The 576,716-nt window shown below is 34.6% G+C and overlaps 2 protein-coding genes and 3 long non-coding RNA genes across 9 annotated transcripts; 3 read left to right on the plus strand and 2 right to left on the minus strand.

Moving 5' to 3' along the window:
• Positions 1-1,297: 1,297 nt before the first annotated feature.
• On the minus strand, positions 1,298-345,869 carry AGMO (alkylglycerol monooxygenase). 4 transcript variants are annotated; one of them, XM_038556984.1, is made up of 14 exons: positions 345,535-345,866; positions 343,363-343,493; positions 331,576-331,727; positions 240,400-240,474; positions 220,564-220,667; positions 209,327-209,422; positions 185,649-185,715; positions 183,252-183,317; positions 183,085-183,164; positions 176,155-176,289; positions 174,088-174,204; positions 162,307-162,389; positions 153,210-153,315; positions 1,298-2,679 (listed from the first exon to the last, which is right to left on the minus strand). In XM_038556984.1, exons 1-14 carry the CDS (start codon positions 345,655-345,657, stop codon positions 2,605-2,607), a joined length of 1,410 nt encoding a protein of 469 aa, XP_038412912.1. In that variant the 5' UTR covers positions 345,658-345,866; the 3' UTR covers positions 1,298-2,604. The 4 variants fall into 4 exon arrangements, with proteins under 4 accessions (XP_038412912.1, XP_038412915.1, XP_038412914.1 ...); XM_038556985.1 differs by lacking the exon at positions 1,298-2,679 and adding an exon at positions 130,825-130,884 and having other exon boundaries at positions 153,207-153,315; positions 345,535-345,867; XM_038556987.1 differs by lacking the exon at positions 176,155-176,289 and having other exon boundaries at positions 345,535-345,869.
• LOC119867201 lies at positions 215,213-220,254 on the plus strand. Its single transcript, XR_005369489.1, has 3 exons — positions 215,213-215,329; positions 218,194-218,331; positions 219,817-220,254. It is a non-coding gene; the product is annotated as an uncharacterized LOC119867201 (long non-coding RNA).
• Positions 228,208-234,948, plus strand: LOC111098775. The gene is made up of 3 exons (XR_005369488.1): positions 228,208-228,255; positions 228,788-228,863; positions 234,810-234,948. It is a non-coding gene; the product is annotated as an uncharacterized LOC111098775 (long non-coding RNA).
• A 50,582-nt stretch (positions 345,870-396,451) lies between the features above and the next one.
• Positions 396,452-462,336, minus strand: MEOX2 (mesenchyme homeobox 2). Of its 2 annotated transcripts, XM_038556989.1 has the most exons (4): positions 461,977-462,336; positions 460,807-461,612; positions 413,162-413,334; positions 396,452-397,987 (listed from the first exon to the last, which is right to left on the minus strand). In XM_038556989.1, the coding sequence occupies exons 2-4, from the start codon at positions 461,318-461,320 to the stop codon at positions 397,763-397,765; spliced, it is 912 nt and encodes a 303-aa protein (XP_038412917.1). In that variant the 5' UTR covers positions 461,321-461,612; positions 461,977-462,336; the 3' UTR covers positions 396,452-397,762. The 2 variants fall into 2 exon arrangements, with proteins under 2 accessions (XP_038412917.1, XP_038412916.1); XM_038556988.1 differs by lacking the exon at positions 461,977-462,336 and having other exon boundaries at positions 460,807-461,773.
• Positions 462,337-463,351: 1,015 nt separating this feature from the next.
• On the plus strand, positions 463,352-498,220 carry LOC102152416. Its single transcript, XR_005369490.1, has 3 exons — positions 463,352-463,543; positions 464,102-464,164; positions 496,141-498,220. It is a non-coding gene; the product is annotated as an uncharacterized LOC102152416 (long non-coding RNA).
• Positions 498,221-576,716: the final 78,496 nt, after the last annotated feature.

The following is a 576,716-nucleotide window of genomic DNA, read 5'->3' on the forward strand; positions in this document are numbered from 1 at the left end:
TGTATTTATACACAAACCAATGGACTATTCTGACACACTAGAAACTTACCTAAAGATCAATGAAACCTCTCTTTTCTTGCCATCCCTTGGGGATGTAACCTATAGACTGAAGTCTCTAGGATGTATAATATGAATATTCAGAATTTTTATGCTATAAATTTAGCATTTTCAGCCAGCAGAGGGCTCCTTGCTTTGATATGATCCTACATATGCAAAGTCTAACACAAACTCTTGGTAAGGAACCAAAGCAGGGTTTAATATTTGTTATGGCCTTAAGTATTTGCTTTAACTGTGTTAAATTAAGAAGTTTAAAAAGATGAATGAAGCAAAGCCAAGTCTCTACTTCTGAAGCTTGATATATAATTTGTTAATTGTTTCATCATGCAAAATTTAATCTTCTTCCGCCTTAGCAGTTTGAAAACCAAATGTGTTTCAATTTTTCATCATGAGTCCTCATAGACACCTGCTGTCTGATTCTTCTAACAGTTTTATATTTCTCTCTGTTCAGGGCTTAAATATACATTTATTTATTTATTTATGAATAACACATTTTAAGATGAGATTAACCAATTGATCAGTGTCTTAAACTTGGAGATGAATATAAGCAAAACTCAACGAAGAATGGCATTGTTTTGGTGCTTATAACTTTGATTACGGTAGTCTCCCCTTATCTGGAGGGAATACATTCCAAGACTTCCAATGAACACCAGAAACCACAAATAGTACCGAGCCTTCTATATCCTATGCTTTGTCTTATACATATGTACCCATGATAAAGCTGAATTTATAAATTAGGCACAGTAATAGATTAACAATAATAATTAATAATAAAATAGAACAATTATAGCAATATAAAGTTAGGTGAATATGGCTCTAAAAATATCATATTCTACTGTACTCACCGCTCCTTCTGGTGATGATGTGAGAAGATAAAATGCCTACCTGATGATAGAAGAGAGGCAAATGGCATAGGCACTGTGCTACATACACTGTGTGTAGCATTAGACTACTATTGACCTTCAGACATCAGAAGGAGGATCATCTGTTTCCAGACCACAGTTGAGTGCACAGTTGAGTAATTGAAACCACGGAAAATGAAACTATGTATATGGGTAGACTGTTGTACTTAAACTGTACATTTAAATCTAAGAAATACTGAAAGAAGGGAAGGAAAAATTTCCAGCTGTTTTCAATCCCTCCCGCCATTTTGAACCTTATCCTGCTTATTCCTGTCAGTTCCTAATAAAAATACTCAAGAGATTTCTTACGATCCCAGTGAGTAATGTACACACAACACTTAGGACAAATTTATTTAGAAATTTATTTTAAAAATTGTTTAGAAAGATTCTGAACAGTACTGTGACAATTTAAAATACAGGTATCCCTTACTTTTATGTTATGCATTAATTAAGCTACCTCAGTTTTATGAAAGACCTATATTAGTACCCATTTTCCTTAACTAATAAGAAACAGGAAGATAATTTTTGCTTCTATAAAAAAATGTTGTAAAGCAAAAATAGCATGCAGCACTTGTTTTGCAGTGAGCAGTTCTAGAGGCCACCCACACCTGAAGAAGTAAGAGTGGCTGGGTCAATCTCCTTCCCAGGGAACTATACTCAGCATCAAGCTGCCATAGCTTTGAACTGTGTCTCTAAGCATCTGTGCTTTTTTCTGATTTATTTTCCTCACCCATTAGCAAGATGAGTTGTAAAGGATCAGAAAAATCTATGAGAGATTTTTTTGGGGGGTCTGGGAATGCTCAAAACTTTTCCATATAAATTAATGGTAATTGCTTCTTCACTTTACACCATTTTGACTTATGAAAGATTTCATAAGAAGGCTCTACTTTCAGAAAACAGGGGAATCCTGTAACACAGAATTACAGGTTTCTGAAATTATAGGTTTCTGAAAGATCTGACTTTTTTTGTAAAAGTGAAAATTTCCTTCAGTTGGTGAAAATAGGTACTAATGTTGGTCTTTCATAATGCATAAAAGCAAAGCATAATGTAAGCTTTTGAAGAGCAGGGATACTTGTACCGCATGCTCTTCAAATTGCCAAAACAAACAGATCAAACATATTAGACAGATGTATTAACTGTTGAATACACACATTCTGACAAATTCTATTCATTTCCATTTCAGTGATGTCTTTTTCAGTAACATAGCTCCTTAGGTTATGTGGTTTTCAAAGGTAAATATAGACCTAAGTGACAACTAATGTGATATATTTTTATGACAACAAGTATTTATCTAAGCACAACTTTAGCAAATGGAAGTTGTCAAAAAGTGCAAATTAAATCTTTGTTCTTTTTTCTCTCACTTCTCTTATACTCATTAGCTTAGATGCTACCGGTGAATGTCACATTATTGTATTTGAGATTACTTGCTTTCAACACTAGCAATAAAGAAAAGCCATCTCAGCTGACTTTAATTTTAATACAAACTAACAAATATGGAAAGCAAGCAAAAGTAAATATGCATATTTACCTTTCATTAAAGAAATGCTTCATATAATCATTATACGATTATATTTTCAGATGCAATCATAATATAACATGGTTGTGGACAACTGATTAAAACAAAAGAATTGAATACAAACTTATGTTATTTTGAAGGGCTGGAGGCAAGTTGTTTCATGCTTCTGACTCCCCAGAAAGCAATGCAGATGGAAAAAAATATCTGAAGAAATAAGATACAAAGAGGAAAAACAATTACAATTGAATAGATAGTTTTGTTCAACTGAGTTAAAAATATCTTTGTAGGGGAAATGAACATAAACATTTTAGACAGTTAAATTAATCAAATTGAATTTAGCAGTTGTTCACTGATAGAATTTAGCCAACACAACTTAAAACTCATTACGTTGCAGACAGGAGTGGGAGTAAAAAGTTTTGGTTTTGTGGCTTTTATTTTTAAACTCTCCAACCTGGATCATTTCTAGGTTTGGGACTATGAACGTTAGATACTGAATGAGACAGAACTTTCTTCTGGCATCTGGGCATACTGTATGCAGAATGTACTGTATGAAATGATCTCATTGTTTATATAGTTTAAGAAGCATTTGGAAAAGGAGGAATAAAAACATTATAAAGAATCATTCCTCTCTGGGGCAATGTGATCTAACATGTTATGAACTTTACCTAACATGAATGAAAGGTTAAACACCACTGCTGATTTTCCTTCTCAGTCTGTTGATCTCATCAGGTGTATATTAAAAAAAGTACTACAAATTTCTCTTTAAAATTGATAACATAGCTAAGCCATAAGAAGCATCAGAGTTCATTGAGTTCTTTGGTTCTTTTTTTTTTGCTTTCAAGTAATATCACACATTCCCAATAAATCACCCAAAATTAGCCAAATAAAACTCTTGATTTCTGATGATCCTAGCAAGAAGGATTATACATTCATTCTCAGAAGAACTCATGGTTGCAGAATTTTTTATTATGCATAATCTAAATGCCATAATGCCATAAAACATGTATCTTCTCTTGAGGTAAAATCCAAGCACTAGTCATGATCTTTATACCATTAGAGGCCTCCTAAGCCAACCCTTTCCTTTGCTATTACCTGTGTACTAAAATTAAACTGTAAGATTGCTTTTATGATCTCCATTTGAGGTGTTACTGGTATGATGATAGAAAAGAGTAATGCCCAAACAAATGGAGTTATTGGGATAGCTGTATCCATATATTTTTTTATTGTGCAAACCGCCTATCCCAACTACCAAAATATGACCAAGTCTTCTCCCCAGGAAGAAGATCACTATCCCTGAAAGATCCACAAAAATATACAAAGGAGAACATTTAAGTAATAAGATGGAGGTATGAGGGACATTTTGGGGTGATGGACTGTGGAGAAGCCAAAGGCATGAACTGAGACCAGCCATCAATTAAGAGAAAACAGCTTTAACTGTGGTTATTTTGCTATGAAAGCCTGAATATAAAAACAAAAACAACAATACGACTTTCCTAAACACTGATATTTAGACTTCACAGGTAGGTTGTTCAATTTCATATGAACCTTATGGTTCTTCCTAGAGAACTATTATCCTTCACATTAGCCAGTCTGCAGTTTTCTTCAAATACATGCATTCCTTTCAGCCTATAATATGCACAATATAAAAATACATATGAATAACAAACTCTACAGTTATATTGAAGCAGAAGTCAAGAATAATATTAGCATTATGGAGTTGCCTCAGAAATCAAATACAATATATTTAAAGGCTGGTTTTGATTTTGTTTCTTTTGACTGTAATTCAAGAAAAATGACCTCATGGGATTTCTCATGATGGTGCCAAGCAAAATAATACTAAGGTGGGAGTATTTATGAAAGCCCTTTGACTGTGCAATGAATTGCATTAGTCTGTGAAGATGGGTAATGTTGACAGAGTACTAGCTGCAAAAACAACTTTCAAATGGGAGAGAGATGATAAATGCATAATAATAGTAGAAATAGTTCCATTCCAATTCATAATATTCCAATATCCAATTCAAGCAACTAATAGATACCTTGTGTTGTGTAAGGTAGTGGAACCTGAAATATATTGGCAGTTTAAATTTTTACTGGTTTTGAGTTTAGTGTTTAGGGTCATAAGGATTCCATGGGTGAAGGCTAGGGAGAATGAAATAGCTAAAATGTATGTAAAAGTTTGCTAGTATGTCATGATTCTCCTCTTCCCTACTCCCCACACACTAGACTATCCATACTTTCATCTGGAATCCCAGAAAGAGTAAGAACTTCCAACCTAACAAAAGAATGAAAAAAAATTACAATTCACTTCACTCCTTTGTTGTTTATCTGCAACTTCACAACTAAATCTTTGTGTTTTGAAACTATAATTCAAGTCCTATTTCCTTAAGGATCCATTCCTAACTAAACACAATTGTCTTTTCCAGTGATTTAAAATGTTTTTAGCTTATCAAAAAATGCAATATTGGACAGTTTGCAGTTTTATTTTGTTTCTCTGGGATTTTTCATCCGTATATATTATCTCTTCAAAAGGATGGGGTGAAAACTTGATGAAGCATAGGAATCCAATTCAGGTTCAATGTTAATGTGCAGTGAGATCCTTGCCTAAACCAGCCATTGTTTTAGGTGCTTTATTAGATTATAATGTTTAATTCTCATTACAAATCTTGGTAGATTGGTACCCAATTTGCTCATTAGGCGATGGGAACTTAGAATTTACAGAGAAATCACAAAGCTACTAACTATCAGAGCTGGGACATGGTAGTTTTTTTGTTTACATAGCATCTCCCAGAAAATCTAACTGCATATCCAGTGAAGTCAGTTCAGTGAATATGTGCATCAGTAGTGAATCATTGCCTCTTATTTTGTAGTCACTCATCCTTGCCTAATGATTTTTGAGTCAGTAACTGCTAGGTTTCTGACATTTTTCACCGTCAGCATTTTAAGTATAAATTGGAGTTTTTGTATATAATCCAGAATGGCACAGAAACATAAAAATTAATGCAATGAATATGCCCCTCTCAAAATATGCATGACTCTGAAATAGTCACTCAGTTTCATTAGAAAATAGTTAAGTAGGAAAAATAGATTTGCTCTTATATTTTCAAGTATGTATGTGTTGTGCAATACATACATTAGACCTAAATGTGTATTTCACATATCATTTTAAGCTGGAAAATTATTTAATGTGGACTCAATAAAACCAGTTGATTATTGATTGCAGTCATTCCATTTTTAAAATTTTCTCTTGTTTTAACTCTCTCTTGATTTTTGTATGAAGTTGTTCATTTGGTTCTCCGTAGTTGATTAGATTAAATGTATCATTGAAATAATTGTTCATTAACATATTTCCCAACTAAGTATTTGTTCAAGGAAGATAAGAAAACTACTAGTGAGGCTAGTATAAGAATAAAAGACAATTAAAGTGAGCATTTTTTTGCAATATTCTCTAATCATAGATAGAATGTTTCTGAATATATACAAATTCAATGAACACTTATTTTATCATAGGCCTGGGCAAGTCTCAAGATTTTAACAGCTGGATTTAAAATATGAAACAGAGGAAGTTCACTCTTGGTGTCAAGCCCTCCTTGAGCTAACACATCATTAGTGGCCCTTGTCTTCAGGCTATTTCCTTGACTTCCCATGGCCCTAGACTCTGATTCCTGAACTTTGGCCTGTACAGATGCTCTCCCTGTTTCCTCCACCTCTTTCCAAAAAAGTGCATCAATTGACAGGTGGCTAACCTGAGCCTGTAATCCATACTAAAACACCAGAGGGAACTGATATTTTATTCTGCTGCTCCTCCCTGTTAATGTCTGTGTTTTAAGAGGACTTACTAAACACGGCTCTACTTATGAGCAAATCAGACATCTAATCTAAAAGGAGACAGAATAGTACCAAAAGAGGTATTTATGTGCATGTGACTTCTCCTCATACTGCTATCTCTCAAATTACAAAGCTAGTGGATTGTTCTTACACCTATGTACATATCTGTCTCTGTCAGTTTGAATATACCTACTATATATATATTAATATTAATATTAATTAATATATATATTAATAAATGACCTGAGGTGCAAATAACATATCCTCTTAGGTAGTGGATAATTTCTATTAGAACTAGAACTCCACATATCTCAAATCATTTAACTTTCAAATAAACTTGCAAATAAAATGAAACTTTTGAAGTACTTGAAACATTACCCACAGGAGAAACTAAATCTCTGAAATAGCTGAAATTTAGTTTGATTCTCAAGCATGGATTTATTGCTGCAAATACTGAAATAGAATACATTGCCTGAGAGATAATATCTCATTTAATTTTATGCGTCTTCACAGTGGTGATATAATTATGTATACTAAATCACTAAAAAGTTGAACGAGTAAGTTAGAAAAGATAAGTCATTTTGTAAATGGTGGGTAAAGTTGCTTGATAAATTCTGCCTTGACAAGGAACATGAAATACTTTAACTATAAATAACATTTTTTTGGTGAAGATCTGAGACTTAATCACTTTCAAATAATTTAAAAAATATTACTGCTTATTTCACTGCATATATTTTCAGCCAAATTTAGACATTTGTCTGGATTTCCTAAAATTCTCCTGGAATGGATATACTTTTTTTTTTTATGCCTAACAAATCATATCCTGCCTATAAATGGAAGAGCATACTTTTACCTAAAAATTTTTTCTTTGACATTGATGAGGTTCATAAAATAACAATTAACTAGCCAATTATCACAACCATAACAACGACAACAGCAACAATTTGTTTTAAGAGCAACATATTAAACAAGCAGAAGTTTTTACTAAATTATTTGGAGAAAAATGTACCAATTCTTTGTTAAATATACTTTTTAACATAATATTTCAATTTTTTAAAAGATTACCATCATCTGCTGTACAGAGAAGCAGATAAGAACTTAGAGTACACACCTGAATTGCAATAAAATATCTCTATTTTCTATTAATGCAAGAGACAAACACAAACAGTACTAGACTAGAAATTGGAGCCAAATGGACTGAAAGTCCTTCTGAAGTGAAAACATCAGAAAGATATTAGGTAATTATACTTTTTTTTCTTAGAATTTTTCAAAGATAAAATATGACAAATGCTAACTCAAAAGCAATTGGGAATTGCTGATTTTACTTCCAGTATATTCTATATATGACTTAAATACTGAGTCATCTGCAGACAAATAAACAAAAGGCTTAAAACAAATAATTTCCAGGCATTGCAACTATTACGTGTGTTTTATCTTTATTTCTGTATCCTATCCAAAGCAGATACAATCACCACTATACTTAATGCATAGTCTTATCATATTTAATACTGTCAAGATTTAAATCAAGTATCATTGTTTTACACTTGTTTTTAAATATATATTGAAATTCTTAACAGAGGGAAAACAATATAAGAAGAAAGTTTATGTGAATGTCCATAATAACAATGCCTTATTTAAAAAGAATATATATTTTTCTCAATCATTACATATACCCTGATAGTCATTTTCAAACAAGATAAAATATTAAACATACTATGATCATGTTTTTTAAAAGAAAATAAACACAAAATAAACATCGGAACAAAAGTTTTAAATAATTCAACTGAACTCTGAAACCTGAAAAACTAGATATTTCACTATTTTACTACTCAGTGTGGGCAAAGGACTCTAATAATTTTAGTGACAAAAAAGTACTAAGTTAATTTTAGATAACAAATACAGAATCTTCATTGTAACCATTTCTTCAGCTCCCTGGAAATGATTATCTCCTATGATGTACAATAATTTACTCACTTCTAAATGTCTAAACAGCTCAAGAAATTGTATATACTTTACAATAATGCCCCTACAGAACATTCTATTGTTCATCTATATCACACTTGAGTTATCATGATAACATTTTAAAACCATAAATATTAGTAAGAGCATTAGAGATCACTTATAGGTCTTCAAGAACTACCTACCATTCAGAGAATATACTTGAAGACAGTTGTCATGAATTAGCTACTGTGCATGCAAACCCATCTGGTCAAAATTGTATAAACTGTAATTAGCATAAAGTGAAAATAGATGCTACATTTCTCAAAAACATCTGTGAATTTTTCATCTTTGAATTCAAAATTATGAATAAAGTGTGTTTATAGATATAGGACTTCAAAATTATCCAATATTACCAACCCTTATTCTGAGGGTATGACCATCCAGTAGTGTGGATTTTAAAATTGTCTTTAATTACTTACTACATTCTTGCTTTTCCTTATACACAGTGATACAGCTCAATTTATGTTGATTTCCTAGAAAATTTCTAAATATTTTAATATACATACTCTAGATATTCGGGCTTTCTTCTCAGTTTTTTCCAGTTATTTTTTTCATCCCCAGCTTGAAGTTTCCAAAAGGATAGGTACAAGGAAAGGCTAAACTTACCACAATTAAAACGGAGGAAAAATTAAAGAGACAACCAAAGTTGATTAGACATGATTTGTATCCATAGAATGGTCAGAATATGTGCCTTATCAAAGCTGGAGCCTGACTTTATATTTTTCTAATTAAAATTCTTAATGTAGAAGGGTAAGACTTTTTTTTTAGAACTCTATTTTGAACTGTAGGATAAAAAACAATATGGAGATATGGAGAGAAAGTTATGATAAGGTCAGATTAAAAGACCAAATATCACTAGTGAGAATGAATGTGAGGTTAAAGGTTGACCGTTCTGTTGGAAAAATACCTTAGGAAAAGTGTACATTATGAAAAGCATCTGTTTATACTCATAATCTTCCTCTAGTACTTACCATGGAGCCCCATGTTCTTTACTTTTTATGGATTTAGGAATGAAAAAGATATCAGAGCAGTAAAAAATTTTAAGGCTAGTCTATTTTAGTTTTTATAAATTTGGGAATAAGTGTAGGAAAAATAAGGCACTTGACGAACATTACCTAATTTGTCCTGAGACATTTTTATATATTAAAATTAGTCAAGGGCAAGCATTGTAAACATTGTAAACATTTCCCTAAAAACTATTACCTTACTTAAATGGAAGGTAATATTTTTTTAAATGGAAGAGAGCTCAGTGAATTAAAAAATTCATTCGTTTTTTTTTTTACTTTCATATTTCTGCAAGTAAGTTCTAGCTACAACTAGAATAACATTTCATTTAATTTTCCTGAGTATGTCTAACATTGGCACAAAATTGTTTGCTTCATATCCAGTAGTATATTTTGAAACTGAATATTTTTGAATAAAATGTTGGTGGATTAATCATGGTCCTTAAGTGTCCTAACAGAACTCTCTGTAATAATGAAAAGTATGATCTTTAATCTAAAATTCAAAGTACAACACCTTTCTAATTCCCTTTTATTTCTGACTGCTGAAATTTAAAGCATTTGCATTCTAAAATCAGAACTCTGTTTTAACAAAAATTATCAAGAAAAACATTCAATCCTGCTCTACCAAAATGCCATTTTCATGGTAAACACATAGTGGTTCCTGATAATCTCATCACAGCAGTTTGATTTTCAGTGTATTGTACATAACAAAGGCCAGCTCCTAGCATCTCTCTGACATCACAGTTGAGAGCTTACGTCGTAAAAAAAATTCCTAAATCTTTTCACGTGCATAAAAAATTTCAATACTTGGTGTACAAAAATTTATATCTGAAAGACCATGTGTTTACAAATGCAGAACGCCATTCAACACTGCTAGTCCAGGACGTCCAGTGGGCTGTTAAAAAAATTCTTTGTACTTGCCTACTATTTAGGAAACAAAGGAAGCCTCGTAAAAAATTTTTTTTCATGAAAAAAATTGCCATGTTTACAGAAATAATAGTGATGTCTGTTTTTTTTTAAAAGAACGACAGTATATCTTGGAAGGATATGTTTTGAAAAGATCTCTTTGTATTGTTTTTGCTTGTGTCAAAGGGATGATTAGAGTCCCAGTAAATGGGAGCCTCCCAGAGTAGGCTAAATAGAAGGCCAACAGCCAACATATGGCTTGCAGCTTGGGGGATTTCTCTCAAAGTTCTGCCAAAGATGGGACTGCCCAAATGGTTTCTCGCGTAAGTCCTAAGTCATAAACTGCATCCTACTAAGCCAGCCATGCCAGAACTGGACCCAAGGGTATACGGAGTCTTGGCTGATGGGAAACAATGACTGCTTCCTAAGGAAGCCACAGCTGCTTTCCTGAGAGACACCCCAGATGCCTGAATTTTCCCTTACTTTCCATTTTTGACTACCTGTTCTGGCAACAGTTCCAACAAAGGGGGAGGCAGGCAGCAGGCACCCAGCTGTTTTCAATAAGCCTTGGCAATGTAGGTACTGATTACATAAACACTGCAAACATTCAAAGAGCATATTTTCTAGCTTTTAAGCTATAAAAAAGTGTGAGCCTGTACCCTATATCTCTTCTGTTCCAAATAATGATAATACTGATCATAATGATGACTACCATGATGATGACGATGACAACAATAATGATAATTAAGGCTCTAATTATGAAAGCAAAGATTATTAAAGGAAACATGATATCATGAACTGCTGGGAAAGAGCTCGAATTATGCAGAGAATTGGAAAGATGAGAAATTTCCACATTTCAGGGACAAGAATATGTATTTTTTCCTTTAGGAAACAATGAGGTAAAAATGTGCAATTAAATCACTTGATGTCTTATAATTCCCACAATCCATGGAAGAAAACAATTAGCTGTTGCATCATCCATTTGCAATATAGCACATTTTCCTTTTCATTTGCATGTATTCAAAAATATTATTCTAACTTCTTAATATACACAATGAACTTTGAACAACACAAGTTTGAATTGCACACAGCCACTTAAGTGCTGTTGTTTTTCCATAAACACAATACAGCACTGCAAATGATTTTTTTATCTTCCTTATGATTTGCTTAATAACATTTTCTTTTCCTTAGCTTCCTTTATTAAAAAATGTACTATATAATACATGTTACATGCAAAATATGTGTTAATCAACTATTTATGTTATCAGTAAGGCCTCTGGTCAACTTAGGTTATTAGTAGTTAAGTTTATGAAGAATCAAAAGTTATATGTGGATTTTCAATTGCATGGGGGGTTGGTGTTTCTAACCTCCATGCTGTTCAATGGTCAATTATATCTAAAATATCCAAGAAAGAATACTCATAAAATATTGCAGAAGGTCTTCTGATTATATCAAAATCAGGTTCAGAAACCTAGTCAAACTAGAACTCTGGAAAAGGAATAAGAGAATTAGGTTGTCCCAATTCAACACAAATTATTTTGCCTCAGCAGGTTACTCAGAATTTCAGTTTCTGCCTCTATAAAATAAAGATAAAAGCTTCGAGGTCTCACAAGATTATGGTAAATATTGACTCAATTAAAAAATCATAAAGTTCTATGAAAATATAAGATATTAAACTGTGCTATATTTCTTGCTAAAAAGATTCAATAAACTAAAAGTGACAACAACAAAAAAAAATAAAAAATAAAAGTGACAACAGAGTGACAGATAATGAGATATAGATTATAAGTAGAATTTGGAACATAAGAGTTTTCAACATGTCAGTTCTTTCTCATTCATGGTCACAAATTAAAATGATCCTTTCAATATTGTAGGTACATAATTATTGCTGGGAAAATATAACTATCTTACAAACTAGAGTAATCTATAATTGTACTTAGTGGGTAAGTACAATTTTTTTTTTTAATTTTTATTTATTTATGATAGTCACACAGAGAGAGAGAGAGAGAGAGAGGCAGAGACACAGGCAGAGGGAGAAGCAGGCTCCATGCACCGGGAGCCCGACGTGGGATTCGATCCCGGGTCTCCAGGATCGCGCCCTGGGCCAAAGGCAGGCGCTAAACCGCTGCGCCACCCAGGGATCCCAGTGGGTAAGTACAATTAGGTTGATCATCATTTGAAGTATTTCCGTTATGTACCTCATCCTGTAAAGACATAGAATTTGATGATCTTGATGAGTTTTAGTGTCATAAAATATTTTAAATTTTAAATCCTTTTTATGACACAAAAATATAGACTAAATAATAGTTTCAATTTTTAAAAAAGATTTTATTTATTTGTTCACCAGGGACACACAGAGAGAGGCAGAGACAGGCAGAGGGAGATGTAGGCTCCTCGTAGGGAGCCCAATGTGGGACTTGATCTGGGACTCCAGGACCATGCCCTGAGCCAAAGGCAGATACTCAACCACTGAGCCACCTATGTGTCCCTAAATAATAGTTACTAATGATCCTCCAGCCCACTTCTATTACCAAACCATGGTTTTGATCTTTCATGTTACATTAAATTTCCAATCATATCTAAAATTATGTTAAAATATTTTTTTACAATTATTACAGATATTTTTCCTCAGGGATGCTAACCAATATAATGGAAATGGTCTTCCATGAAAATTATATAAAAATAGAGATAATTTTTTAGTAGTAGTATTTTTGAAATATTCTTTGACAAATGAAAAAATATATATATTGAGCAAAGCTGAGTCAAAAAAATTCTAACTGGAACTAAGCTGATAGCACGACATGTTTTTTGACTAGGATAGACAATATAACATAAAGGAAGGGGCCAAATTTAATGGACATAATGGAGGAAGAATAGTAAGAAAATGCCAGCAAAAAATTATTGTTCTATACCTTTGTGTTATAGACAAAACACTTGAAAAGTCATCAAAAATTTTAGTAGAGACTCAATGTAAGAAAATCTAATATTGCAAAGTCACAACTGCTAAAATAATAAACTTTAAAAATAAACACCCATATCCTTCTAATTACTTATTATTTATTTAGTGCTAGGTATGACATGCATAAGAAAAAATATCATGGTACTTACCTCAAAGGCAAATATATGCACAAAAAATTGCAATGAACCATCCCCCATTAGTTTGTATTTATTATGCAAATATATATCTAATTCTTGTTTTATGCCAGGCAATTCACTCTAATGGAATTCACTTGTGAGCCACATAGGCCCTGAATTCAGAGAAGTAGGTCTACATAGTTTTCTACGAAGTATCTATTAAGGGCTGGTATTTGTATATATATCGTATTTCTAAATCTTCAGGTTAAAACTATCTTCACAATGTGGCTCAATGTAAAAACATGTTTTACTGAAAAGAGGCCAATCACAGAGATATGTTATATTTTTCACTGACTTAGCTTATTTGTAAGATGAATATTTGCCACAGCTACCTTATAGGATTCTTATATGAATAAGGGATGAATCATTTTCATTCAGCAGATAGAGTGTTTTCTAAAGTACCTATATATTACTGTTTTGAACTTATATGTGATTATAAAGGTGGCTTTGAATCATAATTCTATCCTGAGGAAGTTATTTAATGCTGATATATCTCACTATCTTCACCTGAAACACATGGATAATTTTACAAGGTAGTTGGCATAATTAAGTGAAAGAGTGAGCATAAACACTTGGGATTTGATGTATGCATGTGCTCAGCAAATGTTAGTAGTTTCCACTGATGCTATTTTTTTTTTTGCTATTTTGTTATTATAGTTACTACTGATATTAGATCAGCTTTTACAGCAAAGTTTTCTAAACTTTATTTTTTTAAAAATTAAAAAAAAAGATTTATTTAATTGAGAGAGAGAGAGAGAGAGAGAGCAGGAGGAGGGGTAGAGGGAGACAATCCCAAGCAGACTCTGCACTGAGCACAGAGCCCAATGTGGGGCTCAATCTCATGACCCTGAGAGCATGACCTGGGCTGGCACGAAGAGTTGGACACTTAGCCAAAGGAGTCATCTGGGCACCCCTAAATTTAATTTTGAAAATATATCATAGCAGTTCTTCTCTTCCATTGCATTTAGCCTTTAAATATTTCAATTATTTTTTTGTGTATTATAAGCCACAAAAAAAATTATTTTAAAAGGATGGGTTAAAACAACTAGAAACAAAAATTCTAATATTTACTTTTTTTCATCTCAATGTATCCTCATCCACCACTTTTTAAAATCACAACCACAAGCTTAAAGGAATATTCAAAAATCTAAACCAGTGCCCTGGGAAAAAAACAGGTTGAGAGCCTTGAAACTTGGATTCTTGTCCTTTCGGTCATGAAATAGTCAAATCATTTATGTTCTCTGGATGTCATTTTCTTTTCTGCCCAATGAGATAGAAATAGGAAATCTCTAATATCTATTCTATTCCATTATCTGAAAAAAAATAACAGAATTGGCCAATACAATATTATAATGTTAGAGAGTTCTAAGGATAGCTCCCATAAATAATTAAAATTTTAATAAAAAGAGTATACCAGAAATACTTCTTCATCTTGCCCTAGTTACTAGCACAATAAGGTAACTGAAATAATGGAGGAAAAGACAAGGGAGGAGTCTTAAAGAAAATCAGCTTTCCAGAGAACAAACTGATGGTTGCCAGAAGGAAGGGACAAAGTAGGTAAAGGGGAGTAGAAGAAAGAGACTCCCAGGTATGGAATGAAGTCACAAGGATAAAAGGCACAACAGCATAGAGAATATAGTGAATGATATTGTAATAGTGTTGTATGGTGACAACGGGTAGCTACACTTGGGGTGAACATGGCATACGTGTTGAATTACTATGTCATATACTGACACTACTGTAACATTGTTTGTTGACTATATTCAAATAAAAAAATAAATAAAATAAAATAGCCAATCCTAAAAAAAATTATTTTCCATACATGTGGAATATGTTTACAGACTGGCAGAGGATGGCAGAGATGGATTCCCCAAACATCCATTTCTAGAAATCAAAATCCCTAATCTTCACCTTGGACATAAGCTGGTCCACTGTGGCCTAAAATTTAAAAAGTTAAGACACATTAGGTTCACTTTTGAAAAATAACTTGGTGAACATCAACAAAGAAAAGGTAGAGTAGCACTAGTGATTCTTATAAAACTTTGCAGAGGTATATACTAAAATAAAACAAGTCATGGACAGTTTTGGTAGATATTGGTAAATAATGATGGGTTTTAAAAACAAAAGAAATTCCAGAGGTAAAATACTTTGCCTGTTTTTAGTTATAGTTCAGGAAATACAGCCATAGCTCAATAAGGTTGGAGTTGGGGGAAGAATACAGTTTAGTCATTAATATATCATCTAGGTCAAGTTATAACACAAAACCTTCAGAACTGCTAGTTTTTATATAGTCCATAATTCATTGTTGATTATTTCTCTCTTCTTTGAGAGAGAAAAAAGACAGAGGGAAGATCCTTAAAAACAATTACTATATGATAAAAATTCTAGGAGAAACTTATAAATAACCAATGCCAAATATTGAATAAAGAATCAATGACGCATGGTGTGGTATGAGTCTTTAGACAATATCTTTGTATCTGCAAATGTGTTTATAATTATGTCAAAAGATAAATTTTATGGATTCTGGGTAAATGTGTTAATAATTCTCATAACTAAGTAAGGGCCAATGGAACCTTCCTGGTTAGCTTCTGAAATTAGCACATGCAACAAAAGTTGTCCCAAGCTAAAATTACCCTAGGATATCCCTTAAATAACGCCTTTAGTGTACTACACATGGTTTTGTGTATGCAAACCCTTTATGGTAATTCTTTTACATATTCATGTTGGAGAACTATTGTGCAAGACTGAAGAAATTAACAAAGGGACGTCTCTAGGTAGTTGTCTGATAATTTAAACCAATCTTGCCTTTTGATTAAATGGCAAAACTTAGTGGGAAAAGAAAGAGAAAAAAGGGGATGATGAGATCTAAATTGTTCCTGGTTATTTGTAAGGTTACTTCTTTTAATTTTTGATGTTGAGCTTCTATTACTCTAGTATTGGTTAAATAGATGTCTTTGCTTTTGATCAAACAAGACAGCAGAGTGTATCTGAGAGCTCCAAATTCCAAAAGCAGCTTAAATGTACATATGACGTCACCCCCCACTTTACATTAACATATAGGAGAATATTTGGTTTGTTTTTTTTGGCACACAAATTTTGCTTTAAAATATGTTTTAACTGCCCTAAGTAGTTAAACCTCAGTAAACCTCTGCATACACTGCTATTTCTAACTCTGTCTTTGACAGCAATGATCCTATCACAGCTGCACAGACCATGCTTTTACTTCAAACTTTCAAGTGAATAAACGTAATATAAATGCTGTCACAACAAATGCAGTGTACTGAGACTTTCTGTTATGTCAACTATATTTAGATTTCAATACTAGCATTTTTCTTGACCTAATTATGACTCCCTGTAATAACCTGGTTTACCACAGAGCATTTAGTACAGGGATTCCCCTTGTTGTGAAGCAGAAGTTACACAGAGAAAGTTTACAAAATCTTGGGATGTGATGACTGTGGTGACCTTGAAAATTTCGCTGAGATGAATACTGGCTAAACTGCATTGTAATTGGCTGAGTTTTTCTATGCTCTTATCAGAAGAAAGTACACATGCCTAGAAATGTTGTTTTCCTTTCTTTTGCTTTTTTTCTTTTCCCCTCTCTCTCTCTCTCTTTTATTTTTTACTTTTTTCCTTTGTCGTGGTGAAGTGAGTTACAAGCTCCCATAAGACCTGAAGACTCAACACAGCTTGGGTTGAGGACTGGATTTCTCCCACATGAGTTTGGTGGCCGGGTCAGTCAGAATGATATTAGTATATTTAATTTTCAAAACACACACAGTGGAACAGATGTGTATTATAGGAACTGAAAAATGAAGTTCAGAAGTGAGGGGGTCTGGGTAATGTTCTGGTACAATATGGCTAGAGATCACTGTATGAAACTAATTCCTGCTGATAATTATAAGTTGTCTCTGTGAAAACTAGTTTATAGTATTTGTGTATAGCACTATGGAGAGTATCAAAGCTACCGAGATTTGAAACAGTGCAGCAGGAGCTCCAGAACTTTATGTAAATTAACCCCATAGCATGGAACACATTAACTTGAGGGTTTCAGGAATTTGGACCTCAGAATGCATAGGATGTGGGTTTAATTGAAATGCGGTATTATGACAATCAGTTTTTCTCTGGAGACAGAATTTTTTAAGGTGCATGCAAATGCATAATTGAGCATTGACATATTACATCATAGTGATACGTTTTAAACAACCCATATCTGCTTCATAGTATTTATTTCACTGAAATACCACTGGATATTTAAAGATTTCTCCTTTAGAGTTCAGCCATCTGAATAAATGAACAGTATACTGAGGTGAGCCAGTCAACTCTCAGATGGGGCCAGGCCTCAAATGCTCACACATACACAAAGCACTTCTTCTGGAAAAAATGTTTCTGGGTTTTCAACATAAATCAGGGTCAACACATAATACAATCATACTCTAGTACATTTAAAAGCTGGAAAACAGTCTAACTAGGACGGTGATGCTTCCAGCAAACCCTCAGGCCAAATAGCAATCAGAAAGAGAATTTATGGCTTTGTGATCAAACCTCATCTCTGTTCAATTCCATGAAGGGATTGCCTGCTCTCCTGAGGAAATTTTAAATGGGGGTTAGAAAACTATACTTTCTCGATGATGACTTACAGGATTTCTTTTTTCTTTTTCTTTCTTCTTTTCCTTTTCTTTTCAACTGTAGCCACAAATGGATATGCTTGTGAGTAATACTAAATTCCAGAAGTCTTGATATTCACAGCATAACAATTAAATTATACATTTATGATAAAATAATAAGCCAATTCTTTTGGGTGAAATTCTATATATATCACTTATAAACAGTAGCAATAATAATATTAAACAATAATAATAAATTTTCTTAATGGTAAAAAATGTCTATTACAGTTTAAAAAAAGTTTGTCAAATTTCATACTGAATTCAGAATATGCCACACAAAATCAAATATATTATTGTTTAGATCATTTTTATATAAAATATAAAGTATAAAACTAAGAATTGCTTATTGTGCAGCAGATTTGGAAATGCCAGGATCAAGAGATCAATACATATCCACAGGGCATACACTATATTCCTAGATATGTACTAGAACAAAAAGTGATAAAAATAATATAAAATAATAATTTATATAGAAGAGAGAATATATTCTGTAAACGGTTGGGGCTTTCTGCAAAATGACATATTACATACAGAACACTCTTCAAGAAATAAATGAAGGGGGCACTTGACGGGATGAGCACTGGGTGTTATTCCGTAAGTTGGCAAATTGAACACCAATAAAAAATAAATTTATTATAAAATAAATAAATAAATAATTTTTAAGAGAAAAATAAATAAAATTGCTTTTTGTGTGACAAAAAAAAAGAGAAATAAATGGAATGCTGGATAAATACATCCTTTAGAAATCTAAGATGTAGCTTATTTCAAAAGAAAGAAAGGGAATACTAGAAACTAGGAGAAAAGAATAGAAGAAGGAGGAGGTTCAATGCTTCAATTGAGCCATGAATAATGGCCTTGACTCTATGAGAGCTGTGTGACCTGGAAAAAGATGATTTTCTCTCAATCCATGAAAAGGTACTAGAAAAATAAACAGTGGCCCAGAGAAGTGGCAAGGAAGCTTTTAATCATCCTCTGCTAGAGATAGGAGAAAAAAGAAAGTGCTCTGTGAGAACCTGAAAAGCTAAAACTGTTCTACAAGTGAGTGTGGTTCAGACACCCAAAGCAGAAAAATTAACATAACTGAGTAACATGAAATTGCTGGGGCCCACAAATAAAGACACGCTGAATACCATAGAGATGCTTTCCTAAGCCAAAGTATCTGAGAAGCCCAGGGATATAACAATCCCTACTGAGAAAGAGCTCATGATAAAAGTTTAAATGTACACACATACACACATACATTTTTTAAAAATCCTGGGGGAGATTTTAACAAACTCAGCAAATGGATAATCTATACCAAAAATATAAGAAGTAATGGAGGAATTGAAAAGATAGTGTAAAGTAAGAATTTTTTAAAAAGATTTTATTTATTTATTCATGAGAGACACAGAGAGGGAGGCAGAAACATTGATGCAAAACTTGATTCCAGGACCCTGGGATCACGACCTGAGCCAAAGGCAGATGCTCAACCACTGAGCCACCCAGGTTACCTGTAAAGTAAGAATTAAAAAAAAAATTAAAATTAAATAAAAAAAATAATAATAATAGAAATAATGAGGGACAGGGACAGCAAAGGACTGGAAAAAAAACATCAGAAAATCCAAAATAATAATTAACAATAATAATTGTTGAAATTAAAAAAAATCTGGTGAACTGGTTAAAAAATGATTATGTAGAGAAGAAGATATAATTAGGAAGCTAGAAGATGAAAATGGCATAGAGGGAGTTATGGAAACAAAATATGAAAAAGAGTTGGTGACATGAAAATCTAATATATCTGATTGGAGTTAAGAAAGAGGGAATAAAAGGAATGGTTGAGAGGTGACACTAGAAGCTATAATGGATGTTAATATTGCAGAAGTGAAGGGAAAAGAAGACATGTATCCCTCAATTGAAAAACCACGATGAAGCCCAAGAAAGGTAAAAAGAAACAAAGAAATAAACTGCATGTATTTTAGTGAAACTATAAAAGACTAGGGACAAAGACATAAATCTTAATGGAAACCAGAAACAAAAGATATATTAGGTTAAGAGGAAAATATAAATATATCAGACTTTTGGCCAAACAGTAAAGAAATATCTTTAAATCTCAACAAATCTCTAAATATCCACTGTCAAATGATAGCCCTATGCCAGCTAACTTGTCACTTAAGATTGAAGGTGAAGTGAAATCATTTTCAGATAAAAATGTTTGGTAATCATAAACCACTGTGAAAAAAAAATCACAGAAAAATTTATACTTTATACTTCAGAAAAAATGAAATTAAAGCAAGAAGGAAACATGGGAGGTAGTTTTAAAAAGGGGAAAATGATGTCTGCACAAGAAGGGTGCAGGCTTTGGGAAAGTAAGTGACTATTGACTTATTTATAATAAATTGAATAATATTAATCAATCACAAACAAGAAATTAAAAACTAGTTAGAATTGAACACTAGGGAATAATAACCTTGGAAGTAGAAGTATAAGATTTAAAGCATTACTAAATCAACTAAGAACAGTATAACATAAGACTAAGGAATAAAAGAACTGAAATATATAATACCCAAAATAGTAAAACAAATGTTTGCAAAACACACACACACACACACACACACACACACACATCCATGCACACCATAGTCAATGTAGTATGCAGTATAGGGGAAGAAGAGACAATGAAAGTAAACACATGATAAGTTGAAACTGACAAACTGTTAAAAATGTCAGAAATCACTAAATATTTAAATGGATTTTACTTGGCAATAAAGGAGATTCTCATACTGGATTTAAAATTTTAATCCAGGGATGCCTGGGTGGCTCAGTGGTTGAGTGCCTCCCTTTGGCCCAGGGTGTGATCCTGGAATCCCGGGATCAAGTCCCACATTGGGCTCCCTGCATGGAGCCTGCTTCTCTCTCTGCCTGTCTTTGCCTCTCTCTCTGTGTGTTTCTCATGAATAAATAAATAAAATCTTAAAAAAATTAATCCAGGTGTGTGTGGGGGGCTCAGATGGATACGTGTATAACTCCTGGTTTCAGCTCAGGTCATGATTTCAGGGTCCTGAGATCCATCCCCATGTTGGGCTCTGGGCTCCGTGGAGAGTCTGCTTGAGATTCTCTCTTGCTCTCTGCCCCTTCCCCAACTTGCATTTTCTCTCTCTCTCTCAAATAAATAAGTCTTTACAATTTTAATCCAATCATATTATGTTTATAATGTGTACATATATATTCACACATATTGATATAGAAGGATTTAAAGAAAAAAAATAGCATGCTATATATTAAGTCAATTAAGTAGAATAACCAGTGATATTTGATATAGTAGACTTCAAGGTAAAATGTTTTAAAGATAGAGCATTATTACTTAATACTACAAAATGAACAATGTGCCATAAGCATGTAACAGTGCTGAATCTGGATGTGCCAAGCAATATAATCTTAAAACACAAAAAAAAACAAAATTACCAAAAACAAACTGAGAAATGAACAAATATAGCTGGAGACTTTAATCTCTCTTGGAAAAGTACACATTATCAAGTAAAATTTTAGTAAGAAGATAGAAGATGTAAACATGAAAATGACGTATATATATACATATATGATATCTCATTTTATATCAAATAAAAAGTAAATGATATACAGACCACAGTATCTGACCGAAAAGTAATTAAGATAGAATAAATCAATATACTAAAAATCAAATATTTGGGATCTAAATAACACACTGATAAATAATCTGTTAGTGGATATAATTTATAAGGGGGATTATTATATATAACTAAATGACAATAAAAATACTGTATGTCAGATTTGTGGGATGCATTTAAAATCATAAAAAGAAATTAATAGATAAATCAATAAGAAAAAAGGAAAAATATATAAATATTGATATAGTCAACCAATTAAAAACTATAAGGTAGATAAAAAGTGGATAAAAATTTAATTAAAATGAATTAAAGGGATCCCTGGGTGGCGCAGCGGTTTGGCGCCTGCCTTTGACCCAGGGCGCGATCCTGGGGACCCGGGATCGAATCCCACGTCGGGCTCCCGGTGCATGGAGCCTGCTTCTCCCTCTGCCTGTCTCTGCTTCTCTCTCTCTCTCTCTCTGTGACTATCATAAATAAATAAAAATTTAAAAAAAAGAAACCTTAAAAAATGAATTAAAATTTTATATTCCAATGTGGATAAATCTAAAAAACAAAATTGAGCAATATTATAATAGTATGGCATTATTTATGTATTATTTTTAAAAGTAGCAAAAACTGACATATATTGTTTGAAATTACAAGTAAATGGAAATATATTACATCATGCAGAAGAATGATAAACACTAATACTACATTGACTATTGTGTGTGTGTATCTTACAAATTTCTGTTTTACTATTTTGGAAGTTTCACATTTCAATTCTTTAAAAAAAGAAAAAAAAAACTTGGGTCACCTGTGTGGCTCAGTTGGTTAAGTGTCTTCTTTCGACTCAGGTCATGATCTCAGGATCCTGGGATCAAGCACTGTATCTGGCTCTCTGCTCAGAGGAGAACGTGCTTCTGCTTCTCCCTCTCCCTCTGCCTGCCACACTGACTACTCTCTCTCTCTCTCTCTCTATCTCTCTCTCTCCTTCTCTCTGTCAAATAAATAAATATAATCTTAAAAAAAAAGAATTGTTAAAAAGCAAAACAAAACAAACAACCCTGAGATCATGACTTGAACCAAAATCAAGAGTCGGATGCTTACCTGACCGAGCCACCCAGGCACCTCTATTTTAGTTAGTAGTTAGTCTGTATAGCAATTAGACAGAAAGGGAGAAGAGATAAGAGGAGTGTGTTTTAAATGTTCAGATACAAATATATTTCTTTCAAAAACCTGAACAAAATATACTCAGTAGCCAAAGGAATCTTGAGAAGGAAGAACAAAGCTGGAGGCATCACACTTTCTGATTTTAAACTATTTACCAAGCTTTCTGATTTTAAATTATTTACCAAGCATCAAACCAGTATGGTATTAGCATAAAAACAGACACAAGAGATCAATAAAACAGAAAAGTCCATTAATGAATCCATGTCTACATTGTTAGTTAATTTATGACAAAGGAGCCAAGAATACATTTGGAGAAAGGATAGTCTCTTCAATAAATGATGCTGGGAAAACTAAGTGGTCATATGTAAAAGAATGAAACTCGATTTGTATCTTATACTATACACAAAAATCAACTCAAAATAGATTAAAGGCACAAACTTAAGAGCTAAATCCATAAAGTTCTGAAAAAATAGGAGGCAAGACCCCTGCCATTGGCCTTGGCAAGGGTTTTTTAATTAGACAACAAAAGCAAAAATAAATAATATCCATAATACAACTCATTTGACTCAGTAGCAAAACAAAAACAAAAACTAAAACAAAAAACCACAAAAACAAAAATGAAAATAAAGCCAATGAAAAATGGTCAGAGAATCTCAGTGGGCATTTTTCAAAGACAAAAATGCCTAACAGATACATGAAAAGGAAGTCAACATCACTAATCATCGGGAATGCAAATCAAAACCATAATGAGATATAACCTTACAACTGTTAGGTTGCCTATTATCAAAAAGACAAGATAAAAATAGAGCTACCTAATGACCCAGCAATTGCACTACTGGATATTTATCCAACATAGTGATTCAAAGGGGCACATACACCCAAATGTTTATAGCAGCAATATCCACTAATAGCCAAACTATGGAAAGAGCCCAGATGTCCACTGACAGATAAATGGATAAAAAAGATGTGATATATATTCCATTTCTCTACTCCACCACCAAAAAGAATGAAATCTTGCCATTTGCAATGACATGGATGGAACTAGAGGGTATTATGCTAAGTGAAATAAGTCAGTCAGAGAAAGATAAATATCATATGATTTAACACATATGTGGAATTTTAAGAAACAAAACAGGTGAACATAGGGGAAGGGAAAATAAAATGAGATGAAAATTGAAAGGGAGACAAACCATAAGAGATGCTAAACTCTAGGAAACAAACTGAAGGTTGCTGGAGGGGAGGGGAATGGGGGGAAGGGATAATTGGGTGATAGGCATTAAGGAGGACACTTGATGTAATGAGCACTGGGTGTCATATGAAACTGATGTATCACTAAATTCCTACCTCTGAAACTAATAAAAAACTAAGCAAAAGGCAAGAGATAACAAATGCTGACAAGGATATGTAGGAAAGGGAAACTTTGTGTACTGTTTGTGGGAATGTAAACTATGATAGCCACTACAGCAAAAGGCATGGAGGTTTCCCAAGAAATTAAAAATTAAAAGTGGATCATATGATCCAGCAATCCTATTTCTGGATGTATATCCAAATGAAATGAAATAATTATCTCTAAGAAATGTAATTACTAAAAAAAAAAAAAAAAAAAAAAAGAAATGTAAGTACTCTTCTATTCATTGCAGCATTATTCATAATGGTCAAAGTATGAAAATAACCTATGTTTGATGACAGATGAATGAATAAAGAAAATGTGGTATATCTATACAGTGGAGTATTATTCAGCCTTAAAAAAGAAAAAAATCTTGTCATTTTAAAAAAACATGGACAAAGTTGGAAGGCATTATGATAAGTGAAATCAGCCAGACAGAGAAAGACAAATATTGCACGGTTCCACTTACAGTCAGGATCTTAAAAAACAAAAGTCAAATGTATAGAAAGAGAGAGTAGAAAAAGTCAATGACTGAAGGCTGAAGGCCTGGGAAAATCAGGAGAGGTTGTTAAAAGGGTACAAACAAACAGTTATAAAATGAAAAGTTCTGAGGATCTAATGTATAACATAGCGACTATAGTTGATAACTATAGTTATAGACTATATAGCATTGTATTATATAATTGAAATATAGCTGATAACACTGTACTATATATAATTGAAGTTTGCTGACAGTAGAACTTAAATGTTCTAACAAAATAAGAAAAAGTGATGGACGTGTTAACTAACTCAATGGGGAAATCCTTTCAGGATGTACATCAAATCATCAGGTGTATACTTTATCTGGCACTTTTTGTCAATCATATCTCGATAAAGCTGAAAAGATGGATTTAAGAAACAGAAACTCTGAATAAATTTGGTTAATGTTAATTCATGGTTTTAAAAATATTTTATTCTGTGGTTTTGAAAAAGAATTGTATTATAAATTTTTTTTAAGATTTTATTTATTTATTCACGAGAGTCACACAGAGAGAGATAGAGGCAGGGACACAGGTAGAGGGAGAAGCAGGCTCCATGCAGGGAGCCCGACATGGGACTTGATCCGGGGTCTCCAGGATCACACCCTGGGCTGAAGGCAGCTCTAAACTGCTGAGCCACCAGGGCTACCCTGTAAAATTTTTTTAATTAAAAAAAAAGAAGAGATGCAATGAGATCTTTGAAAATTCAGGAGAGCTTTGGGGTAGATAGAGGTGGTATTTCTGTCTACTTAAGCATTGAATTGGACCTGAAATGGAAAGAAGAACCAATACAACCATATAGAAGAGGTTCACAGTCAACCTTGTAGAGAGGACTGGCAGACTCATTCAGAACATACTTGAGAGTTAATGTAAAAATGAACACAAGTCTTCCTATGGGGGCTGTTCAAAGCCAAACTCAAGAATGAAGATCTCATTTGATGCTTTCGTAGAATACCACTAAAAATTTATTAATTTTGGGCAGCCCCGGTGGCGCAGCAGTGTAGTGCTGCCTGCAGCCCAGGGCGTGATCCTGGAGACCCTGGAATCGAGTCCCACGTCAGGCTCTCTGCATGGAGCCTGCTTCTCCCCCTGCCTGTGTCTCTGCGTCTCTCTCTCTCTCTCTCTCTCTCTCTCTCTCTCTCTCTCTGTGTCTCTATGAATAAATAAATAAAATCTTTAAAAATTTTTATTAATTTTGAATCAATTACCAACCAGGCCAATTCTACTCTTATGGTACTTAAATTAGAATAGGTAATACAGATTTACTGCACACACAGTTACAATATAGGGTGTGTGTGTAACAGGGCCATACAATACAATCTAGGAGTTTGAGCAACATATTTTGGAAGAATTGAGTGCCTGGAATATAGCATCTCCTCAACTGAGTAGTTATGAATGAATGACTGCATTATTGAATCAAACTGATTTTAAAACTGAGACAGTAGATTATAAAGAAAAGTTTGCTAGCTGAAAAAAGAAGGGAAAGTTTTGGGAGCAGAGATAACAATCAGTAGAGAAAAAAAAATGACTCCCTGAAAGAATTAAGAGACAATCAGAGAAATCTAACTACAAAAGCATTAAAAAAGGAGAGAGAAAGATGAGGCTTGCAAGATACAGGGTAGGCAACCGAGGGGTTTTCATCACAGAGTAATAAGAAGAGATTTGTTTGTAAGCCCCTGGCTGTGGTATACAGCATGGAGCCTGACAAACTGGACAAGACGCCTGTTAGGACACGATTCAGTAAGCTGATGATGACAGTGGCCAGAACTAGAGTATGATTGGCTATGGGGATAGAGAGAAAAAGATGGATTTAAAGGATTTTAGGGGTTTAAACCATGAGAGTGAATGAGTTCTCCAAGGAGCATATACATAAGAAAATATTTTTATGCTCTCCTGATAATCCCCTAACATATTTCCAGACAAACCAGACGGCTCATTACATGTTTCCTGAACACACCCCAGATCTTTCCTGTTGTACAACTCTTCACGCTCACTCCCTCCATCTCTCTTCTCCTCCAGACCTATTTCTTTAAATCCCATTGTCAAGATGGGCCTCAAATTACCTCTTTCATGGAATCTTCCATGATCACGGTTCTCCAAAATACAGAATTGCTACCTCCTCTAAGCCATCACTTTTTTTTTTCTTATTCCTTTTACTGCATTTACTATATATTGTCTGGCATGATGCTAATTTTGTATCTTAGGTACCAACCTAGCTGTGCTTTCCAGCCAGGGAAAATATACCAAATTCAAGCACTTGACATACTGTTTTGTGCATATCAAAATGTCTTTAGATGTAATATATTACAGTGTATTTCTACAATAATAATATGCTGCATGAATCCAGAAATACTTCATTAAATATTGTCTTGTAACTTATTTCAATAGAAAATTAACTTCTTTTTAGAAGTGTTGAAATTTTGGAGCTGATTGAAAAACCAAGTTGAAAACAGTTTATTGACTGATGATATATTATAATCATATATGGTTCTTAATATCTGTTCCTTGAAATAAATAAAATTAGCCTTATTTTTTAAGAAGTAGGTGTCCAAAGTGATATGTAGGCTTATAATGATGCGATTTTCTCTATGATGTTTTTAAGTCTTTTAAAATAATGAAAACCATAAGAGCATTCAATAGAGTTGAGAGAACAGGAAAAATAAAATTATGTTATTAAAATTTTTAATAACTTGGTTCTGTTTTATCTCTGCCCAAGATTAGAAGAAGAGAGAGGCAGAATTATTTTTTACTTGTTTGAATCAGTGTGCCTTCTTGGTCCGGGGCCAACAGAAAATGTAAAAGAATCATTTGGCCTCTATTTGGCTTCTGGATATTGAGGACATGTGTGTCGGCTCAGAGTTACAGGGTGATTTCCATGAATCTATTCCAACCCTTCTGGAAGTAACGTTCATCTGTCAATTCCTTGAGCCAGAACTCAGCTCATATAAGTCATCTATCAAAACTCCGGAATCTGGCTGATAATGCTGACTGCTGCAGAGGTGCCTTTCACGAAATAACAACTTTACCTGCATCATCATCACAGAGAGGGAGGGGGAAATGTCATGATTAAAAAAAAAAATCCTCTTTGTCTTTCTTTTTGAATTCTTTATTTCCCTTGCTGAGACCAAGGGCAATAGTGGCAACCATACATGTAATTATCTTCCTCCCACCAAAAAAATCACGCACAGTGTTTTGATTTCATAGCAGTCAACTTTGATATTTTTCTCCTTGTGAGGAGTTGGATATGCTACTTTGCCTTTGTTTGCAGCCATACTGGAACTGTAGAGTTCCTTTTAAAGGAAGAATGAACATATGGGAGGTTTGGTTTTTTGTTTTGTTTTGTTTTGTTTTTGTAAAACTGTTGTGTAGTTGAATGGTAAACATGATATCCATAAAATTAAATTTCAGCATCTGCTTCCTTCAAGGAATAGCCAGTTACCCTCGCTCTGGAGAGAGATTTTACACAAGGAACACAGTGTTGCCTCTTCTGCAGTATATATGAATTAACAGGTGATTGCTGAATGTATGTTGTGCAGTTTCATTAATTTCACATGCACACACATGGGCCTGTGGGTAACTCGAATATACCCAGAAATCAAGCATTGCATTTGATTCGATTGTATATTTAATGCAAATACCACTTTAAGATCTTATGGGTGCAGAGGAAGCATAATAGTTAGAATCTGATAAGCTTGCAAATTTGAAATGAATGACCAAAAGGCAACTTAAAGAAAATATGGAAATCCAGTTTGTTTCAAAACCTAGAATATATGAAGAAAATCTAATATGTCACAGTAATCGGTATCCCTAATTTGATCATCATTCCTATTCCATTTAATATGGAAACTAAGGGTTATTAGAAATGCTATTATTTGGGGAGCTTAGGTTGCTCAGTTGATTAAGTGTCTGATTCTTGGTTTCAGCTCAGGTCATGGCTCCACACTGAACACAGTCTTTTTATCTCTCTCCCTCTGCTCCTCTCCCTGCACTCTCTCTCTGTGTTCATAAATAAATTTTTAAAAAGGAAAAAAAAGACATGCTATGATTCAGTATATAAGATACAATTAGGAGATAAAAATTTTGATAAAATTATAGTTTCAATGATATTAGGTACTTTGAATTATCCACCAAATTTTCAAGTGGAAAGTGACTACTTTCTTTATCCTTGTAGAAAGGATAATTTTCAGAAAAAAATTGAATCTCATATAAATATAAGAATTGGACATTTTTAAGAGATTGTACTTGGTGAGGAAACCAGGCAGATATTATAAGTGGTTCAAAAATAGTATTAAAAATAGGCACATTTACAAAGCATTAAAATGAATGTGCAATAGGAGGCAAAATTTCTTTTTGTCATGTGGGTCAGGGAAGCTAGACAGAACAAAATTTACATGTCTGCAGATAAGAATTATTTTACATTGCTATCAGATATCTGTAATTTATAGAGTTGTAAAATAGCTTCCTTAGAATAGGAAATCTGAAAAGGTCTTTTCTAAGAGTCTAGACAATGTATAGTTTTTCACTGAAGCACACATTTTTTTCTATATCTTTGATTAATACCTGCCCCTATCCATTTAGAATTTATTATTGTGATGACTACATTTAACTTCAAAGGAAGAGCAGTAATGTGGCATTTGAATTACTGAGATCTGTACAATTGATTCCTGATAAAGGATAAACTGAATATGCAAGTAGGCAAAGTATTTTCATCAGTAGTTTTTTGTGAAATGTACTAAAAGTACATGTTCTCAGCAAACATAGCTGGAGAAGTCACAGCTTCAGGTTGTCAGATAGAAATTCTATTATTTGAAGTATTATTTTGATGAAGCTTTGATATATAATATTTCCTCATGTTGATGTGTGTCAGTATTATTACATGTGGGTAATAAGAATAAAACGGAGATTTAAATTCACTGGAGAAGTGAGAGAGCTGCTCTTTCTATGGAGGTTTGGTGCACTTCCCTATCAAGTCTTCCAAAAAGGTCTAGAGTAAGAACGGTTTGGTGCACTTCCCTATCAAGTCTTCCAAAAAGGTCTAGAGTAAGAACAACCTAAAGGAAAAAAAAAGATTTCGTAGATTCCCACTATTCTTTGGAACTATATACTGTGGCCCAATATTCAATCTCTAATTGTCTTATATCCCATCCTCATCATCACATGCCCCTGGAACTCTGTACCTTTGAAAATTCTCTATTGTTTGTCTGAGCACCACTTTCCTTTCCTTTTTTTTTTTTTTTTAAAGATTTATTTATTTATTCATTCAGAGAGAGCGAAGAGAGAGGCAGAGACACAGGCAGAGGGAGAAGCAGGCTCCACGCAGGAAGCCCGATGTGGGACTCGATCCTGGGTCTCCAGGATCACACCCCAGGCTGCAGGCGGCGCTAAACCGCTGCGCCACCGGGGCTGCCCCACTTTCCTTTCCTAACACTAAGTAATTAGATAGAACTGCCCACAGGAAATATGACACAATGGTTTGGGCCATGAATAGGATCAAAGCAGTTAGCAATTTTGTCAGTATTAGTAAATGGGTCTGATTATATCTACAACATTTTAAAAAGTTATTAAAAACTTAAAAGTTATTTTTGTTTCATATTACACATCTAGTAATATTGGGAGGAATTTAAACTTTAATTTGTGTAATAAAATATGTGCATTGGTTATAGAGATATTGGAAAGAGATATTACAAAGAAAATAAAAATAAAGATCCTAATTCAGGACTAAGGGCCAAGAATTGGGGAGACACAATTAACATTTGGTATAAGTTCTTCAAATTTTTCTTTCTTTGTTTCTCTTTTTCTTTTTTTATTCAGTGCATATTAAAATCATATTAATGCTTTGATATTTTTAATTTAAATGTTCACAATGTGAACATTTTTCTATGTGATTACATATTTTTCAAAAATAACTTTCTCAAGGATTGTGTAGTGTTTCATTGCATTACTATGCATAATTTTTATCCATTTCTCTGAAATTGAACATTCCATATGCTCTTGATAATTTGCCTTTATAAATAATAAGATTATGGTAATCTTTGTACAATTCTTCAGTTAATCTTTATATTTTCTTTTTTCTCTCCCTCCTTCCCTGCCTTTGTCTCTCATCTCTCCTGTTTCTTCCCCATGATTTTCATATCATCTTCTCCTCTTAATCTTTATATTCTCTTATATGTTTTTGTGGTTGGACTTATTATATCAAAGACTACAAATATTTTAATTTTCATTACATATTGCCAAAGCCCCTTGTAAAATTGCATGAAAATGTGTAATTTTACCCAAATATAAGAGTATGTGCATTTCATTATACTCATACCAATCTTGATATTATCTGTTTTTTTTAAGATATATGTTAATATGAGAGATAAAAGTCAATTTACTGATTTTTGGTTTAAACTTTTTTTATAATTGCTAAGGTGATTCAGTTCCTATCAAAATTCTTACTCATACTAGCTCAGATTAAAAACCCAACATTAAAAAAAATTAATCCCGAAGGTCTTGTTTATATGAGTAAATAAATGTCTTTGCTTATGAAATATTCAAGGAAGATAAGAACAGAAACAGTAAACATTTTAAGGCACCTTCTTAATTATTTGAGTATTGGTTAAACTGATTGATCCCAATTCTTATATTTATTCTCTGAAACTTGGCTTTTTCTTGACAGGTTTTTCCATAGATCTCTTCTCACCCAGGCATCTAGTCACCTATCCCACTCTTTAACTCATGCTACATTCTCAATATTTGTCAAATGAATGAAAGAAACAAGTCAGCCTCTACTGTGATATGCCATTTCGCATGTGTGAATGTGACCAAACTTTGTCCTGGCTTTATCTGCTTTATCTGCTCTAGTCATGTTTATCCTCTGCCCTAATAAAAACCAGCTTTTCTCACATCATATTTTATTGGCTAACAACTTATCAAACCTGGGTCTGGGGGATATCCAAAAAGTAGAACTTTGAGCTCTAGGTTACCTCTTCATAACATCTGATAATGCACTCTTTACTTTAAATATCACTGGACTATGTCCATGTCTAAACTCAAGACTGACACGCCAAGGAGATGATCTGCCCCAGAAGAAGCCAGTTTGCTCTTTGATTACAGGGACGCTACATTGTTTGGCCACATCAGACATGACCTTAGAAAATTCAGTCAAGCTGTGAGATAGCAATTATCTTCTCACATCAGTACCGAGAAGAACATTTTGAGTTGATGTCCGTTGAGAAAAAGTAGAAATATATTAATCACAGCATAATTTTCTACAGGCTTTATATAAATAAATAATCCTCAGTGTTCCAGTCCATTGCTTAGCTTATTGAGCCATGTTACCTCTTTAAAGAGTGGAAATATGGGGTCAGAATTTCTGTTCAGGTAGGATTGGCTCTTGAGAAAAAAAAAAAATCTTTCTGCATGGAACCTTTACTTTATTATCAGCCCAGGAGAAAATGACTCGGAGAATGTCAGCTTGCTCATTGACCCACAGCAAATCACTTTGGCACCTAAAGGCCTCTAAATTACTCTCAAATTTTAATTTCCAACTATTTTTAGGGGAAAAACACTGGACCACAATCATTGCAGATATAACTCATTATTATGGTCACTTTCAAAAGAGTTTCATATTCATGAAAAATAATCCAACAGAAAACATCATATAAAATCAATACAAAGGAAAACTAAGAAACACATCCTTTAAGTATCTCAAACAAAATTCCATCTAGCAGAGAACTTTAATTGCAGTTAAGGAGGAATGTTGAATTATCACATGAGTAATTACCTGAAAAATCCAAACAAATGCAAAACCCCGGCCTTAATCTCATCTGTTTTCCTAGAACCGGGTTATCCCTGTTCTACCAGTTTCTCCCATTGTTTTGGATAAAATTTGTGTTTCTTTCCACAGGAAATTAAAGTCTATACTTTTCCAACAGGCAATAGTACAAGTCTCTACTTTGGTGGGCAAGCGATAAAATATATCTTAAATTTTTTTTTATTTTTTTTTTTATTTTTTTATTTTTTTAATATATCTTAAATTAACAGGTAGTTTGAGGCACATGTGGCCAAAACCTGAGTTGAAGGCTTTCCAAATGTTGACAAAACATACTTCATGGAGGGCATGGAACATCCCCAAAGATCCATAGAGCTCAAGAAAAGGTAATTAAAACCAACCCTGCAAGCTATAAAGCTGGAAAGGGGCTTATGAGAGGCAGAGTTTGAGGAAAGAAAGACACATGCAAGGAGAAGCAAAGAAAGAAGTCTGAAGAAAAAAGGGTGGAGAGGTTGTGAAGGGGTCAACTCAAAGAGCTAAGAGGCACAACTAGAAAATAAAATACTAAGAGTTAGAATCACATATTGGAAATGCATGCAGGCCAGAGAAATGAAGGAGCAAGTCACTAAGACAAAAAGAGGAAGGAAGCAAAATAACTAAAGGAAAATAGTAAAAGACACCAAGAGATAGGAAAGATTACTTAAAAAACTATCTGGCATTTATTCATGTTTTACCCTAGCTATTATCTGCCAAAGCTAAAATTACACTATTCCTCTGCGATTCACCTTAATAGACTCAACCAGGTGCATTATCTGTAAGCATGCTCATTCAGGAGAAAAATTAGCCAATCATGGGTCTGGATGTGAATTTAAGGGACAAGAATAACTGAATGCTCTCCAAATGATATTTATGCAGTGGTCCAATCAAAATTGCATAAATTACTGAATTCAATTGCCAGGAAAAGGGGTTAAATTTAATACAGCTAGACAGCTGAGCAGCTGCTTTCATGATTTAAATAAAAACAAGCTGAAACCTTTGCTGTCAGCTCAGTGATATATGACTTGTAATGGGATGTTTCCAACCTTCACTTCCATATGGCCGCCTACACTTTAGGTAATGCTCCTTGCCTCTGGTGCAACCAACTTTTTAGAAAACATCTGGGTCCCATTCCTGCTCTGTTAGCTACAATGCTGCCTCCTCCAAACACAAATGATTCATTGGACAATGTCCCTTCACTTCAGGATCAAATTAGGGAGTTTCATTGATAATTTGATCATGTTTACAAGGAGAGACACTGTATGTGAAAATGGCACACATTCAATCTGCAGAATTCCTTCACACAGTGTTCAGACCAGTACAGATATTTAAGATGAAAGGTGAATTTTAGTGGTTGGAATTAGGAAAAAAGAAGAAAGAAAGAAAGAAAGAAAGAAAGAAAGAAAGAAAGAAAGAAAGAAAGAAAGAAAGAAAGAAAGAAAGAAAGAAAGAAAGAAGAAGAAAGGGAAAGAAGAAAAGAAAGAAAAAGAAAGAAAGAAAGAAAGAAAGAAAGAAAGAAAGAAAGAAAGAAAGAAAGAAAGAAAGAAAGAAAGAAAAAGAAAGGCTAGCCCCAACTGGATGGAATTTTTGTCTTGCTACTCCCTTACTCCTTTTTACTAGACACTTCTCTTCTTTGACACATTCTCTGCACACTTTCTGAAAAATAAAGGTAAAGGAAGATAAAAAGACAAATAGCCCTCCAAATGGTAGCTCCAGCACTGTGTGGGGAAATGGTGACAATTTTGCCAATGTCATAAAACTTTCACTCGCTACAAGGTCAATCCAAAATTTAAGGTTAAGAATTTATTCTACTGTAACAATGCTGATGGAAAAATGAAAAATTTATTAAGTAAACTACCCATAACACAGGACTCAAACTCACGATCCTGAGGTCAAGAGTCACAAGCACTACTGTCTGAGCTGGCCAGACACCCTGAAAAATTTAATATATAAACTATTCATGATTTAAAAAAACTTAAAAAAAAATTCATGATTTAAACCAAATAATTTGGGATCCCTGGGTGGCGCAGCGGTTTGGCGCCTGCCTTTGGCCCAGGGCGCGATCCTGGAGACCCGGGATTGAATCCCACATCAGGTTCCCGGTGTATGGAGCCTGCTTCTCCCTCTGCCTATGTCTCTGCGCCTCTCTCTCTGTGACTATCATAAATAAATAAAAAAAATTAAAAAAATAAATAAATAAACCAAATCATTTTGTGTGTTTTGCAAACCAAACTATGGTGCTTATGTCTTCTAATAACATATTGACTAGTGTAGAGTCCAAAATATGCTAGATGATACCCTGAAAAGGGAAGTAGAAACATTCTCTTAATACTTGATATTTTATTATGCCCCCAGCAACCAACTTGCTTGCCCTAATAAGAGTTAAATACAAACCACATTTCCCATTGTTAATTCATAAAACCCAAATTAATGTTATAATTTACACAATTTACATTAATTTCACATTTTAAAATCCTAATCAATGTACATATATTTCTCATTAGAGAAAACTGTTTACACATAGGCCCATGCAACATTTTAAACCACTCAAAATGATTATTTTTCTCATTAAAAGTTGACAAAAAAGCAGCCGGAGGAGGGAGCAAAAGAAGGAGCAGTGACAGTAGCAGCAACTTAGGAGTGTCTGGAAGCATGAGTTCCAAGAAGCCTGAGTGAAGAAAGGAGCAAAAAAGGGCATTAGGAGCTAAACGAGTGTTTTCCTTTTTCTTGCAAAGGAGTACAAACGTTCTCCTGTGTTCCCTCTTACAGTTAAAAGCTTTGGTATTCTGCAAAATTAAAGGTCCATAAAGTTCCCAATAAAGATAATTGGTAGTGGGGGTGGGAGTGGGGGGAGTCCAGTTCCTGCTTAAAAACTTATGTGCTATCTTCCAGGCTGCACCTGGCAGACCTCATACCGGTCTTGGTGTGGTTGGAGGGAGCTGCAGTCAGGGAATCAGCATTTTCACTTAGGGACATGCTCTTTCATGACCTGACAACCTTAGCCTAGGCAGCTTCATTCCTGTCACTTCAACTGGGGCCTTGAGCAGAGTCCTTCTTCAGGTGCCTCTGCTGAGACCTCCTCAAGGGGAAGAGTAAGGGAAACTTTGAAGACTCTACTCCGACTCAGTACAAAGTACTTTTCCACTCCTGAAGCCCTTCTGTCTTGCTATTTCCTCAACCCAGGGCCCATAAAACGGTGGGAGCATTTTATTTGGGGCTCCTGCGGCAGTGAGAAGTGAGTCCCACATCTGTGCTGATCCACCTGACCCTCCACCTGTTCGGGGGGGAAAAATGGAACAGGGAGAGAATTGGCGCCTTCTCTGGTGTTAGACTTTTGCTTATTCCAAGCAGTAGTAGAGGCTTAATCATTTCTGGCTTGCAGCTTTAATCAGTGACTCTGACACCTGGCAGCTCAGCTCGCTCTCTCCCAGCTCAGCTGAGCCTCAGACAATAATAATGAGCAAAACTCACTCATTTGCAATTTAAAGTAACACAAGAAGAGGCTTTTCAGAGCATCACAAAATATAAAGAATTTCTCCTTTAATTTCTCACTAATTCCTGAATATATCAGTTTGACGGTTGTAGCAGGGCAAACAGAGGTTACAGAAGGACAGGACTATGACTGTTGTAACACTGAGATGCTTGCTCAACTTTTAATGCCTTTTTTATCCTTTTCATTTCACAATCAAAATCTACATAAGACAGTTTGATGGATGCTCCTTCTATATTTATCTTTCACTACCCCAGCAATGTAAGCCAGTGTATACTCTGCTGGTCCTCCCACCCCATCTGAAGGCAAAGATCAAATTGTCATTTCTCACATGATGAGATCTCTTTGAAGTCCCATTTTGTATGTAACATAATGCAAAGTTTGCATTATAGTTTATGGTGCCAGTTTGTTCTAAGGTAAAAATGTGTTAAACATCATGCTATTTGAGAAAGTCTATATCTATGTTTATACAACAACCTTGCATAAGGAATGCCCCTACTCAGCTGATACATATATTCCACTCTGCAAAGCAAAATCTAGTGGAGTCAGTCAGATCTGGGTTAGGAACTTAGATCTTTCAGGCATTACTGAATTATCTGTGGGATAATGTTACTGATCTTGCAGGGTTCTACGAGAATAGAATAGAATAATGTGATCTTCAACACCTATTTTTGTCTTTCTTCTGCACCTCTTTTCACATGTAACTGGTTTAAAAGCTGCTCAACTTTGTGGTCCAGACACAGCATGGTGTCATGGCAAAAGTAACACCATGACAATCAAAAATAATGCAAAGATAATTCATATGTTCATTGCAGACCTTACAAAAATGCCAAAGGTGGGGGTGCAGGTTATGCACAGAAAATAAAATGCCCTTAAAATCCTTTTCACCATTTCCTTCCCAAGTCATATTTGTCATGTAAGTATATCAGCTCTCAATCTTTCTCACAAAAATCTCCAAAATGATTTTTTTATTCTCATCCTCTTTTCTGCTGAATGTTTTCTTCTCTTCTCCTCAGCTTTCAATTATCTTCAATGAAAAGCATTATACCCTCTTCATTACTTATTTGCTCATTCAGCTCAACAACTGCCCAAGATTCTGGCCAACTGCTCATCACCAGGCATGAAAGGTAGAGATACTGAGTGTCCACATGTATTTTGGAGAACAGGATTTGTGAAGCTAAATGACTTGCACAAGATCACAGACTTTGTAAGTGAAAGATTTAGTATCTGCTTTTTTTCCTCCTCTTTCCTTCACTCCATCTCTTCCCACTGTCCCTGTCCCAGTGCTCTTTTTTAATAAACCATATGGCCTTAATCACATATCAATATGTCAGAATACATGAGGCATAAAAATGAGTCTTGCACCACTGCTCACTTGATAGACAAGAGGATTGTGGAAGAGCTGGGAGTGATCAATGAACATTGAAGTATTTTATGGAGAAAAGATTCTGTCTTTATAACTTGGAATGTTTAGGCTATGATTTGAAGAATGTGTGCTACATAGCAATGAAAAAAAAATCTGCCAACAAGTAGAATCTGGATCAAAGGAAGTTTTATCTAACAAAATTGCCCCAATTACAGTTCAACACTCCAGTACTTTTAAAAAATACAGTAATTACACTGATATTTAACTTTAAATGTGCAATTCCCCCCCCCCCCCATCTCACAAAAATTCCATCTGGAATTTTTAGTAGGTAAGTAGTGTTTGCAACAGTGACTAAATTCAGGATGGAAGGAAGAATAGGGAGGTACCAAAGAGAGAACTGGACAAAGCTTTGCTTTTTAAGATTTTATTTATTTATTCATGAGAGACAGAGAGAGAGAGAGAGAGAGAGAGAGAGACAGGCAGAGGGAGAAGCAGGCTCCATTCAGGGAGCCCGACATGGGACTCGATCCAGGGTCTCCAGGATCACACCCTGGGCTGCAGGTGGCGCTAAACCACTGCACCACCAGGGCTGCCCTGAACAAAGCATTTTAGAGTAAAGTGAGTTCATGAAATACGGAATCATGGCATAGATATAATTTGACATCATGACTCCTATCATAAAGGTAGACTGTTGCTCTAAAGAAACTACAAATTATTATTTTTGATTCATATCAACTCAAAAAAAGAATAAGAACTCAAAGAGAAAAATTAGGGACATCAGGAAAAGAAAAATGAAAATAATAGCCTCCAAAAGTATAGATTTTTACACAAACATATTAAGTTCTGTATTACTATGAAGAAGTTTGCTGAAAAGCATGGTAGAATGAACCCATGCAAAGCACCAGTCACAGCTTGGTACTGCACACATTTATCTGGCTGGATGTAAGGAAACACTCTTCCTGGAATCACAACATGTGTTAGTGAAGGTACAGGCAAGAAAACAGCCCACCCCAAGGAGAAAGAGGGAGAGATTTGAGTATACAGAACCAGTTATAAAAGTGAGGGGAAAGAAGAGAGGTTTCCAGGGGCTGGGGAATGGGGGTTAAGAAGTTATTATTATTATTATTATTATTATTATTATTTTTATTTATTTATTTATTTATTTATTTATTTATTTATTTATTTATTTATTTATTTATTTATAAAGGGAAAGAGAGAGCAAGTGAGAGAGAGAGCTAGTGGTGGCCTGGTGGGCAAAGGGAGAGAGAGAGAGACAGAGTCATAAGCAAGCTCCACACTCAACCCAACCTAGGGCTTGGTCTTATGAGTCTGAGATCAGAATTTGAGCCAAAATCAAGAGTCAGAGGTTTAACCAACTGATCCACCCAGGTGCCCCGGGATTTATTGCTTAACAGTTACAGAGTTTTTTTCTGGGTGTTGTAAAAGTTTTGGAAATAGATAGCAGTGTTAGTTATGGAACATTATGACTATACCTGACCACTGAATTCTACACTTGAAATGTTGACAATACACACTGAACTGTACACTGAGAAATGGTCAAATTGGTTGACTTTGGATTGTGCATATTTTACTACAGTCAAAAGTGACCAAGCAGTCAATACCAAACCAAACCAAACCAAACCAAATCAAACCAAACCAAACCCAAAACCAAAACCAACAAAATTGATGGCAGAGCATAAAAATCAAAAGGAGAGAGTGTACAATTTAGAGATTAACAACAGCAACAGATTAACTGTGCTCAAAAGCCCCTGCTGCCAGGCTGGAGGGCCCAAGGGAAGGAAAACAGATTCACCAGAGTCTGGGAGCCAAGGTTCCAGCAGGACTGGAACAACAGTGGAAGTTTTCCAACAGGAGCTGAAATCACAAGGGAGACACAACCATTGCTGAAGATGTGGCCCAAAACAGTCAGAGGGGAAAATACTCTGGCTTCTCCTTTCCTCCTAAATATCAATTTCCTGTTGCTGGCCTAAGTGGCCAGAAGTAGGAAAAAGACAGAGGTTAAGGAGCCCAATAATGCTGTGTTCAGTGTTGGGTCTGTGTAATCCAGAGCAGAACAAAGAAAAGACAGTAAATGGATGTGGGAGAAACAAGCAAGCAACACCCACACAACATGCATCACTCACAGTGTAGTTGGGCATATCTCAAAGGAATCTGATCAAAAATACTACAAGGAGTTGACCAAATTATAAAACATATTAGAGAAAAAAAGGGTCAAAATAAATCTTTACCTGAAACTGCACCACTAACAACCATCTCTGGAAAATGATTAAAAACAGTCTTTCTATCCATTTATTTTTTAGACCTTAGGTGAATTTATGTTTATCAGATAAAAAATTATAACTTGAATCTTCCAATGTGAGGCTCATTATTTCCTCTCTCACAGGGGATGTCCTCGTTTTCTTTCCATCTTGGAGTGCTTTATTCTGTGTGAATGTCTCTCTCCCCCAGGGTCAGTTTCATACTTCCTATCTTCATTTTCTCAGCATAGCAAAGAACCAAAAATGTCCTGCCTTGCTAATCTGCTGACGCCTTACTTGGATACTGGCTTTGTCTGTATTCAAATTATTTTCATAATATGCCACCCAAGAAAATAGTTTACAAAACAGCTCTTAGTGAGACACTTTATTCTTTAAAACCCAACCATGCCTTTTTTCTCTTACTAGCATAAACTCTTAAAGTCTTTGGTCTACAGCAAGGGTCAGCAAATTTTTTCTGGAAGGCAACACAGAGTAAATATTTTAGATTTTGCAGGCCATATGGTCTCTGTTACAACCACTCAATCTGCTACCCTATGTAAAAGCAGCCATAGACAATCTATAAACAAATGGGAGTGGCTATGTTCCAATAAAACTTTATTTATGTACATTGGAACTTGAATTTCATATAATTTCAGGTTATCACAAAATATTATTCTTCTTTGGGCTATTATTCTACTATATAAGTATATAAAAACCATTTTTAGCTTTCTAGCAGTAAACAAACAAACAAACCTGAAGACCCTGGTTTGTTTACAAATAACACTTTCTAAGATCTGGCCCCACATTCTTTTTCCTCTTGTCTCGCCACCCCCACTATTACCTATGGTTTAGTTGGCTGAGCTGCTTACTTTTATCAGAACAAATCAGGCTGTTTGCTGCAATTTTCCTCTGCCTGTAATGACTTCTCTTTCTTCTACAAATTCTGCAAATGCCTGCTCAAGGTGACCCTTCTTGAGACTCTCACCAACCACTACTGCAATTACTGGAGAGTGGTGGTTCCTCCTAGTGTAGTTACAATCAGAAACAACTTGTTTTTTGTTTTCCTCTGTTTTGTTTTGTTTTTCCTGGAGATGGATTAATTTTTTTGTTTTGGAAAACAGATCCTACTGAAGAAAAATAGAGGTGGAGATCACTGTCACCACCAATAGCCATTGATCCATTGGGACCTGTATGTGAAATGCTGAGAATGACATTGGTGACTTTTTTGGTCAGTTTTACCTTTTTTGAATAAAGACAGGAAATAATTCACTTTGGAAAGTAATTTAAAACCATATTTTTAAAAAACAAACTGATAAACAAGGCAATTTTGTGTTTTGGAATGAAAAATTTGTTCAGATTTTTTGGTTAACTCATGAAATTGTAAAGAAATTCCACATAAAATGTTGCTTATTCTTCTCTGCTTTTTGGTATCTTTAGAAGATGATTCTTGGACGCATTGTTATTAGTGAATGGCATCTTTGAAGAACAACTTTCTGACATTGCCAAACACTAAAAACATTAAGTAAAGGAAAATGAGATACTGCTCTCTATGTCATTAGCAAGAGGGGCAAGTTTAATGAATTTAAGTTATACATTGTGAAACGTTACCAGTGGTATTACAATTTAGAGACAGACATTGAAATGATTCCTTAGTTGAAGACAGTTATTCTGAAGATTTTAAAGATAATATTCTCTCTGGATATAATTAACAGGATTTCGTGTACAAAGATATGACTTCATAGATCTTGTTGAAATCTATGTGTTTATGGTGTTTCTAAGTAATATGTTATTGTGTTTTTCATAAATTTAGAGAACAGCCATATGTTTATTAACAAATTAGTCAATGAACAAAAAGAAACAGCTTTTCATTGCTAAGTATGGCAAAAGGAGATAAACATTCCTGTCCTGAATTATCTATATCAGATGTTAGATATGAAAATGCTGTTTCAAGATCCCTGCTTTGATTTCGACATAAGAAATATGTATGGAGACAATGAAGTATGTAATTCGAAAGCATAAAGGAGCAGCTAAAGATGAGATAATTGGCAGGTGCAGTGAAGTGAGACAATCAGCTCCGGTGTAAGTTAGGCATATATAATTTAAATACCAAAAGATTCAGGGTGTTGCCCTTCTGTTATCTACTGAAAGTTGCTCTAATTTAAAAAAAAAAAAAAAAAAAAAAGGAGTCTAGTCACTGGTTAGTAGTAAAGAGTTGACCTGAATCTTTTTATAAACCTCAGATTTCTTACCTCTTTTATCACCAAAAAGTACTTTAAAAATCCCTAAATACTAAAATTATATAAAAAGTAAACTGAAAGTCATGATAATTGTGACCGTCATCTAAAACCTAAACAACTAAGCCATCTAAGAAATAGAAAATATATAATCCTTCAGTATAAAAAGTGAAGTGATCTTTATGACTAAGGCAGAGTCTTTGAATGTGTTTCTTCTAGAAACATTGTGTAATCAACCTCAAATTTGCCTTGTAACTTGGAACTTCCTGAAAGATTATTTTGTTATGAAGCTCTGCATCTGCACATATTCATACCAGACAATGGAGAGAGAACAAGGGGAAGTAGCTTCCAGAAGCAGCAGCTGAGATCCAGAACATGTGGGTGGAGAAACTGTGTCTACCAATATTGTATATTCTTTCTAATTTGGAAGGTCAAGCTTATGTCAGAGTTTTCAAAGACATTTTCAGCAGAAAAGATGAAAGTAACATCAAGGAAGAGAAGAGGCTCATGAAGCTTCCTCTTCCCTATACTGTCCCTGTGTTTTCTTCATTTGTAGAAAGAAGGTATAGGTCAACTTGGTACTTAAAATCTTGTCTACAGGTCTGTGACAATATCTATATAGCATATTTGGGTTAGCTCTAGAGAACAAGTTTTTCCTTGCATGAAGAATAATTTACATTAGAAAACTGATGACACAAATCTACAGAATTTTAAGTCGATTTTAAGAGGTGGGATATGAGAAGGCAAGGAAACTAAGAGAAATGTTACTGCAAAAATAAAAAGGTAGGATGAACATCCCTCTTGCAGGTGTAAAATATCCACATTTGTTCTTTAAATAACAGTAATAAACCTATTTTCTGACCAAGATGGCCTTAAGTTTCCCTCATCAACATTATATGTTCTCATTCATTTGGGGAATATAAATAATAGTGAAAGGGAATATAAGGGAAGGGAGAAGAAATGTGTGGGAAATATCAGAAAGGGAGACAGAACGTAAAGACTCCTAACTCTGGGAAATGAACTAGGGGTGGTGGAAGGGGAGGAGGGCGGGGGGTGGGGGTGAATGGGTGACGGGCACTGAGGGGGGCACTTGACGGGATGAGCACTGAGTGTTATTCTGTATGTTGGTAAATTGAACACCAATAAAAAATAAATTTATTAAAAAAAAGTTTCCCTCATCTGATGAAAGTTTAGAGCCTTCTTTGTGACCATAGGTCTATGACTTCTCTTTTCTTTCTTTCTTTTTTCTTTTAAAGATTTTATTTAATCATTTGATAGAGAGATTGAGAGAGCACAAGCAGAGGGAACAGCAGGGAGTCTAATGCAGGGCTTGATCCCAGGATCCTGGGACCTGAGCTGAAGGCAAACGCTTAACTGACTGAGCCATGTGGGCGTCCCTAACTTCCTTTTTCTTAGAATGTTTGCTTTAGAAAACTTGCAATTATAAATTATTTCTCTGCCTTTTGAGATATGTCTTTTGGCCTTTTATCAGTTTTAAAACCCAGAAACATCCTTGGGGGACTGGGATGTCATTCCTTTGAAATATAATCAAGACAAATAGGACCCTATCTCCCAGTCTCTGTGGGAAGACAGAAGTCTAACTTTAAAAAAAAAAATGTCAATTCTCAAACACAGATGTCCTAATCACACTGACCAATCTCTCTACTAATATCCTCAGGTATTCTTCCATTAGCTAACCCCAGCATTTAAAAATCTTCCCGCCTTTTGTTTCAGTGTAGTTCAGTTCAGTTTCTCTCCCTTATTGCAAGAGCCTTGACCTCTATTGCAATACTCTTAAATAAAGTCTTCCCTGCCATTTTTAATGAGTATCTAGAGCAGTTTTTCTTTTATAACACGCACTCACATTTAAAAATATTTAAATATCTAATACTTGAGCAATATTAATAATTAGTTTTATGCTAACTTAAACCATGTAAATATTAATAATAACAATTTTATGATATATAACTGCATTGTTACATGCCAGGTACGGTTTAAAATTATTTGCATATATAAATGTACTACCAATCCACACAATAACTTTATGAAGTAGGAATTATTATCCCCTGTCTCTCAGATGAGGAAATGGAGACAAAGTTTGCCCTAAGTTCACTCAGATAGTAAATAGCAGAACTGAAATTTGGACTCAGGAAGTCTGGTTCTAGATCTGTGTCCTTAATATTGCTGTAGGCCAACTCCTCAAATGTCACCAACATAACTTGTCGATGTGACAAAGCCAAGTTTGTTGATTATTGCCTTAAGGGAGATCATTACTTCCAGAGCTTCAGTAGTGTCTCTGAGGAGAGTATCAAAGGTCAGAATTTATTGAAAATTAAAAGTTTAGGTTAAGACAGGTCTCACAAAGGGGCAGCTTAATTATGATTGGGTAAAGATCCAGATACAACAGTGTAAGATTGGTGGAAACAACAAGCTAAAGATATTTGAGACAAAAGGTTTAATGAATTTAGGGAACAAACTGTCTTGTCTATGCTTTCTGTTGAAGATGGATCAATCTGGACATGTATGAAATGTCAAGCAACCTGTCAGAGTTAAAGTCATGCTAAAGAAAACAATAATCTTCTTTTTAAGAGAATGGTAATGGCATTTGAAACAGTATGGTATTGGCATAAAAACAGATGTATAGATTGATGGTATGGAATAGAAAGCCCAGAAATAAACCTATATACACATGGTCAATTACTTTGAATTGAGGAAGGAAGGAAGAATGAGGAAGGAACCAAGAATATACAGAGGGGAAAGGACAATATCTTCAATAAATGCTATTTGGGAAAACCATACAGTCACATATAAAAGAATGACATTGGACCACCATCTTACACCATATACAAAAAGTAACTTGGGGTGCTAGGGTGGCTCAGTCAGTTAAGTGTCTGACTCTTGATTTCAGCTCAGGTCATGATCTCAGGATCATGACATCAAGCCCTGTATCAGGCTTTGCGCTGGGCTTGGAGCCTGCTTAAGATTCTCTCTTCCCCTCTGCTTCTGCTCCTCCTCTCCCACTTGTGTTCTATCTCTTGTGTTCTCTCTCTCTCTCTAAAAAAAAAAAAAAAAAAAAAAATTAACTAAAAATTCAAAATAGATTAAAGATTTGAATGTAATACCTGAAACCATAAAATTCTGAGAAGAAAATATAGATGGTAAGCTCCTTGGCATAAACCTTGATCATGATTTTTTTTAATCTGACACCAAAGCAAAAGCAACAAAAGCCAAAGTAAATAAATAGGACTACATCATGCTAAAAAGCTCTGCATAACAAAGGAAACCATAAACAAAATGAAAAGACAACCTACTAAATAGAAGATATTTGCAAATCATATATCTGAGAAGAAACTAATATCCAAAATGTATAAAGAACTCATATAACTCAATGGCAAAGAAATAATCTGATAAAAAATAGGAAGAATATCTGAATAGACATTTTTCCAAAGAGGACATACAGATAGCCAACAAGTACATGAAAAAATGCTCAACATCATTAACCATCAGGGAAATGTAAATCAAAACCACAATGAGATAATACCTCACACATGCTGCAACAGCTATTACTGAAAAGTAAAAAATAAACAGTGTTGACAAGGATGTAAAGAAAAGGGAACCCTCATGCACTCTTGGTGGGAATGTAAATAAATTGGTGCAGTCACTATGGAAAACAGTATGGAAGTTTCTCAAATAATTAAAAATTGACCTACTACATGATGCAGCAATATCACTTTTGAATATTTGTTTAAAGAAAATAAAAATATTGGGATGCCTGGGTGGCTCAGTGGTTGAGGTCTGCCTTTGGCTCAGGGCATGATCCTGGAGTCCCGGGATCGAGTCCCACATCGGGCTTCCTGCATGCAGCCTGCTTCTTCCTCTGCCTATGTCTCTGCCTCTCTCTCTATCTGTGTGTCTCCCATGAATAAATAAATAAAGTCTTTAAAAAAATAAAATAAAAATATTAACTTGAGAAGATAATACACCCCCATGTTCCCTGCAGAATTATTTACAATAGTCAAGATATGAAGCAACCTACATTTCCAGCTATGGATGAAGGGATACAGAATTAGGACAATGTAAATGACCACTGATGATGAAACACACACATACCATGGAGTATTATTTAGCCATTAAAAATAATGAAATTTTGTCATTTACAACAACATGGATGAACCTCAAGGACATTAGGCTAAGTAAAATAAATCAATCAGAGAAGGAAAAATGCCAAATACCCTATCATGACTTTTATATGTGGAATCTAAAAAAAAAACCAAGTAAAACAAAAAACTTGTAGATGGGTGGTTGCAGACAGGGAATGGAGGTGGGAACTGTGGGCGAAGGACCTATAAATTTAAAAAAAATATATATATAACACCCCTATGTAATAATTCCTCTTCCCCAAGTAACAAGCAAATTCAATACAACTGGAAAAACCTAAACTGATAAGGTAGAGTGGGTCTTCTCATGAAATAGCATGCATAATTCCATCTTCTTCTTAGTTTCTCTATATAAAAGAAAAATTAAATCAGGGAGACTCCACCTACTTTAAGATAATAACTCTTTCTGTTTTTAATTTGAGAATCTCAAGGAACATTTCAAGCTGTTATTAAAAAGATGATAGACACATTATATTTTTGTTTTGGCAAACATAGAGATATATTAAAATTAAATACTGGGTTGAAGAGATTCTGCAATTCATTTCAAAGTATCTTCCTTTTGTTTTGTTTTGTTTTGTTTTTTTAATGCACATGTGTAACTCACATTTATTATATACCAACTAAATCAAAATGAGAACGAATTAAAAAAACAACACTTTATCTCATGGGCTATAAGAGAGTAATTGTTAATGTATAGATTTACACAAAAAAAAGAAGGCAATGGAAGAATAAAGTCATGTAATGTACATAGTACACTGTATGGCGTCTGGGCAAGCTGGGTGTGGGGGTATATATTTTAGGTTCTCTATGTCTTTTAAAAGAACACTACAGCATTTTGTGTTTTTCTTTAAAAGTAGTATCCTGTCAAACTAAATGTCTTAGATTAACATCTTAATATGATATGATTTTTAAGGTACCATTTATGTTAATAAAGCAATCAGGATGCTTTGTAAATTAACTAGGGTGTTTTATAAATCATTTAATTTGCTATCATTTAATTCTATGTAGATGTTTCTACAAATTAACATATTTTGAACACCTTGTTGAATTAAATAAAACTGTTTAATGAACCTCACTGCTTTTTAGCCTTAAAAGCAAACCTTAGCTTTGTCTAGGACATAAAAGAACATGTTGGTTTTCATACGTGCACTTCCTAATCCATGCATTTTGAAACTAACATTTTCCCTTGCAAGTATCTTGGTTTTTTTTCTTTTTTCTTTTTTTGTTGTTTCAAGCAATAACTGCTTTTGACAATAGAATCTTTTAACGATAAAATATGTTTTCTCATAACAGATGATCAAACTATCTGGAAGGGATAATATAACGAAACAAACAGCTATTTATTAAATATATGCAAATGTCAGGTATGCCAGGTCTCTTCATAATAGGGTTTCCATATTTAGCAAATAAAAATACAAGACACTAATTGAATTTGAATTTCAGATAAATAATGCATATGTTTTCAGAAAACTTAGTCCCATGTAATACTGGAGATACTTATACTAAAAAATATTAGTTATTTATCTACTATTTAAATTTAATTGAACTTTTATAATTTATCTGACAACTCTCCTTAGTAGGTAGTTTTCCTCTGACAAAGGTGAGAGGTAAAAGCTAGTTAGGACATGTTCTTCTATCTTTTTTACAATTTCCCTTCTATAATTTGTTTCCTTTGACTTAGGCAGTCACTTGGGCTTACGCTCAGGAAGATCCACAATGTCTTTTTATCCCTAAAGATAGGTACAATTTAGCATTCATTAAGATTAAAAAGCAATGATGAATGGAACCTTACATACAATATAAATCCTATCTTCTGATAACTTTAAAAATTACTGCATTCTATATTCCATGTTTATAATAAATATAGATGCTGTCTGGTGAAAGTATATTCAGGGATATTTTTGGAATTCTAAGACATCATTAAAAGAAAAACAATAAACAAAGAAATACCAATAATTCATGAACATTTGCAATATATTCAGAACCTTACTAGAAGCTTTAACCATTTTTTTAAGCCCAACTCTTGTAATGTCCATATGATTTTTTCCTCCAAAATAGGAAAACAAGTTTAATGGAGTTCATTGATTTCCTTAGGTGACAGGTCTAGTAAATTGTGAAAGCAGAATTCTAACTAAATCTTTATCTACTAACCACATTTTGTCCATTATACCAGCTGGATCTAGATTCCAATCAGCTTGAATTAACTACCATAAATGGTGCCAAAAGAAGGAATCATCTATACAAGGGAATGTCAAACAGTTCCCATCAGGAAATATAAACTCCCAGAGATATAGTGTGCTCACTCTGGTAGGACTGGTCTTGGTGTCTAGCCACCAGGTTAACATGCAGCAGCCAAGTAAACATTAGGGAAGTCATAAAGTGAACAGTGTTTAGGTAATGATGCTTTCCATGGAAAAAGCAAGATTCCCTTCTGCTGACTTTGCTGTGCCCTTCCCTCCACTCTAAAAAAGGGGGGAAAAAAGACAACTGATATGATAGGTTAAAGATGGAGGCATTAATTGGAGTCTCAGAATTTTTCTCTCATCTGTTGACTGTCAGTTCCCTTAAAAAATCATCAGAAAAACTTGTTGATCAAGCAAAACTAAGTTTAGCAGATATTCTTCAGGGAGGGGTAACACTAAAAGAAACACAAGAATCTTAGCAGTATCAAGAAGAGGAAATTCAGAGAATATTTAGAGGGTTTTCTGTCTGGGCCAGGTGATTTTAAAGTGAGTCTGTAAAGACAGAGAACTTAGAATCAGGAAAAGTTCACGTGAAATAACAGTTTTTGAATTGGTGGCAGAGTTAAGATAAATATGTGAAATAATGAGCAGAGACTATACCACCCGACAAGTATATTCTCTTAGCTATATTTTAAAAGAATGATTTCATCTACTGAATACAGATATAAGGTAAATTACAGTAAGTGTAGATGATAGATGCCACTACAATATTTTACCATTCACTAATCTAAGATGGAAGAAAAATGTCAAAACCAAAAACAAGTTTTGTTGTTTGGAAAGACAGTATTTGGGAGAGAATATAGGAGCAGCTGAAAAGGATTTCTTATACCACGTTAAAAGCCCACTCTATCATATTATATTTATAATTTTATATACTTAAAAAATAGAGATTTACATAAAAAAAACCTCTTTAGTCTTAATATGTAAGAATGGTCAGATCTCAAGGGATTGTTTTCACAATCCTACTCGCTAGATCTAAATCATCAGGAAAGTAAACTTCAAATTATCTCTAAGTATCCTTTTAGAGTTGGGTGGTAAACATTTATCAATGTTTCTTTGTTCTAAGAAGCTACAGCATTATTATTCTCTAGACTACCCTATCATTATGATATCATCATCTGGAGACTTAGAAGTGCATCTGGTTAAAATAGATGGACCCTGGCTACACAGAAACCCTATGAGTTATATTTTTCCCAAGAAGATAAAGCAAAAAGTTAAATCAATCCAGATCTATCTATTTTATTCTCTGTTTGGGACTTGGAAGAATCTGTTTTTCTAGTGTTGGCCCATGACTAGACAGCTATGGATCGTATAAACGGCTTTGACACTAGGCTGAGAAGAGTTTGCAGTGATTGTGGCTGGAGAGTTTCAAAGAGAGAAGCTACACAGTTATCAAAACATATGCCAATTAAGCTTTAAATTTGATTTTTAAATATTTTAAATAGTAATATAAAAATCCCACTGGATTGTTTAGTCATACATGGAGATTTTAGCAGTCATCAAAACCCAGAAAAACATCAACTCCAGGAATGCAGGATTTGTATATACTTTCCAAAGCATGGATAATTTCAAGGTTACAACAGGCAAAAATGCCAATTCCCCCAAACCACTCATCCAGTTTTGTCTTCCATTACTCCCTCAGTTGACAGACCAGTCAACTGCTTGATACTTTCTAAACATTCCCTAAACTCTCACTTTCTGACATCTGGGATTTTGATATTCTTTCTTTGTATCTATAAATTGTTCTTTTCCAGCATCATTGTTTTAGGTCATAAATCAAATAAAAACTCATCCTTGAAACATCCTTCAACTCTCCTTAGCTAAAATTTTTTATCTTCTTAAAGTATTTTGTCCACAACTCCTAGCAAGCCTTGTATAAGGAACAAAGTGGTGTATGTAGTAACTTATGTATATAAGAAAGGAGAAATCACATACACGTACTTATGTTTGCATACATAAATAGTGAAAAAATACATAAGAAACACAAAAAGTGAGAAGGAATCAAGGTTTTCAATGTGTACTTTTGTCTGACAACTTGAGTTTTTGCACCAAGTGATTATCTGTTCAAAGGCATATTCAGATACAAAAAAGATAATCTCTCACTGCTGTTTATGAACATTCTCTCCTGAACATTCTCTCTTTTTTTGGTATGTTCTCCTAGAACAGTGAATATACATTGTTCATCTGTTTATCTTTTGCCTGATCTTGTATCATGTATACATGAGGGCACTGCTTAAATTCTTACCCCCCAACTTGCTCCATTAGGAAATATTATGAAACAAAAGCTAATAAAAATTAACATGAAGAAAGAAAATCTTCCCATTCTGTAGAAGTGATAATTTACACCATTAATGTTTCGATGACGGCATCAGAGCTTCTTTGCTATTTTAGTCAAAGAATAAATTACTCACCAATTTTAAGGAGATGAAAATAGAACTAATTCTAACTGATTTGCTATCTTGAAAATAATCACTTATACCACCATTAGATCATTTAAAAAGGCATCTTAGAGTCTAGGAGATGAAAAATAAAAGTTAATCTGTAGATTACGAGAACAACGTCAATAATAAGTTATTCAGTATTTTAGATCACATGGAAGTTCTAGCCCTTTAGTAGACCAGGTTATTGTATTATTATATGACACATTCCATTACAAGTCCTTCATTTCCTTTTACTTTACTACCATTAAAGATGTCCTCCTTGCAACTGGTCTGCCACTCCACCAGATTCCCAGTGTCACCACCACCTGTCTTTTCAAAACTTTTTTTCTCTGAGGCTTGAGACTGAAGAATATACCTCTCCTTCTCCTTTGACCTGGGGAACCACTAAATATAGTCTAAATTAGAGCCTGGGCTAAACAAATTGATGGAGAGGGAGTCTGAGATTTGCAGTCTTCTAAATAAGCCCTAGATTCCTAATTAGCTCAACAGGGAACAAAATAGCATTTCAGCCTTCCTTTCTCTTCTGATCCTCCCCCAACTTGGCAAGACAATGTACAACCCATGAGGCTCAGTAAAAATAAATCACCATCATAGAGGTATAGTGCACCATAAATATTCCAAACCTAGAATCACAAACCTACAAGTTGGAAGGGTTTCATATACATGTCCTGAGTGCCCAGAGTTATGGATCATTTTCTCTACTAAAAAGGAGGAAAATGCCACAATGATGACTCATGGCAATTTAACCAATTCTATTTTTAGTTAATTAAGAATATTATTTAACTGTTCACTACAAGTCTAATTTTCCAATCCAGAAATAACATAAATGCTATGTTTTCTCCCTTGGATTAGTCCAGAAACCAGAGCTCAAAGGAATGATGGAGGAAGAGAAGGGAATCCCCAAAGCATTAAATAATAGGTTTGCATCTTATAGATCATCATCCCCAGACAATCAGACACTGCATAAATGTTTCCATTGTTCATTTCCTTTATTACAGATACAATGAAACTGTCCAGTATGATTAAGAGATGTCTTACCATAGAAAATAGAGCCATTTCCCTAGAATATATCACAACGTATTTTTAAAAAGCTGATTAAATGGCTCATCTGTTTCATCACAAATCCTTACCAAAGATAAAGAAATCATGCCATAATTCAAACTGCATTTTTAGGGATTAAGTTTTATGCCAAAATGATTACATAGTCTAGCAATAGCTCTCTAAGGATGTTGGTTTGATAAAATAGCTTCCAGTGGTTAAAATAGATAAGCATTTCCAAACTAAATATGCTGCATATGGTACTCAATAGAAATTTAACTAATTAATAGATTTGTTTCTATGGCAGTAAACTCCACAAGTTGTTAATTAAACAGCCTCTAAAATATGTTTTATGTATCAATTTTGGAGGGGGGGGGAACAACTGGTAATGGAATCTTGATTCTTACATTCCTTGATAGGTTTTTTAAAATGTCAGTTAATAGATGATGACTTGAAGTTTGTTCACTCTGCACATGTCATATTCCTCTCCAACAGAAGATAAAAGCTACCAAGCAGAACTTTCTCAAATTCTTGTGGCCTTCCCACTCCACCAATAACATACTTGCTTTTTAATATATTTTATATCTTTACTGTTGTATCTCCATTTTCCATGGTAAGGGGATATCCAGTTGATGGGTCCTCTCCTGCATTCTGAACTCAAAATCCAACTCCTTTAACACATGCCTACCTGAATATCAAATGTCTCATTTTGTTTTTAATCTAGAGCTTCTCACCTATGATTCCACTTTTAAACAGGTTAGGATTCTCTAAATTTTGCCCTTTGTCCACCTTCTAGATAGCATCTTTCCCTACCCCTGAAAGCTAAGCTTCTAAAAGATTTATTCTATAGTCATTGTCCTTCTTCCTGACTTCTCATTCCTGCCTCAACACCAAATAGGTATATTTTCCCATTGCTCCCCTCAGCCTCTCCTGGATGTGTCACTAACACCCTTAGTCCTCTTGCAGTCCTTACATTTCACGACTTCTAAAATTACTCTCCTTAAAACTCCATCCCTTTGGTTTCTGTGATATAATCTTCTTGGGCAAATATACACTTTTACAACATGGAAATTTCATTGGTAATTAAATCAAATCAAACCATGATTTATATTGTATTTCTTATAACATATATAAGGAAAAGAGTTCATACATTGCTAATGGGAATAAAACAATCTTTCCAAAAGGAAATTTAGCACAGTTTCAAAAGTTCAAAAAAAGTTGTATACTCCTTGTCTTTATAGAGTTCTAATGTTGAGACTATGGCCTAAGGAAAGAAAAAAAAAGTTTATTTCTCAGGACATTCCTGTCGCAGCACTGGTTATAATAAGGAAATTGGTAAACAGCTTAAATGCCCAATTTAGAGAAATATATAAAGAACTTCTCTATCCAAATAAATGACAAGTGCTCGCTTCGGCAGCACATATACAAATAAATGACAAGCAGCTATTTAAAATGATGCAAGTGATTTTATGTACCCATTTTACTCAATACGTTTTCAAGTTGGTGAGACAGAACATAGAACTTCATGTTAGTTGTAATCTTACTATTTATAAAACGAGTATGTATATGAACATGTACATACAAATGCATAAAATACTGTAAGGTAATGAATCCAAGTGTTGACTGCTATTTTATCTGATTGGTGGAACTACAGGTGATTTTTAAGAAACGTTTGGGACGCCCGGGTGGCCCAGCGATTGAGCGTGGTTTCAGCCCAGGGTGTGATCCTGGAGTCCCCAGATCAAGTCCTTCATCGGGCTCCTTGCCGGGAGCCTGCTTCTCCCTCTGTCTAGGTCTCTGTCTCTCTTTCTCTGTGTCTCTCATGAGTAAATAAATAAAATCTTTTTAAAAAATTAAAAAGTTGCAATTTTTAAAGATTCTACAGAAGCAAGTATTATTTTGCCAGTTGAGAATAACAATGAAAATAATTTCAGAAGTGTTTGTACTTGAATAAACTAGACTCAGTAGTGAGTTTTTGATTTGGAGCTCTGCGTTTATTAACTTGAGTAAATTTATTGTTGTCTCTCTAGGTATTTAGAAGCTAACAAAGTAAGTGAAGGTTGTTGTTTCATAATGTTCTCTTATTCTTACTTTCTATATTGAATAGAATTGAAAATGAAACTTTTGGCATGAAAGCTTGGAAAATTTTACATTGTGACCAATAGGCTTTAAGAGATGATAGAGGAAAGAAATCAATACTGCAAGGTTATAAGAGCTATCAGGCAAGGCGATTGGTATACATTCTCTGGATTACATTTTTTATTTTGCCAAAAACAGTAGCTAAATTGAGCAATATGTGCAAATACTGTTCTAAAGCCTTAACATGAATTATCTCTTTGTTCTTTACAATAGAATTATGAGATAGGTGCCATGATTATCCCTATCTTAAAGGTGATGAAGGGGAACCAAGGAAAAATCAATTAACTTATTCAAGGTAATATACAAAACTGACTGGCTTTTGAACCTAAACTGACTTCAGAGGGAGCTTAAAGAAAACTTCCTAGAGAAACTGGAGAGTTGAACTCCTAAAAAGGAGGAAGGAATTAGCCAAGCAAAAGAATGAAAAAAAAATCTTCCAAACATAAGACAGCCTATGTATGAATGTAGCACAGCCAAGATTGGACAGGAATCATTAGCTTAAGTGAGAACAATGAGAGCTTAAACATGTCAAAAAGACATGATACAGCCAAGATATGACTTGCGAGCTTATAATTCCAATCTTTGAATGTAGAAATTTTGTAGCTGCTGCTAATACAGTGTCAGTAGGAATGAGTGCTGCAAGCAATTGATTTTACTAGCTATGGACATTGAATTTGGGAGTGATGACACATAAGATACATGCTGTGTTATGGCTATTTCTGGGCCACAACACAGGCAGAAATTGGGGAGAAGGGGAGTGATAGCAGGAAATAATGCTCAGTGGATAGGTAAATGTTATTGCAAGGGTGTTCTTCCATCCTCAGAAGTCCTGAGTACAGTAAAGAGACATTAAAAAAAAAAACTTTAACCAAGGAAACAGCTTGTTACTTTCATTTCTATAATGACAATCATCATGTCATACTTAAAGATCTTATTTTATTGTCTAACTTCCCTCCTAGACTCTAAGCCCTTTGATAAGAAAGAAATACATCTTTATAGATCCTCAGTAAAAAGCTCAATTTAGTGAATGAGTATTGATGAGGTTTTTTTTTCAGCATTTGAGAAAAAACATTTAAGACATTATGGAACCTACAAGATTATGAAGACTATGACACTCCACGAAGAATTGTCCAGAGAAATAAGATGAACATTGAGGGGTCACAGAAATCAAGAGAATAAAGACTTTATTTCCAGGAGGGATGGTATTTGTGCTAAGAACTTCAGAACAGTCATATAGACAACTGACTAATTGCCACAGAATTCATCATTTGGAAAGTTATTGATGACTTTAATGCCAGAATATCAATAAAGATGCATACATGAAATTCAAACTGCAGTGGGTTTAAGAGTGAAGGAGTAGGTGACAGTGGCTTACTCTTGTATGGAGGTATGATAGGAGGAATTAAAGGAACACAAAAGTTTAGGGTTAAAAATATATGCCTTAATAAGGACCTCTTAAGATTAGGATACCTCTAGGAAGATGCAAAAATATGTACTTATTTCAAATGTACAGCATTCTAATTTGTCATTGTTTTTCTGCCAGCCAATATCTCTTGTGTCAAAGAGATGATAGTTTTAATCATGATAAAAGTACATTTCAAAAAGCAATTCTGAAGCATAACACACTTTTCATAAAAAGCCATCCTCAGCTGAAAGCAGACCTGAGTAGAATGTGCTAGAACAAATCTGAGGTTGGTGTGAAGATCATGGATATTTAGAAGTTGGGGATGTGAAGAGGGGAACAGAAAGGAGGTATTAGGAAACAAGAGATAAGCCCCATGTACTTCACAAAATTTCCCAGAGCCACACTTATGCCGGGGAAAGGGGTAGGAAACTCCCTCTCTAAAAACTTTTCCTCCAGATGTGAAATTAGGAAAGAATTATGATCTAACATCATAGGCTTAATGGTTTCTAAAATTTAGCTTGAGAACTCTAGACTTCTATAACATTTTCTCTTAGGAAAACACCCACAGAAAAGGTTTTAAATTCTGATTTAAAACATATCTTTTGATAAACATCCATTTCACAAGTTTGCATCTGTCAGTATGTATTCCAGACTAGGAGACAAGTGATTGTATTCCACTCACTTATTTGGGCTCAATCTTTTAGTAATTGTAGTTGAAATTTTCAACAGCTTAATATAATTGTGCTGAGTTACTACATTTTGTAAGATGATTATTAACTAAAGTCCAACATTCATATTCTTTGGCTGACCCAGGATCTTTTAGATGATCTCTGGGGAGCAATGTCTGTGAGGTTGGGTTTATACCATCATGATCTATTAATTTTGCTTAATGATAAAGTTTGTTGCCAAAAAGTATTTATTAGGATATTCTCAGTATTAGAAAAAGAATCCTAAGACACTTAAGGAGTGGCTAGATTCTTAGGTTAAGGAATCTGATTCATACACATGAAAAATTAAGTCACGCAATATTAAAGAGTCATTCTGCATGTGTGAACTATGTACTAAATGTAAAACAAAATCAATGATCTGTTTATTCTGTAACAGGTAGAATCATAGTCTGGTAGCATTCAAGCATTATTCATACTGTCTGATGCTTTGATAATATATTCCAATAAGTGGAAGTCTCAGAAGGAAATGAACCTAAAAGGGAATGGAATCACATACCACTGATTTATATACCTGAATTGATTTGCAGATATAAATCTGAAGTTGAAGAAACTCCTGAGATGACCATTTGAAAACATTTGAAAAGTTTCAGCTCTGAGTTTTATTGTAGGGTCAAAAAGACAAAGCATGGTCAGATGAGTAAATGAAAAATTTATGTGTGAATGCCTTTGCCAGAAAAATTGTTTCTGAAACAGCAAAGTTATATATATATATATATATATGATCCATATATATGGATATATGATATAATATGTTTATATATATGTCTCTGATCCAAGTATGTTTTGCTTGACCATATTAATATGATATTTGACAGCTCAATTAGAATATTAAATACTCCAGTCCAACTTATAATGCTTGTTTCTTTCTTTGAGATAGCCCTTCATCATTCCCTTCAGGCATTCTCATACTGTAATGGCCTTGTTTCTTCTTTGTTCATAGCTTACAAATTCAGGGATGGACACTTAAGCAAATACGAAACAATTAGATTCTCTGAAAGGAAGTTGGAAGGTTGAACTCAGTTAGAGACTGGGAATGTGGAGCAATCAGATACCACAAGGAAAATAGAAACGATCCTGGGTAATTAAACCCAAGATAATTTATTACAGGAAGTTTGTTACATTTGTGATGAATAATTTATAAAGTCAATGAAGGAGAGTGAATCAACACAAAAAGGAGGCTACCACATCCCTAGTTTGGAGGAATAAAGATGTGGTATTACCAGAACTACTAGAGAACAACTCATCAAAAGTCCTTGTCTTTGAGGAGTTAATGCTCTAGAAAAGGGGGATAGATAATAACTATAAAGTTTATCAAAGGGTCTTTTTAGTCTTTACTAAGCATTTTTACCCAATGGACTGTCCTGTCTGTAGAGGGGATGTAGGGCAGAAACCACAGCTTACTAGAAGGGCAATCGATATCAGGCATTCCTCCCAGTGGAGTCCTTGTAACAGCCACATAGCAGACAGTTGATAGTACAAGATAAGGTCCACATGGGGCAGGTGCAGGGACTGCTGGTCAGCATTGACTTGCCATGAGACTTTATCCCTGTCAGGTGTTAATATCTCCCCTCTGTAAGGAACACACTGGTTATAAGACTCAAGACATTCAGAGAAGACCAAAGTAGGATGTATTTATCAAGTATTTATAGTTCATTCATATTTCCTCCAGGTTCAGTGGAATTTGCCAACCAACAATCATTATTAGCAATAACATATCATAAGATAGTTGACATCATCTTTAGATCTTTTCAGAGAAAAAGAGCTGCTGTTTAATTGAAGATCTGATTCTCATGCAGTGGGCAAAGAGTTTTGCAAACTCTTTGACTCACAATAACCACAAAATAAATTATACATTATATTAGAAATTGGTAAGTAATAGGAGGAAAAGAAACTTGAGGAGTATAAGAAACATTAGAAGGTGGTTACAATTTTAAATATGGTGGTCAAGTATGATGTACATATTCTAGAATAGACCCCATGATCTCTATATTCCGGTACTCTTATCTTTATAACAAATAGTATATCCTAAAGATGGCAAGATGTCATTTCTGTGATCACATTACATATGATTGTAATGCCTTTCCATTTCTGGCTTTGAGGAAGACAGTTGCCATATTAGGAAGGCCCAAGTGGAAAGGAGCTGAAGGTAGACGTTGGCCAAGAAACCAAGTCTCTCACTCCAACAGCTCATGAGGAAATTAAATGTTGTCAACAACCATATGAGCAAAGACATAGATTCTTTCCCAATCAAACCTCAGATGTGATACAGTCCTGGCAGTTTGATTTCAGCCTTGCAGGGAACACAGCTAAGCTATGACTGGACTCTTGACTCACAAAAACTGTGAGGAAATAAATGTGTGTTGTAAGCTGCTAAATTTAGGATAATATTGTGCAGCAATAGATAGCTCATGCATCAATGTAGTTCCCATTAGCAATCTGTTCAAATGTCATGGCTGTGTGGTTCTCTCAGGATGAAGAGCACACAGGGCAGAGAAAATAGAGTAAAAAAAAAAAAAATCCTGGGGTGGGAAGGTATCTAAAATGTTTCAGGGCTAGCAAGGGGCCAGTACAGTTGCAGTTGAATGAACAAGAAAGAGAAGTTACATAGGAATTTATAAGCCCTTGAAAGTACTATGATATTTGAATAAAATGGAGGCACATTAATTGGAGGGTTTGGAAAAGGTCACAGGCTATGGCTTAATATTTAAATAGCTTTGTACTGGCTGGTGTGTTGAGAATAGGTGGAGGGAAATCAAAATAAGTAATAAAAGAGACCAGTTAGGAGGCTATTACAATAATCTAGGTGAGAGATGACGGTGGCTTAGATCAGAGTGAGTGATAGTGTAAGTGGTGAGAAGTGGTTGAATCTGGTTATATTTTGAAGCTACAGCCAACAAGAGTTCCAGATTAATTATATATGGGGTGTAAGGAAAAGAAAATTCAGGATGACCAGAAGGGCTTAGGCAAAACCAATCAAGATAGAGAGAACTATGAGTGAGCAGGTAATTTGTTTTGTTTTGCTTGGTTTTGTTTTTCAGTGAGAAAGGTGGTGAATGTCAATCAATAAGGGACATGTGACACCTGAAATGTCTATTAGTGTCTAGCTGCAAGTGTTGTATCAGTGTTGTGGTACCATTTCAGAGAGCAGACACAGCCTGGAGGATACATTTAGGTATTTAAAACTATGAGGCTGGATAGAGTTCTCAAGGGAGCAAATGTAGAGAGAGGGGAGAGCCGCACACTGAGTGCTCGAACACTCCAAGGTTAAGTAATTTTAAGAAAAGAAAAGAAAAAAAAAAAAAAACTAGCCTCACAGATGGAGACAATAGAGCCAATAAATTGGAAGACAAACCAAGGGATTGTGGCATACAGAGAGCCATATGGGGAGAACATTTCCAGGATGAGGCTGGTGATCCACTATGTCAAGTGCTACTGAAAGATAAAATAAATTGAGAACCACTGAATTCAGTAGAAGTCATTGATAAATTTCACAAGGACAGGCTCATAAAAGCAGTGGGATTAAATGTGTTTTAAATGCATTTATGGGATGAAGAACAAAGATTAGTTTTGAGATGAGAGAAACAAACATAGGAAACTTGACACTGTGGAATAGAAGAATTGCTGGAGTGATAATTTCATGTAAATGAGAAAGAATGGATCTTCTCAAAAGAGAAAGGCCTGGGTAGAAACAAAGAAAGTACATTTCTCAGAATAAAGAGGTGGCAGGGTGTAGATACACCTTGCTGGTAGGTAGGAGTTTGCCAACATTTTCCCTATTGTTTCAATTTTGACAGCTAAACCAAAAGTATCAGCTAGGAATAAGGGTGCAGAGGTGCTAATTAGAGTTCAAATATAAGTTAGATGATATTAGATAATCATCTGGAAGAATGCAGGAGAGAATGGATAGGAAAGGGTTGAGAATATATACGAAGTGGCTATTATGACAATTGACCATTAGACTTAAGCTGAATAAGGAGGGAAAATGGGACACCAGAGATATAAAGATAACAAACAGGCAAAATGTTCCACCAATTCAATGTGTTAGTATAATGGAAATATTGCCATAGTTAGGATACTGAATGCAGTAAACCCATGAAATAAGAGGTAGTGTGCTCAGTCAATGGGATGTTTGAAATTGAGAATTTGAAGGTGCCAGCTATTTGGTAATGACAAAGATCTTTGATATATCTCTGGGAACAAGTGTCAAGGTAGTTTGCAGGGCTGGATTATGGAGGAGACTAATCCAGAGATATGAAAAGTACATATCCATGTATATCAAAATTGCTCAGAATTTAGTTAGGACTGGTATTGGGTAGAATGAGGATAGCCAGGAGTTACAAATCATTAGGAAATGAGGGGGCATATCTTGGTAGCCAACAAGAGAACAACTGTGAGGGGTAGTGTTGGATAGAGTCTTACGGCATGAGATACAAAGCTGAGTGTTTTAATGGAGGAGACATAGATAATGGACTCCAGGCATGAGTGAAGAGCCAATAAATAACTTATTTCACCCCTAGACCACTGATTCAATTGATGTGGAAGGAAAAAGAGCTACCAACTGATAGGGCTGTGGGAGAAGCAGTGTTCTCATGGCAGTACCTGGTTTTACTTAGCACAGAAAGTAAAAAGGAATCTTCAGATTGGCTTGTTCAGATATTACATTTCACAATGTCCCTTGAACCCACCAACCCATTCTCCATAGCATAACTAGGCAACATTTTTTATAAAATAACTATATGATTGTGGGAATCTTTCCCTTAAATTATTTTAATGGTTTTTAATTCTTCTCAGGATAAAGTCCAAACCCCATAATTTAAACAATCCAGTAGAGTCTGGCACTTGCTCACATTTCCAACCTCAACTCCTACCACATTGCCACTTCCACACTGTATACTGAGCACATTGAAGTACTTTAAGTTCCCTGAAAACTCTAGCCATGTTCTTTTGTATTCTAGTCTTCACAAATGCACAGGTTCTTTCTTTTCCCTAAAACATTCTTTGAATATCCCTGGTTCCATAATCATTATAATTCCATTCATTAGCTTTTAATACAACTTCTTTTAACAGTTGCCCCATGACCCTCCCAGTCCAGTCTAGTGTTCTCCTTTGTCCTTCTAGAGCAATATATACATCTTCATTCACATTACCTCTCATAGAAAACTCATGAGCTGGTATCATGTCTATCAAGTTTACTCTTATAAATCCAGTATTGAGCACCATGCCTAATAAGTAACAGCTGCTCAATAAGCAATGGTTAAACGTCTAAAGGGGTGCTGAAGTACATACTAAAATGTCTTTTTAAAATATTTTATTTCTTTATTCATGACAAACATACACACACACACACAGAGAGAGAGAGAGAGAGAGAGAGAGGGGCAGAGACACAGGCTCCATTCAGGGAGCTTGATGTGGGACTCTATCCCGGGCCTCCAGGACCACACCCTGGGCTGAAGGTGGCGCTAAACCGCTGAACCATCCAGAGATCCCCCACATACCAATATATTAATTTATTTTTTTTTTCCAATATATTAATTTAAAGAGAGAAATACCAGATAAAGAAATCCAGTCCCCAAAACTTCCAATTTATTTACATACAGGTAAGTACCATGGAGAAATATAGAGAATTAGAGATGTTGTTACTAAAGTATTATTGTACTCACAGAAGAGGTCAATCGAAAAAATGTCTTAATTCTAAAACATAATTATTCAAACCACCACATGAGTAACAATCCATAAACTCAAAAGAAATGAAAAATGTTTCAAATACATTATTCACATAAACTATATGGAGAAATAAGGAATGAGTGACTAAGAAGGATCACAATAGACAATACAGGACAACTATCTTAGGTAGTTTAAATACAATTTAGTATTAAGGTATGAACTTTGGTGCCTGTTAAGGGCATACAATAATTGTTCAATATATTAATATAAAACAAAATTTAGAATTACTTTGAAATACCACTCTATGCTTTTCTTATAACAATGCAATATTCATTATTGATAGTGAGTTGACATTTAGACCACACAAAATAAATTCAGCTAAGTTTTGATTATAAAATACAAAGAATATAATTTTTTACTAAGTCACAGAATTTTAACAAACTTTTCTAATAATTATAAATATTATTTCTTTATAACTTCTCAAGAAAATCCAATATAATAAGAATAATTTATCCAAAGAATGTTACATTTTACTTATAAACATTGTTTTCCTGAAACACTATCTGTTCAGGAAGTTATAGTAATATGAAAGGCAATTTAAAGCCTGCCTGCAGGGTGAAGAAGAACAGGCAAGAAAGGTTTCACTGGCTGCACCACCTAAAGTGAAATCATATGCTTTCATCCCACTTTTTAAAACTTCTGTGTACAACTGGTGTGGGCAGTGGAGATTACCACCCATATAACAATTTATGCTAAAACATAAAGCTGCTGTTTAGCACCACACCCAATCACATATCCCAAACAGATTTATTTTATGGAGCTTTTCTTTGTAGTTAACCAAAACTGTATTTTAAATAATCTGTTTAGCATAGTAGGAAAATTCAGAATAATAAACTAAAAGCACATGATTCTCCATTCTTCATTAAATTTATAATATTTCTCAGCACATTGTCTTATAACATAAATTCCTAATATCAAGGTGGTATTTTAGGCTATAAATTTACAAAAATTAAGGTATCATCTTTACTTATAATTTAGTATGTTTCTACTTTGTCGTGGCTTCTAATTTTGAAGCACACAACGTGAAATGAATTTTTGAAGTGAGTATAGATTATGTGTGACCAAAGATGTTTCCAGTTACAGGTTTCAAATACTATTTGGGGGGGGGGTACTCTTTTTCTTTCTTTCTTTCTTTCTTTCTTTCTTTCTTTCTTTCTATTTCTTCTTAGTCTTTCGTTCATATTTCTTTGCTTTCCCTTCTTTTCTTTCTTTCTTATTTCTGTCTTTCTCTGTCCTTCTGTGTCAATATATGTACCTGGCCCTCCTCCATACCTTCCTAATCCTTCCTTCCTTCCTTCCTTCCTTCCTTCCTTTCTTCCTTTCTTTCCTTCTTTCTATCTTTTAATTTTCAGGTGATCAAATTACCAAATGGCACTATCTGCTGATTCATTATCTGCAGTTAAAGATATTGATTCTACCAGCGTTTTATATTTTTAGGAAGTTATAAAATTCCCATGTCCACCTAGTACATCTTCTGCAATCTTTATTTACTTATTCCCTTTTTTAACAAAAATGAGATCATAGATTTAACATGAATACTTTTTAGGAAAGTCTATAGTTTTCACCAATAAGAACAGCACCAAGAAAACACAGACTGTGAATGAAATATTGAAACGTCAAATTACCATGAAGGTTACTTCTATACAGGAAAGAATGAGGTATGAAGCAGGATTAAAGATTAAAAATTAAATTAAATGGATATTTGAAACATCAGAAAAGAGAAGAGAGCAAAAATTATTCAGGGTTATAGTAATTAAATATGTATGTGCCTCTATAAAAACCATTCTTAAAAATCTTTTAAAGGATTGATAATTATGTATTTTCAAATAATTTTCAGAAAGCTCAAAAGATATCTTTAACTCCCTTAATCACACATTATAATTCAGTCAAAATGGCATAAAAAGAATTTCTTCATAGCAAAATAATTGGCATATATTCTCTCTCAAATTATCTGCAATAAAACCAAAGAAATGGATAACCTCAGCCAAAAAATATTTTAAATTTCATTTGGAATGAAAAAAAAAACACACACACACACATACATACAGCTTGGAGTAATTAATCTTCAAGCCTTTTCTGTGGTATTAATTAGTACTGACTTTAGGAAGATCTTCAAATAGTTTAATATTGATCACTATTTTGATTCCTATTTAAAAAGAAATTTTAATCAGCTTCAAAAAAGTAATTATTATGAAAAGGTTTTTCCTTGTAACTTTCTCATATTGAATTTTTACTAAATAAAGCTTTTCCCTCTGGACCATGATTCACTTCTCTACCCATATGGCTTATTGCTACTTCTACTTCTATTTGTCCTCTGCTCAGTGTTTATCATTTTCAGATTCTTTCCCAGGAGCTCACAGCTTCATAAAAATATCCTAGAGAAGTCCATGAGGCATACAAACTATATTCAAAGGGAGCTTTCCTTCATGAGTTTTTATAAAATCATTCTCTTCAGTAACATAAATATACTTTCTATATTATTTTATGTTATTCAACTAGTGTAACAAAATATATACAGATGGTATCAAAATATCTAGGGGAACACAATACAGATTCTACTGCAATCAATAATTTCAAACTTGACTAGCTGATTTTGGAAACTCTAAGGAAGGGGCAATGTGATACACAAAACATTGACATAACTCAACAATAACATTCTTTATGTTTGCTAAAACCATCACTTACTGGAAGAGAGAACTTAGAGAAGATGGAAAATGTTCTTTCTTTGACCTCTTGGATAAAACCATCCCATTAGAGGTGCTTACATTATTTCAGAGAATTTTAGTAGGTGGGAGGTTGCTTCTCATTAAGGGGAAATCCCTTGAGTTTTAGTTAAAAACATTTGCAAAACATTGGCAAATGTTTCATGTGTAGCTAATCCTCATTATTTCCTTACTTAGAAAAAAACTATTATTTCCAAATTTATTTCTCTTTTGTTTCTAGGAAAAACATACTTCAGATAATTATAGTGAAATATACTGACTACATTGAAATGTGTTCTATACATTAAAGATAGCTGGACTCATTCCTGTGAAAAAGACTTAGAAGATAAAGTATTTTCAAATATATCATGAAAGAGAGTAAATTTCTTTTTAAGTCATAATAATCTTTAAAGGCAAAAAGACAAAAAAGAAGAAATAATAAAGGTAAAAAGACATCAGGATTATTACCTAGGATGTCCCAACAACTATATTGCCTAACCTGTTAAAATTACTCTAAATTAAATTTCTACATTATCCATCACAAAGCCATACCCAAACATTTGTTGCCCAATTATTATTGGTGCTATACATGGACTATTTGACAATAAAGAAAAATTGATACAATCACACCCAGAAGAATATTTACTTCTGGATCTCTAATTGACAATAGAATCTTCCTTTTTTAGTTGCCTATTCTTGTTAATGTAATGATGAGAAAACAAAATAATTTTAATCGCATAAAATTTCAGTTGCCTTATATGTATGGTTAGGATTTGCATCCAGATTGTATTTTAAGTTTCATTAAGAAACATATTCTCCTCTTTTTAATCCTTTGTTCTCATTTCCTCTCAAAATCACTTGTTTTAAATAAATTTTCTCAATCCCTCACTGTCATCCCTGCCCTCCCTTCAGTTCATGTGGTTACCAACATGGAGTCCAAATTCTTTTTAAGGTGTTGGAGTATTTAAATGGTTATCTACTGGCAATTATCAATATGTCAAAAAGCTTACTGGAAATTTTATACTTGTGTTTCATATGTAATCATACAGTCATCAGATGTCTGTTTTGTTTATTCATATGTTTAGTGTTGCAAGGGCCTATGATGGTAACTCACCCAGTATGTAGTTATCAAATAAAGTAAATATATGACTTAATAAATACTGTGTTTTAAAAAATAATCATTTAAAAACATGAAACCACGGGCAAAAATTAATAATAAGTATCAAAACATTGGGAGTTTTGAACCAACTCTGTCTTCGGACTTCTACTACTATAAAGGTCCTGTCTAATATTCCTACTCTGATCTTCTTTACCACTAGAATTTCTTCTTCACCAGGCACAGCAATATTTTCATGAAATCACTTATCCTATTCAAAAACATAAAACATTAACCCTTAAGTTCTCTACTTGGCTCTCAAGACAATTCATAATTTGGTTCTATACCTGACATAAGATAAAATATTTTCCTTATCTAGTGTCATGATAGGTTTTGTTATGTACAACTTTTGAACAGGTAGGAACATTTATAAATAGAATGTTGAGATTATAGAGACTCTACTTTAAAAGTAGATTATATTGGGGCACCTTGCTGGCTCAGTCAGTAGAGCATGCAACTCTTAATCTTGAGGTCATGAGTTCAAGCACCACATTAGGGAGTAGAGATTATTGAGAACTTATCATCAATCTAAGAATACATATATGTAGTCACCAGAACATATCTAACAATACTTATATGTAGTCACCAAGCTTTTCAAAATATTCCAATGACTTATTAAGTATCCACAATGGCATCAATGAATAATCTAGGTGCATTTTAGCACAGTTAAAAAAATACATATGTTAAATCTTGGGTTTTGGGGGGAATAATTTACCAAATGTGTTTTCAGTGCAAAAAAGATCTTTCCTACAATTCCTGTCTTTTTAATGATTAGCATTTTCAAGTCAATCGACAGTTTTTCAGCCATAATATATATTTTCTAGAGTCTAGAGTCACTTAATTCAATTAGAATACTTCTTTTCACTTTCCAAAAATGAGAAAAATTTTGAAAAAATCAATTTTTAGCTAAATTCATGTTCTAAGATATAAAAATATGTACCAGTGTTTAAACACAGTTCTTACTAAACTTTGCATTATGTTTACCTCATTTAACAACTTAAAATACAAAAATATAAAGTAGAATTCTGTGCAGTCAAGTTTATATAATGAGCTGGAATTGTGTTTGTGGACTCATTTCTTATCAGGAGGCATTTCTTCCAATAGTAGTTTATGATATGATGAATCTGTGTCAGAATTATAGATTATACCTTATTTTGCTTTCTGTTTCCCTTAATTGGGGGGGGGGTAGAATGAATAAGTCTATGAATTAATAACGGTAGAGTTCTCTGCACCCAAATCTGTATACACATTTACTTACTACAGAATTTACACATGAAGGAGGAATAGGAATTCTATTTTCATCCCTCTATATATGAAATTTTCTTATGCTTCATGAAGATTCTGATGCATTATTTTGCATTGTAGTTAATTTTATCATCATTTACATGCCTTCAAAATAAATTATTAAATGTGCTATGGTAATAGATTTTAGGAATTAAATCATGCTAGGACAAAAAAAAAACTATGTATGGAGAAGAAAGAATATTTCCATCTTTATAAACATGACTTTTTCTTTTTCCTTTTCTCTTTCTCCTCCCTCCTTTTTTTTTTTTTTTTTTTTTTGGAACATTTTTAGAGCCTCCATCAATTTTGGCAAACAGCACACCAGTTTCATCCAAATTCTAAAGCTGGGAGTTGATCCAAAATTCTGGTAGTCAGAGATCTGCTAAGTGTGTTGTTGCTCTATTACCTGACACTTTTGGCTCAATTTGAAATATTTTTTTGCTCACTCTTTATATTTTCTATTGCTATTGTTGAATTTTAAGAGTTATGAAAGAGCTGCTTCTTCCATACAATAATCTCAATATTTTAATAGTGTATCTCCACATGCAAAGCAATTTACTTGAACTCATAGTTCAAATCATTAAAAAAAATGGTTCCTTGTTTTGCATTATATCAAAAAATAAATTTAAATCTTTCAACAAGTTGCATAAAGTGGATTTTTAAAGAACGTTAGTGATATTCCTTTATAGAACTAAATAATGAAATATTTGATATCAAATTTTAATAGCTGTCTTAATATTTAAGATTGTGAGTTTATTTTTTTAAGTGACAGGCACATTTTAAAGAATAATATATAATCAAGTGATTTCTAGATAAAATATCCAAAATATTACTAAAAATATATAGTTTTACTCCAATAACTTTGGTTTAGTCATTACTTTGTTCATATTTGCTTTGTGGCTTAACAAGAGTACATAATATCTGAAAAAGAAATTTACAAAGGCATTTGATATATAGACTCCATTAAACATATAATATTTCCTCAAGAATATATGTTTTATATCTATGGAAAATTTGTCACTAGTTCCTACTCACTTCCTTGGGAAATAAAATGTGCCTAAGAAGTTTTTCAAAGAAAGAAAGAGAAGTACTGGATCCTGGTATTTAAAACTAAATTTCTCAGAGCTTCAATTTATAGATCTGTTAAAACAGAAAATGATTAATGTTAAATTTATTATAATAAAAGGTATATAAACCGGTATCACTTTGTTAAAGATATAGATAACTACACTTTCGTCTGAATTTTTCACTTTTAAGTGGCTATGATGGCATCACATGCAAGACTATCATTTTATTACAGCATTTTTCAAATTTTAAATTTTTTTTTTTTTTTTTTTTTATTTATGATAGGCATACAGTGAGAGAGAGAGAGGCAGAGACACAGGCAGAGGGAGAAGCAGGCTCCATGCACCGGGAGCCTGATGTGGGATTCGATCCCGGGTCTCCAGGATCGCGCCCTGGGCCAAAGGCAGGCGCCAAACCGCTGCGCCACCCAGGGATCCCCCATTTTTCAAATTTTATTTCTTAAAGCATTGTGCTCTTAGAATGTTAATGGTTGTTGACAGTGATGGAGCACAGAAAAAGATTCTGAAATATATTAAGTTGGGAAACTATTGAGTTAAACAAAATCCATGAAATGTTCTTTCTGTAGAACTGTTTAAGTTCTAAGAGAGGGATCCCTGGGTGGCGCAGCGGTTTAGGCGCCCGCCTTTGGCCCAGGGCGCGATCCTGGAGGACCCGGGATCGAATCCCACATCGGGCTCCCGGTGCATGGAGTCTGCCTCTCCCTCTGCCTGTGTCTCTCCCTCTCTAGACTCTTTCTCTCTCTGTGTGGCTATCATAAATAAATAAAAATTTAAGGTCTAAGAGAGGATAATCAAATGCAAGTATTCTTATCTTCTGACAAGACTCAGTTCAATGGCACTTGTTTGATTTCTGTTATTCTTTGATGTCTATCCTGAACAAAGGAAAAGAGACTGGGCTTAGATATGGTTATACACAGGAATGAAGCCACCAAAAGTTGGTTCACATGATTTTACATGTAAATAGGGTGATTTTCCTACAGTTAGGGTAAGGATTGATATCCTCACATTCTATCTTATCAGATCATTGAAAGAAAAAATATTAAATTTTACTTATATCAATTATAATTTCTGTGATATTAAAAAAATCATTTGAATGATTGGTAAAACAGAAATTATGAAGCCCCATACATGATCTTCTGATTCATAATCCCTGGATAAGTCACACAGGAACTTTAAACTTTATTTTTCCCCTAGGCTTCTTATTAAGAAAAAAAAAAAAGAGCTAGAAAATCATCTGTTAGTACAGATAATGGAGTCTATTTAAAGTAATTTGGCTCTGTTTTACTGACAGTGAATTTCATTCATTGTTTAAATGTGGAAAATATTATCATCATATATATTAATGAGAAAGAAGATTTTTACAAGCCATGAAATAATATCATAACCTTTTAAACAAATTTACTAAAAAGATCCATTGAGTAAAAAGTCCTTAATTAATAAGAACCATGCTAGCACTGACATAGATACAAAGAATAATTCAGAATTCTTAATCTCAAAGGACACATAGCCTAGCAGAAAACAGATACATAAACACACAGTAAATACATCATATGACAAATGTCAAGGAAGCAAGTGGTCTATGAGCACCTAGGAAGAGATCATAAAAGACATTATTCTAAAAAAAAAAAAAAGACATTATTCTAACGAGGAGCAATAGAGGAAAAGCAGAAATTCATTAGATGAAGGAGAAGAATAACAGTCAAAGAGGAAAAGGATGGATAGACACTGGTGACAGAGTATGAGAAGCACAGACATGACCACCTGTTGACACTGGAAGGTAGACTCCAGGAAGGTAATGGATGAAACACATCAAACATCTTTCATTTGTATTTGTACCCACAGCCATCGAGGAGCCAAAGATATTTAAAAACAGTGATAATAATGGCTGGAGGTGGGGCTTTGGATAGGGAAACTGTAGTATGACATGCACAGAGCATTGAGATCAGTGGATATGCATCTTGGCTGGTTATCCGAATCAAGCGGGAAGTTGTAAAAACATGATGCCCAATTGCACATTTAATCAATTACAGCAGAATCTCTATATGGGGAACTGAGGGGTGGGACCAAGGCATGAGTATTGTTTAAACTTCCCTAGGATATTCTAACATGCAGCCAAAATTGCAATCCAATTAGATTGTTGGTTCTACTGGGCTAAATGGTTGATCTATGTGGGTGATTAGAGGGACGAAGACATCAAGTTTGACTCCTGCAATCTCTTGCTACAGGAATTGGGTAAACAGTTAAGCATAAATGCCGATGGAAATGTGAAAGGACAGCCGTATATTGTGAACATGATTATGAGTCCAATTTTTAAAATTTTGAGCCTGGGGAAATGCATTTTACAATATTGTAAAAACTCTTCCTGCACTGCTCATGAACTTTTTGTATGTTCAGAAGAATGAGTAAAGCCTATAATGATATAAGGAAAGAAGAGGTAGAGAAGAATTTAAATATTTGGCCTCTGCTTCTCCAGCCTCTGGAAACATATCCTTTCTCCTGTATTAGCCCGTGTTTTCTTCATTTAGTATCTATTTCAACAAATAATCACTTTTTCCTTCAGTGAGCCAGATTTCGTATGAGAGGCTCTGCAAAGAGGAATGAGACCCTTGCTCAGTTCCATTCAAGGCCCATATTCTTTCCAGACTCTAGCAACAGTATTCCCAGCCTTAACTTATTAAATGTCACTTAGGCTGGGCAAATTTTACCCACCCCAAAGGTAGATAAGTTTAAAATGAAAAGCTAGTTAAGACAAAGGAGAGACCTATAATTAAACTGTGTCATTTCTTTGAGGACCCTGAAAGATTTCAGAGTACACTTCATTAACCAGGACATCTTAGGTGAAGTAAAAATGTTATAGAGGGATTAGAGTAACAGAAGGGGGTTATTTGTCCCAAAATGATCTCTGCATGTATAAATAGTCATCCTAATAAAGTTTGGATTATCCCAGTGCAGCAATCTATGATTTCTCTAACCTATGTAAAATTAAAAAACAAACCAAATAACCCCAGGGTACTAGTTACAAAGGAGTACACAGCCTGCAGTCTAGCTTTCCAAGCCAATGCTTAAAATCCATACTCAGTTGTTCACAAAGGCCAGCGCTGACTAGTGAATAATATAAACTATGCTTGATCTCTGCATTTTGTGTACATTTAAGCCATGCTCTGCCTTTATCAGTGAGTATTAAACTAATACTCTATGCATTTTCCTTATTTAAAAATGACATGCTTTCTTCATCATCTCCAGTTTCAAATATTTCTAGATTCTTAGAACTTTTATGTGTTTACTGTGTAATGAATAAAGAGTTCAGAATGCACAAAGGTGCAATATCTCTTAAGAAATAGTGGTATGAACCAAAGTTACCTTGAAACTTTCAAGCATTACAGAGAACAACAGTGATGAGTATAAAGGTGAAACCATGCAACTGGGGTATTTATCAGAAAGAAAATTTAGCAGAAAGTCTAGGTAGAGATTTTTAAGAAAGGAGAGAGAGGAGCTTAATGATGGTTTAAAAATATTGATGAATGTCTTGGTTCAGAGCATTTGTACTTAAGGATTTAGTAAATACTAATTAAATAATTAAATAGTTGAGGTTTAAATTCTTGAATATATTCAGGAAAATAAAACGTATTTTTCAAACTATGTTACAAGCAGCAAGTTTATTAGAATTACAAGCCTAAGTAATTCTACTTAGGTTAATGGTATAACAGAGATGACATTTAATCATAAAGGAATAAACATAATCTTTAAAGGATTATTTTTCTTACATTATTAGGGCATATAGTACAAACCCATATGAGTTTGACCATAGAATGCTAGAGAGATCCAATTAAAATTAAATGCAATATGGATACATCTGCTAGTATTTTTGGATATCCTTAGGAGTACAATGAAACAAATGAAAACAGACGAGCAGAAGACTAAATCATTAATTCATATAACCCAGAAGTAATGAACTAAAAACAATGAGAATTAGTAATAGTGGCTAATAAATTACCAGTTGCAATATAAACATGGACTTATATTCAATGTATCAATAATACCAAACTATAAAATATAACAAAATATCATTTTAATAACAATAAAATGTAAACTATATGGGAATAAACCTAATAAGAAAAATATGTTATATATATGAAGGTAATCTTAATAAAAACACAAAAAATAATTTTTTAAAGTTATCACTATGCCCAATGTGGGGTTCAAACTCATGACCATAAGATCAAGAGTTGTATTCCATACTGACTGAGCCAGTCAGGCATCCCTAAAAAGTATTTTCTTAAAAAAATGTGAATAATTTAAGACAAATATAATTTTGGTGATTGGTATCCTTATTATCTTAAAGATGTTAAACATTTTCATACTTAATTAGAGGCTGAAAACCATGCCCATATAAATATCATTGGGAGTTGTTTGAGCTTTATCAAATTACCCTTTGTATTTAGAGTTGCATTCTGATCAATAAAACTACCTGACGAATGGAAAAGAAGGCAGCTTACATGTAATTTTATGAACTATATTTTATAGCTTCCTATTAACAAATAAATGGTTAGAAATGATAAAGTGACTTAAAATTTAATTCTTATTATTAACATAATAATTTGGAGTTAAAATAATATGCAGATATTGTGAGAACACAGAAAGTTAGTGAGTATCCATCATTCATGACAATGTATAATGTTGTAATGCCTTCAGAAAGCAGAGTGATGTATTTATTGGAATTCTTAACAATGTTTATAACATTTCACTCCGGAATTCCAATTCTGAAAAATTGTTTGAAGGAAAAAGTAAAAAATATATAAATAGCTCTTACAATGCTCCTGTAGAGTTTATAACAGTCAAAATTTGGAAGCAATTCTGGAAATACGAATTATTAATTATATAGGGATGGTTATACAGAACTTTATGCCATCATTCAGGCAGTAATGTCACTGACAACAGCCATAGCAACATTTTTCTAAATATGTCTACTGAGACAAGGGAAATAAAAGGAAAAACAAACTATTGCACTACATCAAAACAAAAAGCTTCTGTACACAAGAGAAATAATCAACAAAATTAAAGGACAACTTATGTAATGGGACAAGAAATTTGCAAATGACATATCCAATAAAGGGTTGGTATACAAAATACATAGAGAGCTGATACATCTCAACACCCCAAAACCATATAATCCAATTAATATATGGGCAGAAGAAATGAAGGCATTTTTCGAAAGAAGACATCCAGATGGCCAACAGACTCATGAAAAGATGTTGAACAGCACTTATCATCAGGGAAATGCAAATCAAGTCTACAATGAGATATCACCTCATACCTGCCACAATGGCTTAAATAAAAAACACAAACAAGTGTTGTTGAGGATGTGAAGTAAAAGGAAGCTTTGTGCACTGTTGGTAGGAATACAAACTGGTATAGCCACCATGGAAAATAGTATGGAGGTTCCTCAAAAAATTAAAAATATAACTACCCTATGATGCAGTAATTGCACTACTGAGTATTCACCCAAAAAATATAAAAGCACTACTTCGAAGGGATACATGAACCTCTATGTTGATTGAAGCATTATTTACATTAGCCAAATTAGGGAAGCAGCCCAAGTGTCCATTATATATATATATATATATATATATATATATATATATATATATGAAAAAAAGAATAAAATCTTGCCATTTTCAATGACACGAATGAAGCTAGAGAGTATGCTAAGTGAAATAAGTCAGTCAGAGAAAGAAAAATGCCTTATGATTTCACTCATATGTGGAATTTAAGAAACAAAACAAATGAGCAAAGGAGAAAAAAAATGAGAGGGGAGAGAGAGACAAACTAAGAAAGAGATTCTCATCTGCAGAGAACAAACTGACGGTTACGAGGGTCCTCCTAGGTAGGTGGCAAGATGGGTTAAACAGGTGATGGGGATTAAGGAATTCACTTGCTATGATGGGCACTGGTTGCTGTAAGGAAGTATTGAATCACTATATTGTACACTTGAAACTAATATAAGACTATTGTTAACTATACTGGAATTAAAATAAAATAGAACAATTAGTAATAATAAGCATAGTAATAACAGCAATAAAAATATATCACAAAAGAAACATAATTGATAGATTATTAGTGAAGATATTTTACAAATATTAATTCTTTAGAGGAGCGCCTGAGTGCTCAGGAGGTTAAGCACCTGCCTTCAGTTCAGGTCATGATTTCAGGGTCCTGGGATGGAGCCCCACATCAGGCTCCCTGCTCAGCAGGGAGTCTACTTCCCCCTCTCCCTCTGCCCTCTGCTCATGCTCTCTTTCTTTTTCTTTCATAAATAAATAAATAAATAAATAAATAAATAAATAAATAAATAAATAAATAAATAAATAAATAAAATCTTTAAAAAAAAAATTCTCCAGTAGTCATCTACATCCCAAAGCACAGAGTGGGTACTTTTATTTTTTTTCCAAACTAGGAAACTGGATTTCAGAAATACCAAATAACTTACCACAAAAGCAAAACTACAAAGTTAGCTAAACTGGGGTTTGTCTTTGAGCTTGAAAGAAGACAAACATAGTATTTTATGGTTTTGTCTCCCACTTTTTCACATTAACATAGTCTTTCTAAGATGCCAAGACAAAATAAAACTCTTGCTTCCCTGTATCTCAACTGTATTTTGAACTTGAGGACAGCACTGAGTTTACAGACTATCTTGTATCATAAGTATCTATGTCTTTTTCTTGCCACCCAGCCATGTCAAATGCACGCACACGTGCGTGTACACACACACACACACACACACACTCAGTATCAATCCACAGAGGAAAGTACTTGCTCAATAAATAAATACTTAATAAACTGATATAAAGAGAATCCAAGTTTAACCTATCACCAATGAGTCTTCATTAATATTTTGAATTCCAGTGTTAAAGATAAAATAGGCATGAAATCCCTGGAGTATACCATCAAAGACCAAGCACACTGATGCAGGACTATAAAGAATGTAGAACAGTGAAAATGGAAAATACTTTAATACTTGCAAAAGATGGGAGTATATAAATCCCAGGTGGTGCTATGTTTTACTATTGTAGTTATTGGCATTATAGAACATAGTTTTAAATGGACTTTTTTCAAGTTAAATATCTTAATAGAAATGGAGTTATGATCATACAATGTGGCAAATTTTCAGTATCTAATGACTCCTGAAAGCTTGCCAAAACACGCAGATTTTGAAAGAAAAGGTTCACCTCTTTACTGATTTACTGCAGAGTAAATTACAGACAAGTTAGTGTTGCATTTGGCTAAGGAGTTGAGAATAGACATACAAATGAGCAAAAGAAAAATATATAACTAGTTTATTCCCCTCCCCAGGCAACATTGATCATTATCATATGAGGATGTAAAAGATTTTCAAACGATTATGGATTTAGTCCAAGAATATTTCCCTGAAATCATCATCAAGTATGAAGAGAGAATTATATATACATTTAGTAAGTTGACAGGAAAGTAGGCAAATATAAGTAAATGAGCTTTATATAAAGAATAAATGATAAGTAGTGAATTAATTTGTTCTTAGGAGGGATGTTGAATTCAATGTTGAAAGGAAATATGTCTGTCCATTTTTTAACATGACTCGTTTCTAAAGGCAATACTTTAACTCCAGGTAAGTCAATAAAATATCCAAGTACATTTGGTATGAAATATTTGAGTAAACGCCTAAAGGGAGCCATAAAGATTCATACCCTCTGGGCTTTTGAAGAACACATGTTTAAAGCTAAGAAGCACATAGACTAAGTAGGTTTCCTACACATTATGCTGGCAGACTATAATGCAATCAATTTTCCTTATAATTTTATTAATGTGATATAAATGCATTAGGAATATTTAGTTAACTCAACACTTTTTAACTTTTACCATCTAGACCATTAAATATGATTCTTCCTCCTTCATTGATTTGTCGTTACATTAATCATGTAATGTGTCTGAGCAATTCTATCTTCTAATAATTTCATATTTCTTTTATGTTTTTCTGTCATCATTGCCACTCATTCATTTTAAGTTATAGCCTCTTAATTGTTATACTTGCCTGCAAGCTACTAGAGCAACACTCACCATTTTTTTTCTTCTTCTTAAAACTCTTCACCATTATTGGGTTGAAATACAGATGTCTTAGTACTAAAGGTTCTCTGATTTTATTCTTCTCTAGACTTCTTACTTCATCACTCTTTGTTTCACTCACATTAGACTGTTTTCATTTCCCCTAACTTTCTATGATATTTCACACCTCACGTCTGCTCTTGTCATTGTCCTCCAGGCCTCCCTTCTTTGCTGTTTCTACTTACCTTTCAAGTCTCAGTTCAAGTGTTACCTCCTCTTGGAATTATCTCTACAGCTTTTTCACCATCACTCCAAATTTGTAGGTTCTTTTTTTAATTTAAGGTTAGTTCTATCTGAAATTCAGATTGTCTCTAACACTTATGAATTATTTGCAATTGAGCAAGTTAACCTTACTGATCTCCAATTAGTTATCATATATAATATGATCTGATATGTAATATGATATGATATAAACAGTATTGTTTTGACAGAGGTAAAGCGCATTGCCCAAAGCATATTATTTCCTTTTCTCTCATTTCTTTGTTCCCCAATAAAATCTCTATGAGAACACTGATAAAGAGTGCTTTGCTGAATTTTATTTGTTCTTGGTGTCCTCAAGTAGATTGTGAACTTCTTGAGAGAATAAATGTAGTGAATTATCCAACTCTATCTACACAACTAATCAATAATTAAGGCATTTGCAAAGGGATAATTCTATGCTCAAAGCTTTATAAATTAGAATATATTCAACATATAATTTGCCCTTCCTTAGTATATAAGAACATGTAAAGAGATGTTATGCAAAGCATAACATGATAAAAAATGCTGTGAAAAAAATGCTGTGAATATCATTAAGTAAACACTGGCAATAGCATGGGATTTCAGAAGAGAGCACATACTTTTATCTTGATAGAAATGGGGGTTAATACAGAAGGGGGTAACAGAGTTAGAAATGAGGAAGATCTTAAGAAATTCGTAGCATCTGAGTGGATGCCTGGAAAAGTAGTTAAGATTTGAACATAGATCTGAGAAGTGGAGGTAGAAAGGAAAAGAAGGTAGAGGTAGAGGGGAAAGAAGAATATCAAAGTGAGGGAATGCTGGACATGTTTAGTTGCTAGCCAAATAGCTCCACTAGATTAGAGTTAATCATAGCAAAAGTGGTGAGTGTCTTTTAGCAGCTAACATGGAGCCTAGAAGGATGGTTCAATAGCTTAACCAGATTTGAACATGTTGAAATTGTAACATATTCTCAGGCATGGCCACTACATGACCAGATTAATTTATCGCAGTGCTCCTGTCATCTTGTGGGACTTAAAACAGTGGCTCTCTCACCCTATCCCAGTAACAGTCATTGTTTATTCATTCATTAAACTGTAGAACATTTTAAAAATCTTCAAGAAAATAGTTTAGTATAATTATCCTAAAATTCTTAATGAGTGAGAGCACAGGAATAATCTTCAAAAGAAAGAAGCTATTTTTTCACTGATATTATTTAAATATAACACTCATAGTGTATTCAAATGTGAACAGTAACAGAGCATTACCTCATCTGATGAAGGGAAGAAGCTATTTTTCTACCACCAACTGGCATGAGAAAGAGCAAAACTCCTAGAGGAAATTAGCAAATCTTAAAGGTGTGGATGACATTCTGTAGTATTGCTTGTCCAAAAAAAAAAAAAAAAAAAAAAGACACAAATTATGGCACTAAACTCTAAAGCCAAACAGCAGCAGACTCTCTCTCCATGGCAATATGTACATTTTTTCCAGGGATTACTCTCCAAACATGCCAATATTTAATTTTTTTTAATTTATGATAGTCACACACACACACACACACACACACACACACGGAGGCAGAGACATAGGCAGAGGGAGAAGCAGGCTCCATGCACCGGGAGCCCGACGTGGGATTCGATTCCGGGTCTCCAGGATCGCGCCCTGGGCCAAAGGCAGGCGCTAAACCGCTGCGCCACCCAGGGATCTCACATCCCAATATTTTATTTATTTATTTATTTATTTATTTATTTATTTATTTATTTATTTATTTATTATTTATTTTTTTTTACATCCCAATATTTAAATGTAAGTTTGCTGTATATAACAAGGTACACTAAGGAGTCAGTTCAATCTCTTCTCGATGTCTCTCCCTCCTCCGTTTTAAACACACACACACACACACACACAAACACAGAGGAATTTTTGACTGAGGAAAAAAGGAAAACAACTTCTTATGTTCTAAGAAACAATTTTACACTTTAAGAAATATTTCCAATATTTATATTGTCTTGTGATGGTATGTGCTTGTGGGAGAAATTAAAAGTGTCACTGATAGTAATCTGATTGCAGATACAGAATGTATCCACAAAACGAAGGCAAAAATTGTTTTATTAAATCTCAGAGCATTATAACCAAGGTCATGAAACTAGTTCCCATAACATGAGCTGAAAACAATACAAATGGTAATTTAAGAATTAATCTCAATACATGAATATATAAGCTAAAACATAGAACACAATATTGAAATCAGGGCTGATTTGGCCATCAGGTAAAATAGCCACAGTGCCAAGCACCCACAATAATTTTAGGGGCCCATAGAAATGTACTGATTTTAATTTCTTTTAAAACCAGAAAAAATTAATATAATAGCATTTAATGTATATCAATGAATCCTCCCTGGTTTATAGTTGTCTTTCTACTAATACAGACATAAAGTATGTTTTTAAGATTTCTATTATGGAGAAAAGGGACCAAGGAGGCAAAAGTGCCTAGGTCCCATGAAGATCAGATATAGCCCTTCCTGAATTCATAGCAGAAGTTACTTCTGGTACTGAAAGAAGGAAAATGCTATTAGAGAAGAGCATTTAGAGAGAGCTCCTCAGCTGTTTAGGTAATATTTTATTTATTTAAAAGTATTAAGCAGATGTCTCATAATAAGATTTGATAAAATTATTTTGGGTACATACATGTTTGCTATATTTTTTTCTATCATTTAAATTTACAAAATAATGCACAGTTATAATGTTAATAATTGATCCTTTTGACTTAATTGTTATTTATCATCAGATTTTTTTAAGGGCAGAATTTTAGAATTTTTCCCTAAGATAAACTGTTAGTTTGGTCTTTATAAACATTTTTCACCTCTGAAATGAACAAACTTCCTTTGGAAAAAAATGTTTCATCTCAAGAGAAATGTGATTTTAATTTACAGAATTACTCTTGTAGCCAAAAAATTAGACAGTGGACTTTTTTTGAAAATCATGTTGGTTATGGATTTTTTATAGGGTATTAATGTTCCCTAGTAAAATTGGTATGGCGACAAAAGGTGTGGGCGTATTTTTGCCAGATTTCGCTATTTTAAAATGTATTATTTTGTTCCAACTCCACAGCTTAATAAAAACAAAGTCAGGAATGCAAAAGAGAAGGAAAATGTAAAAGTTATTTAAAAATTAAAATCACTGGAAATGAGGATAAAGAATATATAACTCAGGCTGACTGGCTGAGGGCTTTCAGTTCAGTAGTGGTTTCAGAGCAAGTGTTTATTTTCCTATATATTGGCTGTTTTCAATTAGAAGGTCTATTTTCACTAGACTGTAAGCTCCATGAAGAGTCATTTTTGTTTGTTTTGCTTCACTGCTGTACCGCTAGCATTTGGAGCAGTGCTTGCCGCATAGTATCTTTTCAATTAATATGTGCCAAGTAAATCGATCCATAAGGATTGAGCTTTATAAAAAAGGCAGGGTTCAAGCCATAAAATTAGTAGTAGTAATTATTTCTTGATAATTATTATAGTCAAGATACCACTTCTTGTCATCGGCGAAGAGGGAGAGTTTGACTTCTTCTTTGCCAATTTGAATGCCTTTAATGTCCTTTTGTTGTCTGATTGCTGAGGCGAGGACTTCCAGTACTATGTTGAATAGCAGTGGTGACAGTGGACATCCCTGTCTTGTTCCTGATCTTAGGGGAAAGGCTCCCAGTGCTTCCCCATTGAGAATGATATTTGCTGTGGGCTTTTCGTAGATGGCTTTTAAGATGTTGAGGAATGTTCCCTCTATCCCTACACTCTGAAGAGTTTTGATCAGGAATGGATGCTGTATTTTGTCAAATGCTTTCTCTGCGTCTATTGAGAGGATCATATGGTTCTTGATTTTTCTCTTGCTGATATGATGAATCACACTGATTGTTTTACGAGTGTTGAACCAGCCTTGTGTCCCAGGGATAAATCCTACTTGGTCATGGTGAATAATTTTCTTAATGTACTGTTGGATCCTATTGGTTAGTATCTTGTTGAGAATTTTTGCATCCATGTTCATCAGGGATATTGGTCTATAATTCTCCTTTTTGGTGGGGTCTTTGTCTGGTTTTGGAATTAAGGTGATGCTTGCCTCATAGAATGAATTTGGAAGTACTCCATCTCTTTTTATCTTTCCGAACAGCTTTAGAAGAATAGGTATGGTTTCTTCTTTAAACGTTTGATAGAATTCCCCAGGAAAGCCATCTGGCCCTGGACTTTTGTGTCTTGGGAGGTTTTTGATGACTGCTTCAATTTCCTTGCTGGTTATTGGCCTATTCAGGTTTTCTATTTCTTCCTGATCCAGTTTTGGTAATTTGTGGCTTTCCAGAAATGTGTCCATTTCTTCTAGATTGCCGAATTTATTGGCGTATAGCTGTTCATAATATGTTTTTAAAATAGTTTGTATTTCCTTGGTGTTGGTAGTGACCTCACACCAGGGAGAATGGGGAAAATTAACAAGGCAGGAAACCACAAATGTTGGAGAGGATGCAGAGAAAGGGGAACCCTCTTCCACTGTTGGTGGGAATGTGAACTGGTGCAGCCACTCTGGAAAACTGTGTGGAGGTTCCTCAAAGAGTTAAAAATAGACCTGCCCTACGACCCAGCAATTGCACTGCTGGGGATTTACCCCAAAGATGCAGATGCAATGAAACGCCGGGACACCTGCACCCCGATGTTTCTAGCACCCCAATGTCCACAATAGCCAAACTGTGGAAGGAGCCTCGGTGTCCATCGAAAGATGAATGGATAAAGAAGATGTGGTTTATGTATACAATGGAATATTACTCAGCCATTAGAAATGACAAATACCCACCATTTGCTTCAACTTGGATGGAACTGGAGGGTATTATGCTGAGTGAAGTAAGTCAATCGGAGAAGGACAAACAGTGTATGTCTCATTCATTTGGGGAATATAAATAATAGTGAAAGGGAATAGAAGAAATGGGTAGGAAATATCAGAAAGGGAGACAGAACATGAAGACTCCTAACTCTGGGAAACGAACTAGGGGTGGAGGAAGGGGAGGTGGGCAGGGGGTGGGGGTGACTGGGTGACGGGCACTGAGGGGGGCACTTGACGGGATGAGCACTGGTTGTTATTCTGTATGTTGGCAAATTTAACACCAATAAAAAATAAATTTATTATTAAAAAAAAGATACCGCTTCTTATCTTATGAAAGACAAAAAGAATTATCTCTATATTTTTAATCAGTTCAAACCCCCTACAAACTTGATTTTATTAGGTAAGATTTGAAGGACCTTAAAAGATAGAAGTTACATGGGAGAGTCAATGAAGAAACAGGAAGAACATTCTGCACAAGAAGAACAAAAGTAAATACTTTCTTAGGTCTACTCCTCAAAATACAACTCAAAATGCAGATGGTCACAAGAAAAATGCAGCCTTCAGATGATATTAAGATGGTAACACAGATGCAAAGAGAATGAATTGTAATAATGGCTTTATAATATACTGAAAATACCAAGGACTTTTCAGAATTACGCATTCAAGTTAAAAAATGAGCACCTGTGGCCTAAATTTGCTTCTAAATATCAGTTGGATTGTTTTCCTTTATTTGTTTGCTTTTTTATTTAAAAAATACACCAGACTGAAATAAAGATCAGTCTTTTGCCAACATAGTGGAAGATAACTAGCAGGATGACTGATGTCTAAGTATGTGCATTTGGCAACGACCGAAGAAGAGAAAGGAAAAATAAAAGGAGAAGGGGTGGTGAACATCTGGGGTGGTTTCTTTTCTAGGAAAAGAAAAAAGGTCATATCCCACCCAGTGAGAAGAAGTGACCCCCTAAAAAATGTAAGTGATCTTGCTTGACCTGTGACGCGAGCATGGGGATGACCTCGGCTGTTTAACTGCAATGTGTGTTTCTTGTTAGAAAAAGTGAGAGAGTTGTGCTCTGCCATAAAAGAATGTGAGGGATATGAAGGTGCTGAAAGGCAGAGGAGAGCAGTGGAGCATGAGGAACTTGATGCAGGCTATGGAAAAAATGGAATATTAAGTTGGCCCTGCCTTTTAAGAATGTTAGGTAGGAAAGAAAGATACAAATATATGTATATGTATTTGTGTGTGTGTGTGTGTGTGTGTGTATATATACACTGCTATATGCACGAAGAGATGCACATGTTTACACGCACACACATTCATACATGTAGCTTTTTGTTGTTGTCTAATTGTGGGGATCAAATATGTTTCTGATCATCTCTTCTCCTTATAAAGAAAATGATGCTATTTACCTGCAGGAGAATAGACCTGTATGCACATCTCTAACAGCTCAAAATATCTAACATCATTTTCCATGAACTCCTATGGTCCCAAGTCCAAAACATAAATTTATGTCGGTTCAACCTTCAGTCCTTTTACAGATAATCAGACCAAGTCAACACCCTTATCCAAAGCTTGGCAATGTCCTCAGAATTTTTTTTATTCTGTAAAATAAGTGGTCTCTGCTCAAAGGAGCTGAAAATCCCCACATTGCAATATAAATAAAAGGAAATTTAAATGTCTTGACCTACATAAACCCCTACCATTTGTTTCATCTTTTAAAGTCTCTTTCATCCCTTTCTCTTCTCCAGCAATCCATTTCCTGAATCCCCTTGGGGTCTTCTCCATGGAGCCCCATTACCTAAGTCAGAAAGCACCCAGCAAACAGCTGTGAAGGGAAGAGTGGAGCTGAGGCACGAGGCCAAGCCAGGACAGAAATATTGAGGGGTGATCTCTAATTTATTGGTATGAGGAAAACTGAACAATTTTGAGTCCTCAATTATGTTATTGTTAAATGGTGGTGACTTACGGTCCATCACATCGGTTTTATTGTGGAAATAGAAGGGAGATTTTACAATGGAAGTGTTTGGGTTTTTCCCAGTGATTTTATAATAAAAATCTTACTTATTCAGTTATTAGTTATGAGTCAAGAGTTCTGTTTATCTATTTCAAAAGTCCCTGACTGAATTTTACTGGGCTGTGATTTTTTACTAGTCCAATAAACCCAAAGAAACAGAAATCTTTATTTTTTAGGACGCCTGCATGAACTGAGATGAAACTAGTAATCAAGTTCTCTAAACAGATCTGGAAAATTATGTGTCTTCTCCAATTCCCCTGTCTCCCTTTCCCACCCCCTCCCCCAGCAAATATCATGATGAAAACATTAGGTATTGTTACTCTTTCACTTACACAAAACACCATCATTTAATAAGAAAATCAGCTCTGGCCAATGATTTAGTTAAACCCTGGAAAGCACATTGGATAACAATTTCCTCTTGCTTTTTCCTTTCCTCTGGGATTCCCTCCTGCAATCTTAGAGCAGAGTGAGCCAGCTGAGATGCAGTAGTTAAAAATAAATGTAATATTAAAAATAGGGCATTATTTTGAAATATACAGATTCTCACTAGACATTCTCATCTAGTGACATGTGGTTACACCTATGTAAGTACTTATCATCTCACCGTGAAGAGTCGGCCACGTGGCTTTTTTTCCCTTACTCTGTGTCCTCCTGCTGTTCTCCACGAGAGGGCAGACAGGGGCAAGGAGAACAATTCTGTTAAGAAATCTGGTTAAAAGTTTGATAGGACAGGAAGTAAAAATAATGTTATCTAAAATAAGATTTAAGGATTATTTGCAGTCTTTTTAGAATATTCTTCATATCCACATCTCTCCGTATCAAATCATTTATCATAAGCAATTTGGGTAAAGTATTTTCTGTGTATTTAGGTTCACTAGTGAAACATTAACGATCAAAGTTCAACATGTTGCATTGATTTCTTTTCACCCGGCAAGATGGGTGATTCTGCCACTTCTTCAATCTTGTGATTTTGTAGTTATTTCCTTTGACTCCAATGGTTCTAGTAAATAATTCTTAAGAACCATTCCCAATTTTATTCTGAGGAAAATTGCTTTAAAATTACATTTCTATATATATGATCTGGATATATATGTGATTTAGAATTGAAATGATGGTCTGGATTTTATTTCTGATATACAACTAATTTGCTAGGGTACTACATTTATATACAACAACCTAGTATTTCCACTGTGTTACTGTAAAATGGAAACTAGTTCTAGATAAGTCATATAGAAGACTATGAATTTGCTTGGTTTCCTCCATAAAAAGTTACTACAAATGTACAATATATCGTGCATAAATGAATTATATGTTCATGGATGGGCTGTAAGAACCACTTTTTAAAGATTTTTTTCACCTTAAAATTCTGGGTAACAAATTTAAAGTAACAAACCCCCAAATACCTTATTTTTTTCCTGGAAATTCATAAATTGTAAACATTGAAATATGAATAAAATAATTTTGTGATAAGTAAAAGGAAACATTATAACTTTGATTTTTAAAAAATACAGTTAAGTGGTGCCTCGGTGTCTCTGTTAAATGTCTGACTCATGGTTTCTGCTCAGGTCGTGATCTTGGGATCCTAGGATAAAGCCCCACCTCAGGCTCGCTGCTCAGCAGTGAGTCTGCTTGTCTCCCTCTTCCTCTGCGTCCCTGCACTCATGTACTCTCTCTCTCAAGAAAATAAATACATCTTTTTAAAAAATAGAAAAAAATGCACTGTTAAAAATAATTTGAAGGCTGCCTGAATTCATCATCTAATCATCTGTTTTAATTAAACTACTTCCATTACTCATTTTACACTTCCTTTCACATCATATTGTACTCACCTTAAATGGAATAAAAACTTTTGATATGCACTGACATTGACTTCATTAAAATACTAAGTTTTGACATTTTGGAAGAATTTTCTTATTCTATTCTAATAAATGGAAGGGTTTTGAATTTCAATGGCTGAAAGGAAGTCAGATTTTAGTTATATGAATCCAGGGTAACTTCATTCATGGATCAAAAAAGACCTCTTGGGGCTTACAAAATCTTTATTATTTTCAAGCTACAAGAAATAGTTTGGTAGAGAGCTTGATAATGGAAAACATATTCTTCTGCGATCAATCCACTTTGGGGTGCTTTCCAGCTGTGAGACAGTCTCTCAAACTTAAAAGTTCTCCAAAGTTCTCCTTGGCCTGGAGCCCAAATTTACTTTTAACAGAATATGACTATGTAAAAAAAAAAGCTTTACAAAATATAGCAATTTTTGTCACCTTGCTAAAAGTTAAAATGATTTATGACATTGTTAAGAATTGTTAATACTTCAAATAGTTAGATTTTAATGTTTAGAATTAGTACAATTTAAGTTCTCACCTATTATTTTATATTGTATTAATTCTTGTAGGCTGAACAATATGCCCCCCAAACTAAAACTTCTACTTTATCATGCTAAGTATGTCGCATTTGAAAGGCTAGTGGAGAAACTTAATTTGTACATCTGGTGTATAAAGAGTATTAAAAACATTATAATCATTATAATAAGGATAATGAAATCTTTCCATAAAATAGTCCACTCTTTCTAAATTCATAAGTTACAATCTTAAGGAATAAAAGTAACTACAGCACATCGAATTTGGGGGAGTTTTGATATTCAAAAGCCATAGAAATGTCTACATTTAAAGTTTTTCAAACATGATGAAGTCATTCCAAAAGGAAAAAATAATTTTTGATGTGCACAATCATTCCATCACTAATAAGACAAATCTACCAATGATGATGAGATCCATATATTACACTATCTTAATGTCTAGTCTAGTCACCCAGCTCCAATAACCTTGTGAAAAATAAAGACATGATTTATATTTCATCATGATGGATTGCCTTGAGATGCTAAAATGTGTGAATTCTTGTTTGACGTGACTTGTCTTAAGCCAAACCAATTTATTTGAAAACACTTTGAATCACCCATTTTATCACATGGGGAAGAGTTAAAACAGCCATACACTTTTACTTGTAGGTATAATTCAAAATACTTAATTTAAAAGTATAGTGGCAGGGGTCCCTGGGTGGCTCAGTTGGTTGAGCATCCAACTCTCAATTTTGACTCAGGTCCTGGTCTTACGAGTTGTGGGATCAGCCCTGCTTGGGGTTCTGTGCTTAGCAGGGTGTCTGTTTGAAGATTCTTTCTCTGTCCCTACACCCACTCACAAGTGCACTTTTTCTTTGTCATAAATAAATAAATAAATAAATAAATAAATAAATAAATAAGATAGTGTCAGTGGCTGATATAGAACCTTTTTTCTTAGATAAACAGACCAAAATCTAACACAATATGACTCTTTAATTTCTTCTTTTAAAACTAATGTGGATGTCTTGAGGTCTATCACTAATGTATACAAGACTCTTTATTTCATATGAAGCCTACGGGAAGGAGACATTATAATTATCTAATCATGTAATTGCATCAAAATGAGGAACAATAAAGCATTTTACAAGGTGATTGTTTCTGTGCCGATGGTCATAATTACCACCTTCAAACTGACACCCAAATCTTCACTTCCAGGCCTGACCAATTTTCCTGAATTTCAGACTTGTAACTGAGATTCAGGTATCTTGCAGGCTTAGCATAGACATGCCAACAAATAAATTCAGTATTTCTCTCTTCAAATCTCTGCTTGTTCCCAGGTCCCTTGCTCAACAAGAGTAGGAGCATACCAACCCAGAAATTTAGGAGACTGTGCACAATTCTTCCCTCCTTAGCCCACCACCTCTGGCCAATCAGTAAACAAAGTGATAATTATCTCTCACATCTTTCTTTAGTAGATCCCATTCATGCCCAGGGCCTAATGCTTCAGTCTAACTTAATGTGATCTCTTCTTTTGAAATACCTAAGATTTCCCTACCATGTCCCTGCCTCCAGTTTTTCTTGCCCCTTTTCTCAGTGCTTCCCTCCACCTCTCCATCCATCACCCACAAGCTAGGAGAAAAATCTTCTGGAAGAACAAATCTGTTCATGTCATTTCCCTATTTAAAGATTTTCCATTCTTCTCCTCACCAGAGAGTGGGATAAATTCTGCTTCAACAGGTATGTCCCTTATTTATATCCCTTCCACTCTCCATGCATGTACCTCTCCCCACCACAAACCATTTGTTATTCCGAGTACAGAAAACTTGTCATCACTTTGCACATATTCTCCCCCTTAAAAATATGTCCTCATCTGCTTATATTTTTTAATATTTATTTATTTATTATTTGAGAGAGAGAGAGAGAGAGGAGAGAGTAGGGGGGGGCAAGGAAGAGCAGAGGATGGGGAGACAGATAACCTAATTTATTTTTTTAATTGGAGTTCAATTTGACAACATATAGCATAACACCCAGTGCTCGTCCCACCAAGTGCCCTACTCACTGCCCATCACCCAGTCACCCCAACCCCCTGCCCACCTCCCCTACCACCACCTCTTGTTCATTTCCCACAGTTAGGTGTCTCTCATGTTTTGGAGACAGATAATCTGAAGCAACTCCCCACTGAGGGTGGAGTCCAATATGGGGCTTGATCTCACGATCCTAAGATCATGACCCAAACTGAAATCAAGTGTCAGTCACTTACCCCACTGAGCCACCCAGGCACACCCTCTTCTGCTTAATTTTTCTTCTCTACACTTTTGATCAGGTTTATCTCACTTGAGAAGTCCTTTCTGAATTACCAGTGAGGGTTGGATATCCCTTCTACTATACTCCTGGAGTATCCACTTAATATCTACCTATATCATAGTCTTTCACTGTACACAGTAACTGTTGCCTCACTGGCATGTATTAATTTACTGTAACTTTTTAGGGACAAAGTTTATGCCTTTAATTTTCATCAGAGCTTTCTGAATTTCAGGTCAGAAATAAATAAAATTGTACGAATACTTCTCTGCTAAGCCCTTTGAGATTCCTGTATTGACTGATAATCATACTATTATATCACACATAATGAGATGATAAGTAATATGATATGCTTTAGAGTTTACAAAGGATTTCACATAACTCATGGAGGCAGGCAATATTTTCTTCATTTTGTGGATAAAGGAACAAATTTTCACAATATTTAAGTAATTTATCCAATGTTCTCCAGTCAGTGTATGGCAAAATTGATATTTAATCCAGTTTAAGCGTGATTTCAAAATCACTTTCTTGCAGTTGGTCAAACAGAGTGATCTGGATTAAATTCACAACTTAAAAGCTTACTACTTCTTAATGTTAAGCAGCTTTAGTATGCATTCCATTAGGTCAGAGATTGGGCTAAAATCACTAGCTGCAACAGCCACATCAAGCAATAATAGTCCATCAGTAATAGCCCCTTCAAACAGTTATTTATTAAATGCTCAGTATAAAAGAGACATGGTATATTACGGAAAGACAAGTCCTGCTCAAAATCCTTTGGGGGAACACATTAATTGCAACTACAGGCACACATTATAAAGAATCATCATTACCCTCACTGAGCTGTTTTACAGACAGGGAAGATGAATAGGTCCAACATTTTTTCCATAGGAGGACATCTCCAAATTTTTGAGTAGGTACCAGTAAAAGATGATCAGCAGAGGGGAAATACTTCATACTTTGTTAACATCTCTCTGTAGTAGTGATGATCTTCAACTCTACCAGAAGAGTTATAAAACAAATTTTATGGGTCAGAGGGAACTAGGGCAACTTTGAAGTTCATTGCCCTAGCCACAGTGAGATATACCTTTTTCCATCTCCTTCCAACATAAGATCTGATTTAGTCAATATTACTCAGGTGTTGTTTTTATTGAATTTTATCTTAAAAGACATATTCAGAATGTTAGAGGAAGGTCCTCATTTGTTAACATATTACATAAAATATAATAATAATATGTGTGCATATATATGTTTGTATAGGTGCATGTGTGTGTACATCATCTGTAAAATAGTTAAATGTTAGAGACAAACCTTAGTTATTATATTTATTCTTTATTATTTTAGAAATAATATGAATAAAGTCAAGAAGGACTAATTAACTTGCCCAAGATCCCTCAATCAATGATCATCATTCTCTTTAATAAATATTGCTCTCTCTATTTAATAAACATTTTTACCCATTGGAAAGTATATTGGCTCAAGGATCAGGTCAAGTTCTTCCAATCTCATGTTTTCAGGTTTCTGAATTAACACTATATACATCTATATGCCTTCACATGTATTTTATGATGGAAAATATATATCATATGCTGTCTGGAAGGAAATCTTTGCTCATCGTGGTTTGTCATAGGATCTTATCCCCAAGCTCCTCTCATGGTCCGTGCCAGTCCTTTTAGGATTAGCAGCTGCTATGAGCAAACACATAGCAGTAAGGCTGAGTAACTTGGCACATTTTAAATAGATCAAGTTTGGTTTTAATTTAAAGAATAATTTGATTCAGTGAGGTTATTTAAGCAAATGTAAAACCTCTCACAAAAACTCACATGTAATAAATGATCAAAGCTGTGGTTATTTAGATTTTCATTTGTTAAAAATGTTGTGATAACATTTTTAGCAAAAAATTCCATTTAATTCTTAACTATCACTTTGGAGGAAGAGACCTAGTTAAAATTTCAGTTTCTATTGCTTTGCCAGAAATAAACATATTTGGTAACCATTTGGAATACTTTGTCTATTAGTTTCAAATCACTCTGTATTTAAGGTAGGGAACATCAGTCACTAACATTAAAACAAGTTGGATCAGACAAAAATTACTTTCCTTAGTATCATGTTATTTCACTATTATAATGTTTTAAGTGATATTAAGTGAAAAGTAGTCAGAAATATGCGGACAGTACAATTACTATTTTTAGATCTTTAATATTTAATTACACTCTTTATAAAGCAATGGGGCGCTTCTATTTCTAATAAGACAGGGTATATTATTATCCTATTGCTGTTGTTATAAATTATTATAAATCAAGTGGCTTAAAATAATACAAATTAATTATTTTACAGTTCTGGAGGTCAGAGGTCTAAAATGAGTCTTACTGTTCCAAAATCAAATATGTTGGCAGGGTTTCCTTCCTTTCTGGAGGCTCTAAGGGAGAATCCGTTTCCTTGCTTTTTCCAGCTTCTAGAAGCTGCCCACATTCTTTGGCTCAAGGCCCTCTTCCATCTTCAAAGCCAGTAATAACTAGTTGCATGCTTCTCACATCACCTCATTCTGACTCTCCTGCCTCTCTCTTTTACTTCTAACAACACTGTGATTACACTGGGCCCACCCAGACAATTCAGGGTAATCTCTCCATCTCAAGGCAGATGAATTAGCAACCTTAATTCCATCTGCAACCTTAACTTCTTCTTGCCACATAACATAACACATTCAGCTCTGGGAATTAGAACATGAACATATTTAGTGGGCCATTATTCTGCCCACCGCACAGGGTTAAAAGACTCTGCTACTAAAAATGAAACAACAAAGTTTATATATACACATTTATAATATATGCATATGTATTACATGTATATTTATAATTATATAAATGTATCTTATTTGATATAAATACATACATTTATAGGCATAATATATAAAAATATAAATATACACAAATATATATATAAGGTATATATATTAAAGTACTAAAGAGCTAATGAGGACCATGGAGCCAAAAATTGAGGTAAAAATGCGATCATGGAGTGTGAGAACTAGTTTTGGGTTAAGGACATCTGTGCTCTATCAAACATAATTTAGTTTTTGGCATCATCACCTGGGTGAAGGGGAAAATAAATAAAAACTCAGGAACCATGCAAAGTGGGTAATCTAACAGAAAACTCTCCTCACATGAATCTGGAATCCTTAATGATTCCACCTACCTTTCTAACATCAGGCGACTAGAGAAAAAGTCACATAGACCTTGAATAGAGATGGGAGAAACATGTCTCCAAGAAGTTATAATCACAAGCCAACACTTCCTCAGATGTGCAGCCAAGTTTACATATCTTAGGTGGACCAAATAGCTATCTGGTAGAACCTCCAGCTGTCTGGCTAAAGCAAACACACATCCTCTCTGGAGAAAATCACCCTCATCTTAGGCCTTAGTGAACCACTAAATATACATTTTTAAAGGCAGTGACCAACATATAATGAAAAGTAATTAACTTCACAAAAAACAAAGGATCCTGAGTTAGAAAAACACAATTAGTAGAAAGTTGAAAGACATCTACTGACATTATTAGACACATATTCTAAAATAACTCCTTTCGCCATGTTTGAAGAAATAAAAGAAATTTGCAAATATTTGCAGGAAATAAATTAAAAAGTAATACATTAAAAAACCCAGTGTTAATGGTAATAAAAAAATAATAACCAAAAATTTTTAAGTAAATGGATGGATTTAATATCAGATTAGATACATTTAAAGATACATTTCCTGTTAAGGAAATGTTATCCAAATGCAGCACTAGGAAAATAAAAGATGAAAAATTTCAAAAAGAGAGAGAACTTAAGATACATGAAAGACACAGTTGCAAAAAGAAAGGGAGTGTTGTTGAGACAATATTTGATAGGTGAAAGTTTGGGGATTTTCCAAAACTGATATAAAACACTATTTCATAGCGTCTAGAAGCCACATGAATCCCAAGCATGATAAATAAAGGAAAGCCAAGCCTACACACATCGTATTAAATTATAAAACACTAAATACAAAAGAAAATGTTTAAAGTTGCTAGAGCAGAGGAAGAATAAAAGGTAGGTTTCCTTCAAATAACTGACAGTTGGGATGAGAACTGACCTCTCAAAAATAGTTACAGAAGTCATGGAGCAATCAAATATAGCTTTAGTGTGCTGAAAGGAAAAAGTTGCCAACCCAGAATTTTATTCTCCAAGTGGCTGCAATCTTCAAAGGTAGAGTTGTGAAATCAATATATTTTCAGACAAACAGAAACTATGAGAATCCACTGCCAGCCAACATTCATAGAAGAGAATTCTAAAGAATGAACTCACCCAAAGAAACAGAAATAATAGAGGATACTGTAGATATGTGTAAATGCCCATATGAATATTCACTATGTAACATAATAATTAGATCAATGTTTACTATGGCTAAAAGAAAAACAAGTGTTTCATAGAGAAAACTTTTCTATGATTTCCCTTCTTACATGGCAAAAAAAGGCATATTTCCATATTTCTCACTGATCCCCTGAAATGATAGTCTTAATAACAACAACAAAAATCCTCCTTCATTGACTTTCTATTAACTATATTATAGACATAGTGCTAAACAATTTACAGTTATTACTCACAGTCCTATGAGGTAACATACTAAAACTAGTAAGCAGTTGGGCCCAGATTTATCCTACTTTTGTTAAAAACAGCCTTAAAACCCCCACATATTAACAGCTAAGCTTCCTGAAAAGGATGGGTAATTTTAATTAGCAGATGTACCTGTATTTTGAAAAGTGAAAGAATTTATGTTTCTGGTAATTATAAAATTAGATGAAATAAAGCAAATGCTTCATGAACTCAAACACAAAGGACAGAGGTACAGAGAAATAGAGTAATGTTGTAGTGGGGCACCTGGGTGGCTCAGCGGTTGAGTATCTGCCTTTGGCTCAGGCTGTGATCCCAGAGTCCTGGAATCAAGTCCCACATCAGGCTCCCTGCAGGGAGCTGCTTCTCCCTCTGACTATGCCTCTGCCTCTCTGTGTCTCTCAGGAATAAATAAATAAAATCTCTTTAAAAAAAGAATAATGTTGTAGTAACAGTGCTATAATTCATAGTCAGACATTTATTTTGTTCAGAAACTTAGGAAAATAGCAAAAATATATATGGAAATATGTATGATTAAAGTTTGTAAATGTTGATTTTATATATTTTAACCCTACAATTAAAAAATTAAAACAACTACATTGTACTTCAAATCATATTTCAGCCTTCAAAAATTTGATAAGGTTCTCCTCTTATTTAAGTTAATCTGAGGTTCTTATTTTTTTTTTTTTTACTTCATTGGAAAATAATTTATTTTTTTCTTAGTTTATTCCTAAAATTTTATTTACATCAAAACAACATAAAAATTTATAAAGTATAGTGTCATAGTTCAAGTAATGACCCACTAAAGATGTTCATTTCCTAATCCCTGGGACTTGTGAGGACATTACCTTACACAGCAAAAGGGACTCTGCAGATATAAGTAAGGTTATAAGCTTTAAGAGGGAAAGCTTAAAAAAAAAAAAAAAAGAGGGAAAGCTTAATCCTGAAATATTTCAGTAGATCCAATCTAATCACTTGAGCCCTTGAAAGTAGTGAAATTTCACTGGCTAGAGGCAAAAGGGGAAGAAAAATTGTGGCAGAAGGGGAAATCAGATTCCAAGCATCAGAAGGATTTGATATGTCATTGCTAGCTCTAAGATGCAGAGATCACAATGCAAATATTGAAAGGAGGCCTCTCAGCAATGATAGCAGCCCCTAGCTGATAGCCAGGAAAGAAATGGGAACATCAGTCCTACAACAACAGGGCTCTAATTTTTGCTAACAACCTGAATGAGCTTGGACTGAACATTTTCTGGAGCATCCTGATAAGAACCCAGCACACTGACCTTTTGATTTTGCCCTGGTGAAACTTGGAGCAGAGAAACCAGCTGAGCCAACCCAGACTCTGACATACAGGCCTCCTATAGCTAGGAGATAGTAAATTTTTGTGTTAAGTCACTAAATTTGTGGTAAAATGTTATGGAAGCAATAGAAAACTTATACATGCAGCAAAACTTTTAAAGTATAACTGAACATGAAGACTCCTAACTCTGGGAAACGAACTAGGGGTGGTGGAAGGGGAGGTGGGTGGGGGATGGGGGTGAATGGGTGACGGGCACTGAGGGGGGCACTTGATGGGATGAGCACTGGGTGTTATTCTGTATGTTGGCAAATTGAACACCAATAAAAAATAAATTTATTACTAAAACATAAAGTATAACTGAAGTAAAAATGAAGACAAAACATAAAAACAGTTAAAAGTCAAAACATATTTGACTCTGTGCTAGTTAGCAACCAACACATAAGAAAAATAAGATCCGGTTATAAAATTAATAGGTATCAGGTATTTACCTATAGCCATTTTCTATTTTCTAAATACCTACTCTAGGTATTTACCCAAAGAATACAAAATTCTAATTCAAAGGGCTATATGTACCCTGATGTTCACATCAGCATTCTTTACAATAGCCAAATTAGGGAATTAGCCCATGTGTCCATCCATTGATGAATGGATAAAGAATACACACACACACACACACACACACACACACACACACTGGAATATTACATAACCATAAAAGTGAATTAATTCTTGCCATTTGCAATGATAAGAGGGAGCTAGAAAGTATTAGGCTAAGTGAAATAAGTCAGAGAAAGACAAATACTAGTGAGGTGATGGGGATTAACGAGTGAACTTGTCATGATGAGCACTCAGTGATATATGGAAGTGTTGAATCACTATATTGTACACTTTAAACTAATATTACACTGTATGTTAACTAACTGGAATTTAAATAAACATTTTTTAAAAAAGGAATAAATGATTACATCAAATTCACATAACTACACCTGTTACTGAGCTCAGAGGAAAAGTATCCTTCCCATAATGAACAATGTCCTTAACCTTAGAGTAAAAAAAAGAGACCATCACACAACTTTTCATAATTCTCTTAATTATAGGACGGCTTCACAATACCTAAACAGTTTAACAAATGTCAAATGTCACAAGACTTCTGCAATGTCCATAATTTCAATTATCTAGGGAAATAATTTCTGAATGATATTCCAAGAAGCATTCATTTTGAGAGACATTATTTGGAGTAATATCACTGAGTAGAACAGCATGCACTAGTTGCCCCTGCCAGGGGAGGACTCCAACTCCATGAAGTATCACAAAGATTATCACAAGCTACCAACAACAGAGGTCCAAACACTTCTGCTCATTGCACCTTGGTATAGGAGTTGCCAAGAAAACAACACAGTCAACCACTGGATGGAACAGCACTTTTACTCACAAAGAGGAGAGACAGCAAGATCAGGCCCAATAGTGTGTGCCAGTTTCCCCATCACAGGTGGGTACCTGTGGCAGCTGAAGCAGGGCAATCAGCGTAGCACACCCCGGTTATGCTTCAGCACAAGGACCTCTCCTCCCTGGAGCCTGAAATATTGACAGCTGAGGGTCTGCTTTCAAGACACTGCCATAATTGCTTAGGAAAAACAAAGGAGTACTCACTGAGTCTGAAACAGAGAAAGACATTTCCTCCTCAAGGATATGTCCAGTATAGGCTATGTGTACTCCTTATCTCTTGGAAAGAAGTGTTCAAGGCCTAAGATCTGTTCTTATGTGGATGAATGGGGGTCTAAAAACTGCATACAAGACTGCCTTTCCTAACCAAAACAGAAAGCAAAAAGTTTTATTTGTCAGATATTTAGGCAACAGGTATCTCAATAAAGTAGACCTTTTTTCTGCTATAAGACATGTTGAAGCCTTGTATAGGCTAATATGCATATATACTCTCAACATTGTTAGCAATAAATCATTAGCAAAATAAACTTCAATAAAAAAACTTTCTCAAAGTAGATTTCTATAACTAATAAATCAGTTCACTTCACAGGTTTATTGATTATATATCACTTAAATTATTTGATTATTTCAAGCAACATGTAAATAGCATAACTCACTGTCTGCCAATGGCATTCCAATTTCATGGTAGTAAAAACCAAATTGTCTTCATATAAAGAGGATGTTTAGTTGTCGCTCTTTATAACTAGCAGGATGGACACAAGGAAAATCATCAAGCATGTCCACGTGGCATTGTTATTAAACTCTAAGTACATTATTTTTTAAAGATTTATTTATTTATTCATAAAAGACAGAGAGAGGGAGAAAGGCAGAGACATAGGCAGAGGAAGAAGCAGGCTCCCCAGAGGGAGCCTGATACAGGACTCTATCCTGGATCCCAGGATGACAACCTGGGCCGAAGGCAGAGGCTCAACTGCTGATCCACCCAGGCATCCCCTATAAGTACTTTTATAAGGACTTCCAGTTTACATCTCTTTTTTCCCCAGAATGGTCAAGTGAATTTTCCTTGTGATGCTGACTCTTCAAATAGAAACTGTGACTTTCATTTTAGTAAATTCTGTCATTGTTTCACACAAATCAGAGAAATATTCCAATATAGTAGAGATCAATACTAACTTAATCTTTGTCCTTTAAGATTATTTTTAATCTGAATTGCAGATTTGTACTAAATCCAACATATATAAGGTATGAATTTATGACCCTGAAAAGTAATCAATTCCATAATCCCAAGACACTGTAAAAGCTTATTTAACCATCCATAACCTGACCATTGACAGATGTCTAGGTGAAACCAAATACTTATATTTAGTGTTGGGACATAAAAATAAATGTAGGCTAGAATAAATCATAACAAGAGTAATCCAGTTTTCTTTATTAAATCAGAGTGGGGATAGGCAAAAAAGGTTCAAATTGCACTCAAATTATTGGGTACAATATCATGTAATAAAAGAACTTCCCTAATCTACTGGTTGGCCTAAACTTACTTACCATTTTGAACACCCATTAAATCCTCTTATGAACTTGATTGGAGTGAACATGAACACATTATTTTTAAGCTACTAACAGTAAAGTAAAATATCCCAGAAGACTTTCATTCGTTCATTAATTTCCAAATGTAAGGTCATAAATGATTTGATACAAGTATCTAGTAATAACAAGAGTAGAAGAGAATTTGTCACCCAATAAGATAATAGTTATATTGAATAGATAGCACCATTGAATAATTTCTACTGTAAGAGATTTGGAAAGATTTACATTTTTTGTTATATATAAATCAAAATGATTATAAAGTTTTAAAATTGTTCCTCATATGAGTTTTATTCTCACATTTCATAATCAAGTTTCTGCTGATAAAAGACAGAAACCTGAATTTAGTCTCTCTCTCAAAATGGCATTATTTTAAAATGGGTGTCAGTTAAAGATAAAAAATTCATTGCTGATCTTGAAATCCTAATCTACACGTTTAATCAAATAAACTGATGTAATTGCCTCAGATGAATTTGCAAACCCATATCTAAAGATGATCTCTGAGTTCATGGAAATTAAATATTACAAAATTATGAAAACTATGAAATGTCTAATACTATCATTTTTCTAAATTTAACAGAAATTTTTCTTTTTTTTTTTTTTAGAAATTTTTCTTATATAGATCTTGCCAGATTAATTTTAGGATTGGTCTGGTAAGCATTGTCTCTGGGTTCTGTTCATAAATAAATTTAATTACAATGGGATGATAGTATAATTTAATTAAAATATTTTAAATACATGGTCTAGAATTACATTACTAGTAATTTTTTCATGCCTTTACTTGACTTCTTATAGAAGTTAAAAAATATACTTTTTATCTAACTAGTACTTGGAAAATCTAAAACCAGAGTTCTTGAAGCAGCCCATATTGAATTCTCTTATGCCTTCCTAATCATCAAATCAACCTTTTTCTCAGCCTTCAACCTATTTGGTGATTCTTACAGTGTTATTCACTATCTCTTGAGTCCCATGATCCCTTTGACTCTACTTGTATGACTGATTCCTTCCAGGGGATCTTTTCCTCCAACTTCCTTTCGTCTGCTAGCCTGGTTCTACTCTAACTTCCTCTTACTCATGACCATTCTTCACAAAGTTGATTGCTGATGCCTTACCATAGGATTTCCTTTTTTTTTTTTTTTTTTTTTACAAAATCAATGCTGTTTATTCACATATTCTCTCATACCAAGTGCAAGGTTCCCTCTCAGCACTAATGAGTGGAGGCTGAGTTTTCCTCCCAGAGGCCCTCCAGATGGCTGACTCCCAGCACTGACTCTGGAGCCCCTGCAGAGTAACCACACCTGTGATCCATCAGGAGACCCGAACTTGCTCAGGTGGTCAAATATAAATCCAAAGTGCTCCAACAGTAGCCAAGTACAGAAACTTTGTCTCAAAAATTGGACTGTCTAGAGGGTGTTGTTGTTTGGTGCATTATGAATAATCTTCTCTTATTTTGGTAAAGAAATAACTTACTGTAATTACATCAGTATTCTGCTTGAGTCATTCAAGGCTCTAATAAAGTAGGTCACTTTGCTTCGGAGCACACTGCACTTTAATCTGCATGTTTTATTTCTTTTTTTTTAAATAAATTTATTTTTTATTGGTGTTCAATTTGCCAACATACAGAATAACACCCAGTGCTCATCCCGTCAAGTGTCCCCCTCAGTGACTGTCACCTATTCACCCCCACCCCCCATCCCCCTCCCCTTCCACCACCCCTAGTTCGTTTCCCAGAGTTAGGAGTCTTTATGTTCTGTCTCCCTTTCTTATATTTCCCACACATTTCTTCTCCCTTCCCTTCTATTCCCTTTCACTATTATTTATATTCCCCAAATGAATGAGAACATATAATGTCTGTCCTTCTCCGACTGACTTACTTCACTCAGCATAATACCCTCCAGTTCCATCCACGTTGAAGCAAATAGTGGGTATTTGTCATTTCTAATGGCTGAGTAATATTCCATTGTATACATAAACCACATCTTCTTTATCCATTCATCTTTCAATGGACACCGAGGCTCCTTCCACAGTTTGGCTATTGTGGACATTGCTGCTATAAACATTGGGGTGCATGGGATTTCCTCTTAGAGGAATAGCAACTTGGAAATCAACCCCATGACAAAAACTACTAAAATAGTGAAACAAAATGATTTAAAATGCTTCAGGGAAATCAGTGAATGCTAGTGTGGATTTACCAGAGCAAGAATTGGGAGAGAATAGAAATCCAGAGAAGTGAATATAACAACATTCAGAACTCTTCTGCTGTCACAGAATCTAACAAGAAGGGGCCAGGGGAACAAAATCCAATTTTCCAAAGGAAGGATCTTGATGAGTCAACCTTGAATTTGGACTGGGGCCCCAAAAGGATACATTTTGGGACTGAGGGTAAAAACCAAGTAAATCACACTTTGTATCCCCTGAAGCTTGATTTTGAGTTATTTATGCCGAAAATCTCGTGCCTCAAAGTTGAATTAAGTTTGTCTGGATGGTCAGAGATGTGGCAATGGTAACTTAAAATCCTCTTTGGTGGAAAATGACATGTTCCCAGGACTCAAACTACTTTCTGTAAATTAAACCTTAAACTTAATATTGATCACACAATCAAAGATCACTAGAAATATAAGGAGAGAAGATCCCATCGGTGAGAATCGAGAGATATGATAGACAACAAAACAAACAGACTCACAGGTACTCAAAGATATCAGAATTATTTGACAGATTATAAATATATATCCTTAATATCTGAAAGGAGATATATGGCAGGCTTTAGTTTGGGAGCAGAAAATAGTAAAAGTTATGTAAAAGATTTGAGGAATAATTATGTAGATATTATAAACTGAAAAATACAACAACAAATAAATTTAGTGGTCTTGCTTCAGAGAAAACTAGACATACAGGAAACTAAAGTAGGTAAGGTGGAATAAAGATCTAAAAAAATAATAATAATTATCCAGAATGAAAAAAAAATCCATAACAAAACCCAAAAGGTAGGGGGCAGGAGAGGAAGTAGGAGGAGGGAAAAATGGTAATGCAAAAGGATACAATAGTAAAATGTTTAAATAAGTTTAATTAGAATTTCAGAATGAGAAAGCAGGAAGAATGAGGTAGAAGCAGTATCTGAAGAGATTAAAGGTTTGGAATATCCAAAATTGATAAAAGACATCAATTTACAATTTTAAGAAATTCAAAGAATTCAAATGGTAAAAAATCTACCACCGGTTGTATCCTAGTGAAACTGGAAAAAAAAGAAAACACAAAGATAAACTCTTCCACATAGAGAGATCCCATAATATAGTTCTTTCTTTACATAAAAATTCTAATATTTGTTTCTTATCCAAGGCATCTCATACTAGTTCCATAACTGATTAGAGATTTTGCTCCAAAATACTCTAAGTGCAATCAATTATGGTTAAGTTTATAAAGAGAAAAAATAACTGAATCTTCCAACTCTGTATGCCTTAAAAAGTTCACATTGCATTTTCTTAATTGGAAAATCTTTTTTAAGTTATTTTTTAATATTTTATTTAAATTTAACTTGCCAACATATAGTATAAAACCCTGGAAAATGTTTTTAAATGGCCCTTATACATAAACTAGAAGATTACTTATATCCTAAATGGTGAGATTTTTCAAAGTAGCTCATTTTCTTATTTTCTCTGTCTTCACTGGAAAATGAACTGCCATCAATAAAGGAGATGATAGATGTCACAGAGTGTCATAGATGTCCTATCAAATGTATAGATATAAATAAGCTAAAAACACAATCTCCAAATTAACAAAACAAAACAACAAACCCTCCCCACCCATGTCTTTTTTTTTGCTAAATCAGGGAAAACATGTTATAGTAGTAACTACAGTATTGAACATAATTGTCAAGTATATGTTGCATATAGGTTATATAGTTAGGATTTTTAATCTTTAAAGACAAAGTTTAAATATTGCATGACTTATATTTTTAAATGTGTAGTTAAATGTTACATCAAATTGTCTGAAATAGCTCTGATAGAAAACTCTCTTACTTCAAATCCACTCATTCCATTCAAGCCCCTCTCCTGGTAAAAGACAGAAAGAGATACCAACAGAGAGATGGAGATACCTCTCAGAGGATTCTTGGTACAATTTTACATCTCTTTTTATTTTTTTTTATTTTTATTTTTTTTTAAATTTTTATTTATTTATGATAGTCACACAGAGAGAGAGAGAGAGAGAGAGAGAGAGAGAGAGAGAGGCAGAGACACAGGCAGAGGGAGAAGCAGGCTCCATGCACCGGGAGCCTGACATGGGATTCGATCCCAGGTCTCCAGGATCGCACCCTGGGCCAAAGGCAGGCGCCAAACCGCTGCGCCACCCAGGGATCCCCTACATCTCTTTTTAAAATAACATTGTGAATTCAAAAATCTGAGACCCAACTGTTGTATGTGTGTATTTTCTTATTTTATTTGACCATAGCACCAAACCGGAATTGAAAGAAGGCTATTTCTATTCTTCATTTTAGCAATTAAGGGTGAATTTGCTACAGTGTTTTTGGTATCAAATCTGCTACAGAAATATAGAATGTTGGACTAAGGGGTTTGACACAGACTCCCCTTAGGGATGTTCCATAATACATGGTATATGCACCTTTTTAAAACTCTAACATATACCAAATTCCAAACACATCTGGTGCTAAAAGTTTCCAAGTAGGATATATTCTTATACAAAGCAATAGCAAGGATCTGTTAGTGGCATATGTTTATAAATACATCATCACTTCCAAACAAGAACAGATATGTCCAAAATTAACTAATTATAAGACTGGAACTCTTGGGAGTTTTCTGGGTGTTGGTGGTGTTGGTGGTGGTCAGAAAGCAGTGGGAAGAGAAAAAGAAAGGCTTCTCATCTTTAAAGTTTACATTTGTAGATAATTTTCTTAGAGTTCTGTATTTAATGAAGATGAACATATTTCTAAAAGTCATATATCACTGCTACATTTAGAAGACAACATCTATCCCATAAAAATCAGCTTTCAACGTTAAAAGAAAAGGAAGACAAAAGAGTATCAAGATTTTGTTTCAATAGTTTTTTTTTTTTTTTTTTCTATAACCTGAACTCAAGGAGACTCCAAAAACAGGGATAGATAGGTTTTCATTCTTTATAGGCTGGTACACTGGCTATTTTTCTTTACTTTAATCTTCTCTACTTTAATATTTAAAATCTTGGGCTATGACACTACATAATTAAGGGTCTATTCAATATGTATTTTTTCCTAAAGTGTGTTTTCTAGAATTAATAAATCATTGAAAATAGAAACAAGCATGTAAACAAGTAAACAATAGGCAAAGCAGATGAGCTTTTTAAAAAATATTATCTTTTTAAGATTTTATTTTTATTCAGTTTCTATACTCAACATAGGGCTCAAACTCACAACCCCAAGATCAAGAATTGCAGGCTACGCTGACTGAGCCACCCAGGTACCCTTAAAAAAAGCTTCTCAAAAAAAAAAATAAATAAATAAAAAAATAAAAAAAATAAAAAAAGCTTCTCATTAACACAATAGCCTTTACTTCCTTTTTAGATAGAAGTATATGACTAATAAGAAAAATGAAATACCAAACCACGTCATTATCAGACATTCCTTAGAAAATCAAATATACTTCATGTATCTTTATGGAAAATTGGCAGGTGTATGCCATAGCAATTAGGAAGGGAACAAATCATTAAGGAGTAAAGAAAATAAAGGCTCAAATTACCAAGACTGGTAAGTTCTGATTTAAATATATATATATTTTTCTTTTCCTCTGTATTAAAAAAAAAGTAGATCATATACACAACTGTGGAGATCTTGAGTGACTGAAGGACAGAAATTAGGCATATGTAATGTTTAAATAAACATACTTAGGGGCACTTGGGTGGCTCAGTGGTTGAGTGTCTGCCTTTGGCTCAGGTCATGGTCCAGGGTCCTGGGATCGAGTCCCACATCAGGCTCCCCAGAGGGAGCCTGCTTCTCCATCTGCCTATGTCTCTGCCTCTCTCTCTGTGTCTCTCATGAATAAATAAATAAAATCTTGAAAAAAGTACTTAAATAATAGTGCAGTCTTTAGAGTAATAAGAATGCTGCTTAATTTCTAATATAAAAAGATAATAAGCAAATCTATTAAGCACAGAATAATCTTATTATTCGTAGTATAATTTAAGAGCAATATAAATTTATTTATTAAATAATCTCTACAAACAGATACATGTATTTTACTCTATGAAAATGTTCCAATAGTCAGAGACAAATTAATTCAGATCATTTAAATTTTTGTTTGTGCGTATGTATCTTTTTTGTTTTTATTTTTTTGATGTGAATTAAAAATGCAGGTAAGGAAAAATAACCAGCATGACAGAAATTCCATTACCTTTATTTCAAAGGGGATAAGAGAAAAACTGAGAAGAGAAATACAGTATGTACAATATAAATTTAAAACGGAGATGGTAGGAGAGATGTTGAAATTATATTGACCTTTTGAGTTTTGTTTTATGACATTTATTTGGTGTTCTTTATAGTTTATTTCTTTAAATAACCCATATATTTCTAATTCCGTGCTATAGAAAACTGCTGAAATATCTAGGTAGGACACTAAAACATTCTCAGTCTCATATAATATTAGATTCAGCATAACTTGAGCAGTGACAATTCAGTGCTCTCTTGAACTTAGAGTCTAGGACTTTTGCCATGGCAAAAGTTACGTGTGATGGGAAAGAGTGCTGCTGGAATTGAGGCTTTAGAACAGCCTTGCAGTGTGCAACAAGGAAACAGCTCTAGGATTTTGAAGTAGATACCATTATAATTTTATACCTATCTTAAGATGGTGATATTATCCAAACACACATGAGATTTTGCCAAATATGTGTTTCTTTGCTTTAAATTCATTTAACTGCAGATAAGGGACTGAAAGTAAGTACTTCTTGCTACCACTTCAGATTGAGCACCTGTGAAACTCAAGGTTGCTACAGACATTATTTTCCAAAGTGTTGCTTTCTTTAACATTCTACTTTGTATTATAACTACTGTACATACTACAAATACTGCCAAAATAATGGATTACAATATAAATGTATTAAAATAAGACTTTAGGCCAATGCTTGTATCATACAATTTTGCTTATCACCTTGAAGCAGTAACTCATCTCAGCTATGACCATGAAGCCTGCCTCATGAAAGACAATGTCAAGGGAATGAGAGGATAAGCCACACACCAGGAGAAAGATAGATCAAGAAAAGGAATAATTCGGCAGCCTGGGGGGCTCAGCAGTTTAGCGCAGTCTTTAGCCCAGGGCCTGATTCTGGAGACCCAGGATCGAGTCCTATGTTGGGCTCCCTGCATGGGGCCTACTTCTCCCTCTGCCTGTGTCTCTCCCTCTCTCTCTCTCTTATGAATAAATAAATAAAATATTTTTTAAAAAGAAAAGGAATAAAAATGGAGACAGAAATATCCATGGTTGCCAGGAGTTGGGGGGAAGAGATAATAAACACAGAGGATTTTTACGGCAGTGAAAATACTGTTGTTGTGATACTGTAATGATAGGTGGATGTCATTACACATTTGTCTATGCTTAGAGTATGTATGAGAGCAAACTCTATGGACTTTGGGTGACTATCATGTGTCATTATGGGTTCATCATCTGTAACAAATGCACAGCTCTGGTAGGAAATGTTAATAATGAGCTTATGCATATGTGAAGGTATAAGGTATATGGGAAATCTCTGTCATTCTTTTCAAGTTTACTGTGAACATAAAACTACTTTTAAAAGATCAAATCTTTAATAAAAAAATTACTCTTTGAAAAATATATACTGGATATATCCAAAGTAAAAAGCACTTTAAATTGTGTTACTTTTATTGTGAAGATAGCAGTGAGTTAATTATATCCATTATACCTAATATAATCCTTACAATTATATACGCTAATAGTTATATATTTAGTAATTTTATTATAAATTTATTACATAATGTTATCTATAATTATTTGATAAAGAAGACTCTAAGGCATTTCATATTAAAATTTACTGTAAAAGGCTTATATTCATGAGGGGTTTTTTGGCTTAAAATTGTTTTTTAAATGAACTTCCCTCACAAAATTCACATCTGAACTGATCTAAGTAAAAATAAAACGTTTGATCCACATAACACGTGCATGCACACACACACAGTCATGAGTATACAAACAGCCAAATGACGGTAATTTAATAATAAAGCAGGCCCTTATAATATATTTTAGGGAAAATACAGTAACTTTATAGCTCATTATAACTGAAAAAATTCTAAAACATTAATAGAAATATCATGCAAAAGTGAAATGCTTGAAAATACAGTAATGTGTCATACCACCTCACACCTAACTCCAGCTATCCATGTCAGCTTTTTTTTTCAATTCCAACTTTCTTTAGCCTTATCTTTATTTCATTAATTTGTCATTATTAGTACATTTTTCTTAAGTTTTATCATTGTTTAATACAACATTTGAACTGTAAGATAATTTATAACAGCTTGGTTGATATGCAATTTGTGTCTGTCCTCTTTAATGACAAAAAAAATGAAATCAAAATAATAAAACCTATATAAATGAGCATTCACTTCAATAACTATTTAGGCCAAATTTTAGGAAGGAGAGACGCTAAGATATTCTCATTAAGAGTGGTACAAACCAAAATAGTGGACATTTGTTGTTAACTTTGGATATTTCTGTTTCTTCGGAAGAATATGGAACTTAATTCATGATGTCCTCAAGATGCAAACTGTATTAGATAAATTAAAAGAAAAAAAAGAGGGGGGAGGAGCAAGATGGCGGAGGAGTAGGGTCCCCAAATCACCTGTCTCCACCAAACTACCTAGAAAACCTTCAAATTATCCTGAAAATCTATGAATTTGGCCTGAGATTTAAAGAGAGACCAGCTGGAACGCTACAGTGAGAAGAGCTCGCGCTTCTATCAAGGTAGGAAGACGGGGAAAAAGAAATAAAGGAACAAAAGGCCTCCAAGGGGGAGGGGCCCGCGAGGAGCCGGGCTGAGGCCGGGGCGAGTGTCCCCAGGACAGGAGAGCCCCGTCCCGGAGGAGCAGGAGCTGCACCGACCTTCCCGGGCGGAAAGGGGCTCCAGGGAGGTGGAGCAGGACCCAGGAGGGCGGGGATGCCCTCGGGTTCCCTGAGACAGTAACAGAGCAACTGCGCGCCCAGGAGAGCGCGCCGAGCTCCCTAAGGGCTGCAGCGCGCACGGCGGGACCCGGAGCAGCTGGAGGGGCTCGGGGGCGGCTCCGCGGAGGGGGCTGCGGGGCGGGAGCAGCTCGGGGGGCTCGGGGGAGGCTCCGCGGAGGGGGCTGCGGGGCGGGAGCGCGAATCCACCAGCGCAGGCCCCGGAGCACAGGGCGCCGGGACACAGCCCAGGATACCGCCTCCCCCGGGACAGGCAGAGGCTGGGAGGGCCCAGGACCCCAAGGATGCTCCTGCCCCGAGCTGAGCAGATCAGCGGCCCCGCCCCGGAGCCTCCAGGCCCTGCAGACGGAGAGCTCCGGGGTTACTGCGGGGGCTGACTCCAGGGCTGCAGAGCTGGCCCCGCCACTGGGGCTGTTCCTCCTGGGGCCTCACGGGGTAAACAACCCCCACTGAGCCCTGCACCAGGCAGGGGCACAGCAGCTCCCCCAAGTGCTAACACCTGAAAATCAGCACAACAGGCCCCTCCCCGAGAAGACCAGCGAGACGGACAAGTTCCAGGGGAAGTCAAGGGACTTAAAGTACACAGAATCAGAAGATACTCCCCCGTGGTTTTTCTTTTTTTTCTTTTTTTTTTTTTTTTTTTTCTTTTTGATTTGTTTGCTTCCCCCACCCTTTTTTCCCCTTTCTTTTACTTTCTCTTTTTCTTCCCTTTTTGCCTTTTTTCTTCCTTTTTTCTTTTTTCTTTTTCTCTTTTCTTTCCTTTTTTTTCTCACTCTTTTTCTCCTTTTCCCAATACAACTTGTTTTTGGCCACTCTGCACTGAGCAAAATGACTAGAAGGAAAACCTCACCTCAAAAGAAAGAATCAGAAACAGTCCTCTCTCCCACAGAGTTACAAAATCTGGATTACAATTCAATGTCAGAAAGCCAATTCAGAAGCACTATTATACAGCTACTGGTGGCTCTAGAAAAAAGCATAAAGGACTCAAGAGACTTCATGACTGCAGAATTTAGAGCTAATCAGGCAGAAATTAAAAATCAATTGAATGAGATGCAATCCAAACTAGAAGTCCTAACGACGAGGGTTAATGAGGTGGAAGAACGAGTGAGTGACATAGAAGACAAGTTGATAGCAAAGAGGGAAACTGAGGAAAAAAGAGACAAACAATTAAAAGACCATGAAGATAGATTAAGGGAAATAAACGACAGCCTGAGGAAGAAAAACCTACGTTTAATTGGGGTTCCCGAGGGCGCCGAAAGGGACAGAGGGCCAGAATATGTATTTGAACAAATTCTAGCTGAAAACTTTCCTAATCTGGGAAGGGACACAGGCATTCAGATCCAGGAAATAGAGAGATCCCCCCCTAAAATCAATAAAAACCGTTCAACACCTCGACATTTAATTGTGAAGCTTGCAAATTCCAAAGATAAGGAGAAGATCCTTAAAGCAGCAAGAGACAAGAAATCCCTGACTTTTATGGGGAGGAGTATTAGGGTAACAGCAGACCTCTCCACAGAGACCTGGCAGGCCAGAAAGGGCTGGCAGGATATATTCAGGGTCCTAAATGAGAAGAACATGCAACCAAGAATACTTTATCCAGCAAGGCTCTCATTCAAAATGGAAGGAGAGATAAAGAGCTTCCAAGACAGGCAGCAACTAAAAGAATATGTGACCTCCAAACCAGCTCTGCAAGAAATTTTAAGGGGGACTCTTAAAATTCCCCTTTAAGAAGAAGTTCAGTGGAACAGTCCACAAAAACAAAGACTGAATAGATATCATGATGACACTAAACTCCTATCTCTCAATAGTAACTCTGAATGTGAACGGGCTTAATGACCCCATCAAAAGGCGCAGGGTTTCAGACTGGATAAAAAAGCAGGACCCATCTATTTGCTGTCTACAAGAGACTCATTTTAGACAGAAGGACACCTACAGCCTGAAAATAAAAGGTTGGAGAACCATTTACCATTCGAATGGTCCTCAAAAGAAAGCAGGGGTAGCCATCCTTATATCAGATAAACTAAAATTTACCCCAAAGACTGTAGTGAGAGATGAAGAGGGACACTATATCATACTTAAAGGATCTATTCAACAAGAGGACTTAACAATCCTCAATATATATGCCCCGAATGTGGGAGCTGCCAAATATATAAATCAATTATTAACCAAAGTGAAGAAATACTTAGATAATAATACACTTATACTTGGTGACTTCAATCTAGCTCTTTCTATACTCGATAGGTCTTCTAAGCACAACATCTCCAAAGAAACGAGAGCTTTAAATGATACACTGGACCAGATGGATTTCACAGATATCTACAGAACTTTACATCCAAACTCAACTGAATACACATTCTTCTCAAGCGCACATGGAACTTTCTCCAGAATAGACCACATATTGGGTCACAAATCGGGTCTGAACCGATACCAAAAGATTGGGATCGTCCCCTGAATATTCTCAGACCATAATGCCTTGAAATTAGAACTAAATCACAACAAGAAGTTTGGAAGGACCTCAAACACGTGGAGGTTAAGGACCATCCTGCTAAAAGATAAAAGGGTCAACCAGGAAATTAAGGAAGAATTAAAAAGATTCATGGAAACTAATGAGAATGAAGATACAACCGTTCAAAATCTTTGGGATGCAGCAAAAGCAGTCCTAAGGGGGAAATACATCGCAATACAAGCATCCATTCAAAAACTGGAAAGAACTCAAATACAAAAGCGAACCTTACACATAAAGGAGCTAGAGAAAAAACAGCAAATAGATCCTACACCCAAGAGAAGAAGGGAGTTAATAAAGATTCGAGCAGAACTCAACGAAATCGAGACCAGAAGAACTGTGGAACAGATCAACAGAACCAGGAGTTGGTTCTTTGAAAGAATTAATAAGATAGATAAACCATTAGCCAGCCTTATTAAAAAGAAGAGAGAGAAGACTCAAATTAATAAAATCATGAACGAGAAAGGAGAGATCACTACCAACACCAAGGAAATACAAACGATTTTAAAAACATATTATGAACAGCTATATGCCAATAAATTAGGCAATCTAGAAGAAATGGACGCATTCCTGGAAAGCCACAAACTACCAAAACTGGAACAGGAAGAAATAGAAAACCTGAACAGGCCAATAACCAGGGAGGAAATTGAAGCAGTCATCAAAAACCTCCCAAGACACAAGAGTCCAGGGCCAGATGGCTTCCCAGGGGAATTTTATCAAACGTTTAAAGAAGAAACCATACCTATTCTCCTAAAGCTGTTTGGAAAGATAGAAAGAGATGGAGTACTTCCAAATTCATTCTATGAGGCCAGCATCACCTTAATTCCAAAACCAGACAAAGACCCCACCAAAAAGGAGAATTATAGACCAATATCCCTGATGAACATGGATGCAAAAATTCTCAACAAGATACTGGCCAGTAGGATCCAAGAGTACATTAAGAAAATTATTCACCATGACCAAGTAGGATTTATCCCTGGGACACAAGGCTGGTTCAACACCCGTAAAACAATCAATGTGATTCATCATATCAGCAAGAGAAAAACCAAGAACCATATGATCCTCTCATTGGATGCAGAGAAAGCATTTGACAAAATACAGCATCCATTCCTGATCAAAACTCTTCAGAGTGTAGGGATAGAGGGAACATTCCTCGACATCTTAAAAGCCATCTATGAAAAGCCCACAGCAAATATCATTCTCAATGGGGAAGCACTAGGAGCCTTTCCCCTAAGATCAGGAACAAGACAGGGATGTCCACTCTCACCACTGCTGTTCAACATAGTACTGGAAGTCCTAGCCTCAGCAATCAGACAACAAAAGGACATTAAAGGCATTCAAATTGGCAAAGAAGAAGTCAAACTCTCCCTCTTCGCCGATGACATGATACTCTACATAGAAAACCCAAAAGTCTCCACCCCAAGATTGCTAGAACTCATACAGCAATTCGGTAGCGTGGCAGGATACAAAATCAATGCCCAGAAGTCAGTGGCATTTCTATACACTAACAATGAGACTGAAGAAAGAGAAATTAAGGAGTCAATCCCATTTACAATTGCACCCAAAAGCATAAGATACCTAGGAATAAACCTAACCAAAGATGTAAAGGATCTATACCCTCAAAACTATAGAACGCTTCTGAAAGAAATTGAGGAAGACACAAAGAGATGGAAAAATATTCCATGCTCATGGATTGGCAGAATTAATATTGTGAAAATGTCAATGTTACCCAGGGCAATATACACGTTTAATGCAATCCCTATCAAAATACCATGGACTTTCTTCAGAGAGTTAGAACAAATTATTTTAAGATTTGTGTGGAATCAGAAAAGACCCCGAATAGCCAGGGGAATTTTAAAAAAGAAAACCATATCTGGGGGCATCACAATGCCAGATTTCAGGTTGTACTACAAAGCTGTGGTCATCAAGACAGTGTGGTACTGGGATCCCTGGGTGGCGCAGCGGTTTAGCGCCTGCCTTTGGCCCAGGGCGCGATCCTGGAGACCCGGGATCGAATCCCACATCGGGCTCCCGGTGCATGGAGCCTGTTTCTCCCTCTGCCTGTGTCTCTGCCTCTCTCGCTCTCTCTGTGTGACTATCATAAATAAATAAAAATTAAAAAAAAAAGTGTGGTACTGGCACAAAAACAGACACATAGATCAGTGGAACAGAATAGAGAATCCAGAAGTGGACCCTGAACTTTATGGGCAACTAATATTCGATAAAGGAGGAAAGACTATCCATTGGAAGAAAGACAGTCTCTTCAATAAATGGTGCTGGGAAAATTGGACATCCACATGCAGAAGAATGAAACTAGACCACTCTCTTTCACCATACACAAAGATAAACTCAAAATGGATGAAAGATCTAAATGTGAGACAAGATTCCATCAAAATCCTAGAGAAGAACACAGGCAACACCCTTTTTGAACTCGGCCACAGTAACTTTTTGCAAGATACATCCACGAAGGCAAAAGAAACAAAAGCAAAAATGAACTATTGGGACTTCATCAAGATAAGAAGCTTTTGCACAGCAAAGGATACAGTCAACAAAACTCAAAGACAACCTACAGAATGGGAGAAGATATTTGCAAATGACATATCAGATAAAGGGCTAGTTTCCAAGATCTATAAAGAACTTATTCAACTCAACACCAAAGAAACAAACAATCCAATCATGAAATGGGCAAAAGACATGAACAGAAATCTCACAGAGGAAGACATAGACATGGCCAACATGCATATGAGAAAATGCTCCGCATCACTTGCCATCAGGGAAATACAAATAGAAACCACAATGAGATACCACCTCACACCAGTGAGAATGGGGAAAATTAACAAGGCAGGAAACAACAAATGTTGGAGAGGATGGGGAGAAAAGGGAACCCTCTTACACTGTTGGTGGGAATGTGAACTGGTGCAGCCACTCTGGAAAACTGTGTGGAGGTTCCTCAAACAGTTAAAAATAGACCTGCCCTACGACCCAGCAATTGCACTGTTGGGGATTTACCCCAAAGATACAAATGCAATGAAACGCCGGGACACCTGCACCCCGATGTTTATAGCAGCAATGGCCACGATAGCCAAACTCTGGAAGGAGCCTCGGTGTCCAACGAAAGATGAATGGATAAAGAAGATGTGGTTTATGTATACAATGGAATATTACTCAGCTATTAGAAATGACAAATACCCACCATTTGCTTCAACGTGGATGGAACTGGAGGGTATTATGCTGAGTGAAGTAAGTCAATCGGAGAAGGACAAACATTATATGGTCTCCTTCATTTGGGGAATATAAATAATAGTAAAAGGGAATATAAGGGAAGGGAGAAGAAATGTGTGGGAAATATCAGAAAGGGAGACAGAACATAAAGACTCCTAACTCTGGGAAACGAACTAGGGGTGGTAGAAGGGGAGGAGGGCGGGGGGTGGGAGTGAATGGGTTATGGGCACTGGGTGTTATTCTGTATGTTAGTAAATTGAACACCAATAAAAAATAAATTAAAAAAAGAAAAAAGAAAAAAAAGAAAGAAAAAAAAAAGCTGTTTGGGAAAATGGTAAAACATACAGTTACCTTCTGCCACTAGATGGAGCCCAGGCATCTATATGGCAAAATCCTCACTATGTTTACATTTGGCTATATTTGATTATTTAGAAACTCATATATTAGTATAATCTGAAGGAGGAATGGTGTTTCTTAAACTGTAATATCTTGATGAAATAACAATTAATTAAAAGTAGATGTTGCTTCTCTTGGCGGTTTGTAAGGTTTTTATGAGATTTTTTTTTTAATGCAGATTATCTAACATGCAAAACACACAGCTATATATACCTCCTTAGTTTCATGACTGTTTCTTAACATTGTAATTTGTAAAAGCTTCTTCAGAATTATTAACAACGGGACGCCCTGGTGGCTCAACGGTTTGGCGCCACTTTCAACCCAGGGCCTTATCCTGGAGTCCCGGGATTGAGTCCCATGTCGGGCTCCCTGCATGGAGCCTGCTTCTCCTTCTGCCTGTGTCTCTGCCTCTCTCTCTCTCTCTCTGACTATCATAAATAAATTAAAAAAAAAGAATAATTATTAACAACGTTCTTAAAACTATTCCAGTTTCATTTTTCTTATTTTTTTTTTCCTGAACCCATTGATCATATGAAACATTCATTCCTAATCTTGATTATATGTATCTCTTAAATGTGGCAACAATGACTGCATTTAAAGAAGTGGCTTTCTCTCTTGTGAGGAAGTGACAAAACTCTATGATCACCCAAATGGGATGGATATTAAATTCAAAAATTACAAATGGCCTACTTTGGGCAAATAGATACCATTCATTTTGTTGTGAGCTGCATCTTTGGGCATCTGGCAAGTAGGGCACTAATAGAAGAAGGGTTCCTATGTGCAAAAGGCATGGGGAGAAAGGAAAAGACAGCCTTGGTACATTCTTCCTTCAAGAACTATACTGATCAGACTTCCAAATATTATTTTAGAAAGGATTTAAAAAATATATCCCAGGACCAACGTAGGAAAATTTTTGTAAATCACTGAACAGTTCACAACTTTCTGAAAAATAGAATTTTGACATTTGTAGTCCTAATGTAAATGATTCGAATTCTTTGCGATATATCCTGAAAATTCACAATATAGAGTGTTGGTGATTTTGCCAAGGCAGAGATTTGAATCCCATGTTGTGTTCTGAACCTCTTAGCTTAAGAGCTGGTCTAGTTAACAGCCTAGATAGAATATGTGTTGCAACTTAGCTCTGTTGTCTCAACTTGTTATTTGTGAAAGAAATCTTTTTTGACTTTTCTGACAAAGTTGTTCTACATCTTAATTTTGATATTTTCTGTTTCAAAATTTGCAATTAGTAGAAAGATAGCTAAAGATTGAGAAAGCATGAGGCTTTCTCAGTGAAGATGGAGAAGTCAGTATTGGCAGAGACAAAACAGCTTAGGATAGGAAGAATATATCAGCTACCAAAAACAGTACTTGCACCTGGATACCAGAAAGAAAAGGAATAAATGTGGAAGTAACTGGACTGAACCTGAGGGATTTTCCTGAAGCTTCACTTGCTTCCTCACATGCAAAGATCATTTGTTTAGCACCAACAATTTGTCCACTACTGAGTTCAGGAAGATACATATCTATAAATGCACGCTAGTTATGAAACATAGGAGTTTAATGAGAAAAAAGTGAGAAAAGAGACAATCGTGGCACAGTGATACAGGAAATATAAATTACGATAGGATACCATGGGAGGGTTATCTATCTTTGGGGTGTATAGTGTTTGGATGTGAGAAGGAGAGAGAAGAGGCTTCTATGAGACCATGATATGATGATTTCTTAAGCTATTAAAAATTCAGACAAATGAAGGAAGGAGGATTGTGATTGAGAATAAAGAAAGAAGATTTTTCCCATATGTGCTCTTCCCAGACTGGAGTAAAGCATGAAAAATTCACTTCTTCAGAGAGAAAGGTACCACGATAATTGGAAGAAAAAGCTGGGCTGGAAAAACTAATTATAAAGGATCTTATTATACTATGCCTGATGCCCAGAGCAGTCATGGAGGGTTTGGTGAAGAAAACTCATTATATTTTTATTTCAAGGTAGTCAATCAGTATTATTTTAGTTTTTTTTTTTCAACTTTCACTTATTTATGATAGAGAGAGAGAGAGAGGCAGAGACATAGGCAGAGGGAGAAGCAGGCTCCATGCACCGGGAGCCCGATGTGGGATTCGATCCCGGGTCTCCAGGATCGCGCCCTGGGCCAAAGGCAGGCGCCAAACCGCTGCGCCACCCAGGGATCCCAATCAGTATTATTTTAAAAGTAAGTTTTAGAGTGTCTTTTGAAGGCTAACTCAAATCACAACTGCTCTGCTCAAAAATCCCCGTGTTTTTGCTACACTTAGCAAATAAGTCTCCACAGATTCTATTCCCATGTTACCTCTTTGGTGCATCTCCCACTCCTCTTCCCTTCCATCAACTCTTTCCATTTATCTTCCAGCTCTTCCTTGAACACGCCAATTATCCTCTCATCACAGTTTGTGGAACCATCCTTTCTCATTTCTGGATTCCTGTCCCCTAAAATAACAGTGTGGTCTGCTCCTTTACCACCTTCATGTGTTTGCTGAGAGTTCACAGAAACATATACATTCTTTGCAATCCTTCTGTCCCCATGCCCAACTCCCTCTCAAATTGCCTTGCTTTGCTATTGCTCATATCTGACTTATCACCATGGAACATATTATCTATTTTGTTAACTTATTTCTATAGTAGGTCTTTCTTTACTAGTATATAAGCTCTCCAAGGGCTTTGATTTTTGTGTGTATTGTTATTGGTATATCTTTAGAACCTGAGGCAATTTCTGCCATATAGTTAGGCCCATTAAGTGTTTTTTTTTTTTCAATGAATTAAATCATTGGTAAAAAGGGCTATTAAAAATTTCAGAAACCTAAGAAGAGAAGTGATGAAGGACGCTAACCAAAGTTTAGTAGTGCAGAGTGAGAGACCCTTCACAATAAAATTAGAAGCTCCAAAGAGCATAACAAGAAGTCTTTTATTCTTGTGCCACGTGGAGCCAGGTAAATAGTAATACTTGCTTGATGGGAAAACATTTGCTTCTGAAATGAAAATGAGAGAAGAACAATTTGAATTTTTCTGTTCTATTCAAGAACAATAACCTAGCAACTGGCAGGTGACATTTTTACATAGTTAATATTAATTGACACTATAGTTACCACTTATTGATCATTATCTAAGAAGTTTTGTTCATCATCACATTTTATCTTCTCAAACCAGTGAGATTCCCCTCCCTCAATTTACATAAAGAGAAACAGAGTGATCATGAGATAAGAAGTGATAACTTTCTAATTTGAACCAACCTCTGGGAGTTTGGATTCTATTTGATGGAGGGCAAAAGGAGATTCTCATCCCATGAAAGTCCTTAACTTTTGAGTTTGGTAGAGGGCAGTGATGCAGCCCACTATAGTCAATGGAGTATCAGTCTGATGTTTTAGTGCAGAGGACTAAAATGAAACAAGACATATATTTATGATCAAGGATCTTAAAGACTGGTGAAGAGAAAAAAATCACTAATTTATAGAATATTAAGGGCTCTTTTATTTTTGGTACAGTACAATTGTAAGAAGTTGTACTGTGAGTTGCTAAGTATTTTTGAGACTATTATTTTTTAAATATTACAGTGCTTCTCTAATCACCAATGATAAGCTGAAGCATTTCAAAATATTAAAGAACAGATACATTCATCTGCCAATCTAGTACTTTAAAAAAGAATCTTTACTTAAAATTTAATTGTGTCTCACTTGAAACTTCCTCCTCTTCTAATTTTGGGATCAAAAAAGGAACTGATGACTTGGTAAAACAATCTGTGTATATATATATATATATGATTTTGACAATCATTGATGTTGTAATTTCTGGATCTAAGTTACTAGAAAGTTTTAAGCTTTTCTGGTATTCAGCATTTACTTAACTTCAAATTCTGACATTTGGCTGCCTGAATTTCTATAATAGCTTTCTCTCCCTGCTTGTTCTCACCAGCTACACACATTTTTTTTTCTGAGAAATATATGCCTACATACTTAACCTGCTTATAGATACAGTATGTTTTCATTGTTAATAGCAAGGATTTTAAAATCAAATATTCTTGTGTGCAGGTCTCAGCTTGTTAGTTAAGTGACTTTTTTTCTTTTTTTTCTTTTTTTTTGTTAAGTGACTTTGAACAATACACACAACCTTCCTCAAATCTCACCTTCTTTATCTGGCAAATGAAGATGTAGAGGTAAACTCACCAAATGGTCCCAATGAACTGTACTTTTTGGTATAGAAAGTTTACTTTTTGGTAGACACTGTTCTATAAGATCCTCCCGCAATGAATCAGAATTGGCTCTTGTGTGAGTCATAGAATATGGTGGAAGTGATGGTTTGTGACTTCTAAATATCAATTATAAAAGGTATTACAACTTCTCCCTTCTCCTCTTAGATTGTTTAGCAGGGCAAGCCAGAAGCCATGTTTTAACATTTAAGCAAGTGGAGAGGTTTGTATGAGGAGGAATTGAGGTCACCAAAGTCAAAAACTAGTACCATCTTGCTAACCTTGGAAGCAGGCCCTCCAGTCCTGGTCAAGCCTTTAGATGACTTCCCCAGCCAACATCTGACTACAACTGCAAGACAGATCAAGTAAGGACTGCCCCGCTAAGCCTTTCTTGAATTCCTAACAGAAGCTGTGAGAAATTAAAATGATTGTAACTGTTTAAGACACTAAGGCTTAGGATAATTTGTTATGTTACCATAATGACTAACAGGAGTAATTTCTGATTGAATTGTTGTAGGGCTAAAATAAGAAAATGTACATAAAAAGTTTAATAAAGTGACTAGCACACAGTAAAAGCTTAAAAAATAATGTAGTAGATAGATGCCATTAAAATTGTGTATGTGTGTGTGTGTGTGTGTGTGTGTGTGTGTGTTTAGCCAGGTGCTTAAACCTAGAAAAAGAAAGATAGAAAGACTGGTTACATAGTGTCTCTACTTGATGGGCTAGATTGTATTTCCCAGCTTCCCTTTTAATCAAAAATGATCATGTGACTAAGTCCTGCCAATGAAATGGGAGAATATATATATATATATTGCACTGTTTTATATATATTGCACTATATATTTTTTTAATTTTTTTAAATTTATTTATGATAGTCACAGAGAGAGAGAGAGAGAGAGAGGCAGAGACACAGACAGAGGGAGAAGCAGGCTCCATGCACCGGGAGCCCGACGTGGGATTCGATCCCAGGTCTCCAGGATCGCACCCTGGGCCAAAGGCAGGCGCCAAACCGCTGCGCCACCCAGGGATCCCGCACTATATATATATATATATATACACACACACAACCTTCCTCAAATCTCACCTTCTTTATATATATAAATATTTATATAAATATAAATTTTTATATAAAATTTATATAAAGATATCTATATCTTTATATATAGCTTTCACTATAGCCCGCAAGCCCTATTATGGACAATATTCTACTCTGCCTTCACTCTTCCTTTATAATGGAGATAAGTTCCTCCATAACTTGAAAGGAGCCTGGGTTCCTAAAAGACAGGGAGAAGACTACACACCAAATAAGAACACTAACAGTGATCTTTTAGGAAGCAAAAAATGAATTTTTATTGTGATAATCCACTGATACTCTGGAGTTCATCCATTAGAGTAGAGAGTATGATGTTAACTAAACTGAACACTGTATCTTCCTCCCAATCAGGACTCTCAGTCCCTCTCGGCTTTTGGCAACGTACTCTGTGCCTGGTTCTGGTATATCATAGGAATTTGACAATACATGAGAAATAGTTGATCTCAACTGCTAAAAGTACCACTAAGACTAAGATCTGTCTCATCAGAGACTTTCACTAAATCATTGTAAAAGAGACCATATATTTTCAGGCATTGAATTCAATGCACGTCACATAAAATTTTCTCTATTTTAATATATTTCCTCATTTTATCCTTTCTGATATTTTACCACATTTTCCCCCCTTCACCTGCCCACTTCAGCTATAGCTTCTGGTCCAACCTAACCTGGCATCGTGATTTTCCCATTACTAGCTGTATGACTTCAAGGCAAGTCAAAATATGAAACGAGGCTTTTCTTATAAAATTCCAAGAATAACTAATATGAATTGATATAAAGTAAATGAAATGAGGGGCCCATGAGATTGCCTGGTACTTATTAGAGGCTCAATAAAGAATAGGTTTTATTATTCAAGATTATAATTATTTGCTAATTATTTACATTTATATTCATTACCAAAATGAAAACATATTTCACTTTTTTGGGATACAAAATGTTATTTAAAACTATATTTTGAGGGATGCCTGGGCAGCTCAGTGGTTGAGTGTCTGCTTTCGGCTCAGGTTGTGATCCCGGGGTCCTGAGATCAAGTCCCACGTCAGGCTGCCCACATGGAACCTACTTCTCCCTCTGTCTATGTCTCTGCCTCTCTCTGTGTCTCTCATGAATAAATAAAATCTTAAAAAATATATAAAATAAAAAATAAAACTATAATTTTATGATCAGATTATCTGGCAGAAGTTACATAATAATATCAATGTTTTACATTATGGCATAAATTACATGGTGTTCTCTGGTCACACAAAAGTTAAGTGGATCAATTTTTCTTATCTTTTTTTTTTTTTTTACCTTGAAATGTGTCTGTCAATAGAAATTCTTCATGAACACTAGAAGGCCGTTTATAGCCCAAACATATAATCAGAAAATTGAACTCAACTCTATTTTACCATAATATCTTATACTAATGGGATGATACACCTAACAAAATTTAACAAGCTTGCTGATATTTATTTCAGAGCACCACTTTGTAGCCTGAAATGGACACTCATCACAGCAGGTGCCAAGACTCAACAACAAACCACTTTCAAGTTACATGCAAATTATAGACTGAAATTCTGTAAAGAAAACACTCCATTCCTTTCCCCCCAAAATAGACTTCTTGTACAATACTCTCTAATGAGAGTGTACTTAACTGATACAGTAACTGAATTGGAGGGAAAATCTCTTTTGGCTTAAAGAAATATCAAAGTCCATTTCATAAATGACAAATAAGATGTGACTTCCTTTCAACAAAACAAACACCTTGATGCTGATTCTTTACCACATTAACAAGGGATTTAGAGTCCATATATTCCCTTTGAACTTGGTAGTAAGTTTCAATGTACTTAGCATGTTGATGTTAAACGTGGCCCTGACAAGTGCTAATGTATACCCTTTGGGTTACTTGATACTCTCCATAGAGATGCCTACTGAATTAAAAAGAGAAGAAGGAGAAGAGAAAAAAAGAAAGTAACTGCCATAGGTTCCAATATTCATTTATAAAGGAAACAACTACAGAAAACCATCAATATTTAAAGTGCTTAGAAAAGATATTGATTATATAAATTATTTCAAACTAATTTAGACACGACAGTCAATAGTTAAAAGCATGACTGTAATAAGTACAATGGTTAAAATATTGAGGACCGCTGAGAAATGTGGTTAAAATAATTGTAGTTTAGTACTTAATAGTCATTTTTCTTTGCAGAATTCCCAACTGCCAACTATATTTTTTTCATAAAATATCTCTTGCCCCAAGTGATCTCAATATATCAGAATTTATCATAGATTCACTATTATAAATGTCCCATAAAAGTTACTATAGACTAAGCAAGCCCAGGCAAGAATGAAGGATGCAAGTCACCAAGGGAAGGAATTAATTCACCACAGCACAAAGAGGATTCCTGGGAGCAGGAATGTACCAAATTATGTAATAGGAAATGTCACAAGTGACTTTACTTGCTTTTTTTTTTTTTTTTTTTTTACATGTAAAGAACTATTAGCAAATGACATTAAAAGTGGCCAAGGAAAGGAGGCAAAGAAAGAAAGGAAGGACTCGAGAAGCAAATCTGAAACTCCACACATCATCTTGAATGGTATATCAGAAGGTGAATTTTCAAATTATTCTGGTTTCAGACAACAATGAAAACCACTTAACAAAGCATGTTATTTATACCCTTGTGGATTAGTTTATTTAAAGGAATATGTATGTGCTAGTTTGTATATTTATAACTAAAATGATTTGCTTTCAAATAATAATATCTTTGAAACACTTTAGAAAAAACTGTCACCTCATTCTATTTTCCTTTCGTGATATTAGAGTGTCTGAAAGTAGGTGATTAGAAACTACCAATCTGCTGTGGCTTCAACCTTGACCTCCCCTGGGGCAGTGGATTATTTCTACATCATAGTATCTGTTAGTTAATACCAAAGGCTTCGTCCAACTTCAAAGCAGAGATATTAAAGGCTCACTTTCCACTACAAGCAGGTGTATTTTTATTAGCTTTCTCTTTCAAAATTGCTATGACTTCACTTGCGGATATCCCGCCAACAGCCATTATTGAAAGCCTTAGTATAATTGCTAAGTTACATGCAATGTCTGAAGCACAAAACCAATGTCACTCGCAGCCCTCCAACAATTGACTGAAACCAAGTGTTACATCATTAAAGCTGAATTACAACACACCCATGGCGTGTTTTCCATGTGTGCTATTTTAAACAATAGTAGAGCAAAATCTGGCTATAAATTCACAGATCCCCAATTTGTTCAAATTCATGAACAATAAGAGCTGTCTGAGTGCCTTTGCTGGCTCTATTTTAGTCAGAAATGTCATGTACCAAAATTAAATGTCTGTTTGGATTTTATTGGAGATGGAAATGCTAGCTTTATGTTGTAAATTTAAACAACCTGCCACAAAGGGAGACTCACATTTGTATCACTTGGGAAGGCATATTCATCTCTAATTGCTTAGGGTAACACAAATAAACTAATGTAAAGTGTTCGGTTTCTTAACTGGTTTTGTGTAGAATAAATCAGATGAAGTGATGAAGGCATGAGTTTTCAGTGGGTTCAGATTGGATTTCTTTACTTTGATACAGTTGGATGTGGAATTCGTGCATTCTGTTATTGTTAATGATTAGGAAGTTTTCTGGAAATTCAAGAAAATTCAGTAAGACATTCATTAGTATGGATAAAAATATTAGCAGCATACTCAATATTACTTTTTTTCTAATTATGTTCTACATATTCCATTATTCAGTGATCTAAGTGGAAATATTTCTTCTGTCATAGTGGTACGCAAAGCTATTATAATTACTTTTTAAAAAGGTCTACAACTTTTTTTATTCAGCTTCAGTGATTTTATGGTGCCTAGATTCCACTGGAAAATATTTAGTCACTCGCTTACTTGGATAGAAATCCATCACCTGGAATAGAAATCATGGTTAACGTGCCAGCATCTTTGTGCAGACAGGCCCTGAAAATATATACTAGGTAAGGCCACTGCCAAATGACTTGTGTCTGGCCAGCACTACCTTTCAAATGTTTTCTGCATACCAGTCACTATTAAGATTTATTGTAGCATGTGTAGGTAAATATATTTTAGTTTTCATACCCACAACTTCGATAATACAGTAGCAATGTACACTCTACATATTACCTGTCCTCAGTTGTGGTTTCAGTAGTCACTCAGAATATTCATATTTCTCATCAAAACCTAACAAGAGTCTTTCTGTTACTTTAAATAGATCATATTAAGCCAAAAGCAGGAATTTCATATATTTTGCTAATCTCTTGAGAAATTAGTTTAGTTTCTTAAACACATCCCTATCATGAGAAAATACATCTTAATAAACAGAAGACAGAAGACCTATTCCAAAATATATGAGAGAACTGGGTCCCTATAAAAATATACAATAATCTTAAAACTAAGTCCTATACGAGGCTAAATCAGCTAACTACTCCTGTACTCTACTATTTAAATCCTTGCATTCATGTAAAAAGTAAATAACCTCTACACACACAAACACACACATACATACACATCAAAAAATGTTACGGGTCATCACTTCTACCACATTCAATTTACATCACAAATTATGACAGCAAAAGAAATCCATCACAACCACCAAAGGGGGGAAAAAAACCCAGAAAACTATGCTCTCACCACAAATATATGTCCACCCAGTTCTTTCCTTTATTTAGAAAATCTCAGTGCCAACTGAATCAAAGCAACCATACTATTTTAGGGTTTATTTGTTTTCTTTAAATTTGGCGGACACTGTTCTTTCCTATAAAATTGGTTGACTCAATACGGAAAAAAATATCCACCATTAGCTTTCAGCATACCCACTTGTTATTCTTCATCTTGAATCCCAAAATTAATCTTACCGATTCATGTTTAAGGATTGCTTTTGAATAAAAAATATTTTATGAGGTTAGGTGTTCTGAATTAATGTGTTTGGGGAATTTAATTGTCATTTAAATGTGTGCCACTGAATATATTAATCACATTCTTTAGATTCTAGGAGCTGGGCTGTTATAACCATCCTCAAGTATTTGTCATTTAACTATTTTGTGTGTTTTGATACATTGTGAGAAAGGCATAGAGAAATCAATCTACGTGTTATTTCAATTTAAACATATCTACCAAGTCCTAAGTTGTAGCATTTACCTGATTATAAAGCATGTATTAAGTAATTGCTTATCAGGCTCTACACATATTTCAGCAAATCAAGATGGCCTAGATTGTATTTACATTTAGGCTGTAATTTTCCCAAACCACATAAACAAAACCACTTTGACACCTGGTCCTTTAAAGTTCATGAACTTCAACATCTAAAAACATGTGCAGGATTGTCAAACATTCCAGTGCCCTCCCTGGGGGCAGCCAAACATATGTAACTGTGTATATCACAATGTCATATGCCATCACATTTTCTTAAAAGAAAGTAACTGGGTCCTTCTATCAGGGCAGCAAAATGTCCCAGCTCTGAATCTGTGAGATAAGGAGCAAGGACTCTGAGGGAGGAAGAAGCTTAACTGTACCCCCAGGCTTTCTAAAGTTTGAGTTAAGCATACCCACTCATTCTAAATTTCCATCGATTCAAAACCCATAAAGAGTAAGAAATAATAATGCTGGAAGTACACAAGAGGGAAGATTGTAAGCCCAAAATCACATTCAAGTAACTGCATATTTTATAATCATGCAATTTATATTCTCAGTCACTCCAGGTGGGAGGAAAAGACGAAGTATAAAGGGAAGATCAGCTAAGAAAGGAATAATTATCCATAAAACGGGTGTGTCCTGTAGCTTGGAAAAGCTAAAAGGGACATCTAATGACATCTACTACCCCAGCTGCTCATTTCTGCCTTGTCAGAGATCTTCAAGCTGAGCAAACTATTTTGGTGAAAGGGGCAGATGAGAAGGCTGATTAAATTTACCCTTACCTGCGAAATAAGCATCATCCCCCCAGAGTTCTTTATAATTCTGCCAGGGGAAGGGGAGGGCCAAGTGCAACCCACCTGTTTACGCTCCACAATCTGAAAGCTTGCTAGCAATAGGTTTATAAAATGCAGCAGCAGGAGCAGCAGCAGCACTGCAAAATCTCTTTAGCAGTCTTTGTCCACCTGTCTCTGAGACCAGCAACTGGCTGAGTCCTACCAGCTGTTTCTTACATTGGCCAGATTGCTGGCCCTTTTGACCGTGGGCAGATAAATTAAGGCACCTGGGCTCCACCTTTCCAACTCTGAATAGCAAAAGGAAGCTACTCTCCAGTGGATTCTTCGCTCCAGCAATTAACTGAAGAAAACGATTAAAGGCTCCAGGGCAGACATAATAGTGGATCTGGGGTTGTAATTAAGCAGTGACTTAGGATGGCTGGAGGGAATATATCATGAAAATTTTATCTCCAGTGGAGAGGACTGTTTTCTAAGTACTTTAGATATTCTTTCAAGTAAGTGAACAAAGTTTTGTTTTTTTTTTTTAATCATCCACGAAAATTTTAATTTGATTTCATCTTTTTTTTTTTCAACATTACTTTTCAGGTTTTATCCTCGTGAAATTCACATAACATAAAAAAAGTTATATGAATTGATTTTTAACAGTAGATAAGACCAATATAATTACATTTTAATCATTCAAATCAATAGTTAAAACATTTTGTTACTGTATCTCTCGTTTTCAGACGTGGTAGCTGTGAAGCTCTGACCTTCTTAGATTATCTAATTTGAAGGTCAACATTGATGGAGATGACTTTCAAAACTCTTCCACATGTATATGTACTTCCACAGGCCTCCTCTTCCATCACTGCAGTCTCTATTCAGGAACTGGAAGACCTAGCACTTTCACGCATCCTCAAAATTAAACCCACTTTGTTTGTTTTTTTAATTAAACCAACTTTAAAATAAACTTATCATTGAATGTATAAATGAAAAAAATGAAGAGATGGATGAAAGTTAATTTCAAAAAAAAAAAAAAAGAGTACATTTCATTAACACCTACACCAAATCTTTCATTAAAAATGTAGTGCACAGGGATACCTGGGTGGCTCAGTCAGTTAAGCATCTGCCTTCAGCTCAGGTCATGATCCCAGGGTCCTAAGATGGAGCCCCAAATTGGGCTCTCTGCTCAGTGGGGAGTCTTCTTCTCCCTCTCCCTCTCCACTACCCCTGCTTGTGCTCTCTCTCTCTCTCTCTCTCAAATAAATAAATAAAATCTTTTTTAAAAACGTAGCATGCAGAATGGATCATCTTCACATAATTGCACTGCCTTTAACTATCTATATCCACTAGATCTTCACTTTAATATAGATTAATGTTTGGGAGAGGAAGTTGAATCCCAGATGCCTAATAAGGCACTGAAGAACTGGTTATGATGCCAAGTTATTATTTAATCTGTTTTCTTATATGTAAATTGGTTAAAATGTAGTTTTTAAAAATTAGATGGTAACTGGTGGTTCTCAAACAGAAACTATTTCATTCAGAAATAATCATTACATAGATTAATCCAAATAAAGTAACTTGTGTTAGTGCTGAAATTGTTTCATGTTTGCATTTTTGTAGTTATAAAGGAAACTTATCCTATCCTTTCCAAATCTATCAACCCTATGGATCTCTAAATAGATGTCTCCCAAACTTATATATCCTTATATAGCTTAGACAACTCCTATTATTTTCAAAGTCTGAGGTTCAAGAGAGTAACCAAGAAAGGTTATATAAAATGTTATGCCAATAGCATTTAGCATTTAGAAAGCATTTAAACCCATGAGACTGAGTAAAGATTATATAACACAATGGAAGCAAGAGAGAGGACTGAGTCCCAAGGAACTAAGGGAATTGAGGTTTAGGAAAAAAAGTTGGTTCTAGCAGCTACAAAGGAGTGGCTAATAAGGCAGGAATAAAACTTGCAAGACTGCATTGCTATGGAAACTAGAAGGAATGAAGGAGGAGTGAAAGGTCAAGGTTATTGCCTTGAAATTTAACTGAAATGAATTCATAAATGTCTATCCTTTTCCACCTCAGGAAATCTTATTCATCTTTAAAATCCAGTATTAATGACTTTACTGGCAAACTCTCCCCATCCCTTTTCATCTCCTATGCTTACCACGTAGTCAGACCAGGCTTTATGTCAACCTCATCATATTTCCTCCAAGGTTTTAGGCAGTTTCATTAATAATTTTGCTCAGAGTGCGAGTATTTTGAGGAAGTTAAGAGACCTGGTCTTGCTTTCTTGATCAGACTTTAAAAAAAAACTAGCTTGTTTCATTAATGTATGTAGTTAGAAAGGAATTGTCGCATGTGCTAATATTCTGATTAATATTGTTGTCATTTTTATTCTTTATGTGATAGTGTAGTATAGAAGCAAAAGTACAGGGGTGCCTGGGTGGCTCAGTTGGTTAAGCGTCTGCCTTCGGCTCAGGTCATGAGCCCCGTGTGGACCTCCCTTGTTGGTGGGGAGCCTGCTTTTCTCTCCCTCTGCCCCTGCCCACCCCCCTGCTTATGTTCTCTCTCTCACTCTGCTTTGTCTCTCTCAAATTACTAAATAAAATCTTTTTAAAAAGTAAAAGTATAGACAGGAAAAAGGTTTGAATGCTACCCTTATAACTTAAAACATATCACCCTGAACATGTCAATTAACTCTCCAGGTCTCAATTTCTTCATCTGAAAAGTGTGGATAGTATGTCCTAAGAGACATTGTGAAGAGTAAATAAAAATGCATACTTAGAATGGAGAAGATATTTGATAAATATCAGTGGCCTTCTCTTTTATGGATGCTTTGCCTTTCCGGAATCTCACAGGGCACCTAGTAGTAATTATACAAATAAAAATATCATATTTTCCTACAGCAATTATTAGAACCTGAATTATATATGACATTCAGTCAATGAGAATTTAAAGACTCATTCACTCACCCTTATTTCATCCTAGATTAGAGTTTAAATATCAAATTATAGTAACCATAAACTATATTGTGTCAAATATTTAACTCATTTCCTTACCTGGAACCAGCATACCTCTAACTGATATGAAACATAAGACATGAGTTTCATAGTTTCTGCTTACATTTTGCTGTAATATTGACCACAAAAACCTCTGAAAAACTTGTATTTGATGTTAGTGATTGCCTTACAAATGTGATCCTGAATCATAAAAAAAGGAAGAGAGAGATCCATTTATTACTTACTACTGAAATAGAGTACAAAATTTGTTCTGGTAGCATGTCCTAAACATAGTTTAAAAGTAGAAATTTTTACTCATTCATGCACACATGGGAAATTAGATTTAGAAAATAATTTCTCCTTCAGCTATTCATAAAAGTCACAGGAAGATACTGACTGTCACTTTCTTCTTACAGATTCAGGAATTTATTTTTTCAGATTCAGGAATTTAAAAAAAGAAACAAACACAGTCACTGGTGTTGATAAAAATAAAAAAGCTTAAGAGTCAATCAATAATTTCTTGATTATACATATTTTTGGTCACTGATATATCTAAAGCACTTAGACCTATGACATATAGTAGCAATTTGGTATTTTTTGAATAAACAAATGCATATACGTAATAATTGTAATCATATATAATTATAATATTTATATATAATTATTATACATAATAATTTATATATGTGTAGTTAGTAACATATATTGTTGTGTAAATGCACAATAAAAATAGTTACAAATATTTATGCCCTAATTCCCTTAAGGATTCTGGGTTTTCTCCAACACTTACTGAATTGTAAGCCTAGCTTATTTTGCAGTGGACTAACAGTTTCAGATCTAGAATTAATGTGCATAATAAAAATATCTTACAATTTAAAATTAGAAACATAAATGGATATTTTCTTTGCCTTTAAAAAAATGATTTTTTTTTTTGTATTAGCAATACTGTTGGGCCTGAATGATATGATGCTCTTTCATGGAATGAATAAATCTGTAAACTTAAAACATCTCTCAGCTTTTTATCTGAATTACGTAGTTCTTACTCTTTTATATCTAGTAGTTTCTCCCTGGTGAGACTATCATTTTCTTGAGATGCACAGAAAGAGATAATTATCCTAAAGCTCTTAGAGTTTCCTGATTCTATGCCTCTATCCTTAGAGTGACTATCCTAGTTGAAGTCACTATCACAATTTACCAAGATTATTGCAATAAATCCCTAATGTGTTTCCTGTCATTCACTCATTTCTCACCAATTCCTTCTTTTCAAAACCACTTCTGTGACCTTAGCAAAATGTGAAACTAACCAAATGGTTACTATGCCTAAAACTCTTCAATGTCTGGTTATATATAATGCCCCAAGGACCAAGTCCCCAACTCCTTACTGTACATTCTCTACACATCTTTTTCTGCTGCTGCCCTTTTTCATTTTTCTAATATTATCCCTTGTGTTCTTCCACTCTCAGGTAACACTACAGCCATAAAGAACCACTGCCAATTCCCAACACAGCAGGCATTTTCTTACCTATTGGCCTTGGCTTGAACTGCTTGAAATATAGTCCCTCACAGTCCTTCAGTTGGTAAACTTTCACTCATGCTCAAGATACACATCACCACCTTGGGTAATCTTGTCACACACCACACCTGTATTATGTATGTTTTTCTTCTATGTTCTCTCAAAGTACAATGTTTATAACTTTAACATAGCATTTATCCAAATCTACTGGAATTACTAGTTTACTTGATCATCTCTTCTAAATTCTTAAAGACTAGAATCATGTCTCATTTGTTATTTTCCCCCAGTATCTGCCTCAGACATGATAGTGATAATACCTTTATTGTTTTTAATCACCATCAACAATAGATAGCAATTGCTACTTACCTTATAGCAGAAATCATCCTAAGCACTTTACATACAGAATTTCATTTAATTCTTGTAAAAATTCTATTATTATCTCCAGAGAGCTTGAAAAGTTGCTTACCAATATTCACACAGCTGGTAAATATCAAAGCCAGGACCCCAACTAAGATTTGTATGAGTCTGGACTTCCTGTTCCTAACTATTGTTAACAATTCCATTACAAAGTTGGTACGTAATGTATTTGTTGAGTATGTGAGCGATTGGGGTATTTATTAAATCAAAGTAAGGTGAATGAAACATAAAAGTTTTGATTCGTTAAATGTTAATTCAATTAAAAGTGCTAATACAGTTATTATTTAATATAGCTAAACATTTTTCTATAAATTAAAGAGGGTCATTTAATTAGATTTTGTTTTCAATAGGACAAAAATACTGATTATTTCTTGTTAGGTGTAGTAAAAAAAAAAGATGGGTTAAATTCAGGTGAATTTCAAAACCCATTGATAATATCCTTTGCCATATAAAATTAAACATTTCAAACTGGAAACAGGTATCTCAAACTGCATATACTGTACATTAGCTTTCAATCAGCAATGTAAACAATGTAATATAAGCATTACATAGACTCTACATTAAGATAAACCAAGCCACTTTTGCCAAGACAGATGTAATCACTCAAATTCCATTGGGAAAGAGGTAACAGCATTATTTGGTCTAGGTTTCAAGTACTTTATTTAGTAAATAACTTGGGTTTTGTATATTCATTTCTTCATAACACCTATTTCCAACATTTAAACATTACAAAGTGTTTCAAGTATTCTGGGCTTAAGATTCAATGATAAAGCATGACATTTGTTAATCTTCCTTCATAAAGCATTTTTTATTTGACAGTTATAGGGATAATTTACTTTAATTACTCATTCTTGCATAATACCTAACTACTAAGAGGAATATTGTATTGTTACCCTTCTTTGTATTTCAAGTCTCCTCATCTTTTTCAATCATGAAAATAAAAGTAAAACATAAGACAATTTAAAAAGTGTATATTCAGAAAAAGAACACAGCAATTTGACTTTAGCCAAGATGCTTATTTCTCAAGCTATTCAAGGATTAAAATCTGAAAAATGAGTTGACCATATGCAGCATATGATTCTGGAAAACAGTTATTTTAGTGCTGATCATAAGCAAAAATCAAAGTTGCCTGAATTGAACTGCACCTTATTATTTTTAAAAAATTAGATCCACTTGTTTACATTAAAAGTATATTTTCAAGTAACTTTATATATTTAAATTTACACATTTTGGGATCCCTGGGTGGCGCAGCGGCTTAGAGCCTGCCTTTGGCCCAGGGCGCGATCCTGGAGACCCGGGATCGAATCCCACGTCGGGCTCCCGGTGCATGGAGCCTGCTTCTCCCTCTGCCTGTGTCTCTGCCTCTCTCTCTCTCTCTCTCTGTGACTATCATAAATAAATAAAAATTAAAAAAAAAAACATTTAAGTTTACACAATTTAATGCATCACAATTTTTTCTTATACATTTTTGGGAAAAAATACTCTTTGGAGTGTCAGTACAAGTCCTTTTAAAAAAGGTAGTGGGGATCCCTGGGTGGCTCAGCGGTTTAGCGCCTGCCTTTGGCTCACGGCGCGATCCTGGAGTCCCGGGGTCGAGTCCTGCGTCGGGCTCCGGCTTGGAGCCTGCTTCTCCCTCTGCCTGTGTCTCTGCCTCTCTCTCATAAATAAATAAATAAATAAATAAATAAATAAATAAATAAATAAATAAATAGATAGATAAGTAAATAAATAAATAAATAAATCTTAAAAAAAAAAAAAAACACTAGGTAGTACATTCACATGAATCAGACTTAAGATTCCGTGAAAAGTTACTTTCTACATCTGTTCTTCTGGCAGGCAAATACTCTCCCCAGAAGGTTCCAGTGTTACTGTTTTTGTGTGTGCACGTGTGTATGTGTATACAAATTTAATGAACGTACAACCACATATATACAAATACTGAAAGACCTAGATCCATGCCCTGACTCTTTACTAACCATATGCGGGTTAATACTCAAATGATGGAAGCCAATAGCAGCAGTTTATCCCTTCATTTATTTTCATCTCAAAACTATGGCACAAAGTTATAGGGACTCATATGCTATCTGTAACTTCTTTTTGCCTGTCCTTCTGGATGTCTATGAACTGAAGGAATCTAAATCCTGCCTAAAAGATGCTTCATGGACTCAAACTCTTCCTCGTCTTCAATTCATTGATGTCTTAAGGGAATGTGGGCCCAGGATGGCTAAATCATTGAATTTTTCAAGAGAGATCTTTAATCCAAGTTCTTAAAGCCTCCTGATTTACAAATGTTGGTAATCTATCAAATTTTAAGTTAAACACTAATAGCTCTCTGCAGGATAAGTCAAATCCAACCTTTGGTTGGACTTAGCTTATGAACCCAGAGTTTTAGTCTAGAATCTGCTGACCAGTAGATACGTAAATTAAACAAAGTCTGTTATTGTCACCACCTTGATACCAGTGGGAGTATATTGATGGAAAAGTAGACCTATCTTTACGTGAAATTGACCCCTTATAACTTCTCTTGTCTTTTTTTTTAAGATTTTATTTATTCATGAGAGACACACAGAGAGAAGCAGAGACATAGGCAGAGGGAGAAGCAGGCTCCCTGCCAGGACCCCAGTGTGGGACTCCATCCCAGGACCCTGGGATCATAACCTGAGCCAAAGGTAGACATTCAACCACTGAGCCACCCAGGTGCCCTTAACTTCTCCTGTCTTAACTGTTAAAAAGTCAAGTTCACTCACTCATAGTTCCTGCTCTTAAAAATATCATCCTGAGGTTAACTATAGCTCTTTGTGACTTTCGTTATCCCAGGATACTGATGATCTTTACCATGATGGTTTCATAATAATGTTTTATTATATATATATATATATATATATATATATAGTCTATCTATAATATTAAACACATTATATTATATATTCCGTTACATAATAATAGAATGTTTTATGCTAATGTTTGATCATAAGTGGGAGTAAATAGAAGCCCCCTTCACTTGTAATTCAAAGAGAATAATAAAGCATTTCAAAGTCTAATTTTCCACCAGATGCCCATATTCCAATGACCCAACTCCATTTCTGAAGCATACCTAAGCTCATTTATCTATACTCTATCTTTTGACATAATCCCCCTATCTACATTTATATACTACTAAGGTCAAATACATGCAACTTAGAATGTACCTGGCAGGGAATAACCAAGTGAATTTCACTGAATGATAGATAAAACTACCATTGTCAGAATAAAAGAATTGAGGATCAGATGACAGAAGGTCATATGAAGAAAGTAACAAGAATTTCAAACTTCTGAATAAAGTCAATTGCCCTGGAATATATTCTATGGTTATTTGGGAACAAATATTCTCGCATATGTTATTCTAATATAGGTTTGGCTAGATTTCCTTCCAATTGCTGCTTTGTAACACTTATGTATTTGTACAGTGAATCTACTATTTTAGAGCCATTATTACTGAAGCTAAATATGAGTAAAGTATCTCCCTGATTTTCACTTGAAGATTTTCCTGCAGAATAAGGAGATAAGTGTGAGCTAAAAGTACCACTGCAGATTGAAATAAGTCCATATTGTAGTTGGGATAGGGTTGAATTTAAAGTAAATGGAAATCTCATGCAAATTTAGCCATAGCCTTCAGCAATCAACTGAAGAGTATTTAGAAAGCAGAAAAATATTCTTTTCACATAGTATCACTAACAAAATGGAAGAGCAAACCTTAAAGTTTCTCTAAATTATCTGCCTAATGCATTTTGATTAAAGAGCTTCTACCAACATATTGTAAATCACTTATGTGTCTCACATTAAGACTTATTTCTGTGATACCCCAGTGGTTTGATAATTAACACTTAATGGGAACAACCTGAAAGAAATATATGCCTCTGGTTGCTTTTACTCTAGGCACACTGACAATAACTTAATCTTGCTGAATGGTGATAACACTCCCTATGCAGAGCTGCCATCTGTTTTTGGCACAAGGATTCTTAGCGTCCTTCAAGACTTGCTATCATTTACATCAATAATACTGGCTTTAGTATTTCAATACCCAAAGCTCTCCCAAACACAAATTTGTTCCAGGCTCCACTCCGATGACCTGACTCCAATTCCAATGGCCTGAAACCCCTTTAACCTCCATCCTTACTAGTAAGGAAGTATGGATGGAAGACAGATTCATAGCAAGCAAACTCTTAATAATCTACTTCTTATTCATTTGTTTCAAGTGACTTTGTAGGTTGAAAAGGGCCTGATGGTGATTATATGGAGGTATAGTTGACATCTCACAAAGATGTTTATTGTCTGTTTTTTCATTTATGTTCTCATATACCTAATAATAAAACATCTCATAGATTCAACTTTTCATTTCTCAAAGATTTCTCAGAATCCCTTTCTTCTTGGTAAATTAATTATATAAACTATAAACCAATAGCAACTATTTAATGTTTTTTTAAATGACACAACCAGTATTAAATCTTACACATTTAAGTAACTTTAGACATCAATTGTATTCCCTTAACTTTACAGATGGTGAAACTGAGAACCAAATGACCTCCTTCAAGTTGTTAATTTGTAACAGCCAAGTGTCTGGAATCCGAGCCCAATTTTTTCTCCAACTCATCACAATTATTTAAATACTTGCACAAAGTTAGGCCAAGCCACTATCAGACATTGATACAATTTTTTTATTTGTTTTTTTATTTGTTTTTATTTGTCCAGGATCACACTCTGAGCCGAAGGCAAATGCTTAACTGCTGAGCCACCCAGGCATCCCAACAAACACAATTTAAGAAAGATATTACCTTCATGCACTATACATAGATCAAAATCTGGGGATCCTTGGGTGGCTCAGGGGTTTAGCACCTGCCTTTGGCCCAGGGCGTGATCTTGGAGTCCCAGGATCGAGTCCCACATTGGGTTCCTTGAATGGAGCCCGCTTCTCCCTCTGCCTGTGTCTCTGCCTCTTTCTGTGTCTCTCATGAGTAAATAAGTAAAATATTTTAAAAAGTCATAGATAAAAAACATAGATCAAAATACTTCTGAGTAATGAATTTTGGTAGAAATAATATAAAAGACAGCAAAAACTATATGGAAAAAAATCCATATTTGCTTTTAATCTGTATAAGCCAATTTCCCTGGATCCATTATGTAAGCACGTAGAGAAGATGATAGCATTTAAACACAGACTTAGAAGTGGCAAGTGAGGGTGTCAGGCAGTAATTCTTAAACAGCTCAATGCTCCTCTCTGAGATTGCATGTCCAAATGGTTCAAGTGAGTTTGTAGTCTCACTTGATACCTACAAGGAAACCTCATATTTGAAAGTCAGAAAGAGTAGATTTCTGCTTCTTCCCTGGAGAGAATGTTTTAACTGTCAATGTGCTAAATACCAAGCAGTTGGATTTTGCTCTTAGATCTGAATATATTGGGGAAAAGTTGGATATAGAATGTTTCAGCTCAGAGAAAAGGAATGAATAAGTTAATCAATTTTCCTTTCTGTAACAATTTGATCACAGGGAAGTATCTTCCAGAATATTGTTAAAAACTGCACATATCATTTTTTTAAAGATTTTTATTTATGTATTCATGCAAGACACAGAGAAAGAGACAGAGACACAGGTGGAGGGAGAAGCAGGCTCCATGCAGGGAGCCTGATGTGGGACTTGATCCCAGATCCAGGGATCAGACCCAGAGCCGAAGGCAGACACTCAACCGCTGAGCCACCCAGGCAGCCCCTGCACATATCATTTTTGTTTGTTTGTGTGTTACACTCAATAAAAGGAAGGTTGGCTCACTAACACATGTAAAGCATATGATGGACATGGAGAAAGATAAATGAGACTTTTTTTTTAACGATGGCAATTAAAAATTTTTCAGTCTCATTTGTTTGTGCCCTTATTGTTGCTGGTATGCAACTTTATCTAGGAAACTAGTAGGCAAAATATGCCTTTTTAACCTTTATCACATTGTAGCATGCATGAGATATCAGATATTCTAAGTAATGACATTTTTCAGCTTAGAGTTATTCCATGAATATAATAAACTGTACTATATTTTAGGTATACTTGATAATACAATTATTCACTTAGTTTTATCAAAAAAACCTCAATCTAGAAACCAGACTGGTTGATAAATGTTTACACATGTAGAAAGAGCTCTCATAAAAATGCAAATTTGAACTTATCTCTGTTACCTTTAAATATGAAGATACTACTAGGCATAAAATTCTCTCTCCATACCTCTCCACCACTATATAAGCAGAAATGGCAACACTTTAAGGAGAAGTACATTGATTACAGAAGAGGTATTTCTGGGAACTAAAATTTTATATTTAATGATGACCTGTTGGGGGGGGAGAGGTGTTTGATAACATTTCTTGAAAGCCACAGTGAAAATTTTCACTATAAAAATGTACACTTGAAACTGTTTCTGCTTTTTAGCCAGCAGGAGAAACAAAACCAGACTCCCAAAAAATATATGATGCATTCAAGGAAAGAAAAAGCCGGTGCTTGGAAATGCCAGGTGATAATTTGGATATCTGAGTTGCTACTATGTTTCTCAGTGTGGCTTCAGGAAAATCATGTCATTTCTATGCTACAATAGATAATGTATTTTAATAGGACATTTAAATATAAAAATAAATGTATAGCACCTTATTAAATAAGCATTAGTAAAAGCTTACCAAATAGCTATATTTAAAAAGAAAAAACTCATAATTTATTAAAAATCTTGTATGCATATATAGCTAGAGAGAAAGAGTAGGCAAACATATTACACGGAATAGTTCATATTACTTTCAGAAAATGGGTCCTGATTGCCATTCATCTTGACTATCTACTTGTCCACCAATTAATAGGTACAGAAAAAAAAAAAGATGTTCTTTTATCATTAACCTTCGGACAGGAGACCCCCTGTTTCTAGTATTTACAACCATTTGACACAATCTATTAGGGCAATGGTAAGATTCCCCCAATCAGAGATCTCCAGTTTGCTCATTGTGGATAAAATAAACATATAATCCAAATTTAACCTCACTTTCAAAGGCATATAAGACGTCTCCCGACATGTCTTGCCTATTTTTAAAATTTTTATGATGGTAAATAAACCCTGGAAAATTCCTTCTTAGATTTTACCACCTGAAACTGCAGCTGTTGGCTGACACTATCAAAGCCTCACAACTCCAAACTCACGTGCAAACCTCATCAAGGGCAGACATTTCTAATTGATTCCAGAAGTATTTCTTTTGCTGAGATCAGGGGGCAAAGGAAGAATAATGAGCAGCTTTTTAGAGGGAATTGGGGGTTAGGGTGTTGAGGGGAGGAGGAGGGGAGCTTTTAAAATCTCGGACTTGGCCAGAAATGCATAGCAATTTTACGGTCAATTGGCAAGAGCATCTGGAACCAGGCATTCTGGCCTCGTAGTTGATGGTAGTGAAACCAGCTTACAGGCAACAGCAAGCCCATAATGAGTCCCTGTCATGTACTAGTGGAAACCACGTTGACGCTCTGCCAAATCTCCCTGTGCCTTTTTCTCAAGGTCAGGATTCTCCTTGGAGCTCTCGTCTAGTATGTGAAATGCTGTCCACCCATGCATGGATCTTAACCCATTTTAGCCGTTCCTAAAGGCGATGCAAAAAGAAAGGCTAAAAAATTATAAATTGCACGTGTTTAATTCCTCGCGTGCTGACAAGGCTTTACATCACAGAGCTGTGTTTGCTTTCATTCGGGGGATATATTTCAAACGCAGCGGGCCCTCTTGTTAGTGCATGGAGAGTGTCGGATGCTCAGGCCATAAATCACAGCACAACGCGCGGCACACAGACTAGGCCGGGCAAGACGCGAGGCCCTTTATTATGTCAAATGCAGGACAGGTGATTATAGGAGGGGACAGAGGTTTTTTTTTTTGTTTTTTTGTTTTTTTTTTAATGCCAGGCAGAGAACCGAGGTGATGTGGAAACAATTTCTTAGGAGTAAATGATGTTTACCTTAAACTGCTGCTCCTAATTCACCATGCTGGCCCTGGCGGATTACAGCCACCAGCGAGTCAGAGTAAAGGACATGCGTGAGAAAGGCAGGGAGAGGAGTCCCTACAGGATGGAAACTGTTCAGTGGTCAGGAATCGGCCATGCCGAGAACTAGATTTCTAGCATTCCTAAATTTCTATTTTTGTTTTGTTTTTTTTCTAATTCATGAGAGACACAGAGAGAGAGAGGCAAAGGGAGAAGCAGGCTCCATGCAGGGAGCCCCATGCGGGACTTGATCCTGGGTTTCCAGGGTCAGGCCCTAGGCCGAAGGCAGGCTCTAAACCTTTGAGCCACCCGGGCGTCCCCCTAAATTTCTATTTTATACAGTGTAACTAATAGAGATTGTATCCATCTTAGACCTCACTCAATATTGCAAAGTTTGCGATGTTAGACTAAATCCAACATGTTTGCTCTTCTGGCTAAACCACTCTTGGCAGGGAATTGCTTTCCTGTTTTCAAAGAAGAGGAGCAAAACGACAGAAAAAAAAGACAAAGTAAACAAAACAAGCAAAAAACTAAACTGAAAGAAATGTATTTAAAATGTTGGTATTTTTATTTTTCAAAGATGTGTTTATTTTAAACAGAACGAACACAAAGGAGAGGGAAAGAGAATCCCAAGCAAATTCTGTGCTCAGCAGAGCCGGATATGGGGCTTCATCCATCCACCCTGAGCTCCCCACCTGAGCGGACACCAATAGTAGATTTAACTCACATCACCACCCAGGTGCTTCCCCCCCTCCAAAAAAAAAAAAAAAAAACCTCAGTAATTTTAATGTAAAATTCTCCTTTACATATCACCTATGTTTTGATAATCTCAGTACGAACTAATGAGAAATGTATACAATTTGTGTTCTTTTTAATACACGTAATAATAAAGTGCAAAAAAAAAAAAGCATCTGATGGTGAAAATCTCCTTCGACCTGAAGTATTTACAAAAGCACCTGCTCTTAGTGAATGCCCATGTGGGGCTTTTCAAATAAGGGCAAGTGAGAAGAGAAGGTTGGGTACAAATAAAATATGTATCTATGTCTCTTAATTTTAACAATTTTAATGGGAAAGGATGATACAAAGGAACCTATCATGGATTAGCATTTTCTTGTATGTAGATTCAATATTTTAAAATCCTACACAAGACCATATATTTCAGGAAATTTAATGTGGATATATATATATATATATATTTAAATCTAATTATATATATGTATAATCTATATTAAAACAAAAAAAGCTGTACTATCTTCTAATATTGCTCATTTTGGTTACCACGTACTATGTTCATAGCAAGAAAAAGTATTTTTAGCGGAGTAATGGGAAGTGGACAATATTTTTTTTTTTAAAGGGCTACATCTAAATCACCTGAGTTTATTTTCACTTGTTACTTAGGCTGCTTCTCACCTAATACATTAGCTATTTCTCTTTTTTTATGAGAGATTTATTTATTTATTTGAGAGAGAGAGAGAGAGTGGAGGGGCAGAGGGAGAGAGAATCTTAAGCAGACACCATGCTGAGCCCATGCAGGGCTCCATCTCATGACGCTGAGATCATGACTTGAGCAGAAACCAAGAGTTGGATACTTAAACACTGCACCACGCAAGTGCCCCTACATTAGTTATTTTCTGTCCACACTTATAGGGTAGTAGATAGTATGAACATAGGAGAGATATGTCCATTTTGAATGAGATTACACACATAAAGCTCTTTACACAGAACTTGGAACAGAGTGAACATTTGTTAATTGTATGTGATGAGAACCTGAAAAAAATGATATCTTTAGATACTAAAGATACAAGGATGATAAGGGAGAGTGAAAGAACAAAAATATTTTTAAAGTGACACTGACACTTCAATTGAGTTAAAGGTGAAGGAAAAAGTGACATAGCTTTATTATATGAACACATGACAAAATCTCAAAGGGAATTTGCTTAAAAAAAAACAAAAACAAACCTCAGTGTTTGTGTCTTTTATACTATTGCATGAACTCTGCATTTTTTTTGGTAAAAATAAAAATCTCTTATGTTATATAAAAATATATTCTCAGTAGTAAGCATCATGTATATAGATGAATTTCAATACATTCTAGAAGTTTTGCTATGCCGTAGAGTAGATTTTGGATAAACTTTCAATTTGAGTGATTTTCCTTGCAAAAGGATGGGGGAAATCCTGATCTATGTATTTAAAATTCAAATAGTTCATAAACCTTGCTAAAGAAGCCATGATTGTGGAATTAATCTTCAAATTATATGTTAACTTTATATTTTTGCATAATTATACCCTCAATTCATAGCCCGTTGAAGAGTTATACAGACATACTGGTGGTTATTGGAGGAATTGTAGTTAGATATAACTAGCACTATATAGAAAAAAAGTTTATGTTTACCTGAATTACTGATAATGAATGGTTTAGTAGTACCACCTTCATGAGTGGAGGTAGTATACTATTATTCGGCATTATTTGGTGGAAATGTAACCCATTTGAGTTCAATCCTGGAGCAATAAGACAAACTATAAACTGGGAGAATATGCTTTTAACAAATATAAATAGAAAATAATTGGTATCTTCATATATAGAATTTCTAAAAAGCAGAAGGAAATAACAACCAAATAGAAAAATGGGTAAATGACATGGAAAAGCCTATCACAGGAAAAGAAATGTAAATGGCCAATAAAGATAAAATAATGATCCACTTCAGCAGTAAACAGGAAAATGGTAATTAGAAGTACAATGAGATAATCCCCAGATGAACAAAAGTTAAGATAATTCTGTCTTTGGTGAGGAAATGTATACTCTGATAGTGGTTAATTTTATAATCACATTGGAAAACAACCTGACATTCTCTTAATGTAATCATGCACATTTCCTATAATCCAGCCATTCCACTCCCACTCTCTAACCTAGAGAAACTACAGAGATGCTATGTTCACTAGAAGATGTGTGCATGAATTTTCACTGCAACACTGTAAAAATGAAAGCTAGTAACAAACATTAGAGAACGGATATTTTAATATAGCTGTACAATAAAATACTTATAGCAATAAAAGTGAATGAATTACAACTACATGCAAGAAAAAGGATACATTTTAGAAACATTCAGTAAATTAGAGGAAATATCTGGAAACTATATTTAGTATACCATTTTATCGCACTCAAACATTTTAAAAAATAACTCAAACATGATTTCGTGATTGATTTAAGAATATATAAAAATTTAAGAATATATGAAAAAATAGAATTTGTTTAGAAAACACATGGAAGTGATAAGCTCTAAGTACAAAATATGAGTTGTTTCTGTGGGAGTGTGAAATACTGAAGGATCATAAAGGTAGTAGATCACATGTGTTAATAATACTTCATTGGTATTGTAATATTATAGTTTTAATTGAGTTGTTTTTATTGTAGTATCTCTTAAAATATTATATATAGTTTAATATTAATACTAGATACTAGAAAAATAATTGAGTTGAGATGAAGATAGGTATTGTTTAAAACTGATATAACTACTATCCACAAACACAAACTTTGTGCAGTTGATAAAAATATTTAAAGTTTGAATAATTTTAAAATAGATTATTAAAAAATACTGTATACCATGAATATTCATATGTCAGTGTGCGTGTGCGTGTGTGTGTGTGTGTGTGTGTGTTATATTTTCCCCTTGAATCCCTAGGTCTATTTATGGTATATTACCACATATTTCATGACAAAAGTTAGGTATGGTCTCTTTGCATTCATGATATGAGCAAATGTGAAACTGAAATCAATTGTCTGAGATGGATTCAGACAAATATGTTTACATTCTGTAATATACTAATTATCACAAATTTAAATCATGTAAAACCCAAATGTGGTAGGTTGCATAATGGCCATAAATTCAGATATTCTCCTTAACAATTGACCTGACTGCTCTTCAATCAAGACACAGAGTCTTGGGGCACTTGGGTGTCTCAGTTGGTTAAGTGTTTGCCTTTGGCTCAGGTCATGATACCAGGGTCCTGAGAGCGAGTCCTGCATTGGGTTCCTTGCTCAGCAGGAGCCTACTTCTCCCTCTCCCTCTGCCACTCTCCCTGCTTGTGCTCTCTCTCTCTCATAAATAAATAAGTAAGTAAGTAAGTAAATAAATAAATAAATAAATAAATAAATAAATAAATAAATAAAATCTTTTAAAAAGAGAGAGAGAGTCTATTTCTCCACCCTGGAACCTTGGCTAGATTGGTCATGTGCTGTGACCAATGGAATGCAGCAGAAGTGACTTTTTTTGAGTTCCAGAGCCTTGGCTTCAAGAAGACCCCCTGGGGAGTGAGAGGTCATGTGGAGGGAAAATAAAGGTATTCCCTCTACCAGTTAAAACTGAGTCCCTTCATGTGACCCATGTGATTGCCCAGCCCACCTGACCCCTAAACTGAAGAGAGCTCAATAAGTGAGCCTTGGAGAAAGAAACAGAGGAACCACCATAAGCCATTGGTTTTGGGTTGGTTTGTTGTGCAGAAACAGATTAACACCAAGGAAAGCTGAATTTTAACCAAAATAGAAAGAATCAAGAATCCAGGAACCATGAAACTGCTAAGAACTCTTAAACCTTTCTTCACTTTCTGATTCAGGTATTTTGACCAAATATTTAGGTAACATGAAACATCTGATTGCACATACCTTGTTATTTGAAATCAATAAATACTTAATTCAACATTCTATGTAAGCTTAATTCCAGCAGCTTGCTGTCCTCCATTTTGGTAACAGCTATGTAGCAGGTGCTGCCAGTACTCCTTTAATATTTACTAAATAAATAAATAAATAAATAAATAAGTAAATAAATAAATAAATATTGAACAGTCTTATCATTGTTGCTGCTGCTGAGTGTCGGCTTCCTCTTCTGCACAGAAAATGCCTGAAGTGGCAAACTGTTAAACCTTGGTTAATGTTTTTTTCAAAAGATCTGCCCAGGCAAGATAATAATGTCGAGAAAGTAACTAATAAGAAGGCATGACGAATTAGATTCCAGAGTTGGAAAACAAGCAGGATGTTTCCTAAAGGTTAAGTTGCATACTAATGGTGGTATTTGATATGATTTCAGTCAGAATTCTAGAACAGGTTGCTAGGGATCCTTCCAAGGATATCGTCTTTGGACACAGGTGGGATTTTCTGCACTCCAAACTGAGCCCCTTTCCAAAGTCTCTAAGATCTAAAGCACTACTCCCCATGACTTGGCAGGGACTTCTGGTGCCCTGAAAGGAATGTATGCTATATCTAGCTCTTGGAGGACTCAGGATATGTATCTATTGAGTGTGTACTTAAGGTTGATGTCCCACAATCAGGACCTGTGAGACAAAAAAGTACTTCTCTGTGTGTTTTCAAGTTGTTTAATTATATTAATTTTTTGATCATGTGACTTATTTTTATTTTATTTTATTATTTTTAGTTTCAAGCTTTTATTTAAATTCCAGTTAGTTAATATACAGTGTAACATTAGTTTCAGGTACAAATAATACTTTTTTTTTTTTTTTTTTACTTATCTCAATTTCACATGTTTGATTTGACCTCAGTCAACTGAATGTTTGGGGATTATACATTTAAAATGAAACAGGAGTTACGTGGAAATGTGAATACTAGAATACTAGAAGTGATTTTGACAATTAAAGCTAAATACGTTTAGCTTTATAATACTTTATAATACGTTCAGCAACCCTATGTTGCTGAATAATCACATTTAATCATATATTTGTATAAGGATTTAATTTTCAGATATGACTTTTGTGAATTAGGTTTATTATTTTACTCGTATTTTTATTTCAAAAAAATGATCTATTGTTATGACCTTTTAAATTGAGTATTTCTATTTATGGGCTATTTAAATTTTATAATTTTCTATTACTGTAGTGAAAAAATTTCTATTTAAAATTAATATATTTAAATTTTAAAAGATGAGATAATTAAAGAAAAATGTTGAGATGAATCAAAATGACCTGCAGATATATCATTAGGTGTTTCTTTTCTCTGTGTAGTTTTTTTCCCAATAAATTCCTAACTATACCAATGAAAAAAGTTACACGATATTTCTCCTGACTCTATTAGAAATAAAGCAGCTGCTGTATATTGGAGCCATAATTTTATTTACCCATATAAATAATAAAAAATTAAGCTTTTTATTATCTTAACTTCCAAGGCTGAGAAATGAGCCTGTAGTGGCAACTGAGTATGTCTATGAATGTTTCACTGAGGGCCTTATAGTTTATGGTAAAGGGTTTGCATTTTATTCTAAGTGCCATCTAAATCTATTTAGGAGTTTAAATTTAATCATGTTACACACATAACATGGATGGTGACAATGGGAATGAAGTCTAAGTATCTTGGAGTAGAAGCCACAGAAGTTGCTGAAAAAGTAACAAAAGAAGGCAAAACAAGAATGATTCCTAGATTTATGAAGTAAGTAAAAGTGTCTGTGGTGTCTATTTATCGCGATGTAAATCTACTGAGATGGAACAGGATATGTAGGAGAAAACATTAAGAGCTCACATTTGTATATACAATTGCATGATGTGCCTATGTCATTCAAGAGAAGATCTTAAATAGGTAGCAGAATGTGTGAGTTTGCAGCTAAGGTTAAAGGTCTGGTCTGGAAATAAAATTTTGGGAGTCATCACATCCATGGTGTTTAAAGAAATATAAATGGGGGGCAGCCCAGTGGCTCAGAGGTTTAGCGCCGCCTTTGGCCCAGGGCCTGATCCTGGAGGATTGAGTCCCACATTGGGCTCCCTGAATGGAGCCTGCTTCTCCCTCTCCTGTGTCTCTGCCTCTCTGCCTCTCTCTCTCTCCTCTCTCTCTCTCTCTCTCTTTCTTTCTCTCTCTCTCTCTCTCTGTATCTCTCATGAATAAATAAATAAAAGCTTTAAAAATAAAAAAAAAGAAAGAAATAGAAATGGTAAGGGTGGACAGAAGAAAGCAGGAGCCCGGAGTAGGCCGTAAAGAATGCCAGCATCAAATGTAAATCAGTATTTTCACTTTTTTCTTAACCAGTGTTTATTGAGTTTTCTATCACTTGTAACTAAATGAATCCAGACCAAAAAAAGCCGACATTGACACATAACAGTAGCTAAAAAATTCAAGGCATGATTCACAGTATAGCATGTTAAAGGCACAGATTCCAGACTGTCTGGGTTTGAATCCTGTCTCTCCTACACACAGAATTGTGTTCTTGGGCAAATTGGATGTCTTCTTAATGTCTCAATTTCCTCATCTGTTAAATGTGACATACAGTAGCATCCACATTATAAAGTTGTTATGAGTATTTGAGGAAAGGATATTTACAAACCACTTAGAATACTACCTGTGGCATTCGTAAACTAAAATTACCTATGATATTTCTTGGTAAAAATTTAAATAAATGATAATAAAGCCAAAAACTTATATATAGATGTAGTTTAACTGAAGCTTTCTTCTTTTAGTGATAAATCTATAAATAAAAAGTCAACAAGGTGACAGGCACTGAGGGGGGCACTGATGGGATGAGCACTGGGTGTTATTCTATATGTTGGCAAATTGAACACCAATAAAAAATAAATTTAGTTTAAAAAGTCAACAACTAAACTCCTAGTTCTGTCCCTTTCTTGCTAAGCTAAGCAGATGATATGATTATCTACATAGAAAATCTGAAAGAATCAGCAAAAACTCCTGAGACTAATAAGTGATTAGAACAAGGTTGCAGGATACAGGGCTAATATAAAAATTCAATCAGTCTCTACATACCAGGAATGAACCAGAGGAATTCAAAATTTAAAAGTGCAATGCCTTTTACATTAAAACTAAAAAAAAAAAAAAAAATTCAGGTAATAAATCTAACAAAATACCATATATACAAGTTCTGTATGAGGAAACTTAGAAAACACCAAGAATGAAATAAAAAACTAAATAAATAGATGGGGTGCCTGGGTGTTTCAGTCAGTTAAGTGTCCAACTCTTGATTTTGCCTCAGGTCATGATCTCAGGGTTGTGAGATCGAGCCCCACATGGGGCTTCACACTCAATGGGGAATCTGCTTGATATTCTCTCTCTCTCAGCCCCTCCCTTCCTGTGCTCTCTCTCAAATAAATAAATAAATATTTTTTTAAAAAACCTAAATAAATGGAGAGATATTCTTCATTCATGTATAGGAAGATTCAATATTGTCAAGATGTCAGTTATTCCGACTAGATTCAACATAATCACCATAAAAATCCCAGCCAGTTAATTTGTGATATTGACAAACTGATTCTAGTTTATGTGAAAAGGCAAAAGACCCAGAACATCCATCACAATGTAAAGAAGGACAGTGTTGGATTGACATTACCTGACATCAAGACTTACTGGAAAGCAACAATGATCAAGGCAGTGTGGTATTCTTGAAAGAATATGCAATTATATCAATGGAACAGAATAGGGAGGAATTCAATCTATATAAATATAGTCAACTGATCTTTAATAAGGGAACAAGGACAATACAGTGGAGCAAAGATAGTCTTTTCAAAAAATGGTGCTGAAAGAAATGGACATACACGCACAAATGAATCTAGACACAGACATTACACTCTTCACAAAAACTTACTAAAAAATAAGAGATTTAAATTTAAAAACACAAAACTAGAAAACTCCCAGATGATAACATAGGAAAAAACAGATGATCTTGAGAACAGCAGTGCTTTTTTGGATACAACACCAAAGACACAATCCATCAAAGAAATAATTTATAAGCTGATTTTTTAAAATTAAAAACTTCTGCTATGCAAAAGACAATGTCAAAAGAATGAGAAGACAAGTTATCCAAAATATACAAAGAACTCTTAAAACTCAGCATAAGAAAACAACCAAACTTTTAAATATGGGCTATAGATCTTAACAGATAACTCACCAAAACACATACACAAGGGGCAAATAATCATATGAAAAGATGCTCCACATCATATGTCAACAGGTAAACGCAAATAAAACAATGAGATATCCCTTCATACCTATCAGAATGGCCAAAATCTGGAACACTGTTAACACCAAATGCTAGTGAGGATATGAAGCAAAAGAAACTCTCCTCCAGGAATGCTAAGCGGTACAGCCATTTTGGAAGACAATTTGGAGATTTCTTACAAAACTAAACATTCTCTTACCATATGATCCAGCAGTTGTGCTCCTTTGTATTTACCGAAAGGAACTGAAAACTTAAGTCTGCACAAAAACCCACACAGGCATATTTATAGCATTGTTATTCATAATTGCTAAAACTCGGAAGGAACCAAAATGCCCTTTAGTAGGTGAATGAATAAACTATGGTACGTCCAAACAATGGAAAAAGGTTCAGCATAAGAAACAAAAGAGCTACGAATCCATGAAAAGACACAAAGAAACTTTAAATGCATATTACTAAGTGAAGGAAGACAATCTGAAATTGTTTCATACTATCTGATCCCAACTAAATGACTAAAGGCGGAAAAATGGACACAGCAAAAAGGTCAGTCAGGGATTGAGGAGCATAGGGAGGGATGAATAAGGCAGAGCGCAGAGGAGCTTTAGGGCAGTGGAACTACTCTGTGTGATACTATAATAATGAATACTTTATCTATCTATCTATCTATCTATCTATCTATCTATCTATCTATCTATGTTCAAACTAAACATTTTCAACAATAGAGAACCATAAGGTAAATTATGGACTTTGGATGACTATGATGGGTCAACCTCAGTTCATCAGTTGTAACAAATGTAACAAATGCACCACTGTGGTGAGTACATTTGTAGGGGCAAGGAGTAGATGGGAAATCTCTACCTTTCTGTCAGTTTTGCTGGAAAACTTAAATTGCTCTAATAGTCTTAATTTAACAAAAAATCATGGTTTCATGACATCATTTCAGTTACTTTTCAGTGACTCCTCTAATAAATAGCAGCCCTGGGACTCTGATAGCACAGCTGGTAGAAGCCCCACCCATCCATGTTCTGCTGTTCCCTGCTATTGCCAACAGCATTCAAGTGCCTTTAACTGAAGCTCTGACTTCCCTCTGGTTGTCCAGACATATCTTTTGCATATTTCATCTTAACCCCTATTTAAAAACTCTGAACAGGGAAACCTGGCTGGAAAAAAAAAAGACTTCACAATATTGGATTACAGATAACATATGTTCACTAAAAAATGTAGTAATCACAAAGAAAAAAAATCAAGTCACAACACATAAACACAAACATTAATAAAATGTAGGTATATTTTCTTCCCATCTATCTTCTCTGCATTGAATTGTTTGTGCAAAGTAGATTAATAACTTTATCAATAAGAAGATAACTGAAATCAATAAACACAATTCTATCAAATAAAATTGAACTTGGAGATCCACTACCACTTCCAACTTTTCCTCCTAGATTCTTCCCATCTTCGTTCATGGTAACTCCATTCTTTTATTTTCTCAGACCAAAACCATTGCAGTCATTCTTGACTCTTGTTTTTGTTTTTGTTTTGTTTTGTTTTCCATTTTCTCATCTGACTTGTGAGCAAAGCTTTCTTTTTCTACTTTAAAATTGCTTCTGGAATCTGACTACCTCCCTTCTCTAGGACATTAACTTCTCTCACCTTCAGGTTTACAATAATATCCTAACTGGTGTCCTCACATCCTCTTCCTACCCTCCTTTCATTGTCCTCAACTCAGCCATCGAAGTGATCTTAAAATGTAAGTCAGTTCATATAGCACTTGTGCTCCAACTCCTCAGGGGTGTCATTTTATCTGGAGTATGATGAATAATTACAGTGACCAAAAGGGCCTATGTGGTCTGATCCCCATTATTGCTCTATTTTCTATCACCCTCCCTCTTGCTTACACAATTCCAAACATGTAGTGGTTCATGTACATGATAGGCACACCCTGCCTTGGCACCTTTGCACCTGATGTTGCCTTCACCTGCTCTTCCCCAGGAACGCATTTGGTTTTTGTGCTCACATCAAGTCTTAACTGAAATTCCTCCAGCCTTCCTTGAGTACCATGTTCTAAAAGAATTTTGCCTCCTCTACCCCCATTTACTTTTTAACATGGTACTTATCATTACCTACTAACCCTATATATGAATATAAATATATATGTGTATGTATATAAATATTTGTCTGAGTAATTGTGTGCATCCTCCCAAACTGGCAGACAGAAACTAGGGTGGCCCCATGATCCCTACCCTTGCCATTTATGACCTGTTAACCTGTACAATCCCCTCCCCTGGAGTGTGTGTGAGGCCTATGACTTGCTTCTAGCCAACAGAATATGGCATAGATGAAGGGATTTTGCAGATGTAATTAAGGTCCTGAATCAGTTGTTTTTTATTTGATAGAACAGATTATCCTGAGGGAGCCTAGCTTAATCAGCTCTACGCTCTTAAGAAGAGGGATTGAGCCCTTCCTGAAGCAAGTTTCTCCTTGCTTGCTTGATGAAGTAAGCAGCCATGTTGAGGATGTCCATGTGGCATGGACCTGCAGGCAGCCTCCAGGACCTGGGAGCAGCCTCTACTCAAAAGCCAGCAAAAAGCTGGGGCCCTAAGTCATACAGCTGCAAGGAAATGAGTTCTGTCAACAACGTGAATGAGCTCGGAAGTGAATTTTTCCGTCGTTGAGCCTCCAGATGAGAACACAATCTGGCCAATACTTACTTTAAATGCAGCCTCTTGAGAGTCTGAACAGTTTTGAGCAAAACTGTGCCTGACCTCCTGACCCATGGGAACTGTTAGATAATAAATGGGTGTTGTTTTAAGCCACTAAATTTGTGGTAATTTGTTACACAGCAATCAAAAATTAATACACTGATTAAAATCTAATCTCCACAAAGACAGGGCTTTTGCTCTGTTTTTACTGGAGCAGGTGTTCCAGTAAGTGTTGAATAAACATTTCTGCCTGCTATTTAAAGCATTAGGCTAGCTGGTTCTATCTTCTGTGGGCATTTATTTACCTCCTATCAGGAGCCACACTTCGGGCTGTTGTTACTAGGCTCCTATCACTGAAGCAGCCCATGGTCTCCTCTGCTTCTGGACTTTTCATTACACTCTTCCCTCATTGAAGTGCTCTGCACCTTCCTGCCAAATCTTTCATGTCCAAATTCTACCCAGCTCTTGTGTACATCGTCAGCAGATGTAAGTTGGGTTACTATTTAGGGGTGATGTGCTTCTATTTTGATGATTTAAACTAAAATCCATAAATCTGATTTTAGAATTTTTCTGAGGTATAAATTTAAAGCCATTTTTTTTAATTCTAAAAGTTCTTTTGGAATCAACTCAAATTATTTGGCCACTAAAAAGCAAATATTTTCAGGTTGGTATTTTCATTGCTTTTAATGTAGTTTTAAAACCACTATTTTAGGTTTGTATGTGTGGTTTGTGTATGTATGTGTGTTTATAATATACATGGATATAATTATTATGAATAATGCACACTACTCAAAAACGAGGTATTATATTAGGTTCTACTGACTCTATCTTCTTTAGTCCTCTGAATATCAAAACAACCCCTGTGGGATTTTTTTTCTCCTTTTTTTGCTAAGAGAACTAAGCTAAGTGAGCCAAACTGTGGTTATTTTTGATAACTTCCTAAAGACCACACAACCAATTGGTAGAGCTGGGAATGACATTTTTGAATGTGTGACTTCAAAGCCAATGCTTTTCCCAGCACCTTAACTATTTTCTCAATTAAATAAAAAGTTATATTTAACAAAATACACATGGGATCAAAATATCTGTAAACAAGTATTTTCCATTATCTTATACATATATTTTTTATCAAAAATAGCTATTCATCTTTGACTTTGCTATCTTCCCTTTAAAGGCACATCAAGTCAAATATTTTTAAGGTTATTGATGTAAGGAAGGCAAATCAACCACAATCTCACAGGCATATGAGCTAGTAGAAAAAAAAAATGTCTGTGCTGTATGTTAGTGAGAAATGAATGGATGAAAAAATGAAGGGACTGTTTTTCTATCAAATTTCCTGTGAATGAAAAAGCAAGTAAAAAAAAAAGTAGGGGTGCCTGGGTGGCTCTATTGGTTGAGTATCAGACTCCTGGTTTTGGCTTAGGTTATGGTCTCAGGGTCATGGGATTGACCTCTATGTCAGCTCCATACTCAGCAGGAAGTATGCTTGAGATTCTCTCTCCCTCTCTCCCTGCTCCTCCCTCACACTCTCTAAATAAATACATTTTAAAAATCTTAAAAAAATCTACACGAGTTGGTGGTCAAAATATTAATAAACCTAGCTAAAGAAATATGCAAGGGTATGGGCTAATCACTGCAAACACTAAATAAACAACTATGCATTTGTATAGCAATTAATTCCATTTATAGATACTCAGAGCACCACTCCCTTACTTCATATTCTGTGGATAGAAGCTAAAGGGAATAAATCTTCCACGTACAGGTCACAGGATCAAATTTAAATTCTATTTTGTACTTCTGACTCAGAATTATAATTACGTAGGAACTGGTAATTAATTGAAGGTCAATTTTCCATTCTGTGTGTGCTTGTGCGTATGTGTTTATAGCTGTAAGTGTGGCCAGTGGTACACTCACTTAGTGTAGAAGGATGATTACCATACAAATCTACAGCATCTGACTTACATAATGAAGCAGTATGACAGAAAGACTTCCAACCAGCCTTCTAGATAAATAGAAAAGAGTCACAGGGCTACAAGCTGATGCTGCCAATATATACAAAATTAATTTATAAAACAAGGGATTAATTGCTTCAATGACACTGATTCTAATGATAGCTTCAAAGAAAAATGATGAGAACATTGTGTCATTATAATGTGATCACTCCTGATTCCTATTAAATGTAGTCACTGAGGCTATTTGTTAGGTTTCTATCCTCCTTATGTGGGGCAAAGAATTAGTTATCTTAATAGTTTGATAAGTAGTAAGAATTTACATAAAATCCTAATGTGAGGAAGACACAAATATTAAATTTACAATTAAGATTGTAAGAACTTTTTTTAAATTTTGAGTTTAAGGAACATAAAAATTGATAACTTATAATTTAATATTTTTGAACTCTAAAAAGAAAGAAAAGGCTGCTTCATAGGTAAAATGTTGATAATAAAATACTAACCCAGTCTTTACATGTAGTTACTGACTTCCAGTCGCAGAAGATTTGTTCAGTTTTACCAATGGAAATTCAATGGTTAATAATAATGATGATTATAATGCTTTAATAATAATAGCAGCAATATTTTAATTATAATATAGAGTACTAATAGTAAACATGAACAATGATATTAACTAACATGTATCAGGTGCTTCCTATAATGCTACCTTTGTGTCATTAACTTTTTGCAACAAACCATATAACTAGACATATTAATACACCATGTTGAGGAAATGTTTCATTGGCAAATCACAGTCAGTGTTCATTCTTGAAGAACCAGCCATGTGTGTGCCTAGATGAACAAGAACAGGTTCTGGAAAGAGTAGGTAAACAGCCTGAAATATTTTGCCATTGTCTTCCTTCCCTCGAATCATAAACTAAAGATAGCTCAGAGGTAAATTATTGAAGCCTTTTCAAAACATTTTTGGAGTCAAAATGATAAGATCCTTTATTTGGTCTTCACATTTTTCATAGACCTTTCGTTCCATTGCATCTGTATTTTTTTATCTAAATCCCTTGAAGTGCATGAGTATTGTTATCCTTACATGGAAGGAAATGTCACTAGATAATTGAGTAACAGTGTCAGACTATCTGAGTTTGTATTCTGACTGGTTTCCTTATTAGTTATGTTAATGCAGACAAGTTTTCAAGCTCTCTGTAACTCAGTTTTTTTTATTATAAAAATAATAAGAGTAGCTACACCCTATTACACTGACATGAAGATTAAATGAAATAATAGGAGCAAGGCATTTAGAACACAGTAAAATATCAGTGCATGTGAACTCTCATTAAATATATTTTACAGTTAGCAACCTGAGGCACAGAGTCTAATGTCATAGAGTCAGCATTAGGCTAAGAATTCATAATCATGACTTTTGGGCTCAACATTATTTGCTCCTTTAAGCCAGTGGTTCCCAAATTTCACTTTTGGATCCTGAGGCAAACCAAAGAATTAATCCAAGGAATTTTTCATTTCATATAAAATGAGAATAATAATAGCATCTATTTTTTATTGAACAGGTACTGAATGCTAAGCATGTGTTAACGAGATTTAGATGTGCTAAATCTCTTATACAGGTTCTCCTTTAATCCTCAAAATTCTACTAGATAGACATTTTTACTTCATCCATTTATAGACAAGGAAGGCAAAGCTAAGAATATTTAAATTGACAAATATTAGCAAGTTCCTGAGTTAGAAATCAAATTCAGGCAATGGGGCTTCAAAGCTCAAGTCCTAGCCACTCATGTTCACCTACTTACTAAAATAAGTCAATGGACCGCATCTCACCATTAGAATTCATCATGTTCAAAAGTTAGACACACTACACAGTCCTCTACTATCCCATCATCAATGAACCCTAAATGCAATGTGGTTCTATAAGCCTACATCCCACTTGCTTATACCATGGCTACCTTAAAGAATCCACATTCTCTATTTGCTTATGGAGCATTTAAGATAAACTACCACAGTATACCCAAGAGCAGATTCATTAAGTGGAATTATTTTCTCTCATACCTATGATTACAATATTTTTCCTCATTAGAATGTGAAAATGTTATTCTTTGATTTTAATATTTTATTTTTTGGCATATATATTTCCAAATCTCATTAAATACGTGTAATATATGCTTTTTCATTTTGATTTTAGGTTGTAATCTAAAGAAACAATATAAGCACTTGTTATAAAAACTTTATTTAGTGCCTATTTAAACACAAAATGGATTAGATTAGATGATATCTAGTAGCCTGTTACTAACATTTCATGCATCATTTCTTAAATTTACACAATATTTAAAGTAAGAAATATATTCAGGTGGTGCAGAAATTTTAAATAGTAAAGAATATTAACTTCACATTAAGAAAATCTTCCCCATATTTCTTTCTCCCAGTCACACAGTTCACCTTCCCATAGGCAACCACATATTAAGTTGTTATTTATATTTCCAGATATATTTACATACATATAATAAATACATTTATTATATATTTATATGTATGTTTATGTATTCATATATTTATAAATATATGCATGTATATATATGTATATCATCCCTCATTTTTATACTCATATGCTTTGTATGGCAGTGCCAAATTGTTTTCCAAAGAGTTTTCTTCAATTTACTATCATTACTAAATTATAAAAGCACTTGCTTTAGTCTTTTCATTGATGCTGGGGGAATGTTTGCATTTATGTTTCATTTTTAAATAAGGTTACATATTTCATATCCTGGGCATGTTGGCGGGCTGATCAGGTTAAGTTATGTAACCCTTAATTTAATAGAATAATGAGAATAAAAAAAGTTTTAACAGTTGTCTAACAGATCTGAGATAATAAACATATATCCCCACAGTTTTGGAAGATCTTGGAAGATGTTTTAGTCATCATAGAACATCAAATTATAACTTAATATTTTTCAGGCGTAGAAAGATTTCAGTGACATCAGTGGTTTTATTTCTATAGAATCATTATCTCTTGTGGGTATTTGATAAAGACATTTTAATCACAATTTTTACCTTAAAAGCCTATAAAGAAAAATCTCAAATGGAAGAGTCTCTGCCAATACTTTTCTGTAATCTGTTTGCTTGCTGAGAACCAACTATGTGGACTAATTTTTCTTTATAAACATCATGCAATATAATTTGTCCAACAATTCTAAGAGGTTAATGATATTGATCCAAATTTAAAGACCAGAAAGCTGAAACTCAACAATATTAACTAGCTCCAGATGACACAATTAATACAGTATGGTTAGGTAAATGAATAGGTAAGAGTTTCCCATGAATACTAGCCACAAAATGAATAGACAAGAACACTGTTGAATGAATGGGTTTAATACACAATAGTTGTATAATCATGTGATAGCCACCTAAAACAAATGTCTTACCTCAAAAGCAAATGACAAGGAAGGAATCAAAGGCTTCAGATGACCAATTCTGTACAACATTAGGAATACCAAGCACCGGAAAGTTTCCAGAACAGCTGCCTTAGGTCTGAAATAAATGTCATTAACATGTATTAGCTTTAAACATGCTCTTTACATGTTTACATGTTATAATTGATACAGTGATATACATTTCTTTTAATTTTCAAGAAATATACAGTATTTTAATGCATTTGAAGAGCTTGAGCCGCTGAAGCTGTTTGAAAATGGCCATTAAACTAAGAAATAAATGCATCTTTTTACAGAAAATGTGTTCTGTATCAAAGTATTGCTTGGTTTGAACTATGATGAGTTAGGGTGAAGCATACTTTCAACTAATAAATAAAATACTAAACAACTAATTTTCTAGGATTTGAAGTAAATGAGACTTCTGTCATTCACTCAATACTTTTATACTTCATGTATTTAAAAAATTACTTGTAAGGAGGACTAATATAGTTAAACCACTCTATAATCATGAATTGTCAATTTCTGAACTATTGGGAAAATGGATAATGTGTGATTATGCCTAATATTATAAGTAGCATAATTATAGACCTTTGTTAATTATTTTGTGATGAACAATTTTGTATATATGGTATTTTTAAAATTCAAACTCTAAAAAGGTTAAGTAAGCATGTTTTTGTATTTGAAACAGCATTGAATGTCTTATACAGATAAGCATTTATTTTTTTTTTAAGATTTCATTTATTTATTCATGAGAGACACAGAGAGAGAGAGAGAAAGGCAGAGACACAGGCAGAGGGAGAAGCAGGCTCCATGCAGGGAGCCTGATGTGGGACTCGATCCCAGGACTCCAGGATCACACCCTGGGCTGAAGGCAGGCACTAAACCGCTGAGCCACCCAGGGATCCCCACAGATAAGCATTTATAAATTACCTTGTAATGTTAGGAATGAACAGCTAGTTTATCAGCTTAAAATAAACTTCATATATTGATCTAACATTCATTGGATAAATATTTTGTAACAAATAAACAGTATTGCTATGACAGGTGAATTGTCTAGTTAAAATATTCTTGAATTAATGGCATAATACAGATGTATTATTTAATTTAGAATATAGAGGTATAAAGAGAAAAGTGAAGAAAATCTAAAGTAGTATATTTATTTAACTTAAATATATCTCATGCTTCTAATTATAGCTATTTTAAAAAATTGAATATAACATTTTTATGCAAAAAAGAGAACAATTTTTTCTACTTTAAACTCAGTTAAAACGAGTAATGCTTTATGATTTGTTTGCATTCAAGTAAATATGACTTTTCTTTTTGTGAATAAAATATTAAAATTTTCACCTTGTCAAATAATGCTATATAATTAGTATAAACTAGAGTGTTTTTTAAAAAAAATCAATATCTGGATTATTTCCAACATAAAAAAATGTCTATTTTAAACACAATTTTTATTAATTATATTCTATTATTTACTCTTAAATATTTTAAATTGTGAAATTAACTATATATGGAGAGAAATATATAAAGCAGAAATATGCAGTTTGATGATTTCAACAAATAAACAACCTCATAACCACCACTCAATATCAGCATCCCTAAAGATAACACCTCTTCAATACTACCACTTTCCTTCTACCTGAGAAAGAATCATTACCCTTTTAAGGTAGTCATAGCCTTTTTCTCTTTTTAAAATTTACATGTTTACCACATTAGCATAAATTATTTAAAATTATTGTACATATATATTTTTGCTTTTTATAAATGGCATTATATTGGTTCTTTTAAAAGATTTTATTTATTTATTCATAAGAGATCCAGGAAGAGAGGTAGAGACATAGGCAGAGGGAGAAGAAGACTCCCTGGAGGGGAGCCTGATGCGGGACTAGATCCCAGGACCCCAGGATCAAGAACAGAGCCAAAGGCAGACACTCAATCACTGAACCACCCAGGTGCTCCTAAATGTCATTATATTGTACACACTCTTTTGTACCTAGCATCTTTCACTTAGTGTTGTTAATGAGATACACCTATGATGTTGCACATAGCAGCAATTCATTCTTTTCACTCTTATAGAGCGTTCCATTGTGTTAATATGTCAATATCCATGCATCCATTCACCTCGTAAAGGACATTTGGATTGTCGACAGCATTTGTTTATTATGAAAAATACTATCTGAACATTCTTTTACATGCTTGGACTGCCAGTTAATATAGTATATATGTTCAAATTTAGTAAAATGTTCAGTTTTTCAATAGATATCATGATACAAATTCTTCCTTCAGTGTGTGAGCATTTCATCAATAGAGATTGTCAACACTTTTAGCCATTTAGGATAAAAGGTATTTACTACTTACAAAATTTGCAAAAAGCATTTCCTATTTCAAGGTTTCATTTTTTACTGTCTTAATGAGAGTTAATTATAGAAGAATTTACTTTCTTAATGTTATTATAGTCTGATTAATCAATTTACCTTTATGATTAGGGATTTTTTGTGCCATTTAATATTTTTACCTACATCAAGGTTATAGAGATATGTTACTATGCTATTTGCTGGATCTATATTAGTTTTCCATTCATTTTTAAATCTGTAAGTCCCTGACCCCAGAATTAACTTTTTATGGTGTGAGATATTTATCAAGTTTATTTTTCTTATTCCTATGTGGAAATCCAGTGTTTCCAAGACCATTTATTGAAAAGACAGCCTTTTTCCACAGCTCTGCAGGGACACTTTTGTCACAAATCAAGTATATATATATATTCGTAGATCTGTTTCTAGGTTCTCTGTTCTAATCTTTGTGCCAATAAAACATGTCTAATTACTGTAGCTTTATAATAAATCTTGACAGCAAGTAGAGCAACTACTGCCATTTTTTTAACCTCGAGACAGTGTTGGCTATTGTAGGTCCTTTGTATTTCCATTTACATAGATCTTAGAAAGACCCTGACAAATTTGAGGAAAAAACCTTTTACAATTTCAATTCCAAATGTATTAAATATGTAAATATTTTGGTGATAATTTATAATCTGTATAATGCCAAGCATTCCAATCTATGACTATAGTTATCTCTCCATTTATTTAGTTCCTTATTTTTCATATTTCAATACTTTGATAGTGTTTTACATAGATCTTTTACTCATTTAAGTTTTTATTATTTTTTAAGATTTTATTTATTTATTTGAAAGAAGAGTGAGACCACAGTGGGGAGGAGAAGAGGGAGAGGGAGAGGGAAAAGCAGCCCTGATGTGGGAAGCCCGATGCAGGACTGGATCCCAGGACTTAGGATCATGACCTGAGCTGAAGGCAGACACTTAACCAACTGAGCTACCCAGGCACCCCTTAAGTTTTTAATTCCAGTTAGTTAACGTATAGTGATATATTAGTTTCATGGGTACAATATAGTGATTTGACAATTCCATACATACCCCACTGTCCATTACAAGGAAGCTCCTTAATTTCCATCACCTATTTCACCATCCCCGCATTCACCCCTCCCTTCTGGTAACCATCTGTTGGTTCTCTATAGGTAAGAATCTTTCTTGTTTTTTTCTCTCTTTCTCTCTCTTGTTTTCCCTTTGCTCATTTATTTTGTTTCTTCCACATATGAGTGAAATCATATGGTATTTGTCTTTGACTTATTTCACTTAGCATTATATTCTTTAGCTCCATCCATGTTATTGCAAATGGCAAGATTTCATTCTTTTTTATGGTGGAATAATATTCGAATATATATATATATCACTCTTCCATATATCCATTAATCAATCAATGGACACGTCTTGGGCTGCTTCCATATCTTAGCTGTTGTAAATAATGCTGCTGTAAACAAAAGGGTGCATGTATCCCTCTGAATTAGTGTTTTTGTATTCTTTGGTTAAATACCTAGAAGTGCGATTACTGTTTTCCATAGTGGCAGCACCAGTTTGTATGCCCATCAACAGCACAGGAAGGTTCCTTTTTCTTCGTATCCTCACCAACGCCTGTTGTTTCTTGTGTTGTTGGTTTTAGCCATTCCGATAGGGATGACGTGATATCTCATTGTAGTTCTGATTTGCATTTCCCAGATAATAGGTGATGATAACCATATTTTCATGTGTCTGTTGGCCATCTGAATGTCTTCTTTGGAAAAATATCTGTTCATGTCTTCTGCCCATTTTTTAATTGGATTATTTGGTTTTTGGGTGTTGAACTGTATAAGTTCTTTATGTATTCTGGATACTAACCTTTTATTGGCTATGTTATTTGCAGATATAGCCTCCCATTCAATGAGCTGACTTTCAGTTTTGTTGATTATTTCCTTTTTGATAAGCTTTTTATTTTGATCAAGTCCTAACAGTTTAATTTTGCTATTATTTCCCTTGTTTCAAGGGACCTAACTAGAAAAAAGTTGCTATGGCCAATGTCAGAGAAGTTACTGCCTATGTTCTCTTCCAGAATTTTTATGATTTCAGGTCTCACATTTAGGTTTTTAATCCATTTTGAATTCGTTTTTGGTGTATGGTGTAAGCAAAGCAGTCCAGTTTCATTTTTTGGATATGGCTGACCAGTTTTTCCAAAACCATCTATTGAAGAGACAGACAATTTTTAGTCCCCATTGGATATTTTTTCATGCTTTGTTGAAGATTAATTGACTATATAATTGTGGACGTATTTCGGGTTTTCTATTCTGTTCTACTGATCTATGTGTCTATTTTTGTGCCAGTACCATATTATTTTTATCACTAAAACTTTGTAATATAACTTGAAGTCCAGATTGTGATGCCCCGAGCTTTGCTTTTCAAGATTGCTTTGGCTATTTGAGGTTTTTTGTGGCTCCATACAAATTTTAGGAATTTTAGTTCCAGTTTTATATATCTCTTACATATATAAATGTTGGTATTTTGACAGTGGTTGCAGTGAATGTGTAGATTGCTTTGGGTAGACATTTTAACAGTATTTGTTTTTTCCAATCCATGAGTATAGAATATGTTTCGATTTCTTTGTATCATCTTTAATTTCTTTTATCAGTGTTTTACAGTTTTCAGAGTACAGGTATTTCACCTCTTTTGGTTAGATTTATTCCTAGGTACTTTATTATTTTTGATCCAATTTTAAATGGAAATGTTTTCTTAATTTCTCTTTCTCCTGTTTCATTATTAGTGTATAGAAACACAACAGATTTCTGTATACTGATTTTATATCTTGCGAGTTTACTGAATTTCTTTGAGTACTAGAAGGTTTTTTTGGTGGGTCTAGGGTTTTCGGTGTGGAATATTACATCATCTGCAAATAGTGAAGGTTTTATTTCTTGCTTACCAATTTGGATGTCTTTTATTAATTTTTCTCTTTTATTTCTTTTTGATGTCACATTCGTATGGCTAGGACTTCCAGTACTAGATTGAATAAAAGTGCTGAGAGTGGAAATCCTTGTTTCTGACTTTACATGAAAAGCTTTCAGTTTTGCCCCATTGAGGATTACATTAACTGTGGGTGTCTTGCGTATGGTCTTAATGATGTGGAAGTGTGTTCCCTCTGTTCCTACATTGAAGGTTTTTATCTTGAATAGATGTACTTTGTCAAGTACTTTTTTTTTGCATTTATTGAAGTGATCATGTAGTTCTTATCCTTTCTTTCTTTCTTTTACTTATATGATATGTCATTTTGATCAATTTGTGAATATTGAGCTGCCCTGGCAACCCAGGAATAAACCCCACATCATCTTGGTGAGCAATCTTTTTAATATATTATTGGATTTAGTTTTCAGTAGTTTGTTGAGGATTTTTGAATCTATGTTCACCAGAGATCTTGGACTGTACTTCTTTTTTTGGGGTGAGGTCTTTATCTGGTTTTGGCATCAGGGTAATGCTGGCCTCATAGCAAAAGTTGGGAAGTTGTCCTTCCTCTTCTATCTTCTGGAATAGTTTGAGAATAGATATTAACTCTTCCTTAATGGAAGGATTGTCAGAAACCATTTATTTAGTCCTGGAATTCTGTTTGGTGGGAGTTTTTTGATTATTGATTCAATTTCTTTTCTGATTATCAGTCTGTTAAATTTTTTTTTTTTTTTTAGTTCTTGTTTCAGTTTTGGTAGGTTATATGTTTGTAGGAATTTATCAATTTCTTTGAGGTTGGCCATTTTTTGGCATATAGTTTTTCATAATATTCTTTTGTAATAATACTTCTGCTGTGTTGGTTGTTATTTTTCCTCTCTTATTTGTAATTTTATTTACTTGAATCCTTTCTCTTTTTTTCTTGATAAGCATGGCTACAGTTTTATCAATTTTATTGATTTTTCCAAGAACTAGCTCCTGGTTTCATTGATCTGTTCTATTGTTTTTTAAGTTTCTAGATCATTTATTTCAGCTCTCATCTTTATTATTTCCTTTCTTCTGGTAGGTTTAGGTTTTATCTATTGTTACTTTTCTAGCTCCTTTAGGTGCAAGGTTAAATCAGTTAGTTGAGATTTTTCTTGTTTCTTGAGGTAAGTCTGTATTGCTACAAATTACCCTCTTAGGATTGCTTTTGCTGCATCTCAAAGGCTTTGAACTATTGTGTTTTCATTTTCATTTCTTTCCATGAAATTTTGATTTCTTCTTTTATTTCCTGGTTTATCTATTCATTGTTTAGTAGCATGCTATTCAACCTCCCTGTATTTGTGTTCTTCCCAGATTTTTTTTTCTTGTGGTTGACTTTTAGTTTCATAGCACTGTGGTCAAAAAAGGTGTGACTTCAATCTTTTTCAATTTACTGTGGCTTGTTTGGTGGCCTAATATGTGACTTATCCTGGAGAATGCTCCATGTGCACTCAAAAAGAATGGGTATTCTATTGTTTTAGGATGGCATGTTCTGAATATATCTGTTAAATCCATCTGGTTCAGTGTGTTATTCAAATGTGTGTTCCTGTTTCAGTTGATTTTCAGTTTAGATGATCTATTGATATAAGTGGGATATTAAATTTCCCTACTATAATTGTATTATTATCAATTAGTTCCTTTATTAGCTGTTCTATGTATTTGGCTGCTCCCATGTTGCGTGCATAAATATTTTCAATTATTATATCTTGTTGGATTGTCCCCTTTGTTATTATATTGTGCCCTTCTTTGTCTCTTGTTAAAGTTTTCATTTAAAATCTATTTTCTCTGATATGAGTATTGCTACTCAGGCTTTTCTTTGAAAAAAGATTTGCATGCTAAATGTATCTCCATTTCCTCACTTCAATCTGCAGGTGTTTTTAAGTCTGAAATGAGTCTCTTTTAAACAGCATATAGATGTGTCTCTCTTTTTTTTCTAATCTATTTTGTTACCCTATGTCTTTTGATTGGACTCTTTAGTCCATTTACATTTAAGTAATTACTTATAGATATGTATTTTTTTTGCCATTTTATTACCTGTTTTGTGGTTATTTCTGAAGCTTTTCTCCAATCCTTTCTTGTCTTATCTGTTTAATGGCTTGCTGGTTTTCTTTAGTGATATATTTGGATTCCTTTCTTTTTATTCCTTGCATATTTAGTAGTAATTTTTTTTATTTATGGTTACCATTTGGCTTGTATATAATACCTTTTGCAAATAGAAATCTATATTAAGTTGATTGTCATTTAAGTTTGAACCCATTCTTTCTTTACTCCTCTCTTCACCATGTTTTAAGTATATGGTGTTATACTTTACATCCTTCTTTTTTTGGTATGAGTTCCTTGACTGATATTCTACAAAAATATTCATTTTTACCACTCCTGTGTTTCCCACCTTCATACTGTCACTGTTGGTCTTTCCTTTCCACTCAAAGAGTCACCTTGACTATTTCTTGCAGGGCTGGTTTAGTGGACATGAACTCCTTTAGGTTTTGTTTTTCTGGGGAACTCTATTTCTCCTTTTATTCCGAATGGTAGCCGTGCTGGATAGATTATTCTCAACTGCAGATTTTTCCCATTGAGCCCTTTGAATCATGCCACTTCCTTCTGGCTTGAAAATCTTCTGCTGAAAAATCTGCTGATAGCCTTGTGGAGTTTTCCTTGTATGTAACTTATTTTTTTCTTGTTGCTTTAAAATTTTTCTTTATCACTATGTTTTGCCATTTTAATCATATGTCTCAGTGTGGATCTTTTGTTGATTTTTTGGAAGTTCTCTGTGTCTCCTGTATCTGGATATCTGTTTCCTTTCCCAGATTAGAGAAGTTTGCTGCCTCCTTTTCTTTCTCTTCTTCTGGGACCCCTATAATGCTAATGTTATTGCTTTTCATGGGAAAACTGAGTTCCCTAAGTCTAATCTCTTTTTGCATAATTCTTTTTTCTCTCTTTTGTAGCTTGATTACTTTCTATTACTTTTTCTTTTAGGTCACTAACTTGGTCCTCTGCTTCTTCCAGCCTGCTGTTCACTGCATCAAGCATGTTCCTAATCTCATTTATTGCACTCATCATCTCTGATGTTTTAAAAATCTCTGTCTCAAATTGTGTAGATGAATGCAGTTTCTGGCTAGGGTAGTTATTAATACAAATTTCTTTAAATATGCTGTGGGGGGCAGCACGGGTGGCTCAGCCGTTTAGCCCGCCTTCAGACCAGGGCGTGATCCTGGAGATCCGGGATTAAGATCCACATCGGGCTCCCTGCATGGAGCCTGCTTCTCCCTCTGCCTGTGTCTCTGCCTCTCTCTCTCTCTCTCTCATGAATAAATAAATAAAATCTTTAAAATAATAAATAAATAAATAAATAAATAGCAAGCTATGTGAAGGAAAGGACATACTCTTTAAGTACACAGCACACATTCTGGCATATATTGAAGTGTTCAGTGGCAAAGGAAAGTACTCAAATATGTTCCATATTTTGTTAAGTACTTAGATTTATGGTCTATGTTTTGCCAAATTACTCATTACATTTATAGGTTTTCATTAATAATATTAAAAACCTAGATTGCATTCAATATGCTTAGATTTAAAATCCACTCTTGATTATAAAAATCAGATAAACTGCTATTCTGTTTAATGTAAAATATTGTGAAATTATAGGTTCAACTTTATTTTTAATAAGAAATGATGATGAATATCAAAGTTTCACATATATTTTTTAAAACAACATTATAAAACTACAAAAAATGAAAGAATTTCACTTCTTGCCTTTGATCTAGAAGAAATCCAATGGAAGTCAATGTTAGGATAATGAAGCAAACCCTCAAAAGGAGGGTGGCCTGTGATAGTGCCTGTCAAGGAAACACAGAGACAAGCAAATTCTTTAGGAGAGTTACCAAAAGGAACATCAGAATTTAAAACTGTCAAGAAAACCCACCTCAAGTTTTATTTATATTATAAATATTTATAATATTTATATTTATTATATACATTTATATATTTATAAATATATTTATATTTTATTTATATTACACCATTTGTCACTGACAGTTTTCAAAAAGGTTGAAAACACAGAGAACATTTTGGGTTTCCTAATGGCATTTGATTATAAGAGCTGGACAATTAGAGAATGAATTGGACACTTAAATTGCTTAAAGTGTTCTTTCTAAAAATTCTCCTCTATGTTTTGATTTATAATTTTTTGAAACACCTATGTTCCCATATATGGAGAAATCACATACATTTTTATGAATAAATAAATATCACATTGCAATAGCTATTTTTAATATCATCAATTTAATACACAAAATATTTAAAGGAGGATGTGTTTATGAGTGCAAACACATAAATGGAACATATTGTACAAATATATACTCATATATTTGGTGAAATCTATAGGTTCATATGTACATGTCAAAGGCTATCTTTTGAAATATTGTAACAAAACAACATGTTTCATTATAATTATAAAATTATGCATTTTGCTTACATATCAAAATTTAATAATAATGTTTATTGAGCATCTACTATTTTATAGCTTTCATGTTATGTGTTTCATATACTTTTATTCTTTTTATACTCCCTACAACCTTCCACATAAGGTTGTTTCACATATGAAAAAAATCTGTTTCACATATGAAAAAAAATAAAACGGGATCATTATATCTGTTTCACATACGAAAAAAAAAATAAAATGGGAATCAAAGGATTAAGTAAGTTATCCATCATCACACAGAAATAAATGATGCTTCTGAAATTCAAAATCACCTTCCTGGGCAGCCGGAGTGGCTCAGCCGTCCACCGCTGCCTTCAGCCCAGTGATCCTGGAGACCCGGGATCAAGTCCGACGTCAGGTTCCCTGCAATGGAGCCTGCTTATCCCTCTGCCTGTGTCTCTGCCTCTCTCTCTGTCTCTGTGTCTCTCATGAATAAATAAATAAAATCTTTAAAAAACAAACAAACAAACAAACAAAATCACCTTCCTGACCTCAAAATGTGACAATGGTGGATAAATATGAGCAACAAACTTAAAGAGGACAAGGACAGAGATCTAAATTGAGGTTAACATAACTACTGTTTAGAGTCAGATGAATAGTGCTTTAGTTTAAAAATGGATCAGTGAAAGCAAAAAGTTGGATACACATCCCCTGAAGGATTCCCCTACAGAGAGACTGTAATGTTTTGGTCACTATTTTAGCCACTTTGTTTTATCACACTAATGCTGTTTATGTTTCACCCTAATGAGAATACCAGAAGTGCAATACAACAAAGTGGTTAAAATAGTGATCAAAACATTATGCAAACACTATCTCTCTGCTTTTTAATGAAATAACAAGGTAATTTCAACTCACTGTTAACTAATATATACACCTACCAAAATTGTATCTGTCCAAAGTTATAAGCAATAAGCAAAAGCTATCAATTGCAGCTGTTGTCCACATCCAATATCCCAGCTCCACACCTCCTTGTAAATCAACCCTGACCTCATGGCCAACTTACAACACCTCCCTATTCACTATCATATGCCCAGATGGCACCCAGAATTGATAGGGATTTAAAACAAAGCAATAGTTTAGTAGATGAGTACAGAAAAGTAATAAAAATATGAACAAAAAGTATCGTAATATTTAGGGATATGGGGACAGAGCTAGGTATCAGATATAAGAGGGCATGCTCAGTGGACGCTACAATGTTTTAGTGAAACACTATTTGGGTATGCAGAATTCAGCAGCGGCTGCTTTGGGATAGTGCAGCAAAAGTACCAGAAAAATATTTTCTTGGTGGTGGAAGCAACTGGGTGTGCTTGAGCAGATTAATGGTTGCTTAAGGGAAACATTTTGTCTTTAAAGAAAATTACTGTTTTCATTATTTTTGCTTCATTTTGATTCCTTAGGAGAAAATTCACATGAAAGAAAGAAACCATTTGTGCCCAAAAACTATAGCATGATTTTAAATGCTCTGTAAGAATATGGGATTGGAATTATGAATTTAATCTATAAACCATGTAATCATAGGCAAATTATTTGGCATTCCTAGGGCTCTTTTATGTGTTTGGTACAACTGAAATAAAATATGGATTTGGCAGCAACTATAATAAAGTACTGAAAAGAGTGCTTGGCACAAAGCTAACTAATGGTTATGATAAGAATATCATTGTTGTTATTTTTAGGCTATCCTGCTTTTTCAAATGGTACTTGGGTTAACCTTAATGAATTACTATAAAATAAAGAAGCAAAAATCAAAGGTCCATTAACTCTTTCCAATATCATTGGAAATTCAGAGGTATGTGCTAGGCACACGGTACATAAGAATTTAAAAGAGTGGGTAAGAAAGACAAAATCCCTGCCCTACAAATCATACTACTTTAATGCCTGATAATATGTCCATAGGCCAGCAACACTAGAGCAAAAAGGGAGAAAAAGCATAAAATAGGATGTATAGGCTTTGACCATTATAAACACTTTGACTCCTGTGTTTTAAACAATCTGTGAAATGACTTAAAGCTTATTAGTTTTTTATAACAAATAAAATTTTATTTTTCCTTGGGTTGAGTCCCATTTCATACCATACACTGCTGATAAATCTTTCATATAAAATAGTGCTGTCCTAAACTGCTAAAGTGGAATTATTCTTAATTAGCCTTTGAATGCATTTTAAGTCTTTGTCACCAAAACAACAACAACAACAACAACAAAACTAAACCACCGTGAGGAAGGCCATAACCGTGAAAAGCTTTATCAAGCAAGGAATTATTTTTCCTTTTGAAAAATGATCTCTCCGGATGCCCGAGTGGCTCAGCAGTTGAGCGTCTGCCTCTGGCTCAGGGCGTGATCCCGGAGTTCCAGGATCGAGTCCCACATCGGGCTCCCTTCATGGAGCCTGCTTCTCTCTCTGCCTCTTTCTGTGTCTCTCATGAATAAATAAATAAAATATTTTTAAAAAAAGAAAATAAAATAAAAACGATCTCTCAAATCAGCAGTTCATTTTCCCTTATTTCCATAGAAGTTTCCCAATGCAAGATTCACTGTCCAAATCTGTATGCCTGAAGAACTCTACCTCTGTTCAACTTCCATTTAAGTAGATGGGGAAAAAAAAAACAACTCAGAAAGCATCTTTAACTACATAGGAACTCTAGAATTACATGTTTGCTTCAAAGTGCTTAAACAATCAATGAGTTTGTGGGATTCCTTCCTTTGCTTATAGTATAAAGAAGAAAGCCTTTTTCTTCTCAGATGGGGATATTACCTCTTCACTATTCCATGGGAGAACTTTGCTGATCAATATAACTACTTTTCCTATTTCCCTACCTGACATATCTCACAAAGGGAAATATCAGCTCCATACACTATGTTGTAAAATAATAGTATGCTTCTATATAAACAATTTCTTTTTTAAAAACTCTAGATATTGGGTGCCTGGGTGGTGCAGTAGGTTAAGAGCTTGACTTTTGGTTTCAGCTCTGGTTGTGATCTCAGAACTATGAGATCGAGCCTCACATTGGGCTCCATACTCAGCACAGAGTCTGCTTAAGACTCTCTTTCCTTCTCCTTCTGTCCCTCTCCCTGCTTGCACTCTCTCCCTCTCCCTCTCCTTCTCTCTCTCTCTCAAGTAAATAAATCTTAAGAAAAAACCTTGTGTATTGTCAAAATGTTTTGATAATATTTTCTATGATTTTTTCAAAGGACTTAGAAATGAAAATGTCTAGATACTGATATTATAACAAAGTAGTAAAATTTTAGGATTTTCTCTAACAGGTGTCTGAGAAGAACTACCGAAGTCTTATTTTGAAGTCAAATTGCTTATCTTCCCAAGCATCTTTAAAAGGAGGTCAAAATCATCTAATACTTAAATCCTGGTGATTTCTGATATGAAGGCAGTGGATTGGGTTTGCTGGCACACCTTCTAGGAGGCTGTGTCATTCCCCCCTGTGACTGTGGGCTCCACCTTCCCATTGCCTTGAGCTGCTGGATTTGTCACACTGAAACTTGAGGTTTGAAGATACTTAGTATTGCAACAGACACAAGAATAGAACCCCCAGGGTTACTATAATACAATATATAATTTGTAATTTTTGCATATGAATCTCAAAAATCTATCTTGAAATAAGACCATGCTTTTTTTTAAAAAAAACTGTCAATATTGACTATACTCTTTCTTTTCTAAGTTATCAGAACCCGCTAGGTGGTTACTATTGAAGCCTATACAAAAAAAGAATGTGATTAGAATGAACATTTTCTAGAATTCCAAACAAATAAACGAGAAGCAAAGAAACTAAATATATCAAAGGAGAAAATATATTGGCTAAAAAAGATAGTGAATATATTGTTCAGAAACACTGAACTGATAGGTAATTACTACATTTTTACATAAAAAGTAAGGAATAAAAGCAAAACATTGCATTTTAAAAACTTTATTTGAATACCTAAAGAGCAGTTATGTTACAGTTGTACTTTAAGCTATGATTCCACTCCATTAAAAAATGAATGTGTTCCTGACAAGATAGAAAAACAACAGCCAGTTTACCCCTCACTTGAAAAAATATTTATCTGAAAAAAAAAATGTTTTCAAGACACTGAGCATAAGGCAACAAAGGTCAGTGATTCCCAGAAAATGAAATATAAATGACATAACTCCTATTATTGTCCCAGTTTACTACTTTGGGAGAGTTTCCAGGCCACAGAACAGAGGGAACACGGGAATTTGGGGACTTTCTGAATTGAAGAAGTAGAGCTGGGATTCAGCATTTTGAGGACAGAGTGCCAATAAAGAAAGAGCTGCACAGAGAGAACTCTAGAAATCTGCAGAAAGTGTCCATCAAGTCCAGTATTTCAGGTCATGCACATGAGAAAGCCATCAGAGGCCAGAGAAGGATTACAGCTTGCAACGTGAGAGCTTGCGAAGTGCTGGCTCTAGCGGATGTTCTCACCAGACAGACTGGGTAACTTCATGGTTCACCGGGCATTGGGTAGAGAACACAGAAGAGTCTTGCCTCAATATTGGGTAATAATTAATCCAAAAGGCAACAACCTCAGAACGCAAGGTCCTACCGAGGTTGCTGGGAGATATCCATTTTGACACAGTATCTTTCTTGGAAGTTCAGTAAAACTATTTTGGCTGTCAATGAAGACATTCTAAATTATCAGTATTCACTTCAAGATCTCATTGAAATCTGTACACCAACTTTTGCTATACTTGTGATAGAAAACTCTTACCTTTTTTTCATTTAAGAAACAACTGAGAATATAAGCTATATATCTTTGTTATTTATCAAAATACAAAAGAAAAAAAGAAGTGTTAAAAGATAGACTGAGAAAGACTTTCTTTTCATGAGGATTACTTTTAATGAAAAAAGACAACTCCTCAGAACTGTGAATTTTAACTTTGAGTTTCCAAAGCTGAGTGAAAATGTCTAATTTTTACATATTTTTCATAAATCAAAATGTGATATTACTTCAAATTATAAACAGTTTTATAGTTGATTGTGTTTAATATGATTAAAGGAGCTGCCTGATAGGGATCAAAGTTTGGGACAAAAAAAAAAAGTTTGGGACAATACTAATAATATGACATGTTTAATTTCACAGTTAATATTTCATTATTTGTATAAATGATATATTTTTAAAAGATTTTATTTATTTATTCAAGACAGACAGAGAGAGAGAGAGAGAGAGAGAGAGAGAAGCAGAGACACAGGCAGAGGGAGAAGCAGACTCCATGCAGGGAGCCTGATGTGGGACTCGATCCCGGGTCTCCAGGATCACGCCCTGGGACCAAGGCGGTGCCAAACCGCTGGGCCATCGGGGCTGCCCTATAAATGATATTTTTTAATGTGCAGTATCCCACTTAATCATAGTGTACAAAAATTATATTTTTCAGGGAGCCTGGGTAGCACAGACGATTAAGCATCTGTCTTCAGCTCAGGTCATGATCCCCGGGGTCTGGAATTAAGTCCCGAGTCAGGTTCCTTGCTCAGCGGGGAATTTACTTCTCCCTCTCCCTCTGCCTCTTCCCTCATTTTGTGTCTTTTCTCTCAAATAAATAAATAAAATATTTTTTAACAATTATATTTTTGGGGGATCCCTGGGTGGCTCAGAGGTTTAGTGCTGCCTTTGGCCCAGAGTGTGATCCTGGAGACCTGAGATCGAGTCCCACGTCGGGCTCCCTGCATGGAGCCTGCCTCTCCCTCTGCCTGTGTCTCTGCCTCTCTCTCTCTCTCTCTCTCTCTGTCTCTGTGTCTCTCATGAATAAATCATAAAATAAAATCTTTAAAAAAATCCCCAAACAATTCTATTTTTCATTAGAACTCATGATAATCACTTTTCTGAGCGCCTGAAGCACATGCTTCTTAGAAGGTAGCTTTTAAAAATATCCTTTAGCAGACACTTAATACATTTATTTCAGGCTTTCAGTTATAACTGATGCTTATTTTAGCTCACATGTTTGTTTGTTTGTTTTTCACATTACTTTAGATATCACCTAAAAACTTTAAGAAATTAAATTAGATCTCAATGGGCTGCACTGGAGTTAAAAAAAAATAAAAAAAACAAAGCAAAACAAAACAACAACAACAAAAAGTAGACCCTGGATATTGACTTGAGAGATTTTGTGTAAGACATAAACTAGATCTAATTTGCATAAGCTACGCTGTATTATGAGAGTACAATTAAATATAGTGATTTTTTTTCAAAGAGTCTGTTAAAATATGTCCACATGAAAACCTTAGTTACAAAATTGCAGTGCCCATAATATTTTATAGAATTCAATATACAGGGGAATTCAAAACTATAAAAGTATGTTCCCAAATTTATATTGGATATTCTCAGATGCCTCATTAACTTGAAATATATCATCAAATAATCTGTGTTAAAAAAACTACCTGTGGAAACTTTCTTACACATTCTAAGACTCTGTGAAAGATTCAAACTCTTTTGAGTGTGTCTATTATTTAAAAGAATAGCATTGCCTTTACAGTTTTACTTTGGAAACACGCTAGTGTGTCCATATTTTCATTTCAAACGTGTATTCATGATATCACCCCATGAACTGGACTCTGGCAGCTAAGGAATTGATTCCCCAAGCATTACCAAACCAAAATCAACATAGAAGTCTGTGGGTCATATCACTAAACCAAACACTATATATTTAAATGTATGCATTTCAAGTCTCAGTAAGAAAGGAATGTGCCTTTTACACTTTTGTGGTGGCCATCAAATTGCTTTTTTGACTCTCAAAGTTATTTATACAGAACATGCACACCTAAAACAAGTAAGTATTTATCTACTCTGGTATATGCATAAACAGAAAAGGCTGTGGGACCACAGCAGGATCCCCAATTACAAGTCAGCCACAACTTTTCTATGTGATTATTGGCTACAGTGAATCTGGAAAAAAAATATTGCTGTTGGATGTTAATGTCTTCATATGCTTTTAAACATTGCTGAGCCTAAAAAGGTACTACAGAATGTTACAAATAAGCAACTTTTTTTCCTCGTTGCGCAGCATGTTTTTAGCAAAGAAAAACATGTGTGGGAAACAAGCAAATACACCTTTCAAAATTAATTTGTGTCAGGAACGAAGCTGTCTCCAACTCTAATTTCAGCCTGAAAAGGATTTCAACACTTGGCATTTCTCTTTGTCAATATATCTATACGAGTTTCTGTTTTTTATTGAGGTAGAAAAATCTTATGAAGACTTGTTATCAGTTGCAACTTTTAATATACACTGTATCTAGCTACATTTTTGCCCAGGAAGTACTTTCACATGCCTAGACCATCAAATATCTTGGTAAACTTAATGTGAAGGGTTTCTATTTCAAAATCAAAATGGATAAATTTCTAATTTTGTTTCTATGAGTGGGTATAATTTATTTTGGGTTTTACTTAGTACAACTAAAAATTCAATAATGCAAACTGTACTCAACATTGATTAGTTTATAGAGAGTTAGATATTTAGATGTAGATGATCTAGCTTTTCTTCTGGTCTCATTCAACTATGGGAGCTCTATTCACACATGCATATTCTGGTCATTATTTAGGTGAAAAAAAATAAGATAACAAAGTAACTTAACGAAGTAATCAGTGATGGGTTACTTATGTCATACCTGAGTATTAGTCTATTATGGTAGTTTGATGTCTACACATGCATTGCTAAGAGTGATTTGGTTCATGCTGCTTTTAAGAAAACTTTACTACTAAAATAAATTCTTGGGTTCATATTTTGTCTCATTTTGAAGCTAAAGACAACTGAACCCAGCACAACATGGAATTGATTTTATTACTTGCGGTGCATATATGAAAGAGCAAACAATGAGCCAGCATGTTTCCTACCACTCTGTTCTCAAGAATTTCTGGTCACATTGCATCCTATTTCTTACTTTCATTTCACAAAATGAAAACTAGAATTTAATTCATTGTTTTCTGTTATACTCAAAAAAGTTAATTCAATATTTTACTATAGTTTTTGTACAAATATTGTCTTTGGACAGAGAGCACATATGAACTTGCCTATTGTTCAAAAATTGGGGTTACTACTTGTAACAATGCTAGCTTATTAGTTTTAAATGTAAAACCTATAAATACATATGACTAATACCAATCGGTAAGATCTTTAAATAAGGTTAAAAGTTAAAATGGGATTTCCTTAGTATATTATCCAGTGCTGTTTATAGTAACTTTCTGTAAACCTATTTTATTTAGTAGGACATACTGTGCCACACACTATTGACTGCCCAACCAGGAAATATCCCCCACTTCTTCTGTACTATTACTATGCTGATTTTGTCAAGGTATAAGCAAGGAATGTGCTCAGGAGGAAAGTGAACTCTTTATCCCCAGGGTATAAATTATGTCTGGTATATTTCATTCATGGTTAATTCATGAGCTGGTGTTAGTTATTGGTTCAGTGTGGACATGTGAATTACTCCTGAATAATGAGACATGAAAGGACATTTGCTGGGAAATATTCTGGGGCTTTTTTTCCTTCCTTTTTTTAAAGATTTTATTTATTTATTCATGAGACAGAGAGAGAGAGAGAAAGAGAGAGAGAAAGACAGAGACAGAGATACAGGCAGAGGGAGAAGCAGGCTCCCTGCAGGGAGCCTAATGTGGGACTGGATCCTAGGACTCCAAGATCACGCCCTGGGCCGAAGGCAGGAGCTCAACTGCTGAGCCACTCAGGGATCCCCAAGATTTAATTTTCCCTCCTTCTTAAATAAATGAAATTTATAAGATGCTATAGAAGAAGAGAACTTGCTGATTTTGGTCACAGTCTGTGAGCACTGAAATTGCTGTGATTATCTTATGATGATGAAAGCCAAAGGAATTATAGAAAAGCCTTTTTGGAAGCTCTACATGTTTGAATTGATGAACTAACCAATCCCAGAAACACCAGCCCCTGAATTTCCAGTTATATTTAAGACATATTTAATTGGATATTCTGTTTCATAGGGCAGAAGATATCTAATAGACACTCATGTAATAGATAATTTAAGTAAAGGTATCCTACAGGGAAGTTTATATGTTACTATGCATTTTATAAGTATTTAAAGAGTATTTTTTGAAAACAAGTTTAAGCATATATTTATTAGTGAGAAGGATTTATAAGTATCTAATATTTGTTATTTTTGTCTATTCACATCTATTTCATTTTTTCTGTGTACCATCACTTAATTTTCTTTCAAGCTATTCTTTTCCTCTTCTCTGACCGTGAGGATCCTGTGGAACTGACCCTCTTCCCCCATTCATAGGATGAATGACATTGATTGGTTCAGTGATATCCAGAACATCAGACTCCACCTTGGAGCCATCACTTCTGGGAATCTTGGTTTAGCAGTATTTAAAGCTAGAACTGCTGGTAGACATCTTGCCACCATGAAGGAGGAGAGTTTGTAGGAAAACCTGCACTGAGAAAAGCATAGTTGCAGAAAAGAATGAGAAAGTTCCTGATAACATCATTTGACTCTTTGGGTCAACACTGCATCAAGAAGAAATAGCCCCAAACTCTTCAGTCATGTGAGCTAATAAATTTACCCTGGATTGAATATCTCTCACATATAACCAGTGAGTCCTACCTAACACATTCAGTAATCTATTTCAAGTAGGCTTCCTTCTTAAATTCATTAAATAGGATGTATGGAATAATTGTAATTGTTCTAGTGGAATTACCATATTAGGATTATTAAAATGGTATGAAATTATTAAAAATGATCCGATAGGGTTTATATATTAAATTATCAAAAGTAACTATATAGTAGCCACATTTTTTTCTGCATATATTATTTATGAATGTCTATTAGCATGGAGTTTTCATGGACTGATATCTGTAAATAGCACAAACCTAGTCTTTGAATAAAGTTAATTTGTTTTGGTTGAATTCACTATCCACTAATCCCATTTGTATTCATTTATTTTTTTTTAATTCTGCCATCTTTTTTTTTTTGTATTTTTCCACATTATTCTTTATGCCTGAAGATAATTTGTCATGTTTTACTTACCTCATTATCTTTTAGCACTGTATAATGGGTCATTTAAAAAAAATGGATGACTCTATTAATTCACTGAGACTCTTAATTTGCCTTTAAACTGCTATTTAGGGATCCCTGGGTGGCGCAGCGGTTTGGCGCCTGCCTTTGGCCCAGGGCGGGATCCTGGAGACCCGGGATCGAATCCCATGTCAGGCTCCCGGTGCATGGAGCCTGCTTCTCCCTCTGCCTGTGTCTCTGCCTCTCTCTCTCTCTCTCTGTGTGACTATCATAAATAAATAAAAATTAAACTGCTATTTAAATCATCGACTTTCTCAGGTCTGTTATCAAATTTTTGTGTTCTACAAGTTTAATGTGATTATTTTTAAATATGCCCTATGATTTTTGATGGTCTTGTTTCTTAAGTTTTCATAATTTTCACATCTTCTCAATTTCATTTTCGGCTTCTTCAAACATATTAAATTTACTAAATTTATGTTTTACTTTAATTTTAAACATCTGTTGTTTTTGAGAGTTCAATTCTGTTTTGTCATTTTTGCTAATGCTTCATCGTGATGGCCTGCTTTCTCTCGGGTGTTTCTGTGCTGTTTAGCTCTGAGTTCATAATCATTGACATAATCTGTGGGAATACTCTGACACTCAAGTTTGAGGAGATTGCTCCAAGCATGTTTTGAACATGGTTCTATTAGACACACGAGACTTAATCTGAGAATACTTTAAACCATATTCTTGGTTTAGGTTTATAAATCCATGGTTAGTATTAGTCCAAGACCTATACCGGAGTGAAGGCTGGTTTGTGGTTAAAAATTCTCAGGTAAGACTTTTATTGTTTCTCCAATGCCAAATCAATATCATTAGCATACCATCTGATAGATATTATACATAGGAACACTTTAGATATAATTAATTAACTTATACTTAATAGTCTAGGAGAATTAATTTATCTGTTTAAAAGGGAGATTTTCCAACATTAAAGTGGACGTTACAGAAAAAAATAGAGCACAGCTATAATAGAAGAGCAGATAATTTTCTCACAAAATTTCCTAGATACTTAAAATGGACACCACTTACAGCTTTATCTGCAAAGGTCTCTTCATAAAATGCTAGCATCAAAGCAAACTGCACAACTGCATATATCTTTAAGAGATGGGACACAGATGATGAGAAGGGAACTTCTTTCCCCGTGACCTAGGAAGAAAGAAAAAAGGTGTTCCTTTAATTGTTTCTTGGCTTATTCCTCTCATTGAAATTCACACTAAGTGAAAAGGAGATGCACAAAAAGAAAAGAAAAACTTTGCTATTTCTTTTATTTCCCCCCAAATGACTCCAATGCTATCTTTTTGGTTTGGATAGAAAAACAAAAGTACAGAAACTCGTTTTTCATTTCAGAAGCATTATGATTTTGATTTAGTCTGCTTTATAATAAACCAGTGTAAGAATTGAGTCATCAATATGTACTGATGATAAACAACCAAAATGAATATAAAAAGATGAAATACAAAATATGAATACAGAAATATGTCCATGATTACACATGAAAGTAAAGAAAAAGAAAAAAAATGGGAAGTGATTCTAGTAATGGAGATAATCATGCCTTAAAGGGAAATATTGCTTTATTGGAAACAACTTTCTTAAGCTATAGAGTTTCTCAGAAATACTACAATTCTACTTTTGTAATGCAAATTTAGGCACAACTATGTAGAATATTCACTTTGGATTATCTATTGAAAAATAGAAGGAATAAAAAATGGATCATAGTTAACTAAATTTTGGGGGCTGAAATAAGGAAATTATTTTCACCTATCAGTTTACTCATTGTTACATAACTGGTTATGAACAAAATTAAAAGCATCTGGGAAATATCAGCATAGCAGCTTTCATAATTGGATGAGAAACCATCCTTATTTAGATCAAGATTTTTGAAAAATAACAATATTCAAATAAAAACTAGTTTTATTTCCTTGTAATACTGGCTAATTTTTATACTCACAATCATCTTTAAAATCAACAATAGTTTACTCTTTCTATTGTTTTTAGATTACTATTAATGACAATTATTAAAATAAGGAATCACAATATGTATCCCAAGGATTGGAAAGAAATTCCTTCTTATCACCTCTATATAAAGAATTCCAGATTAAAACTGAATTTTTCATTGGTTTTCCAGAGTTTCAAATCTCCACTTCACTTGCTTTTGGGTTTTAATATGATTTCTGAATTTAATGCTACTACTACTCTACTACAGAATGGATAAAGTTATGGTCTAATTTAATAACCATATCACTTGGTGTGACTTTAGATTTTCCATTCTAGAGACTTTGTTTCTTTCTTTAATTTCAGTATAGTTACCACACAATGTTACATTAGTTTCAAGTGTACAACTTGGTGATTTGATTAATTTATACCTTATGGTATGTTCACCACAAGTATAGCTACCATCTATCTTGATATACTGCTATTACAATATCATCAACTATATTCTTTATGCTGTGACTTTTATTCCTGTAACTTACTCATTTCATAACTAGAAGTCTGTATCTTTCAGGCCCCTCCACTCATTGGCTGTACTTATTTACATTCCCATCAACAGCATATGGGAAATTCTTCTTCTCTACATCCTCACTAACACTTGTTATTTCTTGTCTTTTTTATTTTAGCCATTCTATCAGGTGTAAGGTGATATCTCATTGTGGTTTTGGTTTGCATTTGCCTGATTATTAGTGATGTTGACCATCTCTTCATTTTTTTCATGAACATAATTAAGGCTACATTGAATCATCTCTAAGGCTCCCTCCATCTCTAGTGTTTTAGAATTTTGTGACCAAGGGACATGTGTTTGCATTGTTTTTGCATTACATAAATACTCTTTGCTATATGTTTGAGTGGATCTGAAAACTAGCCTCTGCTGTTCTGTTCCCCAAACCATGCTCCCAAGTAAGAGGCAGTGTCTGACTGGGAGAAGTCCCCACTCTAATTTGGCCCCTAGGTGGTTTCCACTCAGCAGGTTGTGAACCAGAGAGCAGTATCTGCCTAAGAGGACATTTTTTTTTTTCCACATCTGCATGAAGTCAACAGGCTGGCTGTAGACCTGGCAATATGATGCTAATCTTCACCATCACTAACACGAACTCAATTTACCTCTGGGATTTCTTCACTTAGTCCAAGTCTTGGTTTACCTGGACCCCATCCTGGTCCTTTAAATATGACAGAAAACTTATTGAAGAATCCAGGTGTGGCCCAGAATGTAGTCCATATGTAAACTAAATGGTGAAACTAGAAGAATAAAAATATGGCTTATTTAAAATAAGAAAAATTCATAACAAAAATATTAATTGATTATATAATTGATTATACATTTATTTATTTATTTTTCAATGTGATTTGTTTATTTGTTCTGTAATATATGGGTTATGTGCAATTTGGTTAATGTAGATTAATATACACTTGCATTCCAAATTGTAATTCACTCTACTCATTCTGTGTCCTTTAAGCTTAAATGTGTTCTTTCAATATTTCTGAAGCTCCACAAAATTATAATTTTGAAATTATAAAAGAGGACAACTATTTAGAAAATCGACAAAATAGAAAAATGTCTGTTTCCAATGGAATTAACTTAGCAGCTTGTGCACTCGACATCCATGTTTAATGATATTATTTCTGAAGTCTTGCTATATGGATATTAAGAGGTTGAACATGGAAACATATTACATATTTAAAAATAGTCTTTAGGGGATCCCTGGGTGGCTCAGTGGTTTAGCACCTGCCTTCAGCCCAGGGCGTGATCCTGGAGTCCGGGTATCGAGTCCCACATCAGGCTCCCTGCATGGAGACTGCTTCTCCCTCTGCCTGTGTCTCTGCCTCTCTCTCTCTCTCATGAATAAATAAATAAAAATTTAAAAAATAGTCCTTTAATTACTGTATTGAGTTGTAGATAATCGTGTCTATAATTAATGGAAAATATTCCAGTCCATTTCTTAGTCTTATTGCGGAAATCCATATTCTGTAAATAACATTGTACATTTGACAAGTACAGAAGTTAAAAGTAGGCTCAAATATGAGAAGTATTTGGTAAATATCAGCTAATGGGTAATTAGCTATGTATTCCATACATATTATAATAATGTATCATTGGATTTAAAAATAGTCCTAGAGCTATAAACTCTAAAGCTGACTTCTATTATAAGTGATATAATAAATTAATGTAGAAAGGAGTTTTGGTTCTATGAGAATTTGTGGTCTTACTGGCATTTTCACTGTCTCTTAAATAAATTAAACTGCTAGGATAATAAAAATGGTTTTAAAACTGCTTGAAACATTACAATAAGAAATCTGAAACAATTAATGAGCAATGTAGGTTTTAGCAGAGCAGCTTTTCCGGAAAAGGGAACTGTCAGATGGGAATTTATCCCGGGCCTTAATAATAAAAAAATAATAATAATACACAATGTAATGTGCTTAGGAGTTATAACATATATTAATATACTTATCCCTCTTGTTATTTTGAAAACTGCATTTTATTTACTTATTTACTTATTTATTTATTTTAGAGAAAGAGTGAGCACAGTGAGGGGGAAGGGCTGAGGGAGGACAGAACCGCAAGTAGGCTTTCTGCTGAGCATGGAGCCCGTTGCAGGGCTGGTTCCCAGGACCCTAAGATCATGACCGAGTCAAAACCCAAAATCCGCCATTCAACCCACCGAGCCACCTAGATGCCTCTAACTGCATATTATTGCTCTCATCCTAGACACAGGCTATGAAAAATACATGGCAACGTTTTTAAATTAGAAGTACTTTCTTATTTATTTGCTTTCCAATGCTCTGAAACTCCTAGATTCCAAAGGAGAGCAAAGTGAGTGTCCTATGCCTTATAATAAAGGGGGGAAGAACCCTCTCCCAACTAGTGGGGGCCATCCTACTTACTTTTTTAAAAAATATATTTTATTTAAATTCCGTTTGCCAACATATAGTATAACATTCAGTGCTCATCCCATCAAGTGCCCTACTTAATGTCTATCACCCAGTTATCCTATCCCCCACCCACCTCCCCTTCTGCAACCCTTTATTTCCCAGAGTTAGGAGTCTTTCATGGTTTGTCTTCCTCTCTAATTTTTCCCCACTCATCCTACTTGCTTTTGATGCCTCTGAGGGAAAGGTGAGAAATTTATCTGAATATAAAGGAATGTAAGTAAGAGTAAGTATATGTTTTGTAGGGTCAGGAACTCTTAATTCACACAACATGCCTATATGACATTTTCACAATGTAAGTGAGCATCTAGAAGCCTATGCCTTACACGCAGTTGTGATAACAAAATGCTTATATGAGGGCAGAGGCCTGGGGCACCGAACCTGACAGAGATACACAGTGGTCGCTCATAAATATTGTGACTGTCTGAATATTGTGTCCCTCCAAATTCTAATTATGTAACTCCTTGTATGGCTCATGGTGTGTAATTTTCTGTTTTCCATTCTGTTTCAGATATGAGCTCCTTTTCTTCAGCAGGAGTGTACACTCCCAAAGCCTTGCTACATAGAGGATCAGCCAGGGAACAAAAGGTTCAGCATCTCCCAGGAGCTTGTTAGAAATACAGAATGTTGGACACACTTCAGACCTACTGCACAGAATCTGCACATTAATAATAAGATCCTCTCATGATTCACATGCACATGCAATTTTTTTTAAAGATCTTATTTATTTATTCATGAGAGACACAGGGGGAGAGGCAGAAACATAGGCAGAGGGAGAAGCAGGGTCTCTGTGGGGAGCCTGATGTGGGTCTTGATCCCAGGACCCTGGGATCATGACCTGAGGCAAAGGCAGACACAACCACTGAGCCACCCAGGAATCCCTGCACATGAAATTTCAAAGGCTCCATCCCAGAGGACAGAGACCAGTAGGCTATTTCCTTTTTAATGTCCTTATTATAGAGATAAGACTACACCAAGTGAAAAGGTAGCTCTCAACGTATTGTTTTTGTTTTGTTTTGTTTTGTTTTTTTGTTTTTTGTTTTTCTGGCTTCTGAGTTGGTGATTTTTTATTATTATTTTTTTATTGGTGTTCAATTTACCAATGTACAGAATAACCCCCAGTGCCCGTCACGCAATCATGCCCACCCCCCGCCCTCCTCCCCTTCTACCACCCCTAGTTCGTTTCCCAGAGTTAGCAGTCTTTACGTTCTGTCTCCCTTTCTGATATTTCCCACACATTTCTTCTCCCTTCCCTTATATTCCCTTTCACTATTATTTATATTCCCCACATGAATGAGAACATATAATGTTTGTCCTTCTCTGATTGACTTACTTCAGTCAGCATAATACCCTCCAGTTCCATCCACGTTGAAGCAAATGGTGGGTATTTGTCATTTCTAATAGCTGAGTAATATTCCATTGTATACATAAACCACATCTTCTTGATCCACTCATCTTTCGATGGACACCGAGGCTCCTTCCACAGTTTGGCTATTGTGGCCATTGCTGCTATAAACATCGGGGTGCAGGTGTCCCGGCGTTTCATTGCATCTGAATCTTTGGGGTAAATCCCCAACAGTGCAATTGCTGGGTCATAGGGCAGGTCTATTTTTAACTCTTTGAGGAACCTCCACACAGTTTTCCAGAGTGGCTGCACCAGTTCACATACCAACAGTGTATGAGGGTTCCCTTTTCTCTGCATCCTCTCCAACATTTGTTGTTTCCTGCCTTGTTAATTTGCCCCATTCTCACTGGTGTGAGTTGGTATCTCATTGTGGTTTTGATTTGTATTTCCCTGATGGCAAGTGATGCGGAGCATTTTCTCATATGCATGTTGGCCATGTCTATGTCTTCCTCTGTGAGATTTCTGTTCATGTCTTTTGCCCATTTCATGATTGGATTGTTTGTTTCTTTGGTGTTGAGTTTAAGAAGTTCTTTATAGATCTTGGAAACTAGCCCTTTATCTGATACGTCATTTGCAAATATCTTCTCCCATTCTATAGGTTGTCTTTGAGTTTTGTTGACTGTATCCTTTGCTGTGCAAAAGCTTCTTATCTTGATGAAGTCCCAATAGTTCATTTTTGCTTTTGTTTCTTTTGCCTTCGTGGATGTATCTTGCAAGAAGTTACTGTGGCCTAGTTCAAAAAGGGTGTTGCCTGTGTTCTCCTCTAGGATTTTGATGGAATCTTGTCTCACATTTAGATCTTTCATCCATTTTGAGTTTATCTTTGTGTATGGTGCAAGAGAGTGGTCTAGTTTCATTCTTCTGCATGTGGATGTCCAATTTTCCCAGCACCATTTATTGAAGAGACTGTCTTTCTTCCAATGGATAGTCTTTCCTCCTTTATCGAATATTAGTTGCCCATAAAGTTGAGGGTCCACTTCTGGGTTCTCTATTCTGTTCCACTGATCTATGTGTCTGTTTTTGTGCCAGTACCACACTGTCTTGATGACCACAGCTTTGTAGTACAACCTGAAATCTGGCATTGTGATGCCCCCAGATATGGTTTTCTTTTTTAAAATTCCCCTGGCTATTCGGGGTCTTTTCTGATTCCACACAAATCTTAAAATAATTTGTTCTAACTCTCTGAAGAAAGTCCATGGTATTTTGATAGGGATTGCATTAAACGTGTAAATTGCCCTGGGTAACATTGACATTTTCACAATATTAATTCTGCCAATCCATGAGCATGGAATATTTTTCCATCTCTTTGTGTCTTCCTCAATTTCTTTCAGAAGTGTTCTATAGTTTTGAGGGTATAGATCCTTTACCTCTTTGGTTAGGTTTATTCCTAGGTATCTTATGCTTTTGGGTGCAATTGTAAATGGGATTGACTCCTTAATTTCTCTTTCTTCAGTCTCATTGTTAGTGTATAGAAATGCCACTGATTTCTGGGCATTGATTTTGTATCCTGCCATGCTACCGAATTGCTGTATGAGTTCTAGCAATCTTGGGGTGGAGACTTTGGGTTTTCTATGTAGAGTATCATGTCATCGGTGAAGAGCGAGAGTTTGACTTCTTCTTTGCCAATTTGAATGCCTTTAATGTCTTTTTGTTGTCTGATTGCTGAGGCTAGGACTTCCAGTACTATGTTGAATAGCAGTGGTGAGAGTGGACATCCCTGTCTTGTTCCTGATCTTAGGGGAAAGGCTCCCAGTGCTTCCCCATTGAGAATGATATTTGCTGTGGGCTTTTCGTAGATGGCTTTTAAGATGTTGAGGAATGTTCCCTCTATCCCCGTATTGTTTTTTTTAAGATTTTATTTATTTATTTGACAGAGAGAGACTGAGAAAGAGAGAGAGAGAGAGAGAGAGCACAAACAGGGGGAGTTGGCAGGCAGAGGGAGAGGGAGAAGCAGGCTCCCCCTGGAGCCTGGAGCCTGATGCGGGACTCAATCCCAGGACCCCAGGATCATAACCTGAGCTGAAGGCAGACACTCAACTGACTGGGCCACCCAGATGCCCCTCAATGTATTATTTTAAAATTGATTTCAATTCTATAAAATTTCTTACTAAGAAAGTACTCTGAAATATTTGTTAATCTTCCCCTGAGAGATATATTTTTAATAATGCCCAACATAGAGATAGAAATGGCCTATAGTTGAGAAGGAAGAAAATAAATAATTAACTGTTCTCTTTTGAAGTAGTGAGATAAAAATATCTTTCATTTGAAAAATGGAGGCAATTTGTGATGGCTTTTTCTGTAAATAGGCAGCACGGTGCAAAAGTTAAATTGAGGTAGGCAAGTCTTGGGCTTGGCCTGCAACCCTCTTTGGTTAAGCTTGCTGTATGTAGCTGGTTAACTTATTTAAAACCCACCATTTGCTTCAACGTGGATGGAACTGGAGGGTATTATGCTGAGTGAAGTAAGTCAGTCGGAGAAGGACAAACATTATATGTTCTCATTCATTTGGGGAATATAAATAATAGTGAAAGGGAAAATAAGGGAAGGGAGAAGAAATGTGTGGGAAATATCAGAAAGGGAGACAGAATGTAAAGACTGCTAACTCTGGGAAACGAACTAGGGGTGGTAGAAGGGGAGGAGGGCGGGGGGTGGGAGTGAATGGGTGACGGGCACTGGGTGTTATTCTCTACGTTAGTAAATTGAACACCAATAAAAAAAATAAAATAAAATAAACATAAAAAAAAAACCTGGCAATTTCAGTTTCATCCTCTAAAAAATGAGGATAAAAAGAATCACTGTTTCATAAGATTTTAGTAAAGTCTACATTAAACATTTGTGATGAGGCATTAGCAATACCCTGCACATAGTAAAATCTCAATAAATGTCACGTTCTTATTTTAAATTTCTTAAAAACTTTTAAGACAGAGGTTCAGAAAACAGACCCCACATAAACCTATAATTTCCTCCCTTACTGAATTCTGTAAACCCAACCATATACAGAGCTGTCACTGGCTGACCTCTTCAGTTTTTCAAGCATTCTTATCTTTTTCTCATTTACTAGTTCCTAGCCCCAGGAGTGTTTGTGGTGGTCCATTGCTGACGAATCGGAGCTTCACAGACATTCTTCATTTCTCTAGTGCCAGCCATTGAGATCAGTGAACAACTAATACCACATGTCTAACAGAAAACGGGTCCAGTGCAACAACTCTTAGCAGGTGAGGTAATGTGCAGACCTAACCAGCTTGTAATAGCTCCTGACATCTAGGTCCAAGAAGAGTAGGGCAAAGGCCTCATGTTGAATTTCTAACCAGAGTCATGCAGCCTTAAAGCAAATATTTTTTCTTACTGTGGTATCAGCCTTAATTATGCATTTACTACTGCTCCTTCTGAATACATGAATATATTTCAGGTCTGTTCTGAGAAAGGATATGTTTGCTAAAGCACTATTTTAAAAAAATTCTCGGTAGTAGATATATTTAAGAGATCTTATAATGAGTTGTTTTCAAGTGCATTTTGCCCAATTTGATCAGAGATTTTGTTTGAGTGCCAGAATTATTTCCAACTGCTTTTATGGTTAAAAAAAAAAAAACCAAAAACCTTTATTTTCAGGATAGTGTAACGTACTTTCACCTTTCAACAATTGATCTTTTTTTTAACTATAAGATTTATGAAAGGATATAATCAATAAAATCAGTTACCTGCACCTGGAATGGTTCAAATGTATTTATGGGATGTGTTAGACCATATACAACTTTTTCATTTTCTGCCTCGAATGTCCCTGGAAGATAAACAGGATATGATCTTTGATTCCCTGTGAGTTAAGGAGCTAGGTTACTATTTTTAAATTAATATACATTTTACTTACCAAAAATTCTGTCCCATATGATAAGAACGCCAGCATAATTTTTGTCTATGCAATAACGGTTTCTGCCTATGAAACAAAATGTTTTTAAGAGTTTTTTTGAAATATGAAATTATGCTTTTGAGACATCTTATTGTATTTTAGAACCCATTCACAAAATTAAGACTTATGCAACAAAATGATTTTCCTAGGAATATCTTTTCACTGACAATCAGATTATTTGCTAGTCAACTACTTTTTTGTATTTCTTTTTGAATTAATTTTACTAAAAATAGCAAAGAATTCCTTAAAACTACATATATTTAGAATTATCCTAGATTTTAAAAAGTGGTTTTAGAAATCTGGAATCATTCTAAGTAATTTTACTTAAAACTATCAAAATGTAATAATTGAAAATTAGGGCAGCCCCGGTGGCTCAGCGGTTTGGCGCCACCTTCAGCCCAGGGTGAGATCCTGGAGACCTAGGATGGAGTCCCATGTCGGGCTCCCTGCATGGAGCCTGCTTCTCCCTCTGCCTGTGTCTCTGCCTCCCTCTCTCTCTCATGAATGAATAAATAAAAATCTTAAAAAAAATTTAACCCAGAAAAAAGGCAATACAAAAATAAGATTATATATATATTTAAGTGAGTTGTTATCTCTACCCCTTTTCTCTACATCTTTTCCAGGAAGAAAATTTTCTACTTGGAATGAAACTTTACTGTTTTTTTTTTTAATCATAAAAGACATGAGTGAAAATTAAATTACCCTTGATTATTTTTATTAACTCAAAAAATATATTTTTTCTGCTCCAAAGTATTCAAGTTATAATTTAAATGGAACTAGCTGGGCATAGTTCCTTTAATGATTAAAAAATGCATAAATAGATACAACCATATTCACATGAGCGTAAATCAAGGGGATCAAGCCATTGCTCCAACAAACTCAACTGTCTTTGTGTCATTCCTTTACATGCCTTTACATACATGCAAATACATGTTTGAAAATGAAGACGCAAGAGTCAGGGTAGCCCACCCCTAACGTCCCACCTCCAAAATGTTTGGCATAAAATGTTAGTAGTGCTGAGGCTGAGGAACCCAGATATAAAACAGTATGAGTGGCAAGTGCCCGGAAGTGAAACAGAGGACACTAGCAACTGTTTCTTCTTCAATTCTGCCTTATTCTTCTCCACTCCTTACTTTGCCTTTTATATGAAGGGTACCTGTCCTGTACAGTATATAACCCTTGGCCTCTCCAGGCCTTCACTAGCAGTCCCCTTGGGTTGGGGAATGCCTGTGGAGTTTGGATTTTTTTTTTTTTTTTTTTAGAAGGCAGAGGGTGGGGGCGGAGAGAAAGAGAGAGAATGGATCAGGGGTGAGGAGGGAAGAAGGCAAGAGAGAATTTTAAGCATGCTTCATGACCAAGCGAGGAGCCCGTCATGGGGCTGATCCCACAATTTTGAGATCATGCCCTGAGCCAAAATCAAGAGTCAGACGCTTAACCAGCTGAGCCCACTCAGACACCCCAGGAAAGGCCTATGGAGATTGGAAAAGGAAACTGTGTGCAGCCTGATTCTGCCCTCTCTCTTCCTTGGTGGGGGAGGGTGGCTTATGCTTCCACTCTGCTCCCAGCCAGGAGGAAATGGACTCATCCGTTGGGAAGGCAGGCCTAACTATGATGCCTGGAAACTTACAAAAGAACAACCATATTTATTATTTTATTACTGTCTTCCTACCCTCGACATTGTGTTTGTGAGATTTATTTAGGTCATCCTGAATTGCAACAGCCTGGACATTTTTATTGCTATATAATTCCCCATTACATGCATGGTCTACAATTTCTATGTTCTACTGTGATAAGGCTTTGAATTTTTTTCAATTACAAATAATGCTGTTACGCACATTCTTGTACAGGTCTTTTGGTATACACATGTAAACATTTCTTGCTGTCTTTAAACATTAGGCAGGAGCCACATGGGATTTTTTCTTTGTCAGGCTATTGTAGCTCACAGAATTTAGGCAAGAAAGTTAATTGCTACTTATTAGGCTTTCTTGAAATCCCAACAATTTTCAAGACCAGAGCTTTCTGGCTGGATATAGGAATGATCCTCAGCATAGGGTCAGGAAGTGACATTCAACTGGCTCCTTAAACATAGAAAGTGTGCATCGCCTCAGGTGGTTAACTTGTTTTGTTTTCCATTGCAACAAGGAGATCTAGACAAAAAGGAAAATCCAAGAAAGGTGTTTTTTTTTTTTTTTTCCCCTCCAATCTTTTCTTTGGAAATGAGGCTTATCCAGGTGAAGTGGAAGAAAGATATCTATGTATACAATGAATGGTGACTATGCTGATTAATTGTGATGAAAAGATACAAAATAATACTGTTCTTAAAGAAATGAAGAAGGAAAAAAAATAAAATTTCCTTACCATGATGAACCCTATGATGGCTAGGAGTATTAATAATCAGTTCCAAAGGACCAAGGTTATTGATGACCTGTTTAAAACAAGACCAATATTTATATTTATACACATAGGTGTCAATTAATGGGTCTAAAAATACACGTTAAAAGACCACTCAGGTTAAGAGATATTTCAAGTTTCAAGGTTAGTAAGAGAGTCAGAAGAAGTTCCTATACTTCCTGGTATTCATATAAAATTAATAATAAGCTTCAGGGGGCACGGTGGCTTAGTCAGTTAGGCATTGGACTCTTGATTTTGGCTCAGGTCATGATCTCAGGATCATGAGATTAAACCCAGGTTTGGGCCCAATCTGCACATGGAGCCTGCTTAAGATTTTTCTCTCTCTGTCTTCCTATGCTCTCTTTCCCCCCGCAAATCTTGTGTGCATATGCATGCTCTCTCTCTCTCAAGTAAATAAATAAATAACAATAAGTTTCTAACTCTATATTGAGAGGCAGTATAATAGTAGACAAGTTAAGAGTTCGGCTGACTAAATTTAGTTCCTTAAAACTCCATTTATTATATGTGATCTTGGAAAACAATTTAAGCTTTTTATAACTCAGCTTCCTCATATATAAAATGGAAACATTAAAAAATATCTACATAAGAACATTCTGAATATTACAAACAGTACAGGGGATCCCTGGATGGCTCAGTGGTTGAGCGCCTGCCTTTGGCCCAGGGTGTGATCCTGGAGTCCTGGGACTGAGTCCCACATCGGGCTCCCTGCGTGGAGCCTGCTTCTCCCTCTGCCTGTGTTTCTGTCCCTCTCTCTCTCTCTCTCTGTCTCTCTCTCTCTCTGTCTCTTATGAATAAATAAATAAAAATCCTTAAATTAAAAAAAAATAACAGTACAGTATTTATATACTTCCGCTGTCAAGGCACACCTCTCAGGTCTCATGTCATTTCACATTCTTCTCCTTTCAGCTGTGTCTTGTTAATTTATGGTAACTAGCGCACAACTAGGGAAGGGAAAACATATATTACATTTGCTTTCTGGTTAGTTGAAAGTTAGTTTCACCCAATATTTAGTCATGTAGCAGCAGTTTACTATTACAATTTTTAACTACTATATTAGGGTGATTCTGCTTATTCAAATATAATCCTGAATGGTCTTTTACCTATAGATGAACCACCTTTGAGTCCATTTTAGAGGTACAATTAGAAGTCAAATATATAAAGGGCCCTGTTTTGTTTTTTTGTGGATTTTTGTTTGTATGTTTGTTTTTGCAATTAAGGACCCTTCAAAATGTGGTTTCTAACTCTTTAATGTTCTCTCTCAACATTTCTCAGTAAGGACCTCCATGTCAGAGTCTACAAATTGTAAGGAGTGTAGGAAGGAGGTCGGTGTCATAAAAAAAGAACAGCAGGTCATATATGAGACATTTGGTGTGCTAAGTAATGAATGTTAAGCAATATGGGAACCCTTTTAATTTTAATTACGTTATTCTTCCATCAGTCATGGCAGATACTAGAATGTTTACTTTAATTACGGTCTTAATGGCATCTAATGACAAAATCAACATACTGTTATATTTTAAGAAATTACTCATCTTTAGAGTTAATTCCCATTTAGAGAATATATGAGGAATAAAGGAATACGTTAAATGATGCTTAAGGGGAGAAACATCCTCTGACAATCATGACACTGACACGAATTGGCAACAAGTCAGTGGTATAGGGAAAAGAGAGATGCGACTGCTCAAGAAAAAAAAATATATTAAAGTTACATAATACCCAAATGGAGTGTGGCAATCTTGTTTAAATACTAACTTGAACCAAACAAAAAAGACATTTTATAGGCAATGAGGGTTAGACAATGATTATATACAGGGTTATTATATGGTAAATAATACTGTTTTTATTGCGAATTATGTTGGAGTTGTCATAGTGTAAGAAGCTCTAATTGTTTTCTTTAGAGTTCTTTAACATGAGACCTATGTTTTATAAAATACTTGGCAATGAATGAAGAAAAAGAAAAAAGGATAACTAGTGAAAATAATAAAAATCATAATGATTTTTAAAAAGATTTTATGTACTTACTTGAGAGAAAGCATGAGACAGCACAAGCAGGGGGGTGGGGAGAGAGAGAAGCAGAGTCCTCACTGAATAGGGACCCTGATGAGGAATTGATCCCAGGACCTGGGATCATGACCTGAACCAAAAGCAGATGCTTAACTGACTGAACCACCCAGATGCCCCCAAAATGATTTTTTTAATTGAAATGACAGATAAACATAAATGCATTCTATTATTTTCTTTACTTTTCTGAATGTTTGAAAATTTTCAAGATTAAATTTTAAATAAATTACTACTCTAGTAATACACAGTGATGCTCAGTTAGCCAGTTGAAAATATTAATAGATCTCTAAAGTCCCAAACAAATTTCTAGATTGTAACTATTTATATAGTGGGGTTTAATCATTTTTTGACAATCTCTGACAGATATTAAAACACCCAGTTAAAAATTGCTCTGCAAAGGTGAACAGCTGCAGTAGTCATGCTATCCTCAGCTTGTGCGGTCCTGTACGCTCTTTAGGTGGAAATTGCAGCAATATTTCCACATGGCAGCACTGTATCTCTCCACAGGGCAGGTGCCACCGTAATCTCCTTCTTAAACCCATTGTTTACACACTTGAAAGAAGCAGTCCTTGCCTTCCATACTGTTGCCAAACTTCTAAGGAATTATCAGTTTCCATTATGGAACAGATAGAAATGTTTATGTGCAAAGGATATAAAATATTTTGTGTCCTACATTGATTTAACCTCCTTCCCTCTGTCCCTTTCTTCTTTGCCTCCCTCCTCTCTCACTCTCTCTCTCTCTTTTTTTATCCTGGAATTGTATCACTATTTTAAAATTATTTCCATGAGAAATATACTATGAGCTCCAAACAATGGACTTTTTGGTTAACCCATAGAACAGAATTCATTTATATCCAAAGAACTATCTGTATTTTTTAATTCCAGGAGTCCAAAATACTGTGAATTTGTAGCACTTATATCAGACTACATTCCTATCAAATAAGCCACAAAAGATATTATCTCAAAAATATATTACTAATGGCCAGGGATTGGGAGGGGTGTAAGTACTCCCTGTATTTTATTGGACTCCATTGCTTTGTACTTGGTGGGAAAATATTTGTTAAGAAGAAAAATGGTGATGGATAGAGAACAAGAAAGTGGGGTTTCTCAGCAGTCGGAACATTGAAATCTGATGCTCTGTTCGGGCTTTGTATCTCTGGCAGAGAACCAGATGGAAAAGGAGAAAACCATTTTATCCTTGTTTGTCTCTTTGGTGCCTAACATGTGTTACAAAAACAGACAACAAAAGGGGGTGGAGGAGACTACACTGACCAGCTTCTGCTACCCAGATGCATTTCTGATCCTTGGTCCTGGCATGCATGCAGCCAGATTTAAAGCCACACAAATGGTGAGTGCATTCAGATGATTAGAGCCTTGGCTGAGTGCATTATTATTATTATTTTTTAATGTCAAGAACTTTTCCTCAGAGAAAATCTTTTGCTCTTACAGGCTAAAGCATGGTGATATCAATACTGAAAGATTCCTCCCACCTCCACATTTTTAACGTTAAAAGCCAAGTACAACACAGGCAACCCCAGTCCAATTTCCTGGTAATGCCTATGCGTACCTTGGAGCTGAGGAAGACCACCTTGGTGTGGGAGATGATTCATCATTCAGACAGCCCAGTCAGAATTGCTTTTGTAGAAAACTCTTCTGACTCAAAATCATGGAGAAGTCATCAATAATTAATATGGGTTGAGCATAATGACTTAATTATCGCCCACTTTTGCAAATTCAGTCATTTAGCAATACAACCACATCTAGCTTTGAATCACTTCCTGAAAATATGTTACTGTGGAAATAATTGCAGCTATTCTCTTTTTTAGAAAATTAGTTTTTTGTCTTATTTTTAAAGATTTGGACGAGTTAATTTAAATGACGGAATTTTATAATATTTACAGGACTAAAAAACATATAGTCCAATATTCTGTTATTTTTTTTAAGTATAAAAACTGAAGTTCAGAGAAGTTAAATTAATAGTCCAAGTTCAAACAGCTTGGGAAAAGCCCTAAAGTCTTCTCGATTTCACCTCAGGATTCTTTTTATTTTTCTATCACATTGCTTCTAAATGGTACAGAAATATTTCTATCAAATAAAAATAATTTAAACTTTTAGAAGTTTCATGGACAATAACAAAATGCTTTTTTAATTATATTCTATTAAACAGAAATCCAAACTTATAACAAATTTAGACATTTCAGATTCGAATCCACTCATGGGATTTTAGGCACTTCTAGTGTTCTGTAGGTCCCCACAGCAATGGTCTAAGTCTTGTATGCTATAGATTTCTGTCAGAGTTTGATAACCTGAGAATCATGGATGCCTAGAAAGGCCATGAATGGGCTTTGAAAAGTCAAGAACACCCTTAAGTGTTATACCAAATTTTATGAATATGTGCCAATGGGTGTTTTTCTGGGAGGAAACTACTCTTTTCATCATATATTCAAAGGGATAGGTGAGTCCTCCCTCAGAGGTTAAGAACCAATGTTCCAAACAGAGGTCTTTAGATTATTTCCTTTGCCCTTATTTAAATTGTGTTTTCAATTTCCATACTATTAATACTTGGATGCTAATTTCTGACCCAAAATTTAGAACAGTAACCTAAACATTTTGCTATTTCTTGAAATCATACTTTTCCAAAAGGGATAATTTCTTGAGCTATTTTTCTTGTATAATAATAATTATGAATGAATAAATAATGAAAATGACAATTTTATAATAATAAGCTCCATCCATTCCATTGATTAAATTATATCCAGCAGATGTGCTCTGGATCATTTGCCATAGTGGCCACAAACTCAGTTCTCTCTCATAGTTTATGGGTGGGGAGGAGAAGAGTTAAATATAAAATCAGGAGAACAGGGTCTTAATTTAATGTCATCTTCTCATCATGTCCTTGCCTTCATCAAAAATAAAGTGAACTTGAATGAAAGGCTCCTCATAATGAACTAAATGAAACGCCAAATCTGTGAAATTCAAAGCTGTTCAAACTCTTCCTCAAGACTAAATTCCAATGTTCTCTTTCTTCTGCCTCAAAGGCCTTAACCTTCCATCTCAACCTGTTCAAATCCGACTCTTCCTTTAATACATACCTAAATTTTGAAACACTTTTCTTGATTTTTTAATGAGAATTTTGTTTACCTTTCTCAAAATTGTATTAAGACATCACTAATTTTTGTCACACTATTCTATTTCTAGCTGTTTGTATTCACCTCCTATACAAAATTGAAAGTTCAATGAGGACAGAAACTGTACCTTGTCTCGCTTTAAGTTTCTCACAGCACATGCAACATTGCCTTCCATATAGTGACAACCCAACAAGATTATATTGAGCAGATAAATTTGCCCCACTGTCCTCTTTTGCGTTTATAGTAGTAGTTCTCAGATGGAGATGATTGTGCTCCCACGGGACATGTGGCAATATCTGGAGATACTTTTGGATATTGGAACTAGAGGAAGTGCTACAGTAATTTAGTGAGTACCACATTTTAGTGCTACTAAACATCCTACGATGCACAGGACAGTACCCCAGCGTTGATAATGCCCTCTGATTCATAGGGATACATGTCTTGCTGCACTTTAATCTTTTTGCAGTTCTGGAGGGAAGCATTGTATAATTCTTGTCTTCTAGTCTGGAAATTGGAGGAAGGGGTGCATTAAGGAATGAGCCTAGTGGTCATTCAAGGATAGAGGCAAAACATGAGCCTGAAGTGTCCTTTTCATTTAAAGCCCAGAGAGCAAATCCAAACATGATCTGTGATCTAGTGAATTGGAAAATTAAGATAAATAGATAAAATGAAGGAGCCAAAAGCCAGTAACAACAAACAAACAAACAAACAAACAAATAAAAAACCAGAAATATTAAAAATCACACAATCCAGATAATGGGATAGTTGAATTCTGGTGATCATTGGCAGATGGATTTCTTGAATTATTTTTATGTTTTCTCAGTTCAGTCTGTGAAGGCTTCAGCTTCAGTTAAAGGGAGCCAGAGATACAAAATACAGTTTCCGTATCACCAAAGGATTCTGAAATGTCTTTTGAGAGTTCTTATGACCCTCCTCTCTCCTTGCCCTACAGTCACATTTTGAGTGAGCTGAATGACGTAGAGGCCTAAAGGTTAGTGAAACTTCCGTTGTATCTAGGTTACCAGGCAGGAATAATTTTGCCCTAGAAATTGATAAAATAAGTATATGTGGTAAATAAAATAATTAAATGTCTACTATGAATTGGTTGTAATGAATTCCTTCCACATTGTAGCTCTCAAGAGTTTTTTAATTAACCCCCATCACCTGAAAAATATACCTTTGGAGGTCTTTCCAATTGAAATTGAAAAAAATCACTTAAAGTAGAACTCTATAAAACATCAAAATAAATGTTCTAAATTAATGTCCTGTCTGAAGTTATTTCTTGTAAAATTAACATATTCTATTCTATACATTTCTTAGTTTTTTCACTGATTCTTCTGATTGGGAAATATTGACTGTTTAGGGTTTTGTAGTTCAATTAAGAGTCGCAGAAATGATTAACTGATGCACAAGTTGGTTCGCCAGACTTGCTTTCCACAAAAACTCAGTTAATTCAAAACATGATTAATTTTGTTTCTATGAATTGCTTGGAAAATTGCCTCTTCTCACCTTACTCTGACTATTGATATTACAGAAGAGACTTTCTAAATCCATCTTAAAAAGAAACCACTCAATTCTATTCTTTTGTCAAATTTTAGTATACTACTGGAAATGTCACATTATATTTCCACTCTTCAGTTTTTCTATTTGCAAATGGGTACTAAAAATACTGGAATATATTATTGAAAACCTACAGGAATATTCATAACCACTTAGTTTTCAGAAAGAAAATGTGAGCCTATGGTTAAGTATAAGTTTCTTTCCAAATAAGACATGCTTACAAATATTCATGCTTCCTGTCTGAGAGGGAGAAAATCATAATAGGGAAAATATGTCCTAGGAAGCATGTGTTTTACAGAATCCTCATTAACAATGAATGTGCTAACAATATGATAGATGCTGAAGAGTGACTGGGCTGGGGGTGAAGTGAAATGAAATCTCCATAGTAGGAAAATGCCTGCATTCAGATGAGCATTAGATTACAGTGATGCCATTGACTCTAACTAGTCAAGACTTCTATATAGTATCATGCATGATTGATGTTCCAGGGACACATACCACTTGGGCCTCTGTGTCTCACTACAGATAGTATTTAAGGGAAATACTAACTTGTTCCTAATACATTATCATCTGATATACAAATCACTGTCATGTTATATTTAACCAAGGATGATATGCTTGACAGATAGTCTGAAAATGGCAAACTTTTCAGGTACATTAATCACAAGATTCAATGCAAATCCAAACTAAAATTAAATGGACTGATAATTATACCATGATTAGTTATTTATTTCATGGTAATTTAACTTCCTTCTCTCTTTCCTTTCTTTTTCCTTCTTTCTTTTTATTTTTATTTTATTTTTTATTTTTTTCCTTCTTTCTTTCATCTATCAGCTAAGCATGTCTGCAACTATGCATGTACATTTATGAATAAAAAATTCAAAAAAATCTTTTATTTGGAAAGATCTTTACAATGACTATAGGATTATGCATATCTTTTTGAAAAGCAAGTTGGTTATAAATATTTCCAAGACCTTTCAATTATATATTTAAATACTAAGTTATCAGTAAAGTTCTCTATTAGCATTGGAAGTAATGTTTCAGATCATTAAAATCTGTTTTATAAATTTTATCTGAGTTTTTTTATCAAAAGACAATTGCACAATAAGCCAACCAAGTAATCCCTTGTCAGCCAGTCCAATTATTCTGCAAAGATTTTTTGAATTTCTATGGACTTTACTAGGCTTTAGAAGTAAAAAGAAATGAACTAGTACACAGGCATTTCCTGCAGGAAGCTTATTTACAAGCCAGTGGATTCTTCCTTGGAAAAGTTAGAACATTTTCAGAAAAAAAAAAGTTTTATAAAGTTTTTTTTTTCAAAAATTTTCTGTACTTTTGAGAAGGATGAGAAAATCACTCTTTTTTTTTCTTTTTAGTTACTATTGCACAGTGCAGATACTTGAACTTATAATCAACTTGAATTTATAACTGGCACAAGATTACCTAATAAGAAGCAAATTGAATTCCTTTCTAGGTCAAAAGCTAAAAATTACCTTTGGTAAAAGTATATTCTTATATATAGCCCCCTATAGTGTAGCTTTGCAAAAAATCCCATTGATTGCTCCTGGAGAACACTGTAGAGAACTTTCTTTTGTTCATAAGCTTCTTCAACAGTCACTATGTGAGGTTGCTTTATTTAAGAGGTATTTATTGAGTGCTTCTTTTATGAAAAGTACTTATTTTATGAGTGCTTATTTTATGAAAATTAAGATCTTTCCAGAGACCACAGAGTGGAACAATGGAAATTACAATTTAGTTGCAGGTAATTTATTTCTTAAAGTTACAATGAGGGACACCTGGGTGGCTCAGTGGTTGAGCATCTGCCTTCAGCCCAGGGCGTGATCCTGGAGTCCCAGGTTCGAGTCCCACACTGGAATCCCTGGATGGAGCCTGCTTCTCCCTCTGCCTATGTCTCTGTTTCTCTCTCTCTGTGTGTCTCATGAATAAATAAATAAAATATATTTTTAAAAAGTTACAATGAGTGACAATGCCAGTTATTATTGTTTGAATATATATATAGGAATAAATTTTTTACTATCAAGAAAATCTACAGCAATTCCTTATTGAAAGTTTTAGTAAAGGAGTAAAATCCATGAACACTGCAAGTTAACACATTAAAATAATTTTACTTCTTATTCTGAATTAGTTGATTTTTAAATACTCATCGTTCTTGTTAAAATCTTAATCAATCTTAACATTTATGGATAAATTTATATTGTAGAGCATCTGGTGATGAAATGTAAAAATAAAATCTTAATTACCTCCCCCACTAGTTCTGCTATGTTAATTCAAGACAACACACTCAAGTATTTAGACAGATGGTGGCGGCAGCCATATTAACCTCTGATTTCTCTACAGGGAAGCAAGAGAAAGCAGAGCTCTTAGGATGTGTGCTTGTCTGCCTAGTTTCACACTTTGAAATCCTCGACAAATGCTGATTTATTCACAGCCAAATGTTTTCCTATCTGATTAGGCAGCTTTCTACTTCAGTAAGCATGTAATATGGAGGTAGCTGAATTTCCACACTGAGGAGTGAAAAAACAATATTTATAGTTTGGAAATAAAACAATCTGGAAGAATCAGGACTGTTGGGATCATAAAGAGCTTCATAGGGAGTAAATTTCTGATGAATCTATACCATAGGGTTAAAGAGTTAAAAGCTTAGTTTTAAGAAGAGTGAGACTTAGGCTATGTTTATACAACAAACAGCAGTTTTAAAGGACTGCGTTTATAATAAATTATCTTGAAGGCTGATTCTTGTCATTTATGATTGTATTATTCCTTAAACAAGAGGACAAAAGCTAGACTAGTTAGCATTTTATTTGAATTTGTCTCGGCTTACATTTTAAATAACACTTTTGACTTTTCCTTGGAAAAATGAGTACAACTAGCTACTGAATGTGTTTCTTCAAAGAGAGGTCAATTCCAAGTGACTTTCTTTTTTTAACGACACCTATTAAATTGACAGAAGGGAAATAGGAAACATTCATAAGCATAACATATAAAACTTTATTCTAATGTAATGCAAATTTTATATTTACCCGTTTGGATACTCAGTGGAAAAAAAAGAACCACATTATTATCAGTAGTAGTAACATTTTGTTAAGAAAAGGTAGCTAATAAACTGAGGGGTTAAGTAGTCCTTGTTTAAATATCCAATTAAAAAAAAAAAAAGTCCAATCTAGGCATTGTAATATATGCCCCATATATATGACTCATTCTAAAACTCACTACATTTTGATTACTATTAAAATATTCTCAATTTCAGGTGTGGCTTCTACATTCATTCATCAACAAATATTAATGGATTACTGACTATGTACCTGGAATTGCCTAAGCATTTGATACTTCCATCCATAAAACATATGATCTGCATTAGAGTTTATAATCTCATGTGACAGATCTTCTAATTATAAGTTTTGGTCATTAAAAAATATTTGCAAGTACTAATCTTTTAAAGTCAAGTATATAATGGATTTTCAATCATTAGGTTAGAAGCTACAAGGATCTGTCTTAAATTCATTTGCCCTGTTTTCATGTGCATACTTTCTTTCTAAGAACAAGCTAAAGTATATGCCCTCCACTCATCCCTCATGATTTTTTTTAAAGATTTTATTTATTTATTATTAATGAGAGACATACAGAGAGAGAGAGAGGCAGAGACACAGGCAGAGGAAGAAGCAGGCCCCATGCATGGAGCCCAACATGGGACTTGATCCCGGGTCTCCAGGATCAGGCCCTGGGCTGAAGGCAGCGCTAAACTGCTGAGCCACCCTGGCCTCTTTTTTTAATTAGTACATTCTGTCTTAGTTCAGGATGCTATAACTAAATACAATATATTAAATGGCATAAAAACAAACATTACTTCTCACAGTAACAGAGGCTAGGGAGTCCAAGATCAAGGTGTCAGAAGATTCAGTGTTTGGTAAGAGCTACTTTCTTACTGTTTCCTCTCTTTCATGTCTCTTCTTACAAGGGCACTAATCCTATCATGAGGATTCCACTCTCATGACCTGTTTACATTCCAAAAACCCCATTTTCAAATATCATTACTTTCGGGATTACAGCTACAACACATGAATTTGAAGAAACACAATTCAGTCCTCTCTGATCTAAGTCTTTGCTATGAGCATTTGTTTCTCTGGTTCCTCTCCAATACACATATATATCGTAAAAAGTCTAGTTAGCAAGATCAATTCATTCGTTAAATACAAAGATATTCATTGATGGTCACCCAAGTTCAAGACAGTGGGAAAACAAAGATGAATAAAACAGTCTTTATCTTCAAGAAGTTTATTGTCAGCTCCTATACTCATGGTGCTCAAGCTTTATAGTATCAATGTTGTAGATTCCTATCCTAGCTCAGAGGAGATTTATTCATATTCTGTGGTTCTTAGAAGGGGTCTATCATTCTATATCTTGAGAAAGCACCCAGATAATTCTGATACATGCATGTGACCCATCCGTCTCTGCCTTTATGTACCAATTCTAATAAATAGTCTTATGACTTCTTTCATAATAACCACTATAATAACTAGTATTATTTTCCTGATTATTCACTTAACAAATGTTATCGTATTAAGCCTCACCACACTCTATGGGGTGAGTATAATTACCTTCAGTTAACAGATTAGAAAGCAAGGTCAGAGAATTTAAATAACTTTTACTAAATATTCACACTCATCCTTTAGCAAGCTTTTCTTGAGATTCTATTATGCAGGAACTCTTTTAGGTTCTGCAAACACAGTAGTGTACAAACCTCTAACAGAGGGCAGATATCTCTTTGATTATACAACCTATACTCTTAAACATTATGTCGTATTACTCTCTTGTTCCTAAAATATTCTTCTTTTCAAGTCTGTCAGTAGATTTCCAACTTATACCTTATGCCAGAAAGCCTCAAATTCCAGTCTTTTCACAACAGACATTTTAAAACAGTGATCTATGAATTTTTAGATAGTCCAATGATATTCTTCGGGAAGCTCAATATAATTTTTTTTTTGTGTGTGAAGTTTTTTCCTTTAGGAAAGAATCACTAAAATCTAATAGATTCTTGAAGGAGGACATGATTCTTAAAATGATCCTTAACAAGCAAAACCAGTTAAGATCAGCAGGTTAGAATAGTCTCTTTCTCTGGCCCAGAGTAGGCACTCAAGAACTACTTTTTTAATGTATGAATTTCAAAGAGATTTGTATATCTAATACATTTGGGGAAAAACTACAAAATAATACACGAATAAGTTGAGGGTGAATTATCTTAAAAGGTAAATAGAATAGAACAAAAAACCATTTCTAGGGAAAACATGTATAGGACTTAAAGACAGGCTGCAAAGAGGTTAGAAGCAACATCAAGATTTGATCATGATGTTGACCTGAAGTAGCAATGGAAGCAAAGAAGAGCAGCTGATTTGACACATAATGAAATACATTTTAAACATGTTAACTAGGGGTAGTGTTAAGTATTCCTGTGAATATGTTAAATGAGACATTGGAAACATTGGCCTTAAATCCATAAGAGTGTTAGCATTAGAGATACAAAATACATAATTACTTAGAGACAATATGAAAATAGTGAAGTAAATTAAATTCTAAAGAAGAAGAGTACTACAAAGAGAGAATTGGAGGGGTGCTGGAGTAGCTCAATCAGTTGAGCATCTGTCTTTGGCTCAGGTCATGGTCCCTTTGGCTCAGGTCATTGTCCCAGAGTCTTGGGATCAAGCCCCACATAGAGCTTCCCATAGGAAGACTGCTTCTCCCTCTTTTCCCTGCTCCTGCTCTCTTTCACTATCTCAGTCTCTCTTTCAGATAAAATTAAATTAAGGTAAAATAAATCCTTTAAAAGAAGAGAGAATTGGAACCTGAAATTCAGAGAGGAATAGAAGGGACTATGAGAATAAACAGGCAAAAGTACTACGAAATATCTCAGTTTACTTCCAGAACAAAAGTCTTATTAGATTAGGTACTACTGAAATAAGCAAGTGATGGATGAGAAGCATGAAATTTTATTTTTGTTAAAATAAGTATTTTTTCAGAAACATGTGTTTTAAAAACTACTTCTTCCTGAAAATTCCTTTAAATCTTAAAAGATATATGATCATAAGCCTTAAAAATTTATATTCTATTAGGGGGGATATGGCATAGCTATATTCCAGATATAAGTACGAATATGTATATACATAACAAATTTATTATACAAGAGATATAAATATTTATTTAAACACTGCCATATGCATTTATTAAAGTTCATTCATATGTATATAATATATGTACTTATATAGACAAACATGTTCACACAATAGATGAGGCAAATTTTGTTTTTTGCTATTAAGGAACTCAGAATAATGGGAGAAACAGAGTTTAGCAAGAAATATAATATAGAGGTATAAGAAGTAAAACTAAGCATTATTAACTGAATGCTTTCCATAAGCAGGAAACAGTGTGTCATAGCATTTATGTCCTCCAGCAGAGTTCATACTCTCATTTATTAACTGTCAGTATGGAAATAGAAATAAACACAATTGTAATATAAAGAAACTGCACTTAAAGGGTTAAGTAGAAGGTTAAAAAAAAGACACTGTGAAGGAAGTGGTAATTGAATAGCATCATGAAGAACATTTGGAAAAGGTCATCAACAAAGAGAGCATGTATAAATACAGAGAATGAGTAAGTGTTTGGTACGTTTGAGAGCAAAATGCAATGTGATTTGGCCAGAGCATCTAACTAATGGGATGGGAATGGAGAGGTAAGCAAAGATCATATTCTAAGAACCCTGAAATCTATTCATGAATTTAAGGTATTTCATTTTGTCTTGGAGGCAGCAGAAAGCCATTCAAAACTACCCATTGTGGATGTTTGTTCTCATGTTGGCAGTGCCTGATATTACTGGGTTTCTAAAATCATCACCATGGATGTTGTATGCAAATATATAGAAAAGAGTGTAGGAATAGAAAAAATAAAATTCTATCATAGCCATCTATGTAATTGATGGAAGGAGTATGAGCTAAGGTGAAATAATGAATGAAAAAGGTTAAGAAAGATCAAAGGGTTATTTAGGAGGAAAATGATTGTATAATACCTTAAAAGAGTGAAAGGATGAGCTATTAACAATTATGCCAGGAAAATAGGCATATATTGGGGTTGTTTCAGGTAATCTGGGTCATTTCTAAGAAATGTAAAATCAGTGATACCAGATTACAGAGGAGGAAAGGTGAAAATTTTTTTTTCTTTTTTTTTTTTAATTTTTACTTATTTATGATAGTCACACAGAGAGAGAGAGAGGCAGAGACACAGGCAGAGGGAGAAGCAGGCTCCATGCACCGGGAGCCCGACGTGGGACTCGATCCCGAGTCTCCAGGATCACGCCCTGGGCCAAAGGCAGGCGCTAAACCGCTGCGCCACCCAGGGATCCCGGAAGGTGAAAATTTTTTACCAGGCTTTGTATCACATATCTGTTAATCTAGCTACAACATTCGGCAAGTTATTTAATCTCTAATACTTCAATTTCCTCTCTTTGAATGGGGACAATAGGATCGTATGATGCTTAAATCAGCAAATCTTATGAAATACTTAGCATAGTGACTGACACATGGCCTGAGCTACATAGGTACTTACACTGTTAACAGAGGACATACTTAATGAAGAATGAATTTGAGTTGGGCCTTAAAGAATGTATGTAGAAAATATGAAAGAAGAGAAATACTAATGATTGTATATCAGATGTATTTGGGAGCTGGAAAATAGTCTAATTTGACAGAATTGCACGGAATGGAAAGTATGGGATGTACACAGGAAATCTATTTGGAAGGCAGTGCATGAGAAATCTAAACTTAAAACAGTTTAGATTTCGTTCATCAAGCAATTGAACATTGCCAAGAGGTTTCCAGTAGGACTGGTCTCTGAGGATAGGTCAAATTGTAAGAGGGACAAATAGATGTGTATAAAAGTCACACAGAACTTGGTCCAGGCAAAAATTACAACTGAGCTCTGTCTTAACTAACCAATAGCTTTGATCTTCTTTCAGTGTGCCATATGGGTTATTTATGAACCCTGTTGCCTCCCATCATGGTACAAATAAATATAAATATATAAATATATTGTTTGAAGAAGGTGATAAGTAAGTCATAGCCAAAACATAAGCTCTGAAGCCAGCTGTGTTAACTTATATAAACTGTAGAATCTCAATAGTCTTAGCTTTAAAAAGGATAATGTTTGCCTACAAAGTTGGTGAATATAAAAATTCCAATTTTCTGAAATTGTCTATTAAATTTCTGGGATAGTTTCCTGCTACATGTACTTCTACATGTATCCTTAAAATAAAGCCCCATTAACTGAAGTTATTTGAACTTATATTGATTCTTTACAACCTATAAAAGTTTAATTGACCTTTAGTAATTCAAATTATTTTATTAGAATTAAATGAAAATTTTTCACTTGGCACATATTGGATGTTTAATATATGGTGGCTATTATAACAGTAAGATCAGAAATGGATGAAAATAAGGAATCTGGAGCCTGACTTCTTAGTACAAAGCCCAGCTTTGACAGTTACTAATCCTGTGATGCACGACAGGTTATTTAGTATACTTAATCTGAGAAAATAGTATTACCTATTCTATAGACTTGTCTTGAAGATTTAGTGAGAATATATTGGTTAAAATGTTTAAAATACTTCCTGAAAAAATGAGTTCTGGAAATGAAATGCCATTCAAAATGAAAAATATGAGACAAACAGAAGTCTCATCCCATCAAAGTTTTTCCTTGGGACATATCACATCAATGACAAATATAAGTAACTGAGAATTTGTGACTTGGGATAACCGTAGCTGTTTAGTCTTCTAAAATTCAGTCATTTTAAAATATCTTTTGAGCTACTTTTCCTTCATACAGAATATTATATCTCATTGTTCCAGTATTTATTTATTTATTTATTTATTTATTTATTTTTGTCCTTGTTATTACATGCAAGACTAGGAAAGCAAGAGGCACTCAATGAAAGTCAATAGGATATAATAATTGAAATATTTAAAAAGATACATTGAATTTGGCAAATTTCATAATTTTGTACATCGATTGGTTCCTGAATTAGAAAAAAAAGATTATGACAAAAACCCCTAAATAATGCATTTCATGATCAGAATTTCACTCATAAAGAAATACATTTTTTCTAAAGTAAACTTGCGCATTACTTCCATAAGTCTAAAATCCAACTGCATTTATTCATATTAATGAGTCATACTAACCAAAATAAGAGTTGCATTAAAATTATAAGGTATAAAAATGTATGTAAATAATCATAACGATGTCTAGGAATGATTAGTAAGTGACATACAACAAAATCAGTATCTAGATTGCAGAAAAGATAAGAACAATAACAGAACTACTGCAAACATTTAACTGACAGATTAGGATATGAACTATCTTTTTAAATACTCAATACTGTGTATTGTTATTATCTTTATTTTACATATGAAGAAACTAAGGCACAGGAAGGTAAAGTACACTGTCCAAGGTCATAGTAATAGTAATAAATGAAGTCAGGACTTGAACTCAGGCAATATAATCCCTGAGGCCGCAAGAGGCAAACATAGCTTACATTATGTAAATAGTATTATTTTTATTTTTTATTTTTTATTTTCTTTTTTTTGTAAGTAAACTCTACACCCAACATGAGGCATGAATTCATGACTCTAAGGTCAAGACTTCCAAGTTCTATGGACCAAGCCAGCCAGGCACCCCTACTTTTATTATGTTTTTCTAATTTATTTATTTATTTATTTATTTATTTATTTATTTATTTATTTATTTATTTATTTATGATACAGGGAGATACGATGCATGTGCAGGGAGAGTGGGGGGACAGGACAGAGGGACAGAGAAAAGTAGACTTCCTGCTAAACAGGGAGCCCAAGAATGGGAGGGTTTGATCCCAGGATCCGGAGAGCATGACCTGAGCTGAAAGAAGACAATCAACTGAACCTCCCAGGTACCCCACTTTTATTATGTCTTAAGAAAAACACTTGAGATGAGTAAATATGTGTTACAATATTCATATGTAAAGACTAATAATTATAGTATGTGAAGTATTTAAGAATATCTTCCCAAATATCATCTTTATGCAAAAAATATTAATCTATTAGTGAAAGAGCTTTATCAACTAGCTCAATAATTCTAATATATTACCTATCCACACAAAAAATAAAATAACAGCTACAGAAATGTGAGATAAGCTAAACATATTTCTCTGTAATCATGACTTAAAATTCATGTTACAAATATATATTTTATTCTTTCTCATCGGTTTAATAAATAATAGGATGTAATAGATAAGTCCACTTAAAATAAAACTGCATTTTCATACAAGACTGGGTCTTGGTAGACTCCATAAGATTTTGATTAAGAGAAAAATACTGCTAGACTTCCAAGAAAATCATAATGTTGGACAAAAAAGGGCAATAAGCAAACCACTCTATTAGTTGTATGAAGAAGTCAGATCTCCTAAATCCCAGCTCATGCTGCTACCACTCTATTGCTTTTGCTGCTATAAAGTTATGTTTTCCTATTTATTTATTTATTTATTTATTTATTTATTTATTTATTTATATTTTTTATTGGAGTTCGATTTGCCAACATATAGCATAACACCCAGTGCTCATCCCATCAAGTGCCTCCCTCAGTGCCTGTCACCCAGTCACCCCATCCCCCCGCCACCTTCCCTTCCACTACTCCTTGTTCATTTCCCAGAGTTTGGAGTCTCTCATCTTCTATCACCCTCTCTGATATTTCCCACTCATAACATTTTCCTATTCTTCTATCTCCTACCTTCTATGAGCTTCAAGTTCCTATTGTCTCTTCAGTTACATTGCTTCATAATTCCACTGCATAACCCTTATGCTTTCTAATTTTGCACATTGCATTCCTGTAGTTCCCCTATATTCTAATTTCTATTGATGCTTACTCTATATGCATGTCATATACATATTTGCAGAGAAAACATCTTCTTGGGACAGTTGTATGAGTATAGTGTTGTGATGAGAAGAATTTGTTTTCCTCATAGCTTGCTAACTAGAGCTCTGGTGGCACCGTTTATGCTTAGTGGATATAGTTCACTCAGTAGGATTCCAATAGAATGACTGCCCTAAGGCATGTCCTGATTGCAATGAGAAGAGGGTGGGAGTGGGAAGATTGAAAGAAGAAGTGCCAGTCTCATGAAGCTAGGATCAGAAATCAAAATTTGAGACAGCAAGAGTGACTGGAAACTGAAAGGTTTCTTTCCTATAAAGAAAGGACCCACAGAGGGAGAAGCCACAATAACCACATATAAGTCTCCTGACTCTTGAATTAAGAGTCTTGACTGACTCTTAAATATCATACAAATATTCATGGATAGGAAGAGGCATTAAGGAACTTGCTGAAAAGCTAGAAATGTAAAAAGCTAGAAAATTGCTGACGAGGATCTCAACTGTTGCCTAGTGCTGGTAAGAGAAAAAGTAGAATGCAAATGCTAAATTTTTGTAAACACTACAGGCATTTCATTTAAGCAAAACAAAACAAAAACAAAAGATACGGGGCACTCGTGTGGCTCAGTTGCTTAAGGGTCTGATTTTGGCTCAGGTCAAGATCTCCATGTTCTGGAAAAGAGGACCCCCATCCCCAACCCAACTACCCTGGAGCCCAGCATGGAGCCCTGCCTCAAATCTTGCATCAAGCTCTGTGCTCAGCGGGGAGTCCCTCTCCTTCTTTGTCTCCCTGCAGCCGTCCTTCTGCTAGTGCTCTCTTTTTTTCTTATATAAATAAAATCTTTAAAAAAAAAAAAGAGTTTTTGCCCTAAGAGTAAAGACCACTAATTAAAGATCACCAAGGATAGTAAATAAAAAATAAAAATAAAAAATAAAAATAAAATAAAAATAAAAAATAAAAATAAAAAACCCCAGGACTTCAGATCATACCAAAAGTCCCATGTCCAATCAAAGCCTCCAAATATGTAGGATAATTAGCTAATTATTTCACTGTCTCCCACAATAAAAATAATAAAAAGTCAGAAGAATATCACAGAATCTAAAGTCCCTATGACAAATGTGCCAAGTAGACTGGCATATAACAACAATAATAATTTACGAGATATACAGAGAAGGAAAATAACAGTCAAATGAAGTAGACTTACACATGACTCAGATGTTGGAATTAGTTGATGGGAATTTAAAAATAGGGCAGCCCGGGTGGCTCAGAGGTTTAGCGCTGCCTTCAGCCCAGGTTGTGATCCTAGAGTCCTGGGATCGAGTCCCATGTCAGGCTCCCTGCATGGAGCCTGTTTCTCCCTCTGCCTGTGTCTCTGCCTCTCTCTTGCGCTCTGTGTCTCTCATGAATAAATAAATAAATCTTTAAAAAAATAAAAATTTAAAATAATTATTAAATTTAAGACTTAAAGGAAAACACAATCATAACGAGTGACAGATAATTTCAGCAGAGAAGTAAAACCTATTTATAAATAAAAATGGAAATTCTATAACTTAAGGCACACTATCTGATGTGAGATATCCACTGAATGGGCTTAATAATACATTAGCAAGAGCAGGTGAAAAGGTAATTAAATCTGAAGACAAATTAACAAAAAATAGCCAATTTAAATAAAAAAATGAAATTTAAATAATTGGAGAGCATAACTAATATGAATCAATATCAAGTAGTCTAATAAACATGTATTTTGAGTCCAGAGAGAAAAGCACAGATACAATGTTTAAGGAAATAATTAACAGGTAGATTGGTTTGTTTGTTTTCCAAACTTTGACCTAAACTATCTGTGAACTCTAAACAATGAAGTAAGAGAGAGAGAGAAAGAGAGAGAAATATATGACATAAATAAAGGAATAAAAGAAAAAGAAAGAAAGAGAAAGAAAGAAAGAAAGAAAGAAAGAAAGAAAGAAAGAAGAAAAAGAAGAAAGAAAGAAAGAAAGAAAGAAAGAAAGAAAGAAAGAAAGAAAGAAAGAAAGAAAGAAAGAAAGAAAGAAAAGGGAAGGGAAGGGAAGGGAAGGGAAGGAAAGGAAAGGAAAGGAAAGGAAAGGAAAGGAAAGGAAAGGAAAGGAAAGGAAAGGAAAGGAAAACTCTCTATTCAAAGACTATACAATTGTCCATAAGAAAGCCCTGGAGAACTTTTTTTTTTTAATTTATAAATTTTATTTATTTATTCATGAAAGACACAGAGAGAGAGGCAGAGACATAGGGAGAGGGAGATGTGGGACTCGATCCCAGGACCCTGGGATCATGCCCTGAGCCAAAGGCAGATGCTCAACTGCTGAGCCACCCAGGTATCCCCCTGGAGAATTTTCAAACACATCATTTTATACGAGTCTTCCTATTAAGCAATAACAATCATTAAAGTGAGGGATTAGTATAAAAGGAAAAAAATCATTGGAAGAAAATAGAAGTCTAAAATTAGAGCCAACTGCATATGGTCAATTTCTTTTCAACAAAGGACTCAGGAAATCCAAAGGCTGAAACAAAGTCTCCAGTCTAAAGGGTGCAATAGTAAGTGGGTATTCAAAAAATGATAATCAAGACTTCTTGGAGAAAATACAAAAAACAAACAAAATCCACCTAAAGTAACCAGTAGGAAAAGATAAATTAAACTTTGAAATTCAACATTTTTTTCAAAAGTAATCACAAAGAAAATGAAAAAGCATGCTACAGGATGGGGAAATACAATGTAACTACATATAAGCTGACAATGATTTATGTCCAAAATCTATAAAGAATTCCAAGATACTCAGGCAAACAACTTAATAAAAAATAGATAAAAGCTTGAACGGGCAGTTTATTAATGCAAATGCATCAATGCCCAATAAGTACATGGAATGCTGCACAACATCATCAATTATTAGGGAACTATTATCACAAAGAGATAGCTCCTTGACCACATTAGAATGGGTAAAATTAATGTTAATATCTCATCCTAATCCTTCTTTCCTAGTCATCCCAAATATCTCTCCCCTGGGAAAAGAGTTGGCTACCCACATAGCCAAAGTACTTCTAGAAACATTTCATGCATCTGTGAACATATAAAACATATGGTTGTTTTCTCTTTTTTAATATAAATATTAACACACACCATGCCCTGTTATTTTTTGGATATCTGTCCAAGTTAGTACATAAAAAGATTGCTCATATTCTTTGCAACTGCATCATATCCCATTTAGGGGCTTCAGTTCAGCAGTATAAAAATTCTTGAATCATGTTGGTTCAAATCTTCAATACAAATAATTATTTCTCTTTTATGTTTCTTTGCCCAAGCATTGACTGATATAGCATGAACAATGATAGCAAATCAAAGGTAAGAGATAATGTTACTATTACTCTTGTACTGTGTGAATCAACCAATACCCAAATATCATTTAAAATCTAAAAAAAGTTACAGTGTTCCACAGCTATTAACTTTAAAACATGCATTAAATAATAAATTTTTCTACTTGCCTGTGTAAACTCAGAAGAAAAGAGCATCACTGACTATGTGTTGCAGACACTTTAGATGAATGAACAATAAACAAAAATGTAGGCAAGAATTAAACAACAGAGTATAATTTATAGCAGATTTTGTGATTTTCAGAAAAGAAAAGGGGACGGACACTGTTGTGTCTTCATCAAAAGTAATCCAAAAATAAATAGAAAATTTCATTATAAACTCTTCAGTTTGTTTCATGATATATTTTTTCTCTCACATACAATCTTCCAAAAGCATATTGTTACTGTTTTGCTTTGTCTTGTATTTTATTTCTCTTATCCTAACCTGATTGATTGACACACATGAACCTGTCTTCACTTTTACAAAATCATTACCTTCTTACGGCCAAATCCCCTCAGAATGAAAGCTTATTTTATGGATGTCAGTAGCAGTGAAACAACTGGAAGAATCAAACCTCCATTTGAGACTATTCTAGGCTGTTTGGCCATCATTGTCACATGTACTTCAGCTCGCATATTGTTTCTGTGAATGGAGTATTGTTTCTGTGTATTAAACTTTGAAAACCTAGGGCAAGCACATGATAATAATATATATATATTTTTTTTAAATTAAGTCTTCTTTTCACTCCATTTCTTGATTACACTTGCCTCTCTCTCTAGAAATGGCCACTGTTACAAATCTCTTGGTTCTACTTCCTGTATGATTCTGTTCTTTTAAACGAGTGGTAATATGCTGTCTAGAATAATAAATGTAATGAAATGCACAGCTGTAAAAAAAATCTTATAAATGTATTCACGCCTAATGATATCATTTTAAATTTTTAGAGAAAACCTCAATTTCAGAAAGTGTCTTCTTGCTTCCTGTGCAGCTCAGTAGTAGTAATTATACATGATACTATATTTTAAAAAATATGAGGTACAACACATGTGAAAGGTTGTCATACTTTGCTTTTGAGCTTGGAAATGAAACCACCTGGAGGTCCTGAGCTTAAAAGAAATGTCTCATCACGGGCTTTCCTCCACTGCCCATTTACATATTGCAATGGAACTCAAGCTCATAGACCTCTCTGAGGGGCACGGGAAAATGAGGAAGTTACTTAGGCACCATTGTTCTGTATCCAAACTAATACCTGACCCAACACGTGGCCTGACCTGTAGCAGAGCTGCTATAAAAATGTAATTCTCCTTTAACCCCTCCATGTAAATCATCAGAAAGCTTTCCTCTACTGATTTAAACAAATTTGGTCTTTGACCTCTACAGTCAGAATTGGCCTCAGACGGTTGTCTTATTGACTGTTTGATGTATGTCAACTGCCATAAAATGTAATGCTGTTTCACCACAGGTCTTCAAATAATGCCACATATGTCCAAAGTCATAGCAACAGTCTCTGTATTCCAAGTAAAGCAGTAGCATGAAATACTGCAGATTAATGAATAATGCACTTTGTTGTATCAGGCTTTGATATCAAATGCAGCCGTGATCTGCAGTATTCAACCAGCTGCAACACCCATCACTGTGTTTCCTACGAAACTTCAAAAGGCTTCCAACAAATGCCAAATGCTTAGAAAGGTTCTCATGTGTATAAGTAAAAATTTTTCTGGGTCTGTGATTTTTGGTATTTAACAACCAGAACCGTACAATAGTTCATAAAACAATCAGTTGCTTAATGATCTATCTGCAAACATTCACATCTGACAATTTGAGATATCACAGAAAACCCAAGAAACTATACTTGCTCACTTTTCTAAGGAGAAAAGAACTAAACATATTGAACACTCTCTAAATAAAACCTAAACTCTAAAATTAAAGCAAGATTTCCAATCAAATTATATTTTCACAATTTCTTTAAGCATTAAACTTTTTCCAAGGAGTACCCTCTGATTGATATATGTATGTGTGTATGTATAAATATGTACCTTGAAATGTATCAATACCAGTACACACAATAAATTATATTATAAAATGATAATTATTTTAAATAGCATTTATATTAAATATATAAAATTACATATATATTTGTAAATATATTACTATATTTATAAATTATCTATAATATATTTGATATTTATTAATATATTATATTTATATCTTTAAATAGAAATGAATTTCAACATCTTTTGGTAAACAATGTTTAATAAACTGTAATACAGGAAGACATTGTATTGAATACAGTATTAGAATGTTTTGGTACTTAATAGTTCAAAAAATTGTTTTATTTAATTGAGACCAACTGGCCTCATTGCTTCTTATAAACTTTGCAATATATATTCAATAAAAAGGAATAAAAATGAACAGATGTTTCTCCTTAAAGAAGGCAGACAAAGATTTTTCTTACACAATAAATCAGCTGCTAGTGGATTTCGAGGACATTGCTTCAGGCTAACTATTTAGGTATAAAACTTAAAAAAAAAAAATAGAGTTACCTCTGTGTGGATCCAAAATTGGTAGAGAAGATTGAATTGAAGATGAACAGCATATACTGAAGGTGGTATGAAGAGGGCCAAGGGAGAGTAGAACATCTAAAAAATTAAACATTTTAAAATTTATACATATTACTTCTCAACATAAAACACAGTTTTATTCATGGCTCAATGTTATGAGTATAAGCTTCATGAATACAACTTATTCTTTAGCAAATATGCCTTATTCTGTATATTTTATTGCCACATTTGACTTTGCAACATTAATTTTCCACATGGTGATAAAGTTACAGACATGTTGGAGCTAAGTCCACCAGACTTTTTAGTTCTCACTTAATATTGTCTAATTAAAATAGCATACTTGGTGTGTTATTTCCTTAATCTTGAAAAGGTTGGATGTGTTTCCTGGAAGTAAAGAGGTTTTTCTTATACACAGAAATACTGAGAAGGAGAAGGAGAAAGAGAAGGAGAAGAAGAAGAAGAAGAAGAAGAAGAAGAAGAAGAAGAAGAAGAAGAAGAAGAAGAAGAAGAAGAAGAAGAAGAAGAAGAAGAAGACGGAGAAAGAGAAGGGAAGGGAAGGGAAGGGAAGGGAAGGGAAGGGAAGGGAAGAAAAAAGAACAAAAAAGAAAAGAAAAGAGCATGTGCCTTTATACCTTGACAGATCCCCATAACTGTATTATGGCCTGGCATGCTTAGTAAAAAAATGAAATTATAATTTAAAAAAGTAACTTCATATAAGAATATAACAAGATGATATACATTTTCTCTTTTAAATGTTCTTATGTGGTTGATTGAAAACATGATATGTCTTAAATTCTTCAAAGTTAGTAAGGAAGAAGCTATGATATAATGCCATAGTGGAAACAAATTTTAAAGGTCTGTATTTCCTAACAGACGGAAATGCCTCTGCCTTGGAAAAACAACTTCTGCTTAAACCGCAGAACTGGTTAGAATCAACTAATAAGCACAATCTGCTGTGTTCTCGTAATGACTTTGATCTCCAAGAGCGATTTCATGTTGTAAGAAAACATTTTATTAAATGAAATGTTAAACAAACAAATAAGAATAAAAGGAATCTTTCTTCCACTTTACACTTTGGATTTTATAGAGTTAATATTTCCAAAAGACTAGTTATTTTTAAAATATTTCTTCTAAATATTAAATTTTATTTCTAAATTATTGTTATAGTTTTTGTTCTCAGGCCAATATCATTTCAACTATGTTTAGCTGTGATTATGCATCTGAAATTGGACATTTACATAAACACTTCTAGTTTTGGTCTTGAACCTTAAATCATGAAAAATCTCAACTGTCATCACAAGTAGGATCAGTTTTATTATTTATAAATGTACTATTAAGCAAAGGATTGGATTAGTGAGTAACAAAAGAATACTAGGCTCTTTTTCAAGACATCCACTTTAAGTCTTGGTTCTACTACAGAATCTCTGTGATGTTCACAAAGTTCTTAAATTTCTCTAGGCTTCAGTTCTCTCAAGAGAATGGTAAAGAAAACCATTTGAAACTTAGTCATCTTTTTGGTTCCAAAAGATCTGTCATAATATTTTGATTTTTAAAAATATATATATTTATTTATTTTAAAGAAAGAGAGCAAGCTGTGATTGGGAGGAGGGGCAGAGAGAGAGAGGCAGACTCCTCATTGTGCAAGGAACTTAATGCAGGGCTTGATCTCATCACCCTGACCTTACCACCCCGAGATCATGATCTGAACTGGAAAAGAGGTGAACACTTTCTATAAAACTAGAGACAAGGAAGTGTGTGCACTTGTGGATTCACAAATCTAAGTGAACATATCTGAAAAGAAAATAGAGACAGGGTAAAACAGAAAAACTCATGTTCTCCGTGAAGTTTTAAATATGATCGTTGGCTGAAAGCAAGGAACATGACTGGAGAAAAGCCCTTAAGGAGACTGCAAAATTCTGGAAGGTCTTCACCCCAGTAGGGAAGACTATCATGTTTACAGCTTGGTGAGGAGCATGGACCACTCAGCTCTGGAAGCCATCTATGGAGGAGCAACAAGCTGCCAGTTGGTACTGTAGGGCACCCACAGAGTTCAGCAAGCTGAGTGTGGGAATGAAGTAGGTGGGTGACTGGATTTAAGCACAGCTCAGGGATTTCAGGACAGATGTAACAGTAGGCGGACTGTTTTCCAGAGTCAAAGAAATACACTTTAGGTTGGATGCTGTAGGAAATAAAGCCACGAGGCATGACAAACTGGGAGGAGAAGCAGGGGTCAAGAGAGGAGAGCTGTCCACAAGTGAGCTGCAAAGCAAACTGGTTAAAGTTAGGTGTATAATTACTTTGAAATGGAAAAAAAAAATGAGCTCCAGGATTCATGTCTATCTTATTTCAATAAACTAATTTAACTTTACTAATATCTATATTTCTATTATTTATTTTTATAAAGCTACTTAAGAGAAAACATTTCCTTCATAATTGAGGAACTAAAGTTTGAATAATCAAGTACACTGTGCCACATTCCTAAAATCTACATAATCTATCAGGATACAGAACCAAATCTTTTTTTTTTTTAAGATTTTCTTTATTTTTTCATGAGCAACACAGAGAGAGAGAGAGAGAGAGAGAGAGAGAGAGAGAGGCAGAGACACAGGCAGAGGGAGAAGCAGGCTCCACGTAGGAAGCCTGATGTGGGACCCGATCCTGGGTCTCCAGGATCACACCCTGGGCTGCAGGCGGCGCTAAACCGCTGTGCCACCGGGGCTGCCCAGAACCAAATCTGATTGCAGATAGAGTATACTAATCTCTATCTATCCTTTAATTTACTTTGATTGCATGTTTGGAATAAGTGCCTGTGTTTCTACTTAGGACATCCTTATTTTAAGTAATTTAGGCTCATCTTTCTGTTCCCATTTCTATGCTTTTATCCATTTTTCCCTTTGCCCATTACACCTTCTTATCCATCCTATATTCTAGTCACACTCAAACTTTATGCATTGAATTATGTTTCCCAAAAATATATATGAGGCCTAATCCCCTAGTACATCAGAATGAGCCCTTATTTGGAAATAGATTCTTTATGGAAGTAATCAAGGTAAAATGAGGTAATGGGGGAGGGGTCTAATCGAATTGATAGGTTTCCATATAAATGGGAAATTTGGGGGCATCTGGGTGGCTCAGTGGTTAAGCAGCTGCTTTGGCTCAGGTCATGATCTCAGGGTACTGGGATTGAGCCCCGCATAGGGCTCCCTGCTCAATGGGGAGTCTGCTTCTCCCTCTCTCTCTGCCTCTCCCCCTGCTTGTACTCTCACTCTCTCGCTCTCTCTCTCTCTCAAATAAATAAACAAAATCTTAAAAATTTGGGGGGGGGATTTGGATATAGAGACAGACATGCACACAGGAAGAATGCCATGTGAAGACGAAGTCAGAGATCGGTATGGTATATCCACAAGCTAAGGAACACCATAAATCACCAGCAAGTGACCAGAAGTTAGAAATGAGGCATGGAATAGATATTTCCTCACAGCCTTCAGAAGTAATCAACCCTGCCTATACCTTGATATCCAATTTCTAGCATCCAGAACTATGAGGCAATAAATTTCTAAGATCCAGTCTTGGTACATTGGTATGGCAGCTCTTAGAAACTAAACCATGCACTTTCCTTGCAATTCCCTAAGTTTATTATATTTTCTCATATTTTTGTGTTTCCAAAGATATGTTCCTTCTATATAATATCCATTCACAATCTCATTTTGACAAAATTTCATTTTTCTTACAGATTGGGCTCAGGCATTTCTTCTGTGATTCTTCATTTCACCCATCATAGTTCTCAAAGCACACACTTCTCTCTAAAATCTTAACAACCTGTATTAATAATAGCTGTTGACTTACTGGAATCCCAACAAAGAAAGCAAGCACTTTAAGAACAGAGCTCATCCTATTTCTCTTTATATCCCCAACCTTTGCTACCATGACCAGCTCTGACAATCAAGATTGTATACAGAAAACAAAACAAACAAAATGAGTGAAATGTATATTTCAAAGCAGGAACAATTACATATAAAGGGAGTTGAATATTTTAGCCAGCTTTACATTTCTTTAAAAGTAGCAATAGGATAATGCTGTCTTATGTAGAGCTCTTCACTATGAGTCTTCTTATCTATCCTTCATCAAAAAAACTACAAATGACTATTAAGTATCTGTAAAATGAAACATCAAATATAAGAGAATGATTTTATTTTTACCAAACTTTGAATTGACTTTGATACATTACAGAATAATTCCATTTTCCTGATGCATGCTAGAATCAAGGCTCAAACTAGTCAAAACACAAGATAAGGGCTTCATTTATTTAATATGTTGATACAAACTTTGTCTTATATGCTGTCTCTGAATGGTGGTTGAGGGTGGGGAGGAATGCCTTGGAATTCTGAGACAAAGTCCTGAGAGTTGTTTTGTTTCTTTACTGCACGGGGGGCTCAAGGTATGTTTTCCATCTGTAACTTAAGAGTTATGAGAATTTTATCCCCAACGTATTTAACTGCAGTACATCAAAGTTGTTAGTTTCTGTGCCTTTATTTGTTCACATTTGTCTTTACATAATTCTAACTCTCACATATTGAAAAATAGCCTTTGCTTATGCAGTTTGGCAGAAAGTATGATATAATAAAAGATTTGAGATTTCACTAAAGGTTCCTCTGCAATCTTATATGTAATAAAAAAACAATATTAATACAAGTGAAACATACTCGATATAGTTCAAAGAATTTCCATACTCATCCCTGAAAGTAATTTTCAAACTAATAATAGACAAAGGCAGAGCAAATATTAATTATCCCATTTCATGTGCAAAATCACTGAGGTGCAAACACCAATCAATTGATTCAGAGTGGCGAAGCTAGCTAATTAGTGAGCTATCTGGGATTCAGACTTCCTTATTTCCCTAGTGTTTCTTAAATGTAATCATTATGTATTTTTAAATTATTATGCTCAAAAATAATATCATCATATATTTACGGGTTCCCTAACCTGTGGTAAGAAAAATGTTCATAAACTGATGTTATATTTCTCTACTCTGATGGTAGATAAAATTTACCTCTTTTTAGATTGCTTAATACACTATATATTTTATAAATTCTTATAGTATTCATTATAACAGTAACGTGAAAAACAAAACGATTTTAAGAATTCAGATATATTACCGAGCTAAAAATAAATTACTCAGCCTAGTCATTTAAACTAAGTCCATTTATCATTAATTTACCATGCTCTTAAGAGAAATACTCAGCTCATTAAATGTAGATGTACTCTTTCCCATTCTATAGCCTAATATATGAAAAGAACATACCAAAATACATTTTATTCAAAAAGGTAAATAAGTTACCTATTCTCTAATGTTTGGAGATATTTTAAATGAAAAATACTCAAATGAATGACAGATTTAAAGTATTTCACACACCAGACTTAGCCTAGTTACCATAGCAGAATATTTGACATCCATAATATCAAATATGTGACATCATAAAACTTTTAAAAATTTCTTTCATTTATGTATTATACATTTATTAAGTACTGACTGCATCAGGCAGTTTAGAGATACTCGTGAAAAATACTTTTAAAGTTTATGGGCAGGCATGAAAAGCAATAATGCAAAAAATAGATATTATAAGATAGATATGCAAGGGTTTTATAGAAAATAAAAGAAACCTAGGCAAAGTTAGAAAAGCATGTGTAGAGAAGAAGGAATTGAGTCTTGAAGGCTATAACAATCAGGGGTAAAGAAGCAACAATTTTCCTAGCAGAGGTAACTGCATGGGCAATGACATATCAAGACATTATGACAGAGTAGATTTAGGGAACTGAAAATTGTTAACTGAAGATGAGGTGACAATGGGAGATTGTGGAAGATGAGATTAGAGACAGAAGTGGGAACAGGTTTTGACCTCCTCTGCATGTGGCAGGGAGTCTATGAAATTCCTCTCTCAAAGCTATAGAGCAATTTAGCTTGTTCAGAGCTAGCGTTCTGGAAAGGTAACATTGGGTAATGGATTGAGGGATTAAAAATGGAAAAATAAAGAGTTGCTGTAGAACCAATTTAAAATAGTAATGGCTGGGGGTGCCTGGGTGGCTTAGTTGATTGAATGACTCTTGGTTTTGGCTCAGGTCATGATCTGGGGTCATGGAATCGAGCACTCGCTGAGTGCAGAGTTGACTTAGGATTCTCTCTCTCTCTCTCCTTTCCCTCTGCCCCTCCTCCAGATCATGCTATCACTCTCTCTCCCTTTCAATAAACAGACAAACAAACAAATGAAATCTTTAGGGGTGCCTGGGTGGCTCAGTGGTTGAGCATCTGCCTTTGGCTTGGGATCAATTCCCCTACAGGCTCCCTGTGGGGATCCTACTTCTCCCTCTGCCTATGTCTCTGCATCTCTCATGAATAAATGAATAAAATATTTTAAAAAATATTTAAACAGATAATATTGTACCAGCTAGATCACTGTTCTTTATGATGCTTTAGGCACCCCAGGAATCAATACTATTGCTGCTGATTCTAAGGGGTTTTGTTTGGCTGGTTTTGGGTTTTCTAGAGTTGCTACATTTTTCATAGTGGCTCTGGGAAAATGTAGCTACTAGATGTAGTTATATTTTTTAATAAATACTTTTATAAGTTTTATATTTGTAAAAGAATTACAAAGGTAGTACAGACTTGCTACATACTCTCCATTCAGTTTCTCTTGTTAACATTATATTGTGCTGTATTGCCACAACTAAGAAACAAATTGGTACATTACTATTAATCAGACTCCACTAAACTCTACACCTTATTTAGATATCACTAGTTTTTCTCCCCTAATGTTCTTTTTCTGTTTTAGGATCCCATCCAGGATGCATTATTACATAGTTTTTACATCTTATAGGCTCTTCTGATCTGTGACAGTTTCTTAGATGTCACTTGTGTTTCATTTTGTACTTTTGAAGAGCATTAGGTTACATATTTTGTAGAATGCCTCTCAGTTTGGGTTTGGCAAATGTCTTTTCTCATGGTTAAAGCCTGGGGCTATGGGTTTTGGTGATAAATACCACAGGGGAGAAGGGCCATTTAATAGGACATTATTATCAAGTCTTATCAAATGGTATATGTTATCAAGATATCACTGTTAAATGTTAACTTTATCTGAGATTGTGTGTTCTAAAGTCAGCCCCCCTTGCCATTTCACCCTTTGTCTCTTTTTCTTTTTGGTGAATGTGTGTCTGTTTTGTTTGTTTGTTTTGATCTGAATATAGTTGACACACAATGTTACATTAGTTTCAAGTATACAACTTACTGATTTGCTAAATCTATACATTATGCTATGTTCAGCACAAGTGTAGCCACCATCTGTCCCATTACATTACTATTGGCCCTTATGCATTCTCTATTCTTGGACCAAGAGTTACTCAGTATAGTCCACAGTCACAGGGCTGGTGTAAGCACATTTTCTGGGGACAGGGAAGTATCTGTGTATGTTATCTGGAATTCTTTTGGAATTCTTTAAAGGAATTTGTCTCCTAAATATTTGTCCCCATTTATTTAGTTATTCAATCATTTATCTATATCAGTATGGACTGATTTCAAAGATATTTATTTAATGCTTTGGATTATATATAACTCCACATTATGTTATATTGTTGTTCAAATTGTTCCAGATTTTGGCTTTTGGGAGTTCTCTCAAGCTGGCTCTTGTAACCCTTTGACATATTCCATTCTGTTATTTTTGTAGCACTTCTCTAGCTATGCATTGAATATAACCTATAGCATTCAGGTATTCTATCTGAATAAAGCTGGAAGAAAATGAAATGTTAGTCCTGACACTGTTATATATAACATATCTGTGGATCTAGACACATTTTATTATTTGGAGAGACTATCAAGTTTTAATAGTTATATTAATTAAGATATGTCACAAAAGACTGAAGTAACATGCAAAACCACCTATTCCAGAGTATAGTAAATAAAGCCCATTTAAAGTGTTACTCCACCCATTGCAATTCTTTTTGGTTGAGTAATGTTAAAACTAAGGTTAAAACTGGATTTTAAAAAGTGCAAAAAATATGGTTAGAAATTCTTGAAAGCTGAATTATTGTTGTTAACTACTTTAAATGACAGGTCTGTCACCATAATTCTCATAGTAATATCAAAGAAAAGCACTCTGAAATTAATTTTGCTTTTCATTTTACAAATTAATTCTCTCTTCAAAGACATGTATTATATGTTCTAAAATATACTGTTACCTTAGTAACTACCAAGTTATAAACCTTACACAGCAGTGCTAATGAAAAGAATCTTACAAAAGGCTCAAAGAAAATGAAAAAATCCTGATGGTACTCTTTGATTTTAATGTCTAGAAAGACCTATTACAGATTGTTAACCATCAGACACTTAAACCATCTATGCTCTCTTCTAACAGAACTACAAATGCTAGACAAAAACTCAGACTGATTCACAATCTCTACCTTCCATTTCCCACACTGCAAATGCCCCTGCTCCTTCCCCTACTCCAAATTAGCAGTTTCTGATGCATTCCCAGTGCTCATTTCCTTACTCAGCATATTTTGTGTCGTTGGCAAGATGATATGAGGTTGTAAAAGGGATTTATACTGGCAATAAATAGGTGTGAACCTGCATTTTACTTAGGCTTTCACTAATCTGTAACTTTGAGTGCATTGACTTAATAGGGGGAATGGCACAAATGAAATCAGGATAAAGATTATCATAAACTAGAAGTCAGATGTCTGGACTCAAATTCCAACCAGCAATGTTCAATACTGTATGATGTAGCAGGCTCCTCTGAGATTCATTTTTGTAGTTTTTAAAGGGGCTGATTTAAATATATTGTCTCCTGGTTTTCTTCTAGTTCTGAAGTCTATGATGTTCTGATAACAATTTTCATTTGATAATTCCTCAGACAACCAACTCACTCACTACATTTGAGTTCCCTGGAGCAATTTCAAATATAGCTACATCTTTTCTTGGAGGCTTTCTCCTCCAAAATGTAAGTACTAGAGGCTGAGTTATCTTTATGCAAAGAGAAATATGTAACTCAGGAGGGAATAAAGATTTCTGAGATTACTATTTTAATCAGTCACATATCCAGCCTGTTTTGTACAGGATAATAAAAGTTTGTATTAATGAAGCTATTTCTTATGAAGGGAGGATAGTCAATATCCCTCCCCTCCATCTGGGATCTGTTTCCTTAATTCACTAGAGCTCTAAACTAGTCTTGAGCTATGCAGCTGTGAAAGGGGTAGTATTTTCTTTCCATTGAATCATCCAGAGTTCCAGCACAAGCTATAAGGAGATGGAATATATATATATATATATATATAATAGATATATATATATATATATATAATATATATATATTTTTTTTTCCACCTATGTTGCTTAGAGCATGTTATGCATTGAACTGTGTTTCCCCAAAAATTCATGTGTTGAAATCCTATTGCCTAATACCTCAGAATTTGACCTTATTTGGAAATAGAGTCCTTACAATATAATCAGTTAAGATAGTGCTCATAATGGAGAAGGGTTGGCCTAATACAAAATGACTGGTGTCCTTACATATAAAAAAGAGAAATTTGGACATAGACATGGGGAGATCACCATGTGAAGGCTGACATTATGCTCCCAAAAGCCAAGGAACTATCAGAAACTGAAAATTTCACAGATAGGACTAGAAAAGTCCTTCCCCAGAGTCTTTAGGGCTGACCATGGCCCTGACAACAATAATTTCAGACTACTGGCTTCCAGAACTACGAGACAACACATTTCTGTTGTTCTAAGCTATACAGTTTGTGATACTTTGTCATGGCGGTCCTAGAAAATTAACGCAAGCTGTAACACAGGTGTGTGGTATGTGGTATGTGGGAGAGAGGGTGGATTTCTTTTAATATCTCTTTAAACAAATGTATTTGTACTATCACTGGCTCATAGATTTGTTTTGCCTATGCTGCTGTTTGAGTTATAACACAAGCCAGTGTATGTATTTTTACCTGTTATGAGACACCTAGTATCAAACATGGGGCTTTGTCACTTATTGGCTGTGTACTTAACCTCACTGATCTTTGGTTCCCTGATAATAGTAGCACTTTATCTAATGCAGTAACACAAGTGAAAAATACTATAGAGACAAACAGAAGAGTATTTAGTGTGAGGATAAGATTGGGGATCCTACAGCCAGGGTGAATGAGTTCAAATTCAACTCTTTGTTAGTTTCATGACTCAACTATGAACTCAGTTTCATCATTTTAAAATGAGGGTTGTAATAGTACCTGTGTCTTAAATTTGCCACGAAGATCAAATAAGTTAATGCTTAAAGAGATATTAGAAGATTGGTGCACAGAAAGTATTCAATAAATGATATCCACAAGTGCCCCTCAAACTATAAAAAATTAACCATACAAATGTTAGATCATTATAAGTTATAGTTAATAGCATTTATACATCAATAACTCTGACTTTCTTTTTTTTTTTAAAGCAATATCTATACCCATGAGTGCTCGAACTCATGACCTCCAAATCAAGAGCCAGATGCTCTACTGACTAAGCCAGCCAGGTATCCCAATAACTCTGACCTCTGAGCTCAATATGCCCCTAAGCAGCAGTATTTTGGACAGCTATGGAAATCTAAAGAGTGACAATCACAAATGAGGGCTATTACCGAGTGGGTCAGGTTTGCCCAATGAATCAGAAGAAACTTCAAACTAGAGGTTATTTCTGGTTTTCGTTATTCTGCTCATTTCCTTGTGCAAAAATATTTTAGAGCCAAAATTTATATTGAACCTCATATGAACTGCTCTAATATGTAAATGAAAAGCAAAAAAAAAAAAGTAGATTTCACTTAAGCATGCAGAAATGGGAACTGAATTTTTAAAACCTGGTTTTAAAAATTTCAAATGAAATCTTTGTTTGCTTATATCTGAATTGAGATATTGTCCATATACCAATCTCATGTTATAGTAAATTAAAAAATTGACAATCTCTCACCTTGCTTAATACCTCAAGATTAAGTTTTTTGTTGTTTTGCTTTCTTTAGTTTTATTTTGTCAAATAAAAGACTACCATTGCAAAACATTACTTGCTTCATTATGTGTCTTGCTTTATAAAAGGAGAGAAAAGCATTTTAGTAAAACATTTTCTTTAGCTTACTTGCAGGAAATAGAAACAATTGAGACTTTAAAAAATGTATTATGCTATCACGTTTATTCAATTTTATACAACTTACCCAGGAAGTATATATTTGGAGAACAGATTGTCTCAGTGCTGTGGATAAGTTATAGTCTTCAGAACTGTGGTGGGTTTGGTGTCCAGCCCACATAATATTAACCTCTGCAAAACACATAATTTGAAATGAGCCATGAGAATAAGAACAAAGCAACTCACATTTTCAGTTATGTATGCTGTTCTTGTTAAGTGAGGAAGAAAAATCTGGAACATCTCTGAAAAACCTAGCCAATATACTTATAATTAAAGTAAGCTGCTTCAAATGATTTTTGGAAACAGAGAGGGTATAAACTACAAACAAATAAGAAAATTGAAACATAGAAAATAAGTATGTACAGTGTATATGATATAATTAAATGCCTCCAGCCAGCTAAAATGATTTCCAAAATTTATACTTGCTATTATTATAATATGATAAATCATAAAAGTTGTGAATATTGTAACAATACTGTCAATGGATAGTGATGAGTCTTCAGTATCTGATAATATATTTATAATTAAAGAAGAATAATGTCATGGGAGAAATTGGTGGATAAATATTGGAATGAAATATTACATGAAGTTCCTTCCTGATGGTTTTTTAAGAAGTCTTAAAATCTATTGGAATAAAAGGCAAAGCAGAGTAATATTTGGTTCCAGGACTTAATATTTCTTTTTTTTTTTTACAGAAATATATTAGTTAATACATATAGCTCTTCCTATACCTTACCAAAACACTATCACTCCTAAAATATTCTCATATAATTGCTGTCCATAATTATAATAAAAAAGGAAATGTAAATTGTTTATTTTCTTCAAGTATTATGCAGGTTGTCCACATACTGCCTTGCAATTCATTTACATCCCAAAGGGATAGTTGTTTTTTCTACAATAGACCACTATAATGACCTTCTAAGTAGATAGAACAAGCCCACATTTTTTCATTCTGTGCCTACTTTTTATTTCCTACCAGAATTACAGATACCACATTATAGTCTATTCAGTTAAAAGAAAATATGTTCTTAGCTAAACTAACTATAATTAAGTTTTTTTGCTACAAATATAGGATATAGAATTAACCCTGTGATGTAATCACTATATACATGCCTGTATAGGTTAGAAATTAAATCTTTTAATTTTCCATGCATGGAGACTGAACAGTGAACTTAAGAGTGGAAATATTGGGTTATGGGTCTTTTTTTTTTTTTTTTATATAAGAGAGAGTGCACAGAGGGGAGCACCAGAGTGGGAGGAGGGGGAAAGAGGAAGGGAAGAAGAACAGAGGGAAAGGAAGAGAAAGAATCTTAAGCAGGCTCCATGCACAGCACAGAGTCTGCCATAGGGCTTGATTTAGATCTCAGGACCCTGAGATCATGACTTGAGCCAAAACAAAAGTCAGATGCTTAACTAACGGAGCCACCCAGGTGCCCCCGGTTATTTGCCTTTACAACTGCCATAAACTAGTAGTTAAAATACCTGGCACATAGTAGAATAATTTGTTAGAAGATTTGATGAAAATCATGGAATATATATATATATATATATATATATATATATATATATATATATATTCCATCCCCCTGTCAATCTGGGTGGACTTCTCTGCCATTTATTGAGGAAATGAAAACTCTTTGGACAGTCTGTGTAGGGACAAAAAGAATTTTGGTAAATAAATAATAGCTCAGATATAAGAAGGACTTAATTCTGTGAAAAGGGAAAAATTATGAACAGAATTATGAATAAAGGGCCCCATCATAAGTCATTGTTGTTAAAAGTTGTATACTTTCAAGGGGGGGCAAGTATTTTCATAAGCCATAAATTTATATATAATTTGATCCTGATTGTTTGACATTTTAATTATTCCTAGTAATGACCCTATATTTTCACCCAAGCAATTGAGGAAATTGCTCTTATACAAATGAAAACTACTACTTCTTTTTTTTTTTTTTTTTGAAAACTACTTCACCAGAATGACCTCTAACTTTCCAGGTACAATCTTTGAAATAACCTAGAACCTTAATCTCTGATTCATTGACTGGTTTATACAGCTATAAATAAGAGATATACTAAGAATCCTGTGGCACTTGGTATCTTCAGATATTGTACAGAAGTTTATTAAGAGGTAATAAATTTGTTGAATCTCCCAAATCTTTAAAATCTCCTTACAGAGTGAGACCCTGAAATAATTAAAACACCACCTTCTCTTTAGAACATACCCATTATTAAAATTTCAGGACCTATTAATTATAGACTTAAAAAAATTTGTTGCACTTTTAAGGATGTGCTTTAAAAACTCATACTGCATCCATATTGAGATCAGAGGGAATGAGCTAATCAAATGAGGCTCAATTAGAGAGTAAAAACACATATTTAAATTACTTCCTATAACTCCCACAGAAGCTAAATGGTGGAACAAAGAATCCGCAAAGGTGGAGGTTAAAGACCTATCTCTTTAGTTGTTTTAAAAGCATTTACTTCCTATCACAAACTGTGTGTAACACAAGACTTCGTTCAATGAAGTACAGCTGTATAAACAGGGTACAGTAACTGGATCCTACTGCCTTACTTCTGTCACTTTTCAAAACTAGGAAAAACAAGAAAAAAATATAAGATTTTTTTTCTCACTGTTTACGCACTTTACTTGAAGTAAATCATTTTCCAAGTGGTTATAAAAATGCATTTTATAGAAAACTGTTTCAATAGTTCTTTTATAAACAAAATGAAAATATAATAATGACGCATTTACAAATATGTTCACTTTCCCTAATATTTTAATTGATCAATTATCTGTTCTAAGGAACAAAAACAAATATTAACGAGGAAAAAATGATATTTTAAGAACAAAAGTCTATCAAATAACTAATGTAATTACAAGTTGTAGCCTATAACAATTTTATTTTTCTATAAGAGAATTACTGATTTTTACAAGCATTTGGTATGTTATTATGGCTTTTCAATGATATAGTTAGAAACAGTTATGCTGTCTACCAGTATTAAAACATATATTTGCAGAAGTGTATTTTATTAATAAATTGACTAATCATTCAATTTGGTCAAAATTAAATGGAATATATGTGTTTGTGTGTGTTATATTGTTGAGTTTGTTAACTGTTTCTATATTTTTTAAAACTGAAGTACATCTTACAGGCAATGAAACTTATCCCTTTAAGTAGTGGGTAATATGATTTTTTACCAAACAAATATAGGTGCATAATCATAATTAAGATACAGAATAGTTTTGACCAACCAAAAAAATTTTCATTGTACTTTGTGGTTGTGGCAAGTAGAATTAAACATGGCTCCCTGTTCAGATGATGAGTTTCTGGAACTGATAATGTAATGGGATGAAACTCTTGGGACCTTGGAGGTGAGGATGTTTTGAATGTAGCAGAAAAATGAATCACTGGGATCCAGAGTATTGCCTATGGAGGTAGCTTCTAAGATGGCCCCCAATGATTCCTGCCCTTGTAGGATGTTCATCTCTTGTGTAATCCCTCTTTTTGATCATAGGCTAGATTTAATAATTCCTGTCCAATGAATATAATTTTGGCAAAGGTGATGGGATGTCATTTCTGATATCAGGTTGTAAAAAGAGGCTTAAGTCTCGGGTACTCTCTCATACTCTCATATGCTCTGAGGAAAGTTAGCTGCCATGTTGTGAACTGCCTTTTGGAAAAGCATATATAGTAGGGAATTAGGAGAGGCCTCAAGTTAACCGGTGAGGAACTAAGCATCTCAGATCAATCTACAAGGAACTGAATCCTGCCAACAACCATGTAAGTGAGTTTGGAAGCAGATCTTCTCCTAGCTGATCCTTCATATAACACTGCAGCTAGCAGACAGCTTAACTACTTAACTACAACCTCATGAAAGATCATGAGCCAGAAGCACTCAACGAAGCTGTGCCCAGATTCCAGACCCACAGAGACTGTGAGATAAACCACTAATGTGTTACAAAGAAGTATATAATATAGTAGTCAATCCTCTTTGGCCTCATTCTCCCAGTGTCTTGCATCCAATGATTTGAATTCTTTCCTATAGTTTTGCCTTTTTGAGAATGTCGTATAAATGAATTATGGTATTTAGCCTTTTGAGTCTGGTTTCTTTCACTTAGCATAATGCATTGCAGATTTCTCCATTTTGCTATATTTATCAGTAGTTTGTTCCTTTTTTTTTTTTTTTTTTTTGCCAAATAGTATTCCATTTCCATGGTCACATCACACTTACTGTTTTGTTTTTATTCATTCAGTAGCTGGAGAACATTTTAGTTGCTTCCAGTTTGGGGCAATTACAAATAAAGCACCTATAAACATTCTCATATAGTTTTTCTCTGAACATAAGTTTCATTTCACTTGGACAAATACCTAGGAGTGAGATTACTGAGCTGTGTGGTATTTTTACATTTAGCTTCTAAAGAAATAGTCAAACCATTTCCCAAAATGGCTGTGCCTTTTTGTATTATCACAAGGATTGTATGAGAGTTACATTTGCTCCACATTTCTGGCAACACTTGACATTATTAATTTTATTTTTAATTCATTTATTTCATAGCATTTTAATATCTATGTAATTGTGTCACATTGAAGTTTTAATTTTCATTGACATAATGGCTAATAACTATGATTATCTTTCCATGTAGTCATTTGCCATCTGTATATGTCCTTTGAACTATTTATTCAAAATTTGTGCCCATGTTTTAATTGAGTTATTTTCTTATTTTTCAACTTTCAGAAATCTTATATAATCTTCATACAAGTCCTTTATTAGATATGTGATTTGCAAACATTTTCTCCTTGACTCTTCATTTTTTAAGAGTCTTATGATGAAAAAAAGTCTTAATTTTGATTAAACACAATATAAATACTCGAGAGTTTTATTAAAGGATATTTTTAACATATATAACAAAGAACAGTGTTACTTTGGGGAAAATTTTCAGAATGATGAGAAATTTGTGTCTGGAAGCTAACAAAGTCTATGTGTGTTATACATCTAAAATGTATCTAAATAAATATTTTGTCTAAATAAGTGTCTTGCCTCTATGGATGGAGAGAATAACCCTGTAGGTTAATCTGAGCCATAAACATAGGTCTACAAGAAATTTTAACAGGTACAGGATAGCTATTTAATCTTCATTAGTGGACAGGCCAGAAAGTCTTGGGGCATCTTTGGGGAGTGATGATGTTGCCTTCTCTCATAATTTGGAAAGCCCTCAAGTTATGAAGGCAGAAATGTAAGAGGCATATTTGTAAAATGTTAGTGATGCTTGGCACCAAGAAAGGGGTGATAGTAACACCTTATGCCACATTAGTATTTATGTTGACTATGGAACATGAGAACTGCAAAGAGTCTCACAGAACTGTCTAGTTTAATTTTTTAATTTTATTAATAATAAAAATGAGGAGACTCCTGGGTGGCACAGCGGTTGAGCGTTTGCCTTTGGCCCAGGGTGTGATCCTGGAGTCCTGGGATTGAGTCCCACATGGGGCTCCCTGCATGGAGCCTGCTTCTCTCTCTGCATATGTCTTTGTCTCTCTCTCTCTCTCTCTCTCTCTCTCTCTCTCTCTGTATCTCATGAATAAATAAATAAAATCTTTTAAAATTTTTTAAAAATGAAATTGAGAGAGTGAAGGGAAAAATTGTTTCACTAAAGGAAAGAATTTTTTTTCCTTCTCTTTCAGCAGCGATTTATTTAATATATTCACATCCTTCTTGGATTTTTTTTTCTTTCAGAAATGGTGGTACTTGGGTCCAAGTTTTCTCTGGGTCTTAGATGATAATTTCCAATAAGTTAAGGACATTAATGTGTTCAATGTGCACTCTTAAATGCTGACTTTGAATAGGGACAACTACCTATTCCCTTTGACAAGAAATCTAACACTATAAACCATTGAACTTCTCCTTTTTAAAAATGAAAACAATCGTCACTTTGAATTTGAATATGCCAGATATAAGTGAATCCTTCAAAAGTTTGTACAATCTCTTCCCAACAGATAAGCAGGATTGATAAATTATTTCAAGAAATTTATTGAGTTAAGCAAACAGAAAGTAAAAGATTCAAGCTATTAAACTAAAGTCTAATCGGAAAATATTATAGCCAGTGAATAACAATGAACATACTCTCACTTACCTTCCTATTCTCTACTCATTGAATGAATTACCAGCATCATCAATTTTATCAACACAACTTCATGCTCTTGCTATAGCAGCAAATGAAATTGTCATGATAAAATTGATGACAATATCAATTCATTCATCGAGACTAATATTTGTTGTATCTTATTCTAATCTGTCCTTTGCCCAATTAATAAAAATACAAATTACTAAGTATATCTAAAAATGTCAAATCAATGAGGAAAAATGAACAAGTTGGCTGGACCTCCACAATTCTTGATCAACACGTTTGCACATATCTAGATGTTCAGCATCACAGAAACTGTTCATATACAGAATTGACCAGATTTTTCTCTTCTTATCTGAATGTTTAGCAACATGTAGATACTAAATTATTTCTTTAGAGGAACTAACTTTATGGCACTAAAGTTGTCACAAACACTAAATAGTCATTCTAAACTTTCTAGGAATCACAACTTCAATATGTTTTTAAAAATTTATATTCAATGGAAGCTTTTAAATTCAATCATGTAAGTTTTTAGAATGAGCATTCTCTATTTCTGTGTTTATATTCTTTTAAAATTTAAACAAAGCAAAAAAGAAGCAGATACAGCTTTTCAGTATGAAGTAAAAAATAATCCATTAGGATTTATATTATTTTCCAATCTAAACTTCTTTTCTATACAATGCATAAGCAAAAATGTAAAGCTTATTATTGAGTTATTTGAACAAAACGGTAAAATTAATCAAAATCATATTGATAAGTGTGTTATTACGACCTACCATATTCACTTGCATTACAAATGAGAAATATAATTTTAAAACTTTAGAATTTTCATATGTCCACATTTATGTCAGTTGTATTCCTTTAAAGCCATTTGGGAAGGTCTAAAAATTAAGATTAAACCTAATAAGATTACATTTAAATTGTAAATTTTTAAAAATAAAGGCTTATTTAGCACTACTCTATGAAATCTCTACTATGTACAAATATTTGTTTAGGTATTCTAATATAAAAAAAAAATAGAAAAAAAATTCCTCAAAGAAACTACAGCCAAAAAGAAATTTTTAACAAGGTATAGAAAGAATTGAGTGCTCCAGGAAAGTTTTATGTACCTTAAGATAAATATAATTCTGTATGAAGTGCATATGTTCTGCATCACTTTGTAGTCAATATTCTATAAAAACTTCTTAAAGATTATTATAACCAGGGCTTCTGTAGAACTTAAGAAGATATTATCTTCCCTCCTTTTAAGTGACTGACCACTTTCCTAACTTCCTTTATTGTCTATTCTCAAAATTTCCTGGAAATGAGATTTCACAGTATCTCATGCAAATCAGCTTTTGATCATTGCATATTTGACTCAATGGTTAGAATAGTCAGAAAAGTCCCTCCCTCTTTTTACCCAAAGTTATATATATATTAATAATATCAACAGCAATAATTATAAACACATATTAACATGTACCAGGCAATATTTAAACACATCACACGTACTAATTCATATGTTACTCACAACTACATTAGAAGATAGTAATTGTATGGTTTCCATTTTATAGAGGAAGAAATGGAGATACAATGAGATCTAATAATTTGCCTAAGGTGAGTAATTATTATTATTAGTTAATAATTTTGTTATCAGTTGCAGAAACTATATTTTTTACCCCCACTATCCCTCAGTGGGTGTTGTGACTGATTCTCAGTGATGAAGTGGGAGTAGAAATATTGTATATGATCTCAGGATGAGGTAAAGAGCAGCTGTACCTCCTCCACTCTCTCTGTTCCCCTTCAACTGCAAACAACATATAAAATATTCAGCAGAGGATGCTGGTGCCCTGGGTTCTGTATGCAAAGACAAACGAAAGATGGAAGGATCTTGGATGTCTGAATGATAGCACGGAGTAGGGTCCCCTCACTCACCCATATTTAACCAGAATGTGAGTGAGAAATAAATCCTTATTGCATTAAATCACTGGGATTTGTGACAACTCAGTGAACTAACTCTCCTACATTCCCACTAGTAACTTTTGCTCCTAATACATGTGGATGTGATATGGTAACCATTAATGTCAGTGACCTTACTACAAACTATGTTCTCCATCACCCAGTTCTTCCTACCGACTCATTTCTACAGGGAAAGTACGTCATAGCATACTGAGGAAACTGGTTCCTATGCTTCTAAATGCAACCTCCAACTAGCGCAGCTCAAGGTAACATTTTATTATCACTAAACTTCCAAAATGACTGCTTAAAAGTGATGGTTATAGAAAATCCAAAACATTTCCTCTGGGTTTTCCCACTCTTTCCTCTGCTACCTGGAGTCATTCCTAACTTCATTCTGATGACTTTACTGTCTATTCTGTTACAAGATTATATCCAGGGTTGCCTGAAAGTAATGCTATAAATAAGACAGCTTGATTTCAATGTATCTTCTTTCTCTAAGCTCCATCATTCTCCATTTATATTCCTCTACTCCTAGTTGGTTTGTGTATAGATATTGATCAAGACTAAGTGACCACCTAGGTATGTTTAGTTCAAACTTATACTTCCTGGGGCCTAGGCCATGGACTGAGTAATCTGCTACAGAATCCTGACTTATATCACTTCTGACCCATGGAAAGAGCTCTTCCTCAGTAGAAAAGATATCATTAAACTAAAATTCTTAAGTGGTATACATAGTGAAATTTCCAGAAATATAATAGGTCAATGAAGAGATATTTTTGGCTGAGAGAGATTCCCATACCTTTCAATCATGTGGAAAATTAGCCATGTCCATAAGGACACTATCCCTAACTGAAAATGTTGGCAGACTTAGATAAAAATCATTTGAGCAAAAGTTAACAGTATTATATTTCAAAATAACCACAAATTTGACAATGCTTAAGTCTCATAAAAATTACTTATCCATTGAATAAAACCAAACTCTAGTCCTAGAGGGTCCCGGTTGTCAGGAACCACATAAAAGTCATGATTTGGGTTTTGATAAAGTTAGTGATTTTTATTATGAGAGTCTTAAAATTTATTCAAAAAAAGGCACACAACTTCATAGATTAAAAACAAGGAATTTTCCAGAGTATTTAATGATGTATATTTGGCATTCATAATAACCCAACCAGTAAAATCAGGGGTCAGAAATCATGGGAGAAGCGTTTTCTTTACGTCAATAGAGTTAGCTAGGTTTAGCATGCACTCTGTGACACTCCTGTGCCCCATGCTTGCCTGTTGTGAGACACAATGAGCTTCTGCTGTATTATGTTTGGAACGATGATTTTTTAAAATTATTTATTTATTTATTTATTCGAGAGAGAGAGAGAGAGAGAGAGAGAGAGTCAGAGACACAGGCAGAGGGAGAAGCAGGCTCCATGCAGGGAGCCCGATGTGGGACTTGATACCGGGTCTCCAGGATCACGTCCTGGGCTGAAGGTGGCGCTAAACTGCTGAGCCATCCAGGCTGCCCTGGAACAATGATTTATTAATTTGTCTCCACAGGTCACAGAATCTAAGAACAAATAACTTCCAAAGTTAAAAAAGAGAGCAACATAAGGAAGTGAATAGGAAAGCAAAACAACCAGGAGTTTGTCAGGAAGACAGAGATCAAGGAAAAATGGCATTGAAACCACTCGTTAGAAAGTGGTTGCAATCTGTCTTCATTCTCTCTTTGATAAACCTCATGAGTAAATTACCTGTCAACAACAACAAAAACTTACCAGTATCTCTCTGCCAATAATAAGAGCTTACTATTGATCTTAAAATTCATCGTCACATTTTGAAACTAATTTTTACTGTGTCATAGCAAATGAGTATGGTTTTTATGTCAGAAACTTTCAATATCACTGGATATATGAGAAATACTATGGTGTCCAATGAAGGTGCCACATTGAATCGGAACTGAAGGTCCCAATTGAACAAGTCAGTGTATCCTTTGTGAATGATGTCATTCTGACTTAGATTAGCATTGTTACTGGTTTTTGAGGGCATTGTCTATATCTGATAGATTTCATTTTGTACATTGGGAACTGTTGTTCCTCACTCTGTTATTACCACTTGCTGACACAGCTTACAACTGAATGTTGTTACTTTGATAAGTTATTTTGCCCTTTCCTCCTCTCCTTCAAAGTATTCCTTAAATCTGAACGTATGTCTCATTTAAGAGGAAGAATGCCAAGGACTACCTTGTCTTATTGCTACTGGAGAAAGAGGTTTATGTAATATTCTTTGACCTTTGGGCATTGAAAGATGAAAGTGGCTATGTGGGAACATATGCTGTACTATTCTAATGGGGTAACCTCCTAGTCTACCTGTTGGATTCCCCAAATATGACCCTCTTGCTATATGACTTTCAAACCAAAATGCCATTTCCTAACTGAATTCATTGTTTTCTGCCCATAATTCCTGTTTCTGATCTTGTAATATGACTATTGTACCTTGTAATATGACTATTGTACATTTGATCATGCCTTTTTCTCCCTGCCATTTCCAGTGAGATTCCACTATTGGCTTCCCATCAATCTACTATATCACCTCCTTCCCTTCTTTCATAACCCATGCCTGCTTTCGTAGACTGAGGCCCCAGTGTCTCAATACAATAAAGAAATATAATAGGGATGCCTGGGTGGCTCAGTGATTAAAGTGTCTGCCTTCAGTTTAGGGTGAGATTCTGGGGTCCCAGGATTGGGTCCCACATTGGGCTCCCTGCAGGGAGACTGCTTCTCCCTCTGACTGTGTCTCTGCCTCTCTCTCTCTCTCTCTCTCTCTCTCCTTCTCCGTGTGTGTGTGTGTGTGTGTGTGTGTGTGTGTGTGTGTTTCTCACGGATAAATAGAATCTTTTAAAAAAAGAAATATAATATTCACTGTGACATCTATGTGTAAGATATGCTACCCTTAGACTATTCACAATGTAGTATAAGGGTCAGCATTAATTTATGGGCCAAATCCAGCCCACAGCCTGCTTTGTACAACCAACAAAATAAGAGTTGTTTTTACATATTTGTAATGATTAATGTAAAACCAGAAGAGTAAGTTTGTTATATCAAAAAAATGAAAAATTATGTAGCCTCCCTCTCCTCTTTTCTGTGTACTCTCCATTCTCAGCATTTTCACAATCCTCTGTGTGTAAGACCTGTCAAAATATTCTTAATCTCTCAAGGACCACTACCTATGTCATTTTCTAGCCCTTCTGGCCACAATTATTACAAAATCTTTATTATTCCTAGGCATCTAACATCACAAATACTCTACTATTTTGCATTCTCTTCTATATTATGGGTTTCTTAATGAGATTAATTTGTCCATCTTTGTATTTTCTACAGCACCTCATTGTGTCTTTGCAATAGTAGACACCAATATATTTTTCTTGATTCAAACTGGGTTTATCAAAAATTGGCTTATTTGAGTAGTAGTCACTACCAAGTCACACTGTTTTATGTGCTAAATAATATGTATTTTCATTAGTGAAATCAATGCTTTTTAAAGTTTCCCTTTCCCTTTACACTGATACCTTTTCCCTAATTTCAATCATAACCAAACAGTCCACTTTGTAAAACATGATTCTTGGAACTTCCATTTCTTTAATTTGTTTTTATCTCAAATATCTTAAAAGAGCAGTTTCTTTACTTCCTTACCTCCCATTCATTAAGCTCATTCTGAATATCACTTATTTATCTCCAAAATCCTTATTGTCTCCTTCCTTATCAAAACTGAAGACCTCTTTTAGGTGTCATTTTATTTGAACTTTCTGAAACATCCGACCACTGCATCTGTCTTGAAAACCTCTTCCTTTGCATTCCTTTCCCCTTGCTCTCATTTCTCCTCTTTCTTTTTTCAGGCCAGGAGTATTTCCCTGACCTCTTCCCCTTTAGTTACATATTTAAAGGGACTAACTCATTTTTCTTTGCTCCTTGCACTTGCTGTTTTTCATGCTGTGCTGTTACCTGAAATTACTTCAAATCATTGCTTATCCAAAAGTTGATGACTTTGAAATACTTTAGTCTACGGGTCTCTTTTGACTTCTGAGTCTGAATTCCTTTGGGGGGGTGAATTCCATACATATTATGCTTTGAATTTATTTCATTGTCTTGCTTTCCATCCCCTATTGTCCTTTCCTTCTTAATGGTGTCACCATCATCTTGGCCACACAAGCAAGGGAGACAATAACCCAGGAAAACTTTGAAGCAGATCTCAGTGCCTTTTTGTATCCTTCTGACCTCTCTTTAGATAATTATGCAGGGCTTAGCAAATATTCAGGACAAAAATCAATATGTCTTTATAAATAATTTTTTAAAATAACTGCACATAAGCTTGTGATGTTTTCTTCTAATACACAGCAACAAACAGGCCTAAGAGTTGGTTTTATTACTCAAAGGAACATTCATACATGTGAGAAAATATGAAGAAAAAATGTTGAATGGCAAAGGTAACACAAAATACATTATTACTTGTGAAGGTCAATAATAAAATCTAAGATATTCTTTTTTCAGATTTGACACCTTAGAAAAATTATAGGAGAGAGCACATGAAGAAACAAAACAAACAAACAAACAAAAACAACAACAACAACAACAAAAAAACCCAAACAAACAAAAAGAAAAAAAAAAAAACTGTATTTGATGCCGTCAGATTCTACATAAGGTAGCTTTCATACTAAAGGAATTCTCTTTTAATCCTTTAGTATATATTAAATATTATCATTTGGTGTCTTGCTGCCCCTTTGTCCTGAAGTGAAAATATCAAACTTGGAGCCCATTCATCTATAATGAGGGCTGTTTTTCTATTTCTTAACTATTTGCAGAATGTCTCCGCTAGAGCTACCCCACTTGCTCATAATTAAGCTTACCCCTCCACAAAATTAATCTCCACTTGAAGAAATATAATTTTGCTACACTCTTGAGGCTGGGAGAATATGAATGTGATATATCATTTTGTCATATTTTCTTTTCAGAAGCTTCAAACAATAAAAACAAAAACAAATCAATTATATAGCTACACAAAACTCTGAATATTTTTAGACCCCACAATAGAAAACCAAAAAGTGATTGAAACACATAGGACTATCCACGGAGTTCTCTTGTAGTATTATTCAACTTGTTAGTAAAATCCAAAGGAAGTCAGTCAAAGCTTGCATGCATCCCCTTTCTCCCTCTTTTCTGTTATTCCAAATATTTGTGGTTGTACTGTGAACTAGTCTTAATCTTACTGGTCAAATACAAAAAAAAACATATTTATTATTGAAAATATTGCTCTTTTCTAAAAGTAGTATTCTATTTAAATATAATTTCAAAAACACATTATTAGAAATACTTTATGATGTCATTAATATCAGAAACTTATTTTAAAGTTACTCTGCATGCAATGAAGATCATTTAAATTGGTTAAAGTGAGAAGACATGAATCAAAATATTATCTAAGTCTACAACTCATATTAGACATTTCTCAGTAGAGCCTAGTGCCTGTGAGTCTACAGCAATTTGCCTTGATCTCTGATCTTTGCAGTGCATTGTAAATTTGAGCAGCCACAAATCTATTAGATAACACAACAAATTAGTATAGGTCAAAACAATGATCTTAACACATTTCTCCTAGTAATTCTCTCTTTTCTTGTGACCAGCTTGTCTGAAACCTTGTCAAATGACAAAAAAAAAAAAAAAAAAAAAAAAATCTCCTAGCATTGCAGAGTTGCATTAAATGATTTCCTATAATGATGTCACGTTTGATGCTACAGACCATGTGAAACAGATTAACTGTGACCAAATTAGTATTCCTTTGTAAGGCCAGCTGATGTGCACATGTAAAACATGCAACCCATACTTTGAGATGCAATTAAATGATTCTCAAACATTACACCATCAATAATTCCAACCTCATAAATATCTACCTTATAGAGATTTCTTTTTTATTTGTTTCTTAAAACAACCAACATGACAACGTAAGTAATTTCGATGCATTTTCATCCTTGAAAAACTTACTAGGAAAATGCTTTGGTGGCCTTTTTTTTTTTTTTTTTTTCGGTTGGATAATGCCTCACTTGTTCTTTTTAAAGAGTTCTTATATTCATGTGTTCTCGGCTGTCTTTAGGAAAGATTGATGTCTGGTGTCACTGCTAGGAAGTGCAAACTGTTCAGCCTCACTGCAATCTATGTCCTCATCCTCTTGCTCCACAGGATACCACATACTTTGGCAGCCAACATTCAGAAGGGAAGTGCTTTAATGGCAATAAGTGATGCCAATGAAACCTTTCCCACAATGCTCAAAACTTAGTGGTTGGAGGCTGAGGCACTAATGGCAGGACAAAAGAGGATAAATGGGTAAGTTAGCCAACAGGTTCTTATGCTATTTATCTAACCAATGCTGAGAGAGTTTTAAAATTTCCTCTACCAGAAAACTGTTCACCAAAAATTTCATCTTAATGATAGCCTGGTAGTATCTGGATCTGTTTAACAATGTCTTGACCCTCTTTTTCCAGACATAAGAACTTAGTGATCAATTGTGTTAATAATAACAATTGTCAGTGTGCTTTTTTAGAAGTTATTTCCACAGTATAACATGTTCCAGCTATACCTCCACCCCTATGGAGAGTAGAGCAATAGGAGGGAACACTTGCAATGTAAGTAAAATGAAAGGAATTTATATAAGATGACATAAAACAGGTGTTAAAGAAACACTGAGCTCCTTACTGGGGTAAAAATGTGATACTATGGAAGCAAGACATTCAGAAGCTGCATGATCGTGGCAATGCTATTTAGAGTTCCCAATGTTCCCATCAATATGAGCAAGTTAAGGTATTGCTTTTCATGAAGAAGAATGTGGCTACATTCACAATATCAAGCAGGACTAGAATGTGAGTTTTTCTTTTTTACAGGTGGAGATGGATTCTGATTGAGTTAAATAAGTTACTCATTTGATTGCTTTAAGTTACAAATAAGTTAAAGCCACCAAATCCAGTGAAACCAACTAACCTCATGGTGATTTGACCTACCACCTAGGTCTTATTATATTCATTCTTTAAGTAAATGACCTACTTCTTTGACCCATTCAATGAAATAAACATTGAATATTTTGCAAGTAAAACCATTAACCATAAGGTCTTAAATTGATCCTAACAGCCATGAGTGATTTCTCTAGTAAGTTTAAGTTATGTTATGTTTTGGCTTGCTTGCTTTCTTTCTTTTCTTTTCTTTTTTTTTTTTTTTTTTCAGTTTTTAGTTTTTGCCTAGGGTCACTGCCAAGACTTTTTCAAATGTGAGTAAAATTCTATCAGGTCTTTATGCTGTTTTTGAGTTAGGGACACCAGAAAGGAACCATTTAAAAGGAGTGGTGGAGACAGGGGAAATAAAGACAAAAAAAAAGTTTATTGTAAGTAGTTGTGAAGAGAGGTAAAAGTAGTTAGGAAGAGAAGTAAGAAACATACATTGAAGAACAAAAATGTTTAGAGGGCTAGGCATATTTTGAAGATTATATTTGCTAACCTTAATAATGAGTTAACTCTTAGTTCTTCCTATTTTAAAGAAGAGGAAATTGAGGAAAACTCAATATTTACTTATTCATGAGAGACACAGAGAGAGAGAGAGAGACACACACAGGCAGAAGGAGAAGCAGGCTCCATGCAGGGAGTCCGACGTGGGTCTTGATTCCAGGTCTCCAGGATCACACCCTGGACTGAAGGCGGCGCTAAACTGCCGAGCCACCCGGGCTGCCCAAGGAAAAACTTTTCAAGATCATAGGTACAAAGTGGCAGAGCCAGGACTTAAATTTAGATCATTTTGGTCTCAGATCCCATACTCTTTCCTGAAGTCTGAAATTGGTAAATATGCAGCTCTGCATGAGATAGAATGTCCAGGTGAGTGATGCATAGTGCCTGCTCTGAAATATGTGTTCTTTAGATGGAGAAGATGAAGACATTCATGTGGGAAAAAAAAAAATGGGAAATAGGAAACTACTAGTGCCAGATTAGTTGTGCAAACATTGCTTATAATGGAGATCAGAGAAAGAACAATATAGCTGGGGCCAGATTGGTCAGATTAAAACATCAGAAAAGGCTAGGGTTGAAACTGCCTGAATGTTAAAATAATAATTTCCTAAAAGGCTGGTGTTTAATGCATTAAGAGAATAACTTTCTCTATTAAAAATACATATAAACAATGCAAAATAATTGTTACAATGTGTTTTCCTTTAAAACAAATTCAAAAGTGGACATTGAGATTAACTTTACTTATGTATATTTTTTACTTTTACAAAGTACTACTTGGTTCAAAAAAAGGTGAAAAACGACTTAGTTTAAAATAGTGTTTGACTTAAAAGTTAAGTAATATTTAGCAATTCATTTTATGTGCATTTTTAGGAACTATTACTAACACTCAAAGTGAAGTCTACAAAATATAAACTATTTAATAATGTTCCATTTAAGTAAGGAAAATGGAATTCAAATATCACTTGAATAAAAAAGGACCCCTTAACACTTCATCACATCTTAAAATCCCCTTTACTCAAATTTTACAGCAAATAGTTTTAAGACCCAGATACTTAAATGAATTTTTGCTCAACTCTTTTTCCAACTTAATTTACATAATCAGGAAACTTAATTTTTCTTTAAAAAGAACCAGAAATTTTAGTAAAACATCACAAATATTCTCTATCAGCTGAACACTTTAAATTTCTACTTCAGTTAATTAAATTTACTAAAAATACTAGTTTTTGCTCAAAATATCTGTGCTGCTTTCTTTAAAATTTCACCAAAAGTATTTATTTAAATGTATTTTTTAAAAGAAAGAAAGAAAGGAAGGAAGAAAGAAAGGAAGAAAGAAAGAAAGTCCTTTTGTGGATTTCGAAGTGAATATTTAGATAAGTGATGGGACCCCTTGATGGCTCAGTGGGTGAGCGCCTGCCTTTGGCCCAGGGCATGATCCTGGAGTCCCAGAATCAAGTCCCACACTCCCTGCATGGAGCCTTATTCTCCCTCTGCCTATGTATCTGCCTCTCTCTCTCTCTCTCTCTCTCTGTTTCTCATGAATAAATAAATAAAATCTTTTAAAAAATATTTACATAAATGAGATTGTTAATCTTGGTTACTCTATTCACAACCATATACACACACTCTCTCTCTCTCTCACACACACGCACACACATACACACAAAGTAAATACAGTATCTGATATTATCATCAATGAATTAAATTATTGGTCTCTATACCTTTTTAGCAATGAAATGTGCTCTTACCAATAAAATGAACATGAATATATGTTACTTCCTTTGGTTTTACTGAAAGGCCTGTTGCTGGCTGATACACTCTTTTAATAGAACCAACTCTTTTGGCAAATTTCTTACTTTTATTTGAAATAGATGCTTAGGAATCAAAACATAAAATACTGACAGGAAAAATTAAACAAATGCTATTACGCATTACTTTGGAAGGGGCAAAAATAAAATTAGAACTGAAATAAAGAAAAAAAGTTCTTTAATAGATAACGTTAACTGTTATGTTATTCAATTACAATGTTTTATTTCAGTGAGAAATGAAGCTAAATATGTCAGGAATATTGTCTAGCATCATACTTTACTAAAGCAAAATAAATTTCAGCAGAGGATGTTTTAGTCAAACCTATCATCTTTTTTCATCTAGAATTTTAGCTGGGCTTTTTTAGCCTGTTTGTTAGGGAAAGCAAGCAATTCTGTAGAGGATTATACATATTTTTAATGTTTAAATATGTATTTTAATACATATTTTAATATTTTATATGTGATATAAAATTATTTTCACTGTAATGGAAACTATAAATTTCAAAGAAGACAATGTTTATAATGTATTGCCTATATTTTAAAAAGGTTAGAGTAATTCACATAATCTTCCTAAAATAGGTGATGAGGAGTTGTGGATACTGGTTAATTGAGAAATGCAACTTATGATATGAATTATCAGTTTTCAAAAATTTAGAGTTGACATTGGCCACATGAAACAATATTGAAATAATTAATTAAATATTTCTCTCTTGTTTCAGGAACTTCCTTCCTTCCTTCCTTCCTTCCTTCCTTCCTTCCTTCCTTCCTTCCTTCCCTCCTTCTTCCCCAGGGACCTCCTAGGGACCTCCTCCTGTGTAACCACTGACCTCTTGGAGCTATATTCTTAGGGATGAACAAAAGGGAATATTTTCACTTTCAAAGACGGTTTGTGGACAGAGCAACACTCTAATCTAGAATGAAGAAATAAAGATGTTTCTAATAATGCAAAAGGCACAAGATTTTATTTTTTCATTTTTTTAAGATTTTATTTATTTAATCATGATAGACATAGAGAGAGAGAGAGAGAGAGAGAGAGAGAGGCACAGGCAGAAGGAGAAGCAGGCACCATGCCGGGAGCCCGACGCGGGACTCGATCCTGGGACTCCAGGATCACGCCCTGGGCTGAAGGCAGCGCTAAACCGCTGAGCCACCCAGGGACCCCCAAGGCACAAGATTTTAAAGGCCTTGAGTTCTAGTATAAACTAACACAAGTCATTGCATTTCTTTTATTAGTATATGTATATATTCAAATATACATAATATTCATATATACATAGTGTATATAGTCAGTTTCTTCATTAGAGAAATAATGGTATTTTGGAAAATGTTTGTAGAAATGCATTGTATCAATAGGACTTCCTATTCAGTTGCACAAACACTCTCATGCCTAGGAATAGGCTGGCTCCTATTTGGTATGGAATAGTTGCTCCAAAGATATTAGCCAGGATAATTTTATTTCTTTGAGAAACTGAAAATCTGAATAAGGGAAAAAGGAGAGAGAGAGAGAAAGAAAGAGAAAGAAAGAAAGAAAGAAAGAAAGAAAGAAAGAAAGAAAGAAAGAAAGAAAGAAGAAAGAAAGAAAGAAAGAAAGAAAGAAAGAAAGAAAGAAAGAAAGAAAGAAGAAAAAGACAAAAGAACAGAAAGCCGCCTACCGCCCCTCTCCTCCCCTCCAGACCCCCCTGCCCTCCGCCATCCCGCCCGCCTCCTCCCGTCCTCCATCGAAAGACTCATGTCGAAGGAAAGAAGAGGATGGAATAAGAAAAAAGAAAAAAGAGATGTAACTGAATAGTAACAAGTATTAAATCTTATAAAGTTATTATAGTGTTATTATCTAAGAATTCATATCATGGCTCCTAATTTTTCACTATGTTAAAGATTAATATCCTACTTAATTTTATAAATGGATCTCAAACTTTTGCTGTATCAGAAACAAAAGTTAAATTATGTCTCTTTTCATTTGATGTATATTCCAATTTGCATAAAACTTGTATGGAATATCATCTTCTTTTCTTCTCCCAGTCATTAAATATTCTGGCTCACCAGCTCCTTATCTCACCTGGATGATAGTTCTAGGGTATTCTTATTTCTTAATATACCTTCTTCTCATGTGCTTTTTTGGAGTGTCTGTATAGCATATGTGTGTCCCCTAGGCTCTGCACTTGTTTCTTTATTCTTCTTGCTGCAATATATGTAAGCCATGGACATTATCAATTTTCACATAGAGAAGAAAAGTGGAGATGCAGAGTGAATAACTTGCTCAAGGGCACAAAGCAATTTGGTGACAAATCTAGACTAATACTACATATAATCATCTCTTACATAGGTATAATTATTTATAGTGATCCATATACTTCACCATACTTTGCAAATTATATTCACACTCTCAACAAATCAGCCTCAATCTCAGTCTCCAGAATTTCGTTTCTGTGTCTTTCTCATGTATCACACTGGATGTGGATGACATTTTTTAATATTTACCTTTTATCTCTCTGCCTGGACAATTCAAGCTCAATACTTTGTCAGTAGAATAAAATTCTATTAGAAGACAACATTCTAAAAAAAAAAAAAAAAAAGACGACAACATTCTAGTCATCTCAATCTCAATTCAATTTGTTGCAATAAACATTTTCTGTGCATTCTCTATTTGTAAAACATTGTGTCCCTCATACACTAAAAATAAGTCTAAATGGATCAAAGACCTAAATGTAAGAGCTAAAACTAAACAATTTATTTATTTATTTATGATAGTCACACACAGAGAGAGAGAGGGGCAGAGACACAGGCCGAGGGAGAAGCAGGCTCCATGTACCGGGAGCCCGATGTGGGATTCGATCCCGGGTCTCCAGGATCGCGCCCTGGGCCAAAGGCAGGCGCTAAACCACTGTGCCACCCAGGGATCCCACTAAACAACTTTTGAAAGAAAACATATGTGTATTTCTCTGTGACCTTGGTTTAGGCAATAGTCTCTTAGGTATGATATCTATCTTAAACAAACAAAAAAATAGATATATTGGTTTAAATTAAAATTAAAAATGTAGATCAAAGGACACAAGAAAATGAAAGACAATCCATAGAATGAAGGAAAATTTTTTCAAATTGTACTAATAAAGTCCTTACAACTAGAATATAAAAGAACTTATAACTCAACAATAGTAAGATAAATTATCTGATTTAAATATAAGCAAATGCTTACATAGATATTTCTCAGAAGAAGATTAAAGGTGACCAACCAATAAACAAAGGACAAGATGCTCAATGTTATCAGTCATCAGTGAAATGCCAATCAAAATTATGATAAGATACCACTTTATATCTACTAAATTTGTTATAATCAAAACAAGTAGACAGTAACAAATGCAAATGCAGATGTGTAGAGATTAGAATACATACGTTGCTGGTGGAATGTACAATGGTTCAGCTGCTTTGGAAAACAGTTTAAAACTCCTCAAAAAGTTAAACATAGAGTTATCACATAAGTCTGCAATTCCACTCCTAGGTATGCACCCAAGAGAGTTTTATGTATTTACATAAAACTTGTACACAGATGTTCATAATAGCATTATTTATAATATCCAAAAGGTGGAATGGCCAAATATCCATTAGCTAATAAATATATAAATAAAATGTGGTATTCTGTATAATGAAATATTATTGAGCCATAAAAGAAATTAAGTATTGATACATGGGGATGTATCAGTGTGGATTAACCTAAAAACCTCATGCTAAGTGAAAAAGGCCAGACGCAGAAGGCCAGATATCATTCACATGAAATGTCCAAAATAGGCAACTACATAGAAACAAAGTAAATTAGCAGTTGCCATGATCTGGAGGGAGGGGGAGTGGAGAGTCACTGCTAATGTACTTGAGATTTCTTTTAGGTTGATGAAAATGTTTTCGGATTAGATAGTGGTGATAGTTATGCAACCTTGAGAAGATGCTAAAAGTCAATGAATTATACATCTTGAAAGGGTAAATTTTACTTTAAAGGGTATAGAAATTATATCTCAATAAGTTAAAATGAAAAATTCACTGGGGTAGAAGAAGAGGTGGGTGAGAGAAGAAACCTTCATGAGTGGTCCAGTTATACATCTTTCCAATTAAAAGTGAAACAAAACAAAACTACATCTGTACTAAGAAGTGTGGATCAAAGGATAAAAGCCTCCCGTGTTTGAAATATTCATAATGTAGAGAAAGCAGATGCAGCCCAACAGACTACAACACAAGGCAGGCTGTAAAAAAAGTGCAGCTTTAACAAATGGTTGAAATATGAAGAGAGACGAGAAAGCAACTAACCAGAGGTGCTTTCTTTAGCAGGTCTTGAAAGATTTCTCCAGGTTAAAAAAAAAAAAAAAAAAAAAAAAAAAAGGGCATTTCAGGCAAAGGAAAATAAGCAAAGGTGGAAAGACCTAACTGTGACTAGAGCATCTGGAAAACAAAAGGTACTCCTGTAGGCTAGAGCTCAAGCTTGTGAAAAGAAGAGCTGCGGGTAGGTCAATACAGGAAGTTTTTGGCAGCAGGTTCCACTGAAGAGTCTGCCAAATTGTTTGGATCACACCTACCTGGTTTCTCATCCCACTTCCACTACCTATGGAGCTGAGAGACCTTCCTCAAAATAGCCTCCAATCTGAGTGTCAGGAAAATACACCACAACAGAATATTGAGAAAACTCAAAGGAGATGACAAAAATAGAATATTATTTGTACTCTACGAATAGTAGGTACACAGCAAATATTACTTTTCTCATTACAAAAGTAAATTTTTGTTTATTGTAGTAAATTGGAAAAATAGAATAATACATGGAAAAATATTACTGACATATATACTCTCTGTACACAGAGATGGTCATTGATAACGCCTTAGTGTATATCCTGCCAATCTTTTAGTGTGTGATTAGTGTATGAGTATGATAATAATAATAATAAACAAAATATGATATGACAAACATTTCCATTACCCTTAAACATTTTAAAAATCCTATAATGTTCTGCTTTTAGTATATATTTACCCTAATTATATAAGTACCATCATTTTGAGAGCTTTGATTCTTCTATCTCTTTGGATATTCCTGGCTTACATATTTTTATATATTTACCAAGTAATATATTATATATTTTTAGAAGTTATGCTTTCCATTATGCTTGTAAAGGGAAACATCAATGCTTGACCCCTCTTTTCCCCTTTCTGATTCTTGCTTCCCAGAGGCAACCGCTTTCAAATGCTTTAACTATTTTCTTTGGTATTTACCTCCATATTTTAAAAAAGGTTTTACTTATTTATTGACAGAGAGAGGGAAAGTACACAAGTATGTGGAAAGGCAAAGAGAGAGGGAGAAGCAGACTCCCCAATGAGCAGGGAGCCTGATGAAGAACTCAATCTCAGGACCATGATATCATGACCTGAGCTGAAGGCAGACGCTTAACCAACTGAGCCACCTGGGTGCTGCTATCTCCATATGTTAAAATGGCATTCTTATATTACTATTTTTCAAATATTTTAGACATTATCTATTGCCTGCCTGCTTGCCTGCTACAACAGATAAAATTTAGCTCTTTATACTGGCAGGTATACACACACACACACACACTCACAAACACACATACATATTCCACAGATTTCCTCTCATTTCTTCCCAATAGAGCTGTCATCATTATTTTTGATAAATTTAAATGTGTGTATTTAGTGACTTTGAAAATGTTATATGCTGTTGAGCTATGCAGCATATTATGAGATTTTCTTCTTCCATTCTGTTTACACAAAATTTGTTTTTTCTCTGCTTAGCTATCATTGATTTATCCACAAATCCTGCCGCTGAAAGCCTCTCTATTAATACTTTATATGCAGAGTATAGGAAATAGTGCAGAGGACCATAAGGGAAAGAAGAGAAACTGAATGGGAAAAAAATCAGAGAGGGAGACAAACCATGAGAAGCTCTTAACTCTGGGAAACAAACTGAGGGTTGCTGAAGGGGAGGTTTGGGGGGTCAACTGGGTGATGGGCATGTGATGTTATGAGCACTGGGTGTTACACACAACTGATGAACTATTGGAAACTACATCTGAAACTGATGATGTAGTATAAGTTGGCAAATTGAATTTAAATAAAAAATAAAATAACATATATAATAAGTATTCTGAGAAAGGTGACTTTTATTTTTCTTTTTGGAAATAATTTGTGGAGACTTTGGCTCATTAGCTTCTCTTCTCAGGTTGCTTCATAGCTGTTGTCCTAGGGTTACCCTTAACCATCATTTGGGGGTTTTCTTCTATGTCTCTCTTACTGGATTTCCTGTTTCCTAGATGCCATTTCTTCCTATTTCTTTAAATTTTGTCTTAATAAATACCCCCTCTAGTCTGCAGAAGGTAAAGTTCAGTATCAGGCACACTGGAAAATATTTTTCATTCTCTTCACATGCTTGATTGATACTTTGCTTAGGTATATGATTTCAGGCTGGGAATAATTTTCCTTCAGAATTTTGAATGCACTGAATGCCACCAACATCTAGTTGCTGGTGAAAAATCTCATGCAATTTTTATTCCATCACTTTTGGATATCTGACTTGATTACTTTCACCTTTCTAGAAAACATTAGTCTATGTTTTTATTTCCAATGTTCTGACATTTCATAATAACATATTTAAGTATAGGTATTATTTTCATTTACTTGGCTGGAACATGCTAAACTTGGAAAGTTCTAATCTTTAAGTCTCAAAAATTTTCTTGATTTATTTATTTTTTTGATAATAACTTTCCACTTTCTCTGTTCTTTTTTTTTGGGGGGGGGGACCAGTAGGTTAACCAAAGCCACCCACAGATATTACAAGAAAACTACTGACTAATATTTCTCATGAACATACATGCAAAGTCCTCAACAAAATATCAGCAAATTGAATCCAATAATATGCAAAAGGAATTAGACACCACAACCAAATGGGATTTATCCCAGGTACACAAGACTGATTCAACATTCAAAAAATAAAATAACCCATAATTCAACAGGCTAAAAAACAAAAATCATATCAATAGAAGCAGAAAAAGTATTTGTTAAAATCCAATGCTCATTCATGACAAAAAATTCTCAATAATCTAGGAATAGAAGGACTCTTCCTTAACTTGATAAAGGATATTTACAAAAAACAAACAAACAAACAAAAACCTATAGCTAAGGCCATACTTAATAGTGAAAAACTGGAAGCTTTCCATTAAGACCAGGAATAGGCATGGATGTTCCCTCTACAACTCCTTTTGAAGACTGTAACGGAAGTTCTAGCTAACATAGTAAGAAAAGGAAACAAAAGTTCTACAGATTGAGAAAGAAGATATAAAAGTGTCTTTGTTCACAGACAACATAATCATCTATATGAAAAATCCAACTGAAATGACAAAAGAAGCTCCTGGAACTAGTAAGAGATTATAACAAGAGATTTCAGGATACAAAGTTAGTATACAAAAGTTCATTGCTTTCAGGGATGACTGGGTGGCTCAGCGGTTGAGTGTCTGCCTTTGACTCAGGGCATGATCCCGGAGTCCGGGGGTAGAGTCTCACATTGGGCTCCTGCTCCTGCGGAAAGCCTGCTTCTCCTGCTTCTCCCTCTGCCTGTGTCTCTGCCTCTTTCTCTTACTCTCTCATGAATAAACAAATAAATTCTTTTTTTTAATTTATTTTTTATTGGTGTTCAATTTACCAACATACAGAATAACCCCCAGTGCCCGTCACCCATTCACTCCCAACCCCCGCCCTCCTCCCCTTCCACCACCCCTAGTTCGTTTCCCAGAGTTAGGAGTTTTTATGTTCTGTCTCCCTTTCTGATATTTCCCACACATTTCTTCTCCCTTCCCTTATATTCCCTTTGACCCAGCAATTGCACTGTTGGGGATTTACCCCAAAGATACAGATGCGATGAAACGCCGGGACACCTGCACCCTGATGTTTCTAGCAGCAATGTCCACAATAGCCACTGTGGAAGGAGCCTCGGTGTCCATCGAAAGATGAATGGATAAAGAAGATGTGGTTTATGTATACAATGGAATATTACTCAGCTATTAGAAATGACAAATACCCACCATTTGCATCAATGTGGATGGAACTGAAGGGTTATATGCTGAGTGAAGTAAGTCAATCGGAGAAGGACAAACATTATATGTTCTCATTCATTTGGGGAATATAAATAATAGTGAAAGGGAATAAAATCTTTTTAAAAATTGATTGCTTTCAGATATATCAGCAATGAACACACAAAATTTGAAATTAAAAACACAATGCCATTTATATTAGCACCTCCCGTAATGAAATAGGTATAAATCTAATAGAATATGTATAAGACTTATACAACGAACAGTAAATAAACAAAATCAAACAAAAACTAACTAAATGGAGAGACAGTATATGTTCATGGATAGGAAGGCTCAATACTGTCAAGATGTCAGTTTTTCTCAACTTGATCAATAAAATCAATGCAATCACAACCAAAATCCCAGCAAGTCAGTTTTTGAATTTTTGCCAATTCTAAAGTTTATATGGGGAAGCAAAGGACTCAAAATAGCAAACACAATATTAAAAGACAGTATCTTAAAAACAACATGACCTGATTTCAAGATGTACTACAAGCTAGAGTATTCAAGACAGTGTGGTATTGGTGAAAGAACAGACAAATAGATTAATACAGCAAAATAGAGATCCCAGTAATGGACTCACATAAATATAGAGAACTTTGTCCTGTGACAAAGGAGCAAAGGTAATACAATGGAGCAAAGATAGTTTTTTCAACAAACAATGCTGGAAAACCAGACATCCAAATGCAAAAATTTAAAAAAAGGAATCTAGACTCAGACCTTACAACTCTTCACAAAAATTAATTCAAAATGCATCACAGATCTAAATATAAAATACTAAAATTCCTAAAAGATAAGTTATGAGAAAATCTAGACAACTCTGGGTATTGCAGTAACTTCTTAGATACAGCATTGAAAGTATAATCCATCAAAGAACTGATAAGCTGGACTTTATTAAAATAAAAAAAATTGATCTGTGAAAGATAACGTCAAGCGGTTGAGAAGACAAATTACAGTGAAAGAAAATGTTTACAAAAGACACATCTGGGTAGCCCGGGTGGCTCAGCGGTTTAGCGCCACCTTTGCCCCAGGGCATGATCCTGGAGACCCCGGATCGAGTCCCGCGTCGGGCTCCCTGCATGGAGCCTGCTTCTCCCTCTGCCTCTCTCTCTCTCTCTCTCTCTCTCTCTCTCTCTCCTCTCTCTCCCCTCTTTGTGTTTCTCATGAATAAATAAATAAAATCTTAAAAAAAAAAAGACACATCTGATAAAGGACAGCTATCCAAAATATAGGGGAAAAAAAAAAAAAAGTAAAACTCAGCAACAAGGAAACAATGAACCCAATAGCTTAACAGCCTCCTTATAAAACAACATACACAAATGACAAGTGTATTAGAATATGCTCCACATTACATGTGATCAGGGAAATGCAAATTCAAAAAACAATGAGATGACTACACAACAATTAAAATGGTCAAAATCCAGAACGCTGTCAACTCCAAATGCTGGTGAGACTGTGGAATAACAGGAACTTTCATTATTGCTGGTGGGAATAAAAAATTATACAGCCACTTTGAAAGACAGCTTAGTAGTTTCTTATAAAGCTAAACATATTCTTACCATATGATCCAGCAATTGCTCTCCTTGGTATTTGCCCAAAGGAATTGAAAACATATTTACACAAAATCCTGAACATGAATTTTCACAGCAGATGTATTCATAATTATAAAAATTTGGAAGCAACCAAAATATCATTCAGTAAGTGAATGGATAAACTGGTGTATTCAAAGAATAGAATATTATTAATTGGCACTAAAAAGATATAAGCTATCAAGCCATGAAAATGTATGAAGGAAACTTACACATGTATTAATAAGTGAAATAAGCCAATCTAAAAAGACTATATTATGATTTAAATTATATACCTTTTGGAAAAGGCAAAACTATGGAAAGTAAAAGGATCAGTGATTGCCAGGGGTTGGAGTGAGGGGAAGGATAAACAGGTGAAGCTCAGAAGATTTCTAGGGCAATGAAAATACTTCTCATGATATAATGAGGGATATATGTCATTACACATTTGTCCAAACCCATAGAATGTACAACACCACGTTATACAGAATGTAAATTATGGACTTTGAGTGATTATGGTGTGTCAGTGTAGGTCCAGTTATAACTAATGTATCAGTCTAGTGGGAATGTTGATAATAGGGAAGGCTATGCATATATGGGAGTAAGAGTTACCGAAGAAATCTCCTCTTAATTTTCTTCTGAACCTAAAACTGCTCTATTAAAAAAAAAAAAAAAAAGTCTTAAAGTTGATTACACTTTAGATCTTTGGACTAATCCTCTATTTCTTTTTCTTCTTTTTTTTTTTTTTTTTTTTTTTACCTTATTTCTAGGTTTTTTTTTTTTTCTTTTTTTTGTTTTTTATTCTATCCTTTGGAAGTTTTTCTCAACTTTATCTTCCAGCCCATATTTGGAGTATTTTATTTCTGTTCTATATTTTATTTGTCAAACTCATTTTTGTTCTTGTACATTTCTTTTATATAGCATTCTATTCTTGTTTTATAAATGCAATACTTACTCTTACTTCTTTAAAGACATTATGATAGGATTTAAAAACTATTTTCTTCTGCTCCATGCATGTCTCTGTTTCCCCAATTTTCTTTGGTTGCTACTGCTATTTTGTTTTTTAGTTTGACTTCTATCTTTCTCAAACACTTTGAATATCTATAGGTCAGGGAGAAATCTTTTTATTATTGGCATGGAGGTTACAAGAGAAATTCAGAAATTCTTGAATGCAGTGAAAAAGATTGCCTCAATTTTCCTGTGATGTTTAGTTATCTTGTTCTCAGCTCTACCAGCTATTCCCATGTCCAAGGACCTTCTAGTTCACTTCGATCAGAAAGTAAACTGACTTTTCCTGAGTAAGGGGATAAAGTTTGCTCAGGTGTTCTGGGCTTCTGGGGATTAAAAAATGCTTATACAGAATTTCAACTGATCCTCTAGTTTTGAACTCCTAACTATAAACCCTCTTCAGATGCTCTTACTGTCTCTAATTCTTGACACTTCTAGGGTGTCTGGTACAGCCTATCTTTGTTCTTGGCTCCAAAATCTGTGAGCTTTGGATTCAGCCTTCTTGGTTCAGCTAAGTTGTCAAATTCTTGCTATCAACTTTCAGCTTTCAAAATTTTGTTGCAGTACCTTCCACTTGCTTCTTATTATTTTTAGGGTTTAAGGCTTTCCATTGTGTAACTGTAATTTTCATAAGGCTTCTTGAAGAAGTAGAGATGAATGCAAGTGGTCAAGCAGCCATGTTGAAATAGAAACAAATATCCATGTTTTTGTAGTATAAATTGCTACAGTAATCTATGAACTTTTAATAATACTTAATGTTGTAACAAACAATATTCAGTCATTTAAAAAATAAACTTTAATATTCCAATGAAAGTTTGGGATTTTTATTTCAACACTATCAATTTTTCCAACAAAGAATTTGAAATATCAATTCCTTTTGCATATTATGTCTCAAAATCAAGATTTTCTGAAGTCTACCAGCCATTCAGTGGTCAGATAATTTTAATAAGTATAATATCCACCTTTTAGAGATACATGATGTTTATTAATATAACAAAGGTTCAGAGTAGAAAACACATTTAGCTTTCTTTAAACTTGACTTTCCTAAACTTATTTCACAATTTGACGATGTTCCTAGAAAAGTCCAAGAAGCAGAATTGTAAAAAGTGGAATATATGTTCTGTGAAATACATTCTGAGAAACTCTGCTGTTAGGCTTAATATTTACTTATGCACTGTTAGCACAAACATAATGTGTAATTAATGTTTATTGCAATTATTATCAATTCTTTGAATATGTTAGGAAAGAACTATAGTGGATTAGCTTGCCGTGGATATATGACTACAGTAGTATCATTAATATTTGGACTCCAATGATTAAGTGTGACAGTTACATTTTATGGAGAATACATGATGACAAAGAATAAATTATGCCTGCCATCTGTACACATAGCTCTATAGGTAATAGAGAAATCATTCTTTTGCTGTTTTACTCTTTAGCACAAATACATACATGTTGAAAATCTAACCCATCCCTGATACCCAAATCGTTATTTAATTAGGTAGTCTATAATGAAATAAACTGAGTTAAATTTACATAGTAACTATTCAGAAGTAGGAAAAGAAAGGAAAAAAAGTTTATTTAGCTCACAGGCCTGCGTACTCTCTCACTTGCCTACAAGGAAGCATCACTTGAATTACCAAAGTAGCTATTTTTCTGCTGTGAGTTCTTAACCAAATATTGGCACCTAAGAGCACCGTCTCTCCTTCAGTGGATCAAGCCAAATACAACTACAGCCCAAAAAAGACATCCTGTCCCTCCTTTAACAGCCAGCAGTCTCCTCTCACAGTTCCAAAGAAAAACAAGAACAAATATTTGCAAAGATTTTTGTCTTGTACCAAAAATGAGCATTAATAAAATCATGCTTGGAGAAAAGCACTGAGAGAGTATATAAAAACGATACTGTAATGTCAAAGTGGGAAGCATTAATTCATAATATGTAAGAGTATTTTTAGATGGTACTGACAGTTTGCATGAAGCTTGGGAGTGGTGTGACTTGCTTTCATAGGAAAGGAATGGCCTAGCCTGGGAATTTTATTGGCAGATATCACAGCTTAAAAATGCACATGGGATGTCTGTCTTATAAAGCAATAAGTATAATATTTTACTTTTTTTTCTTTTTATGAAAGGAATCAGTTATTATACAAGAGAAAAGTTTTCTTGCTTTTCTCATTATTCATCTTACTTTTGCTAGACAGTATTAAACAGAAGTCTGCATATTATCTTGGATTTTATGGTTCTCTATGGTTTTCAAAGTACTTTCACATACGTCACCTCCTTTAATCCCTGCAACAACTGTTGAGGTGTTATTAATATCTCTGCTTTATCTAAGAGAAAACTGAAGACCAAAAGGAATTAGTGAATTTCCTAAGACTACACAAACACTAAATAATAAAGCCAAGTGCGGAACCCTGAACTCCTGCCTTCAAATCCAAAGAGGACACTCCTTTCTACCATCCCTGTGACATCTTCTTCCTTCTTTTAATTAGCTTAACATTACTCCAGACTTAAAGAAACATCAGCCTCCATCATATGTCAGATTGAAGCACGCAAAATTAGTTTTTTTTTTCAGGTCAGAAGCAGGTGAATACTAGTGATTTCATATAGTTCAACTAATACATAAAGAATCCCTGTAAAGATATTTGATAATTTGCAACACTACTCACATGCAAGTGTCCTGTTTTAAAACTATACCATAAAAACTTAGTGTTTCTTTTCTTGTTTCTTAAACGTTAGTTCTAGCAATTTAAACCATGTCTTGTGCACACACACTGGTTTTGGCAATTTGATTGACTTAGTTAAGCAATGTGAATACAATCATACAATGGATTGTTTTTACTAAAAACTATTTGCTTTTATTTTTGAGTGAATAAGTCAATAAAGTTCCCTGAAACGGTTCATATGTGTAAAAACAATCTAAGTGATGCAGTGAGAAAAGGTGCTCGCGGGCAGAGGTTTGAGGGGGTTCTCAGATGACAGAGGCCCTTTGCACGGCCTCAAGATGCTGAGAGGAGGGGAAGAGTGGTCATGTGCAGAATGCTCTCATTTCCTGCCCTCTCCCCAGGGAGGCATAGATATCATAAAAGGTCCTGGAATGAACTTTTCTGAATCCTAAAATAATTCTTTTTCAACTTTTAAGGGATGGGTAAAATTTAGGATTGATCTTTAAAAGAAAAAAAAAAGTGACTGTTAGTTATTTCAGGAAAAAAAAATCATTCTGTCCAAGCCATGAATTTAATGACTTGTGCTCATAGATTTTATAATGGTTCTAAACAAAGTTATGTTTTTACAAAACATATAATTTTATTCAATTTAAACTCAGAAAAATATGACCAAGAAGAGCAAGATGCCTATACAACAAGCTATCTGACAAGGCAAACTATAACAATTATTGTGTAAGACTGGGGTAGTCTTCTTAGTCATTCTAGATTCTATTAGAAGGATATCATGTTCTTAATGTGCAGCCAATATTGAATTTTAAACCATAATTAGTGATTAGTATTTGTTAAGAATTTTCACTCATTTAATTCATTCATTGATTAAATTCTATTTGTTCATGACTAAATACCTCTTGAGTGCTCACTGTGGGTATAGCAAGATTTTCAGGTACTTTGTAGTCCTGGGGATACAAGAGTGAACAAAAGGAATACAAGAGGTTTTAAGTAGCTATATATCCAATTTCGCTATTTCTTTTACTGAAACCCAGGTGTCAAACCTTAGAGGCAAGTCCTCATTTTTAAATTTTTTCATAGACAATATCAACAACCACACTTTCTCCCAGTAATTTTTTCTTTATGAAGAGCCTCTGAAAAGTACAGCCATCATGATTATGGAAAACATTTTATCTTATTTAAATTAGATTGTGTACAACTACACTTGCTATATTAAGAAATATATATGATATAAATACCTATTTTTTAAAAGATTTTATTTATTTATTCATGAGAGACACAGAAACAGAGAGAGAGGCAGAGACACAGGCAGAGGGAGAAGCAGGCCTCATGCAGGGAGCCCGACGTGGGACTCGATCCTGGGACTCCAGGATCACGCCCTGGGCTGAAGACAGAAGCTCAATTGCTGAGCCACCGAAGTGTCCTTAAAAATAATTTTAATGTTAATAAGTTATTTAGTGAGACCTGAGAAATTAAATATTGGCTTAGGCTTTATGCCAATTTAACAATAAGATTTTCAGCTCACAGGGATCCCTGGGTGGCGCAGCGGTTTAGCTCCTGCCTTTGGCCCAGGGCGCGATCCTGGAGACCTGGGATCGAATCCCACGTCGGGCTCCCGGTGCATGGAGCCTGCTTCTCCCTCTGCCTGTGTCTCTGCCTCTCTCTGTGTGACTATCATAAATAAATAAAAATTTAAAAATAAAAAAAAAAGATTTTCAACTCACATTGACAGGATTTAAAAATAAGGTATTAGTGAAAAAGTAACAAATATGTAATTAGGAACATTTATAGGAAGCTGGAAAATTTTGGAACAAAAATAAGTTCTATAAGGAAGTTTTTTAGATAAAATATGAACTAACAAATAATTTATAAGTCTAAATTGGAAATTAAACTGAATTTTTGAGGAAGTTAAGGTAATTTATATTATAATCAATAGAATATATTATAATTTAATAGTGTATAATTTCTTTGCTGAATTTATAATAAAGAATATTCTAATAATTCAAGCAATAGACATTAATTGTGGGCCTACTGTGTGATATACCCAGTGTTTTGTTTTGCTTTTTTTTTACCCAGTAAGTGCCCAGAGATAAGAGGTAAAGCATAGGTCATCAAACAAAAAGTCATTGCTTCAAAGTAGTTAGAATTTTCTACTACTCCATTTACGGTCTCATTATAGTGCTAAATGTCTTTGAGGTCAGCATTGTATTTCTTTAAAACTTTATAACTGAAAAAATAAATAAAACTTTATAACTGGAGATAATAATAAATATCCCATGTTAATCCTGTTTTTGTAAAACTATCTTGATTGCTCCTTCTTGTTTTCACAAAACACATGTTAAATAAAGGTTGTAGAGAAACAGCATTACTCACATTTCCTCCCAGTGTTACAACTTCATCTTTACCACCTCTAGATAGTAATAACAACCATAATGGGTTACACTTAAGGTCAAGCACAACGAGCTTCGGTAAAAAGCTATAGGACGTGGTGATTTACTTAGATATTAGGATAACCACGGAGGGCCTATTTTATCAGAGCTCTAACTTGTCTATATCTGAGCAGTAGGGGTTTTCATTAACATTCATCAAATCTTCCTGCAGAGAGACCTGGGCTGCTGGTCTCTCTAGAATGAGCATGTCTTTTGGCACTTTGTTGATCAGACCTCTGGGATATCAGAAGAAAAGCATACTCAGTAAATGATTCAGGATCTTAGAATTCACTTCCCTTGCCAAGAAAGGAAAACCAGAGTCTTTGGGGGGCTGAGAAACTCACATATTTACACGTGTATTTACTTGAAGAAGTGTGGTACAAATTCCCAAGGCTCTCAGGAAAATACGAATACTGTTTTGTGGTTATATTTGGCAAAAGGACCAGAGATTCAGTGTCATGATAGACAAATATTATAAACACTGAAATAAATGAAATAAAACCTTCCCTTTATTTATGCACCACAAATGTTTCAAATAATTCACAATAGTTCTACAAATGACCACAGGTCCACAAGCTTAAGGCTGACCAATATTAAGTTGGACTCAGAAGAATCCTACTTGGAAAAGGTAAAAAGTTTTCTAATGTGAAAGCTATACACAAAATACATATGATACTGTAGATCAATTTTATCACCTACATTAACACAGAATTTCTAGTAGGGTAAGTTTTAGAGAATATCAGATAGCTAATTTCATAGTTTGTATTCCCCAGTACCCTAAATTATTAACACACTATGTGAGTTCAATAAATGTCAGTTGACATTGATGTATTATAAAATTTTTGTAAGGTGAAATTATTTGTTTCTAATTTCTTTGATGTTCTGAAAGAGATGGAAGGTTTCAGGACTGTAAAAATGAAACAAGTATTTTATATCATCGTTCCATCAATTATAAGTCTTTAAGATTTTTTATTAGTTTGCTGCAATATCAATTCTATTAATGTCATAGATATCTTTCTTTCTATACTATCATAGGAAAAATTATACAAATTAAAATATGTGATTAAGTGCCGAAATATGTAAAGGGATAACTTAAAAGAAACCATACTTCCTATAGCTAAATGATATCTTGACTCCTGAACACTAAAAACAAAAGTTAATAGGCACAGCTAAATTACAGTCATGAGAGTTATACGACATGCCGGAACTCTAGATCGTTATCAACATTATCTAATCTACCTACAGTTAGTGATTCACTAACTGCTAAATACTATAAATTTTTCTTTATAGAACTCTATCACAGGCACAAGGAGAAATTAAGCTGCATCATGTGATCCACCAAAACGTTCTATATGAACATTTCACATATCCAATCTATATAATATAGAATGATAATGATTTATAAAAGAATCCATGCAAAATAGGAAAAAAAGGAAAAAATGAATTGCTTTCCAAACTGTAGTCTGTTCTCTCTCCTCCACAGGATTCTTCTGAAACTCAGAGCCAAATTTCCTAGAGGGTAGAATGCAGCAGGCATAAATTGCAGGATGACAGGCTGTCAGCTTCCCTGAAAAGGTCCAGTTTCACAGAGCTTTACTATACGATGTGAATGAAATTAACTAGATGGTAATATCTGGAGTGTCAGATCACTGTGAATTATATAATTGGAATAAGTTATGAAAAGGAAGAGCATTCCACTCTCCTTTAATTCTGAATCACTGGATGAAATTCTGCTGTGCCTATTTGGGATGCATTATTTACCAGGACATAGTGAGTGTTTAGAATATACAAATGTATAAGTACAGGATTGCAAGTAGAGGCCCTTTTCATTTTTCTAAGTAGAGGCAGTAGAAATGGACCTTAGTTAGGAGGCATATTAAAAGCAGTGAGAATATACTAGAAATTTGTTCACTACAGATTACATAGTCTTACTTCATATTTACTTATCTCCTTTTCCTACTGTAGTCCAGTAAGCTTCTCTACATTTGTCTGAAGGCAAAGACCAGAACTTCCTCCACTGCCTATCTTCTATACCCACTCGTACTGGCAACACACACACACACGCACACACACGTACACACACAAATAGGATTCTATAATTTCACTTTATTTCTATTTACTTTGAAGAGAAGAATTAAAAAGCATTTCCTGAACACATTATAGATTCAACACTGGAGACCCAAGGGAAAAAAAAAATTGATAGGGTCCTTTCTCTTCTTCAAGAAATCTATCGGTATATTTTCAATGGACTCCTTGAGCCAATGCCTCTATCTAGCTGTGTGAAACTGGACAATTCATTGACATTTTGGAGAGCAGTAGAGCAGTAGCCAAAATTGAGTTAAGCCTCTTTATCAGGAAGAGAAGAACGGAAGGCATTTTAGATAGGGGGAAAAATGAGCAGTGAAGACACGAACAAAGAAATATTCAGGAAAAGAAGGATAATTACATTTGTCTGAGGCATACAGAAATGTTAAAGTAATTAAGAAACTATTGTTTGAATGTGCAGGTATAGGAACACTGTGACCATTTCAAATAATCGTGGCTATAACAATAGAAGAAACACTCAAAAGTTGTATTTGAATGTTTTTAGTTCTAAGTCAGGATGAAACTCTTTGACACAAGATTAAAGAATCATCCTCAGACTATTTCAGCAGAACTGACTGAATTTTAGGGCATAATTTGATATATTGATCCATGAGGAAATTGTTGACCAATCTCTTCAAAATATGTCCCAATAATGGCCAAGGGGATTCCTTAATCATTCTATTTGTTTGCTTGAAGAAGAAAAGACACAATCTTGATCACTTAGTGAAGACCTTTTTCATAGATTCTTCAAGCAAAAGTGAGATAAATGTAGACCCGTTAGAGTTCATGTTTTTGTATTCTGATTGAATTGGAATGGAAACTGGAGTTTACCAGAGGCTCTCGTCTTCTCCCTCCATAAAAATATGTAATCTTAGCCAGATCTACTTGGTCACTTGCCATCAATAAATTATGCACTGGGTTCCTGATGGTTCTTTAAATATTAAAATAATTCTACAGTTTAAAATGTAGACTTTAGCTAATCCTTTTAGGCAAAACTAATCTCTGATGTGCTGCATGTGACATGGTACATCTGGAAATAAAAAACTCCTCATAAAAATTTTTTGAACAGGTAAGTCATACCAATGTTTGTGAATTACTTAATCTCTTTGGTAGTTTCTCTATTATTATACTTCTTCCACAACCCATGAAAGACATCGACCAACAAAGTCTCAAAAAGAATTAGTCAATTCACCTAAAAGGAATGTCCTCCAATATAAAAACATTAGAGAAATGGGCCTAGAAAATCTAGAGTAAGATTCATGGTTGTTTCAGATGGTGGTAATGATTGTATCATGATCAGATAGTGGCACTGATTGTAGAGAAAAGAATAGTTGCAAGTATGGTGCATTGTGTTGTATTAATAAGCATAGACCTTTTTCTTAACAAGAAGTCACCAACTATGTTTATAAAATAACAAATCTAAAGACTAAGCTAAAACAATAATAGTAAATCACAGTAAAACATACTATCTAGGACACTAACTCTTAAGTAATAAATAATAACTCTCTATTATGTAATCAATAACATAAAATGAGGCAACCTTGGTAAAAAGCAGCCCTCTATGTTTGTCGCAATTTGCAAACACAGACCCAAAGTCAAAGGACTAATTCGCACATCACTAGGTCCACATTGTCATGTTTTTTTTTTTTCTTTCTACAATTAGACAAGTAGCTCAGGCCACATTGCCTTTTGTTGTATCATGACCCCAGAAAAGCTATCTTTATTTTGGGGGTTTGGGGGAATAAATTTTATAAGTAACATAGAATAAGTTTAAGATGTACAGCATATTACTTCGATATTTATATATTGTAATATGACTGTGGAGGTAGCAAAATCTAGCACATTACCTCATTATAATCTTATTTTCTCTATTCATTATACTTTGCATTAGATCTCGATGACTTATTTATTTCTCATTACAAGTTTGTACCCTTAAACACTATCACTCTTATCCCCCCACCAACCCTCATCCTCTGGTAACCACCATTTTATTCTCTTTTTTTTTTTTTTTACAGGTTTACTTTTTTTTTTTTTTTTTTTTTTTTTTTAGATTCTACATATCAGTGATATCAGACAGTACTTGTCTTGCTCTGTCATACTTATTTTGCTTCAGGTGCTCAAGATCCAACCATGTTGCATTCCCAAATTGGAGGGTATCTTCCTTTCTTATGGCTGAATAATATTCCATTGTGTATGTACCACATCTTTTTATCCATTCACCTCACATCTATAATTTTGATGGGCTGAGTACATGCCTTTGTGAGCCAAATCTACCATTTGTGGACTCACTGGGACCAACTTATGCTGCTCCCTCTTCCTGATATGTCTTTCCCTTCTCTTCTTACCACTGCTTTACAGAAACAAGCAACAAACAAAAAACCCCTGTTTTGGGTCTTAAATCAGAATAAGTACATAAATCTTCCCATATTAACTAGAAGCTGGTATGTTGGATCTGATATCACACAGGTAAAATATTTATTTCATTTAATAGTCAAAATATCACCATGAGATTGGTATTGGTGACCCTATCCTACAGAAGAGTAAGTTGAGTTTCAAAGAATAAAATAAACCTGCCAAGATATTCCAGCTAATAAACAGTACTGTCAAAAACCATGTCTATGGTACGTAGTTACACTGTCTTTTTGGTTTGGGTCTTTTATTGAGTTCCTGGCAATATTCTGTTTGATTAAGTCAGAAGGCCTTCATTGTGAGTACCCATCATTCAGTGATGAAGTACAGAACAGCATGACAGAAAAATAAAATCTCTCATCATGATTTAAATGCTTGTGGAAGAATAGTCAACAAAGGGCACAATAATTAATCTAAAAAAACTTAACCTCATGGCTCAATACTAGATGAAACAGCAGTAATTTGACGTTATTAAAGCATATGTTAGTGTTGGAAAACATCACACTTCAATTTCTATCAGTATCTATTCAAGACAGACAAAAGTTTTTCACCTTCTTAGTTCAGAGAAGGAGGCTTAGTAACACAGAACTTTATAATTTGCTCCAAAGGATTCGTTTGTTTATTTTTCTTTACTTAGAGATGCATCCTAAAGGTAAACCAAGACAACTATACTTAAAAATTAATGGTTTGCTATTGTAAAAAATTACTCGGGACTACTGTAAAACCTCTCCTAAATCCATATAAGATACACTTTCAAGAACACAAATGGAAAGATTTACTGGCATTTTTTCTCTCATTTATCTAATACTTCTGAACACACTTATTGAAATACCTAGTATGCTTATAATTCTCCTTTATGAGTTGGAGGTATAACAATGAATAGAAAAGACTGAATCTCAGTCCTCTCTGTTCTCATGCCCTATATTCCAGAGTCTACCGGGCAGGCACTGTGCTAATTACTGTGGGTACAAAGATGATGATGATGATTGTGACAGTAATAATAGCTAATACTTATTGATGGTGTCTCTTTTAATATTCATTGCATTTCTATCTTATCCTGACAGAAATGGGGCACAGAGAAGCGAGGCAACTTGTCCCAAAACAGAGTTAGCAATTAGTGAGACCAAGATTCAAATCTATATATTCTGAACCTTTTGTACTTTTCCCATCCTTAAGGTCTCTTTCTGTCTAGTGGAGGAGACAATAATTCATGTAATAATCTTGTAAACAAATATGTAATTTTAAAGGCACCTGGGTGGCTCAGTTGGTTAAGCATCTGTCTTCGGCTCAGGTCATGATCTCGGGGTCCTGGAAGGATAGAGCCTGTCATCAAGCTCCCTGCTCAGTGGGGAGCCTGCTTTTCCCTTTCCCTTCCCCTCCTCCTGCTCGTGCATGATCTCTGTCTCTCTCACTCTTTCTCTCTCTCACAGAAGTAAATAAAATCTTTAAAAAATGAAGATGTAATTTTAAACTATGATAAACACTGTAAAACAAAAAGAACTGAACTTATAAATGTGAACAACAGAGCAAACTGGCCTGAATTTTGCACCTTCCTGATCAGTTTCCACACTTGGCTCACTTTATGACCCATGATATCCTATCTTTGCTCTTCCTGAATCCATGGGGCTGAACTGCTGCCACCACAAAACCGCACAGCCCCCATTACACACTCAGGGACAGCTGTGGTGGCTGCATCAATCCTTATAGGGCTCAAGGGTACAAACGAACTGTGTCTTACCTCCAGGCTTTGCAAAAACCTCTAACCCTTCACCTTTTGGATTTGATGTTGCTTTTAAAGCAAGAACCATCATGGATCTGCTTGGGATCCAAGCACGTACACGACAGTGTAAAGGAGTTAAAGCCTAATGGAGCACCTTTGACTGATGGAAATCCAGAGCCAGCAGAATAAATTCTTTTCCCTTCCTAACCCTGATGGACAGCTCAGGGAGCCTATTAGGACTCTTGGAAGAGGCGTGGGGGAGATGAGCAATCTGCTTGTCAAGAGGCTGGGGCCTGCTGAGTAATGTACTCCTTTGCATTTACTATCTCTTTCCTTTCATGCCTGGCTTTCATTTTCCTCACTCCCACTTTCCTAAGATCATACTTCCCCGGGAAAATATCCAGCCAAAGTGAAAAAGCATATGTTTTAGCCTCAGGCTTCATTTCCTAGGGGGCCAAGGCTAAGGGGGAAGGAGTGCTCACCTAGTGTGAGGGTCAGGAAAGGTCCTCTGAGAAAGCTACCTTTGTACTGACATTATCAGTGCATAGACTGATTGGAGATGGGGGAAGGGGAGGAGAATTCTAGCTTTCAAGCAAAGTTCTGATTAGGGCAGAAGCATCATGCTTCTGCAGTCATAAAAAAGGTTAGAGAGGATGACAAAACATGACAGACTCCTAACTGTGGGAAACGACCAAGGGGTAGTGGAAGGGGAGGTGGATGGGTGGATGGGACAACTGGGTGATTGGCACCGAGGAGGGCACTTGACGGGATGAGCACTGGGTTTATACTATATGTTGGCAAATAGAACTTCAATTAAAAATATATATATTATATATGTATATATATTATATGTATATGCATATATATGTATATGTATATATATAATATATATTATATATATATTATATATATAAAAGGTCAGTAGGGAAAATGATGTGGACATAACAAAAGTTAACACTCAAGGCAAGATTACTGCTATAACATGGCTAACCATCACAAGTCTCTGAACGTGATACCCTGAGTAGTCCCATTTTATAGATGAAGAAGACAGAAAGGTTAAGAAAATTGCCCCAAGTCATGAAATGGAGAGACCATATAGAATTATTTAAGAAGGCAGACTTTACAATGCCACTGCCTGAGTTGAAATTTCTGCTCTGTTACTGAACTCTCTCTGATGCAGGTTTTTTCTTTTTTTCATCTGTGAAATGGACAAATAATTGTATCTACCTCATAGGATTGCTACAGGATTAAATTAGTTAATACCTGTAAAGCATTTCAAGCAATTTTTGGTACTTCCATCTTAAGTAATGTGTAAGCATTTGATAAAGGATAGAGTCAGTTTCAAACAAAATTCTGGATCCAGATCCCATACTTTATACCCACTCTTTAATTTGTAAATAGTAGTAGATAAAGTTAACAGGGAAATGGAAAAGAGGACAATGATTAGTAATGACTTAGCAAGATAAATACAAAATAGAGGTATAAAATAATATTTTGTAGCATGGCCCTGTTGATTCTTTAGTACTATTGCAACAATATTTTCAAATATGGATAACACAGTTTACAGTCCTACTAAATTTAAAAAAAACATATAACCAAAAGGATGGAAGAATGTAAATCCTATTCAATGTAATAGTCTCTCAGGGGATTTTATATGGAAAGCATGATCCAGACAACAATGAAATGTTGTATTCCTACATACCTAATAGATGTATTGGATTTACTAGGGCTCCCCCAATTTCATGTGAACATGTGGAACACAGTGAGCAGCCAAAGGGCACATTTAGGGAATGTAAAAGGCCTACAAGTAAGGGGATTCTTTTGGAGAAAAACTTGGCCAGACACATTAGGCTTAATTCATGGCAGCTACAGTATTCGTCCTGAAAAGAGAAATGGTTATGGTATTTTTACTTGTCTGAACATAGGTGTTTCTTAATTAAAAGTTGTTTTACATGAAGGCATTGTAAGTGTTCTTCCTTTTCCAAAGGAACAAACAAAACAAAAAACAGAATAAAAAACATTTTAAATACATACAAAATGAGTTAAACTTCACAACAGTGCATGGAAATTTAATAATAGCAGGATTCCTGAAAATATTTACACCCCAACACTGTGTCTATAATGGCTCTTCCAGGCAAATAGAAAATCCAGAATTTCACACAGGGTATTTGCACCATATTAAATAACAGGTATCTGTAGTTTTGGGATATTATTTTTGAGGCAGTATGGGATTTGTTAAATAAATCTATATTTGAATTCACTAAATCTTCTTCATAATTTTATAATTTTAAGGAAACATTGATGATAAAAAAATAGTTACTTTTTTTAGAAGAGTGATTTTATATGCCCTTGTTTTAGGAAAGTGTTCATCGTTTACTACAGCTTGACCCTGAGATGCTACATGAAGGATGTGTCCCACCCCTGACCCCAGCAAGGCCCTACCACCTCCCACACAAACCCAGCTTCTCCTTTGACCTCAGCAGACCTACTAGTCTGTTTCTCATTTGTAACCTTCCTCTGCCTCCCTTAACAAGATGTTCTAACAGATCTGCTCACAACAACTCTCCTCCCGCTTCCTGACTGAACAAGGTGGGCAATTCATTAAATTCTCATACACTTTTGGGATAACCCATCAAGAAGAATCTGAGCTTAAGTGCTGGCTAGAGTCGCTAATCCAACATGGTGATTGTAAAAATACTATTAAGAGTTACACCCTTTGTAATATTCTCATAAGTGGCAAGGCTATGCAAGGATTTTTTGTTTGTGTTTTTATTGACAGTACCACACACTGGCATCAAAATGGTCACACCAAGATGAATTTTCTATAAAAGAATGATTTTTATGAAGATTCAAAAGCAAGCTCTTTCTCACATATGGATGTGTAGTTAATTTTTTGTAATAGGCTAAGGAGGTGGACTTTCTGAAAAAATAATTTCCTATATTGTCTAACAGTTTCACTGTAGGGAAAATGTGTAGTGCTGTCAATTGTATAATTATACGTACCTTTATGATATATGAGTATTGAACATATGTAACAATTATACATATGTGTTGTGTTTATGTATACAAATTACATAGATATGTGTATGTATAATTTATAAGTGTGTATATATGTGTGATTTGTTCTATACTTGACTAGATTAAGTTTCCTATAGGCATAAATTCATATTATCTCTGAATATACATGTGTATTTATATATTACATATAGAACACAATTCATATAAATAGCAAATGTATATATGTGTGTATTTATTTATATGAATTCTTACCAACAAGAGGTTATATTTGACTTGCTTATCAAATATTACCTGACACTTATGCAAGTTTGGGGATTGTGCTAAATGGGTAGAGATAGGTGATTTTAATATTCAAAGTTTTTCTAATTATCTCAATACTATTACTGTGAATTGAGGAGAAAAGTAACTAAAACTCTGCTTTGTTTATATATTCTCTATCAATTTTTATATCAATAAAAATATTACAATGATAACTGAATAAACTAAGAATTTCCCTTGCATTACAGGCTGATTTCCACCTTCCTTTTCTTCTCAATTTTTTTTTAAGATTTTATTCATTTATTTATGAGAGAGGGAGAGAGGCAGAGACATAGGCAGAGGGAGAAGCAGGATCCACGCAGGGAGCCCAACATAGGACTCAATCCTGGGTCTCCAGGATCAGGCCCTGGGCTGAAGATGACACTAAACCGCTGAGCCACCCAGGCTGCCCCTTCTTCTCACTTTATATAAATGTAAACTCAGAACATATTTAGAAAATAAGCTTTTTTTTTTTTCATGAATTCATGAGAGATACACAGAGAGAGGCAGAGAGAGAAGCAGGCTCCCTATGGGAGTCCTGCCTGATGCAGAACTAGATTCAAGGACCCCATGATCACACCCAGAGCCAACAACTCAAGCACTGAGCCATCCAGATGCCCCAAGAGTAAATTTTTCAAGTAGGAATTTACAAGTTGTTTTCTTTGCATGTAAAAATGTGAGGATATAATGACTTATTTTGATAAATTACCACAATATAATATCATGATGACCTTGATTCAAGTCTCACACATGCTTTAGAGCTGCTCTGTGTTTCTGGAAAGTACTCTTGGCCATAATAACATCACTACTGTTGTTATGCAAAGTAATGCTTTCAACTTCTTCACCTCATCTCAATGAGAACTTTTACAAGTCCCCTTTCATTAGCTATTTTAATATCTTATGACTTTTGCTGTCTATAGGAAGACTGGTTTGAAAATCTCATATATGAATATGTAGTTAATTTTTCTTGTAAAAAGCTAGGGAGATGGACCTTCTGATAAAATAATAAACTTATATTACATTATTTTCATTTATGATAGCTGAGGAAAGTCAGTTAAAATTTTATCCATGTCAGACATTCCTGGGTGGCTCAGTCAGTTAAGCAATGGCCTTTGGCTCAGGTCATGATTGTTATCAGTCTCCCTGCTCCCTCTCCCTCTCTTCCCATTCATGCTTGCATGTACACGTGCTCTCTCTCTCTAGCTCTTTCTCAAGTACATAAATCAAAATCTTAAAAAATTAAAAGATTTTTTAATTTTTAAAAATTAAATTTTAATTTTTTAATTAAATTGCCTCTCCCACTGACTTGTACTCTTTCTCTCTTGCTCACTCTCTCTCTCAAATAAATAGATAATATCGTCAAACAATAGGATAAAATTTTATCCATGTCTAACACAGATATTAAGTGAAAGTGATGTAAAGACAACAGCAACACAAAACTAATTTTTTAGGAATAAATTTATATATTTTGAGAGAGAGTGTGTTTGCAGAAGCAGGGAGATGGGGAGCAGACTCTGCTGAGCACAGAGCCCAATATGGTACCCATCTCACAAACCAGAGATCATGAACTGAGCCAAAACAAAGAGTCCACTGGGCAGCCGGTGGGGGCTCAGTGGTTTAGAGCCGCCTTCAGCCCAGGGCCTGATCCTGGAGACCTGGGATTGAGTCCCACGTCGGGCTTCCAGAATGGAGCCTGCTTCTTCCTCTGCCTGTGTCTCTGCCTCTCTCTCTGTGTCTCTCATGAATAGATAAGTAAAATTTTTAAAAACAAAACCGAGAGTCCATCACTCAACCAACTGAGCCCCTCAGGCACTATTTTTTTAAGATTTTGCTTATTTAGTCATGAGAGACACACAGAGAGGCAGAGACATAGGCAGAGGGAGAAGCAGGCTACCCACAGGGAACCTGATGCGGGACTTGAATCCAGGACCCCGGGTTCATGAACTGAGCCAAAAGCAGATGCTCAACCACTGAGCTACCCAGGTGCCCCACCACAAAATTAATTTTAACAAAATAGGGGTACTTGGGAGGCTCAATTGGTTAACCTCAGACTCTTTCTGGTTTCAGCTCAGGTCATGCTCTCATGGGTCATGAGATTGAGCCCTGTGTTGGGCTTCATGCTCAGTGGAGAGTCTACTTTAGGATTCTCTCTCTTCCTCTTCCTTTACCCCTCCCCCAACTCACACAAGTGCAAATGCTCCCTCTCTCTCTCTAAAATAAATAAACAATTCTTTTAAAAATACCCCCTAATTTTAACAAAATGAATGTATGGATTACATTGTTAATTATCTGACTAAATAACTAGGAGTCAGAGACTCATTGAAGTTTGGTCACCTCCTGAGACACTTACTATGTACTCTTGGTTGAACTGAGCTCCTCATAGTTTATGGAAAGAGATAGAGTCTAAATAGGACAGTAGGAATGAAAGCAATGGGGAGACCCAAACCCATCTTAGTAGTTAATTGACAGGATTTTGTGATTGGGTGAATGTGGAAGGGAATTAGAGAAAAGAGTCAATGCTCTTTAGATGCTTATGAGATGGCTATGAGATGGTGATATCATTAATGGAATTATAGAACACAAGGAAAGCCAGGATGGGATTGCATTTCATTTTAACACAGTTTAATTTTGAACAAGCTAGGGGATATCTGGAAAGAAATGTCTAGTAGATACAACTGGAAATAGAAATCTAGATCTCAGGAGAGGAAGGTCAAGCAGGGATTTAGATGACGGTCATGTCCATCATACTTGGAGAGGCATCCAGAGAAAAACCAAAAGAATGAATGATCTCATTTGGGAATAGCTGACTTGCAGGTGAAAGGATCAAATAACAAAAACCTAATGGAAATAATTTCTAAGGTCTAGGCAGAAAAAGAGGAATGGGTAAATGACTGACAAAAGATGGTCAGATGCAGGAGACTCAGAAGAAGTGCCCCAAAAGAGAAGGCAGACATTCAAGAAAGATGGGGTAGCATGTAAAGAGGTGAAATAAGGTGTGGAAATGCCATGTAATTTAATCATTAGGAGACTACATTTCACCTTCACAGGAAGAGTTCTGGTAGAGCTTTGGAAACAAGCTACATGGAAGAGCTTTGAAGACTAAACAAGAAATTTGAAATGAGGGGAAGACAATATTAATAGTCAACATAGTCATATTGCAGTATTACAACTTCAGTGTTTCTTAACATTTTTTTCATTTTATCTGTTACATGAGCTTGTAATTTAAAAAAAAAGAAATAATAGAAATTTAATAAATAGAAATAAAAGAAATTTAATCAATTTCTAAAATTTTACAACTTTGCCTATCCATAATTGGAATCTTAATAGATTGACTTTCATAAAACGAGTCACAACTTAAAGTCAGGGTAAATTAAAGGTGGAAAAAGTCCAGAGTAGTCTTATGTGATCTAAGTGGACCATTTCTTCTTAAAGGCAAGTCATACCAAAATTAAAATGTATGTGATCTTAGATCACTTAAAGATTTTGCTATTTTTTCATAATTATTATTTTTTTTCAATTCTCAAGGACAGAAAACTATAGGAATATAAATATTTACTCTTACATGCTTAAAGAGCTTGAAAGAAAAAAGTAAGACAAACTCCATATCCTTCTTTAGTATGCACATAAACACAATATTTATTTCAAATGTACCCTTTTCTTTGCGGGGAGTGAATAGATAACAAATTTCTTTTTTCTCTGTTGTATGTCATGTATATTTTTATGAATAATTAAATATATCCATAATCTTAGACCTCAATTGTACGTTAAAAAAAGCGCAAAACAAAATAATCAGGTCCCTCTGGAACAATTGGCTGCCTGTGAATAAAAATTAAGTACTCATGGAGATACATTTGCTCTCTGGATTTAATGATATATTGCAACTCCAACACATTATGATGAACACATTTCCCTAAGTGGTTTATTTATACCTCTAGAATAGTGTGCACATAAATCAGAATTGTACCCAATTGTCATCATTATCATTTCTCCATTTCCTCCATAATTCTTTGTATTGATATCACACACTGGTATGATCTCACAACTTTGTAAGCTAGAGATGAGATATTAAATGTCATGGCCATTAGTAAACAGAGATAATACACTGGAAGTACAGAGCTTTAAATTTAATATTTTCTGACTTCACTGTATAGTTAGCAATAAACTATGATGCAAATAGTAAAAAAAAAAAGGAAAAATAATATTTATGGGTCTACATGGAATCTCTTACTAGCATATTCCATTCTGTATAACTATAAGAATGAGATCATTGCCCAGGATCTGTCTTTCTGCTTTAATTATCAATGAATAATGTCATGATTGTCATTTCTCAGCCATACTTGGCAGGGCACGGAGGAGAATCTGGACTCTTGAATATTGTTTAGTAGCTCTAACTATAAATGAGGATTACCCCACAATAAAGCAGCATTGTTTCAGAGACAATGTTAACTTTGTGATTAATGAGGTGATGGATGAGGAACATATGACTGTTTCCAGGTTCATTCCAGCATTTTTCTTAACTTCAAGCTCAGCCAAAACTGTCAGCACTAATGACAAGATGACCAGATAATGTTTCACCTGCGAGTGGGGATCTTGACTGCAATTTAAAATTTCCAAAACTTCCACAAGGCGCAGCTCTTATGTAAAGCCAAGGTTTTTGTGTGTGTGTGTGTGTGTTTTTTTTTTCTTTCAAAAAGCTTAAAAACAAATGGGACAGCAAATCTCTGAGGAGGAAAAGAAGCAGTTCAGTTTGCACTTTTGGAAGTTGTGGAAGTATAGACTGATTAGCAGGATGACTTGGCTGCCCAGAGACTAGAACATAAAAACAAGTAATTTTGTATTAAGAAGAATCCTAACAATAAATATGAGCCAAGTTCTAAATGATCTAGTTATTCAAAATGCTGGAGCCTACAAATTCTGATGAAAAGCTTTTGAAAGATGTGTTGAATTTTAGCAGCTTGCAGAAGATTTTCAATTCTTTGAGGTTAAAGATTATGACCACTCAAATCTCTAAATTTAAGTAGATTTCAAGTACTGTGATGCTAGTAGTCAGTGCTGTAGGCCATTGTCAGCTTTTTTAGGGGGTGAAGTTCTGGCTCAGATAAAACACATTTTTGTTAGCAATAATCATGGTGTCAGAAAATCTCATATTATGGTCAACTTTCTCATTAATTCATTACGAAGAATAATTTACTATACATCCCATGAACATTTTCAACAAGCTGAATGGAAATGTGTTTCTTAACAGGAAGGTTCTGTACTTAAGCTCAGATGTATGCAATTAGCAAATTATTTTAACCCGTTTCCTCTCTGTGAAATGAAAATAAGGAACTAAATATGGGAGGTCCCTCCTAACACACTGAAACACTCTAAAATCATAATATTTTAGAACTGAAAGAAACCTTAGATGTCACCCAGTCTAAACTCTCAATTTTATACATAAGAAAGTAAAATGTAGTGCTGACTTGAGAAAGGTCACATAGTCCTATTGTAAAGTCACAGAAAGAACTCAATGCCACGATTGATTTAAAAATACTTTTATTCTGAAAAATGTATTTGTTTGATGCTTTAATAACTCAAATGTGACCGTATTTCTTGACAACATGTAAAGGAACTTTGTCATGGTGATATTAGCCATATACATTATGCCTTCACCTATGTCAAAAAGAGAAGTGTTTTTATTCTGTAAAAATATATTATCAAACCAAATATTTCATCTTTCTATGTGAGTGAATCCTTTTATAAAATAATTAGGCATGTTCAATGTGATTAAGAGTGGATCTAAAAGTCACTTTTGCCTGTACACTGAATAGGAGACACAAGCAGGAGACTGAGCAATAAGAAATCTGACATCCTGTTTTTATTGCTTCCCACTGAACTCTTTATATGTTTGTCATGTATTCCATTAATATGGCCAAATCTAATTTTCTTCAATGTAAAATATCAAGAATCTGTAAATGTACAATCATAAGATGCTTACCAAGAAGGATTTAAGTTTATTAATTGTAAATCTATCAATGCCTTTCCACTTCATTTAGAATTTCTAAGGTAACTCAGCTAGATGTGACTATAGGCTAAAAAAGAAAGGAGTAAAATGATTCAAGAAGCAGGATTTAAAAGAGGATTTAAATGAGTTGTAAATATAAATGGTTGCATTTTCCCTGCGTGCCTTAATTTTCCAATGTTGTGGTAGAAATGCTTCCAAATCATCATCACATAATAGAACATTAGCAATGAACTGGAATTTAACAACCAAAGTAAGTGAAAGGTTGAATTGGATTCAAATTGGACTTGTGCAAAACTTTTGGGCAAGTAAGAGATGGAATGTCACTTCAAGGGGAAGCTTAATGACACAAATATGTACAAAGTGGGAATCCATTTTGAAGTAGAAATCTAGTTTCACTTCTGATTTGCCTTTATCCTTAAGGAATGGAAGATGACCTCAAGTATCAAAAATAATTGCTGCTTGATGCTGTTTGAATAAGCAGAGGATATGAGGAAAAAATTGTGGAAACCAAGGTAACAGTTTTCCAAAACAGTATCTCAGATTTCAAAGATTTCTGCGAGGTTACATTAATCCACATATGGATTATATCATTCCTGACATTTTACTGAAAGTAGTAAACTACAACATTCATGAAAAATTCAGTCTCTGAAGATATTCTTTCCATGGAATGCTTCTTCATACACCAACATGCATTTATTTGACAAGAAGCTCTAAGGGGGGCAGGACGTGGATAAGGAAGATTGTCTTGCCTTCATCTTCCTATGGACATAAAGTAAGTTATTATCTCTATAGCTTTCTACTTCAAGTTAGAGTTTCTTCAAAATTGGGAAAAATACAAATCTGGATTTGTAGTGGTGGTGGTTTTATCCTTCTTTTCTTTCTTGTGAAGACTATTTTTCAGTGTATAGTCTCCCAGGGGAGGATAGAATATGAAAGAATCAAAGAACCTTTTTCTTTTTATCAAGCTTTGAAAGTTGCTGATAAAGTGTCTATTGGACTTTAAAACATTTGAAACACATCTCCAAATATCGTGAAACACAGGTAAAACAAAATGGGTGAATTTTGCACCATTTGAAGGCCTTTATGCATGAAATGTCATGGAATTTAATTTTTTTAAGATTTATTTATTTATTTATGTATTTATTTATTTATTTATTTGAGAGAGAGAGAGAGAGAGAGAGAGAGAACACAAGCATGGAAAGAGAGGCAGATAACAGACTCCAGGCAGAGCCAGGAGCCTTGCTGAGCTGAGCCCAAGGTGGGGCTCAATCTCACAACCCTGAGCTCAAGACCTGAACCTAACCAAGAATTGGGCACTTAACTGCACCACCCAGGGGCCCTTGGATTTTTGTTCTTAAAAATGCTATCCATGGCTAATTTTGATATCATCTACTCGATTTTGTGGATGAGGAATTAGAAACAGTGAATTAAAGTAACTTGCCACTTGAGTTGGAGTTCACACTCCAACATTCTGAGTCTAGAGACCACCTCTTAACCACCATGATCTTTTACTTACCTGAGCTGACACCTGCACAAGGAGCCCCTGACCCCAACAGTATGGAAGTGCTTTTTTTTAAGATTTTATTTATTTAAAAAAAAAGATTTTATTTATTTATTTATTTATTTATTTATTTATTTATTTATTTATTTATTTATTTATTTATTCATGAGAGACACACAGAGAGAGAGAGAGAGAGAGAGAGAGGCAGAGACACAGGCAGAGGGAGAAGCGGGCTCCATGCAAGGAGCCGGACGTGGGCCTCGATCCTAGGTCTCCAGGATCATGCCCTGGACTGAAGGTGGCGCTAACCGCTGGACCGCCGGGGCTGTCCTGGAAGTGCTTTTTATATTTCATTGAATTGCATCAGTTTGTGATACAGTATGTGTGTACAGCAAAATCATCATTCTCTCAGTAAACATCCATTCCAGAAAATGCCGTTTTATAAAAAAAGACACGTTCTCAAACTGCTTTATATGTTAAACAAAATTGATAATCTCAGGTTAAAGAATGAGTGAAACTTTGAAATAAAGCACTGAAGAACAAAAACACCTAGCAATATATAAGTATATAACTAATGATACAAATATGTACAAAATGGAAATCCATTTTGAAGTAGAAAACTAATTTCACTTCTGATTTGCCTTTCTTTATCCTTAAGGAATGGAAGATGACCTCAAGTATCAAGAAAGGATCTCTTGACTATAGTAACTGGATATCACTGAAACGGGTAACTAAATTGGATTATAGAACCTGCACCATAGACAATGCATATGTTTTCATCAAATAACTGTCATATATACATTTTCTATTTTGTAAAAGCCTACCATGTTTCCAGGTGTAACCATGTTTAGCAAAATAGAATATAATGAATGTAAAAGAATGATAACTTGGGACAGGATAATATGAAAAGTGTATCTATTTTATAGCAGAATTTGACCAAAAAAGGGTGAGATTTTTTTCAGTTCATAAACTTTGAAAGAAAAAAATAGGCAATTTTTGTGGGCTACCTAATATTTTTATGTAGCTGGTATCTAAAATGCCAACAAAAGACAAACAGTTTCCCAATGCTCAGTGAGCCAGGAAAATATCCTTTCTTCCTTTATGGATTCCAAATTTGTTACCAAATTTTGCACTCCAAATTGATTATCACAAGAAATAGTATTGCCTCAATACTCTAGACACTCAAAAGTATGCTTCCTTTCGCTTCTAATTTTGTGCCTCTTCAGAATCACTACTATGAAACAGGTTTTCTCAAATATGAAAGCAATAGAATGATTAAGCCAATTTCCCATTTGTAAGTCAAAAATACAAAAGATTGAAAAGGCAAATATGCCTACAGTTTGCAAGTTTAATTGAGAGTAATTGATTTTAATGCTTAGCCATTTTTCCACAGTAATCCTCTTAAAAATAACACACACACACTTGTTTAGGCACTTTTCTACCCTCTCCTTTGAAAATCAGAATTCTAACTTGAAGCCTATGCCTGAAACTGTGGTGAAATGTAGAAATTATCATGAACAGTATATAAAGACATGTTTTTATACATGATAACCTAAAGCTTTGTTTCTCCAGAATTTCTGTGTGGTACTTCAAAGTTTGGAATTATTCTTCTACACACCTTGAAAATATCAAAACATTTCCAAATGATGTTGCTGCCCCTCAGGTTCGGGCAGGAAGGCCAGAAGAGAAAAAAGAGATTTTCTACACTTCCAAGGTATGATTCAGTCCCAAAATACACTTGTTCATTCCTGCTATTATCGAGATAATAATATTTTATGAATAAACCAGGAAAAGCATTACTATCTAAGTGTATGGACTTGTCAATGTAAAGCAAACTTTCCAAACTTTATTGAAAGGTGTTACATGACGTAAATATTTTCAGTTGTAGTTTGCAGAATTAGAAAGGCTTATGCTAAAGTAGAAATCCACAGATTGCCTAGACCTCTTTCCATAACAACCACGAGTCTGAAACCCGACTGCAAGTCGGATTTACCTCAGAACAATAAACCTGACTCACTGATTATCAAAGGAGATTTTATTCTGCTGTTCTGTCCTAATATTTGAGAATTATGATGAAAATATAAATTAAAACATAAAAAAGTCATCATATAACCCTCAGTGATTCTGATAGCCAGCCAAATTTCAGAAAGACTTCTAATGGGGAAATTTATTTAATTTGGGGCCACCCTGCAACCAGACACTTTCCTTATTTGTAGGGAATCCCACAATATGAGAGGGTGAACCTGGTGTCTTTCCCTAATGTATAATAAAGAGACACATAATCTCCAGAGAAATGCTCTGTCTTTGACCAGCTACCATCCCTTCTTGGGTACAGAAAAATAAAGCCTATCTGTACCAATGGTTTAATCATACTTATGATATAATATAACTCTAGTGTTAATTGGAAAACAAGCTTAGAATAATGTGAAATCCCTAGACCGAGAATAAGTTGAATTCATGTATCTAATATATTCCCTAATTTGATATGTCACCTCAAGTGTGTCATTTAATCCCACCAGCCTTTAATTCCCTGGTCCATAAAATGAGAAGATATGATCTGGTCATCTCCAAGGGTGCTTCTTGGAAAAAGAGGACCACATTTCTCAAGTGTCACTGAGAATACACTGAATTAGAGGAGAAATGTTTAACTGTTTTTTCCTTCCCATGATGGGTCAGACTGTAAAGTGATCCCTGAAGCAGACCAGCTAATACACTTTACAAAAGCCAGGAAAGTGGGACCAGCACATGCACACAACATGGCTGTGACTTTTCTGTCTGCTGACAGATATCAGATCTTGTCACTAGTACAGTCAATGGGGTGTAAAATCCTGCGGAATTTGCTGACCTGAACAGGACACCACACATAACGATGGGAACCTCAGACACCAGCCATGTCATGTGTTGTCATCACTGATTGTGTTCCTGTTCTCACTCCAGAGCCAGCCAGAGAGTCTGTTACTTACATTAAAAGTAAAGGCTGTGCAGATCAGATCAGATCTTAAGCAATTATTTTGACTTCACCAAGACTGTCTCTTTTATTTTCAAGGTAATGATTTGGTTTTTGAAAAACACTCCAGATAACCAGATTTATCCTACATTTGGTGCCCTAGAACCCTAATCTATCATGCCATTCATCATCTGGGATAGGAACTGGAAACGTAATCTTGCACAGTAACTTTATATCGTGTTATGTCAGACAAATGAGCTAATATACATTGCACCTGCAAGTGATACAGCTTTGAGGCTAAAGAATTTAGACATACAATTGCTCATGCATAGTTTTCATTAGAATCAATATAAAAATCTGCATAGACAAAGAAAGGATGCATTGTTGTACTTAATTATTTTCTATGCAGAAATGATAGACATTAAAACAACATGTCATTAGTATGAAAAAGAGGGAACTTCTTGAAATAAGAACCTCTTGGGACGCCTGGGTGGCTCAGCAGTTGAGCACCTGCCCCTGGGTCAGGGCGTGATCCGCAGTCTCAGGATCCAGTCCCACATCAGGCTCCCTGCCTGGAGCCTGCTTCTCCCTCTGCCTATGTCTCTGCCTTTCTCTCTCTGTGTCTTTCATGAATAAATTTTTAAAATCTTTTTAAAAAATGAAAAAAAGAAATAAGAAGCTCTTGTATGTTTGTGATAAGAATTTAAAGTGACAAAAGTAAAATGAGGCAGAGCCTGAAAAGGGAAGAAGCCAATGAGAGTGCAGAAAGATAGAATGAATCTAACACATTTGATATGATGATCATTCTATGTCCATAGGATTCTACAGTTGACAAGACCTGAGAAATACGATCTGCAAGGAAATTACTCACTGAGAGATTAGGTGATTTTCCTGAATTTCATAGTAAAGCTAAGATCTCCAGATTCTTGATCTAATGTTCTTTCTACTGTGTCCCATAGCTATAGTTTTAGGTTATTTAAATATTGCCCTTAGTATAGATAGTTCAAATTTGAAAGAGATTATCATCTTTTTTCATCATCTTTCATGGGATAAAAATGAGAAGCTGTGGTAGTTTGGGTTCATGCTTGCAAACATAATTTAGTAAGAGTCATGTAAGTAAACACTGACCTTCCTTCTCATGCCTCATGCATTCCTGCACCCCATTTATACTGACAGCATACCCCATGCCAGGGTGTTTCCTCTCTAAGGGGGCTGAGCAAATTAATATGGCTGAAAAAAATATATATGGTAGGTGTGACAATGAGAGGTTAGTAATAGGGCTGGGACTGTAAGATGGAGCCAGATTATAAAGAATATGTTCTTGGTAAGGATTTTAAACTATAGTTTGGCAACCAAGAGTCTGTGGATGACTTTAAGGAAAAAAGTGACATTTTGGTTTCTGGGGGGTTTATTTTAGAAAATTACTCTAGTTTTTTAGGCAAATGGGTAAGACAAGGGGAGATAGCAGGGTGACTTAATCAGAAACAGTTGCCATAGTCTGAGAAGATGGTATACCTGAAATAAAACAGATATAGAAATGTTTGATTGCTAGTTATTTCTGAGACAAATATTCGTCTCAAGTAGTATTTAAAAGTGATTATAAATTGCTGGTGCATGTAATAAAGGATTACTCAGTTTTCCACATTAGAGTATGGGGTCCTCTGTCATGTGGGAGGAAGTGTGGGTTTGTGAGTACAGAGAAGTTCTGTTCAGGACATCTGTAGCGTGAAGTTTTATGAGAAAGGTAAAAATGTCTTGAGTCAGTTGAGTCTAACTTCCTGAAGTTTAAAATGGAGAATGGGGTAGAAATGGAGAATTGGATAGACCTCAGAATGTAGGTGATGCCATGGTGGAGCAGGGAAAAGGAGAGCTCTAAAAGCAAGATAGATAAAAGGATAAAATCATATGACTTCCTAGAAAAAGGACTTGTAGTATTTCCTACCACTAAGTAGCAAATAAGTAATAGGACATCATAAGCAGGGTAAGATTAGATTAGTTTCTAAATTGACTTAATTTTGGCTGAAATTCTCCTTTTAGTTTTATTCTAATTCAAGCACTTACCAAAATTAGCTGACACCTTTAGCATCAAGGTGCAAGACCCTTTGGGACAGATTTTGTTTTATCCCATTTCTCCCATCTCATAAGAAAATTTTATAGTTTGGGTGTTTTGGTTAAAAGCTGTCTTTGTTATTATATGGAGAAAAAGTCACCTGTTATTGCCACAGGAAAGTTATGATGATTGGTTGAAGCCCCACCTAAAGTTAAAATAACTGAGAATTAACTGTGTGTTGGCCATAATGATTGATTAATGAATAAGAAACATTAAGAACTATAGATTCTTAGGTGTGAGAAAAAATTGGAAGAGCTATGGCATTAATATTTATTGCCACATCATTATAAAACTGTACGGTAAAAAAATATTACTTCTAGATTGTAGCAGTCTCTCTCTTCACTGCTTTAAAGGGAAATAGTGGGATGAAGAAAGAATAGAAAATAAGAGGAAAAAGTAAAAGATGATAATTCTCAATACAAAATATTTAATTGGAGGAATCCTACCCATAGTTTCTAATAATGGTGTTTAGAAAAGTGCAGCGAGATCTTTGTCAGTAGGGAAGGACTTTGGGGACACTTCGAGAATGACATAAGTGTTGGGAGTTACCTCCCAGCACTTGAATCTCTGTCAAAGACATCATAGCTTAAAATGAAGAAGAACTGGACAGTTTCTTTGATTCTAGAGAGGCACAAAGCATCTCTAACAATGAAGAAGAATATTTCTTAGCGATAAAAAAGATCAATCTGATAGGACAAAACTATAACTATCTTAATTGTATATACCTAGCAATATAGTTTCAAAATTTTTAAGCAAAAAAAAAAATGACAGAACTAAAGGATAAATTGATAAGTCCACATTCTGAGGAAACTATCTTTCAATAACTGATGAGACAAGTAGACAAAAAAAGCTAGTAAGGATGTAGAAATTAGGTCAAATTTGTTAACTGTGTGCTTTACTGAATTCCATTTTTTTCAAGTATTCCTATCACAATTCTCAGGCTAAGTGTTAGTCCATAATCCAGTTTAATAAGTGTCAAAAGATTGAAATACTTGCAGGCATGTTCTCTAAACATGGTGGAATTAAGCTAGCAACCAATAGGAAAAAAATCTAACTAGAAAACTCCTAAATGTTTGGAAATGAAGCGATATCCTTGTAAATAACACAGCAGTTCAAGAAGAAATCACAACAAATTAAATGATAATGAAAACATGACATATCACAAATTACAGGATGCATATAAAGCTATGCTTTGAGGGTAGTTTATAGCCTTAGCACACATATTTAAAAGAAGAAGTTTGAAAAATCAATTATATAAATATGAATATTAAAAAGTTTAAAAAATAAAACTAAATCTAAAGAGGGGAGGAGGAAGGAAATAATAAAAGAGCAAAAATAAAAGAAACAGAAAACAAATGTACAATAGAGAGACTCAACTAAAGTAAGAGATGGTTCTTTGGAAGAACTGAAAAAAATTGATGCACCAGTAAATAAGACTGATCAAGAAAAATATAAGGAAGGCATGCATTATCTAATAAAGGAAATAAAATATAGATCACATTATAAATCCTACAGACTTAAAAAGTTTATAGGATGAGATTATAAATAATTTCACGCCAAACATTTGAAAATTAGATAAATTGGGCAAGTACCTACGAGCAAAAACTTATAGAAAAGGAAATAATGATTAGAAAATCTGTATAGTGGTATATTTCCTAAATAAATTAAATTAGAAACTGCCTTAAACTAAATATGTTTAAATAAATACCCAGATGTTTCCTGGATGAATTCTTCCAACCAGTAAGAAAAAAAAATGCCAAATTCAAACACTTTCATTTACCTGAAAAAAAAAAAAAAAAACATTTCCCATCTCTATTATGTGGCTAGCATTTCTGTTATACCAAATCCTGAAGATGAACTTATAAACAAGAGAAATGATAAGACAGAGTCTGTCATGAAAATATGAGATGTTTCAGAGTTGGAGAAAACAAATAATCATGAACTTAAAAATGTTGTGAGAACCAACCTGTTTAAAACGTCTTATGCTTTCTGTTCAGCTAGATTTATACATGAATGAAATATGCACCAGGTGAATAAGAAATTTTAAAGGCTGGCAGGTCAAAAGAAGTAAGGGAAATGTGGATATAAGATAGTGGTAAGCGTAGAGAAGTGAAAAAAAAAGTGATTAAAAAAACGCTGTCTTAAGTATGGGAAAATGAGAGAAAAGATTTTTTAAAGAGAGAGATACAAAAGTGATGGCAAAAATGTTGGCTTAGAAGATAGAAACAAAACCAAGAAACCCAAATTACTTTTGTCTGTGGTCATGAGCACGTGAACAGGCTTCATCAATTTTCTCATGTTCATTTGAGGTCTCTGGGGTGGTTTGTACTTCGGCGGTCAGGGAACTCTGCTCAGTGTTAACAAATGCACATTGTAACTCATTTCTTAAAGCATAACAGAGACATTTCTCCCAATTTGGTGGGGGGTATGCAAGAAGTTGGGGCCTGATGGAGATTGATGGCAGCCTTGGAAGAAAATGGAGATGACGGATTACAGGCTTCACCTTCCTCACACAGCACCCTGGTGATCATTACCAGGATTGCGTTACTTCCTTCTCACTGTTCTTATAATCAAGGAGGAGTAATTCTTTGTTTACAAACAAGGCCATCTTTTCAAGGAAATGTGCTTTATTCTTCTGTATCAGTTTCTCTTTTATACATAGGCCTTATCTGGGGCTTCCAGGTCTGAAATATTCTAAGACTACCGGTACAGTTATGGAGTCATTTTTTGGTGGTCTTAAGGAATGCTCTATTCAATTCCACTGCATTTGTACCCTTTCTGTGTTTTGGGGGTTAAAAAAAATGCTTGTCGGTAGCAGCTCTGGATTTCATATTCAGAAGAGATGATTGCAATCCACTGATTTTTCTACTGTACTGTGCAACCCATTCGTTGGACTTTCGCTATGTCATTTGTAGACAACAAAAACTGCCCTTCATGCACACAGAGTTGTTGCTATCAAATGTTTTCAAGCAGATATAGGGTGTAAGAGTGCTGTTCAGCATCTAGATAACATCATCCAAGCTCAGTGGTCTCTAGGACCACATCAACACAAAATCTCCAGACAGCCAGAGGTATAATTTGGATTGATGAGACCAAATATTGTTTCTGGGAAGTGATGTGGATTCTCAAGTTCAATCCTATGACCCTGGGTTTATGAAAAACACTTTCTCATGAATTGAAATAAACAAGCTTGAGAAATGACACCTAGTAAACATGAACAAACGGAGATTTTTGCTTGACAGAACAGAACATTCAAATGAGTCCTGATTTTTTGTAAGCCACCCTAAATAAATATATAAGGAGAGAAAACAAGTTTTGTAAAAATGAAAAGCTAAATATAGAGAAAAAGACCAAAAGTGGCAGTTAAAAAAATAATGCTGCAATTAATTTAAGAAAACTTAAGCTAAATTGTAAGAACTCAGGCACAATATACCCTGAATTTAATAATAATTTTATTGTCATGGCAAATAAAATTCACAGTGTTCACTTTGGATTTCTTAAAAATACATGATAAAACTTCTTTATATTTTATTTGATTTCAAAAAATTACAGCTGTTTTGACTAAAATAAGTTCTTTCTGGGGAAACTTCTTACTGGGGAAAAAATGGGCAGAATTGTTTTGCTATGAAAAACTTATTTTCTCTACCTTATACTTCACAAAAAAATATGCAAATGAAACAAAAACCAAGAACCACTAGCGACAGAGTCTTTCTTTGCTGCCCTGTTTGTTTGTTTGTTTGTTTTTTGATAACCACCAGGCTCCTCCTCCATCCTTCCTATCCTCTAAAGAAGACATGTCAAACCCCAGTCAGTTTGAAGAGATGAAGAAAAGTGAAGACTTAAGAAAAAAAACATGAAATTATTTATTTCAAAATTGACTCTAATCTATAACACTTAAATAATGGTGGTTTCAAGTTTTTTTTTTACAAAGATTTTAAATATAAAGTTGTATTTTATACTTCAATTTGGTTAAAAAATGATTCAAAATAAATTGTAAGAAATAATTAAAATGAAAAAATATAAGTGTGAAACAAAACAGAATGACCAAATATGTAAATTATAATAGGAGTTAGAAGTTAATGGAGTGGATACACAGATAAGCAGGTCAAAAGCCATATAGGGTCATAGCCTTGTGACTGAAGCATCTTATAGCCTCTGTGCTAGCACATTTAATTTGAGAGAGAAGTGAATATATTAGATAAAATTATATAACATACTTAAATTGATAAAGATGAAAATTATAATTTCACTTTCAAAATAATTTTGTGATCTGATCAATTGGACAGTGATTCTACTTATACAGTATGTTCTCAATTTAGTTAGCTATTATGATTATTTTTTAAACTATACTGAAAAATTGCTAACTTCCTAACCATACAAGAGTCCACTTTTTTTCCCTGAACACTATAAAAACTGATTAGAAAATTTAGTATTTTATTTAAACATGTTTCATAATCACATCTTTTCTTTTATATTTATACTATTTTGCCAAATGACATCAGGAATTTTGAGGAAAAAAGTCCATAAAATGGGCATAATTTTCCAAAGTAATATTCAGAGCCCTTAAAATATTTGAAAACGTTTAGAAATTCTTGGAATGTCAGTGACAACTAAAATACATTTTCTCCTACAATGTAATTAGAACAGACACAGGAAACAGTACTTCAGCTTCTGAGGATGACCTAACAAATTAAAAATCTTAAAAAAAAACAAGAAATCAGAATTAAGTTTTCAGTAGTTTCCTTCTTTATGATATATGTATGACTTTTCCTAGATCTATTTAGAATGAAGCTCTGTTTCTAAAAAGGAAAGGAAATGGCATATTTTATTGCTGGCCTATAAGCAGAGGGAGCAAGGTATAAAGCCACTAAGTTTATTGAAATGTGGAACATATTTTCTCCAACTTTTCAAAAGCTGTTCAACCTGAGTTTCAGCTTAACAGAAAATAGAAGGTGGTTTTTTAATATTATACTCCTAGTGAATCCGGTTAGCCTTTGTTATTAAAGATGTTCTTTGGAAGTGTAGTTTCCTAGGGAAATTATTTTAAAAAAATAGTCTTGACTCTTTGATGATTACAATGTGTACTGAGAGCCAGATACCATATTGCAAAAGAAGATTTTGCTTTGTTTTGTTTTGCTTTTCCAGGGAAACATACCAAGGGACAGTTGACCTGTGTAATACTCTCTGCCTTCATGGTAATATTTGAAAATGTCTTTAAGCAATCAGACTCAATAAATGTTAAATAAGCCCATTCTTGACATTATCATGGGTCATATAACATAGAACTTGTTTTATTATCTATTTGACAAGGCATGGGAAAATATTGGGCTTTGATCTAACCTCAGAAAATCATTAAGGTTCACATCACATATTTCATTTAAATCACAAAACACCTAATAGTGTTGAACAATCAGTTGGTACTTAATAAATATTTAAAGATCACTGAGCTTTGATTCTCACTGTCACAGAACAGTTTAGAACCACCAGCAAGAAAGACTATATCTTTGACCTGTTCATGTCCAACAACAAGTACACAGAAACACATTCTATTGTGACTCTTATACTATATGTAAACAATAAATAAATAAATAAATAAATAAATAAATAGTCATTTAAAAATCAATAGAAAAAAATGACAATATTTGATAAACTGAATATGTGTTGAGTTGTTTTATTAAAGATAAAGATTTCTATTCAAATACAACAATTTGGGAAATGTTACAATGTAACATAATTAATTTTCCTTACTTTAATTTGTAATAACTAATAAAATATAAAGATTCCAATAAATTACATACTATGTCCTCAAACTATGACCTCTGCCCTAAAAAGTGAAGTCTACATTTTTTAATGATATTTTTTAATTTAGGAAAGGCTCTTGAACATGTTCAACATAAATAACTGAAAAACATTACTTTCATAATGGCCATGACAATAAAATAACTAATATTTATTATAAAACTTGTAAAATCGTGGGGAGCCTTTTATTAGTAGAAGAAAACCCTAAACGATGATAAAAATTGGTATAACTTATAAAAATTTTCTTTAATGCTGTAGAGAAAGAAGACTCTAAAATTAAAACTGTTATTAGAAGCAGTTGAAAGCAGGCAGGAACTGAAGCTGTGCCTTGCAGTCTTGGCTATTGTTATATTATTGCAAAGTCCCATAGGCAATCCTCACATGTACAGTACATCCTGGATCTTTTGATTCTTTTGTCCACCCTCCAACCTACACGGCCAGGAACCTTCAGCCAGGAAAGATTTATGGAGCTCCCACTAACAGGGTCAAACCTGTTTTATCACCAGAGGCCTTCTTCATAAAAATAATAACATCCATCTACAGCTCTGTTGGGCTGAGTCTCTTGGCATTAACATTTTGTGTTTATCTTAACAACCAGTGCACATTCAAAGCCCCCAGTTGCAATGAGCGCCATCATCAATTCTACTGGGCACAGTAGCCCAGACCCTTGTGGCCTTTCAACCTGATGTTATCTAAGGTAACACATTGGTCAAATGTCTGTACACTTCAAAAGGTTGATAGGATTTGCATTTTGATATTCAAATGGTGAACTTTAAGAAGAATTTGCAACAAAAGTAAACATATTTCAACAGAATCATAAGTAAATGATCCCAAAGCACAATGGAGACAAACTAAAATATTACAAAGCTCTGAATTGAGAGGTCTAATTTGAGAATATGTATCAATAAGTTATTAAAATCTAATCTTTGTTCTGCTTTTAGGAGTCTTCCCCAAGCTTTTAAAAATTTTAGATTTATATAAAAATAGACTCCTGAGTTGTAAATATCACATAATTTTTCATGGGGAAAAACTCGTTCTGCTTTTACCAATTTGGCATTTAGGATATTTTATGAATGAGCTAAATTATTGTACCTGAAATGTTAATAATTTATTTAAATCATTAATTTTATTTTCTGGTAGTATAAATTTGTAGATTTTACAAAACGTTTTGGGATTTCCTCTTGGAAAGGAATGTGTATAAAATCCAAAGAAATGCTCAATATTTTATTGTAATTACATAAAGGAGTTTTCTCAGAAAAATCATTCTTAACAATCTTAGTCCCCTGTGCTGTGATGAGAGAGTCTTTTCATGGGTATTTGGCCAGAGCTTTTTTTTTTTTTTTCTAGAGTTAATACTCCCACTCTTCTTCCTTAGGTGTCTTGGGATTTTTAACATCCGCAATACAGACAGGAACTTGGTTTTATGCCTCAAGAAAAGAATGGATCTTTTTTCATATAATAATCTGCAGTGCAATTACCAATGAAAAAGTAATATTGTGCACCATAAACTGAACAATCTGCAAGGAACATTTTAGTAATAGACAATTCTAAATGCAGAGACCATAAGGAATTTAAATCAAGTGAAGAGGGAAATCAATACAAGAAAATAAAAAATAATCTCACTATTTCATATACAAAATAAGCTGGGGTGGATATAGAATACCTATTGTCTGCCATAAACTCTGATCTTGTCAGAAACCCATGTAAAAAAAAGTCTTATAATTTAAAGATTGAATATTATAAAATGCTTGAGGGCATTAAGTAATCAGCTATATTGGTGAAACTACTCATCAAAATAGATTACTTGTTATCAATATAGCTTGGCTCAAGAATCAATATTTTGGTAAGCATGTCACCTACCAGTAGGATTTATGTTAGGTGGAATCTTCGAAGAGAGTCCTGGTGGTTTAGCAACTATAAGTCTGAGATTCTAATCTGTTCAATCAATAATTAGGTTGCATTACATGTATTTACTGTTTTAATTTCTTAGTCCATTAATCAACAAAGATGTATCAAACAATGTTTATATGTCCAGACCCTGTAAGATACAGAGATGATGGAGAAAAAGTCCCTACCAACCAGCATGTTACAGTCTAGTTGGGGAACATGCGAGGAAGCAATAATTATTCAATGTCATGTGTGCAAATAAAAAGCAAGGACAAAAACTATACTGGGAGGTAAGAGAGAAGAATTGCCAGGGAATGGTCTTGGCCCACAATAATCTTAACATCACTTGCTAAATGAATCTCATACTAGTATTTATTCTATTTGCTCCTCATTTGTTCCAAGACTAAAAAGAGTAAATTCTCTCATATTTTTACTATTAAACACTTAGATATAATACTTATTATGTGTCATACCAAGAAGTAAGCACTATATATAATGCTCTAAAAGCTTTAATAATATTAACTCATTTAAATCACTTCATGCTAATGACGAAAAGTACCATGTGCTAAAGTTACAGCACAGCCTAGGATGATATCCCAGAGACCAAACAGATCATCATACAACACATTTTAAAGACATGGCATTAATCAGTTCATACAAAATTCATACTTCTGTATTTGTGAGAATCAGAGCATACCAAAGGAAATCTGCCAGATGGAAACAAAAGACTTCTCAAGACAATAATTTTTATTTTTTAATATATTTGTAGTAAATAGATGATATATGGCTCTTCACATCAAAACTAGCCATTTTCTGAATCCTAACATCAGAGACACTAAAGTCTATTACCTTTCAACTGATTGGAGGGAGGATAAATATCATCCTGGCTTCTAACCAATTGTCCTAATTAGACCAAAGCTAGAAATATTGGCAGTACAATTCTATACCAGAGTCTCTATCCCACTAAGACTTCACAGAGTGTCAATACCAACAGTGGTGGCAGTATGAAACATCATTCTTATAGAGCATTTCCTGTGTTCTAAAGTGCTTTCCAACATAACATCTTATTTGATACTCATTCTAGGATTGTAAATGGACAAGATGTGTTTTTCATTTTAAGGAAACTGAAACTCTGTGAACTGAAATGGCTTACAACTTACTGCAAGTCATATAGCAGGTCCTTTTAGGCCCCATACGGCTACTACCACTACTACTACTATTACTAAATTCACTCCCTAGCAATGGAAATGACCTGATTTTCCACAGGGCTATACATTGTGTGGAAGCCAGAAATGAAATCTTCTAGAACCACAGTCCCCAAATTATGTCCTTAGGTACCCTCGTGCCCTTCACAGTCATACTTGACGTCTATCTAACTACACAAATTACTAGCTCAAAGTGTTCACAATTCCAACATTACAAAGCACTACATTTATTTCTACGACATCCTGTCTTCGTAAAGTGGGGGTTTCATAAAACACCATGGTTAATGCAATGCAGGAGAGGAAATGAGAACATTGGTGTACAATCTGATTTCCAGATTTGAGTAACTGTGCGCTGCCCAATAGACACAATATCCCATTAGGAAGTAATTGTGGTTGTTTAAGAATGAAATAAATGTTTTCAATTTATATGTCTTATTTTTTCAAACAGCTACTAAGTTGTTAGGACATAAATACTTTTAAGTTGACTTGACCTAACTGCCTAATATACAGAACTGATGGATATTTCTCCTGACATAGGGATGCTGTGAAAATGTCCTGAGACACTACGAGTATCATAAGCCAAGAAAGTTTGGGAATTTCTCTTCTCAAATAAATATCTAAATGTCTCAGTAAATGGCTTCTTTTATTAAGGAAAGGAAATACCATTGCAAAATGAAGAACAGAGGAGATCTTGACTTTATTATATTATTTTCTATTCTTCCATGAAGTAGTAGTTGTTGGGCTTGTGAAAACTTCTTTTTCAGTCCTTCATGCCCCCTGAATGTGTCTGAACACATATACTACTGATCTTCTTTATGTTCATTCACATTCAAAGATTTCTTTTTTTTAGAGATTTTATCCATCCATTCATGAGAGACACAGATAGAGAGGCAGAGACATAAGCAGAGAGGGAAGCAGGTTCCCTATCAGGTCCTCCATCCCAGGACGCCAAGATCATGACCTGAGCCAAAGGCTGACACTCAACCACTGAGCCACCCGGGGGCCCCACATTCAAAGTTTTTATATAATAACACACACTTTATCACCTTCTCCTTCCGTTGTTGTCATGATTTTACTAGACCTTGAGCTCAGTAAAGGCAAGGACCTTCTTTATCTAGTTCATCATTATTTCCCCAATAATTATAAAGTGCTTGGGACTTAGTAGTCTTACAATAAACACATGTTGAATTCATAGATGAAGGAATGAAGGAAAGATGAAAGGAAGGAAGAAAGGGAAATAAAAGGAAAAGATTGCTTCTACACCTCTGCCTTTATCCTGATCCTTTTACAACTTTTTCTTCTGTTCCTGCTTTGGTTTTTGTTTTGATTTTTCCAGCCCCTTTGCCCTCTACATCTTAAATTAAATTTGCCATTTCTGACCTCATCACTTTCTTGTCTCACTATGAGATATTTAGGTGTTTTAGAAGTGTTTGCTGTGATAGTCAATGCTGCAATAAATAATTTTCCAATTATTTCTCTAAGACTCTTAAGAGTCAAATTTTTGTTTCAAACTTCCTGTATAAATATTTGAATGATCTAGATTAAGAGATTGCCAAATTGTTCCAATACAGGCTTCTATCAGAGCTTTATTTACTTCTGTTTTTATATACCTTCAAGCTTACTTAAAAATTGCAGACAAGGGCAGCCTGGGTGGTTCAGCGGTTTAGCGCTGCCTTCAGCACAGGGTGTGATCCCAGAGACCCGGAATTGAGTCCCACATCGGGCTCCCTGTGTGGAGCCTGCTTTGCCCTTGGTCCCTCTCTCTCTCTCTCTCTCTCTCTCTCGAATAAATAAATAAAATCTGAAAAAAAGTTGCAGACAAGATACAAGGAATTCCTGTATAATTGTTACCCAAATTCACCAACATTTTTGCATTTTGCCCCATTTGTTTTGTTACTCTTTCTCTCTCTCTTTTAGACATGTGCACGTGCACACACACATACACACACACATTACAGAATATTTTTATCCATTTGTTAGTAACCTGGAAGCCTCAGGTTCCTTTACTCCTAAATCTTTCCCTGTGTATTTCCTAAGGAACAGGATATTTACTTACATAATCCCAGTACAATGATCAAGATCAGGGCATGGTTTTCCAGATATTTATTTGTAATTTGTATTTCTTATTTCCTCTTCAATACTAAATTAAGGCTCTCAAGTTCAATGAATAAGTCCCACAGCACCAAATACCTTCAGAATCTGGCTCAGTATATTATACATAATGGAGACTAAGGAAATATTTCCTTATAACTTAAGACAATGAGGATAGGGCTTTCAAGAGGCACTCCTCAACTAAGATTTGATTTGAAAATAGAGGCTTATCAAAATTAAAACATAAGTTCAGGGTATTTGAGCACCACTATTCATATTCTGTAGCATATACTAAAACTGAATTTAGTACTAGATCTAGTGCATTATGGTTGATTATATTCATGCTATACAATTAAAATAAGTACTTCATTTTAAAATTAATGCTCTCTAAATATGTTTAATGACCGAAATTAAAATGTGCAATTATAGTATAAATACATGAAATTATGTTGTAGTGTGTTGAGATTAATTATCTTGTGTCAGCTGAAACAGTTGTAGTGAACAGTAGCACAAGTGCCCAGTGAAGCTGTTCATAGCTATCTAGTAAAGGTGCTCCTGGACCACGTGCCATCGGGGAGAAGCATGCTCAGTGAGGGTTTGAGCAGAAAAAATATTTCCTTTTTCCTCATTAGTCTTGATAATTATGAGAAATAAGTAGCCAGTTTATAGAAAATGCCTAATGCATGAATATCCTCTTAAGTATTACGGAATAGATCTTAACTCAGAGCTCTATTTTTTAGGGGCATAGAATTACAGCCACCACTTAACCAGGCCAAATATAGTGTCCTGAAGAAATTGTTATATTGACATAGTTATTCTTGCAGGTCTATTTTTTTAAGACTTTATTTATTCATGAGAGACACAGAGAGAGAGAGAGAGAGGCAGAGACACAGGCAGAGGGAGAAGCAGGCTCCATGCAGGGAGCCCAATGTGGGACTCAATTCCGGGTCTCCAGGATCACACCGTAGGCTAAAGGGGGCGCTAAACCACTGTGCCACCCAGGCTGCCCTCTTGGAGGTCTATTAACCAATATTTACAAGTTGGGTGAACAGGCAGCTGTCACTAATTATAAATACACTCTAATTAATATTGCCTTGAATGTGATGACCCTAGAACCTTAGAAATTTTACCAAGCCAGTATAACCCAAAGTATGACTTTTTCATTTTCATTGCTTTAGGGAAAAACAAAACAAAACCCCAAAACCAAACAACTTTGGCAAATACAGTTCTCACAAGCAAAAGTAAAATCTCCCACCATTGATGCCTCTGCCAGTACAGACTTGCCTCACAGCATTCTGCCCCACGCTTTAGATTTCTAATATTCTATTGCCTTAAATTCCAGGATTCCGAGGCTCTGATTGCCCCCCTGGAGTTGTAAAATGCCCCTCTTCTTCTCACACTAGCTTAGGTTTGGCAGTACCAATAGGATTTGGCATCTTTCCAATTCCTACCCCTTCTCCTTCATGCTTATGCTCTAATATGTTTTAGAATGTGGCCCATATGTTTCTGATTCCTTTAGCCTTATGTCATCGAAATATTGTTTGCTTAGAATTACTTTACACTCAAGTTGTCTTCCCAACACGATCTTAGAGCATTCCTCTCTACAAAGGAAGGGGGGATTTTATAGGCCTTACATAGTAACTAAAGAGGAAAAGTAGTTTTGATTTTAAATCCCTATAGCTCATAGCTTCCCAATACCTCACTCTATTTGTAAGCACATCCACTTAGTCTGCTTGGGATGCTGTAAGAAAATGCCATAGGCTGACATCTTAGACAACAGACATTTATTTCTCACAGTCCTAGAGGCTGGGAAGTCCAAGATCAAGGTACTGTCAGAATCAGATATTGGGTGAGGCCCTCTTCCTGGCTAATAGATAGCTGCCTTCTCACTGTGTGCTCACATGGTCTTTTCTGGGGGCATGTACATGGAGACAGAGAGGGAAGAAGGTCTCTCTCTTATTATAGGCTTTAATCCCATGATAAGTTTTCTGCCCGCATGACCTAATATAAGTCTAAGTACCTCCCCAAGGTTCCACCTCTAAATACCCCCACATTAGGGACTAGAGTTTCAACATATGACTTGAAGGGGGCAGGGAGCAACCACATTCAGTTCATAATATCTATGATATGCTAAAAATACATTAAAAAGCAATACTATTAGATATTGCCTTGCATGGCCTGAGCAGCACTGCAGATATCATCACACCTATCCTGAAGATGAGTGGAAAGGCCTCAGCTTCCTTGTGATCATTCTGCTATCTCAAGAGGGTTATAACATGGGCAGTGAGAAAAGGATTTGACAAAGCATAACTGAGATATGCCTGGTCAGCATCCCCTCTGATCTACCACTGGATAAATGGTTGGCTTTGCACATCAGCTTCATAGGGCCTATTGAGAGTCAAAGTCAACCAAATGACAAATTACCATGTTTCTGAAAGAGATTCTGTTTAGAGTAAAGGAAAAAGATGCTTACTGTCTATTATGTAAGACATGGGTGTCCTAAGATCAAGGTTTCTGTCCTGTAATGGAACCTCCTGTTAGTTCTGATGTCACCTTACTCAATCTTCCTGTTGCCTTACAAGGATAGAGGTTTAAGAAACCAGTGAAAATGCTGCTATCCTGCCTGATGCAATTGCTGTGAAGAGGATGAAAAAATGGAGCGATATGTGATCAAATGATAACAAAAAGTCAATTGTAGGATCTAGATGGTAAGTGCATGTTTATGTGAATGTTCACTGGGAAATTCTTTCAATTTGTCTAGTTGATTGAAAATACGCATGATAAGGGACGCCTGGGTGTCTCAGTGGTTGAGAGTCTGCCTTTGGCCCAGGGCATAATCCTGGAGACCTGGGATCGAGTCCCACGTCAGGCTCCCTGAATGGAGCCTGCTTCTCCTTCTGCCTGTGTCCCTGCCTCTCTCTCTCTCTGCGTCTCTTGTGAATAAATAAATAAAATCTTTAAAAAGAGAAAATATGCATGATAAAATACTGATTAAATATTCTTTTAATTCAGTGAAATTAGTAAGACACAATTCAGTTACCTCAACCCTCATTTAATACTCATTATTCATGGTCACTCACTCTTTTATTAACGATCACATTCCCATTTACCCCAAACTTCATTGATATTTTAGGCCTTGTATTCCTCACAATGTCCCTAGCCATGTACCCTTTTCTCTATTCTGAAAACTTATCTATATTATATGCCATTCTTGCCCCGCTCTCCGCTATCTGTAACATCTGGAAAGAATCTGATGGAAAGCGTCTAAGGTATGCTCAAGAGGAAAGTACAATGAACTCTATGTCAGAGAACCACCACACTTGCCTTAGTCGTCCTACATCCTTGGCAAATGGCCCATTTCTTGAGCACTGAGTTGTTTCTTGAAATCATTTTAACACATTTACTCCTCACAACAACCATATTATTCCTATTTTACAGATGAGAAAAGGTGAGTCAGAAAAATTTAGTATCTTGCTCAGGGTTCTAAGATATAGCCAAGATTTGAAACCCGATCTGTCAGACTCCAAAGCCTCATACTGTAACCATTTGTTTGTATTGTCTTCTAATCTTCTTACCTCCTTGAGTCTTTGTTTCTACAATACAACTATACTATTTCACATGGATTTCTTTTAAGCATAAAATAAAAAACATAGTTGAGTAAGTATGTTTTAAATAGTAAGGAACTCAGGGCACCTGGGTGCCTCAGTTGGTTGAGCATCTGACTTTTAATTTTGGATCAGGTCATGATCTCAGTGTTGTGAGATAGAGTCCTGCCTAGCATGAAACCTCCTTAAGATTCTCTCTCTTCCTCTCCCTCTGCCCCTCTCCTATCTCGCTCTTAAAAGATGATGATGAATGAATAAATAAAGAGTAAAGAACTCTATAAATGCAGGTACAAATATTATCAAGGGGTAAAGAATCTCTGAACTGGTTTTGACAACTGAAATAAGGCATGATATCTCATGAGAAGAAAGCCACAGAAAATATATCTTTATTTAAATATAAGACATCCATTCCTTTGATGTTTCCAAATAGTAGGAGTACACAAACACTGAGTTGCATTAACTCCAAACCTCACAATTATTAGGTTATTTTTAAAATCATGTATTGATAATAGAGAGAAATCATAAAGAGACAAGACTTATAAAAACACCGAGAAGCCAGAAGAACAGCAAAAGAAACATCTTCTCCACAATCATAATACCACTGCCTGTGACTCACTTGACTTGTGAATCCCAACATATTCTGTATCAAACCATAGGGCAATTTCAGTTTAACAGAAGAATATGAAGATTATAGTTCCTTAACTCAGTGGTTGTCCAAACTTAAAGTATACCAAAATCAACATTAAAACAAAGAAATAAATGTTCTGGAGTCTTTAGTCCATTCTAGGAGATTCTTATAGAGTGAGCTGTTAGCACTTGAGCAAAGGAGTTTTTAGAAACTTTACTAAGAGATTTTAATAAATAGTATATTTAAAGACCAATGCCTTAATCAAAAGGAATATGTTTCAAAAATAATTTTCTGGATACCATATCAGGCTTGGTGGGAGAAATACTTGGTGGTAAGAAGACTCTTCAAATTATACTATGCAGGCTGCCCTCCCCCCACCACACACACTTAGCCTATGTAGTAATTTTACTTGGCTCCCTTCAGTGAATTAGATTACACTAATTAAACATCCTATGTCAGAGGCTTATAGAGACTATTAATTTGGCTATCTACATGTTAATTATACCTACTATCACAGAAAATATAAAGGCTGTCCAAAAAGATCATTTTTTAAAAAGAAATAGCTAAGATTTCCTAGCAGTCAAGAAATAAGTTGCTATAACTTCTTCCTTGCAAAAATGTTTCTCTGGTGGAAAAATGTAGTAGTGATAATTTACTTTGTACATTAGCAAAAAAGGGTAGCTAATGGGACTATTTGATAGTTTTGAGTGTAACTCTAATTTTTGCATCAGAAAACTGATGAATGCCTTTTTTTTCTGGAGACATTATTCTGGTTATTTATATTGTTTAAGTCACTTGTATACATAAAGGAAGCAAAGAATGACTTTTCCATGCTTATGTTTCTGCAGTTTGTTACAGATGAAAAATAGTTTAATTTTGTGTGCCCAGAATAAGAGAGGTTAGGAGGTTACAAATCATGTTTGTAGAAGGTATTACAGCATCTCTCTAGTCAATTGGAAAATTAAACTTACTGATGCATTGACCAAATCAAAACAGTGTGCTTATTTTCTTCCTTTAGAAAATTTCCAGCCCAAATAAGAATTTGGCTTCCTATTCCTTCACTTATAAAATACATTTGATTTACCACAAGTGTCTAATTTAATCAGAGGTACAAATGTAAAGGGTGTCTGGTTCTTGTTTCATTGTGTTTTTGGAGTATAAATGAGAAACAGTAAGAAATGTACTTTTTTGAAGATATCTACTGTATATTTTTCCAGCACTGTTTATAAATTTTAAACTATTTTGCAACAGTTATCTAAACTGTAAAAAATTTTATTTGATAACTAAATTTTAAAAATCAAGTTATAAAAAAAGTCATGTCATCCTCAAAGAAGAAATGAAGTTGCATGAATCATGAAGTATTTAGAGTGGAAAATTTGAGGGTACATAAAGTCAAAAGTATTCTTCTATCTTTGTGCTTAAAAATGAATACCACATAAAATTTTAAGTCATGGTCCTCCGATCTTTTCAAAGAGGATCATTATTAAGTGATCATTTAGGAAGTGATCAGTAAAAACTTCAATGCAACACAGACCTTCCTCCCCCCACCCCAAATCTAGTGGTAAATTTGAGAACAACGCAAAGAAGTCTTCTATTCCACTGCAGCCATCAATAAAAATAAAGTCTACTCTAGGCTCTCCATTTACGTACGCCCTTTGTAACACAGAACTGAATATAGTTTTGAAGCAAATGCTTACCTAAGAAAGGGTTCACTGGCAGACATATGTGCATTAAAAAATCATGGTATACAGGATTGCTTGTTCTATCAACAAGAAATCTTCCAAATGGGTCTCTATGCCATTAAAATTACACTGAAATACAATCAGATGGACCAATATTTATAAGTTTGACAGTACACTCTTTTTAGAGAGGCTATGAAGAAACTGGTGTTCTCATACAAGGCAGATGAGTATACAAAATGGATCAACGCCACTGTGATGGAATTTTGCAATATCTATCAAACATACATATTCATTTTCCCTTTGAGGTCCCCTTAAAAAACTCTTTTAGATATATACTGCCAAAAAAATAATAATGAATATATGGAAAAGGCTATTTATTGTTGCCAAAGACTGAGATAATCCAAATGTCTGACTATAGTAAACAGCCTGAATAAACTATGATACATCTCACAATGTATTATGCAACTGTAATTGAACAAAGCAGATCTCTATAAGCTTCCTCATATTGACCTCCATGATATATTATTATATGAAAAAATGTACAAAATTATATTCACTTTATGAAATTTTTGCAAAGAAAAAGTAGAGATTATATGTGTATGCATACAAATATAAATGTTTTTCCCAAAAGGAAGCATCTGAACTTTGAAATAAGAATTAATAAAAATGTTTATATACATGGGGAAGGAGAGAAGTAGGTGTGTGTACACATGGAGTGTATGAAAGCAAATTCTCTCTGAATATACATTATCTTATAGTTTTGACTTTAGATGCAAATGTTTTATCTAAGTCATAAACATGGTTAAAATTTTAAAAACCAAAGCTTAGAAATTGAAAATAATTAACAAGTGGGCTCAGCTGAATTTCCTGTTAATGGAATACCAAAAAAAACTTTCTTTCTAGTTATTTTAAACAGTATTTTATGTGTTTATCCCTAGTAGGGCATATCCAAAGGACAAAAAGAGCCTCACAGTAGATTAATACAGTTTAAGATTAAATTACTTTGTTTTTAGAGAGAATATAGTACACTAGTAATTACTTTAAAGTCATTAGGAACCAAAATTTTCATTATAAGTAAAAATATTTTAAAAACATAATCCAAGAAGCAAAAATGCTATAATATTTATTTTTATTTGCAGGTGTCAGTATAAATTCATATATTTGTGTATGTGTGTGTGTGTTACTTTCTATTCTAATAATATACTGAACTCATAGAAAATGTCAAGTATAGATCAAGGAAATCCCATAAACTTTTTACAATTCTCCATATTTCTTTTTTTAAGGAAAGAAAAATATTCCATACTTCTTTCCATGAAAATGGCCTATAAACATTGACACCCTCCTAGTAATGTACATCCTAGCACCTGGAATGTGATCCCCAAAATTAAATCAGAACTTTTCAAAGTAATAGCTAATTCCAGGTTTGGGTCAAATAATGTAGATGATGAAGTGAAGACAGCTTATCTTGCCTAAAAACAAAACGGTTACCAGACTAATAAGGTCACATCAAAGGTCATAAGCATATTCAAGTATAAAAACAAATGATCAATTTACAAGAGTTTAACACAACAAATACATTTTTGAAAGCTCATAAAACCAAGATCTTACAATATTTCAAAAAAGCAAAATAGACTCCTGGATCATCTTTGCTAAGAAACCAATTGATTAATCTAAAAATTACCAAGAGAGAACCAAGTCTTTACCCTGCCTTTCCTAAACTAATTCACTAGCTGACTAACTCATTGAATATATAGTGAGGGGAAATTTTTCTTTATAGATTTAAATGCAGGAGAAATAATATACTTAGAAAATTACCATTTTGCAGTCCTGATAAGATCATGAATTAAGAAATATTTCTCACCAGGTGCTACAATCACTAGATTGATAGTTGATGTGGACCTTCATAATAGATGGGTCAACTTGATACCACTCATGATATGTTAACATAAGTGTAGATAGCACTATCTAGAAAGTATCTTTGCTTTTCCTACTCTCCCAAAATTCAACTTGAACCTTGATCAGTTCTCTAGATCTAATTATGGTTTCAGGAAATATTACAGTGATAGAAGAATAAAAGTGGCATTAAGAGAATTAAATATGGTCAGGTCTTCAGATTAAAAAAAAGACAACATGGTTTCTCAACAGATAAATGGAAAGAAAAAAAGGAAGGATTGTCAGATAGATTTAAAAAGATTATGACATCTGTCACAAATCTGTTTGATCTTATTTTTAGATTTTAATTCAAACAATCAACTGTTAAAAACCAAACAAACAAACTCTGTTCATTAGATGCTATTAAGGAATTATTATAAGTTGTGTGATAATGGCATTGTTATTAATAATTATTATTTTCTTTAGAGAGAGAGAGTGTGCTTGAGGGTGGGGTGCAGAGAGGGGCAGAGGGAGAGGGAGAGAAAGAATACCAAGCAGGCTTCATGTTCAGCACAGAGCCTAACTCAGGGCTTCATCCCACAACCTTGAGATCATGACCTGAGCAGAAATCAAGAGTCCCATGCTCAACTGATTAAGGCACCCAGTTGCCACAGCATTCTTATATTAAAACAAGAGTGTTGTTAGAGTTGCAAATACATACTCAGAGTTGAAATACAATGTTTAAGATTGGTTTTACAATATTTCAGGCAAAAAAGTTTGTGCCTGTAATGGGTGAGGTAAGAATGGCAGATGATTGGTAATTTTGAAACTGGGTAACGAGTTTATTGGTAATGGTGTTTATTATACTATTCTTTACACTTTTGCAGATATTCAAATTTACCATAAAATTAAAATAATAATTATAATAAAGTATGTGATTAACAATTCAATCACTGTAATTATTGATTTTAGGTCCAATTAAGTTAATAAACAAGAACTCCATTATTGCTTCCTTTAGAGCAAGGTTGAGATGAAATAATGACATACAACAACACAAAATGCTAAGAGCATTAAGTGGCAAATTTGTAGGGACAAGGAAAGGTTAGCATATACATTTTTAAAATCAAGAAGAGACTTAAGACAGTAATTCTTTATTTAATAGGAAGATAAGTGTAATTGGACAGAGTAGAAAGCATAAAAGAAGAAAGATAGGAAAACTCTGTGAAAAGCAGAGTTGGCCAAAATGCAATAATCCAAGAGTAAATAATCACAAGGGAAAAAATTAAAATGAACTGCAGAAAAACCTAAGTGGTTTCAAAAAGCTTTCGCTATAAGGGAGGCTAATTAAATCTATATTAAGTTAATATTGTAATTTAATTTTGTATTTGAAATCAACTTTATCAAAACTACTCAGTACGTATAAAATGAAAAAGAACAGTCAGAGGCAGTAAGATGTTTCAAGTCTTGAAGTTCACAAATCTAAGCATATATCAGATTCTGAATGACAGATTAATCCACTTATCCTCTCTGGGCATGCATTTTCTCATCTGCCAAATAAGGGTTTTAAATCAAATGATCTCTTAAGTATTTTAGAATTGACATTCTATAATTAGATGACCAAGTTTATGTTTTCTCACCTCTCCAAAATTCCCTGATCTTTTACACAGTTTCAGACCAGAGGAGCCTGTATCCAGCCCTGCCCCTCCTCCTTCATCTTTAAACATTCTTTCACTAACCACCCCCACCACCAACACACATTCTGGCAGCATGGGTGAATGCCAGAGGCAGGACACTGGGAAGCAATTTATAATTATATATACTGCTGCTGTCACCTTAGAGAAAAAGACAATTTATAATAAACAATGGGCCTCTTAAAATTATCAAAGCAGTGGTCCCCAGCTCACAGGTCAGTTCTCTAGAGAGTCTCTGATGGTTTCAAGGGCCTGGCTAACATTTGCATCCTGTGTTGCTCCTCATAAAGTTCCCTCTCATCTCTTCCCCTGGATTCTGTAAGGGCCACCCTAGGAAATGCCACGGCAAATTATTCTAACGAATAAATGATGAACTACAGAAAGGAAGACTTCAGTTTAACAAGTAAGATGAAAAACAATGGTTTAGGTAAGGTGATGTTAGGCAGAAACAAAAATGTGGAAAGCAAATCAGGCAAATATATTTAGAGAAACAGAGTACATTATTTTCTTTTTTCATTTAGTCATTAATGGGTAGGACAGTGGAAGTGTGATAGAAAAAAGAATACTGAATTTGATGCCTGAAGATGTGTGTTCCAATTAAAATTCTATCACAGATTTCTGACTCTGTGCTAGTAACAGAGGTCTAAATGTAGGGACATAAAATGGTGAGAACAAGAGTAACTTTCCTCACATACCTTCTCTTACCGATCCACACCAGGGCCCTATATGCATCATCATTGGTGTTAGTTTTGCAATTAAGGCATTGATTCAGAAAACCAGGACAAATCAGAGCTACAGTGGCCCACTAGTTTTAAGTCATTCATTTATTTTCTCAAGTTACTTATTCATTTAGTTCTCTGAAGCAGGTTAGATGGTACATCTGTTAATCTGGAATAGGGACCATCAACAAACAAATTGCTGGTGGTTAATATCCACTCCATTGTTTACTGCTCATATAACCTTGATAGGAAGGTTTTATTATCATGATTTTACAGATGAAGAAAGTAAGATAAAAAAAGAAGTTAAATTATCTTTAGCATACAACTGTTAAGTGACAGAGCAGAGATTTGAGGTCAAATTTATTTATTCTATCTAGTGTTTATTGATTGAATAATTAATGTATTTTTCAAGAATTATATAACTCAGATATTCCTTTTGAATATCCCTGGAGCATATTTACAAAAGAAACTTTTTTGATTTGTACATGAATCAGAGCATGCAAGGAATGTAAACATTGATTAATGTTCTCTGACAACATCACAAAAATTTCCCTAAAATAAATGATAGCAAATGAGTCACATTTCTTGCTCCCAATTCAAAAAAATTATTAAAAAACCATATTACATTTTCCTTTCTAATAAGATAAACGTATTGTCATTTCTCAAATTACATAGGGAGATTGGCTCTGTGTCGTCTTAAAAATCATTCTTTCCTTCTATAATCCTCCCTAAAGTAATGATAGAGACCATTTACACACAGTTTGTGTAAAAGCCCTCAACCCTTCTAGAAGAAATTTAAGCATCTATCTGAATACCAGCAGAGGGAGTGGAGATCTAAAAAGGATACATTTCTGGATGGAATATAAAAAAACATTTTAAAAGGCAATAGTTATTTTGTGACCCAGCGTATCAACTTAAAAAATGATCATTTTAACATATAAATTCTAGCTTAAATATATCTGTTCCTTCCATAATCAGTTGAATGCATTAAAATTTAGAAAGTTTCAAAAGACAAATGTGAGGGGGAAAAATTGGTATCACTATTTTGCAAAGAACACTTGATATGTTCCACCCCGGGCTTCTCTGATCGTTTCTACAGTGCCACGTGTTAAGAAGGAAGGCTTTAATCTGTAAAGATGAATTTCATCCTCAAAACCCCCACTGGTTTTAATGGGAGTGACACAGCTAACATGTCACAACAGACTTTGGAAAGGTACCCCTGAGTGTCCAATTATTTTAAGTGCCTTTCCTATTCACTGTCGCTCAACTGATCATAGTGGATTTATTTGGCAATAACATTCCTCTGACATGAACTTCCGGAGGAATTCCTCCATAATTCAACCCCAGTTAATGTTGCCTTAAAAATTAAGTGTTTCCGTAAGTTTTAAATAGATAGCAGTTCTTTCTAATAACTACATTCTTAGATACAATTTTATTACTTAGACAGGGTTAAAAAAAATCTGGCAAGAAAGATTTTTCTTTTCTAGTTAAAATGGAAAAAAAAAAAAAAAGAGAGAGAGAGAGAGAGACTAAGAGAAAACAGCCTGTCATAGGTCCTGGAAAAAAGTCCTCAACCTAGAACCAGAGATGCAATCATTTTCTAATATTACCTCAATAAATGCAAAATACTCAGTTCAATATTCACCTCTTTAAAATAAAAAGATAACTGAGTGTTTAATATTATCAGTAAACATTGTTTCTTCTCTGAAGTGGTTTTTCTAGGATTATTATTTGCTCCAAGTCATCAATTTTATAATGCTAATTCTAATTTCATGATTATTATATAAGACATTAATCCAGTTTCCCAAGTGTGATTCCAGGGGGCACAGAGCTGTATCTCTGGGTTATCCATGCTTCAAATAAAATCCCCTACCTCCAAACTGCTACAGTTTGTCATGTCATAATGAAGAGCACAATGAACAAAATCCTTCACCATACCCAGAATAAGAAAGAAAGTGTCCATTTAAAATAACAGGAGAAAAAAGCTGTTTACTTTTTTTCTTTTCAAGGTCATGAGGATTTATGAGCAGTATGGAGGATAGATCATACAATTAAGCTAGAGTAAGACACAGACCTGGTATTCATATAAGATAATATAAAGCTAACATGTGTTTTGTCTGGTTGAAGTGTAATCAATAATTTAGCAGAATTTATAGATATCTGTGCTTACTCAAGAATATAGCTAAAACTACTCTCTGCCACTTCACCCAACCAGGCAGATGTTATTTCTATATCATCTGAACCAGGACTATGTCATTCTTCCTTCCAGTTAGATGCTTATGGTACTGGTACTAAAATAAAAACATGCACCAGACAGTTACTTGTGCTACAGAGTTGTAAGATGAGGATGAGGAGTTAATATAAACATAATTTATATAATTACTTCTATAAAAATTAACTGATGTTAAACCCCCATGCAGTCTGTAACTTCAAAATATTTCACATAATTCCCATCAATTTGTAATTTAGGGAAATACTTTTTTGTTTAGATTATTAATAAGAGAGGGAGTCTAAAAACTCCAAATAAAATCTTTATTTCTGTTTTTAAAGAAGAAAAGTAAAATAAAAGTGACTATCAGATGAGCTATCTGATGACTTTTTAAAGCTTAATAACTTCAGCATGATACAAAATTCAGTATTTTAAAATGAAGTATCCACCTACACACTTGGCAAGTTGCCAACGTCTAGACTACCACAATGGCAAATTTATAAAAGGACAGGAAAACACAATTTTAATCCTGTAAAGATCAAAACTACCTAGAAAGAACATTCATTTTCATTTTAACTGCATTTTGTCTGATTTTTATTAAATTTAAAAGTAAAGTCACATTATTGAACTTACTTGGAAAGATATTTCGAGTTCAGTGACTTGAATTTACCTCAAAACCTCTTAAGATGAACTGAGTGAAGTTTTAGTAATTGAACATTTACTACGTGTCAGAAACTGCATATAAATGATATAAAATACTACTAGTTACCAGTAAGTAACTAGTAGTAGTTTATTTTTATAGATGAGGAAACTAAGTCATAAAGAGGCTAAGAAACTTACCCAATTTGTGCAGATTCTAAGTGACAGAGCTAAGATTCAAACACTAGGCGTCAGATTCCAGAGTCTGTGGTGATAACCAGTCCTCCACTGGCGCTCTGTGATAATGTGTTTTTGAAACCACTGCTCTCAGTGGCCAGATGATGGGAAAACATATGTATTCCCTTCACCACCTCTGAAACTTGCTAGGAAACTACAGATAATATGAGGTAGTATATGTCTGCCTATTTTGGTTCTGAACCTTAATTCACTATGTACTCCAATATTTTTGTTTGTGGAACAAAAACAAAACCAAAATTCCCCAAGCAATATTTGGTACTAATATTGTACCTGAAGTAGTCTCCTTCATCTCATTCATATTAATTCCAATACCACTGTAGATATAGGAAACTGCTGTAAGAGCACAGGAAATGAAAAATTCAGGTAAAAGTGGGAGAAGAAAATAGAGTCTGGACATCTCAGAAAATATAAAGCATAACCATATAAAATCATATATATATAATTATATAAATCATATATATAGGTAATGCTATATTATTGTATAAATGTTTCAGACATGTATACTACATTAAAATTTAATAATAAAAAAAGAGAATGCTTCAAAGTTGAGAGAGCTATTGTAAGCAAACCCATTCACCTCAATTTAAGGAAAACTAATTTCCCATAAAATGAATAAAAGGATCATGATCTCACATACTAGAGATTTGACTGGATCACTTGAAAAGGAAAGGAAAACAAATTTATGTTGTATTTATTAAAATGATGCTCCATTTAAAGAAAAAAGAAAGAGAAGGAAAAGGAAAAACATATTTAAAATACTCAAGAAAAGAAAATGTGAGCTCAGGATTTCATATGAAGCTAAACTGACTTCCAAGTATAAAAGCCAAGGACACACTGTTATCGGCATAAAAAAAAGTCAAGAAATATTTTTCCTAGAGGAATCTACTGAAGAACTTCAGAAAACCATAATGAATGGAGAGACATTGGTATAAAGACTGGTTGCATGATTCTCAGTGCTAACATCACAAAAAGAGAGAAAAACACAAGAGCATGCTCCTCCTGACAATAGAAAACAATACCACTTACAAAGTGATCTTGTCCCTAAAGCCAAACTTCAATCTTATCCAGTCTTTAGATTTCTACCAGTAATTCACAGGAATTACAGAAGACAAAGGAATATGTACACTTTATCACTGGGATGCAATCAGCAAACCCAGATAGGCATATATGTGGGAAGGAGATACATAATTCCTTTGACAAATAAATTGCAAGAAAAAAAAATGGGGAGTGGAGATAAGAAGTGGCCTTTACAGTTAAATTATATTTAATAAAGTAACTTCAGCAAGGTAAGGACTTTATTGCATCCTTATTAAAAAACTAAGCTAAATGTTATGACATTTATAAGACAATGAGAAATTTGAACATTGACTAGGTAGCCTGTGACATTAAGCAGTTTTTTAAAAGATTTATTTTATTTAGTTTGGAGACAGAGAGAGTGTGCATGCGAGCAAGAGAGTGAGTGGAGTGGGGACGTGGGGACGTGGGGGGGAGGGGCACAAGACATTCTCAAGCAGACATGATTTGGGCTTTGATCCCACAACCCTGAGATCATGACTTGAGGGAAATCAAGAGTCAGAAGTTCAACCAACTGAGCCACTCAGGCACCCCTAAGGAATTCTTAAAAAAAAAAAAAAAATCTTTTTTTTTATATGTGACATTGGCCAGGTAAATATACAAAAGCGAAAAGAGAGACTTGTTCTTTAGATAGTATGTGGGTCTGTGTTGAAAGTTGTACTGAAAGAGTTTCAAGAAGTTGTCCCAGATGACCACACAATAAGAAAGAAAGTCCCTGGGGAAAGTAAAAAGTGAGTAAATCTAAATGAATACTGTTTAAAATAATTGTCTTATAGGGTTGAAATACAAGTAGAATAAAAATGACAAAAAAAATGAACAAAAGACACAAGGATTAATGGAAGTGTTCTGTGATTCTTGTATTATCTGGGAAATAGTAAAAGCACTAATTTGTATTCAGCTGTAATGAATCAAGAAGGCAAGCTGCCATTTGTAATGTCCTCTTTTCTTTGGAAGTTATTATAGTGGCTATTTATTTATTTATTTGTATAAATAAACAGTGTAACTATTGAAATGCATGTAAGGCAGCTGCTTGCTGCAGTAAAAAACCCTCTTTTGTCTTGTTAACACATCCCATTAGGATGTGGTGTTAACATACATAGGGAAGTAAAAATGGATAAAGAGATAAAGAATAGAGCAACAAGATTGAGCTTAATCCAGTCTACAAAGGAAGAGAGAAAAATACCAAGGAGAGCCCAACAAGAATGCCAACACAAGACAGAGCCTGTGCACATCTCACGCAACAGTAGATTCTTTACACTTCTCACCACCCCCTTACTAGACTTAACTTAGTACCGTAATGTCAGTTTTTGTAATAGAAGAGCAAACAAAAATTGATCACATTTTTGCATATTTCTATTTTCTTATGCCATATAACTAATGCATGAAAATTTAACCTAAAAATATGCCTTAATACACACTTCCCAGAGTTTTTAAGAATATGGAGGAAGAAAAAGAAAACATCATCAGTAATGCTCAAAATTGACATAATGACCTTTCCTGTGAGGAAGCTTCAGGAGTTCTGCATGGAACCAGTACTTATAATTGCAGGGCCCTTGACAGTATGACACAAATTACCTAATTTGTGCTTAATTTGTTAAGGCTCAGGACAATCTGACAAGGTAAAAAGGGGACAGTTTTATTATTTCTAATTTTTGGATAAGAAAAGGGGGGGCTTTGAAAGAATAAGTAACTTCCTTAAGGACAAATAGACACTAATGATTAAGAAAAGGAAATGAATATACAAACTAAGTTAAATAAGTTAAATGGAACTTCTGCTGCTACAACAGGCTTCATTCATCCAAACGTTGCACCCACAGAACAGCACACTATGTAATACTCTGAAATACTTCTGTCTTCTCAAATAAAATTTGCATCAGTCTCACTCATTATAAATCACTTATGATGAAGTTTGATATTTTCTGACTGAGAAGTATGTAAACTAGAGGTTTGCCCACACATTTAATAAAATTGACTATATTGGGTCAGTATTTCACAGGCCCGTCCTCAGACAATATGCATTTTTTGCTTCAATAATATTTTCATTTGCTCAGAAAAAATTTGGAGTAATGCTAAGGCTGGCTCCAGGCACTAAGGAGTCCTGAAGAAATAGGACTCTTTAACATACATGAAATTTCAGCTTTTTGCTGTTTGGTGTTATTTATCCTTTCTTCCTTCATTTCCATCCTTTAATTTTTCCCTAATAGCCTTCATTCTGTGGAATTTCTTTTGATCTACAATTGAGTAATTTTCTCTCTTGCCTTATGCAATCTGCTATCAAATTAAAGTACTCTATTTTTTATTTCAATTTTTCTATTTTTCGTTTCTAGAAAGTCTATTCTTTGCAAATCTGCAATGTCACTTGAAATTATTTTCCTAATATGTCTATTTATTTGTATGATTTTCTTTTAACTCTTTAAAACATCTTAAGCATAGTTGCTAAAATCTGTGTCTGATACTATAGATGTCTGAAATCTCTACCACGAGTCTCACTTGTCCATTATTTTTGCTAGTTGTTAAATATAATTATACTGTTTCCTTGTGTGCCTGATTTTCTTTGATGTGTGCTGGTCATTGCTTTTGAAAACACAATGGAGGCTTATGTAAGCATCAATATTTTTTCCAAGGGATTTGCATTATTTGTTGTGAGGTATCTTGAGCACCACTTTGAACTACATTCATGTCTTGAAATATCTTGGACAAATCCGGCAATGTACATTTTGGCTACAATTATCTGTTTGAAATGATGTGTGATTTGCAAACTCTTAGAGACTAATATTGATTTTATATTTCTTTATTTCCTCTATTTCCCTGTATCAAGATATTTTTCCCACATTCGGGGTGGAGGTGTGTGTGAATGATGGGGTTAGTTGATATCTGTTTGATCTTGCACTCTTTAAGGCCTTAACTCCTACCTCCTTGCACCCAAAGATAACCAAAATCTCCACTCATTTTCACACTTCATTCAGGACTACCAGATGCCCACACAATAAAGGTGGATTGGAGTGCTACCTTAATTTTCTGTGTCCTTAACTGTCTTCAAGATTCGGCCTACTGACTCTTCACTATTCGGATATCTCTCCGAAAATATTAAGACAGCTTCTATATTTATCCAGAAGTTTTTAGCTGCCCTCAGAAAGGAAGGTAGTCCCAGTAACCTGGGCTACTACTGTTTGTAAACCAGGAATCTCTCAGCAGTTTTTGACACACTTCATCATGAAGTTCTTCTTGATACACTTTCTCCACTTTCTTTTAGGATGCTACACCACACCCCCCTTGTGATTTTTCTGTTGCTTTTCTAGTCTACTTTGCTGTTTCTTCTTTATATGTCCAAATAAAGATAATGGAATACCATAAGTCTCAGCTTATGGAGATTTTTCTCTCTACAGACTCATTCCTTTGTATCTCAATCTCTCTCATAGTTTTAAATACTATTAATATCCTTAAAATGTGTACATTTATATCTCCAGCCTGGATCTCTTTTCTTCCCTGAATGCCGATCTTACATAAAACTTCCTCCTTGGCTTTTCCACTAGAGGGTCTAATAGGCATCTCAAATTTAACATGTCCAAAATGGAACTCAGAAACTCCTGGCTCACTAAATCTACCTACCCTGCCCCCTTGACTAGATTTCCAGAAGTAAAAATATATTTAATTTTTTTTATTGTAAAGAAAATATTCCTTAAATCATTAAAAAAAATAAGTGTGTATTATTTGGTTTAAGATATTTAACTTAAATCAGAATATATAAGGGAAAGGTATTATTTTAGTCTTTAAAGAAAGATAATTTGGAAATGCAAAGTAGCATAATTATTATTACTCATATAGAATGAGTTCACAAAGTACTTGCAAACATATAGAATATACCAATCCAAATAGTACTTGATGTTGCCCTTTCAAAGATGAGTAAGGCAAGATCTCTTTTCTCATTTTCTTATACTCTTATAAAGTGATAGAATATAAGTGCCATCTTTAGAAGCAGTTATTTAGGGATCCCTGGGTGGCGCAGCGGTTTGGCGCCTGCCTTTGGCCCAGGGCGCGATCCTGGAGACCCGGGATCGAATCCCACGTCGGGCTCCCGGTGCATGGAGCCTGCTTCTCCCTCTGCCTGTGTCTCTGCCTCTTTCTCTCTCTCTCTCTCTCTCTCTCTGTGACTATCAAAAATAAATAAAAAAAATTAGAAGCAGTTATTTATAGTATTCTGTTAAAAATTTCTGAGACTGTAGAGTATCAGTGAGACAAAGCATCTTAATCAACGAGCACTGACTCTTCTAGCCTGGAATTCTGGAGTTCTTGGAATGGCTACCACATCCTTATTGTACATACGAGTAATAATAATTAAAACAACTATCTCAGCTATATGCCGGCCTTTGCACACATAATTATTTCATTTAATCTCACATTTTGAATATTATATAAAAATACTCGTGCACATTTTAAAAATTAGTAAATTGAGACTCAGAGAAATCAAGTAGTTTGTACATGGTCACAATAATGAATAGCTGATTGAACCAGAATGTGAAATCAGGTCTGACTTTAAATTCTCTCCTCTTATCCTCTTGATGAAACTGCCTTTCTGGAAATTAAAGGCTCTAAAGATTAGGAAAGAAACTAAACGAATGTCTTAAAAAAGCATGTGAATATGTGAAAATGCTTTTATATCTTGACCAATAAAACGTGCCATATACATAGCTACTTAATGTCAGTGAGGGAAGAAAAACACTTGTAGTGGTATATTTTGCAAGAATAACTAAACTAACCATCTCTCCTTTATGGCTTTTTGTGGTATTGATTGAAATGTAGACACTTTTCTAGAGATAGTTCAACTTTTTTTGGCAGTTTGCTCACCTTCCCCTTCCCTACCGCCATCTCTGCACTCAAACACAACTAAGGGAAGCAACATCTCTGTTAGATTTGGAGGCTGTCCTGGGAGAAGGGAGATGTCGATGAACCCCCTGATGCCTGAACATCTTATCCAATGCTGGACTCCTCTTTCTGCCATTTCTCTCCTCACTTCTTCCCCCAGCACCTGTCTGAAATAGGAAGAAGCTAAACCCTAGAGAAGTAGCTCCTCCCTTGGCTGCATTTGCAAAGGATGAAGAGGAAATGCTGTGAGTTTTTAAATTTCTCTTCCATTATGAAGAATTATTTGCTGTAGACTGATGCTCCTGAGACTCCTAAAGGTAGTCCAACTAATAATCCAAGTAGTCCAACTCTTAGGTGAATTTCAACTGACAATTTTCTCTTTATTAAAGATTGTTTAATTCATTTCAAATTAACATCTTATTATCTGAGCAAGTTATCATACTTTTACCTTGGACATAATTTTTTCTCTCCAGAACTGTCTGAGATGTAGAGAAACACAGAGCCCAAATGGCTTCTTTCTTTTTCCCAGTTCAGTTGTGCATTGGAGCTCAGCCAAAGAAGTGTCAACTTTAAATCCCAGAGGCCTTTAAAATTCCCGAATTAGGATGTGCTTTGTTGTCATTCCCATGGATGTATGTTTTGGCTTCTAAGAAGCATGCAAGGCATGGTAACCATGTAGAACATAAAAGAATATTTTGATGTATATGAATGAATATTTGAATGAGGGTGGTTATCTATCCCAAGCCGGAACATTTCAGTGTAGTGCTACATTAACTCTCATGTAGAACAGACTCCACTCTTCTTGCTTGATATTCTAAGATATTGTGCATTTTGGTTTTCTTAAGAGAATTCAGAAATAAATTGCTAAAAAATGGCATTGTTCTATGGAATTGAAAAGAAATGGAGTAATTGTGCTATTTTTCTTCAATAGTTTTCCTAGCCTGAGGTAATAGAATATTGCAAGGTGTTTATAAAGATGTAGTATTAAGAACAAGAAATTACCAGGTATAGATGAGTAAAGATTTTAAAAGTCTGTTTATATTTTATCATAAAAATAAGTTAATAAAAATGTTCAACCATATTTTAAAGAGGATAAAGCAAGAATTATATTCTAAGTCTCCATTTGATTTACTTCAATTTATGATCTTTTTTGAACTGATTTTTCAGATATAAGGACTTTTTTAAGCACTGGCGAAATGCTTTAAGGAGATGAAAAAGTGTTTGTGTCACTCCAAAAATCTTTTAAAATCAGACTACAGTTGATAGCTGAGTTATGTGTTTACTATTTACAACTTCCTCTCTAAAGATACAGGTATTGCATTCCTTGCCTTTTCAAATGTAACCTTATACATCTGTTGAGCACACATCTGGACATTTAGCCCAACTCATCATTTCCTTCTGTATGTCCAAAAACTGTCAGTTATGTCAGCCAAGATTCAGCCCTTGGGAGAACTGAAAAAGTTACATCCTTCTTTTGTCCAGGTTTTATAAACTCTTCTTTACCTTTTTCCCCAGGATACCAGTAAGTATAAAAATAAGCAGTCTGAATTCCTTTTGACTCTGGAGAAAGGAACATGGGAGGATAAGCGGCATGTGCTCCATTAACATTTGCTTCTATAGAATAAAGAACAAAGACTTCATATGAAAAAAACAAGACACTGATGGTCCACACAGTTATTGAGCAGGTATCTTTTCTTTGACAAAGTAAAGATAACTTGAATATAGAAAGGAGGGAGCTTGAGCACAAATGTGGAAGATCTGTATGCACAACAGATAAGGATCTCACACTTCAAAATATTAAAATTTTCAAGTCATCAAAAAAAGCAATGATTCTGAATGTGTGTACACCTAATGGCTCAGCCTCACTTGACAGAATCATAAGAATAATTTAAAATGTTATAATCACAGTGCAAGAGTTTAGCACATCTCTTAATAAAAGGACAATAAAATAGGAGACGTGACTATTGTGATTAAGAAATTTAATGGTGTGTGTGTACTGCTATGTTATATTTTTTAAAAAAGATTTTATTTATTTATTCTTGAGAGACACACACAGAGAGGCAGAGACACAGGCAGAGGGAGAAGCAGGCTCTCCGTAGGGAGCCGGATGTGGGACTTGATCCCAGCACCCGAGGATCAGCCCTGGGCCGAAAGGAGGCGCTCAACCCCTGAGCCACCCAGGTTCCCCTGCTATGTGTTATATTTAAATCTGTCTATAGCTGTATGTGTGTATGCTTGTTTTATATTTAAAAATATTTATGTTTCAAATGTTTATATGTTTGTGTATGTCTATGTATATAGGGGAGATTAGTAGGTATAGTTACATTTTTATTAAAATGTACAGGAGGAAGAGAGAGGAGTTACAAAAAAAGGTTAACTATATAGTGTGGTTGCAATAGGTAAAAGGAAGAGAGATGGGAACAATATTTCTGAATATATATTTTTATGCTTCTGAATTATTTTATGTACCATGAAAATAAAAGTAAATATAAACAACTGAACATAAATGAAACAAATTAATTTAACTATATATCAAATTGTTAACATAACCAAACAGAGAAAAAAATTATCTCAAGTAATTTTGGAAGAGTTCTCTGATTATACTCATAATGCAACACATTTTTTTGTAAAGATTTTATATATTTATTCATGAGAGACACACAGAGAGAGGCAAGGGACACAGACAGAAGGAGAAACAGGCTCCTCACAGGGAGCCTGATGTGGGACTCAATTCCCCGACTGGGATCACGCACTGAGCCAAAGGCAGATGCTCAACTGCTGAGCCACCCAGGCGTCCTCATAATGGAACGGCATAAAAAAAAAATAAAAAAGAATAAAAAAAAAAAAACCTGAAAAGAAATCTTAAACTTCTATCAGTAAATTTTTAGTTTGATATTTTTCTATAAAAGATTTATCATAGACTGTATAACACAGCAGCAAAAAGTAAATACATTAATATTATTAATATTATTACAAGTCAAGATTTTCAGTTTAAGAGAATATAAACACAAATATGAGAAATGAGCAAATATGAGAAGAGCAAAATCTAAAATATTAAAATTGAATTTGAGATATCAATATGAAATTATACATACTATCCATATATTCTAGGTCTGTTCACTGTAAGACCCAGAAAAATGCCAGATAATGGTTAAAAAAGGAATAATAGAATTTTAAAACATCATCATTTTGCAATTCCCATAATAGTAATAGTAATTCAGGCATTTTAAAAAAATGGAAGCTAAAATGATTATATGAAGGCTTGGTGAGCAGAATAGAATTATGTGTCAAAGTATAGGTTAATTGCATTTGTATGTAATTGTTACATACAATTTGTATATAATTGTTACATACAAAAAGTGCTGATTTTTGACAACTGAATTCTTCTAGATTTTTTTAAAGATTTTATTTTTTGTTTGTTTATTTATTTGTTTATTTATTTATTTATTTATTTATTTATTTATTTATTTATTTGAGAGAGAGTGTGCATGGGCAAGTAGGGGGAGAGGCAGAGAGAGGGAGAAACAGACTCCCTGCCTGACACAGGGTTTGATCCCAGGACCCACCATAACCTGAGCGACCTGACCCAAAAGCAGATGCTTAACAGACTGAGCCATCCAGATGCCCCCTGAAGTAAATCTTTAATGGTTTTCCTTAGGTTACTGAATCAACTTGGATATACAATTTTTCTTCTAGAAAGTTGTCATGTTTATCTCATGGATATATGAACATACATAATATATCTACAATTGCATATTCATTTATATATTGATTTCTTATTAAAGGGAAAATGCACCTTCATGGATTTTGGCTAAAGCAATTATCATCTGCTTCATGGAAATCCTAATTTGAAGTACCTAATATTATTTATGAACTATTCTTGCCAAAAAATACTTATCCTGAGTCTAGTCAATCTGGAGTCTAAATCTAACATCCAGTTTGCAGATAACTCAGAGATCAGAGGGGTAGAGTTAAGGAATACTGCGAGAGAATAGTCAGATACATCTAGATGTAGACCATCTTATAAGACCACTGGCCCAGATACTTCAGATCTAAGTAGCGTTAAAAAATGAGGTGACAGTTTCAAAATAAAAGGCACCCCCTCAGAAAAGACAAAAGAACTATTTGGTAAATATTGACTTAATTAAAAATTTCATAAAAGATATTCTTGGCATAACTGGTAAAAATTTTGACAACCTTAACAACCAAATCAATATATTTAAATTCTCTTTCCTGACAAATTATTTGAGGATTTACATATGTTAACACAATCTAAAATAGGTATTTTGCATAATGTTGATATTCATATATGTTGTATTTAATGAAAATTTTTAATTTTACAAAGACACTAAAGAAATGGCAAAGCCCACAGACTCTGAAATCAATGTCCATTGGTCAAAAATATCCATGCTTTGGCATATTAATTCTGAGAGTTGGACAAGTTACTTAAACTCTTTTTGTTTTAGTTTTCTCTTTTGTGAAAATGTTATGATAGAAATCATCTGGGTATTTTTAAATTAAATATTAAAATGTATAAGAAGCACTTAGAAACACTAAAAGAACTCAGTAAATGTTAGTCACCGCTGATACTGTTTCATAAAGGTTTTCATAAAGGTTTTCATTGCCTAATAGGACAAGAAGGTCTGGCATTTATATGACCTTAATATGTTCACAAATATTTTATTCACTAGATCTAATTCTAATGAAGAATCTGGAGTCCTACAGGATTTGAAAATGGCAAGGAGACTTCTTGTCACCTATTAAACCACTCCCTTAAATTTAAATTTTAGTAAAATTCAGTATTCATCCTTCACCTTCCAACTTTTGGCAAAACCCCTCACAGTGATATTCATTAGTTCTTCCTGTTGAAGTTTTTGATGTGTGTATACCCTGAAGTATGTATTTAGAATCACCGACAAGTTGGTGATTAACTTAAAATCTAAGTAATACCTGCTGTCATTCCGATGAGTTCCTGTTATGCTGTGGTTATGTATTTCATTATACTGAATTATTCTTATTTATCGCCATTCTCATAAAGTACTAATATCTGTTCTTGACATTAGTAATTGTATATCTCCTTTTTCATATCCCCAGTTTTCCACTGATATTTAGTCAAAAAAGTAAGCTATTTAATATGCCTATGTAACTATTATCTGGTTTATTCAAATTATGTGATTGCTCGACATTCCTTTTCAGCAAGATTTTAAATATGGGTCTTTGTATAAATATAATTTATATATCACTACTTCCACTGGAATATCCTCTACTTAAACTCACTTACATTTTTAAAAAATATTTATTTATTTATGATAGACAGAGAGAGAGAGAGAGAGGCAGAGGAGGAGGGAGAAGCAGGCTCCATGCCGGGAGCCCGACGCGGGACTCGATCCCGGGACTCCAGGATCACGCCCTGGGCCAAAGGCAGGCGCCAAATCGCTGAGCCACCCAGGGATCCCTGGCTCACTTACATTTTTAAACCACTTTCTACTTATTTGATTTTATGCTTTATGTGCAGTTCCCTAAGTCGTTACTTAGAGTAAGTTTTTTCCCTAAGCAATATTATCACCATGGTAGAGCCCATCTCAAATTATGCATAATGGCATATTTTCTTAAATTTCTAAAGACACAGAAATCACTGCTAATGAAATCTAGCAGTTGTGAAATAAGATTTCTTATTGATTTAGCTGCCACCTGTGTATCTGGTATATTTTCTGGGGCTCATCTGTATTTGTTTAACTCACAATATAATAGAGGACATGTCCTTTTTGATGCTTCAAATACCTCCAAAGCACAGAGCTAGGAACAAAAATTTATTTAGAAAAATAATACCCCACATGCTATATATTGTGAAAATATACAGTTGTGGAGTTTTTTTATATTATGAAGATTTGTGAATTTGGAGAGTAGAAAAAACATACACTTGCTTTTAAATTGCCTATGAAAATTACATTTTGGGAACCAATCTAAGTATAAGCCTTCAGAATTTAAAGAAAAAGGATGAAGTCAAATTACTTACTAGCATAAAAGAAGAAAGAACAAATCTGTTTTAGTGATTTTTTTTTCCCAAGTCACTTTCTAGGTGCTGGAAAAGCTATTTCAGTCTCTAAGTTAGAAAAAAACTATTGACAAGTTAATGTTTAATTAAGCTGAGAAGTTAGCAAAAGAAACTTTTAAAATGTAGATAAAATGTACAAATTCTAATGGGTTTTTTCTTCCAAAAATTTTCACTATTTTTAAAAAGTACAATATATAAAAACATTGAAGTTTGAAGGAAAAAGGAGTGTGATAAGCCTGAAGCCTTGTCCTATTAAAAGCTCTCCTTCAAATACCAAGCGGGGGGCAACCCCTTCTGAGCATCTTTGAATTTGACCAACCATACTGTTCCAAAGTACATTTTAATTCACAATCCAAGGTTATTTACAAAATAATAGTCATGGAAGTTATACCTTGGTCTGTGAGAAACAAACTTAAGTTTATTTCTGGTGTCTAAGGATTGGTGCTTTAACAAAAGACGATGGATTGCTCGAGGGTCCTCACTAAGAGAACTCAAAGGGTATTTCAGCTGGTGTATCACTGAACGAGATGGGACTACTTGGGTTCTTGACTTTCACCACCACTTAGGTCCCACTGACTTCTGTGAATTCCTGTGTTTGTGTCATCTGTTCCTAGAAATTACTCTGCCCTGGCTTTGTGTCATTTCAGTCACCTGACTTAGAAAGTGCCCTTCAAAAAAGACCCTGTTCACTGCTGCACTTTTCAACAAATTAAAATTTATTTCTGTTCTAGTGGGAAAAAAAATTTTTATTAAAAAAAATCAAATTCCGTAATATTCACTTGAGGAAAAGAAATAATTTTAAAATAAAAGTGCACTGTAGGGATCCCTGGGTGGCACAGCGGTTTGGCGCCTGCCTTTGGCCCAGGGCGCGATCCTGGAGACCCGGGATCGAATCCCACACCGGGCTCCCGGTGCATGGAGCCTGCTTCTCCCTCTGCCTGTGTCTCTGCCTCTCTCTCTCTGTGACTATCATAAATAAATAAAAAATTTTAAAAAGTGCACTGTAATTTTATTTATTATAGTTGACAACCATTCATCTAAAAAAAGATCATTAATAGCTTACCTGTATGAGTGCAAGCCTAAAACCATCTTTCAGTGTTTCCTATTGCCTATACATCTGTGTTGAGATCTAAAATGTTCATTTTCCTATGAATGAATCTTATTAAATATAAAGACAATTTCATTAAAATTTAATAAATAGAAATCCACATGATGTGTTTCATATATCAGAATTCCCTAGCTTTATATTATATAATACGCTTGTACATATACCAAATGATATAGCTATATAATAAATATTTTAAGATCCTTTATGAAGTCCTTTTGTTATCTCCAAGTAACAATGAGAGAAAAAAGTTTGTATGAGGATAAATAAACTTAATATGGCATTTTGATAAAGGTAATTATTTTAACAAGTAATGTATATTAATTATCTTTTAAGGAAAACATAGTAATTTTCATATTGTTATATTATAGATAACACATAACATAAACAGAGAGACCAATGTAACAGTTAATTGTGGTTTTTTTTCCATGTGTCAAAAATGAGGTTCTCTCTTCACTGTTTTCTCAATTGTAATTCATTTAAACCTCACATTGACCTAATGTGGATTTTGCTATAGTTATTTGAATACTGTAAATAAGGGGGAAAAAGAGGAGGCATAGCTTGTTTAATATGACACAAAAAATGTTAAACCGGGGTCTGAACCCAAGCAATTTGCTTCCAGGTTCCCTTCATTACATTGTGCTTACAGAAGCTGTCCTTGGGGGATGAGTTTAGGTTTACATTTCATTTTCTATCTTTTGCTCCCCTGTGCTTTTTTTCTGCAATATTTTTATTTCTTACAAGTGCTTTGAAATAAGAAAGACAAATTATTTATTTTTATATAAATATAAAATCCATTCTTATGGCACTCTCTTTTTGTATCTTCAAAATAAAAGAATTAAAATTCCAAAAACTTTATAACAAAAACTTTTGTTACAAAATGATAGTAAATTGAGAGATTTGTTTGCTTTTGAACATATAGAAGAAAAATAACTTAGAAAATTAATTAAACTCCAAAAATTATACATTTTAAGCTAATTATTTTGACTTCTGTGCATAATTTATAATTTGTACAAACATTGTACAAAAATATATTCTAATATCTTAGAAAGTTTTAGAAAAAACGGTGAACAAATCTGAAGTACTTTAAATAAGATCTTTAAAATTAACGTGAGAGTTTTAGTATTTAGTGCTGGCTCTATGATGTATCACAATTCATTATTTATTCAAGCTTGTTGACCACATAAGAATAAAGAGATTATTATTCCCATTTCACAAATCAAGAAACTGAGTTTTAGAAAGATTAAGTATATTGGAAACTAGGAATCATTGACGACATGTGTCTTTTTTTTCCCCCACTAAACATCACTTCTTCCTCCGGCCAATGAAGCTGCACTCATGAAATCATGAGGTGAGAACATACTGCTTTCTCATCAGCTAGTTTATTTATTAGTGGGATGAACTGTGTCCCCCCCCCAAAAAAAAATATTATATGTTGAATTCCTAAACCCCAGTACCTCAGAATGTGACTATTTTTGAAGACAGAGCTTTAAAAAGGTAATTAAGTTCAAAGAAGATGATCAGGGTGGGTCCTACTCTAGTATGACTGATACCCTTATAAAGGAGATTAGGAGAGAGACACATACAAAAGGAAGATGATATAGAAACACAGCAAACAGAGGCACCTGGGTGGCTCAGTCAAGCAACTCACTCTTGATTTCAGCTCAGGTCATGAGATCAAGCCCCGGGTTAGGCTCCACACTCAGCGGGGAGTCTACTTGAGATTCTCTCTTTCCCTCTGGCCCTTCCAACCCCCCCCCCACCTCTATCTCTAAAATGAATGAATGAATGAATGAATAAATAAATAAAAAAATCTTTAAACACACACAAAAGGACCACAAAATCGTCATCTATCATCCAAGAAGAGAGGCCTCAGAAGAAACCAACCTTGGTGATCTCTTGATCTCAGATTTTTCTAGCCTTTAGAATTGTGAGGAAATTTTTGGTTGTTTTTCCTTACTACTTGAAGCAAAAAATCCCCCAAGACATTAAACCAAGAAAATCAATCTGAGTCCAAATGTCCTAAAAGGGAAAAGATTACTGGTCTTTTCTAAAATTGGGACAAAGACAGTAGGCCAAGGTGTTAAGGATAGCCACTTCCATAGAGTCAGCCATGAGTCTTGCTTTACTTAATTTTATTCTCCTTCTGATTCTACAATACTTTCTTTGCTCCAAACTATAAATGTATGAGAGAATCTCATTTCTTTCACAACCCACATCCTTAGTCAGACTAAAGTTGGATTGAAAACAGGCACTAAAATTTACTAGCTTTGTGGCATATTACTTAACTATTTGACCCCTTTTTATTTCTATAAACAGAGGGAATAAAACTGGTAAATCAATCCCCAGCCCCATGTCCCAGTCTACTCAATCCACAAATCTTCCTTCTAAATAAATGACAGTATTCACTCATTTTCTCAGGCCAAGTTTTTGGAGCATTTATGAATTTCCTCTTTCCTACACAACTCACATAAAAAATGTCAGCAAATCCTACTGGCATTACCTTCAAAATATATCCAGAATCTAACCAATTCCCATCACCTCTGTTGATACTTCCATAATCTAAGATAGAGCCTTTCAAATTGTAGTATGCAATGCAAAAACCCCAAAGGTTATTCAATACAAAGGTAGTTTTAAGGAATAAATTCTCAGATTGCCAAATTCCCTATATACATGATCTTAATAACACTTAACTGAATATAAATCTATATACATAATATATATTTTCTAACCCTACAAAACATAAGCTAATCCCAAAAAAACAGAAACAGAAAAAACCCAAGGCATAGCCATTTATTATTTTTTTTCATTTATTTTTTTAAATTTATTTTTACTTTTATTTATATTTTTATTCCAGTAGAGTTAATATAGAGTGTCACATTCATTATAGGTGTATATTATATTGATTCAACAAAACTATACTCAGTGCTCACCAGGATAAGGTACTCTTAATCCCCTTGACCTGTTTCACCAATCTCCCCATCCATCTTGCCTCTGGTAATCATCCGTTTGTTCTTTTTATTTAAAAGTCTGTTTTTTGTTTTGTTTCTTAAAATCAATATATCAGTAAAATCATGTGTTATTTGCCTTTCTCTGTCTGACTTATTTCACATAGCATTATGCCATCAGATCTACTTTTGTTATTGCCAATGGCAAGATTTCATTCTTTTTTATGATTGAGTAATATTCCATTGTGTGTGTGTTTATTCCACATTTTCTTTATTCATCTATCATGGACACTTAGGTTGCTTCCATAATTTGGCTATTGTAAATAATACTGCAATAAACATAGGGGTGCATTTATCTTTTTGAATTAGTGTTTTCATATTCTTTGGGTAAATAGTAGTGGAATTACTGGATTATATGGTAATTCTATTTTTAATTTCTGAAGAACCTCCACACTGCTTTCCATGTGGTTGCACCAGTTTGCATTCCCACCATCAGTGTACTAGGATTCCTTTTTCACCACATTCTCATGAATGCTTGTTGGTGGTGTTTTTTATTTTAGTTGACAGGTAGATATAAGGTAATATCTCACTGTAGTTTTGATTGCATTTCCTGATGATGAGGGATGTTGAGCATTTTTTCATGTGTCTGTTGGCCATCTGTGTGTCTCCTTTGGGCAAAATGTCTGTTTATGCCTTCTGCTCTTCTTTAAATTAGATTATTTGTTGTTTTGGGGGGTTTGTTTTGTTTTTTTGTTTTTTGTTTGTTTGGTGTTGAGCTATGAAGTTTTTATGTATTTTGGATACTAACCCTTTATTGCATATGTCATTTGCAAATATCTTCTCCCATTTAGCAGATTGTCTTTTAGCTTTGTTTTTTGTTTCCTTTGCTGTGAGGAAAGATTTTTTTTATTTTAATATAGTCTCATTAGTTTATTTTTGCTTTTGTTTCCCTTTCCTGACATGACATAACTAGAAAGATGATGCTATGCCAGTGTCAGAGAAATTTACTGCCTGTGCTCTCGTCTAGGCTTTTTATGGTTTCAGGTCTCACATTTAGGTCTTTGTGTATTGTGTATTGTGTAAGAAAGGGGTCCAGTTTCATTCTTTTGTATATAGCTGTCCAGTTTTCCCAACACTATTTGTTAAAGAGCTTGTCTTCTTTGCACTGCACATTCTTGCCTCCTTTGTAGAAGATGAATCGAGCATATAATCATGGGCTTATTTCTGGGCTCTCTATTCTGTACCCCATGATCTTATGTCTATTTTTCTACCAATACCATGCTATTTGAATTACTAAAACTCTGATATTATCTTGATATTTGGGATTGTGATATCTCCAGTTTTCTTCTTTTTCAAGATTGTTTTGGCTATTTGTGTTGTATGGCTCCATACAAGTTTTTGGATTATTTGTTCTAGTTATGTAAAAAAATGCTATTGGTATTTTGATAGAGATCACATTAAATCTGTAGACTGCTTTGGGTGGTATAAACATTTAAACAATGTTGGTTCTTTCAATCCATGAGCATAGAATATCTTTCCATTTATTTGCATCATCTTCAGTTTCTTTGATCAATGTTTTATAATTTTCAGAATTCAGATCTTTCATGTCCTTGGTTAAGTCTACTTCTTGGTTTTTAATTATTTTTAGTGATACTAATTTTATAATTAATTGTAAATGGGATTGTTTTCTTAATTTCTCTTTCTCCTACTTCATTATTAATCTATAGAAATGCAATGGATTTCTGTATATTGATTTTGTATTCTGTGACCTTACTGAGTTCATCTATTAGTTCTAGTAGTTCTTTGGTGGAGTCTTTAGGGTTTTCTATATATACTATTCATGTCATCTGCAAATAGTGAAAGGTTTGCCTCTTCCATACCAATTTGGATGCCTTTTATTTCTTCTTGTCTGATGGCTGTGGTAATACTGCTAGTACTATATTGAATAAAATTGATGAGATTGGACATCCTTATCTTGTTCCTGACCTTAGGGGGAAATCTCTCAGCTTTTCATCATTAAGTATGATGTTAGCTATGTATTTTTCATAAATAGTCTCTATTCTGCTGAGCTATGTTCCCTCTAAACCTATTTTACTGGGTGCTTTTATCATGAATGTATGCTGTTCTTTGTCAAGTGCTTTTTCTGCATCTACTGAAATGATCATATGTTTTTTTATCCTTCTCTACTTGATGTAATGCATCATGTTGATTGATTTGTGAATGTTGAACTACCCATGCATCCCAGGAATAAATTCCACTTGATTGTGGTGAATGATTCTTTTTAATATACTGTTGGATTTGGTTTGCTAATATTTTGTTGAGGATTTTTGCATCTGTGTTCATCAGAGATATTGGCCTGTAGTTCTCTTTTTTGTAGTGTCTTTATCTGGTTTTGATATCAAGGTAATATTGGTCTCACAGAATGAATTTGGAAGCTTTCCTCTTGTTCTACTTTTTGGAATAGTTTCAGAAGGATAGGTATTAATTTTTCTTTATATGTTTGAAATAATTCACCTGTGAAGCTATCTGGTCATGTATCTTTGTTTGTTGGGAGGTTTTTTTTTTTAAGATTTTATTTATTAATAAATAAAAAATAAATAAATAAATTTATTTATTTATTTATTCATGAGAGACAGAGAGGGACATAGAGAGAAAGAGAGGCAGAGACATAGGCAGAAAGAGAAGCAGACTCAATCTCAGGACCTCAGAATCACAACCTGAGCCAAAGACAGACACTCAACCACTGAGCCACCCAGGTGCCCCTGTTGGGAGTTTTTTGATTACTGATTCCATTTCAATGCAGGCAATCATTCTGTTCAAATTTTCTATTTCTTCCTTATTCAATTTTGGGAGATTATATGTTTCTAAGAATTTCTTTATTACTTATAGGTAGTCCAGCTTGTGGACATATAATTTTTCATCATATTTTCTTACAATCCTTTGTATTTCTGTGATGTTGGTTGTTATTGCTCCTCTTTCATTTATGATTTTGTTTATTTAAGTGCTCTCTCTCTCTCTCCCTCTTTGTTATGTTTTGTTTTTTGTTTTTTTGTTTTTGTTTTTGATGAGTCTGGCTAAATGTTTATTGACTTTGTGGATCTTTTCAAAGAATCAGCTCCTGGTTTCATTGATCTGTTCTCTTGTTTTGCTTTGTCTTTAATTTCTATTTTATTTCTGCTCTAATCTTTATTATTCCCTTCCTTCTACTGGTTTTGGGTTTTGTTTGCTCTTTTCTAGCTCCTTTAGGTGTAAGGTTAGATTATTTATCTGACAATTTTCTTGCTTCTTGAGGTAGGCCCATATTGCTATAAACTCTCTTAGAACAACTTCTGCTGCGTGAAAAACATTTTGGATCATTGTGTTTTCATTTTTAATTGTCTCCATGAATTTTTTTATATCCTCTTTGATTTCTTGGTTGATCCATTCATTATTTAGTACCATGTTATTGAACCTCATGCCTTTGTGTTTCTTCCAGATTTTTTCTTGTGGTTGATTTCTAGTTTCATAACATTGTGGTTGGAAAAGATGCCTGGTATGACTTCAGTTTCTTTTTTTTTTTAACTTGTTGAGCCTAATATGTGATCTATTCTGGAGAATATTCCAAGCGTGCTTGTAAAGAACGTGTATTCTGCTATTTTAGGATGGAATGCTCTATGTCTGTTAGATCCATCTGGTCCAATGTGTCATTCAAAGATATTGTTTCTTTGTTGATTTTCTGTTTGGATAACCTACCCATTGATATAAGTGGGGTTTTAAAGTCCCCTGCTATTATCATATTACTATTGATTACTTCCTTTATGTTTATTATTAGATGCTTTATGTATTTAGGTGCTCCTATGTTGGGAGCATAAATGTTTACAATTGCTATACTTTCTTGCTGGATTGTTTGTTTTATGATTATGCGAGTATACTTTTTTGTCTCTTGTTATGTCTTTGTTTTAAAGTCAACATTGTCCAATATAAGTATTGCTACCCTGGCTTTCTTTCCACTTCATTTGAATGATCTAAAGAAGCATGCATGCGTGGCATGTGCTGTTAGGTAGCTAGGTGGAGAGTGTTGCCCTGTGCAGTTCCTACAGGTGTCCATGTATCTGGGCTGAGGTGAGGGAGGGAAATGGCACCCACTAAGTCTTTTGTTCTTGGAGAAATCTTCAAAAGATCCCTGCCCCTTCAACACATGCTCTGAAATTAGTAAATAAATCTTCTCATATACCCCAGGTATTGCTCAACTGCTGTTTTTACGCTGTTCTCAGTGGGGCTGTTGGTTGTGCTGGCTAAAGATGGAGACTCGGTTTCCTATTGCCCTCAAGCTCTCCCAGAGCCAAGCTCCTGATTTTAAGTTCCAGCTCTTAAGCCCCAATGATTGTAAGAACTTGCAAAATCAGGCCTCTTTAGTTTTCTAACACAAATGTTATGGGGATTCATCTTCAGTGTCGGGGTGCGTAGTGCAGTGGTCTGCTCCTCTCTCTTTTCCACACCCCTTGTGTGCCTCCTTCTTGCAAATAGTTCTGTGGCCCCTTTGGCTCCCCTTCTTCTCTACATTTAGTTGTGAAGAGTCTGCTCTGCCAGTCTTTGGCTTGTTATTCTGTTATTTACACCGATGTGGGTGTAGTTCTATCTGTGGGATGAGGTGAGCAGAGGATCCTTCTGCTCCACCATCTTCCCTGGTGATTGCCACATATTATTCTATAGTGCACTACTCTGGAGTGTGAAAAATGCTGAGGCACCAAACAAAAGGTATAATTAAATTTGGGAAGATATCTATAAGGATTAATGAAGGAACTTCAAAATAATAGATTTATGTTTCAAGTAGTTAATATATTTCTAAAAATAACAAAGAATCAGTCCATTGCATTGGAAATAGAATTAAAGACTTCATTTTTTAGAGTAGCTGTAAGTTCACAGCAAAAATTAAGAGGAAGGTACAGAGATGTCCTATGTACCCTCAGCCCTCACACATCAATACCCTTCCCCTTATCAACTTCCCTCACCAGAATGATTCATTTGGTGCAACTGAGGAACGTATATTGACAAATTCTTCCAAATTGCATAACTTACAATAGGGCTCAATATTGGTGATAAAAATGTATAAATCTGGGTAAATGTATAATGATATAAATCCTTCATTGTGACATCATACAGAGTATTTTACTAAAAATTCTGTGTCCCACCTACCCACCCCACTATTCCCCCTGAATTCTGGTAACCACTGAGCTATTCACTGTCGTCATAGTTTTGACTATTTCAGATTGTCTATAAAGTATGTAGACTTTTTATATTGGACTCTTTCACTTAGTAATATGTATTTGTTTCCCCCATGTCTTTTATGGCTTGATAGCTCTTTTCTGTCCAGTGCTGAATAATATTCCATCATCTAGATGCACCACAGCTTATGTATCCTTTCAACTACTGAATAACTTTTTGATTGCTTCTAGGCTTTGGCACATTTGAATAATGTTGCTATAAACATCTATGTATAAGTTTTTCTGTGAACATGATTTTTCACATCCTTTATGTAAATACCAAGGAATCCAACTGCTGGATCATTTAGGTAGAGTATGTTTAGTTTTGTAAGAAACTGACAAATTATATTCCAAAATGGCTATACCATTTTGCATTCCATCAGCAATCATGAGAATCTCTGTTGTTCCACAACCTGGCCAGTATGTGGTGTTATGAATGTTCTAGATTTGGGACATTATAACAGTGTGTAGTGGCATCTCACTATTCAATAATTTGCATTTCCCTGATTAGATGATGTGCAACATCTTTTCTTTTCTTTTTTTTTTTTTTTTTAGATTTTATTTATTTATTCATGAGAGACACAGAGAGAGAGGCAGAGACACAGGCAGAGGGAGAAGCAGACTCCATTCAGGGAGCCTGACATAGGACTTCATCCCCGGACTCCAGGATCATGCTCTGGGTGAAGGCAGGCACTAAACTACTGAGCCACCCAGGCGATCCATAGCATCTTTTCATATGCTTATTTGACATCCGTACATATTCTTCGGTGAGGTGTCTGTAAAGGTGAAGGGCCCATTTTTCACTTTGGTCATTGTTCTCTTATGGTTGACTTTTAAGAGTTCTTTGTGTATTTTGGAGAATAGTCCCACATCAAATGTGTCTTTTGCCAATGTTTTCTTCCAGCCTGGCTTCTCTTCTCACTCTCTTGACATTGTCTTTCACAGAACAGAAGTTTTTAATTTTAATAAAGTCCAGCTTGCCAAATCTTTCATAGATAAAGCCTTTCTATCATATAAAACAAATCCTTGACATATCCAAGGTCATCTAGGTTTTCTCCTAATTATCTTCTAGGAGATACCATCTAGTAATTTTAGAGTTTTGCACTTTACATTTAGGTCTACGATATATTTGGAATGAATTTTTGTGAATTCAGAGTCTGTGTCTAGATTCAATTTTTTGCATATGAATGTCCAATTGTTCTGGCACTATGTATTGAAAAGACTGTCCTGACTCCACTGTATTCCCTTTGCTCCTTTGGCAGACATCAGCTGACTATATTTATGTGAATCTATTTTTACACTCTGTATTTTGTTCCAGTGATCTATCCATCTATTCTTTCACCAATACCACACTGTCTTGGTTACTGTAGCATTGTAGTAAGTCTTTAAGTAGTGTCAGACCTCAACTTTTTATTTTCCTTCAATATTATTAATTAATATTATTTTTTTGATACTAATATAAATGGGTGTTTGTTTTTAGAAAAAGAGCACAGTTGGAGGGGAGGGGCAGAAGGAGAGAGAGAGAGAGAGAGAGAGAATATTAAGCAGGCTCCACACCCAGTGCAGAGCCTGACATGGGGCTACAACTCACAACCATAAAATCATGATCTGAGCTGAAATTAAGAGTTGGACACTTAGCTGAGCCACCCAGGTGCCCCGATGGTATTATGTTTTTAATTTCAAATTCCAATTATGCATTGCCATTATAAAAAATCTATTGACTCTTTTATATTAACCTTACATCCTGCAACCTTATTATAATTGCTTATTAGTTCCAGGATTCTTATTGTTATAGTCTTCTTATTGTTTGTTTTTAAAGATTTTATTTATTCATTCATGAGAGACATACAGAGAGAAGCAGAGACATAGGCAGAGGGAGAAGCAGGCTCCTCGCAGGGAGCCCGACATGGGACCCAATCCCAGGACTGGGATCACGCCCTGAGCCAAAGGCAGATGCCCAACCACCAAGCCACCCAGGTGCCCCATGTTATTGTTGATTCTTTTGGATTTTCTACATATACAATAAAGCCATCTGCAAACAAAGACAATTTCATTTCTTCCTTCTCAATTGCATACCTTGTATTTCCATTTCCAGTTATAGCATTAGCTAGGATGAAACAGAATTTTTCTAAATTAAATAAATAATACCAAAATAGAGTAAGAAACTTAATGGTGAATTGATATAGAAAGTTTCAAATTCATTGAAATAGAAGAATAATTTTAAATGATAAATCCAGGGTGCCTGGGTAGCTCAGTCAGTTAAGTGTCTGCCTTCGCTCAGGTCATGATCTCAGGGTCCTGGGATCAAGCCCCACATGGGGCTCCTTGCTCAGAGGGGAGTCTGCTTCTCCCTCTCCTTCTGCTCCTCCCTTCTGCTCACGTGTTCTCTCTCTCTCTAATATAAATAAATAAAACCTTTTAAAAAAATAAAAGGCAAATCTTATTGTGACTTCTCAGTTCACACTGAGTAAAATCCATGTCTTTATAATAGTTTATGAGTTCTTGCATGATCTGCCTTAACTGCCTCACATTTGTGATGCCCTTCATTTCTTGCAACTTTAATCCTCTACCATGTAGCTCCAGACACAATGATCTCCTTCCATTTACTCAAAAGGCCCATGATTTCTCTGCCTCAGAGCCTTTGCACTTGCTATCGTATCTGCCTGGTGCTCTCCCCAGAATCACATGAATTATATTCTTTTTTTTTAAGATTTTGTTTATTTATTCATAAGAGACACAGAGAGAGAGAGAGAGAGAGAGAGAGAGAGAGAAGCAGAGACACAGGCAGAGGGAGAAGCAGGCTCCACACAGGGAGTCTGATGCGGGACTCGATCCCGGGACTCCAGGATCGTGCCCTGGGCCAAAGGCAGGCGCTAAACCGCTGAGCCACCCAGGGATCCCACATGAATTATATTCTTAAAGAGCTTTAAGTCTGTGCTTAAAAGTCACTCTATCAGACAAATATTATGGATCATTCTATATAAAATTTTAATGCTCAAACCTATATGACACTTTCTATTTCTTCTAACCTGCCTTATTAGTTTTACTGCACATATCACATCCTGACATTATATTAGTAACCTACATAAGACTGTTTTGGCTTTTGTTTGAGTATCACATATGCCAATGAAAGTGAAAGCATGAAGAAGGTTTTTGATGAGTATTTATTAAATTAATAAATAAATGTTACTCCTCTCCTAAAAATCTTCCTGCCTTTATACTACATCTATGATAAATAGGCAGCAAGGTAAAGTGGGGAGAGTAGCTGAGAATTGACTTTCCTTTTGATATTGCCAGTCTACAGGATCCTATATGACCAGAATCCTGACTAACTTCCTCAGTCTCTTTCCTCCAGTTCCCCAGTACAGTTTCTTGATATTTCTCAAATTTGTCCAGCACATTCTCTCCTTGGGTACTTTGAACCAGCAGATTCCTCTGTGTAGAAAGCTCTTTCCTCAGACATTCCTAGGATGCATTCTTTACCCCATTAAAGTTTCTATTAAAATGCCACCTATTACCTCTATGAGTTCCAATAGAGGACTTACTAGACTCCTGTATCCTTCTCCCTCTATCCCAACAGCACTCCTCACTATCTGGCATAATATTACATATGTTTTATATCCGGATTTCCTTTTCTATTAGAATGCACACTTCACAAAGACAGTGGCATTTATGTTTTCACTATTAGAATTAGAATTCCTAGTATATAGTAGTTCCTCACTTAATACCTGATGAACAACTGAATGCCTAGTTCATATGATTGTTCTGGGAAGTAAATAATATAACATGTTATATTATTAATATAAAGCACCTAGTCTAGCACTTAGCAATGTAATAAACATTAATTCAATAATAATAATAATACTTAAACAGTATTTACAATGTACAAGTCACTTTCCTACCTTTAGATCATTTAAATATTTATAAAAACCCTATTTAGTACACAGTATTATCCTCACTTAATAAATGAAGAAATCAAGACAGATTAACCTGTTCCAAATCTCAGTAAGTGGCAACACTGGGAACTGAATTAAGATAATCTACTCCACCGGCAGCCCGGGTGGCTCAACGGTTTAGCGCCACCTTCAGCCCAGGGCGTGATCCTGGAGACCTGGGATGGAGTCCCACTTGGGCTCCCTGCATGGAGCCTGCTTCTCCCTCTGCCTGTCTCTCTCTCTCTCTCTGTTTCTCATGAAAAATAAATAAAATATTTTTTTTAAGAAAAGATAACCTACTCCAGAATCTATGCTTTTTAAACATTCTCCAATGGCTTTTAATAATAGTTAACTTTTAATTATTAGCATTGCTTTTAATACTATTACTATCATCACATGCATTTTCAACAGAACCCCATTTGTTTTTTATGTACACTTCTTTGAGAAAAATGATCAATATATTCAGAAATGTGGAAATATAAGAATTTAGTGTCAATTTTGTTTCCCCTGTCAGTTTCAGAGTTCATGCTATAATTATCTTTGTACTTCCCTTATTATTATTATTATAACTAATTATTAACACTTGTCATCCATAGTAGAATGAACAATCAGTGGCCAGATCTGTCATTAACAAAGCTATCTCTGGTGCCTAGTATAGGGTTAGTATACAATAGGTGATCATTAATTATTTACTGAAAAAATTAAAGCATGAATAAAAAGTGTATAACTGTAAAAAAAAAAAAAAGTCTCTAGGTTAGTCGATAGTATTTCCAGGAATCTTCACTTATTTTCTTAGTAATTCACAGAGCAGTTTTTCTCATTGTGTTATTTTAATATGGTAACATTAAATTCAGTCACAGTTAAAATTGTTTATTAAATGAAAGAGGATAGAATTCTACCTAATTTTGCTTTTCACCATCTAGCATGGCTGTGCTCAAACTTTATGTTTGCTAATGTGTCATATACATCCAATAAGATTTTTCTAAATTTTTCTTTTGAACAAAATTACTTGGGATAAAATGTGCTTTTCCCAGGTCATATTTAATTATCATTTCAATACAATCCTGAAGGTCACCCTGACTTAAGGTCAAACTTCAGTTTTTCCTTCTTCTGCCCATTTTAAATACCTATAAATCTTTACATAAGCCTCCATCTTGCTTTCTTCATGTTGGTGTATTCATTCATTCATTTTTACTTTGTTGATGCACTCTTAAAGCATTTTTCATTTAAACTCCACAAAATTGAGAGATAAATAAAACCAATAAAATCTATCTCAAAAAAGTTAACCCCATATATGTGTGGTAAATAACTGCACATACAGTTATATGACTATATTTCTGGAAACAAATTTCAGTGCTCTTTTTGCTGAGAGGCAAGTGGACTAAGTTCTAGCACTAAAGGAAAAAAAAAATCAGGCACATTCTCTGTCTTAAGCAGAGTCACAAGCAGATCAAGAGTTAATCTTTACTCCTTCTTTGTCTTTCAATTTCATTTTGATTACTCATTTCACAGCTTTTTTAATCCCTGGAAAATATTACCGTAGCCATTCTCAAATACTCCCAACTATTCCTGGAAATATTTCCAACTTTAGTATCAATGTTCAAATATAGGCTGTTGGAGATTCCTGAAACTCTTATTCTTTATTATCAGGTATATGACCTTGCTTGTTTGATGTCTCAATGCAGGCATATTTTCAACACCTGGATGATGGCCTAAATCTTTGTTTCAAATGTGCTTTTCATATATCACCTACATTTGGAATCTAACTACATCAAAGGAAATTCAAACCATGGTTTTAAGGGTGACCACAACTGCCAGTGATAAACATAAGCTATTTCTAAGAGGCGGGCTCCTTCAAATGAGTCTTTCTGTGGAGAAATAATGCTAATCCTTCAGCGCATATAAATTTTAAGTTCTCTCTTAAAAAATGTTTAGCATCAGACATAGGACTGATTTTTCATTAAAATGAACTCAGAGGAAAATGGTTGATATAGAAAGTAATGGTGAGAAACTGGAGGTCTTAAGTAAATTGATGGGAATTCCAAGGCTACCCTTATGGATATTCTGAATGATGATGACTCAAGGACTGACAAAGTAAAAAATCATGGGAAGAGGTGAGAGGAAGTACTATAATTTAGGCCAATGCACACTGGGTGTCACTCTCAGTGATCCAATATGAATAAAATCACACTGTATTTTTAAAATAAAGAGTGAAATATACAGCAAAAAGCTATAAAAATTAGGCATATTCTTGTATTTTTTAAAAAATAAACACAAACATAGCTGAATTTAAGTCACCTTTTCTTCAATAGAGACCACAGTTCTATCAGAAAATAAAATTAATTTTAATCAATACATCTGCTTATTTTCTTTATTTAAACAATACTGGAAGTGAAGATGGTCTAAATTCAACCCCTGTTAAAAGTCAGAAAGGAAGAGGAAAAAATGAAGTTTAATAAGTCATCTACAGATGCCCACTTAATCACAACAAAATTATAGGAATGAATATAAGTAATTAAACAAAAATTATGATCACTTACCTTATTTAGATACATAAAGAGATAAATAGAAACTGAACTATACAGTTTACTTATTGAGTAAAAGAATGAGAGTTTGAGGGGATTTTATAGATTCTTATTATAACAATTTTATGGATGAACATCTTTATTTCAGAAATGAACTAAATCTTATTATAGCCCAAATGAGTAATCAATGCCTCAGAATGAGATATTAAAGATATAGTCAGGGTGAACTTCAATATACCATTCTATAGAATATGTGGGAAGACTGGCTTTATAAGTCAGGGTCCTATCAGGAGACAAAAAACACACCAGTGATTTGAAAAGTTAATGTAAAGAATTATTAACTGATAAAAAAGGAGTTAAAAGATGTAAACAGGGAGTAGTTCAGTGGTATAGAAGTAGCAACTATGAGCACAGTTACTGCCTATGGAGCTGAGAGGGAATGAACAAAGCTGGTATGTACAAATTTAGAAAATTCTCCACCCTTCTCTCCCCACCAAGTCTGAGTCAGACATCTTTGGAGAGATTGTGGCACCACAGGATTCTGGTGGTGACAGAGAGACTTGCTAGAATATACAGATCCCAGAGGGAGAATATTACAGGCAGTCCTCTGATGTGGTCCCCTGGAAGACAGAAGGTCCTACCAGAAGGTGTAGGCTACACTTAACCTATAGGGTTAACTGGCACCAATCTGCTAAGTGCCACGTGAAAAACAGCACTCTGGCAAATGGAACAAAACCCCCGCTGTTCTGATTCTGTAATATCCCTCCAATCTTTTAAAAGGACAAAGCCTAACATCAAGTGAGCTTGCAAAGGAGAAATGTCTGTAGGGTCCACCTCTAGTAACTGTTTATGCTTACAGTCACAAATAATTTCTTGGTTCTTATTTCTAAATTGGGTTACCTATGATATCATTCTGACTTCAAACTATTCACTAAGAAATCATATTGGTGGCATTATTTACTAACTAACTTAACTTTTTTTGAACTATGCATAGAGTTTGTAAACTTTAAGTACACAACTCAACATTTATTACAGATACATACATTCATGTAACCATAACCAAGATGAGATAAAGTCCATGACTAGCACTCTGGAAGGATCATCCTTGCTTCTAAATTGTAATCTTTTACATTTTAAGTGCTCCCTTAAAAATCTTTACTGGATTTTTTACATGTTTAGTATAACTAATAGGAAAGACAAAGAAAGATAATGCAACCTTTTGTATGGAGACTAAGCATGCCAGAAGCTGTTTTTAATTTAACACCTATTTAATTTTGTTATTCTACCCTTTCTTTCTAAAGATGTTAAGGTATTCTATAGAAATTATTGTGCTGCTCTTATTTTTCTGTAAGTTGATAATAATGAGCGATTAATTTCTCATTATTCCAGAGGAAAAGAGAATGAAATAAATAACAGTCTCAAATATCCCACTGTTCTTTTGCATAAGAATAGAAATAGAATTCAAGTTTTTGAAAATAAACTTTTTTCCATACCTGTAATGTAAGAAAATTCTGTACGTGTGCAAACCAAACAAATAACACTAACAAAACAATAACAACAAAAACCCTAGCAGTAATTTGGGCTACTAAGAAATAATCTATATATAGGTAAAAACGAAAAGTGTCTATTATTTCTTCAAAACTCACAGCATTTAACATATCAACAAATGTGGAATGCATTTTTATTTTATAATTTTATTGCAAGTAGAGAAAAGAGGGCTTTTTTTCTTATTATATTATAGGACAAACATTAGGATTTTAGAAGTCCTCAAACTTCTCAGTTAAATACATTTGGCTAATTAATTAGTATGTGCTCAGTTACCCAAGAGGCTCAAGAAATTTGATATTATAAGTTTTTCTTACTCCTGTGTACTTCTAGACTTCTAGAAGTCCATTTTAATATTTTACATTGTTATTACATACAATTTAAAAGTCAACTATCATATCGAAGGTTGACACATTCAACTACTAATTTATTTTTTTCCTATGAGCTTTCCATCATAAGTCAAAAGTCTTTGAACTTATGATTAGACTTCATAGCCCGAAGGTGGTGAGTGTTTTTCCAGAAGGTTTTCAGATTTTTTTTTAATGCCTGCCTCCATTGGATTTGGTTCAAAATTTTCTAATGGGAAGCATACTTCAAATAGCCTTGATTCTATTTATTTAATATATTATTTTACTTTATTGCTCTTCCCTGAGAGCACTTAGCAATCCACATATTTTTTAAAGTTTTATATTTGGTAATATTTTGTTGGTTCTTTGTTTCCTGTTATAATGGGCTTTTAAAGATTAAGCGAATTTGCAGATTTCCCACACAAACACATCTGTCCAGGACAGTGTGATATTAGAAGGCTCCTGAAATTAAATAATACAATGTAAATGCTTTCTGCGTTACCCATCTGCTGCATAGAAAATGAGGAAGCTTGCCAATGGGTTTATTTTAGGGAGAAAACGACTATTTTGAAATAAAATATAAAATTTGCTACATGACCATATTTTATTCCTAGTCATGTTCAATTTGGGAGTATCCTCTTGCATTTATACACAAGGAAATGATGTCAGAGGCTGACCTGTTATTTTCCCAGACAAAGGTTATCACACACAAAATAAATAACTTTTTCTAGTTTATACATTCCCTTCAAATTGTTTTAATGAATTAACATTCTTTATAGTTTCATTATGTGTAATGTTTAAAGTACTTAACAAAAATAATTTTTGCATTTAAAATTTCACTGCCTTTAAGCATAGTATTTGCCTACATTGCTTCTTCTTCCTCCATCCTCGCTTGGGAAGGATGTTTGATCACCATACTCCTACACACATTGCTCAGTTACTCATCCTGATCATGAGTCTCTTCTTGCCATCTCCCCTCTACTTTGTATTATTATTCCAGATTTCTTCCTCTTCCTTCCTTCCTCCCCACCCACTCAACCCAACCACCCACTGAAAAGTTCAGTTCTACTCTTTAGTAGGTTTTCAAAATTAAGCACTTTCCCAATTTCCCTTCAGAAATGCTTTTGCATGCCTTCTTCTTCCTTAGAGACCACTTGCTCACCTTACCTTTACAATCCTTCTCCAACCTCTACTTAGCCTTAGAGAGGTTTAGACTGTTTCCTGTTCTTCCACTTACCTTTTCATAACAAAACATTTCTTTGGAAAGTACAGCCAAGAATCCCAAAAAGCAAATTCAGTGAACCAGTGAGGTAAGAGGGCTTTGTATTAAATGAGAAATTTTGCAAAACTATGGTAATACTGAAATGTATTAAGGTTAGTGCCTAGATGATTGCATTTTCATTTGCAATATGGAATTACTGCCAAGAACTTGAATCAAGCTTATGTATGACAGCTAGGATTCCATGCTGTTCCAGGGCTCTTCTGAATGACCACTGATAACTGTGATGTGAAGTCTCATATTAAGTGCAAAAGTCCACAAACTCTACCAAGCATGTTGTAATAAGAAAAACGGAAGGCAGTATATTAAAAAGTAATGCTACAACCATCACTTTCTCACCTTTTTTACAAGTTATATACAAGAGGAGTGAAAAAATGTATCTCCAATAATTTCTTTGTTTTCAAAAATGACCAGATTGTTTCCATTTAAACTTCAAACTAAACTTTTATCATTCATCTTTATACAAAATGCACGATGTTATTCATTTATTCATTCCTTCAGTATTTACTGAATACTTACTATAAGCAAAACTATTCAAAATACATTATCAATAAAACCTTGATTTGCAACTTACCATGGGCCATGCGATGGAACCAGTAGTAGCCGAAATCAACTCCTAAGAAAGTCAAATACCAAGTCCATGGAGAATCCCAAGGCAAATTGATGAGCCTGTAGTTCTCCCAGACATAAATGTAAGTGGTCAATTCAATGCTTCTAGAAAACAAGCTGGAAAAATAAAATTCACAAACAATGATTAAACCACATTTTAAATATAAAATTATGCTAAAACATTTTAGGTAGCATTTAAAAATTAAGTTATTCCTATATAAAAATAAAATTCTTTCTCTCTTCTTTTCTCACTGTTCTATCATACCTTTTAAACAGCTCAGTTTCCTTGGTATCAAAATATTTCACATGATGCTTCCTTTTTCCTCGTAGTTATCATGGATGTCAACTATTTACACTCTCAGTTTCATGGATTGTAGGATGCCATTCTCCTTTTTTTTTTTTTAATTTTTTTCTCCTTTTTAAATGTCTCTTAAAATACTTCCATGGAACTCATACAAAATAAACATGAAAAAACTACAACTTATTTTCTGTAACTTTCATTTTCAAAACTACAACTTATTTTCTGTGACTTTCATTTCCAAATCTTAACAAAGAGCACAACAAGGGTGCTTTTTAAAGGAAGTGTAAGAGGCATAAAGTTTAAAGGGGACTGCAAAAATGCCTACTATTTTAAAATACGTTAATCTCATAAAATTTGCCTTTCAATTAAAGTTGCTTCTGGCTACTATTTTCTTTATTTCTCTCTATTCCCTCCTCTCTTTTGCACACACACACGTACACATATTTTTCTGTTTTTAGATGTTATACTTAGGATCACAAATTGGATTCTTACAGCATTTCAATAATTCTTGTAGTAATATAAACTACAACTCTCAAGATATAAGGGAATAATGTTTCCCTAGAAATAAAATAAAAAATCCTAATAATCACAATGAGGTATCACATTACACCAGTCAGAGGGAGAAGACAAGAAACAACAGGTGTTGGTGAGGATATGGAGAAAAGAGAAACTTCATGCATCGTTGGTGGGAATGTGAATTGGTGCAGCCACTGCAAAAAACAGTATGCAGTTTCCTCAAGAAATTAAAAATAGAAATGCCATATGATCTTGTAAGTCCACTGCTGGGTACTCACCAAAGAAAATGAAAACACTAATCTGAAAAAAATATATACGTACCCCTTTGTTTATTGCAGCTTTACTTTCCATAGCCAAGATATGGAAACAACCCAAGCCTCCATCATAGATGAAAAAGGATAAACAAGATGTGGTAAATAGAGGCACCTGAGTTGCTCAGTTGGTTGAGCGTCTGCCTTTGGCTCAGGTCATGGTCCAGAGGTCCTGGATTTGAGCCCTGCATCAGGCTCCCTGCTTAGTAGGGAGTCGGCTTCTCCCTCTGACACTCTTCCTACCCACCCCACTCCTTCTTTCTCTCTCATGTTCACGCTCTATCTCAAATAAATAAAATCTTTTTTAAAAAGTTTTTTAAACTCGTTAAAAAACACAATTGTTTTTAAAACCCAGATACCAGAATATGTCTTACCACCTATGCTACCAAGTTTCTATACGTTATTATTTCAAGTAGTTTAAAAAAAAATACGTCATATACTTGAATTTTATTAAGCGTAGCTTTTTCTCTTGAAATTATCTATGATCAAATTTAAATTTAGACTAAAGATAATCATTCCTTTATCACTTATATAAACTTGGTTGAATTGACTTTTTCTTTTATATTTATCATTAACATGTAAAATAAACTAATCATTTTATTTAATAAAGATTCATTTATAAGCTATTAGCAAAAGAGGAAATTGTTAAACATTCTAATTTTAAATAAAAGCTGAAAAAAGCTCAAATTAGTATATTTATTAAAATTCACCATTTTAATAGTATTTCCCTTTGACAGTGAGTATCTATGAATTAGCATGTAACTGAGTCTTTTGAAGATCATGAGCCTTTAATTTTAATCTACTTTTGATTTTATGATATGACTATAACTATGATTTAATAGTATTAAAATTGTCTTGTATTTTGAGGGCTTCATGTTATTAATCTGTAACATAAAACACTAGGTTATGCCATAACAGCATTAATACAAATAATGACTAGAAATGTCAAATACCTACATTTTTGAAAAGGACTACACATTATCAGATCTTAAAACCCAATTTTCAATTTGATATTATTGTTGGTTCCTAAAGTGGCTCCTCTATGTGGAAAGCAAGGAAAAACCAAAGAAAGTGCAAACCACTCCACAATGGTGGGTAGTAGTTTTATTTATTTATTTTTTTTAATTTTTTTTTAATTTATTTATGATAGGCACACAGTGAGAGAGAGAGAGGCAGAGACACAGGCAGAGGGAGAAGCAGGCTCCATGCACCGGGAGCCCGATGTGGGATTCGATCCCGGGTCTCCAGGATCGCGCCCTGGGCCAAAGGCAGGCGCCAAACCGCTGCGCCACCCAGGGATCCCCGGGTAGTAGTTTTAATAAGGAAAAAAACTTACACAGAAGACTTGTCTTGGGCAGCCTCAAGATAAATAATCTTTACTTGCCTGCTAGTCACATATTCAGTCCAGATGGTCTCAACACCTTACTCTCTTAAGGTTTCATCCTTAAAACTAGTATGGGAATAGTTGTAGAATATACATTCCAAGGACGGGGTGAAGGAAAGGAGACTGATTGCCCAAGTCCAGTTTGAGGGTCATGCAGTGGACACATTCTCCCAATGACCTTCTCCGACAATTATATGGCTAGAAAGAGCAGTTTTGTCTCTGAGTGTGAGTTCTTGACCAAAGGAAACTGTTTATGCAGAACCCCTGTCATGACCCAGGCCATGCCCTAGATATTTCAGAATCCCTATCAAAATGCCTCTGACTCTGCTTGTAGGAACTGCATGGGCTTCTTTTCTCGTCTGGTCCTCCAGAGAGCCAACCTGTGCAGGTGTGTAAACTACTAGACATGACAAGGTAATCCCCAGTGACTATTTTTAGATATGCAGACAAGAACTAGGACAAGCATTCTGGGATAGTCACATACAAGTGTTTGGGGTCCGTCACGAGATAGAACTGCCCATGGGCCAGGAGCACCCACAATGTTCTGAGGAATTCAAAAACTTAAAATGTAAAACTTGTCTTCCAATTTATTATTATGTTTATTATTATTATTATTATTATTATTATTTTAAATATTTTATTTATTTATTCATGAAGGACAGAGAGAGAGAGGCAGAGACATAAGCAGAGGGAGAAGCAGGCTCCATGCAGGAAACCCAATGCAGAACTCGATCCCAGGACTCTGGGATCATGCCCTGAACCAAAGGCAGACTGCTGAGCCACCCAGGTGTCCCTATGTTTATTATTATTATTATTATTATTATTATTATTATTATTTTATTCATTATTTTGTTCATGGCAAATTATGCTTAGAGACTATCTTTGTTAATTTATTTAAGGCAGATTTGCTGTAGGAATTATAATTTAGAATAGTAATATTTCACAAGCCAGTAGCATACAGGATCATGCCTCTTCATAAGCCAATAAAGAAATAAAAACTCCAAACCAGTGATAGATTAATTACACTATTGTTTTAGGCAAAAGGGAGATGGAAGAAATAAAGTCCAGATTTAGTGAAGGTATAGCTTTTTCTATGGGTTGGCTCTTGGAAGAATTAGTGGAGCCAATCAAGAGCTGATGTCTAGCTGCCAGCACAAATTGAAAGTCTCTTGTTGCTAGAGAAGCACAGTGCTGGCAGAACAAAGGCACCAGTGTTAATGGGCAAGATGATTTCTTTCATGGGGCCGCTGCACGGTCTCCACCACTGCCAATGAAGAGTAGCCTTGCCATGGCAGGAGCTAATGTCCCACGGTCTTCAGAGAGTGATTTAGGTCAGTAAAGAACAGCCTTGCCTAGGCTGAACATTTTCTTTAAGTCCTCACAAATTCTTGAGTTTAAATGTCCATTGTATCATATGGCCATATCAAAAGCACTCAGTAGCATCATAATATGATGACATTGTCTTACCAAGGCTTCCTCGACGTGAAGTAATTCACTCTTAGATCAAAGCAACTTCCCTTGCACTATAAACAAGCAGATCTGCAATCACGACAAACTAATATACAACATTTATCAAGGTGGGAGAAAGAACAAATTTTATCCTAAAGCATGTTAGCTTGGTTAGAAACTTTTATATACTTAGACAAGGGCTTCTTGACAGTGTCATTACTGACATTCATTCAAGACAATTCTTTATTGTTGGGGTCTATTATGTGGAAAAAGTTACTCGAATTATGAAATTTTACAATTGCTTCCTATTATCCATTAATAGAGGACTAACCATATAAAATTCAACTTTTAAGTAAAAAACAGTGAATAATATCAATTTTGTTTGGCTCAATCTAACAATTTCTCTAAAATAGGGATTCTAAACCTTGATATTATTCCCATTTGGGCCATATAACTCTTTGTTGTGAGGACCTGTCCTGTGAATTGTAGAATGTTTAGCAGCATCCCTGGGTCTCTATTTTTTTAAGATGTATTTATTTATTTTAGAGAGAGAGGGAGGGATGAGGAGAGAGAGGGAGAACAAAAGTGAGCAGGGGAGTGGCAGAGGGAGAGGGAGAAAAAGAATCCCAAGTAGATGCCTCACTGAGCTTTAAGCCCAATGAAGGACTTGATCCCATGACTCTGAGATCAGGACCTGTGCCAAAGCCAAGAGTCAAATACCTAACTGACTGAGCCACCAGGTACCTCCTCTTGGGTCTCTATTTACTAGATACTGGTAGCACAGCTCTGCCACCCAGTTATGACAACAAAATGCTAAAACATTTCTTGAGAGGCACAAGTGTTCCACTCAATAATCCTTAAAAAAGATTAATCCAGGAAGAAAAAACTTTAAAACTTAGAAAATAGTACAAAAAGTTGAAATAATCTATAGCTTATTGCGTAAACTTTAGTACATGCTATTAAAGCAGATCCATTTATGGATTTACTGAATCATTCAATAAATTCAAGTTGAAGGCCTGCGAGGTGCCAGGTAAAACATGAAACTAGGAGGACACACTGGTGAACACGGCATTCATAATCACCTGTCTCATCAGTGTTCCATCCATTCAGAATCTCTCTTTTTTTTTTTTAAGTGCTATCTCCCTTGCCTGTTCCACAGACAATTGAAATAGGCTTTAGAGATACTAAGACTTCAATAAAAGAAAGAGGGTCCCAGGAAAAGTGTAAAACTTCCACTTGCAAAACAAAGAGAACCTGCCTGCAATTGAAAATACATTTTTATTTCCTGTACAGGTGCCAGGTCTTGAGCAGACACCCAATTTATTACTCTGTAAACTTACTTATTAGGGTTGACACAAATCGAGCTGAAATATGCCTGACATACTACAGTCAAGACTTTTTTTTTCACACTTTAGCAAGAAGCCAAACCTTCCCCAAAGCAAAGGGAAAAAGGGGAAAAGCTGTGGGAGTTAAACTCCCTGCTTTCTATCAGCAAGATGAATATGATCCTCTTCCATCATAGATGGGAAAAAACAGCCATGGAGTACCCACAGCTAAAAACAATTCAGCAAAGGGATACAGCTGGGAAATGATTATCAAGCTCTGGAAAGCCCTTGATTGCAGGAAATAGCACCTACATTTTCAAAAATGTTCCCACCAGACCCTGAATCATAAACCAAAGCTCCCTTCCTCTTTTTCTTCCCAATTCCTCTGTCCTCTCCCAGCCTTGACCTCCAGCATATGACTCTGCACTGTGGAATTCGAACTTCAACTCTCTGTGGGAAGAGACATATGTAATATGTATGAATGTAGTGAGCTTTCTTTATCATATGGAGATGAAATTTGGGGAAGCATAGAGCTTTATATAACCAAATACTAGATCCTTTTTACTCAATAATTTTGAATGCAAGACGAAGAAATGGTCTAAATATAAGGAGACATGAGAATCCTCTAATCAACAACCTTCGTTTATAGAGCTTTCCTCCTATTGTCTTTTTTCTTCATGATTTCTCCTCAAATAATTTCAATTTCTCTTGCATCTAAGATGTTTCTGGCAAATGAAAGGTAGCATTTTATATAACATTTCTCTCAAAACTTAAAAATTGTCCTGTCAGTATTTAGTTACTCAATTGCTATTCCAGGTCTGATCCCGAATTTTTAAAAAGATGAAGTTAATTTATAATGTTAAAACTTAAAAATAATCAGTGCATTGGAATAAATATTAATTGGAGATTGAGAATTACAAAGCTATGCAGTTCTCAAAGTCATCTTAGTTTGAATATACCCAGCATCAAAAGCAAAAAGGTAGGGATCCCTGGGTGGCACAGTGGTTTAGCGCCTGCCTTTGGCCCAGGGCGCGATCCTAGAGACCTGGGATCGAATCCCATGTCGGGCTCCTGGTGCATGGAGCCTGCTTCTCCCTCTGCCTATGTCTCTGCCTCTCTCTCTCTCTGTGTGACTATCATAAATAAATAAACATTTAAAAAAAAAAAAAAGCAAAAAGGTAACATTGGATAGGTTGTCCACCCTTGAGCATCTTAGGGCTAATTTAAAATATGAGAAAATTAGGCTAAAAGGACCCTAAAATTTTCTAACTCTCAAATACTCTCATAGTCTAGTCATACATTAAGCAAGTGAAATTTGATGTGATGCTTTTATTGTAAACACAACATTTCAAAGCGACTCGAAATGAAATTTTGTACTCAGAACCCACAGATATCTGCCAATTTATACTATTTCATCACTGTCATTAGAGCTGTGTGTCTTGTCTGATTTGGCTAGATAATGCAAAATGGAAGAAAATCAATAGAACATTTTTTGTTTCTAATAATCCTGTCTTCTAAGCCAGAAAATAAAACAATATTTGAACAGGATCATTCTAAATATTCTTACAAGCTTCAGAAAGTTAGAAAAGAATATGGTTGGACTATATATACGGATTTTTCCAAGAAATTTTGTTGTTTATTTATTTCAAAATCTCCTAAACCTAGTCCAGGAACTTGCCCTATCTTAAAGCTACTGCCACTTTTGCTCCATCTAGTGGAATATTGATTTTTGCTCAGTATTAACAGAATACGTAATACAACCTCCACCTCCTAAAGACAGATAACATTTGTACTGATAGTTCTTGCTGCGAAATGACATTACATTGATGATGCAATCACTTAATTTCTTTTTACAACAACCAGGAAACCTATGGACTTTTATAAATAGAACGTGGTAAATTTGGAAGAAGCAAATTCACTACATTCTTTACTTTGCAAGATGTAAATTACTTGAAGTAATTCCATTTCTCTACTGAATAAGTACAAGGAAGCTTGCTTGCATCATTAGGGAGGGTTAGCCTAATAGCAACCTCTGAAATTCCACAATTAACAACGAAGACAAAGTCTATTTACAAAGTTTGAGATAAAAGTTGAGAGGAAATCGGATATTCTCCCCAGCAAACATAATTAACAAACCAACAAATTTCAAAACGGTATTATCTTCACCTGTAGTGTTAATAAAAATTTAGGTAAATAAAAAGAATATTAATAATGAAATATCGTAATTAACAGTACATAAATGCATTCTCTCTTATTTTGAAAAAAGAATAACTATTTATTAAAGTCTTCACCCAAAATGACAGGCAATGATTTGTTAGTAGTCTGATGTCACCAAAGGCAGTACTGCCTCTGATACCACAGTCTAGTATAAAAACTCAGTATACAATTTTCCTTTATTCTCCAATCCCACCCCAAGGAGTCAAAGTATTTTAAAGAAATTTAATTTCCTCCTCTCTAATTTTTTTTTAATGAATTGAAACTTTCTTGTCAGGAATGGAAAATTCTGTGGCAGTCATGGCCAGTAAAACTGTGCATATGTATGGTTGAATATCGTGGAGCTGGCTCCATAGTAAAAATTGGCAATGACCCATATGTATTAAAAGTGGAGTGTCCCCAACTTATTTGAAAATTTACCTACTTAAATTATCCCTCAGCCTATTGCAATTTGATTTATAATCTGCTGTTTCAACAGACTAAATGAACCCATTAAAAACAAACATACTGTAGATATTTATATCGGGAATAAAATTTCTCTGGGGAGGATGCAATTTATGGAAGCAGAAACATTGGAAGGAAGTAACAAATTGAGGTCCTGGTTTTCTAATGAAGAATTGGAAATTGGGTTCTGCTTAAATAAGCAGGGGGAAAAAAAGAGATGTGATTATTTTTCACTCATTAGCATTTAAGTCAGTAGCAGGATATTTCACAAGTTTTAGATAGATTTTTTTAAAGTAGGTTTAGTAAGTATTTTGTTAAGTTTAATTTTTTATAGTCACATATGCAAGTAATTGATAGGCAGATTATCTACGTATGCTACACGACATTTAACTATTATAAATACGAATATCTGTCTATAACTTCAGAACTAGATTCTAACGAGGAAGAGTCTGTCTACTAGATTCCAGAAGAGCAAAACAGATGCAGGTCTGCCCAGAATCTGGTTCTTAGGACACATGGGCTTTTATTACACGTCACGGTCTGTCTGACAGGCTTATAAACAAGATATAATCTTGTCTATGATTAATATTTTCCCTTACATAAATATTTGAAAGTCACAGTATGTATCTTTTCTATCAATATGCTAAGTGTGCTACTAATCTTCAAGATACTTGGACTTTTATGTAATAATGAAATTGAGATCTTCAAACAAACATTGTTTTTCCTCAAAGTCTGCATACAGCATTTCCATTACATGAATGGCAAAGTGGAAAAACATGTTCATGGTTTCACTTTGATTTCCACAATTTCTTTTGTCAGAGGCCATATGCCTACTTGGAATTATTATCCGACATGTAATTCCTCACAAGTAGATTAACAAATGGTATAGTACCATTTTTCTCACAATCATGTATTTTAAGGATGTGGCAAGCCCCTGTTGCTGGTGTAGAAAATGAAATTAGTCCCTTGGAGAGGGTTTGATCAATGCCGTGTTAATCTAAACTTCAGCTGTTAATGATTTGCACGAGGATTCCCCTTGATGCTGAAATATTGTTTTAAGAGTTTCTGTTAAATCCCCCTTCCTGTCTTTTGCTGAAAGGGGATTGAGTGGAGTGGATCCTGTGGATCAGCTTTCCTTCTCTGCTTGTGTGTGTGTGTGTGTGTGTGTGTGTGTGTGTGTGTACTTAATAGGAACAAAATAAATAAGAATATTTTAAAATTTCTTTTTCAGATCATTCGCTTTGCTGAAATGTTCTAGATAAAAGGTTATAAAAGATGAAATTCTCATAAAACTTACGAAAGTATCCACATTTCATAATTTGGAATTGCTGGCCACATCTACAAGAACAACAACAGCAACAAGCATTTTTCCGTTCCCATTCAAAATGCAACTAGGAAACATATACTCCATTCAAGTTCACAACATTTTACCTTTCTCTCAGAGGGCACCAGGATGAACAGCTTGTGTTAGTTTAAGGAGCGTTGTGGGTAGTGGGCTGTGAAGGGAAGTTGCTGCGTGTTTCATCCCTGAAGGACTGCTTTGTTTTGATCTCTCCCATTCTCTCTCCTGTCTTTCTTTTTTTCCTTCTCTCCTTCCTCCCCATCTCCCTTATGCTTTGGGGGTTCGTTTTTAGCAAATACACACACACACACACACACACACACACATATGTAATTATATATATGAAATATATATATATTTGATTCTTATATATCCTGTTAAAACCCCGTACCCTGTTTTTTAACCACACTGCTTAGAAGAAATATAGTATTAAGGATGCAGTTTATATTTCTAGTAGTTATCATGTTATGATAAGAGGATAATCTAACTCTGCTTGTTACCAAAGTCCACCTTGAAAAAATAAAAGTAATGCTCAAACATTCATTCAGCTTGATGTCTCCTTGATTTCTTAATAAATTCATTCCAACTCAACAAAATGTGTGATCTTTAATTGTACCTGAGGGCAATTCTCAATTATCATGTTATTCTTACAGTTTGTCAGTTGTATAATTTCCATAAACCTGTACACTTAACTTCCTCAGAATAAACTACAGTAACCAACTGGGTGGTTTCAATGATCAATTCTATGTATCCTTTCAGCATGTTGAATGTATTTCTTGCTCAATTCTGTTCGAGGAGACATGAAACAGAGGAAATTATGTATAATTATGAACTCTTATTTAGTGTATTATGGGAATTAACTGCAAATAATTTGAGATATTATCCTCTAATTCTGACAGCAATGTGAAACCATAGGAGTGGATTTTCAGAGTCATTATTATGATAATTATCAGAATTATTACTATTATTTTATACCCACTAGTCTACTTTTCCATAGTAACATTTATGAAAGAAATTTTTACCTTTAGGTTACTTCCTATCTAAATAGTTTTATGCAATTATATGAAATTTTTCTACTTTTCTCAGATATCTTTAGGTTTTATTTTTGAAAAATCTATCTTGGTTTGCCACTGAGTGGTTCATAGAAACATTCTGAAGCAATGAGCACTAGTTAGAAATAAAGCTCTTAAAACAGTAAAAGAAGCAATGGGTGAGATGTAGGAACGGGAACATTCATCAGCAATGCAAAGCACAGAGTTTTAAGGGAATCTTTGGTCACCCTCTGCCTCTTTGTTAAATCCTCACATTAATATGAGGTTAATTTAATGTTAAATCCTCACATTAAAGAGCTTCCCATGCATTTCTTCTGCTTTCTCCTCTGCCTACATTATAATTTACTCTTCCTAAAAAGTAGTAGGTCATTTATTATTTACTGTTTGGTTCCTTTATCATCTAATCTTATCATCAACATAAAACTATAAAAATATGAAATTAAAAAAATCTAGGATGTACCAGACATCATTCCAGGCATAATAGTTAAAACTATGAAGAAGAAACCTCTTGCTCGCGAATTGCATGCAATTTATCAGGGAGGACTGGAAAGAAAACGGGTAAGCATAATGCCATGTGACAATTCTATATCTGAGGTAAACACAAGATTCCCTGGGACCACAGTGAAGTGATACCTGAAGTACGTTGGAGAACAGAAAAGATTCACTGAACAGTGTGACCCTTTAAGAGAAGTCTTTGCTTAGACTTAAGAAATGAATCAGAGTCAGCCACGTGAATGGCTTTCCAAGCAGAAGGAAGCATGTGTGACATCTGGGCAATGGCAAGTGGTAGAGTATGGAAGGAACAAATATTGCAAAGGGGGAAAGAGTATGAAGGGAGCAAAAGTACAGGTAGATAGACAAAGGCTTCTATAGATCATGGGAAAAAATTCAGACATTATCCTTAGGCAAGATGGAACCTGTGAAAAATTTTCACCAGATCCACATTATGAAAATGTTTGACTGAAAATGAGCACTAGAGACAACTTGGGAGGCCATGTAGTAATTCAACCCTTTCTGCAATCTTTATTAGGGAGTGACTGTACCCCAGGTTACTTAGCGTGTGAATTTGCCTGAGGCAAAATTGATTTTCCAGGAGATAACTAGACCATAACTCAGGGTTGGGCCTAGGGTAAGGCAAGTAAAACCTTTACCTTGGGCACAAAATTTAAGGGGGCAGCAGTAAACTCAGTAATCAAGATAAGTAATATTTAGAGCAGTATCTTTAAAAATGTATACAAAAACAAATCTATGCTGAATAAAATATCAAAAATTTAAATAATGACAGAAACTGAATTCTTTGGGGATTTATGTGTATATGTGAAAATAGAGAAATTCTCCATATGGTGGGTTCCTTTTCCATCTTACTTAGAGACTTTTGGCTCATTCACTCACTGTGGCTAACCTACTAACTCACCTTGGAAGCCGAGAAAAAACACCGGCTGATATTGATGTTAATGCATCATCCAAACGACCTGGTGGCTTCCCTTTGAGAATCCAGCTGATGACCAGTTCAAGAAGCATTAAGGAAATGAAAAATGGAGTTGCCTGGAAAGGAAATGGCACAAAAAAAGATGTTATTGTGCTTGGTATGAAATTCTTCCACATTTCCTGATTAGTCATTCCAGAAGTCAGAGGCCCAGAGTGACATCTCATAGCAGGAGAAGGTATATACTTATCCTACAGGATCATTTCCTCCCAACAGGCAAAGTAATCTATTTATTTTGGATATATATGAAAAAGGTGCTCAAAATCTATCATCCAATTTGGAAATGAAATATAACATAGATGTAACCATGATATTTCTGCCAAGAAAATAATAAGATTAGGATGGACAGGTTTCAAGTTAGAGCTAAAAAAAAAATACATTTTTTTAAAGATTTTATTTATTTATTTATTTGACAGAGAGAGAGAGAGAGAGCACAAAGCAAGGGGAGTGACAGGCAGAGGTAGAGGGAGAAGCAGACTCCCCGCTGAGCAGGGAGCCTGATGCAGGACTGGATCATTACCTGAATGGAAGGCAGACTTAACCAACTGAGCCACCCAGGTGCCCCTAAAAATACATATTAAATAAGCACAAAAATCAGAAGTCTATTATCTCCATGACTAACACAGACCCTCTTTACAGGACTTCACTTAGGACACATGCATTGCTAGTTTTTCATATTAGAATTACAGGAATGACAAAATTGAAATTGTAGAAACAAAGCATTTTCTTCCAAGTATTTTAGGGAATATGATCACTTAAAATGTGTATTTAAAACATCATTCAGGGGCACCTGGGTGGCTCAGTCTGTTAGGCATCTGCCTTTGGCTTGGGTCGGGGTTTGAACCCCACACCCGGCTCCTCGCTCAGTGGGAAGTATGCTTCTCCCTCTCCATCTGCCTTTGTCCTCGCTCATGCTCTTTCTCTCTCTTTCCCTCTCTTGCTCTACACACACTCTCTCTCAAATAGATAAATAACATCTTTAAAAAAATTTAAAAAATCTAAAACATCATCCAAGTTTTATTCACTCAGATTTAGTTTTGTGCTATGGTAAGTGTTTTTAGGCTCCACTATGGATAACAAATATTGAACGAAGTTTGGTGTTAAATGCAAAAGGTAATGACTTATGAAGATGTGAGTACCACATTTTTCTCCTTAGAAAACTCAGAAAGGAATAATATCAAATCCTGAAAGTTATGGGTTTCACTCACTTGGAAACTGGTCATGAGTTCTGAATTTTCTAAACTGAACTCCCAAGAACATATTCTCTGATGTCATTTTTTTCCCCTTATTTCTGGTCTGAACTAGTAAGTGTTATAGGAACAACTTTGACAGGGTGGGGAACTTAGGTATTCAAGTTCTAATTCTGGATATTTCCACTTCCAATCATAGCCAGGAACCAGAAGTAAAAAGTGCCTCTGAACACTTCAGAATTTCAAAGAAAACTTGGTTCAAGTTCAAACTTAGGAAGTCAGAGTTAGACTCAGCTCTATATCCATTCTGCAGAACTACTCTACTAAATTCAAGAGGAAATAGTTTCCTGGGAGGTGGTTTGCCCTTTAAAACCAAAACTGTTACAAAGTTTACTGATGTCATATAACCATTTGACACTGAGCTTCTGACAGCTAAATTTGTAACACCACTGTATCTAGGAAAACTTTGTAAAGTTTTATCACATTCTGCAGTGACATATCCAAGGAAAGGAGTTTAACAGGAGAAATTGGTTACACATACTGTATGGAAATTCAAGTAGAAATTCTAATTGTGTTCCATGCCTTTATAAAACAGAATTGTTTTTTATTAGAATTTAATAATTTGAAGAACGAAAGTGAACAAAAACCCCAGGATGTGTTTAGCTTACTTATTATTTTTTTAAAGATTTTATTTGTTTATTCATGAGAAACACAGAGAGAGAGGCAGAGACACAGGCAGAGGGAGAAGCAGGCTCCATGCAAGAAAGCCCAATGTGGGACTCGATCCTGGAACCCCAGGATCACGCCCTGGGCCAAAGGCAGGCACTAAACTGCTGAACCACCTAGCGATCCCCTAGCTTACTTATTATTAAGAAAAAAGCAACAGTAGTCTCTTCCCAGAGAGTCTCACCTGTTTTACATAATCAGGCACCTCTTCCAGTATTTGGAATGACGTTTCATTGGGCTTCATCATGTAAAACATCATGCGAATTCTCTGGGAAACTGAAACATCCTGTTGGGCTTCTGGGTTCATGTCTGCCCTTGTCTGATTCCCAGCTGGAGAATATTTGTGATTCAGTGGTTGAAGCCAGAGGCTGAACAAAGAGGACGAGAGCTGTGCTGCACAGAACAAGCTCTTTGTCAGAGAACAGCTAGAAACAAAGCTCCATGGAGAACACAGCCAAGAGCCTGCGTAGAGACAAGAAAATACAGGGATCAAGACAGAGTTCAGAGTTCAGCGGTGCAGGACACGTGAGGAGGGAAAGGGGAGGAATCATGCCCAAATCTAAGATAAACACTGGAGTTTGACTGTAGGTGGAGTAACTTAACATTAAAAAGAAGTGGAAAAACAGACAAACAAAACAAAAACATGATACAGCCTTAGAAAGGGGAAGAAAAAAAAAAAAGAAAGGGGAAGAAAAAAGTGCTAACAAGTGAAAGTTCACTCTGAAAAAGTGTATGGCAATTCAAGACTCAGATCACGAAAGGAAAATTCTTTTTTGTTTTGTTTTGTTTTGTTAACTTCACGTCGTGTTCAGTTTGTAGTCTTCCTCGCAGAGTCTTATTTCCTGAAAGGACAGGGTGCTCTAATCTCACTTAGTAAGACTAAGCGCAAAGTCAATAAGCACTGAATATATCAGACTGGTTATTGCCTATAGATTTCTGAATTTGTATGATGTTAACTTCTGAATGTTTGCAAACCAATTTAGGGGCATTTGGTTTATTACATGATCTATCATGTTTAATGGAACCTTGACTAATCACACCTGTATTCTTCTGAGTGCTTATGGGGACTCTGAAGAATCTGCTAAGATGTTGCTGCATGTCCATATTTGTGTTCTGTAGGAGGAGCACAAGTTGATTATGCCTTTTAGGGAGATTAGAGGGCACATTCCACTTTGAATAGTCAATTCTGCTGTTATATGACATACATGCTGATAAAAATCAGTATATTATGCAAAGCTGTGCAATGAAAACAATGAGGCATATGAGAAAAATAGGATTTGAGTGCAATACTGAAAAGTTTTGTAATGATCCATAAGGAAAAAAAAAGAAGATTGAGACCTGATAAAAATTATAGTACACTTTTCTACATGCGTGTTACATGGTTAAGAAATGTATAAACACTACAATAAGTATGGTACTTCATCTTGAAAAAGGCCTAACATTTGTTTGTGGAAGTGGGCATTGGAAAAGTGGTAGAACTTGAGTTATTGTGGAGTCAGCAATGTAACAGATGTTTGCTCCACTCACTATGTGGTTATTAGATAGCGTTCGTCTTTCTTTCTTTCTTACAGCAATTGTAACTTGTGTGTACTGCCATCTTTTAGTTCATTACTTGTTCCTTTGGGTCTTGTTTGTGAATGTTTTCTTCATCAGAATTCAATAAAAATGACCTGTGTTTTCTTCTAGAATGTTTCTAGGATTTTTCAGTTTTTCCTTTAGTTATCTGGACATCAGTTTGCACATGGTATAAAGTCATTATTTCATGTTATACCCTCCCTACCACCCCTGGACAGATCCCAGTTCTTCCCATACCATTATTTAAAGTCAGTACTTACTACACTATTTGTCAATATATCTGCACTGTTTCCAGGCTCTCCACTCTGTTCCATCGATGTATGTATCTATTCTTGTACTGTGTCATGTTGTCTTAATTATTGAACTACCATAATAAATTATAGTGACTTGTAGAATAACTTTTCACTTGTGAATTTTGTTTTTCAAAAATTTTAAAATATTTTTCACATATGTCCTAGTGGATCTATTTAAACTAAATTTGAAAAAATATATTGGCACTTTAAGTGGGAACTTCATTAAATTCATGGATTGATTTGGGAGAATTGACATCATAAGCACTCAATAAACTTGTCTCAAACAAATGAACATAGACACTACCACCATTTAAGCCTCATTCTGTATTTAAATGATGCTAATGCTAACTATTGATTCCTTATCCTCTCCATTCTTTTTTTTTTTTTTTTTTTTAGATTTTATTTTTTAAGTAATCTCTCCCCTGACATGGGGCTCAAGCCCATACCCCAAGGTTGAGAGTCACACACTCTGCTGACTGAGCCAGCCAACCACCCATCTTCTTCATTCTTTTTTTTTTTTTTTTTTTCTTGTACTGGCACAAGTGGCAAAGTTTTCTGTCTTTTCTTCCTTTTTTTCATTAGAAGTTATAAATATGATTGGATGTCTTACCATATTTTTTTCTTACCTATATATGTGAAGAGTACTTTGGTTAAATATAAAATCTCTAGTTCAAAAATTAATTCCCCCTAAAATCAACAAAGACAAAACACTTTGGCTAGAAACCTGTCAGGTGAAGCAAGATATATGGAATAGATGGCTTAAAGCCTATACCAGGAGAGAAAGAGGAAGCCTGAGATAGTTCCAAGATGCTTTTCTTCCAGGTTTCTCTCCAAAGACTCCTAATCATTGTGGCTTTGCTGGCAGTCCTTTCTTTTATCTAAGTGGAAATTCTTATAAAGAGCCTGATATGAATGATAAGCATCCCATGAGAATTCTAGACATGAGAACTTGCTGCACTAATGTTCTCATTTACAAATAAATCAGAACAAAAAGACATCAGAAGCTTTCTGTATTGAACAGACATAAAAAAAAAAAACAAAGAAACAACAACAACAACAACAACAACAACATCAAAAAACCTGATATGAAACTTCTAATGATTCTGATAAGCATCCAGTCAAGGAAGAGAGATCTGAACAGGGAAAGTAATCTGAACAGGGAAAGTTTAATATAAAGAATTGTCAGAAAAAAAATTAAAAAAATAAAGAATTGTCAGTCTTGACATAGTCTGTAGAAATATTTTTCTAGATATATCTCATCAGGCAGGAGAAACAAAAGGAAAAATAAACCATTGGGAGTATACCAACAAAAAAGCTTTTTCACAGAAGGGAAAATCATCAACAAAATGACAAGGCAACATACTGAATCAGAGAAGATGTTGGGAAATTATATATCCAATAAGGGTTAATATCCTATATATGTCTATTATATATATATGATATTTTATATATATGTAGATATTTGTGCAACTCAACACTAAAAAATACAAATAATTAGATTTAAAAAAACTGCCAGAGGACCTAACTAGACATTTTTCCAAAGAAGACACATAGACTGCCAATAGATACAGGAAGAGATGTTCAACATCACCAATCATCAGGAAAATGCAAGTCAAAACCACAATGGGATATCAACTCACAGTTGTCAGAGTGGTTGAAATAAAAAAGGTAAGAAATAAGTGTTGGTGAGGATATGGAGAAAAAGGAACTCTTGTGCACTGTTGGAATGAAAGTTGGCATAGCCACTGTGAAAAACAGTGTGGAGGGTCCTCAAAAAATTAAAAATGAAATTATCATATGACTCAGTAATTCCTCTACTGGATATTTACCCAAAGAAAATGAAAGGACTAATTTGAAAAGATACATGCACACCTATGTTTACTGTAGCACTATTTACAACTGCCAAATTATGGAAGCAACCCAAGTACCTATCCACAGATGAATGGATAAAGAAGTGGTATATATACACAATGGAACACTACTCAGACATAGAAAAGAATGAGATCTTGCCATTTGTAACAACACAGATGGGCCTAGAAAGCGTAAAGCTAAGTTATTAAGGGCAGGCAATGACAAATGCCATAAGGTTTCACTCATGCGTGGGATTTAAGAAACCAAAGAAATGAAAAAGCCCAAAAGAAAAAGACAAAACAGGGACGGATGGGTTGCTCAGGGGTTGAGCGTCTTGCCTTTGGCTCAGGTCCTGATCCTGGATTCCTGGGATTGAGTCCCACATCGGACTCCTTTCATGGAACCCGCTTCTCCCTCTGCCTGTGTCTCTGCCTCTCTCTCTCTCTCTGTGTGTCTCTCATTAATAAATAAATAATTTTAAAAAAAAAGAAAAAGAAAAAAACAAACAGACTCAAATACAGAGAATAAGCTGTTGGTTGCCAGAAGGGAGATTGATGGTGAGATGGGTAAAATAGGTAAAGAGGTTAGAGTACACTTATTGCGATGAGCACTGAGTAATGTAAAAAATTGCTGAATCACTATATTGTACACCTGAAAGTAACATAACATTGTATGTTTATTCTACTTTGTACAGGGGCGCCTGGGTGGTTCAGTCAGTTAGGCATCTTCCTTCAGCTCAGGTCACAATCTCAGGGTCCTGGGATTAAGTCCTGCTTTGGGCTCCCTGCTCACTGGGGAGTCTGGTTCTTCCTCTCCTCCTGCCCCTTCCCCCACTCATGTACTCTCTCTCTCTCTCCCTTCCCCCCTCATTCTCTCTTAAATGAATAACATCTTTTTAAAAATTCTACTTCATACAAATAAATAAGTAAATAAAAAAAATGTCAGCTATAATAGGGAACTGGAGTAATGAGGGAGTGCCTAATTAAAATGGAAGGAACTCTAAAAAATATAGGAATAGCAGAAGTAGAGTAGTCAGTCCCCTCAGGGTGGATGGAGGAACTTACTGGAAATTGTGTTGGAAGAGGTCATTAAGAGGACCATGTTCACTAGTTGGCCCTCAGACTGGACTCACTCCTGTCTATGGAATGTACAGCCTGCCCACGATGCCCACAGCATTGCGCTTTCAACAATGATTATCCAGGGTCTGCTTCTGACAAAGCTTAACATCATCTCACTAGCAAGGAAAAAAATATTTAAAAGACTCGGATCCATTTTCACAGCCAATAAAGTATGAACTTGGAGATGAAAAGAAGTAAAAGTTTGCTTTGTTTTGTTTGTTTTTGTTTGTTTGTTTATTTTGAGAGGGAGAGAGCCCTCAATTGGGGGAAGTGGAGTGGGGCAGAAGTAGAGGGACAATATTAAGCAGGCTCCACGCTTAGTGCAGAGCCCGAAACAGGGCTCGATCTCTTGACTCAGATCATGATTGAGCTGAAATAAAGAGTCAGACAGTTAACTGACTGAGCCACCCAGGCACCACGTCTGAGAAGCAATAGGTCTCTAACACAAGACGTGATGCTTTTTAGTAATTACAGAAATTCTTCATCACAGACTCTTCTGCATGTGATACTTAACCTTAATGTTTATAAAATTATAAATCATATAAAAATAATTTTTAATGAGATGTGCATTATAAGAAGAGGAGGGAGAGAATCTCCACTTACTATCCTGCATTTTATTTAAGCATTTAACATTTCAGACTAATATTAAGTCTGAGTTCAATGTGACTTTTTTTTCCCCTTGAGTTACTCAGTTCTGCCTCTTGGATGTTTGTGAAATATTTTTGTGCTCTTGAAATTAAATCATTTTGGTGTGTTATTTCTTCTTCCTATAGGTATATCTTGAAGAAGCAGGTCTCTTAAACCTCAGATTCCAAATCTTCCTTTACTTCATGGAAATTTTCTGCTACTTTATTTTTCCTATTATTTTTGTTTCATTTATTTTTTTATACTTCTTCACAAATGTAATTTATGTTTATCAGATCCCATTTGTCTCCACATCCATTTACTGTCTCTGAGCATTTTCATTTCTTATTTTCTAAGGCTCTCTAACTGATTCGTTCAAACCAATACTTTTGGTATATTTTTTCTTCACTATTTCTTCTGGCTCTACTCTAAATTCTACAATGATATTATTTGTTTTCTTAAACTCTTTCCTTAACTCTCTTAGTTGCCCTATTATGTCTATTGCTTATCACATAATTTCACTTTCCTTCAAATTCATGTCCTATTTAACTTCTTTATGTGCATACAACAGTTCTGCCTAAAACTATTCTTAATTTCCGGGGGGATTATAAGGAAGTCCTTCACCTAATTTTGGCATCCTCTTTCCCTGCCCTCATTTTCAATTTGTTTAACCTTGAATGGATATGTCTTTTCATACATCCCCCACCTCTAAAAGATGTGAATAACTATTTCTTGGTGATATACCTCCAACTATACATGGAGCTTCAGAGTTTAGGTTTATCTCATCAGTTTAGCTTAAGTAGGTGGAGGAGGGGCTGTGAATATGGTCAGTCTCTACCAATCTTTGAATGTTTTTTATTGGTTTGGAACTGTTGTATTGCTGGCCAGTTTTCCTTAATTTGATTCTTGCTTTTTGGCCTCCTCTACTCCAGTCATACAAAAAGACCATTTAATATGTAATCTCTGTAATTTCTATCTATTGAGGCTGGAGAAGGTTGATGGTCTATTATGGAGGGCTTCCAGCCAGAAAATTTTGCCTTTTGATTTTGGACAATTTGACAACAGGGAAAAATGAGATCTTGTTTACAGAAAATCTTCTCAGTCCCTGTCTTTTCTCTTCTATGATAAATTCTCTACTCCCTGCCACCCCAGAGTGTTCCATCCTTCTCTGGGGTCATTGGCCGTAAAGACCAAAGTGACTCAGCCATATTTCTTATCACCAGTCCTGACCATTTGCAGATTACAGAGTTTATCTAATATAGCAGAGCGATCAAACTCTGCTTTTGAAAAACTGGGTTGGAGAAGTCATCTTTCTACTAGGCATTGAGAATAACACATCAAGGTTGAATTTCAAGGTAGATGCAAGAAAGGGGACCCTGACACGTATTCCTTTTGTTTCTGTTGTTTTTATAAGGACACCAGTCCTATCAGATTAGGATTCCACCTTTGTGACCTCATTTAACCTTAGTTACTTCCAGGTATAGTCATATTGGGGGGCAGATCTTGAACATCTGAAATTTGGAGAGTCACAATTCAGTCCATAACACTTCTCCACATATCCTTCTCTTTAATTATTTGAGACAACTTCTTCTCTTACACCACCATCTTTAAAATTTTATTTTTCTGAGATTATAGAAACTATATATATTCACTATAGAAATATAGAAAAATGAAGAACATACTCAAGAAAAAAGATATCATAATCCCACCATATTAGTACTTTATTAATATTTTAATGTATATCCGTATTTAAAGTTTTCTCAGGTACATTATGTTAATAAATGAGTCCACACTCTATGTGTAATTTTAGGAGCAATTTTCTAAAAATTGGAAGCCCCATGATGAATGACAAAGCCTAAAAAGAGTAGGTGTTTTAGTCTCTGAACCACTACCCGGGAGAGCTCTCCATCCATTTAGAATATTATATAAGCAAAATTTAAACTTATAATGTGTTTTGTGTTTCACTTGGTATAGTTCCCTAACATTCACTTGGTATAGTTCCCTAATGTTGACAAAAAGCACTGGAGGGTTTTGAACAAAAGCGTCACATAATCTGAGGTAGGTATTAAAGCCATCGGTCTAGGGGCATCTGGGTGTCTCAGTGGTTGAGTGTCTGCCTTAGGCTCAGGGCGTGATCCTGGGGTTTTGGGATTGAGTCCAGCAACAGCCTCCCCACAGGAAGTGCCTCTCCCTCTGCCTATGTCTCTTCCTCTCTCTGTGTGTCTCTCATGAATAAATAAATAAAATCTTAAAACAAAACAGAACAAAAAACAAAACAAAACATCAGTCTGGTTTCCATGTGAAGAATAGATTTTAAAGGGGCAGGAGCCTGCACAGAAGTGAGTGAGGTGGTCCAGGTACCACATGTGACTTTCACTAGGATGGCTTCTCCAGAAGTAGTGAGAAATGGAAAGGCTCTGGATACATTTTGATGGTAAAGTTGACAAGGTTTACTAACAGACTGGATGAGGAAATGTGTAGTTTCAAAAGTTTTGTTTAAGCAAATGAAAGAAGAGTTGTTGTTTACTACAACAGACAAATTGAGGGATTTGGCTTTAAACATGATATGTCTGCAGACATCTAAGTGGAGATGAGTCCAGCAGTTGGATATATAAATCCGGAGCTGAAAACTCAAAATAGGAGAATTAGCTATGAATAGAAAGAAGTGCTCACAAGAATAGAATAGCTACACGCCAAACATAAGGACGATTTCCACATATAGACTGTTCAACCATGTCTGTATGCATAAACAATACACATTTTAATTTGAAAACCATTTTTGTTACATTGATCTTATTTGCATGACAAAATTTTTGTAGTTCAAATACAGAAAACATAAAATATAATCTTCACATCACTATGAAATAGTCTCATTGCAGAAGTAATTGAAATAATCTTCCCTATTCTTATTTTAAGATAGAGTTAGAAAGCATACATTCTAAGAAACTGTCAAACTGGTTTTCCAAAGTGTACGTACCATTAAGCATCCCCACCAGCATGAGACTTCCAGTTGTTCTGCATGCTTTCCAGTCTTTGGCATATGCAGGCTTATTTTTATTTTTCATTATCTTTTTTCATATTTAAAAGGCTGCATAATTTGTGGCAAATATATTGTCATAACACAAAGTTCATTATTTTCATCCTTACATATTTTGAGGGCAATTTTTAAAAAATAATATAGCTATTTGCTGCTAAAATTTTAATATTGTCTATAAGAGCCTTTGAATCCTTTGTATTAATACTTTTCACTTAAAAATGGCACCATGTGAAACTTAAATCAATCTCTATTTTCTTAGATCAGATTTTATTACTTTTGGCCAAAGTCCTTTCCACAACTTAGAAGGCAAAGATCAGGTATGATCTTTAAGAAATTTATGGCATACGCTTGAGTTCAGAGCATAAAAAACAAATAGTATTTCAGAAGTTATTTCTTTAAAATCCCATCAAGCTAATACATCTCATTGTTATTTTAACAGTAGTCAGTGCCAAAAGAGCAACTCAGAGTGCTGCACACATATCAGTGTCAGAATGGATGTAACTCGCTCTTTATAGGATTGATTTTGAGTCAATGCTGGAATTAACCCAAATGCACAGTGCAGAATAAAAGAATGTGTAAGATCTCAAGAGTATTTCTTGAAATAGCTCATGAGGTTCTCTGCAAAGAGAAGAATTTATTTTGGAAAATAAGTTTGAAAAATACAAAATAATGCATATACTGCTTAGAAATTAATCTCACGTGGAATAAATATTTTAAAGGTTCTGACAAGTCCAGCAGCAAATAAATTTATTTGAATTTGCTCAATTTGGAGTTCTCAATTGTAATTTACGCAGAATTCTTTTTACTCTCACACTTGCAAATACCTTGTAGAGCCTATATTACATACTGTATGGTTTGGGGATTGCTATTTAAATTAGGGTCTCTGTACAGCCATTTCTCTTTCAGGTAAAGAATGGACACATATCTCTGGTAATGGCAATTATCGCTTATAATCTAAGGGAGAAATCACTATGAACGACGTATATAATTCAAAATAAGTAAAAAGACAAGATTAGTGTTCTACACTACATACAAAAGTGTGTTTCTAATAATACCAGCAGATCAGACAAAGTCCTTTACCTAAATATCCATCACAGGAACTGCTGCCTGCTGATGAAAGGACCTGTGAACCTTCTTTTATGAAGCAGAGTTGAAGCAATTCATCGAAGACATAAATCCAGGTCTTATCATTCTCTAGGACATGTGGTTAGGAATTTCTCCCTAGTTTCAGTACCAAGAATAATGTGTTTCTCCTGAACAGCACTGGTGCTATTTAATTTTATGGATGCAATGAATCACCTACCTAATCATGTTTCCCACTTCAGATAGTTTAATATGTAGCTTAGTGCCAAATTTATGGCATAAATCTAGCCAGTGTATAGCACTCAAGTGGTAGCATACCAAACTCACCCCTGGATCCATATTGATTCCTGCCTATATTTTCCTTACTTAATTTTTATCACCTATTTTACTCTGTATGATTGAGCTTTATTGAGTGTACTGGTGTTAGATATTTTAATTCCATCTTGTCATGAGGTGAAGAGAAGTTAAGAGATTGTTTAATGAGTAAAAAGAGCAATTTTCTAGTTAGTGCCTCATTTTGACAGACATTCTCAGGGATATACTTGTAAATTTTTATTATCTTCACAAAAGCACATATTGTAATTAGGAAGACTTAGTATCTGCTGGGATCAGGCTGCTGGTGATGTCAATGGAAAAAATTAAAGATGTTTAGGAACTAATTCATGATCCAAATACAAACTGATGAATTTTTCATTGTATTTAATTTTTATTTCAAGAATTATCTCCCTGATGGGAATGGAAAATCATACATACCATGATGGAAAGCTATCAGGCAGATTCTTTAAAAATTTCAATATACACTAACCTTATGGTCTATCCATATAACTCCTAGAAATGTACCTAAAAGGAATGAAAACTACCCACCATGCAAATACCTGTACACACATGTTCACAGCATATTTATTTCTATTTATAACAGACAACACACTGTAATCCATTGGTTCAATATATAGCATGCCAAATATAACCATGGCCACATTGGGTTTCCAGGGAATATTCAGTAGTTCTGACATATTTCACTGAACAGCCTCTACCTTGATGTTTCTCTTTCTTATTTTTCATATTCAGTTTAACATCAATTCCTGTAGATTGTACTAGCAAACAAGTGGGTATTGGACCTACTTGTGAGTTGTGAAGTCAGATAATGGGTCATGAGTAGAATTTTTAAAATAAAGTAGGAAGAAAGATAATTAAAATTCTTCCAAATGTCAACATTTTTTATCAGGTATATAAATAAGTATAATTTCATGAAATTTCATTACAGTTACATACATACCAGTCACTGAGACACATATCTTGCAAGTTGAAATTTTATTTTTGTTTAAATTTAAGTTACAGTTTAAAAAAATTGAAAACCATACCTCCAAATCTGACCCCTTTCCTTTCTACTGTTAACTATCCTCAAGCCTCCTTTATGTCTCTCCAGCATCATTATAATTACCTTTTATGACACCTATCTGCTTTCTCTACAACATGCTTTGAATCTGCTGCCTACACAATAATTAGAAAAATCTTTCTAGAATGTTAATAATATCGGTCATTTTTAACTTAAAATTTTACATTCCCTTTCATTGCTTTTGAAACAAATTACAAATTCCCATGCCCATCTTACCAAGATTTGAGTATATACCATGAACCAGCTCCTAGCAATCCCAGCAACAATCTCATTGCATGCCTCCACCTTCTTCATTTCATTCTCTGTGATTTTTCTCAGTCTCTCAAATGCACCTCAGCACCTTCAAGCTTATTTTTGCCTCTTCCTTAAATATTTTTCAGGTCCTCTTAGTATCCTTGGATCCCTCCCTCTCACTCTTCATGAATACTGTATATGCCCTCCTGATGGTTGTCTTTGAATACCAGCTGACTCCTGAATATCTCAGTGGAATGCTACATTCATGCCTAGAATGTGACATGTCAGTATTGAGCTTATCATTGTTTATCATTGCCCCATCCTCCCATCACCATTGTCAAAACTGTGATCTGTCCTGTATCATTACTTTTGTGAAGTCTGCCACTTTTTAGAGTATAGATGTTTCTATAGAGTTTAGATACATCCTAAGCCCTCCCACTCTCACATCCATTCTATCTCCAAGTCTTGCCAATTCTGCTTCTCCCGACACTGTCGGTTTTCAACTAAATGGCTTAGCATATCAGCTTTTCATTCAAGACAGATTGAGAGAGAGAGAGAGAGAGAGAATGTTTGAAATACACCATTTCATAGGATTTTCTAACTTATAGATCTTATTATCATACTGTGACATAATTTGCAGCAACTGCGCTTATCTCTATGACTGTGAAATGTCCTATTGTGTGCATTTGTGGCAGGTAGTGGATTGGGAGCCCAAATCATTCCTGCATTAGGACAGAGGCCTCTCAGCCCAACAGCAAAGGGAACACAGATGGCAAATTCTAGTTTCAAATTAGTTTCAACCTGCAGCAGAGTTTAGGACAGAGGCCTCTCAGCCCAACAGCAAAGGGAACACATGGCAAATTCTAGTTTCAGATTAGTTTCAACCTGAAGCAGTCTCCTATAAGTATGCATCAATGCTGGACTTATTCTTTTTAAAAATCCGCTAAAACATTAATAACTCTAAAGACTCTACTAAAAAACTACTAGAACTGATAAATGAATTCAGTAAAGGTGCAGGATACAAAATTAATATACACAGAAATTGGATGAATTTCTATGTACTAATAATGAAGTAGCAGATAAATTAAGAAAACATCCTGTTATATTGTCTCAAAAATAATAAAATACCTAGGAATAAACTTAACCAAGGGATGAAAGACTTGTACTCCAAAGACTATAAAACACTGGTGAAAGAAATTGAAGATGACATAAATAAATGGAAAGATATTCAATGCTCACGGACTGGAAAAAACAATATTGTTAAGTGTCCATATTACCAAAGAAATTTACAAATTTAATGCAATCTCTATCAGAATACCAACAGCATTTTTCACAGAACTAAAATAAATAATCCTAAAATTTTTATGAAACTACAAAAATTCCCAAATGGCCAAAGCCATCTTGAGAAAGAAGAACAAAGCTGGAGGTATCTCAATCCCAGATTTCAAGTTATACTATAAAGCTGTAGTAATTAAAACAGTATGGTACAGGCATAAAAATAGACACATAGGTCAAGGGAACAGAACAGAGATCCCAGAAATAAACATATGATTATATGATAAATTAATCTATGACAAAAAGAGGCAAGGCCATACAGGGGGGAAAAGACAGTCTCTTCAACTTATGGTGGTGGGAAACCTGGATAGCTACATGCCAAAGAATGAAACTGGACCACTTTCTTGCATCAAACACAAAGACAAACTCAAAATGGATTAAAGACCTGCATATGAAACTTGAAACCATAAAATTCCTAGAAAAGAAGATAGTATTTTCTTTGACATCTGCTATAGTAACATTCTTCTAGATATGTTTCCTCAGCCAAGGGAAACAGAAGCACAATTAAACTACTTTTGGACAGCAAAGAATGTCATCAATAAAACAAAGCAACCTACTGAATGGGAGAAGATTCTTGGAAATGATATATCCAAAAGGGGTTAATATTCAAAATATATAAAAATGTATACAACTCAATACTAATACTACCAATAATAATACAATTAAAAATGGACAGAAGACACGAATAGATATTTTTCCAAAGAAGACATACAAATGGCCAACGGATACGTGCAAAGATGTTCAACATCACTCATCATCAGGCAAATGCAAATCAAAACCACAATGAGATATTGTTAAAATACCTGTTAAAAGAAATAGTATCAAAGATTAGAAATAACAAGTATTAGGGGGCATATAGGGAAAAGGGAACCCACTGTTGATGGGAATGAAAGCTGGTGCAGCCACTGTGGAAAACAGTATGAGGGCTCCTCAAAAAATTATAAATAGAATTACTATATAATCAAGTTATTTCACTACTAGGTATTAATCCCAAGAAAATAAAGGCATTAATTCAAGAGGAGGCGTGCACCCCTATGTTTCTTGTAGCATTATTTACAATAGCCAAAAAATGGAAGTAACCTGTGTACATTGATAGAAAAAATGGATAAGAATTATGTATATATGTACAATGGAATATTACTCAGCCATAAAAAAAGCTTGAGCTCTTGCCATCTGCAACAACATGGTTGGATCTACAGGGTTTAATGCTAAGTGAAGTAAATCAGAAAAACAAGTACTGTATGATTTCATTTGTACGTGGAATTTAAAAAACAAAACAAATGAACAAAGAAAAAAAGACAAAGCTGGTGGTTGCTAGAGGGGAAATGTGTGTCAGGATAAGTGAAATACGTAAAGATGATTAGCATACTTATCTTGATTAGCACTGAGTAATGTATGAAATTGTTAAATCATTATATTGTACTCTACACCTGAAAGTGATATAACACTATAGGTTAATTATACTTCAGTAAAAAAGGAAAGGTAAAATTCATTAATACATGATTTGTACTAGTCTTTTTCTGTCCTCAATCTACCTTTTTCAATATACTTTTAGGATAAGAATTATTTGACAGCTCTGTTTAAACTATCAGTCAATTTAAATATTTTTTTCTTAAATTTATTTGTAATATCCTTGAAAAAAATGTGAATTTTCTTACATATCTTCTTTCTCAGGAAGCATATCTGCCAATTAAGATACTTAATATTTTATCTCTAAAACAGTGAATGTTCCTGAAAGTCTTCAAATACATAGATATGTGGTGTTTTTCTGATAGTTAAACATATCTTAGGTAAATTAATAAATATTGCACCTCTCCTCCATGGACAGTAAGGCTGCCCATTTCTATTAAAATTTTAAATGAATTAAGTATCTGGAAATATTTAGACAAATATAGTTCATCAATTATACGTGGAATAATGTGCGCCACCAAAGTGGAAACAGTAACTGGAAATATAGCTTACCAAAAGGGGACATCAAAAGAATTTGAAAATCTTAATACTGTCATTACTAGTAAAGGGAGTGAAACTGCAATTAAAGTCCTTCTACCAATAAAACTCCAATCCATGGGGTTCCATGATAGAATTCCAATAATTGAACAACCATTCCCTGGAAAATTACAGGCAAATTAAATTAGAAATATAAGGGCAAATAGAAAGATACTTTCATAAATATAAGTAGAAAATACATGCAAAGGAAGTACATCAGGGAACCATGTTTTCTAGGAACCAAGTAACCACTATCCACAGGAGTTATCATCTACCGAGAATATTGTCATTTGGACTTCTGACATTTGCACATTTCCTACTGTATTGTAGGATCTCATAGCCCTCGATACTTGCTACTAAGTCAAGGGGCTCCTCAATCTATAGTATGTTTATTATATTTTAATTCCTGAGGGGAAGCATCTAGTTTACCACACTTCTGTTATTTGCAGAAGCTGTAGTTTGCAGATGTATAAAAATAAATCAATATGGGACTCTGAAAAAAAAATTAAATAACAACCTGAGTAATGATACAATATATATTCCTGCTGCATATACATATCATTTAGTATTCCTATGCTAAATGATATCAAAGGAAAAACACTGATATGTCTACAGATGAAGAACTTCATGTTCATAAAGAAAGCAATATTGAGTCCAATACTGAGTTTATTGCCAACTGATTTTTAATAGTTTGCTTTATTCAAGAAATGTTCTCATTCATGTACTTCATAAATAAATTTTTATCATTTGCTTTTAAGTTCTTATTGTTATTAAATTTTTATTAAATGTTAAATATTTAATGATATTTTTGTTGTTTTACTTTTTAAAAATACCATCTATAGAAAATATTATTGAGCATTTATGTTTATAATATAAAATTTCTTCTATAAAATTGTATTAATATTTAAGTAAAATTAAAGACATTTAACAATCTAGCAACTTTTTTTCAAAATTGATAGTCTTATAACTAAAGTTCGACTAATATCATATTATTTTATTTAATATTTATCTCATGAGGAATATATTATCCCATTTAACAAATGAGGGAACTGGATATGAGGAGTACTTAAATTATTCAAGGTCATATTTATAATTTAAAATGTGAGCAAAGTCAAAGATAATTATGCTGAAGGTAAACACAACAGTTTTTTAAACCAGCACTTTCTTAAAGGTGACAAAAATAAAAGACCCAACTCTGAGAAGCCTGCACTTCCATTAGTGATAATCATATGAGCCCATCCTTGGGATATTTTGTGTATGGTGCGTACCAAAAAATGACTGTAAAGGGGACAACAAAGAAGAGGTAAAATGTAGTTTACTGAATGGCTGGGGAGGGTGTGAAAACTGAAACAGTGAAGTCTGATTCAAACAATAGGAATATTTTAAAATATGAATTATGAAGTAAAAAAGAAGAAAAATTTCTAACTTCAGTATGCTTTACATTAAACTCTTTTTACATTCTATTTGGTGGGAATTATTCAAATATCTAAAAGACTTAATGATACCATCAGACTTGAATGGGATCAGAAACTTAGCCCACTTTAAAAGCTGGCTTATTCTATATAATATAGATCTATTCCTGATCTATAGACACTTCAAAACAGAGAATCCTCAGATGCTATTGGTTTGAGTTTCTGAATACTGGACCCAAACTAAACACAACTCATAAAGTACAAGTTGAAAGAAGCTAAGACAAAACAACGTGAAATCAGCAGCCATTTACCGGATTTGAAATACTATTTGGGGGATGCCTAAGTGGCTCAGTGATTGAGTGTCTGCCTTCGGCTCCGGGCCTGATCCCAGGGTCCTGGGATCGAGTCCCACATCGGGCTCCCTGCATGAAGCCTGCTTCTCCCTCCGCCTGTGTCTCTGCCTCTCTCTTTTTGTATCTCTCATGAATAAGTAAGTAAAATCTTTTTAAAAAATGAAATAGTATTCAGAACTGAGCCAATGGAATTTATTTCTATCACTTAACATTATCTTGGAATATTAAAACAAACTAACAAAAAAGAGAACACCCTTGAAAGGGTGACTCATATTGTTTTCCAGCTATTTGCAGACTATATCAAAACTGGCAGTGGTCTATTTTTAGGGCTCTATGTGACATTTATTATTAGTCTAGTTACCAAGTATAGCACAGACTCTTGGTACAGAGAATGCCAAATCAAAAGCTAAATTTTGGCCAGCATCCATAGGTTAGGTGTGGTTTTGCTCTTGGTATGTGTGTGTTACACTTAAAAAAAAATGGCATGGACATATTTAAAGAAAATGGAATATGGATTAGGGCATCATGACTGAACCAAGTTGCTTGGTAAAGTGTCTAAGTCAATGCTAAATCAAAGCTTAATTTAATTTCATTTATTAACATGCTACATTATAAAATTCAAGCAGTCAGATTCATGGAGGTTGTAAAAGTGTTCAATATAATAGCTACTATCACTTGAACTTCAATTTCCTAAAAGTTCCTTTACGGGAAAATCAGGTACTCAATGCCAATAGCGTTCTACTCATAAAGTTGTAGTGTAGTCTAGGAAAATAGCTACAAAGAATTAGCCTGTTAATCGAAGATGGTACATTGTAACCATTAATTTAAAAGACTGTTCAAGGATCAGATGCAAGTCTTTCCTTGAAGCTAAATAAAACTACATAATTTAAAAACAAAACCCACAATACCGAACCAAGGATCAGATGCAAGTCTTTCCTTGAAGCTAAATAAAACTACATAATTTAAAAACAAAACCCACAATACCGAACCAAAACAGAGTTGGCAATATGTTTCCCAGTGTCACACCAGGACATAATGTGGATCCCCAGGTTCTGAGCTTGGCCAGGTGTGTATTTCAAACCATTTACCAGTTCTAGTATAACTCTAAAAAAGTTGTTTAAAGTTTCTGATGCTTTGTTTTCTCTATTTCTCAGTAAAATAATTTTAACTTTCTTTTTTTTTTTTTAAGATTTTATTTATTTATTCATGAGAGACACAGAGAGAGAGAGTTAAGAGACACAGGCAGAGGGAGAAGCAGGCTCCGCACAGGGAGCCCCAAGCAGGACTCTATCCCCGGGCCCCAGGATCACGACCCGAGCGGAAGGCAGATGCTCAACCGCGGAGCCACCCAGGTATCCCAATAATTTTAACTTTCATTTCTTCAATGACTATTTTTTGAGGCTCTTCCACTTTACCTAGCACTGGACTAGCAGGAGAAGCAAGATGACTTGCAATGGTCTTGCTAGTATAATTCATACATATGATTGTGGTAAAGATTAAATAAAATGATGCATGAGGCAAAGAGCAGGCACTCAAAAAGACATTACTTTCTTCCCTTCTATTTATTGAAAAAGGACACTGACCACCAGACTATAGTTTAATTTTACACTAGAATCCCTAGAAAGATAGGTGGAGAAAAGTAAAGTTGTATCAGATGAAATTCTTCAAAGGATGTCACAGTGTTCCTTGGGACTACAACAATATCATGGTAGCTATACATTTACTCAATATTTACTGAGCACCTACCATAGGCTGGATACTGTACTATGCATTAAGAATAAAAAAGCCTACAAACTCAAGGAGATCAAACTTAAGGTATCATTATGAGAGATGAGCAATGCCTATGAGTTAAACCACGGGTAAAATATTTACTTATTTATTTTAATTTTGTAATTAATTATATATGCCATATATATCTTAAATGTAAATAATGTATATGACTATGTAATATACCAAATACACATTAATGTATATTATTTATTTAATTACTCAATCACTGCTTTTATTGAAGAAAACACTACAGAAGACAGTGCTAAAAAGATTATTCTTCCTCCTTACTTCAGTCCAATTTTCTAGAAACAGAATTCTATTTTGTGTCTAATTTTAATTGTTAGAGGCTATTTTTATAACTATTCTACTTGAATACTGATTTATTAGTTTCAAAAGTTAACTAGAGATCATCTTGCCCTGAAACTGAAGATTTAGTTTGTTCATGCCTTCCAACTCCTCCACAGTAGTCTTCTTTAAATGCCATTAACTGAAGGCTTATATTGCATTACAATTGTAACTTTAAGCAATTTATTTAAATCTGTATTCCTGGGGCACCTGGGTGACTCAGTCGGTTAAGCATCTACCTCCTTAGGCTCAGGTCCTGATCCCAGTACCTGCTCTGCAGGGAGCCTGCTTCTCCGTCTCCCTTCTGCTTCCCCTGCTTGTGCATTCTCTCTGCCAAATAAATAAAATCTTTACAATCATTCAATCAATCAATCAATCACTCTATGTCACTTGACGAATGGTATCTCTTGCCTGTTATTTTTTAGCAGCCTGTTCTCTCCATCTTTCCTGCCAATGGATTTCCACTGCCACATCCCATCCTTGATGAGCACTTCACCTGAAAGCTGTTAACAGGTGAATCTAGTTAGTAATCCCAACCAAGTGCTATGTGATTTATCTACCCTAAATGTTGGAAATAAATAAACAAGATCTTAATTATACAAGTATATAAAAATCATTTATTCCTGGCTAAAAAATATGTAAGAGTTATATTTCTTTTTCATATGTTCCAATGTCAGAAACTCTGGACTATGCAAGAAAAATGTTATTGACATTCTTGTTTAAGACACTTTAAACTGTAAAATCTTGCCACATTTTAGTTTGCTTCATATTTGGAACATAATTTACCCTTTTAGGGTTTTTTCGCCCAGGTGCTTTTAATTATTCTTTTCTTGTTTGTTTCTTGTACTACTTGCCTTTACAATACCTCAAATGTTTTTTTTTTTTTCTATCTTTTAAATATGTAATCATTTCCAACAGTTCTGAAAATGGACTGTAAAACCCTGTGATTCCAAAAGACCTTTCTGGGGCTAAAAAGTCAAAACTATTTTCACAATAACTCTAAGACATTATTTGTTTTTTTCACTGTGTGCAAAAGCAATGGTGGGTAAAACTGTTGACAACAAATTATACTAGGTAGGAAACACTGTACTCTTTAGCACAACAGACTGGCAATGCAAAACAAAAGCAAAAAAATACACTGAAAAATATCCTTTCTCAAGTAGTTAAAAATGTGAACTTTATTAAATCTCAATTTTTAAGTTCATACCTTTATAATATTCTATTTGACAAAATGGGAACTGCCCACAAAACACTGCTGTTGCATAACAAAGTATAATAGATATCTCAAGAAAAATCACTTTTATGACTGACTTGTGAGCTTAACTATCCACTGTTTTCACGGAAACGTTAGACATAAAAGAACAATGGACAAATTATAGTTCTTCAGACTTTAGTACTTGGAAACATTTTCAAGAAACTGAACTAAATAAGCCTGCCACTTCAACAATAATTCCTAGCTTCCAAATGAAAATATCTTGGAAAATGTATATAGGCCATTATCGACTTGACAGTGTAATTCTGTGACAGATATTTTCCAATTACTAATGCATGTCATTGCAAAGTCATGCATAGACAAATGATTCAAAGTGGAACATGGATCAACATATTTGTAAACAACTTTATTAAGGTATAATCTACATATGCAAACTGTATATATTTAAAGTATGCTATGGGTCTATGTATACACCCATGAAACTAACACCACCATCAAGATAATGAATATATTTGTCATGCCCCGAAGTTCCTCATGAACTTTATAATATATTGTTCTACTTCTACCTCCAAATTCCATCCTCATCAGTCATTACAAATTAGTCCACATTTTCTAAAATGTTCTTTGAATGTCATAATATAGTAAGAACTATAGACTTTTTCATTTTGGTTTATTTCACTCAGCATTTGTGAGTCATCCAACTTGTTGTATGTATCAAGTTTTATTTACTTTTATTGATGAACAAATCCATTATATGGATATTTTATAATTCATTTATCCATTGATCTGCTGATAAACATTGAGTATTTTGCAGTTTTTTACTATAACTAATAAAGATACTGTAAACACTCATGTGTACATCTTGTATCAACATATACTTCAATTTCTTTTTTTTTTTTTTTTTTTATTTTTTTTTTATTTTTTTTTTTTATTGGTGTTCAATTTACTAACATACAGAATAACACCCAGTGCCCGTCACCCATTCACTCCCACCCCCCGCCCTCCTCCCCTTCCACCACCCCTAGTTCGTTTCCCAGAGTTAGCAGTCTTTATGTTCTGTCTCCCTTTCTGATATTTCCCACACATTTCTTCCCCCTTCCCTTATATACTTCAATTTCTCTTGAGAAAATGCTTAGGAGTAGAATGGATGGACTATATAGTAAATGTGTATTTAACTTTTTAAGAACAGCCAAACCACTTTCCAAAATAAGTGTACTAATTTAAAATTATACCAGCAGTGTACAAGAGCGAGTTCCTATCTTTTGAAATATTTGCTATAGTCAGTCTTTTTAACTTTAGCCTTTAAAATAGGTATATATAGTAATATCATATTGTGTGTTCTTATTTCCTAATGAACATTAATGTTGAGTATCCTTTTATGTGCTTATTTGCCATTTATGCAATTTCTCTGGTAAATTGTCTATTCAAATCTTTTGCCCATCTTTCTATTGAGTTGAGAGGGTTTTTTTAGTTGTTTCTGTTTTGTTTTTTTATTTTTTATTGAGTTTTATGAGTTCATTACATTTTTTCCCAGTCTCTGGCTTGTCTTTATATTCTCTTAATAGTAACCTTGAAACATGGAAGTTCTTTTTTTTTTTTTTAATGAAGTCCAACTTATTGACATTTTTGTGGGTTTTTTTGTATATTTATTTGTTTGTTTTGAGATTCTTTTTATTTATTTTATAAAGAGGAAGAGAAGCAGAGCTCCCTGCTGAGTAAGGAGTCTGACTCAGGGCTCAATCCCAGTACCCCAGGACCATGACCTGAGCCAAAGGCAGACTCTTAACTGACTGAACCACCCAGATGCCCCAACATTCTTATCTGTTATGCTTCTGGTGTTATATTTAGGAAATTCTTACTTTAAAAAAATCTTTGCTTAACTCATAGATACAAAGGTTTTCTCCTATGTTCTATAAGTTTATAGTTTTTATAAATATAAATACAGGTTTTATATTAAGTATACAAAGTGTTTTAAGTTATTTTTGTTCATTGTGCAAGTTATAGATAAAATTTCTTATTTTTTTTATTTGGATAGCCAATTGTTCCAGCATCATATATCGTAAAGAGTATATTTTCCTTAAAGCAAAAGCAATTCAGTGAAGAAAATACAGTCTTTTCAGTGGAGAAAATAGTCTTCTTTGTTAAAAAACAGTTGTCCATGTATGTGTAAACTTACCTCTGGATCCTGTATTCTGTTCACTAATGTGTTTTTCTATCTTCACAACAACATATTTTCTTGATTATTGTAGCCTTATAGTAGGTATTGAAATCAGGTAGTATAGTATTAATTCTCAAACTTTGTTCTTCTTATTTAAATTCACATCACCTGTTCTACATTATTTGAATTTCAATATAAATTTTATATACCAATTTTTACAAAAAAAAACAACTAATAAATGGACTTGAATTTGTATTGAATGGAATCCGTAGATTAATTTGGATAGATTAACATCTTAAAAATCTTCAGCCTTCTAATCTAAGAATTTGGTACGTTTTCCCACTTATTTAACAATTCTTTTTTCTTACTGTGTATTATAGCCTTTTGCCTATGGTTTTTGCATAAATTTTGTCAGATTTATCCTTATTTCATAATTTTTGACGCTATTGTAAATGGTATTTCTTTTTTACTTTCAGTTTCTAATTGTTCCTGCTAGAATACAATTAATCTTGTTTTACATCCCAAACTTCGCCAAACTCACTAATCAGTTCTAGTAGGCCTTTTGTATATACAGATATTATATCTGTATTATATATAGCTATTATATATATAACACAGATATTATATATTATATATATGAAAATGTCATCTAAGAACAAAGAGAAATTTTGATGTTATATTTTTGTTTTTATTTAGTTTAAAATATTTATTCCTTTAATGATTTATTCTTTGATACATGGTTATTTCTGTGTGTTATTTATTTTCCAAATACCTGACTATTTTCTAGGGGCTTATTATTGATTTTTAATTTAGTTTCAGTGTATTTACAGAATGCATTTTGTTCGACTTGAGACGTTTTACATTTGTTGAGACTTGTTTTATAGCCCCAAGGATCCTCTATCTAAATGTTCTCCAATGTACTAGGAAAAAAAAAATGAAAAAGGAAGGTATTCTGCTGTTGTTTGGTGAAATGATGTATTAAAACCAAAGTTAGGTGATGATATTTAAGTTTGTATATCCTTACTGATTTCTGCTTGTTCAATTTATTTTTGAGAGGGATGGTATTAGAATCTCTGACTACAAATATGGATTTCTTTCCTTTCTTACAGTTTTAAGTTTTTCCTTCATGTATTTTGGTACTCTGTTATTAGGTGATAAATATGTAGAATTGCTATCTCATCCTAATGCAGGCCCTTAATCATTAGGAAATAGCTTTCTTTAGCAGTGGTTATATTTTATCTCTGAAATCTACTTTGCCTAATAATATAGCCACTCCAGACTTTTTTATTAGTGCTAACTAGTATTGGATATCCTTTTCTATCCTATTACTTGTACTCTATTAGCATCTTTACACTTAAAGTGCATTTCCAATAACCATACACTACTATCTGGCCTTGCTATTACATTCAATCTGACAAATGCTTCGTGATAATTGTGGTATACAGAACATTTACATTTAATGTAATTACTGATATACCTAGACTTAACTCTATCATTTATATATTTTCTGCCCTTTCTGTCTATTCTTTAAGGTTTTGTTTTTGTTTTTAATTTTATTGTTTTAAAGATTGTATTTATTTATTTATTTTGAGAGAGAGGGAGAGAGAGAGAGAGTGAGCGGGGTAAGGAGCAGAGGGAGAGGCACAAGAAGATTCTGTGCTAAGCATGAGCCTGACACTGGACTCAATCCCTTAAACCTGATAAAATCAAAGGTTGGATGCTCCACCAACTGAGCCAGCCAGGCAACGCTTGAGGGTTTTCTTTCCCTTCTTCTTTTTCTCTCTAGTTCTGTAGTTATGTTTGACATCATTGTGGTTCTAGTGATTATTAGCAGAGGTTGATATCACCATCTTTCAAGAAACTTAATCATTCCATGTAGTTTAAGGTTGCCAATCAGTTCATTCTAAATTTTTGCAATCCTTATTAAATTACTAGGATACAGGTATTGATATAAAAAATTCAAAATGAACTAATTTCTTATGTCCAACAAAAATCTCACAAACAACAAATAGTCACAAACTGCAAACCTATTTCAAAGTAAGTTAGAGGAAACAGAAATATTGTTATTATGACCTCTGAAAATGGAGATAGTTGAATGCCTTCTATCCTCATGGCTTATAAATTCTTAACATAGGAAGGCCTGTTCTCTAAATGTCACTGTGGCAAATTTGGCACAGACAGTAGCCTGCCTGGAAAAACTCCTTTGTGTTGATGTATAAAGCAGAGTTAAAAGCCTGTCTTCTTGGCATAATATGGCCACAAAGAGAAGGACACATATGGCTCTAGTTTAAGTAGTTTTTTTCCTTAATGAATGTTCTTGCTGTTTTGAGGTACTAGAATTTCCCCCCTCCCAACCGTTCATATATTTACAAAGCATATGCTTGATAATTTTTTTAAAAGGCAGAGGCCCCAGAAAATTAAAAAAGCATAATGTGGAATGCCTAGAATACTAATTAATACAAACTTTAAGGTGTTTTCTTCATTGTTGGTATCTTGGGGCCTAGTCCTGGTTCTTACAAAGAGTAAAATCTCAGAAAGCATTTTTGAATAAATAAATGTCAGAACATGCCACCTTTCCTTTAGAGGAGAAAATTATTCCATGATATTTTCTCTTATGGGCTTTTTCTGTCTGCAAGTTTGCCATTCTGTGTAGGAAACATTGCATCTCAGCATATAAATTATAGCCATTATCTGGGATGGGGATAGTAACCCCCTGACATCCCACATAAGAACTTGCAATAGCATTGTGGAAAAAGGACATTAAGAGATGATTTACAGTAAAATATAAGAGTAAAATCAATATGAGCTACAGAAAAGTGAGCAGAGAGAAGATAAAATATGAGTACGATATTGACATATGAGTGAGAATGGGAACAAAATATGTTAATTGGGAATGTATGTCTAGTCCTAGAGGCAAGTTCTGTGAACAAATCAATAGCTGTGTTTTGCTGGGTGGGGCTGGTGCATTTGTATACTGAGAGCTAAATCTAAGAGGTATCTGATGTTAAATTATGAAAGACTATGAATGCCACTCTATGACAAATAAACTCTGTTTTTGAAGCAAAATTGATGTGTAAAAATGGTATTGACAGACAATCAATTCAGAATTTAACAGCTAGATTGGAAGGAATAAATGGTAGAAGCAGAGTAACAATTAGCAGACTTCAACAATAGCCTCAGATATGAGGTGGTCAGAATCCAGTAGTGATGACGGGAATCCGATTAAAGGAATGGATAAAAGAGGTTTAAAAAATGAGAGTTTAAGGGAAAGAGGAAATTTGAAATAATATTCCAACAATTCAAACACAGTTCTTACAACAATGAAGACATATTTCACTGGAATTAGAAGGTAATCCAATTCTTTTGATGAATTTATCATTGTTTTTAAACATCAGTTTTAAATATGTTGAATTTTGAGGTGAAACATCAAATAGGAAGAATTTTATAGCAAGTTTTCAAACATCCAAGTCAGAAATTTAAATAGAAAACAAAATGAACATTTAGCTATATACTGGCAAATCAAGTCAGAAGAGTAGGTTTAAATAATGAGAGAAAAGGAGCATGAGATAAGTACAGGAATGTACTTAGGTGGACAGGGACAAAGTAGAGACCATGGGAATATATTGGAGAGATGACTGGAAAACTAGAACACTTTAATATAATATAAAGCAAATAATGATATTCACTGTATATAGTTATAGAGTATCAGAGGAAAATAAAACTTGAGATAGGGCATTAGATTAGTAATTAGCTGAAGGCTGGTTAACAAACATGGGAGAAAGATGAAATATTAGATCACAAACTAGGGTCTAATTAAATGCACAAAATAACTTAAAAAATTGAAAGCAAAATTCTTTGAATATGGATTAGTACTAATGCAAATACAGTTATATCTGGCTTTATTTTATTTATTATTCATTTGTTTCAATTAACTGATACCCACAATTTATATTAGAATTCACTGTGTACTCTGCAGTTCTATGAGTTTTAAAAAAAATGTGTAAAATTTATAATGTTATAGATCCACCATTACAGCATCATACAAAATAGTTTCACAGACCTAAACAACCCATTCTTTTAATATACCTATGCACTCCTCTCTTCTCTCCCCATTTTGTGGCAACCCCTGATTATTTTACTGCCTCTATCATTTTGCCTTTCTGAGGATGTCATATGGCTGGAATCTTATAGTGTGTAGCCTTTTCATACAGGCTTCTTTCACTACCAATATGAATTTAAGTTTCCACCATTTTTTTTCTTTCTTTCTTTTTTTGTTTTTTTGTTTGTTTTTTTGTTTTGTTTTGTTTTGGCTTGACAACTCATTTATTTTTATCACTGAATAACATTCTTTTGTATAGATGAACCACAGTTTGTTTATTCATTGAGCTATTGAAGGACACCTTGGTTACTTCTAAATTTTGGCAACTATGAATAAAACTGCTATAAACATTTAAATGCAGTTTTTTTGTGTGTAGCCATAAGTTTCCAACTCAGTTGAGTAAATATCTAGGAGCATGATTGCAGGATCATGTGGTAAGACTATGTTGGATTTTTAAGACATTGCCAAACTATCTTTTGAAGTGGCTATAATATTTCTGCATTTCACTACCAATAAATAAATAATAAATGATAAATTCTCCTTGCTCTGTATTCCTGTCAACAATTATTGCCAGGTTTTTTGGATTCAGTAATTTTAAAAAGCGTGTATTATATCTAATAATAGTATCTCACTGTTTAACTTTCAATTTCATAATGACACTTGCTGTTGAGCATCTTTTTATATGCTTGTCATCTGTACATCTTGTTGGTTAGATATCCGTTCACATATTTTATCCATTTTTAAATTCAGCTGTTTGCTTTCTTATTAGTTTTAGGATTTCTTTGTATATTTTAGATATAAAAGTTCTTTGTCAGATATGTGTTTTGCAAATATTCTTTCTCTATATTTGGCTTGTATTTTTATTCTCTTGACAGTGTCTTTTGCAGAACAGAAGTCTTTAATTTTAAAAAGACCAACCTATCACATTTTTCTTTCATTGAGTGCACTTTTGGTTCCATTTAAAAAATCATTGCCAAACCCAACATCAAATAGATAATCTTCTAGCTTATCTTCCAGAAATTCTATAGTTTTGCACTTTATATTTAGGTATGTGACTCATTTTGAGTTAATCTTTGTAAATGGTATGGTTTTTAAATCTTGTATATGGATGTCCAGTTGCTCCAGCACCATATACTAAAAAGACTGTCCTTTCTCCTTTGAATTGCCATTGCCCCTGGATCAAAGATGAATTTACTATATTTGTGTGAGTCTATTTCTGGGCTGTCTGTTCTGATCAATTGATATAGTTTTATATTCTTTTATCAATATCACACTCTCTTGAATACACTAGATTTATATTAAGTCTTGAACTTAAGTAGTTTCAAGCCTCTGACTTAATTTTTTCTCCTGTACCATGTTGGCTATTCTAGGCCTTTCAACTTCCATCAAATCAGAATCAGAATAACTTACCAGAATTTTGATTGAGATTATGTTGAATAGGATGCTTTGGCAAGATTTGGAATCTTAGCAATATTGAACTTTCTATCCAAGAACATGGAATACCTCTCATTTTATTTTGAATTTCTGGTACTCCTTTTTTTAGAGTTTTATAATTTTCCTCATAAAAATCTGTATTTAGGGCAGCCCCAGTGGCCCAGTGGTTTAGCGCTGCCTTCAGCCTGGGATGTGATCCTGGAGACCTGGGATCAAGTCCCACATCAGGCTCCCTCTGATAGAGCCTGCTTCTCCCTCTGCCAGTGTCTCTGCCTCTCCCCCTCTCTCTCTCTGTCTCTCATGAATAAGTAAATAAAATCTTTTTTTTTAATCTGTATTTATTTAGTTATCTTACTTTTGTGGTGTTAGATCAATGAGACCATCACTGCAATCAAGATAATAAATATATCACCCTCAATAGTTTCTATATGTCTGGGAACACCTTAGTTTTAGAAAACGAGGACTATATTTTAGTGTCAGTTTATTGCTGTCCATTCCCTAATACATAGCATTATAATACATGCCTGACAGTAAAATCTTCAAAGATCATCTGTTTATTTCTTATATTTCTCAGATACATTATAATTATATCCAAGCTGTTAATACAGCTTACACCTGACATTGCCATATGCTTTGCTGTACTTTGGTAAACTCATAATTAACACTAAGAAAATATTGATTAGAAAGACAAAATATCAATTTATTTTCAAAAAAAATTGTTTTAAGATTTTATTTATTTATTCATGAGAGATACACAGAGAGAGAGGCAGAGACACAGAGAGAGAGAGAAGCAGGCTCCTCACAGGGAGCCCAATGTGGGCAGGACTTGATCCCAGACTCGGGATCATACCCTTAGCGGAAGGCAGATGCTCAACCACTGAACACCCAGCCATCCCCAAAATTTTGTGTTTTTCTTTTTGGTTGAATCCAAACACCATAACACAAGTACACACACAAACACACACACTCTATATATAACTGATACAAAAGTAAATAATAAATAATAATAATAAAAATATATAAAAAAACAAAGGTAAATAATATTTATCTTTAACAATATAAAGTTTACTATATGTTACTCTAATAATATAAGCCTACAATTGAGTAAGTTTATTATATAATGGAAAGAGTGAGCAAGTACTATAAGCCAACTCAATGTATTTGAAAGTTAAAACAACATACTATTCTATACTTGTAAGAATGATGAGCATCCAAACACTGACAATACCAAATACTGATGAAGATATGGAGTAGTAGGAAATCTCATTCATTGCTGATGGGAATGCAAAATAGTAGAGTCACTCTGGAAGATAGTTTGACCGGTTTGTTTTTGTTTTTGTTTTTGTTTTTGTTTTGTTTTGTTTTGTTTTTTTATAGAACTAGGCATTATCTTCCCATATGATCCAGCAGTTGTGCTCTTTGGTATCTACTCACAGGAGTTAAAAACTATGTCCACACAGTTTATCATAGCTTTATCACAATTGGGAAAACATATGAGCAATCAAAATGTCCTTTAAAAGGAGACTAGGGGGCTCCCTGGGTGGCGCAGCGGTTTAGAGCCTGCCTTTGGCCCAGGGCACGATCCTGGAGACCGGGGATCGAATCCCACGTCGGGCTCCCGGTGCATGGAGCCTGCTTCTCCCTCTCCCTCTGCCTGTGTCTCTGCCTCTCTCTCTCTCTCTCTCTGTGACTATCATAAATAAATAAAAATTAAAAAAATAAAATAAAAAGTAAAAGGAGACTAGGTAAACAAACTGATACATCCAGACAATAGAATATTATTCAGTACTAAGTACTTAAAATGATCTATCAAGCCATGAAAAGACTTACAGAAAATTTAAACACATATTACTAAGTGAAAGAAGCCAGTCTGAAAAGGCTACATACTATATGATTCCAACTATGTGGCATTCTGGAAAATGAAAAATGGAGAAAACTATGGAGACAGTAAAAATATTAGTAGTTCCCAGGGATTTCATGCAAGAAAGGGATGAATAGGCAGAGAACAAAGACAGTGAAAATATTCTGTATGATACGACAAAGATGAACATATATCATTATCTATTTGTCAAAATCCACAGAATGTACAAGACTAACAGTGAACCTCAGTGAAAGATATATACTTTGAGTGGTAACAATATAACAATTTAGGTTCATTGTAACAAATGTACCACTCTGATGGGGAATGTTAACAGTGGGAAGTTCAGGGGGTGAGGGAGAGGCAGGTGGTACATGAGAACTCTTTGTACTTTCCACTCAGTTTTACTGTGAACTTAAACCTTCTCCTAAGTAACAAAAGTTATTTAAAACAATTATATTTGAGAAAACTACAAAATATTTTTGAAAAAATAATTAGGAAGGAAGGAAGACCAATCTATATAGAATAATAGTTCTATATCCTATGTTCACAGACTAGAAAACAATGCTATTAAGATTGCAATACTACCCAAAGTGATCTACAGATTTAAAATTATCCATATCAAAATTCTAACAGTCTTTTTTTCAGAAATGGGAAAGACCATCTTTATATTCATATGGGATTACAAGGGTCCTAAAGAGCTAAAACAATAGAGAAGAAAAAGAAAAAAAGTTGGAGGACTTATATTCCAATTAGTAACACTTAGTACAAAGCTATGGTAGTCAAAATAGTGTAGTACTGACATAGGTTAGAAATATAGACCAATGGAATACAATTGAGAGTCCAGAAATAAACCTGTATATCTATACCCAAATAGACTTTTGACAAGAATACCAATATCATTTAATAGGAAAAGAATAATCTTTCCTTTAAAAAAAAAAGATTTAATTAATTTATTTGAAAGAGAAAGAGGGAGAGGGAGAAAGAATCTGAAGCAGACTCCATGCTGAGTACAGAGCTCACATGGGGTTCCATCGCATGACTATGAGATCATGACTTGAGCCGAAACCAAGAACTGGATTCTTTGCTGACTGAGCCATCCAGGCGCCCCCAACAGCCTTTTCAAAAACTGTGCTGATATAAGTAATGAGTCACTAAAATCTACTCCTGAAACTAAAATTACACTATATGTTAACTGGAATTTGAATAAAAACTTGAAACTAAAACAAACAAACAAAAAACCAAAAAAACCTGTGCTAAGATAACTAGATACCTACATATATAAGGATAGAGTTGAGTCCCTACCTTATACCACGTTAAAAAAATAACTAAAAATAAATAACCTAAACAGAAGAACTAAAATCATGAAACTATTCGAAGAAAACACAGGATTGTTTCTTCATGACTTTGAATTTGACAGTGAATTCTTATATATGACACAAAAAAATACATGACAAAAGGAGAAAAAAAGAGTTAAATTGGATTTTATCAAAATGGAAAACTTTCGTTCGTCAAAGGACACTGCTAAAAAATAAAAAGATGACTAACATGAGAAAATATTTGCAAATTCTATTATATTATAAGTGTAAACTTTCCAGAATACACAGAGAATTCATACAACTCAAAAGCAAAAAGTCAAACTTCCCAATTTCAAAATAGGCCAAAGACTTGAACAGCTATTTCTCCAAATAAGATCCACAAATGACCAACAATCACATGAAAAGAAGCTCACATTAATCATTAGAGATTAGAATGGCCACTATTTTAAAAAACAACAATAAAAACACAACAGCATATAACAACTGTTAGCAAGGATGTAGAGAAATCAGAATCTTATACATTGTTAGGTAAGAATGTAAAATTGTTTAGCTACTGTAAAAAAACAGGTTGGTAATTCTTTAAAAAAATTAAACATAGAATTACCATGTGACCCAGCAATTCCAATGCTAGGTGTATGCCCAAAAGAATTGAAAACAGGCACTTCACAATTATTTGGAAATATATGTTTATGGAAACACTATTTGCAATAACCAAACGGTGAAAACATCCCAAATGTCTACCAATAGATGACTAGATGAACAAAATGTGATCTCTACAAACAATGGAATATTATTAAGCCATTAAAATGAAATATGACTACATAGTTAATTTAACATAAATGAACTTTAAAAATTTGTTAAGTGAAAGAAGTCAGACAAAAAGGTTGCATATTTTATTATTCCATTCATATGAAATACCTAGAAGAGATAAATTCATAAACACAGAAAATTGATTTCCAGGGGCTGGAGGATGAAGGCAGTAATGGAAAGTAACTGCTTTATGATTATAGGATTTTCTTTTGGGATCATAAAATGTTTGGGAATAAGGTAGATGTTCACCTTAAAAGGGTATATTTTATGTTATGTCCATTTTTCATAAAAAAAAATAAGTTTGAAGGCATTAGAGAGTGAGAAAGGTAAGACTTGATAAGCCTCAATCCTGAGGAGAAAGAAAGTAATCAAACCATTTGCGGATTCCAAGCATTAGCTCAGAAGCTAAATGACTTCACTGAATAAAGTGACAGGATCAGAAGCTCAGCAAAATTTCTATAATCTGAAGATGCTAAATGAGTAGGTATGGAATATAGAAAAAAAAGTTAAGTTCTGTTTCCAATAAAGAGAGGCTCAGAGTCATACCTTAGAATAAGGATAAATTAGAAGTAAATCATCCTCAAATAGATAAACTCAGCTACAAATTATCTCATTCCTAACTGGATTAAGGTTATGTGCTCCTAGCCTAAAAGAATGCCAGAAGCAAACTTTAATTCTTTCTGGAGATATATAAAATCACCCAGATGTCTAATAATAATGAGTGTCATTGTCAAGGTAATAAGATCAAAGAAGGAGTAGCAGAGCAAAGATTCAGGGGAGTTAACTGAACTATCTACCATCAATTTGAGTGCAGGAAGGGAAAGAGTCAGAAGGAAGATGCAATTTTGACTTAGGATTATAATGTGCAGTGGTATAATTTGAGTAGGACATAACACAGGAGAAGTCCGTCTAGGAAATGAAAGAGCTAATAAGTTTGAATGGGATTTATTGCACTTTGAAGTATTTGTGGATTTGTTCCAGGTGGAGATGTGTCCTATTACAGGAAAAGTGTCTAGGAAAACAATATTTTTTATATGTCTGGACCTGACTCTTTGCATTTGCCATCACTGGGCAGCCTGAGTATGCATGATGTGAATGCCACCTGTTAAGGTTTATGTGAAATAGCTATGTGGTGAAAGTCTTAAATGCACAAATAGTCATGTTGGTCATGAATTCTTCTAAGAACATAAAGAAAAAACAAATTTATAAAAGTGAAATAAAAGCATAACTTATTTGAAGTAGAATTAATAAAACTCATAGTCAATTAAAAAAAATTTATCTCACTATAGTTACCATGTTCAACTGGAAACCTGACACCACTGAAATATCAGTATATATTGGAAATATATTCCCCTCTTCAGTTTGAAACTTTACAGAAGACATTCCTATCTCAAGCTCAAGTTTTATACAAAGTTCTAATAATATTTGAAAACTTTAAAAATTACATTTTTAATTGTTTGCAAGCTTTTATCTAATTTATATTTATCTAAACACATTAAATTCTGTTATTTTCATAATTTTTTTGTCTCAGCATATTTACATGAAAATACAATTTCCAAGGAATTCTAACTCTTTCCATTGAGAAAAAGTGATTTATGAAGCAGCCCTGAACCAGGGAAGGAAGCAAACAACTGGTGAAAATAATGATCTAATCTATCAGATTATCTAAAGTAGAATATTCATTTTTCACATTCAATACAAACATACACCTTACAAATATATTGTTTCATTTAACATAGTAAACTGAATATGGTAAAGATCTCAAAATTTAAATTGAATACTCTAATGAATGAGTAAGAATGGAGGTTATAAAACATTTCATAAGGAGAGAAGTTTCCCCCTTGGTTTTAGAAGAAAAGCAAAATGTTTAATTTGGGCAACTTCTTTTTTTTTTCTAATTGAAATATATTCATTTTCAGAAAAGTGGTAAAGAGAATAAGAGTCAGCCAAAAGCAACTATTCCTGAATCTCAGTTCAACTACTTAGATTTCAGTCTATATACATGTCATCTTCTCAGAAAGCTAACTCCCTAATACAGAATAAAACCTGTGACACTCAGCAGAGTTTGAGTGATAATCTCAAAGAGGACCAGATGTAGTCTTGGAAAACACTGACAGGAAAGGGGGTTCAAGCAAAAGAAGGAGAATCCTGGCAGGAAAGTGTTTCTGAAAGGTACAAAAATAAACAAAACCCACTGTGGTGCGTGAGTTAAAATGTTAGCTACAGAACAAAACTATACCCAGGGTTTAAAGATATGGATATATATACATGTGGAAAAATTAGAGCATGCCTCCAATGTCTAGTGCCACTGGGAGTGGCTGGAGATAAGGCACAATGACATGTTAACATCTTCTATATAACAATTTAGCTAGAAACAAGTGGAATCATTTTCCTATCAAAAAATTCATTGAGATATATAAGACCTGTAGCCATAAACAACCCTACTGGTATATCCTAGATTAGTAAAATTAATCCTTTAAATGTTTTATATGAAACTGATTAATGGGAAATATACATTGGATTATACTTTGAATTACATCAAAGAGTCCTTAATACAAGCCATCATAATTGTTTGTTAAATATGACTACTTTGGGAAATGTCACTTTTGAGTAAGAGATATCATTTTCATTGGCAATTTCTGCCCAAGTATTTTCCATGTAAGATTAAAAATATTTAACAGTACACTGAATTTCCAGGAACTGGATTTATAGATGTTTAGGAAAAAAAGCTACTACCAACCACAAAATGCAATTTACTGACTAAGGAGGTAATAGTAATTGAAATACAAACACCAGATAAGGAGAAATGGAGAGCAAACACGCTCCCCAAAGAAAAGGAAACCTAACAATAAATCCAGTTTAAGGTATATTATGAATCTCTAGTGAAAAGCCAGGGGTATGATATCCAAAAATACGAAATTATGCTTGAATTTAAAAAAAATTAAAAAGGTGTCAGATGAAATTTTGTGTTTATAAAACACTATTTGTATTGGTCTTGTTCAGCCACTAAGGCAAAATTACAAAGTATAGCTTAACAATTTTTATCTTGTCTTTATTCAAATTTTTCACCTTTCTTGCTATTTCCTATACTTACGAAAATAAATAATTTGTATCTTTATCTCTTATTTCCTGTTTCATGAGGAAAAATTATCATTTTGAGTGATTTATAATATGGTAATATCCTGGAAAAAATGTGTTCTCAAAGGTTAGAAGTTAAAGTGATAGTTTTGAAATTGAGCCATTTAAATACTTGGGGAGGGGCACCTGGATGGTTCAGTGAGTTAAGTGTTTGCCTTTGCTTAGGTCATGATCTCAGGGTCCTCAAATCGAGTCCCAGATCAAGCTCCCTCTCTCTATGGCTCCATCTGTCCGTGTCTCTCATTAATAAATAAATAAAATATTTTAAAAAAATAAATAAATAAAATCTTTAAAAAAATAATACGTACTTGGGGAGGTGGGGAGCCAATCTCCCTGTGTCTCTCCAATTTTAGTCTATGCTCCAACATAAAGGATTTGTTAACAACTGACTTATGACTGTCAGAAGATTCTGGTTCCCTCAGCCTTAACAGATTCTGTGGGTCAGAAAATATATCCACCAATACTGACATTTAGAAAATCCATCTCACACCTTTTTACCCATTGAAATTTGTTAAGGACAGGGTTGAGTGGAATCTAGATGCAGTCACAACAGCAAGTTCAGGGAGTAATTTCAGAATGGAAAGCCATGACAAAAGTGTATAAAATATCATAATTTACTACTGAGCCAGAAGGTAAGAAAATGTTAACCAATTGGCATGTTTTTATTTTTTATACACTGCCTTGCTCCAGAAAGATTTTTAGCTAAGTGGAATTTTGGAAGGAAGAAGAGTCACCAAAATCAAATAATAAGGTAGCTTTTTTTTTTTTCTCTAGGTGTCTTTAAAATAATTCAAAATATAAAGTTAAAAAAATCTAATAAAAGACAAAAGGAAGAAATAACATTTTTTTGCTATTGATAGCAGATGAGTATTTGATTATGTTCTTGATATATTGTATATTCATAAGGTTTGCTTCATTGTAGTTTGCAGGCCTCCTGGAGCCCCTCATTATCACAGGGGATCTGCAGTACTAACTGCCTGGGGGATTAGCCAATACTTCAGCATCATTCTGCATTTAGCAATCCTACAACACTCTCTTTCCTTACCTTTTGGATTTGTTTTTATTCTCTTAGATTTTACTCCCTTTTCCCTATTGGATACATAGTATACATGTGATGTTGGGACATGAAGTCTTCTCTTCATATGTGTAAAATGTCACAAATTGCCAAATGTTTATAAGGAGAGTGGGTGGAATTCCCAGACAAAGGGTAAGGATTTCAGTTGAAATTGATTGAATACTTCTTTCTTGATAATGTTCTTTCCAATCTACTATCATGTACTGTGGATGATAAAATTTGGGGGGTGAAGTAGCTAAAAATGGAAAAAAAAAAACTATTAACACTTTGTTGGGGTAGCTGTTTTACAATAATGTAAGTGTAGACAGAAACAACTTTGAGATAGATTTCAGGCACTGTGTTGCCTTCTTGTATACAGAAGTATGATAATTTATAAATCAAATTAGTCTCTGTCTCTTTTAAAGCTTACCCAAAACATTAAAAGGCCTGGATGTCCCTGCAACAACTTACTATGAAGTCACAGGTGGGAATATTCCTAAATCAAAAGTCAGATGGAAGCCTGGGTAAATCCACTGTCATTTGGAATCAATTGAGCCAGTAAAGGCAGGACCCTGGGGTCCTGTATTTTATCTAAATATCTAAAAAAAACTTAAATATTTTTCATCAGTGAGCAAAATTTAATTAATATAAATTAATTTAAATATTCAGTGATAAGCCAAGGAACACACATAACAAGTCACTGAACCTAAAAAATAAATTAATTAATGAATTAATTTTTTAAAAAGTCACTGAACTAGAGTCACTAGACAGATATTCACATGACAAGGTCTAGGTAAGAGAATAGTCCTATGTCATCATAAAAGTAATCACTCATTAATGAATACTGGGTAAAATCCAATGTTTTTCATCCTACATAGTTTTGTTGAATTGCATATTTTAATGATTATGTTAGTTAAAAATGTATTTATGGTTTATTTGCTACTGAATTATTCACTATAATATATAATATATAATTGCATGTGGAGGAATTACAAAATAATACTTCATTTTCTATCTAACCAAAATGACAATAGGGGATGTTAAGGACAAGTACAGAGGATTACACAGTTGTGGATGAAATTTAGCTCTTCTAATAGGGAGAAGACTAGCTTTTACTTCAATGGGAAGCATATGAATTATTTTGGTAAAACACAAAATCTTTACTAAATAGATTACTGAAAAGTTAAAGAAAAATCTTTGTTCACAATTTCTTATTAAGAGCAGACCAATAATCCAAGAAAACTATTTATTTTTAACAGAGAGAAAACCAGATTCTAGTTTTGTATCAGTATGCTTTTGATACTAAAATTCATTTTTAAAACACTTAAGTCCATTTTCAATCTTAGCCAGCTTGACCACATAAAATTCCTTCCCCAAGATTCTTTTTCCACAAACCCTATACAACTTTTTTTTAATATCCATTCAGTTTTTGTCCTAAAGTTTTTTTCTTTTTACTCATTCTGAAACAATCTGTAATTTTACTTTCCTTACCTATTTTTCACACACAGTTGATTTCTTTCACTCTTACTATTTCTAAGTATTTTTAATTACAAAACTGATTAGAATTTTAGCCCTTAGAATCATAATTCCTAATGGAGCCTAAGAAGTAAGCAATTGTGGACTGTCTGGTACACTAGCATTCTGTGGTTGGCAAATTTACAAATGTCTTTCATACTTCCTAAGAGTATATTCTTTTTCATAGTAAATTTTCCAATGCGGCACAAAACATGTTTACTAGTAGACCATCGTATCTTTAGTTCCTTAGTAAAAAGAAGTCCAAAGTGTTCAGTAATTAATATTTCAGCATTTTATCTTATTTGGAAATGATCTAGATGCTCAATGAATATTCATCATTTAACTTATGTCAGTATAACTGTAAGATTTCAAGTTAGCAAAAAGGTTATGAAACTATTTTAAGCAGATACTCTAAAACATTATTTTACTTTTACTTATATCTACCTACTTTTTCTTAACATTTTGCTTAGATTACTCATGAAAATTTTATGAGACATTAAATGTTAACCATCAACTTAAGTTTTCGTTCTCACTGAGAAATTATGTAATGGAAGTAACACGAACTTATTTGACTTTTAGTAAACTTGAGTAGAATAAAAGTTATATGCTGCATTAAATTCAATATTGATAGTTCTAAAGATAGGCCGCTTTAATTAAAATACCAAACTTAAAGTAGTTTTTATTTACTGAAGATTATCCTTGTCCATGTGAAGTTGAAAAACATTTGGGTTAGTTTCTATATTTTGAGTATTCCTATTTTTTAGGATTTATTTATTTATTTTAGAGAGAGAGAAAGAGAGAGAAAGCAAGAGTGGGAGGGGCAGAGGAAGAGAAAGAGAAAGAATCCCATGATTTCTGGGCTCAACCATGAGATCATAACCGGAGCCGAAATCAAGAGTCGGATGCTTAATTGACTGAACCATGCAGGCACCATGATAGTATTCTTACTTTTTTAAAGCACATTAAATAGAGTTCTTTATAAATTAATTTTGGCAGCACCATCCAGAGGCAGAAAAAAAAATCACATGTTTATAACACATATGGGCAACTGGGTGGCTCAGTGTTTGAGCATCTGCCTTTGGCTCAGGTCATGATCTCAGAATCCTGGAACTGAATCCAGCATAAGTCCTGTAGGGAGCCTGTTTCTCCCTCTGCCTATGTCTCTGCCTCTCTCTCTGCATGAATAAATAATAAATAAATCTTTAAAAAATAACATATATATGTAGACACACATAAATATATACACGAACACAGAGATCTTATGGCTCTGGCTTCCTAGAGGAGACTGTACCTCAAGGGAACAGAGAAAGGATGCATATTTCTCCAAGGAGAGCTTTTGCTATCTAAATCCAGGTCTTTTATAAAACCATAAGATATCTAGGAATAAACCTAACCAAAGAGGTAAAAGACCTGTATGCTGAAAACTATAGAACACTTATGAAAGAAACTGAAGAAGATACAAAGAAATGGAAAAACATTCCATGCTCATGGATTGGAAGAACAAATATTGTTAAATGTGTATACCCAAAACGATCTACACATTCATTGAAATCCCTATCAACATAACATCAGCATTTTTGTAGAACCAGAACAAACAATCCTAAAGCTTGTGTGAAACTAGAAAAGACCCTTACTGGCCAGAGAAAAGTTGAAAAAGAAAATAAAGTGGGAGGCATCACAATCCCAGACCTCAATCTCTATTACAAAGCTGTCATCATCAAGACAGGATGGTACTGGTGAAAAAAACAAACAGATCAATGGAAAAGAATAGGGAACCCAGAAATGGACCCACAACTATATGGTCAACTAATCCATCCACAACAAAGCAGGAAAGAATATCCAAAGGAAAAAAGACAGTTTCTTCAACAAATGGTGTTGGGAAAACTCGACAGGCACCTGCAAAAAGAATGAAACTGGACCACTTTCTTATATCATGCACAAAAATGAATTCAAAATGGATTGAAAGACTTAAATGTAAGATAGGAAACCATCAAAATCCTGGAGGAGAAAGCAGGCAGCAACCTTATTCATCTTGGCTGCAGCAACTTCTTGCTAGACACGTCTCCAGAGGCAAGGGAAACAAAAGCAAAACTGAACTGTTGGGACATCATCAAGATAAAAACCTTCTGCCCATGAAGAAAACAGTACATAAAATTAAAAGGCAACTGACAGAATGGAAGAAGATATTTGCAAATGACTTATCAGATAAGAGGCTAGTATCCAGAATCTATAAAGAATTCATCAAAGTCAACACCAAAAAAATACATAATCCCATTAGGAAATGGGCAGAAGACATGAACAGATATTTCTCCGAAGAATACAACAAATGGCTAACAGACACATGAAAAAGTGCTCAACATTATTCATCATCAGGGAAATATGAATGAAAACCACAATGAGATACAACCTCACACCTGTCAGAATGGCTAAAATTAGCAACTCAGGAAACAACAGATGTTGGTGAGGATGTGCAAAAAAGGGAACCTTCTTGTATTGTTGTTGGGAATGCAAACCGGTACAGCCACTCTGGAAAACAGTATGGAGGTTCCTCAGAATGTTAAAAATAGAACTACTCTACTACCCAGTTGCTTTTAATTCCTCCAAGAACTGGGTTGCAATCTGAATGATATTTTGGCTGACCCATCTATCCAACTATATTAACCTCAAATTGCTTCTTTGTATCAGAAAGAAGACCTTCAACTAACATGGAAGTCAAAAGATTCCTATATTCTAGATTTAGAACTCTGTGTCTTTGTAAAGGTTTAATAAATTCTTCCACAAAGGTTTCAGAATATTTTTCTTTTTCTCTGGGTACATAGTTTCACTGAAGTTTATGGGAGAAGAACTGAGAAAAAGCTCCTATCGGGTTCTGAATATCAGCTTCAAATTTGGCCAACTTCTGACCATAGAGCTACTTTAAAAAATTCTTTCAATATTTTGTCCAGTTTCAGCTGAGACAAACAGTAAAATTCCTGTCAGTATTGAAAAATCCAATGTACATAAGAGGCGTCCCCCAAAGAGGTGCTACTCTTCCAATATCCAGAGCCACTCCCAGAGATAACCAAAAGAAAGATGTAGGCAATTGCCTTCGCCTCAACTGAGAGCTGACAACAGTCAGTACGATCCTCGCCACAAATGGAGTACAATTGAAAATTCTATCCTCCCATATTTTGGGAGCCACAAATATGATGGTTGAGCTGCCTGCACACACAAGAACCCACATGCCCTTGTCAGGCAGCAAGGTAAGTCAAGTTCTTAGGGCACGAAATGAGACAAACAAGAAGATGGGGAAAGGATTGACAACCGATGGTACTAGAAAGCAAAATCTCAAGTCACAATTCAAAGATGTAATTCTTACAAATGTTTTTTGCCTGCCAATCTGAAAGGAACAATGTAAAATTTTACCTTTCTCTCTTGACCGGGCACCACAGATAGAGGTCTGGGAGAACTGACTTTGCTAAGAATTCTCACCCTTTGATGATCTCTACAGTTTTTCCAGGATGCCCTCTGCAGTCTCTGGAACAAGTGGTGTGTCTCAGTGGATCTCATCCTGGTCGCCAAAAACTGTATAGAAGGAAAAATAATTTCCCCTCGACCATTTATAGTGAATGCTTAGCTAAGACTTCTTTTCCTCTAGGGCACCTTAGAAATGAATAAGCCTATCTAGACGAAAAGTTCTCCACTGTGGCCACTGTAATTCAAGATTACCTTTATTAAGGTTAAACTGCTTGTTCTGCCTTAAAACACAATTTTACTTCCCTGAGGCCTCATATTGAACCCAATTCCAGCTTAAGCTGGACCCAGCCTGATACCAGACCCAGTGCGGTTTCTATATTGGACCCACACTGACTCTGGTCAACTTCTGGACCCAGTCCAGAAAAAGAAATACTCAAGGTCTGAAAGTACAAAATGTAAAAGGTAGGGGGAAGCCAGGGTCTGAGAGAGACCTACCATCAACTTCCAGGGGCTGAAAGAGTAGAGAGCTCAGGGGGAGTCAGCAGCTACCTGTCTAGGTGCCCAATGCTCCTGGAAGCCTTCTCTGACCCTAGAGCTATTAAAAAATAAACTGAGCACATTAACATTTTTAAGAGTTTATTTGATCAAAATTGAATTCAAATCTGGCAGCATTCAATTTAGCAGATAGAAAAGAACTCTGAAGACCCATATAAAATGAAAGAATTTTGTAGGCAGAAGGGAACAGGAGCAAGGAAGTTACATGCAGCCAAAAGGAGGTTGGTTATTGCAAAGTTACTTTCCTTCAGAGGATGGAAGGGATCTTTCAGGTTTACCTAACCAGTGCCCATCAGGTGATTCCTTTTTGACTGGTTTAAGATCTCATTGCTGGGAGAACTGAAACTGTAATTAAATCTCTGTGTGGTGACAGAGGGCTTAGCACTTCATTTTGGACCTGCTGTCTTATTTTTAAAACATCTTAATAGTGGAAGTGGGAGTTGGGTGGGGGGATGGGGTGACTGGGTGACCAGCACTAAGGAGGGCACTTGACGGGATGAGCACTGGGTGTTATACTGTATGTTGGCAAATCGAACTTCAATAAAAAGTATATTTAAAAAACATCCTAATAACAAAATCATACTATAACACAGATTTTTTTTTCATCTAACTGCAATTAGCTCTATGAAATTAATTAAACATAGAGGCCATTAGACTGATGTGGCTCTTATGCCATGGCAGTCTATATAAGTAAGTGATGAAAAACCTAAGCCTCCAGGTTACAAAATCAAAATGCTAAGGCCATCCAGTCACAAACAGCCAACTGGAATTTAACCTTTAATTAATCAATAATTTGCCTCCTTCTGTTTTCTATAAAAGTGTCTCCCCTAACTCCTGTCAGTGGAATGCTCCTAACCACTTCCGGTTTGGCATTATCCCATTTGAATCACTTCTTGCTCAAATAAACCCTTACAATTCTTAATATGCCTCGGTGTATTTTTTTAACAGCTCCAAATCACTCTTTTTTCTTTTTCTGTATTCTCTTATGATATGTAAGCTTCCAGTTCATAGCCTGTTTCTGGCAATAACAACTTTCCATGTCTTATTTGATAATTCTAATCCATTGTAGGACAAGAAACAAGATAACTGAGCAATTGAATTGGATATAAGAATAAGCTTCTTGCTTTAAGTTCCTTGGCTTTAACAAACCCACTAAATTCATGATGAAGGAGAAGCCTTTTTTAAACTTCCTCTTAGTGGCCCTGTTTGTCTTGGCTACAGTGGCTAAAATTCCAGCTGAAATCAAGTAGTATGTAAATTGTGATATTTTACTATGCAAATGACATTTCCTTTGAGATTAGATGAGCTAATGAGGGAAATCCTTCTACCTAATATACTTGTTTAGACAAACGGCTATTTTTGAAATAGTTAAAACACAGGCTTTGAGGTTCAAAAGCCTTAATTATGAGCCCCAACACTGCCGTGTAGTGCCATGTGGATTTAGGCAAGACACTTCAATTTACTGAACACAATTATCTCATCTGCAGCCTAGGACAGATGAGATAATTGAGTCTAAGAGAGCTGCTGTGAGGATTAGATGATATAATGTATTAGTTATACTGCAAATAGCAGATAGGTGACATACCATAAGCAATAATAGAGTTAGATTCTTACAATGCTAATGAAGACTTTTTATTGTAGTAGACATTTCTATAGTAGTAGACATTTCTACTTTTAAAATTGTCTGAGGTTTTTGTACCTTAATTTATATGAGTTAGCACCTTATCAAATGAGTGTGCCACCATGAGTTTGAAGTAAAACTGTGAAAGCCTGTAATACTTCCTTTTTATTAATATATGTAAAGGAAATAAATTGGACATTTTGCCACGGAGGGAGCAAAAGACTCCATGGAGGCCTGTTTACTCTGATAATAAAATGGGGTTCCATTTAATAATTATTTAAACCCAATTTTGACTAATAGTGCAGAATTAATTTATGTATTTTGGAATTGGTGGCTATACTTTTCATCTCACTGTTCTCTATGGATTTTTCAAAAATAATATAATTGGGATGATATTTTAGTAGGAAATACATAACTTTGATGTAGCCTATATCCCTGATTTAATGTAAAGCTTTATTCCATTGTTGATGGTAGAAGTAGTTTGAAAATCTTACAGTTTTGCTATGCAATCTGACCTTTGCAACACCCCCAAAATGGAATGCTTATATGCCATGCTTGAATTCCATTTTACAATATTATGCCATTCTTTTTCAACAAAACATAGCCATTTTAGAACACTGTAAGCTTGACACCTGATTTCACTTTAACAGCACCTGCCCAGAGCATAATTAGCAGTCCATTTCTGAAAAAGAACTTCCATACTGCACAGATGGCATTCCTCATACCAGACAAGCAACGATGTATGTTTGGAAGTCAGCCAAACTGTCTGCAAAAAAATGTGAGAATTTCAAGACAGACATCTGAGCAAAAGGAAAAATTTCCCTTTTCTCTCAAACCATAAGTGAACATCTGTTAAGGCCTATTCTCCTTAACTTTTCTATTTAGTCTCATCTGTCTTGATATATTTTTAGTCCAATTTCAAAGACTGTATAACCAAACTTTTGTTTTGGCTTATGGCACCAATATAGTGGCCATTAAACATGTGTTTCAGAGGTACATTTTACAAGTAATTTAGATTTACAGGTATTTCTCTGAAGAGATTAATTAAACAAATATTTATTGATTGCTACAACCTGTCAAGAGCAGAGTCAATGTTCATAATTATGCAAATTATGCGCTGCATATCTCCAGGGGGTGTCCACCTCACAATAGCCATATAGTTTTACAACGATCACTATGGTCACCAGGTTTGGCATACTAATATCTTGAGGCAGGAGTGTCCTTTTCTAATTCACAGAAACTCAAGATGTAGGCTGGTGGTGGGACTTCCTGGGACTGTTCAAGATACTAGAGATACAGCAATGACACAGCAGACAAAGTTCCAGCTCTCTTGAAGGCTGAAATCAATAAGAGGAGGAACTAAGCAGAAAGTTAACTAGAGCTGATAAGAAAAAACAATATTACTCAAAGGGGTAGAATGTGACAAGCAGTGCCATTTTATATAAGAAGATCAAGTGTTGCCTATGGGAAAGTAGAGACCTAAAAGAAATGAGGGAATAAGTCCAAGATATATGTGATGGAAAAGCATTCCAGGCAGAGGGACCAGGAAATGCAAGACCTAAATGAGAGAGATGAGTACTCAGGGTGGCCAAGGATAGGCAGGAAGCAAGAGTGGTTAGAGCTGAAGCCTTGCAGAAGAAGTATGAGAAGATGATAGGAGTCACCACTTTGTGGTCAGATCTGTCTCGAGGCCCAGATAAGGGTTTTGATTTTTATTCTAAGCCATCGAAGTGTCTAGTGTAAAGGAGAGACATGATCTGATTGGCTTTTTAAAAATGTCTACAAGTGTATCATTATGGATTACAGCTTTCACTTGAAATTTTACATTTGCAACTCACCATGAACCACTTACTAATCTGATTTGCATTTTAAAGGAAACAGTCTTGCTGCAGTGTGGAGAACTGATTACAGCAGAAGAATGGGAACCAGGAGGACAGCTATTTTCATGAGTCAGGTTTCCCTAAATGGTTTAAGTGGGCACAATACAGGACCAATTCTTCTGTCCTCTTGCCTAGGGAACCACCTAGAACATCAAATGGCATGACAGAGTCACTGTTTCATATGGCTTTATTCATGAAATTGTTATTTTTAATTGCAGATGACCGTTCTTTAACTTTGAACATGTTCATCAAAATTATTTCCAACACCTTTAGAAGTCTCTTTAAAATTATCTTTTATGATTGAATTATTGACTAGCAAGAATGACACAAAAAACTTAGGTGAACTCATATTGCTGAAAGAATGACTTACAAGAAAATTTCCTTATGATCTAGTAAAATTCCATGTAATAGTCTAACAAACTTTCAAAATCATGTATTTTCAAAGAAACAACAATAAAATAATAACTAGTGATGTAGAAAAGATGTTAGGGCTCGAAGCTGATGGCCAACAAAGAATTCTTGAGACATCTTTGGTGTCTTGAGACATCTTTGGTGCAAAAAAGGTGGTTTTATAAAGCACAGGGACAGGACCTGTGAGCCAAAAGAGCTGCATTGGAGTCATGAGGAGTGGCCGATTATATACTTTCAAGTTGCGAAGGGGTTAAGTCTCTAGGAAATTTTGGAAGTAGGTTTCCAGGATCTTGAGCATGCTAGCTATTGTTGAGAAAAGGTCATTTATTACTGACTAATAAAACCATGGTAATGAGACCCTTTCTGTGTCTAAATGGTAGGTCATATGCTTGGAGGATGATTGCCAAAATGTATCTTGGGAGGGTGAAGACGAAGTTTCCAAAGGAATTTTTTATGTTAAAGTAGACTTACAGGATCCTGGGAGTCGGGCTAAGATTGTTTCTTGCTCTTAGCAAAGTATTAACATTGAGGCAGCTGAGTTCCTAGAGGAAGTGTTGCTCTGCCTGTTTCAAGGACTTGCCAGTGGGCTATATAAGTAGTAAGGGAGTTTCATTTTTCTTTTGCCTTTGTTTTCCAAATGAGTGATCAAAATAAATTTCCAAATATGGAGTGTAAATGATCAGAATCAATATTGGTTTTGCTACAGTACCTTGAAAATCTGCTGGCAGAAATAAAATGATAGTTGAAAACACAAAAATTGTGAGTCATATGTGTCAGCCAGCCTTTGTTAAGCGCTCCTTTTCTTAAAGATGATCCAGGTGCAGCTATGTCTGCTCCTACCCAACACTCAGGGGATAGAAGTGAGTTTTTGCATTGATCAGATGGAACTGGAATGAATAAGCACACAAAAATGCTGAATACACCAACATTCCAAACGTGATTTAACGTTAAGAAATATGCTAACAGGGGCACCTGGGTGGCTCAGTGGTTGAGCATCTGCCTTTGGCTCAGGTCATGATCCCAGGATCAAGTCTCGCATCAGGCTCACTGCAGGGAGCCTGCTTCTCTGCCTATATCTCTGTGCCTTTCATAAATAAATAAATAAAATCTTTAAAGAAAAAGAAATACGCTAACAAAAGTCAGTAACATAATAAATAAAATGATGGACTAGAGCATAACATGTAATTAGTATACAAATATTTGTTGACTAAATTAGTGAATTGAATTGAATTAACTTTAACCAAATATTTGCTAAGGTAATCTGGAAAAATCATTTAAAGAAAATTTAAGGTAAAATTATTTTGAACAAATTCCTTGATTTACAGATGTCCTCTCTTGGAGCCACAGGGGCTACATTCCAAGACCCCCAGTAAATGTCTGAAACTGAGATAGTATCAAACCCTATACATAGACTGTGTTTCTTCCTATGCCTACACAACTGTGGTAAATTTCAACTTATAATTAGGCATGACAAGTGATTAACAACAATGAGTAATACTAAAATAGAAGAATTTTAACAGTATATTGTAATAAAAGCTACATGAATATAGTGTCTCCCAAAATATCTTATTACTGTGTACTCACACTTCCTAATGTTGAGAGATGATTAAATGCCTTTGTGGTGAGACAAGTGAGGGGAGTAATGTAGACACTCTGAGGTAAAGTTAGGCTACTATTGACCTTCTGACGAATCATCAGGAGGATCATCTACTTCCAGAACCGAAACTGTGGAAAGGCAAACCACCTAAGGGGTGCCTACTGTACTAATTCTGTAATATCAGAATGTTAAATTACAATACAATGTTAGCAAATCCAAAGAAAATTAAACTCTGCACTCAAGAAAGTGAAAGTCATGCAAATACTTTACTGGCATTAGTAGTTTGATTTTTTTAAAAGATTTTATTTATTTATTCATGTGAGAGACACATAGAGAGAGGCAGAGACACAGGCAGAGGGAGAAGCAGGCTCCATGCAGGGAGCCTGACGTGGGACTCGATCCCGGGACTCCAAGATCACGCCCTGAGTGGAAGGCAAATGCTCAACCGCTGTGACACCCAGCCATCCAGTAGTTTGATTTTAAATATGTAATTTAGGTGTGACATTTCATCAAACTGGGCAAGTAGTGATATATTTTCAAAATTAACATTTGTACTAAACATAAGAAAATAATATTTAATGTTTTCAATTACCAATGAATGTCACACACATGAAGAAACATAATACATGTTTAAATAATTTTGGGATAGTGTAATTATTCCTAATCATGTGCTTTATTTTTCATTCAAATCAAATATGTGTTTATAGCAGTTCATTTGTTCATAAAGAACAGAAATATGAAAGTACAGCCCAAACTTGATATTGCTATATACTCAAATCACTGTTTATCGCTCCCTGTGTGAAGCAGAAGTGATAATAATTTGTATTTGCAAATTCATTGTCTTTTAGAAAATTTTTCAGGAAAAACATATATTTTTAAATTTATTTATTTATTTATTTATTTATTTATTTATTTATTTATTTATTTGAGACAGTGGGGCAGGGGCAGAGAGAGAGCAGGAGAATCTCAAGCTGACTCCGTGCTGAGCATGGAGCCCGATTTGGGGCTGGATCTCACAACCCTGAGACTGTGCCCTGAGCCGAAATCAAGAGTCAGAATCTTGACTGAGGGAGCCACCTAGGTGCCCCCGGAAATCATCTCTAACAGGAGTAAACAATATTTTAATGGAGATTTACTGAGCTGGTTAAATACATTATGATGCCATCGAAATTTTTCTCGATTGTTTTCTTGACCTTGGTTTGAAGCTGGATTTGAATAATAGCTGTTAAGGAGAAAAATAAGCTATAAAAAGAAAAATGGGTAACCTCTGATTGTACCCTTAAAATATTCAACCATTTTAAATGTCAAGATAAGAATATTGTAAAAATATATAATAGAGAATTACTTAAAGAAAAGCCATATTTAAATCCTGAAATATGTATTTATAGGTTTGCCGAGTTTGCCATAGCAATTTTTTTTTTCTGGACTTGGTTTAATCCTTTGTGTACTACCTCTAGCATTGTTTTGCAAGAATTGAAAGCAGAAATGTTGAGGTACTCATGAGAAGGCCTATTCTTCAGTATTCTGGTCAGCTTTTGGTAGGAAATAGGGAAACATAACAAGAAACTCCACTTTTATAACACTTTTGTAAACACTTTTACTTTTTGCAGATCAATGCTGCAGATTCCTAATGTGCATAAGATTTGGAATGTTTTGAATATCAAAATAAATGTTAGATTTTTAAGTAGCTATTAATTATTTTTTTTTTAAGATTTTTAATTTATTTATTCATGAGAGACACAGAGAGAGGGGGGCAGAGACATAGGCAGAGGGAAAAGCAGGTTCCATGCAGGGAGCCCGATGCGGGACTTGATCCCGGGTCTCCAGGATCAGGCCCTGGGCCAAAGGCAGGCGCTCAACTGCTGAGCCACCCAGGGATCCCCCTATTAATTTATTTTTAATTATGGACTGCATTTTACTGAAACAAAAGGAACTGCCAAGAAAATATAATTACAATATCCCCCAAGTAGTTCAAGAACTATACCAATTAAGTATTCATGTTTGATAGCATTGTAATCTAAATACCTCTCACCTCAAATATTAACTGAATTATCTTAATGACATCTTATTAGAAAATAGGTCATGGCATAAGTGACTATTCTTAAAAATCATCAGCCTAAGTATATTTAGAAATAAAGGTGGAAACATATTACAGTAAATATTTCTAGTCACTAACTTGATACTCTATGCCACTGATTTTATTTTAGTTCCATAGGTTCCTCAAAGCTTCCCTAAGAAATTAGCATTTGCCATCATAATTATGCTAGTAATTTTTTAAAAGGTTATTGGAAACTAGTAGCATTAAGAACATAAAATATTTATTTTTGTAATTTACTTGTTCTATTTGCCCTTCACTCTTATCCTATTATCTCAAGGAAAGCCCTTAATTTTATGAGCCATTACTACATTTATTTTATGTAATCATTCACCGAGTGTATTAAAATTGTGTTGGGGTTATTTTAGATGCATGCAGTTCTTAAAAAAAAAAAAAAAAAAAAAAAAAGGAAAACTAAGGTCTTAGGTTTCTGAAAAGAAAAATATAGGCTGACAACCCTAGGTAAATATGGGAAGTAAGGGGTAATTGGGGTCATGTTAACAATGAGTTAAAAATATGTGGATCAGCTTTTGGAAAAACTTTGTAGTGTTTCATCCTTCTGAATCCTGCTGGAAAAATCGCTCTAACCATGATTCCATACTATTTTCAGAGAAAGGTACTTTCATGCTATTATAAATTTCCACAGAGCTACAAGTTCTGAGACAGAATTACATGAAAAAGGCATTATGTGAAAAGATACCATGGCAAGCCAGGATCCCAGTGTATAATAAAAACCGAGTTCTTTCAGATTTTGCCATTTCTGGAGTAAATTAAACCTGATAGTACATGAGAATATCTTAAATTTCCTCTGAGGATTTTAATTCTAGAACAAAGTTGGCATATTATCTAGCAAACATAAGCACCTTGTTTAAGATAGAAGAATACAAAAATGCTCCAAAAAGATAGCAAGTTTTAATTAAAATTAATCTGGCCTGCTTGTTTACTTGTCAATGTGTTGTCATTGTGCTAACATGTTTCAACATCTTATATGGTGATCATTTTAATCTATTATGAATAAAATGATGCCCCCTTTTGGTCATCCAGTGGTCCATCTTGCCTAGTGATTCTTCATGGTCTCTGGAGTCAAATTTCATTACATCATTTTAGAAGAGTTCACAACTCTCTAATAAAGTCCACAATGCAAATGCCTCACATTTCCTAACTGTCATAACTATTCAGAATCACTTTTTTCTTACTCCATTTATCTTACAAAATTGTAATTCTCATATCTTTCTCTTTGGCCACAACCTTTAGCTCTCTCTTTAGCTACCCCTAAGCAGTCTTTTCCTCTTATTTCTGGAAATTATTTTCCTGCCGCAATGAATTATCCTCCACTTTGTCCCTATTGAACTCAATTCGATTTATATCTTCCCACTTCTTCAATTTGTCAAGATGTTTTGAATTTAAAGCTTACAATATGGAAAGTCAGTCCACCCAAGTAGATGTCATCAGTACAAATATACTTCGTATTCATTCAAGTGATTGATAAAAGAGTGTTTGTTTTATGCCTGGAAGGTGTCAATGTAAATGGTCTCTGCACCCATTGTTAATTTAGAAATGTTACTAACTGCTCTGATAACATTTATTACACAAAGGGAAAAATGTGATATACACAATCTAATTTTTTTTAAATTTCTTGAATACTCTCTACATATCATGCTAGAAATTGAGATCATTCAAATCTATTTTTTTTTGTCAGTCTGACCATTGTAAAACAAATGAAGTTAATTAAATAATGAGGTTTTGGAAATGTTCACTGATTAGTTTCTATTCTATTTTGAATTAATTAGGGGGGGAGAGGAAGCTGCTGGATATTTCTAAATATTTTAGGTTACAATATGGAACAAATGAAAAATAGTGTTTATAAAGTTATCACTAGAACTTAGATATCGCATATGTAATCATGCACGAAACAAAAATACATCAGTGTAATCCTTAACATTTTACATTGGTAATGTCTATTAGAATTTAGATTAGCCAATTTAGCTTATTTTCACATATAAAACACTGGATATTTTAACTTTGGAACAATCCATAGATTCATATCTAATATATATAAGTTTCAAAATGTGTGACTGCTCCCTTTACCACATTGTACATATACTACTACTTTTTATCTTATCTTTAATTTCATAAAATACACATAAAAATCCATTTGGCATTTTCTTCTTTTTTTTTTTTATAAATTTTTATTTATTTATGATAGTCACACAGAGAGAGGGAGAGAGAGGCAGAGACACAGGCAGAGGGAGAAGCAGGCTCCACGCAGGGAGCCCGACGTGGGATTCGATCCTGAGTCTCCAGGATCGTGCCCTGGGCCAAAGGCAGGCGCCAAACCACTGCGCCACCCAGGGATCCCTGGCATTTTCTTCTAAGCAGGAAAGTAGCTTTATATATATGTATTCTTAGATGTTCTTTGATTACCCAAGGATTGATTTTTTTCATAGTAAAAAATGTCAGAAACCAGAGAAAAAAATATAGATGATTCATTTATTACGATCATCTGGATATACATAAGTGCAGATGAATTTGGGACTTTAAGTATTTACATTAAAACGTGTAAAAATTTAGGAAATCACAGTAGGGAGACCAAAATTATTTACAAAGGATCATTTATTAAACACCTTTTTTTTTTTACAAAATACAAAGATTGTTGTTCTGCATGAATACATCATATATGAAAAAATAATGTTTTTACTGAATCTCATTTGAAGACATTCAGAATTTTATCTTCTACCAACGTGAGGAATCAATTTTTCTTTGCAACTTGTCTAATGCCAATACCAATCAAGGGGATACCTTTTTCGTGTTAATTAAATCATATAACAGCTAGCATTTTAAAGAAACAAAATCAGACAAAGTCTGTCATACAAAGCTCTTTCTGTAAGTTAACTGATTTGCCTATGATCCTAAATTTTTTGTCAAGCTATAAGATAGGAAGAATTGAGGAGCTAGGTAAGTTTTATAATAACATATTAGCAGCAGTTGATAGAAAATGCAACATAAGATTTGTTTTGTCTGTGGTACAAGAATATGTCCTATCAGACTCTAATGTATTTTTCTCTACTTGAACACAAGTAAGCACGTGCTGATTGTTTCTGGGATGACAAAGTGTATAAACAGACAGGAAGCTGGTTCTGGTTGTCATCGTGAGTGCCTGTTTTCATCAGCTAATATGAATGCATCGCTAAACTTAGTGAAGACAGGAAAATGACTTAAGGGTAATATATACAGAGTTAAAATACATTTTTTATCCACTTAAGAGTGATTTCAGGCACTGTGGCTATTCAGGATAAAATGTTTCATTGGTTTATTCTTGATAGCAATTTAATTGTCAGTGCAAGCAAAAGCAAATACCTGCCCACTGTCATACACATGACCTTGTACATCTGGAATGTTCAGGAATGTTCAAAGCAAGTTCATCTTCTGCATCTTCACTCTGGAGGCATCTTGAATTAAAATGTCTCATAGTTTGCTCTTGATAGCAATTTAATTTTCAGTGCAAGCAAAAGCAAACAGACCTGCTTACTGTCACACACACGACCAACACATCTGGAATAGTCTAAGCAAGTTCACTTCCATCTTCACTGTGGAAGCATCTTTCATAAGCGGCACTTAGTGTAAACCCTTTATAAATCAGAAAATGAAAAACAGACTGGAGATGCCTGAATTTAATAATATTAAAAAAAATCACTGTCCTAGTGTTCTCTCTGTGTAAACGATGTTTGAGTAAGGCTTGCCATCACAACATTTCTTTCCTGAGAAGGGAGCCAATCCTCTCTGTGTATCATAAGTGTGCATGCTCTGAGCTGTGATCACTGTCGTGGCTGTCTTCATTTGCTAGAGAGTCCCCTGTTTGCTGGAGGGTGGCTGCACCAATCCCCGAGAGCTCTGAAGGGAGAAGTGTTCCTTTTTTCACATTCACCAGTTCCTTTTCTCGAGCAGCAGCTCCTTGTTGTCCTCCTTTTACTCTCTTCCATTTCATTCTCCTGTTCTGGAACCAGACTTTCACCTTTAACAAAGAAAAGGAACAAATAAAAGAAATAAAAAAAAAAGAAAGAAAGAAAATGAAATGGCATTTTCCCCTTCCTTTTTGGGTCGTCAATGTAAAAATAGCCCCTCATAGACTTGGACAAAGGACACTGTGAAGCAGTGACTATGAAAATAAATGAGCACTGAATTTAACCAGATACCATATTTATGATAGTAATTTAAACTTTCAGAAGATACTTACAAAGTGCTATACTTCATATTTTATGACATGCAATATAAAAAAATAGATGGGAAAGAACTCTGTCATTTGGGGTTACTCAAAGGTACTTGGCTTTATAAAGAGTTTCTATGAATATCAGCTAACATCTAAATTATTATCATGGTCAAACTTTTTTTCCCCCCAAGTTCTTTAACTTCACATCTAGCTATTAGATGTGAGATTAAATTCCTGAACGAATTTAAAACATATTCAAAGAGCCACTGGTGAAGCTACATCATGAAGGACCATTCTGTGCCACTGCGGTCCACTGCTGCATTCACAAAGCTTTATGCGACCATTCCAGCTCAGTGTGAGTGCTCTTATACCCTATGTATTTCGAACTATATATATTTCACATCAGTTTTGTAAACATACGTTTACCTTCTAAAATTTAATTGAATAAGTCTAATAAAGTACACATATCATAAAACAAAAAATAATTATGTATTAATTGACCATTTATTTTCAGAACCAGAATAGAATTGACGTCATTTCATCTTGTTTTGGAGGAATTTTATGTTCCTTTCACATTGCTTTGATCTGTCTATTCTACTCAAAGTTACCACAAGCCTGAATTTTGTGCTTATCATCTCTAAGCCTTTATGTAACAAGCAAACAAAGATAAACAACAGTTTGTGTACAACATGTGATCAGAAAATGTACTGTTTAATTTTGCTTATCAAAATGGAATGTTTCTAACTACAGGCTTCTTGACCTATATCCATGTTGACTCAGGAGCCCACAATCACTCATTCTTTATGATTGCATACTCTTCTGCTGTGTGAATATACCAGTTTATCCATTCTTCTGTCCATGGACACTTGAATTCTTTTCTTTTTTATTCCCCTTTTATAAATGATGCTGCTATAAACATTTTCACATTTGTGTTCTGATAAACATATGATGGAAATTCTCTGAATGTATATCCAGGGTTGCATCAATGGTTGCAGAGTGTATGAACATGCAACTTAACATTATAATGCAGAAAAGTGTTTTCCAAAGTTGCATCAATTTAGCTCCCACATACACACATAGAGTCAAATGTGTAAGAGTTATTATTGATCTACACCTATGTCTCTGTTTGGAGTTACCAATTTTTTTCCATTTTGACTATAAATGTTATCTTACCATGTTCCTCCTACTTTACATTTCCTGATTACTAATGAAGTAAAACAACTTTAAAATGATACTTGCATCTTCTGTGAAATGCCTCTATATGTCTTAATTGCATTGAATTTTTTAAAAAGATTTTATTTATTTATTCATGAGAGACACAGAAAGACAGAGAGAGGCAGAGACATAGGCAGAGAGAGAAGCAGGCGCAATGCAGGGAGCCCGATGTGGGACTCGATCCCAGGACCCCAGGATCACACCCTGGGCCAAAGGCAGACACTTAACACTGAGCCACCCAGGTGTCCCTGCATTAAATTATTTTTAATTTAGTTTTTCTCTACAGATGTTTAAACTATGTTCTGAATGATAAATTACCGCTTTGCACTTAGATGGCTGCTACTATATTCTCTCAATTTATAGTCTTTTTTCTTTCCCTAAAGTATCTTTTGGTCAGAAACCCTAAAATTTAATATACTCAAATTTATCAATTGCTATCACTTTTATGTCTTCATTAAGAGCCCTCTTTCTGCTGAGGTTATTAAGATATTCTTCTATGTCTTCTTCTAAGAGTTTTAAGGTTCATATTTCAAACTGAAGTGCTTAATCCATGAAATAATTGACCTTAGTATACATTGCAAAGAAAAGATCTAAATTTATTTTATTCCATATGGATAACAAGTTGCCCAAAACTATTTATTAAAGAGTCCACACTTTTTCCAGTGATCACTATTTCAACTCTGTCATAAATCAAGTTTCCATGTATGCATAGCTTTATTGATGAATTCAATTTTTCTAACTCTATGACCAAATCACTGTCTTAATTTTTACATTTCATAATGTCTTTATATCTGGTACATATAGTTCTGTTTTAGTCTACTTCAGGAATATTTTGAATATTCTCCATTTCCAATTAAGAAACAATGTCAATTTCTGTAAATGCACAGTGCTAAAGAAAAGGTGAAGAGAAATAAATTTCCAAAAATGTATTTATTTTAGTGGTCTTCAAATCACAATACTCCTTCAAAATTAGTAGTTTCCTCAGATGTTTATACCAAAAAAAAAAAAAAAATTAACTAACACATTTCTCCACTCTGGATTTTTATTATCTATGAGGCCATAATTGAACTCTTATAATCATACCTTACTCATACATATATATTAATCCATGTGGTAATTTTTAAAAAATAATAAAATATTGAAAAATATTGTTTAAAAACTCAGAAAATGTAGTAAAAGAAGATTTATTAAAAACTAGTTGATTGGGCTGTACAGCTGGCTCAGTCAGTGTAGTATGCAATTCTTGATCACGGGATTGTGAGTTTAAGCCCCATGTTGGGTGTAGACATTACTAAAAAAAATAAATAAATAAACTTTAAAAACAACAACAACAACAACTGATACTGGCTGATGGGTGTTCATGTGTTATTGTTACTTAATAACTGAATGATCAGTAGTTACCTTTTATTATATGCCTATTTAAGGCTAGACAACTATACTATAGGTGTTGTATATAAAATATTTCTAATAGTCATGATTTTTTCCAGATATCTTTAACATTATTCCAATTTTATAGATAAGGAAGTTGAGACTCAAAGGTTAAGTAACTTGTTTAAGATTACTCAGAAGGGGAAATAGGGTGCCAGAATTTAAACCTGGGGTGGTTTGGCTTCAGATTAGGTTTTTGCTGTTACTGTTCCTGTTATATTTCTTTTTTTCCCGCTGTTATATTTCAAACTCCTACATTTTAGGTATTTAGAATAGAAAAGTAAAGCATATAAAATATGTGAACTCCATCCATATGATTACTATCATTCATGTAATTCTCCTACTTGATATAATTAGGTTTGTAAATATGACACTATTTCCTGTACTATAATTTAGGTAATTATACTACTCAATTTAATTACCTTTGTAAGCTTGACATTGCATGTTGTATTAGATCTTTTCCACATGAGTTGTGTTCTACTCCTGGCTTCACTTCTGAGTTTCTGTGTGAATTTGAGAAAATTATACTTTTCTCTACCCCAATTTTCATATTTGTAATATTGGAATAATGAGCCTTTCAAGATTCTCCATAGGGACATTTTCTCCATGGACAATTCCAGATGGAAGAAACACATCATCATCATTGTCACCAAGAGCTGAAACATTCAGTCAAAATAATCTTGGCAGAAAATGGGAGGAATAGATTTCTTTTAAAATCTACACTTATTTCCTTTTCTGGGAGAAGGGGTACAGTAATTCTATAATAACAGTATAAGATCTGTTATATGCAATTCTAAATGAGAAAAATGTAAGAATATGGTATTGATTTTAGACGTTTTATAGGCTATTTTGTGTTGTTTTCTGTTATCATGTGAAATTTTGCCACTTCAGTTTTTAAAAAACAGACTGATAAAATATGTTTATAGTTTTCAATGGTAGCTATATATCTATACATACATCTATGAATATATGCATAAAGACACATACATGTAGATGCATATGAAAAGCATTTGATACTTATACAGTAATTATATACTATTTTTCTTTAGAGATTAAATTACATATTTGATACCAGAACTCAATGAAATTCATAACAGAACAAAAAACAGCAACAAATACATAATGGCTACATCTTATAAATATTGAAAGGAAGAATGCAAAATATCAAAAGTTAGTGTGTCCAGACTTATTTCCAAATATACTATAACATTTTGAGGTGAATTGGAATGAGAAAGATTTTGGGAAAAAGCATGTTTTTCCACTAGCAATATAGTATTAAAAACAAATCTACAACAGTAATACAATATAAATCAATATTTCCATTAGAATATTAATACCAAAGTTTTATAAATAAACAAATTTAATTTAGTATCATTTTATATTTTAACTTCATTGGTTGAATTGAAAAAAATAGCTTTTGTTTTGTTTTATTTGTAAGTTAGTGAAAGTATTAAAATGTCTTCATTTTTTAAAAATAAACATGCTATTTATTTTGATTAAAAATTTCATGTGCATTTCATACAATAATCTGCATTTATAAACTAGACAGAGTAAAACTAATCTCACATTTCCTTGGTGACTTTTTTTAAGATTTTATTTATTTATTCATGAAAGACACACAGAGAGAGAGGCAGAGACACAGGCAGAGGGAGAAGCGGGCTTCCTGCCAGGAGCCTGATGTGGGACTCAATCCTGGGTCCAGGATCAGGCCCTGGGAGGAAGGCAGCGCTAAACCGCTGAGCCATCAGGGATGCCCTCCTTGGAGACTTTCAAGCTCCATTTATTCATTCATATAATTCATATTAGTGAATGTCTAGCAACAGCTACTTTGTTAGATCAAAAATAAGTGGGCTTAGAGTGAGAAATGTACAAATAAATAAGACAAAGTCCCTGCCCTCAAGACATTCAGAGTCAAGGAAAAAGACACATAAGTAACAGTTTATTGACTGTATATAAGAGCCTTTGATATGAAGATTAACTTCATATTTTATAGAATATCCTTAAACCATTTGTTGTTCTAGTTGGTATCATTGCTAATTAACTATTAAGAGATTCTCCCAATGGTCCATGATTAGTAAACAACTCTACCCCTACAGTCAATGTTCCACACTGCAATACTGCTGCATAATTATTATAGAAAATTATTTCTTTCCTCTGGGAATCTCATGTTCTTGATATTACTGGCATCCAAAATTTTTGTCCTAGCTACCTAGAGCAATACTGTAGGTTCCAGGAAATTGGGCCATCAACATTCTGCATATAATTAAACAAATATGTCCATCTTGGAGCATAATATGAAAATTTTGTGAATTTTCATTATTTTGGGAGTCCTAAAGCCAATCTTATATTGTAGTATACAATTTCTCCAGAAGGTACTAGATAAGTGAGGTTTTTGTTTTTGTTTTTGTTTCTTCAAATATTTCCTTTTTCAAGCTTGGATCTATGGGCAAGATTCCATACAAGATGCATTTTGTTTTGTTACAAAGTATGATTAACAACTCAGATAAAAACAAATTTTAATCCCAAGAATTTGAGTTATGAAAAAATACTACTATTCATGAAATCAAAGCAATATGAAACAAACTTGAGAGACTCCTAATATCTATGCATACAGCTAGCTTTCAAAAAATATGCATATTAAAAAGTAACAAATATATAATAGCCTACTGTGTTATAGTAGTGAATATTTAAAGTGCTTGGCTATACATCCTACTTTTTAGAACATTTGCTTTAGCATGAAGAAGTCATGATACTTGATATCCCTTAGTATTTACATTGCCTGGATGATCAAACTAGTTTAAATAAACAGAAAAATCATTTTTTCATATATTGACTGCTTTTACTGAAGAAAGCAGCCAAATGTCAATTTGTTAGAATGATGTATTTCAGAATTTGGAAATCATCTTTTTGTCCTTAATAACACTGTGAAATCAATGCTGCCATTTGCTAAACATTTGTTTTACCTTTTTATTTAATTTATGCAGTCATTCATATTACAGTCTTCTATATAAAAGTCCATAATACCTGTCCTTTCAGGGCTCACAATATATCACAGGATAACACAAATGAAATATGCATCTGCAACTGCCACACAATTTTCTAAGATGGCCAGAGGCAAAGAAATTGATAGCATGTTGGACTACATAAGGTCATAACCCATATTTATATAACACCATAAATGTCTGTCTTTTGAAGAAACAATCGTAACACCAAACATCTGGATGAAAACTGAATATTTCAGTGACATATCTAGAGGTTTCTAAACATCTGGAATTTGTAGATTTAACATTCTAACTGTTTTCATTTGTATCTGGGCACTTGAAATACTGTAGACATTATCTAACAAATATTTATTCACATCTTTACCACGTAAAAACATGTGAAGAATAATTTTATAAGTACAATTTTCAGATTTAATCACATGCCCTGTGATTAAATTTGGTCATGGCAGCTGATCTAGTTAGCCAAGGTAAACACACTCTAGAAAAACTTACCCAAGTAATTCAGTGGCAAAGTCAGAAGTTGAACTGAATAATTAGAACCAAGAATGCTCCATAAGGTAAGGATGAAAAATGAGGAAAATAAATACTCTTCCTGCTTGAATAGATTTATATCTGATTAAGAGAAGGAATCCCTCAGCTATTTCCAAGCAGTGTGTGGGAGCAAACAGTTGACAGTGCTGTTTCTACAGCCATGCAACATGGGGTTGGGAGGTATCAGTTTGTGTGTGTGGGAGGATGAAGGGTATTAGGATATATTCCATGGCCAAAGCCTGAATTCTTGTTTAGAGGGCTGCCTTTCATGATTATCCTCTATTTTAGTATAATGTTTATGATCAAATGAATCATTTCCTCGCCTCTCTAGTTTTTAGTTTCAAAGCCTCTTTTTTTTTCTTATTTAGAATACTTGAGAATTAGGTTTACCAATGTAGTCATAAAATATTTACTATTTTGCATATTTTGCATATTTTTAAACAAACTGGCTATTGGGAGCCATAGCAAATTATATATTCCAAAAAAAAAAACTTTTTTGAGGCAACAAATAAAATTCTCCATATTAAATTGTACGTTATGGGTATTATTACAAGCCAATAGCACAGCCTCCTTTCCAAAAATGCAACCAAAGTATCCATTTACATGATAAGCAAAATTCTCAGAGGAGTGATTCCTTTTAATTGACTTTTAGGAATGTCATGGTAGTAATAGATGTTAACAACAATACCTCTTTCTGTCATACCTGAGGAAATTCAATACAAATGGCCTATTTCAATAATATTATAGTGAAAATTTATTATTTCCTAATCCTCCTTTTTATGCATTTTAAAAGTAGGTATACCTTTTAGTTATTTTACGTGAAATATTGTTTAACTAAGCATAGTATGAACATATGACTTTAGTAAATTTGTGTGGAAATATCAAAACTAAATTAGGCACCTTTGTCCTTTATTTGTGTTAAAAAATTCCTGACTAGCAAATCTTTAATACATAGAATTTGTGTATCCTGAGCCACTACTGGTATTTGTTTTGTTCACACCACTAAGATGAGCTAGAATGATGGCCTTTGCTCTCAACGTTTTGCCTAATCTCTGGGATGATGTTTAACAATAGTAGTATATCACAACCAGTATATACCATTTTGATATGGTATATATGGTATATGAGCAGACTCTTCTAGTCATATCTAATTAAGGGAGACTCCTCAAATACAAATATGTGGTTGAAACATAGGAATACACTATTTTTATCAAGACAGTAGAATAATAGGCAACTTCCTATGGTTCAATCTAATGAAATTAATATTCTGATTATTTCCAGACAAGCTTAAGTTCATTATTATAATATCATAATATTTATGAGCCTTCACTACACTCATCATTTCATTTATTAGATTTAGGGATCACTTTCTTATATCTAATATTATTTTAAGAAAGTGTAATAGTAATTACTATCATATTCAAATGCACTGACCACAAAAAATAGTCAATAACCTAATATCTGGAGAAAGTTCAAAAATTTAAAAAAAGAAAAAAAAAAAAAACCTGCCCAGAGGTGCCTGAGTGATTCAGCCAGTTAAGCTTCTGCCTTCCACTCAGGTCATGATCCCAGAGTCCTGGGATGGAGCTCCATGTTACCCCTGCTCAGCGAGGAGTCTGCTTCCCCCTCTTCCTGTGGCCCTTCGCCTGTCTATGCTCTCTCTCAAATAAAATAAATAAAATAAAAAAAAAACTTTCCAGCATTAAAAATGAGAAATGATAAAGAGATTTGAGGTTAAAAACTATTCCAAATTGAATGCATTTTTGAGGTTCTCATGACAAGTGATGGAACTATGACAACCAATTGGTAGAAATTCTTTAACAGCCAGATTCTCTACAAATTGTTCTCTTAGGTCTGTATTTATTAGTTTATAGATGTCACAGACCATATGAATATACTGCCGTATAAACATGTCAATAATAGAACATCTTGGGCAGCCCGGGTGGCTCAGTGGTTTAGCGCCGCCTTCAGCCCAGGGTGTGATCCTGGAGACTGGGGATCGAGTCCCACATCAGGCTCCCTACATAGAACCTGCTTCTCCCTCTGCCTGTGTCTCTGCCTCTCTCTGTGTCTCTCATGAATAAATAAATAAAATCTTTTAAAAAATATATAATAGAACATCTTTTTAGAACTGAAAATATCCAGCACAAAACTGGCTCCTCAAAATTTCTAGAAGCTTATTAGTTTTAGAATTCCTTTAGATGACATGAAAAAAATCACATGTATGCAAGGACAGTGTGGAAAAGGAATAATCTTTCATAGTAGAAATTTCTTTCTCTAATATTACATTTTAAAATGGTGATCCTGTGATGCAATGCATGCTATGTTTCAGAATGTTAAGTTGACTTACTGATTAAGCATAAATTTATACATTTGTTTCCTTATTGAAGAAATTGGGAAATAAAATGTGACAATTATGAGATTAAAAAGAACTATCCTTATTCTTTCATTATATCAGTTTGATGAATGCTTATAGCAAGAATCTATAGAGCAAGTTTAATAAAGTTTCTAAAATTTTACATATATAAACATATATATACACAGACATATATGTGAATGTATGTGTATATATACATATAGATACATATCTGTATTTGCTATCTCTATCCATCTAACATTTAAAAAATTGATTTGTTATATATTCTCAAGGCTATATTATGTTATTATATTCTCAAGGCTATATTATTTTTCAGAAATTTTTTTCTACATTATTTCATGTTGGGTATTTATATTTGTAAATTATTAGAGATCAATTGCTTATTTCTCAGTCTTCTACTTTATACAGGTAATATCTCTAAAAATTGATTTAGGAGAGGGTTAATTCATTGAACTTTTCTTTATAGATCTTGTTTTATAATTGATTGTCTTACATTATGCTTCTTACACTATAGCCTTGGTTTTGTAGTATGTAAGATAGTTCTGCATTTGCCTTTTAGACTGTCCATTGTCCCAGGACTCCTGGGCAGTTCAGTTGGTTAAGTCTCTGACTCTTGATTTCAGCTGAGGTGGTGATCTCTGGATTGTGGGATGGATTCCTGTGTCAGGCTCCTCACTCAGTGGGGAGTCTGCTTCTCTCTATCTTTTCCTCTCCTTCTGCCTCTCCCCCTGCTCACATTCTTTTTCTCTCTAAAATAAATAAGTAAATCTTTTTTAAAAAGTAAAGATTGTAAATTGCCTATCTGCATTTCTTTAAAAAAAAAAAAACACAATAACAGCAGTACTAGGCAATACCACTTTCCATTACAAATGAAATTTCTATCATATTCCACCATCAACTCCTCCACCTTATGCTAATTATCATTTTTCCAGTAAGAATCAACTCATGTTAATTTTTTATTTTTTTACTTTTATTTTTTTAAAGATTTTATTCACCTATTTGACAAGAGTGAGCCTCAGCAGGGGGAGGGACAGTGGGACAGGGAGAGAGAGAGAGAGAATCTCAAGCTGACTCCTTTCTGAGCACAAGACCTGACGTGAACAGTGATCTAACATACAACCCTGAGATCACGACCTTAGCCAAAGCCAAGAGTTGATGCCCAGCCAACTGAGCCATCCAGGAGCCCCACATGTTTAATCTTTTAGAATAGCAGATACCATAATTTAAGCAAAGAAATGCCTTATTGTTACTAGAGGTGACTGTTAAATACTACTTTAAAGAAATGAGGAAATATTCTGACATAATTGGCTATACAGGTAGTCCTGAATTACCTTAAACAGACAATATATCTGGTCATTGAGAATAATTTATTAGCTAAATAACTAAAAGTATTTATAAGAATTTGTAGAAATAAACTTGCAAAGCACAAGTATTGTATAAATTGATGAGCAAAAGTCAAAACCAGTGTTTATTTGGCACATGGAAAATTCTCCTTCACAGTGATCCAAAAAATGGATGCCTATTTTGAAAATACTTGGCATTGAGCCATTTAATGATTTAGGAGTAACAAACAAAGCATAATCCGTCTCATTTCCACTAATGAAATATGATCCAACTAGGTGGGATTTTCCATTTATCTTGGCAGAGGGATCCTGAATTCGGTCTGTTTATTCCAGTAATCTTTGCTAGTTTACAAATCTGCAACATTGCACCTTTGATTAGCTTTGTGAAATGAAAGGATCTCCCATACTTTCTATGTTTGGCAGCCTTGGCCATATAAAAATGTCCATTTTGTCACTCCTGTTATAGTTTCATGCAGCTGCCTTCTCTCTTCTTCCCACTGTGAGATATTAAAAAATTGGCAGCAGCTTTCTCCAAGTGTGTCTGGATGGATGAAAAGGCCAGAATAAGCATGTCAAATGTAAAAATACCTTGGGACAGGAGGGTCTTTAGACTGACTGGCCTTCAAAATATTCCAGGTAGCTCTGCCAATTGAGGATTATTAGCTGTTGATTGAGAAGGGTAGACAAGAATATATTGTAAAATGGAAACTCTAAGTGAGAAGCTGGTAGATACTGGAGTGGTAACTGCCACACAACAGCATTATATAACTAAAAATATATGAAGCTCGACTGTGTTCTAGTATCTCCATTTTTATTTAGCATAAAGTAATCTTCTTTAATACTTAGGTGCTAAGGTGGAATAACTTCGTGGAATGAGCCTCTTTTTCTTCTTCTTCTTCTTTGACCAGATGGAGTTCAAAGGGGATTATAGACTTCCCTGACCTGTGAAGGCATTGCATTATGGGAGAAACAAACATTAAGAATCTGACTTCTTTGTAAAATTACAGAACTATTCTTCAGGGAGGGTGTTGAAAGTTCAAGGACTCAGTGATAGTTAAGGATTTAACGTATCTTACTTTTTCCTTAAAGGAAATCTAATCATCATAGCAAATATGTTTTATTTATAGTAAATATTTATAATGAAATGTATGTGGCCTAGAATAAAATGTAGTAAGTATATTGATTAGTGGTATCAACAAAGTAAGAGTATTTACAAATAACATATCAGTTATACATAGGTATACTTCATAGGCAATTATATAAAATTCCTACATGAAAGTATATCTAGAGACTACTTCTGATTATAAATTAAGTTTTCATTTAGGAGAAAGTTATTTCTGTAAAACTATTCTGCCATAAATTGTTATAAATTATTTAATATTATTTTTTTCTCTTTACATTATACACATAAAAGTTCTGCCTTTGCATTTGAGTTTTGAAAAGCTTTTACAAAGTCAAGAAAAAATATTTTAGGAGATTGAAATTTTTATTAAAGTTAAGGAAAACACTGCTCAATATGGAGTGAGATCTAAGTCTCAGGTTATTTTAAAGTATGGAAAGATAAATTTTGCAGAATGGAAATAGAAATGAATAAAGTACATGTCTACAATTAGAATATTTTACATATGGTAATCCTGTTAAAGGGGTGCTATTTAAGAATATATAGGGCTAGGATAACAGATTACATAGATAAGCAGGCACTGCATTGATGAAAAATTAAAATAATGGAATTGCTATGTCACAACTAAAAGAAGATGAAGGAAATGGGTTTAGTTTATAATTCTACATTTATAACTTTAAAAGTCCAAGCTTCAGAAAATAAACTGAAAATATCTCACTGGGACAAGAGCTCTGGCATTTTGGAGAAATATGCATTCAGACTTTTAAGAATAGTAAAATTGATGACTGATAGCATACAATATTTTTCTGATAAATTGAGCATAGTAAAATCCATCCCAGAAAACATACATAAAGTCTTCAGATTCTCAGCGTGAGATAGTTCATGTTATATAAAAGTCTAGGAAAAAAACAAACATCTGGCATAATCAGGGAATGTTCTCCCATTCAACTCTGTCATTCCTTTCTTATGACAGTCAACACTCATCACAATTGCTAGTATTTGTTTAATTTTTGCTTCTTCCAAGAGTTCTAGCAGAGACTCGTCTAGCTTATTTTAGCAAGATTTTATTTCTAGCATCTAGCTCAACAAATATTTGTGCTACAAAATAATTAATTCACTATGCCTTGAATGGCAAAAAGTTTTCCTTCCTCTGATTGACAGTTGTGTTTTTCAGTTTATGCTAGAAATTCTTTCATATTCATTATAACACATAAACCTGAGTAGAAGCAAGAGAAGTTAGCTTTAATTTCCATTTTGTGACTTAGGGAGATTGTTACTTGCCTAAGAATCCAAATTCCAATGGAAAATCTAGTTGTTCTATTCAAATTTTTATCATAATAATTCAATTTTTCTCACTGTCACATAGTGGCCCTCTGAAGACTTAACTTTGACTAGGAATTTAGATTCCACATGTATGCATCTCCTTTTCATATTAATCTGAAAAACTGGAAATAAAGATTTATAGGATAAAAAAATCTTCACGATATAAAATTTCAATTCTTTCAAAATCCAATTATATCTCAAGATTTGTTTGTTTGTTTTTTCCCCTATGACACTATAGTTAGATCATTTCGGTAACGGCCTCCAGCAAATGTCACCTTCCTTCCATATATCCATTCCTTAAATGGTCTCCTTCTACATTGACACTGTGCTTGGTCATATGACTTGCTTTAGACAATGAGTCATCAGTAAATATGAGATAACGAGAGTCCTTGAAAGCCTTGGTCCATTGGAGTTTTTCTTCTATTCCTGACAATGCTTCTATCCCCATTTGAAAAGTCTCAGAGAGCCTATTAGAAGAAAATGAAACCACATACAACAGAGACAAATGTCCCAGCTGAGACTATTTAAACCAACCAGCTCTTCAAACCCAAACCCGCCACGTGACTACAGCTCTATGGGAGATTTAGGTAAGGTAAGCAGCTTAACCATCCAACTGAGCCCAGTCAAAATCCCCGACCCACAAAACTGTGAGCAAATTGAATGTCGGTTATTAGTTGAAACCACTATGATTTTTGAATGTTTGTTACATAGTCAAGGCTAACTGATAACAAAATTGAAAAGGGACCTTTGATAAACAAAAACAAAGATTAGAATTGTATGTGTGTGTATTTTGCTTAAAATTACATATCATCCTTTTCCATAAATGACAACTCAGGAAGACATATCCAAAATACCTAAAAAATTGCCAGACCAAATTTATAGAATTGCTTTTCTAAAAGAAATTATTTTAAACCATAAGGGAAACTTCTGCTTTATAATCAGATAATCACAGGTAACCAAAGCCATCCCCAGAATAGCAAGCACAGAATCTTCACATTCCCTCTTGGCTAAGAGTATAGTACTGCATCCCATTATTTCTATAGCTTGGAAACAAGTCTTAGCTTGTTTCCTTTTTGTACCATAGAAAACATGGTTGCATTTCCTAGAATTCACTGTCTATGGATAAGAACATTAAAATATGTAATTCTTTCCCTCCCTTCTTTTTTTATCTGCTCCCAGTTTAAAAAAAATGAAAATAAAACAGATGTCCAATAATGTAGATTTTGGATTCTCCTTTCCAGCATGCCAAATGTTGTACACTTATGGAGAGGAGTTTGTCTGTGAAGTTCAAGGGAAAGAAAATGTTGTGCTTCACAACTTAGGCACTAGTCATAATATTTAATAAAATATAAACTGCCAATAAATAAAACCACATAAAAGTGTCTCTCTCTATATTCCCAATCCCCAGAAATACCCTACAAAAGCTGAAATCCAGAAATTAACAGAAGGAAAGCAGATGATTTAAGAAACTGGATAAAATAACTTGCTCTCCTAAGATAGTATTCATACGTCCACACCCTGTTGGTATTTCTTTGGTTCTGATGGGATCCCTGGAGGAGGTGCATACAGTGAAAGGAAATGAGACTCTAGTCCTAGGAGTGCCAATCATAACTGCACTGTCCATAAAGATGTTTGGATTTGCCTTTCAGGAATGTTTTCCTAAAGATTAGCAACTGTTAACCATCAGTAAGCTAGATTCTCCCAGGGCAAATCAGAATCCATAAAAAGAATGCACTGGGAGCACTACTGGAGCAAGTAAAATCCAAGAAAGGACCTTTTAGGTTTTATCAACTGGAGTCCACAGATCGTTCATAATTGCAAAGTGTTCTCTAAATGAGTCAATGTCAGAAATTTAAATTTTTGAGACCAATATCAGTTCAAAAATATTTGGGAAATATTTACGAAAGACCTATGGGCCCTTGCTCCCATCATTTCCCAGCCCCCCTTGAACTTAAGTGGCACCACGGATGATTTCCGGACCTTGGAGTATAAATGGAAGTGACATGGGTCATTTCCGGGTGAAAACATTTAAAGGTCAGTGCATGAACCTCCACCTCTTTCTTACCTCCTGTGGTTACCAAGGACACCACATGTTGAGATGCCAGAGAGTCAGCCTGGGTCCGTGAGTGACTGATTGTTTATAATGCTGAACTTGTAAAGTTAGTATGGAGAGTGAGCAAATAGTGAACTTTTTTGTTATGTCATGGAGGTCCGGGGGTTAATGTGTTACAGCAACATAGCAAACCCTGTCCTGAGCAATAGAGGAAACTAATATGGGGTTGCTGGCTTTCTATTATACCAAAATAAGGAGATTTTAAAATATAAGCAAAAAAGAATTGCTCACTATATGCCATCATTATATACAAGAAATACTATTTTAAACCAAAATATATAGGAAGGACACAAATACAGAATAAAGAATGATACCTTAAACTGAATAAATGTAGTTTTCCTTAAAAACACTGCTATCTTATCCTTAATTTTGCCATTTTGCCGTGCCAAAACTTCATCATGGAACAGAACACCTATCTTACAAATGGCATTTAAGAACCACAGATCTAGATATTTCAAAAATGGCGAGAGAAGATTGTTGACTCAACACAATTAAAAATACCATATCACAACAATGTCCAACTTTACCTGTCTTTCAGTGAGATCCAGATTCACTGCTATCTCATATCGCCTCAGTCTGGTCAGATAATTATGATGGGCAAATTCTGCTTCAAGTTCTCTGATTTGCTCTTTGGTAAAAGCTGTCCTTTCCTTCCTGGGTTTGCTATTGACTTCTGACTTGTAATTTCCTTCCTGGGAATCTGGGGGGAATGTAAGAGAGAATTAAATTGACTTTATTCATTCAAATGCATACAATCATATCATTCATACCAGAAGCATTTACTGAATAACTACTTTTTCAGGTACTATGTTAGATATGGAGAAACAGAGAGCAAAGACAGAAGACTGATCTCACAACAGGATAAGATACATTTCTTACTTTTTCGATCTGCTCTCCTGTGACTCAGCCTAATTGGCAAAGTGTCTAATATTCTTTCAAAATATGAACAAAAAATGTATTTGCTCTTAATATGATAAAAAGATAAATAAATAAACCACCTCTAGAAAACAATTTCGGATGTAAAATTGCGTTTAATAAGTTGTTTAATATGTATACTTGGGATCTAGGTATGATTGAACTCTTTAATTCCTAAGAAAAAAAGTGTTGACTTAATATGTGAATATTTAAGCAATTTGAATGTTTAGCAACTGGACCATAAAAGTCAGTTCAAGGTCAGACAAAGCATACATAAAAGTGTGTGTGTATTTACTGACTTTTTAATTTCTATTTAAGTTTAGTCTCTTTGAGGGCAATAGCAATTCTATTCTCTTATTTTATATAATACCTATTCTAATGTGGAATCTATAAATAAAATTGTGTTCATAAGACTCCAAATATGAAACATTTTTAAAATGTTTGTTCACTATATATGAGATAGACAAAGATGCACAACACTGGAGGGCCGGGGTGGCTGAGTGGGTTAAGCAGCCGATCTTGATTTTGGCACAGGTTAATGATCCTGGGATTGAGCCTGGTGGTAGGCTCAGCACTTAGTGGGGAGTCTGCTTGAGGATTCTCTCTCTCCCTCCGCCCCTCCCTGCCATTTGTGTGTGCATGCTCTCTCTCTCTCTAAAATAAGTAAATAAATCTAAAAGAGAGAGAGAGAGAGATATGCACAACACCTAAAAAAGCTATCCAAACACCAAAGTTTATAATGCCATTTAGAAATAATAAAAATTTGGAGCATAGTGTTCCATTTTTATTCCTATGCATTTAAGGTATAATTAACATATAGTATTTTACTTATCCTTATCGTATCCCTGAGATGTAGGTTAGAAGACATTCTTAATATACTGAAGAATAGAATATGTGCCTATATTGGAAAAAATTCCACATAAACCAATAACAGGTAATCATACCAGCTCTAGTAATTCATGTTGAATCTATTTTCAGTGAAATAGCAACATGATCAAGGTAAAGTCTCTTAAAAATTATGGTCTCTTAAAAATTACTTCAGTTCTCTATTTTTGTGCATGTACACACAAATTGTGATGTCTTTATTAGGTGGGAGTACAAAGAACCCAAACAAGAAAAGCAATATAGGAAAAATGATGGTTACTAAAAGGTTACAAAGTGTGGGGCACCTGGGTGGCTCAGGTGGCTAAGCCAACTTAATTTTGCTCAAGTCATGATCTCAGCATTGTGAGATTGAGCTCCATGTTGGGCTTCACACTGGGCATGGAGCCTCCTTAAGATTCTCTTTCTCTCTCTTCCTCTGCCCCTCCTCCATCTCTTAAAAAACCCCTTAAAAAAGGGGTTACAAAGAATGACATTTTAAATTTTTTTAATTGACAAATGTAATATGGTATACTTTAGGAAAGATCTTTTTGGGCAACATTTGTTTCTTCACCCAGTGATGTTTAACTATGATAAGTAATATACATATTATATACATATATGTATATATATGTATATATATATATATATATATATATATATATATATATATATATTAGTGTTCTTTTCTGTCTGGCTAAGAAAGTCTAACTGAAGTCAAGAGGGCCCTGGATAATGGGAATCCACTAGACAAGGCACTCTGATGTAAACAGTTTCATTCTGACTCTTACTAGAATCTCTGTTGGCCAGATGTAAAGTTGTATAGGTCCAGCAGCAGCAGCCACTACAAAAAGTCTGCATCAAAATTTTGGCACACTGGCCATTACTTTTCCTCTGAGGGATGACCATATGATTCACTGAAGCAGTGGCACAGTCGGAAATTCCTCAGATTTCACTGACCACATTTCTGGGTGTGTCACTTACCCCTGTGTTGACTGGCTCCCCACGTTGGCAGAGCAAGCAGGGCTTTATTCAGAGCAAAAGTGGTTTGTGATATGTCACACATAGGCTTTACCTTATAATAAGCCACTAAGACCAGGTAAGTTTTGTAATAGATGATGTATGAACTCTCGGGTAGGGTATGCCTACACAATGCCAACTTACCTGACTCAAAGTGGAAGCTTCAGTCATTATTATTATTATTTTTATTTTTATTATTATTATTATTATTATTATTATTATTATTATTTAGCTACAGATTTACCAACCTCTACATTTTTAGAGCGTTTATAGCTATTAGGTGTAAGCAAACCTTGATGACTTTTTTTTTTTTTTAATTTAATGTTTCCATTGACTGTCCTGGCAGACTGCAAACTCAGTCATAGCCTAGAATACTCAGATAAGTACCTCTCAAAGGATCTATATTCTGTGAATCAAAAGTATTGATGCCAATTTGGAGCCATGCTCAGTCTGAAATCTGCAGCCGATTATTCTTTATATGGGGACAACACTCTTTTCCTTTCTGTAAAGCAACTCTGGAAACTGACAGCAAAGCCAGAGCATTTTTTCTCATAAGCAATTCAATTTGAATGATTCATGGTTAACACAATCCCTTATATAAGCATGAATGAACAAATTCACATGGAGGAAAGCCTATTAATTTATATTTATTTTTGAAATACTTTAACTTTTGTAGTATTCAAAAGTCCTTCAAAATCAGTACACACATCACACACAAATACACAAGCACACAGAACTTGGGCCAATACTTGTAAAAATGGTCATTTGGAGTGGATCTAAATACATGCCCATTATAACTAGAAATATACAACAGGAGGTTTATATATCCAGTGACTGAATTTAAACAAAAATCTGGCTATAATTCAACATTTAAATCCAAAAGCAATTTACTGAATGCCTGAGTTCCAGACCAAAGTAGCTCACAGAGTATAATCCAGTGACTAAAACAATGCAAACTGTGCACACTTACATTTACATTTACCATAATCACACATGGGATAGTTATATTGTAATTAACTTGATGAAGAGTGGGTGTGTGCTTCCTGAATTCATCACCCGAGAGAGAGTGCCAATACAGTTGAGGTATCACCAATGTCAATTAATTCTGTGTACACTTTCATCCGTGTATCTGTGATTCTGTTGTGGTTTTCACCCACATTGCTCCCACTTTTGCTTCCTACTATTGAAAACATGCTCCTTGGAACTACATTTCTGCACTTATATTTCCTATAATCTCAGATTTTTAAAAATTTGTCTTTCTTCTTTTTCCCTGTCCATGTCCTGAAGCCCATCATTTGCTAACCCTAAGGCCTCCACTCCTATCACCTGACTAGTTTTTCTTTGGTGGAAAATGAGTGGGACGCTTGAACAAGGCTTTTGGCAAATTGCACACCAGCTTCCATCTGTTTTCCAGCTGTTTCAACTGAGGCAAATATCCCTCCGTTTTCTTCAACCTCCTGTATCCTATGCCAAATGGTAGGTGTTGAGGGGGGAATCTGGAAACTGCCATACTTTCTTCCCTACAGCCACAAACAAAATGTCACCATCTGTACAGTATATTCCAATGTAAAATATTACAATAGTTGTTTCTCGTCTCAGATGCTTTAAGGCACATGTGGGTGCACTCTCACACTCCCTCGCTGCTTGGAGGAAATGTTGACTTATGTGTTCAGGTAGAGTTGGCAGTCCCAGTTCCCTAACCTTTTGCTCCCTGGGACTATGCTAATGGAAGAAGTCTGCAATACTTCCGTGGAGGATAAAAATTGCCCTCCAAGGATCATTTCTGTCTAGCATTTAGAACTTCTCCACATGTGACTTTTTATTTCCCCTAGTGCAAGAGGATGCCAAAAGATAATAATGTTTTATTGAAGACAAGTAATGTAAGGGCTTGGTCTGTTCACTAGTGCCATAGAATGCTTTTTAGCAAAAGAGAAATATTAAAGTATGATTGAGTATATTTTTTTGGCTAACCTGGGTAAGCTTATTAACTTGTTTAAATGAGGAATATAATTTACCTATGTCTGTAAAACATCAAAATGTAAAGGAATGTCTCTATAGCTTAGAGTACAATGAATATTTATTCCATACTCCAAAGGAAGATTGAATACTAAGCCATTGTCTATTTTAGTCCTTTGCAACTTCTTGTATCAATGTTTTTGTACTCTATTCAAAATGATAGATATTCTGTTATTATTAACAAAGCTGCACAAATGGTTGGTATCGGAAGCTAATAATTATAATTACATGGGCATAAGGATTGTGGATGGAGGCAGGGAAATTTATAGAATAATCCTATTGGTGCTAGTATTTTCACATTTAAATGGGAAATAGCCTACCTTATGGAAATTTATCCAACTTGCTACTCCAGCTTCTTAATGACTAGGAATATCAGCTTCTCCAGACTTTTTTCCAGAATAAGCAACCTTCCCAGGGGTTCTTAAATCCTCTTGCCAATCCATGATCCACTCTCCAGATTTGAAAACCATAGCTTAGTGATCTACTATTACTAATGAATATTATATACTGAGATGTTACAGGAAAAAATATGATTGGAAGCCACTATACTCATTCTCGAATAAGAATTAGTTCTGAAAACATTCACTATTTCTTGCACCTTTGATGTGAAAAACATAGAGCTATAATAATTGTTTCTCTTTACTTATACAGCAAACCCAAATTTCAAAGACCATTTTTAGTTTAGTATTGGTAATAGTAATGGCAATTCAACATGCAAAAATAATTCTACAGAGCCTCCTTGCTCATTGCTCCTTTGATTATCAGTCAATAATTCATTTCAGTTCCCTACTTTTTGTGCACATAAATACAGGAATCCATTTTTACCTTGCAGCCTCCTCTTAGTGGAGTCCCTTTGTTTTTAAAGAATGACACGTTAACAATTGGTTTTAATTTCATTACCTTGCCCTTCTTATTATTTAATTACTATGTAGTTCTTTCTATAATAAGAGTATGTCAACCTAATGGTCCTTCCTCTATGCCACAGAAACAAAGTAAAATACAGAAAGAACTAACAAATTTTGATAAAATTAATATTGTACAATTCCAAATATTCTTAAACAAAAGAGTATTTTGGTTAAAAAATTAAACAGAGGCAAAGACACACAAAATGAAAATACAATGCAACTTACTCGAGTCAAATTTAGCATAATTTTAGTTCTCACTACCAAGTTCAAAGTATTTAACACAAAAACAAAACCAGCATATGTCTTCTGGGTAAATGTAAACTTCTTCAATCTTGCTACATACTTCTAGGATTAGAAACTGGTTACAGATGCCCAGAATTGACTTTATGCCTCTTGCTATATTCCAGAGAGAAAACATAAACTACAGAAATATCATGGCCATCTGTCCAGCAAAAGAAGGCACACATACATGTTTGAATTGTGCCTGCTAGCAAAGGACTTTACAATAATCACCATTTGCACTCCAATGGAACACCTAGTGAAGAGCTTTTGACATACATTTTCCTGATCTTATTAGTTTAAAGAATGCACCCTTCCTGTGAGATCTCATCAAATGATCTGTGCTCCTTTCTTCCAATGATTACCACATTCTGTGGTAGTCGTGGATCCTTTGTTTCCTCAAGTAGGATATAAATGTTTCATACATACTACTGTCCTCATTTATTCAGTAGTTGGAGGCAAATATAAAGATAATCCTAGCATCCACGTTACATCCCAATTCTTGCAGAAGCAATGGACAAGGGCATGCAGAAGATGCAAACTTCTATAGGCATCCCCCATTCACCTCCTCCTCAATTCTTATGTCAGGAAATGGCTTTGTGTTCCATGGTGTTACTGTAGCCTTGAGAGAATAAAGAGGGAAACAAACTCTTTTCAGAAGTTAGGGATAATAAGTAACTTGGCAGTGCCAGAATTGTGACATTTCTAGTTTACAGCTGTCAATATAGCAAAAAGGATGGAAATCTCTTATGGCTTCCGAAAACACCACACCGCTTTTGCAGTAAGGCACCAAAATTTTCAGTACCAATTCTGCTAGAAGCTTGGAACAGGAGAGCTTCTATAAAGGTTTTTTGTTTTGTTTTGTTTTGTTTTTTATTCTGGAAGACAAATCTATATCCTCTAACAGTGTGAGGGCTTGCACTTATGTCGTGATTCTGAGACTTTTTTGTTAAGCCACCAGTATCTCTAATGTATTTTTATAGCGGTAACTCATAATAAATTGAGTTTCTTATTCATCTTCATGTTTGCTTTGCTTCTCGGAATTCTAGACTCCAGCTAACTTAAGATTAAAAAATGTTCTTTACTCATCTTCATATTCCCAATATTAAGCACCTAATTCCGAGTTTTTGCTGGAACTTGGATTTTCATGCTGTTTGTGGATTATGATTCCAATGATAATCCTAAGGGGTTTTGTTCATTTATCAGAATTTAAATTATCTTCAGCTTAAAAAAAGAGAAAACACCACAGCAATATTACTTTATATTAGCTTTTCAAAGCACTTAATTAATAGGAGATGGGAACAAGGAATATTATTTACATTTTATATCTGTAATGATATCTCTAAACATGTTCAGATAGAAAAGCAGCAATTTAAATTATAAAATTTAAAACTGAGGAGGCTGGAGGCTTTGGGTGGCTCAGTTGCTTAAGTATATGACTTAGTTTTGGATCAGGTCATGATCTCAGAGTCGTGAGATGGATGTCCATGGGTAGGGCTCTCCTGCTGCGTAGAGCCTGCTTAATATTCTTTCTCTCCCTCTCCCTCCCCCTTTGCTCTTAAGGCCTCCCACACTCTCCCTGTTTGCACAGGTGCATGCATGCTCTCTTTCTAAAGTAAATAAGTAAATAAAATACTTAAAAAAATGAGGATACTAAATGTTATACAAATGAAGGAACAGACCGTACACAGATTATAATTACTATTCTTAGCACTATTAATTGACATATTGGACTAGATAAACCTTGTTAAATTTATATTCAGTGAAATATGAATATAGGGCATTTTAGGATGTTTGGCAGCATTCAGGTTTGTACTCACTAGATGCCTGTAGCAACTCTCAAGCCCATTTTGGCACTGTCAAACACTACACAGAACTTTCAGTTCAATTTAAAATCCAGATAAACAACAACAAAAATCAAGGTAGACAATGCATTTTTTAGTATATCCCAAATATTGCATGGAATGTATTTACATTAAAACTATCAAAAGTTAATCAGAAATTAAAATTGAACTGGGCATGATGTATTTATATTGGCTAATTCCTGGCAACCTGGTCCCAGTTATGGCATTCAAAAATGTTTACAAATATTGTCCAAGTCTCCAAAGGGAAAAATCTCTCCCAGTTGAGCCCCACTGCACACAGGTAATACTTGAGACAAGATATCAGTAACTCCGTGGTACACAACTCTCTCTAGGAGTGATCAGCTTGATTCAGAAGTTAAGGTGAATTTCTTGTGTGTAAATAATACCTTCTTTACGCTATGGCCAATCCTTGTCTCTTTCAACTCAACGACTGGATTGTCTCATGATAAAAATTGCTCAAAAAGTGTTTTTGCCAATGCTAATCTATCCAAATATATAACTGCAGAATAATAATTTCTAAGAATTTCTGAGATTCTGAGAATTTCTAACAATTTCTGAGAATTATCCAGACAAAACAGTAAAATGGTGCATATAAAATCGTTAAAGCATTTTTTTTGCCATTTCTCTAAACTATCCTGTTAGAGATGTGATGTGTCAATAGATTTCAGAAGAGAGCATTATGTTTCTCTAGCACATCAAAGCACATAATACTAATTTAATTATTCTATTATAATAAATCTGAAACAGCCTGACTTAATATGCATGAATTTTAGAGTCTGAACAGTCCTTACAAATCATCTATTTGGAAACCCGCTCTATTTATAGATGGGAAAAATGAGACTCAGTGACTGAGGGGCTCACTCAAGGTCCCATACTGTCATACAATGTTTCTGGCTTCCAGTGTCAGTTATAGAAACAGACATAAATCCATTTTACAGACCTCCCTAAATATCCTTTACCCCTTGCATGGCCTTTTCATAAGAACAAAGATTGAGAAACATCAGCATTTTTAATTGTGATACTAAATATGGCTAAGAGCACCATCTCTGCCACTTATCTGCTTATTCCACTAATCAAATCATCCCTTTTTCTCATCTTTAACACAGAATTAAAGTGAAGTGGATTAACTTAAGTAAATCATTCGGCACAGTGCCTGCATATTGTGGAAACTCAATAATCAGTTGTAAGTTCTAGCCATTATTAAGGAAGGACCTTAATACTGCATCTCAGAATCTCAGTAATTGACAATGATAGATTAATAGAATCAGGTTTTAGAAGTTTTTTTTTTTTTCCTTTAAACTGTAGGAAAATTTTCTCTCTCTAAAATAAATAAATAAATAAATAAATAAATAAATAAATAAATAAATCTTTTAAAAGGGGGAAGGAGAGTGCCTGGGTGGCACAGTCTTTTAAGTGACTGATTCTTGGTTTCAACTCTGGTCATGATCTCCGGGTCCGGAGATGGTCCTAGTCGGGCGCTGCCCTAAGCACAGAGTCCTCTTGGGTTTTTCCTCTCCTCTCCCTCTGCCCCTCCCACCACTACCTCCTGCTCTCTCTCTCTTAAATGAATCAATTAATCAATCAATCTTTAAACGGAAGGTAAATCTCATTCTGAAAACAAAACTCAATATAAAACCAAAAAAAATTTATAATTTGCATAGTAACTAGCAAGCTTCTATTTTACACTGACAATTAATGAATCCCTAAAAATACCTCTGTTACTTTTGATTAGTCTACAAATGAAATTAAGTTTAAGATTGAATTATGATTTTCCAGTGAAACTGTTGAGGTGACAGTTTATCTAAGTCCTGTGGGATCAATGTCTGAATTTTTTTTCTCTGAAAGCTTTTATTTAAAAATTTGATAAAACTTAACTGGCATATCCAATGAACTGGAGTCAGGTTGTGTTTGTGTTGTGTGTGTGTGTGTGTGTGTGTGTATTTCTTCTCCTTTAAAGAATCCTAGCAGCCGTTTACATGGATTGAGATAGTTTAGGTAGATAGGAGTCACATTCTGTTTTGATGTTAAGGCATACAAATGTTTATTAGCAAACACTATTAAATAGGTTTAAAAAAAACAGGTCAGGGGTATTTATTAAACAAATAAACATACAAACTTACTCTCTTAAATACTGTGCACTTATTTACTTCCTTAGAAATATTATCTAATAATTTTCCTCTCATATAGAAGGTTTGAAAATAAATTATTTGTTTCTTAACCTCAGATATAATATTAGAAGATTAATGGCAAATAATTTATAAATTGATTTTGCTTTAATTTCATAGTAGAAACTATAAAAAAATAAATAATACATTAAAATAATAAAATAAAAACAATCATAAAATCCCAACCAACCAGGGGCTCTGGTTCAGGAACCAAGCAGCAGTTAGTTTCCTTCTGATTGCTGTTGGTAGGGTTAAATGCTTTTGTCATCTATTTCTTTATTGCAGCTGTACCAGCAAGAAGGAAAACAGTCTTCGGATGACTCATCTGCATTAAAGTCAATTTGTGATTATTTTTGTAAAGGGATTTTCCCAACTGGAAGAAGTGTAAGAATTTAGAACTTACATTTATGGAACACTATTTAAATCCCTTCCACAAATAGAATTCTATTCACACTGACTAGGGAACACCTGCTTTCTATTAAATAAATAAATAGGTGAATAAATAAATAATCAGCTCTCTTATTAAATCATCTACTTGTGTGATTTGACAATTTCTCTAAATAACAAAGAATAAAGAATAAGTCTGATGTAAATATGCTTGAGCATAATATGAAAATGACACACGTGCTGATGGATCTCAAAATGTACAAGTCATATTATCCTCTTTCTCCTCAGCATCATTACTACTATTCACTACTTATATATATTTTGAGTTAAAAAAAAAAACAGCAATGAAATTCACTTGGAAAAAAGTCTGAAACATGAGATCTAAGTATAGGGATCAAATGGTAACTGAAAAGGATTTTTGACAATAAAATGTTTAGAACTTCTGGCCTGTGCCATAAAGAATATGCAAGCAAAGATCGTTGGTGGCAGAGACCAGTGAAGCTAGAATGGTTGCAAGAGTCTAAAAGACTATGAATAATAGGAAAAGATGAGGCCTCCATTTAGTTCATAAATATTATTCTGAGAGGTGGAGGAAGAGGTTGAGGCCAGAGATACTGATTCTAGACTTCTATTTCTTGGACAAAGGAAGATAAGAATGATACCCAAGTCCAGAATCTGCTTGCCTATAGAGAAAGGCCATTAGGAATTGACAATATTGTTGAACTGTGAGGCTAAATAATAAAGTGTTATTTACATACCAATTTATGCTATAATTCATTTTTGAACCAGGTTTCTACAGCCTATACTCTTATGTTGACAGTGGTGTGCTATATATATATATATATAAAATTTATTGTGTCATGTGCTAGCAAATGGGTCAGTCCAACATAATAATCAGTCCTAAAGTAGTTTATAATCAATTGGGAATAAAAGCTGATACAGATAAATCTATAAATAATTATAAATAGTTATTTGGGGTATAACATCACAAGCACCTGTTTATTAAATTTAATATTTGGGGATGTATAGCTTGTGTTTTCATAAGACCGTTTTGTGGAAATATCTGAATAATATCACTATTACTACATTTCATGGGGGGTGATAATATAAAGATATACATATATATTTGCATATATAACAGATTCTAACCACCTACCCATGAAGCCTTTAATCCCACATATGGTATGAAACATTCTATAAAGTCTTAATGATTGCTATATAGGAAACTTCTAAAAGACTTTTTGAAGGTCTTAAATGCAATTATACATTTGATATAGAAACTTAAGAACTTAAGGGCAATTATCATCTATCCATCCATAATAATTTAAAGACTAACTTGAACGTAAGACTAAAAGAATTACACTAGGAAAATTTTTACTGAAGTCTAAAAGATAAAAATTATCGTAATACCTCCTATATTATACTACATGTGAAAAAACTTCTACATCTATTTCTAATCTCTACCAAGTCAGTATACCGCTTTAAGCTAGGTTTGGCAGATAATTCATGGCTTGTAACTTTACATCAAATTGAGGCACTCCACCAAAACTCACAATTTAATAAAATATTTTATTTTTTTCATATGTCATAGATCACAGACTATAGTTTTTGAAATGTTTCAAAAGCTTTTGAACGTTACATATCAAATAGCATTTAGTATTCCACTACACCCTGGAGGGAAAGGGTGTTTCCCTTTTCCATTTCACAAACATTTTTGTTGTACCCAGTACTTGAGAGTCAACACCGTGTTGTACAGAAGACATGTATAGTTTGCTCCTAAAATGTAATTTTCCAACACACACATACACAAAGCATATCCTCTGCTTATCTTGTAATAATTTCAATCAGTGGACAGATCTATGTACACATTTTTAAAAGTTCTGCATTGATTAAACAGAATTGTGATTATAATTAGAGCTGTATAAGTTTACAGCTTTACATACTTACTGTTTAAAACTTTTACATATTTAGAAGGGAAGAATGACTTGGGGGAAAGTAGCAGGAGCTTTGAAGTCTGCCAACCTGAGTTGGAAATCCACTGTTGCTACTTACTGTGTGGTCCTCTGAGCCTGTTTCTGAAATTCAGATTCCCCATTTACAGAATCCACATGGGATTGTTATAAAGAGAAAAATTAGGGAATTTAAAGTGTGTATATCTAAGATATAGAACCAATTCACTAATATATATTTATTATTAATAATATTATTAAACTAAAGAAGTATCATGAATCAGACTTAATTAACTGAAATTTTTACTAAATCACATTTATTAGACTTTTAATTTTATATGAATCACTTAACTGTCATTTCACACCTAGCCTTTAGCGAAATGTATCTTGATGTGTTTTTTAAAATGAAACTGATTTGAAAAAAAAGGTGATCATATTTTTTTAGCTTTTTCTACCCATACATATTTTAAAAGACCCAGCTGTGCTCATAATTTCTTTGGCCAATCAGCAAGGTTTAATTATGTTTCCTTTAAAAAATAAATGGGTTTTGCAAGTCTGTATGATTTTATTTTTTTCATATTTTCTTTTTACAGCTTTGCTACTAAAAAGTAGAGTCAAAATTATACTTTTTTTGAGTATAATTAAATGGCACTATCTTTTATTTTCAAAGTAAACCAAATAAAAAGTGTACATTTGTACGTACGTAAGTAAATACATATATATGTATACTTTAAACATTTAAAATATTTTGTTTGCTTCAATCACCACTGGTCACATATGCATGTAGTCAAAGTCATGCACATATCTGGCACATAAATAAAACATTTGTAGATTTTTACATTTTTGATCACTTGTGCAATATTTGAATACTCTTTTTGAATGATTTGGAATGAATCACTCCCAGTTGTGTACTGATAGGAAGGGAAAAATCCTATGGTAGTTCAAGTTGCCACTTTCCATGATGTATATACTTTCACCTTAGGGAATTTCAAGCCACTAAGTTAAGGTGATATCAACTGGTTCTCAAACTTCCCCAAAATTTAACAATTGACTCCAGAAAGTCCCTCCTTAAATGGCCCCAGCACAGCAGTAACACCCCATTTCACAAACTAAATTCTGATATCCAGAAACTATCATAAAATCATAAATAGCGATGTCTACAGTAATAAAGTCTTAGAAAAGAAAGAAAGATCAATAAGGCTAAGAGTATATGTTTAGCTAATTTGGAAATGATCTCAAGGACTAGACAATAGTATTTACAACAGTATTCTAAAGTTCATCTATAAACTAATAGTTTGATCTGATAATCAATTCACCAAAATGTGTAAGTCACAGAAACTCTGCTCATGCTATTTTGGGCAAAGAAAGGCTAGGAGTTACTTTAAATAAGTAAAAAAGATTTATTTTTAATCTTATGCAATACATAGTAAACCACCACCAATCATAAATTTTTGGGTATCCAGCAATAATCACTACATCTAAGTATTTTGTTGTTTAAATGATATAATAACTGTGCCAAACCTAAAGAATACTATAAAATACATCAATAAGAAAGAGGACCATCCTTCAGTATCCAAATACTGGAAACTAAAAATATACACATAGTCTCATACCAGTGAAAAGAAACTCCAAACTTCCCACAACTGCAATACTTTCCTTTTAAGATGGAAATTGAAATTATTTTCTCTTGAATATATTTCTACGTTGAAATTACTTAAGGAACTTATAACTGAAAACAAAGGAAAATATTTAAGAATTGTTTGGAAAAAGACCATAGAGTACCTAAATTTGGGGGGCTGTCAACAAAGAAAAAAAGCATTTCTCAGAGGGTCTCTGGACTATCATGCTATTTTAAGTACCACACAATGTAAGTAAAAAATACAAAGTACCTGGTGTCTAGAAAGATGTTGGCTTACAAATAGCAAACAGAAGGAAAATTACACAGAGGGATATAAACCTTGTATTCTGAGGAATGCATATAAGTAATTTTGTGTCACATGCATTTAAGTGTGTGCCTGTGTGTATGCACATGTGGCAGTACTAAAGGGGAAGTTTTCTTATTTTTAAGCTTACATTTAATTATAACATCAGGGAATCTTCCATAATGGGCACTTGCTATGAAAAACTGGAAATGAAAAAGAATGTGTTTATAATTAAGCTCCATGTTAGCAGTCCCACAATAAATGTTCATTAATCTATTCTAAAACACTAAGCTTTCTGGGGATAGCTATGGAAATGAAAATGGCAACAGGCTTGGCATAAAAATCTCAGCGCTCTCATCTCTCTGCACTGACCTAACAGTTGTAATGCCGTTATTCTCAGTTTACTGCCAGCCTTGTAGATTTCCTAAACAGACTAGTGAGATAATAGACATAAAAGTACTTCATAAACTTCCCCATAAATAAATACTTTAACCAGAGATAAAGTTTCTAAAGCACTTTGAGATATGTTTTCACAATATAATTGCATTTTTTTTCTCCCCAGATCTCGGACGAAGTGACATTGGCTTTCTATTATCAGCTCTTTCACATACTACACACTTACCTCTTTCCACTCTGGAATATACTATTTCTCAACTGTAGAAGAGACTATCTTTGCAACATATGAAAGTTTTGAATTCCAGTTTGATAAAGTATATTAAGCTCAGTAAAATCCATGCTATTAAAGATCTGGGCTATGGGAAATACTGTATTTAAGCGATCATGTTTTAAATGCTTATTATATTACAAACAGATCTCCATCATGTGCTTACTTGGCTATCAAGCAATGTCTTATTAAAAGTACTCCATGGAACATGAGAAGGTTTTCATAATGAAGAGAAAAAGCTCTATAATTCCTAATTATATTTAATCACCAATTTGAGAACTCCAGTATTTTTCATGTAAATAAATCACACTGACATAAAATTAATATCCGAAGTATGAAAGAATAATAATTTAGTGAGTCCATGTTAAACATTGCTAAGATAATAATTGATTTAAATAAGTGTTTTCTCTTTACCCCAGCTCATAATCCTCAAGGTACTATACAGAATGTTGTTCATAGGTCAAAATGTATTTGCCATACTAAATGCAATTTTGTCACATATTCTATTTTTATATACATGTGGATACATACCAAGACACAAATATAACAAACATATTTATTATATGTTAAGCAAACCATAGCTAAACTTAATACTTTACCTAATGTTCATAAGACTCAAATATAAGAAAAATTCCTTAATTTAGGTATTTCAATAGTTTCATAAGAAGAAAGTTTTTAATAGCTTAAGTAAGGTCTTTTCTGATTGTGATTATGCTCTAAAAATATCAGTTGACATTTCTCCTGTGAAAAAGAAATCATCATACAATTCCCACAAACCTATGATACTTAGACATGCATAAAATGACTGTAGGAAGAACTGTCAAGGCTGATTTTAACCAATAATCCAGGTTTGTCTCATGAAGCCATGAGACATACCATGTTATGGTATACCATAACATTATCTCAGTGAGGTCTCTGTGCTTCCCACATTAAAATGGTAGGACATTTCCAGACATATGGCTCAAAGATACGTTTTAGTAAATTCTATAGCTAAATTCAACAAGCACTAAGATTCTGCTTGTTATGCAAAAGTCTGCTTTGATGGCTTGATTTCTTTGTCTTCTCATATTACACTATTTCCTTTCCTTAAGTAATTGTATGCATTAACATAGCAAAATCTCAAGGATCACAATCTAGGTTCTAAAATGTAAAGACAGGAAGCTCAATTTTATGGAACATGTAACTAAAGCTGCTGTGAACAGTTATTATATACTAGTGGCAATGCTATAAAACGGAAACTTTATAATTGTTTATAATAGCCAACAACAACAACAAATCACAAAAAGTTTATTATTGTACTTTTCCTTAAATTGCTAGAACATGAGCTCTCAGTTTTAAAAGATAATCTTTAATAAAACAATAAGATTTTTAAAAGTTAATTAACTTCATCTTTTTTAGGATTATCATGTATACGTTAGCTCATCTTCTTACAAAGATATCACTTCAGAACTGTAGTTTACTTTTAAAGCCCTCAATTTACAAACCCTGTTTTGGAGAACTCATAAGACAAACTCAGATAATGGAAACATAATAATCTCAAAAGAATTTCCTTTTTTCACTCATTGAAGTGGAAAAATCTGGCCTTCAAAATACTAAATATTAACATGTTGACCCTATCATGACAGTGGTATTCCCACAGCATTCAAATTCATCCTTATGACATATGTTTTTTTAAATTAAATTAATACACATTGGAAAATAAATATCAAGAATAAGCAAACTTGGGGCACCTGGGTGGCTCAGCGGTTGAGCATCTGCCTTTGGCTCAGGGCATGATCCCAGGATCCTAGGATCTAGTCCCTCATTGGGCTCCCAGCAGGGAGCTAGCTTCTCCCTCTGCCTCTCTCTCTGTGTCTCTCATGAATAAGTAAAAAAAAAAAATCTTAAAAAAAAAAGAGAGAATAAGCAAGCTTTGTCTTCCTTATATTTAAAAAGTCTAAGATTTAATGTAATATTGGCTTCTTTGAGTTATTATCATTAGCAGTATGAATAATAAATATAGATAAAGCATGGTTACTTTAAAAGATAAGACTTTATTAGAATTATTTCACTGAACAACAAGACAATTTTGAACACTTAATCATGATTTAGAATGCCTTCTCTTTCTTGAAAAATGTAGCTACCCATAAAAAAAATGATTTTATGCTCTTGTGAAGAAAGGAAAAAAAAAAAAAAAAGACAGGAAAGTGAGGATCACATCACATCACACAGTAAATAAATGACAGCTTTCATTTGGAAGTTTTAAGATGGCTCTCTTGTTGGAAGCTGTATAATCACTGCCGGGACACAGAGAAAAGGATAGCAAGCCAGAGAAGGGGATCTGGGTCCTTTATTGTTACCATTAAAGTCTTACATAAAACTGTCTCCACATTCCATAAAAATGCCATGGTGCTTCAGGAAAAATACAGACCTGAGACAATAGTTTATTTTGGCTGGAACTAAAGTTCCAGAACTGAAGAGTTACTGCCAGAAATAGGAACCAGCTTTGAGAAAAATCTAACTGACCTAGGATGCAGCGAAAGTGCTGCAGCATTAATACCCTTGTGCTTGGAGATCTGAATCAAGGCTCCTTTGTTAAGAACCTTGCAACATAATTAATCATCCAGAGGAAGTAAAGAGCTTTGAGGTTGGAGTCTAGTTACCCAGGGAATTCCCTCTTCCTCTGGCACCCACTTGCCAGCAGAACTATAAAATAGGAGCAGAAATATCTCACTCTGTAAATGATTAATATAGCTGATTTACATGAAATTAAGTTGTTCACTAGCTAAGCCACAGTTGACCTGGGTTCCAGGGAGGCCCTCCCACAATTCCCTGAATAACCAAAGCAAGTCACCATGTCTGGGCTGCCCCATTGCCATTCCCCTTAATCTTCCCTCTCAAAATGGGGAATCCTCCAAGGGCTGAACTTCTATAAAGAATTTCCATAACTAAACAGTTCACAATTTTCAAGGCATCAATTACCATATAATTCCACTCCACAAATATTTATTAAATGCAAACAAATTGGTAAATAATAGATCATGTAACTTCATTCAGGAGCTTATAAAAATTGTGTGTGTGTATCTGTGTGTATGTGTGAGTGTTTGGGGCAGAAATCAGAAAGAATTTTTTTTTTTTAATTTCAAAAACAGCTCAAAACATCAAAGAACAGCTTAGTGCCAGAAGAGAGATACAAACATCTATGGATAATCAAAGAAGGATTTTAAAAATTTGCATGAAATTGAGGGATCATGAAGTTTCCTGAATAGATTATATTTTTGATGGTTTTGGAAAAAAAAGGCAGAGCCTCTGCAATGGGAGAGAACGTAAGAGGGCTTCTCAGGTGACAGGGAAACTCAGGTTAGAGACTGAGTAATGAGTACAGAAAACAGTGAGCACCAGTTGTATGAAGCACAGATGAGAGCAATGATTGGGATCATCCCAGAAAGATAGGGTGAAGCCATGTGGTGCCTTGAAGGACAGGCTGAGGGAATTAATATGTTTTTGAGCAGAAAAAAAGCTGTATTGTCACAGTGGTAAGGAAGAGATACAGCAAAAGTATACAGCCTACAGGATCAGGGTTGATCAGAACACTGCTGCAGACAATCATCTAGAGTTCTGGGGAGGTTCTAGTTCAGCAGAAAGCTTGATAGCCCACAGGAAAGTCAAACAAGACCTTCAACTTGAAACACTACAGAGATTAAAGGGTGGGATGGACCTGTGTATTTTGCAAAACAATTCATCCTAACCTCTGGAAGTTTGTAACCAAATCAGCCTAAAGATAAGATCAAAGGTTTTGGAAATCAACAACAAAGAAGGGGTGGAGAGATCTCATCAGCTCCACCCTTCCAACTGCCTACAGGGCATTCCCAGGAGGTTCTCTTGCCAGCCCCTATGAGGCAACCCATTTTGAGTTAAATTCTTTCCCCAAACTAAACCAGCTTCCTTTTCCAGCCTAGCAGTGTACAATAGTTAATCCTTAAAAGGATTTTGATTCTATTTTTCTCCATCCCTCACAACCTATTTCACAATGTTCTGTATAATTTTCCTTTGAAACAGGAAACAACCTGAGTCAGGTTCGGCATCTTGTGCTAAGAGTACAACCGTAATTGCCTAGTCCAATCCACACTTGTCTGCCTGCTTTCTAGGTATTCTGAAATTGCCCTTATGCTGCTTTTTAAAAATATGTTCATATTGTGTCAAGGAAGGTATCATATCTACAAAAGACGCTGGTCTCATTACTGTATCTCAAGAATATCTCAAGCCAATTCCATCTCCTGCAAATGTGATGATTCATAAAATGTTTACTGAGTGTTTCCTGTGTGCCAAAACTGTGCAGGATACCAAGGGGACACAAACTGGAATAAGCAATCATCCCTACCCTGGAGGAGCTCACAGAATTGAAGAGGGAGAGGGAAAAGAGAGAGGAGGAGGAGAGGGATAGGGAGAGGGAGGAAGGAGGAGGCGGAGGAGGATGAAGAGTGGGAGGAGAAAAAGATGAGATAGAGACAAAAAAAAAAACAAAAAACCTTGGATTCCAATTATTCTCTTATTTTTACTTTTCTGTACTTAAGAAATTTTGAAATATGAACTCAGACTGAAAAATAAAAAGACAATACAATGAAGGAGTTGCTAGTAGAGCAGAGGGATTGCCACTGTGGTTTGAAAAGAGAAGAGAAGCACTCAATCAGCCTGATTTTAGTTAAGAAGAAATCCTGCAGGAGGCAAATATTAAGCCAGAACTTGGACATGGAGAAGAGTTTTTCTGAAAGAGAAACTAGGAATTGCATTAAGATCAGAGTGAACAGAGGACCTGATAGAGCACCTGAAATATACTGGGAAAATTAAGTACTTCATAGTGCTGGAAACAAGGATTTGGGGAAAGATGGGGAGAGGAGGCCAGGGCAAGCCCATGAGAGCCTTTGATTTCCATGTTGAGTGTTTCCTCTTGACACTAGGAAGCCACTGATGATTTTATACCCCCCCTCCTTTTTTTAGTTTAAATTCAGGTTGAGGGACACCTGGGTGGCTCAGCAGTTGAGCATCTGCCTTCGGCTCAGGGAGTGATCCCAGGATGTGGGATCGAGTGTCCTATTGGGCTCCCTGCGAGGAACCTACTTCTCCCTCTGCCTATGTCTCTGCCTCTCTCTGTGTTTCACTCATGAATAAATAAATCTTAAACAAAAAAATTCAAGTTGGTTAGCCTATAGCATATTATTAGGTTTCAGGGGTAGAATTTAGTGATTCATTGGTTTTGTATCATAACCATCACTGATGGTTTTAAAACTGGGAGTAAAAAATAAATAAATAAATACAACTGGGAGTAAAAGATTGATTTTAAATGCCTAATTTTGGTTACCTATAAATAAAGTATAATACATGCTACCTCTCTACTGCTATGAAAATCTTCATGCTCCTAAACAGAGTTGTTAAAGGCAGGGATCATTTAATATGTCATCACCAGTAAACAGTACATGCTAGGCATTGAACAAAAACCAATCAAATAATTCTAGCATAATTTTGATGGCCAAAGATGATAAGCTGTTTATTGTCTCTGGTAAAGTTCCAATGGAGTATCATTTCTAATCACTAAAAAAAGGAAGGGAAATTCTTTAGAATATAATATTTCTACAATGTTCTTAATGTTGGCATAATAATAATGGCTAATCCCTAAGTGGTGTTTATTATGTGCCACGCTGTATTCTAAGCACCAACATTTAATGGCTCAAGTAATCTTTCATTTTAGGCATAAGGAAACTGAGACACAGAGAGATTCAATAACAAATGCAAGGTCACATGGCCAGCCAGCAAGGCACAAAGCTAGGCTTTAATCCTGATGAATCCTCAATCAAAGTCTGTGCTCTTATTCATTGCACAAGACAATCTTGTGCAACTACTCCATTTTGAACCCATATCAAAAGACATCCTACTGAAAGAAATGCAAAATAAGGAGAAAAGACCATTATGAGCAACATTTAATGGCTTGTACCTTCTCAATCTAAAAACTTTAAATCCATACATGATCTCAAAATTCTCAAGGTCTTTAATTACTAAGTAACTACATCATTAATAGTCCTACATGATTACTTCTTAATTTCGTTCCTCTAACATAAAACCACTAGACATTAACAAGCATATCTTGCGAAGAAAGGAATAATCTAGAACCCATCCAATGATTAACTCATCTTGTTCTCAACCTTATATTCTACCAAGAAGGGACTGAAACAGCTTGCAAAATACCAATTTTCATATTTTGATATTATTATTGAGTATTATGTTAGGGTATTAGGTGTTAACTGTTTTGAACTTATAGGATCTCATCAATAAATTTATTTTCTTCTGACTTAACTGAAAATTTGTTTGCAAGTGCAGTTATTTTTTTTATTATTATCCTGCTCAAAATAAATTATGATAGATTAATAGGTGAACTAGCTGTGAGTAGGATATCCTTAGGGTGTCTCTTTAGAACACTGTCACAAAGTGTAAAACTACTATGTAATTACTCATGCTTCCTGAATATTCTCACTTAATATTCTCAATTAATATTTTCAACAAAATATATATGACATAAAAGCATGGAACATATGTTGTGACATCTTTGGTAAACACCAGTCATGTAAACACATCTTCTATTCTGAGCCAAAAGTTGTTATTTGAAAGCAGCACAAAAAAAAAAAAAAAAAAAAAAAAAAAAGGAAGAAAGAAAGAAAGAAAGCAGCACTAACATCTCCACATGGGAAAAGAAAGTATCTACTAGGAGTATGAATAGTATCATGGCCCATATAAAAAGTTAAATAAACTTTATTATAGTAGAGTATATATAAAGATATTCTAAAGAACTACTAAGCCATCATATTTTTTCAATTAAATGAACCTTTTTGAGATAGTTGTTGATTCACATGCAATCCATAAATAACACAGGGAGATTCTACGTACCCTTTATTCAGTTTTCCCAGTAGTAATCTAGCTAAACTAGAACACAATATCACAAGCAGGATATTGGCTTTAAAACAGACAGGATACAGAACATTTCCAACACCATAAAGATGCCTCATGCTACTCTTTTAGAGCCACACCCAATTCCCTCTGGGCTCCACCACTTCAACTCCTAGCAACCACTACTCTGTTCTCTATTTTTATAATTTTTGTCCTTTCAAGAATGTTATGTAAATGGAATAATATGGTATCTAACCTTTGGGATTGGCTCTTCTCACTAACCATAATCCTTTGGAAATTCATCTAAATTGTTGAGATTCATGGACAGTTCCCTCATCCTTAACTGCATGCGAGTTAGATCCTTTATTGTTCTATAATTATTCAAGTATTTATTTCACTCTTTTATCAAATATTTGAAAAGAATCTTTTTGCCAGACATTGCCATATGTACTTGGAGCTACAGACTCAATCCCTGCTATCAAGTTTAGAACATATGGGTTAATAAATAATTTTAATGCAAAATGACTCATTCAAAAATAAAGAGATGCACAATAAGCCAAAGACTAATGTGAAGAAGGCAGTGAAAATCTTTTCTTTTTTGTTGGTTTATTTCAGTGAATACATTTTATAGGATAAGTCAAGGATGGCTTCAAGGAGGAAGCGATCTGGAGTGTGATTTAAAGAATGAATGAATTTCTGTAGATGCAGAAAGAAGGGTTTTCCAGACAAAGCAAGAACAAAATCTTACAAATCCAAGACCAAAGAATGCCCTTTTCCTTTGGAAAGCAACAATTCGTCTGGGATTGAAGGCCAGTGCATGCAGAAGGCTGGAGAATTGGAGGAAAAAAATGCAAGAGAGTGTGGGCTATATGTAACATGGAATTTACTTGTAAAATTTGAAGATTTTAATCAGGTCAGGATTAGATGGGTGAGCCTAAAGAGCAGAAATATGACTTTATTCTTTAGAACCTCTCATCTATATCTCTCCACAAGAATTTCTGAGCTCAGGCATAATTGACATATTAGACCCAATAATCCTTTCTTGTGGGGACCGTCCTGTGCACTGAAAGATACATTGCAGCATCCTTGGCCACTAACCACTACTTGCCAGTAGCATTCCATACACAAAGATGACTTGCCTCTAGATATTGCCAAATGTTTCCTGGGGAACAAAGTCATCCTGGTTCAAGAGCAGCTGATGCTGCCTTAAAGTTCCAGCACTGAGCTTGACACATATCAATAATCAATGAAAGATGTTTAAATTGACAGTTACACTTGCATTAAAAATAAGTTATATTTTAGTCTTTTTTTTAATTTTTATTTATTTATGATAGTCACACAGAGAGAGAGAGAGAGAGAGAGAGAGAGAGGCAGAGGGAGAAGCAGGCTCCATGCACCGGGAGCCCGACATGGGATTCGATCCCGGGTCTCCAGGATCGCGCCCTGGGCCAAAGGCAGGCGCTAAACCGCTGCACCACCCAGGGATCCCTAAAAATAAATTATAATAAGGAAGGAAGAAGCCTTGGGATAAATTGGAGACAAACTCTTGTAATTATACAGGTGAAAAAAAACTATATTCTAAACTAAGAGGTTAGAGTATGAGGAATATTAAAGTGATTCAGAATGTAAAATCAGTAGTTTTTGGTAACTAAACACATGGATAGATCTGCTATTGGTAATTGGCTTATCAAACTTGTCATGATCTGTAGCTGAGATCTTTAGAGCTAAACTAACAAGCATGGTTTGAGAGAGTAATATTCAAATTATTTCAATTTTCCTCTTAATTGATGAATACATTTAACATTCATTAAATTGACTTAGTTAAATAGGCTTCTACATAATATATGGGACCGAGCTTTGAGACACTTTTTGCTTTTTAAATCAACCACATTTTTTTTTTTAAGTACAGCACTTTGCCAATGCGAGGCACTCAATATGCACATTATAAATGATTGAATGACGGAAGGAGTGGGGGGGGGGGGTGAATCAATCATCCTAAAAATATATGATCAACCAGTTCAAACTGGCATTCTTAAATGGGTTTTCCATTTATGGCTGGGCAAACATACAATTCCCTGTGTAACACAGAATGCATTTATTATACGGCTGGCAATGATTAGGGTGGTGCTCTGGAGAACCACGAAAGAAAGTCATTCTCTGAAAGATGCTAATGTCACCAAACCTAAGCCTATGATTTTGGCATTATTAGCACCCTCTAACCACTTAAGCTAACTGACAAATTTCTGGAACAGATAATGACTGTCTGAGTAACAGATACGGGTCCTAAGATACGGGTCCTACTAACATCATGGTTTATTTAATCACATGAGATAGCATTATGAAATGAAGAAAATCAAATTAAATAAGGTAAGATGAAAATAATTTTATTGTTAGGGCTTGGAAAAGTTAACTATTTCATTTTTACTTTAGGCAAGACTATCCTTACGCCCTGGAATTAAGAAGGACAAAATTTTACACATTACAGTTTATTCTCTTTTCTGGTGTTGACTAAGGAAATCTAGAACAGAAAAATCAATACTGCTACTGCTGTTTGTCCTCTGGATTACTTTGGAGGAAAAAAATAAAATAAGCTCTATATAAATATAGAGCAAATCAGTGGCTCTATATTTAGCAGCTTTGAGATCTTCAAAGAAGGGTACCATCTTAATGTAACACATAAAACTTTTTCTTTAGGAAAGTGTTTGAGTTTTAGTGTTTTTTTCAGTTCTCCATTTTCCTAAACTAAAAACAGTTAAGTATATTTGGGAAAAAAAATCTCAAGTTGACTCTACTTATAATCAACAAAAAGGTGTATACATCAAATGGCTCCTATAGCATGAGAAGATTATTAGCTGTACAATATTCTAATGAAGTTTTCACTACTGGTAGATCAGAACTTTTGAATGAAATAGATTCAAAATAGAGAAATAAAGATAGGACCGAGAAAATCAAACATACCTTGTAGTTGCCAGGCAATAATATTTTTCAAGGTTAAGTAATGTATTAATCCCCTATAGGAATATGCAGACTTTTAGTTTCCATAGTTTTATAAGCCAAATTTTGATATTTTTAGCTTGGAACAATGAAGCAATCCCCCATTCCTTCAAAATTTTCCAATCCTCTTTAATATTCACACAGAGCAGTGACTGATATTTTTGGTAGTGTATTTGTATTTCATCATGATATTTATAAGGAATGAAGCCACTCCAAAAGATTTATGATTGCATATAGTGCATATAAAAATTTAAAAACACAGTTCTATTAGACCAATAAACATTTCCCATAATTAGAAATCAATAACCTAAAAGACAATATATTCTTCATGTTCTGGATTATCACTGTAGTAAGAACAAAAGCCCAAGAATTAAAAGGCCTCTCTACCTTTTTATCAAAAAACTCATAGATAGATGTACATTATTCAGTCCACAAATATTCTAACATAGTGGTCATTCCCACAACTCTACATGGCCAAAGCTATATCTATGAATAGAAAATCAACTTTCCAACGGCAGCTCCCAATGACCAGGGCCACACAGAACATTCGCTTTCGCAGCCACGAACTGCATTTTCTTTAAAAGTAGCAGGAATCTCCAAAAACCAATATAATTATAAATCTATTGATAAAAAGGTGATGAGTGGATGATTCAATTTTCAAAAAAGCATAATGAAATAAGAACTTTCATACTGTGGCCAAATCTGTTACTGTCAAGTGAGAGAAATTTCTACAGTAATCTATATTTTAAAAATATCTTCATTTAAACATAATTGACATATATTACATTAGTTTCAGGTATTCCACATAATGACTCAACATTTGTATACACTACAAAATGATTACCACAATAAATCTGGTTACCATCTGCCACCATACAAAGCTATAAAACTGTTTTACTTATGAGAACTTTTAAAATTTACTTTCCTAGCAACCTTCATATTTGAAATACAGTATTTTTGAGGTATAGTCACCATGCTGTACATTATATCCCCATGTAATGATGATCACTACTCATCAGGAAAATGCAAATTAAAATCACAATGAGATCCTAGCTCATACCTATTGGAATAGCTATTATCAAAAAGAAAATATAACAAAACCTGGTGAAGTTGCAGAATACAGAACATCCTTGTGCACTGTTGGTGGGAATGTAAACTGATGCAGCCACTATGGAAAACAGTATGGAGGTTCTTCATAAAACTAAAAGTAGAAATACCATTTGATCCAATAATTCCACTTCTGGATATTTATCCAAAGAAAACAAAAACACTAAGTTGGAACATGCACTCCCATGTTCGGTGCAGCATTATTTACAATAGCCAAGATATGGAAACAACCTAAGTGCCTGTAAATGGATGAATGGGTAAAGAAGACGTGGTACATACAATGTACCAAATACAGGGGATCCCTGGGTGGCGCAGCGGTTTGGCGCCTGCCTTTGGCCCAGAGCGCGATCCTGGAGATCCGGGATCGAATCCCACGTCGGGCTCCCGGTGCATGAAGCCTGCTTCTCCCTCTGCCTGTGTCTCTGCCTCTCTCTCTCTCTCTCTCTCTCTCTCTATCATAAATAAATAAAAATTTTAAAAAATTGCATTTAAAAAAAAAAAAAAACAATGTACCAAATACAATGGGATACTCTCCAGCCCTAAAAATGAATGAAATCTTGCCATTTGACAACATGGATGGACTTTGAGGGTATTAAGCTAAGTGAAACAAATCAAAGACAAATACCATATGATTTCACTTGTATGTGGAATTCAAAAGACAAAACAAACAAAAAAATACAACTCATAGATTCAAAGAATGGTAGAATGGTTTGGTAGTTGCCAGAGGGGAAGGTAGTGTGGAGTGGGCAAAATAGGAGAAAGTGATCAAGAGGGACAAGCTTCTAATTATAAAATAAGTAAGTCAGGGCAGCCGGGTGGCTCAGCGGTCTAGGCACCTTCAGCCCAGGGCCTGATTCTGGAGACCCTGGATTGAGTCCCACGTCCGGCTCCCTGCATGAAGCCCGCTTCTGTCTCTACCTGTGTCTCTGCCTCTGTCTCTCTGTCAAAAAAACTAATGAAAATAAAAATAAAATAAAATAAGTAAGTCATAGGAATGTGACTATAGTCTGACTGTAACTGACTATAATACTGTATTGCAAATTTGAAAGTTGCTAAGAAAATAATATTTAAGGGGATCCCTTAAATATGCGCAGCGGTTTGGCGCCTGCCTTTGGCCCAGGGCGCGATCCTGGAGACCTGGGATCGAGTCCCACGTTGGGCTCCCGGTGCATGGAGCCTGCTTCTCCCTCTGCCTGTGTCTCTGCCTCTCTCTCTCTCTCTCTCTCTCTCTCTGTGTGACTATCATAAATAAATAAAAATTTTAAAAAAAGAAAATAATATTTAAAATGTCTGAATGGTATAGTACTAAATTTATTTTTAAAACAAAAAATGTGCTAACGTTTTGAAGGCAGAACTATTATAAATAATTGCACAGTGCAGGCATCCTTAAAATAAGGACAGACTAGTATGAGGCAGGCTGTGGGCATAGATATAATAGCAGCAACATAGCAGTCCCTGAGCTACTGGCAGACAAAAAAAAACAACTTGTAGTTTCGGTCTCCCAAACTATACTCCTAGGCCTTTCAACATCATATATTTGGGAAAAATACGCACACACACACACGCACACACACACATATATATACACACCTGAGTTAAGAAGTTTACCAAAACCTGAGATGAAGAAAAATTTTAGTTCAAATGAAAATTTCAGTTTGGGTCAATTGTTTTTTTTGTTTTTGTTTTTAGTATTATGATTGTTTGTCAACCACAATTATAAGTGCTCAAAGAACTAATGACTACACAGAAAAGACATGGGTTGAGAAACTGGCTCTGTTGTTGAGGCAAATACATTCCTTAATAAAAAATAATGGATGCAGAAAAAATTTAGAAAAAATAGAGAAGTATCCCTCTTTTAAATTTAATTGTGGGATATACATTAAGTTTTTCTTTTAATGGCTGTTTCTTTCCTTTGTATCTTATTTGCGTTTGGCCTTTCCAGGAATTTAGCATTTTCCTTCCCTTTTTGTCCTGCCTCTTATGTGAACTTGTATCTCTTTAATGGATTGATGGTTAGAATGTGAATTTATTCTAAAAGAACTCATGTATTTTGGTTGAGATAAATAAAAATAAAACCTAACTCTGTAATTCTGAGATTAAATAAGCAAGCACACACACACACAAAAAAACCCTTGACAAAGGACGCTTGATGTTTACTCCTTAACCAAATCCTTACCTTTCTAATAAAAGTTCTTATATATGGATCAATTACCATTTGATTTAAAGTAGAATATGAAGTAATCTAGAGATAAAAAAAACTATAGGGCTAATTCAGTTGAGGGCCACTGGATTTCTAGCCTTTCCTCTTTAAATTTCCTATGTTCCCTCAGTTCAGGCTTTCTATTTAAGAAGTTTCCAAGGGCCCTACAAAAGTTCATTCTTGGCTTTGCCTCTGCACTTGTGCTGAATGTCAAGGTTTGAGGTTTGTTTGAATTCCTGCTCTGTGAATATCTGCTGGACTTTCTAGCAGGTGTGAAGACCCCACGGCTCCTTCTGTTGCATCTCATTTCCACTTATTAAATACTTTATCTTGGAGGATGAAGCAAAAGTGACTTTCGTGTTTCCTGACAGTCTCTTGCTTCAAAGGACTTAATAGTGATTTGTTTATTTCAGAGGAAATGGAGACCAGTCAGTGATGACAGATTTATTAGTTAAGTGGACATCACACACACAAAAACCTTTTCTTACAGTTCAGGCTCCCTTCTAACTACACTCTAAATGTTCAAGACAATGTCATTTATTTGCCAAATCAAACCCATGTGATTCAATATAGTCAAATTTGTGAATTAATATGACCTCCTCCACATACATTTTCACAATAACTCAGAGAAGAGAAATGAGCAAAGAAAACAAATATTATCCTAAATTAAAAGAAAAAACACCCCCTGATGAATTGGTGACACAGGATATCTTTTGGAAAATCACTGAAGGAATATTTAAACAAAGAATGGTGAATTGCAAGAATTCATGCCGGGGATTTGGAAAGAGTTCTTACAACATAGAAAAAGCCTCAAACTCAGATCATGAAGTAATTTCATGTGTAACAACATTATAGATTTAATTGTTATATTAATCACTGACAAAATATTTGTTACTGTTTATATTTTCAGAGTAAATTTGAAAAACAGACATCAACTCCAGAATGACCCAACTTATTGCTCCTCTATGAATGACCAATTTTATCAGGAAATAAATGTCATGTAAGGCAGACACTAGGCTCTCATCAATGGAAATTCTATCCCTTCCAGATATTTTACAAATCAACTAAATAATGTTCAGTATTCATTCAAGTCAAATGGAGAGTGACAATTCAATGATAATATTGCAAGTCTAAAATAGTAGATTTGCATGCTATCGTTACTCCTACTGTAGAAAGTAACCAGCTGAGCAATCCTCAAAAAAGAAAATCTCAACAATTTGACATCTTAATAAATAAATGGAATGAAAATTTTGGGTTATAGAACTAAGATAAAGATACAAAATTCGAAGTTACTAGTTCCAGCACTGCACACATTATTTTAGGGATGCCTTCTCTGAGCTTCCATTTTCTCATCTTTAAGATTAAAGGGATGGTTTTGATGCATTCTAGAATTCTTTCCAATTCTAATGTCCTGCGTAATATCCTACGTAGGCACTTGAATATGGCCTAAAGGAAAGTCCTAACAGCTCTAAAGATAAAGTTGGAGAGAAATGCTAAGAAGCTTGAAGAAAGAAAACCTGGAAAGGACTAAGAGTCATTTCACTTGTTTCACAATATTCCTCTAAAGTCAGTCCTTGAAATAAGGGAGAGCCAATAACATCACTGTCACACTGGTAAATTTACTCCACAATGTCTTCCATGGACCTAATTCTCACTTGCCTTGTCAAAATGACATCAATTTCATGCCAAAAATAATGCAGCATATATACTTAACCACTGAGTAAATAAAATCTCTTACCTTTCACTCTGATTTTATCAAACGATGTCTGGGGAATAATATTTCTGAATTGCCAAGTTTATCTATCTATGATCAATTATTGCTCCACAAACCTTGGTGCATAAGAAAAACAAAAGCTTCAATCTTAAAACTGAGGATATGAACAAGGATGCCCGAAGAACACACTTTGTGCATCAGTCCAAGAACCCAAAAACCTATTTTCCATTTCATGTCTTTATGATTCAACAAGGGTCTTTGTATTTTTCACCAATGGTAATTTGGTCCAATCAGTTCTAACAGATTTTCATGAATTCATAACTTCCAAAGTAGAAAGTATGAAGTGAGAGGAACTGAGGCAGGTGCCATACATTTCCAAAAACCTTCCTGGATTTCTCTGGATATTTTTACCACCTTTGCTACATTATTATATTCTCTATCGCAGTGTTGCATCCAGTTGTTTCCATCTTTGCCTTCACCACTATGCTCTGGACCCCTTCCAGAAACCTCAAGGTGTTCTATTCATCTTAGTGTACCCACTGCATAGAACCAAGACCCAGCACGTAGCAGGCACTTGGTGAAGTAAGTATGAGTTTGCGAATTAGGATCCTACTGAAACACCTATGGCATTGGTGTGGTCCGGGGCCAAAGGGAGGATGGGCTACAGTATGACACTAATTACCATTTATCTAGTTAGTTCTTCTTCTCTGAGCCATGTTTTTGAGGAATTCAACTTTATTTAAAATACTAATGCTGCTTCGTAACATTAAAAGTTAAGTGATTCAAAATGAAGTGAAATTCTATTAGAAAATAAAAAGTGAGGTTTGTTTTTTTTAACATTAGGAAAAGTAAAGAAAAAAATGTGAGAAAGTATTTATATCTGACCTAAGAACAGCACAACTACCTCATGAAGAAAAGCCTCCAATAATATTTCTGCTTGTAACTCGTGTTAAGTACCTCTCCCCATCTCAGTTCAGCACCTCTTAAGGACATAGTTAAATTATGGATCCACTTTATTCCATCCATTTTGAATAACATATTTAAATTTCTTATTGGTTTAGTTTGGCTTTCTCACATTCTGAGTTTTCAAGGTAAAACCATTTAATTTGGAAGTCCACTATTTCTACTATGTACTAACATGGTTTAACTAGTTTATTGCATGCAACTAACATATTTTAATTAGTGATGATTTTTTATTTTATTTTTTATTTATTATTATTATTTTTTAAAGATTTTATTTATTTATTCATGAGAGACACAGAGAGAGAGAGGCAGAGGCAGAGACACAGACAGAGGGAGAAGCAGGCTCCGTGCAGGGAACCTGATGTGGGACTCAATCCCGGGTCTCCAGGATCATGCCCTGGGCTGAAGACGGCGCTAAACTGCTGAGTCACCCGGGCTGCCCAGTGATGATTTTTTAATGCAAATGCTTTGCATATGGAGACTTTCTTCTGAGTGGCTTCTTCTAAGTGGTCCTTAAAAAAAAAAAGCCCAAACCCCCTCATATCTCTGCTTACTGTGTTCATGGAAAAGCACACTTCGTTTTTAAATTAGGAAAAACTAATAATTATTCACCTAAAATGAAAAATAATTGCCATTAGTAATATAGATTACAATATCCACACATTTATGCACCAATGGCCACCAAAATAATATGAGCAAATTTTCAATATAAAAGTAAGCTTACAAATTTCACTCGCTGAAAACTACTAACATGTTTTCCCTACTCTTCTGCGATGCCTACAATAAAACTTTATGACAAATTATATTTGATCCGCCCTGATTCTATTCCAAAACATTTTAAAAACAATGAGAGCTACCTGGACCCTTGCATTTGCTTGCTTCAGAGCTATACCATGTATATTTGATTTTTGTATCCATAAGATAGCCTGAATGTAATTATTAACATTTTTCTACATTTTCATACTTGAGTGTACACTCTTAATGCATATATTCTTACATGAAAGTATCCAGTGAAATCTTTGCTTACCATGTAGTGTCAGTTTGCCTTTTCCTTCACAAAGCAATTGTCAGCAGGTCAATCATCAATTAATTAAAATTAATCCCATTAAAAATTAATCCACAGGTGAATAGTCCTCCTGCTTCCCACATATTGAAAACTTTGAAATTGTGGCAACTTAATTGTGTAATGTATGGCCACACCAAACATGCCCAGATGTTTCACAGTACAGACGTGATACTCCCTATACTCCACTCTTTGTTGCATTTGTTCTCTTCTAATGCCAAAAGGAATGTTTTATCCTCATCTTTCCCCCTAAAATCTTAAAAAACTCCTGTAATAGGTTCCTCTGTCGGCTACCTGACTTGCAATTCCAGAAATCACACCAGGGATTGTGAAAGACTAAATCTTTTGAGAGGCTTTAAAAGTTAATAATTCTTTGTCATTAATTGCCACTGTCTGATTCTATTAAGTTTTCATACTTTCCCCCTGGAAAATCTAGCCTAATTCCTGGCATGTTCCCCACCCTTTCCCAGAAAAATGTTCTCCTCCCTATTCCTCAAGAGGCCTAGAAGAATCTCCCTAGTTGACCTTACATTTTTGAATATGCTTTGTTTGCCTTCCCTCTTCCAAAATTGTTTTTTGTTTTTACATTTACATCCATTGTTACGTTGTGTTTTATTTTCTTTTAATTGTGTTTATAACTCAACCATTTAGTATCTCTGACTTTGCTTTTATGCTGATAATTGCCCAAGTCCCAGGCTTATACATTATGTTTTATTAATAATTATTTTAGGAATTATTTTAGGATACATTTTGGCCTCTTTGAAATCATGAATGTATTTTATTTTAGTAAACACATAGTTGACTAAGCATGAATTTATCTAAAAATAAAAAGTCTTTGAAAAAAATAATGTTCTCTACATTTTACTTTCAGATATGCTTCAACTTTTACAGATAAACTTTCAATCGCATTTAGTTTAGTGTGGCATTTAAATTTTCATCATCTCTTTCTCAACTTGAGGAAATGCTAAGAAAGTTTGTCTTTTTGCCTAAAAGCACTGTTCAGTTGAACTTTCTAACAAATGGAAATGCTCTATATATGTACTGGTTAATACATTAGCCAGGAGCCACATATGGCTGGTAAGTATGTGGAATGTGGTTAGTGATACTGAGAATTGATTTTTAAATTTTACAAATTTTAATTAACTAAAATTTAGATAGATCTATGTGGTTAGTGATTACCACATTATACAGCATAGAAAAGTATCATGATTATTGGTGACACACACAGTTACATAACTGGCCATTTTTAGCAAATCCATAATTTTTTATTGAACAACCAATTGCTCTCCCATATGCAGAAAAGGATAAGATTTAAAATACAAAGTCCATGCTTCTCAGATCTTTTCAACTTAGAAACAATATTTTAAATCAGTAATTCTCAATCTCAACCCATAATCACTTTGGAGTTTTTTAAAATAGTGATGTTCAGATGAAATAAGATATCTGAGATGTGTTTCAAAATAATTAAAACAAGGTAAAGGAGGAGTGGGATTGTATAAATGAGATAAGATTCATAAATACTGAATACAAGGGATACATGAGTGTTTGTTATATGATTTTCTCTATTCTTTAAAGGTTGTAATTTTCCATTATAAAATTTTAAAAATTCCAGCTGTACTCTAGATTAACTTAATTATAACCTATAAAGCATCAATATTTTTTAAGAGCACCTCAATCATTCCAATGTAATATCAATGTTGAGTTACTGTTCTGAATAATGTAATCTTATGATACTACATTAATGAAAAAGGCCAGAAGCATGGAGAAAATGCAAGTTACTTTTCTTCATTAAATGAAGGACTTGTTGAAACAGAATCAATATCAGAGTCATGGGTACCAAAATTTTAAAAAATCATCAAAATATATCACAATATGGATTAATTTTAACTCTTACAGAAATAAAAGCTAACTCACTCACACAGGTAGATTTATTGCAAACTTTCTCTTCCTTAGTTTATATGAAATGTAACTAACCTCAGAACTACAAGTGAGATGATTTCTTTAACGTGCCCACCCCTCATTATCGTTGTTCTTTCCTTACTAGGTAGGCCACCTTATGTGTGGTCATTTGACAGTATCTTAGATACACATTTTCTCATCATGTAGGATTGTCTGAATATGGTTAACGAGTCTGCGTAAAGCAGATTCCAAGGCGCTGTGGATTGAAGCAGCATCATTGTAACAATGTCCTCATAAAAGGGCATATGAAAATATCCTAATTTTCTTTTTCATATCACCAACTATTTGTGCCACTACCTAATGCAACAATGCAGATTAATTAATATTCCATATTTTTCCCAACTGTCCAATGATTTCAAGTTTAATTTAATTTGGGGGCTTTGTTGGACAGACATTTTCAATACTACAATTACTTGGCTGTATGTAATGTGCAAAAATTCAACAATGCATGGCATAACTTCACAGAATGTTTATAGAATCTCATGTTTCACCCAAAAATAATGGAATGAGGCATTCCCATATATTAACAGGAAGTTAGGTTTAACAATCGCTGAACTGTTGAAAATATAGACACTTTAACTTTTAAAATGTCGGGCTTTTTTGGCTAATTTATGATAAAGTTTTAATAAATGCATATTTATTTTTGTCTTGATTTATTCATAAGCGGTAACTATATACCACATAATCACAGGTATTTGACCTTGGAAAGTGTCCATAAAAATCAATTAGAAATGAACACAGATTGTTATTTAGGCTGGATATTCATTATATTCTCCTATGGACTGCCTAAGAATCTTCCAAATTTGCCTGACTACTGAAAGCTGGAACCAAGAATTAAAAAAAAAAAAAAAAAAAAACTAATACAGATAATTCATTCATCATTAGTGAACTATTTTCTATGCCACAAATAGGATTTACTAAACATTTCTGCATGCCTAAACTGATGCTCAATATCACACTAAAAGAAAAAGGCAACACTGATTTTTCCCTAGGGAGTATATATATATAATTCAAGTTAAAGACTAGAGTTGTGAAATAGGAATAGCAAAAAGAACCTCAAGGTAAAACTTAAGTGTATTATTATGCAGTATAGAAACATTAATGTGGTAAGGGAAATGCAATGATTAGCATAGGACAGTAGTGACCTGAGAAGGTATCATAAGCCAGCTTTTATTTTTTTTTATTTTTTTATTTTTTAAAAAGATTATTTATTTATTTATTTATTTATTTATTTATTTATTTATGAGAGAGAGAGAGAGAGAGAGAGAGAGGCAGAGACACAGGCAGAGGGAGAAGCAGTCTCCATGCAGGGAGCTTGACGTGGGACTCGATCTTAGGTCTCCAGGATCAGGCTCTGGGCTGGAGGCAGTGCTAAACCGCTGAGCCACCTGGGCTGCCCATAAGCCAGCTTTTAATTAAAATAATGAATATGTATTGAAAAAGGTATTACAGGCTATGAGATCAAAATTCAAAATAAATCCTGCAGGCAGCTTAGAGATAAATACACACATTAAGTACATGTAAAACTAGTGAAATGTGAATAAGATTAGTGGATGTATCATTATCAGTTTTCTGGTTAAGCTACTGTATTATAATTAAGCAAGATATTACCACTGGGGGAAACTAGGTGAAGGGTATACAAAATCTCTGTATTATTTCTTACAACTACATGTGAATTTACAGTTTTCTCAAAATAAAAAGGGGGTAGGCATAAATAAGTTTATTCAAGAAATATTGTTTAAAATAAAAGAAAAACCACTAACAGCAAAACTGACCCAGTTGATCAATAAAGTCTTTAATGATGGAGTGGGGAGACTTCACCTGGAAGCCCATTAATAATGGCCCTAAAATTTTACCAAAGGAAGTCAGATAATAGGCAATACTTTGCATACCATGAGGGTTCTTGACTAAATGGGAGATGCACAAAATCTTGTGGAAAACTTCTTGAATGCAGCTATGATGATATATTTTTAGGTACCCACACAAGGAATAAGAGAACACTGTTTTAAACTAACACAAATGCCAAGAATTGTGTTCCAAAGACTAAATGAAAAGATCATTTTATCAGAAAAGCACTACTTTAAATATCTATCTATGTGGTTTTATACATAATTGAGATTATACAACATTATTATGTTATATTATATCTAATTATATCATATATGTATATATGATATTAAGCAAAATTTGGTTGCATACCAGAAACAGTACACGTAAAATCTAATAGTATATTGTTGATGGATGTTAGCCACCCCATGTGCCTTATACATCAAAGCCTATAATTAAACATTCATACTGTGTGAAATAATTTCAGTTTAATGTAGAATTCCAAGAAGAGGCATGAAAGTCAAGATATTACTGTATGTTGAAAGTAAAATTCCACTAGGGAAGGATGAAATAAGATAAAGAAAGATACTCAGAAGAGAGCTACATCAGGAGTCCTAGAAAGAAAATTAAATTAAGTGCAAGAGACATCAAAGTACAAATAAGAAAAAAATACAGAAGCATGTGGAATAGTATGGATTTGGGCCAAGCTTTGTGGGAAGAGGTTGCATGGCTGAGTCCTGAATATAAGTCTAGCAGAAAAGGAGAAATTATCAACTGAGACCATTAATGTGAAAGCGTTCTGAATATAAAATAAAATTAACTACATAAAAGAGGGATCATGTTTTATTATTTTGGAAATGGTGTGTTTAGAGAAAAAAAGGAAAAGAATTTCTTGAATGAACAAATTGTATTTTTGATGTTTAATTTTGTGTTTTGAGGGACTAGTAAAAACTAAGGATCTGGAATCATTACAAAAGGTGAATGTTAGAGTGATCCAGAGGTTGTATGGGTCAATGTATTGGGGAGGAACAGATGGGTCTGGTGTTTACAGATTGTGGGGAAGATGGGTGTGGGCAGGAAAAGAGGGGAAACAAGGAAGGTACAATTCATTAGCCAAGGTAGTAAAATGGTCAGCCACTAGCATTTCTGAGTATCTTCTATGCAAGAAGATTGCATTCAAATAAAAACTAAGAGTAATACTTATCTAAGAATGGACTTAAGACAAAAGAGAGTTGCTTAGTATCTATTTGTAGCTATTCATTTCTTTGAACACAAAAAAGCAAATACATTATAAGTAAAGCTCAATTTAGCAAAATTTGCTTGAGTTAAAATTAAAAATTTTTAAATAGAGGGCAGCCCAGGTGGCTCAGCGGTTTAGCGCTGCCTTCAGCCCAGGGCCTGATCCTGGAGACCTGGGATCGAGTCCCACGTCGGACTCCCTGCATGGAGCCTGCTTCTCCCTCTGCCTATGTCTCTGCCTCTCTCTCTCTCTCTCTCTCTCTGTCTCTCATGAATAAATAAATAAAATCTTTAAAATAAATTTTAAATAGAAGACAAATTCTTCAATTCACAAATGGCTATCCAAAATATGATTCTGTTACCTAAATATCTATTATTTATAGATATAATTCGGCAAAGTCCACCTGCACATTACCAAATATTGAACTTTAAAATGCTATGGTTGATTATATGAAGGTGTCAAAAATATATAGGCAAACTGGTACTTGATAACAAGAACTATGTTATTTGAAAACCGAAGCTAAGAAAATTTAACAGTGTTTATATTCATAAAATAAGAATGAAAAGTGACTGAGGTAACCATAAAATCAGATTTAGAGAGAGGTAGTTTACACCCAAGTGAAGCACTTTGTCAAATTCCATTTTATTCACTCAAAAGCAGTAGCCAATATTTTAAATGATGCTGAAATTTATTTTTATTGGGAAGACTAAAAACTTAAGGTTTCAAAAATATTTTATGAGATTTTCCTTTTAAGGGCACTAGGCTGAAGTCAGGATATGGAAGTTCAGCTTCCACTACTTGGCTGAATCTACAGACATTACTTAATTTCTCTGGGCACATTCTCTCATCTAGGAAATACATTCATTGAACTGGGTGATGCCTTGGGAGTCTTCTAGTGTCTTGATAATTCAGTTCCTAATGATCTATTTAAATATTACATTAAGAAAACTGACCAATCAAGCCTACTTTGAAATCTAAAAATCAGGGGCACCTGGGCGGCTCAGTGGTTGAGCATCTGCCTTTGACTCAGGGTGTGATCCTTGGGATCACAGGGTTCCTGGGATGGACCCACATCGGGCTCCCCGTGGGATGTCTGCTTCTCCCTCTGTATATGTCTCTGCCTCTCTCTGTATGTCTCTCAAATAAATAAATAAAATCTTTAAAAAAATCTAAGAATCATGAACTAAACAATGTCATCTGTCCTTTCTTGTCATTGCAAAGTAGTACGGAACATTTAATATTCTGTTCCTCCTGTACCCCCTTCCCTACTCACTCCCAGCTCTTCTGTTATTCAGCAGAGAAGCAATCACTAGTGATTTGAACTTCTCTAATTTTAAGGACTATATTGCTTTGAATCTAGGAACTCTGAAGTGTTAACTCTGGCATTTAGAATATTAATACAGTATTTGATTCTACTATTCATTCAAAAGCAACTGCCTCAGACCATTGAATATAATAAATTTCCCTGAACTACTTCTCTGAATTCCTCATACCGAGCTGTGGGTATAGGAAAGGCGACTAAGGTTACCAGAGTGAAATCAACCAATCATCTAGGACTTGCCACTCAGGCCAGTAGTCTGTAATTCTCAAAAATTTATTAAATTTAAATAAATACACAAGTAAAATATTGCTTTTTTCTATGAAAAATAAAATTATAAAATATAACTGTTTCTCTACATTTTATGAGGGATCTAATACATTCTTAGCTTTCAGTGGTATCTGCATATTTGCCATTCCTATTTTTTTATTATTTTTAATTTTTTATTGGAGTTCGATTTGCCAACATATAGTATAACACCCAGTGCTCTTCCCGTCAAGTGCCCCCCTCAGTGCCCGTTGTGTATTTACCATTTGTGAGGGGCTCCAAATGAAACCACCACAAATAACAAGGAGCTCCAAAATATAAATTCCGTCTGCAATAAACTTCATAAACATGGCAGAAAAAAATGTCATGCCTCTATCCTTCTAGTTAACAGCTGAAAACAGAAACCTGAAATTTCATTATAATGTTGAAATCCCTTTCGTTTAAGTTCTGCTCCCTTTTGACTACATGTGCCTCTGTATGTTCCTCTTGAAGGGAATTATTTGATGGAAAAGTGGCAGGGGACACCTAAGAAAGGAGGTTAGGAGATGCCCAAGCAAAAGAGGCTATGGAATGAGAATCTCAAAAGGATGATTAAGTGAAAGAAACTGGGGTCTCGTGGTCTCGAAGTCACTCTACATTTCAGGAAAAAGGCAATGGGACTTAAAATTCTAGCGACAATGGCAGATTATTTTAAATCTTTAGCCATCTTTTCAGCAAGCAACATTTCCAATAGCAATCTTAGTAGTAAAATACAAACAAACAGGCAACATAAGAGAGAGACTGTTTTCAGATGGGGCACAGCCATGACATAACTGCACCTACACCGATGTGTGATAAAAATAACAACACTACTGACCCAGTCATTGTTCTAAGTGCTTTATGTTTATTAACTCACTTTAATGTTTAGGAAACTAAGAAACAGAGAAGTTGAATAACAGCTAGTGAGAGTCAGAGGAAGACGTTGGGTTCTCCCAGATTTACTATTGACATCTCTTCCCTGTAGCCTGCATTCCTTTATGACTTCTACAGATTTCATTACCAAGACTAGTGTGGTCTGCTACACTGTCTTCTGATTATATTTGGCCAATGGAAGGTAACAAAAGAAGACTGGAAGGCATGGACATCGTTTACTGGATGATATTTGATATCAGCTGCAATCCTCCACCTGAGGTCTCCACTTTGCCAGAAGGCTTCTGTCCTACTGCTCTCATTAGATTCTGGATTCTTGTAATTGCTCCCTCTATTTGTTGCTTCATGTTTAGAGGAGCTAATGTTTTCCAAATGTGGGCAGACCCTGGACGATTGAGCATTTCCTGTTGCTCCCCCTACGTACTGCTCACCATCAAATAGTCATCATCAAACTCTCTTCATCATCAGTTATCTCTTTGAGTGTGACATCTATTTTCTTGTCTGATGGGATGACTAAGAAATAAGATCCTTTAGGATTTATCAACTAATGACTAATCTAGAAGAAAAGATACCTGTAATTCCCTGAATTCTGAAGGCAGGCATCCAAAAGATGATAATCCTGGAAATGTGGGCAGCAAGATCTCAGATTTGGATGCCTTACCTCTGGCTTTCCTGTCATTTCAATCTGTCTCAAAAGTTTACTTCTAGATGCTGTCTAGTTTAACATATCCAGATCTGTTTGTATTTCAAATTTAAAAAAAACCTCCCAAAGTAAACATAGCCTGTAGTTGGAGAGATTTTAATTGTTAAAAGCAGTAAACATACTGAGAGCTCATTTTACATTTGAAAAATATTAAGTAAGGAAAGATGTCACTTAATTTTAATCTACCCAGTTAACACTAAAGCTCTCTTTGCATGGTTCTTAAAATGTGAAAGCCATTTGCTAAATTATTGGTGTCCTACAAAATCAAAGCTACCTTTTATCTATGTAGTTCCCACTAAGTTTCTGACGACACAATTCTATTTTCCTGAACTTCATGTTTTAGCTCTCAAAATAAAATCAATCATTTGTGAAATTTACTTGATGTTCACAGTTTATTTGACAAGAATCACTGCCTATTGTACTTTTTTTTTTTTTTTACTAATAAGAATACATTTCAGTTTAGTCTGCTAGTTTTTCAGGAGGCTAAGAATGATCATCTGTAAGTTTACTGAGCAGTCTAGACAATATAAGAAGCCGCCTCTACAGACACTGAATACATTTCACCAGTACATTTGCAAATAACTATCACTTTGCAAAAATAAGTTTTTATTTGGGTGTCATTTCTGGCAAAGCTTTAAGGCTACATTTTCAAAGAGCAAAATTCCAGGCCTTTAAAATTCTACTGGCATCCACTCGCCTAAGCTGGACCCTCCTCTACGTTTCCGCAGAGCCCGAGAGAGAGATGACTTCATCTTAATCATTTTCTTGCCCATAGTCATGTAAGATACTGAGAGTTTTTTCTTCTCTTAGAGCATTATGAGATCTCTTGAAGTGTGGGGAAAATAATGAGCTAGAGGAAGAGAAAAACAAAAGAAAACAAAAACTGCAGGGGAGTTGGCAGATTTGACTTTAATGACTATCATTGATTACCAGTCTCAGCCTGGTGGACTCTCTACACAGCTGTATATGCTTCAAACCTAATATTTTATTTTCTAACCAGAATATGTAACGTCGTCATGTTAAGGTCTCTAATGAGGATGGTCTACTTCAGGTCATCTTTTATCAAGAAATTGGTATTCTATTATCGTGTATGTGTACCTGTATATATTTCTTTTTTTATTTTATTTTATTTTATTTTATTTTATTTTATTTTATTTATTTATGATAGTCACAGAGAGAGAGAGAGAGGCAGAGACACAGGCAGAGGGAGAAGCAGGCTCCATGCACCGGGAGCCTGATGTGGGATTCGATCCCAGGTCTCCAGGATCGTGCCCTGGGCCAAAGGCAGGCGCCAAACCACTGTGCCACCCAGGGATCCCTATATATTTCTATATAAAGATTATTTCAAAGCACGCTTTAAGAATAGCTGCCATGTTCTAGTTAAATTAGCTCCCTCCCTGTTTTTTCCTCAACACCAACCTTTTACTAAAATGCAGTAGAAACGGAAAACTATGAATAATAAACACTTTATATTCATAATTTCAGGCAATCTAGTTTATCTAAAATTCAAGAAATATGCCTAAAACATCTTAGTAAGAGAGCTTATGAAAACAAAGAATACACTTAAATACATTTGAAACATTTGAATTTAATAGATTCTATATGATTTTGAAGAACAGTAATTTTTTAATTTAATTCTTTAATCAGAACCCTAATATTTTTACCACTATGGCTTATTACCTTGTTAAACTTATATTTACAGTAAAAGTAAAACTCCAAGGATGTAAGAATGGAGTCACCGAAATACACAAATATTTTTGAATTATTAAACGTTTAGGAAATGCTAACTTTTTAAACAGTATTTTTAAACCTATATAGTATAGAGAGAACTGATTATTTCTGAAAGTAGTTTTCTCTCCTTCATACAAACTCTTTCCAAGAATGTACGCATATAATACAGATTTTACCCAATGATTCTTGTTCATATGCACATGTAAGAGATCAAAAAACGTATCATAAAACATATCATAAAACATTTTCAGAACCCTATGAAAACCAGGATTCTAATACATAGTACTAAGTTTACAGAGGGCAATGTGTAAATTCAGAAATATTATATTGTTGTGGAAAATGTAACATTATAAATGAAAGTTTCATGAATAATTACAAACATTTTTATTGCATATTTAAAATTCCAAATACAGGCAAAATAAATAATTGACCCATTCAAACACATATGAATGTATACTCTCACTAAGTAACTTTCTGTTAATTTACTACTAAATACATCAAAAGGTTTCAAACAGAAATGCTTACTCTGAAATATAAAAACTATGTCTGGAATTTATACAGATAGATCAATAGATATATTGTTGGTTGTTTTGTATCTTAAAATACTACCTAACACAACTTACTTGAAATAAATTCCTTACACTTTTATAATGTAAATGAAAAACCATTAGAGAAATGGGCATTAGATTTAAATTAATTCTGTTTCAACACAGGTAACCCAAATTGAAGGCTAAGACCCAAATGACCTTTACCATTGTAAGTTTTACTCCATGAGAGCAATAAAATATTCTGCAAGTTTTTCTCCAGTTGGATTTTGAACCTCACCGATGACTATGATTTAGGAGTAGTGTAAAGTGTCGCAAGTAACTTTTCTGTACTGTGTTCCTCCATCCCTATTTAGACGTTTCAGTTTAATAGCTATTCCAACAGTCATATGAGTATCATAACAAAAATAGGAAAATTGTTAGTGCTTCATTTTCTTTACAACCTTTACAGAAAGCTTATCATTGATAACTAAACCATATTAATGATTAAAACACATAATCTAGAAAAATAAGCTGTGATAATAAAATGTTATTTATTTATTTATTTATTTATTATTTTTTTAAATAAAATGTGTTTTATTGCTTAAATACATTAAATAGGAAATACATCATACCTACCTCAATTTCTAATTTGTGGACTTTGGTCTTGGTTTGTATTTCATCTTTTTTTAATTTTCTTTTTATTTTAACCACTAGAATCAGTTACCAGTACCATACCACAGCAAATATAATTTAACTGGCCACTCAAGAATTAATCCTTCTTATTTTATGATTTCAATCAAGGGGGAAAATGCTACTTCTGATAGTCTCACTTCATGTGCTAATATACTTTCCCAGAAATTGTTTTATTATTATAAAAAAAATTATAGCAAAAATATAGAAAACATGATAGAGATAAATCATCTACAACTATTAACTCAACAAATATTAAGTAATTCCTGAATGTATTTTGTTTTCTAATAATTTCCCATCCTTAACGGTCTCATTTATAGATGTTTCTAATCATTATAGCAATGCTTAGAAAAGAGACATGCTCTGAAACTTTAGAAATGAACTACCTAAGTGAATAAGGTCTAAAAACTAAAATATATTATTGTATTATATTGGTCTTTCTCATTTGAAAAGAAACTCTAAAAGGCGCTCACATCTTTGTTTCTGGCTGCCATTTTTAATACAGTTAATAAAACTACCCAGTATATATATATATATATATATATATATATATATATATATAATTATTATAGTAAATGAATAAAATTGGCACCATTACCAGGCCAGGTATAAGAAATAGATTTATACACGGCCAATTTTTATATTTATTCAGCTATACATTAATCCATAAGTTATTTCTCAAATGAAAAAAAAGTTAGCTTTTCTATTAAATATGGAATTAGTCTCCCAAATTTCCCTGAATCTGATGAAAAAGTTTATCCACTTTTGCGATTTCATTTTTGTTTAAAATTAATTTTTTTAGTGTGTTTAAGTCTTATAATAAACATTATGTTATTATACATGCCAATGTTGTGATAAAGGGTAGATATTTTCACATCACACAGAGGGAAAACAGAGTAATTCTCAAAACTTTTTTTCAGTTTATTAGTAGAGATCAGCTTACAGGGCACCAACATAATGGTTTCCATTGATAGCTATTATAAATAAAGATTATAATTTCAAATATTTGAGTATTGGGTTTTTCACCAAAATGAAAGTATTAGCAGTGCCATGACTCGCATTTAATGCTTTTCCTTTTTAAAGTAACTATAAATAAAGATAGTCACAAAGATCTTGAAACTATTGCTATTTGCATTCTTCCTTCCATTCATTGGTAGCTTTCAACAATAAAGCACCTTAATTCTAAAGGGACTGCTACTCTTGACTTTTTTGAGTGTAATCATTTGAAATCACTCATGTAGGTCAATGGTTCTTAGAATTTTTTTCATGTCAGGTCACCATTTTAAAATGTTCACACGTAAAATTAACCTACTACTACAAAAAAAAAAAAAAAGACTTAAATGACATTTTTTATTCCATACATTTGAGACATTAAATTTGTTCAATCAATATTCTTCTTTAATTATCAGGATCCAATAGACTTTTTTTAAAATTCTAAAGCAAATGCTGAAAAGCCATAATCCAGTAACACAGAGATGAGTAATAAAGTATTTTTTTCCTTTCAGAAAACATGATACTTGAAATATCTAAAAAAATATATAATATAATACCAGTGTTAGGGTGGAGAAGACATTACCCTGTATTTAGGTTCCAGTTTATTAAGGTAATACTCATTATTCTGCATAGCCAAGCATATAGACAGATATAATTTGACAGCAAATATTTTATGATATTGTAGCTAATAAATATTTGTCATTTTACAAGAATCTAATATTATTCAAAACCTTGTAAAATCCATATTCCTAAATCATTTCCTTCCTTTTTAATATAATTTTGATTTTTAAATAAAATGTATACTTATATTAATTCAACTCATTTGAATACGAAATATTTATAAGTTTATACTGTATTTTACCTGCATAAGAACTCAAGTTAGATTGACTAATTTGTTTTAGTTATTTTAGCTAAAAATTGGACAGTTTATACCTACTAGTACATTGCTTGAAGAACAATCAAATGTAATTGAAGCCAAGTAATTCACACTATTTATAGAGTTTTTTTTTTTCAGAATCACCTGCTTTGTATAGATTGTTTTAAGTGCAGTTGTAAAGTTTTGATTTTTAAGAGTTCCTTTGAAGACGTCGCAGATGTTGGCTTTGCTAATAATGCTGGAAAGCATGGCAGGTTCAAAGTTGCAAAAATGTTTAACACATATAAAAATAACAGTGTGCTTTTCCATTAAACTCGGCTATTTTCAATTGTCAATAAACTATAATGGAAGCCCAAAGTCCATAAATATTTGTTTCTAAACCCTCAAGCTTCTTGAGTTTGCATATGTGTGTATTTGGGAAGAGAAATGCATGTAAAGGCATACTGAAAAATATTACACATTGTAGTTTCAGCATCATTACCATGGATAAAAATTTGGGTTATTCTTCAATATTTTCTGTTGCCTAAAGTTCTATTTGAATTTCAACTTCACAGGGCCATGCACACATACACATACACATATATTCTGGGTCTTATATGCAAGGATAAAGAATTTTGGTTCTGACTTTGCCCTGGATTTATGTATTACATTTACTTTCATTATAAATACATAGTAATTATAAACTTCCTAACAAAATATAAGTAGTCTGTTCCACGCATGATATGACTTTCGTCTAATACAGTTTTAAAATTTTGAAAGTTCAGAAATTAACCTAATTTTTGGAAATATTGAAATATTAAAACTGTGCAATAAGCAATGAGAGATATATGTGTTAATAATATGCCAGAATTATGTGATCTTCTACATTGCTTTAGTTTCTGCTAGATCAGGATGCCTTTATAATTCTATGAAATGAAATAACTGTAAACATAAACATGGAAGACCAATTGAAATATCACAGGAGAAAGATATCTTGAACCTAAATCTATCGAAAAATCTAACAAATATTAACTCAAATAGTGAAATTACCAAATTAAATTTACGAGTATACATATATTTAACTGGAACCCATTGTGATATTTCCTTTTAGTTAGTCAAAGTGTTCTTTAAAAATATCCTACCATGAATAGAAAACTCTCACTCTAACTTCCCAGTGATTCTAACCTTGGTGATGACTAATTATATTTCCCACTCAAGATCAATTGATTAATACTTTATGTAGCAGATGCAAATTTTGTATTTGTTTTTCCAGTACTCTAATTAGTTTCAACATGTAAATATAAACTAATTTTGCTATATGGTCATTTTCCACCAAAAGAGAATAGCACTATTAGTATAACCAGTTTTCTTAAGAAATTTGTTATCAAAATACTTTAAGGGAAGCAGTTCTTGGGTCTCACTTTTTTTGTTTCCCACTAACCAAAATAGTATGTGCCTATATGAAAATCCAATTTCCCCTAAGAAGCTTAGGTGCATTGATTCAGTCCAGGAAGGAAAAGAAACAGTCCATCACAGGTTTTTCACTGCTGAAAGTAAAATGAACAGTAAGAGCCTCTGTTAATCGCAAAAATGGACCGACCAACCTGAACTGGGATCTGCTTCCAAAAAAGTTACATTGATATCAAATGCTGAGCCCAGGAAATGGAACACTGTATTTTAAGAGATTTTTTTTTTTTTAAAGAAATGAAGATGGAAACCTTAGTGCTACGGTTAACCTTTCAACTCTGTCTTAAAAGTTTCGCTTATAGTTAGTAAAAACCGTTAAACGTGAATAATACTGCTGGTAACTTTCTTAGATATCAACTAATTTGTGATGGAGCATAAAAAGTTCACCCTTGACCTTGGAAAGTAAAAGTTAGATTTTAAGTGTGTGATAGAAGAATCCATCTCTTACTAACGCTGAAGAACAACTGATACCATTGTTGCAGAAGAACACGAGATACGCAGCTCAATCATTGCCATTTACGTGGGATCTTACCTAAAGCATTATGAAAAACAAACATCTTCCAATCCTTCGCATCAATACCTGTCATTGCCTTCTAGGACTGTTAAACCAATTCCACAAAAGAAGAAAAATGTGTAAATATTATATTAAACAAATGACACTTTCCAAAAGGGATGGAACGCAGGGCACGCTGTAGCTACAGAAGAAAATCCACAAGTCCCTTAATTGTAAAGTATCTCTTAACAATTGGACGATGATACAGATTGTGAAGGGCTTTAAGGAGTTGCTTGGAAAGCTTTAGTGTCTGGGATTGCTACAATTTACTTGGCAGTCTGCGCATTCAAGCATCTGCATTTAGTAAGGTTCGCTTTTGCGTGGCCACTCAAGTTATCCCCACATAGATCAGCGCCTCCTGCGCGCACCCTCGAATACCAGCCTTAAGCACGTAGAGAACCAGCACTACCCCGGCTGCTGTTTGTTTCCAAATACTTGCCTCCAATAATACTCAACAGAAAGATATTTTACTTTCCACTTTGAAACTCAGATTCCCTATTTAGATTAGCACCACACGAATACAACTACTATTAAAAATCGTTTTTTTTTTCCGCAAGAGTCTGAGCATGTATTTATTTACCGTTCTTTGACACATTCCTTAAAATCCTCTGAATTCCTAGATTGTCTCCTTCCCCAAGAAAGGGATTTTTTTTTCTTTTTTTTTACCATTTGGAATAGGGTGCTATTTAAAGAACTCTGAAATCAGAATAAAAAAAAAAAAAAACTAAAACTTTTTTTTTTTTCTCATACGTTCTGCCAAGTTCCACTGCAAGTTCCAAATATTGTGCAATAATTTGGAAATCCAGTTAACGATGGGAAAAATCGAGCCAGTCGGAGTCGGGAACTTGCAAGGGAAGAGTCAAGGAGCGGCACCCGCACGCACGCCCAGCGGACGCCGCAACCCCGGGTGCGCTCCCCTCCCCACCGCTCAGATGGAAGGTCACGCTTTGCAATCGATTTCACGTACTGTCACTTGTCCTTTTTTCTTAACCCTCTGGTAAACTAGTTTGAACTTTGGAGAGCTTATCGCTGTTGGCTGCAGTGTTGCCCTTGGAGAGAAACACGTGCCCCCAAATAACAGGACCAAAGCAGCCCCCGCCGAATTTGGCGGCGCGGAGCCAGAGAGGGCGAGACGCGTACCCTATTCCCCGCCGCCTCACTGTAGCGCCAGAAGCTTCTCTGTCCTTTCCCCGCCCCCTTTCGCCGACCGTGCCCGGTGCGCTCTTACCTGAGCTATCACTTTTCCTTTTGCCGCCACTTCTCTTCTCCGCCTCCGCGGGTGACAGCGCCTGGCGGCCGTAGTCTCCTGGCGCGCACGCGGCCCCGGTCGGGGTGCTGGAGCCCAAGCTGGAAGAATTGGAACACAGGACCGGCGGGCTGCTCCCCAGCTCCGGGGGCCCTCCCGAATCCGGCTGGAGGCAGAGGCTGTGACGAGCCGCGCTCGGGGGGGAGGACATCTGCGGAAGGTGCCAGTTGGTTTGCAGAGCTTGGTGCTGCTGCTGCTGGTGGTGGTGGTGGTGGTGATGGTGGTGGTGGTGGTGCCCCCTGTGATGCTGGCTGGCAAACATGCCCTCCTCGTTGGGGTATCCCGCGATTATGCAAGACGAGGAAGAAGTGGAGAGCTCGGGGTAGGACATATGGTCAGATCTTCCATGGAGGGCGAGAGAGGACTGGGAAAACGGGTGCAAGCCTTGCGCGGTGGCGTGAGGGCTGCGCAGGCAGCCAAAGAGCGGGTGTTCCATAGCATGCACGTCTCAGGTTCCAGGCAGAAGACTTCACGATGGTTCCGAACGCTACCACCCTCTGTCACTTTTCACTGGAAACCGTGTGTTTTCCCCCTCCCAAACAAATTTTACCCGCCGTTTCTGCAGAGCTCGGATAATCCCGGTCCGGAGCCCTAGCGGCCAGTCTCCTTTACATATAAACACTCGGACCTGGAGAAGCTTCCCTTCGAGCTACTCAGATGTCAAGAGTAGGAGAGGTTGAAGCCAAAAGAAGGTGGTCCCAGAGAACTGCGTTCAGGGGGAAACGGCTCTGAGAGGTTATAAATAGAGTGTAATGTGAGCTGGGGGCTGGCTCAGGAGCCCGGAGCTGACCACATGCAAACTCCCTCCAAAACTCCCGCTCAGTCTGCGCCACGCGCTCCCAGTTCCACTTCCTATCTCCGGCTGGACGTGCGCACTGCGTCCACGCCCGCCCGCCCTTGCCAGCAGCCCAGGCTGCGAGCCGCGCGCCTGGCGCCTGAGCCCGGCCCGAGCCCGAGCCCGAGCCCGAGCCCGAGCCCCAGCCCCAGCCGCGCGGACAGCGGCTCTCCCCGCCCGCCGGGCCGCCAAGGTGCCCTCCGCGCCCGCCCGCGCACGCCAGCCCCAACTCTGCACCCACCGCCCGACCCGCTCACTTCTCTTGTCACTGCCACTCGGGCGCTGTCACCTGCGGGAAAGCTCGGGGTACGCCCGGCTCTTGGGCTCGAAAGGGGAAGTAGGATTACGGAAAAAAAAAAAAAAAAAAAAAAAAAAAAGATTAGTTTGGCGCGCGCTCAGACAAGTTTTTCAAACTCTGCATCGACTCGTGCCCAGGGCGCAGCGGCGCGTCTAGCTTTTCGCAGCTGTTTTCTCCGTCCGGGTGGGTGGTTACCGCGCTCGGACCCGGCATCCGAGGTTTCTGGGAAGTGCCCCGCGGGTAGGAAAAGGGCCATTCTCAGCGCCGAAAAGAGAGAGACCTGCTGGGGTGCGGGGGACAAAAGCGTGGGGGCAGCAACAGTTGCAAGATGTCCCGAGACGCTGGCATCCTCACCTGCGGTGCCAGGTGGGGGTCTTTCTTCTCTTCCTATCTGAGTATGCCTTTCCTGCTTTGTTTGCACAACGTCCTTGCCCTTGCTTTCCTGGTCCACGTCAAATTCCTAGCCATTTGTCAACCCAAAACTTTTCGGGCAGGAAAACCCGAAGCGCTATCGCCGTGGTGACATGTGATGCGGTATCTTGCAAGCACATTTCCAGTCTTTCCCCTCAGGAGTCAGCTCATGTCCCCTCGTCTCCCTCCAGAAATTCACCTTCTCTTCCGCTCGAAAATAAATCAACTAATGGCACTGCTTCTGGCTCCCCCTTCCACCCCCCCCCCCTCCCGCGCCTGCCGCCATGGTCCCATTTACAGGGCAAATATTACACTTCGATAACCCCCAAAGTTCACCGAAACTGGGCGCTGCTTCAGATCTCCCTGGTTCCGCTCTCGCATCATACAAAATTAGTTAGAAGACTTGCCGTCAGTGAATCAGTGAGTAGGCGCGGCGGCTGGGCTTTAACACTGCCACTTGCTTGAGGGGTGACACTGTCTGCTGGGGGCACAGTCGTTTACACAAGGCAAGCGAGCCGCACTGAATGAGCTACAGAAACAGTCAAGTCCTGTCTGGGACGGTTCGCATCAGAAGATTGGCGCTCACCTATGCCGCCCAGGACCACAAACATGCCACCAGCAGTGTAGCCCCGTTATTTTCATTGTCTCACGTGTCCAGAGGATGGGGACCAGGTCTTTGAAGTTGTTAATGGGATTAATGAGGACAGCAAACCGGGCCAGCCATCTGGTTTGAATTAGGAAAAAGTATTGATTAATCTTTGAGAAGTGTCCCCAAGGCAGAAACTTTCCCTCAACTAGTCCCTTCAGGTTTCAGCCTATCTCCCTGGTCTTTTAAGCCCCACTGCTGAATAGTGGCCTCTCAATAAACCTTTACATCCGTGTGAAAGTTCGAATTGTTTTCCATTGCTTAGAGGTGGGATGGGGTGGGGGTGATCAGGAATTCTGAGATTTGTAAGCGCTGCTTTCTTTAACGGAAATTGAGCCCTATTTTGAGGGAAATTAGTTTTGCAGACTTCGTTAAAAAAAAAAAAAAAAAAAAAGCTAAAACTTTTGTTCACCAGCTGCTCAGCTTTTCAGTCTGGGTCTGAGCTGGAACCTGCTGCAAGCTTTTGACGGTAAGACTTTCTTTGCCGATATGTTTTGGGAATCTAATATTGTTTTAGACTTCGAAAGGGGGTGTTCTTCAGGTTGCACGTTTCTAAGGGTTTTAAGCACTCCCAGGATGGCGTCCAGGGCTTAGATCTTAAGAATGTTTCTTCCTGCCACTCCCCACGCCCTTGGCTCTTTAAGGAAAAAAAAAAAAAAAAAAAAAAAAAAAAAAAAGGAGGGGGTATATTCTTCTAATATGGTCGGAATATTTTTTGAATTTTCATTGTGTTTATGGTTTCAATATGTGCTGATATTAAAAGTTGAAGTACAAAGAGCAACACTAAACTTCCCAAACTTGAGCAGCTCCTCTATAGGGATTATGGGTGAATGCATTAAAAGCTTTATCCAAAGAGAAATTTAGGCAACCACCTCCATAAACAGTAACCAGAAATATTTACATAATATAATGCTGTCTACTAAAAGCATTGTGGAAAAAGTCAGACAAGGCTAACTTAAAGATATACTAGATCTACAAAGATCAACAGAAAACATCCATAAAGGTCCCCTTTTGGTTTGCATTACAGTGGTTTAGAGGGAGCAAAGCAACTGAGAAATGAATGGATTTGAATTTAACCAGTGTGCTTCAGGTAACTAGCAACTAACAAACACAAACTTTTCATCTCCAGGAGCTGTCAATTCTTGTTGAACCTGCCCAGTGATTGTGCTGGTTTTTTCTCACTTACTGTGTCAGATGTTAACAACATGTCCAGAAATTTCTCTACAACCTGCCTCAGTCAGCCTCTAGAACTATGGGGGCTAGAAGTCTGGGAAAGCTAGAAAAGATTGGAAAAAGGAGTCTCTTTGAAAAGCACACAATTAAAACAAAGCTAGCAGGAAAGGTCTTTCTAATTGAAGACCCAAAATACACAATATCAATACAAGTGATGGAAGTCTAGATTTCTAATAGAAAGCATAATACAAGGAAAATATTATTTGAAAAAGTGTGATTCAAGGAAGAAGACAGTCTTGATGCACTCAAGAATTAAATATTACTTTATTTTCTCTAAATTTCCAAATATATATTATTCCATAAAGTTTTTTTTTCAAAATTTTCATTTCCTTGAATATTTGGAATAAGAAAAAATACTGATTTTTATTCTCTAGGCCATAGAAAAAAAATTTTAACATCGTAACAACAGGAAAAAAGTCCTAACATTTCCTAAAACAGCTACTTCAGTGTCTACATCTTTCACCCGATATTGAAAGATGCCTTTTAATATTTAATGACTAATTATATTAAGAATGGTAAATTTTTCAGAATTTATAGAATTTTAGTGGCTTTCATTTTAAACTATAAATAGTATAGTGTTTATCCTGTATTAAATAATATACTTGAATCTTCCCGAGGAACATTCTATTACTACAAATATTTCATGCGATGTTTTGATATCAAGCAGCACATTGTAACAAGAGCTTGAGTGTATGAATAATGTAAGCTACTAATCTTTTCTAGAAAACATAATCAAAACTATTTAAAGCGTGTCCTAGGCTCGTTAAATTTGGTAAATGTGTAGATCTATTATTCCTTTTGCTTAACAAAATGATATTCAATAGTAAAGGCAGAGACTCTTTTGAGTTAAGATTTGTTTATTTTAAAGAGACTATAACTTAAATTAAGCAATCTGAAAAATTTGTTTAAATTTTAAGAATTATGATGCTTCTTTTAAGAGTTGCCATCCTTGTGTACATTTGTGACGTGAGGTATGATGGGAAAAATATTTAAAATTAAGTATGATCTTTAGCTACAGATATTATAAACTTTGCCTTGCATTTTATCTGCCAGACAGATTTATCTTGGTAGCATATAGTTAGGATATATGGATTTAAGTTTGGAAAGTTAAACTAAAGTTGGAATTTGTTTCTGAAAGTTTTGTTATAGAAAAATATTTTTTCTGCTATATTTCTCCAAGAAATAGGAGTTATGCCTTTCTGTTGATTCTTCTGAAATAAAAAATTTTGAAAATGTATTAAAATATGCTAAATAGCCAATAGTAAGTTATGTGATTTATGATGCACTCCATGTTTAAAAACTAAGGAACTGCCTTTCTTCAGGAATTATGCATTTTAATATTTCAGGAGCAATCTTGGTATGGCTAATGCATGTTATTTGGTGACTCTATATACTTTTACTGATTTTAAAGTAAGTTGCTATTTTTATGTAACACTAATTCGTGCTTTCACAATAAAATTTGTTATGTTTCTACATAACTAAATGAATACTTAAACATTACTTCAAGAAAGTGTAAAGTGATACCCAATATTCTGTTTTCCTAATTTCTGTCTCTTCCTACATAGTTGTATGATTTCTTTCCGAAATTTGTAGTTTTCTTCGAGTATCATAGAATAAATAATGTTCAGAAAACTGGCAAGAAATATAGATTATGACTGATTAAATTTATAAAATGTAATTAAAAGTTCAAAATATATGCAGTCTTTCATTATTCCAATTCCTTAACACATATATTTTATGAAATTCCAATTACCTTTTTGTGTATAGTAGGGAGTGTTAAAATTAAGAGACACTGACTACCTTCTCAAGCTTCAAAAACTTCTAAATGAACTTCCTTTTGTCTACTTGTTTTAAAATCAGAATTTTTAACAATTTCCCTATAATGCACAAGGGAAATAGTCAGTTTCTACATTTTCATTTGCATTCACCTTGTATGTTCTTTTTGTTGATAAATGTATGCATCTCAAATTGCCCCCTGCACATATCTACCTGTAAGAAGTAAAGGCACACTAATGCAAGACAGTTCCATAATGAAATGCTATATATTACATTATATATTCTATACCATCAAACTTATAAGCATTAAATTTCTACCCAGAATTTAAGGGAAATAAACCATTTATTTCTCCCATGTCATAAAAAGCAACATTATACTTTTAAGTGGACTGAATTTAGAACAAGTTCATAAATCTTGGAGAAAAAAAAATTCAATCAAAACTAAACACAGGAATTATAGGTAAAACTTTAGTCTTCTGTTTTAAATTTTCCAACTTGAAGAGTTTACCATGACTAATGTAATTTTGGCACTATGGTAGGTTATTTTTATGTGTTTTTATTTTTCATGCTTCATCAATTTGTAGCATGTTTTATTCTTAAAGTGGTTCTTTCATTTTGAGCTTGGGTTTATGATTTGAATCACTAAAAATCTCTGTTTTAGCTTGTTGGTATAGCTCTCCCAAAATATTTAATTGCACACTCCAGTTTTATATGATTCTGACTCAGCAAAGAACCACCAGCTGCCTTTGATATCAATGCTTTTATTTGTAGGAATAAAGGAAAAATGTTGTGTATTTGTGTACCAAACAAAATAGAAATTTAAGGCAAAACACATGATCTCTTATAACAAAATATTTCAAGAGTTTAATATTAGTACCTTGATAAACTCAGATGTATAAAAGATTTTGAGAATAGGGAGACTTTTTGATCAAAATGAGAATGAAAACGATTAAATGACAACTATCTGCTTATGTCTCATTTGTCTAAGGAATTCGATGACATAAATACAAAATAGGCCACGGGAAAACCAGAAGAAGGTATGTAGTAGATAAGTCAGAGAAATAAAACAAGCCAAAATACATGAAAAATAGTTCTATATTTCATAATATAAGCATATAATTCATAAGCCATGTACCCTTATGATAATGGTGAAAAGATCCCAGGTACATGTTTTAGTTTAATTGGAATTTAAAAAAAAAAAACTAGTAATCACAAAAGTTTTTGTTTAAATATATATACACACATATCTAGCATTTTTTGATAAAAGAAATACTAACAAAATACTGTTATTCTGAGAAACATTTCCAAGTAATCACATACATATAATGTGAAAGTTAGGTAAAGATGAGGTCAATGCCTGGACATGTGCAGGCTACTGAGTGTCTAAAATTCTGAATCACTGCTTTCTTGTCTTACAAATCTGTAACCTGAAACTCATTGTAGTCAATTTTTTCCTAAATTTTATTTATTTTTAGGGGATGATTTCTGCTAAGTTGGGGTAACAGTATATGTGACGAGAATAAAGCAGTTTTCAAAAGCTTTCAGTGGCTGAGAAAAAAAGAAAAAAAAGAAAAAGAAACCTATTGGGCCAACTGCATCTTAGAACACTTCAAAGTACAAGTGATTCCAATAGAATCAAACACTAACCAGAACCCAGAAGGAGTATCAGTTCTGAGCCCAAGGGCCCGGCATAAGGCAATTACTCATACCATCAGTTAACAGTTGTTTTCACCAACTAAGGAGACCTGTGATCAGAGCGATGCTTTCTCTATGTTACATAAGAATGTATAAATACTAGATGAAACTTCTTCAACACAGTGACCGCAGAAGATTCTTTCCTCCTACTTGGCCTATTCATTTTGCACGATCCTTGCCTAATAATCTCAGAGTAGCGGGAATCACCTTCGTCCAACTCCATGTTTCTAACGACTAATTCTTGAGGGATAAATAACAAACAGGGAAACAGAGCTGTGACTAAAAAAGTCAAAAACAATCCTGGAATACGTTATGATAAATACAGTAAAACTTAATTACTGATCTTGAAAGTAAGCTACACAGTAATGGGAAACCTGACAGTTCTTTCCTCTAATTTATAGCATTTGTAGTGATCTGCAGCAGCATTTCTGCAAATAATTTATTAAAGATAATTATATGTACTGGCTACAGGGAGGTTCATGTTTCTATGAAGACATAAAGTCAATTTAAATAAATTTCACCCATAATCAAATACAGTAACACCTCTACTTATTGCAAATAACTTTAATATTTCCCTGATGTAGTAAATACAAAGAAAAAAATGGTACAGTTTTGACTTTTCAGGATAATTGTTACATTTTGCTTCATAACAGTTCTCATCTGTGCATCAGCATTACCTGTCAATAGCTTATGAAATGCCTGTATTCTCCCAAGTTTTGTTCTTAGTCAAAATTTATATCCTATACTGTCCAAGTGAAAAGCTGAGTCCCTTTGGATTTTTAAGATCAGATTTCCAAATATGTGGCATATCATCATCTCATAGGCTTTGCCAAAGCAGATACCCACGTGGCAACACTTGGAATTGTTCTTTCAGGCCCAAAGATAAATACATAATTAGAAAACTCTGTAAAAATCTCCACTGTCTCATGTGTGGTGACAGAGCTGAATGAGTGTCTTTTAAAAAGACATAAAGAAGCACACAGAAGCTAGTAAATGTTACACTCTGCAAATATAAAGTTGTTGAATTAGCTGTTGGTGTTCCTCTTTCTGAAATAATATTAAAGACTTGCCAATCCATGTGCAGTTCCTTATGTAGAGTCATTTAAAAAAATAGTTAGCAGATGCCATTATCATCTGGCATTTGTGACCAAATGTAATATAGACATGGTTAAAACAAAAAAGTGGGTAAGGTTCCTTGCACTGTACTGCCAAATCCAGTGATCAAATATGGCTATATCCTACTTCAGATTAAAAGGCCCATGTCAGTCTCTCTCTAAATGACATCACTGCCAACTCAGTTGCTCAAGTTAGAAGAACCCACCCCCCAAAAGCACCTCCCTTTCTACTCTTCCCCAATATGCAATTAATCATCAAGTAGAATAGTCTCGATTCTGCTTTAATATTCATTAAATCCATCCTTCTCTCCATCACCAATGCCACTGCTTTAATTGGGGCCCTCACCTTTCTTGCTTGGATTACACAGGACTCCCAGTTGTACTCTGCTTGCCTTGTGCACTCCTCCATCTCCAGAGGCAGGAGGGAGAATTGGTTTGAACCTTAGCTCTGTCACTTTCTGTGAGTGCATTAATTTACTAATGCAAGAGAATATTATAATGAATAAATGACAATGTTGTGAGTGTACCTAAAAAGATGCCTAACAAAATGTGGAATAAAGGTACATCATGTGGCTGTTGAGCATTTGCAATATAACTTTTCCAAATATATGCTTTAAGATTAAAAGACTATATGTGAAATTAATAGTTTTATCCTGATTGCAATTAAAATAATTGTTGGATACACTGGACTAAATAAAGTACGTTACTGAAGTTAATTTTCTTTCTACTTTTTAAATGTAGCTACTAGAACATTTAAAATTACACATGGGGCTTGCACTGTATTTCTCTTGGATAGCACTGATCTAGAGGATGCCACTTAAATTTTTCTCTCATTCCCAACCCCCTTGCAAATAGGTACCAAATTACATATGTATCTGTCAAAATGATGTAGGGTTTGAAATATCTCTGTAAGTTGAACCTCTTGACCCCATGATTAGGAGCTTCACAATGTGATACAACACATGGAAACCTCCCGAACAAAATCTCAAGGAAACACAGGAAATTCCTGGAGTGGCAAAACATCCTATTTGAAGACATTCAGTTATTCCTTTGTGCATCAGGAGTATCATTATTAACCAACTGTTGATAAGCTTGAAAGAGTTCATTTAGCAACAGTCTTTACAAAGAAAGAAGAGCCATGTGTATTATTCAAGATGGACTAGATGAGGTTGTTACAATGTGTTAACCTCTATCTCTTAAACCTTTACAATAGTTCTTATTCCTACAAATTCTGATACAAGATGGTGGGCTCTCCACGCAGCAACTGATTTTGTGAATTAGTCACCTCAATATGTTTCTCCAAAATACCACAGCAGGGAAAAGAGATGTAGAGGGTTACACACGTGGTCTTACATACTTTGATGCAGAGGTGATATATATCAATAGTTTGTAGGTCAGAACCAAGCCTAGTATACCTATAAGGGGACTGAGAAATAACCTAAAGCACACAGCTATTTTGTGAGCAGTAAATGTTTCTGCTGTATCAGGCATTATCAAACTTCAGTTTGCTCCTAATAGGCCTAATTCACTCGACCAAACAATATATTCCTGGAGTCTTCTTGGCATCTTATGTGTCTGGCACAGAGTAAACACTCAATAATTATACTCAACAGAGCACTTAGAGCTGCAAGTTTCACTTTATCAGTAGGCTTTAGTGCCCATCGAGCTGCTATCAAAAAAGTCTATCTGTTATATAACTTCAAAGAAAATTTAACTGATAAATGTTCAGCCCAGCTTCAGTTTTTGTTTTGTTTTGTATATTTTTGCTTTGATTTTTGCACTGGAACGGAGAGATCTCTTCCTAGTTTTCATTAGAATTAGAACATTTGTGTCCATATGTAGTGAAAATGGTTCAAATTCTTTGGGGGAATTTGCCTTCAAATGTCTATAGTCATATTGTGACACAAATCTTTGTGTAAATGAGATTCATTTGCTGTCAAATACTGTATTTTCAATCAATACTGTCCATTCTATAATGGCTCACAGCACAGACTTTGAATATGACACCTTGGGTTTCTTTGGTTTTGTCACTTAATAGCACTTTGATCACACCAAGACTAAGGTTTGCTTACCTAGGTTTTTTTTTTACCTAGGTTTCCTCATCTCTAAATAAAGATGTTTCTATAGTTTCAGACTGACAAATGATATAAACTAGAAAATCAACCTAAGTCTAGTAAGTATGTCTATAAATAACAAATATTATTATAATTTTTATTATCATCAAGTCTTGAGGATCTTATACTATCTAAAAAGGAGTTCCTGTAAAAAAAATTTGAGAGTATTTACTTATATCTAGCCATTCATTCCACTTTTCCTCCAATTTATACTCTAATGATATCTCATGACATCTTATCCCAGAAAAAAATTCCATAAATGTCTGTTGAATGAGTAAAAAATGTTCTAATGATAATTGTAACTTAATTATCTCAACATTTTATATTTAATGATCAAATGTTCAGGCTGTACATTTTTCACTTGACTTTTCTATTTGCTCCAAAATATGATTTAAAAAAAAACCTGTTCATCATATAAAACTTATACTGGGATGAGTGACAAAAACTCTTCATTATGGCCAAAGGACTATTAATTTCTAAGGAAGAAGCTACATGATATTGCTTAACTAGTACGCTGAAATTAATTTATAGTAGCATTTGATACCTTTTATTTTAGGCTCTACTGGATCTAAATTTGTTTCAGAGATAATGAATATTTCTTTAATAAGAAATGCTTAGTAGCACAATAACAACTGAATTAATCTTACCTTCAATTCTATTGAAATATGTAATTCCCTCAACTCCAAACAATAAAACATAATAGCAATAAAATATCCCTGAAACAAATAACATCCTAGGACTTAAAATTTAATATCTTTGTATATAACTGATGCTTGATTCAAATATGTAGTATATATAAATTAGGCTAAAAGCTAATTGTTACATAGGTAATGTTCAGATACTGCTATATCATCTATACCTGAATAATATGAGATAGCTATAGTAGATAAATATGAACCCTATCTTATTATTCTGATTAAAATACATATTATTGTAGAACTGAATCTCTTCCTAATCTCAGAAAGGTTTTGTGGTGATTTATAGCAAAATCTGACATAACAAGATAATTTCACATAAAGATACGAAAACTTTCTAGAGTGGTCAATATTATCAGATAAGTTCTCTTAAAAAAAAAAGGAAATTTGTTACAGAAATACAACTCTGTAAAGTGACCGGTAAGAAGCACAGAAGTTATGACAAATACAGGTAAAGAGGCCCTGGTACACCTGCTTAATGTTTTCTCTTCTCCTCACAAGTGTGTGTGTGGTACCTACAAAGAAACAAAGGGTTCTAGAGACACAGTCTGAAAACCACTCATCTTTAATATATACAACCGGTCTGATAAAATGGCCCTTGAAATGCCACACCTGTGTTTCCTTGGTCCATTAATTTATTCGATAGGCATATTCCTGGGCAAATATTTGAGCCACATTACTTGCTTTATTTTAGTTTTCAAATTTCTAGTTATTAATCCTTCAGATTTTCTAATTTTTTAAAAAAGATATAAGATCATATTGTCAAAAACTATATGTGTAGAAGTATTTTTAGTGAAGAATATTCTAATTTAATAATCCTGTATTTATCAAGAATACAGTTAGAAAAAAACAGCTATGTGAGAAACATCTCCATAAGGTATCAACAGCATATACTATTTAATGGAATCCAAAAAGGACCTCATTGTGATAAGCACCGGGTATTACATGTCAGCGATGAGTCATGATTGATGAGTCATAATTGTTACTTCTGAAACTAGTATTATAATACATGTTAACTAGAATTTAAATAAAAACTTGAAACAAACAAATAAAAGGATCTGATCTGTATAGAATTCAGTGCTAGGAAACCATATTATCAGATAGGAAAAGGAGAAAGGACACACATTGCTAAATCATAAAGGAAGAATATATATGATCAAGAAATATAAAATACTGCATGCTTACCTATAATGAACATGCAAGTTAAAGAAGATAGCATTTTCCACCTACCAAAATGACAAAGTTTAAAAAACAAATTGGTGGGACGCCTGGGTGGCTCAGTGGTTGAGCATCTGCCTTCGGCCCAGGAAGTGATCCTGGAGCCCCAGGATCAAGTTCCACATTGGGCTCCCTGCAGGGAGCCTGCTTCTCCTCCCTCTGCCTATGTCTCTGCCACTCTCTGTGTCTCTCATGAATAAATAAATAAAATCTTAAAAAAAAAAAACCAAATTGGTTACTGTGATAAGGATTTAGGAAAGTAATACATCTCATACACTACTGGTATGCATATAGTTAAAACAGCCAAGACGAAATTAGCAATACATAAAAGATTAACTTTTGATTCTATAATTCCAGATGAATATATTCAAAGTTAATTCAGAATTTTTATAATCAGATATATCAAAAAGTTTGTGTATAACCAAGTCTCTGAAATAATATTTGTTGTATTGAAAATATATATCAAAAAATAAAAATTCATTAAACACTTTATGGCAAATCATTATGATAAATACAGTGCAAGTATTAAAAATTATGTTGTAGGGGCAACTGGGTGACTCAGTGGTTTAGCGGGTCTGCCTTTGGCTCAGGTTGTGATCCTGGGGTTCTGGGATCAAGTCCCGCATCAGGCTCCTTGTGGGGAGCCTACTTCTCTCTACATATGTTTCTGCCCCTCTCTCAGTGTCTCACATGAATAAATAAAATCTTCAAAAAAAAAGCTGTTTTATAATATTGTGTAATGAATATATATCAATTTTAAAATCAAGAAAACATTTTTATTTCTCTACAAGTAAAAGGTGTCCTGTGAAGTAGAAAAAGCCTTTGTGGTTTGAATAAACCATATGTGTGTTAAATAATTCCATTATGTATAGACATACTCATCACAAAATTATTGATTGGCTGGTAGTTTATGTCAAATGCACTGATTATCTTTGCTATATCTTTGCCTTAAAAACTACTACTCAGATTGGCTGGGTGGCTTAATCAGTTAATAGGCTGCCTTTGGCCCAAGTCATGATCCCTGGGTTCTGGGATCGAGCCCCGCATGGGGCTTCCTACTCAGTGGGGAGTCTCCTTCTCCCTCTCCCATTCCCTCTGCTATGCTCTCTTGCTCTCTCTCAAATAAAATCTTTAATATATATATATATTTTTTAACTATTTCTCTAAGTAACATCCATTGCTCCAAAACTGTATTATTGTGGTATCCCCAATTTGCAACTTATCTGAAACCAAAACAAATGTAAAAGATCCAAATGTCTTCCTACACGGTATGGTGAAGCATATGGAGTGCATCCACCTAAGGCTCAGAGTTCACACTGGAGGCTTAGCAGTATCTGGAGTACAAACTAAAGTTTGTCTTGGACAAATAAAGACCTTAATTTAGGTTTTAGTTACCATACATTTAAAACCGATTCTTCTCCCATGTATGAAAGTAGAGATTGGGTGAGGGAATGTTTTTGGGGGGAGGGCAGGCAATGGCAAACTTTAATCTTTAGTGAAGGTAAGAACAGAAGGTGTTTTCATATTAAGGTATAACAAGAAAAACTTCAGGGCATCATGTGACACTATCTTCCAAGCAGTGTGAGTTGCTACAGTGTTAAAGCAGAAGTTTACAGTTTCAATGTCTTGAGATTTTCACACAGAAACTACAGAGTTCAAACCCTTACCTTTTCTTCTGTTGATATCATTTTGGAAAATATGTTAACTAACAATGCAAATATAGCACATTCAAATGTCTAACATATAACCAAAGTTCTCTTTCCTTACTTGATACTGAGCACGTTGAACAAGAAAACACAGTTTAACATTCACTGGCAGTAAGAAACATCCTCTCTCTCTCACCTTCTTCCTTATTCTCCTCTCTCTAGCTCATGACTTAGATAATATTATTGGTATCTTTAATATAAAATACCCTTGGCATTATCAGAGCTTAAACCATGGTTTAATGCCGTGAAATGTAAAATTAAAAACAAAGCTTAGAGTTGTAAGAGACTTTAGAGCTCATCTAGTACAATCCTCTTTTTTTAAAGATACGAAGGCTATTGACATCTGACAACTTATGAATGACCAATAAAATTCTAAATTAAATTAGTAATTTGTTAAATTAGTAATTTGTTTAATATCAGAGAGCCAACAAATCTGGTATTATATTTCAAAGCAACACTGATGTTTGCTGTTATTTCATTATTATCCATCTCAAACTCTCATCAAGGATCTAAAGAGGTCTCTCTCACTCCTAGTTACATATATTACATATATTGCTTAGCTGTGGAGGGAGAACTATGAATACAAATGGCATTCATAAATATAGGAATTCACAAAACCTAGTTGGATGTCCCTCAAAAATGTTAGCACAGTTTTTTATTTTCCAAAATTCCTTACTGAGGTATAACATATATTTTTAAAAGTGGGCATGGTTATATTTTGATGAGAAAATTGTTCTAAGAATTTCTTTAACAGACCCAATATAGTTCTCTAGCCTATAATGTACACATGGAAAAACAAGAAATTTACCAAATGAATTGCTCATTATTCATTGTGACTTTTTCACCAAATACCACCAGATGTATATCCAGCCGGGCCACAAGTGGCAAAGTAACTCCTTGTTTGGTGCTTGCCTTTGCTAAGGACTTTGGTATAACTACGGTCCTCTCAAAACTGTGATGTCACTTAGAATTGACACCATAATCAAGTTCATATATAAGGGTACATGTATACATTACCTATCTAATGTGTCTATAAAAGGAATTTTATCTGAGAATAATAAAAGTGTAATTATTGAAGCACCTGCAACATATCACTTATCATTGATACAAATGCCCCAAATTGTCTTCCACCCCACTGCTATTACGGCATGCACATTTTATTTTTAAGTGCTCATTTTTGGGGGGCACCTGGGTGACTCAGTTAGATCTCTGACTCTTGATTTAGACTCAGGTCATGATCTCAGGGTCCTGGGATTGAGACAGCATCAGGCTCTGTGCTCAGCGGGGGATATGCCTGAGGATTCTCTCTCCTCTCCATCTGCCCCTCTCCTCATTAGCACTCTCTCTCTTTAGAGTGAATAAATCTTTTAAAAAAAATTTTAAAAAGAATGCACATTTTTAATGTGTATTTTTCAGCTGAAGAATTTTAAAGCAAAATTTGTTTTATATTTAATTACAAAGTTAATTCTATTAATAATTTGACTCAGAATTTCTAAGTGGTCTCGGTTACTACATGTTTACATCTTTTTTAAAGATTTATTTATTTGAGACAGAGAGAGAGAAAGAGAATGAATGGGTGTGGAGGAGTACAGGAAGAGGGAGAGAGAAACACGAGCTGATTCTGCACTAAGCATGACCCTGAGATCAGACCTGAGCTGAAACCAAGAGTAAGATGCTTAACAACTGTGCCACTCACGTGTAACATGCTTATACCCTGAAAGAACTAATCTGAAGATTGAAAAAAGTAGACTGCCCTAATTCATACCAAAATGTATGCACGAAATACTAATATTTTATTGTCCCCTTAAATTCTTAAAAGGTCGTTCTTCTGTTTTGTATAACCAAGGCCAACTAAAAGTAACTGTCCATAAAAGCCTCCTTACAAATATATATTAGTGAGGCACTATTATGATTTATACTTAAGGAAGGTTAATAGAAAGTGTTTTCCATTGGCTATAAATTATTATATCAAAGCCCTATCATGTATTAAAGCATCAACATTCTTTTTTTTTTTTGCATCAACATTCTTATACTCTAAGAGAACATTTTAATTCATGTTAAAATAAATCTTACATAAGTAAGCACTTTAGTATAAACATAATTAACATGCATACAGGGAGGGTTTGTCCCATGATACCTACTGGATGTATACTTTTTTTATTGTTAAATTATAAAACTGATAGGTTTGTGGGAAAAACTATGGCTTAAGGGAGAAGAGGTTCAAGATTCCAGAGCAAAATGTGTGCTAGATGGAGAAAAAGCATACCATTTTATTTCCCTGATAAATGTCAGCAGTGTTCCTCTCTTTTTATTTTGACTTATATTGCTCCCATTCAAAAAATTTATTATATTTGGACAAATCATAGCTGTGGTAATAGTTTGTTTTGTTTTTAATATACATGACACAATTATGGGAATATCTGGCTCTAAAATAGGCCATGTATTTCAACCTTCATAGGTCAGATATGGCTTGGGTCCAAAGTTGACAGCAATAAATTTATGCAGTAATTTGCTATCAGTTCAGCATTTATAAAGGTGGTGTCAAGAATATGAATATAAACCGCTTATTTATTTTTAAAAATTAACATTATGCTGATAATAAGATTTCACCGAAGATTTGAACAAGTGTGACATTTAAGTACATGTTCTACATAGGCTGTAGAATTAGACAACCCAAGGATTGAATTTCTACTCCACCATTTAACATCAAATGATCTTGGAAAGGGAACTTGACTTCTTTGAGCCTCAATTCCTTTTCTGTAAATAAAACAATTGTAGTTAGGATTAAATGAGATTGAGCACATACAAGATTTGCACAGTACTTGGTACTGTACAAAGGATTTTATTATTTTATTTTTATTTTTTTAAGAGAGAGCCAAGTGAGTGGAGTGGGGTGGGCAGAGGGAGGGGAAGAGGAAGAGAAAGAATCTTAATACGAGGAGGGCACTTGATGGGATGGACACAGGGTGTTATACTATATGTTGGCAAATTGAACTTCAATAAAAACAAAACAAAACAAGAAAAGAATATTAATCTCCAAGCCAAGCTCAGAGCCCAACACAACACAAGCTCAGAGTCCAAAAGAATCATGAACTGAGCAGAAATTAAGGGTTGGATGCTTAACTGAGGCACCCAGGCACCCCTGGTACAAGATTTTAAAAGTATTTCTTTTTTTTTTTTTTTTTAAAGATTTATTTACTTTTTATTTTATTTTTTCAATGATAGTCACAGAGAGAGAGAGAGAGAGAGAGAGAGAGAGAGAGGCAGAGACACAGGCAGAGGGAGAAGCAGGCTCCATGCACCGGGAGCCCGATGTGGGATTCGATCCCAGGTCTCCAGGATCGCGCCCTGGGCCAAAGGCAGGTGCCAAACCGCTGCGCCACCCAGGGATCCCAGAATATTTTTTCTATTTCAGGCACTTCAAATTAGACTGAAGTGATATTTGCATTTTTAATTTTTTTTTTTTTTTAGATCTTATTTATTTATGAGAGACACTGAGAGAGGCAGAGACACAGGCAGAGGGAGAAGCAGGCTCCATGCACTGAGCCTGATGTGGGACTCAATCCTGGGACTCCAGGATCATGCCCTGAGCTGAAGGCAGGCACTTAACCACTGAGCCACCCAAGCATCCCAATATTTGCATTTTTAAGACTCCAGTGGCTCCAGTATATAAGAACGCATGGATGGCGAAGCATGTATTAAGAGTATAAATGTATTAGTGCAAATGTATTCCTAGGTTGCCATAACAAATTATCACGAATTGAGTAGTTTAAAACAATTTATTGTTTATTTATTCTCTCACAACAGTCCAAAAACAAGGTACAGCAGGGCCATGCTCCTTCTGAGAATACTAGGGAAGGTTTCTTTTTTGCTTCTCCCTACCCTCTGGTGGGTTACCAGCAATGCTTGGAGTTCTTTGGCTGCAGGTGCATCATCCCTGCTCCATCATTATCTGACCTTGTTCACTGTGGTTTTTTTCTTATAAGGACACCAGTTATATTGGACTTAGAGCCCACTCTAATCTAATATGACCTCATTTTAACCAATAACATCTGTAAATATCCTATTTCCAAATAATGTCATATTCTGAGGATCTGGATAGACATTTCTGGAGGGACAATATCCAATCCAATATAGTGAATGAAAAGTATTCCATAAAAGTAGAAAATGGAAAAAAAGTAACATTTCTAAACCATATACTATTTTATATAGTACGTAATTTAATGTTTTTGAAAATTTATACATTAAAGAATATAAATAGACATAGGACTATTTGCCTACATTTCCTAAAATTTATATATCCAAAATGGCCAAAATATTTACTTTGCATCTTTTTTTAAAAAAGATTTTATTTATTTATTCATGAGAAAGAGAGACAGACAGACAGACAGACACAGGCAGAGGGAGAAGCAGGCTCCATGCAGGGCACCTGACATGGGACTGGATCCCGGTCTCCAGGATCACGCCCTGGGCTGAAGGCAGTGCTAAACTGCTGAGCCACCAGGGCTGTCCTATTTTGTATCTTTCTATAAAAAAAATCACCTTATATTCAGGCACAAATGGTATCGTGGTGAATCAAATGGCTTATTATTATTTGCCTCCTCAGGAATGTTTATTTCACCTAATAACTGCCCCCCCCCCCCCGTTTTTGACACCACAGAGGTTGTTCTTAATCTTCAAGGAGATAATTATATCTGGCATGCTTTCCAATGGAAAAACAAAATAAATATCCTTTTTTCAAAAGAGAGTTCACATGTAATTTAATATACTTTAGCTTCCACAAATGGAGTTTCAGCAAAGTTTTTGTGTCTGCCTCATTTAAAGACTAGAGTGCATCTATCATCCTAGATGGATACAGATATTATCCATTGGATACAGCAATGTATCCATGTCTTTTCACTCTCTCCCTTCCCTCCTCTTTTTTACCCTTTTACTAAATCCTTAAAGGTGCAGTCCAGTATTCATTTTTGTCAGGAAACCTAATAATATGTTATTTGCTTAACCTTCTACTATATCATCTATTACTTCTCAAAAAAAAATCCCTCTAACATATAGTTATTTCTCAATCATTTCACCAATGACATGTTAATAGTTCATACAAATTTGCATAGCTCTTGGGAGTTGAGGACCACATAATTGCTCAATACTTTCAGATTGCAATCCATGCCTTCTGTAAAACCTCCATTATTTTTATTTTTCTAAGCATTTACAGCATTTATGATTGATATTATGGAAATAGAAAGTGTTTCACCCTACTTGTTTTCAGTTAAGCTTCTTATCTCCCTAGATCTCTGTGGGAAGCAGCAGATTAATACACTTGGGAGCAAAGGACTTAAGAGTCTAGGTTTGTAGCATGGCCTTACCGCATTCTAGCTATGTAACCTTGGACAAACTACTCCATCTCTTTGTGCTTCGATATCTTCATCTGCAAAGTGAAAATAATAATACCTGAAGTATTACTGGAGTGAGAATTTAATGAATTATTCCATGTCAGCTAAGTGGAATAGTACCTGGCAGACAGTAAGTGCTCAATAATTCTTAACCATTGTTCTTACCTTAGATCCTCAAGCATTAAGCAAACATTAAGCATCTTATGTATACTTTGATTTATAAAAGTTCTTTGAAATATCTGATTTGATTTAAAAGCTGCCTTAGTGTTGAGTCACAGGATAATTTAACTTGAAAATTAACTGAAAAATGTATATTCCAAATATTACTTTAGTGAATTTGAGGACTCTGATTTCTAGCTTTTGAAGAAATGAAAATTCATATAAAATATTCAAAAAAATAATTTGGCTTTTGGGCACATTCTTTCAGATGTACCTGTTTTAGCATTCCTACTTAAATTGTATTATTTTTAACATTGTAGTAATGTGATAGATACAAGATCCTGGACCTGATTTCAAAAATGCCATTCAGTAATATCAATAGATTTCTGAATAGAAAATACTGATAAAAAATACTAACGTATTAATGCTAAATAAGCCAATACTTAATTGTGTATGATACATATAATAAAAAGGTATAGAATATAATTATAGCTATGGAAACTAACATATGAAAAGAAATACATACCAATGAAGTATACTATTTGTACCTCATTAACTGAAGGCAATAAAAATTCCTATGGAAGAAGAATTTCCAGTTAAACAATAAGTGCATGAAAAATAAAAGCTGGGGGACTGTGATTAATGAAAAATATACACAATAGTTTTACACCCTTTGAAATAAAATTCTAACTATATTACATGATAAGAGTATCAGAGTTCACATACTTCAAGTAAATAGATACAAGGCTTTTACTTTTATTTACTATACCTGCTCAATAGAAAAATTTTAGTGTCTAGTTTCCTCAGAATTCCAATGAAGTCTGTATAAAATGCATTTTCTTTGTTAAATGAAATCATCTGAATTACAATGTATAATTGTTAATCCTCATTTTAGGCAACAGAATAAGGAGAAAATTTGAGTAATTTTATTCCTATAGCATTTGCTTTGTCCAACTTAAGTTCATGACAAAAACCAGGGCCAATCAGTTTCACATTCAGTTCAATTCATTTTCACACAGACTTAGTCAAATATTTCCAGGAAATAGTTTATTCTAGAATTTTCCATTTCTCTAACCATAAAGCCCTAGTAATTGTCAAATTTTACCAATTCTATCTCTTAAATATGTTCCGATTCTCTTCCCTTCAGAATCATCTATATCGCATAGTTTATAAAATAACTTCTAAGTTCTGTTGTTTCTAGTGCATGCCTCATCAAATCCAACCCACATACTGTTGTCAAAAGAAAATACAAATCTGCTTGTAAATATTTTTTTATGCACATGTGAGGCACACACATAATGCATGACATATAAAGAAAGATACCATTTCATTTTAAGGTAAAACAACATTCCCCTTTAAAATTTATCTTCCTAAATTGGCTTATTATCTACTTTTTGTCTTCAAAATAAAAATCTTTGCCTTGATAATGAACTAATTGAACTTGGCACAAGAAACTCAGACTCTAAGTGGCTTAACAAGAAGAATATTTTATATTTCACATACCAGTTTAGACATATAGTGGGCTCTTGCTGGGTTCCAGCTCCACTTTTCAGGTTTTTGATTCTGTCTTATATCAGCTAATGATTCTCACTGTGGCTCCTTTCACAGTTGTGAGACTTTTGGCTGTAACTGTGGAACATAATTTCCACCATACATCTAGTTGGAGAAAAACTGTTTTTCTTTTCCATGGAGCTAGAGTAAGTTTCTCACTGATTTCAACCTGTTTACATATACTTACTCTTGAGTCAATTATTAGAGAAGTAATGAAATTACAACAGTAAGCTTATTGATTTGTGGGGAGTAATCATCTGGAACATAATTAATATTGAAGAATACACATATTCCCTTCATGTAACATCTAATTTTTGCATGTTATAGCCCGATTTGCCTACACATACTCTAAATGCTAATCCGTGACCAACTACCTCTTGCAGTCTAAATGTAACATGCTCTTTTCTCCCCATTAGTCATATTTTTACTTTTCTAAGAATGCCCTTCATCATGTCTCCATTTGACTCATCTTATGCATTCTTTAAAGGTTAGCTTAAGTACCAGCTTTTCTGAATAAATGTTCCTGATTCTACCAGACTGAATTAGAAATACCTTTCTTATGACCTTGCTTACTTCAAGCATAGTACTTCTCAACCTCTGGAACGTTGGTTTACTTCGTAGAGCATTTCAAAATACTAACTAGGTGTTATGCTATATGTTGGCAAATTAAATTTAAATAAAATCTTAAAAGTTAAAAAAAACCTCGCAAAATACTAATGACCAAAAATAAAACCGCTTCCAAATATTCTGATTCAGTTGGTGTGGGATGAAGTATGGACAAGGGAATTTTTTCTTTTTTAACTTCTCAGATGATTCCAATGTCAAGTCTGGACTGAGAATCATCTGTCATATCACTTGCCACATCTACTACTAGGTATTTGTCTTTCTCTCCTACTGAGTTGTGAGTTGTTGGAGATGAGGCTGTGTTTTCCACCTCTAAAGGAAAGCTAAGCACCTGAAAAGAGTATCTGATACAAAGTCAGCACTCAAAATTAGTTGATGAAAAAAGCTGTTTCCAAAGGATGGTTATTTCAATTCAATAGCTATTAATTGCTTACTGTGTAAACTTCATAGGAAGTTTTGCTATACAAAGGTAAACAATGCAGTTTCAGCCTTTCAAGGAGTTTTTATCTAATGCAGTGCTCAAAACTGAGCATACCGATGTAGTATCAGGCTACCACATGTTAAATTACTCTTTCAGAATTCCGAAATTCTCAATGAATAAGGTAAGCAATTTTTCCCTTAGATAATACTCCTTTATCATAAGTAGTTGAATGTATAATTTTTAAAAATAGGGTCTTATAGGTATATATTTATGACTATGTAAAGTCTAAATATGCATTCCCCTTTTTTATACAAATATTTAAAATATAAGTTTCTCTTTTATCTGAGCTCCAAAATAAAAATGCTAAAATAATTCAGTAAGTTTTACTTCAGTTCAGTATTCAAGGAAAGGCAGGTGTTCACCAAACAGAATGAGAAAATTAAAAGCAGTCTAACTGTAGAAAGTCCCTTTGAGCCACAAGTTTAAATTTTTTAATGGTTTTACAATCTTCTCAAGCTGTCAATGGAAAAAAGTGGCTTGACATTGAACACATACCAAGTCAGTAGCATAACTATTTTATAATGTCTGATTGGTCACTGAAAAAAATAGTTTAAAATTCAATCCATGTGATGGAAATGCCACTTAGAAAAAGACCATTCATACTGCAGTGCTGCAGGAAAATTGTGGTTATAACAGTTCCCATTTCATTCAGCAGCGGGATTTTTAAAGAATTACAAATGGAATCGTTCCTAGAATATTGCATGTTGAGTATTAACATAAATTTTACCATCATAAAATTCACATTAATAATAAGAAAATGTTATCTTTTCATCTTATAGGTTAAAAAACTTTATATGCTAAATGAAGATTCTCAGGTTAATTCATGGAAACCCTTTGGGAATACCCATTCATAATTCCTCTGGGACATTCATATTAGTTTAACTGAAATGTATCAAATACTTGTTTCTCATAGTGGAAGGATTTGCCTAGCCATCTATTCAAGTTTCATTTATATCAGTCATATATTTTGAACTCTACTTGGGAAGTCTATGAATGGATATTAATGATTAGAGGTTGCAGTATTAGAGATGACCTGAAATAGAAAGGTTTATATGTTGAATAGCTGTCTCTGAAACAGAGAGAGAGGAGAGAGAGAGAGAGAGAGAGAGAGAGAGAGAGAGAGAGAGAATCAAAATAAATCAACTGGTGAATTTTTAAATGGACATCAACCATGTTTAGAAATAAGATATATCTCCTATATCTCAGTATTAGACAGTTTTGAGGCCTGGAAACTTTCAACTTCTAAATTTGTGTTCATTTCAGCTAAATGTCAACTGCCTAATTTTTAAAAATCCAAACTCACTGATTTTCTTTTATTCCTGTTTTCCTATCTACCTTCGGGCTTTTCCCTTGTCAATTAACAGTTTCCAAAATGAAAAGGAAGAGACAGGGAAAGAAAGCATTACAAATAAAACAGAATTGGCTCTATCTTGGTAATCAGTTTTGAAAAATGAGTTAGTAGTTTTACTTGGTTTCTTAAATAAAACACAGTACTAAGGTTTTGTTTTGTTCTGTTTTTATAAATAGACTTTATTTTTTAGGTTCATAGCAAAACTGAGAATCAAATATAGAGTTCCCATTTAATCCCTGCCTCCATACACACAGCCTTCCCAGAGTGGTACAATGAGGAACTTACATTAACACATCATCAAAGTCCATAGCTTACCTTAGGGTTCTCTCTTGGTGTCGCATATTCTGGGGTTTTGACAAATGTACAATGACATGTATCCACCATTACAATATCATACAGAATAGTTTCACTGCCCTCAAAATCATTCGTGCTCTGTCTGTTCATTCCTCCCTCTCCACAACTCGTGGCAACCACTGATGATTTTACAGGGTCCATAGTTTTCCCTTTTCTAGAATATCATACAAATAGAATTATCTGGGCAGCCTGGGTAGCTCAGAGGTTTAGCGCCGCCTCCAACCCAGGGTGTGATCCTGGAGACCCGGGATTGAGTCCTGCGTCAGGCTCCCTGCATGGAGCCTGCTTCTCCCTCTGCCTGTGTCTCTGCCTCTGTGTGTGTGTGTGTGTGTGTCTCATGAATAAATACAACCTTGAAAAAAAAAACAAGTAGAATTATCTAGTATGCAATCCTTTCAGATTGAGTTTTCTCGACTTAGTAATACGTAAAGCTCCTCCATGTCTTTTCATGGCTTGATAGCTCATTTATTTTTGGTACTGAATAAAATAGTATTTCATTGTCTGGATGTATCACAGTTTAACTGTACATTTTCTGAAGGACATTTTGGTTGCTTCCAAATTTTGGCAATTAGGAATAAAAATGCTATAAACATCTCGTATGCAGGTTTCTGTGTGGACATACATTTTCAACTGACACTAAGGAGTGTGATTGCTGGATCACATAGTTAAGACTATGTTTAGTTTTCTAAGAAGCTGTCAAACCATCTTCCTAAGTGGCCGTACCATTCTTTGATCAATGAGTTTCTGTTGCTTCGCATTCTTGTCAGCATTTGGTATTTCGACCATTCCAGTAAGTGTGCAGTGGGATTTCATTGTTTTTCCAATTCCTGAATGATTTATGATGCCGAGGGTCTTTTCATATGCCATCTTTATACCTTCTTGGTGAGATGTCTGTTTAGGTCTCTGGCTCATTCTTTAATTAGTTTATTTTCTTATTGTTGAGTTTTAAGAGTTTTTTGTAGATTTTGGACAAGAGTTCTTTATCAGACTTCTCTTTTACAAATACTTCCTCCCAGTCTGTTGCTTTTCTTCTCATTCTCTTAACATTGTTGTTCATAGAGCAGAAGTCTTTTACTTCAGTGAGGTCCAGCTTACCAAGACTTCCTTTCCTAGATTGTGCCTTTGGTGTTGTATCTAAAAAGCCATCCTCATACCCAAGCTCATCTAGATATTCTCTCACATTATATTCAGGAGTTTTACAATTTTACGTTTTATATTTAGGTCTGTGATCCACTTTGAGTTAATTTTTGTGAAGGATGTAAGGTCTGTACCTAGATTCATTTTTTGTATGTGGATGTTCAGTTGTATTAAAGTTTTATTTTATTTTTTTTATTTTTTTTTGTATTAAAGTTTTAATGTTTGTTTTCTGACCTGTGTCTTCTGTGATAAAAACTTTGAAAAAAACTAAAACTATTTTTGCAATACATTTATTTTTAAAATGTATTGCAAAGTTAACATTAGCAACCGCTATCAAAGCCAAAAAAATCAAGAATTATAACCACAATGCTCATGAAAAGAATAGACTTTATAAAGACATCAGGCAAATACACAAGAGAACACTTTTACAGGAACCAGAAGAAACATTTCCCTATTGCATTTTAAATATCTTACTGGGAAAATAGTCACTAGTATTTCACTATTAGCTTGGGTAGTATTAGTAATTATTAATCAGACAAATTCACACTAAAACAAAATGCTGTTTGTAAATAGGATGGCAAGCCACTGGTTTACAGAAATGCTGAGAAAAAGGAAAAGCAAGGAAAAGAAATATCTAGCATATTCATTAAGCCTCTAATTTTAATAATTTATATATTAATCTTTGCATACCCACTTTAAGCATTACTGCTAAAAAATTCTAAGGCTTGGAACTTCTCTTAGAAGGTAAACATTTATTCTTTAAATGTGAAAAATGCACATTTAGCCTAAGAAGAGGTATGGTGTGAAGGATTAAGAGTCATTGTTGATACCATGATACACTGTCTTTTCCTCAGTAAGCAGGCAATATTCTTTTCACCGTTCATTCTTAGGATGAGAAGTCAAAGGCTGTGGTGAGAGTGTGTGTGTTTACATGTATGCGAGGGTGCCTATGTGCATATGTGTCTATATGTATACACATGCTCTCTTTCCATGTAAGTGATGAGGAGATAAATATAGAATTTTTTTCCAAGAGTTTGAGAACTGCATATTTATATATCTTCCTAAATCAAGCCCAAGTTAGTATTTCAAATGATGACATATACCCAGAAATGAAAGGAACAAAAATCACTGACAAAAAAGTTATGTGATATAGAAAAGAGAGTTAAATATGTGTGTGGAGAAGTTACACTGATTCAAATTTTGGTGGACATAGTTCCGTGCACACATTATTTCAATAACTTTTCCTTTTTGGAGGCATAAAAGAACGTATTTGGTTTTTTCTATCCTAGGTATATTATTAAAAGAAGCAGATTTCCCTTTCTCTTTCCTTTCAACCCTTGATCCGTTTTCCAGTTCCCCAGTGATTCTATGTCAGCAGGCTCTGTTTTTGACTAGACAAATAGTACACAGATTTATTCCTACAGAAACAATCTCTGGTAAAATCGTAGAGTGTCTGCTTGAATAATGCCCAAAAGTTAACTGCGTGCTTTCCACTGGCCAGAAACAACTCACAGAAAATAATCCACAAAGCAGTCAATGGAATATTATAACCCTCTTAGGGGAGCCATTGTACTATGAGAGAAATTTGAGGTGGAGAACCAGCCTTTACTTTTTACACATACACACACACACAGTATTGTGTATGGTACAAACTCTAGTAAGAACTAGTCAGACTATTAATCTGTGAAAATTTTTTACTTGAAGTCACATAATGTTATCTTAATATTCCTTTCATCCACATAGTATCTTGGTGATAATATTAAAAATGATATCCATTTATTACAGTTTTAACAGTGACAACGTCCTGGATGGCAGTCATTCCAAAATGAAAATGGACTGATGTTACTTCTTAGATATAATTTGATATGCATTGGAAAGTTGGTAATATGGGATGTGTACTCCTTATGCATCCCAGAACTTATTTCAGGCGAAAGAAAAATCTCACACTTTCAATGCATACGGGGATTCTGTATTTCTGAGATTGCTTATAGGCATTAATTTGACAAATTTCTTTTACTAGAGCCATTTTGAATTTGGTGGCAGGGTAGTGCTAAAGGTATGGACTGATGAAGACAAAAATAAATTTTTTAGAAATAAAACTCAAATTTGTCACATGGGAAAAAAACCATTAACTTTTCAAGTAAGAATGTTTGACTATTGTTATACCATGGTTCTGTCAATGTGCAGATTCACTGTTTTATGCTGACATGTTGCGTTCTAATTTTTGCATTATTTTGGGGAGTTCACACACTTTTGAAACTTTCTGTGAACAAATTTGAATCTAATATGCCTGAAAACAAAGAAAGGTGATTTTTTATAAAGGAAATCAGTGCACAATTAAAAGTGGAGACACATTCTCAATTTACATCAGTACAAATTAAATATGTACCTTGATGGTAAATGACATAAAGAATTAAAGTATTCTAAAGCCTGGGGATTTGGAAAATCTTTTCCCCTTCCAAAATGATATCCAAGGGGATTTCCAGACCTTTCTTCTCTATTACACTTGATAGCCTCCTATCTTATCACCTCAAATTCTGATATTTCCTAGAATATCTACAGATTTATACACAAACACACTAATTACTATATCTACACTGTGCTTCCTTTTGCCCTACTTATATTTGTCACTTCATCTATTTTCTGGATGGTCGCTTTTTTTTTTTTTTCCTCTGACTTCTGGGCAAGGGCAGTATTTACCATAAAAAGACTGAGAGCAACAAAGAGCAGAATGAAGGTAGAAGAACATACCCATGAGAATATGGATCTCATTCTATCACTCTTGCATCAGAGGTTATGCTCCAAGAGACAAAAAGAAGTGATCAGGTTTGCTGCCAGTTACAGTGCCTCTGAGAACACAGGACCTCCACAGTTTCTACACCCTTTATAATTATTTCCATGCACTCGTATGTCTCTATATTCTTAATGGGTAAGACAAATTTAAAAAAGGAGGAGATCGAAGGTAAAAATGGAGCCCTTACTCTCCATTTGTTAATAAGTATGAAGATTTTTTCAAACATCAATGAGCTTCTTTGTTCTTCAAAGACAGGAGAGAAAAAAAAGACATGGTTGACTTCACACTGTTAACGGACAGAGACAGAATTCAAGAGTCTGGTGGGAACAGACAAAGCCAGTAGAGGGTAATTATGCAGCCAAATTCATGCCTTGAAGGAACACGAAAAGTATGAAAGACAGATCCTGGACAGAGAAGTGTGCTCCTAGTAGAGCCTTTTTCCCCAATTCATATTTCCACTTCTTCCCCAGCCCTTCCAGAACCATTATCACAGATGTAATGCCCCTAGTAGCAGCTTAGAGCTCATGAAATCCCAAATCCTGCAACCAAGGCAGGGTGTCCTCATTCCAGGGTCAGGCTGGGGTGTGATTAGAGCCACTAAACATAATATTTTGACTGAACATTCCTTGGTTTAATTTTTTTTTGCAATGTTATTCTTTATGCACAATACCTAGGCTAAAGAGAACATTGTGAGTCAGGATGGAAATACAACCAACCACTACTGACAACAATGCTTTTATTCATTTGCTCACTAAATATCAATAAATACTTATGAAAGTACTATAAGGATGTATTCCAATTTGCAAAGGAAAATAAAAGGTTTCTTAAAAGACAACAGGTTGGTGGTTATCTGAATATGGGAATATGGTGGGATTAAAATGTCTATATCAGTTATTCATTTTTCAACTTAGATAAGATTGTTTCTTCCCACAAAATGGCAAAGAATGAATTTCAATTCTTTTGATCACCACTAATAATATATTATGACTTCTCCAATTACATGTGCTGGGATAAGGTTTTCTTACCTTCAAAACATAGATAACTTATATACTAATTATTAAGACAAATCAAATATTCTAAAAAAATATTCTGTCTCTAACTAGATAGTTATATATACACACAAAGATCTCTCTATATAGATATATACTAACACATGTAGAGAAGATATATTTCTATCATGTAACTGATACATATCTTATATCTAATATATGTCTTCTATCTCACATCTAGAGATATCTATGTTTCTAGAGATAATGATCAAGAATCTTTCATTTTTCTTAAGAATTAGGATATACACACTCACTGTCTCACACACACACACCCCTACTAATAAAGGTGTAGGGATGCGTGTGTGTGTGTGTGTGTGTGTGTGTGTATGTACCTACTACCTCAAAGTGGAAGATAAACTGGGAGAGTACTAAAGATTTTTGCCATAAAAATAATAAATAGAAAATGACATGATCTGAAAGGGACTTTATTCCTATATAATTTTCATAAGATTTTAAATTCACAATATGAAGAAAGCAAGCTTGTATTTGAAAAAGACACTATACAAAAAATTTTTTTCTGAATCCAGTTTCAGATGCAGAGAAATATTAAGAAACATTTTACTGCTAATCATACAAATTTAACTTTCACATCAATAAAAAACACTACATGATATTTAAAAATCTCCATACTACCACAAAAAATAGAATAATATTTAATGTTTATCTATTATCAAAACTTAATTTTTGCCAGTGCATATTTTAATTAAAAACAATCATAAAGATTAAGTTTATTTTAAAAAGAAAGGAATGAATTAAGGCAAAATAATATGATATAGTTGAAGAACTACAGTGAACAGTTGTAATCAATAAACTGAATTTCTGACTTCTTGTCAAATTCTAATTAATTGTTTTGACTTTAAATTTATATATCTGAATATACAATATTTTAATATGAAAGAGTTTGGCTTAAAAATGTTTGGCATTTCTCATAACACCTTAAAAATATAACATTTATATCTGTTATATTGTACCTGACACTACAGAAAAGTTTTTTCTTGATCTCATTAAGTTGAGCATAAAACTTCTATCTAAAAAAAATTTTAATAGATTTTATTTATTCATGAGACACACATAGAGAGAGAGAGGCAGAGACACAGGCAGAGGAAGAAGTAGGCTCCATGCAGGAAGCCCGATGTGGGAATTGATTCTGGTACTCTGGGATCATGCCCTGAACCAAAGGCAGATGCTCAACCACTGAGCCACCCAGGCGTCCCATCTATCTACAAAATTATCATCAAAATTGGAAGTATTTAACAGTATAATACCAGCTTATCGTTTACAAAGTAATAATTTATCATCCAATCTTAACTATTTTCATGTAGTAACATAAAGCTCTTTTCGTAACAATGATATCTATTTTGATGACCGTTTCTAAACAACTGCATTTTCCCATATAATTTCATTTATTCAAATACTTATTTCCAGTTTTCTATAAGTAGAATATTTACTGTTTTAGATAGTAGTTCTAGACAGACAAATTATCTTAAAAAGACTCAATCCTGGAATTTGTATTTGGACAAGAAAAGCTCATTAAGGTTTGTGACATGGAGGCTGACATAGCCAGGACATTCTCAATGTTCATGATTTACAAATACCATTACTATGATGAAAAATCTTCAAATAGTCTTGGAATAATTTAGACTTCTGATATTCTAGAACTCTAAATAAATATTCTAAATACATATATAAATATTACTTATGCATACAATCAATGCATATATGTGTATATGGATATTTTCCCCCAAATAAATAGTATTATAACAGAAAAGAAGTAAAAACCTAAACCTAATGAGTAACTAAAAGCCACTAACTCGATTTAAAATCAAGTCAAAAAGATCATGCTTCTCTGTCATTGAAGCAGCACAGGCTGTATGACTACTGTCTCATTCTTTCCCACACTAGTATCTGATGTCAGGGGGACATATATTTGGATTCCCAAATTCTTGCCTCCCTAAGGGAATTTTAATTTCCATACAATTCTCAGTAGTGAATATGAACCATCATTTCACATCATAGAACATTTCTTTCAATGTAGCAGATGCTAAAGATGACATATTTAACTGAATCACACTTCCACATGATACAATGCATTGTATTTGCATTATAGTTGGAAATAAAAGTAACCTATAGAGGCAAAGAAAATATTCTAATAATATATTTAATGTAGATGATAAAAACTTTTTTTAAAAAAATTGCTCCTTTTCTATTTTCATATTTTTTGGCAAGAAGTAAAATACTTAGAAATCTCCCAGGACTGAATTTTAAAATTTAAAATCAAGATGTTACTTTTTTAAATTAAAAATGTTAAAATTTGCATTGAAATAGTATAGGTTTTAATGCTTTAAATTTAGAATGCTTCTTGGTTTCCCAATTTATACATAGCCTGTATTAAATACCACATAATCTTTGTAGAAAAAAGAGAAACTAAAGATACTATCTTCAAAAATATTCCTCATTTGCTTTTAATATGGAATGTCAATCTAAAAACTACATATTTTAGACAGACTTTGTAAACTTTTTCAGCTATAATTACTAGGAAATGGTAATTCTTAGGTGACAGATGAGCCCTATTAACTTTGTAATCCTTTGAACAAAGACATTTTGCTAATTATTGTACATGTACATCACTTTAAAATTTATATTTTAAGTAGAGAATAAAAACCAACAGGATATAACTTCTCCAGATAATTGCCTCTTAATTTATAATTACAGTATATCTAGGAAAAAAACTTCTAAGAAGCATTTTGTTATTTTTGTTGTTGTTATGAAATGATCCATAACATGTAGATGTGGAAAATCCCTATTTTTCCAATGGTCAGATGTTTTGAACCATAAAAATGGCTGAGTCTACCACTACGGAAATTAAACCTGAAAGATATATTTCCTTGTTTTGTTCCTCTTCTTTCTTTTTCCTCTGAATTACCTGCTTTTGCTACAAATTTTAGATTCCCTTCATTTACATTTTAAAATTTATTAACCTCTTAAGCAAGTGAACAAGATAGTCCAATCCAGTTATGTGGCTAAAAGGTGATAAAAAAGAATGCTGCACCACAAAGTTGTTTATTATTATTATTATTATTATTATTATTCCCTGTGTTATTTTAAATGTTTAGATGTTCTGGAATGGAAAAGTTGTACTGGGAACAAAATATACTTAGAACTACAGGCCATGTTTCCTAAAAAGACTACTTTCCACACCTGTATGATCCACCACTGAAATCTGAATGTAGGAAAAAATAGAAAAAAAAAAAACAAAACTTAAAAAAAGAAAAATTGGAAAATATACTTAAGTGTTGGAGAAGTTAAAGTCTGTCAGGGCCACTAGATTTAGATATTTTAATTACCAGGAATAACAGTCCACCAAAAGTATTTCACAAAACACAATGACATTTCTGAGAATTACCTAGAAAATCAGTTCTCAATATGTTTAATACCTAAGAACATTCCTCCAATAGATTCTGCTAATATGAAACTGGCTTTTGAAATTCTGAGAAGATTGCAATTTCACTTGTGACACTGAATTATACCTTGTCAGCGCCATCTATCAGTTGCAGTTTAAACTGCAATGAAAAAGAGATTCTAAAGGCCTCTGACTAGAAATAACCAAAATAATTTCTTAAATCATGTAATATGCAGTTGTGTCTAATAGGAAACATTTTATTTTGAACTCATTTTATATTTTTTCTATGGCCTCATAATATATGATGTTGGTGGTTTCCAGTTAGTTGAAAATATGTAGTCACATAATCTATGAATATGTAGAGATCTACATGTCACACAAAAAATGCAGTTTCCTAGACCAATTACTACTTGAAAATTCAATTATTTTCATAACAGTGGAAAATCTTTTTAGGACAATATAGTGTGCTAAGAGTTTTTCCATGTCTTTCTAACCATGATGGTATGTCACACAGTGAATATTTTATATCCTGCTGGCCTTCTCTAGGGTCTAAAAAAATCCTATCTGCTTTGCTAGTACAGATATGAACTTGACATTTAAAGGCCTAGGAGGTTAGTCTTTACTTTTCTCTTGTGATACTTGATAATAAAAGAAATGAAGCTTATTACTAAATCATTATAGCATTATTACAAAATGTTTTCATATTGGTTTTGAGCCTGCGGAATGGGAAGCACGCGTTGGAGCCTTTGCTTCAGTTACAAGACATTAAAGTCTGTCATGGGCATGTGGTGTATAAAAGCTTTCCCAAAACTAAGTCAATTGGCTCCATTCTCATTTCCTTCTTTCCTTGTCTTTTTCCTCTTTCTCCTCCTCTTCTGACAGAAGCAGAAATATTTGAGCATTTTGAAATAAATGTCCTTCTGAGGCCCAACATGTATCTCTTTTCACTACACAATTAGAAAAGCAGAAGAGGCTATACAAACTCGAGAACCACTCCAAACTGAGAGGCTGAAGGGTGAGCAGGTTTTCAAGATGAAACACAAACACTGCCCCATGGGTAACTGAATTGGCTTTGGCACTTGAATCTACACCAAAGACTGAAAAAGATAATTTGCTTATAAGCATAAACAATAAAAAGTTGTAAACATTAGTAATTTGCCTCAAGGTATTTCTTCTTTCACATGTAGTCTCCATTATGTATTACAAATGAAATGAATGAAAATATTTGTTGGATTTTAAAGCTCTATTTGGTTGACTTCTTTAAAAACTTTATAAGTTTAAAGGCCCACAAATAACGCTCCAATTGTTTTTGTTTTTAGCAAGAGTCTTCGGTTTGCACTTTCCAGAACTCAGCAATACAAAGGCTTTTCATTTTTGGGAAAGGAAGTTTTTTATACCCTTGGTTGACTTCAAAAAAACAATATGGGACATAAATGTAGGCCATTTAAACTAGTCGTTTGGGTGAAAATCTCTCTGTCTTCATCTCACTCAAAATATTACCTAAATGTAATCTGAACCATTTAGAGTAGCTCTACTTAAACCGTGTTATGTTTTCAGTAGTAAAGACTGATAACTTGATAGTTCCCAAGGGTTTGATTCTTACAGTTTAAGTAGAGAGTTGACATTACATGCTATTTTTCTGAAAATCCCCAAGGCTATGTTAGAGATGAGATAAGTAAAGATGTATAGAGCTGTTTAAAAATTTGTGGGTATCTTCAAACCAGTACTATTAGTCAACCTTCCTATAGGTCTATTCATTTCCACTCTAATATTTTCATTGGTAATTAAAAGAAGATAGTGAAAAAGTTCTAAATATATATGTATATCTTGATTGTACTCTAAAATTTGCCATTAAAAACACTTTGTAGGCATTATTTTTTTGGAGGTTCTGAGTTCATTTTTTTCATTCTCTAACACCAAATTTGATTTTTGTTACCAGAAAGGCACTTAGTTCAGGCCATCATAAATTATCCTCTGGGTATGGCTCTCCTTCTAACTATGTCCTTAACCTCAGTCTCATCATTTGTCAGTAGATCCTTCCCAGATTGATCTTTCTAAGGTGTTTACCTCACCATCACTGCATAAAAATACATACTGGTCCTCAACAACACTCCCTCATGACAAAACTTCATATCCCTACTTCTCTATCTCAAACTTGAAATTCAGCTACATCGAACAGATGACAATTATTTTAAAGATTCTGAGCTCACTTGCACTCCTTTCCCCACCCTCTTCCCCACACACTCCTATCTTCCAAACTCCTATGTTTAGAACTTCCTCACTCATTTTTTAGTACCTACTAAAATGACACTTCTATGAGAAATCTTTCCTGACCTCTTAAACCCATCTACCAGAATGCATGCCTGATCCATTTAGTAACCCTAGCACTGGACAATGCCTGACCAGAGCGTGTTGATCAATGTAAGTTTACTGAATAAATGGATAAAAAAAAAAAAAAAGTCAACTCAGTAACTTTAGAAACAAGGAAACTGATAGGTTAAGAAACATAAGTCCAAATTGGGGAAACAAGGAAACTGATAGGTTAAGAAACATAAGTCCAAATTGGGGGAATAAAAAAAAAAAAAGCATTACAACCCAGATAACAATTATCATTCAGTGTTCTTCCCTTTCTTATATCTTGATAGTAATTCCTAAAAATTCTTAGTATCAATAACATTAGTTTATGACTGTATCTTAATTATATACAACGGCCTGGTAAGAATAATATGCTATGCTTTTTTTTCTTTTTATTTAAACAAAGTATCTAATCTAGAACAGTGAAATTTGAATTTAGTAGTCTCCGCACCATGCCTGGGGTAGAGAGCACAGCTTTGGGAGCTATGATTGAGTGACAGCCCTACTTATGAAGTAACCAGGCTGCCCACTTAGCCCTCTTTTCCATGGTTTCTTAAATACTTGGGTTTTCCTGACTTTTTTTTTTTTTTTTTTTAAGGCTGGAGAAGTACAGCCAGCTGGCTAGAATCTGCTTCCCATGTGTTCTTAATAACTTTTATTTCCCTAAGGGCTAGCCTATGCTTCTCAAACCTGGCTACACATGAGAATCACCAGGGTAACTTTTAAAAAAATACCAATGTGTGAACCCATAACCAAAGATTCTGATTAAATTGGTCAGGGGTGGATCTTGGGCAACAGGTTATAAAATCTCCCATCTGATTCTAATGTGTGGCTATAGCCCTGACCATCTCTACTTTTCACTTTTCCAGGTGAAATACCAGAATGCCCTGACCTTTTATTCGATCTGCACATCATTTCTGCACACAACTTCCAGGGCAGGGGATGCTGCATGCTCCATACATACTGACTCATCAAATGTGGAAGGAATGATGCATTTGAAGGGATTATTCTTCCCTTTTCCTTCTGTTTTAGTTTGGGAATGTGGATAGTCAGTAATGCCTGTGACGACCAATTGGAAGAGAAGAAATCATTGTAGTCTTCACCATCAATGTGTGACTCTGTCTTAAAGAGAATATACTGGGGATCCTGGGTGGCTCAGTGGTTTAGCGCCTGCGTTAGGCCCAGGGTGTGATCCTGGAGACCCGGGATCGAGTCCCATGTTGGGCTCCTGCATGGAGCCTATTTCTCCTTCTGCCTATGTCTCTGCCTCTCTCTCTCTCTCTCTCATGAATAAATAAATAAAATCTTTTTAAAAATAAATAAAAAATAACAAAAGAATATACTGCAATCCTACTCAGCCTTGATTTTGGAAAGCCCTCCCCTTCCCCCAGGCTGAGGCACGTGGTCAAAAGAACATGAGCACAGGACAGGTAACCAATTCCTCTTAATTTATCTTTAATTCCCGGTATTTTCTTACTAAATTCCCATTGCTCTAAACTCAATTCTCCCTTGATTGGAACAAGTGATCTGAAACAGGTCCTACATACATATTACATGTTAAAAAGATACTACTAGTATTAATAAAAAATAGGAGGATAACGATCTACACCTCCCGTAACAACAGAAGAGATAATAGCACTTTCATGCCTTACGACTGCCTAATTGGTGAAGCATCTCTTGAGACCTTAATTTTGGTGTTCGTGGGGCGGTAAAGGGAAAAGGGGCCGCCGCCAAGCTGCCACTGGCACTCAGACGGTGTTGGACACCGAAACCTTCAGGCTATATATTCTGAGCGCCGGTGGCCAATTTCAGCACTGTGTAAACTGACCACTCAGCAGAGAAATCTGGTTGCGAATTAAACGTATTGAGGATCTGGCTTAAGGAGCATATGCTAGAAGGTGCGACTAAGAGAAAAGGGGGAATTACCAGAGTGATTCGGGAGGCCCCAGCCCGCGGCCACGGGGCCAGGAACCCGCAGGGCGCCGGCCTCGCCCCCGTGAGCACGCGCGGCCCGCTCCCCTGGCCGACGACCACGGCTGCAAGAACTGCCACGGCGCAGAGGCCCACCTGGCGCACACGCGCGTCGCCTGCGCCCACACCCGGACGCCCCTGAGGTCTACTAAAGCCCTGATGGGCGTAGACCGCGTCACTTCCGCCCGGCGCGTTGCAGGCTGGGAAGGAAGCCTCACGCCGGAAGCCGGCCTACGTGGCCCGCTCTTCCGCGCAGGGCTTGGCACCCCTGGGACAGCGTCAGAGACCAAGCGCCCGAGTGGCCCCGGGCCTGGCAGGATGGCAGCCCAGGGCCTTCTGCTCAGGCCGCGGCATCTCACCCTTGAGCGGACCTGCTTGTCCTTGCAGATGACGCCCCCTCGCCATTCAGAAAAGGCGTCCGCCCCCCCCCCCCCCCCCCAAGAGGACCACAGCGACTGCCGTGTGCTTACCTGCGTCGCCGTCAAGCAGTCTTACTACTGTTCCTCGCAGGCCGCCGGACGTGTGACGTGAGCCGGCTGACACACGGCGTCCGGAAGACCACTGTCCTGCGCCAGCTTCTCTATCCGGGAGCGAGGGTTGGCTTGTCCGCTCTGGCAGAGACGGGACGACCCCCCGCTCGGGCCCGGGCTGTCCGTGACTCGTGGTCCTAGGAACGCCGCCACGCAGAGATACCTGCAGTGCGGCCTGCTGCAGCCCCGCCCGGACCCCGGGCCCTTAGAGGAGTCCAGGTTGATGAACCAGCCTCAACAGCCTGGAGCTGAGGAGCAGCCCATGGGCTCCTGGCGACTTTCCGGTTCCCGGGAGCCCTTGCTAAGTTGCATTCAGATTAGTTCGGGAGGGATCCCCGGGTGGCTCAGCCGTGCAGCGCCTGCCTTCGGCCCAGGGCGTGATGCTGGAGTCGCGGGATCGAGTCCTGCATCATCGGGCTCCCTGTGTGGAGCCTGCTTCTCCCTCTGCCTGTGTCTCTGCTCCTCTTTCTCTGTGTGTCTCTCATGAATAAATAAATAAAATCTTTTAAAAAAATTAGTTCGGGGGCTCCCTGGGTGGCGCAGCGGTTTGGCGCCTGCCTTTGGCCCAGGGCGTGATCCTGGAGACCCGGGATCGAATCCCACATTGGGCTCCCGGTGCATGGAGCCTGCTTCTCCCTCTGCCTGTGTCTCTGCCTCTCTCTCTCTGTGTGACTATCATAAATAAATAAAAATTAAAAAAAAAATTAGTTCGGGAGATTTCCCTGTATTTATCTGAAACATTCATTAGCTACTTTGGGTTCATTAAAATAACAGTGTTCTTAACTAGGAAGAATAATAAAGAGTTCCGGAATATAGATATCTATCGAGTTTGATTTTTCTTTTGGTTTAAAAAAAAAAAAAAAGAGGTGTACTCTAGGATGGACAAGTTTCCAAGGAAGGCTTTTCACCCAAAAGACCAGACTGTGGAAAGAACCACAGGTTTATGTGATGCAGGAAATGCAAGAACTCAAGGATGAGGAAAGCATCTTACAAGTCACTGATAACTTTGTATCAGTCAATTATTTCTTTTTATATAGTATAGATCAGAACATTCTTCACATGAACAAACATATTGTGTGTGTACTTTTAAAAGGCTTCATGCGTACACTGGTAAAAAAAAATGCTGTCATTTTGAGGAATTATAATGATGAATGTTAATATTTATGTGCCAAAGCAATAACAACAAATGTGGAAGATAACATTGAATTGTAAGAATTTCATGAAATATTATTCTTTTCATAAGGATAAATAAGCCTAGGCTTGGCCACGTGGGTGGGAAGATCGGGTAACTGGGTGATGGGCATTAAGGAGGGTGTGTGATGTGATGAGCACTGGGTGTTATGCATAACCGATGAATTATTGAACACTATCTGAATCTAATGATGTACTATGTGTTGGCTAATTGAATTTAAATAAAAAATAATATTTTTTTTAAATCAGGAAAAAAGTAAAGCTTGGCTTAAATGATTAAATCACATGTCTAAAATCATATAGCTGAAATCTGAAAGATGCAAATCGCAAAACCAATTGAGTCCTGTTTTAGAGTCTGTGATCTTAACCACTCTGTTTTGTTATACTTAGAGGAAAACTTTTCTCAATTTCTGGAGTTACAGAAGTGGAAAATTATCCAGACTAATGGCCATGCAAACCATCTGAGAAGGGAGAGTCAGAGAGTCTGGCTTTCTGAAAAACAATATTTCATCACATCTGGTATTCTTGGGAACCCTAATAGAGACTTTAGAAGAAAGATTTAACATGAAAAAGATTTTCTTGACACTTTTGTGGAGGGTTGATCAGAAAGAAGATAAGTGAGAAGACTTTTAGTAATTAGAATGAAATAAAGACGTGTGGACTTGGGTTATGGTTTCAAGATTTGTAGAGGTTGGTAAAGGAGGAAAAGTTATAGACAACTCTAAATTTTGAGACCAGTGGACTTAAAAATTATGGTGCTGTAGGAGCAATTGGAAATTGTCATTTTTTGATGACAGAAGAATAATTCATATTTTACTGGTGGTAAAATCAAATAGTGAGCAAAGGTGTAAGATAGATCTTTTCTTATTCAAATGCATTTTCTACCTGTTCTGTTCTAGACAGGTCATCTCAGTATATAGCTCAGAATCTTAACATCAAATTAATACTTTAGCTGGTCTTATTGTCATCTTTGTCTTGTTCTTCGGGACTGTGTCTTCTCATCCCTTATCTTTATTTCAATAGTAGGATAGTACACTGTGTTATGCCCTGATCCTGTCTTGATTCCCACATATATCCAAGGTCATAGAGACCTGTAACTTAACCCAGTGGTTAGAGTTTCTAACTAGCAGTAGCCCTTTGGTGCTAATTTTGAAATACTTCGGACCTTTGCTTACTGTCTGATATGCCTAACTCTCATGGTGCCATATTTTGCCTGTCACCTAGTATTATCACCTTGAAAACTGTCTAGTAAGCTTTATTCCAAAGAAATATCATCTTAGATATCTAACTAGTTTCCAAAGACTAGCAGTTTCCAGTAGAGCTAATTCCACCTGGGCCATCGTCTGAATACTTTCTTTGATTCCCCCACATACACAGAATTCCTTGATTTTATTTAATAGAGCAGATGAAATGTATTGCTATAAATCTATACATTAATAGCCAGTATACCATCATGTTGCCTTTCTCTTACTTTTTAAACTGGGAGTCAAAAAAAAAAAAAAAAAAAAGGAAATCATCAATAACCTCAAAATTTTTCTTTGTTATTTACACAGGAAGTCATTCTTATGTTTGACTTGGTCAAATCCATCCCCCGTTAATAACCACTACTGAATTTGCTAAATATGTTTTTCTAGTTTCCATATATTTATACATATGTACATAGTCAGCTTGATACATTTATTATATTCAGTAATTAGTTTCCTTATTTATAAGTTGGAATCGTGCTGCACATATTGATTTGAGTTCTTTTTTTATCCACTTAAAAAATTATAATGTGTAGCTTTAAAGGCCAATACCTCATTCTATTTTGTACTTTTACTAAACTTTGAATGGAGGTATTATAATTTTTTTCTAATTGTTTACTGCAAATCATGTTTATAACAAATATTCCTCTGCATGAGAGTGTGAGGGAGTGTGTCTTTGTGTGTCTGTGTGCTATCATTAGGCTTGTATAACTGAAGAATAGATTCTTAGAGGTATTGGGGCAAAGGATAGTCAAATTGTAAAATTATATACATATTCCCAGATTACCCTTCAAAACCACATCTAATATTTATCAGTGCCCTCTTTACCACACCCTTGCCAGCACTGAATGTTATCAATTTTTAAAATATAATTAAGTAGCTGTGTTTTAAAAAAATCAATTATGTTAAATTAATGAAGATTAATGAAGGTCTTTTTATTTTTGCTGACTTATTATATTTCTTATTACATTAATTTGTGACTTCATTTCCTTTGTCATTTTATTTATTTAATTTTACTAAATTATTTTGGAAATTACTAAGTTTTATATCACAGATTTTACTAAATATTACATGTAAGAACTGTTCTTTATTAATATGTTATTGACATCTTTGGTATAATTTATTAGGATTAAATGTATTCTTCTGTTCAAATATATTTTAAACTTTATATTTAAAACAATTGTTCTTGGAATGATTAAAAATATATTAAAACAGCCACAGTTGATTTTCTTTTTTGGGTTGTAATTAAGCAAAGACTGCATAGAGAATTAGATTTCATTTATCCAAATGCACATACAATTACAGCAAACTCCCAATACACACATGCTAGACTTTAAAAACATGTAAAATATGTCAGCCATAAACTGTCCGCTCTTAATCACTGCAGTATGTTAAAGGATATTTTGAAAGTACTTAACAGACATAATTGAAGTAATTTTAAACAAATAATTTAAAATTTGAGATTATGCTATGCTGTTTTATACTTCATATGATTTAGATAGATGATAGATAGATAGATAGATAGATAGATAGATAGATAGATAGATAGATAGATAGATCATAGATGATAGATAGATTTAAAAGATTTTATTCAGCCATTCATGAGAGACACACAGAGAGAGGCAAAGACATAGGCAGAGGGAGAAGCAGGCTCCCTGTGGGGAGCCCAATGTGGGTCTCGATCTCAGGACCCCAGGATCACAACCTGAGCCAAAGGCAGATGCTCAACCACCCAGGTGCCCCACATACACTATATTTTTAAGGGACAGCTGATTTTTAGCATATTTATAAGAGGCATGTATAAACAAGTATACCCGTGTTATCTCCCTACAAAATATCGTTTCAAAACTTTATATTGGTTATAATAGTTATTATAATGGGAGCTTAGGACTTCATAGGCAATAATCAAATTGCAGTGAATATATCTTTTAAAAAGAACTGAGGGATCCCTGGGTGGCGCCGCGGTTTAGCGCCTGCCTTTGACCCAGGGCGCGATCCTGGAGACCCGGGATCGAATCCCACGTCGGGCTCCCTGTGTATGGAGCCTGCTTCTCCCTCTGCCTATGTCTCTGCCTCTCTCTCTCTCTCTGTATGACTATCATAAATAAATAAAAATTTTAAAAAATGAGAACTGAGGAGTTAAAAAATGAATAGGAAATGAGAAATTATATTTGGAAACAGATGCTCAAGGAGCAAATCTTGAATTACTAAGGGAATCAAGATAAATATATTTGTACAGAGATTTCCTTTACTCATTTTCTCATCTTTATTTCAGCCCAATCTCTCAATTCCTCTAGAAAAATGAAATTGGTGGAGTTGAATAGGTATATCCCCATATAAATAGAAATCTATACCATTCTTTTATTATTACTTTTTTTTTTCTATGAGTAAATTAGATCAGCTAGATACTTCCTTCACCAGTCCAGAGCATCTTGGGTCACAAAAAAGTTATCTGTAAGAGTTTTAGAGGAGGTGATTCTTGGTATCAGAGAATTATAGCCAACACAAATGCCCATTGTTTTCTAAGTGAATAGTTGATATGCAATCAGGTTAAACATTATGTACATTAAAATCAATCAATAGGGACACTTGGGTGGCTCAGTGGTTGAGTGTCTGCCTTTGGCTCAGGTCATGATCCGGGGTCCTGGGATAGAATCTCATATCAGGCTCCCGAGAGGGAGCCTGTTCCTTTTTTTTTTTTTTTTTTTTTTTTTTTTATAAATGTATTTATTTATCCATGAGAGACACACAGACAGAGGCAGAGACATAGACAGGGGGAGAAGCAGGCTCCCTGCAGGGAGCCCAATGTGGGACTCAATCCCAGGACCCCAAGATCAAGGCCTTAGCTGAAGGTAAACGCTCAACCACTGAGCCACCCAGGTGCCCCGCCTGTTTCTCCTTTTGCCAATGTCTGCCTCTCTCTGTGTGTCTCCCATGAATAAATGAATTAAATATTTTATTAAGAAAAGAATCAATATATGTGAATTGATGAGTGAATATCCAATATTTACTACAGACTTATGATATGCTAAATGCAATGATGAACCAAACCAGAGAGTTTCTTTCATGAAACTCAAATATATTTTAACAAAAACACATTTCAATTGGTTTTATAACAATTTATAAAGAATATAATTGTATATTATAAATAATGGGCTTCGGGTTCTCCGATTTCTAGATTCTTGTCCCAGCATTGCCACTTACTAGCTATATGACCTTGGACAATGTATTTGACCTCTTAATTATGTTGTCCGAGATTATTCCCTTTTGTCAAAGTATCATGGGAAGAACACTGGACTAGAAGTAGTATTGTGGCTTGGTTTCCACTCCCAGCTCTTTATACGTCCTCACGCCAGGCTTCAGTTTCCTTACCTATACAGAAAGGAGATTTGATCAGGAACTTTCTTAAACCCTTCCATATTTTAGGACACACAGAATCTTTGTTTTTACACTCAGTTTCACATTCATAAGGTAAAAGTAGCTTTCTTACTGTTCCCTCATTCTTTTATTTTTAAGATTTTTATTTGTTCTCTTGCAAGGCTGTAGTTGGAATCGAGGAGCAAAATATGTTGAAAGTTTTAAAGTTTCAAAATCATTTATTTACCAGAAAAAAAACCTTTGCCATTAGATTTCAAACATGATAGGAGTTGTTTTAAGAAACATAGTCTATGCTACAACTTATTTCCCAAGGGCTCTGTAAGAAAGACCTCTCCTAAAACTTACATTTTTGGGAAAGGTGGGGCTGAACTCTCATCTGTAGAAAACATCTGTCAGAATATATGACTCATTGCCAGAAGCCCTCTTTTGGAATCTTCTTAATAACAACAATGTACAACAAAAAGATGCTTTGTATTTCAGTAAAGCCTTTATTTAGACCACCTTTCCAATCCATTTATAAACATGTCTAAGAAACACAGGCTATGTCTAGACTATCAAACAAAAAAGGCACCAAAATTGAACAGGAAGAGTGTTACAGCATTTCTTAACTATTGCATTCAGTAGTCTGAATATTCACATGAGTTTATTCCATTGAAAACTTTTGTAAAGACTATAGAAAGAAATACAAATTCTATGGCAAATTTCATTTAAATTCTTTTCAATAGGTTTAGACATAATGTAAAACATCTTTCCTAACTATGATTAGTGCTGGTATCTCAAAGAAATGTAGGCTATGCAGGGTTCACTCACATAAAAAGATAAAAATCAAAACAAGAGTGTCTATGAAAATCTCTCACCCATTTTTAAAATGTATTATCTTCTAATTATTGAATTAGATTGATTCATATATTTGAGACGAAAGTTTTTTCTTAGATATAAGTCTTGCAGATATTTTCCCCAGGCCTTTTTGGGGGGATCTTTTGTTTTTATAAGTGTCTTTTGAAAATCAGATGTTTTGTAATTTCATATAAATTTTAGAAACAAATTGTTAATTTCTAAAATAAAATCTACTGAGATTTTGATTGGGATTGCATTGACTAAATAAGAATTTGCAGAGAATTGATGTCTTAACAATACTGAGTTTTCCAAATTATGAATGTAAGATATTACTCCATTTTTCAGATATTTCTTTTTAAATATTTTATTTATTTATTCATGAAAGACACACAGAGAAAGGCTGAGACATAGGCAGAAGGAAAAGCAGGCTCCCTGCAGGGGATGCAAGACTCTATCCTAAGACACTGGGATTAGGACCTGAGCTGAAGGCAGATGCTTAACCACTGAACCACCCAGGTGTCCTCAGATCTTATTTTGCCCCAGGTAAATTTTATAATTTTCAGTGTATAGAATTCACACCTCTCTTATCAAACTTCTACCTAAATATTCCATATATTTGATATTAAGTGGCATTATTTTCATACTCTCAATTTCCAATTTTTCACTAATACAATAAAAGTATAATTAATTTTGTAAATTGATCTTGTATCCTTGAATTTTTGTTAAATTTACTAGTACTGATAGCTTTCTTTGTAGATTTTGTAGGGTTTTCCACAAGGATGATTGCCTTTTATTTCTCTTTCCATCTGAGTTCACAGGCTAGAACCTCCAGTATAATGTTGGATAGAAATAATGATAATGTACCACGTTGCTTTATTCCTAATCTTAGAAGTAAAGCATTCAGTCTTTTGCTATAAGTTATTAATTTTTCATAAATTCCCTTTGTCAGGATTCAAAGATTTTTCTCATTGTGGATATTTGAAAGCATTCGATCAGACTCCACAGAAAACACATATGTGAAACTATTACTTAGAGGCAAAGGATAAGGTACAAAAACAAAGAGAATGCAGGCAAGCAACAGGTGTCTGAAGAACATACCACAAGGGAGTTCCCCAGAGCCACTAATCATGTACCACACATGGACCATCCTATGTCTTCATCTTGAACAAGCTGATCTGTGCAAGGAATTTTGGCTTCAGAACAGTTCCTTGAGAATCTTTTGTTGGTCATTTAATTGGTCAAGCAGTCTTGTCAAAGTGGTTAGGCCAGTTGCAAGCATTACTAAAGAAACTGACCAGTAGGGTCATCAGGACAGTCTCAGACCTTAAGACAACATTCAATAAACTCTGATGCCTTGAAGATTCTCTCCCTTTGCCCCTCCCCTTATTCCTTTGTGTGCATGTCTGCACACTCTCTCTGTCTCACTTTCTCTTTCTCTATCAAATCAATTAATCATTCAATCATTAAAAAGAAAAAGAAATGTATACTTGAAATGTATATACTTGAAATGAATGTGTATTCTGTTGTTAAATAGTGTTCCATAATTATCAATTAGTTTACGTTGACTCGTAATTTTGTTCATGTTTTTAGTATCTTTAAGGACAACATATTTATATTATCAATCATTGAGAGAAGGATGCAATCTGGACCTACATAGGTGGATTTCTTGATATTTTTTCTTATAGTAACACAGGCTCATTTTTCATGCTTTTTGAAGCTCTGTTATTTGGTGCATACACATTTAGTATCCTAGGACTGGATGAAATGATCCCCTTTATCATTATGAAATGACTGTCTTTACCCCTTTCCATATTATTAGTTTTGAAATCCATTATGTCTGAAATTATGAAAGTCATTTTAGCATTGTTTTCACTGATGTTAATATGTATCCTCTCCCATCTCATTAATTTTGGCCCATTAATGACTTTATTTAAAGTGGGTTTCTTGGGGGATCCCTGAGTGGCTCAGTGGTTTAACGCCTACCTTTAGCCCAGGGCATGATCCTGGAGTCCCAGGATGGGGTCCCGCATCGGGCTCCCTGCAGGGACCCTGCTTCCTCCTCTGCCTGTGTCTCTGCCTCTCACTGTCTCTCTCCCTCTTTCTCTCTCTCTCTCATGAATAAATAAATAAAATCTTTAAAAAAATAAAGTAGGTTTCTTTTAGCTCATGATAGTTGGATCTTATTACTTTATCCAATCTAACAATCTCTGTCTTTTAATTGGAGTGTTTAGACCATTTATATTGAATGTCATTATGATGTTATTAATTAAATGACTTCCTTGTTATTTGTTTTTTAACTGTTCCTTTTTTGTTTCTTTCAGGTTGAGTATTTTTTTTTAAAGATTTTATTTATTCATTTGAGAGAAAAGAGAGGGAGAGAGAACAATTGGGGGGAGGAGCAGAAGGACAAGCCGACTCTCTGCTGAGAGTAGAGCCTAAGGCAGAGCTCCATGCCAGGACCCTGAGATCATGTCCTGAGCTGAAGTCAGACATTTAATTGGCTGACCCACATAGGTGCCCTTAAGGTTGAGTATTTTTATGATTCCATTTTATAACTTTTTTGGGTTACTAGCTATAATTCTAACTAATGACAAATAAGCATATGAAAAGATGCCCAACATCATGAGTCATTAAGGGAATTAACACTACGAGATATCATCACTATATATTCAGAATGGATAAAGTTAAAAAGTTACATAACAAGTATTGGTAAGAAAGTGAAGGAACTAGAACTCCCATGCAAGGCAAGTGGGAATATAAAAGTTGTACAACCACTTGATAAAACTGTGTGGAAGTTTCTTAGAATGTTAAACACATACTTATGTTATGATCCAGCCATTTAACAACTAGGCATTTATCCAAGAGAAAAAAAGTAGATGTCCATATAAAAATTGTACATAAATGTTCAAAGCAGTTTTATTCATAGTAGTAATCTGAAAACAATGCAAATGTCCATCAAAAGATGAATGAATACATTGTAGAATATCCATGCAATGGAATTCTATACTGCCACATGGATGAATATCAAAATAATTATGTTGAGTATAAGATACCAGATAAAAAGGAGCTCACAAGTGAATGATTCCTGTAATAGTTAATTTTATATGTCAACTTCACTAGGCCATGGGATGCCCAGATAGCCGATTAAACATTATTTCTGAGTGTATTTGTGAGGGTGTTTCTAGAAGACATGAGCATTTAATTTGGTAGACTGAGTAAAGCAGATGTCCCTGCACAATGTAGATATCATCCAAACCACTGAAGGCTTGAATAGAACAAATAAATACCTTTTTGACCTAGGATATTGATCTCCTGCCCTAAGTGCTCTTGATACTCAGGTTTTCAGACCTGGACTAGAATCTATACCATTAGGTCTCTTAGGTCTCTCTCTCTCTCTCTCTCTCTCTGTTTTCTATCTCATTAAAGCAGTAAAAAAAAAAAACAAAAAAAACAAAAAAACCAGCATAAGATATTTTATACATATATATGTATATTATATGTATGTATATATATGTATATGTATTATATGTGTATATGTATTCTATTAACTTCTTCAACATCAGAACTCTTATATTCTGATGAATATAAAGAGCTTGAAAAAAAAACGGTTTTCATTTTTGTTTCCTTACTATTTTCTTTCTAGTCCAACATGGGCAGTATATCACCTCAGTGTGGAATGTGGAAGCACTTGCTCCCTATTGTTTTCTTCATGGAATTTGAAGTCTCGGCCAGAACTAAAACAGAAAGGTTTTCATTTTAACATCCTGTCAGAAGAATGTATACTGCCAAGGATAGGATATGATTGAATTTGACTATTAAAATCCATGGCTCTCAGAACATAAGGTTACAAGAAGCATTATTTATGAGCATCTTGAAAATATGTGTGATTAGAATTAGGATATATATATTTTTTGTTTATTTGCATTTATTTCAGACTGTGTCAATATGATATTAGGATTTGAATTGGAGAACAAAACAAGGTTATGTAGAACTCTGAAATTGCCAAAATGTTGGAAAACAATCTTAATAATATAATAATTTTCCATGGAAGCTTTCAAAATAAAATTATATTTTGAAAAACAGTTGTTCTTTATAATATCACAGATTTATCTAAATTGACACTTAAATCATGATTTGCTTCTTGTAACAAATAATGCATGATTGATTATTTTGGGCATGGGATAAAATGAGCAAATGTCAAATAGTTTTATTATGTTTTGAAGTTATCAACCAGAGTTTGCAGTTGAAAAATTCATAACAAATTAAAATTATAAAATCTTTAAAACTATTTCATAAAGCACGGGAAGTATGTATAAGCATGTGAGAAGGTGTGTCAAAGACAAAAATCGAGACAAGTAAGGATAATGATTTTATTCAGGCTATTCCAAAAAGGAGAGTGCCCAAGATCTCAATATCAGAGTTTATTAGCAGTGTGGTTTTGCTTTGGATATATATAAACAGGAATAAACAATTTATAGGTAGGACAAATATATATAAAGATTGTTTTTATAATCAGAGAGAGTCTCAGTCAGCTGAATAAGACATATTTATCTTTGTGTCTAGCTCCTGACCTTGTAATAATTAAGGAAGGGGGTTATCTGCAAGTCATAAGGGAGTCATGAAAAAGAGTAAATTGTGAGTATTATGTAGGTCATGTGGAGAAGAGTGGTTAACTTTCCTGTAAGCCACCTCCTAGGACACAGAAGGTTGGAAGATTCTAGAAAATAAAGTAATGGTAGAGATTTCCTCAATAAAACAATAAAAACAACAACCACAACTCTACCTAGAATCATCAGAAAATTGGAGTCACATGGCAAGCCAGTGCCATGAAAACCGAAGACAAGGGAATACACTAATTCACATTTTACCAAGAATGGTAGAAGCTATAGGCAACAATAGGTTTGGAGTATTTAAGTGTACAACATTTTACCTACGGTTAATAACAATATACACCTAATTTTTTTAAGAAGGTAAATCTCATATTCAATGTTCTTTGCACAATAAAATATGTTTAAAAAAACCATGTGTAAGTGACTAATTGCTAGAAGCTAATTTTGTACTACCTTGAAAGATTAAAAACTCCTGAGCTCAGCCTGAGAGGGACTGCCACATGTTCTGTGTTTTATCTCCAAGGTTCTCAAGGAGAAAATCAGAGGAAAATTCTGTCATGCTTCTGGTGAGGGGTTGGTGGGGGGTGGGAATAACTAATTGGAAGTATGCTTATAGTATTCTGTCCTTTATAACAAAGGTCTGGCCTCAAAGAAACTGCTTTACCAGAAGCAGTGTCATCCACAAGTGAAGATGAAATAAAGATTTTCTCAGGCAAACAAAAGTTGAGGGAATTTGTTGCCAGTAGACCTGCTTTGTGAGCAATATTAAGTTCCTCAGAGATAAGACAAATGATATGTCAGAAATTCGGATCTATACAAACAGAAGAGCATGAAAGAACAAAACAAGTGAGGGTAAAATATTTTTTTATTTTTTTATTTTTTTAAATTTAAAAAAGATATAAAAAATTTTTATAGAGAGCAAGCATGAGCAGTGGGCAGGGCAGGGGGAGAGGGAGAGTAGGAGAGAATCTTAAGGAGGCTCCACACTAAGCATGGAGCCTATCTCAGGGCTTGATTTCATGATCCTAAGATCATGACTTTCACGTGAGAGGGATGAATTCGAGGTGCTGTTACAAGGAATCTGCACTACCCACAAAACACTATAGTGTTGTGCAAAAATGGACTTTAATTACTTATACATGCATGTTAAAACTCTAGGGAATCCCCTAAATTTTTTTAAAAGAATATAATCAATATGCCAAAAGAAATGAGAAAATGGAGTTGTATTAAATGCTGAGCTAAACCAGAAAGGGGAAAAAAGAAAACAGCAAAGGACAAAACACAACAAAATCAGAATAAGACCCATGAAAGAAAACAGTTATAGATATCATAGAATTTAAGACTTAAGTAGGCTAAAAATTAAGGGACTTTTGGAAAACATAACATGCTAGCACTAATCAAAAGAAAGTTAGAGTCATGATATTCATTCCAGATAAAGCATACTTCAGAGCAAGGAAAACCATCAGGGATAAAGAGGACACCATGTAAGCAAAAAGGGATCAATATTCCAAGAAGACATAACAATCTTTAATGTTTATGCACCTAACAATAGAATGTCAAAATACTCATGACAAAAACTGAACATCAAGGAGAAAGAGATATATCCACTACTGTTGTTACAAACTTCAACATCCCTTTATTGATAATTGATAGCTCCAAAAGGTAGATATAATCAGTAAGCACGTAGTTGAACTGAACAGCACCATCAATCACATGGATCTAATTGACACTTATACAATATTTCATCCAACAATGTCAGAATGCACATTCTTCTCAAGCTCAGAAAGAACATTCACCCACATAGACCATATTCTGGGACATGTAACACACCTTAACAAATTTAAAAGAAGAGAAATCATATAAAGCATGCTCTTGGTCCACGATGGAATGAAACTAAAATAAATAACAGAATGATAGCTGGAAATTCCCAAAATATTTGGAGATTAGACAACACACTACTAAACAACATATTAGTCAATAAGAAATCCCAAGAGAAATTAAAATGTATTTTGAACTAAATGAAAATAAAAATACAACACATCAAAATTTGTACGATACAGTGACAACAATGCTTAGAAAGAAATTTATGACATTGAGTGCATGTATTAGGAAAGAAGAAAGCTCTAAATTCAGAAACTGAAGCTTTCATATTAGGAAACCAGAAAAAGAAGGGAAAATTAAATCCAAGTAAACAGAAAATAAGAAATAATAAAAATAAGAGCAGAAACAAATTAAATTAAAAGTTTGAAAAATTAGATAAAACCAATGAAATGAAAAACTGATTCCTTTAAAAGATCAATAAAATACATAAACTTAGCCAGGCAAACCAAGAAAAAAAGAGAATAGATACAAATTACTAGTATAAGAAATGAAAGAGGGACCAATACTACTGATTCCATTAAAGGGGTAATAAAGGAATATTTTAAATAATTCTATGCCCACAAATTTGATAACTTAGGTGAAGTACAACAACAATTCCTTGAAAAATACTGCTGTTCTTGGGACCACACTTTGAAGACAGTTGCTTGAAATGAACTTAGACCACCATGACTTTTAAATGTTTGCAATTTTTTATGACATCTTCTTTAACATTGAACTTCCATTTGTCACTTCTCTTACATCTTAAAACAACAACAAAAGCAAACATCTATAGCTAGATATCCATTTGTTTATTCTTTTTCCTCTCTCAGTTATCTGTTGGTAAGTCTTCACTCTGGATAGGAATCTCCCCAGTCATGGATAGGGGAAATCCATCTACACACTAAACCTCAGCACAAGGTGTATCAACAATTCTGTAACATAGAGAGATAGTATGTCTTGGTAGATTTAGGAAAATAAATGTCTGAAAATGATTTATCTTAACAATTTATAGAAAATGGAAGACATTTGGAAAGATCTATTTAATGTTCTTACAAAAACATTATCTGTATCCTTTCTTTAAAAACCTGACTTGATTATATTATTGGATAGGAATCACAAATCAAACTCAAAGAGAGTTCTGTTAGACTCCCCTATATAAACAATAGGCAGAATGCAATTCATCATAAAGGCTCTGTCAAGAATCATCACTGGAGACTGCCTGGTGGGCTCAGGTCATGATCTTAGGGTCCTAGGATCAAGTCCCTCCAGGGGTTCCCTGCTCAGCCTGCTTAGCGGGGAGTCTGCTTCTCCCTCTCCTTCGCCCCCCCCCCCGTGAGTGCCTCTCTCTCTCTCTCTCTCTCTCTCTCATTCTCTCTCAAATAAATGAATAAAACCTTACAAAAAATAATCACTGGGGACAAGTGTAGTGGAAGGATTGGCCACATCATTGAATCCACATGTACGCACAGAACAGTACCATACTTTTTACAGGGTAATTTGGGTAATAGCTAAGGGAAACAATTTCCTCAACTCTGTTGTTACCAGGTCCTCCAGCAAATTTTGCTACCAGATTCTAAGTCCAGTGAAATATTATTATAGCTGGGTAAAAAATAATGTCACTTCTGTCTCCTAGTATATGTGCTGCCGAAGCGAGCACTCACTTCTGTCTCCTAAAACAAAGTTCGTTTATATTTAATACATATCATTCTAATAGTGATATTATCTAGCATGATATTAATCATGTCTAATTTACCTAGTCATACATATTAAGGTAAATATAATAGAATAGTTATTCCATAGTTACCACTAAATAAACTCAATAATAAACTCTTGAAGCAGTAATATATAATGTTCTCTGATTAAATGCATATTACAGAAGGCATAAGCAGATCCTTTCAAAGTATCTCCCTGTGAGATTCTGAGGTGTATATGATTTTCCTAAATACTTCTATGCATTCTATTAAGTTCAAAATCAGTGACATGTTTAACACTACCTGTTGAGAAAATCCCAAGTTTATATTAATAGTTAAACAAATATTTAGAAACATAAAAGACTCTTATAAACTGTCACTACATGTCACCTATCAATGTATTCACTTGCTGGAGTGATCACATAAAAACTATACCCAGACAAAGTTTGGGGAAATGAACATAGATGTTTCATGCCGAAGGAAGATGATAAAAGAGAAAATTTGGAGCAAACTCAACTGAGCCTCTTCCCACTTTGTGTGCTGCCTGAGTAGGATGGCCAGGAGCCTTCTTGAGTTCTGAGGAGGGGTAGGGGATGTTCTGCCTAGGGTAGTCATCTTAGGGTAATCTAGAAGTATCTGAACTGGCTAGTGTGTGTGAGTGACATAATCAATGTGTATGCTGCCATCGTGCATAGATTTGTCAGGATATAAGTGCCATCGATGTATCTAGACTCTAGAGTATCATACCAGTCAGACTGGACTTCCAGTTTATCCAGAAAGGCATAGATACACAAGTAGTTGGTTCATAGTGATACATTTCCTAGCATCTTTGTTGGCTTAGAGTGGTCTTGACTCTATAGCTAAGATTTTGCCAGGGGCAGATTGCTGCTGAGGCAAGATACTTTAAAGATATCATCTTGGAATTCAAATTCCTACTGTTACAGCAATGCTCTTCTGGCTGGGTACATCTGAACTGTCTATCATCCTCCCCTATAGGCAAACAGGCAGGGAAACAATCTCTGGAACATACTTTAAGTACAGGTAATCTAGACAATAGGAATCTCTTCTTCCCCAAACTCTTCCCAATAAGAACCATCTTAAACCCATGGGTGTGTGGGTTGCTCAATAGTTGCCACCTGTTACCTTTAGAATTTGACTGAACCAAAGTCTCAGTTTTACCAATTACTGGTTGAACAACTCTTTTAACCCCTCCATGCCCTAGTTAACTCATGCAATAAAGGAATCAATAGAATTTGAAATAAGGGCTCTGGAGTTAAAACTAACAGCTCCCGTATTTTCTAGCCGAGTGACATAGACAAGTTATTCAACACTTCTGTCCCTCAGTCTCTGAGGTAGAGAAAATGGAGACCATGGTAGTTCCTACCTCAGAGAATGGATATAAAGATTAAATAAGTTAAGCTATATAAATACTTAAGACAGAATCTGGTACATAATAGAAATTATATAAGTCTTTGTTACTATCTTTATTACTATTATCATTATCATCATGGCATTTTCCCAATAACAGAAAGTTGGAAAGGTTTGCATGTGATTATTGAATGTCTCCACATTCATTGGCCAGTATGATCATGTAAAAATTACAACCAGGTGAAACCTTAGAAACATAAGTAAATAGGGAAATAAGCAATATAGAATACAGATATCAGTACTTGTGTGGTATTTCAACATTTCAGTGGGGTACTTGCTCTTCTAACTTTCCTGTCTTTAAAAAAATGTATAAATAAATGCATCATTTTTAACAAAAATATAAATGAGAAAAATACATTATAAAAAATACTGATAAAGAGTAATAATAAGCATGTGGAGAAAAGAACTACTATTTAACATATGGTGACTAGACAGCTGGCAAGGAAATATTTCTATCAAAAAAATTCTAATGAAGAAAAATTTAGATTTTGAGAAATTAAATAATATAAAAGAGAGAAAATACATGGGAAGAACTAAGAAATCTTTAAATAAGGACAGATTTTATGAGGTTAAAACTTATCACCACAATGTTTGAGACTTGAGACAGGACTTGTGGTATCATGGAGTAACTCTCCACAAAAGCAACACAGTATCAGCAAAATCAATTCTTTCAAAACTCTAGAAATTAACCAAAGACTTCCCAAAATCTGAAGAGTGATTATTCCAGAAAAAACTACTGAACATCAGTAAGAACAGCAGGGTCTTTGATGTGTAACTTGGCTTACTCCCATCTCCCTGTCCACAACAATGCAATTTAAAACCACAGTAAGGTAGTATTTCACATCTACAAGGATGTCTGTAATAAATAAGAGAGACAATAACGAATGTTGATGGGAATGTGTAGAAGCATGCTGTGAGAATGGAACTGGCACGGCCACTTTGGACAATGTTTGGCAGTTTCTCAAGAAGTTAAACATAAAACTATCATATGATTGAGCAGTTTCACTCCTAAATATCTGCACAAGAGAACTGAGAACATATATCCCCACAAGAACATGTTCATAATTATCTTATTTATCATATCTTAAAACTGAAAAGTTGCTCATCAATTGGATGGACAAAATAGATGGATAGACAAAACGCAACATATCCATACAATGAAATACTATTCAGCAGTGGAATATGCTATGTCATGGATGTGCTTCAAGACATTATGCTAAGAGACAGAAGACAGGCACAAGACACCATGTGTAGTATGATTCTATTTTTTAATTAAATATTTAGAAAAAGGCAAATATTTAGAGAAATGTTTCCAGAAATGATTGCCTGAAACTGGAAATAAGAATGGGGATTAACTATAAATGGGCAAGAGTGATCTTACTGGAGGAATTAAAATGGTCTAAAACTGATTTATGATCATGGCTGCACCACTCAATAACATTAGTAATAATTACATTGTATACTTGAAATGGGTATATTTTATATGTAAAATATACCCCAATAATTTTTTTACAAGAATATTTTAAACTAACTCTCATTCCCAGCAGTCAGGGAACACTTTGCTGGGCACATTCTGGGATCAATGACCTAGAAGCCTGATTGGACAGAGAGGCAGAGTTTCATTTGCTAATAATCTGCTATGCCAGGTAGTGAGAGCAGGGATAGAGAGGAGAATTTATAAAGTTGTGTCTTGGGGAGGCTTTGAGTGAAAAACCTATTGGGGAAAAAAAGGCCTTTATTTAAAAAGGGAGTTCTGGGTGCGAAGTCAAATTATGAGATGACAGAGAGTCAAATATGTATGAGAAGGTTTGAAGACTAATTTAGGAATCAGAAACTGGACACATATTTTAAATCACAAGGATAGCTAGGTGGCCTTGGACAGCTCCGTATAAAAAGGAGCTTTATGATTGCCATGCATATTTTCTCTCCTCCTAGTTTTTGACTAAGTAAACATTCGTGGATCAATAACCAAGGGGAAAACAAAGTAGAACTTCATTATTATAGACAAGCATCTTTTATTAGTGAGGCTAAACTTAGGGGAAAATTCAAAATACAAACACAGCTCCTGTATATTTTATTGATTATTGTCTATTTCACTCTTCTTTTTCAAAAAAGGGTGACATATTCACTCTAGAGTTCAAAACTATTTAATAAACAATTATTGAGCAAGTATTATGTTTCAAGTAGTTTCCTTAGAACTTGGGATACAGGACAACCTACAAATGTTGCCTTCACTGAGCTGACATTCTAAAGGGGAAAGAGAAACAATAGCACATAAATAAATTATCAAGGATGTTGTATAGCAATGCTATAGAGAAAAGTAAACATAGAAAGGCATGGGTCGTGCTACGGGAAAAAAAAGTTGCAATTTTAGTTAGGGTGGTCAGGGATGCCTCAAAGAGAAGGTAGGCCATTCTAGGAAGGTCATGACCTTGGGTAAGGCAATTCTCTATATTTGAGGAATCCCTATAATGGTTGACAGCTAAACACTGTTCACCAGCACCACTGCCAGTTACACTGGCATCTAGGCCTTCCCTGAATAGATATCTAGGTCCACCGTGTAATCATTATTCTCAAACTATGGAATGACCAGGATGAGATATTCGTCAGTGGTTTACATAATCTCCACATATATGTGTTTAGGTACCACTAGACTCAAACCAGATGAGGAGGTGAGGGTATGTTATTTTAAAGCTTAAGATGATACACACCTTTCTTCTGAAGGATCTTAACCAAGTAACTAGGGCTTTATTACTTAACATAGGTAAAAATAACCTATGTGGAACAATGATAAAAAAAACTCACGAGTATAATACTTTACTGCTAAATTATTAGGTATAGACTATGTATAAAAATTCAGAAAAATGCAACAATAATAAAATGGAGCAAGTCACCAGAAGTGAATGCATTCTGACCTAGAAAGTTTTCATCTTTTTAATTCTTATACCTAGTAAAAATTAAATAATATTATTGCTATTTTATCTTTTTCTTCTCAGGTACTTTAACTTTAGGGTATAAGCAAAAAGGTTGTAAAAAGGTCATATTTTATTCTTGAAGTTCTGTTTACTTCTAGACATTAACAAGGTCCAGTTCTTTAATATTTAATCATATGCTAACCCAAGATAATTTAATCTAAATCACTAGTTTCACAAAGACTTTGAAGAGTACATATTTTCAAAAATAAAATAGTTATTATCTATTGATATTTCTATGTATCAGGCATTATATGGAACACTTTATCTCAATCAATCCTCATAACAACCCTACCAGGAATAATCCAATATTAGTTTTCCTCATTGACATGTGAGAAATTTGAATCTATATAATCTATCTAAGATTATATAAATACTAAATAGCACATGTAAAATTGAGTCCCAGCCTTGGGCTTTGTGGGAAAACTCTTAAGAGCTTTACTTCAAATAATCCTGTCTGATAGCAATAGGAAGAACATTCCTGATACAGAGCAGAGTAGCACAGACAATAATCATATATCAATGACAAGAATAGTGCTCCTAGGTCTGGCTTCAAGCCCTAACTAGAGTTCTTTGCCTCAACTCTTGAATGAGACAGTCAACCACAGTGATATTATTCACTTTTTTTATGGAAACTGAGAAAGCCAGAAGCGAAAGCCCTGAGTAATGGCATGAGAAGTGATAATAATTTGGTAACACAAAGACAATTCAGTTCTACAAAATCTCAAAGGAAAGTTTATGACTTTTAAAAATCTGGTCTGGGATAGGGTTAATTCTCTGAAGATATAGACAAAGATCAGTCCAGCATTGGAGGGATAGAATGCAATGTTTAACAAAAGTAAATTGCTGAAAAGTTGTCATTGCAAAGAAATTCTGAAGTGTGCAATTGCTTTAGCTGAAGCAGATGGAGTTCATCATGCCATATTCAAGATTTTTTTCACCTCTCCTTGAAATAATTAGCCACAAGACTATAAGTACATTTTTCATGTCAAATGGACAGTGGCTTCAAAGACATTGGAGGGTGGAAGTGCGAGAGAGTGAGAAAAGGAAACTGACGACGCACGAAAGACAAAATATCAACATTTCTTGTACAATCAGTGAACATGTGTCAGCAAATATGAGGTCACTCTTTTACTGGAAGCGATACAACTAAAATAGGTAGTTGACTAAGTAAGAGAAGCAAAGAAGTGGTGCGCATGTCTTGCCTATCAGCTGAAAAGTTTGCAAAATATTGGGGCAGCATAGGGGTTTGTTCACCCTAAATTCAAACAATATGAGTGGAAGTATGATACAGCTATGAGAAAACCTAATGTCAAATATGATATCTGGAGAAGAAGAGCCAAAACCTAACTCCTTCCTTGATTAGATCTAACTTGATGAGATATCTTTGGATCTGTACTCCACACTTTGAATAATGTTGGCAAAGTAGTTTGTCAGGACATTGACATTACAGAAGGCATAGTAGGAGCTCCCCACCCCCTTGTTCAAGGCTGGTAGTAATCAAACGGATATTGGGTTAATCAAAATGTTGGCTATATGACTTCTACCTGTGTAAGTAATTTTCAGTACAGAGTACTCAATGAGTTTTAGGACTCTCAATTTAATTTCTGTAAAATTCTAGTTACATGAGCAGAAAATGGGCACACTTTTGGTTTAGCCATGCTAGGATTACTTACTGCCAAAACCTGTGTAATGTGTCATTAACCACAAATAACAATCATAATTATAACATAATATTTATAATGTATAATATAGTATATAATTATTATAAAATCATTATTGCAATATTCTGTTCAAAGCTCTTTACATATATTCATTCCTATAAGTGCCATAATAGCCTTTGAAATAAGTCCTTTAGTTATATATTCATTTTTCTAATAAACAAGGATGCAGAGAAGTTAAGAAACTTCACCAGATCACACAAAGCTATTAAATAGCAGAGCAGGGCAGCCCGGGTGGCTCAGTGGTTTAGCGCCTCCTTCAGCCCAGTGTGTGATCCTGGAGACCAGGGATCGAGTCCTGTGTTGGGCTCCCTGCATGGATGGAGCCTGCTTCTCCCTCTGCCTGTGTCTGTGCCTCTCTCTGTCTCTATCTCTGTCTCTGTCTCTCTCTCTCTCTGTGTGTCTCATGAATAAATAAATAAAATCTTTAAAAAATAAAAAAAATAGCAGAGATTGAGACACAGTTATCCTACCTTTGAGACTCTATGCTCTTTATCACAACAATATACTATAGACTATGACAGCTATATTGAAACCACTTTGCTGTAATACATGCCACACTCTCCCTCTTAGATCTAACTGGAGATTTCTTATCCACTATTGCTGACTATTCTGTGGTGTATCTCTTTTTGCTTCTTGTCTAGGGTAGCCCAAGTCAACATTTATGAGGATGCCATAACTTATAACTCACATGAAGGCTCTATGGAATCAAGTTGCTTTTCTTCAATATTACAGAACAAGTTCCTGGGAGGCCTGAACATAAAGCAAATGGAAATTTACCCAATTCAAAAATACAGCATCCTGTATATCATAAAATAAGAAAGCTCAGAGGAGCTATATCTAAAATCTGCTTATATAAACTGGGACTAATGATTGAAAAATGTTTTTTAAAAACTCAAAAAAATGTTCTAAGCAGTTTTGGAATGAGTAATTGATGTTCATGGTGTCCAGGGACAAATTAGTCATTCAGAAATTTAAGAAAGGAAGAAAATCCCCATGGGTGTTTCTCAAAATCTTAATTTTCTTCTTTTTCTTCTGTTGTTTCTGTTTATTGTAGTGATCTGTCTAATTTTTGGATACATCATCCTCCCTTCATATAGCTAAGATGACTCGGGGGACATCTGTATGTTCAGGCATTTCCTAGGCATATAACCAATCCTGAGGTTGATCAGTAATGATATAAGGAGACATAAACCAGAAAAGTTAACTCAGTCCTGCTGTACCCTGGGGGTTCTCTCTGCTTGCATTCTAACAATACTCTAGATACATGCCCCTAAGTCTTAATGTTGTTTTTATAAGCTTACCACTACTGTAGCCATCATCTAGAGCGGTAATCTGTCTTTTCTTTGACTGCTCCCCTTTCTAAAACTAAAACCAACTCGAGTTCTGCCCTTTTAATCTAATTCTTGTAACCTAAGGATTTAAACTCCTACCTGTATTCCAAATATTAATCTGTCCTAGAAAAAATGTCTTTCTAAACCTACCTTTGAGTTCATTCCTATCTTACATAGGACCAGAATGTCCTGATGCTGACTGCTATTTCAATCATGACTTGCCTTCTTTAATGACTTATTTATTTTTAATTCATAACCTTTCTCTGATCCATAACTTGGTTGACATCAATCATCCTTGCTCTGTCCCCAGGCCAAAAGTCCCCCCTAAGATAGCTATTTGCCTTTCTGACAGTCCTTATCTTTATGTTTTTCTATAGTGTTATGAGAAATACAACTCTACTTTCAGTCAGTGGCACATTGTTCGATTTGAAGGCCAATAGGTAGTAAGCTCCAAGGGGTCAGAGATACTCATTTCCTTTCCTTGTGAGAGGGGATCTTCTCATCGTTAAATCCCTGACATATCTAGCGTGTCACCTGGCACATAGTGGACACTCAAAAATATGTGTAGGAAGGGGAGCAAAAGAGGTGGGTTGAACATGAAGTCAAATATTTTTGCATTCTAACTTCAGCTTAACTCCTTGCTAGCTGTGTGAACATGGAGAGCAAATTACTGTCTGTGTAACTCATGTTCTCCACTATAAAGGGGAACCAATAATACTCTTCATATAGATGGGGAAGGGTTAGCAGTTTTGCCTCTGAGGACAAGATAGAATATTTTAAGTACTGGAACCAGAAGGAATAATATAAAAACAGTATAATTATTATAATAATATGAAAAAAGAATAATGTAAAAAATGTAGTGACTTAGAAAAATGTTATTAGTACTTTAGGTTAATAAAAGGTTATAAAGAGTTTGTGTGACATGTTGGTATGATAATCTATGCAAAGGAAAAGCATAAAGGTATATTTTTGTCAAAGAGCTACCAATAATTACCTCTATGCTGTGGCTTTATCATACTTTCTTCATTGAGCATTTGTTTTATTTTTTTTAAGATTTTATTTATTTATTCATGATAGTCACACAGAGAGAGACAGAGAGGCAGAGACACAGGCAGAGGGAGAAGCAGGCTCCACGCAGGGAGCCCGACGTGGGATTCGATCCCGGGTCTCCAGGATCGTGCCCTGGGCCAAAGGCAGGCACCAAACCACTGCACCACCCAGGGATCCCTGAACATTTATGTTTAACAGTATATATTACACTTGCTAATCAAAAAGGGTATGTGTGTATATAGGTATATACATATATATAACATTTGAAGTAGATAAACTGAACTAAAAAGATACATATCATATCATAATAATAATTATATATCATATTTATAATAACTGGGATATCAAAGGAAAGAGGAATGTAATATGTTTCAGATTAATGTTTTTTGCACATGGTTTTACTAAATACAAGATAACTTATAAATAATAACTTGCCCAAAGCAATGTATTAGTATTGATATATTTTAATCAAGTATTTTAAATAACCAGACAGCCAGCTTTTATTATCTATAGTTTTTAAATTCTGGATTTAAACTAATCAATAGAATTGCTATGTGTCACATGCAAATACCTCTTCTTGTACAGGAAATATACTATCTTTCTAAATATAGAAGAGTACAAAAAAGTTTAAGATAAGCTTTGGTTACTTTGAATAGCTAATTGTTGATTATAATAATTGTACATGAAGAGAAATATGGATGCAGTATAGTTTACACTGTAATGATTCAAGGTCTCCCAAAAATATTGTGTAATTTGGCTCACTAGCTGCACTGGTCTATTTCACTTGTCCTCATGGCAAGCAAGGTAATGAAATAGGAAATTATTCGAGCCAAGTAATTTCACTGGAAGTAATTCAGTTCAGTTGTAGTTTTTGAATCTCCCCAGGATAAGTCAAAATACACCTTAACTTACAAATATCCAAAGTTCTGACCTTTTGATTTTTCATAATTTTTTTTTTTACTGACATGAGTTATTCTTCCCACCCTTTTCCAGTTAGTAATTTGGATTCTTTCCTGAAGAGGATTTTTCCATGCACACCACACAAAGCTATCCATCAACTTCTTCCCATGCTTAGGTTTTTATTCATCTTACCAACACCGATTTTTGTTGGAAACAAATCAGAAACATAGGGAAACTACAAATGGAAAAGATATGACATGTCAACCAGTATAACTTCCTACAAAGGATTACTTCTTATAATTTATTTATTTTATTTTATCATACTTGACATCATCACAATACCACCACTATCCTTTAATCATAGAGTGAGAATATTATGCTTGTTTAATGCTTAATATAATATTCAGTTTTATGTTTTCTCCCTTCCCAGAGCTGGAGGAAAAAATGAAGAGAAATATTTTGGCTGCATAATTCTCCTCCCATCCCTACCCATGCCAAGTCTTTTCTTTTGAGCTCTGAACCATTAACTCTTAGTGCATTTGGAGGCATTACTGAACTAAGAGGATTTTCCTTACCAGGGAAGAAAAGGAAAAAAAAATCCATTTATCATTTGCTGGAGAAGGAAGAAAGGAAAACCATCCAAATTTAATTTTCTCTGATTAAAAACAGCTAGCACCATGATCTTCCTATTAATATCTTCCTTCACCAAACTTCCTTGTCTATGATTCTTAACTCTCTCACCCAATTATTCAGCAAGTATGTATTCAAGTAGTTCATGCTATGTGGCAGGCATTTTTCTAAGCATAGGGTTTAAGAAATTGAAATTCAGTAATTCTAGCTATCAAAGTGGTGGGGAAAAAGATGGCAAATTGACTTTTTCCATTTGATATTCTTTCCTGATTTGTCTAAGATTAGTTTACCATAGAATTGAAGGTCTATTTGTAGGTTCTCTATTCTGTTACATTGATCTATGTGTCTGTTTTTGTGCCAGTACTATCCTGTCTTGACAATTACAGCTTTGTAATAGAGCCTGAAGTCTGGAATTGTGATGCCACCAGCTCTGTGTGTGTGTGTGTGTGTGTGTGTGTGTGTGTGTGTTCCCAACATTCCTCTGGCTACTCAGGGTCTTTTCTGGTTCCATACAAATTTTAGGATTACTTGTTCCAGCTCTGTGAAAAAAGTTGATGGTATTTTAATAGGTATTGCACTGAATGTATAGATTATTCTAAGTAACATAGACATTTTAACAATATTTGTTCTTCTAATCCATGAGGATAAAATGTTTTTCCATTTCTTTGTGTCTTCCTCATTTCTTTCATGAGCATTCTATAGTTTTCTGAGTACAGATCCTTTACCTCTTTGGTTAGGTTTATTCCAAGATATCTTATGGTTTTGGGTGTAATTGTAAATGGGTTTGACTCCATTAATTTTTCTATCTTCTGTATCATTGTTAGTGTATAGAAATGTAACTGATTTCATTTTTTTTGTAACTGATTTCTATGCATTGATTTTATATCCTGCCATTTTGCTAAATTCCTGTATGAGTTCTAGCAATTTTGGGTTGGAGTCTTTTGGGTTTTCCATATGCTATCATGTCTTCTGCAAAGAGTGAGAGTGGGAAAATTGGGCAGACACATGCAGAAGAATGAAACTGGACCATTTCCTTACACCATACACAAAAATAGACTCTAAATTGATGAAAAGCCTAAATGTGAGACAGGAATCCATTAAAAACATAGAGGAGAACACAAGCAGAAACCTTTGTGATCTCAGCCTCAGCAACTTCTTACTAGACACATCTCCAAAGGCAAGGGAAACAAGGGCAAAAATGAACTATTGGGACTTCAACAAAATAAAAAGCTTTTGCACAGCAAAGGAAACAGTTGATAAAACCAAAAGACAGCTGACAGAATGGGAGAAGATATTTGCGAATGACGTATCAGATAAAGGGCTAATATACAAAATCTGTAAAGAACTTATTAAAAAATAGCTTATCAAATGCAACACCCAAATAACAAACAATCCAATCAAGAAATGGGTAGAAGACATGAACAGACATTTCTCCAAGGAAGACGGATAAATGGACAATAGACACATGAAAAAATGCTCAGTATCACTCAGCATCAAGGAAATACAAATCAAAACCACTATGAGATACCACCTCACACTGATCAGAATGACTTAAATGAACAAGTCAGGAAACTACAGATGTTGGTGGGAATGTGGAGAAAGAGGAACACACTATTGGTGGGAATGCAAGCTGGTGCAGCCTACTTAGGAAAACAGTATGGAAGTTCCTTTAAAATGTTGAAAATAGAGCTACCCTATGAGCCAGCAATTGCACCACTGGGTATTTACCCCAAAGATACAAAATGATACAAATGTAGTGATCTGAAGGGGCACCTGCTCTCTGATGTCTATAGCAGCAATGTTTAAAATAGCCAAACTATGGGAAGAGCCCAGATGTCCACTGACAGATGCATAGATAAAGAATATATGATTTATATACAATGGAATACTACTCAGCCATTAAAACACTGAAATCTTGCCATTTGCAACAATGTGGATAGAACTAAAAGATATTATGCTAAGAGAAATAAGTCAGTCAGAGAAAGACAGTTGATGACAGAGAAAGACATATGATCTCACTCATATGTGGAATTTAAGAAATAAAACAGAGAATCATAGAGGAAGGGAGAAAAAATAAAACAAGACAAAATCAGAGAAGGAGACAAACTGTAACACACTCTTAATCACAGGAAACAAACTGAGGGTGGCTGGAGGAGATGGGGGTGGGGAAAGGAGGTAAGTGGGTGATAGACATTAAGGATGGCATGTGATTTAATGAGTACTGGGTATTATATAAGACTGATGAACTGCTGACCTCTACCTCTGAAACCAATAATACATTATATATTAATTAATTGAATTTAAATAGATTTTTAAAAAGATGGCAAACTACAATCACGTACTATATAAAAAGTGGTTTAAGAGGAAATGCACACAGTACAATGGGGGCATGAAAAGACATGAAAATAGTGAATTTAGAGCTAGATGTCATAAGATATTTGAATTCATTCAGAAAGATCTGATTTGAGAATCTGAAGTGTTTAAATAATAAGGGATACATATATCATGTTTACATTTCTAAAAGTTTATTCATTTTATTGGTATAGATCTTCTGTAAAAATATTTTAAGTTTAAAATTTTTAAGTCTAGATGATGGATGACTATAAACTATACTAACACCAATGATAGGAGAAGCATTTTTGGAATAGTGAGGTAAGAATTTCTGAAAATCCTTGCTTCCATAGAAGCAATGAGAATAGAAATAGTATAAATAAACTTTTTCAGAACTCTGGAAATTGACCAAAGGCCTACAACAATAGTAGGAGCATTTATTCAAGAAAAATATGATGATGTCAGACTGATGTCAGTAAGATGTCTGATTAAGATGTTACTCAGTGTATTCCCACCTTGATGACAATTCGTCATCCACCCACAGACAGAAGTGCCTTTGTGGGAACTATGGGATCTAGCACCATATTCTAAGGAATCTGAGAAGAGTTTCACCCACCTGTCATCAAATCACAGATATACAGACCTCAGTCTTGGGACCCTGCAGTGACTTATGACCTGGTTCTAGCTACTCTTTAAGTGCCCTTTTTCAAGGGCAACTGCTCATGGTCAAGTGAATTTGTGGGAGTCCAGGAGTTCAGAATGAAATTTTAGTACATAGTTTGAACACAAAAATGCAATTTATGCACTGGAGAGCATAAAAGGAATGATTTTAGTTTACCCACATCACTCCTCAACCAAGGTGGCAAAGTTAGGTACCAAGAGAGACCTTCTTGGCCGAAGATTTCTCCCAAGGGAGCAAGTGACAGGATGTAAGTGAGTAGTCAGTTTCCCGGCTGGGTGAGATGCTGCCATCAAGGCTCACTTCTCACCCTCCCCATCCACAGTACTGAGTTTTGAGCTGCACTAGTTGGGGATGTAAAGAGGCTGAGAAAGTAGCAGATAGGACTCCTAGAGGGTAAAGGGATGGAGATCCTAATAACCATATTGTTGACCTTCATTAAAAAGCTACCTATGAAACACTGAGTACTTCCAGGATTCTGTGCACCTCACCCACACACCCTGTGGCCACCTCCTTGTACATACTCCTTATGGTTGAGAGAGTGAGTTTTGGTAGAGGACTAGTGAGTGAGTGCAGAAAACTGGCCTGAATATGTGAGCCAGGAAAAAACCACAAACTTGAGCTTTAGCACAACTCTTAGCAAATCTCAGTAAAATTAATGGATTACTTTTCACCAGAAACCATGGTGACTAGAAAACAACAGGATGGCATTTTCAAAGTGCTGAAAAAGACTTAACCAAGAATTCTATATCTTACAAAAACATTGCCTAAAATAAAAATTAATTCATTCTCAGATACTAAAACTAAGATTTCATCATTATCAAACCTATTCTACAAGAAATACTAAAGGGAGTCCTTCAGGCTGAAAAGAATTCTATATCTTACAAAAACATTGCCTAAAATAAAAGAGAAATTAATTCATTCTCAGATACTAAAAGTAAGACTTCATCATTATCAAACCTATTCTACAAGAAATACTAAAAGGAGTCCTTCAGGCTAAAAATGCACTAGATCATAACTTCTTTCAATATGAAGAAATAAATGTGCTGGTATAAGTAACTATACAAATTAGTAAGAATTACAATATATACATCTTTTTGTTTGTAAATCTTTTCTTCTATTTAACATAAATGACAAGTGCCTAGGTCAGTAATTATGAAACTATGTTGATGAATTGTAATGTATAAAGATGTAATTTATAGGATGATAGTATCACAAAGTGTGTGTGTGGGTGTATGAAGCTGTACTGGAATAAAACTCTTGTAATATTAAAATTAAGTAGATATTTATCTGAAGTAGGTTGTTTATTAATTGTAAACCCTAAAGCAATCACTCAGAAAATAAATCAAAAGATTATAAAATAATAATAAATTTTTTAAAATAGTATATTAGAAATATGTAACACAAAAGAAAGAATATGTGGAGGAATAGAGAAATAATAGCAATAAAAATAACAACAATGAAACATGTAGAAAACAAATAGAAAAATGGTAGGTACAGATATATTTATTGGTACCTATCTTAAATGTAAATAGGCTAACCTCCCCAATCAAAAAATAGTTACTGGCAGAATGGTTTTTAAAAATATAAATATATGCTGTCGATAAGATATATACATATTAAATTCAAAGAAGCAGCTGGAAGTAAAACAGTGGGAAAACATAAACTCGCCACAGCAAATATCATTCTCAATGGGGAAGCACTGGGAGCCTTTCCCCTAAGATCAGGAACAAGACAGGGATGTCCACTCTCACCACTGCTGTTCAACATAGTACTGGAAGTCCTAGCCTCAGCAATCAGACAACAAAAAGACATTAAAGGCATTCAAATTGGCAAAGAAGAAGTCAAACTCTCCCTCTTCGCCGATGACATGATACTCTACATAGAAAACCCCAAAGTCTCCACCCCAAGATTGCTAGAACTCATACAGCAATTCGGTAGCATGGCAGGATACAAAATCAATGCCCAGAAGTCAGTGGCATTTCTATACACTAATAATGAGACTGAAGAAAGAGAAATTAAGGAGTCAATCCCATTTACAATTGCACCCAAAAGCATAAGATACCTAGGAATAAACCTAACCAAAGATGTAAAGGATCTATACCCTCAAAACTATAGAACACTTCTGAAAGAAATTGAGGAAGACACAAAGAGATGGAAAAATATTCCATGCTCATGGATTGGCAGAATTAATATTGTGAAAATGTCAATGTTACCCAGGGCAATATACACGTTTAATGCAATCCCTACCAAAATACCATGGACTTTCTTCAGAGAGTTAGAACAAATTATTTTAAGATTTGTGTGGAATCAGAAAAGACCCCGAATAGCCAGGGGAATTTAAAAAAAGAAAACCATATCTGGGGGCATCACAATGCCAGATTTCAGGTTGTACTACAAAGCTGTGGTCATCAAGACAGTGTGGTACTGGAACAAAAACAGACACATAGATCAGTGGAACAGAATAGAGAATCCAGAAGTGGACCCTGAACTTTATGGGCAACTAATATTCGATAAAGGAGGAAAGACTATCCATTGGAAGAAAGACAGTCTCTTCAATAAATGGTGCTGGGAAAATTGGACATCCACATGCAGAAGAATGAAACTAGACCACTCTCTTTCACCATACACAAAGATAAACTCAAAATGGATGAAAGATCTAAATGTGAGACAAGATTCCATCAAAATCCTAGAGAAGAACACAGGCAACACCCTTTTTGAACTCGGCCACAGTAACTTCTTGCAAGATACATCCACGAAGGCAAAAGAAACAAAAGCAAAAATGAACTATTGGGACTTCATCAAGATAAGAAGCTTTTGCACAGCAAAGGATACAGTCAACAAAACTCAAAGACAACCTACAGAATGGGAGAAGATATTTGCAAATGACGTATCAGATAAAGGGCTAGTTTCCAAGATCTATAAAGAACTTATCAAACTCAACACCAAAGAAACAAACAATCCAATCATGAAATGGGCAAAAGACATGAACAGAAATCTCACAGAGGAAGACATAGACATGGCCAACATGCACATGAGAAAATGCTCTGCATCACTTGCCATCAGGGAAATACAAATCAAAACCACAATGAGATACCACCTCACACCAGTGAGAATGGGGAAAATTAACAAGGCAGGAAACAACAAATGTTGGAGAGGATGCGGAGAAAAGGGAACCCTCTTACACTGTTGGTGGGAATGTGAACTGGTGCAGCCACTCTGGAAAACTGTGTGGAGGTTCCTCAAACAGTTAAAAATATACCTGCCCTACGACCCAGCAATTGCACTGTTGGGGATTTACCCCAAAGATACAGATGCAATGAAACGCAGGGACACCTGCACCCCGATGTTTATAGCAGCAATGGCCACGATAGCCAAACTGTGGAAGGAGCCTCGGTGTCCAACGAAAGATGAATGGATAAAGAAGATGTGGTTTATGTATACAATGGAATATTACTCAGCTATTAGAAATGACAAATACCCACCATTTGCTTCAACGTGGATGGAACTGGAGGGTATTATGCTGAGTGAAGTAAGCCAGTCGGAGAAGGACAAACATTATATGTTCTCATTCATTTGGGGAATATAAATAATAGTGAAAGGGAATATAAGGGAAGGGGGAAGAAATGTGTGGGAAATATCAGAAAGGGAGACAGAACATAAAGACTGCTAACTCTGGGAAACGAACTAGGGGTGGTAGAAGGGGAGGAGGGCGGGGGGTGGGAGTGAATGGGTGACGGGCACTGGGGGTTATTCTGTATGTTAGTAAATTGAACACCAATAAAAAATAAGTTAAAAAAAAAAGAATCCAAAAAAAGGGACAAAGAAGAAAATAAATAAATAAATAAATAAACTCTTCAAACAGTAACCGTAAGACAGCTTGAATGGTTGTAGTAAAACTAGACAAAACATACTTTAAGACAAAAATTGTCACTAAATACAAAGAAGAACATTTCATATTGACAAAAGAGTCAATTCATCAAGATGGTAAAATAGTTATGAACATATATCCACTTAAGAACGAAGTCCCTAAAAAAAAAAAAAAAAAAGAAGTCCCTAAATAAATGAATAAATGAAATAAAAACTAACAGAAGTAGAGGAAGAGCCAGATAATTCAACAATACTATTTGGAAACTTCAATATCCTGACTTTCAATAATAGGTGAAATACCTACAAAGAATATTTTTTTAAAAAAGATGAGCAACAGTATAAACCAACTAATCTTAAAAGACATCTATTGATCAAAGACCAACAACAGCAAAATACACGTTGCTCCCTAGTGTATGTGAAACATTATCCAGGATAGATAATATGTTAGGCCCTTAAAATTTCTCAAAAAAATTTAAAAGGATCAAAAGCATACAAATATGTTCTTTGACCATAAAAAATGTCTCAGTAACAGAAGAAAAATGAGCTCAAATCTGACATAATCAAAATCTGAAGTCAGTCTAAGTTTTTAAGCATGAAGAAAAATTATGAACATGTCTTTTATAGAAAATTATTCTAAAAAATTTAATAGCCAAAAAATACTGTATAATCATACTCATAATGATAATGTAATTTATATGACCATTTTGGAAAGACCAAATCTAAGAATTACACTAAGCACCTCACTCTCATAAACATGTAATCTTTCCTCAAGCCTATATATAGGAAACATTGTTGTCATACTTCCATTTACAGATAAGAAAACAGAGGATAAGGGATATTAATAATCTTGCCTGCCATCACATATTCCATAATTTGTCATTCTCCTATTAATAGGAGTCAGGGTTGTTTTCTCTAAAAAGCTATCATGAATACAGTGGTCATGAACATTGGTATGCAGTGTTTCATGGAATTCATAATCCCAGTCCACTGAAAATCGAACATTAAGATGAGATGAGGTATGCAAAAGATTTATTGGTGGAAGTGATTGAAGAAAGGGAAGAATCAGAGAAGATAAAATAGCTTTCAGACCACAAGACAAATCTGATTACTTTGAAGAAAAAGAGGAAGGAAGGATGATTTCTAAAGAAAAATATCAAGATGCAGTGCAATTCTAAGAAGATTTTGGCCAGGCTAAGGTACCAATTGTAATTGTCATTACTCAGATTAGTGATGTTGCTTTATATTCTGTTTCCTTTTTTTTAATCATGAAAGAAATTAAATTTTATCAGTTCCATGTTTGTTGTGTGTTTAGTAATCACATAGTCTTTTTGTCTTTAGTTCTACATAGAAAATACGTTGTTGTTTTTTTTTTTTTAAAGATTTTATTTGTTCATGAGAGATACAGAGAGAAAGGCAGAGACATAGACAGAGGGAGAAGCAGGCTCCTCGAAGAGAGCCCAATGCGGGACTTGATCCAGGGACTCCGGGATCACACCCGGAGCCAAAGGCAGATGCTCAACTGCTGAGCCACCCAGGGGTCCCTTTACTTTGATTTTCATATATGAGACCAATCTTGCATTTCTGAAGTAAATCTATTTGATTATGATCTATTTTCTGCATTTCCTGGAATGATGCTTGAGAATCTTATTTTAAAAAATCATGCCTGGTGATTCTTAAGAACATTAAAATTTGAGAAGTAATATAATCCATATACACGCTGCATACTCTTACTTATACCCATGCCATATACAGATAAAAACATAAGCTCACACTCAAATCTCCAATTCCTATGTAACAAAACAGAGTTTGTGCTTTTTCCTTTTCAGTATTTGTAAGTCCTTTCTCATACGTTGAGGAACATGGCTCCGATTATCCCAATATCCCAATATATTAATATCAATATCATATGTATAAATTGCTTGATAATTTTCCTTGGATATAAACAACTTTTCATCCCTGTTACCACCACATTACCACCTGTGGACAGCTCCTCACCCTGATCTTTGACTCCAATGCCTCTACCACCCTCCTCTGCATAGATACCCTTCTCAACTTTCTTGGACTTTAAAACCCCACAGTACACAGCCCTTCCATTTAGACACCCTCCTTAGCTTACTCAGGCTCTGACTCTCCACTCTGCCACACACCTTTTGCATAGAAACCCTGTTTAATCCACTTGGGCTCCAACAACTCATGCTTGGCTGTCCTTTTCTGTGAATACCCTGCCTAACCTTGCCTGGATTCTAATTGTTCACAGTTAACTGTCCCACTTGCTTGAACATCCTTCTTGCCCTTCTCAGGCTCTGGTATCTTACACCAGACTGTCTTCCTAGGAACACACTCCTCACTTGTCTCTTTCTCTGAATCTTCAGGTCAAAACCTGCTCTGGGTACATTCCTCCTCATCTTCCTCAGACCTTGACATTCTGTGGATGTCCTCTCACCCTGCTTAGATTCTGACATCTCATGCAAGAATGACCATGGAAAAATTCTTCTTAACGAAGTAGAAATTGACCAATCATTCCAAGGCATCCCTGCTATGTAGGCACACTCTTTAGCTCACTTGGGGTCTGACATTGCTCTACAAGGTTCACGCCTCCCATGATATAGACATGTATCTTGTTCTGCCTCACCTAATGCTTTTAAGACTAAATTTTCAATAAGTGGTAAAGCAAAGAGAAGGTAAAGGAAGCAGGAGTGGAAGTAATTTAAAAAAAAGAGAGAGAACAATGAAGCATCTGCCATAACATTTTAGAACTAGAAGGAAGAATCAGAGGTGGTGTTTCCATTTCAGACAGATTCATGCCTGAATAAACAGTGTTATTAGATATACTATCTGTGAACTAGACTTATCAGTAGTAACAGTGTGACCTTGGAGGATATCAATTAAAAAAAAGAAAACCTGTATTTAATAAAATTCACATAACATAAAATTCATCTATTTAAAATGAACAAGTCAAGGGGGACCAGAGTGACTCAGTGGTTGAATGCCTTTGGCTCAGGTTGTGGTCCCGGGGTCCTGGGGTTGAGTCCTGCATCAGGCTCCCCTGCAGGGACCCTGCTTCTCCCTCTGCCTATGTCTCTACCTCTCCCTGTGTGTCTCTCATGAATAAATAAATAAAATCTTAAAAAAAAATAAAAAGAACAAGTCAATAATGTTCAGTATATTCACAGACTTTATGCAACCATCACAACAATTCAAGTTTAAAATAACTTCATCATCCCAAAAAAGAAACTCTGTACCCGTTAAATAGTCACTCATTTTATTCATCACCCAGATGTAGGCAACTACAGCTACAACTATGCTAATCTAATTTCTTTTTCTTTTTTGGACATTTCGTATAAATAGGACCATAGAAAATGTGATGTTTTGTGACTAATTTCTTTTATTTAGCTCAGTGTTTACAACGCTTATCTATACCGTACTATGCATAATTTCTTTTCATTGCCAAGCAATATTCCATTGTAGGAATATGCTCTTTGATTTATCCATTGATCAGTCAATGGAGACTCTGGTTGTTTTCACATTTTGACTGCTATGAATAATGCTTCTATAGAATTCATATGCAAATTTTTGTGTGGATATATCTTTTTCATCTCTGAGTATTATGTTAGTTTGTTCAAGATACCATGCCATAATACCACAGACTAGGTCACTTAAACAACAGCAATATATTTTTTTCATTTCTAGAGGCAAGAATTATAAAATCAAAGTGCTGGCAGGGATGGTTTCTGGTGAATTTGCTCCTGGTTTGGAGAAAGCTACCTTTTTGCTCATCCTCACATGGCCTTCCTTCTGAGCACTTACAGTCTTGGGGTCTCTTACTTTTCTTCTAAGGACAGCAGTTTAATTATATTAGGGGTTGATTTTTATAACTCATTTAATCTTAATTACTAAAGACCTTGTCTACAAGTAGAGTCACATTGGGGGATTAGGGCTTCAACATGTGTTTCTGGAAGGGGCACAATTCAATCCATAACATTCCACCTTCTGCCATCACCCCCCAAATCCTTACCCACTTATATGCAAAATACATTCACCTCATCTCTTCAGCCCCAAAAGTCTTCGTCTACTCCAGCATTAACACCAAGTCCAAAGTCTCATCAAAGTATTATCTAACTCAAGTATAAGTGAAGCTCAAGGTATGATCCTGAGGCAAAATTCCTCTCCACCTATGCACCTATGAAATCAGAGAAGTTACATGCTTCACGAATACAGTAGTGGGACAGGCAGAGGCTAGGCATTTATATTCCAAAAGGGACAAATTATAAAGAATGATGTGACAGGTCACAAGCAAGTCTAAGACTTAGCAAGGGAAATCCATTAGACTCCAGAATAATCCTCTTTGGCTAGATGCTCGGTCCTGTGGGCCCATCAGGGTGGTGGCTACACCTTCCAGACCCACTAGTGAGGCCACACTGTCATGGTCCACAGTAAAGCATAGCCATCCCTTTGGCTCTAGGTGGTGGCCATGCCCTCTCAGTCATGGGCAGGGGCCTTGCCCTTAAAACCTTGGTCAGAAACAACCTGCCCTGCTAACACCAAGGAGGTTGCCCCACTTTCTGTAACTGAGGAGCAGCACTTTGCTCCTTAGGCCTATCCCTTCTGGGCCTGTGATGGCAGTGAATTAATTACAGTTCAAGTCATAATAGGTATATACCCAGGAAGGAAATTACTGGGTCTTCTGGTAATTCTTTGTTTAAAACTTTTGAGCAACTATCAGAGTCTTTTTTAAAATGGCTGAACTAGCAGTGCATCAGAGAGTCCTGGAAATCTGTCTCTTGCTTCAACTGTGTTGAGATGGAACAGATCCAGGGATGTCCCTTCTTCCAGCCCCCAACAAATGTCTTTTTAGAACCATCTTCTCAGCCATCCTCTGTCTCTGGGACCAGTAAACATATTTTGAGTTTAACATGACCTCCCAGATTCGTCAGAATTATTCCACCAATGTGAAGGTCACTGTGGACCACATGGTCAACATGCATTTGTGGGTCTCCTACACCTACATTTCTCTGTGCTTCTATTTTAACCACAACGATATAGCTTTGGAGTGTGTGGGCCACTGGGTACTTAAGGAAAAGCAAGAGAGAGCCAAGCATCTCTTAAAGATGCAAAACCAGTGCCAGGGCCGTGCCTTCTTCTAGTATGTGCTGAAGTGATCCCAAGATGAATGGGTTAAAACCTGGGATGCTGTGAAAGTCATCATGCTCTGGAGAAGAACCTAACCTGCCCCTTGGGGATCTGAGTGCCGTGGGTTCTACCCATCTAGATGCCCATCTCTGTGACTTCCTGGAGAACCACTAATTAGATTAGCAGGTGGAACTCATCAAGAAGATGGCTACCACTTGACTAATTCTGTAGGCTGGCCACCTCAGACTGGGTGTGTATCTCTTTGAAAGAGAGATCTCGCCTTCAAGCATGACTAGGAGCCTTTGGAGCCCAGCAGGCTTTGAGGGTTCCCCTGACTTCCCCCTGGTCCTAGGGCTTCTGCTTCAGCCTTTCCCTTCAGCCAGGAGGCAGCTTCCTAACCACTGTGGAGCCCTAACCCAAGCCATGGACCAAGTGAAAACAATAAAGCTTTTTGCAGCAACAAAAATAATAATAGTAATAAAATAAAAATTTAAACGGCTGAACTATGTTAGATCATTAGGAATGAATGATGGATTCATCTTCAGCAATACTTGTTAGTGCTTGAGGCTTCTCTTTTCAAGATTTTATTTATTCATTCATTCATGAGAGACACTGAGTCATAAGCAGTGGAAGAAGCAGGTTCCCTGCAGGGAGCCTGACGTGGGACTCGATTCCAGGACCCCTGGATCACGACCTGAGCCAAAGGCAGATGCTCACCCATCGAGCCACCCAGGTGCCCCTGTAAAGGAACTAATGAGCACACTGCCACCATCACAGTTCTAACCACAGCCTCTCACATTCTTTCCTCTGCTCTTTACCGACTTGTTTGCTATTCTCTATCATTCCTTCTCATCAAGGTAGCGCCAGCTGACCCTCTGAAAGCAAAGTATAAAAGAGACCTTGTGAAGTTAGAGTTTTTATTTATTAAAAAAATTTTTATGACATTTGCCATTACTTGGTTAACTTGGTTTTGCAAGGCAAGCTCTCTGAATCTGGTTAATTTTGCTGAGACACTCTCCCTACTGTTTCCTTCCAGATAGTTTCTGGTTGCCTAGAATTTAGTTAAGTGAGCCTTAGGCAAGGACTGTCTAATGTCAAGAGCATTTATGCATTAGGAGAAAAGTACATTCTTTAAAAATCAATATAACTAATTAATACTACAGCATAAATTATGTAATTGCTCAGTAATTCATGCTGTTTATGTAGCAATTAACTCATGGTTTTAAAACAAATTTATGCCCTTTTAATAACCTCTTCATAGGCACTGATATGGGGCACATCTAAATACCAAGGGGAAAATAAATGAGGTAGAATAAATATTTTTTATTTAGTTAACTGTGAATTTTCTTAATAGCCCAAGTAAAACTGGTGCTTCTGGTTTCCAGCTGTGTAGTTCCTGTCTGTAATTTTTTTTTTAATGGTTCTATTTTGGTTCACAGTGGTCACATAAACCTGGGATATCCTCTTTAACTGCAAGTTAAAGATTATCAATATCAGACTGGAATTATGTCATAAAACATTACTGGCTGATTCATTAGAGCTGGTGTTGTAATGTTTCTTCAACTCATAAAATGTATTTACTATGAAGCCAGTGCTTCAGAGATTTTCTGATATACAGGTTTTTCCATGGTAACAGAGATGATCTTGTCATTTTATAATTTACTAGACTGAAGTAATTCCCAGGCAAAGCACATGTTTGAGAAAGTCAGCGGATGCTCACAACAGGCAGGACAAATTCCAGGCCAAAAGTAAAGACGTTACAAATGCCTAAAATTGCAGTCTTTATCTCTAAGGCAGGTGTTTCAAAACTGGACTGATTCCCAAACTTTTTTTTTTTCCTTTTTGGTTATTGTTTTTCTAGAAGAAGTTGAAAAGGATGTTAAAGATAAGGCAGGTGTTAAGATAAGATTCCTCACCAGGAATGACTCATCAACAACCAATCAGGATTTTTGTATCTGTGAACATGACCAGGGGTGGTGGCTTGGCTATGGTTATGAAAACTCCCTTCAGTTCAATGAAAACAATATTTAAATTTTTTTTGGAAATAATTCCCACTTTAGGGGGAAAAAATCTCCATAGCCACTTGTACCAATCAGATAACTAAGAATTTATTACTGTGCCACTATAAGGTTAGTAACTTTGATTCCAACTTTGCCTATTATGTTAAGGCACATTATATCCTTCATATTTAAAATTGTATAGGCTGGTGGGTTAATCTCTTGATACATTGGAATTGAACACGGCAAAATGAATTACTAAAACAAAGTTTGTTAATAAGTGAATCCGAGCAAGGAGAAAGCAGCACAGAGTTTAAGATGTTCAACACTAGTGTCTTCCAGAGTTATGCCGAGCTATTTTTCCTAGGAAGAAAATGGATTAATAAATAGTACAAAGACAGAAGTTCATTGGCCCCTTTGTCATTTGCCTCCTCTGGGAATTATGGCAAGGAACAGTTGCCCTTGTTAACCTGCGAACATTTTTCACTCCCTTAGGTCATTTACTCTGGCTCAGGGGTCCAATTTTCCTTTCATTCATTAACCACATTGGGAAGCAGAGTTCCTAACCCTTTCCAGTCTAAATGTGGAACAATCACATCCCCTCACAATCAACTGCCAGTGTGCTGGGACCTTTACGTTTCACTGTGCTCTCACAGTGACGCAAGTTTTTAACAATTGAAGGATATTAACTCAAAAACTTGTTTTTTAATTGGAGGAGCTCAAGGGATTTCAAATAAATGAACTTGTATAAACTGGAAGCTGGTACATGTGCCTTTCCAATTATTTTTGTTCAAATTAGGGGAGAGGGCACTGCTAATCTCAGAAAGCAGATTTCAGAAATTATTTTAGCTATGAAGCTAACTCAGGATAACAAAACTGAGCAGTTCTGAATTGTTTGGATAGTTGAAAAGACATAACCTTGTCTTTCATCTTAGTAAAGATACCATATGTTCAGAACAATGCCATTTAATTATGTAAATATATGCATTTTTGTTAATCCACTGGGTTATTTTCTTTTATTAGACCCATTGGGAGGAAAGGAAATATCTAATTGAATTGTAGACTTTTGCTAAGACCTTTTTCACTTTCCTCGAAACTGCATAACTTGTGAATTAAAAAAGCACACTGCATCCTTTTGTAACAATATAACCCAAATATTGTGTTTGTTAATTTAAAAAGGCTAACAAATCTATATTGTTGTCATTAAGGGACATCCTCCCATGCTTTCTGAATTAAATACATCACATTCTGGAGATTGAAAGGAATACATAAAACAGGGCTTTCTAGGAATTTCAAAATGTACACTGGCGTGGTAAGTTAAGGAAATTTGGTTTGGAAGAATGATAGGGAAATCCTCTGTGCTCTTTGTCATTTCCTATTTCCTCACACAAGTGAGATAGAGAGAACGGGGGTAGCGCTCTAATGGTTAATTAAGTCTTTTGTCAGATAACATTAGATAATTCTTGAAAAAAACAAGATTTAGGCACTTAAAATCTATAATTGATCCTCAAAAGGGAACATGTTCTTTTAGAAAATAATTTATCATCCAGGGATAACTTTTCAATGTAAAATGACATATTGATATACAATATTTCAGAAAAATCAATATGAAGAACTTTCCAATTCACACATACATAATATATGTATATATAGTGTTATATTACATATGTGTATATATGTGTATATATATATGTATATATATATATATAGTATATAGTATTTACTACATCTCCAATCGCAAAATAGAGTTTTATGCTTAATTTTTTTTTTAACCAGCCTCTGCAATTAAGGCACTAACTGGGCCATTTGGTAAAGTATGCATATTTGGATACAAGATTAGAATAATTAGCTATGCATTTATTTTTTTAATTTTTTTAAATTATAGATATTATTCATAAAGACATATGTCTTATAAGAGATTCGCACTATATTTAACATAACTGGACAGCCAGTTTTATGATAAATTACAGGCAATAGGATTTTTGGAAAAACAGTTGTATTTTTTATCCCCTTATTTGTTCTACAAATAATTATTTTATAATATACTATAAAAAACAAATTAACAACTGCACCAAGAATGACAGTGTTTTTCCATAACTATACCAAGATAGAGTATCATTTATTAAATTGTTTTGAATATTATGTGTATTTTTTTGTTTTTCTCTTATTAAAAGTAAATTTGAACTTCTTTTCATACCTTTATTGAACTATTTATATACTATTTTAACTTCCTTTTTATATGCTCTACTTGTAACCTTTAGATTGTTTTTGTTTTTCTATTTGGTTTTACCAGAGCTCTTATATGGTCTTAGCTTGGGATAGTTACACTGAATGATTATTTATTCTATGTACATTTACTAAGGAAACTTATTATAACTTAAGTTAATCATTGTTTTACGTCCAAAGATAACAATAATAAACAAGACTTTCTAGTAAGGACAGATGAAGAATAAACAAATGAATATATAAAATAATTGCGTGAAGAAAATAGATTACAAAGGAAAATTATAACAGGAACTTTTTCATTGCTGGTGGGAATACAAAATGGTACAGCCACTTCAGAAGACAGTTTGGCAGCTTTATTTTAACAAAACATATTATTCATCCATCATCCTCATTTACATAGAAATGAGGTGTAAACATGCACATGGATGTTTATACCAACTCTTTTCATAATTGCCAAAACTTGGAGGCAACTAAGATGTTCTTCATTGGTTAATGGAAACAAACTCTGGCATAGCCAAGTAGTGGAATGTTATTCAGTGCTAAACAGAAATGAGCTATTGAGCCATAAAAAGACATGGAGGAAACCTAAATGGACTTTATTTATTTATTTATTTATTTAGTTATTTATTTATTTATTTTTATTTATTTTTTTGTATATTATTTTATTGGAGTTCAATTTGCCAACATATAGCATAACACCCAGTGCTCATCCCATCAAGTGCCCCCGTCAGTGCCCGTCACCCAGTCACCCCGTCCCCCCCCCATGTCCCCTTCCACTACCCTTTGTTTGTTTCCCAGTTAGGTGTCTCTCGTGTTCTGTCACCCTCTCTGATATTTCCTACTCATTTTCTCTCCTTTCCCCTTTATTCCCTTTCATTATTTTTTATATTCCCCAAATGAATGAGACCATATGTTTGTCCTTCTCCGATTGACTTATTTCACTCAGCATAATACCCTCTAGTTCCATCCACGTTGAAGCAAATGGTGGGTATTCATCCTTTCTAATGGCTGAGTAATACTCCACTATATACATAGACCACATCTTCTTTATCCATTCATCTTTTGATGGACACTGAGGCTCCTTCCACAGTTTGGCTATTGTGGACATTGCTGCTATAAACATTGGGGTGCAGGTGTCCCGGTGTTTCACTGCATCTGTATCTTTGGGGTAAATCCCCAGAAGTGCAATTGCTGGGTCATAGGGCAGCTTTATTTTTAACTCTTTGAGGAACCTCCAGCAATTAGAAAAATAAATAAAAGGCATTCAAATTGGTAAATTGACATTATTAAATGAAAGAGGTCAATCTGAAAAGTTGACATACTGTATGATTCCAACTATATGGCATACTGGAAAAAAATATGGCATACTGTATGATTCCAACTATATGGCATACTGGAAAAAGCTAGAGGGACAGTAAAAAGATCAATGGTTGCCAGGGTTGAAGAGAGGAGGAATGAATAGGCACAACACAGAATATTTTTTGGGTGAAACTATTCTATGTGATACTACAGTGGTGGATACATGTCACTATACATTTGTCAAAACCCATAGATTGTACAACAGTAAGAGCAAACCATGTGTCAACAGGTTGGTTTATCCATTAAAACAAATGTGCCACCACCTGGGTGGAAGAGGCTGCACCAGGGTGAGGGTAGCTCAATTGTTGCTGTGAACCAGAAACTGATCTAAAAAAGAAAGTGTATTTTTTTTAAAAAGTAAATTATAAAATGAGTTCTCATATTTCCTTTAATTTATGGATAGTTTTGCATTCCTATAAGCACTGAATAATATGAGGAAAGATCTAACAAATTTTGCTACGTTGATAAGGAATTTCCATATGTTGGTTTTCAGAATGATTTTAAAAACCCTTAAACTCCCACACCAGTGGGTCAGTATCTGGATTCTGTACTACCCCATTACTTATATGTTTATACTTATGACAGTACTGAATAATTTTAATCACTTTGACTTTATAATGTATCTCATTATGTGGCTGCATATAGTATTGGTCAAGGATGGAGGCTCTGGAATGAGACCACACAGTTACTAACGGCGTGCTTAGACAATATACTTAGTCACTTAGTGTCTCATCTGTCAAAATAAATAGAAGAGTTGCTAACTATATTAAGTAATATAATATATATAAAGCTTTTAGAATGCCTGAAACACTGAGTCATATCTATTGTCATGTTTAGTATTTTTAAAAATATTTTATTTATTTATTCATGAGAGACACAGACACATAGGTAGAGATCTATGCAGAGGGAGAAGCAGGCTCCCTGCAGGGAGCCTAATGAGGAAATCGATTCCAGGACCCCGGGATCATGACATGAGCCAAAGGCAGGCACTCAAACACTGAACCACCCAGGACATCCTGCCATGTTTAGTAACTCCACGATTGTTAGAGTTGGTCAGGCAAATGCTGCCCTTCACTGTTTTTATTTTTCAATAAACTCTTGATCTTTTGTTTAATTTTGCAGTTTTGTCTTCCCTGTGATCTTGAAAATAAACTTGTTGCATTCCATAAAAATAAAATTCTCTGTCTTGATTTGTTACTATTAAATATATATCATAAACTGTATTGAAGGAATGTTTTAAACTCATATTGAATGAAACATATAGCATGTCTTTTCATCCAGGAATATTGAATACCTTCTCTATAATTTAAACTTTTATGCCCATAGGTGACTATATGGTAGTGAATTTTCTCATGCTTATTTTAGTATTTTTGTTGTGTTGTTGCTTTTCTTACTGACAGGAGCCTCCCCTTCTTTTTTTTCTCTCTCATTACAGTTTTTAATTTTTTGTTTTCGGTTTAAGGGGAAAGAAATAATTGGTGTTGGTATTATGTATCACCTTTTTCAGCTTATTAGTTTTTAGTGGCTTTTCAGTTGATTCTTTGTATATATATTTTAGGGGTATAATTATGTACCTCCCAAAATATATTTTGAAGTCTTAAACCCCATACTTCATAATGTGCCCTTATTTGAAAAGAAACTTTGCAAATGTAATCAAATTGATTACATCCCTAATCCAACATGATTGATGTCCTTATAAGAAGAGCAAAACACTATGTGAAGACAGAGACACATGGAGAATACCCTGTGACTACAAAGAAAATATTGGAGTAATGCAGAGAAGGAAATCAAGGATCCAAAGTCACCAGCAGAAACTAGGAAGAGGAAAGGTTTCTTTCCTACAGCTCCTAGGAAGGAGTATATCCCTGACAATATCTTGATTTTTCACTTCTAGTTTATAGAACTGTGAGAGAGTAAATTCTTATGTTATGCTGTATGGTTTATGGTACTTTTTATGACAGCTCTAGGAATACACTTTTTATGAAGACATATGACCTGTAAATAGTAAGAGTATCGCCCTTTCCTATTTAATATTTATACCTCAATCCTTTCTTATGTGATTGCACCACTCGGGATTACCCTGAAATGCTAATAAGTAGCAGTGATAATGGGCATTTATTTTATTTCTGAATTCAATGAGATTCATTTTACTAATTTATTAATAATATGTTACTGTCTGGGTTTCTAGTAGATAATATTTATCAAGTTAAGAAAGTTTCCTTCTGGGATCCCTGGGTGGCGCAGCGGTTTGGCGCCTGCCTTTGGCCCAGGGCGCGATCCTGGAGACCCGGGATCGAATCCCACGTCGGGCTCCCGGTGCATGGAGCCTGCTTCTCCCTCTGCCTGTGTCTCTGCCTCTCTCTCTCTCTCTGTGTGACTATCATAAATAAATAAAAATTAAAAAAAAAAAAGTTTCCTTCTATTGAAACCAGTCTAGAAAATTCCATTAAAATTGAATTTAGATTTTTTGGGTTATCTACTGAGAAAATCACATTTTTTTCTTCAAACTTTTCCTCCTATGACTTACATTATAATATTTCCTAAGGCTGAAATGTTCTTATATTCCTGAAAGAAACTGTTCGTGATGATGCATTGTTCTTTTAATATGTTGCTTGATTCAATTTATTAAAATTCTATGTAGGATTTTTCATAAAGGTTCATAAATAAAATTGACTACTAGTTGTTTTTATCTTGTTTGTGTTCTTTTGGTTTGTTTCGTGATTATGCTAATTTTGTAAAGTTAATTGGGACAGTTTATATTTCCAGCTAGTTTTCTGCTACCTAAATATTATCTAAAAGATTGGAATCATTCAAGTTCCTTGAATATAACTCATTGATAAACATTATGTGATCTGGGTATCTTTTTTGGATGTTCATCTTCAACAATTTTTTTATTTCTCCAAGATGATAGGTATGTTGAGATTTTTCTACTCCATTTCTTTCTAATTCTAGAGCCGACTATAATGATGATTTAGATAATTTCAATATTCATACAAAACCATCTACTTTGTCCACATTTTCAAATATACTTATACACAGCTTATATTAGTTTATAGGGTTGCAATATAAAAGTATCACAGACTGGGTGGCTAAAACAACAGACATTTACTATTACGTCACAGCTCTGGAGACTGGAAATCTAAAACCAAGATGTCGTCATGGTTGGGTTTTTATGAGGGCTGTGAGGGAAGGATCTGGTGCAAACCTCTCTCTTTGGCTTATAGATGGCTGTCTCCTCCCCGTGTGTACTACATCATCTTTCCTCTGTGCCTGCCTCCATGTTCGATTTTCACTGGAAGCCAGTCATAATAGATTAGGTCCCACCTTAATGACCTCATTTTTTTAAGGGGGAGTTACAAAGAAAGAGGGAGGAAGAGAATCTTATGCCAGCTCCATGCCCTGCACAGAGACAGATGTGAGGCTTGTTCCATGATTCTTAGATCATGACCCAAGCCAAAATCAAGAGTTGGATGCTCAACCAACTGAGCCACCTAGGCGCCATCTTATTGACCTCATTTTAACTTAATTACACCTAAGACCTTATCTCCAAATGACGTTAGGTTCTGAGATACTGGTGTTTGAGGACTTTAACTTGTGAATTTTCAGGGTACACAGTTCAACCCACAACATAGTTCTCCACATATTTTCTCTTAACTATTTAATAATAACTATATATTTTTAATTATATTTTATTTCTCAAGCCTAATATTATCTAGTGGTGATTTTACTACTTTAAAAAATTTACAGTTTTCCATACTCTATTTAACACTCCAGAGGTTAGCTTTTAGCATTTTCATCATAGCTAAGTTTTCTTAAAAATTGTGTTCTTAAAAAAAATTGTGTTCTTATCTATTTATTCTTTTCCTCTGCTTTATATTGTTTTTATTTACTTTCTTGATATGAAGCATAGATAATTAATTTTTACATTTTCTTATATTTTAATAAATCAATTTATGGGTATGCATCTTATTCTGAGCAAGACTTTGGTCACCTCCCAGAGGTTTAACAATAGAATTTTTATCTTTGCTTATTTCTGAAGAAATTCTCATTTTCATCTTGATTTTTTTTATCATCCCAGGATATAATATGATTAATTTTAAAATTAGCAAGTAGGTATTTTGATTGCAATTAAAAAATAATAATGTGGGCTGTATGGTTTCTGCTTTTTGGAATTTAAAGAGAATTACTCTCCTCTATGGCTTTGTGCCTGGATAATTTATGAATCCCCTAACTTCTTGAGAAAAAATATTGTTTTGTTTGTAAAATATAGTCATATATATGCATATAAAGTTATATATATAAACATATATATTGATGTAATCATGTTTTTCATTTGTTTTAAAATTTCTCTAGACATTATTTTAAAGATTTAAAATGATCTTTGAAAAAGATTGAGAGAGAGAGAGAGAGAGAGCTGTAGGAGGGGCAGAGGAAGAGGGAGAGGGAGAGTCCCTCTGCTGAGTGCAGAGTTCAATGCGGGGCTCGATCCCAGCACCATGAGATCATGACCTGAACTGAAATCAAGAGCTGGGTGTTTAACCAACTGTGCCACCCAGCCACCCCAAAATTTCTCTAGACATTTTATTTGTTAACTCCCCTTGCAATTTTTGAAGCTATTAGAAATACTATACCGGGACATCTTCCTTACGGAGTGTATCTTTTGTCAAAAAGAATTCCTTCTTTTTGTTCTATTTGGGTTGGTTTTCACACTAAATTCTATTTCATTTATTTTTATTGTTCTGCTTATTTTCTTTTTTTCTGCCTATTTTCTCTTGTATTTAGCTGTTAAATTACTTATCATTTCAAAAAATAGTTCTGATAATAACAGTAGGTAGCTCTTGTGTAAGTCCACATTATTGGAATAATGTTAAGGCAATGTGTAAATCTTGATCTTTATAACAGATTTGACTCTGTTCATGTTAATTTTGACTAGTGATACTAGTGATTTGACAATTTATTCTATCAAAGTCCAGGATTAAGTAATATCCTGTCCTTCTAACCAATTTCTTCTTTCTTAAAACTGCCTATTTTTATTCTTCCATTTTTAAATTCCCTTGTCTCCAAGTTTCAATGAATCTGGATCTTAGGTCCATGTTTTACTACTATATTTTACATTAGAAACCAATTATCAAAAAAAAAAAAAAGAAACCAATTATCAAGTTGCTTAACATTTTCTTATCGTATGTCTGTCACCACATTTAGTTCTATTTATTGGATTTTTCTTTAAAAATATTTTTTATTTTTTTGAGAGAGAGAGTGAATGAGGGAGAGAGAGAGAGAGAGAACATGAGCAGGAGGCAATGAACAGAGGGAGAAGCAGACTCCCTGCTTAGCAGGGAAGCCTGCTGTGGGACTGGATCCAGAGACTACAGGATCATGGCTTAAGCTGAAGGCAAAGGCTTAACTGATTGGGCCAGCCAGGGACCCCTATTGGATTTATTTCTACTTCTGCTGGAAATAATCTTCTAATAGTTCTTTTTTGGAAAGGCTGTGAATAGGGAAATTTATGAGTGTTAATGTTTTATAATGTCTTCATTTAGCTCTATCAGGTAATGTTATAGCTGGATATAAGTTTAAGACCCTATTCTCTGAACTTAAAAAATTCCTCTTATGCAGTAGCATATGCTATTGAAGAAGCCTAATTCTAATCTAATTCTTTTTTTAAAAAGTTTTATTTATTTATTCATGAGAGACACACAGAGAGAGGCAGAGACATAGTCAAAGGGAGAAGCAGAGAGCCTAAGACAGGACTGGAGCCCAGGACCCCAGGATCATGGCTTGAGCCAAAGACAGACATTCAACCACTGAGCCATCCAGGTGCCCTAATTCTTACTCTTTTGTAAGGAAATTGCTTTTGTCTCTTAAGAAGCTTTAAACTTTTTTTAAATTTATCCTCAGATTCTACATTTTGCCACACATTTCAGTATAAAATTCTTTCTTCACTCATGTTAGGATTTCATTGCTTGTACATTTACTTTGAAGATGCTAATTTTTATGGGGAAATTTTCTTTTATGTTACCCTGCCTGTTGGATTTTTTTTCGTATATCTGGTGGTTCATTATTGCCTGCTCAATGTCTCATTTACTAACAGTTCTTCAAGTTTTATCTGAACTATTTGCATGATTGGTTGTGGGAAATGAATAGAATATGCCTGTGAGATATAATTATAGATTGTCTTCTGGATATGGGGTTCCATCTCCTCTTACAGAGTAGCTAGCCACCTAGGATATTGTCCAAACACCTTTGCTAATCCTCTTGATCAGCCAAACCAGGAGACAGAGGAAGGTTTAATTCCTGTGAAGTTTATAGACACCCAAACAGATCCTCTGGATAACGTTCTGCTCCTTATATTTAATTAATTTGCTCTATCTCTCCTGATAGTTTGTAAGGTTTTTGTGCCTTGTTACTCTGCAGCTTCCCTGTCAATCTGATTCTACCTGCTTTCTCTTTTTTATGAATCCCTCCTAATTTCTAATCTGCCAGTACAGAGTTGTATAGGCACGGTACCTTGTGAGTCATGCCCCATGTAGCTTCTTTCCATGTGTTGGGCCAGGCAAGCTTTGTTCTCATTTTCCAATGCTGTTGAGATTAACTATCAATTTAAAAATAGTTCTTCTTCTCTTTGAAAGAATTTACTCAGGAAGCAAGCCAGAGGTATTTTATTAGTCGGACATCTAATGATCTCTTTATTGACCAATGGCCTGATGCTATCATCTGTGCATCATAACACACACACACACACACACACCTTTCTTTTTCTTTTTTTTTTTTTTTGAAGTATTATAGGAAGATCATGACCTCTCATGAATATGATGATTTTTTATTTATTTATGACAGACACACACACACAGAGAGAGAGAGAAAGAGGCAGAAACACAGGCAGAGGGAGATGCAGGCTCCATGCAGGGAGTCTGACGTGGGACTCAATCCCAGGTCTCCAGGACCACAGCCTGGCCACAGGCAGTGCTAAACCACTAAGCCACGAGGCTGCCCAATATAAGATAATTTAAAAAATACCATTTTTCCCTTTTCTCTCTTTCCTTCTCTGTGTATCCTGCCAGTCCACAATTTGTGGGGAAATTTGGAATATGTTGACTCCAAGCAAATGACTGTGTTCTTTTAGCTTTATCAAAAGTTTTGGATTAAAAGAATATTAACAGAATAAATTATTTATGAGAAGTAATAAAGGAAACTTATACTCTCTTCATCTTTTCAGAGAGCTGTGGCTTGTCAAACTTTAATATATGAAACAGTTGGTTTGACATCAAAGATTTTACCTGGCATATGTACTAAAAATAGTATGATCCTTACTACAGTGTTTTAGGAAACTTAAGCATGACTTTCTAAGTAATTAGAAAGAGCTTCAGGAAATAAAATGTGTTCCTTCCTATCTTCTATACTTTGTCTGACCTAGAAAAAGAAAAGCCTTAGTCTTTTTTTTTTTTTCATTTTACCTAATGTGACTCCATGCAATGAGTTACTGAACTGAATTTCCTCCCGTACACAGTCCATCATCCTGCAGTATTTCACCCACTAGCCAGTCCATCTGGAACTTTATCTAGTCACTTGCCAAAATCCTCCTCCTTCTTAAAGATGTTCTGACCCACCTCTGAGTTTTCATTTCCTCCCACTCTACCCAAGTGATGATCTCTAACCTCTTCCTTCCAGATGTCAAGCCCACCTACTCCCCCGAGGTAAAATATCTGCAACAATCTTGCTTTGCTGCCAACCATTCACCAAGGTAAAAATGAATTTTCATATCTCCATTTTAAGTGTCAAAAGAACCCATTTTCAACTGGAAAAAATTATATGCCTTTTTCAAACGTATCACCACTCTACCAAATATATCAATTTGGATGCAAGAGCTTATTTTATTTTAGTCTCAACCATTCTTATAATTCCTTCAGTGCACACACGGACACGTGCAAACACACACCATATTCTTGCTAAATTATATCCAAATGGCCCTTTTCTATATATTAACTGGGGAAAAAATCATACTACCATGTCCCTAAATTTTTGGGAAGCAGAATTCCTCAGTATTTCTTATATACGCCTTATTTTTTAACCATCTTTTTAAAAAGTAATTTCTTATAGTATTGGTTCCTTATAACACTCGTAGAATTATATATTTTAACTATAGAAGAGAACATATAAATTATCTAATATAGCTTCCTACTCCCAGTATGAAAGCTGAAACACATTTAATTTTGTGTGATTACTATTTTGTGATAAAGTTCGCTCATCTTTCATTCATTTAATCAAGAAATACTTATTTAGGGATGCCTGGGTGACTTAATTGGTTAAGTTCCGGATTCTTGATTCCAGCTCAGGTCATGATCTCAGGGTCATGAGATTAAGGCCCATGACCGGCAGTGGCTACAGAGCCTGCCTAAGATTCTCTTTCCGTTTCCTTCTACCACTTCCCCACACCCTCTGTTTGTGGGCACTCTCTGTCTCTGTTTCAGTCTCTGTCTCTGTCTCTCTCTCTCAAAAACAAAAGCAAAAAAAACCTCTCAAGAAAATAAAAAGAGAAAGAAAAAAAGAAATACGTATTGAGTGTTTTACAATGCCCAAGACTAATAAAATGGCTGAGCATAAATCAGTCATCTGCACTTTCAAGGAAATCACATTCAATGGGAAGAAACAAATAAGTAATAAACATAATAATGTCAGTAATATAATGTGAAAGTGTAATCTGGGATTTTACCTACTTGCAAGTCAATTAGATAGATACCCTATTTATTACTGTTTCACGGTTGCCAACAGAAGACATAAGACTCCTGGGTCAGAGACAAGATTCTCTTTTATGCACAGCATAGCAGACAGCATGAACATTAGCTTATTTTGCATAGCGATTATGCAGATGAGACCAGATGGATGCTGTGCACACAGTAGAGTTGTATCACAATGAGGAACATGGGATATGAGGAAATCACTATAACAAGTAGTAAGCAAGTATTGTCTTTGGCTCAAAGAGAGAGACATTAACTTCTCTTTCGAGATTGCCTGCTATCCAGATGACTTTGAGGAATGTTCCAGTTAAAGAGCTATCAGGACTTTGCATTCTTGGCATACCTACCAAGATGTATAGAAGCACAAGTGACCCTTCAAGATGATTTCCAAAAAGATGGGAAGTGATAACTGTTATGGAATAGAGAATCAAGTAGATCAAGGTCATAAAAACAGAGGAGGCAGGAGAAGGGGTGGCCGTTTGCAGAGCTGAAGAGATTGATCAATGTAGATAAAATAAGCTAGATTATACTGTGGTGACAACTCCAAATTCTGGTGATTTATAATGACAGATATTTTTGTTTCACTCATCATACATGTCAACAACCAATGGGTGGCAGCAGACTTTGTTTATAACCATCATCTTGTTTCCTGTACGGAGGTTAATGGAGCAAAAACAGTATTTTCTTAGTCATAATATTGGTTGAAAGAGGGAATATAGCAAAGCACAACCTACCAAAGCTGCTTTCTCCTTCATGTCTCATTAGCAAATGCAAGTCCGATGGCCAAGTCTACACTAGGGAGAGGAAGTGGATGCTGATGACCAAATCTACTACAAAAGTCTTTATTGAGAAGGTGAAATTTAATCAAATAGTTGCAAGAAATGAGAAATCTAACCAAGTGTGTATATGGGGTAGGGAATTCTAGGCAGAAAGGAAGGCTAGAAAAATGTCAAGGCGACAGTTTGCCCCGGGTGTTGGAAGAATATCAACGAGGCCATTGAGGATGGAACAGAGCAGCAGAAGAATAATTTCTCTAAGGCAAATAAAAAGAATCATTTAATGTAAGCCACTATAAGGATTCTGTTATAATTTCTCTGAAATAGGGGATCACTATCATGCCAGAACTAAATTGTAAAAGAGAAAGAATAGAAGCAAGAAGATTTGTTCAGGGCTCCATGAGTGGTGGCTCAGAGCAGGGAAGTAGTAGGCACTATGGTGGGGAAATGGGTGCTGCATATTTTTTGAAGGTAAGAGCAATAGGATTCTGTTAGATTGAGTATGGGAGTTGAGGAAGGGAGAAAAAGAGAGAATGAAAGATAGGATCATTCATGTCACATGTGAAAATTTGTATTATGAAAGGTTATGTATGCTGTAAAATTTACATTACATTTAAACTAATGTGGATAATAATCATGTTCTTAATTAGCTCTAAGATATTTTACCTGTTTTTTCCCTTTTTAAAATATCATTTATTTATGTATTTTTAAAGATATTATTTATTTATTCATGAGAGACACAGAGAGAGAGGCAGAGTCATAGGCAGAAGGAGAAGCAGGCTCCTCTAGAAGAGCCTGATGTGGGACTCAATCCCCAAACTCTGGGACCACACCCTGAGCTGAAGGCAGACGCTCAGCTGCTGAGGCACCCAAGTGTCCCTGCCTGTTTTTTCCTATCTGTTTCTGGAAGGCACTACTAAAAATCTCCCAATATGATTGTGCAGAAAGATTTAGAATTGTCATATTTTTATATTGGATTGATAACTTCATCTTTATGAAATTTCTTTCTCCATACCTCCTGCTTTAAAATCTGTTTTACCAGATAACACTACAGCTATATCACCATGTTTTTGTGCACGGCATGTGTCCAATATTTTTACTTTTAAACATGCAAGGGCTGTATCTTATACTACTTATAGTTGAGTTTTATTTTTATCCAGTACAACAATTTTGAATTCTAACTGGATGACTTTGTTAATTTACAGTTAAAGTTTTACTGCTCTATTTGTATTTGAATTAACATTTTATTACATATTTTCTATTTTCCTAATAGTTTCATTCTTCTTTCTTTTTTATTTTTAATCTATATGCTTTATTATTTTATTTTCCTTCTTTTAGTCTGTTGGTTATGTTAATTATTTTTTGTTATTACCCTAGAGATTGCAAGATTTGTCTTTGATTTGTTGGACTGCATTTCAAAGTAGTAAATTTATCAGTTTCCAGAAATCCAAAGATCTTGTTTATTTTAACTCCATTTAACTATCTCCATCTTATTTTTGTTTGTTTTGGTAACTATTTTTTAGATGTAGGAGGGGGAAAGAGAGAGAGAGCCCCACACTGGGTTTAATCTAATTATCCTGATATTATGACCTGAACTGAGATCAAGAGTCCATAGCTCAACCAGCTGAGCTACCCAGGTGCCCCTTGGCAACATATATTAAATATACACATATTTTACATTATATAAAATATTGTTACTGTTGCTTTTTAAGGTATTAATATTCACTTATATTTACTCACATATTTAATTTTCTATTTTTCGTTTGCTATCTGATCTTTTTTATTTGTTAACTTTTTAGAAAATCTCATTTTTTACTGGGCCCAAACTTAGAGGTAGAAGCTTTCAGAGAGGACAGGCCCTGTCTTTAGGAAATCTGTTCCTGTCATTTTTCTGTGGTCTCCTTCATTCTCTTGGCCAGAAGTTTAGCATTTTCTGCAGCCTCTGGCTTATTTTCCTTGTACACTGTTTCTTCAGAGTAATACGCTGACATTTATAGGAAGATTTATTTGGAGGATACATGGAGTAACAAGACATTGTATCTTCAGTGCTTTGGTTCTAGGTTCTTTTGGTTCTTCTTTGTTTAGGGTTTTTTTTTTTTTTTTTTTTCACAACATATTGGCAGACATCATCTTCTTTAGAAAGACTGAAAAGGGGATCCCTGGGTGGCGCAGCGGTTTGGCGCCTGCCTTTGGCCCAGGCGCGATCCTGGAGACCCGGGATCGAATCGAATCCCACATTGGGCTCCCTGCATGGAGCCTGCTTCTCCCTCTGCCTATGTCTCTGCCTCTCTCTCTCTCTGTGTGTGACTATCATGAATAAATAAATAAAATCTTTAAAAAAAAAAAAAAAGAAAGACTGAAAAGTCTATGGATGATGATGCTAACCAGGTGATGAGACACACTAGTATCAGTGAATTCAGGAATACCTGCCCCCCACCTCTTTTTACAACAACTAAGTTGAGAACACTGAGATTAGCATCCACAATGCAACCCCAAACACATATGTGCTTTTTTACTCCAGTGCTCCTTGGTCTGCAGCAGGAATGCCCCTTACTCAGCAGCAGGTGGACACAGCCATGGGTCAAGACACCCTGCTTCATGGTGAAGCCTTGTTTGTCATGGTCACCACTGATTCAGACCATATAACTCCCTCCATTCTTCCCCTAGATCAGCAGCCACTTCTGTGGCCATACACATCTTATAAGAGGTATGAAATTTATGTTCATCATCCACTTCAATGAGTTTCTGGCAGCCAGTAGCTGGGAAAGAGATCTTCAGCTTCATCTGATAGCAGCCTACCACCTCCAAGGCATCATGAGAAAGAAATAATCTTTCTACGGTTTTAGAAAGAAGTAATCTTCCTATTGTTTTCCAGTCCTCCTTGCATTACCATGTTTAATCATAAGTCATTTCCCTTCTAACAGAAAAACCCCTCTTAATATTAATTTTAATGATAATTTCTTGCCAACATACTTTACTTTTCTTGGTCTGAAAACTAGATATTTTCCCTTAATTTATGAGGCTTGCTTAGTTTTGCCGACTATAGAATTACAAGTTGCTACTATTGCTTTTAGAACTTTAAAGACGTCCTTCTTCTGTCCTTTGCTGAAAAGTTGATTCTCAGTCTACTGTTACACCTATAAAAGCAATGTGGTCATTTTTTCTACCTGTTTTTAAAAAAAATCTTTTAAACTTTGGTTTTCAACAATTTTTCTATCCCATAATGGCATGTGGTCTTTATTCCATGTATCTTGCTTGGAGTTCATAATATTTAATTACTAATTTCAATTACTGCATTTTTTATAGAATTTCCATTTGATTCTATTTTATAGATTCCCCTTTTATATGAAATTCTCCATTTTGTAACTATTTTTCTTGAATATGGTGATCATAATTCTTTTAATATTCTTATCTGGGAAGTCTTATATCTGGGTCACCTGTGTGTTTGCTTCTATAATCTGGGGGCTTTTCCACCTGATTTTCAATGATTTGGTTCTATCTTTTGGCTTTCCTCGTAATTTTTTATTATATGTTAGATCTTTTATATAAAAATTTATGGAGCCTTTCTTTTTTAACCAGAGGTTTAATTTCTATCTGGCAATAAATTAAAATATGGGTGGGTTTATTTTTTCAATTAAAAATGGAAATAATTTTGATTTATATTTCGGTGGTTTTGGAGGCTAGTTTATTTCTGGTGTGCTTTTAAACTTAGGAAGGTTGTTTTTTTTGGGGGGGGGTTTCTTTCTTTCTTTTTTTGCAAAGTCCTCAGTTTATGACAGCCCTTTCTCCTTGGTAAGTACTAAATTCCAATATATTTTTCTTTTCTGTAACATTATGAGACCTGATAAAATGTGTTTCATTTTTTAACTCCTTATCAGATATTTTCTATTTCTTTTCTATTAAATCTGGCCCACACAAGACTAGCTTAGGAGTTAGGAAATCCCTTAAGGGAAAATTGTACAGAGAATGTTGGTTTCATTTCTCTGTGATTTCCTTTATTCACTGGGATCTTGGAACCTCAAATTTGCCTGTCTTGGTGGTCTTGAATTTCAATTTTTTAATCTCTTGCACCCAGTTTGTTTGCTGAAATCTTTAACCTGATGTTTTTTGCTAGCCTCTATGCTCAGTGCTTTGAATTACCAAATGTCCCAAGATAAAAATAGCAGTGGCAAATGTGTGACTTATTTTAATCCATTTCTCTTCTTTCTGAGGTCTCCTTGGCTGTTTTCCAATCCTGGCTGTTTTTGTTTTTTTGTTTTGTTTTGTTTTGGGTTTTATTATTATTATTTTTTTTGTAGTTAGCCTAGGCAGCAATATTACTCTCATAAACCTACTTTGTTATAGTTGGAAGCAATCATTGTCAAAAATTCTTGTATTTTATAATTTGGAAATTAGATTACAGGCATATGAATCAGATTATCATACTTTGAAGACCAACTTTACTACTTCTCTGACACCTGACTCTTGGCCTCAGTTTCTTCATATGTAAAATGGGTATAATAGTGTTCCTACTTTATAGACTTGTTGTGAGAAGTACGAGTGTTGAATGCACTTTGCTGAGCATAGAGTCTGGCACTTTTGAAGAACAAATACAAGTTACAAATGAGACTATTAGTCTGTTTCTGCTCCAAAAGTACTTACCCCCCACTCAGCAGAGAGTAGAGATGTTACATCACTTTTTTGTTATTGTTGAAAATTTGCAAATTTCTTTTTTTAATTTAAATTCAATTAGTCAATATATAGTATATCATTAGTTTCAGATGTAGTGTTCAATAATTTATCAGTTGTGTATAACACCCAGTGCTCATCACATCATGTGCCCTCCTTAATGCCCATCACCTGATTACCCCATCCCCCCACCTCACCTCCAGCAACCTTCAGTTTGTTTCCTATAGTAAAAAGTTTCTCTTGGTTTTTCTCTCTCCGTTGACTTTCCATTAAGTTTTAACTCCCTTCCCCTAAGATCCTCTGCTGTTTCTTATATTCCACAGATGAGTGAGATGTTGCATTACTTTTTAAATAATGATTTTGCAGTTAAAACTTTTTTTAGTAATTAAAAAAAGTATTTAATAACCTATACAAGAATGGGTTCAGTGATTGTTGCCAAGATTACTAAAGTGAATTTTTAAATTACTCTTTTTTAAAATCTGGCTTTTTTTCCCTACTATCATCTGGCACCTCAAGTGTTCTGCAAAATTTCCCTAATATTACCTCTGGTAATATTATATCATATATTTTCCTTTGATCCTGCTTGGTATACAGTTTTGCACTATTATCTATTGAATTTGTGTTTGCATATTCTAACAAAATTTTACATACATAATTGAAACCATGACTTTTGCTGCTATTCTTGATAATATTCCTGTGATCAGAGCACTAATCATTGCATTCAATAATTATTTGTTGAATTTAATTAAGCCATGAGTTGGAAAAAGAAATCAGAAAAACTGAGACCCCCCCCACTCTAGTTTACAAAGGTGAGAAGTTACATAGGGGCTCATGGTTCTTAAAATTCTGATTTCAAGAAAATGTTTTCTTTTTGTTCTCTTTGATCACCAGAAAATGTCAAATGTGAAGTCTAGTAAAATAGATAATTTATTGTATATATTCCAAAAGATAGAAAATACTTCCAGATTACATATTTATTAATTTCAGAGACCAATTATGGTTTATAATTGGAAACATTAGCCTGTGCTAACATATGAGAGCCTTGCACTCATATGTTGCACTCATATGCATTGTCTTTTGTTACTTGAAAACACTTGATGTTATAGTTTGGTTTTATGATTAAAGTTTCCAGGCTCTTTGGTAGGACAGTTATCTCAAGGAAGTATAAGCTAAGGAAAGCCTCTCTTAAAGAACCACTTGCCTGTCCTGGTCAATTTGATCATTTATTTTTTAAGACAAAGCCTGGCTTGTTGAAGCAGAAGACATACCTGTAACAGAACTTTGTCTCCTTTGTCTCAGTTCTTTGTCTAATCTTAGTTTTCACAAACTCCATATTACCATTGGAGCATCTTTCCTTTCCTTTTACTTTCTATACCTGGCTTTTATTTAGATCTTCTTTGCTTTTAGATTCTTTCTACAGAGCTTTCGAGTTTGACCTTTCTGCTTAGGCTTCCTTTGTAATTCTAGTAACTGACAATATGAATCTTTCACCAATATGGTGTAATACTTGCTTGGAACTCTCTGGAGAATCTCTTTCTTTCTAGCTCCTTGGGGATACATTGGCTGCAATATAGTCTAAAAACCAAACTTTGATCAAAAGAGATGAGCCTTAAACCTATTCAAGAGAATAATATGGGGTACTATAAATAGTGATTAAATATTGTATACTGTTCTTCTAGTAGTCTTTGATTTGGATTAACATACAAAGTCATGATACACAATAGATTTCACTTAGCACCAAGCTGGCTTTGATTTTAGAAAAAAACACAGCAATGTTATCTGTCAAAGTTGTGGTTAACAAAAATATTCCAATAGTAATAACGTTTGTATATGTTTAAATGAGGCATTCATAAATTTTATTAGTCAAAATACTGAAACTGATAAAACACCATTCACTAGCCAACATAATATCCATGATACTGTTATTGAAAATTATGAAAATATTTATTGTCAGTTTTGAATCTCTCTTCCATTGCAATCGTTCCAAGAAAGTGCCTCTGTACTTGAATCTGATGATATCATTATGGATCTCTGAATAATGTGCTTATTATTGGATCACATTCTCCTGGAAGTCTTCCCAGAATTAGGTTGCAACTGTTCTGTATGAAGAAACATCTAGAAAAGCCAATTAGCTTGCCAGTCTCCATAAGCATTTTAAAGCTGGTATTTAAGAAAGGCCCATGACTACTTTGATTTTATAAATTTCAGTAGGTGATAATTTTCCAATCGTTGGAATTAATGAGAATTCAGGAAAATCAAAATTCAGGGAATATAAAACCCCACATAAGAACAGTTTAGAAGGAACCAGTAACCTTCCAAAGTGACAAACTAGGCTTTTCTTTATACACATTAGAGGAGAAAGTAGAAGATGAAGATAGGGATGGTAGAAGAAGCTAGATCTAAAGATTCTGGCAGATGTATTTTGATCTTCCACTAGCCCTGGACATGGATCATGTAATGAACTAATTCCTCCCACACATTCTATAAGAATGTATTATATGCAATATCTCTGTTAAGGTACAGTAACCATAAAGGTTGATCGAGGCATAGACGGAGGAAGCAAGAGTGAAGCTTGCCAACTTCACAATCTAAGATGATGTGGATGCCTATCATGACTCTTCATAAGCCCTTATTCTAGAAGGTGCTGACCACTCTTTAGGGAATTCAGTTCTCACTGCATTATTCTTTAGAACCAGCATCTGTAAAGGTGATTGAAATAGTATATTGAATATTCCCCCATAAAAGGAGGAAGGAAAAACACCTCTGGATTATATAGGTGGAACTTTTTCCTTTCCCATAAGAAATGTGTGCTTTACTTAGCTAAAGACAGAGACATTCTCCTTCTAGTCTTTAGCTCTAATATGTTTTTGAATACTCTTGGATAAAGTGTACATAACTTTCAAAGTCATCTCTGTGTACCTGGGGTAATTCTTTGCATAGCCCCCACCTTTCTCTATGCTTTCAATAAGAAAATAACAAATCCTGGGTGCAGAGAGGTGAAGGGCTTATAAGCAACGGTGCTTTGTATAGATTACCTTTTGGAAGGCAGTGCAACCATTTGTGCCATTGCATGCAACCCTCAGTGTCCTTACAGATTTCTTCTACATGACCTATGGGTTTCAATATATTGGCCTGATAGTGCTTTTCATCCATTTTTCACCGCACTCAAGATCACAGCCTAAAATAAAAAGCCTCTGAATCAGGGCCATGGAGGTCTCTTCTTTTTACTAGGGCTGTTCTCTGTAAGTATTTTCTCCATCCTTAATGAGCTTGTGCTTTTTTACCTACTAAACTTAAAAATGGGTATTTTCCATATCCATTTCCTGCATATTTTGTTCTTGGTACAAAGTATATTTTCTCTGCCTTCCATGTTAGTGTGTGTGTGTGTATGTATGTGTGTGTGTGTAACCCTTCATTGTGCTCTAGTGCATATATTAAAATAGAAAATATATTAAATGTGTAAGAAGATTAAATGTGTAAAAGGAAAAGTCAGCAACTCACTAAGAACCTAAGACACACACACACACACACAAGAGCAGACAGGTTAAAAGGTCATAAAAGAAAAGGATATGGGTTTCTGGAAGAGGTTTAAATATAAACTGCCCCCTGACTTTGGGTTCAAATACAGAATGAATGGAAGGGTTGGATATATTTATTAAGGCAGACAATTTGAAAAATTTAATCCTTGGCTAAACTAAAAAACATCCAAGGAAGGCAGTATTTGAATGTCTACCCTCAAGTCCAAGAGGAGGAATCTCTAGGGATTTTTTGGAGAGAAGAAACTCTATTACAACATTTTCCTGGCCTGAAAGCTTACTTAGGAGGAAGTGAACAGAACCCAGCCCCAAGGCCAAATTTCAGGCTCAAGTGGATGGACTGCCAGGACATCCTACACACCGGACAAAGGCAGTGAAGCCAAGACAACCCACATTCCCATGCTTTTAAAAACTGGGGAGCCTCAAGGGGGTACTTGATTTATGTGGAATAACTGGCCTGCCCAAATATATTTCAGAAAGGAAACCTTTTCCAACACTTTCACCTGGGATTGAGGACTCTGGAAAATGGTGGTGGAAGAAGGAAATAGATTAAATTGCTCCTTGGCTAATGCATTGAGCTCTTGGAAGAGAATCCAAGGTTGGGAAAAAAAACAATAGCTAGCGGTTATTGAGCACTTACTATGTGCCATGCCATAATAATTTTACACATAGAATCCCTTCCTATCCTCCCAAAATGCCTACAAGTCATATGCAGTTATTACATCAGTCTTTACAGATGATGAACCTGGAGCCATCTAGTCAATGAACATGAAATGAACACCTAGTAAATGGTATAGGTGGAGTTAAAGCCAGGTTTGACCATTTACAGTCTGCATTCTTGACGACCTATTGGATTTAATAATTGAGTCACAGCAAGAAAGGTGATCGTGAGCTGGGAAGCATCCTCAAGATACATATAATTTGTATGATTCTCTACTCAAATTCATGAATCTCTAAGTAAAAGAAGCCTTTCACACAGACCCTCAAAGAAAACTGCTTAGAATGTACCTATAGAACAATAAGAGATTAGATGACTGACTGTTGCAGGGTACAATTTGCATATTTATTCACGCTCTAAAATCTGGAACCTCAGTGTACTGGTACTCGTCCTTTGCCAACTTCTGTCAGTCTAATTTATTGATTTTAAAATAATGAAAAGTAAAATTTTAAATTAAGTGATTAAAAGATGTTTCCTGTGCTATTGCTCTATGCACTCATGGACATTCTATCTTTTAATCTAATGACTAACTAAGTGGTTAGCATAAAATATGCATTCAATAACTATTTTTAAAATAATGAGGTAGGTAATATTTCCCTAATTTTACAGATGTGACAAGTGACCCTCAAAGAAAACTTACCAATGACCACAAGACCTCATGCAGGATTCAAATTTAGTTTTTCTAACTTCAAAACCCATACATTTGGTACAATATCAAAAGCCACAAAATTACAACATTATGTTGTTATAGAAATGAATAAAGTTAGTGGAAAGGAGATTACACTTGTGCAGGATCTTAAAATAGTGAGCAAAACCTTTCATGGAACAAAAATTAATTGTATATGGAAATGTGGAAGAGAGTGAAGGGAAATATTCTTGGCCACTGCTTCCAAATTTGTTCATATCATAGCACATATCCTATTTTTATAGCTCACTGTGGGAAAGAAGGAAGTAATTCTCAGCTGGAGGCAACTTCTCCAAGTGGTCTGGCCATTCCTGACCCTACTTAGCTACTCTATGGGTTGAAGGGATCCATATCTTATCATACCTTTAATCCCTTGGCTGCATACAAATATTCCAGATTTATTGGTTGAGAAGTTTAGTTCTGGGCATATAAAATAACACGTAAAAATGTAGGTACGAGGAAATGTATGAAATATTTTTGAAGCCTTGAGAGGTTCAGTGTAGTTTATAACATACAGTAGGAGATGGTACTGGAGAAGTTGTTCCAGAGTCTGATTATAAAGTTTCTTAAATGCCATGTATTGGGATTGCAAAATTACAATAAACATGCAACACAAACAAAACCTCCCAAAACTCAAACCTAAAAAGGATTTCCTTTTTTCAATTTTTTCTTCGATATCATCTTACATATTTGAAGCTGTATCTATAACTCAGGAATTCTTGCTGTGATGCAGTAATTGTATTAGACAAAACCTCCCTCTGTGATCAACTATTAAAGCTGAGCAAAATGTAACAAAATAAAATAAAAAGGAACAAGTGTTTAAGATTATGTTCCAATAACTAAGGAAGCAAGAAAGCGAGGAACCAAATGATTGAGAAGAAAGAAAATGCATTGAAATGAACCCTCTATTTATCTCCACTTTTTTCACCTTGACTGCCAATTCCTAGCCCTGAACTAGAAACTGATCACAAAGCACCAGCCTAGAAACTGTTGGAAGACAAAAAATTGGACTTCAGCATTATTAGAAAAGGCATAATTTGAGAGATCTTAAATCAGGGGACTTCAGGAAAGTGACTCTGACAGTCTACATATAATTTCCACTCTAAGGACTCACTGATTCAGGGACACAGAAACTCCGAGACTCTGCTCAGAAGCTAAATAGTTTAGCAGAGAGTTTGAAAATCTCATGATGCTAGAGAGACAAAAAGCAGTGTTCAGCTTCCCCCAAATAAGAATGATCACATTCAAACACTTAAGATTATTTTACATGGAGATTGTATGCACGTGTTGTATACAAGGAGTAAGAACCAACTAAAAATAGATCAGTTTTGCCTGGATGAAAGTGATCTGCCTATACTTAAATTGGGTTGGAAAAACAAACACATTAAATCTTCACAGGAAGATATCTAGAGCCTTTACAATTTTTTTCTACATTTTCCAGCATTAAATAAAAATTTACAAAATGTAAAAAAAAAAAAACAAAACAATAACCAGAACAAAGAGAAAACATTAAAAGGTTTTTAAATAACTGAGATTAATATACTTAATAAAATAGATGACAATTTGAAAAACTCACCAAATAGCAACATCATTTAAAACAGAAATCAAATATAAAGCTTAGATAATTGAAACAGAATTAAAAGATGAATTTAATGGCAATTTAAAAACTGCAGAAGACAGGATTAGTGATTGGATTATAGATTAGTAGAATATGAATCAGAATAAAGCATAAACGGATGGAAGATACACAAATCTAAGAAATATACAGATAAACCATTAAAATTTAGTGATATTGCTGATTATATATGTTCTATATGGATTAATTACATTTATAAACTTACTAGTTACAAACATTTAGAAAATAAAAGTTGAAAGATTAATTTATAATAGCTTGAAAGTCACCAGATGTCAAGGAATAAATCTAGTGAAAATTAAAATATTTCTACACAGTAATCTATAAAATATTAGAAAAATCAAAGGAAACCATAATAAGCAGGAAAAAACCCCCACTATGGCCAGAGAATGGAGTATTCAGTATTCTTAAGATGCCAATTCTCTCTAAATTTATCCATAGTTTCAATACAATTTCAGTTAAATTACCAACTTTTCTAATTGATCAGCTAAAGCTATATTTATATGAGAAGGCAAAGGGCCAAAATTAACCAGGATAACCTTGAGAAAGAACACATTTAGAAGATTTATATAATCGGCTATCAAGAATTTTATAAAACTACTATAAGGAAAAATGCGATATTGATATATAGATACACAATTTGAGAGAATAGAATATAGAATTCAGAAGCAAACCTATTGACATATATTCACCTAATTTACAAAAAAAAATTTGCTGCTAAAATTCAGTAAAGAAAGAATGGTTTTCTTGGAAAATTGTACTGGGTCAATTAAATTTTTTATGGAAAAAGTAATTCATTTCTACCTAAAATGTCATATACAAAATTCAGTCCCAATAGATTTCAGACCCAGATGGAAAAAGTTAAAAAAGGTAAGGTTGTACAAGATCAAAAATATTAAAACATCCATTTGGAAGAAAATATTTTGTAAAGTATTTTTTTAATCATAAAAAATTATCCAGAAATAAATAGAGGAACAGATTTGATTTTATTAAAATTAAGAGAAATTTGTTGATCAAAACACATGATTAAAAGTATGAAAATATGGAGTGCCTGGCTGGCTCAGTCGGTAGAGGATATGGCTCTTGATCATGGGGTTATAAGTTCAAGCCTCATGTTGTGTGTGGAGATTACTTGAAAAAAAATCTTAAAAAAAGAAAAGAGTAAAAGACAAGACATAAAATTTGACACATAATTATTTTATTAAGTTGAAAATATCTATAAAGCTTTGTGTATCATACCTAAAGACCCAACAATTTGAATCCTAGCTATGTAATCAAGAGAAATACATATCACTGTACACTATTTCAAAGTGTGAGAATATTCACAGCAATCACAATGGAAAACCAGATGCAAGTCTCCATTAATAATAATATTTGTGCATTTTTCACAATAGGATGATACACAGTAATAATAAAGAAAAACTCTACTGCTGTATGCAACAACCAGGTGAAGCTGACTGATCAATGATTCAAAGAAGCCAGACATAAAAGAATACCTGTATTAGGTGATAGGGATTACGGAGTACATTTGTCATGATGACACAACACCAGGTGTTGTATGGAAGTGATGAGTCACTATATTGTACACCTGAAACTATGTAATATTGTATATTAAGCACCCTGGAGTTTAAAATAAGTAAAAACAATTTTTTAAAAAAAGAATGTCTATATTGCATAACTTAATTTATTTAAAGTTCAAAACTGGCAAAATGAATCTAGTTGATAGAAATGAGGATATTAGTGAACATAAGAAGGCATTTTAATTGGTATTCTGTTAGGAGAGAGGCTTTTTGGATGATCTGTATCTTCTATAAGTCCAATTTTTTATTAGTTACATAAGTATGTTTCCTTTACAAACATTTATTAAGCTGTGCATTTCAAATGTGTAAGTTATAATTCAATAAAAAAGTAAAAATATCTTTGTGTAAAATGTAAATAACCTCTCTACATTTTATAAGACATCCATTTAAATCATTCCCTTTTGGTCATTGTACTGCCATCACTGTATAAGGTTGTCCTGTCTTGAGTTTCAACCACCTACTCACATCTCTCTCTCTCCCCTTCCTTGATCCTCACAGGCCATAAAAACCTGAAAAAATAAGTTCACTTCTTGGGCTCCTGTTTTTACATATGTAAAATATAAAGATTGGGTTACATTACTTCAAACTTTCTTTCATTTTTTTGAACCTTCCTTCATATCCCTGCTGCTCTAGTCTTCCTCACATATAGTTTTCATTATTCCATTGAACAAATTCTGACAGTATCTTCATCAATAAACTTAAAATTTTCTGCTTGAGTTGGAAGGCAAACTTTCTGCCTGTCCAATCTTAGATCCTGTAGTTCCCAAGTACATTCCTTTCTCCCATCATATATGTCCAGAATCATCAATATCCTATGAGTCCTACATCTTAAATTCTGTTGCATCTTCTTTTTCTTTCTCTTTGATGTCTGCTAGTTGTTCAAGTCCCTGTTCAAGCCTTCTTTCATCAACCAACATCATCTTACTATTCTTCCCTTCACTGATAGGCCCATTTTAAAATACTTTGCACATGGTCTGTAGTAATCTGCTGTAGTACATTTGTCTTACATGTGACTCTTCTAGTTTTCCAAGGAGGGATCAGCTCTTTAAGGAGAGGCAGTGTGGGTTTGTATTCCATGCCACTAATTTGACATGGACAGTCTCCTGATATAAAGCATTTTTCCAGTTTTATTATCAGGTGTCTTGGTGGCTCAGTTAGTTGAGCATTTGCCTTCAGGTCAGGTCATGATCCTAGGGCCCCTGAGATCAACCCCTGGGATCGACCCATGCATCCTTTTCCTTACTCAGTGGGGAGTCTGCTTATCCTCCTCCTGCTGCTCCTCCCCACCAACTTCTGCTCACTTCTGTTTGCTCTCTCTCTTTCACATAAATAAATAAAATCTTTTAAAAAGATATAATTGACATATAGCACTATATAAGTTTAGAATGCACAGCATAATGACTTGATTTACATATATTGTGGAATGATTACCACAATAAGTGTAGTTAACATCCATCATTTCATACAGATACAAAAAAAAAAAAAATCCAAGAAACAAAACAAAAGGATCTAGGATCTATTCTCTTAGGTCTCTTGGAAACCACAGAGCAGTGTTAACTATAGTCATCATGTTGCACATTACATCCCTAGTCCTTATTTATCGTATAGCTGGAAGCTTGTGCTTTTTAATTATCTTCATCCAATTCCACCACCCCCATCTTTTGATCTGTTTGTGATCCATCCACTCTAGTACACTGACAGATTCTGAAGGCCAGGCCTCTAATAGTATTCTTGTTTATTTCCTCACAAATTGAGCCTAATTTCTGTGCAAAGAAAACCTTCAATATATACTTACTAGTTGATTTTTTCTGGTACTTTTGAAGAAACAGGCCATTATAGTATTAAAACTAACATCATGAAAAGTTCTTTACTCAAGTGCTTTCATGGTGCACTCTGCATAAAATCCCAAGGACTTATGGGCCACAAGACATATGGAACCTAGCCCTCACCTAGTTCTCTGGTGCTCCTGGCCCTGCTCCTTATCAGCCTTATTCATCCCTCTGTGTAGAATGTCCTTCCCCCAGGTCTTCACAGTACCTAACTTTTCACATATTTTAGATCTTTCTTCAAATACTACCTCTGTAGAGAGATCATTACCCATCTAGTCATGCCCTATGCAATATTTTCTTTTGTTTTTCTCTGTGAATTCACCTATTCCTTTCCCAAATGTAAACTACTCAAAGAAGGGGCTTATTTTTTCTGTTATCCCCAAGGCTTGCACATATAATATGTTCAACAAATATGAACTGAATAAATTTATAAAGAAATGAACAAGTGGAGTAAACACTGACAATAATTGAAAAAATTCTAATCCAACGTATATGTTCAGAGAGATCTGAAAACATAGGTTCAGATCCTGAGGTACAAAATAATATGTTAGCTACATAAGAAGAAGATACAACCTCAGAATTTGTGGTTATAATTCATAAAAATGGGGTGAATGTGCTTTGTGGGAAAACTGTTCCTACAAAATGATAGGATACATGATAGTGTTCTAAAACTTCTGAATTTAGGCAAAGTTGAATGTTGAGCTATACAGTAAATAATGAATAAAGCTGATTATCTATGTCTGATATTATTATAAAAAGCAGTGCATCTGGGAACCTGATGACCTTAGAATTACATTATTGACAAGAACTCTTTAATGCTTCAATATAGGTGGAGACAGGAATCACTATCCCATTTAGCAGACTTTAAACATTGAGGTAGTAAAACAAATGGTTTGTCTAATGTTTCAACATTTATCTGAGAGTGTCATGTTGAATTTTAGTTCTTAGCCACATGCTTGTTCCTTTATTTACTGTATAATTTATTACATAGTTTATGTTATGAACATAAATTTCAACATAGTGATAGAAGCATCACACTCTGCACTCTACAATAGATTGCTCTTCTGTAATCATCCAATTATGGGTAACCAGAAAGACACCGAATACAGCACTGGGTATTAAATGTGGACATATCCCCCATTAATTTATTCAAAAAATGAGGTTAGGAGTTGGTTCAGGCTCAAGAGTGGCTGACTTATGGAAACACATGGTCTCAAGCCCAAGTTAAAATCTTAAAGGAAGTATAAGACACTATGAAACAGAGAAAGTGGGTTTGCAGTGGCAAACTGTAGCACGTACCAATTTGGTGATTTGACAAATCACTTTTATAAAAAATACAAGATTTAGAAATAATACTAGTGATATATAATCATTTTTCTTCTTGTGGGCTATTTCCCATGATTTATCTCTTTATTTTTATTTATTTTTTTATTTATAGATATTCAAAATTCCACTCTCCACCCCCCCCCACACACACACCCCCAGGAAAGTTCCAGCCTCAGGGTTGTTAAAGTAAAAACAATTGTTGTTAAAATGGAAAATAGAGGCAATTTGTATCATTGGCCCACCACAGTTTGGCTCAGGTCTTCTAGTCTCTGCTCTTGTGTGAATGAAGCCAGACCACACACTGAGGCTGAATTACAACACTTCAAAAAGAAGAAAAACACTAATGGAAAAAGTCAAATGGGTTTCCAAATAGGAGATGGTAGACAGTGCAGAAACCTCTCAGCAGAGCTCTTAAAAGGGCTAAACTCTGAATCTGAGGCCCCAACACGGAGCCATGAACCTGTATTCTCATTCTTCCATGGCTGTAGGACAGGAAATGTCCATGCAACGGCACATTGCACTCGTCGCATCAGCTTAAGTGGAAATGCATTTTTAGAGCCTTTTATCACAATCCCCACTTTCTGCAAACGATCCTGTCATTTATGAAAATCAAAATGAGAGCTGTATGGAATATTTTCTTCCATAAAGCTGCTTCAGCAAGTGAATGAATAAATTAGAGAGTGAATCCTTGGCAAGAAGACCTTCAGCTGTTAGTGACAAACATAACTTCTACTCTCTTGGGCACAAAGCAGTATCCTAAGTCCTAGAATTTAAGTAAGTGTTGATAAATTATGGGAAATGGAGGGATGAAGATGTTTTTCAGGGAAATTTCAGAAAAGGTACTTGATTCCTTCTGGAATATTCTCCATCTCTTATCTCTAGGCTAGGCACTTAGGATATAGTAGCAAACAGAAGAAATACCATTCCTTCCTTCAGAAATACAAATCTAAAAACAGCCACACAGATGCAAGATTAGAATTGCCAGTGAGTACTAGTACGGAGAGATACATGTTAACGTGGGGGCACAGAAAATATATGAATTGACTAGAAAAACAAGGGAGCCTTTCGCAAAGAAATATGATGGAATTGACCTCTATCATCTGCAGATCAATCTCAGAATCATGAGGGAAGTTAATATCCAGAACCAGCCAGGCTGAGAAGGGCTTCCCAACACTATCATTTGGTTAGACCTGGGAAGGTTAGGGTCATTTGGCCAGACATATATGTTTCCATGGCTCTTTTACAAATATTATGCAAACTTTTAAAAATTTGAACCTCACTTGGCATTTAAGGAATCCTTTGGGAAGCAACACAAATAGTAGCTTGGGAGATGCTTTAAATCTAATCAGAAGAAACAAAAGGGGAAAATAGAGGAAAGAAGCAACTGGGAAAAAAATGGACATTTTTAAAGTGCCAACTAGAAACTAGATGCTGTATATAAATTACCTCATTTAATCTCCCCCCCTCATACTATGGCCATTCAGAATAGTTATCTCCATTTTATAGATGTGGAAACTGAGGCTTCCAGGAGTTGAGTAATTTAGTGATTGTGACAAATCTAGGTAATATGCTAGGATTTGAACTCAGAACTCTGGCCTCAGATCCATGCTCTTATTATTATTATTTTTTCATATACAGTATTTCTTCTCTGGATAAATCTTATCAGGCCTTAGGAATAGATGAGATGTGTCAATATAAACTCTGCTTCTAATCTAATTTAAATAAAGGAGAATGCTCCCGAGAACTCAGCCCAATTGCATTATCCTAAGAGAGAAATTCCAGAGTTCTATCTTAATTTGGTGTATCATTGATACATGTATCAATCCACTATCATTTTCTGTCAACATAGTCACATCCTGAACTTTCTCCTGTGAAAACAGATTGTGTCATTCCCTAACTGCAGAGACTTATAACCAGGCTGGAATAATAAGACTTTCCTATCTTCTAGGCATAGTGTTTTCCAGGGTGGCAGACATTATAGCTTGGTTTACTCAATGCTCAAATATAATCTTTCTCTTCCTCTATTACAGAGATTGGAAAAGATAAGATAATCCATTTCTCAGATGCCATGTGGCTAAGAGTGGCCATGTAGCCCATTTCTGGTCAATGAGATAAAAGTTTGCTGAATAGTACTTCTGGGACAGATTTTCTTCCGTGATAAGAATGAACAGACACAGGTGGCTTGTCCTTTAACCAGCTTGTTCTTTTTCCAGCTGAAATTCAGATGTAGTACCTGGAAATATAGTACCCATTTGGTAACCATAATGCAGTAAGCATGAGGACATGAGTCAACATTAAAGATGTTGGAATAGAAAAACAGAAAGAGCTCGGATTTTGAGCCACTTTTCTGGCTTTTGACTCTTTTCCTTAGTTTTATTATTGGAGCAAAAATAATCTTCCATTTGTTTAAGCTACTATTACGACATTATCTTCTGTTTTACTGGCAAAGCATTCTTGACAAAGTCAGAGTCACATATATAAAAGAAGCCAGGCCAATTAAAATCCTTTCTCAAGGTTTTTTTTCACTTGAGCTAGAAAGGTGATACTCTTTTCAATGATATTTCAGAAGAAAGTGGTCACATTCCTTGCAGTTGTGGCCACCCATAGGAACAGGATAAACCCTCAACAAAATTTAGTGTGGATGTTTAGATTGATGATGTTCCATGTACACCAAGAGGATATGAAAAGGTTGGAGATAAATCAGACAAAAGATGTACTCTACCTGTACAAAAACTATAAAACAGTACTGGAAAAAATTAAAGAAGACCTAAGTAAATGAAAAGGCCTACATTGAACAGGGGTTGGAGAACTAATATTTTAATATGAAAATTCTCTTCACATTAATTTATAGATTCAAAAAGTTACAACCAAAATCTCAGGAGGCCATTTTTATAGAAAGTGTCAAAATGATTTTTAAAATTATACAGAAATGATCTAGAATAGCCAAAACAACTTTTGAAAAGAATGATTTCAAGGCTTATTAAAGTTATACTAATCAAGACAGTATGACGCTGGCATCAAAATAAGCAAATAGATTAATTAAATATAATAAGGAGTCCAGAAGTAGAACCACACATATATGAACAATTGATTTTTGGCAACATGCAAAAGCAAGTCAATGGAAGAAGGAAACACAAGTGGTGCTGGAACAACTAGCTATCGTTATGCAAAATGTAAATGTCATCCCGTATGTTGCCTCATGTATATGAATTAACACTATATGGATCAGAGACCTGGATGTGGACCCAAAAATATAGAATTATGAGAAGAAAACAGAAGATAAGCTTTATGGTATAGGGTTTCTTAGATATGAAGTAGATGGCTAATAGTATTTCATTGTGATTTTAATTTTCATTTCCCTAATGACTTACAACGTGAGTATCTTTTCTTGGGCTTCTTATTTTTAGGTCTTCAGTAAAACGTCTGTTCAAATCTTCAGTCCATATTAAGTTATATACTATTTATGTATTCTAGATTCAAGACATTTATCAGAGCATTGTTTTGCAAATATTTTTCCCTGCTTGTGGCCTTTTTATTTTTTAAAAAATAATTTCTTCTAAAGGTAAAAGCTTTTAAGTTGATATTCTTTGGCGATTTTTTTTCTATGGATTAGCTTTACACAACAGAGATTTCTAAGAAATCTTTGCTTAATCCAAGGTTATGATTTTCTACTACATTTTCAGAAGTTGTATGGTTTTAGCTTTTACATCTAGGTTTCTAATCTTTTTTAAGGTTGAAGTGAGGGTATTTTTAATTTAAAATTTAAATTTAAATAACAAAATTTTAAAATTTATTAATTTTTTTCTACATGGATATTCAGTTGTTCCAGCATTTGTTGTTGAAAACACTGTCCTTCAACTTTTGACTTAATACTTTGACAAACATTACTTGTTCATATATGCATATCTAGACTCCCTCTTCTGTTTCACTGACCTATTTGGATATCCTTAATGCCATTACCACAATATCTTGATTATTGTAACTTTATTAAATTCTTGAATTCTGGTAGTATGTAAACTTGAGCTTCTATGCCTACTTCAAAATTGATCAGTTCACTCCATGTCCTTTGAATTGCCATGTGAGTTTTAGAGCAGCTGTACAGTCTTTCTAAAGAAAAGACTCTTCCTTTGCACAGCTCCCTTTTCTTTCTTATTTTGACCCACAAATTCAGCTACCTTGGCTTCCCCACACTGCAGTGTCTGTCTTTTTAAATCCACAATTCCATGAGCCTACCAGGCTTCATTTGGGCTCATCCTTCCTACCCTGCAGCCTGGAAATTGCTTCCAGGAAGTACACTGGAGCATTTATAGAGCTGACCTTGTTTATTTCCCCTCTCTCAGTAATCCCAGGCCTCTGCCTTTGTTGTTCTATGTCTGGAAATAGTTGTTGCAAACATTTTGTCCAGTATGATGTTTACATTGAGAAGGCAATGCCTATAAGCAGTTAATCCTTTATGGGCAGAGGTAGAATTCCTGACAGGCATTTTAATTGTAGGCCTTCTACTTGATGTGCAGAGTATCTTACAGTGATTTTAATGACTCATGATTTTGAGCAACTTGTCGTGGACTTCTTGATCTTTCATTTTACTTATAAAAATCTTACCAAATATTTTGTTCAATTCAAATGACGTTGTCTTATTAACTTGTAGTAATTCTTATGTATTCTAGAAACCAGGCTTTTATCAGAAATATGTATTGTGGGGGTTGCCTGGGTAGCTCACTGTAATTTTGTAGTGTAGGCTCTTAATTTTGGTTTAGGTCATGATCTTGGCATGGTGATATCAAGCCCTGTGTGGGGCTCTGAGCTCAGTGCAGAGTCTGCTCAAGATTCTCTCTCCCTAGTCCTCTCTTTCTGCTCCTCCCCCTACTCATGCCCATGTGTTCTCTAAAATAAATAAATAAATAAATAAATAAATAAATAAATAAATAAATAACAAGCAAAACCTTTTTTAAAAGATATATGTATTGTGAATATTTTTTCCAGATTTTTGCCATTCTTTTTTTTTTTTTCTTCTAAGATTTATTTATTTATTTGAGAGCAAAAGAAAGAGTGAGCAAGCACACAGGGAAAGAGGCAGAGGGAGAGGGAGGCAAGCCGACTCTCAGTTGGGTGGGGAGTCCAACATGGGGCTGACCCCAGGACCCTGAGATGATGATGTGAGCTAATATCAAGAGCAGGATGCTTAACTGACTGAGCCATGTCACCCAGGCGCTCTTCCAGGTCTTTGTCTTTCTTACTCATGTCTTTTGTAGGACACAAATTTTTAATTTTAATAAAATCCAATTATCATTTTTCTTCTATGAGTCATACTTTTTGGCCTTTGCCTACTTAAGGTCACAGAGATTTTGTCCTCTTATTTATCTAAAACTTTTATAGTTTTAACTTCTAAAATATGTCTAGGATCCATTTAAAACTAATTTTGCATATGTAGTGTAAGGGTTGAGGTATATATTTTTACAAATGGATAGCTAGTTGTACTAGCACCATGTATTGGCAAGAAAATCTTTTCCCACTTGACTACCTTGGCACATTTGTTAACATTGATTAAACATATGTGTGTATGTGTTTATGTGTTCATTTGAGGGCACTCTATTTTTTAATTCCTCGATTTATATATTTATTTATATTTGAAATAATGTAGAATAAATCCTCCAACTTTGTTCTTTTACAAAATTTTGACTTGATCAAAATTATGCAGGATCAGCCCTAGTGTCTCAGTGGTTTAGCACCGCCTTCAGCTCGGGGTGGGATCTTGGAGACCCAGGATTGAGTCCCATGTCGGGCTCCCTGCATGGAGCCTGCTTCTCCTTCTGCCTGTGTCTCTGCCTCTCTCTCTCTCTGTCTCTCATGAATAAATGGATAGAATCTTTAAAAAAAATTATGCAGGATCAAACCTAAAGTCATGTTCAATGACCAACAAGGAAATATTTAAGAAAAAATTAAATAATTATAGTATTGAATTTTGATCCACAAAATAGAATAAGTATTTATATAGCCATACTAATATAAATAAATGATTTTTAAAAAATAAATACATGGGGGAGAAAGAACAGCTTTTCCGTTCACTAAATTTCTAAATAATAAATATAGAAGAAGTGAGTGAAATTCTGTAAGTTTCGCTCTAGATAGGTATTGAATTGCATCATCTATGAAGGTGGTCATGTGGTATTCTCTTAGTATATGAATATGTTGAATTAAATTGATGATTATCAATGTTAAATCAATAATTATTATTATTCTATTACTGGTTAAGGTAACATTTTCCTTTTTCTTCATATGTCTACTCAATTTTATTTGATGTTGGACATTTGTTAATTTTACACCATGGCATATTTTTTTAAATTATTTTATTTTATTTTATTTTATTTTATTTTATTTTATTTTTTTATAAAAATTCTTTTAAAGGCTGTTGGACTTTGGCATATAGTTAATTACTTATTTTGAGGCTTGCTTTCAAATTATATTAGTGCAAGTTCAGGGTAGTTTTTACTCTAGGGAGTCTTCTGTTTTTTATAATAAATTTATTTTTTATTGGTGTGCAATTTACCAACATACAGAATAACACCCTGTGCTCATCCCGTCAAGTGCCTCCCTCAGTGCCCGTCACCCATTCACTCCCACCTCCCACCCTCTTTCCCTTCCACCACCCTTAGTTCATTTCCCAGAGTTAGGAGTCTTTATGTTTTGTCTCCCTTTCTGATCTTTTTGTTGTTGTTGTTGTCGTTCTTAGTCCTACTATTTTGTCCTGCCATCTCTCCAGAATGTCCTGACTGTTCAATGTAATCTCTCTATTCTGGCTGGCTTAAACTCAAAAACCTCCTAGAACTATGGAAACTCTACATATTTTTCCATTACATATCTCTGCTCTTCCTTTCCAGGGACAGTTGAATCTTTTCCTATGTGTGCAGAACTTAGAATTCAGTAACAGATTCCAGAGTATTCTATGCAGATTTCTGGGACTCTTTCCCTGTATGACTTTCTTCTTTTCTTATATGCCACCCTTCAGTTTCCAGTTGCCTCCAACTCCCTGATTTGATATCTGCCTCTTTACATAGAACACCACTTTATAGTTGGGATTCCCCTCTCTGTACCATGGGTTAGAAAGTGCCTCTAGAGGGGCACCTGAGTGACTCAGGGGTTGAGTGTCTGCCTTCGGCTCAGGTCGTGATCCCAGGGTCCTGGGATTGAGTCCTGCATCAGGCTTCTAGTAGAGAGCCTGCTTCTTCCTCTGCCTGTGTCTCTGCCTCTCTCTGTGTGTTTCTTTTAAATAAATAAATAAATTTTTTTTAAAAAAAAAGAAAGAAAGTTCCTCTAGAGAGAAAGCCACAAAGACAACATAACTCACCACATTTGTTTACCTTCTCTCTCAAGATAATAGTCCTGGAATGATGGTTGTCCAATATCTGAAAATAGTTGTCTGAATATTTTGTCCGGTTTCCTAATTGTTTATGGCAGAAAGATAAGTTTCATCTTGATTTTCTTGGGAAGCATAATTGCTTTCTTTAGTTTTTAGTGATAGGTAATATGTTGAAAGATTATCAGTATGGTTTACCAAAAAAGGACTGTTTTCTTTTTTGTCCATTATTTTATGAATATACTAGATTCTCATCTAATTGGAAGGATTAAATGTTAGAAATTATATTCTTGATTAAATAATGCTCCTTAAACACTTTTGCTTTAATATCTTCTAAAATAATTTTGTGAAAGTATATATATATATACACATATATATGTATCTGCAATTCTCAAATCAACATATAAATGTTATCAAATGTTTATTTATTTATTTTTCTTATCAAAAGCTTAAATACTTTCTGCAAGAGATATGATATGTAGTATAGTGAAAAAATTGGCATTAAAACAATCTATTATTTTAAATGTTTAATATCTTAACAAACGTCATGGCAATTTGATGTCCTCTACAATCTGTTTCTGAAATGTGTGCACTCGCTCCTTTTTAACTTAATTTCCACCAAGTATATTTTGTCATTATGTACTATATTTTTAGTCTTAAATTATGTTATTGGCTTCTGTAGTATACCTCTCTGCCACGATAATAGGCATTGAGATCACCAATTGCTCTTCTTCATTTCCTATGACACAATGTTTAAAATTTCAAAAAGTGTTTTCTTCTATATATTATTGTGATTATTGCTATTTTTTCATTTATTTTTATTTTTATTGCTATTATTTTAAATATCAACTCTAGCAGCATATATTACACATTTTGTAAGGTGATTATTAAACTTTTAAAGTGAAGGTCTTTATGAAAAGCATTTCTCAATGATATGGATAGGTGGATAGGACTCTTCTTTTTCTCTCTTTCTTTGTTTCTTTTTTCTTTCCTTCTTTTTTTTCTTTTAGTTAGTTCATCCTTGTATCCTTGGATGAATTTATTTTATTGCTAGAATAAGATAGGTTTCAACAGCTATTAGCTACCTACTTTTCATTTTTATAGATCTAAGCCCTGAGGAACCATGTACTCATAAATAAGAAATATAGAATGAAGGGAGTTTTATTTTCATCATGTCATTCAATTCCTTATAAATCCTCTGAGTTCCATGCCAAAGATGACATGGTGATTTATCATTAAAAGTTATTTTGATGATCCATACATTGATGACTGTCTACTCCAATGTTACTTATTGCAAGCAATGTGAAGCAATCTGACATGCAAAATAAAAGTGTTTATCAGTAGTCATTCATTTTCATTAGTATCATAATACAATATTTTGAATATTTTGAATTGTTACTTTTTCTAGCTCTCTGAAGGTTTGAACACCATGGGTTATGAATGAAAAAAAGGTTCCAGCTTTCTTCATAAAGCAGAAAAACAGTTATGAATTCCTTGGCTATAGATGCTGTCTTACGTAGTTGATTCTTAAGGAAGGAACATAGATGTAAGCTAAATAAATTTTCCCTGTTTTTTAAGCTATCCATGTCCATGTATTTCTTGGAAAATCTTTGTGTATCCCCTGGGGTCACTGATTCAGGTTGGAAGATCACAGCAGTAGAAGACTTGTGGCTATCTACTGTAACTAGTTCTAGACATTGTGCAATATAGAGATTAAGATATAAAATTCTGCTTTCTATCAGACTACATTTTATTTGAAAACACAAGATTGTACACTTAACTTATATATAGATATACTACTCTGTTTTTACATGTGGAGCAAATGAATGAATTTCAGAAAAGTGAGGTAATATGCCCAGTTTCACAGGTAGTAGTAAGGTGGTGGACCTGGAACTCAAACATGGACTTCTGTTATTCCAAAGTCCATGTTCTTTTTACAAGTATTTCTTTCCAAATGGCCAGAAAAGCAATAAAATTTAACAAACTTCATAAATAGAAGCCACAAGGTAAATGTATATTCTTTAGAAGTCTACATAAAGAAAGAGAAAGTGGGGGGAAATGGTCTTGAAGAATATATAAAAACAAAGATCCAGGTAAGCCGAGGAATAGTACAAAGCAGTTGAGAATGTGTAAGGTACATTGTGAGGTAAAGGGGAAACACAAATAGCTAGCTAGTGAGTCTGCTTGGAAAGCAGAGAAAGTTATAAGTCACTGTGGACTCAGGCATGGAAAAATCTTAAAATTATGATTCCATCCTTGCAAATTAGGTGTCATTGACGAGTTTTGAACAGGAGACATGATAAAAGTCATGTTAGAAAGAATTATCCAGTAGCAGCCTGCTAGTTTTAAAATGGCTTTGACAAGACTACCTAAGTAGGTTCTTATAATCCAGATGTGACTTTATAATGGAATAGACTAGAGTGTTAGCTGTGGGAATATAAAGGAGAAGGCAGATACCAGAGACAATATGAAGAAGGAAATCACAGGCTGGGGTAAATAATTTGTGTGAAGAATAGTGAAATATCAGGCAAGAGCAACTGCCTTTAATGCAGGCCCAGGATCTTGGATCATATAGGCAATGTAGAGCCAAAAATGTTTTTGGACATGAGAGTAAGAATGTTCAGAGAATATTAATAGTGAAATAAATATTTTATCTCATTCTACAGCAAAAACATTAGGTTATAATTATAAAAAAAAAAAAACCAAAGGATCTAAAGTCTCAATTCCATAAATTAGGAATTCTATTCCTCAAGCGTAATGCGAAGTTACTTAGTTGTCTTATTAGATTACAGCCAGATTAGCTTTTGTTCCTACTATATAATGTTTAAAAGAAAGTTTAAGGAGAAATTCAGTGGGATTTTCGGATTGCTTTAGAATTAGCTTCTAACAGGAGACAAAGAAGATGTACACAATGTGGGACAGAGACACCCTCTCCAGATAACTAAGCTTGTTTAAGGAAGGGCTGCTATTGCCAACTACCACCAGACACCATGGCTGCTAGTGATAGTCCTTACCACCAGTAACAGAGGCTGATAGGAATATTGGAAGAGAACTGGAAGTGTATCTCCCAGGTCAGGGAAAGGACAAGAGGAGACTTTCAGCAGGACTTGGAAGGAATTTATCTCTAAGTCCCATGAGACAATTAGAATTTGAAGGAAGGGTGGTCCTGGCAAGATCATACAAGACTGGCTGCCTTCTTCAGTGTCCATTTGACTTAGAAAATTCATATAAATATGTGGGCTGCTTTCCTTTTCCCTCTTTACCCCCTTCTCACTCTTTCTCTCTCCCTCCTTCCTTGCCTCTCTCTCTTTCTCTTTGTCTCATCTTCACTGTCCAGTTCCTTTTTCTCCAACTACAAAGGTACAGTCTGAAGATTGGCTAATCCTCTTCAGAAGCAGATATTTAACTGGTGAATGACATAGTGGTCTCCTCACAAAATTGGAGGGAGGGAGTATATTATTCACCTCCTACATCCTAGAGAATGGCAGGAATTGTTAAAATTCCCCCAGTGACCCAATGAATCACTGCTTCATTGATTCTTTCCTCTTTCTATTTATAAAGACTTGTGGGGGAGGCAGTGATAAAAAGATGTTTGGAGGTAGCAGAGCTAATTTGGTAGCAGAGCTTATTTGATTACCTTCCTAAGAAGGTTATAAAGAGATACAA

The sequence above is a fragment of the Canis lupus genome, chromosome 14 (assembly GCF_011100685.1).
Source record: "Canis lupus familiaris isolate Mischka breed German Shepherd chromosome 14, alternate assembly UU_Cfam_GSD_1.0, whole genome shotgun sequence".
Classification (NCBI taxonomy): domain Eukaryota; kingdom Metazoa; phylum Chordata; class Mammalia; order Carnivora; family Canidae; genus Canis; species Canis lupus.

Excerpts from the sequence above, each read along its gene's own strand:
- AGMO (XM_038556984.1), bottom strand. The coding sequence starts at position 345,657 with ATGAACCCAGAAGCCCAACAGGATGTTTCAGTTTCCCAGAGAATTCGC. Across the intron at positions 174,205-176,154 it reads TAAGTGAAGAAATCCCAGAG|GTCACGGGGAAAGAAGTTCC; the intron begins GTAAATTGAGTT and ends CTTTCTTCCTAG. Across the intron at positions 162,390-174,087 it reads AGACCTTTGCAGATAAAGCT|GCACTATCACAGGCCACCCT; the intron begins GTAAGTGGTGTC and ends TTTCCTTGACAG.
- MEOX2 (XM_038556989.1), bottom strand. The coding sequence starts at position 461,320 with ATGGAACACCCGCTCTTTGGCTGCCTGCGCAGCCCTCACGCCACCGCG. Across the intron at positions 413,335-460,806 it reads AAGGAAAAGTGATAGCTCAG|ATTCCCAGGAAGGAAATTAC; the intron begins GTAAGAGCGCAC and ends CATTCCCCCCAG. Across the intron at positions 397,988-413,161 it reads TGGATCTCACTGAAAGACAG|GTGAAAGTCTGGTTCCAGAA; the intron begins GTAAAGTTGGAC and ends TCTTTGTTAAAG.